At 38.0% G+C, this 526,139-nt stretch overlaps 36 protein-coding genes and 4 long non-coding RNA genes across 79 annotated transcripts; 28 read left to right on the top strand and 12 right to left on the bottom strand.

Moving 5' to 3' along the window:
* Positions 1-3,037: 3,037 nt before the first annotated feature.
* LOC134826639 (uncharacterized) lies at positions 3,038-5,146 on the top strand. Its single transcript, XM_063839095.1, has 4 exons — positions 3,038-3,273; positions 3,424-3,661; positions 3,828-4,065; positions 4,253-5,146. The coding sequence occupies exons 1-4, from the start codon at positions 3,130-3,132 to the stop codon at positions 4,308-4,310; spliced, it is 678 nt and encodes a 225-aa protein (XP_063695165.1). The 5' UTR covers positions 3,038-3,129; the 3' UTR covers positions 4,311-5,146.
* Positions 5,147-6,570: 1,424 nt separating this feature from the next.
* Positions 6,571-17,067, bottom strand: LOC134810944 (xenotropic and polytropic retrovirus receptor 1 homolog). The gene is made up of 16 exons (XM_063817639.1): positions 16,922-17,067; positions 16,577-16,649; positions 16,291-16,383; positions 15,952-16,043; positions 15,665-15,805; positions 15,089-15,136; positions 9,876-9,977; positions 9,586-9,672; positions 9,284-9,363; positions 9,116-9,128; positions 8,302-8,440; positions 7,919-8,113; positions 7,588-7,778; positions 7,300-7,433; positions 7,032-7,155; positions 6,571-6,848 (listed from the first exon to the last, which is right to left on the bottom strand). Exons 1-16 carry the CDS (start codon positions 16,988-16,990, stop codon positions 6,666-6,668), a joined length of 1,764 nt encoding a protein of 587 aa, XP_063673709.1. The 5' UTR covers positions 16,991-17,067; the 3' UTR covers positions 6,571-6,665.
* A 4,030-nt stretch (positions 17,068-21,097) lies between these two features.
* LOC134811912 (uncharacterized) lies at positions 21,098-23,918 on the top strand. 2 transcript variants are annotated; one of them, XR_010159873.1, is made up of 5 exons: positions 21,098-21,283; positions 21,503-21,576; positions 22,464-22,546; positions 23,502-23,645; positions 23,860-23,918. It is a non-coding gene; the product is annotated as an uncharacterized LOC134811912 (long non-coding RNA). The 2 variants fall into 2 exon arrangements; XR_010159874.1 differs by lacking the exon at positions 22,464-22,546.
* Positions 23,919-24,437: 519 nt separating this feature from the next.
* On the top strand, positions 24,438-25,800 carry LOC134810943 (uncharacterized). Its single transcript, XM_063817638.1, has 2 exons — positions 24,438-25,571; positions 25,777-25,800. Exons 1-2 carry the CDS (start codon positions 24,438-24,440, stop codon positions 25,798-25,800), a joined length of 1,158 nt encoding a protein of 385 aa, XP_063673708.1.
* Positions 25,801-25,849: 49 nt separating this feature from the next.
* On the top strand, positions 25,850-27,776 carry LOC134811683 (uncharacterized). The gene is made up of 3 exons (XR_010159840.1): positions 25,850-25,976; positions 26,671-26,887; positions 26,995-27,776. It is a non-coding gene; the product is annotated as an uncharacterized LOC134811683 (long non-coding RNA).
* Positions 27,777-29,450: 1,674 nt separating this feature from the next.
* Positions 29,451-39,355, top strand: LOC134826261 (cytosolic 10-formyltetrahydrofolate dehydrogenase-like). The gene is made up of 10 exons (XM_063838577.1): positions 29,451-29,743; positions 29,875-30,059; positions 32,438-32,524; positions 32,856-32,938; positions 33,606-33,757; positions 33,926-34,235; positions 36,118-36,347; positions 36,496-36,600; positions 36,758-37,000; positions 37,810-39,355. The coding sequence occupies exons 1-10, from the start codon at positions 29,629-29,631 to the stop codon at positions 39,117-39,119; spliced, it is 2,820 nt and encodes a 939-aa protein (XP_063694647.1). The 5' UTR covers positions 29,451-29,628; the 3' UTR covers positions 39,120-39,355.
* Positions 39,356-41,253: 1,898 nt separating this feature from the next.
* Positions 41,254-61,038, bottom strand: LOC134811110 (amyloid-beta A4 precursor protein-binding family A member 1-like). 3 transcript variants are annotated; one of them, XM_063817836.1, is made up of 11 exons: positions 60,880-61,038; positions 60,536-60,709; positions 59,969-60,022; positions 54,331-54,426; positions 45,193-45,326; positions 44,700-44,826; positions 43,671-43,874; positions 43,177-43,305; positions 42,836-43,024; positions 42,581-42,679; positions 41,254-42,362 (listed from the first exon to the last, which is right to left on the bottom strand). In XM_063817836.1, exons 1-11 carry the CDS (start codon positions 60,976-60,978, stop codon positions 42,063-42,065), a joined length of 1,605 nt encoding a protein of 534 aa, XP_063673906.1. In that variant the 5' UTR covers positions 60,979-61,038; the 3' UTR covers positions 41,254-42,062. The 3 variants fall into 3 exon arrangements, with proteins under 3 accessions (XP_063673906.1, XP_063673907.1, XP_063673908.1); XM_063817837.1 differs by lacking the exons at positions 59,969-60,022; positions 60,536-60,709; positions 60,880-61,038 and adding an exon at positions 58,816-59,003; XM_063817838.1 differs by lacking the exons at positions 59,969-60,022; positions 60,536-60,709; positions 60,880-61,038 and adding an exon at positions 57,458-57,543.
* Positions 61,039-69,471: 8,433 nt separating this feature from the next.
* LOC134811436 (uncharacterized) lies at positions 69,472-71,416 on the top strand. The gene is made up of 4 exons (XR_010159805.1): positions 69,472-69,561; positions 69,681-69,850; positions 70,441-70,615; positions 70,855-71,416. It is a non-coding gene; the product is annotated as an uncharacterized LOC134811436 (long non-coding RNA).
* A 14,635-nt stretch (positions 71,417-86,051) lies between these two features.
* Positions 86,052-130,197, top strand: LOC134811899 (E3 ubiquitin-protein ligase TRIM37-like). Of its 5 annotated transcripts, XM_063819041.1 has the most exons (19): positions 86,052-86,142; positions 86,343-86,444; positions 86,608-86,648; positions 86,744-86,801; positions 87,305-87,372; positions 88,422-88,512; positions 93,519-93,624; positions 99,571-99,779; positions 100,022-100,197; positions 100,748-100,906; positions 101,466-101,556; positions 101,743-101,888; positions 102,035-102,206; positions 104,055-104,219; positions 104,846-104,968; positions 105,178-105,273; positions 105,571-105,696; positions 128,184-128,327; positions 128,935-130,196. In XM_063819041.1, the coding sequence occupies exons 1-19, from the start codon at positions 86,122-86,124 to the stop codon at positions 128,983-128,985; spliced, it is 2,145 nt and encodes a 714-aa protein (XP_063675111.1). In that variant the 5' UTR covers positions 86,052-86,121; the 3' UTR covers positions 128,986-130,196. The 5 variants fall into 5 exon arrangements, with proteins under 5 accessions (XP_063675111.1, XP_063675112.1, XP_063675113.1 ...); XM_063819042.1 differs by lacking the exon at positions 105,178-105,273 and having other exon boundaries at positions 128,935-130,197; XM_063819043.1 differs by lacking the exons at positions 105,178-105,273; positions 105,571-105,696.
* Positions 130,198-137,434: 7,237 nt separating this feature from the next.
* LOC134826525 (isovaleryl-CoA dehydrogenase, mitochondrial-like) lies at positions 137,435-154,261 on the top strand. The gene is made up of 6 exons (XM_063838913.1): positions 137,435-137,711; positions 137,879-138,088; positions 138,202-138,374; positions 138,512-138,638; positions 152,198-152,352; positions 153,054-154,261. The coding sequence occupies exons 1-6, from the start codon at positions 137,447-137,449 to the stop codon at positions 153,354-153,356; spliced, it is 1,233 nt and encodes a 410-aa protein (XP_063694983.1). The 5' UTR covers positions 137,435-137,446; the 3' UTR covers positions 153,357-154,261.
* A 103-nt stretch (positions 154,262-154,364) lies between these two features.
* Positions 154,365-157,173, top strand: LOC134826527 (protein unc-119 homolog A-like). Of its 2 annotated transcripts, none has more exons than XM_063838915.1 (5): positions 154,365-154,392; positions 154,908-155,054; positions 155,550-155,757; positions 156,006-156,178; positions 156,704-157,173. In XM_063838915.1, the coding sequence occupies exons 1-5, from the start codon at positions 154,383-154,385 to the stop codon at positions 156,814-156,816; spliced, it is 651 nt and encodes a 216-aa protein (XP_063694985.1). In that variant the 5' UTR covers positions 154,365-154,382; the 3' UTR covers positions 156,817-157,173. The 2 variants fall into 2 exon arrangements, with proteins under 2 accessions (XP_063694985.1, XP_063694984.1); XM_063838914.1 differs by having other exon boundaries at positions 154,899-155,054.
* Positions 157,174-162,054: 4,881 nt separating this feature from the next.
* Positions 162,055-177,858, bottom strand: LOC134811687 (tubby protein homolog). Of its 2 annotated transcripts, none has more exons than XM_063818711.1 (8): positions 177,699-177,858; positions 177,260-177,566; positions 176,647-176,750; positions 175,844-176,043; positions 174,573-174,726; positions 165,459-165,584; positions 164,961-165,086; positions 162,055-163,530 (listed from the first exon to the last, which is right to left on the bottom strand). In XM_063818711.1, the coding sequence occupies exons 1-8, from the start codon at positions 177,834-177,836 to the stop codon at positions 163,357-163,359; spliced, it is 1,329 nt and encodes a 442-aa protein (XP_063674781.1). In that variant the 5' UTR covers positions 177,837-177,858; the 3' UTR covers positions 162,055-163,356. The 2 variants fall into 2 exon arrangements, with proteins under 2 accessions (XP_063674781.1, XP_063674780.1); XM_063818710.1 differs by having other exon boundaries at positions 162,059-163,530; positions 165,459-165,599; positions 177,699-177,855.
* On the top strand, positions 175,440-272,478 carry LOC134811686 (ribosomal protein S6 kinase beta-1-like). The gene is given in 17 exon segments (XM_063818709.1): positions 175,440-175,458; positions 262,190-262,316; positions 262,503-262,552; positions 262,829-262,949; positions 268,118-268,186; positions 268,687-268,834; positions 268,956-269,013; positions 269,176-269,276; positions 269,397-269,487; positions 269,782-269,872; positions 270,008-270,049; positions 270,317-270,382; positions 271,434-271,496; positions 271,616-271,693; positions 271,985-272,090; positions 272,093-272,207; positions 272,324-272,478. Coding segments are annotated over 16 exon segments (1,353 nt in total). The 5' UTR covers positions 175,440-175,458; positions 262,190-262,232; the 3' UTR covers positions 272,394-272,478.
* On the top strand, positions 180,461-184,055 carry LOC134811692 (uncharacterized). 2 transcript variants are annotated; one of them, XM_063818716.1, is made up of 5 exons: positions 180,461-181,465; positions 182,741-182,862; positions 183,085-183,258; positions 183,398-183,550; positions 183,675-184,055. In XM_063818716.1, the coding sequence occupies exons 1-5, from the start codon at positions 181,324-181,326 to the stop codon at positions 183,948-183,950; spliced, it is 867 nt and encodes a 288-aa protein (XP_063674786.1). In that variant the 5' UTR covers positions 180,461-181,323; the 3' UTR covers positions 183,951-184,055. The 2 variants fall into 2 exon arrangements, with proteins under 2 accessions (XP_063674786.1, XP_063674787.1); XM_063818717.1 differs by lacking the exon at positions 183,085-183,258 and having other exon boundaries at positions 181,242-181,465; positions 183,675-184,047.
* LOC134811691 (electron transfer flavoprotein subunit alpha-like) lies at positions 184,154-186,626 on the top strand. Its single transcript, XM_063818714.1, has 7 exons — positions 184,154-184,363; positions 184,629-184,793; positions 184,931-185,141; positions 185,331-185,432; positions 185,641-185,792; positions 185,961-186,107; positions 186,219-186,626. The coding sequence occupies exons 1-7, from the start codon at positions 184,184-184,186 to the stop codon at positions 186,249-186,251; spliced, it is 990 nt and encodes a 329-aa protein (XP_063674784.1). The 5' UTR covers positions 184,154-184,183; the 3' UTR covers positions 186,252-186,626.
* LOC134811690 (uncharacterized) lies at positions 186,720-188,440 on the top strand. Its single transcript, XM_063818713.1, has one exon. The coding sequence runs from the start codon at positions 186,815-186,817 to the stop codon at positions 187,931-187,933; it is 1,119 nt and encodes a 372-aa protein (XP_063674783.1). The 5' UTR covers positions 186,720-186,814; the 3' UTR covers positions 187,934-188,440.
* LOC134811689 (uncharacterized) lies at positions 188,266-190,289 on the top strand. The gene is made up of 3 exons (XM_063818712.1): positions 188,266-188,446; positions 188,627-189,401; positions 189,553-190,289. The coding sequence occupies exons 1-3, from the start codon at positions 188,276-188,278 to the stop codon at positions 189,810-189,812; spliced, it is 1,206 nt and encodes a 401-aa protein (XP_063674782.1). The 5' UTR covers positions 188,266-188,275; the 3' UTR covers positions 189,813-190,289.
* Positions 190,454-193,178, top strand: LOC134811685 (uncharacterized). The gene is made up of 3 exons (XM_063818708.1): positions 190,454-190,635; positions 190,756-191,545; positions 191,665-193,178. The coding sequence occupies exons 1-3, from the start codon at positions 190,465-190,467 to the stop codon at positions 192,135-192,137; spliced, it is 1,434 nt and encodes a 477-aa protein (XP_063674778.1). The 5' UTR covers positions 190,454-190,464; the 3' UTR covers positions 192,138-193,178.
* Positions 194,386-195,245, top strand: LOC134811667 (protein unc-50 homolog A-like). The gene has a single exon (XM_063818693.1). The coding sequence runs from the start codon at positions 194,386-194,388 to the stop codon at positions 195,142-195,144; it is 759 nt and encodes a 252-aa protein (XP_063674763.1). The 3' UTR covers positions 195,145-195,245.
* LOC134811664 (KAT8 regulatory NSL complex subunit 3-like) lies at positions 195,856-199,550 on the top strand. Its single transcript, XM_063818691.1, has 8 exons — positions 195,856-196,074; positions 196,237-196,810; positions 197,135-197,308; positions 197,498-197,797; positions 197,944-198,060; positions 198,191-198,405; positions 198,517-198,719; positions 198,929-199,550. The coding sequence occupies exons 1-8, from the start codon at positions 195,898-195,900 to the stop codon at positions 199,137-199,139; spliced, it is 1,971 nt and encodes a 656-aa protein (XP_063674761.1). The 5' UTR covers positions 195,856-195,897; the 3' UTR covers positions 199,140-199,550.
* LOC134811666 (uncharacterized) lies at positions 199,847-202,819 on the top strand. Its single transcript, XM_063818692.1, has 8 exons — positions 199,847-199,993; positions 200,163-200,356; positions 200,884-201,055; positions 201,173-201,311; positions 201,426-201,563; positions 201,674-202,184; positions 202,334-202,471; positions 202,629-202,819. Exons 1-8 carry the CDS (start codon positions 199,861-199,863, stop codon positions 202,677-202,679), a joined length of 1,476 nt encoding a protein of 491 aa, XP_063674762.1. The 5' UTR covers positions 199,847-199,860; the 3' UTR covers positions 202,680-202,819.
* Positions 202,856-209,736, bottom strand: LOC134811663 (tigger transposable element-derived protein 2-like). 2 transcript variants are annotated; one of them, XM_063818690.1, is made up of 7 exons: positions 207,961-209,736; positions 207,300-207,411; positions 206,964-207,020; positions 206,582-206,662; positions 205,346-206,265; positions 204,647-204,808; positions 202,856-204,169 (listed from the first exon to the last, which is right to left on the bottom strand). In XM_063818690.1, the coding sequence occupies exons 1-7, from the start codon at positions 208,083-208,085 to the stop codon at positions 203,485-203,487; spliced, it is 2,142 nt and encodes a 713-aa protein (XP_063674760.1). In that variant the 5' UTR covers positions 208,086-209,736; the 3' UTR covers positions 202,856-203,484. The 2 variants fall into 2 exon arrangements, with proteins under 2 accessions (XP_063674760.1, XP_063674759.1); XM_063818689.1 differs by having other exon boundaries at positions 203,001-204,169; positions 206,582-206,659; positions 207,961-208,090.
* LOC134811232 (E3 ubiquitin-protein ligase RAD18-like) lies at positions 210,778-235,522 on the bottom strand. The gene is made up of 10 exons (XM_063817998.1): positions 235,404-235,522; positions 234,686-234,767; positions 234,234-234,295; positions 233,839-233,909; positions 233,321-233,721; positions 226,388-226,484; positions 225,949-226,139; positions 220,010-220,183; positions 214,613-215,567; positions 210,778-212,567 (listed from the first exon to the last, which is right to left on the bottom strand). Exons 1-10 carry the CDS (start codon positions 235,452-235,454, stop codon positions 212,384-212,386), a joined length of 2,268 nt encoding a protein of 755 aa, XP_063674068.1. The 5' UTR covers positions 235,455-235,522; the 3' UTR covers positions 210,778-212,383.
* LOC134811233 (uncharacterized) lies at positions 218,693-232,617 on the top strand. Its single transcript, XM_063818000.1, has 2 exons — positions 218,693-218,741; positions 231,277-232,617. Exon 2 carries the CDS (start codon positions 231,279-231,281, stop codon positions 232,266-232,268), a length of 990 nt encoding a protein of 329 aa, XP_063674070.1. The 5' UTR covers positions 218,693-218,741; positions 231,277-231,278; the 3' UTR covers positions 232,269-232,617.
* On the bottom strand, positions 241,021-243,043 carry LOC134811138 (UPF0047 protein YjbQ-like). Its single transcript, XM_063817875.1, has 4 exons — positions 242,908-243,043; positions 242,341-242,479; positions 241,907-242,075; positions 241,021-241,627 (listed from the first exon to the last, which is right to left on the bottom strand). The coding sequence occupies exons 1-4, from the start codon at positions 242,984-242,986 to the stop codon at positions 241,544-241,546; spliced, it is 471 nt and encodes a 156-aa protein (XP_063673945.1). The 5' UTR covers positions 242,987-243,043; the 3' UTR covers positions 241,021-241,543.
* On the bottom strand, positions 243,125-246,852 carry LOC134826460 (DNA mismatch repair protein Mlh1-like). Its single transcript, XM_063838842.1, has 7 exons — positions 246,726-246,852; positions 246,520-246,585; positions 246,112-246,276; positions 245,746-245,838; positions 245,438-245,596; positions 244,835-245,285; positions 243,125-244,683 (listed from the first exon to the last, which is right to left on the bottom strand). Exons 1-7 carry the CDS (start codon positions 246,850-246,852, stop codon positions 243,507-243,509), a joined length of 2,238 nt encoding a protein of 745 aa, XP_063694912.1. The 3' UTR covers positions 243,125-243,506.
* Positions 272,479-280,914: 8,436 nt separating the features above from the next.
* On the top strand, positions 280,915-283,427 carry LOC134811142 (uncharacterized). Its single transcript, XR_010159762.1, has 3 exons — positions 280,915-281,112; positions 281,282-281,512; positions 283,342-283,427. It is a non-coding gene; the product is annotated as an uncharacterized LOC134811142 (long non-coding RNA).
* A 7,718-nt stretch (positions 283,428-291,145) lies between these two features.
* LOC134811896 (geranylgeranyl pyrophosphate synthase-like) lies at positions 291,146-300,749 on the top strand. Of its 2 annotated transcripts, XM_063819033.1 has the most exons (8): positions 291,323-291,566; positions 292,591-292,737; positions 293,894-294,076; positions 294,460-294,603; positions 297,350-297,482; positions 297,687-297,863; positions 299,764-299,852; positions 300,008-300,749. In XM_063819033.1, exons 1-8 carry the CDS (start codon positions 291,390-291,392, stop codon positions 300,155-300,157), a joined length of 1,200 nt encoding a protein of 399 aa, XP_063675103.1. In that variant the 5' UTR covers positions 291,323-291,389; the 3' UTR covers positions 300,158-300,749. The 2 variants fall into 2 exon arrangements, with proteins under 2 accessions (XP_063675104.1, XP_063675103.1); XM_063819034.1 differs by lacking the exon at positions 292,591-292,737 and having other exon boundaries at positions 291,146-291,566.
* On the bottom strand, positions 300,630-366,637 carry LOC134811897 (protein disulfide isomerase Creld2-like). 3 transcript variants are annotated; one of them, XM_063819035.1, is made up of 10 exons: positions 366,610-366,630; positions 304,913-305,064; positions 304,669-304,757; positions 303,828-303,882; positions 303,173-303,228; positions 302,920-303,058; positions 302,621-302,747; positions 302,200-302,304; positions 301,693-301,824; positions 300,630-301,263 (listed from the first exon to the last, which is right to left on the bottom strand). In XM_063819035.1, exons 2-10 carry the CDS (start codon positions 305,033-305,035, stop codon positions 301,034-301,036), a joined length of 1,056 nt encoding a protein of 351 aa, XP_063675105.1. In that variant the 5' UTR covers positions 305,036-305,064; positions 366,610-366,630; the 3' UTR covers positions 300,630-301,033. The 3 variants fall into 3 exon arrangements, with proteins under 3 accessions (XP_063675105.1, XP_063675107.1, XP_063675108.1); XM_063819037.1 differs by lacking the exon at positions 366,610-366,630 and adding an exon at positions 338,290-338,300; XM_063819038.1 differs by lacking the exon at positions 303,828-303,882 and adding an exon at positions 304,167-304,221 and having other exon boundaries at positions 300,789-301,263; positions 366,610-366,637.
* LOC134811893 (endoplasmin-like) lies at positions 307,416-315,658 on the top strand. The gene is made up of 9 exons (XM_063819029.1): positions 307,416-307,689; positions 308,236-308,341; positions 308,783-308,924; positions 309,093-309,288; positions 310,238-310,481; positions 310,892-311,012; positions 311,583-311,919; positions 313,754-313,848; positions 314,060-315,658. Exons 1-9 carry the CDS (start codon positions 307,644-307,646, stop codon positions 315,191-315,193), a joined length of 2,421 nt encoding a protein of 806 aa, XP_063675099.1. The 5' UTR covers positions 307,416-307,643; the 3' UTR covers positions 315,194-315,658.
* Positions 323,699-327,055, bottom strand: LOC134811693 (G2/mitotic-specific cyclin-B2-like). The gene is made up of 5 exons (XM_063818718.1): positions 325,808-327,055; positions 325,441-325,656; positions 325,021-325,189; positions 324,528-324,661; positions 323,699-324,274 (listed from the first exon to the last, which is right to left on the bottom strand). The coding sequence occupies exons 1-5, from the start codon at positions 325,982-325,984 to the stop codon at positions 324,215-324,217; spliced, it is 756 nt and encodes a 251-aa protein (XP_063674788.1). The 5' UTR covers positions 325,985-327,055; the 3' UTR covers positions 323,699-324,214.
* LOC134811895 (leupaxin-like) lies at positions 340,154-408,782 on the bottom strand. Its single transcript, XM_063819032.1, has 13 exons — positions 408,773-408,782; positions 353,173-353,207; positions 352,245-352,533; positions 347,767-347,873; positions 345,294-345,359; positions 343,862-343,964; positions 343,383-343,497; positions 343,064-343,237; positions 342,725-342,813; positions 342,356-342,503; positions 342,024-342,148; positions 341,704-341,791; positions 340,154-341,047 (listed from the first exon to the last, which is right to left on the bottom strand). Exons 2-13 carry the CDS (start codon positions 353,183-353,185, stop codon positions 340,979-340,981), a joined length of 1,386 nt encoding a protein of 461 aa, XP_063675102.1. The 5' UTR covers positions 353,186-353,207; positions 408,773-408,782; the 3' UTR covers positions 340,154-340,978.
* LOC134811898 (ras-related protein Rap-1b-like) lies at positions 340,229-390,626 on the top strand. 2 transcript variants are annotated; one of them, XM_063819039.1, is made up of 8 exons: positions 340,229-340,238; positions 386,727-386,799; positions 387,055-387,123; positions 387,345-387,401; positions 387,716-387,856; positions 388,374-388,517; positions 388,995-389,098; positions 389,492-390,626. In XM_063819039.1, exons 2-7 carry the CDS (start codon positions 386,743-386,745, stop codon positions 389,085-389,087), a joined length of 561 nt encoding a protein of 186 aa, XP_063675109.1. In that variant the 5' UTR covers positions 340,229-340,238; positions 386,727-386,742; the 3' UTR covers positions 389,088-389,098; positions 389,492-390,626. The 2 variants fall into 2 exon arrangements, with proteins under 2 accessions (XP_063675109.1, XP_063675110.1); XM_063819040.1 differs by lacking the exon at positions 388,995-389,098.
* LOC134810942 (ribose-phosphate pyrophosphokinase 2-like) lies at positions 376,488-377,222 on the top strand. Its single transcript, XM_063817637.1, has one exon. It carries the CDS (start codon positions 376,488-376,490, stop codon positions 377,220-377,222), a length of 735 nt encoding a protein of 244 aa, XP_063673707.1.
* LOC134811258 (uncharacterized) lies at positions 377,489-380,210 on the top strand. The gene is made up of 4 exons (XM_063818030.1): positions 377,489-377,680; positions 377,835-378,032; positions 378,231-378,422; positions 378,777-380,210. Exons 1-4 carry the CDS (start codon positions 377,495-377,497, stop codon positions 379,668-379,670), a joined length of 1,470 nt encoding a protein of 489 aa, XP_063674100.1. The 5' UTR covers positions 377,489-377,494; the 3' UTR covers positions 379,671-380,210.
* Positions 398,007-435,582, top strand: LOC134811894 (uncharacterized). 2 transcript variants are annotated; one of them, XM_063819030.1, is made up of 17 exons: positions 398,007-398,485; positions 398,733-398,855; positions 399,092-399,280; positions 399,467-399,538; positions 400,114-400,183; positions 401,083-401,157; positions 402,001-402,072; positions 403,709-403,767; positions 413,672-413,805; positions 414,958-415,089; positions 416,011-416,097; positions 416,342-416,440; positions 433,380-433,588; positions 433,762-433,884; positions 434,129-434,212; positions 434,501-434,604; positions 434,845-435,582. In XM_063819030.1, the coding sequence occupies exons 1-17, from the start codon at positions 398,060-398,062 to the stop codon at positions 435,061-435,063; spliced, it is 2,277 nt and encodes a 758-aa protein (XP_063675100.1). In that variant the 5' UTR covers positions 398,007-398,059; the 3' UTR covers positions 435,064-435,582. The 2 variants fall into 2 exon arrangements, with proteins under 2 accessions (XP_063675100.1, XP_063675101.1); XM_063819031.1 differs by lacking the exon at positions 402,001-402,072.
* Positions 432,216-504,909, top strand: LOC134811890 (titin-like). 21 transcript variants are annotated; one of them, XM_063819009.1, is made up of 27 exons: positions 432,216-432,230; positions 488,892-489,089; positions 489,238-489,329; positions 489,550-489,671; positions 489,823-489,967; positions 490,504-490,692; positions 492,239-492,313; positions 492,536-492,680; positions 492,896-492,976; positions 493,137-493,865; positions 494,120-494,188; positions 494,308-494,592; positions 494,746-494,841; positions 495,061-495,453; positions 495,863-496,327; positions 496,498-498,216; positions 498,515-498,632; positions 498,790-498,899; positions 499,071-499,226; positions 499,389-499,484; positions 499,646-499,714; positions 499,825-499,887; positions 503,339-503,452; positions 503,626-503,778; positions 503,887-503,997; positions 504,375-504,494; positions 504,723-504,909. In XM_063819009.1, the coding sequence occupies exons 2-27, from the start codon at positions 488,894-488,896 to the stop codon at positions 504,806-504,808; spliced, it is 5,997 nt and encodes a 1,998-aa protein (XP_063675079.1). In that variant the 5' UTR covers positions 432,216-432,230; positions 488,892-488,893; the 3' UTR covers positions 504,809-504,909. The 21 variants fall into 21 exon arrangements, with proteins under 21 accessions (XP_063675079.1, XP_063675089.1, XP_063675076.1 ...); XM_063819006.1 differs by lacking the exon at positions 432,216-432,230 and adding an exon at positions 486,542-486,697 and having other exon boundaries at positions 488,889-489,089; positions 492,239-492,317; positions 492,558-492,680; XM_063819007.1 differs by lacking the exon at positions 432,216-432,230 and adding an exon at positions 486,560-486,697 and having other exon boundaries at positions 492,239-492,317; positions 492,558-492,680.
* LOC134811892 (thyrotropin-releasing hormone-degrading ectoenzyme-like) lies at positions 436,181-451,125 on the bottom strand. Of its 4 annotated transcripts, none has more exons than XM_063819024.1 (21): positions 451,053-451,125; positions 449,256-449,468; positions 449,046-449,124; positions 448,403-448,757; positions 448,079-448,237; positions 447,685-447,813; positions 447,419-447,504; positions 445,946-446,064; positions 445,662-445,784; positions 445,421-445,489; positions 444,952-445,107; positions 444,760-444,837; positions 443,181-443,330; positions 442,467-442,635; positions 442,083-442,273; positions 441,723-441,895; positions 439,711-440,184; positions 438,660-438,827; positions 438,285-438,423; positions 437,287-437,415; positions 436,181-436,933 (listed from the first exon to the last, which is right to left on the bottom strand). In XM_063819024.1, exons 2-21 carry the CDS (start codon positions 449,421-449,423, stop codon positions 436,814-436,816), a joined length of 3,234 nt encoding a protein of 1,077 aa, XP_063675094.1. In that variant the 5' UTR covers positions 449,424-449,468; positions 451,053-451,125; the 3' UTR covers positions 436,181-436,813. The 4 variants fall into 4 exon arrangements, with proteins under 4 accessions (XP_063675094.1, XP_063675095.1, XP_063675096.1 ...); XM_063819025.1 differs by having other exon boundaries at positions 442,089-442,273; XM_063819026.1 differs by lacking the exon at positions 439,711-440,184.
* On the bottom strand, positions 476,299-481,566 carry LOC134810941 (uncharacterized). Its single transcript, XM_063817636.1, has 6 exons — positions 481,290-481,566; positions 480,390-480,538; positions 479,747-479,868; positions 479,348-479,542; positions 479,034-479,144; positions 476,299-476,519 (listed from the first exon to the last, which is right to left on the bottom strand). Exons 1-6 carry the CDS (start codon positions 481,418-481,420, stop codon positions 476,361-476,363), a joined length of 867 nt encoding a protein of 288 aa, XP_063673706.1. The 5' UTR covers positions 481,421-481,566; the 3' UTR covers positions 476,299-476,360.
* A 1,378-nt stretch (positions 504,910-506,287) lies between the features above and the next one.
* Positions 506,288-510,424, top strand: LOC134811299 (carboxypeptidase B-like). The gene is made up of 11 exons (XM_063818075.1): positions 506,288-506,530; positions 506,996-507,181; positions 507,340-507,464; positions 507,703-507,802; positions 507,970-508,134; positions 508,301-508,425; positions 508,690-508,794; positions 508,914-509,045; positions 509,267-509,400; positions 509,587-509,756; positions 510,056-510,424. Exons 1-11 carry the CDS (start codon positions 506,435-506,437, stop codon positions 510,233-510,235), a joined length of 1,518 nt encoding a protein of 505 aa, XP_063674145.1. The 5' UTR covers positions 506,288-506,434; the 3' UTR covers positions 510,236-510,424.
* Positions 510,425-526,139: the final 15,715 nt, after the last annotated feature.

Raw genomic sequence — 526,139 nt, 5'->3', positions numbered from 1 at the left:
CAGTAGTACAGTGTGTTGGTAACAGTAGTACAGTGTGTTGGTAACAGTAGTACAGTGTGTTGGTAACAGTAGTACAGTGTGTTGGTAACAGTAGTACAGTGTGTTGGTAACAGTAGTACAGTGTGTTGGTAACAGTAGTACAGTGTGTTGGTAACAGTAGTACAGTGTGTTGGTAACAGTAGTACAGTGTGTTGGTAACAGTAGTACAGTGTGTTGGTAACAGTAGTACAGTGTGTTGGTAACAGTAGTACAGTGTGTTGGTAACAGTAGTACAGTGTGTTGGTAACAGTAGTACAGTGTGTTGGTAACAGTAGTACAGTGTGTTGGTAACAGTAGTACAGTGTGTTGGTAACAGTAGTACAGTGTGTTGGTAACAGTAGTACAGTGTGTTGGTAACAGTAGTACAGTGTGTTGGTAACAGTAGTACAGTGTGTTGGTAACAGTTATAGTACACATTCCCTCATACCGCTGTGCTGTACAGCCCTGAGCCCATTAATCTGGCTCCATCATGCCAATTTGGACTTCATTTTACCTGCAATTATAACAATAATGCTGACTTCCGTGAGCCGAATCATTAATTTCATAGTACACAGTAAGCCTAGTGCACTCTGCCTGGGTCGTTGTGAGCTAGTGATTGTGATGATGGTATCGTGCAACATCGTGCAACAATCTCAATATCTACTCATACTATAGCTTAGCTGCTGTTGAAACTGTTTATTGGCGTAGTCATGTTGCGAAAGGAGTAGATATCTCAGTTTAAGTTATTGTCATATCCTTGTTATAATATGTTGTCAAAAGCACCATTTAATGGCACCCACCCCATCGTCATCTATAAGCTATCTAGAGACTGCTACGTCATATAGCAGCGTTACATCGCACAAACTTATAGTTGCCAAATTTCATGTTGGCGACATAATAATATGTAGAGCAGCCAACTGTGAATCATTGAATTAGTTAGGTGTAAAACACATGTTCTGTGTAAAACACATGGTGCTGACTGAACCACCATGTGGAGAAGCTAGAAACCTCACCAGACGTATTCTTTGTTTCACTGAGTTTCACCTCATCTCTCCGGAGCCCGGAGGCCCTGGCTGCTGCTCTATTGGGTCGCAGTTGTCAAGTTACTCAGTTAGTCTACCATGCAGTTAGTCTACCATGCAGGTCTTTCCGTATGAAGCGCGTGAAGTTTACTCATTAAAATTAATACGCAGTGCATTTATACGCATAAAGTTTGTCACCGTGTCGTTTCACTTCGTGTTTTTACCTTTCCTGCACGTTTAGTCGTTGAGAATTTATTAGATTACACTACTACTGCACTGAGTTATTCATTGTGATATGCTTCCTTCCACTTTACAGAGCAAACAATAAATTGGGTGTAATTTAAAGATTTTTGGCGCCAGAGTTGACTCAGGAACCTAAGTGGAAGGGAGCCCAGCGCCTGTGAATGAAGCAAAGAGGAGCTCTAGATCCGAATATTTGCCTAATTATAACGTCTACCCTTCTAAATCTAGGTACCGGAAGTAGGGGTGAAGCTACACGTAAACAAAAGAAACCGGGTCCTTAAAAGCTTAATGTCTTTATCGTACTGGTTGTATCGAACAGCATAATACCTTGTGTCCTTTATAGGCTTCCCTTTTCCCTGACCCTCTACAAACTTCTAGAACAAACAGGGAGGGCAACAAACGGTGCACAGTTCAGCTGAGGCACCTATATCGTAGGGGACGTCTGCCTCTGCAAGTTTGGCGCTAGAGCGTGAACGCTGGGGGTTATATTATTGAATTATATTAAGTTATATTAAACTCTTGGCTCGCCCTTTATATTTTGATATTCCTGTATATTCCTGTAGTTTCTAGGATCCCATATAATAATACTTTCTGCCCATCAACGGTTTGGTTTGGTTGATATTATATTTCGCGTACCTCATGGTTTCCAAACATTTTACCCATCCCATGATTTTACTTGCTCTTGCCTCTTGATGCCCGAATTACATTCTAGAAGTAACGATAATTACAACTTAACGGCTATTTTCTGCACAGATGCCAGAGCTGTGATATTTTGATTTGTGAAGTAGCTTCGAACTGTGACAGAGGTAGCGGCCTCACCCTCCCCTCTTTGCTTGGTGCTAATTAGACGCTTAATTGATAATAATATGAGATGTTAGAAACCTAAATATGATGACACCTTTTTGGGCATGCTACACACTTTTGTCACTGCCGTGACTCGGACACTAACCATTCGAAGATGGTTGAAAGTCTCATCTCTCACGCCACTTGATACCTAAATATCTCACGCCACTCACTCTATCTAACTCACTCACTACATCATCTACTGAACATGGAACGTGCACTGGTCTCAGGAATGTTATAAATTAGGCACTTCTCAAATCAGAGGGCACTGAACCTTAAGTTGAGTAATCAGGGGTGGGGGAGTGTTGGTCCCGGGCCAGCAGGGTACTGGTGATCTGAGGAACACGTCAATATCATATCAACATATCTCCAGAATCAGCAGCTCCACAGTTTAGTGTCCGCTGTCTGTCGTGAAACCTGATCTCCCCTCCCAAAGTCCCCCGACCACAACCCTTCTCTGTGTTGTGAAATAATGTAACACTAACTCTCTTTTCTCTGCCACAAATTCGGAGACTTTCTCTCTCTCCCTCTCTCTCTCCCTCTCTCTCTCCCTCTCTCTCACTCTCTCTCTCACTCTCTCTCTCTACTCAGCTTATGTTTCAGTTTTAACACATTGCCAGAGTTTCCAGGGTTCTATTATACCTACTCTCGACGCTACGTGTGCCGGGTATATTGTTCTAGTTAGGCCTTGCAGTTATTGTCTGATGTGTGCTTACTGTTGATCATTGAGTTGTTGCTATAAATAGTCTGGCTAAATTAGATTTGGGAGAATTACATTGCTTATGCAGTATCTCTAAACGAGTTGTATTTAGAAAAGCTCTGCGCACTTTGTTTTACTATTTTGTTGTTCTCTAGTTTCAGCATTGCTCGTTCTGAAATCTGAGATATTAATTATTAACCGTACCTAGTGTAGGCTGCAAACACAAATATTGTGGCCCTAACCGACCTTATCCTAGTAAGCATGGATTAAATATGTCAGCACCATGAAGTGAACCGTAACAAGATGATGAACTATAGAAACCTGGTTCAGTTCGTGGGCTACGAGGGACCTATCCACATGAACGAGGACCAGTTCAGAGCCTTCTGGAACCCTCTTAGTGAACCGTATAGGAGAGAGGGAGGTATCTCCAAAGTCATACTGTCCCAGGTTAGCACAAACTGTCAACTAATCACATACATCACAGTGCTGGCAAGCACGACTGGAGTTTAATTTAAAACACATTAAACAGTACTATTCTCCTGAAGGTTAACCAAAGAATGAAACACTTTTATGTTGCTTATACCCATCTCATTTCAGCACAGAAGTGGCTACTTTGACTTCAACAAGAAGCTCCCGTACATGTATCTCAGCAAGAGTTGGTGGTTTCCAGGTTATAAAACCAAGAAAACCTTCCTGAGCGGGAGGAGCGGTAAGATTGGCCCCGTGTCTGTTAATCAACTCGGGATCTTCCAGCTCCGGGAGACCAAGACGAAGAATAGTAAAACTTTCAACCATCTCCCTCACATGCCAGATAAAGATATTCTTAAACTTATGGGTAGGTGGCTATAGAAGAATTGAGTTACTTTAGAATACATTTTTTTGCCAAACTATTACAAAATCGACATTTAAGTGCCATGAAACCATGGTCGCATGGGACATTCTCACCTCAAATTCATTGCTATATTCACTCAGTACTATACAACAAACCGATTTTTGTTCAGGTATAGTTTCAGTGGACCAAAGTAACTGCGACCTATCAGAACCCTCCATGTTAGGAGAGAAAATGAGCAAGCTGAGTGGGTACCTGTGCCACTCTATCTACGAGCTACACCCTGTAGCGAGAGAGTATCACACACAGAAGAGGAGAAACAAGGAAACTCCTGAATCAGAGCAAACCCCTTGGATGAGGTGTCCGTGTCGTATTAGTGGCTGGATTGTAGAAGTTTACTTCAACTCAAAGTAAGTAAACGTGCTTTTGTGAACGTTAGCGTGATTAGATGAATGTTTCAACCTTGATCTTTTGAGGGTATATGTGGTACACTCCTTTACCGTTTGCAGTATAGTACAGTCGGGTAAGGGGTCTTGTCTTGTTACATTAGGGGGCTAGTTGACGTGTTACCTGTAGAGTTAATACACTGCTTTCCAGGGACGTGGACACTCAAGGGCGTGTGCAACGCAGCGGACCAGTTCTATCAGAACTTTAAGTACTGGAAGTTCGCGTTCCACAAGGACCAGGACCTGATCGAGACACCCACCACCAGATCGGACTCTGACCTGGACCTGGATGAGGCTGATGAGCACGCAGACCACCTGCTCGTATCGAGCATATAACGTGAGGAGTTAGACATCTTGCAGTCGACTTAGTCTTAGGTGAATGATCCAATCTTATTGTAGCAGCATTTGGTATTCTGAGGATATGTTATTAATCAAATGAGAGGGTTGGAGTAAAAAATGTTTTGCCATGAGTGTTTTGGTGGGGAACGATTTAGGGTTAAATACTAGATTTTATTTTTCAAGGAAGTGTTGTAAATACGTTTAAGAATTTACGTTGAGAGTATAACTATTAACTAATTCTGACTGTAAATAGATGCCAACTTATTACTTTGATCTGGCCGTTAAACTTACAGTTTAACTTGATTAATTCTTCCCAAGGTTAGTTTTACATTTAATAAGCTCATTAGTTACGTCTTATAGTTAGGGAGTTTTGAAATTACTTATGTCAATAAATTTAGCATCGAATGTTACCTTACGCCAAGAAATACTTGAATGAAATCCATGTTCAGACCATCTTGGTAGTACTGGTAGTGATTTTGGTTTACGGGCCTTATTACAGCTTATCTTTTAGAGTTATAAGCTTAATGATATGGCTACTGGCTAGTACTTTTAATTATCTTAGGTTGCCTTAGGCAACAACGTACTGGTTACTTCTTCATGCTGACGATCTCTTGTACATTGTAGTAGAATAGGTTTTTATGACAAATTTTATTGTATCGTTTTTATGTTTTTATTTTTCGTTTTATAAAAAATTGTGTCTTATTTTTTGGTGATACAGGGTGGCTACAAACATACTAGTTCTACTAAATAGCTAATGATGGGAGGAGTCTTATCCAGAATAGGAGTTCATGTGTAGAAATAACCATAACCTGGTAATCTTGTTGCCTGCACAGAACAATTATTCTAACTGCACAGCCACATTTTTCTTTAAAATCGTGAGCAGTGATAATAATTTATTTGTTTGTTCAGAAAATAATAAACTATGGACACTTACAAGGATATAAATATAATATTAATCATATTAATCATAGCTAACCGTGCAGTTACTACATCTGCAGCTAAGTTATCTGCGATGCAGTGAGAGTGAGACCATTCCCAAATTGCTTCTAGGCCTTTTGCACAAGAAAAATCTCAAAAACATTTTCGCCAACGGCGAACTGTACTCCATTGCTATTCTTCTGCCAATAGAATTTGGACAGGATGCAGCTTTCGTCCATCCTGTCGTCAACTTTTTTACAGGCATGTTACCTGAGGACCCCAGGCTTTAATGTTGTTAATAGAGATTAGGCGGAATGACCGGCTGAGCGCGGCCCAGTAACAGGCATGTTGCACACTAAATTTTTCGTTCAGACTTTACTCCTAAGTGCACAAAAGTTACCTGCACATTAAAATTTTCTCAGGGCATATGGGTATTATATTTATTCAACTTATGGGATTTAATTATTACTTTATTAGTAGCGGGAATGGCCAACTGGTTAAGTTAGCAATTATATTACACGACCCGTTTTCGACTCTAATAACTTAGGCGTGCGTCAATTATTATGCTTGCATCGTAATTTGCTTGTTGTTATATTAACTTTAAGTAATTAATGTTAGCCAATCTGTACACCAACTCCAGGGGGCTTACAAATGAAAATAGCAAATTTATAAACTGAAAAATATTATACAATATAATATCAATAACATGTTAATTTTTCAGTGGTAAAACGTTACCCAGTATAAACCAGCTTGTCTCAGCTTATTTTAATTTTGTTGTAAATGCTTCGTTAGTCATTCACCTCAAATCGTTGATATAAATATAATAACCGGAAATATAACGTTGAAACGGTGTATAAGATTGGATGATTTTGAGAACATAACGATATTTTCAATGGACATCAAAATAATTGATTATACAAAAATACAGGCGTACATTTACAAACTGGAGAACTGAAAAACGGTTCTGGTAAAAATATAATTATTCGGCGAATGTTTTATTTGAATTTTCGTTATTATGGATATTCACAAATATTTGGTCAAATACCACTTTTTATAAATTCTTGTCTCAGATTAAGAACAAGTATCGCCCCCATTTCTTGCGTCTTATCAGCAACAACAGCTAAACGACCAAAATCAATAAAAATAATTTACAATTATCTGATAAGGATAACTTATAACATAAATTGCAGTCCAGGCTATGCTGATGTGTCTTATCCTCCAAAAAACAAAGATCCGAACTTGAAGATAGACCAGCGGAATTAAACTTTCTTTAGATATTTTTATATATCTAACAACTCCACGTTGTTCTAAACACTAGTGTTCGCTGTGTTCAAGTTCAGCTTAAGATCCACCGCTGTAGCCTGGGTGCTCGCCTTCGAACTGACACCACTCGCTCCACTGAGTCGCCGTGACTTAGCGCGGCTCAGTTTGCGGGTACGAGTGCCGGAGGGTGTTCGCTTCTTTATATCTTCCCGATCGGAATCTTCGTCCTGATTGAAAGGAAATTAAATAATGTTCAGAAATTTATTTCGTTGAAGTTTTGAGATATAAAAAAACCTTTAAATCTAATTCGACCAAATTCCGCAAAAAAATGGTTATGTATATAATGTTTATGAATCCTAACGTACGATCGACATGCAACCTTGAAAATACGAGTCAAACATCAAACAAACCTTTGCTTCGTCATGTTTGGTGTGCTCAGTGATAACTCTGACGTTAATGTCCCGTACTGCTCTAAACTGACCACAGTTGTTCAGGTGTTCGTTCTCCAGCCGAATGAAATTCCAGACTGCTCTCCTAAAATTATACTGATAAGAAATAGAGCCTTCTTCTGTTGATTATGAGTTACTGAAGTAGAATTCGGTAGGATTGCTTAACAAGTACGACAGTGTCTTAATTTTACCATTAATTTCAAATTTCATATGATAGAAAATGAAATACCTGAGTGCTTCAAGTAAAGCAGTGCCCGTAATGACATATTGTTTGTGAACAAACTTCCAGTCTGCTAAAGAAATGTTGATTGTCCAGACACAACGCAGTACTAAATCAAGTCCCATGATGATAAAGTAGACAAACTGAAAATGACAGTTTTAGTCTCTCATTTTTCTGGTATGCACCAAACATTTTAATATGTAACATAAAAATCGACATCATTAAAAATTCTACAAGACCTGACTGGGCTAATATGGCATATTTGCGTTTAACTATTTTTGTCGTGATACAACCTACCTTTTTTCCCCCAGCGTACAGCAACTCATCTCTAAGATATTTGTTCTTGTGACCGGTAGAGGTGTGGTCTAGAAAGCCCCAATCCATCTTTATGTCCCACCAGTACGCGTACAATGTAGATATACAGGCTACAACCACGTATGCGGCAAATATATCGAGTCCTAGAAGGGTCTGATCACCGTCCTTGTTTTCTGGGAAACGTATTTAATGAAACTTAAACTCTAATAATGCGAAACTTCTTTCAGAAATAGTACAATGCTACCAGCTTCTATATATCTTGCCCATAAATTTATAAATTGTACCCAAAGTTACTACATGAATTATACCGTACTATGTATGATTCCAGCTACATTAGCCAGAATGATGACGACTATAGACGAGAAGTATTTTCCAGCGTTGACTAAATGAGGAAACCAGTCACTGGTGGTGAAATAACGTCTAACAGACTGAGCGAATCTGAACCAGGGCGGGAGGGTGGCTATCAGGATACGATACCAGATACCCGGCTCTGTGCATTTTTCGTCTCCTGGATTAGAAAACGGATATTAGCGTAAAATTATGGAATTTCTCCATGATTAGACTGAAAGTGTCACTCGTGCGCTACAATAGAAATACCGATATAAATAGGTTTATCGAAAGTCAAAAATTGGCTTTTTAAGGTATAGATAATATAAACTTCAAAGGGCCTCGTGGGCCTTGAAATAAGTTTTAAACCTTGACTCCAATATGTGGTATAATAACAGAAAACGAAGGATATGTCCAGGAGAACTGTAGCTAAACTGTTCAACTGATCTGCTATGAAGAAATCAGCAAACTGGACTGGGAATATCGGAGCCGTGAATATACGAACTGAAATGTTATTTAAGTTTTACAAATTTACAGGTTAAGAAAAGAATACGAACAATTCCACAACTTTGATTCCATCCTTCTCTTCGGGCTATGTAATTGTCGAACATCATTATCATACATATATAAAAAAATAATCCTAATAGAGAAACATTAAGAACTCACGATTCGCCGAAGAAGCCAAAATCTGGTCCGATGGTAAAATATCGGTGCGGGTAGGAGGAAGAGACCAAATACGATGATGAAAAATATGAGAGGCCAAGTCTCTGGTTTCATAGCGGGGGCCACCAAGGGAGAGAATATGTAGAGCAGCAACGTTATACCCCAAAGAAATATGAATAACATTCCTGCCTGTTGGGAAATTACCAGCTTCATATTTCATTTCCAATACCAAATCGCACAAAAACCGAAAGTAAAATTATGAACATCGGATGACTTTAAGAATAATCTCATAAATATATTCACTAATTATGAATAAGGTCTTACAGTAAGGAGTTGTAGATAATTAAGATGATTTCTGGGATCTATTTCGAAAATGAGGATGTGGTTAACTCCAGCATTACGCCATCCGTACGTATTCCAGGAGATGAGCACTGTGAAGAAAAACAGAAGGAAAGTACTGCGGAAAGCGACCAATGCTGGAATAGTATCTGCCTCCAGGGGTTTATCTGTTTGTATTTTATCTTGTACAAGACCTGTAGAATTCTGGAAAATTACGAAGGTTGAATGAGGGTAAATTTGATTTTAAGCCTATAACCTTCTTTTTGATGTATCATCATCAATTTCAATATTTTATAAACTCATACGATGAAAGCTACAGTAGATTTCAGAAAGAAAAATGCTGACTTACTGGCTAGGACGACAACTGCGCAGATGGAAGCAGCTAGTCCAGGTCATTAACCCTGATTTAAATGTTGTAGAGTGTTCGTGCTGCAGGGAAAATGTTTGATGAACTTGCTATTCAACTAGTTTATAAACTACAGGGCTCTTTGGCACACGCTCAGAATAAACAGAGTTAATAAATTCTTTTAACGCTCTTAAATCAAGCCAGAAACTAGCGAGCTGCCTTCCCTATCAAACTCATACACTTAGATAAGTTATAGATATAAACTTAAATAAGTTATAGTTCTACTGCATGTAACTGTCACTCACCAGTTCAAGGCCAGATAGAGGCGGTACTCTCAGCTTTTGCATAGCTTTGTTTCTGTCGCCTTTCTCAAGTGTATTCGTCACAAATTTCTGCATGAGGTGATTATGAGAAATGATAACAAAGAATGAGAATACGATTAACCGTTAACTGACTGTGGTTGATGGTTATATCACTCTATTAGGAATTGGAATTCCCGTTAACATTCAGATTCAACCGAGCGCTTACTGGATCAAGTAGTTAGAGTACCGCTCCATGTGTTTGTGGATTTTTTATCTATTTTAAATTTTCCTACCTCAGTTGATTCGATGAGTTTCTCAACTTCTTTAGACTTTTCAAAATATGAACCTCTGACGTGTGCTGCAAAGCACTTTTTCCCACGTTTTGACTCCATGACCTGAAACAGATTTCTTTCATTCATATTTTCGTATTAGTAACTAGTAATATATATATAAGTTCCATGCAATGTTTGTACGTGCAGCTAAGTTAATATAAGTCTGTTAATAATATAACTGTTTTGCACTGTATTCCTGATCGGTCGCGCGCGCGACCGGCCGAACCTAAAACCATGGTGAATGATCGGTGAGGGTCTTTTTATTATTAAAATATTATCGCGCGTGTCATATACGCTATCCAACAAAAGCACTCTTTTGAGAATTTTCGATTGACATGTTGCAATTTGGGGCTTAAATTCAAGTGTCTTGTAAAAGTTCGTAATTCTTTACGACTTCATCACGTTCTGACATGGCATTAATCTTGAGATGCAATTTGAAACACAAGATAAATTTACCACATTTAATGTTACAATCTGATTTTATCGTATTACTTTGAAACAATCGACGTAGTTCGATTTGCAGATATTTTATTGCGTTTTAAATAAAGTAAGTTAAGCGCAGAGAAAGTCTTATGACTATCTTGTGATCTTCGAGGTGTGAAAAAAAATTGTTGCTCTGCAATAAGTGATTGTATTTTAATAATCTTGTCTAATAGCACTATGATTAAAATTTCTGACCTCAGACCTAAGACTAACAATTAACATACTGGTATAATATTATAAAATTTCGATAGGATTATTGATTGACAAATGATACAACTTAACTAATGTATTAATTTTGTACTCAATACAGTCAAACCCCTAAATAACGGGCTTCTCTATACCGGGCCTCTTCTTTTCCTCCAAAATTTAAGTTAAAGGACCAGTTAACTCAAAAAAAAGTTATCCTCATATTTTGACAGATTGTGACAAATAGCAAACTGAGCAACGAGTCGAAATTCCTAAATCTCTAACTGCTCTCTAACGCGTGTAATTAGCGTTTGTATTATTTTGGCGATGACGTCATAAAGTCCCTTGCGCGCACAGAAGAGCTCGTGAGACTGTATTTTACAGGTAAAAATGGACATAATACAATGTTTCTCCCCTAAATAACTCGAAAAATAAGTGTTTTAGGGTACATGTTGCTTCATAAGTTGTACATAAACATGGCCATTCTGCACAATTTGCAATCATTCAAAAATCTGTAGGGCCTTCATAGCCCAATTTACAAGATACCCATACTTTTGCATGATTTCTGGAACCGGAAATCAGTTTTTCGCCAATAACTGAAAAAGTAAGCACTTTAAGGCATCTGTTTCTTCGTAAGTCATATATAAATATGCTAATTGCGGTTCTTTTGCACCCTGTCTAAAGACTCTATCACGATCCTATCGAAAATGGGCTCAGCACCACGCCCAAAATGGTTTTTGGCAAATTTCTCGAAGAGTAAGGATTTTAGGCCATGTGTTGCTCAGTAATTCCTATATAAACATGCATATGCCGCTTCGTTTAAGCCTATTTAGAAGTCTACGACCTTCAGAAGCAAAGGGTCGGTTACGTTATTGGGTCAATATCGGCGTGGTCAATATGTCTCCAACCGAAAATCGTTTATTCATACTTTTGAGAAGGTTTTTGCAAAATTTCGTGAGTATACGAAAATTTGCAGGTTCAATTCCATAAATGTCCTTAAATGACTGGACTACACTAGTTTAGAGTTAACTTTAGAGAAACTCATAAATCATTATTATCTAAAATTAAGCTGTCAGTGTCCATGATCAACCTATGGCTACAATGTTTTACATGAAAATTGAAATGTAAAAATCAGGAGTAATATAATAAGTGTATTTCTAGATTAAAGTGCTATCTCATAGTTTAAGAATTGTATAGATTAACGTATGTCGTTTAGCCATCTAAGAATCGATCGTGCCGCAATATATATGGCCAAAGAATAATAGGGTCTTGGAAATTCTATATTTGTTCAGTGGGTCGATTGACTGAACACGTTTGCACTTGGTATTTAATTTTACCAGTAGTTTATTTATGTTATGTACCTACCGATGATCATACAAGTAGGACGATAACTAGGTAAGTCAAATTCAAAACACACCGCTCACCGTACACTCCAATCAGTATTACGTATACCGGGTATTTTTCAGTTCCCACGGCACCGTTCTGATAGGAGCTACTTCGACTAATGGTCCGATGGGAACGGCCGTAAAATAGCCAGACTTCATGTCTCCTGTACTGTCTGGCACGTGTGGATTAAAGTAAGAAATTTCGCTATGCTAAAAATATAATTGCTCTCGGAACTATGTCTTTTAGGATAGCGAACCATTTGACTGCTCGCATTCTTCCGAACAACTGTAATATTATATTACAGAGTTACACTCTGATCAGCTATATTTAATATATAGCACATTATTTTGTGTATTAGTTTCATGGACTGGGGAAAAATAATCGGTACAGTCTCCCTTCGTTTTAATGAAGCAATGAAAACAATCCAAAATTATCACATATGACATAACTTGTAATAGCAGAAACTTTCTAACCGTACATTCACCCGCCACTGTTCAAGAACTTATGTCACTGTTTAAAATCCTGACGTGAGCACTGTACATCCAATCAGCTATTCGTATAGTTAGGGTGATAGCCAAAACTATAAGGATTTTGGAGAACTAGGGAAATAGTCATAACTCTAAAATTTGAGTGAGTTACACGTGTTTTATTGACGATGATAAACATTTGTGCATTGTATTACGCTATGCCAGCGCGCACTGAGGGACTTTATGACGTCACGCGGCCACAGCTTATTATTGCAATAACACGCGTTACACGTAAGCTAGAGAGTTGGTTCTTTCGGCGATACAATTTTTTACCAGTTTGTCACAGCTGATTTAAATCTTAGCCAAATTGGAGACTACAAATTTTTCAGTTAACTGGTCCTTTAATAAAATTAGCCCATTTTGTGCAAGAAATTTAATTTTAGTACCTTTTTTTTAGTACCTATTCCATCACAATTCGTGCATATACATTATAAAGGCGCTAACGGGGTAAAGACAGGTTATTTTAAAGGCTACAGATATTTGGAATTGGAATGATGTGAACCTCGATACCGTTTTTTTAGACCATGCAATTTTTGTATCCCCCGAGAGGCCCAGTATATTATAGAGGTATTGAATATCATACTTTGCTTCCTGATACCAAATGATAATAATCTGTATATGTTTGCTTCTAATTTTAGCCGTCTACTTTTTTAATCGGGAAATCGTTAGTTTTAACTCGATAATGAATGAAAACTGTATCGTTTATTTTCACCACTCATTCGGCCCTCCAGTACAAAGAGAGAAATCCGAACAACTGTGCTCTCATTCCCGGAGATATTGTATTGTAGGGCCCCCCATTGTATTATATCCCATCGTGGAGTACGTGGTCTCCTGCAGAATTCACAACATTTTTCAAATACTGCAATACTTTTTAATCGTTATCACAATACTAGACAATTATAATGAATGAAACAATCATATTGTATTGTTCTGCATTGTTCATTTTCACCACTCATTCGGCATTCCAGAACACATTTTTAGTACACAAAGAGAAAGCCGAACAACTGTGCTCTCATTCCCCGGGAATAACAGACGAAGTGCAGTAATTAGATTAGAGCAGTAATTAGGGTGTAATGACAGGAAGGTAATACCCTATTAGGCAGTACAACTTCTGTATGACGTTTTTTATCGGGTATGTAATTTAGGGGTTACCAAGGATACTGAGTTTATCAGACCAAATGAGAATACTTGTAAATTTTTATCAGGTATGTAATTAAGGGTTACCGAGGATACTGAATTAACCAGACAATATGAGAATACTGAGAATAATTTATCCATGACAATAAATTTTCTTAGATCATTTGCATAATTTGTAGAAGACAAAGGATTACCAAGGATTCTGAGTTATCAGACCAAATGAGAATATTGATAAATTCTCTTGGATCATTCACAATTCACATAGTTATAAGTTAGTAGACAACGGGTTTAGAATTCACATTTTTCAAATACTAATACTTTTTAATCATGACTCGTGACTATGCTATGGTCTAAGAACAGTATCTAAATTCTAATTGATAACAGACCGGTTGTTCCCTCTTTTGTACAGTCACATCGGAAAGCAGATGGCAGTTCAACAGTACTAGCAGATTTCTCAGCAGTCGATTCATTTTCACACACATACACACACAAACACACGCACACGGTCAACATAATGTTTTCAGGTTAAAACATTGCCGGATCCAAGGTCAGAAGTGGCAGTGTTAAAGGTGAAGGAAGTGAAGTTATCTTGAATTAAAAGTAAACAAAACGCCAACTGTGGTAGTACTGTGTACCAAGCAACTATGGATTTAAGCCTGAGCAGTATGAAATTAATATGGGTGAGGTTTGTCTGTACTTAAACTCTTAAAATTATGTAACCACAAATGTTATTCACAGGGCACATTCCTCTCATTCCAGCTCCTTACAGGGGTAACGGTAGGGGGTGCTGTGTCTTGTAATTTTAGTGTTGGAGAATAACGTAAATGTAAAAAGTGGGTGACATAGATCTGGTTAATATCGTACCATGCTATGTACTTATTGTACATATTCAATATTCATGTGACGTGTATACTACAACAGTAACTGTTGAACAGTTACTGTGCCAATATATACACTAAAAAAAGGTTTAATTCTACCTTGTTTTAAACTTGAGATATTATGTAGCATTGGTGGCTTTTTTATGAGTATCACCTTTTACAATTTACATAGATCCCATAAACGTGTTATAAAACCTTAGTTACATGTTGGATGACATACTTGAGGGCTAGTGGTGACGACAGTAAATTTCAACAATTTTCAAATCCCAAGACATTTATTTGTTATCACCCCTACAGTTAATAAATTAGAGGCCAACAAATAACTGGGTTAAAAGTGTGAAACTATCCCCGCCCGAGGATTCCGAAACTGTCATTTTAACTTTAGCGATCTACAAGTTAATTCTTTCAAGTTATGTATATTATATAAACAGCAATTATATAAAGACAAGGACTGGAATTTTTTTAAAGTACGAAAATAATTTTTAGTTGCATGGCTTGACCAGTAAAATGTTAAAACCAAAAATTAACAAAAAATGTGTACACTACTTTAAACACCGGGCCTCAACACATATCTTACCTTGTCATACTTCTTGAGGATTTTTCTGAATCCAGTGTAGTTAAGAGCCTGAAATACTTGTGTGAGTACACTGGAAGTGTAGCACAGAGCTACTTTCAGATTACAGCGATTAATTACGTAATTTACTACGGCAACGTCTGGTCACTCTGGACGACTGGACGGTTATGTAGACAAGCAGTCTCAGCAAGATAACTGGTGAGTTGATGACATACATCATCAGACTTGTAATTACACAATACATATCATGCTAATAATATGTAATTATAGCATAAATGAAATCATGTTCTGCATTACACACGTTCTCAAAGTTGGTTAAGCATTTTGATAAATCACTGAGCTGTGACAATAAAATGCTTAATTAATTAAATACAGGTGCGGCGGGGAGTTGTTGTAACTTTGTTTCGACTGTGAGAGTGATTTATCAATCAGCTTGCAGAAGCATCGATCAAATTCTTTATTCTCTTGCACTTATTATATTAATTTACGTCAACACCCAACCAGTTAAGTAGTCAAATCTTTAATAATCCTATTTCCATGTTTTTGTGAGACTTTGGAGGCAGTGCAACTGGTACATACCTGGTAGTTCTGAAGGAGGATAAGATTCAGATAATACTCAGAAAAAGCCATCCTGAATTTCTCGTATATCTTACTCTCGAGCTTCTTGATTCTAGCTGGATGAACTGCCACCACTTTCTTTCCTTTGATATCTGATGTTTCCTGAACATATAATTTCAAAATTACGGGCATGGTTTTTTAGATTTTCAGATTCCAGGGTCTTGGCGAAGAGTGCGAATGAACAGTTATAGATATATCAACTAAGAGCTGCCATCCACACGGGAAAAAAAGTAAGCCAATATTTTAACCTTCCCCAGCGACTGGTGGTGAAGAAGTTCAAGTTGTCTGTGAAACTCAGATGTAAGCTTCGTGTATCTCGTTTGAGCATCACTCTCCTTCTCTGAAATAATGTTGGCCGTTGAGATTTTACAAAGACAGGGGCAGTATTTAACAAAAGAATTTGAGTAGATTTGAGTAGTTAGATTTGAGTAGCTTAAACGTTGTTTAAGAAAAAATAGGATAAGATCATACGAAAGTAGGATCTGTAAATGCCTCTTCCATCTAAAAATACAGTCTATATTCAGCAATTTGTCAATCAGCGATTGTAATGGAAAGTTTGAGTAAGTATGCTAATTAAGGTCACGTACCCTTGTAAAAGACATTTATCCTCTTAATTTCCGACATAACACCCTCAAAGAAGGAGTGGTCAAACTGCTCATTTAGAACGTCAGGATCTTCCTCTGAAACAATAATGATTTAATTATCAAGACTGGGAATTAAAATAAATTTCGAATCAGATAGCTAAAGAAGTTTCAATCAAATTGATAAAATAAACCGATATTCACAATTACCGAGTTATTATATTATGTCCAATTTCCATGAACTTCGAAGTTCGATTAAATTAAATTTATCGATAAATGATGGGATCTGTACCTTCATTATCTGAATAATCCTCCTGATACTCTTGCTTTTTGTCGAGCATAGAAAACAGAAGGGTCTTTAAGCCCTGAAAAAAGTATTGTTACTGAAAAGATGTTTAAATGTCACTGAATCAGTCTACACAGCATTTTGTGATACATCTCTTAACCCATAAAACCTTACTCCACCCAACTCCACCAGAAACCATAACTTACTGAATACTGATCACAACCACAATAAAAAACCTGGAACCTGTGGGGGAGGTAGAACATGGGTAAAAGGTTTATTCTACATAAAAGTTTTGGAGATTATGCAGTTTCGTGAACTATATGCGATGATAAACATAGAAAATTCACAAACCTCGTATTCGATGTATTGTTGACGCCATTCTGGTGTAAGATGAGCTTGAAGCTCTGTGCCAAATTTCATTCTACACTATGTTTGATAAGTTTTCTTTGGCTATTCATCCCCATTATACATATCTTCAGTTAATCATTGCAATGCTAGAATTACACGAATTTAAGTATATCAAGATTGTCGGTAAAATAGAGTGGGCGTCACCACTCACTATCACATAAAATATATCATGTATTGTCGACGGTTCAGCTACAATGCTACATGCCGTTGTGTCATACTGTCATAGGCGAACATTGAAGTAACTCTTTACATAACTGTAACAACTTTAACAAACAAGCAATGGTTAAATTAAATCTACACAATATAACTAGCAATAACGTGAAAAGTGCCTACAAAATGTTCATCTTTAAGATAAAAATGTAACGTGAAAATAACATCTGATTTATAAAAAAAACAAAACATAGCCCTGGCTAAAGAATTACGTTGAAAGAATCCACATTCCACATAATAACAACGTGGGAACGTTTACTAAGTTAACAATTACAGAAGGTTTGTAACATCTTAAAATACAACACAAGATTCAAAGGCAGTATCTTAAAATATCAGAACATATATTACATATTATATGCAAAGCAGTAGCATGCAAATCCTTCACACCTCTAGGCTCTAACAGGATCGACTTAACAAATAAAAGTTCCTTTAAACATCACTTTCCAAGTGTGTTTAATCTAATCTCCCTCACATATGAACTCAGATAACTGTGTGCTGGATTTTCACGTTTGATAAGTAATGACTGCAAACTGTCGAAAACAGGAATGTTCAATTCTGGACTCCGACCTCATCATATTTCAAGGTCTAAACGATTTAGACAAACTCATGTTGGATTTTTTGTTATCTACTACAATTAAATTCGAAGTTTCAGTCAGAATCTAGTCTTTACATCTTCTGCATTCAGTAAACTGGAAAGGTATGTTAGGGTGTGGGATGTCTGCATGTTCCTCTAGGTAACATTTTCCCATTGTTGTTAATTTTTTGCCATCTCTCACAGCTTGGGGTGTTCCTAGGCTTAATTTCTTTTGGTCCTGTCAGTTTCTCTGATGTAGGTCCCCTGGCAAACCAGAGAGGGTAGCAAATATTCATGGTTATGCAGGATCTGTTGCATTGGTAGCATTTGCTGTCACTTTCCTTATCGACCTTTGTCTGCTGTATACTGGATCTTATCAGTGATTCCATGTGTGTCTTGGCGTGAATGGAACTCTAGCGGAGTCCATGAAATAGTAGAGGCTCTTACGGGCTTTGTCTGCTAGATACACTAAAATCACCAGACCCATCTTAAAAGACGTATTTTTGACCGTAGAATCGATTAAAAGTGGTTAAAAGTGTTTAAAATGGGGGTTACCTGGTTTTATTTTGAAAAAACCGATTTTTGGCCCCAAAAATCGCCATTTTTTTGAGGTTTTTTAGAAATTTCGACAAGTTAATTCAATCGAAAAGCTTAGATATTTTGGGTTCTTGTACATTTTTATTTGCCGCACTAGTTAATACCAATATAATAGGCATACACAAGAGTTTACCTGGTCAAAATTTTAAAAAACCTCCCAAAAAAATGTTTTTTTGCGCGCTAAATTTTTTCGGCTCTTTACACACCCACAATGAAATATTTTTGCCCAAAAAGTGTTTTAATACTGTTCAATAATACTATTTGATAGCTTGTTAGCGTAAAAACAAGTTTTGAAAGCGGAAGAAAAAATTATATTTTTCGTGGTGCTGAGCACTTTGAAATTTTTTGAATAAAATCGAGCGCTACCGTAAAATTTTAGTAACCCTTCCCTGAAACTCATTTAAGTTTTTGTACCGGTAGTGTTTTGTCCTTTTCTGAAGTTCATGCCTTCTCTGGCTTAATTTCATATAATATTGTTTAAAACAGCACAGTAAAGTGTTTTATAATAGTATAGTGCCATTTCTAATACTTCAATGTTATATTGTTGAGATACCTTTACTATACTTGTCTGATTACCTTTTGTTAATACAATTTCACCAATTTAGTATTGCATTGCTTATATGGCTATTTGGATTTATAATTTATCGATTGTGGGTATGAATTAACTTTTGGTTCACAATCAACAATAAAATGTCTACTGTATGGTACCCTTACAAGATTAATTATAGATCTTTTGACAGGAATGCCTGACTTAAACCCCCTCAACCATCACTCCTTCCGTGTTACCTGTTGGATGTGGAGGAACCCTACCACAAACTGAAGTATTGTAAAGGTACCCTTCAGTACATAAATAGAGCACTGTAAATAATATAGATTAGTTACTGCTATCTTCTAAATGCAATTTTGAATACATGTCAGGAACACCTGACTTAACCCATTAGGGACGATAGGGTCGTTTTTAGGACCCATCTTTTCTAGACGAAAAACCAAATTACTAAACGCTATAACGAATCTATAGCATATATGCTCAAAATTTATTGGGCTACATATAATGAAGCCCAATAAATTTTGAGCATATATGCTATAGATTCGTTATAGCGTTTAGTAATTTGGTTTTTCGTCTAGAAAAGGTGGGTCCCAAAAACGACCCTATCGTCCCTAATGGGTTAAACCCCCTCATCCATCACTCATTCAGTGATGCCTGTTGGATATGGAGGAAATCTACACCACAAAGTGGAATATTGTAAAGGCACTCTTCAGTACACATAAAATAGAGCACTGTAAATAATATAGATTAGTTGCTGCTATCTTCTTAACATGATTTTTAATTTAAAAATAGTAGTAGAGTAAATGTCAGGAATGCCTGACTTAAACCCCCTCATCCATCACTAATTTCGAATAAATGTATAGATGCTGCATTGAATTCATGAAGATATCATTCGTTTTGAGCAATCATTCCCTTAGCTCCCCCATTCTTTGATTGTTTCAAAGAAGTAGTCAAACTACAGGGTGGCCCAAAAGTGACTACCCACACGCAACCTCTTAATAACTCACGTAATTCGTCTCCAAATTGCACCAAAATTTCAGAGATTATAGATATGGGTCAAACTTAGATTTCCTGAAAGTTTTGTAAGCCACGCCCAATTACAGTGGGCGTGGCGTGACACTCCCTCTTTTTCACTATTGTCTTCATAAAATGAGAACGCTTTAAGCTAAGAACTCAAAATTTTTTGCACACATTTGGCTTGATAATTGAAAACCTTTCCCAAAGTTCCAAGTTCATTGGTTAAATTATGGCTGAGTTATGACCATTTCAAAACTCATCGGATACGTGATCCGAGCACTCAGTCAGTGATCTTTGCACTCAATTAGTGATCTCGTCACCCAATCTGATCAAGAGTAAGGCGTTAGCGTTTATTAATGAGGTTCATTAGGCTTTGATTGGATACCGATAATGACTTGTCGTTTAATCTGAGGGTAGAACTCCCCATTTTCTTTCTTCAGGTAGACGAACAATCGTTGTTCTGCAGTAAAGGGAGGATAGTGAACCATTTTCGATGATTCAATGGATGGTTCATTCCTTTTTATTGATTGTAAGGAACCTGTGACTAACAGGGCTAACAAGCCCTGAAATGGTGACACCACCAGTAATTCGTGATAGCGTTTTAGGTGCTGTCAGCTGTATAGGCCGGCCCATAAGCAGGCTGCAACCAATCAAGCGGTGCATGTGAGCCAAACAGGCCATTAACCAAGTAACGAGATCACTGACTGAGTGCTCGGATCACGTATCTGATGAGTTTTGAAATGGTCATAACTCAGCCATAATTTAACCAATGAACTTGAAACTTTGGGAAAGGTTTTCAATTATCAAGCCAAATGTGTGCAAAAAATTTTGAGTTCTTAGCTTAAAGCGTTCTCATTTTATGAAGACAATAGTGAAAAAGAGGGAGTGTCACGCCACGCCCACTGTAATTGGGTGTGGCTTACGAAACTTTCAGGAAATCTAAGTTTGACCCATATCTATAATCTCTGAAATTTTGGTGCAATTTGGAGACGAATTACGTGAGTTATTAAGAGGTTGCGTGTGGGTAGTCACTTTTGGGCCACCCTGTACTATATGTATTGTTTAGTTACATCTATTGCTTGTTATTTAAGCCATTTCATCTCTAGTAGATTCAAATAATTTCTGCAATTCTGAATTATGATGCTAAACAAACTTGACAATCACCATTAGAAAGAAGGTGACATGTTTATGGACCCAGAACTAGCTAAGACAGCTAAGACTCTGTGTACATGCGAATCACTTCAAGAATCTTCTTGATGAAAGAAGCTTGTGTGGTTAAAAGACTTCGATCCGCTCACATCCATGCAGATTAAGACGAATTTAGATCGACATTATTTTGATAACAATGAAAACTCAAATGGTTTGATTTTTAGCTAAATTACCATAATTATTATAATTAATTAAATACAGGCTGACAATGTTTCATTTCACAAAATGTATCTGAATAATGTAATTTTAACTGAATCTTAAGCTGTTCAAAAAGCTTTGTTAGATGATGTTATCGATGCTGTATAAGTTGAAACCTTTTGATGATGAGAGGTACATGAACAAACCTACACTAAACAATACTACATTCCAGCTTGAAACGAAATGAGTGGAGTTGAACGACGCCTGTTTATCGAAACTACATCAATCAACTTTTCAACTATGCAGGTTATTAATGAAATGAAATGAAATACTACTACTTTGTCGGAACTAAGTCCGATCTACGCCAGATAACCCCCTCCATATATCCCTGTCCCGCATCAGAGTTCACAGTTCCTCTTTTGAGTTTGTCCCAATTTCCTTCAGTAACATAGACAAGTAGCTTTGTCTTGGTCGGCCTTGCTGTGCTCTACAATGCATAGGTTTCCATAAGACTAAATCACTGGCAAGTAGCTCAGGATGTCTGATGCAGTGTCCCGCCATTTTTAGTCTCCTGCTTCGTAACTTGTTTGACAGCCTTGGTAGACTACCATACAAAGTTATATTGCTGACCTTGTCCTTCCATGAGATACCCAGCACCATACGTAGCATCTTTGTGTATGTCCCGTCCAATACAAATGAAATAAATTATTTTTATCACGCTTATATCAACAATCAAAATTAAAAACTTATGGACGTATATCACTCATTATTATGTATCACTCTCTAACATCTTGTCCTCACTACAAATATTACCACTTCTGATATAATAATGTTTTTTTGTGTTTTCTTTGGCTCAGGCATGGCTCCAGCTCAAAATCTTTGGGTGGGTGCAGCTTGGCGCACGGTGGGGGGGGGGGGGGGGTGAAGCCCCCTGGAAAATTTTGGAATTTTACTCTCCTAAACATATTTTAATATCTCCAAAACAGTCTCAATTGATTACAGAAGTCAATTGACCCTTAGTTTTAAATACAAAATTTGACAATTTTTGTGTGAACATTTTCAAATCGTTTGGGTGGGTGCAACACCCTTTGGGTGGGTGCGCACCCACCCGAACCTACACGGTGGAGCCATGCCTGCTTTGGCTATCTGTTTCATTTCCAAGACCAACCGCTGATGGATAACTCGATCTTCAGGTGATCGATCTGGAGAGATGAAAACAGTCTTATGATCTTCACACAGTCTCAGCTTTTTGGCATTTACTAATATCTGATGAACGGTAAGTTAGAATTATCTAGCGAAACTTTGACTGGTCTAGTCTTGTTGGCTGATTTTCTCCCAACCCAGATAGCTTCAAAACGTGGTTTTTCTTCAATCTGCTGAAAAATCACGGTAACTTTATTGCACAGTTCCTCTTCATCAGTCTCCTTCAAACCAAAGATGAGCACATTCCTACTGCGATCCTCTTCCGATACACCATTCTGTACAACCTTTTTTAAATTCTCTTCTGCAAGCACAGGTGCATTTTTAGTCACAGCTTGACTGTATGACTTCATCTCAGCTTGGACAGTGTCTTGAACGGCGGTCTTGACGGTGGAGTGCATGGATTCCAACTGCTTCGATTTAGTTTCCAGAAGTTCAGCCTGCAGCTTGATAACAGTACTTTGCGATCGGATAAGATCGCTCTTCAACTCCTCCATATCTTTCTTGTTATCCAGAAACGTACTTACATGATTATCGGTAGTCTGATACGCAGAATACAAATTATAAATGTTTTACTGAAACTGACTTCACTGGCTTTTTGAACGTTTCAACTGAAAACTCAGATTTATTGTCACAGTTCGTAGCTTCCGCGAGTTCAGTGATCCAACCGTTATAGACCTTATATACTCTTCAGTAATGTAGCTAGGTAGAATAAACTGACAATCTTTGAAGAGTATCCATTTCTTCCATCGATTACTTGTACTTGTATAAAGTAAAAACACAGTACCAGCAAAATGGCAGTTGTAATGTAGCGATAAAATAGAGATATGAGCTAGATTATCAACACGTAAAAAAAACTGTAAAACTGTATCATAATATTATTATGCTTTTAACATCATCTGTTGTGATATACATGACAAAGGGTTGGAAATGTACAGTAACCTTACTATATTGCAATTACACAATATTATGTGAACGACCCCTAACCCCTTATCTAAGGCTCTATAAGTATTGAATAATGATAACTGCAGGATTTCAAAATGTACAAGGCATCATATCAAAGATTGCATATGCCCGAAAGAAGGACAAATCCAATTTGGCTCTTTGGATGTATGGAAAGCTCTCAACCTTCCAGAAAAGGACTGTTCAGAGGAACACTTAAATCCCTCCGACAGGTAATTGTTATAAATAATAATTTAGTCTACACTTCATTATGTCAAATCACCTACCATGATGAAGAACTAAAATTGTTGTGTTACCGTAACCAAGTTTAATGTGACTCAATTTTGGTGGAACTTTAGAATTTGGACGTTATATCTATCATGCTCATCTTAAATCTCATATTATATACTCAATATTCAATTAAACAGACAAAGATAACCTCTCTAGGCCCTCTGGTGGTGACGTATAAGTGCTTTCTCAGTACTTTCTCTCGCTTTTGGACAAATCCAGTGAGTTAACTTTTTATCAGTGGTCGACCGGGGGCAGGATTCTGACCGGGGCCGGGGAGCCCCAATATAGCCGGGGCCGGGGCTGACCACTGAGAATTGGCAGGGGCCAGGGTTTACCCCCGGAGAATTGCCAATTTTTGGCTGGGGGTTGTGATTTTGGCCAGGGGGCACCGGGCGACCACTGCTTTTTATGTCACGATTTTAAAACTTTATTCATAAGTTTATGAAACATCAAAACTTTGCATGCTCTGCATTATGTAACGTCAGTCATGCACTAGAGCACAGTTCACATATAATAACCTAATCCAGCCTAGGGGAGGGGGTTTGAAATCGCTTGTGCTAGAGTGATTTATACTCAATAGCTATGTGAAAAGTGGCTCAAGGAGGGGAGACCGACGTAAACAATTTTGAATTGGTAGAAGTTAAGTTTAGGCTTTAATAAAAAACTTCACCGGACCGTTCCAAGCTGCCTTCAAAGCTGGCAGGAGCTGTGCCGACCTAGTTTGGGCACAGAGCATGCTTATATCTGTAGTAATGAAGAAGGAGTTTGAATGGGACAAAGTGAGTATTGACATGTCAGCTGCCTTCAATACCATCCGCAGAGGTACAACAATCAGACTACTAGAAGCTGCAGGATGCTCCAGAGACGACCTGAGGCTTGTACAATACCTCATGGCTAACACCACTCTAGTAGTCAGAGTGTGTTCTACTGACTCAGAGATGTTCTCTTTCAACATAGGAGCCTCCCAAGGAGACAGCACAGCTGGTAAATTGTTTACCCTCAATCTAGCTGGAGCTGTAGTGCACATAAGAGCAGTCCTCCCCTCAACCCCCAACCCTCCGATAGCCGATAACCACATGCCTCTTGAGTCCGGCTATTCAGACGATGTAGAGGAGATTGGTGAAGATATGGAGGAGTTACAGGATATCTTTCAGATCTCCAAGAATATTCTCAGTGAATGGAGTCTCTTTGTCAATGACACAAAGACAAAGTTTACCAGAGTGTATTTAGAAGAAGTTGGTGCATGTGACGAGTGGGATAATGAACTAAGAGGAAAAGAGGAGTGGAGAAACGAGACGCTTCTTGGTACTAAGCTTGGATCAGAGCAGGATGTTACTAATAGAATGAATAAAGCTAACAGCGCCTTCTGGTCATTTGACAAGCTGTGGTGCCAGGGATCAGAGAGGAGTCAGATAACTGAGAAGAGAAAGATCAAACTCTACGACTCACTAGTAGTATCAGTGCTCACTGCTCCTGTACAACTGCTGCTGCTGGGCCGTACCTCAGCATGTTCTAGAGTCTGTAGATGTTGTTCAGAGAAGCACCTCAAGCGCATCCTACACATCTATTGGCCTAGCTCAACATCTAACAAGGCCCTCTACGCTCGTACCCAGACCAGGCCCCTTTCCGAGAGAGTGGAAAAGGCACGGTGGACAATGCTAGGTCATGTTCTACGCAGTGACAACGACACGCCTGCCTACCAGTCTCTGTTATTTGCTTCACTAGGATGTCAAACACTAAAGGGACGAGTGTGTAGACACAGGACTAATTTGTATGATATTATTGTGAAAAAGGACCTATTCAAGAGACGAATTTATTTGAAAAATGAAGATTATTTTACCAACTTAGTGAACTTAGCAAGAGATAGAGTAGGATGGAGGAGTTTATTTACTTTGAGACATATTGAACGAATGAGTCTTCGTAAGCGTAAATAGGCCAGCACTTTGCTGAGCCTCTTTAGGTGCTCTTTTGTTTATAGATGTTATTATATATTTAAAGAATATCATTCTTTTACCACATACATAAGACTTTGCCGTAGGGTATACAAAAATGTGACCATTCATCAATTTTCAGAGTGCTGTATCTGTACTCGAATAGAAATAAAGGATTTTGATGACACAGTTTTCTTCCGCTCTGAAAGTGAACGAATTACAAAACAGTCTAGAGAATTCCTCGCCCTGCTGCAGAAGATCAATCCTGGGTTGTGCTCACCAAAGCAAACCTCTTTTTTTGTGTATTCAGCGTCTTAACTATGTAAAAGACAACTATAACAGGTTGAGTGGTTTCCTCCTGTTTTACTAACATTTAAAAACATCAGGAGGTGACCGGGATTCCCGGTACCGGGATTGGCAATTTTGAGCTATCCCGGTCCCGGTCAAATGCTGATTTATTTATTTATGATCCCGGTCCCAGTCCCGGTCCCGGTTGATTCGGGATTCTTGGTCCTGGTCCCGGTCCTGGTCCCGGGCAATCACTCAAATTTGCCGGGATTTTGACCGGGATCTTTTACATAATTTCATTCACTGTGATTCTAAGTTTTTCCTTTCATTCATTGTGAATTTCATCTTTAAACATCCTCTGAGCCAAATACAACAATGTTTAAAATTGCTTAACAAGTTTGAGTAATAAATTATGATCATGAATTAACCAGTAATCGACCGGAATTCCCGGTACCGGGAATCCCGGTACCGGGATTGGCAATTTTGAGCTATCCCGGTCCCGGTCCCGGTCCCGGTCCCGGTCAAGTCACATTTTGTATCCCGGTCCCGGTCAGGCCTGAAATCATGTCCCGGCCACATCCTGAAAAACATTATTATTCAAAGGTAAATAGACAGCGATCAGTAGTAATTTTTAATCCATTTCTATCGGATTTGCAAACTTTTAAAATGATATAACACTTGTACGATCTCAAACTTATGTGATATGATACTGTTGATATAAATGTGGGAAGTAATAATATATTTGCAGGTGTACAGTGCTGTTTCTGAAATTGACGAATCCTCTTGTGATGAAGATTGAAGAAGCTATTGCCATCCAAGTGGAAAAAGTCCCGCCTCTGTCACCCTCCTCGAATAGAACTAAGAAAATGTGGAGACTTTCTTCATTTAGTTCCAAATCAAGTGGACCAGATGTTGATTTGTTTGAAATTGACTGAGACTTGTGTTTCATATGCCAGGTTGAACAGGTTTGTGTGAAACTTTTGCTCGCAAATATAATTATTATACATATTATCTCGATTTAATTTTAAGAGTATGAGAGGTTATTCTTCTTTAACAATACGAATTCCCCTAGACGTTAGAAACGAAAAAGGATAGTCTGATTCAAGGAAAAGATAATAGTTTCTTCGTCGATTTCGCAACATACTATCTGTGGACATCTACAGAAATCGTCAGGATCTGTGCAACATCGATGTTAATCCTGATTCGCACATGAACAAGTGCCCTGTTCTTAACCCTGAGAGTCTCGGAAAATATCTCTATAGCAAGCTAGGTAGATATCACAAAACATGTCGTTCGAGGTACAGCAACTCGAGGGTGAAACAATTGAAGGGTAAATTATCTGAAGCTGTAAGTTTAAAACCTGTCTCTAAGGCAGGTTTTAAAATGGAAAGAAACGTGTCCACGCACGACAACACCAATGCTGCATTAATGAGTGCAGGTATTGATACGGACCTTTTAACTGGAGCAGGAGAATGTTTTACCAGAACTGTACCTCGTGTCTGACCTGAAGCTTAAGTACAATGACTATGTGACGTCTAATTTATCTGAGAACGCTGCAAACTCCAGCAATGTTTAATCTGATCACATCAGTTTTCAGAAAGACAATGTCGGTAAGACGAGTTTGTTTCGACAGCAGAATCGTATCTAATCTTGCCGCAACAATAGATGCGGATAGAGATGATAACACTTTAACAAAGACAGCACTCTTAAAGGAGATTAGAAAAGAAATCTTTCAATGTAGAAACGAATTCTATCAGAAGATTTATCTTCAAAAACATGTTCGATTTACTGATCGGACTGTAGAAATATAGTGTTTATGTGGATTAATCTGTTAAAGCAGGGCTATTGTATCATTTTAACATTAACTTTGCATAGTGATGATACGTTTATTGTGTCTCTTGTGATGATCTATTTCTACAGTGTTACGGTACCACGAGGTTTCTGGCGCAGTGACGCGCTTTCGAGCAAATATCGTGCTAGATACGTCACGCGCCGCAACCGAATCAGATTTAAGTAAACTTTTTCCATTGTAAACACTACATACGACGCGCAACACGTTCTACGAGGTCGAAATTTTCGAGGTCTCTAACACCGGAATGGAGCAATATTTAGACGATCTGACACTTTCTAGGGCTTAAGCAACCTAAGAGAAATTTGGGGAACAACTCAGAAAAAAATTTTAGTCGATATTCCGGTGTCTGTAGATGTCCGAAGTTTTGGCAGTAAAGTGCTCACAACACAGCTTCTGAAGGCTCTAGAATGTTCCCGATACCGTCAGAGTGTTCAGTACACTCCATTCTATCATATAAGAACCCTAAAAGAAGTCCCAGGGCTCGAGCAAAGAAGCGCGATATTTGCCCGTAAGAGCCTCTACTAAAATTGTGTTTGATTGGGGTATAGTAGACTTTTCTACACGTATGTTTGTTGATGTAGGGCAATGATAAGTATGCGATTTTAAATTTGTTTGAGGTACATCCTGCTTGTCATGTGGAGTAAGTTTATTTAAAAGTTCAGTATAAGGGAAACAATTTTTAGTATTGTAGCTGCTATTCGTGTAATGCTAATGTCTTGCAGTGCAGGTGTGGGCTTGTTGTTGATAGCCCTTTTTATAGACTTTAGAATTGTTTTACGAGGGAGAATATATATAATTTAGGAATATGTCATGACTGGTAGGTTAAATAGATAGGGAGAAACCTCGAATCTTGTCCATCATATTCACTATTCATTCAGATGTAGAGGTCTAGGAATACAATGCATTCTTTTGGGTGTTCATTTTTTTAATTGTGTGTCGCTGTTGAAGGAGTTGGTGTATCTGAACAGCAACAATACCGTGTTTTCGTCACCCTCAATTATACTGAAGCAGTTGTCCACATATCTGATCAACCCACTCATTGCAATTGGAACGAATAAAACAAAACAAACCACAATATCATAAAGTGAAAAAAAAGAACAATCAAGAATCCAACATGCATTTGATTTCAAAAGCATCTCACCGTTACAAATGCACCACAAAATTTCATAATTTATTATATATTAGGAATCATTTTTTCACGCATATTTTACGGAAGGTCGTCAGAATTTACCTAGAGAGACATAAGAGGAACTTTCAAGAAGAGGGTCAATTTTGTAAGTCTTACTTATTCCGGTATAATCACACTAGAACAAGTCAGTGTAGATAGCATCATAATTACAAATGTATGCAGGCATACAGTTATATGATAACAATTCTGGATAACAGTTCATTTAGCGCTCGATTTTATAATATTTCATATTATGGAGTAGACGATCAGCTTTGCGCGCGGCGTAAATTGGCGCAAAAAATTAAATTAATCATAAGTTTTGATAAAATCATAAGCATAAATTTTAATAAAATCACAATAAGTTTTGATATAAAAATAAATTAAATAGTTCATGTTAAAGTTTTAAATAATCTAAAATCTTATATTATACTTTTGACAATATTCAATCATAAAAAGTTCTGTAATTTTGAAATCTTTCTGGGGAAAGAGCCGCGCAATATTTCAACCAGTACTCCGTATCGCAATTCCTCCGCAAAATGTTCCAGGCCTCATTTGCTCTTCGATCGATATATTTAACAGGTTAAAGCAAGCTTATCAAGCATGTTTTAGGAAAAGTGACTATCTAACTACCACATATACAATCTTACTATCACAGGACTGTATAGCTTGTAGTTTCTCGCCCATCAATGTTTGCATTTCGTCGCCTTATCTCCGCTAGCGGAAGCCGTTTACTTTCTTCTGTTCCCTCGCCCGTTTGTGTGTACCCGCTTGTTGAAAGACAAATGAAGATAGCTATCATCGGTCCGTACATTTTAAAGCTATACTTGTCGTTTTCTTTATTGTATGTGTTATTTGTGAACTTTAAACACGTTAGTCAAGTTACGGGAGATTAACTTTTTGCTTCATAATCAACTGATCTTCCTCCTAATCAGGCCAGTCTGTATTCGGGGTGGATGTGTACAATCTGCTCAGAACGCAGGGACACGATGTGGTCGGAGTTTTCACAATCCCTGATGCCAACGGTAAATCAGACCCTCTAGCTGCAGCTGCTGAGGCAGATAATGTCCCAGTGTTCAAGTTTCCTAGATGGAGGAAAAAGGTCGATGGAAAATTCCAGGTATAGACATAAATTACTTCTGAATTACCAGTTTTTAATTCGAAATTGTTATCATTCGAGTAGATAAAGCAAAATATGGAAGTATAGTTTTAATAAATGACATATAAATTGAAGCTGTATTACAGTAGTAAGCAGACTGGCAAATCGAAGCAACGCCCACACAAATGTTTACCCTACAATCTATTGATTAGACAGATTCTATGAAACCATATGAACACAGTCTAAACTTATAGAAACTATAAGTTAAGTTCTCTTCATCCTATCATACTTTCTGGTGAGATCCTTAACTATTTCCTCGCACCACACTTTATATTCCATTCCGTGAGCTCGGGTATCGATCTTGTCTGGATGATAATCAACAATTGCTTTTGTTAGAAGTTTCTTCAGAGAATCACCTGAGGCTTTGGTGATCAATTCTATGTCTACATCAAACTTTTTGGCACTGTGATATGGAGGGTACTCAGTGTAGAGCCAAACCAACATTTTCTGGATGGAAATATCCATTTTTCGACTAAGGCCAGTTAATTTTGGCTTTAATTCATCCAGATGATCCTGTCTAGTAACTTGTAATTCTCTCTGCTCCCTCACTTCCCGCTTCTTTTGACACTCGGATATTATCCAAAATCCCTTTCTCATCATTCTGTTGATGAAGTCCTGCAAAACATCATCACGTATACTGCCTGAAGCGAATTCTTCTAATTTTCTAAAAGGAGTGCACACTCCTTTTAAGGCTCGAAAGCTTTCTTCGTAATTATCTGCTTCAAGAGCATCATCAGCCATCTGAATATAATCCTTAGATAGCTGTTTTAGCAATTTCACCCGTTGATTTCTAGAAATTGTTACCGAGGAAAACCGTTCCAATACCTTAATTCTTTGATGTCGATTTGGAAACGTCATGATAAAGTTAAAGGTATCGGAGGAAGCATCGTTTAGTTTCTCCAAAATATCCTCAATCCAATCTTCTGGCATAATACCTCTTCCAGTAGAAATAGCTAGATTACCGTTGTTTAAACAATCTTTGAAATAAAACAGACTCTGAAACATGTCATGTTTATTTGAAAAGAAGATTGCAATGGAGTGTGTGGTCACAGCTAAGTTTTTATATGCTGAACTTCGCTCCTCCTCGTTTACTGCACCATCCAGAGCTTTGTGATAGCAATTAAGAGCCTTCTGGTATCTTTCAATGCGGAGAACAGGAGCAACACCAGCTGCGGCGCTTCGAAAGAATTCATTGCCACTTTGTCTAGCAACACTGGATATGGAACTAGACATGATCTGCTATTGTATGAGCTGTGAAGTGATGATTTAATCACCCTACCCTGTCTATTAGACAAATATTGCAGTTGTTATTCGAACTTTTCAAATACATTTTAATTCATGTTATATAATTGATACAAAATTCTTATTCAAAATCGACCGACATTATACAAACTAAAATTTGCACATATAAAACTAATAAAACTCAACTAAGCAACTTTTAAAAACTGTCAGGATTCACTGCCAAACAACGTTACAGCAGTTGACCATCAGACTGGAGAATACAAAATAATGATCAGAATTTTGCCTGAAGAATGAGATTGACTTACACAACTGAGTCACAGTTCTGGAAAAGTTTGTGATCATGTTGATGTCGTAATTCGTATCAATGCTTTCTAATTCTTCTGTAGGCTGTCCAATATTTAAGTTCAGCGGTTTTGAGTCCTAATCTTTTTTTGTATTAAAGTTATGGATGTTTTTTTTCTTTCTTGAAATTCAGTTCGTTTCAAATAGCACTAAACCCAAATATGGCGGGATTATAGCAGGATCATTATAACCTTTTGTCGGATTTGAATTGAAATCGAAATCCCGTTCACTATCTTCCTCCAAACTTCTCGATCGCACATTGCAGTGCGGAGATCTTCTAACTGCACGCCGCCGGCGTGCGTGACGCCGGCATCTTACTACATAAACCAGTTTTTTCTGTATATTTATACTATTCACGATTCTCCTGCCTGCGAAAAGAATGTCGTTTCCTCTTAGTAATTCATAACATATTATGTTTAATTATATTAATATTATATAATATAGATTGTAATATAGATCCATTTTGTAGTATAGATCTATTTTTACAAAACTTGTTTACTAAACTGAAACTTGCAAAACTTGTAAACTTGTTTAAACCTTATCCCACTTAACTAGAACGAATGTTGCATGATTAGTATTATAGTCACATCTTACAGTGAACACTGACTAGACTAACGATACCTAACCTGACACTGAGTGTAATAATTTACTTAACACTCCCTGAGTGTAATAATTTACTTAACATTCCCTGAGTGTAATAATTTACTTAACACTCACTGAGTGTAATAATTAACTTGACACTCCCCACTATTCAGGTATTACCTGAAGTGTTTGAGAAATACAACTCTCTGGGAGCCGAGCTGAATGTCATGCCCTTCTGTTCGCAGTTTATACCCATGGAGGTAAGTGATAATTCAATTCTACGAAGTAACCCGTTGCGGTGCAGATGTGAGTGTAGGTTTTAAACAAATGGTCTGATGAATATTTAACCATAATCCAGATATGTATACGATTACATAATATGTCAAATTTAACATCACATAGTTTGCACAGTGTAAGAATCTCAGCATATTTTGTTCGTCTCCAAGTTTAATTTGCAACTTTAACTTCCTATTCAAATGCTTAACGTCTGAAGTCTGAACACTCCAGAACAAAGTAAAACTAGTACTTCCTATTATCTAATTAGAAAGTGATTACGTAATTATGTAATTATGTAATCATCTCACTCCTCAGGTGATAGACAAGCCTCAGCACGGTTCTATTGTGTATCATCCTTCTATCTTACCAGCTCATAGAGGTGCTTCAGCCATCAACTGGTGAGAATAACCGACACAAACCTTAAATACATATTTATAACATCTACCTTACATCTACCACATCTACCTTACATCTACCTTACAGATAATAATACCTGGGGTCCGGACTCTAGGGCGTAAGACTCTAGGGCGTAAGACTCTAGGGTCTTAGGGTTAGGGTTAGGGTTAGGGTTTGGGTTTGGGTTAGGGTTAGGGTTAGGATAAGGGTTAGGGTTAGGGTTAGGGTGATGGTTAGGGTTAGGGCGCCGCCCTAAAGTCTCACGCCCTAGAGTCTTACGCCCTAGAGTCCCGGACCCTTAAGGTGACTAGTGAGAGTGGGATAGAAACTTATGGATCTATTTCACGAAGGTCACTCTACACTCTACACTTGACACTTAACAGTTACTTTTTTAGTCCCACACAGAGGCTACAATATGTACAATATAGTATGCAAGTTGACCATTCTTGAGCCATGAATTGTTGGCAGTGTTCCAGCTAAAGTTGTTTTGTCTCTGGACACATTGTGCACTATGTCCATGCTTGACAAATGTGTTGAGCTCCTGACGCTGGTGTACATGCAAATATTTAATGAGTTGCTAATACATCCAGAATACATATTATGCACATAAATATAACATTATTCACATAAATGAATAGCATATAATTGTAAACTTGTACTGTGCTTCAGGTCGCTGATGAGCGGTGATAGGACAGGAGGTTTCACTATTTTCTACGCGGATGAAGGATTAGATACCGGACCCATACTCCTACAAAAGGAAACTACTATTGATCTAAATGACACTGTTGATACCTTCTACAACAGATTTCTCTATCCTGAAGGTTACTTGTTTTAATTACTGAACTTCTACATTCCTAAATTTGTTACCAAAACTACCCCTAATCCGAGTACTGTGAATGATATCTTGGCTAGGTCTCTCTTAAATCTCTTATTGAGTAACATTCAGCACTATCTACAATCTGCATTCTAAAACACTTTGACTCATTCAGGAGTAAAATCGATGGGGGAAGCTGTGCGTCTGATAGCAAACAAAAAAGCACCCAAGATCACCCAGACTGAGTGGGGTGCCACCTACGATCCCATCTGGAGAAAGAAGTCTCTAGCCGAGGTAGACTTCGGCATGGACGCGCTATCTCTCCACAACTTTATCCGAGGAAACGACAAGATTCCCGGAGCCTGGGCTGAAGTGGACGGTCAGAAGATTAATCTGTACGGCTGCAAGTTTATAGATTGTAACAAACCTGTCGTGGGTACTGAGTTCCCTGTTAAAGGATGTGAGAAGAACGCTGTTGTTAACAGGTTTGTGACTGCTTGTAAAGCATGATTCTGTGTGTTTTCTGTGTGTGTGTGCGTGTGTAATTTCCGAGCGGCTTAATCAAAAAACCGGTAAGAGTTAAAGTTACGGGGTTGGTTTTTTCGGTATAGTGCCGAGAAAACTCTACTTACTTGAAAAGGTCTCCTCCTAGTCGTTGGAGTGGCCTGCACCACATAGTAACTCCTTTCTCCGGTGTATTAGACCTCTCCAGTGAACCCTGTCTGTAGCTTGTTGTTCTGCATCTTTTATCGTGATGTTATCGACACCTGTGAAGATTGCTGCATCCTCCCGGACACATGACAACCAGTTTTTCCGAGGTCTACCTCTTGACCTTTTACCATGCTTTGGGATCCAGTGCAGAAGATAGTTGGGTATTCTTTCTTCTGGCATCCTCACCACATGGCCAAACCATCGGAGTCTAGCTGCTCGTACGAAAGTATCAACAGGGGCGATGTTAGCCCGCTTAAGTACATCAGCATTAGATACATAATAAAACCATTTGATTTTCAGGATTCTCCTCAGACATCTATGATGGAACACCTCAAATCTTTTCATCTGCGTCTGTGTGGTATTCCATACCTCACTTCCATAAAGCAGTATAGTGAGCACAGCCGCTTTGTAAATCCTGATTTTAGTTGGAGTCTTAATGCTGCGACTGTACCATATACTGCTAAGCTGATAGAATGCCCAAGAGGCCTTTTGAATTCGAGCTGATAGTTCTTCAACTCTGACGAAGCCAAATGGTAAAGGGTTTTTAAATCGGTCGGTGGTTATTATCAAACATGTCAATCTTACAAATGTCAACAATCCTAAAATAATTTAGAACCTAAACGTGATCCTTTGTAAGATTATATGTCCCAAAAGTCAAATTGACTTGTACTCAAGTATAAAGTCGAACAATTTACTCCAATAACCACGGTTACTAGCAAGTTCTCTCAAATGAAGAATATCATCATACGACTCCAGCAAGATGAAACGCTTCCAGAGGTCAACCTTCAGGTGGTGTAGGAGGTTACGTCTGTGAGCCCCGAGTCTACCAACTTCACTACACATCTCGACAGCAAAGCACAGCGCAGCTTGAGCTGGTGATCTTTCATCGCTCCTCAGTATGTGTCCTAGCATCTTCCACCTAGATAACTCAGCACGCTCAGACATAGGGGTAGAGTTACTCTGTTTGTATAGGGTATCTTTGGACATCATACTGCGTGGCCACTGGCCAGCTGACATTCATGATCTTTCTGAAGTGGTTACGGTGACATGCATCTAGTTTGTCTCAGTAGGATTTAGGCATTCCCCAGCAACTAGAGTTATACATGAGGATAGATCGGTGGTAAGTGGTTTAATTAATGGTTTTGTACCACAAATGTTGCATAAAATGGCTCACATTTTCTTCATTCCCGCTGACCATGTACTATAAAATTATTATGGGAGGGAGAGCTCATAGCGATCTGTTTGGACTGTACAGAGAGTTCATAATTTAATACGACAATGTAATGCATGTTTACAAATATGATAAGCAGTTGTGGTGTTAAGGTCTATTGATTATTGTTTAAGATACTATTGTTTAAGATACCATTGGATACTTGAGGGCACCCCGAATAGAATTGCTCACCTAATGCAGATTTTGACTCAATGGGTAAATGATTGACTCCTACCCTTTTTAACTGCGGCAGTGAAATTCCGGCCGAAGGCCGGGTTACACTAGTTAAGTAATATAATACTAATAAAAGATAACCGATAAAACTTATTCTTAAGTCATCCCGGCCTCTGCCCTTCTCCTAACAAGAAATTAGGCTCTTTATTTTTTATTACCATTTTACTGTGTACAGCATTAAAAACATTCCTTCAACCGATGTTCACCCACAGGTACGGACTATGGTTGTTTGGTAGTGACGGCAGGAAGGTAGTAGTGAGTCAGGTACAGCTGGAGGATGGTAGAACAGTGAACGCCAGCAAGTTCGGCAGTGCCGAGCTGGATAACGTGGTGGTCTTAGAGTTGAGTCCTGAGGAAGAGGCCATGAAGGCGGCTATAGCTGATGTGTGGGCTAGTATTCTTAACACTGTGGTTGAGGATGAGGTCGACTTCTTCAAAGCTGGTGAGTTTGTTGTTTTTTAGTGTTAGTTAACTATCGGATTATCTTTTAATAGTGCTTTTAATAGTCAAGTTTTTGATATTTATTAAATTTATTAATTTGTAGCATTTGTAACTTGTACGATATCACTCGTTAAAAATGTAAATTTCAGGAGCTGGAAGTATGGACGTAGTGAGACTTATTGAAGAGATTAAAGAGAAATGTGACGGACTAGCTATTGAGAACGATGATGTCTACATGAACACCAAGTTCTCTGGTAAGAAACCGTCTTAGTAGGAAATAAAAACATCTGACATCTGCATCACGAGTTCAATCAATCCAAATATAGAGTCGTAATTACTAATTCTCTAACTATGGCTCATTAGTAATTTTTCAAATGTCAATTTTATCACTCTAACGTCCCTCCTCTCCAGATTTCGTGCAGATGCTGGTGCTCAAGTCACGTGGGGGAGGTGGAGCTGCAGAGATAGACGTACCTGCTGTGGAGCTAAGGATCAACAACATGGACCTCAAGATACCTTACAAACTCTTCATTAACGGACAGTTCGTGGATGCACTGGAGGGGAGAACGTTTACAACTATCAACCCAACTGATGAATCTGTTATTTGTAGTGTTCACGAGGCACTGAAAGAGGATGTAGATCTCGCTGTGGAAGGTAATAGCTAATATTTGTGATGTTATTTAAAGCCCTAATTACATTTTACTCGTATCAGTTTATTGTGAAGGCTCTGAGATACTTTTAAGTATAACTTTAAAGTTTAAGGAAATCCAAGTTATATGCCGGCATATACTCGGCCCGAAATTAGATTCCATATATTTTACTATTAATATCGCTAGTAGAGATACTAGCTGTATTGAATTAATGATCCTAAAATAGCACAAATTATGTTATAATTTTAAATACTTTGACTTAGTCTTATCTCCTTTTATCTGGCGCGCCATTCCCTCGGCGTGTTGCCCTTTCCACTTCTGGTATATTCGTGAGAGAAGCGAGCAATAGACTAGCAAGCTATGTAAAACTCCTTAGGCTGAGGCTCCTTGTTGTTACACGGCTAATATATACACCACTAATATTCATAGCATACGATAATAAATTCCCTTGAAATTTGTATGTTATTAATGTAACGGTGATTCATTTTTGTCATACGATCTGAGCAATGTTAACATCAGGGCAATTTGAATAAATACAATAACCTGGTTTATTTAGTTATTAATAATCATGGTGACCACGTACATACTCCGCAACAACGTGGCATAGATTTGAGGTTTTTAGATAGGTGTCTGGTATCACCGGAATCTGCACTGTTCTCAAATTCCATAGAAATTGTAAACTACTAACCCCTGCAAATACAGTTCAGGTTCGTTAATGACCTGCACTGTAATATGATTTGGTGTTGTGGAAATTTAACCATGTTTACAACCGACTTCAGTAAAAGATAACTAGTAACATCCCCAAAATTTCAGGAGCAAAGTATCAGTTTTACGAAGGAGAATGGGGAAAGATGAACGCTAGAGACCGTGGAGCCCTACTCTACAAACTAGCTGACCTGATGGAGGCACACGCTGAGGAGCTGGCTACTCTGGAGACTATCGACAGTGGGGCTGTCTACACCCTGGCGCTAAAAACCCACATCGGCATGTCCATCGCTACCTTCCGGTACTACGCCGGGTGGTGTGATAAGATCCTCGGGGACACAGTTCCAATAAACCACGCTACTCCCAACAGGAACCTGTGTATCACCAAGAAGGAACCCATTGGACCTGTTGGACTGATCGTACCCTGGAACTACCCTCTGATGATGTTAGCCTGGAAGATGGGAGCTGCACTGGCTGCCGGTAACACTGTTGTTATTAAGCCTGCTAACGTGACCCCGCTAACCGCTCTAAAGTGGGCGGAGTTGACCGCTAAAGCTGGCTTCCCTCCTGGCACCGTGTCTGTGTTGCCCGGATCTGGGTCCAGGTGTGGACAAGCCATCCTGGACCATCCTGATATCAGGAAGGTTGGGTTCACTGGATCTACTGGTATCGGAGTAACAGTCATGGAGTCCTGTGCTAAGAGCAACCTTAAGAAGTGCTCACTCGAACTTGGCGGTAAATCACCTCTGATAATCTTCGCTGATTGTGACATGTCCTCAGCCGTGAGAAACGGTATGGGATCGGTTTTCTTCAACAAAGGAGAGAACTGTATTGCTGCAGGTCGACTGTTTGTGGAGAAGAGCATACATGACGAGTTTGTAGCTCGAGCTATTGAGGAGTGTAAGAAGATGAAGATAGGAGACCCTCTGGACCGGTCCACAGCGCACGGGCCCCAGAACCACCGCAAACATTTCCAGTCCCTGCTGGACTTCGTGGACCGTTCTGTTGAGGAGGGTGCTACTCTAGCATATGGTGGAAAGCAGGTGGACAGACCTGGTCTGTTTATGGAGCCTACCGTTCTTACTGATGTTACTGATGATAACTTTGCTGCCCACGAGGAGTCATTCGGTCCGATCATGATAATCTCACCATTTGAAGATGGTGATATGGAGGGAGTCCTGCGTAGAGCTAATGCCACTGAGTTCGGGCTTGCTTCCGGAGTCTTCACCAACGACATCAAGAAAGCACTGAGAGTGAGCGAAGGACTTAATTGTGGAACGGTGTTCATCAACACCTACAATAAGACGGATGTAGCTGCACCTTTCGGAGGGTTCAAGCAGTCAGGATTCGGCAAGGATCTGGGACGAGATGCATTGGATGAGTACATGAAGACGAAGGTCATCACTATGGAGTACTGATCTTATTGACTTAAACTTCATAGTCGTAGTTATTGATTAGATAAACTTATTATTCATTTTGTATGATTGTCGACGAACTGTTGTTGTGGGTAACCATCAAATTATTTTTAGTTATTCAGTGTTTTTATACGTAGAAAGTAAGCTGAAGCTTCTTCAGTTGAGTGGTTTAAGTGTTAAGGCTAATTTATTGCAGAACGATTTATATATTATTAATCTCGTTATACCACATTCAAAAATAGATTCGTTTACTTTGTATGTTCTTATTTCATTTAAAACTTTCGTGCTGAAAACTGACCACGCCTAACGCCAATAATTTTGCACCATGATTACTGGCGTAGTAACTCAGTTAAGAATATAAAATGCAAAATATGATTGCCTTGCACTATAAATTGTGATCTTTTCACGTACTCTTCATATTCTGATAAGATTTATACTGATTCTTCCATGTTTAGCAGAACAGTAAACTTGTAAATCCACCGGATAATGTCCAGAAATACTGTTGGTACTCCTCTGCGTAAATGCTGCTAAAAGACTCCACGAGTTAATTTCATTTTCTCACCGGCGTGATTTGAACAGTGATTGTACCATTCCGTTCTAGAAGATTCGACCGGAAATACTGGTCAAACAGGATAAACAACAATCTTTTAAACTTCCAGTAACGCGCATGATAGTTACTGTGAGGTTTCCTTTTTGAAATTTCATTGCGCGACGTACGCACGTACGGTTTTCTTGGGTATAGTAGCTATATTATAGCTGGACAGCTGTCATGTTGGGCCTTGGGTTTGGGAATACAGAATGCTTATGGGTATTAAGTAACAGGATTGACAGTTGACCATCCTCTGGAAGGTTCAAATATAGGAACTTCACAATTAGACTAATCAGAGGTATGTATCCGGCCGTGCGTCCAAAATCGTCATAAATTGACCAAATATCTGCAGTCACAGATCATTATTATACAATCGCAAAGGAGATCGAACTATTGCAAATGAAACCATGGGTTCGGTCGATTTGTCATTTGTTTTGGTTTCATTCTTCATCAAAATACTGTCAGTCCAGTTGACGAAGATGACGTTTAGCAAAAATTGACAAACTGCACGTGGGCTGCTACAAATATCTTAGCAACAAAATGGTCTGCACAGATTCGCTTGTAACCCTCACCTTACGTTTTAATCTGCTTGATCCTTTGATTGAGAGAATCCACAGTTTGAAGAAATGAAAGAAATTGAAGACTCGACCCTCCTGATCATCGCGATCTTCATACTGATGCTAGGGAGTGCTCTTCTGGGCCTGTTCATATATTATGTGAGGGCCATGAGAGCGGACAGCCGTTTGGCTTGTAGCAGGCTCACATTTACGATCAACAAAGTCCGAGAATTAGACATCATAAATGAGCGAACGTTCAAAGAGTTCGAAATGCTGATAAATCGGAAACTAAAGACAGTTTTCGCTAAAACTCAAAAGATAGCACACCGAACATCGGAACGAGGACTGCAGACGGACACCGTTTTGGAAATAGGAAAACATGATGTTGCTCTCCAGGCAGACATGAGCAGAGTCAACACCCTCCCACCGCTGCTGGTACGACCAGCCCTCTCATCTGATGTTGTCATCCCCATCACTGAGTGAAATACACATCATGATCACTACCACGGACATGAAATATTGGAGACCCCCTCACGGAAACGAAAAGATTGGAAGATGGAAGACGGAACTACTACAGATGTGATTTCACAGCCACACATCGGATTTTAATACTAAGACTCTGATTTTACAACAAAAAATCGGATTTCAGCACACCATTTTAAAGACTTTAGCAACCACCACAATGTCAAAGTCATTTTATTTAGTCGGGCAAGCAACACGTCGTGCTTGTGCCACAGTGGGGGGAGCAAGGTAGGAAACTACATGCTCTTCGTGCCAGCCTCATAGCTCTGCTAGATCCTGTCGAGTGACGGGTTCTAACAGAACTAGGGGTCCCACTGCCGCGGATCTGATCTGGCTGATGGTCCTGGAGTGCGGTCAACTCCATTTTTAGTTGTATAGTTCAATCGGAAACCAGTTCAATTATTTATGCCTTCAGTGACCACGTACCAAAAATATTTCCATGATTTGGACAAGAATAACACGCAACGAATATCAAGAGAGGGCAAAGATAAAAATTAAAATATGATTAGCATTATTCACAATCAAAAGTTAGTGTTAAACCCTTTGGAAAGCGATGATTAAGAACCATTTACTTCATATAGTTTGACCAAATGTGAAAGAAGATAAAACATATACCTTCGTATTCGTAAGGGGTCGTTCGCATATTACGTAATCACTTTTTTGACCATTTTTAACCACCCTCCCCCCTCCGTTATCAGTTTTACGTAATATGTGAACGACCCCTAAAAATGAATAAACTGCTAGTTAGGGTTCCCTCAGGTTAAATTAAAGAAAACGTGATAAATTGTCTCCGAGATATAGCTAAAAGCATGTTATTGATAAAACGTAGTACCATTTTGTCAAAATTGGTTATTTTTATGAGTTTTGGGTACTAATAAAAGTTACACTCCGTCAATAAATTCAATAGTTGGCACTCCGTATTTTCATAAAATGATGAACATTAAAACGTCAGTAAATACTAAATATGCCAACATTGCACCATGAGGTTTAGAGAGATTAAACAAAATTGAAGTATTTAACTCTCTAAGACATTTTTAAGTTGAGAATAAGAAAAACCCGCGAGGTCATTTCTACACATTTTGCCGTTATAGAACTTTATTAGAACTTTAGACACCTTTAGAACTTTAGACACTAGCAAAAATCTAGAGATTTCAGCTTTAACTCTCACCTGTCCGACTCAGCCTTCAATTATATTTCCCGCAAAAACACAGGAACCACGTCTAACACGGGGATTATACGCCAATAAATAAACCAATAAAAAAGCAACGACTAAAAACTCTACAAATACAAGGGCGTCTCATAACCCAACATGAGATCAAATATGGGGCTGGGCATGGTCTTAAGGACAAGTCTGCCAGTTTCTGATAATAATATCCCCGCTATAGTGTCATGATCTGAGGTTACAGTCGATTCTTCGTTAATTGCAATTATCCGGTGCCCAATTCTGATGCCGGCCCGCTCCCCGATACTCCCTCTGATTAAAGTTGTGATATGGCCGTCTTTAACGCTGAAACCCAGCGGGTACTTTAAGTCTGGTCTGATTAGCTCCACTACAAGAACTGGACTACCGGGAACTACCTGAGGAGAAGTAGGGAATTATATAAACGCGTGAAAACAAAACTGATCAAATGACAAGACAGATAGCAGTAGTCGCGATATCTCATGCAACAAATTTGTCTTGTGATTCTTGTTATGTATTTTTATTCATTTTGAATTTCAACGTTCTGGTTTCATGAATGCACTTGGGCTATTATAGCTAGGCGATGATTAATAACAGCATCTGTAATATCACTAACTTTGAACTCAAGTTTTGTAGTCGACAATAAAGATTTGATAAAGGACAGGGTTTCTTCGTAGGTAAGTCCACAGAGTGACCTCTTATTGATCTCCAATATCTGATAATATTTGGTGTTAATTCAGTACAAATTACCGCCGAATTCATAGCAACTCATGTTTCAAAATTCGCTCCTTCATAAAAATGTGTATCATTTTTTACAATCCAAACATTATTTTTCTGAAATCAACTCTCAACGAAGAAGAATGAAATCCACCTGATCACCAACATTGAGTTGTTCTGTCTTGTAAGACGGGGAGGCGGGTTTGATGCTGGATACGATGATTGTGGGGATGATAGATCCAGGTCCGGAGGGGATCAGGGATAATCCCAACCCCTCCTGGGGTCGCTTGATGATGGACACGAGATTGTGTTTACTGGAGTCCAGCAAGTCAGCGATGTCCTCCTAAAAAGAGTGGAGTTGAAATGGAGAAAAAGAAATTGAATCTTCTACTGAAAAGAGAAACTGAGCAACGCCTTGCCTAAGTGAAATCAAAATTATTCGCAGCAAACTTAACAAACTTAACAAACTTAACAAATTTTGAGGGAAATGCAAACCTCAGCACGTTTCTGGCAGCTGAGAACCTCGCTGTAAGCACACTGAAGAAGTGTTTCTTCGTTCTGTCCGGACTTTCTGATGACGTCGTTATACGACAGAGTAAAGGCCTTGTTCATTGCTGCTCTTACCTGCAGATAAAGGGTTAATCTTGATTACGTCACCATGTTTCTATAGTTCAGAAATAAAAGCTCAATGTTACAAATCAGTTTAAAAAGAATGTTGAAATTTCGAAGAAAAAACTCCTAGCTATCTCATATTTCTCGTGGTTCTGATAACATACAGGGTGTTTCAAGACTCGTGTCCAAATTTTCTTCGAAAAATTTCAAAAGATTGCAAAATTATGAAAAAATGGGTTTTGACACAATTTTGCAAGAAATAACTAAAATGTAAGACCTAACAAGCATTCCCAAACCGATTTCATTTAATTTGCTCCTTCATAAAATAGAAAAATTATAATTTCAAATTTGGACACGAGTCTTGAAACACCCTGTACCTGATGACTGTGTTTAGACTGGAACACGTGACAGGTAACCCTGAAGACCTGCTTCTCCTCGTGGTTCTGATACCTCACCATCACCACCAGATAAGAGCCCACATCACCAACGTAGGATACTAGCTTTATGGGGTGTTCCATCAACAGTTGCTGCATGTTACCGTCGTATACTAGCAGTTTGGAGGCCGACACCGTAAATATCACCTGGAAATATTTACGTGAGATAATTTCAGTGGATTTTTACAATGTTTTTACTGAAGAACGGACATATTTCGATTTTTAGAATTGGGCCATGGCTTATCCATAAGTGAGCATAGCATCGAATTCTTACACAAAATCCGTGAGTGAGTTTTTGTGAAAAATTGGAACGCTCAAACTACTTCTCTCAAATGACAAAATCTACTGAATTGACTCCTAATGGACTGAGAATAGACTTCTTTATTAATGCCGTGTAATGGTAATTGGAAATGAACAATGATCCTTTCCAGCTTCTACATGTTCATGGTACTAAGAATTAAGATATTATGCTTTGAATTCGACAGAACTTCATCAGGGATCGAGAAAAAACTACAGCCGAGGGGCAAATTGATTGACGTCAAGAATGATGAAGTGTCGGCTTAGGCGTCTGTGTAAGAACCTGTCCTACGACCTACAACACAGGTCGCACACCAGTAGTTTCATGCTACTTAAATTACAAAAGTGTAATTAATGTATTCACTATTCAAATGTGTACTGAACTATCTACATAAGAAGGTGCATCAGTATTCAGTAACTCCATTTAGTAGTGATACACAAATCACAATCGTACGAACACATTGAATATCTTATGCAGGATTTGTGTTTCACGATTCCCACCGAAAGAAAACTGCGTCATTGCTTAACCATCTCTTTAAAACCTGTCTACAGAGCCGCAAAAGTGTAAATATTCGAGTAAATTGCTCAAAATATAGCCGTTGACGTGAATTTAAGGAATTAAAAGATCACGACAATGAAAATATCTTCCAATCCATATTGTAACTAGTAGCTTACTGGGTTGGAGGGCCGTTTTTTAGAGTTCCCTGTTCCCACTATAGTATTCACAGCTTCCTGCGCTTGATGACCTCTGACGTCATCAACTTGGTATTTCACGGGAGTTATCGGGGTCGAGCCTAAATACCTGAATGTGAAGAAGTGAAAATAAATTCATTTAAAACGCCAATTGAATTTGATGTGTTTACCATGTTTACATGGTTCGTATAAAATCTAATTTCGTAACGAACATCATGTTATTTCTTTAAAATCACATGTTTTACGCGCACTGCCTGTATCTCAGCTCACAACAAACGACAACGCGCGTTCCATTTTCATTATCTAGTAGACCGTTTTTGTAAAGATCAGACTTTTAAACCGCAACCAATAGTTTTCGATTCCTAGAATAGCCACTAGGACCACGGTTAACTATCCAAAGACCAAAACAACTTAAGCTGTTTATGGTCAATCCATGCGGATCGCAATGTTGCCAGAAATCAGAAAATTAACTCACTTCATTTTAAAAGAGACACCGCTGAGAATTTCTGTGTCAGTATAAAAGTCTTTGTAATAGCCCTTGTCCTCATGAATGTCATCGTCTGCCTTCAGAGCAATTGATCCATCCTCGATAGATTGGTACAATATAACCTGTAACAATAGCTAGATTACTTTGAGAACATTACTACGTGTCATATGTCACTTACCAAAATCAAGGGGCGTAGACCTGCATAATCTTTAATAAAAAGATAAAGAAGCGTTGGATTGGCAAGTCCCAGACGTTTAGAGTTATAACAGATACCAAATTTGACTGAAATCTCGGATAATCTTAATGAAAGTTTCTGGGCCTGGGAGATGAAATTGTCAAGTGACACGTGAGGACGGTTATTAATGATGATAGGTCGAATCTGTGTTACATATCTCCAGTCTGATATCAATCACATGTCAAAATATGTTTGAATATGATGTGTTCCTCCAACTTGATTAATTCTACGATCAGCGCAACCTTTTTCAAGCTCAGTGACACAACAGACAGTCACATTCATATTCAACGGCTGTAATTGTCTTAGATTTTATCACATTCCACAATGACTAGTACTCTTTCCACACATAACCGCATGAAAAAAAGCTTCATGAAGATACCTGTCCTATATACGTATATAGATAGAATGTAGATAGAATGTAGATAGAATGTAGATAGAATGTAGATAGAATGTAGATAGAATGTAGATATAATGTAGATATAATTATAAGTGTGTAAACGTAATGTGAAACCGGACTTACATTGGGCAAAGTGAAATCTGTAAAAGTCATCTCATCTTCATGTTTTTGGGACATTCAAATACACGCATCTTTTGGCATTTGCTTAAACTGCGTAGTTGCGAAAGTAACTCGGTGAAATTAATTTGACTGTATTTTTACAGTCTAAATGTTGGTGACACCATGAAATAAGTAGTAAAATAATATTTGTAGATGGTGTCTCGACCAACATAACTAAGATAAAAACCTCAGTGTTTAACCTAGGAAATGAAATGGGATAAGAAGTTTCCAGAATGATGACTGATGAATCAACAATATTAAGGTTCAGATCTGTGAATCGGCATAGACGATATAATTCATAGATCTTACTCCTTCATAAATATATATATAAACATATGTCACCCCACTGTAGATCTTACCCTATGCTAGTACTCAATATAACACCCAGTAATTATGATAATACATAATGGAACCACCCACTCACCAAACTAATTATTCGTAGCGAAATCTGAATTTGAATGTGCCGAGAGAATCTCTATATTAATCCGAGACAGTACCGTAGCAGACGACACCACTCTCTTGCCAGGCCTTGTATAATTAAATTAGGATTATAATTTATGCCAATCCTCTGTAGAGCTCTCCCAGTCATCTTTATTTCATGACACATGGCTGAGTATTCGGATAATGATGTGAGAAGAATTAATGGTCGGTTAACTATAATTACCAAATCTCGTGATTTATTACAATATCAGGCTATGATAATAGTTTATTGTATTAGTCCATCATAATAACAGTGTACGTGTCCACTGTCCCAGCTGAAACCTTGCTTAAACGACTGTGAGATCGGAAAACATTTTAACATTTATCCCACTATTATAATAATAAACTATCCCTCTGTGTGCGTCAGGATCACCCAGCTGTAATCTGTAAGGTAGATTAAGGGACTGATTCCTTATAATATTCCATAAAATATTCACCAGAAAAAGTGGAGCACATGCTGGAATACGGTACTTCAGTAGAGGTGTAATTACTGGGACCTGGTGCATGAACCTAGCGTGTGGTTCCAGTGTGCTTAATCTACCGTACTACCACACTACTACCAGTGTGCTTAATCTACCGTACTACCCGTAATCTACCCGTAATCTACCCGTAATCTACCCGTAATCTACCCGTAATCTACCCGTAATCTACCCGTAATCTACCCGTAATCTACCCGTAATCTACCCGTAATCTACCCGTAATCTACCCGTAATCTACCCGTAATCTACCCGTAATCTACCCGTAATCTACCCGTAATCTACCCGTAATCTACCCGTAATCTACCCGTAATCTACCCGTAATCTACCCGTAATCTACCCGTAATCTACCCGTAATCTACCCGTAATCTACCCGTAATCTACCCGTAATCTACCCGTAATCTACCCGTAATCTACCCGTAATCTACCCGTAATCTACCCGTAATCTACCCGTAATCTACCCGTAATCTACCCGTAATCTACCACACGGTGATGAATGAGCAGGTGCTGAAGGCCTTCCTGTGAAATTAGTTTGAGACACTTCATTACTTATGGGGCCGCTCTCAATCATTAATGTTGTGAAGAGTGAAGGTAGTTTGCGAAAGTTCATTACATCTCCAGTCTCCCCTCACTAATGAACTATTGGGACTTCATTAACTTGAACATATGAACCGCGACAACATGTGGCCTACTGACAATATTTTGGCATGAGTCCAGGACTAATGGTATTGTCAAACACTGTCCTGACTTTACAAACAGAGGGAATCAGCTGGCCACTCAAAGTAACCCTGCGAAGTTAACATGTTAAACTGTGGTATTTCAAGGGTAATTACAGCACTGTTTTGGACGTATACCGGGTGTTAAAACTCTACAACACCTCCACAGGTTTGTCATGGGCCCCGCTGTTGTCATGGGCCCCGCTGTTGTCAGAGTGTTTAACTTTTGGAGCGTCAATTACCCTTCAATGTTCATTGTTCCGGTGCCCTCTAAATATACGCGCTTTCTCCTACACTTATCATCACTCTCTTCACTTCACATAACTCTCTGACTCTACAGTATACCGTATACATCACTCATTTCAGGAGATATTCTTAAAGTAAAGCGGAGTAACGGAGTTGCTCTATCGATATATTATAATCAAGATATTATGTCACACCCAGGCTAATATCAAATCTTCTAATTTGTCTCCGATCGGAATACTTCTGCTCTCTCATCCTCTCTAGACTTTACTAAGATTAATTCTACAATATTGAATCTACAATCAATATTTCTACATTGGAGATATTGCAACCCTTTATCAACTACTCCAGTATTTTACGGATCAGATGAATATTACTTTTACAATATTGAATCTACAACCATTACTTATACATGTTATTGTTATATATTAATGAGTTACTTATATTAAGAGTTATAATATTCGGTTATGACACAATATATAATAATAGAATTTACAGCACTCCATTTAAGTATTTTACAATTCAAACGAACAGTAGCTTTACACTACTATTAGTAATAGTGCTCTCTCTCTCTCTCTCTCTCTCTCTCTCTCTCTCTCTCTCTCTCTCTCTCTCTCTCTCTCTCTCTCTCTCTCTCTCTCTCTCTCTCTCTCTCTCTCTCTCTCTCTCTCTCTCTCTCTCTCTCTCTCTCTCTCTCTCTCTCTCTCTCTCTCTCTCTCTCTCTCTCTCTCTCTCTCTCTCTCTCTCTCTCTCTCTCTCTCTCTCTCTCTCTCTCTCTCTCTCTCTCTCTCTCTCTCTCTCTCTCTCTCTCTCTCTCTCTCTCTCTCTCTCTCTCTCTCTCTCTCAGTCTCGAAGTGGACCACTTAACATTTACCACTATAATAGCACAAAAAGTAGGCGCCACATAATCAGTTGTTAACTATCCAGTATCCCTGCACCCCTGTCTCTCGGTCTCTCAGTAGATATGCCGTTATTCCAGAGCTCCACTCCACTAATGTAATGATCACGAATATCGTTTTATATCATTTAAAATGAATATTATAATATACTGCCACTTTAATATTCAATTTGTGTTAGCTCCACGTTACCATTATTACATATAATTTGCAGCTCTTCAACAAGCTGGGTGCACTAGCAGCTCTGCATCAAGCTGGGTGCAGTAGCAGCTATACACTCAAAGTTATAGACTCAGGGACGAGTGTGATGCATTGCGTAACCTAGAAACTTTAAGTACAGTGATTCCGATTGTTGCCAGCTGATGGATGGTATGAGATTATATATTTATATTATATAATATTGTGTATTGCAGTAAAATTTATATTGCAGTAAAATGATAAAGGACACTAGTAGCAGAGACGACGCGTGCGGGCGTTGTCTCAAGATCAACGTGTATCTACTATCTATAGGGTGAGCAGTTTTCTTTAGAAACTTTATTTAGTATCTTGATGTTCTTTGATGATGAGAGGACCATAAAGAGAGAATATTTATATAACATTTAGAGATCGAAGAGCAGACTTGCGGAAGATTGGAGCACCAAGGTTACGATATACTATGGCGATGGATGAAAAATAAGTGATGATACGGCACTGCATTTACCATTCGTTCAGAAAGTAAGAGTTCAAGATTTTCAGAGATAACAGTAACTGATTGAACATCTTATTTTTCCATGAAGTACTTAAAATTTTACGTGGAAATGTCAACGACCGGCAATAATACTTTATAAAATACCAAGTATTAACATGTTAATACTTATATTCAATCATTAATGTATTTGGTCGAATATTTTACATCTTCAAGATAGCAAAACCTACGTCATAAGATGTTTTAATAATAAATTTTATTCAAAAGAAAATTGAGAAACTTGTCGATTAGAAATGACAGCGAGGGTAAAATAATTTGGGAGGGTTCATTTTGACTTAAGGATATCTAAAAGGCCTATATTATGAACCCTATCCATCAACACATACTTCCTGCATCTCGTACCCGCATTACTATTTTCACGAAACCACCAACCCTGAAGCATCCGAAACAAAAGAATCGCTCACAAATAAATGCTATAAATACATATATATATATATGTATCGTAATCGAAACTATTATACGATTGGTTGCCGAAATAGCTGACTAATTGTTACAGCTAGTGATTGAATTCTGTGGCTTACATTTGTGTAAGCTACATGTAGCCTAGTGCCACAACTCGAGAACAATCTGCGATTCGTTGTCTTCAGAGATCTTAAATAGTAACGGATTGATTGCGGAGGACTCTTATGAATATTCAATCACCTCCTAATCTGTAAATTATACAGCTATTTCGTAACATTTGCACTAGGTCAAAGCCTGTACATATTGTAGCTACTAGCTAGTGTATTTGAGGTATATTGAGAACTGAGAAGTTGCAGGAAACTGTACTGTACGAACTATTCAACTATTGTGTGTCGAAGGTGCATGTTATGCGCTCAATATCATAACAACAGCAAATTATGTTACAGAGTCAAGGAAACAACTAGAAATAACATGTAAAGTGGAGCGGGGCTTTCGCTCGCCCTATAATATGATTAAATTTATATCATGAACATATATCTACAACACAGAATGATTGACTGATGACTGTTGGCTATATTAGAACTGGCGTTTTCTGACAAAGCACTTATGACACTTATCTTAGGACACATTTTTGACACATTTTTGACACATTTTTGACAAATTTTTGCATTTTAGAGGGTTCCAAAAAGGGATTTCTGGGAGCCGGCAATTAATTCTAATGTTTTCTGATTTTTTCAGGAATAGTTCTTGACCCAACAAATAAATTTGGGTAAATGAATTTAGAATTTGTTAAATGGTCTTTATGCATATTTGTCAGAAAACAGCAGAAAGTTATCTTGACTTAAAACTTCCGTCGGATCATAAAGTCACGAGTATTGTTACTGCCCATAACCTGAGATCTACTCAGCTGTTTGAGTACCTAAAGGATGATCTGAGAGTTTTTGGGGGGCATCTCTCCCGTTATAACGTGGGGGCATCTCTCCAGTAACCAGATTTCAAAACACTGTAACATTTGTGAGGGGGGATCTCTCCGGTTACAAGATTTCAAAACACTGTAACATTTATGAGGGTGCCGGGGCATCTCTCTGGTTACAAGGTTGCAAAACAACATTTGCAAAACTCCCCTCTGTGCCTGGCTCCGTACAGAAGAACCTACTGTTTTGCTAGTGTTTCAATGGTGAGTGCTACATGACATGCCGTGTAAAGGGATAATGCTACTGATTTAAGTTAGACATCTCAGAAATATTGGCAGCTAGAATTGACAGGACTCAGAAATTGAGTACTTCACAAAACTGACTGTCTCGACCAGTTATCTTGCATGTGTGAGAGGGAGTTCACGTAAAACTAACGTAGAGAACTGACTAATTTCTTAGTTTAATCGAAAATGTTTAAATATAAATGTGGATTTTTGATACGACCCAACTTTAATAATAGGTCAGACCACGTGCCCTATTGTTCTTATTTTCTTGGAACTAATTTGTCTTATTGAAAAGGTGTGTCCTAAAAGAAAGACTTATTGATCAAAAATATACCTTTTTTTGGGCTGTCTGAAGAAACAAAGGAACACTAAATATATAAACATTAAACTGGCAACTAGCTGCGCTCTTATTTCTGAAGGAATAAATTCATATTATAAAGCCGCTAGCTTGGTCGTCCAATCTTTGTATTAAAATATTGTTGAACTAGCTGCAGCCCTCATAGCAGCTCTTGTTGAAGTCAACCCGACACGAGAATTGGTGCTGTAATGGTGTTCGTCCTTGTTTGGGTTAATAAAGTGTGCGTGTCTAGTGAAATGTATCGTCAGCAATAATATGATTGATAAGATACTGAGGGTGGGCAATCAATACTTTTATGGTCATCTCGGTGCTGAAAACTTTGTTCTTGAATTAAATTATACGAAAAAAGAAGCATAGCAACACCAAAAAAGTTAAAAACAGAAAGCGCTGATTTAAAAATAGAACAGCATCCCCCGTTTGAGTATCCGTATATATAAACCAAAACACCGAATAAAACCATCTAGACCGTTCGGGATCTACTGAAATCTCAGAGAGCATCCTAATATATCCTAGTTAAACACAATTGTTTTGAAATCGCATATATGCAATCAACGCAACATGTGCTCAATAGGACGCTGCAATTTCATAACCAAAACAAATAACAAGACGATGAGATCAAATTTAATATTACAGTGTGGTGTGTACTGTATTTAATATAACGGTGTGTACTGTATTTTTGGGCACCTCTATATACCGGAAATAGAGAAATATTTTAAACAAAGTAATACTCTGAATCACATTTAATGGCGTATGGTGTGTTGGGGAGGTTTTATCGTTATCTGCTTAGAAAGGAATCCTAACATGGGATGATATATCAAAACCATACAAAGCGAGGTTTCAGTAGTGAAGCAGGGTGGAACTTGCATAAATTAATATTATATAACTTCATACTTGAATAAATTAATATTATTGTACTTCATACTTCAGTATAGATTAATATTATTGTACTTCATACTTCAGTATAGATTAATATTATTGTACTTCATACTTCAGTATAGATTAATATTATTGTACTTCATACTTCAGTATAGATTAATATTATTGTACTTCATACTTCAGTATAGATTAATATTATTGTACTTCATACTTCAGTATAGATTAATATTATTGTACTTCATACTTCAGTATAGATTAATGTTATTGTACTTCATACTTCAGTATAGATTAATATTATTGTACTTCATACTTCAGTATAGATTAATATTATTGTACTTCATACTTCAGTATAGATTAATATTATTGTACTTCATACTTCAGTATAGATTAATATTATTGTACTTCATACTTCAGTATAGATTAATGTTATTGTACTTCATACTTCAGTATAGATTAATATTATTGTACTTCATACTTCAGTATATTAATGTTATTGTACTTCATACTTCAGTATAGATTAATATTATTGTACTTCATACTTCAGTATAGATTAATATTATTGTACTTCATACTTCAGTATAGATTAATGTTATTGTACTTCATACTTCAGTATAGATTAATGTTATTGTACTTCATACTTCAGTATAGATTAATATTATTGTACTTCATACTTCAGTATAGATTAATATTATTGTACTTCATACTTCAGTATAGATTAATATTATTGTACTTCATACTTCAGTATAGATTAATGTTAGTGTCTCGAAATCTATCCGGACCCACTAACAATCCAGATAAGAGCTACTTCAAAACAGGAGACCCAAAACTTCAGCAAAAAATACAAACAGTACAGTAACTAACACTGTTCAACTGGCTGAGATACACACTTCAAAGCATATGTTAGTTTTATAGTTCAAACCGGAACAGCGAACATAACAAAAGGTGGTGTGAACACGCGCCAACTCACACTTACTATTGTATTAATACGATATAATATATTATAAGTAGATTAGAGGTAGAAATAGAATAAACAGGAAGGAACTAGTATAACCATGATAAAACTGAGCAGTTTAGATATTTAACAATTGCAGAGCAAGCAATGCAGCAATTCATTTAAGCAGTGGTAGATTAGGGTATCAAGGAGAAAAAGTTGTCAGATTTAACGATACAGTGTTCCAAGGAAACGAGTATATTATATGCAAGTATAAAATCGGGTCCTAGATAAAGCAAGCCACGAAATCAGGTAATTTTCCCAAATCTCATGATTATCACGTCGCACACAATAACCTAATTATACCTGTGTTTAAGAGCCATGCTATCATCCTGGATATAATTGTGTTACTATGTAATATACTTCCCATAAATTACACACAAAGTGGTACACGTACTGCAGGCAAGATTCTATTAGGAATTGGAAAAATCGAGAGAAATTTTGTTCATAAACAACTTCTTAAAATACAGCTTAGGCCGTACTGCACACAGAGAAGATTACTGAGTTTAAAATATGGAGCTTTAATTTTCTAATAGTTGGAAATTGTTTAAAGACGCCATCTCAGATTTATTCTAAACAAAGCGGATGATCAATAATGCTAGACGCTGCACAAAGATTACCTGGTTAGACAGTGTATCTAAGGAAAACAAACCTGGTTTGAGGACAGTGTCTCTAATACAACTAACCTGGTTTGAGGACAGTGTCTCTAATACAACTAACCTGGTTTGAGGACAGTGTCTCTAATACAACTAACTTGGTTTGAGGACAGGGTCTCTGATACAAATAAACTGGTTTGAGAACTCTCTATTACAACGAACCTGGTTTGAGGACAGTGTTTCTAATACAATTTACCTGGTCTGAGGACAATGTCTCTAATACAACAAACCTGGTTTGAGGACAGTGTCTCTAATACAACTAACCTGGTTTGAGGAAAGTGTCTCTAATACAACTGACCTGGTTTGAGGACAGTGTCTCCGGTGTCTCCGATCTGTTTGATACCCTCTCTGCTTCCTCGTCTCGACAGCTTCCTCCAGGCGAATCACAAACGTCCTGATTAAAGTAGTTATTTTATAAAGTAGTTATTTTATAAAATCTTTCATTTGTTATAACTCATAAATAACATATAATAGTCGTATCATTATGTAAGCTAGCCTAGGGGACTGAGAAAGTTTGAAGATGTTTACGCTAGTGTAACCTTTGCACAACATGTACGTGTAAAGAGCCTCATGGAGGGCTGAGGGGGACCTAATACAGCTAATATAGCCAAATCTCTTTGTTTTATTTGTGATTGAGACCCCAGCTGATACGTAGACAGTATGTAACGCTTTGCGAGTCTATTTAATACCACCAGCGATTGGGTCATGGATCACAAGATCTGAGGATCAGGCATAATTGGGTCACGTATTGGGTCACGTATTGGGTCACGTATTGGGCTACGTATTGGGTCACGTATTGGGTCACGTTTTGGGTCACGTATTGGGTCACGTATTGGGTCACACACACTACAGTACACAAGGTTCTAGAGTAATGGGACGTGTTGTGTGGTGCAGTCTTTGATTCTAACTATAGATAATGATATATTATAATAGATTATATTATTATGTATGGCATTATCTACTCTCTGACCAGTATAATATATACCGTTTCATGACGACAGGGACTGAGGGACTTCCAATCTGTCACTTAACACATCACGTTATATCATCTACAATACTATGATAGTCATCAAATCATCTCGCAAAGGTTGTAAAGTTGGTTGTATGTAATCTGAATCAAGTTTGGACATGACACAATGACACATCTGCCAAATAAGGTCAAAGCTACTGTCTCTAAATTATTCTGTCGAAATAGGGTTACTAGTGAAGTATGTTTGTCAAAGTTAAACGTTTAGTTTTTCACCCATAGTTCTTGGATTTTGCCAAAAATCAAGGTCTTGAATAATCCTACAACGACAATGCACACTTTATATAGATATTTGAGTGCTAAAGTGATGAGTAGTTATTCATCTAGTAATAATATAATAATAATATAATCAAAATGTATTGCTCTTTGCTCAATTTCTGATACAAGAAGCATTGACACGTGATATCAAAAAACTTTCGGAGATTTTGTGTCGCTTTTCTCGTTAAATCATAAGTTATGAAGATTGAAGATGATGCACTACAGAGCTAAAACTAGCACAGTCCAGGCATACCCAATGAAGACTGGTACATTATGTTGAATGGATAGCACCATCCTTACGTAGAGTAAGTAGAATTCGCACCTGTTCATGCAACACGGACTAAAATATGAAAACCGCTGCGGTAGACATAAATAAATTTAGCCTGAGCTCCATTGCATAAAACAAGGGCTGACTATCTCAGTACCTGGTGGCTTCTTTCTGTTCACGTGACACGTGCTCTAGCTTACTGTTCACGTGACACGTGCTCTAGCTTACCGTTCACGTGACACGTGCTCTAGCTTACTGTTCACGTGACACGTGCTCTAGCTTACTGTTCACGTGACACGTGCTCTAGCTTACTGTTCACGTGACACGTGCTCTAGCTTACTGTTCACGTGACACGTGCTCTAGCTTACTGTTCACGTGACACGTGCTCTAGCTTACTGTTCACGTGACACGTGCTCTAGCTTACTGTTCACGTGACACGTGCTCTAGCTTACTGTTCACGTGACACGTGCTCTAGCTTACTGTTCACGTGACACGTGCTCTAGCTTACTGTTCACGTGACACGTGCTCTGGCTTACTGTTCACGTGACACGTGCTCTAGCTTACTGTTCACGTGACACGTGGTGCAGCTGATGGTACAGGTGAGAGAGATGGTTATTTGATTATGGATTGCGTGGATTGATAATAGTTATCAAATCAGTGGTCAGACGCAGAACAGGTTACTTTGTAATTACCTTAGTGCAAGAAATATAGGCGGCAAGAAATTAAGGCGATTCTGACAAAATCGCCTTAATTTCTTGCCGCCTTAATATCTGACCACCGTAATTTCTAACCGCCTTAATTTTTTTTCTTGCGATTTTTTCATAAGAAATTTTTAATTTTAATGATGATATGTAGTATACATACATAAAAATTCCTTGCCGCGTACAGAATGTGCACTATCATTTTGTCAAATGCAATGAATATACCAATTGACTTGCAGTTTGCTGATGTAGTGGATGTCTACCTAATTTAAAATTATAAACTTAGACGACAGAACAGCAATCACTATAAATATAATGTGCATGCACCATTTAGTTTTTATGTGACCAATGTCCAATATATCGTATTTTTAAACAGATTTCTATGCTTTATAGACTGATAAAAGAATAAAATTGACACTATTTCGACCAAAACTATAACCAAATTTGCGATCAAAAATCGTATTTTTTCCGAAAAAAATATCGCCTTAATTTCTTGCCGCCTTAATTTCTAGCGCCTTATATTCTTGCCGCCTATATTTCTTGCACTAAGGTATACTGACTTGGGTAATTCGGGCTGCAGATCAAGAGCAAATTTGGTCTAAAGAGGTACTGTTGACTGTGAAATGTGAATCAATATCTTGTGGCCTTTGTGGAATGATACCACTATACCAGAGTATTGTCCAACTAAAGATTATGAATACGGTGCTTAGAATATTCAATTCCATGTCGTGGTGCCTTAGCCAGCGTTCACATCAAATCAATTACATTCACTTATTATATATTGTTATAATATACAAAATGAAATGAAAGTCATTATCTAATGACTCATATATCTAACCCCTAGTATTGTTTCACGAGTGAATGTTTATGTTAATATTTAGCTTTGTAATTTCAATTTTAGTTCCTATACCTCAGTTGTCACTGATGATATCATGATTTTGTATCATGATTGAAACATTTGTCTGACTCAACCGGTCGTTTCATTTTGTATCTAGCTCTCAGCTTGCCGATTGAGCACTGTAAGCAGACGACGCCACCCACAATTATTGTTATAATATATATGGTTATAAATGATCAAGAATGTTTAAGTTTACAGTCAAGCTAAATCAGTAGAAGACACGAACAATGTCTCGACAGGTTCAGCAATCAAAAGTAGCGGTACAGGACTTACTAAGAAAAAGGTAAAGAAATCCATATCACTTTCACCGCATCATATAGCGGGTTATCGACGACTAAAACTACTAGGATACGTATCACCATTCACCAGACACCAGTAACAACTGATCCATCAAATTGTGATGAATAGACAATTTAAACTTGGCCCCCTCTCACTCCTTTATCAAATTTGTTTATAACTGGGTTGATTTCTGAGTGATAACGCTGCTTATCTTTTAACAGCAACACAGTTTTCCGGGTTTCATGGCCGATAAGAAGTTTGTTAAGTACGTCCTCTACTTATAACGGATTTAACATTAGTACATGCCACATTTTAGGATGAAATTAATATTGTTGTTAAAATGCTCATTGTAGCCATATATATATTTTAGATTTTCATCATCATCATACTATAACTGATCAACTGTTTGGGTGTCTTGTCTCTAAACTGAGAATGTTGAATTCTCGGGTCTTTCTGGATTCAGAACGCTTCATCTCACAATCTAGACACTTATTTTACTTCGGAGTATTCCAACAGCCATATTGTTACACAAGTGCAACCAGCCAATTACAGGAAGCCGAAGGATTTGTTTTTAGCCAGTGACGGTTAAGGTAGTGTGTACCATACTTTCTTCGCCCGAGACTTTGCTGCAATGTGCAGCTCCTCATTTAACCCTCACACCCGATTTCTCGAGTATTCGGCTGAGTAGACCGGGGGGCTGCATAGACCACTCACGATCCTTAGCTGAATGTCAACGACACTCACCCCACGACCAGGCAGGCAGTGGGATTTGAACCCGCAACCTCACGATTGCAAAGCTGGCTAACCAACTGCGCTACCTGGCCGTTGAAGATATATTTGTAATCATCACGTACCTCAACTTATTCAGAGAGCTACAGATTGAGTGAGGGATTGTGAGCCATGCTAAACAGTATACAAGGTATACAGGGTATACAGGGTATACTGGGTATACAGGGTATACAGGGTATACAGGGTTTTTCCTATACCATGCACTTTCGTTTCCCCCGAGAGTCCCGGTATATAGAAGTTTCAATGTCAATCTTATCTCATTGTACATTGTACAATGTACGTAGCTGACAGCAGTACCAAGTGCACATACTGCACAAATCTGATAGAACGAATAGCGGCCGATTGTGCAAAAAAACGCGGTATTAGGTCAATAATGCGATTTCGCACCCACCGCACCTATATGCTGCCTTTGATCGCATTCAACCCATAAGTATCACTTCAGTCAAACAAAAAAGCTAAAGTGAGAGGATGCTATAAATTAGAGCACACATGCTGGCCGTGTGCCAGATCCAGATCAAAATCCAATATTCAAATATTGGCAGATCGTACAGATCTATTCTTACCGAATAAGTATCGAGTTCTCGAGGGAGGAGCGCTGCGATTTCCTCATTAAAATCCTCCTCGTTCATTTAAAAGTGTCCTCCTCGAATAGCCAATAAAGTAGCCACGTCACCAAGAATCACGAAACAAACAACTGCCTCATAACTTAAAGTAGGCTATCAATAAATACAGAGAGAGAGAGAGAGTACACACTTGTATATCTCCACACAGTGAAATGTTTTCAGTCGAGAGCTGAAAATGTAAACAAACGTGTATTGGCAGTTTTTCCTGCTTGATGGCGTGACCAGTCTACTTATCGAACAACGGCGACACTACAAACAAAAAGCGGATAAAACTAGTGCTCCAAAACTGGGCCAGCATGACGCAAGTACAATCCAGTTTTAATAGGTAATTTTGATACAGTAGGGCTCGAGGAAAGCGCAAGTCTGTATAGAACATGTATCATAACTACATGTAACAAGCTTACCAGGAGAAAAGAGAGCTCAAGTAAATGACAGTAAACATAATCATAATGAGGACTCCTGGCTGAGAGTCTGTATAATACGCTAAGCTTGATTGCGAGAAGAATACAAATTCTAATATGCATATAAGTTGTAGCTGAGCAGTATAATACACACTACATGGTAAGTACCATGTGCATAGAGAGCTGGATACCGGCTCTCAGATACTGGCTCTCAGATACTGGCTCTCAGATACTGGCTCTCAGATACTGGCTCTCAGATACCGGCTCTCAGATACTGGCTCTCAGATACTGGCTCTCAGATAACGGCTCTTAGATACTGGCTCTCAGATACTGGCTCTTAGATACTGGCTCTCAGATACTGGCTCTCAGATACTGGCTCTCAGATACCGGCTCTTAGATACTGGCTCTCAGATACTGGCTCTCAGATACTGGCTCTCAGATACTGGCTCTCAGATACCGGTAGTATCAGAGCCCGAGACAGTCAACATTAAACACTCTGGTTCAGCAGGTTGTTAACGAAACATTGACACAGTTTAAACATCTGTGGATTAATTTATGAAAGAGCAACTTGCGATTCTCAGAAATGATCTTCAAAAATTACATGTGACAGTAAAGTGAACTTACATATTCTGTTCTAATAAGTAATACAACATGACATGATGTATGGAAGTATGGAACCGGTGCGGACTTACGTGTGATATATCTGTAGCTGTCTTGCAGTAGTCCCTCAGGGCGGTAACATTGTCCTGTAACAAGATATCATCAGGGCTGGAGTGAAATAAGAATATGGTATGTGGCCTAACTAACCGGTATCTGTGACGCACAAGGAACAAGGTAAAAAACTCCGGCCTCCTCAAGTTAACAGTATGATACTGAGAAAAATACTTACGCTAAACGATTTCTACCAGCTTGTATTTGCAGATTTAATTTATTTAAATTCTTCGCTATTTTCCCCCGAAAGTTATCAATCAAGTTTAGTAACCACTTAAAAAATCAACGCATTTTTACTATTAAAGCATTAAGTGTTCTTTGCTATTTTCCCCCGAAATTTATCAATCAAGTTTAGTAACTCTTAAAAGATCAAAGCATTTTTACCATTAACTCATTAAGTGTCTAGTGTTTTGGATTAAACGGCAATAAGACGGGGGGAAATTCCAATGCGTGGGAATATTCCAGGTAGCAAAGAACTCATAATCCCAAAATGAACAGAAACTTGGCAAAGTGCCATGTCACTATTCATGATAAAGAATGTATCTAACCCGCTCATTGAAGATATCATCAGAAACATCACTATCAGTGTCCTCCTGATAACACGGCCTCACTTCCTTATCTGACAAGTCTCCAAGAGTGACGTCACGGAGCAGCAGGTTCTTCTTTTCACAGTAGGACTCATCTCCCGAGTCAGCTGAGTCATCGTGTGATAACAGGGCTACCTGAGTGGTGTTAGTAGTGTGTTGTTAATTATAATTATAAGTTAGTGAACTGAGTGAGTGAGGTTATTATTATTATCCTCAAGGTTGGCTGCTAAGCTGGCAGCAAGATTTGTAAGCAAGTATTGTGAGATATTAATAAACGACCTGCCCTAGACTGGCACAAAAATAACCTTTTTGCTGGAGTCGCTGTTGTCATTCTTCTTATTAAACTTGCTTAGTGCTGATCTGATTGTCTCGACGGGAAAATGAACACCCTCACTTTTCATCATTCACAGGAAACATGCTACATTAGGGAGAGTAGTACTATCTGATAGACATCATACAAACCTACAGCAGGAGAGAGAATTGATTAAAAAGCACTCTGAGTAGATAAAGCAGCCCGCTTTATTTCACGAGAATTATATTCATTGCAGGAGAATGTGCTGTAGAATGTGTAGTAAATACAGTTAGTATACACAGACACGACTTGTACTGTTAAATACAGCTGGACAGCATTTTACCCAGGATACGGTTGGATACAGTGTTTAGGGGAACCAATTAAACGTGTGATCTAGAGTCTGGATCCCGAGCGTGTAAAGGTCTAGACCGGAAAGAACAGCAAGATTCGAAACTTGCACAACGTTTTTTATCTTTACATCATCATCAGTATAATAACAACTTCATCATTAAGTCAAATTGCGAATGAATGAAAATGTAACATTGAAAAACTTTATCATCTTCACAACGTTAGTTATAAGAGAACTGGTCACATAATATTGTAAACAATAAAAACTTAATCATATGCTAAATTCGTCCACTTGTAAAGTACTTAATATTACCAATGGTATAAATATCATTTAGCAATATGGTAATATAATAATATATCACTAACTTACATAATATTGATCCCATTGAGATAAATATTTAAAATTTGACACAATATCATAACGTAGTGTCACATTATGATAATAATAATATGTAATTAAATATGTGTTATGATGGAAAAATATAACAATATAATAATGAAAGCGTAATGAACCACCAGAAAACTATTTTAAGTTAACACTCATAATCATAATATTAGACAGTTAAAAAGTAAAACGTATAAAAACGCAGAAAAAAAACACCTCTTAAAATATGACTAATTAAATGATAACATGAGCTCACATACTATATCTCGTTCTAAGTCCTCTCAGAAATCGAACAGTATTTGAGAGATATTGAGTATCAGCAGGTATAAGCCACTAAAATATGTGATTATTACTTATTACTAATAATATTAACCACTTAGCCTTATGAGCCGCTGTGTTAAAATAGAGGTGTTCAAGCGACAAGCATAGCTGGTGGTCAGCACGCCTTGCTTGAAAAAACACGAGAACCAATCAGCCAAGAAGTTCTATTCACCAGCAGTTTCCTATTTCCTCATAACTTTCCGTTTCCAGGCACATAAAGCAATCAAATCCCTGGATACCCAATAAATCAATATTATACTTAAATACTTCCTTCCACCGTCGCGTCGCCTGCTTCCCTTGTCTGATAGAAAGGCTATTACAGTATAAATAATACAATGTTTACTGTCGGCATTATTTAGAGCATTTAGAGGTTCAACAGTTCAACGGTTCAACAGTTAAGACGCCTATAGTTTAACTTATGCTAGACTCCTACGAACTGCTGTTGTTTTTAAACAGAATTCGCCGCTTTCTTAAGATTATACCTACCATAAAATGTGTTTTTTTTTTTGCTTTCCTAATACCCTTTTTTTACAATATGTGAAATATTTGGCATAGCTACTCCCATAATATTAACTACTCTCATAACATTAACCACTCCCATAACATTAACCACCCCCATAACATTAACTACTCCCATAGCCGGTACCATAACCGCTCGTTATGTGAGATCACGGCAAATTCTCTGACTTGGAACCAGATAAAACAGCTAGTTGTGTCCACTGTCGTTTAATTGGCAATATATCTACCTTGACAGACAGAATGAGTTTTCAGAATGACAACACGCTTTTTGGGGTGGGGTGAAATGCATCATGCAGTGTTTTCAACTAATCTTCAAATCATATCTGATAATAATGACAAGACGTTTAATACGCACTGATCACATAATACAGCACTGTCGTTGCATATCAAGAGCATGTCATACAACAGCATGAGCCAGAGCCAGGCTGAGGAGGAGCAGTTACATCATTCTTGTTTAATAATCGTGCTTCTAGTGTTGGAGCAGGTTAGTTAAGTTTAATAGCCACTTACTGGGACGTCTAGTTTACGGTAGTATGTAGTTGGCACTCTGATGAGAACTTTAGGAATTCTTTTTTATTCGCTGGAATATTTATTTTATCTTGGCTGCTTAGCACGGTGTTTTTTATTTTATATTTTGCGATATTTTATGAGCCAGTCTTTAAGAGAACTTGTGAAGTTTATTTTTATCTTAATCTTACCCTTGCTTTGTTTACGTCTAAGAAATTTCACGTACTAGAGATAGCTTATCCTAAGTTTACAGCTGTTATTTTTATTAAGCAATGCACCCGATAATATTGGCACGCTAAATTACCCGGTTACCTTACAAACATTTGAAAGGAGATGGTCGAGCAATAATCATGATAATTAGGATAATTAGGATAATCAGGGTTGTTATCAATAATTAGATTACAATCACACCTTCACGTCAAGCATGCAAGCAACAACATTCCCAGCCGTTCTCTAATGCTTCCTCAAGAACAACATTCCACCACTCTTTGTAACATGAGAGGTGTCAGTTTTACAGTGGTGGTCTAGCCAACAATTGTATACCTTAAATCTTAGACTACCATCCGCTCTGCCAATAAAGGAGTTTCCCATCGTAATGGGCATCAAGTTTCAGCTTATCGTGGGTACTAATGTACGTGTTACCGGTATAATCCGTTTCTTTGATTGGCCCCCTCTGTTTTGTTATGTCAAATTTGTTATATCTACCTTTACAGTGAGAAAAAGCCTTAACATTACAAATCCCGTTGCTTTTACGAAGAAGATGAGAGCTCGTTCAATAGACTTTTCGAGGCTAACCAGGTTACTTTGAGAATATTGTCATGGAATTTTTGCTGTTTAGATAGAAGGTTGATTATTGAAAGCGATAATAGTCGATGTAAGATAAGTGCTGACAATTCAACCCATTATTTAAGAACTTAGTAGAATGTTGCTAGTGTTTAGATTAGAAAAGTTAGTGAAAGTAATAAACTTCCCACGTCTAAGCAATATTTGTATTATAATTCAGCTCAGATCAATGTTTGACTGCATGTCTGCATACCAGGATTAAACGTCGTATTTTTTCCCGATCCATGACTCAAAGTGCCGAAGGCACAAAAGAGTCAAGGACAAGGGTTAGCGAACGAGTTTTTTTTGTATATGGTAGCTTTCGTCCGTGCGACCGTACCTGCGTGCCTGCCTGCGACCGTAGGTGTCGCCCACGTGTCTGCCTGTGCAAAGTTATTTTGCGCGAAAATCTGAATTAAACATTTGTTGGCGCGCGGTGCTGAAATGTTCAAGTACATTGTTAATTTCACCATGTACGCATCCCGCTAAGGACTAATTGATAGCATAGTAAATTTATTATTTTGAGTTAGTATTACTATTTTGCACATATCCGTGTCAGGTTGCATAAACAATAAACATATGGTTACATAGAAATATACACGATTTTCAAATTAAATACGGAATTATATCAACTGGGCGGCGCTCGGCCTGTCACTCCGCCATATCTGCATGCTTATAAACAGTAAAGACTGGGGTCCCCAGGTGGTATGGAATATGATCAAATACTCAATCACGGATCGGGAAATTGAGCGGCCATTAGCCCGGTTCATAAAACAAAAATATTATCCAATAATTACGGCGATAGGCTTATCTGTTGTTCCTTAGGCCAAATAACTACCAAAAAAATTTTGAAGCTTCAACTCCAACCGGAAACACCCCCACATGCCACGCCCATTTTTTTCATCAATTTTTAACAGGTAAAAATCTTCATATCATCAATTTAGGCATGAAGGAGTGCTTTTAGTGCTCCAACAGTTTGGGGTCTAATAGTAATGGTAGAAAAAGGTTAACTTTAGTCAAAGTCTCAAGTCTCCACGGCGCTTGGTTTAGGCGCACCGGATCTCGCGTCTCGCGCCTCCGCCGCGAGATTTGTTGCGCCAAAACTAAAGGTCGTAGAGACATGAGACTTCGACTAAAGTTAACCTTTTTCTACCATTACTATTTGAGTATCACAGTTTCAGAGCTCTAAACACATTCCTTCATCCTTAAAACAACAATCATATGGATTTTGCCTGTAAAAGTGGACCTGATCCTTTAAAATCGTTAAAAGAAGTCAGCAGGTTATAATCTAGGTACCCTGGCTTTCGGATGCCTTCGCAAGCAAGCTGTCTAATCTTCGTTGCCAGAGGAATATTTTCGTCAAACTATGATTTAAATGAGGTTCTTATTTCTTCATAACTCGTCACTGATAGGATCAGCATCGATGAGGTCCAATAATTCCTTCATAGCTCGTCACTGACAGGGTAACCGATCACTTTTAATAAGGTCTGATGATTTCTTCGAGACTAACGACTAACGAGGATACAACGAGGAGTTGACGGGAAAGGAGTTGCTGAAGAAGGACACAGCTCCCATTTCGTATCCCGGTATTGGAGGATGTGGTATCGAAACCACAAGCTATGATCTTATCCGTCAACTCCCACTCGTCCAGGGCTGGAAGCATGGTTCACCTCTGGATCACTCTTCTTTGCTGCTTCCAACGACCTCAAGCTGCACAGGAGAATCCAGAAGTTCTCGAAGGTGAACAAGAAGGTATCCTGTTCCACAGCTAGTGTTATCAACAGGCACACTTGGTACCTAACTGAAGATCTCGTCCCTCTGGCTGTGTTTGACGAATCCTTACCTTTGGAGACGAGGAACCTGATCGCAAAGAAGATTGGTCAACTTCCATCAGTCCTCCCTGAAATCAGAAAACTGACTCTTCCAGCCCTCGCTAAGGAATCTTCCCTGATTGATTTCGTCGGTCCTCGTTCAACCTTGATATTCAGCCTACTTGAAGTTCCACACACATTCTTGGATGCTGAGGATTGGATATCTACCCCTTCTTACAGCAAATCACGTAGTTTACTTCAGAAACTAACTCCTCTGAATGACTCATCAGAACGGGCACTAGCCTTAGCAACAAGACTCAACTCACACATGACGAGAGACGAGGAGTCCTTTCAGGAGCTGGTCCAAGCGGTGGAGTCTCACAGGAAGAGATTTGGACTGGAGACCAAGGACGATCTTAGGAAGCTTTATTAGATTTTATGTGTAAATGTTGTTTGATATTGATTTTATTTTATTCTTAAACATAAACTGTCATATTTAATCTATTAGCAAACCAAATATATACTTTGTCTTGACGTATCCTCGTTAGTCGTTAGTCTCGAAGAAATCATCAGACCTTATTAAAAGTGATCGGTTACCCTGTCAGTGACGAGCTATGAAGGAATTATTGGACCTCATCGATGCTGATCCTATCAGTGACGAGTTATGAAGAAATAAGAACCTCATTTAAATCATAGTTTGACGAAAATATTCCTCTGGCAACGAAGATTAGACAGCTTGCTTGCGAAGGCATCCGAAAGCCAGGGTACCTAGATTATAACCTGCTGACTTCTTTTAACGATTTTAAAGGATCAGTTCCACTTTTACAGGCAAAATCCATATGATTGTTGTTTTAAGGATGAAGGAATGTGTTTAGAGCTCTGAAACTGTGATACTCAAATAGTAATGGTAGAAAAAGGTTAACTTTAGTCGAAGTCTCATGTCTCTACGACCTTTAGTTTTGGCGCAACAAATCTCGCGGCGGAGGCGCGAGACGCGAGATCCGGTGCGCCTAAACCAAGCGCCGTGGAGACTTGAGACTTTGACTAAAGTTAACCTTTTTCTACCATTACTATTAGACCCCAAACTGTTGGAGCACTAAAAGCACTCCTTCATGCCTAAATTGATGATATGAAGATTTTTACCTGTTAAAAATTGATGAAAAAAATGGGCGTGGCATGTGGGGGTGTTTCCGGTTGGAGTTGAAGCTTCAAAATTTTTTTGGTAGTTATTTGGCCTAAGGAACAACAGATAAGCCTATCGCCGTAATTATTGGATAATATTTTTGTTTTATGAACCGGGCTAGCGGCCATCCACAAAAGAAAGGCGGCCGCATTTCTTGTTACTTCGACGATCGCCACGGTTGTTTGTGGCAATCTATCTGCGGTTGATGACTGACGTTTTGTAACTATTTTTGCAGTTGACGTCTGCAGGAAATGTAGTATTTTACCCGTGTTTTTATTGACACTACTTCTTTGTGGCGATGGTGCTAATTGCGGCTACCTTTATTATACAGTACTACTTGTCCTTCTAATAATAAACACTTTACCAATACTCCTGATCTAATTTTACCAAATAAGTTATATCGTGCTCACAATAGGAAGGCGGTTTGATAGTTGTTTCTTTTTCCTCGTACGGAACTTAGTGTTATTTTCTAAGTGGCACATTCTGATGCATCTTTTACCTTAACAAAGTTACAAGTAACTTAATATTACTTCTGTTCGATGACTTCATTGTGCTTTAAATATAACATATTATCTGTGTTTCGATCCTACAACATATGAGAAGAATAACGTAACAGAATATGAATCTTGAACATAACATGTATATTTATATTATTAACCTGAGGATTATCGTTAAATTCAGGCAGTTGCCAATTGAGGGCTCAGAATTGTTTTATAATATAATAAAAATACGTAATGCACATAATATTAGCAAGCTTGTTATATATGCTTCAGTAACGTAGTTTTGCAATCGTGTTTTCTTTCACGTAAAATTTTACAGAAGGGGTAATATTTCATTAAGATCTTAGTAATATGTACTTGAACATTGTTGTACTCGCTGAAAAATACTGGATACCGGAAAAAAGGTTTGATGGACTTCAGCTGGTATTTTATTTGCTGACTACATACTCTTATCTTTCAACGGCTCATTAAAATGGTGAATCGATACTGCACTTATCTGATTTTTAAAATTACTGATGGTTATTTGGCATCCTTTTTCTTGGCCGGCATTATATTTTTACCACTCGAAACGAACTCAGCAATATTAGGACCAGCGGCATTTGGTTGAAGACCAAATCTAATAAACCGCACCAGATATCATTACTGAACAAATTACTTCTCTATAACTGTTCGCGTTTTTTAAAACGTGTTTTATATCGTGTGTGCCGCTTAAGATAAAAGACATTACATTTTGTGGTGTAGCTCAGTGAATGAACCAATTATCTACACCTAAAAAACTGTGCGGCCAGATTACTGAGTTCCACCTAGATGATATAAGCTCCACCTGGTCCTCACCTGGTACCACCAACATTCAGCTCAGCTCCATGTGATACACGAAATCTTTGTAACACAGCTGGGAGGAATTTAGCTATAAAACATCGCAATTAGAAGAGAGCCCCGTACTTGTCGGTAAATAATCCTCGGAGTACAAGCTTATCTGATATTTATAAGTATAACTAAGAAATATACAAATATAAAGAAGAGGCAAATAACATTGGAATTAAGCTCTCCTCGCTAATGATATATAAAATAAGTTACTCGGTTACTCAGTAGGTCTCCATCGTGCAATTATAAATGACTGAAAGCAGCAATATATACTCCATTATGCATATTTATTATTTACAGTATTCAGTACTTTGTTCATTGAATTTCAGGAGACAATTCAATCAGCTGACGTGAATTTCGTTTGAATTGCACAGAAGTTATTGCTTTATGACTAATTGCAGTAAGATTAAACAGTCAGAGTTACTTATAATACTTACTTTACAAAATCAACCGCCAGAGACAATTAATCAAGCACCGAAATCAATATCTAAAACATCACGCAAAATCAGCAGCTGACAAAGGTCAAATTTTGTAGGTAGGTGAACATGTGTGGGTCCCAAGTTTGTACATTCTGATAGTTAGAATAAAAGATAGCTGAAACGATTACCTCTAATGTGCTGGCTTTAACTTACTCCATAAAGCTCCCCGACTCAACCCAAATTTTACATATATTCAAAAGGCAGTCCAAATAGACAATAGAGGATGCCCTCTGTACTGGAATAGTCATTGTTATTTAAACGTAGGGAAGCAAGTTTTGGTGCCCAACAGGGGAGAGTAATAGCCCCCTAAACGTTATTAGTTAGGCCCATTAGATGTGGGGAACTGGACTAAGGTTATACTTCTTCAACTTCTTTTGTGTATCTTGTAGCTATCGAGTTAGATTTTATCCTGAATTTTTTTGACATGCTTCAGGATATCATGATGCTGCACGAAGTTACTGCTGTTTTTGTTGATTGTCGATTTTGCTGCAGCTTATGACTTATGTGCCATTCAGATACTGAATACTCCTAAACTGGGAGCTGGAGTTCAAATTGTATTTGCCAAAGATGTGTTAAGAATGCCTTAATGATTGCAATAGTACTGTTATAATAATTATCTTACACAGAGGTTTGTATTTACAGACGACAGCCCACTTTTCGTTACATTTCTTTACCAGTGTATATTATATAAATGAGAAAACTTGTGACATAAACAAGACGTGAGTAGTTAAACAGTAGAATGGCCATAACCATACAGTTCGAATTTTTCAGATCAAACTTCTTTCTTAAGTCATTCAGTAGAATGTCAACCCATTAAAAAACATTGAGAAACATGTGCTGGTCAGATTTATTTATAATAACTGAACAGGTTTATGATGTCATAAGGGAACGAAAGATGGTTAAACGAAAAGAAAATGGAGGCAAGCTCAAGTCCTCATACAGTCTTTATCATATTGGTGAGTTTTCATTTTATTTAAAACATGGTCATTCAATTACTATTCTATTAATGTAAAACCATGAACTAAGGTATATTACCCTACAATATTGATCAGCTGATACCTAAACAAATCCTCAGGGAGATGTTCACTACAGCAGTGGGAAAATAAGTTTCTGCAGGAGTTGTCTTTTGAGTGTCATAACCGAATCATTCAAAATTTGCCCCATATGGCTTTGGTGAAGAGACGAACGAAGGTCAAACTAACTGGGGATTACGTTTGCTTTAGAAACGAAAAGATATCAATGCAGGTGAGTTTAAAAACTCAATCTTTGTATCAATTTTTATCACTTTATAGCATGCAATTGATAGAATTCTATGCAAATTATGATACTCATCATACCAGTTCCGAAATGTATTGAGTATCATAAAATATAGGTTGGGCCAGAAATAACACATTGTTGAATTGATAGTTCTTTCATTCAAATTTCTGATTGTTTCTGAATAGAGTCAGTGAAGACAGATTCTAATGGAAATAAATAAATAAAATTTATTTCCATTATTAGAATGATTATTCCATTATTAGGATTCTTTCATTCAAATTTCTGATTGTTTCTGAATAGACTCAGTGAAGACAGATTCTAATGGAAATAAATAAATACAATTATTTCCATTAGAATCTGTCTTCACTGAGTCTATCAGAAATAATCAGAAATTTAAATGAAAGAACTATCAAATCATGAGACTCAATAACACTACACGAATCCACCAGATAGTTGAATTGAGTAATATGGCCGGGAGAATATTTTGATAACTATTTAAATGAGAGCAGCCAAGTAAATAAAATGTTGCATTAATTTTTTCCCATTTCTTCTAAATCTGATTTCCTTCCATTTGTCAGGACATAGGTTATTGTAAGCAGTATGGATGCAGCGTGCTCTTCATAGTTAAACACAAGCCAACAAACTACGAGGCAATATGTATAATGTGCGCTGGATTAAACCAGGCCAATTCCATTTTCAATTCACTGTCAAGTGGATATAAACAAGCCAACCATCCAACATTTCATTCGTCAGGTACATTGCAGTATATAAAGTTGTGATTAAACAACTGATTTTTGCTATAACTGGTTAATTAATCAGACTAACAGTATAAAAGTTGACACATTCATGAAAAGTAGCAGTAAAGTAGCATCTTACCTTCCAGAAGATTGTATATAAAGTTGTGATTAAACAACCCATCTTATCTAAAGTTAATAAAATTTTGCTCTGAAACTACTATGACTAAAGTTATTTAACAAATTTATTTTTACTAGACCCTTGGGCAGACACAACAGATGGAGACTTCTTTGACGATTCATTACAAGACACAACTTATTACAACAACATAAAGATGTACAGCTCAATGGCAGATTTAGAAGCAGCTTCTGAGAATGATATCTTAGATGGACTTAATATAACACCATATCAAAATATCTGTTTTTCGATGGAAGACATTTTTTTAGCCCAGAAGAAAATTAACTCCTCCAAGACAGAACAAGATCCTTCAATTTTAAGGGAGACTGTGAGGAGGGATAGCAATGGAAACAGTTGTGTTTCAAGGACTGAAGAAGCATGTCAGAAAAGGTGTTTACCGACCAATATAGTGAAACCAATATTAAGACAGAGCTATGAGATGATAGACCTCGATTCACAACCTTTGAAAACAGCCACAGACAAAAAGTTTGCTTATAGGGTTTCTAAAATTTAACATCTTTGATGAGCCATCAAAGACTTTTTATTGACAGAATTGATGAGTTGCTAAATGTTATCCCTTTATTCTTGAATTATTTCAATATTCAGATGGTATGTAAATGTTGTGTTGAATTTCATATTAAATAAGAAGTTGCGTATAATTGAATAATACTTACTTGATACTTGATAAGGTCTCCTCAATCATTCGAGTGGCCTGCACCAAGGAATTGCTGCTTATGTCGTATCATCTCTCTCCAGTGCTTGCGATTTCCTGCCAACTCACGGACCTTATCAAATACAATGTCTGAATCTCCTGTAAATGTTACTGCGTCTTCCAGGACACAGGTTCGCCAATTCTTTCTTGGCCGCCCACGTGATCTTCGGCCGTGAGCAGGTGTCCAGTCAAGTAGATACTTTGGTAGCCTGGTGTCCGGCATTCTAGAAACATGTCCAAACCAGCGAAGACGGTTGGCACTGATGTAGGTTATAACCGGGTTTATTCTTGCCCGCTCCAACACTTGAACATTGCTCGTCCGGTGGAACCACTTAATTCGAAGGATTCTCCTCAAACAGTTTTGATGGAAAACTTCGAAGCGATGTAGTTGCTTTGAGGTAGTGTTCCAGACTTCGCTTCCATAAAGTAATATTGTTAGAACCGCTGCAACATATATCCGTATTTTGGTGTTAGTTTGGATATTGCGATTCTTCCAAATATTACCGAGCTGATTGAATGCTCCTGAGGCTTTCTGGATCCGTGCAGACAAGTCCCGGTCAATAGTCCCATCACTTGATATAATCGACCCAAGGTAAGTGAAGTTGCTGACTTGCTGAATAGCCGTGTCTCCTACTTTAATGAATAATACATATAATATATAATAAATTATGATGGAGAGTATTTTGTGTATTAACTTTGCAAAATAAAATGTCATCTATAAAAGAACCACCATATTTCAGTTCTAACTTTATAAATGCATACAAACTAGGTCAAATAAAAACTTTTGACAAAATAAATAACAAAATTGTAAATAAACTAGATAACTCTTGAAAATAGCATTTTTATGGTTTTCTGACTGCTAGATTATCATTATATAAGACCAAAAATAATAAATAAAGCCGTCACTAATATAGAATACCACAATTTCGATGGTAAACTTTCATCTTTCCATGTAGAAGTAAAATTTAACAAACACTTGGTGACGTTTTATGATCTTGAAGTTTTTATCAGGTTAAGGTAAAGATCAATTATTGTAGTGGTTGGCAAAATTGTTTCACCTCTGTAACTCTCGATAACAATTTTGATGTGATTTTTTCCCGATCCATGACTCAAAGTGCCGAAGGCACAAAAGAGTCAAGGACAAGGGTTAGCGAACGGGCCGCATTTCTTGTTGACCTGGCTCTTAGCTTCTTTATTGTGGTCAGCTATCCTTTCAGAGAAACGATCTACTAACACAGTGCAAAGTGGACCCATACCTCCAGATGTTGTAAAGACTAGTTGGACAAAGGACCCTTTCTCTGACTGAAATACTCTCTCTTCATAGAGATCTTTCTTCTCTTTCTCATGCGTACTGTAGATTTTATCTAGTGGCTTAAATGTATTTGAGTCGCAATTTGATGAGTGACCCTGATGTCAAAGAATGTTCTTTCGAATGGTGCATACAGTCCAACAGCTGCTACATCCAGACGGGCTTCATCCTGGGTGTTGGTATTCCTGGAGAATGAAGTTGGTTGGACAGGCAGGAGTGGAGGTTCTATCCTTACATCCTTGCACTTTGCTTCTTGTAGGAAGAAGGCTGCAGTGTCTCTAATGGCATTGTGGTGCAAGCAAACGTATCCACCTAACTCCTGATAGAACTAATACAAGTTGTGGGCAGATCGGATCGCAGTCTGCGACTGATAAAGTACATTACAATGCATAGCAATACCTTTGGCCTTTTTCATACTATAAAGGCTGATGATCCATTTAATCGTCTAATCATTAATAAATTTTTTTTTTTCAGGTCTTAATCGAGAAATTATTCAAACAATATACACATAATATAACAATTACCCTATATAAAATTCAATATAAATTCAATAGAAAACCCTTGAACACCCTTTAAGTAGTATAAGTAAGCCGGTTTAAAGAACTGGCTCCAAATTTATGTCTAATTCTGCTATTTTTACTGCACTACTACTTTTAAACCCTCTCTCTCCTCTAAGAGCTATGATCGTTGTTCTCAATAGGTCAACTCTTACTCTCTTCCTAATAAATGTCATTGCCTCACTATATCGTTGGCCTGATTTCCTAGATAGTTTATCCGCTAACTTCTTGAAGAACTTATTAGCTTCCCTTCCCATACCCCCAGTAGTTGATAGGACTATCGGTGTAAACGTCCCATGTTCGACTTCTACAATCCTTTTATTGTATAAATTCTTTTTCTGTCTCTCGTGGCTATTGTACATAGTGGTTGGAGATCCAAGAGCCTTATTGGAAGGAGCTTGAGCATGAAATACTCTTACATCTAAAAATGCCCTTTCCAATGGGTTCCATACACTCCTAGCACTAACATCTAATCTAGCTCCATCTGCTTTGTTGGCCCCTGCAGGAAGTTCTCTCCCGTTGACAGGAATGAGGAGAGGTTCAGTGATAACATCTTTACAGCCAGCAGTTTCTAATAGCTCTGCTATCACATCTCTCAATGAATTGTGGCGGAGAGATACATACCCACCCCTTTTGCATCATTAATAAATCGTTTACGATTTCATAATAGGGTAAGGCACGTAATTTTGTCAGGGTACCTAATTTTGTCATTTTGCTCTGAAAAACTGCCTCGGCTCGGAATTTCAGCTTGAAAGAAAAGGTTTGTGTATAAAAAGAAAGCTTAGACTTTGCTGAAACTGCTCCTACAAAGTTTAAGTTTCTAGCTCTTTTGCATCTGTGTCAAAAATGAAGGCGAAACTGTTAACCCGAAAAATAAAGAAGATCCTTAAGGTTTTCTTAAGGAATTTTCAAAATTTTGATTTATTGCTATTTCAAAAGTAATTGAGCTAGCTTCATGCCATTGCATATTTCAAATATCTTCTACAGCAGAAGTATACGTACAAATTTTCAATTCTCTAGCGCAATTATTGTTCAAGTTACAGAGGGTGACAAAATTAGGTTCGATTTTGCCAAAAGTACCTAATTTTGTCAAAAAAATCGACCTTTTTCAAATTTCTTGTAAATCACAGATTGTGTTGAAAATGGCCTTATACAACTATTCTGAAGTTTTTTTGGCCATAGGATATGTATAAGGCACTTATAATAGCATAACACTTATAATAGCATATTTTCGCCGAGAAATATAGATGATCTAATCTGATTTTTTCAATCTAAAATGACTAAAAAAATATTTGATGAAATTACTAAGCAAGTGATCTATCTACAGACATGAAAATTTCAACCTAGACCTAGAACCAATCGTTTTTTAAGATGCCAGTGGTTTCAGGGGCATTTGGGGGCTATTTTCTAAGATTAGATACCCAAAAAGTGTCATCTTTTCATCAAGCTACAAAACTATGAAAACATCATATCTTTGGGATTTTTGAGGTCAATGTTGGTAAAAAAGCGCTCGAATGATGCATCCAGGTAGTATAAAATACCAAGAAACGGTTACTTTTTGCACAATCTTCAAGTGACAAAATTAGGTTCGGGGTGACAAAATTAAGTAAAGTCACCTAATTTTGTCATTTTTTCAAAATAATTTTTTTGAACATCTTCAACCCCAGCAATTTCTATCATTTTTGTGTTAGAACTTGCCTAGACTGTCTACTATAACATGGTGGAGGTTTCATCTAAATCGGAATTTCAGAAGAGGTTAAAACCCATGGTTTATATCAGGCAGTCGGAAAATTGCCAAAAAATGACAAAATTATGTGCTTTACCCTAGACATTTCAGGAAATTTATTTGAATGAACAGTAAAACATAAATCAAATGTGTCAATGGTAAAAAGTGTGAAAACTGGCCACGGACCTAAATATTACATATCAATCAATTACAATTCATTAACATTACCAATATTAAAAACTGTCCAAAATATCTAAGAAAGTATTCTCTAGCCAAAGGGCTCAGCAAAAAAAGTTGTATTATATTTATTTTAATTCATTCATGCTAAAAAATTAATTAATAAATATACATTGCATGAAGTTTAATATGTAAATATATTGATTCACGATGTCAATCCTTCGCATCTCGCCGATTTGCATAAAATCGGTGGTTGCGATCGGTGGTTGCGAGAAGCACTATTGGATGCGCGCGCGCGACCCAGTAGTACATCGCGCGACAAGTGAATATATGAATAAATTTGATCTAACTAGAGCCTCTCGCTTGCAGTAGCGCACGAAAGTCTATTCTACTTGTAAAACAAGCGTGTCATGCAGTACGCGTCTAGACTCATGGCTATGTGAATATAATAATAAAATATATATTTATGAGCTTTCATGACCATTACCAATATTACAAATTTCTTTTAATACTTGTGGATAATATAATATTAATACATGATATGATTATATATTAATATTATTATTAGAGATAAAGATATTTATTATTTGATAAAATCTTATAATTTGTCCAATTTTAAGAAGGGGCCCAAAAAGGGAAGGGGGCGCCAACAGGGGGGACGCTTTTTCGGCGGGTTGCCAGCAGGTTACTGGGCCGCGCTCAGCCTGTCATTCCGCCTAATCTCTATTATGTTTATGAACATAAAAGCCTGATGTCCCCACATCTGTGAAATGGTTATTGTGAAATGGTTATTTTGACTTTAGATATTTGAACCAAATATGAATTGATATAAACAGTTTAGATTTGCATTTGGAGCCACAAGGCAAAGGTTGATATTCAAATTTTTCTCCCAATATTGGAGATAGGGAATATATTTATTTTTGAACGGTTGTTTTTATATTATTATATAGGGTCATTGTGACAATTATGTGTACAAAACATGCCCCACTTATTACGAAACGATTTACTGCTGAAAAGTCTGATTTTTGGGATAATAAATGTCAAATTGCTGTCAGAGAGAGGAGAAGGGCAAAACGAAAAGCCAAAAAGTATCCAGAGAATGATGAGTTTAAAACTACTCATTTTGAAAAATGTGTTGACGCAGAAATCACTATCAATCGAGCTAGGGATGGCTACTATGATAAACAGCTCAGTTCTTGCAAAGGAGACTCGAAAGGGACCTATAAAGTCATAAATAAACTTTTAGATAAGGAATATGGCTCCAACAAATTGCCAAATGGTGAAGATATCGAAGTGGCTGCCAAACTCAAGACTTTCTTCGATCAAAAAGTAAAGACCATTTACTCTAATATTGAGAAGGAAATTCAAAACACTTCCCTAAACGGTCAAGGTACCAGTGACTCTACTTCGATAGATAATGCAAAGTGTAGACTTAATCAGTTTAAGGAAGTCTCATTATCAGACCTTGAAACCTTAATTAAGAGTCTTCCCAATAAATCAAGCGTACTCGATGTCATACCAATGTGGCTCTTCAAGAACTGCTTACCCGAGCTTCTCCCAATCATCCATTACATCGTGAATGAATCACTAAGAGTCGGAAAGTTTCCATCTGCCCTAAAAGAAGCATCTATTAGGCCTGGACTCAAGAAACCTACCTTAGATGTTGATGAGCTGAAAAACTATCGACCGATTAGCAATCTAACTTATCTGTCCAAAATACTAGAAAAAGTAGTTCATTGCCAATTAAATGAATATGCTGATGTCAACAACCTGTTTTCCCCATATCAATCAGGCTATAGAAAATTCCATAGTTGTGAAACTGCAGTTACCAAAATACATAATGATATTCTAATGATGATTTTTTTTTTTTTTTTTTTTTTAAAACAAATTTAAATTTTGGTATTTATTAATAACAATCAAAACATATCATATCATAAAAATAAAGCCGCGCGTTGGTTGACTGCCTCAGTATGGTGAATAATTTAAGCTTGAAGGTGCCCTGCGCATTTACAGAACATTATGCGGCGATCACATGATCACGAGGACCTGTGAGCGCCAAATTTAATTTAAACTTTCTAGAAATCGTACATCACTTCGAGTTACTCATGCTTTTGAATTATAGGAGTGCGGATTGTCATGTATTTTATTCATTCATACTTAATCGGTTTAAAGCTGTATATTTAGAGCTCACTATTGTTTGAACTATGAAAGCAGAACGTAAATAATGGACAATATACCGACGACAATACCAAGGACCCGAGTGCCGCATTGACTTTTCCGGATCCGTTTGACAGCAAATCGAATGTTGTGCTTCTACTCTTAGATCTATCAGCTGCTTTCGACACCATAAACCATAACCTCCTTCTTACGAAACTCAAGAATGCGTATGGTATTACAGAACTAGCACTCAGCTGGTTACAATGTTACCTTAATAATCGCACATTCAAGGTTAAAGTAAAAAAAGCCACATCTTCTGAAGGCTATCTGGATATTGGTGTACCTCAAGGATCCATTTTAGGACCACTACTGTTCATATTGTATACCAGAGATCTTGAAGAAATTGTCACAAAATATGGTTTCTCGATACATTTGTATGCAGATGACACACAGGTGTACTTTACTTTTGATGTTCACAGTTCTAATCCTGATTTAACAGCTGTGAAAAATTGCTTTCTGGAGATAAAGCAATGGATGACAGTTAACTTCCTAAAACTGAATGATGAAAAAACAGAGTTCATTGATATAGGACCATATGTCAGCCCAATCCAGACAATGGATTTAGGAGACCTCTCAATCTGCCCTGTTAGCAAGGCCAAGAACCTGGGATTCCTTTTCGATCACCAAATGAATCTGGACTCTCAAATAAATGCTGTCTCCAAAGTATGTTATTTGAATCAAAGGGACTTAGCAAGAATCGGTTCGAAGCTTTCCCATGACCTAAAAGTTCAGCTAGTTCACTCCAATATCCTCTGTTTCATAGACTACTGCAACTCAGTCTATTATGGACTAACAGAAAAGAATCTTCATAAGCTACAAAAGATACAGAACAATGCTGCTAGATTTATCTTTGGTCTTTACGGAAAAAAGATACGTGAACCTATCATGCCTTACCTCAAAAAGCTCCACTTTCTGCCTGTTCGGTTCAGAATTAAGTTCAAAATATCACTTCTGGTCTTCAAGTGTCTTAATAACATAGCCCCTCAGTACTTACAAGGACACGTCAATCTAAGGGAAGTACGAAGACAAAGTTCCAGACTAGATGATGACTTTTATTTGTTGAAAGTTCCTCCTGCTCCTCATTTCAGACGAACAGATGCTGCATTTATGTTTTGTGGACCAAAAATTTGGAATGAACTACCCTACTCAGTGAGATCATTATCATCTGTAGAATGTTTTAAAAATGCCCTAAAGACGTTTTATTTCCAACTAGCTTTTGATAATATTTCTAATATTTGTCCATAATGTCTGAACTGATATGAAAGTGCATAATTTTGGTAACTTCATACAAATATTTGTTCATAAAATCTGAACTGTTTAAAAAGTCCATAATCTTGCTATTTCAACACTAAGTCTCGCTTGAATGACTTTAATGTACATCTTTGTTGGGTATATTTTAATGTCGAAGCGTGTAATAAATGTTAGAATTTATTTATTTATTTAATGTATATTGTTTGAATAAGTTGACTTTTAAAAAAATATGAATTGATTGTGGGTATAAAATAACATTTTGTTTTACTTTAAATTTTGTTTTACTTTCAAGTGTCACCCAATCACCTCATCAAACGTGATGAATAAACAAATCAACTGAAAAGCTAGAACTGTCATTTTTCTAACTACCAAGTGTATTTTGAAAGACCAAACATAATTTATTACAATTTAACACAATCTGATCATTCAAAATATCTGAAAAATGCAAGAATGAATGTTCATTTATTCCCCATAAACATAGTTTAACAATGATGTCACTTGTGTCTCCCTTCTTGTCCAAATAGAACATATTGCGTTATAATTATCTGATGAAATATTAATGGTGCTCTCCGGTTTGAACAGGTTGTAATGTCTATGTATGATATGCTTGCTAATGATGATAAATAATGAAATCTTCAGGTAGCCAGCTGCAATGGTTCATAAGAGATCATCGTTCTCTGAGGACGATGACTCTGCAGAAGATGGTGATGAGGCAACTAAACCTGTTAGTAAGCGTTCTAAAATCATATTACCAAAAACACCGCGTGATTTTGATGAAAATGTTAGATCAGTAGAAGATCTTAAAGTTGATTTTATTGCTGCTATTGATGCCCATCTTAAAGGATCCGCAGTTTTTGCAGTATATGATGAAAAGGTGCATTGTCTTCTTCCTCGCTTACCACTAGCAAAAGTTCCCAATATTGGTGTAATACCCACCCCTGTGACTGGGAGAGTTTTCAAAGATTTGCTAAGTAGTAATGCGGATTTCTCACCTGCTGATGAATTAAAGAATTTTGTTTCCCTTGACAGCAGCAACATAGAATTGATAAACAAAAGCTTTACCAAGGACTTAGAAGCTCTTTCAAACCAAGATATTATTCACAAGCTTGGAATGAGTTCTAATATCAAAGTTTATACCAAACTTCACAAGCTTTTTGTAGGTGGGATTGGTTGTAAGCCCTGTCTATTACCTGAAACTATGCCTAAAGATGCTTTTGGAGTCGTTGTAGTAATGTTACCTTCAATTTATGAGACAAGTTTCAATGGAAACATCAAAGTTACGTACAAAAATCAGAGTACTAGATTTGCTGTGAATAAAGACAATGTTACATCTAGTTGCTCATACATAGCCTTATTTTCTGAATGCTTGCTAGACTTTGGAGAGATAACTGATGGACATTTAACTTGCTTAGTATATCACATGTGTCAGAATGAGGAACTTGGAGTAACACCTGCTCCATTTGATGAGGCTCAAAGCATTGCTACTATAAGCAATCTTCTAGAAAGTTTCATGTTTTCAGTTGATGTTCCTCTGTTATCCTGGGCTCTTCAAGGGCACAAGTATGATGATAAATATTCGTCTGGTTGGACTAAAGGTAATTATAGTAAAAGTTCCGAATCTTTTATCAGCAATGAGGACTGGTTAAAGGATCCTGATAGCAGAGTACTTTCTCTGATAAGACAAGTTTTAGCTCATGACAAGGAGAAACAAGGCAAAAGAAGATACCATCTTTATCTCTCTATTGCTGACCTTACTATTTATAAATCATCAGAGATACCTGAGGAATGTACCTGTGATTGTGACACAGATGGTGACTGTAGTCAACATCCTATAAAATATGAAGAAATTCGAAAATCATTAAATTTTAATAAGTTTTTACCTTTGACCGCATCAACTGTTAAAATCAACGAAAACTTTGATTGCAATTGCACTGAGCCTGTGAATCAGATGATAAATTTTAACATGGATGAAGTTGGATCATCTTTGTGGTGTAAGTCTAAAAGTCCGAGATTCTACGAACATTTTTCATTTGTAAATGTATATTACAGCAGATTCTCCTTGGTTTTTATGCGTACTGACTGTGCAGTAGAAACGAAGTTCAAATCAAGTCCTAAAGAAGGTCTCTTTCATTTAAAAGAAATAGCTCAACAAGAGGACTCATTAGAGGAAGCCAGGAACGGACTACAAATTGTATTGCCAATAGGCGAGGAAATGGATAAAGCTTTTGATAATACAAATGCTCTAATAGAAATTGTACACATCTGTGGCATATTGAAGGAGAAACAAAAATTTCTTGAAGCACTTTCAAAGCTTGAAAAACATGATCTCACAGAAGCAGATGGATTTGCACTGAAACTTGCTGATGCTATGAAACAGCTGGGAAATTCAGACTGTGTATCAAAAGCTTTTATTAAGTTTATCAAAAGCCGTGAACCATCAGATTATAGCAAAATCATCAAATGTTGTGAACTGAATTGCAGTATTCTAAATCCAGTGCAACTGACAGAGGTTCTTCTAAAATTGCTACTGACTAAAAAAGATGAATGGGAGAATGAAAGTTCAGGGTATGTCGATCAAGCTTTTATAAAATTTATTGATAGCTGTGAACCACTCGATCATAGCAGGATCAAAACGTACTGTGAACTGAAAAGTGGTCGTGTAAGGAGAGAAGTAGGATATTTATACTTTGAGAATCGTACCAAAACATTGGAATGGGAGATGAAAAATTCAGACCAAAAACTTTGTCCATTTGCATTTCGTTATGTTCCAGAAATCATGACATTCATGATAAATGCAAAAACTGTAACTAGCCAAAATATGCATCTTTTATCAAGATGTCTGATTCACCATCCCCCCTTTAATAAGCTGATTAAACTGGCTATCGAAAAGGACTGTTCAGTTGCTTATACCCAATTGTTAACTCAAATAAAGACAGTGGTTGTGATCAAGGAAGCGACAGAAAAGGAAAACTACAAAGACATCATCCCTAACGTTCAACTTCTACAGATTAACGGAAAATTAACTGACTGTCTGGGGTATCTTGATGCACTTCTGCCGTTCATGGTTAGAGCAACTGATTTATTTAACCTCTGGAAAAGTTACCTTGTGAAATGTAGCTCACCAGAGAAAAGTGTTTTAGAAACGCTTGGAAGGAGGATGAGTGAGCTCATGATTCAGGGCAATGTCCCTGAAAAGTGTGAGTGATGTTTGTTATTGTGATTTTTTGTCTGTGTGGACACAGAAAATATTTTTATAATGCAAATGAATTTAATTTTAAAATTGGTAACCACAATATAATAAAACATTTTAATGGGTTTATATTTTAGCATTTCATTGAAATTAATTCATTGTTATTAAATTCTGATGTGTGTCTCCCTTCTTGTCCAAATACAACATAACATTGCGTTATAATTATCTGATGAAATATTAATGGTGCTCTCCGGTTTGAACAATGTCTATGTATGATATGCTTGCTAATGATGATAAATAATGAAAATTTCAGGTAGCCAGCTGCAATGGTTCATAAGAGATCATCGTTCTCTGAGGACGATGACCCTGCAGAAGATGGTAATGAGGCAACTAAACCTGATAATAAGCGTTCTAAAATCATATTACCAAAAGCACCGCGTGATTTTGATGAAAATGTTAGATCAGTAGAAGATCTTAAAGTTGATTTTATTGCTGCTATTGATGCCCATCTAAAAGGATCCGCAGTTTTTGCAGTATATGGTGCAGTGTTGGCACATATTTTTCTTCCTCGCTTACCACTAGCAAAAGTTCCCAATATTGGTGTAATACCCACCCCTGTGACTGGGAGAGTTTTCAAAGATTTGCTAAGTAGTAATGCGGATTCCTCACCTGCTGATGAATTAAAGAATTTTGTTTCCCTTGACAGCAGCAACGTAGAATTGTTGAACAAAAGCTTTGCTGAGGACATGGAGACTCTTTTAAACCAAGATATTATTCGCAAGCTTGGAATGAGTTCTAATATCAAAGTTGATGCCAAACTTCACAAGCTTTTTGTAGGCGGAATTGGTTGCAAACCCTGTCTATTACCTGAAACTATGCCTAAAGATGCTTTTGGAGTCGTTGTAGTAATGTTACCTTCAATTTATGAGACAAGTTTCAATGGAAACATCAAAGTTACGTACAAAAATCAGAGTACTACATTTGCTGTGAATAAAGACAATGCTGCATCTAGTTTCTCATACATAGCCTTATTTTCTGAATGCTTGCTAGACTTTGGAGTGATAACTGATGGACATTTAACTTGTTTAGTATATCACATGTGTCAGAATGAGGTTGGAGTAACACCTGCACCATTTGATGAGGCTCAAAGCATTGCTACTATAAGCAATCTTCTAGAAAGTTTCATGTTTTCAGTTGATGTTCCTCTGTTATCCTGGGCTCTTCAAGGGCACAAGTATTATGATAAATATTCTTCTGGTTGGACTAAAAGGTGATTATAGTAAAAGTTCCGAATCTTTTATCAGCAATGAGGACTGGTTGCAGGATCCTGATAGCAAAGTACTTTCTCTGATAAGAAAAGTTTTAGCTCATGACAAGGAGAAACAAGGCAAAAGAAGATACCATCTTTATCTCTCTATTGCTGACCTTACTATTCATAGAACAGCAGAGGAACCTGAGGAATGTGACAGTTATTATGACTATGATCATGACTGCAGTAGACAACATCCTTCAAAATATGAAGAAATTCGAAGATCATTAATTTTCAAAGGGTTTTTACCTTTGACCGCATCAACTGTTAAAATAAATGAAAAATTGGATTTGAATTGCACTGAGCCTGTGAATCAGATGATAAATTTTAGCATGGATAAAGTCAACTCAACTTCGTGGTGTACCACTAAAAGTAGATCCTATGATTCAAACTTAAACTACAGCAGATTCACCTTGGTGTTTATGCGTACTGACTGTGCAGTAGAAATGAAGTTCAAATCAAGTCCTAAAGAAGGTCTCTTTCATTTAAGAGAGATAGCTCGACAAGAGGACTCATTAGTGGAAACCAGAAACGGACTACAAATTGTATTGCTAATAGGTGAGGAAATGGATAAAGCTTTTGATAATACAAATGCTCTAATAGAAATTGTACACATCTGTGGCATATTGAAGGAAAAACAAAAATTTCTTGAAGCACTTTCAAAGCTTGAAAAACATGATCTCACAGAAGCAGATGGATTTGCACTGAAACTTGCTGATGCTATGAAACAGCTGGGAAATTCAGACTGTGTATCAAAAGCTTTTATTAAGTTTATCAAAAGCCGTGAACCATCAGATTATAGCAAAATCATCAAATGTTATGAACTTAATTGCAGTATTCTAAAACCAGTACAACTGACAGAGGTTCTTATAAGTTCGCTTAATACAAAAATAGATGAATGGAAGAATGGAAGTTCAGAGTATGTCAATCAAGCTTTTATAAGATTTATCAATAGCTGTGAACCGCTAGATCTTGACAGGATCAAAACCTACTGTGAACTGAAAAATGTTTGTACAAGGACAGGAGAAGGATATTTATACTATCAGTATAAGTATCGTACCAAAACAGTGGAATGGAAGATGAAAAATCCAGACCACAAACTTTGTCCATTTGCATTACGTTATGTTCCAGAAATTATGATATTCATGATAAATACAAAAACTGTAACTTTCCTAAAAATGCATTTTTTCTTGAGAAATCTGATTCACCATCACCCCTTTAATAAGCTGATTAAACTGGCTATCGAAAAGGACTGTTCAGTTGCTTATACCCTATTGTTAACTCAACTAAAGACAGTACATGTGGTAAAGGAAGCGACAGAAAAGGAAAACTACAAAGACATCATCCCTAACGTTCAACTTCTACAGAGTAACGGAAAATTAACTGACTGTCTGGGCTATCTTGATGCACTTCTGCCGTTCATGGTTAGAGCAACTGATTTATTTAACCTCTGGAAAAGTTACCTTGTGAAATGTAGCTCACCAGAGAAAAGTGTTTTAGAAAAGCTTGGAAGGAGGATGAATGAGCTCATGATTAAGGGGAATGTCCCTGAAAAGTGTGAGTGATGTTTGTAATTGTGACTGTTTGTCTCTGGAGACGCAGAATGTGTTTTTAATATGGAAACGAATTTTATTTTTAAAATTGATAACCACATATAATAACATTTTGATAGGTTTATATTTTAGTATTTTATTAAAATATATTCATTCTTTCAAAGTAATATGGGAATTAAAAATTCGTATTTTCGGGGGCTACCCTGCACCGCCCTCTCAAGACTGTAATAGGCCTTAATTTCCTGTCTGTAGTATTGTGATAATAGAAGACTAAATGCTGTTCCTTAAATTATTTGCAAAGATATAAATCTTACAAAATAATAAAAGATAAATGCAAGCTGCTGTAATTTTACAGTCTGTTTTATTGGTTATTTTGTTTCGGTTAAAGTTGTTATCTTTTTATCTCAGCGATAGATACAATTTTATACAGATCGAAGCTTATATTATAAATTAATAGTCTAACCCTGCAGTTCCACGGCTCAGTTTTGCAACCAGATTTGCTCACATTTTTTCTCACATTTTTGCGACCGGAAATGAAATTCAAAAATATTTCTCCGCACGGAGAAATATTTTTGATATGACCCAAAACTCTGTGAAAGCAGTTTTAACCTGGGCGCTCCCGTGGGACATTTCATTATAATGCGCCAACGTGCGCGCAAATCTGCTTGCAAAATACCAACCGTGGGAACGTACATTGTAAACAAAACTGCCATCCCGGAGTTTTGCCTTTCAAAACTCTTTTCGCGGAGTTTTGTGTCAAATCTGTCGCAAAACTGAGCCGTGGAACTGGGCTGTAATAGTGTTGACCTAATTTGTTTAACTGGTCATTTATTTTACGTTTTTTACTTATTGATGACTTTTTATCGGTTAATTTTTCCAAATTTAGCCTTTTATCCTCGAGAGAATAATGTGATCTTTTTACAATTTTAGGCTATTTATTTCCAGTTTTATTAGTAATTACCCCTGCTCAATTCGATCTAGCAATACACTACTGTATTCTAACTATTCAGTTGTATGACTATTGTCTTCTTTAGGTAGCCAACTTTGTACTAAAATTTTAATTTATTAATGTTCTATTAATTTCAACTTTTCATATAACATCATGCCTATTTTATCAAACCTGTTATTTATTTTATATTTTGATTCGTCAAAAATGTCAAATTGAATGTCAAAATCTTAAAAAACTATTGTGCTAGTTTTAAATAAACTGTTAATTTGCAGAAATACTGAAACATATTAAGTTGACATATAGTTAAGCCCAAGAAGCCACTGACTAATCACATTATCACAGGTTATGACTTAGTGTCTGATGTTATTTTAGTTTGTGATAACTAAATCTTATTTCGATGGCTGAGTCAGAAGTGGAGGTAAGTTTTATTTTATCCCTATATTTTGTCAGTGTATCAGGTGCCACAACCAATGGTGGGAATGGTGACACAAGTTGCTCTGATATGCAGAGATACTGACTTTTTGTTCCAGTAACTCAATAATCAACACAATTGCAATCTAACCATTACTGTTAATTAACAAGTTTAAAACGTGCTCTCACCAACCCCCCCCCCCACAGAGCCTCACAGAGCTGTTCAGATGTTTCATATGTATGCAGCCTCTACAGAGTGCCCGACTCTGTCCCCACTGTTCCAAACTATGCTGTGCTCCATGTGTCGAGGTATGTCTTACAGTATTCCGTTTGTACATCATCTTTAACTGTCGAGCTTTACCCCGCTGCAAGCTGCATGTTTTGCGTAATAAAAACAATAATAATCTATTGTAATAGATGTGCTTATCACGTTTTCGTGATGAGCTTATACTATTGACCAACGTGTTTTCAGAGATGGTTGCTAGAACAGCGTCAAGAATGTCCTCATTGCAGGTTGATATTTCATCAATTTTTCGATTCTTCCCTGATTGAATACCCTGATTTCACCGCATCGGAAATAAGCTGGAATAACCTTATTTATTCCTCAGAGAGCCCCTGCAGCGCGGAGAACTGGTGAAATGTAGATGGGCTGAAGAAGTAACACAGGTAATACTCCTTTTTAATTGGCTCTTCCATCCAGCATCATTGGCTGGCTAATCGAGTAATTCAAATCATGTTTGGGTATTCGCCAATGAGGGCGCCAAAACAAATGTCTCTAAATTACTAGCTAACATTGACCAAATCTATATGCAAATATCCATGGTTATCGTTTTGTACGCCGCGCGCACATGCGTGCGCTGCACATTTCGTACTAGACTAGCGGCTTAATACCATCATTACCGACATGTCGATTTCATGCTCTAAGTCACTAAGTAAGTCAGCTAACTCTCATCACGATAGCTCGATCGCATACCTGACATGAAATTGAATGAATGCACCACAGAAAACGCACTATAAAAGTGGAGATAGAGCAATAACAAAAACGGGTCATTAATTAAGACAAGCCCCGCCCTGCATCCATATTATCCAATAATAGTAGTGTTCAGTTCGCGGCACAGCGTCCAGCAATATGATATTGCCAATATCGCCGACTAATTTCAGAATTTCAGCAACTTGAATCCATGCGATCTCTAAACCACGAGTCTAAAGCTATGGAGAGACAGCTGGAAAGAGATAAGTTAGTCACTTGCAGATATCACATTTCTCTTAACACTGCATCATATTATTTAAAGCATGAAAGAAGCAGCTGATACTAAATAGCATACATTTTATCGAGGTACAGAATGCAATGGAAAACTAAATAGCGTGTCCCCTTATCACCGTGTTTGCTCTTTAGATGGCGACATTTCGACAGAATTTTATTAACTTGCCGAATTTAAGCCTCGAAATTGCAGAGGTGGAGTAAGGGTTCGGGTAAGAACTTAAGCTATCAGTTAAGGATACATTGGGGTAAGAGCTAGGGCGGGTTTTTGCCCGGATTCTATTTCAAAGATAAAGTATGGATCATCCAATCGTATGGAAATCATCTTTAAATCCAAATCACGCATTCTTGAAGTATGAACTTGACATGTTATCTTACATCGAGAATATAACTTTCATGAGCCTTCATTAGAAGTTCGTCGACAAATTTTTATCGGTGTCTTGATCCTGTCTTTTTCTGATAAACCCTTTCCGCAGTTTCCTTATATCGTCGTCCTTCACGTCCATGAAAGAAAGGTGTCTTTTTGCGTGTTTTTATGAACATTCTTATCATTTGAGTGTGAATTTAGTGGATCTGAAATCATAATTTCAATGATATTTACTTGATTTTGAATTTCTCTGATAGCACAAGTTTGCATCTGAGTGTATAATCGTGTTTTGAGGGTTCATCAAATGCAACAGGTTTTCCCCATTCTAGGGATCGTTTATCAAATTTTGAATGTCGACCGAATATCTGATTACACAATTCAATTTATAAAACAACGATCAACCTAATAATGGGTTTCGACCTCTTTCCCTATTCAATAATAAATTATTAAAGCAAAAACTTCAATGGATGGTTACCGTAATGGGTGCCACATGCCTAGCATGACATATTTACCTACTTACTTGCACTTGTGTAGGTCTGTAGAAGCATTAGTATCGGGCGTTGCCTGCTACAGGCTATCCCGAAACTAGAAGCTTGCTTTAATAAATCAATAATAAAGTGTAATTTTAATAACTATTTAAATATTTTCACCGTTTCAGATGCGTCCACCACGAAGGGGAGAAGTTATCAGTGTTCTGTATTTCCTGTCAAATGTGCATCTGCCACCTCTGTGCACTCTTCGTAGGCCAGGTAACTCTCACCTTCTTAAAACTGAGCAGCTCTCTTGCTATACCTGCACCCTCATATTTAATTAATTAGCAAAGAAATAAACCAAAAGGTTCATGTGTATTATATGAGGCTCAGAAAGACATAACTCTTAGCTATATGACGTATTCTTATTACTGCTTTTCATTAACAAATGAGACGAAGCCTTACCATGACATTTAGTCAGGGTTTCAACTCACTAGACTAGGTTTAAATATTCTCATCATATTATAAAATTTCGTTCTTGTATGACTGAAATATCCATTGCTTTACTTAAACTAAACCTTAACTGGGACAAAGTAAAATGCTTCTTTAAAATCGAACTCATAACGTCCCAATATTCACCATATTTTCTGGCTCTCCTCAACTCTTCCTCTTCCATCCTCGTCCCCACAATTACCCACCCTGTCGTCCCCTTACACTCGAGCAGTACACCAAGTCAGCTCCAACTAATGAGGATCACTAATCCTCCCACCACGTGGCCGAACCAGCCTCTACCTTATTACCATGGTGACTGAACTTGTAACTATGGCTAAGGAGCGCCAAGAGTCTGAGACTGACAATCAATTAGCCCGACACTGAGTATTGTCTCTACTTAAACCTGATTTTTACCTGTCTACAGAACCTGCTTGTCATTGTCAATTATTGATACGTAATAAATTAGGATCTGCTGGTTTATTTGATCATGCTACGGACTTGTTTTGCACAGGATAGGGTACATGTCATGTTTTATATATAATCGCCGTTCTGCTAAACTTGATACCCGAATTGAGTACCATTGTCCTTATACAGCATAATGACGTGCCGTATTTCTCATAGTACTCAGCATTCCGGCACTTCATTTTGCACCAAAGCCAAATCTTTGACTTTTGCTGCAAATTTGTTAAGAGTTAAAAATGTGCATACCAATGTAAAACTGTTTGAAATCGACCGTACTTCAGTAGCTGTGTTTCCGTGGTTCGTCGTCATCCTTGACCGATTATAGTGATTGCCTTGCTCAATGTTCTTGGCATAAAGTACCCTCGCCATATGGTATTTTATAATTTCATTTTCTTGATGAAACTAAGAAATTTGATCCTTGACGGCTAATACTGTCACACTATTGTCTCCCCGTTCCCGGTTTCACTAATTCTGCTACGGGACTTTACTTCAATTATACCGCCCGTTTGTTTTCACCACGAATTAATAACACTCTCCCAATGCACGTATTGAAACTTAAGTTACGTAACTTTAATACAAACCAACTCTGTCCTTTGTCAAGCTAGTGAGGAGATTATACTGGATTTGGCATTACCGATATTACCCTGAAGAATGTACTCGATATTGAACCCTCCGCCCCATTATGCTCTACACAAACCTTCAGGTGCCCAACGAGTAGTTGTCCGTTTTTAGAACAGTTTAAAACAAATTAGATCTTTTAATGATGATTTCATGCACATCACTTTGTGAATTGTGATGCTGTGTTTTGGAATTGTGCACAATCTGGATTTGTTTTTCTGAAAAGGCCCTTTCGTAACATATTTATGCAAGTCACTGCACCGTGCGTGCTTTTCCATTGACATTGTCATTAAACTTGACATGTTCCATTCGTACTCCGAGTTTAAATATTACGATACGATTTACATATTCAACTTTCTGAATTTTTAGTTTTGCATAGCTGTGCTCTTCTACAATTGTTAGCAACAATATACATAGACTATTGAGATAATTTTGTATGTCATGCGGTCGTCAAATAATGTAGTTCAGATGTATTATGATCTAATCAATGCACGCTGCTTTTCTGTAGCAAGATGACGGAGGTTCTGGGAAGAGGGCGCCTATCCCCCGATGAGCAGCTCAAGATGCGAGCAGACCTCTTTGCTAGAACCTGTCTGAGTTTCCCCTCGTACTACTCGTTTAGAGAGTGGGTGGGGCACCCCGTCAAACCACCTGAAGTAACACCTCCCTCCCGTGCTACCCTCCAACGGTCTGTTAGAATCAAACACAGTCTCCCCGGACAACAAACTGTGCTCCTTCACTGTCAGAGCCTGGTTGTGGAGCACAAGACCAGCTCCTCCGGGGGTGGTTTTAAGAAGATGGAGTGCAAGAGCATGGTGATCGAGTGCTCGAGAGGCCACAAGTGCTGTAAAAGACAGAAGTGCTCGAGAGGCCAGAGGTGCTGTAGGGGACAGAAGTGCTGCTCTGAGAGCGAGAAGGTCCCTCACAGACTCTCCTGCCGCTCTCACTACCCCCATGTAAGGTTTACTGAGTTTATTTCCGTGCTGCGATAATTGTGAAGTGTGTACCCTTTCAGGGGCTCTAGTTTCCTTTCACATTTTTACAATTTAAAAAATGATTTTACGTTGCTCTGGAGAAATTAAATTTATGCTAAACCCTTGTCACGTTAAATCAATATATATATTTATATAAATTATCAAAAATAGGCAAGTGTCTTTCTAATTGAGTCTCCTCAATCTGCGAATATTCCAGAATACCAACTTTAAATCTGTGCTATTTCGGGGTCACTTTACCTCCACGAAGCCAAGGTGAAGGACTGCTAACGCCACCGGGTGAGGGTACCACAGCTTTACCCGTTGTAGATGATATAACATCACCTTTGATTCTCGATATCCACCTCCTAATACTGGTCATCCTGAGCCAATATAAGACAGGGTTGAGTGTGGCGTTTAGTACAGTACACAGTGTCTTACTGATGGGCAGGTGGTACTCGTGCAGGAAGGGAGGTGAGAATATTGGGCCAGGCAACTCCCAACCCAAGATATTATGAACAATAACGATGATCCGCATGGCAAAGTAAAGCGAGTTACACATCAGGAAGAGAGCTGTGAAGTATGCGATTGTTGTCGTTGCTCGCTTGTGTGATTTTTTAGAATATTCGTCTGATTCGGAGTCAGTTCTGAGTTTAACAAGGCACACTATGAAGCTGACAAATGTGAAGATAGGTGGTAGGCCTATCTGAAGCGCTGTTATGGTGGGGGATATGACCTGGGCCCAGACTCCTGGTCCATGTGTAGCAGCACAGAACGGGCCGATGGACAAATACTTGTATTCGTTCCAGAGCCATTGTAGAGATTCGTGCAGGAGCTCTACGCAGACGTACACAATGAAAGAAATGAAGATAGCACGCTTATTGAGCTTGAAAAAGGGAACTGCTAGAGCGATCGTTCTGGAAACGCTGAGAAGCAAAACCAAAAACATGGATAATTTCTGGAGGAACAAGAAGAGAACGGTCCAGCTGACACAGACCCAAAAGTAACTAAACCACTTGGGATCTCGACCGTACAACATAGAGATAGTAGACGGGATATGAGCCAGAGTGGTGAGGATATCAACACTGCAAATCCGAACATATAACCCACTTGCTAGGTCAGTTTTAGATCTGGTCGTTGAGAAGTATTTGAGAGCCAGGATGTTTCCAGGAAGTCCTATGGCCGTGCAGGTGAAGAGGAGTGTAGCTAGGATGTTGTCGTAAGTTTGACGAGAGGAGCCCAGTTTGTTGGGAATGTCAAGAATGTGGCTGTCAGAGTCGTTCATATTCCTTGAAATAGTAAACTTGCTCAGTATATCGCCCGGTTATTATGATATAATTTAGATACAAGATAAGATATCTTCAGTCTTCACATTCAATTTAGTTAAAAAGTTGGATAAGTATTTAATACATAACATGGGACCTGGTAATATACTAGACGATATTTTATCAAGAAACACAGAGCAAAGAGACTAGCGTCTAACAACAAGGAAATGGACGAAAAGTATTAAAACCTCAGCTATAATATGTGCATAAGTATTAAATATTATGATTACACCGTATTGTAAGTATTATGGGATATTACCCGCGATTTTTATGTAGATATCGTGCAGGGGGGTGATTAAAGACTGGAACTGCCTAGCTGTATATTAGACACAGATTTTAACGTTAAATCGACATTTTTATTTATCGCGTGGAAAGAGACAGCAGCTGTTTATAAAAGTTATTTGCTGTAAATCATCATCTTTTTTCTGAATGATTCTGATACCACAGCTGGTGGCGGGTAGTATATGTTTTAAATAAATGTTACACAACTTGGCTTAGTAACAATACAAGTCTGAGCGAGAAACACATACAAAACAAGTCCCAAAGTTGAGATCTCTCACTCCCATAAGTTACAATAACACCCCTCACTCCTCTGTGGTAAAAGATGATGTATTAACCGGAAATTAAGTTTTAATGGCAATTGTTACATACAATGCTTTGTGCAAGCTATTTACAACTATGAATGATAGTGAGACAGCATCTTAAAAGAAGTTATGAAATTATCTTCACTGTAAAAGGGAGATGTACTTCAACTTGAGAAGTAATTGTCAATTATTTCTGTTATGCTCAAATGTGTTTTTGTTGGACTATGGATTAAAATAACCCCAGCTATAACACTAATGTCCATGAGCTGGAATTTGGAAATGAATATAACATCAACACACGTGACGTAGACCTAACTCCTAACTCTCACAAATAACAGAAGTAACTCAAACGAGTGCTTCTCAAAAGTTCACTACCACAATTTCCAAACCTCCCACTTGAGTTTATCTTCCTGGTGTCATTGTATTAGATAACACTGGTTATATTGGGTTTAGTGTGGTGCAGTGTTACAATTGTTCTCTCGGCTATTGCCTATTACTGGGAATTGTTCCACAACTTTTACACACTGTTTTAGATCTAACTTTTAAATCTCAACCTGAAACATGGTGGGAGAGCGGTGCAGTGGTGTGTTGAGGGGGTAATTTCCAGTAATAACCAGGAGAACGATTAAAAGTGCACCATTATCAACCAGCTTACCATCCGGAAGGCCATTGTCCACACCAAGGTGTTACTTGAAAAGAAAGCTGCAAAATTAAATAGCTCTTATATTTTTTATATATTATTATATTTTCATATTTTTATATTTTTTATATATTATTATATTTTTTATATTTTTTATATTTTTTATATTTTTTATATATTATTATATTTTCAGCACTCTGGTCACTCTTTTAAACCACTTGATGAGGAGTATGAGGTGCACAAGAAGAAGATAACTGACGAAATCAGTGCTCTACGGAAACGACTAATGGAGCTAGATGGTATGTTGCATATTTACAACTCAATTTCACTGTGAATACTGAATATTATACACTAGAAGTGTAGCAATGATCGTAATATGTCTCAAGAATTTAAGCTATGGTTATACAATATACATGTTACTAAGTAGGGTCAGCAATGGTGAATAGGATTTTACCTCACTTATATCACAATTGCTGCTGGCCCGTTTACGCATTAAAAATCTAAATATATTATTCGTTCTTGAAACTGTGTTTGAATTTCTATTGCCAAATTGCTTCTAGTCGTGGACAATAGAAATCAGTGCTACTTGCTGATTGGGAACCACCTTTGTTTACTGGTTACTCAAAAGAAATAATTACAATGTCATACATACAAAAATATACAATAATTACAAACCTGATATAATACTCTAGGTTAGATATAAGATCTACTTTTACTTTTTTACAAAAAGGTGGGTGGAAAAATGAATCATCGCAACTTATTTACCAATAATAATAGGGATTAGGGTAGGATAAATAATTAATCATGTATCGTAACACTTATTATCATCATTTAGAGCACATTAAAAATCATAATATCAATTCATAACTCTAGACCATATAAATGTTTGAGTGACTGCGTCCGAGTTGCTGAGTTTATGAAAAATGAACTGTACATCCCTCTTTTGGTATCTAATCAACTTCTGTTATTGAGAGAACCACCAGAATCTGGAGAGCACTGAGCACTAAGGCAGTGATAATAACAGGGAGCAGCGGTGCAAAGGCCGCCATGGCCGCTCCACATGCACCACCCATTAAGCCCACAGCAATTGCAACACTGAAGCCCACTGCCCAGGGCAAACCTCTCCGCTCCGAAGTCAACAATGTCATAGAAAATGTAGCTAGAAGCCATATATAAGACACCTCCATCCGACTACATCTAACAGCAGGTATCCCAGAATCGCCGGCCATACTGCTCCGACACTGGCACGATATCATCAACATATCGTCAAGAATCTTCTTGGTAGAAATCACCTCTTCTTCTTCAGAAATCAGCTTCTTCAGAAATCAGCTCAGCAGTCTTGACGCTATGGACTCAGAGGCACATATTAGGTGCGGTAAAAAAATTCGAAATTATGCGGTACCACACCCGACTATAAAGGTTAAATGTGCGGTAAGGTGCGGTAAATTTTTACCAATTATGCGGCAAATGTGCGGCGATTTTTTCGAAATTTGTACGGGAATTGTGCGGTTTTCCTTTGCATTTTCTCAAGGACTATGGAAATTCTAAACGTATAACCGCCGCTCTTATCAAAAATAGGTCTGTTTATGTGTTACTGAAGGTGTAGTTCTTTACTAAGACCATGATTGAACCTAATATTGAGATTCAGTTATCTGAGAACAGTGACTTGATCTGGTAGAGATCAGGAGACAGTTATTTGAAGTCGCCTCTTGATAGAGTCGATCAGATCCCGTGCAGGTATCTTCTGTTTCTTGTGTGGTGAGCTTGATGATGGGTCACTGGAGAGGCCGACGACCAGGCCCCCTTATTATTAGGGGTCCCACGTAGATCAGATCATATCACCAATTAGTGACGTATAATTAGTGATGTGATCCATCAGTAGAATTTAACTGACCTAGAAATGGGCTAGATACAGGGTAGAGTTCACAGGATTTACACAGGATTTTTTTTTTTACACAGGATTAAAATTAAATTATAGATCCATTATCATGGACCGTCATAATTGTACAGAGATTAAGGGGGCAGGGGGGGGTCTTTATGAAATTTCTCTCGAAATTGATTTTATAGTTGTTTCTGATAGAGGGGAGTGATATCTAGCAGATATTTTTGGTCCCATGGTAAAATTTTGTTCCTAGCCGAAATTATTGCCGGTCAAAGGTCAGCGCTCATGTGTAATTGTATTGCGCGAGCGATTTTCAATCGCGCGCCCTGAAAATCGAGTCTAAAAATCTATCTTCTCCTACATTTTTTAAACAATCACCTTGAAACTTTCAGGATATGTTCTAAGGACCATTTAGAAACTTTTGCTCGTTTTAGAATTTCGAGATAGGCCTTTAAAAATTTTTTATTCGATTTTGAAAATCTTGGACCTGAAAAAATCGTCAAAAAACGAGGTTCAAGATTTTCAAAATCGAATAAAAACTTTTTAAAGGCCTATCTTGAAATTCTAAAACAAGCAAAAGTTTCTAAATGGTCCTTAGAACATATCCTAAATGTTTCAAGTTGATTGCTCAAAAAATGTAGGAGGAGATAGATTTTTAGACTCGATTTTCAGGGCGCACGATTGAAAATCGCTCGCGCAATACAATTACACATGAGCGCTGACCTTTGACCGGCAATAATTTCGGCTAGGAACAAAATTTTTCCATGGGACCAAAAGTAGCAGATAGATATCACTCCCCTCTATTAGAAACAACTATAAAATCAATTTCGAGAGAAATTTCATAAAGACCCCCCCCCTGCCCCCTTAATGAAAACATTCATCTTTCCTTGAAGTCAGGGCCAGGGTTATCCTTAAATCTTAATTATGACTTAATCGCGAGGTTCTCACCAAATTGATAGTAAAATTGTTTAAGTTTCGTGCATTTGAATTACGTTGACGCATATCTTCGGTGAAGCTATTTCGCTCTTCGGAGCAGCGAAGGAAATAAGTGCACACACAATTGACAGCATAGGAGCGCCTTTCTTGAAATTGAATATACTGTGGGGTGTTTGGTTGAATATTAAGTGAACTGTGGCAGTGAATATGGAGGCTCTGGTGATTTTGAGGAATTACAGTTGAGTTAGGAGACAAAATGTCCATAAGAAGTAAACATGATCTTTAAGATCTGACCGCTTGACTCGTATATCACATAAGTGGTCGCATTACAAGGGGGAAGCTTCGATTCCAAAATCGTATATCGAGAGGTAGGTACTACTAAAAGGTACGGGCTTCAGTAAAGTAAATCGTTGACACACCCTTTTGATCGCAACGTGTAGCAAGTAAACCGGAAAAAATATGTTAGGCTCATAATGATCATAATGATCATTATGCAAACATTCACATGACGATGACTCACCCACTTAAGGAATTGTGCGAGAAGATGAACAATCAACAAAGGCAAAGATGAGGAAATAAAATAATGTGTAATGCGTGTTAGGCATAAGGTAAGTTAGGCATAAGGTTAGTTAGGAGTTAATTTGTTAAGTGAAATTGAATCATGAGATTTGGAACAATGAGAACATTGATCAATTGTTAAGACAATATATACAGACACCATCTCATGAGGGTAAAGGAAATATTTCTATGAACGTAGTGATCAGGAGTGTCAGCTTTATACTCGGACGACGAGCCCTCGGTCCCCACAAAAGATAATCTTTATAATTATAGTTAAGACTAGTAGTACAATCTGTGTAAAAGAACTAATGGTCAGTCTATAAAACACATGAAAAGCAGTGTGCTCCATACCCCTTAGTCTCTAGCTTTGTTATCAAAACACGTGATTCGATCATGTGATGTTATCTCATTGTAAACAGGGTTTATTTGTTTTATTACGTGTAGTATGGTAAAGTATTAACACAATTTAACTAATAATATTATGTGAACAGAGTTGACATGTGAACTCTACTCTGTATCTAGCCCATTTCTAGGTCAATTAAATTCTACTGATGGATCACATCACTAATCATACGTCACTAATTGGTGTCATGATCTGATCTCCGTGGGACCCCGAATAATGAGGGGGCCTGGCCGTCGTGCAGCCGGTCACTGTGTGTTACAGCTGTTCGTTTCTTTAGGAAACGGTCCATGACGTTGTGATGTGATATAGATTAAGCAGATGATGTGGTGAAGTTACGAATGATAACTGATACACTATAATCGAAGTACGGTAACGACGAGGGTTCCATAACGGCCTGGGTCACGGTCCCGAAAGGGCCTGGGTCACGGTCCCGAAAGGGCCTGGGTAACGGTCCCGAAAGGGCCTGGGTCACGGTCCCGAAAAGGCCTGGGTCACGTGGTAACCGGGTCACGTGGCCTAGGCATGAGTTCCAAAAGGGCCTGGGTCACGGTCCCGAAAGGGCCTGGGTCAGGGTCCCGAAAGGGCCTGGGTCAGGGTCCTGAAAGGGCCTGAGTCACGGTCCTAAAAGAGCCCGACTTTTAAAATATTTTGGTTTTTACACTTGCAAATCTTAACGCGAAAATTTCAAAATTATGCGAAATTACGCGAAAAATGCTAGATTATGCGGAAATATGCAGAAAATTACAAAATGTTCGGAAATGTGCGGAAAACAATAAATTATGCGGAAATGTGCGGAAAACGGTAAATTGTGCGATCCCGCACCCATCGCACCTAATATGTGCCTCTGTATGGACTGAAAAATTGAGTCCAACAGAAAACGGGAAAACCCTATGAGGGCTCTAGAAATGAGAAGCGTGGTTTATATAGTTAGCTATTATAGCACAGGCAACTGTGCTGATAACACTCATATAGAGGGAGAATGTGGTCAAAATTCGACACGACCCAAACCTGCAAAAGATTAAATTGTAGTCTAAATAGTAAATGGAAACGGAAGCACTGAGGCGGATTTTAACTTTCTAAAAGAATTGATATGTCGACTTACAATCTTTCTTCGGTTTATAATATGTAAAAATTTGGTATACTACCTGAGCAATTAATATCTTACGATAGCGAACCTGTGAGCCAATATTCCTGAGATTTCAAATGAAGCTGCTAAGGTGAGATACTGTATGCAATCCAGTATTCCTTCTTCCATGGAGAAAGTTCAATTTCGCACGATACTTGTTGAGAGGCGAGGAGTCTTACTAATCCAGCAAGCTTGGAGGGGGATTTGTTTAAAACATATAAGTTCTTTCATTCAAATTTCTGATTGTTTCTGAATAGACTCAGTGAAGACAGATTCTAATGGAAATAAATAGCTGGATAACGTATCGACATTTCTACGTCATACTCATATTCTGAAATAGTATTAATTCAATTATAACGATCAATATTTACATAAAAAATGTGACGACAAATTTTATCCACTGTAAAATAGTTTTTAACGAAATCGGAGCAAACATATAAAAATATAAGTGATACGAAAAGTTGTTTTAGCAGGAGCTTTCAAAATACATGTGTAAATCGTCTTCAGCCAGTCTAATCCTGCAAGAATCTGGAAATTCTTGTATTGAACGAACCAGGCAAATATATTTCAACTCCATCTCCAAGGTTGGTGACACCAAATACTAACAGAAGCTTGCCTATCCATTCTTGTCAACGAATTTTCTCGCTCGTTTAAAGGGTCAGTTTCATATCCCTTGTCAGGTTCGAGCATGAGGTCAACAAAAGCCACCTGGTTTGAAATACAAAGTAAAATATCTGATACAGAACCTGACAAAAAATCAACAGAAAAGGTTTCAAGTAAAGTTAGACGCGCACCAAATAGCTCCAGAATATTTGAAAATTGTTAATTTGCAGTCTGTCTGTCTCCTTCTAATTCTCAGAGCTCTGCTCTTCGAAGAAGAAAACAACAATATCCAAAACCTTCCTGCCTGTTAGTTCCCATCGTATCATCCTTAGGTTCCCACCAACAGTCACGTGACATCACACGTGACCACTTATCAGAATATCAGTATCTTGTTCACAAGTACTGAGCTCACTTTTCCTCCAATTATCGTCATTTTTACCAGTTACGCGTTTTATAATCAATCTCCCAATTGTACATGTAACAATTTCTTAAAATCATACCACTTAACTGCATTATTGTACTTATAGTATGGGAACTTTAACATTCAATTGAGCAAAATTGATGGTATCAGATTTTCTGCAAAAACTCGGTCTACAGACTCCCTAGTAACACCACAAAAGTCTCCTATTTTCCCGTGGGAAAAGTCTGTGGAGTGACTTAAACCCATGAAGCCCATGCGATTTTTTCACATTAAATTCATATTGGTTTCATCTTACAAACTATTCCAAAACTCGCAGGAATAAAACGAGACATTGAAAAGAATGTTGAGACGGTAAAATTCGCCAAGGAAAACAGAGAGGACGACATGAGGACAGTGTACGATGGAATGGTAAAGAAGCTGGAGTCTCAATTAAAGAACAAACTCAACACACTCAAGGGCCAAAAAAACAGCATTTGTAATGAAACAGAGTTTCTAGAGAAGATTCTCTTTACTGTTGAGCGGGAGGTTAGTTAGTTAGTTAGTTAGTTAGTTAGTTAGTTAGTTAGTTAGTTAGTTAGTTAGTTAGTTAGTTAGTTAGTTAGTTAGTTAGTTAGTTAGTTAGTTAGTTAGTTAGTTAGTTAGTTGAGTTTATTTTTTAGCTAACACATGAAATGGAATACTATCATTGATTAACTCATGACACTTAAAACAACACAAGTCAACTTTTATAGCATCATGCCTCAATTTTTGCAATTTTTTCCTTTCAGTTAAAACAAAAGTCCAAATCGGAGCTGATCAACAGTGTTGGTCACCTCATGGACATGTTCTCCAAAGTCCACGAAACACCCATGACTAACTTCACTAGTGCCCCTGTTCCTGCTGACTTTGTATCGGAGATAGTCCCTCAATATCAGTCCGCTTCTTTCGTTCTCAGAAATTTCAGGTACCCAGTGCAGCTCCTTTATCAAATTTTCTCATTTACTAATTTGACTTAGTCAAGGTATATTATATCATTATCGTCATGTTTTGAATCGAATCGTGCAATGTTTACTCTAAATAGTGTATACTGTATACTCTAACTAATGTATACTCTAACTAATGTATACTCTAACTAATGTATACTCTAACTAATGTATACTCTAACTAATGTATACTCTAACTAATGTATACTCTAACTAATGTATACTCTAACTAATGTATACTCTAACTAATGTATACTCTAACTAATGTATACTCTAACTAATGTATACTCTAACTAATGTATACTCTAACTAATGTATACTCTAACTAATGTATACTCTAACTAATGTATACTCTAACTAATGTATACTCTAACTAATGTATACTCTAACTAATGTATACTCTAACTAATGTATACTCTAACTAATGTATACTCTAACTAATGTATACTCTAACTAATGTATACTCTAACTAATGTATACTCTAACTAAACCTGATGAACTCAATAATACCACACCTCTGTCCCCTCTCAGTATGCTGAAACGTAAGGCAGATCCAGTGTACAGCTCTCATCTCAACTGTAACGGTATAAAGTGGCGACTCAAGGTCTATCCTGACGGTAACGGAGTAGCTCGCAGTAACTACCTTTCTGTTTTCCTCGAGTTGGTCGAGGGAGTCTCTGAGACTAGCAAGTACGTTTGTTTCCTTACTTTGGGTTTATCTGTTTTTTTCTCGTTAACTATCGTCTTTAAAAGTTTTTTTATTTCTCCTTTATTAAAGCTTTATGAGTGCAGATACGTTAATTATTCGTTTGTTTTGTCTTTAGAAAGGTAAGTATGTGACTGGCTCAGAAATGTTTAAGTTTGATAGCTTGTGTATTGGTGAGAGTTATTAATTCAGCGCCGGAAATCCCTCTTCCGAGTATTGAATCCCTATTTTGCCAAATGTCACATACAACTCCTCCTGTTAGTGTTATGTGTCTCCCCTTTTCCTGTTATAATGACTTATTTATTGGGTTTCATTCGAGAGCTTTAAACATTTACAGCATTAACTTGAGACTTCATTTCCTTGATAAATAACAATATCTTTCTGAACATGGTTTTAAGACGAATTTGAAGTATGCACCCTGATTGTATTTTAAGAAGGAAACTATTACTAACTGTTAACCTAGAATTGTCTCTCAAAGTCTCAAAAAGTAAAAAATCCTCTACCCAAACGCTCTGAAATGTTTTAACGTTTCGTGTTATCCAGGTACGAGTACAAGGTAGAAATGCTCCAGCACAACTGTAATGGAACTAGAAGTATAGCTAATGTCGTCCGAGAATTCGCCTCCGACTTTGAGGTTCGTTGTTAAGCCACGTCTTACATCAGTTAACAATCAGGACAGAAGAAATTTCATTCCCTTACTTTAAATTATGATGAAATAAAATTAAAATACAAAATATAATTGGAAATTGGAAAATTAAGACGGTAGTCGAGTCGCTGTTCAGCTTTATGATAGAATAGGTTCTAACAGTTTTTCTGGCAGGTAGGGGAGTGTTGGGGGTACAACAGGTTCTTCAGACTTGATCAGTTGGAAGAAGGAGGTTACCTGGACACCGAGGAGGACTGTGTTGTCCTCAAGTTCCATGTTAGACCTCCTACCTTCGCTCAAAAGTGTCGTGACCAGACTTGGTTCGTCGACTTTTTATCACTTATTTCTTTTTAATTGTTAATTTTCGTTCATTGTTTGTGCTTTGAGCGATATCTGTTATCCTGTTATTTCATTACATCATGTAACTACAGTGTAGAAACTCAGATGGTCTAATATTTATTCCCAGGTATATTTCAAGCTTAGAAGAGTCCCAATCACAGCATATTGAGCAGCTGAACAATTTGAAAATGTCGCTGAAGGAACGGTCACGTGTTCTGCACGATGCGCGCCCTCACGCGGAGTGTGTGCCTGCACGTGATGTTACCGACCGGACTGATCGCACTGAAAATAGCATCGAGGTGAGTCCCAGCTGACATTCTGATTAATCTTGTAACAAAATTAGTAATTTGTTACTGTGTATAGTATATTAGAGAATGGCGATGGAGGATGAGTCGAAAGCGTGAAAATTGCTTATCGATCATGGCCATGGGTACATAACCTACTCAGTACTCATATCACGTGTCAAGACAAATATGACGGTTATTTCCGACTGATCTGCTGATAACAAACCACAACAAAGTTAGAAACCTAAAGATCTGTGTTAAGTGTCTTCTTATGTCTGATATAACGTTTAGCGGTTTAGATATCACCAACAAGACGTGTTTATTATAACTTTATAACTTTATGATGACGAAATATGGTAATACATGCCAAAATGATAAAGATAGCGGTGTTGTACAGTCTATTAATTTAAGACCACAGCTTTTCTGAGTAGCACAAGTGTTGGGACGTATTGTTCTGCTGTTACATGTGCGTTGTGTTGTTTTGTTCAGATACAATATTATGGTCGTGATGCGTGTCTGCAGATTTTAAAGGTATCTATAACTATTTATAACTATTTATAACCGAAGTATTTAATACCCAGCCACTTTCAAGTTCCAACTTCTTAACATCAGTATGATGACAATTTGGTAACTACTTTAAATCTTTAATATGTTCAAAATATCTCCAAATATGTATTTATATCTACGCGTTGCGTAGTAAGATGTTATGTGGAAGTCTGTGTTAGTGTGTTTCTCTAATGGATATAATTGTAATGTGAGTGACAGTTATCCGTCATTTCGTTCATTTATTTGCCTCAGTTATCATTCACAATTTAAATTTTTACTTCGGTCGGTACCAACAAGATGTTTCTCATTCATTCTGTCAAAGTGTTGATGACGTGAGAGAGGTTTTGCTTGGAACTGTTAAGGCCAGAGGGGGGGGGGGGTAAAAGTCGATTTTCCAGTTTTCACATATTTGATCAGAGCTGCTGGAGGTGGAGACGAACAAGAAGAAAAAAACGTTCAAACGTTTTTAAGATATCGCGCGCCAAATATTGAGGTTTACATGTAATTACATGTAAACACTTTCTCGAGATAAAATGAAGTAAATCAGCACTACATCTATTTAGAAATTTGTATGTCCTAATCTTACGATAAAAATAACAACTCTATCATCTGATCTATTTTCGCTATACCTAAATTAGGAGGTTAACCTCATTCAATCACGTTTGGATATTACTTTTTCAGATAATTACGAACCTAAAATTTAGAGTTTACATTTGCTGACCGAAATAACAAAAAATTATGGAGTGTAATAAAATATTAACCTCAATTCTATTAACCTCAATGTTGTATAGTCAATTTTGTGAAAATCGGTTAACCTCAATTATTAAAAAAGTTAAGCAGCTACAAATATGTGAATAGCAGCAATGTTTTTGTCATCAAAAATTAAATTGATTTAGAAAATAATGTTTTGGTCGATTTTTTTGACCCCTTACCCCCCCCCCCCCCCCTCAGGCCTTAACTATTGGCTGTTAGAATTAAAACTGCAACAAGTATCATCACTCGAATAGTTTCTGCAGTATAGTGGACCTATTTTGTGATTTACAAGTTTGCAAGCATATTATATTATGTGGGGTTTCCTCTTTATTTATTTCTAAAAATTCGTGTTTTTTCGCCATTCTCGACAGAAATGGTAAAAAATTTGCTGTCAAGATGAATGATTAATCATTTTTGAAATAACGAAAAGTTTTATCAATATTCACTTCTAAATTTGTTGCAAAATATTATTATCAAATATTAACAAATTAAAATTGAAATTTCATGTATCGGGACTTGAAACAGTGATCTCCGCACATACCCCTAACTTTCAACTAATTTCAGGCGAACGATATGAACTCTACACGGAACGTAGATCCAGACGACTTGTTCGACCTCACGGACCTACCACCTCCCTTCGAGAACAGTGAGGAGGAAGAGGAGGAGGAGGAGGAGGGTGACGAGAACGACTCTACTCTTCAGAAAATAAGATACTCCATTCAGCTGGTGGTGAGTAAAAGTGGTAAATTCTTCTTGGTCTGTGAGTGTTGAAGACGGGGACGTTAAATTCTAGAATTTAGAAAGCTTCTGATTTACGAACTCAATTTTAGTTAGTTAGTTGCATGAATTGCCGACTTCACCACTTAGTAGACCATTTTAAAAATATCTTGATAATTTAGACCACTTATTTGAATTACTAGGCCATATATTCCTACCAGACGCGTCTAGACGTCTTGAAATTTTTGAGAGGCCTCGCATTTCCGAGCGAGATAAATCACTCTGTATTAGAATCATGTCGATAATCTTCCAGAAGAGCCCCCTAGCAGTTAAAGTTCACGTGGATGGGCATATTTTAGAATACTGACTCCGAATCCCTCGCATAAGCAAACATATGCTTCAAACACAACACGTACATAATATAAGGGAGCAGGTCAGACTGCTCGTAAGGGTTTTCAGACATTTTGGGTTTAGGATGTAACAGAGATCTGGTTTCATGCCGTCTGTATTTAACTGTAAACACCTACAGAACAATTTAGAATAAGTCACATGACAGCGATCGCAGAGTAATTATTCACTTTTAATTAATCATCACTATCTGTACATTTCACCACTGACACGTATCACCATGTCCACAGGGCGACGAACAACGGCCCTTATCAGCCGACAGCTGGGAGAGAAGACTGATGAACCAGATCGGAGTTTCCAGTTTCCCTGGAACCGCGGAGGACACCCTTAATACCTCCCACCCTGCTTCTGAGGTAAAACGGCTGGCGGGGCTCCCTCTAGATGTGCGATTCTATGAATTTTAAATTTCGATCAGAGTTAAGCTTATCTATTAGATATTCGAAATCTAAGTTACATCTTTACAAATCATGATGAGCAAAGGATCAGCTTTTTGAATGTTCTGATGTAATGAATGTAATGAATTCTAAATTGGGACATAATTTGATACCGAGCCCTCTCCTAGGAGTCATTCACCACACTACCCACCATCGAACCTCCTGCCATTGTAATAGAGAATGAAAATCAGGCTGGCCCCTCTACGCCATTGGCAGTTGCATCGGTAATACTAAATAACTTGATCCAACTTAATAAAGCATCCGCTATTTTGGTGTGCAACGTGTGTTCCTTTTTTTTCAGGTGGTAAGATTTCTCGCACATTACCGATCGTTTGTGCTGTAGCCATTAAATGGTGTGTGCTTGCTGAGGATATTTGATATTTGATCAGCGATTTATTGTTTGTAGCAAAGCACTAAGTATTTTACAAATCTTATTTTTGTTAACAGACTCATTAAACGTGTTTAACGTCGATTAATTTAACTTAAAAAGGTTTTAAGTAAATATTTGAATTTGTTTACAGTTGGGATCATCGATACAGAGCGTTACTAGTGTTACTACTGACGAGCTGGAACCCGAGCTAGTTGACCTTATCGAAAGTGAAAGTGAAACTGAACTCCCCACTCTTAGCGCCTTCACCCCTGAACAAGTAGGTTGCACCCGTTTTAAGGTTGATTCCTCGACAGATTGTATAACCATGTGGTGTGTTACCTGAAGAAAAGGCTGTGCTTTCCATACGAGCTTGATAGCCAACTTGACGACTGTAAATCTTCCGGAGCCGAAAGGCAAATTCAGTTGAAGTTTTTAGTGGCGGTAAAATGTTAGGCTCGCCATGGGATACGAAGAAACAGTTCAATATCATCATAATTATTAGTTCTACAGCTGTTCAGCCTGTTTACCTATCGATTCCATAGATATGATTTTCGATTATATCGTAGAAGTTAAACGATGCCCTCAAATTGGCACTTACTGAAGACCCTATTACACTGCTTACTGAGGAGTATGCTAAGCTGTTGCTTAAGTTTGGCAATAATAATCAGTTGGGTCATGACACCTAGAGAAATTTCGCGTCATCTAATTGTCCTTATCTAAGCAATATTATATTAATCAATTTAATAATACTTATTTGATAAGTATTATCAAGTATTATCAAGGCTGACGTTACTTACTTTGGTTACTTTGGTGTGCTTCATAGAATCCTCTATCGGGTCATCAGAGTTGCTGACCACCCGGACAGCGAGATCGCTGCCTTTATTCGTAGTAAACGCTTCCTTATTTAATGTTATTACTTATGTTATTTAATGTTATTTACTTCTCTCACGATAAAAATATGGCGGGATGCCCGAAAAACCGTCACATTTTAACGGTCATGATTTTTGCGACTGACTGTTCCTTGGAAATCACCGATTACCACAAGAAAGTTACTGATTTTTTCGATTATTTTTCTTTTGGCACCATTCTTGGTTCAATTTCATTAATTTCTCTAATTCTAGTCCATCAAATAAATTGGGAGCTGCTAAATACAACAATAATGTTACTAGAAGGCCATCATAACTCCGACAGTTATTTAAAATATTATTTTGACCCCACCACTGCTGTTGGTTAATAAGGTCATTATTATAGTTAATAGTTATCTTATAGATTTTATCAACAAGAGTTATTCAAAATATTTACAGATAGTCGCGACAGCTCAGTTTATTGTTGAACCTTTTATCTATTTCCCTTTATCTTTAATGTTAATACAATTATCATATCAAATATAACCGCTAGATTCGCGTCTCTTAGCGATACAGACATTGGACTTTAATATTTGATATTATGTTCGTCGTGGGTAGTGATCACTGATTGTTCTGCAATCTGCAAGATATAGTCCTTTTACGTCGTGGACAACATCTCGTAACATCCATGAATCATCTAGAGAGAGAAGTAAAGCCATGAGAAGTTGAGCTGCTGTTCCTGTTTAATGGCCGCACTCACCTGTCAACTGACACGTGACCTGGCACGTGACCTGGCAACTGACACGTGACCTGGCACGTGAAGGTTGCTGCAATTTCAGTCCATTCTTGGTAGCTTTGATCACACGATGGTGATCAAAGCTACCAACCATGACATAGGTGTGTCAGCCGTGTCTGTCAGCTTGGGATTTAAACTCTTTGTAATGGTGTGTCCCCCGCTAAGTCATCAATATAGGTGGTATCTATGATTTTATAAACCGGCATTTATAAACGTTATCGTGGTCACCAGCTCAGTCCTCAAGATTTTGTTAACCGTTTATAATGGTGGTTCCCTCGCTCAGTCGTGTGAGATGGTCAAATTTGTCATACCTTTTTGGAATGATCAGTGAGTTTCGCCTAGGTGCCATATTTGATGGTGCGCGGCTTTGGGAGCAAAATTAGGTGTTAAAGTCGCGTAATTTGACGAAATTCGTTGATTTTTGTCGTATTATTCTGTAATATCTTCGGTTCCTGATCATGAATCATGGTGAAAATTTGTCAGAACCTTCCAATCATACTTAACTACCGAACCTAAATTAGTTGGGAGAGATTAGCCTTGATAAAGAGGTCTAAATATGACAAAATAGGTATAAATTCGTTGATAACTCAAATTCTGACCATCGAAATTGCTCAAACTAATTTAGGTTTAGTAGAACATAAGTGTTTACGTAAGCTGACCAAATTTCAACAAAATTGTTATATGGGAAGTATTATAACTTTTTGATTGTTTCCGAAATAATGTGCTGGCCGAAATACAGGCTAAAAAGTCATAAGCTAAGTTAAGTGAAGCCATTTGTGGATCTCCTTTCTCAATTAGACAGACCTTAATATAAGGTGACTAGCACCTGTTAGTTATAGTTCCTTTCTGTGTTAATTTGTTAATTTGTTAATTTGTTAATATGTTAATCAGTGATGGCACTGAATGTCATACTCAAGATGGATGCTTTCCTGGTCTTCTCAGTTCTTGTCCAAATTTTCGCTAAACTTACTTGATTGACTTTAAAACTTTTTACATTATATCGTAAAGCATCGGTGATTTGAAACTTCAGAAACTTCTAAAACTTCTAAACGCTTCATCATCGTAGAACCTGATAATTTAATTTGTTTAATTTAATTAGCGACCTGGGCAATTACTTCTCGACTTGTTATCAAACCAATTTTATAATTATTTTAGTTAATATAATAAGCTCACGTGTTAATAAATTTATTAATATTTACTTTACGGGGATTGCAGTGATTATTTCTTGATATCTCCTGTCTACTTATTACGTCTCAAAGATTTTGTTGATATGAAAGATTGGTTAGTCACCATATTTTTATCAAAAATTGAAATCAAATATTTTTGATCAAAAACTTTCTGGTATTTATTTTGTTCTAAACATTTCATACAAATTACAAATTCTTTGGAATTTCGAAGTTAAAATTCCTTTAATAGAATAATCGATTATAAATTTAAAGTTAAAGCATCAAATTTAATGATTTGGAAGTTTCCATTAACTCCGGCTTAGCAACACGATTTCCTGGTTTAATTAAAAGTAACATTTTACTTGTCCAAATTATTGAATATATCCATTCAGCCATTCGTGTTGCGCAATTTATGATTGAATAAATCTTTACTTTTATAGATAAAATATTTTGTTGACACTTTATACCTCGAATTAACTATTTCATGGCAACATTTAATTCGGTTCTGTCGACCTGTCTCGCTAAGGGAATGTTGCTATAAAATGTTTGCGCATTTCATTGCGGTCTGTTTGGACTATAGAGAGAGTTCATACTTCCATACGACAATATAATGCGTGTTTTCGAATATCATAGGCGGGTCTATACTTTTGCATTTCAACTGCGATAGTGAAGGCCCGGCCGTATAGATATACAATTCTCTGAGCCCCCAACCCACGATTTTACTCTATATTAGAAATAAATACCGTGCGAGTCTGCAAACCCCAAAAGACCTTGTAAATCGAGAAATATTCTTCAGTACAATTAGTCGCATTAACAGATAGACCAGTGGAGCTAAATATCCCCTGAAACGTTCTCTGAATCGTCACAGCTTCAAAGCTGGAATATTATTTAAACACTTAGTAAACGTCTCATGTTCTGGTCGGGATGACTTCATGGCTACCAGCTATCTACTTAACTTCTTACTAAAACGAATGACGAAACGTGATGATTGCTAAGGGAGTTTTCTACTTAGCAGTTGGCTTACTAAATACTTCTGATTGGTATTTACTATAGTTCGTGCTATTACCGTACAAAACTCTAAACATATATATTTTAAAACTAATGTCAACTACTGTTTGACATTAGTTTCTACTTGACCCTACGTGAATACTTCAAGTACTGACTCAGTACTTGGGTCTTGGTGCATGCGTCCTCGTGATAAGGAGCTGACTTCTAACCTCTGCCGCGCTCATAATCATTAACCAAGTATTTCCCCGCCTGTTCAATTATTCATATTGCGACAAGATTGTCGATTATCGACAATGAAGTCATAAACTTAAAAGTCAGTGGTGTCATAGCAGCCTTGTTATCGACTACATCATCTGCTAACCATCTACATCGTGATACTTTAAATAATCCGTAGACATGATGCCGCGGAAGTTCCGCCCAGCAGCATTCTCCATCGGACATATCGTAATATGTAGTAAGTACCTCGACATATTTGTCTGTCTGCTGAGTAGTGTGTTCCCTTTATTACCATTATTTAAATATCACGTGTTCTAATTGTAAAGGGGCTCGCATAATCCATTGACACTCATACCTTTCATAACAAGCGCGGTGGAGGGTGGTATGTCAGTTGTTTGTATTGATAGAGAGTATCTTAAATAATAAATATCTATTTTGTTTATCATGTTGTTTAGATGTTTTAATTTTGTATTTGCCTTATAACGAGTTATACTTTTGTTCACTTTTACACATTTGCTCACATCACTCACATAATTATATGAGCGGGAATCCCACGGATAGAAATACCTCATTTCATTAACTAGCTTAGACGCGATTCAAGTTCACCATCAGCCGCTCTGACATGGTTATTAACCATTTAATTGGTTAACCACCTTCCTTGTGTTGTTGGTTAATCATATGAGCGGGATATAAATACCTCATTTCATTCTGTAACTGTGTCATTGTTCGTTGCAGATGGTTCCCATCAAGATTTTAATATTATTTTATCTTTTTTTTAATGTTTGGATACTTTAGCTAGGGTATAAATGTTGTTGATCACCTAAATCACCTGAATCATTGTAAGGCATTGGTTGTATAAAATAAGTTGCTCTGATCACAAAACATTCCTCTGCACAACAACCGGTCGCTTTTTTGTATTGAAATTCTTTAGAGAACGAAGAAACTGTAGAATATGTGTCTATCATCGCCCGACATGTGATAACGATGCTTCGAAACTCAACTTTGTTATCTGTCTGCACGTCTTATGACATTTAAATCTTCCGTTTATTTCACATCATGATGGCCTAAATAGTAAATGAGTGGAACATTTTTCACAGTTAAAACACGTGATTGTTGTTAACTATTATATTTGTTCTCCACTTTAAGAGCTTATTCGTAAATATAATAAATGATTTTATTAGTATTTGATGCGTATTTGATTTAATCTTATAAGTACATAATTTGAATAATTAATTTTAATTGGCAATTGCCAACGGTACATAATCATCAACTTTATTTACCACAACTCCCATAATCAGATTAACTCATATTAAGATTTTTGTCAAGCAGTGCGTGATGAATCTTTTAATAATTCTTTTTAATCTAAACTAAAATTAAGAGCTGAAGCTACCTTTTAATTTAGTCTGGAGCCTGACATCTTGTTCGTCTGAGCCTGACATCTTGATTAGGGCCCTACATCTGAAGTTCTCGCTCAATAATAACACTGTCGTAATTATTAAATTAAATTTCGCCAACGACCCTGTCAAAAAGTTGACAAGTAACGAGCAGTGGAGTGCCGTTTTGAGGCGGAGTCACGTGTGTCGTGTCACCATTTAGCTCGTTACTATGACAACGGTGCTGATTGATGCCAGCGCTGTTCCGCTTACTTGCATCATTACTTCAAGTTGGTATCAGCATCACGTTTCAGTAATGTTATTAGCATAACGAAGAGGGACCCTCTTTGCACTTTCACGTGAGATGTCTTTGTGCGTATTTGCCATGCGGGCGCTGAAACCCTGCCTCACTTATCAGGATTATCTTTGCACCTATGTATTATTGTATATATTAGTACAGTAGTAATAAAGTCCTACAGAATATAATATATTAAAATATATTTTATCATAGTATTCTCCTCTTGACTATACCGTTAAATAATAAATAAGAGCTTAGGGCATGGGCACATGTTAAGTAATCTTAAAGTTCGTTAGTCCTAAGTCCACAATGCGCTCCCCCAATTATCTATCTATTAACCCAGCAACAACTCCAGTACTCCTTGATTCTACCCATTTGTTCGGGCTCTCTCTCTCTCTCTCTCTCTCTCTCTCTCTGGTCCGTGATTTCTTCGTCTCCTCCTTACCTTTGTCTCACTATCAATTATTCAAATTATCAATTGTTCCTCCAGCTCCGTCCTCGTCGCGAATTGGTACAGGTTATATAAACTGTATAAGCATTATACACGTTAAGTGTTTTAATTGAGAGCGAGGTGTAGAGGAGAGAGAGCGGGCGGAGAGAAGTGGGTAGCATGTGCACATGTGGCACCCTCACCTGCACCCCCTTAATCCAATCTAACAATTCACACCGGTCCTTTGGATTGCTCACTTTGCTTCCTTCGCTTCTACCGCTAAAAAGTCTGCTCCTTTGGTTTTGTGGTGGTCCAGACGCTTCCTATAGACCTAATACTATTACTTTTATTTTGCTATTATGTGCCATAAATTTATCATTATTTGTTAGGTTCCGACCCGACCGTTTATTCGTTCAAGGATAGCTATTAGTAATAATACAAAATAACTTATTCCATTATGTATCTAGATCAGTCTGTCTTTGATTTAGGTTTAATCATGTTTCTATTATTACCGAGAAAATAGTTGCAATGAACTAAATTATTAGCTCGTTATCAGTGAGTTATTTATGATTATTTTGATATCCACTTCTCGAGTTAGCGAGCACATGTCTGAAGAAAGGAAAATAGTCAATATATTTCTCTGTAACGCCGACATCAAAAAAAGTCGAATGATTTGTTGTATTAAGAGTGTTAAAATACCTTAAGTTAATAACTGAACGAATTCTTGTCACTTTATTTATAATATTTATAAGCTACTATTACTAACAGGGACCCGTCTATTTCTAACCCTAAAGTGGTGTCAAGACTCAAGAGACTAAAATAATTATTATCTATTTGATTCGCGTTTTTGACACCACTTGGGGTCCAAATTTTGGGCACTAAAATTCTTATTCCTCGGCCAATTTTTTAAAATGCTGATTTGAAGGCCATTAAAGCATTTGAATCAGTAAACAAAAGTTTAAGTTGTATATCTTTCACGGTTTTTGCAGAAAGTCGTGTTAAAGTTGATCCCGTGGTGTCAGTAAAATGGCACGGATATATAAACAGATATGTTTAATGTTGCCATAGGGTGGCAAGTCCCCATACATCGTGGTCCGGTAGCTTTATTGCGTCCTAATATATATATCGTATCGCTTTATATATAGTAAGATTGTCTTATTTTTAAATTCGGGACCTTCGTCCGAGTGTCCGAATATTGAAAATGCCATTTAGTATTTGAAATTGAACACTTGTAACGCTACTAATGCTCTTTAACGAAAAAGTTAAGTATTTCAACACCTTCAGCATTACTAATACTATATATCGTCTGTTTCAAATATAATAGAGAAGTCGTAAGAGTTATCGCAAATTTTTGACATAACAAACTTATTGATGTACATTATAAATTATTATATGATCAGTTATAGCCTGGTTGGACTTTTAATAGCGGCTAGGTCTTTTTTGTTGTGTGTTGTTTTTTAGAGTATCCACTTTTTTCCTTTTTTTCCCGGAGTGTCAATAAAATCAATTATATTGTATGTATACTACAGGGCCAGGGGGGGGGGGGGGGCTAAAGTCAGTACCCATACGTTGGGTCTTATACCACCTCCGTGTTTCATATTTGAGACCTGTAACTTTGCAGATGGTATACTGTCACTACTCATTCGAGGATTTCGTCAAATCATCACCAAAATTTGAACATCCGATTTTTGAGGCCACACCCGCTCAGCATTGAATTGCTTATACTTGTGTTTGTGAACATGTTAATGACTCCGTTGTAACATATTGCTATAGGTCATTAAATCCGGAATATAATCTGAAAAGATGGTGCGAAACGGATTTTTAAATGACGAAGTTATCAAGAAATTTGTTTATCTCGTTAGCAAAATCAATCGGTTAATTAATGCTCTCTGCACGATTCCCCTAATTATGCAGATCTAGTTTCAACCCAATCAGCTGATCACACGTAATGAACAAACTCGTTAAATGCTTCATATCTCGATCATCTGAGAAGCTAGAACTCTTATTTTTTCCGGACAAATGTAATTTGAATAGCAACACATAATTCAATACAATTTGGCTAGATCCGATCATTTAATCTATCAAATAAATGCAAAAATGAACCTTCATTCGAAAACAATTAACACTAATATTCTTTGATTTGATGAATTTCTCGAATGAGTGGTGATAGTAAGTCATACCAGAAAGAATTATCTCAATCAGACACTCAGTGACTGAGCTATAAAGGCCAACGTATGGGTACTGACTTTTGCCCCCTCCCCCCTGGCCCCCCCCCCCTGTATTTCAACTGACGATTTATCAAAATAAGTCAGGGTCTTATGATTATGATGCAATTGTCTCTAGAATAAATTGAGTATCTTCCATAGACCTGACGTCTGTCGATTCAAGAGAAGAATATAAAATGATTATGCTTACCATATGAATATCTATTTATGTATTAGACAGTTGTCTTTGACTTAGGTTATCATTTCTATATTACCGTAAAAATAGTTGCAATGAACTAAATTATAGTTCGTATATCAGTGAGTTATTATGATTTTTTGTACCACTTCTCGAGTTACGACACTATGTTCTGAAGAAAGGAAATATGTCATATATATTTCTCTCTAACGCCGTACATCAAAAAAGTCGAATGATTTGTTGTATTAAGAGTGTTTAAATACCTTAGATTAACATGACGATATGATCTGTCACTTATATAATAATTATAAGCTATATCTAAAGTGACTCCGTCCTATTTCTAACCTAGTAAGTGGTGTCAAGATCAGAGATAATATTTTTCTATTGATTCGCGTTTGTTGACCATGTGGGTTCACAAATTTTGGCACTAATTCTTATTCTCGGCCATATTTTTAAAATGTGAGTTTGAGGCATTAAACATTTTGAATCAGTAAAGTTTACAGTTGTATATCTTTCACGTTTTGCAGACAGTGTGTTAAGTTATCCCCGTGGTGTCAGTAAATGGCACGTATATTAAACGATATGTTTAATGTTGCTTGATTTGGGTGGTAAATCCATTACATGTGGTCGTATGCTTTATTTCTGCTCCTAAATTACATAATATTATCGCCTGATTATATTAAGATTGTCTTTATTTTTAAATTGGGCTTCGCCTGACGTGTCCGAATATTGGAAAATGCCATTTAGTATTTGAATTGAACTACTTGTAACGTACTATGCTCTTTAACGATAAGTGTTAGTACTTTCAACATTTCACATTATAATAATTATAATGTATTGGTTTCAAATAAAAAGAAGTCGTAAGAGTTATCGCAAATTTTTGGATCATAACAAACTTATTTGATGTACATTATAATTTTATATATCAGTTTACCTGTGTAGACTTTTAATTCGGTAGGTTTTTTTTGTTGGTGTGTTGTTTTATAGAGTATCCACTTGTTTGTATCTTTTTTTACCTGGTGTCAATAAAATCAATTATATTGTATGTATACTACAGGGCCAGGGGGGGGGGGGGGGGGGGCTAAAGTCAGTACTCATACGTTGGGTCTTATACCACCTCCGTGTTTCATATTTGAGACCTGTAACTTTGCAGATGGTATACTGTCACTACTCATTCGAGGATTTCGTCAAATCATCACCAAAATTTGAACATCCGATTTTTGGAGGCCACACCCGCTCAGCATTGAATTGCTTATACTTGTGTTTGTGAACATGTTAATGACTCCGTTGTAACATATTGCTATAGGTCATTAAATCCGGAATATAATCTGAAAAGATGGTGCGAAACGGATTTTTAAATGACGAAGTTATCAAGAAATTTGTTTATCTCGTTAGCAAAATCAATCGGTTAATTAATGCTCTCTGCACGATTCCCCTAATTATGCAGATCTAGTTTCAACCCAATCAGCTGATCACACGTAATGAACAAACTCGTTAAATGCTTCATATCTCGATCATCTGAGAAGCTAGAACTCTTATTTTTTCCGGACAAATGTAAATTTTAAAATGAACTCTAACTAATGACAATTAGTTGTAAACGACGAATGTTCTGGAGAACTAAACTCCGAGAACTACAGACTGATAATTGATCATAATTTACTGATTGGACAAACGTTGCTATTTGCAACCCACGCCCATCCATTCGGTTGCTCTTCCCCTGTTACAAAGCCAAGATCTCATGCTAAAGATTGATATTGTAAATAGCTGCAAGGCAAACAAGTTTTAAATGTGCTTTGTACCACTAGTACTACCTGTCACACAAATTGTAATAGGCTTCTAATGGAAATAACTGGCAATGGCGCATCACTTTTTATGGTTTCTATTTGTTTCAATACATCACTATTAGGACTATTAAAGATTGAGTATTGTAAGTAGGTAAGTCTGGGGTAAATCCTTAGATTTCCCGGATATGATCAGTCACTGATAACATTAATCGAATCAAGTGGAATAATCTAGTGACTAGTCCCTTATTCCCTATCTATCCGTTTGATAAGACATAGATGAGTTTTTGCTTCATCATTCGTCGTCTTGATCATTCGTGAGCTTCACTAAATCTCCCCAATTCTAGGTTCATTATTGATCACATTAGTCTTTATCACTGTACGTATTACTATTAGCTTTAACCATTGCTTTGCAATATTGTCTTATTAACACAGTAGTATGGTTTTCACTTTTCAGAGAGAATAGTTTAACCTGCGCACGATGTTTTGCCTGCTTATTATAATACGCTCAGTCGAATTTGGCATTTAACGAAGCCTTACGTGGAATGACAAAATGCCCAGTTTAAAGGAAAGTAGACAGTAAATAGGGGTATGATTTACATTGTTAAACTTATAGTACCGGAACGTGGGTCATGTGTATAGTCACCTTCAAGCCTTTGCTTAGCAGTGTGACTATCTTATTAAAACAATGGTATTATTTTTAGAGAGCGGTGTAGTTAACCACGCAAAGAACCCGACCTTGGATTCATTCACACAATTTGAACTAAGTCACAAAGTCAGACACACCAGACAGTGTTCTCCGTCCACTAGTCACTACCCCACAGTTACCATGCTTTGGCCTTCCATTACCAATCCGAATTGTTGGTGATTTGACTTTGAAATTTCGGGGTATAAAACCCTTTTGAGATGTTAGATCTTTTGTTTATTTTCAATAGCTTAGATTACGAATAAGATTCTGCACATGAGATTAATTTCGCCTAGAGTCTATTTGTTGGTAGAACTTTTATTTTTCATAAGGCTTTGACGATGAAAAGTCGATTCTGATATAGGAATTTATAGACCAGACGATGTAATGCTGTAAATCGTAACTTCAGTTATATGTATAGGTGTGAGTTCCGCACCTTTTTGATCAAGTTTGATGCACTAAGTAGTAAGTAATAAATTATTGGGTTTGTCCAAAAAGCTGTTTAAATTACTGCGTTTCGTTTGGAGTGGCTATTATCTTGTAGCTTATTTTTTCATAATCGTGTGTCCCCATCGTGAAACTAAGGCATATAAAGTCAAGACAAAATTATAATCAATATTTTATTTTTTCGTAGCTTCTCAAGAGACCCTGGTTTTCTTTGTCATTCACATCGCGTACTTTATTATTTATTTGTTTAAGATTTTAAATAAATCAAACTATTGTCAAAAATAATAATCTAAATCACCCACTTAATCGCTTACACGATTAAATTATTTAAGTTACTCTCCATAGTTCCTGTTATGTCGGGAATAGAAGTTACAAAACTATGCGTTTCGTCAGTATTGCCTTGTCACAATTGATGGTTCTACAGTCTACTTCTCGTGAATAAATGAAAAATTACAACAGACGATTAATTTTGCGAAGCTCATGAATTTTATTTATTTTTCAAGAAAAACACGATCCTGGTGTTGTGGGTATCTGAAAGCTGCTGAAAAGATATTAAATATTCCACGATTCTTACATCGTTGTTTACTCCCATCCTAGTTAAAGTATAAGTTACCGAAGACTGTCTGGCGTCTGCAGTCAGTGAACCTCCGTTCTATCCTTTTTACTTTTCATTGTAGACTACTCTTTGACTGACGCCTGCTCTTTTGTTTAGGCAACTAAACACACAGCCTGTTTATATTTTCGGTCTTACATCGCCTGGGAGTCACAGCCTCTGTTGGAGCCAGGTATCGGCTGTCGTTCTTAATGAGGTTAATGAGGAGCTAATGATCTAGATTTTTCTCAGCTCAACAGATAAGTTCTAAAGTTTGGTTCCAGTATACAATCGCTAATGAAATTAAATTTTAATATTTTTTTACTTATTTGATGTTTTATGTTACATATCCATTATCCAAGGCCTAGAGGCCTTAACGAACTATTTTGTTTACAGCAATTATGACATCTAATGCTATGTACATATTATTGCACATTTATAGTCACCAATACGAGATTATCTGTCATTATAAAGTGAGTTCCACCTTTACTCCTTTAGAATAAAGAATGTTATTCGTGTTTGAGAATCTGTCGCCGTTTCTGGTATCTTTACTTCTAGTTGACTTGATATTCATACTTTTCATAAGACGGAAACTCGTAAATTGATTAATAATGAGAGAAAACTAATCATTTTTATTTTACTCCTATATTAATAATGGAGCAAAGAAAAGCAGCTCTGTAAAAACTGAAATGTAATATGAGTGGATTACTCTTTGCAAAACAAGTCTGAGATTGAATTTTGAGCCGAACCATAGTGATTTACAAAATTCACATTTTTGCGATTTTCTACATAGTTGAAACCTTATTTTTTCAAAAAAATTTCATCTGGCTTCTCTAGAACCAAATGAACATAACTTCCATATTTGGTAGTCCAGGATGGTAAAATTTATGAATTAGAGGCCTAGAAAGTGTGCAGATGTAAATATTAGTGCTTTTCATTCAAAGAAGTAAAACCGAATCTTTTATGTCATGTTTCCAGGGTTTGGACTGGAATTGCCAGCTTAAAGAACTTCCATCGCATTACATTACATAATTTTCTGAAACATATGCTACATTTACAATAAATTATGCAATATCACAACATTACAATCAACAAAATAAATTTAATCACAGAATCTCAAACACAAATAATCGTAAATTAAACACAAAAAACAAATTAAACAAGCAATAAATGAATATACAAATGCGCATCTTTTGACAACTTACTCCTTCATAAAATAAATTTTTGACAAAAATTTTTTTTAGACTTCATAAAATAAATTTTCGACAAAAATTTTTTTAGACGGTAATATAATTGTTACTAATTTATAAGTCACAAATAATAAATCAATACAAATTAATCACAAATACTAGAATAATTAATAGATATTAGGTAACTTATATAACTGAAAAACGATATATGTCGATACAAATTACAAAATAATATTAGGTGATTGAAACATTTCAATAAATTCATCATAAATATCACTACCATATTTACCCCAAATATTTAATCTTGATTTATAAAACTTGACAAACTTGTTGCGCAATGCAGCTAACTTAAATCCTTGTGCAACCAATTTACCTAAAAGTTCGGTAACACAATTTTTAAAACCCTTAAGTGTCGAATTAATTCTGGCTAATCGTACTAATTGAGAAATAAATATTCCATAAGACAAATTATTTGGAACGTTTCCATCCAAAAACGGATAAGATATAACTTTAAAATTATAATCTTTTCTTTTATCATATAATGTCACTCTAAACTTCCCTTGATAAATACTAATGTTTAAGTCTAGATAGCAACATTTACGAGCCGAAATATTAGTATTATTTACTATCATTTCCTTAGGATAAATATCTTCTAATACATTCTGTAATAAATTGAAATCATTAAAACCTATCAAATCATCTTGATAACGAAATGTGTCTTTTAATCTTTTTAAATTTTCTGTATCCCCTTTTTCTATCAAAAGTTTAATATATTTATATTCGTAAACATGTAAATAAACATTAGCTATTTGTGGTGCTACATTGGTACCCATTGGTATTCCAATAACTTGTCTATAAATTTGACCCTGATAAGTAACATAAGAATTATCAATCAAATAATTAAGACATTCCAAAAGTGTATCTTTAGAAAACTGAACTTTATTTTTACTAACATTGTCAGAGAAATAGGCCTTCTTAGTATAAAGATTAGGAATAATATAAGACTTATCTTTAAAATCAAATACTCTTTCTACAAACATACGAAGATTATCCTTCAATTGAATATGAGGAATAGATGTATATAAAGTTGAAAAATCATATGTACTGACAGACTTTAAACCCTTCTGGGTATTATCATTACTAAGAAAATCTAAGATAGGTTCATTATTATCAATAACAAAATAATCATTTCTAACGTGAAATTTATTATCATATATAGATTTATTTTTAGCTGAGTGAAGCATAGATTTAATACAAATGCTAAGATAGACTGATAATTGTTGTAAACTACTTCCACTACCAGACGTTATATATCTAACTCCGACTGGCTTTTTATGCTGTTTTGGTGTAATATATAAATAAGGTAATTTACTATTATCTTCATCAAATTTAATACGATGTTTAAGTAAGAATGCTTTATGCTCATTAATTATATCATCTTCTGAACGATTAACTTTAGTAAATGTATTCGATGATAATTCCTTTTCAATCATACTAATATAGAACTTTTTACAAACAATAGTAATATTATTTTTGGCTTTGTCGGTAGGAACCAATACAAAATCTTTATGAAGCTCATCTAAATCTGCTAAGACACCAACATCTGACAATACTGAATAATAGGGATATGGTTTAGCTCCTTGCAGTTGAATTTTCACTTGCTCTATGATTAGTGTTTTCCACTCTTGAAACTCTTCTATAGGTTTATGCCATAAATTAGACAATTTATCGCAATAGCTTTTGAGTGCCGTCTTTACTGATTTTAAAGCTTTTTCAGTACATGGTTTAGCTTGGTCTCTATAATTTAATCCTTTCATTAGGAGATTACGAAGTTTATCATTACTGATCATTGATAGCTCTCCTGTAATGACATGTTTATGAGTAGGGTCTGTATAACGACTTGATACACAATTACATTTCAATGTTTCTGAGTCAATGTTAGCTTCATTATATACTTTTTTGTAGTTAAGTACTTTAGATCTGATTGTTGGAGGGTATTTGTAGGACAATGTAGGTTGCTGATGATACTTTGACTTGAATGGTGCAGCTTTGGTAACTTGTTCCATTTTAAATATCTTTCGAAAATCAATATACTCGACAAATTTATTAACATAATTAACTACAATAAAAGAATTTGATTTACTATTATTCTTACACGCTAAACCCATTCTTGTAAGGTAAAACCATGATAAATCTTTAACTAAAAGAATTTTATGAAATCTACATGTCGTTATACTACTATTAAAATTATTAATATAAGATATAGCTTTAATATATACTAACTTAAGTTGTTTCTTTTTAAGATTACATAGATTAGTACGAATATCATGCATATCAATCGTTTTATCATCATCCAGCAAATCTTCATAAAATACATCGATATCAAATTCTTGTCTTTCACTTACTATATTACTAATGAATCTACCTCCACGTGAATGTCTATTTATTTTAACTATATCGAACTGACTATAAATCGTTGTTTTGGAGTTCATCACAATATTGCAGGCATCTAGTATGTTCTTCTTTTTAACACGAACGTTGAGACCATATGGGAAAACTGTATTTAACTGCAACATACAAGCTTCTTCGATATCTTCTCTTTCTTTCAATGTAGTATTATTAGGTAAGAGTTTAATCGGCATGATAGCCATGTTTTCAGTGCTATGAATTTTAGTGAAGTGATCACGAAGTATTTTGCAGCCTCCACCAAGTTTTATAGTAGATTTATGTTGGCTTATTCTAGAAGCAATTGAATTGATCGTGTGCCCAATGTATTGATATTTACAATCTTTATGCAAGCATTTTATCAAGTAGATGCAATTCTTCGTTTGACATGATCCGTTAAAGTCAATGAGGAAAGTAGAGTTTGTAGTGCAATTAGTGTAGAAGTTGTCGAAGGAAAGGCGGTTTAAGCATGTAACGCATGATTTTCTATCACATGGTACTATTTTAAAAGTTTCAAGAGATTCTGGATCATTACTCTGATGATCATCAAAAGATTGTTCCGACTTCATGTAGAAAAAAGATAGCTAAGCTATCATTGACCGAGCAGGGCGCAGAAACAGCCACAGTAGATCACTAAATATTAGTGCTTTTCATTCAAAGAAGTAAAACCGAATCTTTTATGTCATGTTTCCAGGGTTTGGACTGGAATTGCCAGCTTAAAGAACTTCCATCGCATTACATTACATAATTTTCTGAAACATATGCTACATTTACAATAAATTATGCAATATCACAACATTACAATCAACAAAATAAATTTAATCACAGAATCTCAAACACAAATAATCGTAAATTAAACACAAAAAACAAATTAAACAAGCAATAAATGAATATACAAATGCGCATCTTTTGACAACTTACTCCTTCATAAAATAAATTTTTGACAAAAATTTTTTTTAGACTTCATAAAATAAATTTTCGACAAAAATTTTTTTAGACGGTAATATAATTGTTACTAATTTATAAGTCACAAATAATAAATCAATACAAATTAATCACAAATACTAGAATAATTAATAGATATTAGGTAACTTATATAACTGAAAAACGATATATGTCGATACAAATTACAAAATAATATTAGGTGATTGAAACATTTCAATAAATTCATCATAAATATCACTACCATATTTACCCCAAATATTTAATCTTGATTTATAATAAAATCACAAATTTTGGGTCAACCCTAAACTCAACATCACTCTACTTTTGACTCGAAATATTTTGTTGTTCCTGAGTACTGACACTCTTATTTAACTCTTATAATAATCTCCAAAATTTGATCTAGACTGCTTACTATATGAGCCAACTGTTCAAAATTGAACCAATTAAAGTGATATTGGTAAGTAAATTCCAAAGATCACTTGTCCAAAGTACAAAATAAGTCAGATAATTTGAAATCGGATCTGAAATAAGGAAATGGTGAGCAATTAATAATGTTAAGTTTTCTCTGGTCCACCCTATAGAGTATATACCTTAGACTGAAAGATGAATTGGTGGAGCACTAACAATCGATCGGTAGATCCGTCTTACAATTTTTGTCGGCAATCAGATCATTAAATCGAGAAGCTGTTCTGTAGAAGTTGAACCTTATTTATAAAATGGCTTCCCAAGGCTGCTCGAATCTAGATCGAAAACTTTCAGCCTAACTTTATTAGCTGATTGCGGACTACGACCGATAGCAAGCTTGGTACATTCAATTTGGTTGGATTGCAATCGATTGGTTCTCTTTGTTTCAGCGTGCCATATTGAGAGATACTCCGGACCCCGTAGTTCCATATTATAATATTGGCCTACGGGTCTCCGTATTGGTCACCTGTACTTACAGAATATGTAACCACAGGTAATATTATTATTATCATAATAATATTAGCCCGAATCATTCAGGCTACTACTGTTATTTGTTATCAAATAATACCCCGCTTATTTTAAAAGGCAGTAATCTTTTAGACCACGTGACACTGTCCAATGAACTGGCGCTAATCGACCCGGTCATTTGGTCTGATAAATTCTGTTCTCTAATGATTGAGCTCGTAACATCTTTACAGTGGCTTATATCTGACAGGGCTAGCCTCTGCTACCCGCGCATTTCTTTACTGTCTACTTCAAGAACTTCTGAAGAAGCGTACGCTGAAACTCTCCTTTTTTAAAAGTATGGCCTTGATAGAAAGAACGAAATGACAAGTATTGTAAAATAGCTGCTTCTTCATATACTTATAGGCTGAAGACATAAAATGGCAGATTTTTCCATGATTTTGTCCACATTAGTTGGTTACTGGGAAGAACAGCACCTGTAAAACTGGTTAGTTGTCACATATACGACTCACGTCACGAGTGTTGCCGTTATAAATCTTGACCCAACTCTCGCAGAATGCAATTATAAATTGTGATCCGGGCTGTATCTCATATCAATATCATAATGTCTGGGTTCCCTCTTGATATTGTCACATCTGTGACAGCCCTCTGCCAAGTGACCCGATATAAACTAATATCGATCCCCACCAACTTTTACATATTGCGCGTGATTTCTAATAACTTATTTTATTGCTTGTATTATTGATTGTGAAACTCGTTCGCTCTCCAACTTTTAAATCACTATTTGTAATATGTAATGCGGTGTTGTATTATTGTGTGATATTTGTGAGCTGTATGTGAGCTGTCACACGTTTTTAAGGGGCTTCATAACTTTTAAAAAGGAATCCTTTTTTGATTTCAACAGTTGCTCAAAGATACCGTGCTTGCAGATTCTACCGACAATAGGGTTGGCTTTTAGCCACTAACGTCAACTCAACTTTTCACCATCACGATTAAATTTACCTCCCAAAGGTGAGCTATCGCTTCCCCTAGTCCTACCGTAAGCTCTAACATCAACTGGAATGTCAATGTGACGAAACTGAAAGCTTCTTTAAATAGTTACTTTACTTTGTTATATTCCTGTACAAAAAACAAATTTTCAAATCCTGTGAACAAAATCGTGTAATCGTGTTCTCTCCTGTAAGAATTAACTGGTGGGATGATTTATTCAATGAAAGATGTTCATTCCGATCTACGAGTTCGTTGTTACTTCACTCCACGTGATGCCCATATAAGGAGATACGAGAATACACTCTACTGGTTACTGTAGTTGTTGTTACTTCACTCCCAGTTGCGTGAGCTCTCGAGCACTTCAGCCTCTTACTTTTACCGTTCTAAATATTGGACCAAACAGCCGTGCAAAAATTAGAGAAAATTGTGACTCTAACGGTAAACGACAGTTAATTATTGGTGATGTCAAGGTGTTTGTTAGATTGTTCTCAGTGTAAAGTCTCCTGTTAAATTGGTTCCTCATTAATTCAGGGCAGACGGCGGCATATTTCCAGAGAGAAGTTGTTCTTCTCTCCTCCCTCTCTCCTCAGCTCCCAGTAAGCACCAGGTGCTGAGGTGCTGTGCCAATTAATATCTAGCTACCCATTTTACTACGCCGCAACCACTACACTTTTTACTACGCCGCAACCAATACACTTTTTACTACGCCGCAACCACTACACTTTTTACTACGGCGCAACGTTTTCATAAGCAGATATCTTCCTTTACCCCTAAACTTTAACCCTATCTTTGATGATATTTAATATCTTTTGGTAATTGGTAGGGCCAAGCACCCTCCCCGTTCGCGTTAATTGCTTGTTCGTGACCTCATCAATACTTCTTAAAGCACCAGTGCAATCTTAAACCCATTAAAGCCGGATTAATAGTAATATGATGTGAAGTCCCGAGAGATGTAATAATTTTGAGGTCAACGACCTTCATCAACGTGACGCAGCCATCCCCGACCAGTCATCCTTTAATTTGATTGCACCTTAGTCCCGCTGATATGTAATGAACTTACCTAAATTCAACCTTGCTATCATATTTATGCGTTCATCACAACTGCCCTTACTTTACTTTTGGATTATTGGATTATAGAACAGCTGGTCAGAGACCTTTTAAGTCGGTCCATAACTCTCATTTACGTGCATTTTTTTGTAGAAACTCAATTAAATAGGCTTTTATTTGAGAAACTTCTTGCTCCTTGCGCAATAATGGTGCTGTGGGCTGTATGATATTAGGTTTTACGTGCAGTGGCACTTTTTTATCGTGTCACTCTGTACAGTTAACAGTGCCATTAGTGGGAAGGTGAAGTGCTGGTGAAGTAGTCCTCTGGTTGAGACACGGTGCCACTCCGTGCTAGGGCATCATTATTAGTTCATGTACTGAACACAAACTTTATCGGATACTTGTAAATTTGGATATTTTTTTTATATTGAAAATATTCAAAAAAATTTTATTTCGTTTTTTGCGAAGGAAAATTAAAGTCATTGCTCTATTTTTGCATGTGTCTACTGTCTTACTGCGCGAGAATATCTCACATAGATACTATACCATACTAGCAAACTCGAAATCCGGGTTATTACTAATATTTATTGACGTTAATCGGATTTGCGATAGATAATATAATCAAGGGTGTGAAAAAAGACTCGTGTCTGTATTTAACTAACTTACCAATAATTGATTGATGGTAAACCGGTGCCCGGATGGTTCTAATGACCAATCCATATTGATCCATCAACAGTAAGAGCTTACTACTTGGTACATTATCTCTGTGTCTTTAACGCTTTTTTTTAGGAATCTAGTCCGTGAGACTATTTGCCGTTTGCTTTATTTTGTCTCTTGCAGATCTGTGTTTTTTGTGTTTGTTGAAAATTTATATTACAAAGAAATACATATTTATTATTTAAGCATCAACATTGTTCACAGTTTCATATAATTTTATTTTGAGGGTTCGAGTATCAACAATGGTGAAAGTTTTATTAAAGTTAAGATGAAAACAGAGGCAGTATGTCACCTTAATTAGACTCTCAAATGTCAAGTCTCCAGATATCTTACACTCTGGTTATTATCACTTTCATATATTGATATAATTTTGAATAACAACAATGGTCCAAATTATACAAGAATATACTTTTGAAGGTCAATAATGGTGTCAGCTTGACTATCACTATATCCATAATTTCATGACCTTTGTTTACCATTATTTACCACTATTTTCCATTTTCCCAGTAGAAATGACCTCAGAGCTGAGTGATGTGAGCCTGCTCCCCACAGCTGGGTGGATCTCAGTTCTTGACATTATCAGCGGAGTGGTCTACCTCCTGACTTTCATAATCGGAATAACGGGCAACTCTCTTGCCTGGTTATACTTCTGGAGCAAAGCACGTGACCTCCCCACGCTGCTCTACCTGCTGACCGCTATGAACGATGTCTTCCTCTGTACCCTCCATCTAGCCAGTGGTATTTCAATGCTCAACCAACGGCACGGCATGCTCTTCTCCTACCCTGCATTCTGCAAGTTCTGGGACGTGTCTCATTTTACCTCCGTTAAACTTTCCGTCACCTTGGTTCTTGTCCTCTGTGTTAGCCGTGCTTTTGCCGTGTTCCGGCCACTTCGCCGCACATCCTCGTTCAGCAAGTACCGCATAATGGCCTTCTTGGCTTTGTTCTGTTTGGTGGTCATCGGCATTGATCAGTCCCAACGCTTCCTCAACTGGGGGGAGTCCACATACGTGGCGCACGACGCCTACTGCTGGATGACCGCCATCACTCCAGAGGCAACCACCAACGCTTCACTTGTTGGAAACGAAACCATGGAGGTCTCAAACGAGGACCCTCTCATCTACTTCTACGTGATAGGGGGTTGTCTGCTGGCTCTGCCGATCATACCTGTTTCTGTTGCTAGCGTCATCACTGTTCTCAACATGTCAGCCGCTGAAAAGAGAGTTCGGAGTAATTTGACGGGGACTTTGATAAAACGACACGCTACCGTGACAACCATCCTCTTCGCTATAGCTTACATCATTTTTAACATCCCACTTTTTATAAACTATGTAACCTGGACATTTACTATCCTGTTCAACCTGCCGCTGTTTGAAGTCATTTATGACAACAATATTCCTATTTTTATGTATGCGTGGAACTGGACTGATGTACTTTGTCCGGCCCTGAACTGTATGGTGAATCCGCTCATTTACTACTGGAGGATATCTGGTTTCAGAAGTTGGATCAAGAAAGCGTCGTTATTCTGGAAACCAAGCAGTGAGCATAAATGGACCAGTCCAGTCAGTCACTCTTACTCGGAATCATACTCGTTAAGTGCTAGAGCTGGTTCCAGAAAACTTACAACATTTAACAAACAGAGAACTGAGTCAAGCTTATTCAAACAGGGAAAGCTTGCCTCTCAAAACAGTTCAAACATAGCTGTAATATCTAGTTTGAGCTTTACAAACGGTTCCACCAGCGCTCGATTTGGACATCGTGGATCGTTGCCAACGATAAGAACGAGCGGCAGAATTAGAGCGCATTCAACCAATGCTATTGATGGTTTAAATACTCCGAAGAAAGTAGAATCCTTAAAAATCATTGCCAAGGACACGGACCCACTGAGTTTAAATTCTGTTCTTATCGACAATTCTGTTCTTATCGACAATTCTGTTCTTATCGACAATTCTGTTCTTATCGACAATCAGTAGATATAAAAGATCTTATCAAGAAAATATTAATTAATGTAAAGTTGCTGTCACAAAACAGTTAAATTGATTTTGATCCTTTTACCTTTTTATGTTAACACAGGTTGAATTAATTAACCGTTAATGTTAGTAACTTGATGTTTACATGTATCATTATCCTAGAAGTTCATTTAAAATATCTTTGCTTTTAAATTTTCTTATTAACATTGATCAGTAAGCCCGGCACGGTAGCTTGGTTTCTAAGACAAAGTGGAAGTTTTAAACCAGAAACACCAACCATCATGAATCGTACAAAATAATAATTTGAGCATCATTATTTAGCCCCGAACGCGAATAACTCCAAAAATGAGATGAACAGTTTACATTTCTCGCAGCACCAAACTGAATAAATATTACTGTTCGAAAAAAATCACGGTTATTTCGAGTTCTTATGAAATATACCCTCAAGTTTCAACTTAACCTTACTGTGGCTAACTTAAAGTTTTCATTTCAGCCAGGAGACAAGTTGGATCACCCGCGGACTCTACATGTTGAGCATCACCACTCCAGGGTCACCACCTCCAGAAACAGCAACTGTGTCGCTGATAATGAGATGGATATAGAAGCGCTAGATCACAACTTTGACATCCGGCTTTTGGTAAGTCAGCGGCTATGTTGGTCCTGATAGTACGTGCTAAAGTTGGTACCGTACATCATGGTTCCTCTTAAAATGTTCAGGGATGACCGCATTTTTAATTACTCCTGGGGCCTGTACATTAGGTTATAATGCAGTGAAATGTTTGACGTCATGTCATGTGACAGCACGTCTTCAGTCTTAAATTCTAAATTGGTGCTGCCCTACGTCAGTCATGCCTGAAATTCCTTACCTCGCCAAAGTTCAGTCGTTTCAATTCGATGAGCGCTCGGTATTCTTTAGGTTAACCATCTTTGAATGATAGCGTTCTTGATACTTTATTTTGGTTGCATTGCTATAATTTGTATAAATTCCTATCGATGATTCGATGAATGCGCCCTTTTTTAAGACCAATGAATTTAATTATGATTGGATTGCCATGATTGAAATTTATCTATAAACTTGTCTATAAAAAAGTTAATCTCTACTTGAATCAATGAATCTGCTCATATAATCACTATTACTCATGATTGGTTATCAATAATACTGAATATATTTGATTATCTTTAATTTGATGGAACTCAAAGGGTTGTTGATAAGACTAATTTGATCATATAATAATATTCCTCAGTTGGACAATAGCGAAACGCAGGGAGAAGTTGAACATCTAGATAATTCCTAAAACTCAAGCCTCGCAGTGCTCCATAATTCGGCTACCCGAAGAAATTCCCACTTTTATCAGTTATAAAATATCTATTGAGATGAAATTATCCGTTTATAAACATTTACAGTTTATATTCCCTAGTTTGACGGTTATTTTCTTGACCAATCTCAGTTCAGTTAATTTTGTTAACTGAGGTATTATTACCGCATATTGCAATCATTACCGCGATTGACGATATTTCAGTGGATGCAGATAGCAGCTACCGCGCCACTGCGATTTCGATGTAAGTATTGCCAGCCTATATCGTAGTCTATGAGTATGACACTTGCAATGGTAAAGGCTGCTTATAAGTCGAGAAAAATATCAATCTTTAGAATAATCACAATTTATAGCATATAAATAACTCCTATAGTTTATATTTTCCTTATTAAGTTTATAGCTGTGTTAAACTTTTGTACAAGTTCGGTTTACTTCTAGGTTCGGTTTGTAATTGAACATGTGTAATTACACATTAAAATTGAGCTGCGCAAGCGAACCGAACAAAAGTTTAGCAGCGTAATTCCTATTAAAATTTTGGGTGTAAAATTATTAAACTCTAAAATTTATTCCTGCAAAACTATGTTATTATTTATTTTCAAACTTTACACCAATCTGAAATAGTTAACAATAAACATCCTAAAGATCTGATAAGTCTACAAAGAAGGTCGGAAAAAAGCTTAAAATTATTATTAGATGGCAATAAACTTTAAAACAAAAAACATAAAACGTGTTTAAACGAATGTTACATCTGTTTAAAGTTATATTAGTAGCCATGCCACGCGGACGTAGATACCAGGATGCTGTGATAGTTGTATATAAATCATAATTTCATATTTTGCTAACTTGTACAATGTTTATTAACTTTTTATGAAGTTTATTTTGATGAACTGAAAAAATCATGGTATGATAACGTTTTAACACGATACGGCAGGATATATTGAGCAAATGTAAATGGTAAAGTGCTTTTCGAAACATTGGGGTTTCATTATATGGACGACTCAAGAAATTTCTGCTGAGAAAATACCTTACACAGTTACAGTTTCCCTATACTACATAAATAATTGATTACCTGGGCCTGTTCATATTTGAATTTATTTACCGTTATTGTTGCGCAATTGACGGGTTTAATATTATGTATTACGTTTCATTGTACATATCATTTATTGAAGAATATCTATTAAAATTTTCTCAAATAGATGACTTTATTTCTAGTTCTACCCATAACAAATAACAATGAAGCACGATGCATACCTAAGACCCCCACATACCATATAGTTTGAATATACAATATAGTGACCTACTAGTACTAGTTGAGTACTAGTACTGAAGCCGCTCTTACTTGCGAGCGCAAGAAAATTGCTATCAAACAAGATATACCTAGCCTTGTGTTATCGGTCAGCTATTGAAATATCCGTGCCAAATTGTGCTTCACAGTATACACCTTGCCAAGCTTGCTGGTCAAATTCAATAACTCATTCTGGTAAAAAGGAATTACGTCCAAATTTACTTGGCACGTCAACCCCAATGCGCCTCGCTCTTTTCGGGTTTCTTTACAAGCATACGTGAGAGTTTGAGTAGCGAGCAATAGACTATGAGTATGACGCTAGGTCATAGGTATAAGCTAACGTCCAATTCACAATTAATGTGGCAAAATTACATAATAAGGATGCATACTTAACTCAAACTGTACGTTCAAAATTTGTGTACCATTGTTTTTTAGAGACTGAGAATTTTCACAGTACCAAATTTGTCATACCTTTTTGGAATGATCAGTGAGTTTCGCCTAGGTGCCATATTTGATGGTGCGCGGCTTTTGGAGCAAAATTAACTGTAAAAGTCGCGTAATTTGACGAAATTCGTTGATTTTTGTCGTATTATTATGTCATATCTTCGGTTACTTGGCGGCACTCAGCCTGTCATTCCGCCGAATCTTTATGAACATAATAGCCTGGGGTCCCAAGGTAAATCTTCGGTTCCTTAATTGATTCACGATGTCAATCCTTCGCAGCTCGGTGAGGTCCAGTGGTCAGTGGTGCATCTCGCCGATCTACCGAGAAGAATTATTTGATGCGCGGCGCGGCCCAGTAGTGCATCGCTGATCGCGCTACAAGTTCCTTAAATGAGATCATTCTGAAAATTTGTGAAGACTTTCCAATAGGGCTTTTACAACTGTCCGAAAATTTGGTGGATCTGGATGTCGGAGTTTATATTAAATGATATAGTGATGAAAATGCAGGGGCAAAATACGCTGCTTTTATGTTTTAGCTGTAACATAATGCATAATGTTTGATGGTTGGATATGCTTTAAATTTTTAGGACAGTTTTCTTGTAAATCTATGAGTAAGCTAACCAATTTTTGTTAAAATTGAATCAAGGGAAGGATACTAAATAAGCATTCGTTTTAAGAATTTTGTGCTGGCCTAAATTAGCGCTAAAAAACCATCCTACAGTCGGCATGCGCGGCTCACTGTCGATGATGCACTACTTAACGGGTGATACTCGTAAAATATTTGTTCCAACTCGGCGCGCGTCCTTGTAGGTTTTGTAGCACGTTGTGACCCCACGGTCGTTTCACTACGATACAGGGGAGCCGCGCACTTCTTACTGGGCCGCACTCAGTCTGTCATTCCGCCTAATCTCTATTCGGTTGTTTGCCAACATTAAAGCCTGGGGTCCTCAGGTAACGCACTTCGTGCGCAGCGGGTCATACAACGTATGACAAAATGGGTTGACATCGTCAATCAAATCAAAGTTTTAAGATTGTTCTTAATTAAATTATGTTATTTGCTCTATCCAGAGCCCGTGCGCTTGCAGTAGCGCGCGCCCGCCTCACTTGTGAAACAAGCGCGCCCGAAGTGGCGCGAAAGCACATGGTTAGGTGAATTATGCTATTGCAGTCACTCAGATAGCTTAATTTTACACTTAAACCCTTCGGGGAGGAACATAATTACATTGACAGGACTGAGGACACATATGCTGCCCACAATAAACGGGCAGTGGTGAAATGTACATGTGTGCCGCCCCCGCTAAACATTCTTTCCATCCACTTAAAATATTTTTTAAATTTAAAAAATTAAACGGCTTAGTGGCTCAGTTGGTTAATCCGGGCTTGGTATTGCTTGAGGTACCAGGTTCGATTCCCGACTCTGTCACTAGCCGTGGGGTGAGCGTCGTCGACGCTCAGCTAAGGATCCTGAATGGTCTATGCAGCCCCCGGTCCACTCAGAATAAAACAAATATTTCAGAATAAAACAAATATTATATTCAAATCTCTTTATTCAACAATATTAAATCATTATAGAACCTAATTTGTGGCTTGATCGTTATGTTAGGGCTATTCTGTTAGCTGATGCTGACAGGCACTGCATGGGGCAGAGACTTAGGACCATTACGCTGGAGGCTTACAATGACCCTTTTTGAACCCCATGGCAGTGCTAGTTTTATTATGGTACAAATTGTAAATCGAAGTTATGAAAACGATCAAGTCACTCCTGTTTTACACTATCAACAGCTACTTAAAACAACCTAGATTGTACAACTCACTTTGAAGATTAAACTGTTAAGTGATGAGTGATTGGGCTCATTAAACATTTTAGTAGCGGAGACATGCGGATCAGCTTCTTGAGGTTCTAATAGTTCATTCAGACAAGAAGTTTTATTTTTTCAAATTTAGTCGTTCAAGCTGCCTGAGTTCAGAAAGTTTGCCAAAGGGGCCCAGGTATTCTTGTCACCTTTACCCTGAGACGAGAGAATGACTTTTTTTACCTTTGATTTGAATACACCATGAGTGATTTCAAGGTCGTTCAGTGCCAACATCTGACGGAATGAATTCCAAAGGCAACTAGATTTGTAAACGAAACTGTTTGAGGGCATGGTTGTTATAAGAAGAGTTTCTTTGCCGGGTCTTTTAGACAAACAGAAAAGTTCAAATAGTGCAATTGGTGTTCGATATTTAAAGACTTTAAAAAGTTCATTGCAGCAGTGATACGCGTATAAATTATGCAATGTCATGAGTGATTGACGGGCAAAAATTGGCTTGGTGTGCTCTCTCTCAAAGAATTTGCTGGTAAGTTTCTGTTCACTGATAGGTCTAGTCCTAGCACATGTCATAAATTTATCAAGGTATGCTTTTTTGTCACCAAACATGATACGAACACACTTTTTCTGGGCTACAAATAGTGGTTGAAGTTTATTATTACTTGCACCTCCCCAAACGGTAATGCCATAAGATAGGTGACTTTCAAAAAGTGTGTGGTACAGGTCCTTATGGATAGATGATGGAATTTTATCCTTAATCATGTATAGCCTCCCAGAACAGGACGAGAGTTTTCTAACTAGTTTGTCTCTATAGGGATTGAAAGTTAGGCCTTCGTCGACAATTACTCCTAGGAATTTCGTTTCCTGCACCTTTGAGAGAGGTAGGCCGTTGAGGTAAAGTCTATTTTCAATTAATAAAGATTGATCATCAAGTTTTCTTTTAGCTGTATTGAATTCTATGTAGCAACTTTTCTTGGCGTTAACATGTAATTTATTAGCCAATGTGTACTCGTGGACTGATCGTAGGACCCTATTTGCATTATTGTAGGCCTCTGCTCTAGTTTTGGCAACTACAAATATGTTTGTATCATCAGCAAATAGGACATAGCTAGTGTTATCGAGTTGAGAGTTTGTTAAGTCATTTATGTATATTAAAAACAGGAGAGGCCCAAGGCAGCTCCCCTGTGGAACGCCATAGAGAACAGGAAGTCTGTCTGATACTTCGCCCAGGACGGACACACACTGCTCTCTGTCCGACAAGTAACTTTCCAGTAACTTAAGTGGCACTCCTCTAATCCCATATATTTCAAGTTTCTCAAGCAAAATTGTGTGGTCTATTGTGTCAAAGGCCTTGCTTAGATCAATAAAAATTCCTAGAACATGAAGACCTTGCTTTAGGGCCTTTTGGATGTGAAAAACTGAGTAGTTAAGTGCATGTGATGTTGAGTGACTCTTTCGGAATCCGAATTGACTGTCGTGAAGGATTCCTTGACTAACCAAGAAGCTGTAAAGACGTTTGTATATTATCTTTTCAAAAATTTTACCAAAAATTGGAAGTGTGGAAACAGGCCTGTAGTTCTCAATCAGTTCTTCGTTATCTTTTTTGTATATTGGGGTTATTTTGCCAAGCTTCAGAACTGACGGAAATATCCCTTGAGATATTAGGCGATTAAATTGAACAACAAGAGTTGGGCTAAGAATACCCGATAGTTTTTTGATTACTCTTATGGGAAAGTCGCTAGCTTTCCCACTCTTCAAGTTGGCTATAATCTCAGAAATTTCATCTTCACTACAGTCATGGAAGTAAATTGAATCGAGAGTTTTTGGTGGCATGAATTCGAGGAAAGAGGGAAGAGGTTCTAAAAGAAGGCCATTTTGAGTATTTTCATTCATTTTTGAGGCAATAGAGGCAAAGTACTCATTAAATTTGTTGGCTATCACCCGTCTTTCAACAACACGGACTCCATCTACCATAAATTGGGGTTTGATGGTTTTTTTTCCTTTTCCCTCTTATCTCATTTATTACTTCCCACATCTTTTTGGAACTATCAGAATTTTCAAGAATTTTGTTACAGTTATAGGTATCTTTTTGGTTTTTTATTATCTTTTTAAGACAGCGTCTGTAATCACGAAAAATTTTGTGGAGTTTCAGATCTCCAACTGGCTTGAAGTCAGGGAGCTTTTTTGAGTTCACCCAGTTATCATACAGCTGACCTTTCTTTTCAATTGCTTCAATTATGCTGTCGGATATCCAGGGATTACTTATAGGATTTCGTTTGGTGAGTTTGGGTTTGTCGAGTTTACAACATGAGTCAATAGCTGAGCTAAAAATTTCAAAAAATTTGTCAAATTCAATTGGATTTTCATTGTTTGTTAGTATGCATTTCTTAGATAGCAAGTTTTTTGTTAGTAGTTCAACATTTCGGTTTGAGAAATCATAGCTTTGCAATTGCTTAGGCTTAGGGGAGGTTTTCCTAGAAGTTAAATGACTGATGTCAAAGAAAGCAAAGATTGGTTTATGATGGGAAGAAGTGTCTTCAATAACTCCAGAGAGGGTTACCAAGTCAATCTCATCAGTAAAAATGTTGTCAATGCAGGAGCTTTGGCCTACATTTACTGAGTGAGTGGGACGAGATATAAGAGGAAAGTAACCATAAGAGAGCATAGTGTTCTCGAAATTCTGAACCTGTTTTTTATTACTCTGATTTTTTTTTTTACACTCAGCCAAATACTCGAGAAATCGGGTGTGAGGGTTAAATGAGGAGCTGCCCATTGCAGCAAAGTCTTGGGCGAATAAAGTATGGTACACACTACCTTAACCGTCACTGGCCTAATGTATAATTGAATCCTTCGGCTTCCTGTAATTGGCTGGTTACACACTTGTGTAACAATGTGGCTGTTGGAATGTCCGAAGTAAAATAAGTGTTGAGATAAAAAAAAGGTGATTTTATAGAATACGCAGGTAAAATCTTTTTAAAAAGTGTGTTTCTAGAGCAAAACTTGCAGTTTTGCTAATACCTCAGTTAAGTTTTTCAAAATTATCCCACATTCAAACGACGATTTGGCGCCCCACTAAGATGGCACACAGTGAGGTCAGCGCAGTGCAGTGGGGCCATTCGTTACGCCACTGCCTGACCTGACACCATAATTTAGCAGCCTTAACAATTCCTATAATGTTCAATGGGTCGGTTAACGGGGTCACCTTATCATGTGATTAGGTAAGCCCTTATCACCTGATCACACGTAATGAATAAACTCGTTATGCTTCGTATCTCGGTCATCTGAGAAGCTATAACTCTCATTTTTTCAGGACAAACTTAATTCGAATGGCCAAACACAATTCAATAAAATTTGCCTCGATCCGACTTTCCAAACTATCAAATAATTGCGAAAATGAACCTTCATTTGAAATAATTAACACAAATATTCTTCGATTTGAAAAATTCCTTGAACCAGTGGTGGTAGCGATGGCGTAACGTTGCCTGTTGCCTGTTGTCGCCCTCTCCCCTTTTGGCGCCCATCCCTAAAATTGAACAAATTAGGTGACTGTAGAGGATACGGCGGTAAAATCTCTAAAAAAGTTTGCTTCTAGAGCAAAACGTGCAGTTTTGCTAGTACCTCAGTTAAGTTTTTCGAAATTGTCCCACATTCAAACGACAATTTTGCACCCCCCTAAGATGGCGCCCCCCCACACCCCCCCCCCCCGGCACAGCCGGGTCAGCGGGGCCCTACGTTACGCCACTGGGTGGTAGTAAGTCATACCAGAAACAATAATTTCAATTGGGCACTCATGACTCAGTGACTGAGATTAAGGCCAACGTATGGATACTGACTTTTGCCCCTCCCCCCTGTATACATGTGTATTACTATCACAGTTAACCATCGTGATAGTTATTTTTAATCATAATCATCATATTCCATATAAAAGTGTTCATGTAACCCTGTTAATTTAGGTTCTATGATAAAGGTCCAGAACTGCAGCTTAACACAGTAGATATCTTGGATTATTCTTTGGTGATCAAGAAAACAGCAATTTCTCAAGAAAGCAAAACTCTATCAAATACCATTCTATCAGATCTATGGTTGTGAGTCAGCAAACTAAGCTCCTCTTAGACAGAATACATTGCACCACGTCAGATTTAAAAGAAACAATTTCTCACATATGTGAAGTATTAACACAGACACCAAGCTTAGATGAGAACTGCAGTGTTCAAGTACCTAGTTCGAGTGTTGCAGCTTGCTTAGAGAAAGAACTGATTGTTAAAGCACTGGTTGATGCTAAACAAAATCAATTGAAACAACCAGAAATCTTACTTCTCAAAGAAAAGCTTAAGGATGAATATTTTAATCACTATACACTGTATCAAGATAAAATGAGAGATCTAAAATCTTGTAACTTGACAGACCTAGAGAGCTGTATTGATCCATTCATATTAACTTCCTTATCACAGACTTTACGAACAACTACAGCTTTAGTTGTTGATAATTCAGAGTCCAGCAACATCAACAGTCAAGTAAAGGCTGAATTACTCAAGTCTTATGTTTGTAGACTTGAATTATTAATCAGTGGTTTTTCAGAAAGGAGATGATTGATATTTCGATTGAACTTTTTATTTCATTTTAAATAAATATGAGCTCCATCATAATCTTACACATTCTTTCTAATGATCTACCTTATGGGGATTGGGGATGTTTTGAAGTAGTCATGTTTTACAATTTCCTATTATAAGCTTCTGATGAACACTTTATTACTTAATATAATATACCTCAAGTATTGCCCCTAAGGCAGCTATTTTGCATTTTTTTTGTCTGACTCCTTGAGAAAAATTATTCCATTCATTACTTTATATTGCTTTATCAGTCTTATGAAATGTTACGTTTATTAATTAAACAAAATCAGGGTATGTTGGCTGCAAGGGCTGCTGGTAGGATTCTAAAATCGACATGTCGCCGTTCTTATTCTGTGCTAGCAATTGACGATGATCTTAATGGACTCACTGACGATCAGAAGGAGTTACGAGAAACTGTTAAGGGTTTTGCTCAAGCTGAGTTAGCACCCTATGCTGATGCTATAGACAAGGAGAACAATTTCACTCAGCTCAGAGAGTTTTGGAAGAAATGCGGCGACATGGGATTTCACGGGATAACTTGTCCTGAAGAATATGGAGGTTCACTTTCCCAGATACTAAATTATTATTTTTGAGCATTTCATCAACAAATGAGACGAAATTGCACAATTTTCAAACAAAATAATAAAATCAGCTGTCTAAACTTACTCATTTATGTCAAAGTCTGTAAATATTTGGAAAAGTAATAATGAATTCACATATATCAGGTATAAACATGGGATACATGGCCCACTGTATCGTCATGGAGGAAATGAGCAGAGCCTCAGCTTCAATTGGTCTCAGTTATGGTGCACATTCTAATCTTTGTATCAACCAGCTTGTAAGGAACGGTAATGAGGCTCAGAAGCAGAAGTATCTTCCTCAGCTGTGCTCTGGAGAACACATGGGTGCTCTCGCTATGTCGGAGCCTAATGCTGGTACGGTTTAACATATAACTGGTTTTCATCAAATTGTGTCAAATTGTGTCAGATTTAGATGTGCTTAAAATACAATCTGACTAACACCAATGACAAACTTGCGTGATCTGCAGGATCTGATGTTGTGGCCATGAAGTTGAGAGCAGACAAAGTTGGAGACCATTACGTTCTGAACGGCAGTAAGATGTGGATCACTAATGGCCCTGATGCGGATACTCTCATCGTGTATGCTAAGACTGACATGGCTGCTCACCAGCGTGGTGTCACTGCTTTTATAATCGAGAAGGTTGGTAAATAATTTTCGGATTTATTTATTTTATACGCTGATAAAATAATATAATACATAAAGTTCCTGATATAATAACATACCCTTACATAATGAATTCGAGTCAGTTTCTCCATTAAAATGACGACCTGTTCCAGGGCATGAAAGGTTTCTCAACAGCACAGAAGTTAGACAAGCTTGGTATGAGGGGCTCCAACACATGTGAGCTGGTATTTGAGGATTGCGAGGTTCCGGAGGAGAACATTCTCGGTGCCATCAACAAAGGTGTGATATTATTTATGGAATGTTTACCTTTTTTACTCATTTTTGGATTTGAAGTCTCACTGGTAATGTAATTATGATTTATCTACCATGTGTATTAAGTGAGATTTTGTGATTCCGTCATTGCGGTTATTGTCGTTACTTACGCCGACTTCGACTGTAAAAGTAGAATTCGAGCATAGATTTGTGCAAGCATGCTTATTACGTAAATGCTGCAGCCTTAGATTTTGATATGTACAACGATAATATGTATATTGTATAGTCTGAGGTTAGATTCATGCAGAGACTTATCATGAATACAAGTTAAAAATTGAGTAGAGTTGTAAACTGAAAGTTTGAGAACGAGAATTGCTCGAATATCTCATCCGCTCTACCGTTGTAAGAAATGTTATCCGCCATACGGTTCAACATAACATTTTTTATATCGGATATAGTGAATAGTGATATGTACACGGGAATAAAGTTTTCAGATTACATAGGAAGTACAACCCTACGACTTACAAAATACACAGCTTGCACCTTAAGTTTGAGTATACATTTCTGATCCATACCTGCTGATACAAACCCACTAGACTTTAACCTTAAAACCACAGATCACCTTAATATCAATCATATCATCCAACATTCCTCACACTTAATCACGTGACAATACCCCCGAAGGACTGTACGTGTTCCTCGCACTTAATCACGTGACAATACCCCCGAAGGAGTGTACGTGTTCCTCACACTTAATCACGTGACAATACCCCCGAAGGAGTGTACGTGTTTCTCACACTAAATCACGTGATAATACCCCCGAAGGAGTGTACGTGTTTCTCACACTAAATCACGTGATAATACCCCCGAAGGAGTGTACGTGTTCCTCACACTTAATCACGTGACAATACCCCCGAAGGAGTGTACGTGTTCCTCACACTTAATCACGTGACAATACCCCCGAAGAAGTGTACGTGTTCCTCACACTTAATCACGTGACAATACCCCCGAAGGAGTGTACGTGTTCCTCACACTTAATCACGTGACAATACCCCCGAAGGAGTGTACGTGTTCCTCACACTTAATCACGTGACAATACCCCCGAAGGAGTGTACGTGTTCCTCACACTTAATCACGTGACAATACCCCCGAAGAAGTGTACGTGTTCCTCACACTTAATCACTTGACAATACCCCCGAAGGAGTGTACGTGTTTCTCACACTTAATCACTTGACAATACCCCCGAAGGAGTGTACGCGTTCCTCACACTTAATCACGTGACAATACCCCCGAAGGAGTGTACGTGTTCCTCACACTTAATCACTTGACAATACCCCCGAAGGAGTGTACGTGTTCCTCACACTTAATCACTTGACAATACCCCCGAAGGAGTGTACGTGTTTCTCACACTTAATCACTTGACAATACCCCCGAAGGAGTGTACGCGTTCCTCACACTTAATCACGTGACAATACCCCCGAAGGAGTGTACGTGTTCCTCACACCTAATTTTTGGCTACTGCCGTTGTGGTTTATTTATATTTTATATTTTAGATTTTAGAGCTTTTAATCAGTCTCAATTTATGGTTACTTGAACACAATTGATAGAGTCGTATAATAAGCCTTCAAATATAATAATACTTCCATTAATTCATTAAGTAGATACCTTCGGAGATAAGGTTCATATATTGAGAGTCTTTTTATATTTCCGATTTGAATTGAACTTGTAGCTTATTTGAGAGCTACGTCGAATTGTAACTTGTTGCTATCGCAACTAAAATTCAGTTATAGTCGGGCAGTGTTGTTCCCCTTAGGACGCATCGAAACACGGCTTCTAGATCGCCGATGCGTGGCCTCGTTAATGCTCAATTGAAACTAATCAACACGGAACTATGTACCCTAGCTCATTTGAAGGTCCGTATATTTTGAAAGTTTTTCCGGACTAATGACCAACACCCTGGATCATTTGAGTAGACCCGTTATCGGTGTTTTATATTTTGAAAGTTTCACTGGACTAATGACCAAAGTCACTGTAGCTGAGTTTTACGGGTTAATTCAATTAACTGTTTCAATCCGTAAAATAAATTTGACTTGGAGGTATACTAAAACTTTGAGTTCTCAAGAGAAATGGATTCGACAAATTCAGCCAAATGAACGGAACTTTAGCAAAGAACCACCTATAATTAAAGAGTCTTGTTGGTCCGAGAGGCCAACACGATCCCCTTTTTCATAGAGTTTTTAATTTGATCATTTCACCGATTAGCCGATTCGCCAACCGAGGGCTTACTCGTACTATTCTAATGAAATATTTCTTCTTCTTCTTTGTCTTCTTCTTTTCTTCTATTAAATTTTCCTTGACATCCTTAAATTTTAAGACTCTGAATTTTAGAACCTAAGTCTCCTAATTATAATCATCATCTAACACCAAAGTTTTCCTCTCCTTCAAATAGGAGAATATTTACTATAATTTAGCCATTAGGGCTGATCAACATTTCTTAAAACTGTTAACATATATTAATACCTAATTCGCCATTAGGGCCGCTCACCACTATTACAAGTAGTATCTTTCTTTTCTTTTCTTTTCCTTCCTTTCCTTTCCTTTTCTTTGGTCTTCTTTCTTCGACGACAACGGGGGTCAGGTTACGCCCTGATTGCGATGCTTTTAAAGTCGGGTTACGTCCCGGTAACGAATTGCTACAATTATAATTCTTTCCATTCCCTCTTCTTTCTTCTTTCTTCTTCTTCTCAACGGGGGTCAGGTTACGCCCTGATTGCGATGCTTTTAAAGTCGGGTTACGTCCCGGTAACGAATTGCTACAATTATAATTCTTTCCATTCCCTCTTCTTTCTTTTTTCTTCTTCTTCTCAACGGGGGTTACGTCCCGATACGAAACAGATTCGGGTTACGTCCCGATAACGATGCGTCTACGGTCTTCGTAGGAAATGTTCCTGTGCAGAGAGGGGATACGGTTGCGATCCAGAATCTCAATAGACCGGCTAAACGAGAAGATCTACTAGCTTGTAATTTTCTATTCAAGAACTATTTAAGAACCTATGAAATAACTTGATCATAACCCCTGGATGGGCCATTTTGGTCAGTAGACTTCAATAAACTTAAAAGGCTCTGAAATGGTACTAAATTAATAGTCCTTTGACAAACTACTTTCAATTTATCGGATATTTAACTTATTTGCCTTTTAACTTATTCTTACTTATTAATTTAATTAATTTCTTACTTAACTTAATAAATGTTTAACTTATTGAAGTCTTATAATAACTTTCACAATTTAAACTGTATACATATATTTATTATTTAGGATCTCAGTTGGGCTGAGGTCGATCCTTTACTTATCTAACTTCCTCATCTTTAAACCTGCCCGTTTTCAGTTTTATATTTTAAGTTTCAAATTTTTCAATATTTACATTTTTCATCATTCTTTATCTAAATGCAGATTCACGCATAGTTATGCGATGAACTCATTTACCGTATTGCTTATCTTCGTATTTCATCATTTTACTGATTTCTTTTATTTTCTCTTCTGTCATTGTAATAGACAACCAGGTTCCATAAGCTTTACAGTATTGGTACTTTAAATAATAATCGAATTTGCATTCCATCTTAATAATTGATTTTTCGATTCTTGACAATTTCGTCCATGACTCGTGTTTATACTTTCCCCAACGTTCTAGGATAACCCAGTCCGATTCATTTGGGAATAATGACTTGTATTTTTCAAATGTTAGACATCTAGTTCTGACAAAACGAGCATAACATTTCTTTTGTCCTAATACTGCTGCATTATACGCTCCTCTCATGGTTAGGAGTTTTATCGCGAATTTTCCAATATTCGTTTGTATCCTGGTCCAATACATCTCGTTCTCCATTAGAATGTCAAAGAGATAATATGTTTCATAATTATAGAAGCTGAAGAGATCTGGATATCCACTTGTTGTGTCTCGCAAATATTGTGAGACGATTTTCCCCATCCTTTTGCAAATTAACCTGGCTTTGAGTAAATCACGTAGATTCAGCCTTGTCAAAATAATATGCCATAGTTCAATAGGTAGATTACAGTTGGAAACTGATTTGACTTCTTTAATGGATAGACTTTGAATTTCTTCTGTTTTTGAAGGTATCTCTTCTGATGTATTTTCCATTTGCTTTGCTGATCAATATGTGGTTAGAAAACTTTAATTAAAGTGATAATGGAAATGACGAAAGAGCCTGTTTCTATAATTTTGAACCCGTTGGTGAGTTGTGATATTACGTTTGACATATTACGTTTGATTTACATTTTACATTTTACATTTTCCTTTTTACGGTTTGATTACCCTATTAGAACTTCAATCGGGGGTCTATATTTTATAGCTTGAAGAAGATTGAAGTTTTTATTCTCTTCGGTTTTCAGCATTTTGCCTATTCTTTGGATCTTTTCCCGATTCGTAGTTATCGGTAGAGACGTACCATATTTATTCATATATAGTTTCGTTAAGAAAGTTTGGAACTTGCATTCCATTTTAATGCATGATTTTTCCAATGGGGAAATATCCGCCCAAGAATTCTTCTTATATTCCTTCCATCTTATGATCACTTCGTCGTCAGACGCTTTAGGAGTGAAGCTTCTTAGCCGGTCCTTGAAAGTATACAATGGTAGACACCGTGTTCTTAAAAACCTCAAGTATGGTTTTTCCACTTTATTGATGGCGCTGCAGTACACCCCTTTCATGATCATGTATTTCATGGCAAACTTTCCAATTTTAGTTTTCATATTCGTCCAACACATTGATCTCTAAGTATTTCCGTTAAATAGAACGTTTCGTAACTATAAAATTTAAAATTTTCCATTATTACATTGGTAGGGTTCCGCAAGTAATCCTTCACCAAACTACTGAATCGTTTATTTAATTCTCGTACTTTCAGTAATTGCTTGATGGTGAGGTAATTAAATATCATCACCCATATTTCTATTGGTATTTCTGTTTCTCGTTTCGTCTCTTCTTTGTGTAGTTGTTCCAAATTATCATCGTTAGAAGCGTCATGCTCGATGTTCAATTCCTCCAGTTCCTCGTGTATATCCGAAGCACTATTTGAGTCTATTGTATTCTTTGATTCACTTTCCCAGTCGCTGACATCTTGAACACTATCATTTACATTTTCGTAATGTAAATTTACAGCTTTCTTTACCTCTTTTTCTGGCACGTTTCCACAATTTATATTTTCGCAATTTAGGTTCCAGTTCAAGTTTAAATTTGATTCTTCTATTTCGTCTAGTCATAAGACTCTGTTTTTCACATCGTCCACTGAATACACCTTAGTTGTACTAGGCGCTCTTTGTCGCAGTCCTTCGCTATATTCACCACTGAAATTAGTTTCATCTACTCCAGATTCTTCATCTTTTCCGCTTTCTAAAAGTTCGTCTTTATTTTGTTCTTCTAATTCTATGTCCTTTTCTACTTTCCTTGTCCTGAACCGTTTTTTCCAATAGCTGTATAGAAGGAAGATTCCCACTATAATGCTAATCATTACTGTTAAAATTCCTATAAAATTCACAAGAGTTAGATCCTTCGTCAGATTTAGTCCGATTCTTTCAGATTTGATATGTTTAACAATTTCTTTTTGTTGAACTACATGAGCACTGAGCTGACTTAGATTCGTTCTTTTCAGCAATTCATTTTCAGATATCAAATATTCGTCCCATTTTTCGGGGTTCGTCAACTCTAGTTCTTTCGTAAACATTGGCTCTTTAATTGATCTAATGATGTAGTTGTCGGCAACTATTTGATAATATTTATCGTAGTTGAGAAATTTCACCGTACTTCCATTTGAAATATCCACGTATTCAGTAGGACTTTCTTGCGTCGATGCTTTCAAATGATGTATTGCTCTGACCATGACACCAGAACTAGTCTGAATATTGCGCATTTGACATTTTTCCAAATTCGTTTTACATATTCTTGGGTCGGCGTTTAAACACCTTGCTTTCTTTGCAGATTCTTCGTTTTCTTTATTCCCCAGACATAATTTTATCCCACTTCGGACCTCGCAATTATTTTCGTTTTCCAATTCGTAGAATTCGCCATCTTTTTGATACACGTGATTCGGTATATCCAGACGCATGCACTGAGTACCATTGACCAAACCTACTTGGTTCACTTGATATAGGATGTACATTTCATCACTTTTTATTTGAGGTATCGATATAATCACATGAAGATTGAAAATTTTTCCATCTTTCTTTACATCAGCTAGCCACATTCTGCCTAGACGATAGAATAAAGGGACGTTGTCAACATAAATTGCGTCCTCCATTCTTTTATGTTTCAGCAAATCCAGTATATTCGTTTCATTAAATATTGTGGGACTCACGGGACCTTTTAATTGGCCGTCTATCAAATCTTTCGAGAGAGTGTATATATACTCTTTCCAGTCTTGAAGCTGATTTCTTCTCAGGTTATACCGAATTATACTCATCATTTCACAGCTTAATTCTTCCAATGACTCCTGGGAATTTAATTCCAAAGTTTTGTACATTTTCAACATACCTTCACGAAATTCCGTTGCTGATTCAATATAGTCCGTCATTTCATTACGGAAATCCTGAAATTGGTCGTAGAACTCGTTAAGTTGAGTTGAAATTTTCGATTGTTCATAGAGACTGAACACTCCAGTAAGAATAGAACCGGCAAAAAATCCAAGGGCTGCTTGAACAAATCTTTTCTGTTTCCTGTTTTTCGTCAATTCAGTAAGTTTTTCTATTTTTGTCATTGTTTCATTGACAAAATTTTCATTTGATTTTTCAAACAGAATATTGATTCTTGACTGATATTGTCCACAGAATTTATTCTTATCTTCGACCATGCATCGCATGTCGAATTCGCTTGAACCTTTAGAATCCTGATGATACGTAGGGATGGTTTCTCTCAGAATGCAGATCACGACGTCAGATCTATATTCCACACCGAAAGCTTTACATTTCGGTATTTTGATACATTCTCTGAAACATCGTTCCGCCATTTGTCTAGAATCATTTTCGAGGTCTTTATCCACCGAATTCTCGATTTCCTTTATTACATTTTGGCGATCTCCGATTTTGTTGTGCACATGATTACATTTTACGTGGGTTAGCAGTCCCCAAATTACATTTTCGTCAATGTTGCATATGTTTTCGCATTCATTTACATTTTTCATTGGATTTCTTATCTTTATAAATGTTGATATCAGCACAGGGGTAATCTCCGGTGCGACGATTCCGATTCCTTGTAAGATGAGACCAGTCTTTTCCTGGTGGTAATTGATTTCTTCAATCATTCCTTTTGAAAGTGCTATGCAGCAACTGATAAAGAAGATAACTTGTTGATAATATCCTTTCTTCCGCATCCTTGCTATTTAAGTATTTAGATTAACCACCATTAACCGGTCATATTATAATATATTTTTATAACTGTAACTTTAGTTACAAAGATACAAGATTCTAAATTACTACGTGCCTAATTTGGTTTTTGTGTTTTATTAGAAAAGTATACAAAACAGGTCATGCTAAAGTAATTATTTTGGTTCCAGACAACAATCACGTTCAATTTGCCTTGGATCTAAAGAGTCTTTTGGCACATTTAAGCTCAGATTTGGCACAAATCGTGCACGCAAATAAATAAATAAATTAAGAACTAAATAAATAAATAAATAAATAAAATTTTCCGGGTGACGTCATTTAATCTAGTTCCCATTCCATTTGGCCGGCCTGCATTTAAAATATGGTTTGTTTCATGGCGTTTCATATCTCACATTATTTTAATTTTATATTTTCATAGCGCTTGCTTATCACTTATTTAAATATCATGCCATATTGTGCATTACTTGTTACTCATCTTGATCATATCTTTGCGCATACACTTCATTCATAATCTAGCTATCTTGTGCACTTTCATTTTATATGATTGCGCTTTATTATCTTTCATAACATAATCTTTGTCATACATAGTGCATTTACTTTAATATCATTGCATACAAATACTGTCATATTGCGCATATTTATTTCTTATTACATATCATATTGTGCACTTGTTATTCATTATCATTGTTTCATTGTCAATCATAATATAGTTATACTGTCTTACTACTTATCCTTATTTACTAACATAATTAAAATTCCAGCTAATTAATTCTTTATGTTGATGGAATATCTAAGGAGAATATCTAAATATACACATTTACTACAGTACATATAAAGGACAGTGTCAATCTAGGAATTAAACTTCCGTATCATCCTGACCATCCCGGTCAATTGGGCCCTCATTAACTGGGATCCGTCCTCTGGTGCGATCGACGCATTTACTTATAATTAATTCTACTATAATGTACCTCCAGATTAGATACCATACGGCGATGCTTTGTACGTTGCTAATAATAGCAAATATAATCGTAAACTTACTTTGTCCGAATATTCCAAATAATTCCCGCCAATTGGATTTTACATTTCGTTTTTCCGTTTTATCAATCGTCAAATGGTTAATTTCATTTTCCATTTCCTTCAGGATTAAATCGCTAATATCATGGTGCTTCAATTCAGACGTATTATATATCCAATTTTGAAAATCTTGAGACATGGGTATTCCAGTAAGTTTCACTCTGTCTATACTTTCTACCTTTGAAAGGTTTACCCTCATTTCGTGTAACCCATGAGCACTTTGAGCGAGAATCGTATTATTCACCATCATATATTGGGTCGTAGAGTTGTGGCAATCTATCTCTATTGCGGTAGGCATTATCATGTTATACTTAGGATCTACATAGCCCTCAATATATTCATCATTTTCCGGCAGATTATATTCTATTTTAAACCCGTTATAACACCTGTTGGTGTCGTTTATGAATCGATAATGTTGAATTTGCAGACAAGGATAAATCATTAACAATTTTCCGACCAATTTAGCCTTTACATCCGTCCTATTTAACTTCCATTGTACGTAATCAGTTGGATCGATTTTCGCTAGGATTCTCTCAGTCCCATATATGTCGTTGTGCACGTTACACAAATACTCCGTTTGCGCCAACGGACTTTTAATTAATTCCAAAAGATAATTAAATTTATTGACGAGTTCCTCTCTTATTGCTTCGATCGCATTTTCATTATTCGAATTTACATTTTCAAGATTAAATTGATACGGGGCTGGGCTTCCCTTTATTTGGAAATCCCTATCGATCCAAGTGTTACCCGGATTTTTCTCCGGCAGATTAAATGACATGCTCAACTCGGGTACGAGTAGCTTATTTTCGATTTGTGTTGCATTGAACTGCCCCACAGGCAAATAAGCCCTTTTTACATTTTCAATCACGTTCCAAGTGACGTGTTTTCCGTTATGCGTTAGACAGTACCCTGAACTATAGTCGCAACCCTCCATATTTGACAAAGAGGACGTAAATGTATCCTCATGATTCGCTATTACTACTCCATCCGAGAAATAACAAGATGTCGTAGTCTTAGATCTGTGTTCCAGCCACTTGAAGTCACATTTAAAATTATTAACCAATTTCGTCTAGGCCTATGTGGGCACTGTACCACCTCATCTGTTTTCGACTTTATTTCGTGTTTATAGATTGTACATAATGACATTTCTTTTCTTGATAATGAAAATATGTCGTGGAATTCGAGAAGTAACTCCTTCACCTTCATTTTTTCGTCATCTGTTAGATTTTCATTTTCGTATAACTTGACCTGTTTTACTAATATTTCTAATCTTTCGGCAGGACTCATGTTCCAAGTTTCTAGCTCCTGCTGAATAGCATTTACCTGTACTTCTTCAATAGTTCCTACTATTGTATCTTTTTGTATATGAAGCTCATACTCTTTGTTCCCTTTTACATCTATTTCAAACACTTCTTCAGTAATATTGACCACTATTGGGCTTACATTTTCTCCCCAGATTTCGCAGTTGGGTGTATATATGTATGTACCAGGCAATTTAAAATCGTTGTTGTCTATTTTACATACTAGTACTCCGTCGTTATCAATGCTTTTATTCATTAAATTTACGACATTTGAACTCCGATGAGTTTCCGTAGTTCTGAACATTGGTGTCACAAAGTCATCACCCTTCAATAACAGCGATTTATAATTGATGACCACTCTTTTGTCCTCTAAAAACTGGTTTCCGAGGATCAATGATTCGTTGATATCACATACTGTGACATTTACGTCACATATTCTGGTCTCGATCTTCATTTGTAGAGGTATGCAACCATAAACTTTTATGGGCGACCCAGTTGCTGTTTTAAACTTTTGATCAGTACATTCTAGGTGCACGTCTTTGAATATTGACTGAAACATGTCATGTGACATGCAGTTCTTTATCGCCCCGGTATCAATCATTGCTAATATCAGTTTATCCCGAGTTTAACTTTAATGTATATATTCGAACTGCCATCGTTGATTTTATTTACATTTTCGCCACTTTCGCCAATCTCTTTATTGCTATTTTCTTGGATTTCACAATTTTCTTGATTTTCGTAATTTTCTTGATTTTCATATTGTGCTTCCAACATCGGGTCTTCTTCCTCAGTACCCTCATTTATTGTATCGACGTTGAAAGCGCAAATTAGTTTAAATTCGATCGCTTTTTCATGAATTCTTCTCTTTCCTGTTTATCAAGTTCTTGATTATTTAGTTCCATAAATCTTCTCCATCGATCCTTTCCATCGATATGTTGTTGCTGATATTCCTGCTCTACTGCTCGCGGTCTATATTCCTGAGATTGATTCCCATTGTAATTATTTTCGAATTTCTTTTGTATTTCTCGATAATTGCCTCTGCTTTGCGATGGTTTAGCACTATTCCTTGCCATTTGATTCAGTCTAGTGTAACAGTCTTCTATTTTATGACCTTTTCTTCCACAAAACATACAAATCGGTGTTTGTCTGAAAAAGCACTCCTCCGTATTGTGATTATTATATTGACAAATATTACAGAATTTGTTTCTTCGATTCGAGTTTCGCATTTGATTATTTCTTTGAAAATCGTTTCGTCGATCATAGTTTGGTGCTTGGTCGTTCCACTGATTATTGAAATTCTGTTTCTGATTTTGTTGGCGATTGAAGTTTGATCTCTGATTGTACTGACGATCGAAATTTGGTCTTTGATAGTTTTGTCTATTAAAATTCGGCATCTGTCCATTCTGAATGGCGAACAGTTCTGTTTCTTCATCTTCGAATTTCACTTCTTTCTTTTCCACTTTAGGTTTGACACTTCGAAGTGCGTGTATAGCTTCTAAATCTAGCGCTTGACCATATGCCGTCGCGTAGTCGTTGGTCCCGTTTTTTATAATTTCAAAACAGATTTGTTCAGACGCTAATCCGTTGATGAAACAGTCGTATAAAATCTGCGATTTAATTGTTGATTTTTCTGTGCCGTAACAACGCTCCGCCATGTCGTTAAGACGAGTTACAAAATCCGTGATTGATTCAGTCGGTTCTTGCTTTGCTGAGAATAATTTTGTTCTCCATTCTGCTTTCGAATTTGATCCCTCTATTGTTCGTACCAATTTTTCACAACAACTTTCAAAATCCAGCCTCTGCATTCTGTCGAAATTCAATGTGTCGACTTTTGATTGACATGTTTGATCCAAATAGGTAATTAATACATCCAATCTCTTGTTTTCTGGGATTTTTGATGCAGTCGCAAAATGTTGAAAATTCTTTAGCCATCGTTTAAAGTTTCCCCCGTGACGAAAGATGTCGGGTTTTCTTAGCGGTATATCTGATTTTCTATTTCCGTCCCATTTCTCCAGAAGCTCCAATTTTCCAGTTTTCTGTCCGTCAAGATAGGCTTTATCCATTTCCTGTTCTTTAAGCTGAGTTCGTTTGTCCAATTCATGTTGCATTCTTCTATATTCATTATCTAGCTTCTGATTAGTCTCGAGCATATTTATTATTTCGGTCCGATAAATCGTCTGCATATTTCTTCAAATCTTCGTTCTTCTTTGCAGTGTCTTTGACTGTATTTTTAAGTTTGTCGGCATATGTCTTCAGATCCTCATTTTTATCATTTATTTCATGTAGCTGCTTCTTCAAATTGTCTATTTCCTTCTTTGCATTGTCCAGTTCAGCCATTTTATTGAACTTGATGTTTCAATGATTGAAGTTTGATGTTTCAGTAATTGAAGCTTGATATGAAGAGATCGTCAATTCGAACCAGGAGGGCACCAGTTTTGGCTACTGCCGTTGTGGTTTATTTATATTTTATATTTTAGATTTTAGAGCTTTTAATCAGTCTCAATTTATGGTTACTTGAACACAATTGATAGAGTCGTATAATAAGCCTTCAAATATAATAATACTTCCATTAATTCATTAAGTAGATACCTTCGGAGATAAGGTTCATATATTGAGAGTCTTTTTATATTTCCGATTTGAATTGAACTTGTAGCTTATTTGAGAGCTACGTCGAATTGTAACTTGTTGCTATCGCAACTAAAATTCAGATATAGTCGGGCAGTGTTGTTCCCCTTAGGACGCATCGAAACACGGCTTCTAGATCGCCGATGCGTGGTCTCGTTAATGCTCAATTGAAACTAATCAACACGGAACTATGTACCCTAGCTCATTTGAAGGTCCGTATATTTTGAAAGTTTTTCCGGACTAATGACCAACACCCTGGATCATTTGAGTAGACCCGTTATCGGTGTTTTATATTTTGAAAGTTTCACTGGACTAATGACCCAAGTCACTGTAGCTGAGTTTTACGGGTTAATTCAATTAACTGTTTCAATCCGTAAAATAAATTTGACTTAGAGGTATACTAAAACTTTGAGTTCTCAAGAGAAATGGATTCGACAAATTCAGCCAAATGAACGGAACTTTAGCAAAGAACCACCTATAATTAAAGAGTCTTGTTGGTCCGAGAGGCCAACATAATCACTTGACAATACCCCCGAAGGAGTGTACGTGTTCCTCACACTTAATCACTTGACAATACCCCCGAAGGAGTGTACGTGTTCCTCACACTTAATCACTTGACAATACCCCCGAAGGAGTGTACGCGTTCCTCACACTTAATCACGTGACAATACCCCCGAAGGAGTGTACGTGTTCCTCACACCTAATCACTTGACAATACCCCCGAAGGAGTGTACGTGTTCCTCACACTTAATCACTTGACAATACCCCCGAAGGAGTGTACGTGTTTCTCACACTTAATCACTTGACAATACCCCCGAAGGAGTGTACGCGTTCCTCACACTTAATCACGTGACAATACCCCCGAAGGAGTGTACGTGTTCCTCACACTTAATCACTTGACAATACCCCCGAAGGAGTGTACGTGTTCCTCACACTTAATCACTTGACAATACCCCCGAAGGAGTGTACGTGTTCCTCACACTTAATCACTTGACAATACCCCCGAAGGAGTGTACGCGTTCCTCACACTTAATCACGTGACAATACCCCCGAAGGAGTGTACGTGTTCCTCACACTTAATCACGTAACAATACCCCCGAAGGAGTGTACGTGTTCCTCACACTTAATCACGTGACAATACCCCCGAAGGAGTGTACGTGTTTCTCACACTTAATCACTTGACAATACCCCCGAAGGAGTGTACGTGTTGATGAGTGGACTGGATCTGGAGAGGTTAGTCTTAGCAGCAGGACCAGTGGGGCTGATGCAGAGCTGTCTTGATGTCTCTGTACCCTATGCTATCACCAGGAAGACGTGGGGTGAACCAATCATCACATATCAGCTTGTTCAGGTGAGGTTTTGTTATTAATAAAGCCTTCAATCTCAAACGGTGCCAGCAAAATGTTATCTTTAAATTTTTTTTTAAACCGTTCATATGTGATTTACTAAGTCATTCTTCCTTTTATATGATAACCGTTTTTATCATTTATACTATTCCATGGCCATGTATGAGAATTCCTTAAATTATGTTACTGGTGATCCTTAAGTTTTTAAGGCGTGAAATTGACGTGAACTGCTAAATGCCAATCGTGCCATGTGATTTTTGAAGTTCATAATTTCTGGTTAATTAAGAAATTTTTCAATTTTTAAAGTAACAATCCATCCGCATTTCTGAGAATATTTTAAATTGTCGAGCAGTTAAAACCTGAGCTTTAAGGCGAAAAAATGATTTGAACTATTCAGTGTTCAAGTTGTCAAATGTTATTAAGGGCAGATTATTCTTCCCCAAAATTAAAGCCAATTTTGAATTTATTTTTCTATCCGATGAACGGTATAGGTATTCTGTCAAAGAAAAAGGTCATCATTCCCAAAACTGTCACTGGACACGGCCACGGGTCAGATCATGTTCGTAAAACTATGTTCCAATTATTAGCATCGGCTACTCTGGAGCAACTTTCACCACGGGTTCTAAATTTAGAAAGTTGGACACAATCCCAACTCCCAATATTCAGGATTTAGAAAGCTAAAAATAACCCAACTCTCAATTATCAGGATTTAGTTGCTCAGATCTACACATACCTGGGTGTGTCTCGGAACTACACTTATGCGGCAGCCAGGGCTGCTGACAAGGGGCACTTTGCCGGCAAGGACTGCGCTGCACTGATATACTTCACAGCGGAGATGGCTACAAAATGTGCCTTGCATGCTATTCAGATTCTTGGTGGTAACGGCTACATTAACGACTATCCAACGGGTAGATTCCTGCGGGACGCCAAATTGTTTGAAATAGGCGCAGGGACAACGGAAGTTAGGAAAATAATCATCGGACGTGCTTTACATCAAGAAAATAAATAGAGCAATACATGACCCGTGACCTTTCAGTTTGTGATTCGCTTAATTTCTTAATTTATGATAATTATTAAAATTATAGTTATACTTTATGTTTACTATCGTTCTAGGATGTACAAAGGTTTTGTGTTTTTAGTAATTTGGTGTTACCTAGAATCTAAAATATTTATGAATATCTTATGTGATTGCTTTTTAGATTATAGTTTATTAAATTCGTGCTTGCTTTTAAAATGTTAGGACGTCATCAAAAGCATTTGTAACCATTTCACTGGACCGAGAGAGTTAAATAATTGAGTTTACGTTTAGTCTTGCTTCTTTGTACGTACATTTTGTACACTAGGTACAGCTAATGGCTTAATAGGCGTTGAGCACAGTCTTAATACCTTTCTTTCCTTGAAAGTTAACTCATTTATAAGCATTGCTGGCTTTTAAGGTCGCGACTCCTTGTTGTGGTTACAAATTTTGTAATGTACGTTGAACCATTTCTACGTAGAAATTAGGAAAGTTTGTATTACTTCTGGTTGTTTTATACACTTTTCTCCAGATTCCGGTTTTCGATGTTGTTGTATGAACTATGAAGATTTATTAAAAACTGTCCAAATATTCCTGTTTTGAAAGATGATCTCATTGAAATACTCGTTTATACGATAGTGATGACGTAAGGTAGCGATATTTTCTCGGTGATTATGCCTTGTCAACAAATACTTTTCTACCACATTGATCTCGGTGACGTAGTGAAAGCTTATGATCAAGACATAAGTGCTAGTTTGAAAATACTAATTATACTGACATATAAAAGGAAATAAAAAGAGAGGTGCTCTCACATTATTCCTTTGTTTGTGGTTGATAAGCTGAGAGCTGGTTTGCTACTCATCCCTTTTATTATTAACACTGGTTATATCGCAATTCGCAGTGCTCGTTTACTCTGACCTTGTACTGTTATCAATTGTGTTGTTTTTTATTATTGTTTCATTGTTACTAATAGCAACGCAGCTAACCAAATCTATCTTCTTTAGCCAAGAAGTGAATGTTATGAGTACAGGTAATTACTAATAATTAATTATAATTAATAATAATATAAGGAAATTGTAACGAATTTGTTGATTCACGTAGTTCAACACCTAAAGTTCAATCACATTTGTCTCAAACTTCACGTCTACAGTCCAAGTAGTTGAGCACAATATGAGGGACTTTACAGTTTAGTACGTGTCGATCTACAGTACGTGTGGCAATCTGCTGAGCGAATCTTATCCGCAATATCATAGTATTTTAACTGTACCAGCTGAAGGTCTTACGCTTTCACTAAATGTCAACCTCTATCGTCGCCAAGTTATCGTGTAATTTTGTTCATATGCGATATACGGGTTTATGGGGTGGCTCCTTATCTTGCTCGATGAAGTAATTATGTGCGATTCCACCCATTAAATTACATGGTCTATACTAATATAGTAATGTTGACTATAAGGCACTCCAAAGATAATTAATTGAACATTAATATTAATCAATTAATTAACCAATTACCTGGTAAAAACACGCTCCACACCCCAGCCTCCACAGACAAGAAGAAAGGAGGATTCCTGGCGAGGAAAGCCAAAAAAGCAGAATCAGAGAAGGTTCTGGATCAGGCTGAATATGAGAAGAAACTGCGAGCTAAAGATTCGGTTACTGTGGACGACATCTTAAAGTTAGGCCGGATCACAGATGGTGAGCTGAAGTTAAATCTTTGTTTTTTGTTGAGTTGCTGATTAATGACCTATTAATGACCTATACTACAGGTGTAAATTTTGCGCGAACTCTGAAATATTCACCAAACAATATGATCTGTTGAAATAATCATACCATTTATGTAGCCCTGAAATAACTGGTTATAAAGTAGAAAGCGGATAGATGGTGCACCATTTATCGACTGAACAATGAACACCGCAAGCATTTAAGGGGACATACACCAAAACCGTTTATGATTTGGCCGGATATTTCCCGAGGTCATATCCCCGGCCAAATCATAAACGGTTTTGGTGATGTGCCCTTAAATAGCTTTTACGCCGTTACAACGGAGAACATTTAAAGATTGAATTCCTTTATAAGCGGTTCCTGTCTAGGATATATTATTCTTGTCGTACATTTACTACAGTTTTCATAGATTCACTCCTAATAGTCAGAACTGACTAATAACACATTCTAACACGGAACTTCCTCCAGACTACCTGTGCCCTATCACTGCTAACGCCTACAAGATAGACTTCACCAAGTTCAAGATCCGTGACATGGAGTCGGGAGGGGTCTTGTTCGAGATCGCTAAACCCGAGGGAGCGAGTGAGATGTCACTTTCTTCTGATCCTAACGCCGGCAGATACGTCAGATACGAGTTTCCTCCCGAGTTTTTAAAGTTGAAACAGATTGGTGCAACGTGAGTGATAACTTTAATCTAATAATAAGCTGAACTGTGAACATTGTAGTATCACACATTGTTGATAATTGAGTCGCTAATTATGGGCGATTAACCGATCTTTAGTATGAAAAGAATTATCACCTACTGACTACTTAATAGTCCTTTGAATTACGTTGCTATGGGTGACAGAAGGGCACTAATAAAGTAACAGGTCGCCACATTTGTCCTTAATCTCACTTTAATATACTTACAGCTCATTTTACCAGGGTGGAGTTCACTATTGGAGACAAACCTGTAAACAGCTTCAGAATGGTGGAGAGGCATTACTTCAAAGATCAAGTGATAAAAAGCTTTGACTTCGACTTCGGTTTCTGTATGCCGAGTAGCTTAAATACCTGCGAACATATTTACGACTTACCTGCCCTATCTCAAGAGCTCAGTATGTGTTTTCAGATCATTCTAGAATAGAATAAATGCGGGATTTCTGTATCATTATCATTGATCATAAGTTCATAATTTATAGAAGACGTGACTATCGGTACTTAATCGAATTATGGTGTGACAGTTGGAGTTGGCAATGCTACGTTTGCACAAGGCTCAAAAGGGTCTTCTCAAACCCGGCGAAATAAAGGCGCGCGGTCACGTGACCCGCGCGGCCACTCTAGTTATTTAATATATCAAACTTATTGCGCGCCGCGCCATGTGGAATCTTATCGATGTGATCTAGCTGCACTGTAAAAACTCTGCTGCACTCTCAACAAACCCGAACTTGTGCTTCGCAATCTGCATAATACTCACATTATCGTCTGATATAACTTTTCGCATTTACGATTTACTACCTTATTGCATATTCTTAACCTGTGGGCTGTATATCGACCACACTTACCCGATCACATCGCAGAAGCATGCCAATAATACTCTTATGATTGATCAAGGCATAAAATTAATACATTTCAAATTTCAGTGAGAGAAATGGTACAGAATCCCTTCCAGACAAAATCAGACAGTTTTTACTTCGTGGACGGCAAGTTGATAATGCACAACAAAGCTGATTACGCTTACAATGCCGGGATGTAGCGACCCTGTATTTACTACACTTCCCTGAAGCTAACTGCTGATTGGACAACCCCAACTTCTCACCCTTTTATAATGCGACTTGAAGAATTTTGTCCCGAAGATGTCAGGCACAGTAATGTTATTTTATAGATAACTGTCCCTCCCCCGCCATTTTGGGCAACCAAATTTCCATTTTATGTGAACTGTAAGGAGAAATAATATCAGTGTTATTCATTATTGTTCCAATGAGACAACCGAAATATATTCAGAATCTTTTACAGTTTGCAGTGTCCACTTTCCTATTTTTCGATATTGTGATGCTTTTGGTATGTATTATACTATTATTTAACTTTTGTACAGTTTAAGTTTCAGAGTAAATTGTGCGTCTGTCGCCTAGTTGAGGAATTAAGAAACAGTGATTCAGTTCCTGAATAAAACAGTATGCTCCAATAAATGAAGCCATAATTTTACATTTCGTATATCACATCGGATCATAAACACAAGAGTCTTTTCGTAAATATTGGAAAGTGAATAGTGATGGCACCCAAATATATGCACCCTATATCAACGAGCGCTTTTGAAACTCTAATAACTGATACATGCTAAAGCGCAAAAATCCTTCGTCAGTAGCTGACACGCTTGGATGATAATAATACAATTTTATACAGTGAGAATGAGGGAATTTGTACTGTTCACTCAATCTAACAGAATTCACTGAGTGACAGACTGTCGGGTGATGACTCGAGAGAGTAAGCGAAGGGTTGGAAGGGAGCAGCATTGACGTTCAAGTCGTAAGGGTCGTTGTTCTGTGATGTGTAAACACCGTTATTATGAGAGTTAGGTGGACTGATGGGTTTCAAGTTCATGTTCTGAGGGAATGTGATGGGTCCCTGGCTGAGTGCTGATTTCAGGGCTGAGATTTCAGGGTGGTGGCCGTTGAACCGCTGGTAACTGTCCCTGGTGATCATGTAGGAGGGGAAGGGTTTACCATTGCTCATGTACTGATTGTTGTGATGGTGGTTATGGTAGGTTCTGTTGCTGTTGTTGTTGTTATAGTTGCCGTAGTGTCTTCTGCTGTTCCTGCTCCTTCTGCTAGGATTCAGGGCTGCGTAGCTGTACAACACCGCTTTCAGTAGGGAATCTGTCGAAGCAGCGGCTCCTAGACGGGATAAAGCATCTTGTGCCAGCTCCAACTCGTAGCCCAGCTTCACAGCGTACTTCAGGAAGGGATGATCCGTCTTGATAACCTCTCTGCAGTTCTGGTCAGGAACGGACAGGACTTCCTCGTCAGATCGCGGAGAGTTTGATTCTGTTTCCTCAGAGGAGGGATGTTTGGAGCTGGTCCTGCTCTTCCTATCCTGTTGGGCTGCAAGTTCCGTCAACTGGTTGTAGAAGTAGTTACTGTCAAGAGCAGATGTCGAATTCATGATTAAAGGAGATGTGATAGAAGGGTTGTTAGAGTTGTGTAGGATTTGTGAGTTGTAGTTGAGACAGATAAAGATAGAAATGGACTGAATGATAATATTGATTTGGTATCCCAGTACCTCCTTTATACCTGGAAGTGAAGTGGATACCGGAATCCTAATTAGGGGCAGGGACTGTCCAATTGAGTCTAATAAGGTGGGCTCATTTCAGTTCCCATGGGCCAGTGCTGGCGGTAATTGGGTCTAACTACGTAAGTAGGGCCTTACTACGTCACCAGGCCTAGGGCCACACGTTGATTGAGCTCCATTACACGAAACCCCGGCTCAGATCGTCATACTTTCACAGTTCGGATTGCTTGGTAATGGAAAACCGTGTGTCTGGTTAACATACAATCAGTAGTCACGCGATCTCAGACATACCAGACATTCCTCATCTGCGTTAGACAATCAGACAATGTGAGCCTTAGTATAAAGTTATACCAGTATAGGGTGATACGAAACATCTCACATCTCCAGACCAAAGAATTTATAATAAGTCTGATTCCGGAATAATGAATAACTACAAGTACAACAAATCCCTGGTTGACACCCCAACGACGTCTTACTACGGTTTTTAGCTTGACTAACTACAAGATATTTGCTCGGTGGTCGATCTTTCACCAGGCGACCCTGTTTAAGAGCCCCGATTTGATTCCCCTAATTCCAATCAAATCACTAGTAATTAATCAGGGTATTCATTCGCATATAGCTTGACTTCGGAACTTATACGGTCATAAAGAGTCAAATTATTCAATTTCGAGGTTCACGTTTCATTAACACTAGACAGATGCGATCGACTAGCTGACAAGTCGATTTGCTATCAGATGTGATTCAGCGTAGGATTGGAATTTATTTAACATTCGTATAATATAATATGCAGTGTGCTCAATGCTCCATATGTATCCAGTATCAGAGGTGAGGATGATCAGGTTCAACATCATCCTTGTTGTCTTGGAGACTGGCAAGCAAACCCTCTATTGTGTGGATTATATAATTTGATGATATAGCCACATGCAGTAGTAGTATAATCGTAATTCAATTGTCGCAATTTATTTGGTATCGGAAAAATTCTAAAAAGTTACACTTGCTGCTGAAATTTTCTAGTTTAAATACAAGAAGTATTTTGCGCGCCACAAATATGGACATGCGCGTCGCCTCTTTGCCAATCATCAATATAATTTTCATGGCAGTCAACAATTTTTTGGTGTACCGCACCATGCCAACCAAATTACAACCAGGAAATATTCCCTGTTATTGTAAGCCTTACCCTTTTATATGGAAATCCCAAAAATAAGTTCAAGCGTCTTTCAATTAGTATGAAGATCATTTATTTAACGGTTGTCATGGTGATTTATTGATAACCGAGGGAAACTCACCTACTGGCAGTCTACTACAGAACTAACATTTGTAGCCTGCAAGTATTTATAAAGTGTAGAGTATTATTTAAATAGATACTAGTCTACAATATCACTCCATACTGAACAGAGATCGCATAATATGTCAGCCCAAGAGCCAAAGTCTTTAATATAGACTTTATATATATAACATCGATCTCAAAGTCTTGTCATGCTTTCAATAAACTGTTACTTTTTGGACCAGTCGTAGGGCTTACAAATCGACGAAAATAGGATAATTATCATGAATAAACTAGCGATTTTTCTTACACTCAAGCATCAATAACTAAAGTTTGCTTTCCGCCAATACTTTTAAGATATGACAAAGAACTTCATGAAGATAAATATCATACTTTTGAACTAGCTAGAAACACATTGTTTATCTCATGTTATATCTCATGAAACACCATAAAATAGACGATGTTCTCGTTTTCTATGAAACCCTGTGCGAGCCAATATTAGATCTAGTAACTTATTACTAGCCGCACCTTGATATTCACTAATAGACCTCGAACAGAAAGAGAGAGAGTACTGAGTAGACAGGATCGTCTGGAGGCATGCCACTGAATAAAATCTCACTCAACATGCCACTGAATAAAATCTTACTCAACATGTCACTGAATAAAATCTCACTCAACATGTCACTGAATAACATCTCACTCAACATGCCACTGAATAACATCTCACTCAACATGCCACTGAATAACATCTCACTCAACATGCCACTGAATAACATCTCACTCAACATGCCACTGAATAACATCTCACTCAACATGCCACTGAATAACATCTCACTCAACATGCCACTGAATAACATCTTACTCAACATGCCACTGAATAACATCTCACTCAACATGCCACTGAATAACATCTCACTCAACATGCCACTGAATAACATCTCACTCAACATGCCACTGAATAAAATCTCACTCAACATGTCACTGAATAACATCTCACTCAACATGCCACTGAATAACATCTCACTCAACATGCCACTGAATAAAATCTCACTCAACATGCCACTGAATAACATCTCACTCAACATGCCACTGAATAACATCTCACTCAACATGCCACTGAATAACATCTCACTCAACATGCCACTGAATAACATCTCACTCAACATGCCACTGAATAACATCTCACTCAACATGCCACTGAATAACATCTCACTCAACATGTCACTGAATAACATCTCACTCAACATGCCACTGAATAAAATCTCACTCAACATGCCACTGAATAACATCTCACTCAACATGCCACTGAATAACATCTCACTCAACATGCCACTGAATGACTGAATAACATCTCACTCAACATGCCACTGAATAAAATCTCACTCAACATGCCACTGAATAACATCTCACTCAACATGCCACTGAATAACATCTCACTTAACATGCCACTGAATAACATCTCACTCAACATGTCACTGAATAACATCTCACTCAACATGCCACTAAATAAAATCTCACTCAACATGCCACTGAATAACATCTCACTCAACATGCCACTGAATAACATCTCACTCAACATGTCACTGAATAACATCTCACTCAACATGCCACTGAATAACATCTCACTCAACATGCCACTAAATAAAATCTCACTCAACATGCCACTGAATAACATCTCACTCAACATGCCACTGAATAACATCTCACTCAACATGTCACTGAATAACATCTCACTCAACATGCCACTGAATAACATCTCACTCAACATGCTACTGAATAACATCTCACTCACAGACTGGCCCTCACGGCTCACATACACATCACACAGTACACACAACCTGAACAGATATCTATATCACGATACAACATATTCTCAGAAATTCATACAACCTTGACGGAGTAACATTTGTCCTTAATTGACAAACTCTCTGGAGCAATACATTTACATATAATCTGACAGATGCTGTGACACGCCGGTTAGTTGCCATATGGTGGCCGGTGTGGGGCCCTTGTCATGCCCTTTTTATTGTCGACACTGTGTAGTTTTACCAGACTTGACCCAGTCCCCAGGGGAGAGTGTTAAACTCGTCTCCTAAAATCACAATGGTGTAACTGTGTAATAATTCCCCCTCATAAAAGACTAGTAACCGCGCATGTGTTAGAGATAAAGATCTCTGGCGAACATTATCCTCGATGTGGAATATCGTGAACATGAATAGGAGAATATTTGTTGAATTACACGTATCAAGTTTCTCCTAATCATGGGTCCTAAACTCGAAATTTTAAATGTGACTTTGTGAAACAATGGGTGATTAGCTGGTATGTTTCTAAGTATTTACATTCGGAATGTAATGAGTATGATAAGATTAGACGTGTACTCTGTTATCTTGTTTCTCTTATCTCCGGTAGATCATTTGTCTGTGAAACAATAAAACGCCGATTATTTGAAACAGATATTTGTTCGATTCTTTAGTCCAATATTACCCGAAACAAAAACATGACTACGAAAATTTGAATTTTCTTCCGGCTTTAAGTTGCTTGTTAGGACGGTAGGTGAACATCTCAAACCACGTACATATTTCAGGGTATGACAGACAAATTCTGAAATTCCTGTTCTCTGCACGGAAATAAGACTATATAAGGCACACAACATGTACAGACCCTAAATTAAAACACGAAAGTTTGACATCAAAATGTCAGCTAAAACAACGACAACATGACACAATATGACACTTCACACGAGAGACAAATCAAGCCTTTATAAACACTGATAAAGTCTCATATCAGACTCTCCAATCAGAGCTGCTTCTTCTTCCGCTACTAAAATAACGCACTGTAATCTCGCAACTGCAAATTCACTTCGTTAAACTTTGTGCGAGCTACGATTACAAACCTACTGACGGTTACCTAAGGATAAAATACTGCTAAACTTTCTAAACACGTAATTCTTTTGTACACAGACTTGTTGAACACATTAAAATCATAACATCTGAACTAAGGTATATATCAACTGGGGCATGAATCGCCCTTTTATATATCAATCTATGAATGAGTAAAATATCTCCTTGATTTAAATATACTGTGATAGATCCGGCTATCCTCATCTAAAACATATAATAATCAAATAATATTCTCAACTTATTGTGGGATGTCGCCCAATTCCTTCATAATATAAGATTGATCAAGGGTTATTCGACTGATTGTCTTGTTGATTTCAGTCTATGGTATCAATTATCAATTAGTTACCAATTAAATGCCCGGTATAACATTCCATAAAACTAAAAATCGTATAACAGTGTTTAGGAAATCCTTGCGAAAATCTATGAGATTTCCTATAAAGAGGTAAGAATTTAGGTCCCATTTCATAAATTATATTATTCAAAAACATCATCATTGTTTAATAATATCATCTGTTTACAATATTTTAATGAATTTTAACGCTACCCTAATTCATAATAAATTCATCGTAGCAGTTTTTTTACTTAATACACATAATCAACATTTTTAACATTTAAAACATATATACATCGTTGTACGAATAAAAGGGAAAATAAATTAATCACGATAAGATCATGTTACTCTCTGAATATTCCAAGTACAAAGACTCTGAGTTTTGGGAATGAGTATCCATGGCAACCAAGCCAGGAGGATACATTCCTCAAATTCTGATAATGTGTCCTACACTATTTATATATAAAGTAAAGAAATAGAACAATAAAGTGTCTGAGGACATACTACATTGAGTCATTCACAAGCTATTTTCCCGTCGAAGGAAGATAAAGCGATGGCAAATGCTTGTAAAGCACATAAGGGGTATTTAAAGTCCATGGTGAATATTTCCTCAGAAACACGTCCAAACTGCATTACGATGTAGTCGGGGTCGTTGTCGTGGATTATTTGAAAGTTCTTCACTGACGCCTGCAATGTTATTCTGGTTAAACAAATTTTGCGATTTAACTAAATTTAAACATGCTAACAAATTCAAAATATACTAAGTTATAGCCATGTTTGGTATAGTTCCTGCTATATGTTTGCAGATCAAGAAACCTTGATAATTGCGCCCCATCTCTCTATAATGCACACTAGGGGGTCGCACCCTACACAATAGAAATCTTACAATGAAACTGTCCGTTACCAGGTGTTGAAGCAACTTACGGAGACTAATTAAATAGCAAACATTAATACTCTATAAATAAATAACAGATAAACAAGACAATCCACGTACAGTACGCTTAAAACCTCATATCGGATAATGTTTTCTAAAATGACCGGCCTCATATATAATAATTTCAGTGCAATTTAAAGATTAGTTCGGATCTGATGGAGCTGTATTGCTTGACAAAGCAACGTGATAAACACTTCTACCAATGCTATGCCGTGATTAATAGCTCCGAGCAGCAGAGAGCTGAAAGAGCTAGCTCGCCCTGCAGCTAAACGTTGCCTATGGTAATATTATTTTGGTCATGATGCTAATATTGTTGTCATGGTAATGTGAGGTACAATACGATATTCGCCCCTTTGCTTCCTTGGTGATCCTATACACACCCACCTAAACTATTCACGCCGTGTAATTTAATACGGTATAAAGCTAAAGAGCTCGTTGCTAATGAGTGTCTGGTATTGTTCGGATAGCTCTGCAGGAGAAACTTTCAAAGCACCTAGTAGCCTGGATTGTTCTCCTTCGTAATGGAAACTGTGGTTTAAATCTAGAGTATAGCTGTCCAATATTCTCATGGAAAGTGAGCACTCTTAGGATGGTCATGATTTGCAGTCTTTATTAAACGTTGTAGTCTTCAAAGCAAAGCTTGATATTCGATTAATAAAGGAGGGGCCAGGGAGTAATTCGACTATCCAGATCCAGAGGAAAGAGCCGATTTAACCCCCTTAAATTCTGCCTTCAACCACTAAACAGCCTAACATTGTGTTTATATCGCAGGTAACTGTGGTTATCATTTCTACTGCACAATTCGCAAGAAGAAGGTATCGACTATAAGATAGCAGAAGAATTGGTTAGTTTGTACGAGGATAGGTTTGGTTGGGGAGGTTGGAGATGTTTGGTTTGACATGTGATATTATCTCGGGGATGTGATTGGTCAATAGTGGGAGTTGATTGTTAAATTACAGTCTCGTATATATCAGAAAATAAAACGGCTCAGCGAACCATATTCGGTTTTAAATTAAGATGGAGGTGGGAGCCATTGGCTCATCCTACCCACTATCAACCAGGTCTTTTGCTATTATATTCAAACAATGAATGTGACCTCAAGAATCACGCAGGTCAGATAAGATGCATTGTATACTAGACATATTATTGTGCAACCTCCACTAAAAGATCTGTGTTATTGTACCTGAGTGACGCGACCGTGGAAATTAAGGACGTAGCTCTGAGTTTCGTCGTTCCAAACAGGCGTCTTGTTGTGAAGTTCGAGCAGATTACCCGCTTCTCCTCTCTTGTAACGCTCCAGTATCGAGTGCTGAAGAGTTTGAAATTAATTAAATTGGTCATTCTTTATCAACGGCTTTCAGAAAAGAGACCGGTTCGAATGGCTACATAATACTGAATTCACTTGAGAGCTGGAATCTGGATTACTAAAGAAGGCAACGTCAGGCAGTATCTGCAAGATTCCCACCCTTTACAAATGCAAATGTTCTGACGCATTATTCGTGCAACACAATATAAAAACATTATTCGTGCAACACAATATAAAAACATTACTCGAAGAAACTGTTTCCGTCTTAGACGTAAGTTAATAAGAACTTGAATTTGACCAAACCCCACACCCTCTATTTATGTATAATGTATTATAAATTATAATGTATAATGTATACTATTCTTTAAAACTCACATGTTCTGATTCAGGACGTATCTCGACCCTCTCTCGATCGCCAGTCATGCCTGGTATTAACACTGTCATCTTCCTGGGTCCCTTGAAGCCCAACACGTTCGTACTGTACACAACTGATGCTAGCTCCTGAGCAGGGGGGACCTGGATTAGTGCACAGTTCATATCTTCTACTAAATCTGGGAGTAAAACAACTTAATTGTACATTTTTATATTTAATTTTTTGGAAATTAACAAATTGAGACGGTTGAGACAAATCTGAGAAGTCAATGATATATATAATTCATGCTCGTCTGAATCGGTAAACAAAAACCTTCGACCACCGTCCACCTGTTACCATTTTATGTATTATCTTTTATGATTACGGTAAGACCCATCATTACGATTCATTTTTTCAAAAAAGTAGGTTGCATTGCTCAAGAGCTGTCAAAAACCCAAAATAATAATATTAGGCAGGCGGTAGGATCAAAGTATAAAATCCATTTACCCCGACAAGGGCTTCACTAAGATACCCCATTATTGAAGAGTTATGATAAATCAGGCCCTACCAACATGTAATCAGGTCCTCTATCAATTTTATCTCAGGTGTGTTCTAGACTTTAGAAAATCATATCATGTTAATACTACAATCACAATTAACTCGCATTGAGAGAGCGCACAATGGAGGTCCAGTCTAATGTTATTAATATTTGTCCCCGGAGGTAGGTGGGACCTGCTGAAGCCTTACGCAATATTCTCCAATATTCCATCCTGTGAATTAATAAGCAGTTCATCGTGTGTCAGAGGATCTAGTGCGGGTGAACTCCACGGTACACAAACACATGTGATATATTTACCCAACTACCCGGCTCATAGCTCAAGCTCATTTTCTAATGTCGTTGCGTACACAGTACAGCGCCGGGGATCATGATATTGTCAAAAGGTAGTGGTTTCAACATGAATAATGAGGGAATCTGTAAAAGATTGATTGTCTAGTAGCTCAAGCCGGACTATGTATTTACAATTTATTATCTATTCATTACTATGATCATGTACTATCTACATAACAATCAGACATGTCAAGCTTTGCTTGCACACATTCACAGGTTGTATATTATCACTCATCAAATACCGAACATTGAATGAAATGTACAATACATGAGCTGCTGTTGAGTGTTGAGATGAACGAGTTCAATGTAAGTTATTACACAACTAGAGAAATTCAGCTATCTCCGTACAGCTCTCCGTACAGCTCTCCGTACAGCTCAGCTATCTCCGTACAGCTCTCCGTACAGCTCAGCAGTACAGTTTTGCTTAGGGGTCTTTCACATATTACGTAATCAGCCGAGTTGGGAGGGGGGTTTCCAAATGATTACGCTAGTGTAGGTTTGACACAATAGCTAAGTGAAAAACTGATTAGTCTTTCTTATCCTATCTATCAGTTGCTTCACGTTAAAACATTTTTAATCTATTAACTTTCATCCTAGAATAACTTGATCACACGACTAAACATACTTAACCACCTCCCTACTTGTCAGTAAAAGTAATTTGTAAAACTTATTATTATTATATTTTGTAAAACTAAATATGTTATTTTTTCTAAAAACCCAGCGCTGGCCAAATAACAGTGTTCTAGGTCCCAGCCAAAAAACCTACTCCCTATTGAACAAACTGACCAATCCCCAGTATAAAGGTTACTATTTAGCGCTAGGATTATCAGGACAGTTCGTTAGTACCATTGAGCCATTCGTGATCCTTCTCTCCCTCCCTCCCTCCCTCCCTCCCTCCCTCCCTCCCTCCCTCCCTCCCTCCCTCCCTCCCTCCCTCCCTCCCTCCCTCCCTCCCTCCCTCCCTCCCTCCCTCCCTCCCTCCCTCCCTCCTCCCTCCCTCCCTCCCTCCCTCCCTCCCTCCCTCCTCCCTCCCTCCCTCCCTCCCTCCCTCCCTCCCTCCCTCCCTCCCTCCCTCCCTCCCTCCCTCCCTCCCTCCCTCCCTCCCTCCTCCCTCCCTCCCTCCCTCCCTCCCTCCTCCCTCCTCCCTCCCTCCCTCCCTCCTCCGCTCCCTCCTCCCCCCCTCCACACCTTCAGCTGTTACAGTAATCTAGCAGACAGATTACTGTTAGGAACAGTTCTGTGTTATCAGACTTTCTGTAATAACACTGTGTGCGATGTAGCACTGTGTGCGATGTAGCACTGTGTGCGATGTAGCACTGTGTGCGATGTAGCACTGTGTGCGATGTAGCACTGTGTGCGATGTAGCACTGTGTGCGATGTAGCACTGTGTGCGATGTAGCACTGTGTGCGATGTAGCACTGTGTGCGATGTAGCACTGTGTGCGATGTAGCACTGTGTGCGATGTAGCACTGTGTGCGATGTAGCACTGTGTGCGATGTAGCACTGTGTGCGATGTAGCACTGTGTGCGATGTAGCACTGTGTGCGATGTAGCACTGTGTGCGATGTAGCACTGTGTGCGATGTAGCACTGTGTGCGATGTAGCACTGTGTGCGATGTAGCACTGTGTGCGATGTAGCACTGTGTGCGATGTAGCACTGTGTGCGATGTAGCACTGTGTGCGATGTAGCACTGTGTGCGATGTAGCACTGTGTGCGATGTAGCACTGTGTGCGATGTAGCACTGTGTGCGATGTAGCACTGTGTGCGATGTAGAACTGTGTGCGATGTAGCACTGTGTGCGATGTAGCACTGTGTGCGATGTAGCACTGTGTACGATGTAGATTGTAGATAGTACAACAATGTGTGCTCCAACGTGCGTTATTTATCCACAGAATGTGGTTTTAGTTCAACGTGTTCTTGAGTTATTAGTGCAGAGTTGAACTTTTTCATTTTCTTTGCCGAGAAGCTAATACTATTGAAGCATTTATCTGTTTTTCTGTAGGACTATCGTAAAGTCTGACGACACAAACAAAAACTTGGATAATATCGCACCAAATTTGGTCATTGGAAATGAATTCACAGGATATATTCCTATTTTCAACAGTAGATATTCAAAATACACAAAATATTCAAAATACTTGGCTACATTCTTTTTGAAAGGAGTTGCTTAGGGTGGAGTATTATTCTCACATTTAGCTATCATAACCGTCACAGATTATATTCGGATATTATAGCGATGGTTAAATTAGACAAGTATTGATTCACAGGGTGACACAAATGGAGGTAAATGGATCCATCCTTTTTGCCTCACAATTCCACCTTTATATACCTTTTATAGTAATATAACCACTTTCTCGGCGGTATTATAGTACTTCTTTTATTTTTCATTTCATGTCTCATAAAAGGAGGTTTGAAGTACCTTTGCCAGTTCAATTATATTATCACAAAGAAGTTGCACTTTGATAGCATGACGTGATCTTATAAAGTATGTTTCGAGCAGAAAGGATTTATATAGTGTCAACTCTCTTAAAGTCTTAAATTTGCTATCAAGTTGGTGATGACTTCTAATAATACTAGACCAGTCATAGTGCCGTTCAGTGTTTAACACCTTGATAAGTAGATACAAAACAGTCAATATTAGCAGCTTTGTGACTCCTTAATTGGTCTAATGGATTATAGATTCATCACAGGTTAACAGTTTGTAATGTCTTGATCATTGAATACTGATCTTGATACTAATTCTCAAACACTGATCTCCTCCTGAGTTGATGGCACAAAACAGGTCAATGGCACATCACAATTCATCTTTATCGACAATTCATCTTTATCGTATCATGTTTCTGTCGCTATTATCCGATGCCTTGCAGACAATATTAGAATTTGTATCGCACTGAACCGTTATATTATATTACAAGAGCTAAACAAGAAGCATTAAACCCCCCCCCCCCCCCCACCCGGCCCCCTTAAACAAGATACTTCAACTATTTCATCGGAGGAACTAAATTACATCGAGAGAACGAATTTTAACGCAAGTATTACAAATTCAATTATCGATTATCTATGAATAGCTGACAAATTCATTTTATCTGGTAGTTATTTATTTAATAGTGATCAAGACAATATGTAATTGATTTCAGAGAACCTTCACGACGTTAAGAGAACAAATTAGAATAAAAGTATCACAATTTGTGGATTCGGATTTGTGATACACAAACGATTCCTATAATTGCCTGTTAGCAATTCTAATACATAATTTCGTCAAATTAGAAGTTACACTATATAATATGCACTATAAGACCTAGTCACCTAGATTATAATCTTAAGTGATATTTCATGGTTACCTCACAAGAAAGACTAGTAAAGTGCTAACATGCAAAATGCATGAGAAAGTAGCTTATTAAATTCACGGTGCGAATTCCACTTGAATATTGCCAGCTGTTGCTATTTTGAATAAAATGTAAACAACAAAAGATTTTATAATTTTTGGTGTGAACGACACTTTTTGCTTTCTCTTTCTGATGTCACCACACTACCGCGTAGAAAGATGCATTGTTCTGTATACAAGTTGTTTCATTGACACACCATCTATACCACGTGACACACCATCAGTTATACCACGTGATACACCATCTATACCCACGTGACAAGCTATTTCTACCAAGGTACCAAAAAAAGGTGGCTTTCAAATTTCGAGCTTTTAGCGTAATATAAATTGTGATATAAATTGTAAAATAAATTTTTGCTCACAGCGTCGCTGGACAAAGCGAAGTAGGTATAATCGTCTTTAATCTTTTGTTACTCTGAATTTAGGGGTGCCAAGTTCATTAAATTGCTCTGTTACCAATTCTCGAGTATCTATTAAATGTTTCCGTACACCATTCCAGACATGGCGGGCACTCTTGTTGGCGGGTGGTAAATAGTAAATAGTAAATATCCACTACCCAGACACTACCCCGACCAGCTCACTACCAAATAAAAGGGAGCAGTACCACTCCGTACAGCGCGCGGATGCTGCCGCTCCTTGGTTGATAACTTACCGCACACCTTTATATATATATAATGTTACTTAATAACTTACTTAATACTATAACGTGATATTACTTTAGAGGTAAGTTGACAGGCACTACTACCACTGTTTAAGGCGCGAGGGCATAAATACTGGATAACCGCTGCTCTGTAATTATGCCAAATAGAGGGAAATATCTGGAGCTTGCGAAAGAGTCAAGTAGTTAGGCTTACCGTCTCACGGCACTAGCGTTTATAAAATGTGCCTACTGCAGAGCTGGATCAGATTCGATGGGGAATGTTCGAGAATAACTAGATAAACTTCAGAAGTAATGCTATGGTTTTGTGTCAGTGTCACGTGGTATTGAGGGAGATTATATGTTTTAGTGATGAGTTGGTGAGGCAATCAGAAGTGGGCGTGTCTCAGGACAGTTTATCTCCCAACATGACATTTGATCACCCAACTGTCAGATTAAATGTCAGATTAAATGTTTGAGAGCTCTAGCCGGTTAACGACGTGACGTCAAAAATCAACTGGTTTATATACTTTAAACTTGAAGTGTTAAGTTCAGTTTATATATATAAATAGTATCGGTGAAGACTGAGAGGACAACAACCATTTTTTAGATCGACGTCATCTGAACCACCATCAAGGGTGAGAATATGATTTTGCTGTTCACTAAGAATTACTTGAAGCAAAATAAATCTGGATGAATTTTGCTTCAAGCAATTCTGTTACTCCATTGAAGAAAATTAAGAATAGCTAAAAAATAAAAACTTCGCCAAAGTTAACATAATATATGCATCAAGTTGGCTTATATATTTTAAAACAATTTAAATTGTATTATAATATATTCAGTTAATTATTATATTATATTTCAAAACAAAGAGAAACTCAAACACTCAAATATGCGGGCATACGAACCGTTTCATGATACAGTAACACTCAAATCTGCGGGCATACAAACTGTTTCATGATATAGTAACACTCAAATATGCGGGCATACGAACTGTTTCATGATATAGTAACACTCAAATCTGCGGGCATACGAACCGTTTCATGATATAGTAACACTCAAATCTGCGGGCATACGAACCGTTTCATGATATAGTAATGAAAAATACCAATCTTCAGTGCAAGATAATGCTCCTGCTTGTCACTTGTCAGCAGTTGATCACTCTTTGGAAACCAAGCCACAACTTATTAATATATTATATTATGATATATATTATATATATATAATTATGTATTATATTATATATAATATATTGCAAGTTTTAAGTTGAAATTTTTATATACCATGTAATTTGACTTTTGAATTGTTTAATCCGTTTAATCCGTTTATCACGAAGAGATATAAATTGTCAGTATTAGAGCAGCACAGCTCTTCTGCCAAATTAGGCAACATACTAAACGTAGTCACATGGATCTGCCCATATAGGACCACATAGATGAAAACATTATGTGAAGATATTTCACAATCGGTTATTATATGTAACACTCCACAACTGTCACATTGATGATTATAATTCAAAGTCCCAAGATAATATTATATATGTCAAGTTTTAGCATGTACGTTGATCGTCGTGGACGTGACACGACTTGATGAAAGATAATGCTCACGATTTCGTTAAATGATCGATCAAGTAGCTTAAACTTTTAACTTTATCAACACTTAAACATTGTGCACTGAGTTAGTGAGTTAGCACTCACCAGTAGCACTACCACTCCACATTACCACATCTCACTCCGCACTCTTACAAAAACACAGCGATTGCTTACGAAAGTACAGATGTAGGGAGAGAGTTATAAAACACATAAACACTGGTTGTTACGTAGGGTGTAATGTTCTGATGTCATGCAGACTGGTCCCTCACCGCCGCCCTACTCTTAGGTAAGCATCATCGTCGTGTCACATTAACAAGCTACTTTGTACGTGGACTGATGCAGCGACTGTTAAATAAATATTGTAATGCAAGAATGTGTTTTATAACGTCTGACGTAGCATCATGGTGAGGATATTAAGATAATCTCGAACTTTCTTTGAACATTAACAAAGTAAAGTAACGATGACGTGACGGTAGAAAATCAGAGCTTTTTCCTGGGATAAGAATTAATGAACACGTGACTATTTGGTTAGTTAAGTAGTGGGGTGTGAGCTCTAACAAGCTGGGCAGTGGACAGTGGGCTGCTGAACAAATTAATAGGTTCCCCCGCAAATTAATAGATTTAGCAACTCTTCGTGAGGATCTCCTGTCCCTTGGTTCGTTAAGCAACAAGCTGGTATAGTTTAAATCTTGCTGCCTAGTGCCTACCAAAGCTGCGAAGTTTGTCTTCAGCTAATTTGGCATACAACAGGGAGCTAAGGAACCGACGCCGGGACCCAGATTCTGGATTTAAGACATGGAGATATTGGTGGTGAACATCAAGAATGCATAGTATGTACATTTTATACCAAAATCATAAAATCGCAATTCCTGGTGACAGTAAGTTACATAAAACATAAATAGTATTTTTAAGAGTGGCCTTTAATACATGCGGCCTGAGTCCCAAATATTAATAAATTTACAAGACAACAATATATAATATATTATTATTGTATTAGGACGCAATGAAACTACCTACCGGACCACGATGTATGGGGACTTGCCACCCCATGGCAACAGATTTAGATTTAGATTTGAAAAATTTTCAAAACGGTATATACAAATCAACAGGATTATAAAACGGAAATATAAAAACCGCTTTGTCGGCAAATGCCAGGGCCCTAAAAATCCACTCAAAAAACCTCGAAACAGGACCCAGAAGCTTGTAAGCCACTGGTCAAAAAAAGATGTGAAATCTAATTAAATAAAGATTAACATTAAAATATTCGAAGGTACACCCCAGAAGTTAAAGGTACTATGTTCAGTGTTTTATTACGTAGGGTGTAATTTTCTGATGTCATGTTGTGTTCTAATGAAGCCGCTTTGAGGTGCATACTGCACAGTGCACATCCCCTCGCCCGCAATAATACACTGATGAAAGCAGTGGAACATTGAACAATAGAATCTTATTGATTCTCTTTCTCTTGTTTGGCTCACACAATTTGAAGATAGAACTTCTATACTTTTTTTTTGAGAGTCTGGCCCTGGGTAAGCTTACAAGAGGAAAGCATTTCAGATTTCCATGCTCAATTAGCAGCTTTTAGGATTAAGTGTATACTGCAACTGTATAGGAGTAAGTGTATACTGCAACTGTATAGGAGTAAGTGTTATAAAGGAGTAAGTGACAAACTTCATAGGTGCCTGTGCCAGTTTTGTGGATTTCATGTTCAATCGATGGTATTTCCATTCAGCGTCAGTTTTAACAACTATAGCTAGAGAAATGACAGTATTCATAAGGCCCTTCGACATCAAAAAGATGTAATGGGCCCAAGAAACTAGAAAGATACATATAATAATTTTTAAAAATGCGTGACTTAGCACGAAAAAAACACTCAGCGAAATAAAACTCTGTCAAACTTAGATCTAAAATACTGAAAGGCATTCATCAAGTAATTTGAGCACCTTCTAATTGGTGATACTTTGTGCCGGTAGATTTAAAGTGGCCGGCTGAAAATTGTCATGTGTTTTTATTTATTTTGTAATCTCGCCAATGTTAGGGGACGGACAGAGAAATGAGCTACAGTATCTTATGTTAGAATAATATAGTGTATAATGGTAAATGTTGTATTTTGTAGTGCTTCAGATGGTGGGGAAATGTGTTCACTGTTACAATGTATCATCTTCCCAGTTCCTAGGTGAGTCTGGGTAATGCTATCAGTATGTGAGAACTGACGGATACTTGTAATTACTATTTGTAACTGTACTTGGATCATTTGAAATATTTTAAGATTTAAAGAGCTCATTTTGTGTTTTACCGCGTTATTCTATTAACTTTCTCGGAATTGCCTAACTTTTTCATTTCAAAGCTATATAAATCAACATCAGTAAATCTGGGAGATTACATACTATAAAACCCAGGCTCCAACACCTGTTCCTGGATCATCGGACCATTATGTACCGAATTACAGCAGACATACTCATTACTGAACACCCGCAAAATCACACACCACCGCACCTGACATCAGACATGATCACGTGACATGATCACGTGACATCTACACTCACTACAGGAGCTGTACCTCGCTGTACGTGACCACGCTGTACGTGACCACGCTGTACGTGACCACGCAACTACACATCTCTAAACGTGACCTACCTCACGGTATATGACAGTTCCCTCAGGACCAGGTTTTGGAGGTTTGACCGGGTTGAGTCCAGAGCCGTAGATAGTAAACTTGGTCCCCACCAGGTTGCTCCTTACTTTACCCACGTAACTCTCACCGTCACGTGACAGGTCTGTAGGGTCCGCACTGAGGGAGGGTAGAGGGTTACCTATTTGAAAAATGGTGGTATTTGAAGTGTAAGGAGAACAATATTTTTGGGTGTTAAACACGGTGATATGATGTATTATTATATAGGGCAATGAGTAATGATGGTGGTATCATGTGTTATACACGGCAATGAAGGTGGTATAAAGGAGCCAGGTCTTCACAAACCTATTATACACACAGTGCAGTACAGTGTAGTCACTGTTATAGCGGGGCTATGATTGAGTGTATTATTTTAGGGATCAGACCTGTGGTGTCATGGTTACGAGTCACTCATCTGGAACATTCTTTAACTAAGTTCAAATAGTGAAGGGGTACACAGTGTAGGAATGCTATGTACTGTGAAATCTTTCGTCGTGCTCGTATGGGTAAATACCCTTTTTGGCGGCGAGCCCGAAATGCGAATATTACTAGAAATTGGGGTGAATTACATGATTTTTCGGTGATAAAACGTTACTCTGATGTTCACGTGTTTTATTTTTTGTGTAAGATGCGTTTCAATCTGTTGCAGCTAAAAGAGGTTTAGTTGCCCAGTCACTAGTATACATACTACATAGCGTATGATACGATCTCGCGGTCGCTCATGACAGTAAGAATCAACCGACAAAAGAACAATTCAGGTATTTCGACCGCAAACTGGCATCAATACGGATCTTCTATACAATTTAATTTAAAACTACATCTAGCAAAAGTATAAATCTATTACATTTATTGGTCGGTATATCCGAGGGAAGGGCGACACTAAGGTACGTGACTTTGATAGATGTAAAACTTTGCCAAATCTGGAGATAATCCTTTTACTGTATGTATGTAAAATAATCGATTAAATTCTATTTCTGCTAAATTTCTATGAAATATTCTGCTTCCATGCTTGTTGTTTTGAGTCCATTAAATTCTTAAATATCATGAACCCGACACCATGAAATCAGTATTGTGATGATAACGCCACGGTTGACGCCTTTTAATCGATAATGTTAGACAAAAAAACAGAATCAAAGGTGCATACTAATGCATAATATTATAAAGGAGTCGCACTGCAATGTGCACTGAACTATAACACACCTGATAAGACAGTTGCTGGTGCTGAACTATAACACACCTGATAAGATAGTTGCTGGTGCTGCTTTTCTTTCTCCTTCTCCCCGCCAATAAGAACACTTTCTTGTGATCCTCTCTCTCGAGGTGTAGATAGTAAGTGGGGTACATCCCCCGGTCTAGACCCTTCTTGTCACGTGTTATCCTACACTTCATGTCCCGGTTCTGGGGTGCTGGTCTCAGGGCAAACTCTTCCAGCTCCTCCTGTTGAAGTTTACATTTAAATTAAAACCAAAACCAAACCAAAATAAGGTTTAAATTTGCGTTTTATTTCTTGTAGTAACGTTACATCATTGACATACTTGAAATGATCTCGTGCCCACACTCAAGCTCCTGTTTTAGAACTCAATGTTATTGCCAGTCTTGAGGTAAAGGTATGCTAGTTATGAGGTGACTCCTTGCTTGGAGCTTGGCACTACGCCAGTGTACAATATACAGATTATATGTATAATAACGGAACCCCACCATGTTGTCGTAATGGACTTCCCTCATTACGAAAGGAAAGAACTTCAATTTTTATAATGAGATATCATAATTTGTCTGCTTCACATCATCTCACTGCTGACAACTCAGCTACTTCAGATGTGATGTTTGTTACAGTTGTAAACTTTAGACGCTAATCACCATGGTAGATACTAGATATATGTGAGGTAACCTGGTAACCTAGAAACCGGACGCAACAACAACTGTATCTCGTAGAGACTGTGATCCGTATTATGTACCTACACCGTGCAATTATGTCATTAAAATCTAAACTGATGTCAGGAACGCTAACCACTACATTGCTACACAATTTATTTCACCTACCCGTTCGTTCAGAGATGGAAGGTCGGGGTAAGGGTTGGAGGGACCTAATGATTTCGCTGTGCTGGGTCGAGAGGAGGCTGTCATGGGTCTGACTTCTTGGAAACCTGGTAACATATACTAGTTACATACTGGTAATATACTGGTAACATACTGATTACATACTGATTACATACTGGTTACATACTGGTAACATACTGGTAACATACTGATTACATACTGATTACATACTGGTTACATACTGGTAACATACTGGTAACATACTGATTACATACTGGTTACATACTGGTTACATACTGGTTACAAGATACCTACGTCATTATGTGAAAGTGATTCCGGAGATGATCGAATTATAATACGAAATCAAAAGACAAAAGCGAAACGAAAGAAGCTTAAACTTTGCCGAAAGATATGGCGACAGCAGAAAACTAAAACCAAGTTGTACTGATCAAAAGCTTACAATTTTGATGTAGAATGTAGATATTATAGAAATATTAAATAAATGTGTGTTTATTTGAAAGCCACACGTCAAGATATTTTATGATAACATAAGGCAATTAACAGTGAAGATGCAGTAGTAATTACATACCGGGGGTATGCAGTAGTAATTACATACCGGGGGCAGGAGCGACAGGCTGGAATTCCATCTCCTCCTCTCCCCCTGATGGGGTAGAAGGTTTGGTAGAGGGTGGAGATTTTGAGGGAGGCGGTTCAGAGAAGTCAACATTAGAAGATATCCCCATAGCAGCAAGCTTGTCAGCTACACTGGTGTGTTGCGCTGTGGGGGAAGCACTGGGGCGTGCTTTCTGGGGCGAGGATGTTACATGGGAGAATTCGTCTCGAGCACCTGTACCGGACGAGGGACGAGAGTTGGACAGGGAACTGTTTATTGCTAAACTGTTCGAGATTACCATACCAGTGGCCTGAAAGTATTGAAATTGTTTTATTGTGGTTTTTTGAATTAATTATTAATGTTGCACTCAGAAAAAGTCGTGTTCCATTTGTCTGAATTATACGAAAATTAACTTTTCTTGGATTCATTGAAATTCAGGTACCTGTCTTTTCTGTTGTTGTCTCTGTTGTTGAATAGCTCTTTGTTGTTCAAATTTCTTCTGACGAAGAATCTTACTGTCGTCATCCATTTGATTGCTGGTCTCTATCACAGATCCAGGCGAGGCCCAACTAGCAGACATCCCTAAAATTAATTTTAATATAATAATCATTTCATGAGTCTAAAGCAATGGTTGATCATATGAAATTCCCTGGTCAATTGAATTTGATAAGAGAAGTAAAATATTAAAAGGGTAAGCATGCTTTGGTAATACTATATTATTGTGTAACCACAGACAGTTTGTCAAATGTCGATTGTTGATCTATTTTTGTCTCAACAGGCAAGTTGCAAAAACTTCATCTATACCCAACATGTAATGTGGTAACAGAGTCGCACAGAGACATTAATATGCCACATACAATCAACAGGTGCAATTTTCATTATACAGTTGACCCCAAGCCCTCCATGTGAATCTATCCGCAGAAATTATGACTCCTTTGTGCTATCAAGCAGGCTGGACATTAAGGAATATCATTTCATTGTCATATCGGTGCAAAGCTCACAACCCACTGCACTGTTACAATACAAATAATGCAACTTTCCTCAAGGCCTGCAATCTGAATATATCTACCGAGTCGCACATAATTTTAAAAAATTATTAATTTAATTTCTACTATATATGTAAATAAATTATGACAATTACCAACCCCTCTCGCCACCAATCCCTAGCCTCATTCAACCGACAGACCCGTGAACATGCCCTTAGTGTTTCTCTTCCTTTCCATCCCTCCCTATCCAAACCCATCTCCAAGATACTCGGACAACACGACATCAAAGTCACCCACTCCTCTGCTACCTCCCTCCGCAACCTCCTCACCAAAACGAAGACCACACCCCCGACTCACCTCACTCCCAACACCATCTACGAAATTTCCTGCTCACAGTGCCCCTCCAAATACGCCGGACAGACCTACAGACCCTTGGTCCACCGCATGAAAGAACACGAACGATGTTACAGACTCAACAACGCCATCGACGAATCCACAGACAGAATCAAATCAGCCCCTGCACATCATGCCCTGACCACTGGCCACACCATCTCCTGGAACAACATCGAAGTCCTCAAATCCCTCACCTCACGCTCCCAACTTGACCTCACAGAACACGCAGCTATACAAATACGACAACCAGCTATGAACAGAACAGACCGCGCACCCAAATGTAGTTCCCTCTGGGACCCCATTCTTCCTAAAAATTGCCAAATCCTTAAAGTCCAGACCATCTGGCATTTCCTTCTCAACCTCAACAGAAGACTAAATTTTTATTGACATTGTACTGTAATTTTCACTTTCCCACCCACACCTCCCCCACCCTCCATCCCTGACACCACTCACTCACATATAAGCATTGTCCACCACATCACATTCAGCTGACGACGATTAACACATGTTTATTGAAAGCTTCTACAAGTTAAATCATCGTATCTCTTATATGTTTTTAACCCAACTCCACTCAGTTATGACAATTACATTAGAATTTGTTTGTTTTTTAATGACGAAGGCTGTGAAATGTTCACAGTTCTGATAATGAGGAAATCAGAAAGAATGTTTAAAAATAGTGATGATGTTTATGTCATTATTCTTTATCTAATCTAATCTAATCTAATCTTCAAATCAAAATCCATAACCACACAACTATGAGTCAGCAGAATCGCAGAGTTATGTTTTTCATAAGACATTTTAGATGGTAGTTTTAACAATAACTTATATATAACTTAACCCACCACTTTTTTTTAATATCTAAACTTAGATAACTAAGATGAAGCTCCAGTAAGCCTTCCTGTGTAGTAAAACAGCCTAATGAGTAGACAGGTTAGATTGTAGCGCGATGCACTACTGGGTCGCGCGCGCATCAAATAATGCTTCTCGCAACCACAAGCAGATCGGCGAGATGCGAAGGATTGACATCGTCAATCAACAGGTTAGACTACTATGCTCCAAACAGTTTGAGAGCCTGAATTTTCTAAAAGCAGTTGCACTTTTGGCTAGAAAGCTGGGTTGGTAAAAATTTGACATACGTTGCATGCCACTTTTCGCGCGCGATACGAAACATGTATCAAGTAAAAATACAGCTGAATGACCACCTGAAATCATACTTAGCAGGTTGCCTAAACCTTATTACCTAAACAATATTACGACAAAGACCCAGGGATAAGACCTATTATTATTGGGATTGTAATTTCGGCTGTCGCGCGCTACTGCAAGCGAAAGGGCTCTGGTTAGAGCAACTCGTAAAATAATTGTTTCAAATATTTGTTTCAAGACCGTCGACGATTCAAACTCGGCGCGCGTCTTGATAAGTTATATATAAACCTACAAAATTTATATTTATAGCTGTATAACCTTAAACGTTAGACTAGATAACGCGCGCTAAGTTTTTTGTGGGAATTACTTGTCGTATTAACAACGGTTTAGTAATCCATAATTTCCAAACTCAGCTTCAGAAAATATTTTTGACTGAGTGGGAAACATAACGTTATCATTTCTTTTGTAATTATTTGTGTATGTTTTAACGGGTGATACTCGTAAAATATCTGTTCCATATATTCCAGGACCGTCGACGAGTCCAACTCGGCGCGCGTCCTGGTAGGTTGTAAACCTACAATGTATGTTGTTTGAATTCTTTTTTATCGTTATACTACCATATGAAATTCGAGCGCCACAAAAATCGAGCGCTACCGATAAATGTGACTTAATTTGACACAAACTCTTTTGAACAATCGTCGGTGGTTTAATAATACATTTAAACATTTCGCGGCAGAGTTATTATCAAACATGTCAATCTTACAAATGTCAACAATCCTAAAATAATTTAGAACCGAAACGTGATCCTTTGTAAAATTATATGTCCCAATAATCAAATTGATTTGTACTCAAGTATAAAGTTAAACAATTTACTCCAATAACCACGGTCACCAGCAAGTTCTCTCAAATGGAGAATATCATCATACGACTCCAGCAAGATAAAACGCTTTCAGAGGTCAACCTTCAGGTGGTGTAGGAGGTTACGTCTGTGAGCCCCGAGTCTACCAACTTCACTACACATCTCGACAGCAAAACACAGCGCAGCTTGAGCTGGTGATCGTGGCAGAGTAACTCATTTTATTTACACAATACTGTAGTTTATATCTATACAAATAATGACTGCTTACACATACAAGTTACATGTACAACGTGCTCAAAATACTTGATTCAGTTTTCAAGATTGAAAGATCATTCAAACAGTATAATTATAATAATAATAATTCTATACAGTTACATAATTGAAACAATTATGGCCCCTTATTGTATGATAATAGGATGATATCTAGTAATTGATAGCTGATTTCTGATTGGAAATTTATTTATGCTGCATGGTGTAATGACTATTGGTATATACTATAATATTTATCTATAAACTTGATTCATTTTTCCAAATTTTGCTTTCCGTCTGTACATACTCTAGATTCAATTTGTTATTTGACCCCATTTCAATGAGTAACAGTTCTGGAATTCATACCAGTTATCTAGAAGAGGGTGACTTTAAATCCGGCAGATATCAAGCCATGTAGAGAACGATTCATTTATTTAATGAATACACAACATAGGTTGTTCCTCTCAGAGCCAACTAAACTAAAATACAGTAATCTGTTTTGGACTAGCAAAAATCCCTCTGAAGTTTGCAGAATTCTAAGTTGTGACTTTCAGGATAGCAATGAATTTGTCATTGCTGGTAAATATTACTAAAATATTTGTAACTGTCTGACAGTACTAGGGTCAACCTCTTTATAATGCTCCAATGCAGTTCTAGGGATGCAGAGAAATTTCCAAATTTAAAACTGTGCTCTGAAGGGGCCTTAACAAAGAGTCAACTCTGTCATCTGTCATGATTATTTTTAAAGAAAAAAAAAAAGAAAAAGGGGGGACCCCCAACCCCTGTAGCTGAGACACCTCACAGCAAGTAGACCAAAGTGGCTCTTGCTTGTGAAAGGTGTATCAACTACCCGCTGAAGCAGTGGGTTGGGAGTCCCCCCGCCCTGGGATCATATCGTCCGTAAAATTTTACACAATATAAAAGCTACAATAAATTATCCATAAAATTTACATAAACAAACTTAAGAGATCTCATAGCTCGTCTTCTGAGGTATGAGATTGAAGGATACGTCATCCAGTCCAAGGTGCTGGGTTTTTTGTTTCCCTCTGATTTCCCTGAGTGCTATGAGTGTGCTTTGTAGCAGATCAAACCTGAATCGGGTTCTGATGTGATTTTTGACCTGGCTCTTAGTAGCTTCTTTTTAATTGTGGTCAGCTATCATCTCAGAGATACAATCTACGAACACAGTGCAGAGTGGTCCTCTACCTTGATTGAATTGAATTGAATTACCCAAAGAAACTTCTTGAAATGAAAACATAAAACGGTGAGTATCCTGGATCTTCTCTGATAATTCAAAAGCTCAGAATATTTCAAATCTGTTTTTAAATTCGAATCAAATGAGCCTAAGTGATCGTTTAAATATTTCAACTTGATAGGATAAAATTTGAAATTTTAGATACCTATCAAATTATAGATGAGGGTTCTAAGATGACAAAAATCTGGCTTACTTAAAATGTGAATGATCTGAGTGTTGACAAAAAAATCAGAATGCAGACTAAGGCCTAAATTTGCACCTTTGTCGTGCCAAAGTGCACCTCAAATATGTACTAAGTATGGATAGAGGGGCACATTTAGGACATCATCCTTCTTTTGTACTGCAAAAACTGTAATTGACTGCTTGCTACAAGTTTATGTACATAATCTGATATTCACATTAAATTGAGGGTTGAAAGTAACTAAAAAACTGTATTGGTAAATCTGGATGCATTATAAAGGGGTCTGACTTTAGAAGTTTTCCTTTCCTAATTTACTTTTCCTATTGTGTTCAAAATTATAGAATAAAACTATTATCACTTACTGAAGCTTTATTTCCTAAATTGGTTATTGCATATTAAATTAGTTTTATTATTTCAGAACATATCCTTGTCTGGGTCACAAACAGAGATGGAATCGTTGTCAACCAGGAACAGTTTAGCACACATGGACAACTATTCGGACCATGTTCAAGCCATCATAACAGAGAATATGCAAATGAGGTATGGTACGTTTGTACACCTACAATTTGTAATATATAATATGCAATTTGAAAATTTAAGAGAGAATATTCATTCAAGCATTCGAATAAGAATCTAATGATTTTTAATTATCACAAATAAATAGATTGTAAAAATGACAATCACTTCAATATTAGCACACCTAGTGCCATGCCTCATTGTAATGTTTGACCAAACTGGAATTATCTTGCCTTTTCCCACTAGGTGATAAAATGTCTTCGGCCAGAAGGACTGTCGTTATTCTACAACTATTTTGTTATGATGCCTTGGCTAAATAAACTTGGTATTAGATATCAAGAGCTAGAAAATCAGGATTATGACGGAATTTCTAGTGACGAAGAATTAACAGAAAGTGCACTGTACATCAATGTCAGAAAGGTTCGTTTTCTTATGACTTCATTGAGTTAAATTACTGTAATAACAACCTCTGGTCAACCAGATTTTCGTGAATAATTATTAGTATAGGTGTTTAAATTATAATTAAACAATTTGTTGAGACGCTATAAATGTAATCCAGGTGAAGCAGAAGCGAGTGATAGGACACTCCTCAACCACCCAGATTCCTCCTGCTGTACTGGACCTTATTCCCGGGGAGTACCATGTTGAGGAACCTTGTTTGTACTGTGATGATTATTCTGAGTCGGAGTCGGACGAGGGAGAACCTAGAGCGGTAATTATTATAATTGATCTATTTTAAATAATCTTATCAATAACTCTGCAGTCATGAACTTCTAGTGTTAACCAACATAGAATATCGAATATCACAGAATTGAGTGAGTTATGTGTATTTTCAGTTGTCAACAGTGAAAATAACGATGACAGTAGATCCGGAGAACTCCCGACAACCAGTCACAATAACTGGAAGGTGTCACCCTGTGGACAGTAGACAGTACTTTTACCACCACACCATTGAGCACTGTGTTATTGATCCTCTGCCGTCAGTAGATGTTACTGACGAGTTCGTCAGTTTATACTGCACCAGCTATTCTACTCTTCTCAGACATTTCTCTGCTCTGAAGAAGGAACGTGAAACTGAGATAAAGTTGCTGATATTTTATTCTTTAGATTGATTAGGCGATTAATTTTACTAGGTTTATTATAATATTGTTCTTAATTTCGTGTACAACTGTAATTATCACAATGGACCATTGTCTCAGAGTTACGTTTTGGAAGTGGTTAAATTGTTTAATTGCTTCACGTACACACCGCATGTACAATGTACACTGTAATTAAATACAACTGTCTACACAGACACTGTACATCCTGCATCATTGTCTCACTCCACCTCTCTTAGTTTTTAGCTATGATGTTACACGCCGTTAGAAGACTTGTGTCTCCTGCTCTGGGCAGGTCCGCTAGCACTCTGGTCCTGGTTGAGCACAATGGAAGTGCTATTAACCCTGCTACTCTGCACACTGTTACTGCTGCTAAGAAGTTGGGTGGCCCCATCCACGCTCTTGTTACTGGAGATGCTTGTCAGGAGGTTTGTTTTGTAGCTTTGTTTAGTTTAGTGTTTCACGTTTAAAGGTAGCTTAAAAACTTTAGATTATCTTAAAGCGTGTACAGTGAAGTACATTTAACATTATACCTCTCACACCTTCTTTTGTTTCAATCTTGGTTAAATTTTGTTGTCTGTCGTCGCCTGCATTCTTGTTTAATTTACGAGATAATATAATATCTTAAAATGGTATGATCGCATAATTTTACTCATATTAGGAAACTCCTCATAACGTGGTTTCATTGTCCAGGCAGCGGCTGCAGCAGCTAAGATATCTGGAATTGAGAAGGTGTTTGTTGCTGAGAGTGATGCTCTGAAGGGTCAGGTTGCAGAAGCAGTGTCTGCTGTACTGCTTGATGTTCAGGCTCACAACAACTATTCTCACATTCTTGCTAACGGAACTGTCTTTGGAAAGGTATTATTCTATTGATTTTTATTCTTTTTCTATGACGACTCTTTTAACTGTAACTGCACCGGCGCAGTGTCTTACATAATTTATGAGAATAGATTTTTTAACAAATTACATATCACGATAATATGTTACCACCCCAGAACATTCTGCCAAGAATTGGAGCAAAGCTGGACGTAGCCCCCATCTCCGACATAATCGAAATCAAATCAGAGAACACCTTCATCAGAACAATCTACGCTGGTAATGCAATCCAGACCCTAGAGTCAGTAGACCCTATCAAGCTGATAACAGTGAGGAGCACTGCTTTTGAGGCTGCTGAAGAAGAGGGTGGTTCAGCTACTACTGAGGCTGGTTAGTAGATTGTTGCTGAAGTAGAGGAATGTGTCGCTGGCTCTGATAAATTGTTACTTATATTCAATATTTTCCATTCTTTACTTGGTCTTTGTTTCTCTAGTAAAGAGGCTTCCAAGCATATTTTGCAATATAGTAGTTGACCTGCGCTTTAACAAGACTTCCGCTCAAATTATATTTTATTTCCAGTTGATATAGTCGTAACCAATAACAAGTCAAAGTGGTTGGAGGCTAAGATCAGCAAGTCCGATAGACCTGAGTTAGCTTCTGCTAAAGTCGTCATCTCTGGAGGTAAAGCACTATAATATAGCAAGGAGATAAAGCAAGGCCTCGAGCGCTTTGCTAGACATGTTAATTTCTATGTTCTTCATTATATTAGTACAATTATTGAATTATATGCTCCCAATTGGACCCTTTCTTTAATGATTATCCCTGTTTATCGCACAATAACGCATTAACGTGTTTTACAGTCGTTATTCTACTTTTTAATGTATTTTAGGACGGGGTTTGAAGAACGGAGAGAACTTTGAAATGCTGTACACACTGGCTGACAAGATGGGAGCAGCAGTCGGGGCTTCCCGGGCTGCAGTAGATGCTGGCTACGTTCCCTCCGACCTTCAAGTCGGACAAACTGGCAAGATGATCGCTCCCGTGAGTTTTACACCTTAAATCTGTATTTATAGCTCAGATTACTGTACATCTTTAAAATTTTGACATGTTGGGACTCTACTTTGCCGGCTAAAACCAAGAATCAAACTAAGGTTCATTTCTAGGATCTGTACATTGCTGTTGGTATCTCAAACTAAGGTTTATCTCTAGGATCTGTACATTGCTGTTGGTATCTCCGGAGCAATCCAGCATTTAGCCGGTATGAAGGATAGTAAGACTATTGTTGCTATCAACAAGGACGGTGAAGCTCCCATCTTCCAAGTTTCAGATTACGGTCTCGTGGACGACCTTTTCAAGGTTAGGAGAATAGGATTTAAGGATTTTGTTTTTAAAATTATGAATTATACCACGGTACTTTCTTCTAAGAACTTAATATTATTAACCCTTATAAAATATGCAATTTTACAGGCTGTACCTGAGATGATTAACAGCATCGAATAGTTAGAATACCATTCCGTTCACCTACTACCCACCCGACCCGAACTTATGTACAAAGAGATGTTGATATGATGGAGTGATGGAGTGATTCATAGGCTCAGTGCTTGCCTCTTTTTATTGACTGATGTTTGTTTTTCTTTAGCCAGGATATAACATATACATTATATAATTGAGGTTTAGTCTTCCTTTTAGAAGAATTTTTTGCGTGGCCCAAATTTTAAATTATTACCACTTTTCGCCAGAAAAAATCAAAACCCTGCTTATATATTTCAGCTGTTATACGTGACCCAATAGGTTCAAGCATGAGCATTTAGTCAAATTTGTTCAAGTGTTGTAAATGTTTTGTACGATTGTTTTTTAAACTTCAGTTAATCATTAGCAACGTGTCTCAATCATTTCAAAGTACCAATTTTAAAGAACTCAAATACTGTGCCAGATTATACGAAAAATCAATATCATCATTTAGTTAAACTAATTATCCCCTTTTCGGTATTTCCCCACTTTCAAACCGCTCCGCTGCGCTTGGTTATATCTAGTGAATACTTCACATCACAGTTCAGTGTTCCATGGCCTGTATCGGTGTCTTCATCGGACAGTGTGGTGTAACCATCGGTCTACAAATCCTAGCAAGTAACCCTCCATCTCTCAACTGCTACGATGGAACAAAGCACGCCATCTTCATAGACACTGAGATTAAAGTCATCAGAAGAGTTCCAAAACAACTGCTACGTTCAAACAACACTTTCTCTGACTTTCCTGGATGTGGGGGGTGTTTTGCAAAGGGTTTAGCCTCAGCAGAAAGCTTTATAGATAAGATCATGGAGAATATAAGAGTTGAGATCGAAAGGACAGATTGCTGTATGGGTTTCATGTTGGTTCACAGTCTATGTGGTGGAACTGGTAGTGGGTACGGAAGTAGGATTACTCAGGAGCTAAAGAGTTTGTATCCAGAAATGTTTCTTGTAAATGTGGCTGTGCTGCCGTTTAGGACTGGAGAGAATCCCATTCAGAGTTACAATGTAGTACTTGCAGTTGATAAACTGCAGGAGTATTCTGATATGATAGTTTTAGTTGAGAACTCGGTGGTCGGACAGGAACTAGCTGGGAAGCAGAAAGTTTCAATGACACAAGTGAACGATAAGATAGTATCAGATCTTCAGATAATTCTCCGAAACTGCAAGCAAGTTCCCAAGAGATATGCCATGTGGGAGGTGATGAAGATAGTTTGTTCGGTAGCCACCGTCAAGTTCTGCTCTCTAGGCAGTCACCACGGTAGAGACATGACTGAAAATATCGAGCGTTCTGTCAGATCAATAAAGCAGAGAACTGGGTACGGAAAGTTTAAATCTTTATCAGGAGTGGTGTTGAGTGCAGATACTAAACTTCAGCTGTTGGATCAGAGACTTGAGAGTAAAATCTCTAAATCTTTCAATTTTGTGGATTGGAATCCATTTCCTGTTGAGTTTTGGTGCTGCCAGAATAAACAACAAGGTATTAATTTTGCGATCAATAACGAGCGGATAGAGGAGTCATTAATGCATGAAACTGATTCTGCACTGTTGAAATTTCATGCTGGTGCTTATTTGCATTGGTATTCTCAATATAATGTAGGGAAAGACGAATTTGCCAGTGCATTTGAGACTGTAAATAAAATCTTTGAAGATTACAAGTATTCGTGCAGATAGCTATAATCAGTTAGGTTATATTTTTTAATTTTGTTTATTTGACATTGACTTTAGTACTGAGAAAGCCCTTTAAGAATACTGTCACGTTCTGCACATTACTGTTTGTTTAAAATCTTTGTTTACCTGAGGCGAACTTGATCGATAAATTATGCATATAAATATATTAGAGATATGTTTCCTTTCATGCTTTATCTTCATTGAATCCTACAATCGTTTAAAAAACTGTCGTGGTATTAGGTGCACAATAAATTCATCCAAACAATATATTGGGTATATTGCAATAGTTTTAGACTTGAAAGTATTCTGTATTCCATCCCCGATCTCTCAGTGCAAGCTATAAAAATGGCTCCAAAAATAAGAGTGCCCGCTGACTTTGGGAGAGAGCACATCAACTCAGAAGTACATGGAAATCTTATACTGAAACTGAAAGATGGTCGACAAATAAGAACCAATTCTATGATTATGTCTATGAATAGTCCTGTTATAGACAACCTTACTACTAACATGTTTCAGGTAATTTTTATGTTAATTCACCGCTATCACAAATAAAAAGGCATTTTTTAGTTAATCACGCATATTCGATTAAAACAGTTTCTCCATGATTTGTTTACCATTTTCTCTATTGGTAGTTCAGTTGAGTAATAACTAATATCTATTTTTGAGATAGATAATTAAAAGCATTATGTCTTTCAGTCTACATTGGAGGTAGATGATTTTGAAAACGAAGCAGTCGATTGTTTTGTGGATTCTATGTACACAGGCGAAGTTGAAAAATTGGAAAGAAGTATCTTTGAAGAGGTAAACAAGATGGCACATGCGTTTGAAGTATCCTGGTTGGGTAAAAAATGCCTGAAATTCTATCAAACTGACATACTCAATTTTGACAAGAAAACATATGATGATATTCTATTTGCATGTGAGATAGCCAGCAGAGCTCACACAAATCTGAAACAAAGCAAGTTTGTCAGCTTTTTCGTTAAAACTGCATTCTCTTGGAATATTAGTAAAGGAATATTTCTACAAAGATACATGGCTGATTTTGTTAATATCTCAAAACGTCAGATGGACATGTCCCTAGCTATTGCCAGGGATGACATAAATTTAGTTATCAGAATTTTGAATTTTTATTTGAGTATAACCTTAAAATCCAGAAATGTCGATGAAAACTCACTTTATCTACTTGAGAAACTTGATGTCCGAAAATGTATCAGCAAATATCCATCTGACTTTGAGGAATTGGTATACTTCATAACTGAAATTTCTGAAGTCACAAATAATGATGGGATGAAGCCAATATTGGCTAAGTTTAATAGGATCAAAGCTAGCAGTGATGATGAAGTAGACTCTAGTGATGATTCTCAAGATGAAATTTCCAGCTTGGAATCTGATGACAGTGAATCTGATAAGATTAACAAGCCTAAGGATCAAAGTTTGAAAAACCCTGAAACTTTTGATCTTGATAGGACAGGTAGCACGCAACATAATATATATAAATTATTTTTCTTCATTATATATTGGCTTTTTCTGATATTGAGCATGAACATGTTTCATGTACATAATTATAAAATATCATGATGCATTTAACGCATGATATGATGATAAAACTTACTAAATTACAGGTTGGAGACTGGTAGAATTTGATCTAAAAAAAGAGACTAGGTTTGTGTTACCCCGTCAAGAAATAATGGTTGTGGAAATGGTAACTACGAAAAATGATGTTGAAAAACATATTGCGCTTATATATGAATTTACTGGCTTTCAATTAAGCCTTTTCATACGATGTGATGATGTTTCTTCTCATAAATGGAGTTATGCACTACAAAAATGTACAGATTTTGTGTTTAAAAGCACAATTCTTGAAGAACGTGCCGAAGAATAAAGTGAAGCTGTGGAAGATAACGAAAACAAGTACCCACATGAAGATAGTTTGCAATGATGTGACCGTCTTGGATTTCAATTTTGAGGCTGATTCTAATAAGAGGATTATAAGAATATTAAAGATAATTGGTCAGGGCAACCAATATCAGTAAAGATCCTTAATCAATTCTCAGAGTATACCTTTGTGAAAACAATATAGTTACATTTATATTGTAAGCATCGAGTATCATTACGGTGGCATTGAATATTGTAATTGCATATGATATGAAAACATAGAACATCTTTTAAAAGGACTCTTGACCTAAGAAGTTGAAATGTAATATGTTCAGTGTTCACAGACTTGATTATTTCCATTTTAAAGTAACTTTATTAAAAATTTACGTTTGATATTTCTTCAGAATTGCTCACAGTACTGATTCTGTGGAAGATAAGAATAATTCTTTTTTTAAAATCATTCTATTTCTATTAGTCGCAAACAAATGGTTTTAAATTACAAACTTTTGAGCTGCTTGAGAATTGTATTGTTGGTAGTGATCATAATTTACTCTCGCTTATCTTGAAACTAATTCTGCATAACATTGTTTACTGTATAACGTGAACATCAAACGTTTTGATATGATGTCAAATTATAAAGCTCATTTATAAGCTACAGAATGGCTCCAAGAATAAGAGTGCCTGCTAATTTTGGAAGAGAGCACATCAATTCGGAAGTGCATGGAAATCTTATACTGAAACTGAAAGATGGTGGACAAATAAAAACCAATTCCATGATTATGTCTATGAATAGTCCTGTTATTGACAACCTTACTACCAACATGTTTCAGGTAAAACTATTCGTTTCATCTTCTTTTGAAAAGCTCGGCCATGCCTACATAATTCAAGTTTTATAATAATGACACGATCTACGAAGTTGTATGTATTTGTTGTATGTATTTGTTTTTCAGTCTACATTGGAGGTAGATGATTTTGAAAACGAAGCAGTTGAATGTTTTGTGGACTCTATGTACACAGGCGAAATTGAAAAACTGGAGAAACCTATTTTCGAAGAAGTGAATAAAATGGCACATGCTTTTGAAGTATCCTGGTTGAGCAAAAGATGTCTGAGATTCTATAGAAGTGATATTCTTGATTTTGACAAAAACAAGGGAAACACCTACGATGAGATTCTATTTGCTTGTGAGATAGCCAGCAGAGCTCACACCAATTTAAATCAAAGCGAATATGTCAGCTACTTTGTTAAAACTGCAGTTTCATGGCAAATTGGTAAAGGCATATTTCTACAAAGATACATGGCAGATTTTGCTCAGCTTTCAAAACGCCAGATGGACATGTCTCTTGCTATCGCAAGAGATGATATGAATCTAGTTGTCAGCTTCTTGACTTGTCATTTGAGCATAATTCTGAAATCCAAAGAATTCGATGATAACTCACTGTATCTTCTTGAGAAACTTGATGTCCAAAAATTCTTCAAAGAACATGCATCCTATTTTGACGAGTTGGCATGCTATATTTCTGAAATTTCGAAGATCTCAAATAATTTTGATGCCAGAATTAAGCCAATATTGGAAAAGTTCATCCGTGTTACTGATGATGGAACTAGCTCTGGTGAAAATACTCAACATGAAAGCTCAGCTTTGGAATCTGGTTACATCGGTGATTCTGATGAATGTAGCGAGTCTGACAATCTTGATTTCAAAAGTATGGCCATTCAAACAGATACACTTGATAAAACAGGTAACTGGTGGTTATTTAAATTCAATTTATATCATTTTCGGTATGAGGCTAGATAAGATTTGTAAATGAAAAGATTTTCAAATGAAAGGATTATCAATGATTTATTAATTCTATTTCAGATTGGAAACTTTTAGAAAACGACACGGCTTTGAAGTTCATCATGCCATTAGCATCGTGCCATGTGCCAATGACAGTAGAGGTATTAACTACAAAAGATGTTGCTGGGAAATCGTTTGTGTTACTGTATAGCTTTCTTGGAAACAATGTCGATGGGAAATGCGATTTGATGCTAATTTTGAACTGTACGAAGAACAATGATTGGAAATGTGTATTGAACCACAATGATGCATCCTTACCTTTAGTTCGGCTTTCTAGCAACATCACGAACAATCAGGTCAGATTGTGGAAAATTACCAAAACTTCTACTACTACTATAAGGGTAGTTTGCAATGATATTATTTTCATGAATATTAATTTTGAGACTAATTCTTTTGAAGATTATCAGAAAAATAGAGACATATTATCAGGGCAACCTAAATCAGTAATCATTCAGAGTCAATTCTCAGGTTTTGCTTTTGTGAAGGACTTTTAACAGTTTCTTTCTAAGCGGAAAGCATCGCAGTACCATAACGTTTGATTACCTATAATGATATAATCCCAATCTAATTTTGTCCCTACTAGACTCTCGTTTTAATTGTAATATGTGTACAAAATTAATCATATCTTTTAAGTTTATGTCATTTTTAGCTATCAATTTTGGATTTATTCATCCAATTCCATCTGAAGCCATGCATTGATCGTAGAATGTAGATGATGTTTTTAATTACAAAAATTGGGGTTAAATCGATCATTTAATGATGAAAATACATTTCTGTTTAACATCGTTGTGAGATCGTTCACATGATACTTAAAGTAAAAAGCCAAATCACGGCCATTTTAATAGTGTAGATATTAAACTAGCTTACAACCAAACCCCTCCACTAGGTTGGTTTTCGTAGTATGTGAACGATTCTTATCTCATGATCATATGCTTTCGATAAAACTTTTGATATTGGTTAGAGCATTATAATCGAAATAACAGTTACACGATTTATGAAAGAAGATTTTTGCTATAATTATGATACAATGTTTGACTAATTGTATCCTTAACATTAATAGATCATCATGTAAATTTGCTGCAGTTATCCACATATCTATCATGGAGGAATCCCTGACAGTAGAACAGATCCTAGACGATCTCTCAAAAGCAAAAGCAGACGATCCAGTCTTCACAATCGGAACTAAGAACAACAGTCTATCAGATGAGATCAGAAAGTTTATCAAACAGCAGACAGAACTACAGGAGTTGAGGGATAGTGTAGCCAGTGAGTTGAGACGGACTAAGGAGTCGTTACCACAGTTGTTGGAGAAGGAGGCTGAGTTAAATGCGCTTACGTTTTAGATTTTAGAACTTACCGAGATAATGATGAGATGGTTTGTTTATGTTGATTTAAAACGTTTGACTTTTTCATTTGTTTGAGATCTTCTGAAGTTTGATATTTTTCTTAAGTGCTTATTATGTATTTTGTTTGATTGGAATTACTAAATTTATGTTTTGAATAAGTTTATTGAAGAATTTATAATTCATTGCTGTATGATTTTTTGCTTCATCGTTTCACCCTAAAAACTTTGATAGCTTGTAGAAAGTCTTAAAATCGATCAATTAATAAAAAGTGATACAATTTCACTCTGTAATAATTGATTAATTTGTTGTTGATCACTTAATCTAATATCACAAATCAACCTGATTAACCTGATTAACTCACACAGAAACTGTGCACAATGTGTGACGATGTAGATTACTCCATCCTGTTCCCTAATCGCTACTCAGAAGACGACCCTGACTTCCTCAAGTGTACCATCGACCTGCCTGCACCCCCAGTTGTAAAACCATGGCCACCCGAGCGCTCAGGCCGGGGCCGAGGCCGTGGACGGAACAATTCATTTCGCAGAAACGATCAATACAGACACAGCTATCATGGACAGGATAGTCACAATAGAAATGATAACTTCAGGGGTAATTATCAGGGATATGATCGTAATAATCGTAACTACCATGATAACAGATATAACAGTCCTTATCAGGGTAACAGAGATAGGCACTATGATAAAGGACCAGATCATTCCAGAGATTCCAGGGATAATAGGGATACTAGGGATTCTAGAGACAGTAGAGACCACAATTATAACAGAGACAACAGAGACCACAACTATAACAGGGACGGTAGAGATCGTCACGGGCACCAGGATAAGCGAGATGATGGGAGTAGGGGTGGTTATCAGAGAGAAGATGATCGTAGACGGGATGATAGACGGAGTTCTTACCATGGTGACACAAACAGAATTGATAATAGCTCTGATGTAGCCAAGACGTCCTCCCACGATTCAGCTGATCATTCGGTTAATGAACAACAAATTTGATAACTGTACTGGAGTCAAAGCTTTTAAGTTTTTAATTGATGCTTTTAAATAATATCATTATTAATTTTATCGATGGATTCTTTGATTTCCGAATTTTACGTTTTAAAGTTTTAAACTCCGTTCTATTTGCTGTCTAAGAGGTTGTTTCATACATCAGTACGTATTGATGGTAACGTATTTAGAATTAAAAGTATATTCATGACATTTTATAATTTGTTTATAACTATTTGTTTAATCTCTTTTGTTTTATTTCTACAATGTTTGTGGCTTGATACAACTCAATTGGAAATAAAATGATCTGCTGTTAATTGTAACATGATAAAATTATGTTCAAGAAATAATGAAGAACAACAAATCTAACCAAATTCTCATCCCCTAGGATGTCTCTGCCGACACACCTAGCAGATGGCAACTGGATATGTCAAAAGGAATCAATAAGTCGTCAGTACAAATTCCTCCGACGGATCATCAAACTCAAGTTTAACCAGATGGATTTCCAATTCGCGGCCTGGCAGATGATCTACCTGCTCACCACCCCCTCCAGGGTCTACAAAAACTCTCAGATCAGGAAGCACACCAAGAACCAGTGGGCACGGGACGACCCAGCTTTCATGGTCCTGTTATCAGCTTTCCTGGCCGTGTCGTCTATCTTATTTGCAGTTATTCTCAAACTCTCAGTTCCGGGATTCTTCAAATTCCTCCTGTGGGTCATCTTCATTGACTTTATCGGTGTGGGGTTACTTATTGCCGGGATTTGTTGGTATGCCTGTTCTTATCTTACCCGGAGGATCAATAGCGATCAAACGGTCGAGTTTGGGTATTCTTTTGACGTGCATTGCAACGCTTTTTTCCCTATCCTCGTCATTTTGCACGTGGTACAGCCTCTCTGCTGGCATATCTTCATCGACGGGGATTCCAGGTTAGCCACATTCCTAGGAAATTCCTTGTGGTTGATAGGGATCACTTCTTACATTTACATCACCTTCCTGGGATACACTGCGCTCCCTTATCTTAAAGGATCGGAGAAGATCATGTATCTGGTTGCAGTTCTTGCTTTTGCTTTTGTCTTCTCGGTTGTTCTCAACGCTAACTGGGGAAGACATCTTATTAACTTTTACAGGTATCGGATCGGCGAATAGGCGGTAAATTGAAATGACCCAATGCTATATATATAAACTGGATTGATGACATATTTTACATGCATGTAAAATATCACATAGTACTACAGATTTTGTTTGGTTGCTTGGGTTGTTTATATTTGATGTACTGGCTAGGGTTTAAACAAGCTTAGACCGTTCAGGTCAACCTTGCATTCTTTTGAACCTAGTAAGAGGGACAATTGACATGTTGTTAAAGTTGTAATATAGGTGAACACTAAACAAATATAGTTTTAGTGCTAGACTTTTTTGCACAGCTTTCAATATCATATTCCTGTTTTAAACTTGTTTTAGGAATTCTGAACTGCAGAGTTATGCATGTGGTTTATTAAAACATGTTAAAGTAAAATAAGCTCTTGTTATTGTTTGAAATCAATAAACGTTTAACATGTAAATTATTTAATTATTGCATGTTCATTGCATTTATTGGTACAGTAATGTATGTATTTTGTTGAAGTTAAAGTATAATTTGATAGAAAATTGAATATGAGTTGAATCCGATTTCAGTGCGATGTTTTATTTTGAACTCATTTATTCCCTTTTCGTTCTCAAAATTTTGTACATCATTCGGAATAATGTAACGTAAGCTGTAATTTTCTGAACTCATCTGATCATCCATAAAATATAATATCTGAAATGAAAATGAAGGGCGGATCAATTCACGATTTTCACTATCTTACATAACATCATTTCTTTTGTAGCAAATATCAGAATGTTACCCCTCTGAACAACTAGATGTCAGGAGTATCCCTCGGTTACTACTACGGTTTAGAGTTTGTGTCGGGAGATATACCACAGTTAGATCACAGTTACGCGCGCCCTTTCCAGTCCCTCGCGCACCACAACAAGACTGAGAGAGTCAAACCAAGGGTCCTTCTCAATCAGGATAGTGGTAGTGAGGATGATGATGAGGTTTGTTATAGTTTTTGTACTTTGATAATATGATAAAGTTCTTAAAGTAAAAGTTGAATGTATGATTCTAAGGTTCAACACAAATGTATAGCGAATTTAAATGATTTGTACCCTCCAAGAAAAGTGTTCTTGCTTCAACTCTTGTAACTTGTAACCCTTCAGATAGACGTATGTGGAGGTACAGGATTAATAGTCCCTCCCTTTGACCAGCCTCGTAATGCTCACCTTCTCAACGAAACAGAACGTTTCCTCCTCACACACTGCTCCAGTAAACTGAACGACGAGCAGGAGGACTGGATGTCACGTGTCACCTGGAACCCCGAACAAAACGCGCTCTTTGCACGTGTCATGAAGATAATAGACACAGCGCGTATGGCACGTCTCAGTTCGGTCAATCACCACAACGAGAGTGTGATGCGCAGTATTTACACCACCCACGCCGGACGACAACTCCGCAAAACTTTTGCTATGATAAAGTGGGACAAAGAGCTAACCACGTGGTTACATAACACATTCTTCAGCGCGCTGGGTGTACGGCTACTTGCTATCTACATCGACATGTTGCAGTATTTGGATAGCGCAGTCCCGCAACTTGTTACCACCCTTTTAGAGGGACATAAGATTAACAATCCGGCACGTTCTGCCCTTGCTTCCTCTGAGACGATACAGGCTTTCTTGAGGCGATCTAACAGTCCTAATAATCATCTCTCAACTGTAAAACCTATCCGTGTAGCAGGTAGACTATATAGGATGTAGAAATGTGTGTATAGTGTGTAGTTTAATCATGCGTAGTTCCATGAGGTCGGATATTATATTTCGTATTAAAAATTATTTAATTTTAAACCATTTTATTAGATAACCTGCACTAGTACCAAACTTATTCCGAATCCATCGATCATTCAATGAAAACTTAACTACAAGTAAACAACAAACAGTATAAATGTATAGTCACTCCAATCTCCATGTACATATTTAGATCACATAACTTTAACTCACTCTAACTGACAGTGAAACCTTATCTCCCTCCAGGTAACCCTCTTAACCTTATCTCCCCCTCCAGGTAACCCTCTAATGTTGATAATACCTCACTATCTGGACAGTGATATAACTGACAGTAAACTGTACGATAGACTGACTGGGCTGAGTAGCATGGCTAAGATAAGGACTCTGAGCGTGGTGCAGCCTACTGATAAGATTAAAACTGCTTCTCAGTATACAAATAGTCTTGTTAATAGTGAGTCAAATATGCGAAACTGTTGGTGTTTTAACCTTTTTATGGAGATCATTTTCGGTTATTCGCCTCAAATCAAGAGTATTTCGGTGCTAGTTTAAGTGATCGTTCCGTTAATTGTGTTACCAAGTAGATAACAATTGTAAACAAGTTTTAAATAACATTAAAAGTTAATACATCTACCTTCCTCAGGTGTGCACCTGTCTGTAGCAAACGCTCGCTCTAAACACGACTCAAAGAACGTGTTTGCAGTAGGATGGGGAGTAGCAGCCCTGACCCTGCTCCACGTAGCCAGCGTGGAACCGATCCGGGGGGCCATATGTCTGGGGCTACCTCTCAACAAGAAACACAGGCCTCTGCGGAATGTGATAGGTGATATCAAGTGTCCTGTGTTGCTGGTTATTGGAACTGCTGCACGGAGTTGTAGTACTACTGATGTGGAGAGTTTAGTGGCGGGGATTCCGGGGGATAAGAGGGTTATCTTCATTGAGGGTCAGTTGAAATTTAGTTTTTAACAAACATTGTTTATCTTCAAATAAAATGGTGATAGTTCTCGAGTTTATGTGGCATGCTATTATTTGTTTAAGTCAAAGCAACAAGTAACAAATCAGCAAGTTTTAAGATAAACTCTCCCGCAGATGCTGATGATAACTTGTGTATACCAATGTGTAAACAAGTATCATGTGGTCTAACACAAGCTATGTTAGATCAGATCATTATTGATGAGATCGGCAACTTCCTTATCAGTATCGCAGGTAAGCACGTGTTGGGTTGAGTTTTTAAGAAAAGCATAATTTTTGATTTTTTTGAAGCCAACTATCGTATGGGATTGATTTTGTACTGGTAACATTATATTATGACTTAATCATGTCTTGTTCTTGCCAGGTTACTCCCCTCCGACCAGAGAAGAAATCCAAGAATACGAGGAGCAGGAAATAGCTCGGAACCGAAAACGGAAGATCGACGCTACTGTCCGCAAGTTGTACCCTCAAGTGATCTCAGAAGAACACAGCCTGAAAAGGAAGCCAACCAAACGTGCAACACTGGAGAAAAGTAAACAAGAACCCATCAAGAAGGAAAAAAGGAAACGAAAGATAAAAGTGAGTTTATTAGGATCGTTGATAAAGTTAATGTGGCCCGGCAACATTATTTCGCAATAATCTCTAGTAGTGAAGTAGTAAAGATTTTATATCTTACTTTTACTACTGCAGGTCCCAAGAAAATCAGACAGCCCATTCGACTACAGTGTTAGCGACAGTGAACGGAACGAAATTGAGACATTGCCCCTGGGAAGTCTGATCCCAGAGACACGGAAGATAGTGGAGACACAGTTAGAGGACCGGTACAAGACTCCCGAAACTTCTCCTTCCCAGTCACCTCAACCCGGACCATACGATCCTAAACCTTACACCAGGTTTCTGATCTAATTGTTTTTATCAGTATCTCATTGTTAATTTTACTGTCATATGAGAAGGGTATTCAAAGATTAGTCATAAAATGTATTTAGTTTTTGACTCTCGATCTCCCTTATTTGTTATTGATATTTGATGTACAGTATTCAAACCTGAACATAGTTTATTTGATATTTGATACAGTTAAGCTTTACCACCATGTTCACTGCAGCTACAACAAGTTCAAGAGCTCCAGTACAGCTGAAAGCTACATGAAGACCTACCACCTGAGTAAGCTACGTACCCCCGGCCAGGATGGTTACATGGTCTACCCCGGATCTAGGGGAAACTCCCCCACCTATAACCCCTCGTATACCCCCAACCTGGCCAAGGGTACTCCCTCTATTTATCAGAGTAGTGTCGGTTTTCAGAGATGGAACTGAGACGAAATTAAGTCTGATGATCAGATAACAGTTATGCAATGTGACCAGTTTTGAAGGAGACGGAGATAATTATTGAGCTTCCAAACGTTATCATGATACAGGGTGGCTCAACTTAACATTAATGAATGCACAGAACGAATATCGGTCTAAATTTCTACAACATGAAAGTTTGTCGGGTTTACCCTAACTTGCAGTGAGTTTGCAGTCGTATGTTCCGTTTATTTTGGCCCACCATGTACATAACCAGACAGCCTCAGTTGAAATATGGAATGACTGATAAGCGAACAAAATATTCACAAAGATACTTTTTATTTTATTAATTGCCTTTTTATGCTTTACCTATATGTGTTGAATACTTGTAACTATTGAATTATTGTGTTAAATTCTTTAAAGTATAGACTTGAAATCATGACTTTCGTTGTTTTTCTAGAGTTCAAATTATATTGTAAAACCAAATAAACTTTATCTACCAGGCCATAGTGAATTGAAATTTGTATAGAATTAGATACTAAAGGGTTGGTGAGTCATGTTTGTTTTCACACATGACAGTGATTCGTGGATTTGATTCGTCGCTGCTGGAAGCTGATTGGTTAATGGCTCATCTCCCCAACAGTATCCTATTAAATCCCTCTCAATTAAACTTAACACCACTGCAACTGTTTATATTATATTCTTCTTTTTCATTTACCTAACTCGTTGCCCTGTGTAGCCTAAACTCTGAATGGTTAAGCGGAAAGGGGGAGGAAAGAAGCAAGTTCTTCATTTGTCACAGTTTCTAGGAGATGCAGCCCCAGTAACACCAGTAGCTCCTCCTGTTTGGAGTGACGATTGTCCTACTGATCTTAGTATTCCAGGTTTGTTCATCATAATGTATGTATAGTAACTACTGATATAATCACTGATAATTGGCCTTGCTACTTCTCGTTTAAAATCTAATCTAAGTGTTATATGGTTTGTCCAGATTAATTACATTTGACTTTCATGAAACTCTGATTAATTAATCAATTATTATCTCAATTTCAGCTAAATCGACGTACGATGGACCAAGCATTGATCGAGTGGATATAAGCTCGCTACCAAGCGCTCCCCGAGCCCAAAGAGAAGGAAGCTTTGATCCCAGTAAAGTTCCTAGGAATCCACCGTTCACAGCTTACGTAGGAAACCTACCATTCGATACTGAGGATGAAGATGTTGATAAGATGTTCGCCAGGAATACGGTAAATTACTTGATATTGATCTATTAGCGTGAATCACGTGAATTGGATAGTAGCCTATAAACATTACATCCAAAGTGGACGGTCACAGTGTCAATTTCACGAAACAGTACCGCGCGTGTCTTTAATTTTGATTAAAGCAATCATATCGCGCATTTATGTAACGCGCGTTTTGACGTGCGCGCCGTTGCGACAGATTTTCAGTGGGGTAGCCCGAAACGTCATCATGAATGTACCCAAAACTTTCTCATATCATTGCCGTAAAGTGTTCCGGCTCCGCTACAGTGAAACTTCAACTTCCGGGCTATTCAAATTTCTCGTTAAATCGAACTGAATACCATTTCAAGTGTGTCTTCAGTTCAGTTTGTGCCATTAATCAAGGTCAGCTGTAATTGAATTCAAACTTTGAGAACCAAATAATGTAAATAAACAATAGTTTTTGTAGCATTAGCTTTTCCAGAGTCCTAACTCCTATATTTCATTGTATTTCTGGGTAGACTATTATTTTGGTTAATTCAATTGATTTACAGGTGAAGGAAGTGCGACTTCTGAAGGATAAGGAGACAGGTCATTTCAAAGGATTCGGCTATGTCGAATTTGAAACAGCAGAGGGGTTGGTCGAGGCTTTGAAGATGAACGAGAAGATGATACGAGGACGTCCCATTAAAATAGATGTTGCCACGACTGCTGGAAATAGAGAAGGTTTGTAATCACTAATCATGTCATGTAGTTTATGAATGCTTTGTTAAAGAAGTGTCGTGAAGGAACAAGCTCAGATTTCAGTTATTTCTGATTAACTCTAAAATATTATCATGACAGGATCCACAGACCGGTGGGATAGAGACAGAAATAACAACGATGGCGAACGAGGAGAACGACAACCTTACGTAGACACCACTAGTGATGATTGGAGACGAGATGTTAAACCCCAAGATGACAGTGCCCCTGCCCCATACGAGTTAGTTTCCTTGCTTTAACTTGGGTAGTTTGTGAGCTATTAGATATTATCTTGAAGAAGCATCCTTGGTTTGTTATACTGGAAACTATGGATTTTTAAGCAGCTGTATTCCAGGAGAAGAGGCCCAAGACGGTACGATGACGACGGCGATAGCCCCAGAAGCAGAAGAAATGACGATGAACCTGATACGTTTTCTCGGAGCGACTTTGGTACTAAACAGAATGAGGCTGCCAAAGAAAGCACTTATAAACCGTAAGTGCTTGACTATTACCTGCCTCGTTCTAATGTATATTATTAACTGTAGCTGTTTAATTGCATCTTGGTCCTTGTCTTGTTTTCTAATCGCTGTAATACTCCAACAGAAGATTCCGGAATGATGAACATGACGACCGGGGTGACAGAGGTGATAGTGGTGCTGATAGAGGAGCTTGGGGTCGTGGTGGTGACAGAGGAGGTGATAGTGATAAAGGAGCTGATAGAGGAGCATGGGGACGTGGAGGTGGTGACCGTGTTGATCGTGATAGTGATAGAGGTGACCGGCCAGAGAGAGGAGCATGGGGTCGTGGTGGTGGCGGTGACCGCGACGGTGGTGGTGACCGCGACCGTAGTGGAGACCGTGAAGATAGAGAAGAAAAACCGTGGGTTCGTCATGGTGAGGATGGCACAGATTCACCCTCTGAACGTCCCAGACTCAACCTGAAGCCTAGGACCGCTCCTATCGCTGAAGCCCCGAAGAGCGACAAACCATGTGATAAACCAAGCCCATTCGGTAGAGCAAAACCAGTGGATGTCAAAGAAAAAACAGAGGATATCAGAGAGGGCCCCGAGGGTGGCGAGATAAAAGCAGCACCTGAGAGGAAGGAAGCACCAAAGGTCGGTCATTATTTTTGATAAACTTTGCAAAAATCAGCTACGATCAGTAATCAAGATTGACTATATACTCAATCTTGCCATTATCCCGAGAAAGAGGACAATTCCTCAACAGTTATCATTATAATAGTTAAAATCATACTTTATTTCAGTCAAATCCATTCGGAGCAGCTAAGCCAGCTGATACAGCAGGCTGGAGAAGTGCCAGAATGCAGGGTACTGGTCCAATAAAAACACCCACCGCTCAGAAAGTACCTACTCTAACGAAGGACGAGGTCTCAGATGAACTTGTAAGTAGCTTTTGTATCCTAAGTCAATGTTTTTTGCGTTTTGCTGTCTTCTGTGGCACTAATTTTAAACATAAAATAGGATCACAAGTCTGGGAATTTAACTTTGTTACGATTAACAATATTTCTTGTTTACATTCTAATAATTCCTCGTTTTCAGATCTCCGATTCCAACAAGTTCATGGTACTGGATGAAGAGGAATCGATGTGATTTGTTTTTTTAGGAAGTTGATAATTTGGACTTTCTGTTAAACCGAAACCAAGTGTTTCCTCATTAAACTACGCCTTTAGGTTGCTCATTTAATACGGGATTCTAGACTATTTATGTTTTTATTATGGAACTGTACCAAATTTGGTTTTTATTTGTCTCGGAATCAGGGAAAATAACTATGTCAAACATGTGACAAAATGTAACAATCTGTAAAATACGTACAAAATTCTGCGGTCATTCAATTAAGATAGACAGCTCTAACTGTTTATATTGTATGATCATTTTGTCCCATGTTTGACACAGTATAAGAAGGTAAACTACAAATAATTCGTTCATTAAAAACCTAAAAAGATTAAAAACATATTATTATAAAAAACAACCAGTTAAAATATTCTAGCTAACACCAAACAATAAAAAATATCTCAAAAGTAACAAACGATGAGCAAGATATTATAGACTGTGATATAAAGTCCCTTTTAGTTCTGAAATAATATAAAGAGTAAATTTCATTTGGCTCTGAACATAGCTAACAACATAAATTACTAGATTGTTGACATATTATTAACAGCATGACTTGCAAAACATGATAGCAATGGTCACCCGGCGAATTGTTGAATTGTGAACAAGGTTTACAGTGCGAGCAATACACACGTGGTTAACAGTAACTGTACGAATTTCAAACTCGGTAAAAATGTCTAGATATTATAAACACTGAAAGAAATTAGACCAGTCATTGTTCAAGAGTAAACAAGTTAAACCACAAAACTGCCGGGTCCCGTCTGAAGTTTGCCTCCCCTCCCCGGTATCACAGCCTTTGCATAGCATATTTTCTGTACTCATACAGCACGTCCTTAAGAATGCCCGCTACGTTTGACTGCTGCTCTACATAGGCTATAAACTTGTCGAGTCCGATCAGAGCATCGTTTTTAGATATCATTTTGGGTTTCACGTTGGTGATACCGAGAAGAGCGTGAAGGGCGGGCCAGGTGTCGGGTGTTGTAGGTGAGGGTGAGAGTGGTGAGAAGGGAGGTAGGGTTGGTGACGTCAGACTGCCAGCTGATGACATCATGCTGGCACGCAGGATGTTGTCTATGATGCTCTGGGGATGGAGAGAGATAAGTGGCTTAGCATTACTCATCATCTGGTGGTTTGCTCGTTGTTTCTTAGCAGGATGCTGGTCAGGATGGGGCAGGTGAGTTCTCTTCATCTGATCTACCATCCCGGGGATAGTGATATTTGGAAGTTGTTTAATCCCTCCGGGTGAGCTCATCACGTCCTCGTACGCTGGTGGACTGTGCTGAGTCTCCGTGTAGTCAGACGTCAGCTCCATCATAGACCGAGGACTGGCAACCTCCTTGTCACTGTCCCTGTCCGGGGATTCAGCTTGCAGGGTGAGTCTGGTGTGACAGATCTGTGTTGCTAAGTCGAGTAATTCCAGCTCGTTTGGAATACGAAACGGCACCTCGGACGGTCTACCGTCTGCCATGTACCTGCACAAATTTGTTGGATAAACTTTGAGGTCATTGGTTAATGATTGTTAATATTACAAAGACCGGCTCTCCCGTATCCACGTAGCAGCCATTATGTGTTATAAGTCACGGGACAAATTTTCAATAATAGGATGTCATTCGAAAGCAAAGTAACTACACAAGGGAACAGTAAAGGTGTTGGTAAAAGTGGCGGGTTTTCGAATGCCATCACTCACGTCACGTGACATTAGAAATCTCGTGATCAGCGAGCTGATTGGTTGTGATCGGTCACGTGGCTCGACGAATGGTATTGTGCTCCCTACCACTTGTAACAAAATCAATGAGAACTAGAGAAAGGTTAGGCCTTTTAAACCGAGGAGCTTCCAACGAGGACTCTAAGAAAGTTAAAAAACCTAATGTAGAACAATCAAGAAGGATGTTGATTAGTGTTGTAATGAACACTTGCGTGGCAAATATGTGTAGTTCATGAAGACGTACCATTGTTTTAAAAAGATGCCAGGTATATTGGGAAGGAGCTCAGATAACATGAGAAGATGGAGATCAGGTAGGGGCAGGTTGTGTTCTATCTGATACCAGTGTTTCCAGGTTGAGGTGATCTCGTTAACTTCCCCCCACTCCTCCTTCAGCAACTCGAAACATCTGCGATAGTTCTTCTGTAAGTAATTTTGAAGATCACATGCAAGGAGCATGAAAAATTTACGGTTCAGAGGCCCGAAATTATTTGCTGATAATATTTACAAGCCTTATACTTTCACAGTTCGTGAATTAACACTGGCAATGCTACGTCCACTTATAACGGTATGTACAGTAATACTAATAGATCGTACTCGTAGATTCGATTCTATTTGTTCTGACATTGCGCATCCTATTTGCTGGAATTCTTGGAACCGTGAACTAATCAGAATCTTTCCAACGTAATGAAAAGTAAATTTCTTCAAAGAATTAGTTTACTTTTACTTTAGCAAATCAAGAAGAGTTTCCTGAAATTCGATTTGTTTGTCGGTGTGGCCTCGAAAAAAAATTAAACGGAGTACCAGCCATGCATTCATTATTATTGCTGTAACCCAGTTATAATGCAATAATAGTTGCACATAATTTAGTGAATAGTGTGCAAAACACTGCATATAAGAATACCCACATTGAAGTAAACTGAAAACAATATCTGAATCAACAAACCTTCTCAAGCTTAAACTTCTGCAGAACTCATTGTCTTCGAGCCAGCCCCGGGCAAGTCGGACCTTGTATCTTGCCTTGAGAGATCTGGATACTGTAGCTGACGGTAGGGATTTGTTGGCCACGTAACAGGGTATTTTGATGGTTTTAATGTTCCCTTCCGAGTCAGATAGATGTTCAGGATGATAGAGTGAGTTGTCCATTATCAGGACGGCTTTAGGAGGCAGGTCTCTGGCTTTCAGGCTCTCTCGAACCTGCGGTACAAACGTCGAGTAAAACCAGTCAGTGAAAACTTCCGGCGTGAGTTCGTGAGTTTCTCCCTTTCGGTAGAGCAACACTGGAGGCTGGGTGACGTCACGAGGTGGTATAGTGACGTCACTTGTAGGTGTGATGACGTCATGATTTTCTGGAGAGACGGCTTCGGTTTTTGTTGTAGTACTCTGGATCTTTATGGAGTGACATGCAGCGGCTGAAACTTCCGCATCGGCAGAGTCTGTACTCTGAGTGGTGGCGTCACAAAACAGAGGAGGTTTTTCATTATGATCATTACCATTAGTTACAACATTAGTTACAACTTTAGTTACAACTTCTTGATTCTCCTTCTCAGCGCCAGGATCTTCCTCCACTTCTGTTTTTATCTTGTCTTCTTTGGGAAGAGCTGTGACATTATCTGCTTCAGGAGATAAAGGCTTGACAAACACTGCAGGCGTGGATTCCAATTCAGAAGGATGGGGTTCAGAGGGAGGAGGGACGTCTATTGGTTCTTGATACCTGCCCAGGATATTAAGAGAGAGTTTGTGAGTAGCGTCCATGTTAGTGCAAGTTATCAGGGTCAGTTTCTCTGTTTCTGTTTTGACGTTGTATTCTGGGGGGGACGGTGGTGGATCCTTCCAAAGGAGACATGTCTCATCTACACAGTATACCTGGCGTAGAGGTTATATTTGTGAATCTAGTTTGGATTCACATGCGATAAATATAGAAAATACGATCGTGTCGATTGTCAAAAGTAAAGAACCACATAAAATTGTATCGGTTCCTAAATTGTAGCTTCTATATTAATATATAGAAGCTACAATATAGGAACCGATACAAGTTTATCAGTTTATGTGGTTCTTTACTAATAGCTCAAACCACTGAATATATGATATATCATATATATTGAGTTTGAGCTATTAGTTTTCCAGAGGGAAAGTTTCAACAAAATATCTTTAAACTACGGTGGATAATCCTAATTGTTACCTGTCCAGGGGTAAGGTTCTCCTGTCGAAGACTCGCTTTCAGGTGACTGACAAACACTTTCTCAGAATCTATCTTGCACTGCTGAGAGTTCGTAAGTGTTACAACCAGAGTGGCGGTGTTTTTGTAATTCTCATAGTTTCAAAAGATGCTTGCAATGGAAAACTAGAGTTTAGTAAAAGTTGAGTTAAATAATATGTATTAATAACTTTATTGGTCACAACAACAACTTAAATATTAAAATTTTTCGATCTGCAGACACCGCAGATTCCGACAAATCGTAAAAATATGAAACCGAGAAAACGGATCATGTGATTAGTTATCAGCTAAAAGAATGTTCGAGTGGAGGGTAACCATGGTGTGATAAAAACTGAAGATCACTCACGTGGGTGCTCTTAATGTCGGAGATACCGTGCCTCTCTTTAAACCGGGTCAGCCATCCCTGCGAAAAGGTGTAACATGAACCTTCCCTGAATCTCATTACTAGGCTTACTCAGCCGGGAACCAAATTGAGAGCGAGGTTGGTACTGGAATTAGACGACCTTTTTTGAGATTTCAGGTGTGTTTTTGAAGCTCAAGTTCTCATATTCGAAGGATAAATTCAGCCATTAAAATTCCGTGAACCCAACTAATCTGTCTCTGTAGTGTGCTGGTATGTTTACTACAATTAACGTACAGGGATATAATTCCGCAGATTAGTGGTTTAATACATATTACATACCCTGCTCGCAGTGAAGTGTAGACTGACTTTCAGTATTTGGCTGTACATCAGTGCCTTGTCGCACAGTTGTCCGTTGTCTACGTCCAGGTTCATTGATCTCTGCAGCTTGAACCTGTCCAATCAAGGTTGCAGTTTAATTGAGGTGTCTAGCAGTAATGGTGAGGGGTTGATTCAAGGTTGTATTGACACGTGTCAGCAATTCAAAGATTTGATACTATACGATGTTGAGAGTTGATTGGCTGATTCAAGTCAAGTGACGAAACAACCTTGTGCAACCTTCCCACCCCATGTTACTTCTAATGTTTGTGTTTTATTTGAAAGTTTCTTTTTAAGCGTTATCAATACGTATTAGTATTAGTATCTAGGTAAACTATAGTATGTGATCCTGTAGTCTAAATTAGACAAATTCAATTAAAGTCTTATTTATTTTGTCTAATTAAAAAAACAAGATCACATACCACGTACTATTAAGTATTTAATTTTAAACCAAAGTTTAAGCTTAATTTGCTCGGCCGCCTCTAGTTCTATGTAAAAAACGGACCATTTGTATGTTCTTTACATGATTTGATTATTAACTAGGCAGTAAAGATTATGCGTTGACAACAACCATCCTCGTAAACCCTTCAAATCTAGAATAAATTTTAATAACTGCTAACCGTACCATTGGAAGACAGCCTCATTCATGCGAGTGATTTTTGAGGGATTTTTAGGAGAGGCCCTGACCCTTCGCTTCTGTTTGGTGGATCCCCAGTGGTTTGTTACTTCAACGAACTGCATTTTGTTCATACCCCTGTAATGTGGATCTAATGAATATTGTTACTTAATTGTTGTGGTAATTCATGTTCTTTCGAGAGTTGGAGGGGGAATAAGAGCTCAGAAATATCTCAGTTATGACCCATATAATTGTTTCTTGGTTCATATCGTACAGAAAGATAGAAGTGAAGCCGGCCTTTTGTACCACTTAATTGACAATAATTTTGTAACTAGATCAAGAAGATTTGATCGATTTAACGAAAATGGTCTGCAGTGTTACCACACTCTCAGTCTCACACTTTTAAACGGTTAATTGCAATTTAAGTTATCTCAATCATCTTGATTAAAACCTGCAGTACTTATACTATTATGCTGATAGTGATGCTGATGGAACTACAAGTTGAATCGTATGATAGTTTAAAGGTGCTTCTGAAGAAACCATGATCACCATTATAATTATATATTATGGAGGCCTCTCCTTCAAGTAATTCGAAATTTCGAACATCTGGCTAATCTTGAAAACTAAATCTAAACTGCCACAAGATCGAATTTAAACGAGAAGTTGACGCTTAAGTAATCTAAACATACCATTGCTATGCTTTAATGTATAAAAAGGCTATTCTACGACTATGAGGAATCTTAATGGCTCTTTTGTAATGTTAGGATATTTATACAAAAGGAATCTAAAGTAGATGTGTCTGGGTTGGCCGTATTAGGTTTGATGTTACATCAACACAGCAAATGACATCTTCACGTGATACCGATATGAAAAATGACCTGCCGTGCAAGGATATTATGAATTCGGTGGAAAAGATGGAGATTATACCACACAATGAAAATATACGGCTGATAATTTAGAGCTAAAATAACTATATTGTCTGACTTATAGCAATCGGCAGTCCAGTAACGAAAAGATAGTGAGATACGTCCACAATTCTGGGTAAAACGATTATGTGAAATGATCAATTTGAATTAATGATGTTTAAGTTCGAAAAACCCAGAAATTCGTAAGTAAAAATGAAAAGTAATTTGAACGGTTTACATGATATTCTTATAAGTAAATATATCAATAAACTGATTCCAAGAGCAGTACTATGGGACCCTGAGGCGAAAAACTACCAAAGCAAACTAGTAAAACATAATTACAATAAATTAAACGGAAGTGTATAAGTGTATAAGTCGAAAGTTCGTAAACGATCACTATTAAAAGATAAGGATCGAGAGAAAACAAACTAGGACGAGATAAACAGCGATTAAATGTACAGATGAAGTAGGTATAAATACATTGTGGCTTTTGTTCAATGATTAGAAGTTAACGGAAAATGCAAAACAATATGATAGATACTGGTGATTGACTTGTACATGTCGCCTTATTAACAGGGACCTAGTTAGCTGGATGTATGTGTAAATAGTCCCGTGGTTAAGGTTTAAACAGGTGCCTGCATAAGTAAATAGGACTCTATACGAGTCAGAAACAGGAAATGGCTGATTGGGAACTAAAGGGCAGTGAAATTCTAATCATGTAATTCAAACACAGCGAATCTGTAATAATTATCAATGAATTCACTGTTAAAACAAACGCATTTTAGTTAATCTTGGAAGTACAAAGTGTAATTGTGACAGATAAATAACAACATGATAAATGAAAGATTCTACACGAATTCACCATACAAAATCACCCGGCAATGCTATATAGCTGTACACGGAATTCAGTAATTACAGAGAGGGCGCTTAAATAAACATTACAGGGGTGCCGTTGCGAGGTAAATTGGTGGCAAATTCCAGAGGTAACTTTAGTCACGTTGGCACGCCACAAGGAAAGGATTAGGTTTGAACACCTGAATGAGAGTGAGTGATATCCGAAAATGTCAAGAAAATGAACGGCTCACCTCCCAGGCTAGCTCATAAAATGCTAAAACGTTCGATGAACAAGAAACATTTATCGGATTATCTAAACGAGCGGTGTCCCATCTTGCGAAGGTGATCTGTATATTCGTGTGCGGTGTCACGGGGTTTGTCACGTTACTTGCACGTGGGCCCAGGTACGGTGACCTGCGACCGTGCAGCCTCACTGACAATATTCATTTCAGAGGTCAGCTGACCAGGCTCGTGCTGGATTGAGCTCGGTCCGGTTGGACTGTACAGTAATATATATTATGTAACATAACCTCATTACCGCACACTCCTGCTATCTCGCTCGTGGAACCAGAAACCCACGTGCTAATATTCCAGCCCCCTCATTGGTGGAGAGGTCCGGGGTGGACGGGTGATTGGCCGTGCCGGATATAGTCGAGGTGTGCTGCTATCCCAGATCCGAGCACTTTAGGAACAATGATCTACCCGAAGAGAAGGCTGGATAGACCCGGTAACTTACCACTGACAGGACAGTATTGTGGTCACATGACGAGCGCTCTGCAGTGCAGATGTCACGTGAGAGCAGAGCAGGCCTATCACCGGGCAGTTCACTCCTGACCACAAACTTTGTTAGGAGAAGCACGAAGATCAGCCAATGTGAGCCTTAATGACACCACACCGTCCAATCCTAGCCCTTGTTCGGTGCAGAAAAACCAGAGGTCTCCTCAACACTCTGGAATGTTTGGAGTTGATTATATTTGTTTTTACAGGCTACAATTATTCCTCCAGGTATGAACTCCGGTATTCAGATTTTATGCAAGACTTCGGGGTGCTCTTGACCTTATTTAAAGTGAGAAGTTGGGAACAAGCATTTACTAAGAGATTTCAATCTTATATAATATCAAAATGTACAAAAGGATGTTACCATAACAATCAACTGGAATGCTATTAAATAATTTAGTGGGTCACATACAACTAAAAACCGTTCCACAAATAGAAAGCTTGATAACAGTTAAAAAGTGAATAATTTAATATAAAAAGTTTTAACACAACAAAATTAAAATTTTGATAGTATGCCGTTAAAAGCTCTATCACTATATCTTGCACACAGATTTAACCGGCCGGATGTGGGTTTATTGGTCAAAAAACTGGTCGAAAGTTGAAGGAAAACCAAATAGTATTGCAATTGATCAGCTAACTTTTAGAGGCGTGTTTTACATGATAACGATGACCAATTGATGCGATATTTACTCAGGAGATAGGGGGACTGTGAAGTATAACTTAGCCACTAAGTGTAACGGGTGCGTTTTATTTTCTGGTTGTGAAGTTTTCTAATCTGGAATGTTCGGAAGGTAGCAAACCTTAGGCTTAACCGGGACCCAATATAATATTATTGAAAGCATTTCCAAATTTGTGGCCCAATGTACGAAATCGATTGATCCAAACCAAATTTTGGGTGTCCGAATTTTCCGAACGTGATTTACTTGACTATTTTAAAGTTTCCTCAGCTTCTATGGTGCGCCATCAATTACATGTCATTGTAATAGTCTTTTGCGTTTATACTTTTTGTTTAAGACAATGAAATAAAATTATTATAATTAACTAGAAACGACGAAGGAATCATATTCCTGGACAGAAATCGGTCATTTGAGCAATACTAGCAACTGCCAAATCTTGATTATCATTAAAATATAAATCTGTAATTCTGTATTCACGTCTATTTTTCCTTCTAGGGTATTTTCTCCTATCTCTAAAATTTGCAACAAATCCGTAAATCATGGAGATTGTTTCTTGGTAGGTAATCTAATGAACTCCATTTATCAAATCAGAAGATAACCCCCTATTCAGGAAGGTATACGTGGTAATTTGCTATGGGTATTCCATATCCATTCTATAGGTGATATCAATATTATTATTAATTATCAATATCTTAAAATTGAGTCAGAATTTATAATTTCGCTAAGGTATGCCGGTATATACAGCCACTGCTCAAGTCCCTTGAAAAGGGTCCCTTGAAAAGCGGTCTCAATCAATAAAGTTCTTATTTCACTTTGTAGTTATTAAAGCAAATCCAAGCTACATAATCTTACGACCTCGTGCCATTAATCCACCAATGCCGCGCTTTTAGTTACATTTATGTATCATAGACAAAATGGAGGGCACCTCTTTCAGAAGATTTTATTTTAAAGACGAAATTTCTCAAAAATTCTTCTTTCTGGACTAAAATATTAAAACTGTTACGCCAAATGTATGTCTCATTAAAGAATCTATATAAATATGTAATACGTAGTGTCCAACTCTAACTGTAAACAATAAAAATTAAAAATCGCGTAAAAATCCGAATAATTTCGCAGATAAAAATGCAAAAAATTCCTCATGAAATTGAAACATTCATACTCCATAAATCCGATTCATAAAAAAAACAATTTCCATACAAAAGCAACAACATTGCCAAAGTTAAACGTCAATTCCGGCATTCACAGTATACGGCCCCGTTTGGGAGGTGTCTCGTTGAAGGGACTGAGGCTACCGGAGGTCCGCTTCCGAAGTCGGATTCCAGTTGTAATCACCGGACTGATTTCCGGAATTTCATCGCCTGAATTTAGCTCCATGTCATCATCCTCGGACTGGGAGTGGAACGCTGGCAAATCGTCTTCGTCACTGAAATAGCCATATTTAAGGCGTGTTTACTGTTAGAGCTGTTTTTTAGATCATCAAGCAAATTCCACAATAATTTGGACTAGTTTGGATCGAAGCTGCGGTGATGACGAGTATAAAAAGCTAATCAACACAAAGATGAATATTTGTATAATTTTCAGTGGTATACGGGTATATGGCCCCCAGAATATAGGTGGCCCCCAAAATATAGGTCATGTTAGTGGATACAGTTCTAACCAAGATAAGCGATACTAATGGGATCTGTTACTGCTATGTTGGAGTAAAACATGTAACTAATGTTTCTGGATAAAAATTTTGGACCTACATGAGGTATTTTGGTATATTTGGTCATGACAGCGAAAGATTTAAACGATGTTGTCATTTTCTAGAGGGGTAAATATGGCGAAAAATTGTCATGACAAAAATCTGTCCAACACATGCCATTAAGACTACTGGTATGAGTATAAGTATTATTTTAAGCTATCTTTTCATCGAGACATCTGCAAACTGACAATTTGGAAAAAAGTTATGGCCACCACAATTTTACGGGCCCCCAGAATATAGGTCTATACGACCCCCAGAATATAGGTTGGTCAAAAACCCTGAACATGCCCAAAACCATGCTTTGGGATGCTCTACTTGTAGCTACTAGTCTCCTGAACCCACATATCAAGTTTTATCAAAATTGGATAAAGATTGGCCGAGTTATGGGATAAAAACAAAAACCATATGCCCATATTTGGGCATACGCACCAAATTTGATCGATTTTGGTCCATAAATTGGTCAAATATCAATATTTTTGAATGAAACCAACTTTATATGGAAGGTAAGCATATATTACACATTCTCTATGATTATCAGCTCAATATCTACCTAACTGTGGATTCTGTGTTCAAATAATCGCAAAAAATGAACAAAATCGCCCATATCTCAAACTGACTTCGCTCAAAACAATAGAACTCAATAGGGTTTCAATATTTTCACATGAAATTTTCAGAATCAACGTAGAATTGTCTCATGACCTTAAGTTTTGGGACAGAATTTTGAGTTAGGCCTTTAAAAAAATTTGGCGGCCAAAAATGTCTGATTTACAGTCATTGAGGTGCACATTGTATTGATACAGATAAAAACAGCCCCCCTCAATCATATCTAGGGACACTCCTTCAATCTTATTTAAGTATTTAGTTAAGATCCCTACTAAATGAGTGCATGAAAGCTTTTTAACTAGTAAAATTAAAGATTTTACTCATTACGGGTATATGGCCCCCAGAATATAGGTTTTAAAAAAAAAATAGCGACCAAGATTCTGCATTTTCTCTGTCACCCTGAGCATTAAGGAATGTGGGGTAGTGATGAGAAACAGTTAAAGAACATATGCTGAAGAGATGGCATCATCAAAATGTATGAAGGTGGAGTATTTGAGGACGATTTTTGCATACCTATATTCTGGGGGCCGTAGTTTTTGATTTTTTGCTATTAAGTATACTCTAAACCATTTCAATTTAGTATCTGGAGCCATTGGCATCATCAATACAGTCTCAGCAACATATTCTGACTGCATATAACTGTCTGTGACAATTTTAGAACAACTTAGGAACAGATGTTTGGACCTATATTCTGGGGGCCCTGTTAAAAAATGGTATTTTTACAGGTGAAAAAAAAGTACACTTAAAAACCTAATAATTATTTTCAACTACCCAAGAAACATTTAAAGGGTTATTATGTACATATTTACAGCCCTAAACATGCTTAGAAGTAGTTTTAACACCTGTTTCTAAGTGCTCAAAAAACGACCTATATTCTGGGGGCCATATACCCGTATGGACTTTCAGACTTTGCAACTTTCGTTGAAACCCTGCTAATGATCCTTATTTCGAAACGGTTCATACGGAAATACTAAAATAACCCTTACTCATAGTCAAATCGTCGGGGCCAGGCAGGATCAGCAACTAGTGAACTACACAATAACACAGCAGTATAACATTAACCCTATAACTCATTACACTTACAGCGTTAATGTTTTAAAATCACAGTAAAAACTACTCACATGTCAGGAATTTGGTGAGGGGGAGACTCCATGTTATCAGCTGTCACCATTCCACCGTCGTCTGTCGCGGAGTGAGACGAGTTATTATTCGACAATAACACGGCCGGAGCTGGAGATTTACTCAAATCATCTAACAGTTCAGCCATACTATCATCAAGTGCGGGTTCTCTCCCCTGCTTCGGTGTCCGATTACGCTTACAGGACCGCTCCAGCAGCTTGTCCAACTTTGATACACTGGAAGTGTTGACAGGATTTGTATTTTCGTCTCGGAATGTGTACAGGCGAGAAACCTCCTGCTCAATGTACACATTATCCTCCGTTTTCAGAACTTCGTTAAGTATTTGGTGTTTGTTTTGTTTTTTAGAGGGATTGTTTGTCTGGTTTTTGGGAAGGCGAGATGACAGGGGTGATACCCGGGTGGGTGTTGTTGGACTGAACGATAGATTTGGTTCTTCGTGATTGGAGCTCGAGGAGAAACTGCCATTGTTTGATTTGTCAGTTTCTTGATTCTTAGGAACTTGCGTAAACGATTGTATCATTTCGTCTAGATTTTCGTCGTTTTCAAAGTCGTCAAAATCATCTTCATCCTCTCCGAACAAGTCTGAAGACCTGTTTGGTCCAGGATCGTTCTGAGAGTTAAACAGAGATTTTGCTGCTAATTTGAAGTTTGGGGTGCCGGCTGTGACGGGCGAACAGGTCTGTACTGGGGAAAGTACCACTAAGTCGTGATTAGACCGTCCCGAGTAAGTCTCCGATGACGAGGGGATCTCAACATATTTACACATGCTGCGGTTACTGAGCGTAGGCGAGGAAACACTGAGCGGGCTCGAGCTTTTAGGAGGACTTTTGAAAAACTCGCGAAGGGACCCGACACACTTCTTTTTTGGAGTAGATTGTACCTCGTGTACAATTTGAATCTCATCTGAGTCTTGGGTTCTGTTCGCCGACTTGTCACCTATAGAGTGTGTGGGTCAATTTACTTAATTGATTACCTAGAGACTGAGGAGGGTCTCTATGAATATAATCAGTCTTGGTTTTTGATGTAGAAGGTCTTGAAGACAATTGTCAACTTTAAGAATGCCGCAGCGTTATTTTATATGTCCTAACATGGGTTTTGAAACAGCGTTAAATTTCATATGAGCACCGAGTGCTCTACGCGCAATGTGTGAGTGGTCAGATCACAAATGTTTGGGTGAAACCTTTTATATCCCGAGTATAATGGTGCTAGGCATAATCATATATTAAACGAACCTAATAATTAATAATACCCCGAGCAGGGGATATGCAGACTTCAGTAATGTTAATTTCACCACCTTGGCTGCTCTTTATCAAATGTAGAATCTGCAGTTTATCCCTTGTACAGAATCTAGGCATAATTGAAGGCTCAGTGCTGCAACACTAACACCGAGTATAGAGCAGCTTCTGCCGCCAGTAACAACATTTTACCCAGCATAATATAAGTTTACCGTTTTGAATAATGCAACAAGTATTGTTTCAGTTTAGACTTTCTGATACCTGAGTGCAACTGCAAGAAGAACCTTTTCTTTACTTTATTGTGTCTGTAGCTAGAACGGACGCAATCCATCGATTTAATTAACTTTGCAAATGAGAAATGTTATAATCTAACATACAATGAGCTGTGTACTTGTACTCTTTCATTCATGTGGACAGTGGATACTTACTATTTTGGCTTTGTTCAAATTACGATATAACCATTGTCCTGATTGTCCCAGGCCACCGTTTTATATTTTTAAAGATTTTGTCCGAACTCTATCACACTGCTTCTCAGCACTGATCGGTATACATATTACAGAGCAGCATAAATGAAAAAGACGAATAACACAAAGCTTATGTAAAGATATAGGGGCATTATTGGGTTTAGAGAGTCGGTTTACCGTTTCTAAAGTCGGTCTAAATGTTTTGATACGTTGCTAATATGTGTAACTCATAATGATGATGGGCAAAAGTGGATGACTGATTTCATTCTCCACTCAAAGTTACTGCAACGGATATTACTTTTCATTTTTTGATAGGTTCATTCAACAAATTCTAGAGTAGTAGTATCCACCAAAGAGCAGACTTTGAGCCAGTTAAAGTTCCTACGTCAAGTGACTGTAATTTGAGAAATACTAAATTTACTGTAGTACTTTCAATTTGCTGACTATATGCTGTGATTAGCTATTAAAGATATTGAATCTCCGAGTTCAACAGTTTAACCGAGTTCCACTTAACTACCGTTCCTGCACCTTATACGGTATCAATTTCGCATCTTTGTAATTCTCTTGGTAACGGAAGCCAATTCAAATATTGTTGCAGCCTTTGCTTTGGCGGTAGTAAATATTAAACTAATTTCTTGCCAATATGAAATGGCTCAGGCCTGGATTTTGTTTAGTCTTAGAGATCCATTTAATGCCTGAAATTAATTGACATATTAAATTTCAAAGCTGTGATTTGACATATACGTAACAGCTACTTACTTTCTACTGTAAAGCTCGATTTTACCATTATGCGTCGTCCTCCCAGTAAGACACCTTGGGTTATTTGAGTACGCCTTTAAGAAATAACTAGATGCAGAGCTAACGGAGTAAATGCCTAGTGTTTGGTATAAATTTAATTAACGCAATTAAATAACGCACTTCACACACTTTTCTCGAGTTCGAATCCCGCTGTCTGCCTGGTCGTGGGGTGAGCGTCGTTGACGTTCAGCTAAGGATCCTGAGTGGTCTATGCAGCCCCCCGGTCTACTCAGCCGAATACTGGAGAAATCGGGTGTGAGGGTTAAATGAGGAGCTGCCCATTGCAGCAAAGTCTCGGGCGAAGAAAGTGTGGTATACACTACCTTAACCGTCACTGGCCAAATGAATCCTTCGGCTTCTTGTAGTTGGCTGTTTACACTTGTGTAACAATGTGGCTGCTGGATTACTCCGAAGTAAAATAAGTGTGAGATAAAAAAATCGACTATGCTCTCAACTAACCAGGGTACTATACCATACATACTACATGTAGAACCTTGGACTTGAAGGATATGATCAACTATGCAAGCATGCTCAAACATTCTCAATTTTCATTAAGTATGTTAAACGTTTCTTTCATCTGAACAGCTCGCATGACTGAGACAAAAAGACCTTTGTTTAGCTTGTCAAGAAATCACAGTACACCAGCTAAAATTAAACGTTGTACTCATAACTTCATAATGCAACTGCATACGTACTCCAGTATGTAACATTTACATTTATTTAGTGACAGTCTCTGGTGACGGTCTCTGGTAAAACTGCATCCAGACAATCCTTTGCGGATTCTGAATCTGAGTGTTGTACCTTTTAGTTATTCTAAGGGACCTAAGGTGACGGATAATGGCTGCATTCTGCAATATGTTTTATTCTTCACAGGCTCCAAGAACCATATTGTATTTATATGCTTGTTCTCTGTACGTGACATTCAAAAATCTATGCTTTACTTTAAATCGGACCAGTCTGCAAGGTAGCTGTTCCTCTAATACTGCAGAGTGAAAGAGTTGGATCAGCTGTTAGTTTGTTGATTCAAATTTCTGCTCCAGTTTAATACTATGTACTTAAAAGCCCAAATATCCATCTGCAAAAAAAATCACTGTTTAAAATATATAATGACCACTAGAGTACTTATATAAACAAAGTCGTTAGGCTTTCTAATTGTTCACAACTTCAATTGTCATATCATATATGTTATTATATACTTAGAAACTTATCACCTTGAAAACACAAGTAACTGTTTTTCAATTTTACTCGGTGTAACATTTGATTTTGAGGCTATATTGCGGTAATATTATGAAGTGACTCGCTTACAATCTGTTGAGGGATTACGATCTAAGACCAAGAGTCACCTTCTTTTGTTCTTTTGGTTTTTAGCAATTATCTGTATCGATAGTAAGTCACTGCATTATTAACTTGCCATCTAACAATATCGAATTTTTTCATTACGCATGAGAATTGTTCGCTGATAAGCGTTAGTATATTATGGCCGACATCAACAGTGCGCCAATCTATTCGGTCGAGCTAACCACCCCACTTCTCACGACGACTCCTACCTCTGAGGACGAGGGACCCGCACACTGCCTCTTCACAGACCTACCTGGTACCACCTCCGAATGATGGTACGTGTACTCACACTCAAACTGATGTAACTTTTTGGACAGCTCCCCTTAACCCATTCTTCTCCCCTAAAACGAATAGTTACGAATAGTTACATACTACTTTCATAACAGATCCTTCACAGTTCACAGTAACTTATACTATTGATAAATCAATATCAAAGCGACGCTTCCTTAGAATTTGAGTCCCGCAAGGTTCAATTATCTAAACTGTACACGGTATAACTATAATAAGTGCCAAGCACACAAATCTGATAGACCGAATAACAGTTTATTTGACATGATGGTGCTATAAAGTTCGGTCTGTACTCTGCAGTCTGCACCCACCACCACTTATATGATGGTGCTATAAAGTTCGGTCTGTACTCTGCACCCACCACCACTTATATGATGGTGCTATAAAGTTCGGTCTGTACTCTGCAGTCTGCACCCACCACCACTTATATGTTGACTCTGCTCGAGTACTTATAGTTATAAGAAATAATACCTTGGCTGCTTCGGGCCGCAAATTCCCTACAGCAAGCTGTCGGGAATTATCACGAGCGGCCCGAAGCAGCCAAGGTATTATTGTATTATAAACATCGTCGTTAGGCTTTCGAATTGTACACAACTTTAATTTTCATATTATCATTGTTATATACTTAAAAACTTAACACCTTGATATGAAGACATGGTGGCAAGCACAAGTAACTGTAACTGTTTTTCAATATAACTAAGAGCACCATAATTTAACGCTTTAGAACCGAAGTAATATTGTCGTCTCACTATTTATTGGGCATATTGCTTCTTTTCAGCTACAGCTCTATTTTGACTGTTACTTCATTTAACATTATTATTATGACTGAGTGGTGTAGGTGGCAGGTAAATTAATCGTGGGGAAATAACTGTTTTAACTCTGGTAGTGGTTTCGGTGGGAAATTTTCGACTTTATATGTGTACACTGTGCAGGGTATTTTGATTTGCTTCATACATTTTGTATATTTTGGTAGTTGGCTTATTTGGTGTTTTTAGTGATTTTTTATGTTAATTTTTATAAGCCACAACCAGCAAGGACTAAGGCTGAAAAATTAAACTTCTAACTATGCTCAACAATTCAATTTCCGATAATACCGAGAATTACCAAGCGTATCCCGAGCGTGACACCTGCTTATTGGAGACAGAGTTAAAGCTGAAGAGACCTTTTCTGCTCTCATATGGGTTTCAAAATAGGAAAAACGTCTCCCTACTGCAAATCATTAATAAATAAAGCAAGGTAGAAAAACGTAACTAACCTGTTTTCTCAGCGTTGTTTTTTCGAGCGGCGTTAATAAGTTTAACGAACTGATCCTCATATTTATTAGAGTAAGCAGCACGGTCTGCCTCAGTTTTAAGGTTCCCAACAACCCCCGGGGGAGTTCTCTGAATCATCCTCTCCGCTTGCTCCACTTCTCTCGCTAGCTCTGGTCCTGCAAACAATATTAGGTTGATATCATCGAAATGAAATTATAAGTTTAATTGATATTAATTTATATTGGCAATTGCAATTTGGGTGGCAACCAGAATTCAATGACTGGCTTATCATCAAATTTGTATCTTCTCGGATTACGAAAAACTAGATTAAAGTCGTTCGCTTAGTTACATGGTAATTTATTTTTATTTTTCATCTCGTTTATTTTACTAATACATAATATCGCAATGCGGTTAATATATTATCTGAGTCTACGAGTGCATTGTTTTGAATGTCCACGGTCAATAGTATTGTTGCCGAGAAACAATAAATATAGGCTTCACGTAGCCCGGTAGCCCAGTTTATTGTTTACGATCGTGTTTGAAGAATAAATAATAATTCGACTAATTCTAACTAAATATAATATAAATAGTATTTTTTTTAAAGTTTCCGTTCTTTTGACAAATTCCATTCAATTCATGAGATTAATTTTGGCGTCTGGGGTAACCCATTATACTATAATGAGAGGCAGTCACACTAGTCACTTTATCCATCGGGTGTCCGCGTTATAACCGGTTTTAAATGCATATTTCTCTCTATACAAAGCTCACTATCCATTCTTTCTATTTTCGTGCTTGCATCAGATAGTAATATTAACGCAGTACATGGCTCTAAGACCGATGGTCACTAATAATCATGTGTCACAGTACTGGTAGTTGTCATTAGCGTACGGAGAAGCAAGAAGGAGGAGAAGAGGGAGGAGAAGAGGGAGGAGAAGAGGGGGGAGAGAGGAAACAAAACAAATGGGAGGGGAGGTAAGGGAGTAAGAACAACAAGACCAGTCGATATTAAAATAAAAAACCCGGCTGGTATATAAGCATTTGAAACATAAACGACAATTTGCCTCCGCAAGTGTCAACCGTTATACACAACAAGAAGCAAATTATCCTTGTTTTATCCGTGCCTTTTAATTGCATCGCAATTATAACAATTTGGTGAAACGAACAATTATAAAGCTGTTCTTCGTTATCTTAAAGATAGCGCGGTAAATATGAAATACCACGGCACGCCTTGGCAATGTACTATGTAAAGCATTCCTATGACAATAAGAAGGAGACGCTCATAATTGGTCGCATGCTAACTGCCATTAACAATTAACATACGGCCATTAACATACGGCCATTTGTAAAATAGTGAGGACGCCTTATTTTGTAATTGTAAGTTTGATTTGTCTTCTGCTTGAGTAACTTATTGTGATGATTTTTTCATCTAGTCAGAGACAGTGGGTCTAATAACTACATCTGAGGGGGCCAAAATGAGGCTTACTACTAATGTAATATTTAGTTAATGCTACTGTTCAGGAGGAGAGGAGGATAAAGGAGTAGTTTACAGATTATAAAGGAGCAGTTTACAAATTACGAATTAAGATAGCCAAGTGAGCCCCATTTCATCCTTTATGAAGCGCTTAAAGTTAGCAGGTTGATATACACATGAGTTTATGTATAGTGTAAAATGAGTTCAGATGGCAACTTGGCAAACTTTATTTTGTAGCTTTTCTCCCAAAATGTTACAAATACTGAATCCTCATTTCAGCCTTGGTCAGCGAGTTTCTTGTTTCTTCTCTTCAAATTCTAACTGGCACCGGTCCAAAGAATTTATTTTGCATATTAAAGTGTTATTTTTTAAGTTAAACATGCACGTCGGCAATATCGTAACCGCAAAATGAAATTTTAAACGACTTGCTAACCTCAATTTGCCCTCTGCTTAATGCTAGAAAAACAATAGGTGTACGTGAAATATCCCTATTTCAAAAGGTAATTCCTGATTCCATGACAATATTCCTACGTCAAACTGTTAAAAGAGTGATCCTTATCTGCGGACTTTTCTAATGACCATGGTCTAAGACGAATTTCTGTAGACCCCTAGATTTTAAAATCAAACTTTAAAAACACTGCTACGTCTATGCGGCATAATATTCTGAATAATCCACAGCGGCCAGCTTGTTACAACTGTATAATGCACGTGTTGTTGCCCCACTGTTATTCGTGGCATGCGATGTGAAGTCTCTCCGTCGCAGATGAATGCTTGTTAGAATTCACAAAATAGGTGGTGTTAAATATGAAGGAAATTTTGCATCGGTGTGCATTAGTTTAATAATATTTACACAGTCTCGAGAACCATGCTTTTAAATAAAGAGATTCTATTTCTAAAGATCGTTCAGTCTGTTCGTGCAGTAGAGAGAACAGTTTTTGTTGATTGCTAACGAAATGTTTCTTCTTTTATTGGTGTAAGAGCTTTAATATATTTAATCTATTTAAGAGTATGAAGATTCAATAACCTAAATATTGTTGGTTCAACAATGAACTACCGTTGAGTTCAGAGAATATTATTCCTAGATTGTTTGTTCATACGGCAAAAACATTACTCTTTTCAGAGACCGCTCCTTTACAGCTATATAAACCAGAGGTAACATATAAGTGCGATGGGTGCAAAATCGCACTATTGACCTAATACCGCACTTTTTGCACCATCAGCAGCTATTTGTTCTATTATAGATTTGTGTACCTGGTACCGCTGTGTACAATGAGATAAAATCGACATGCCCGGACAACTATGGTTAGGGTAAAAAGGTTAATTATCTAATTATGCAGTCGACCAGCTCAACTAGCCCCAATCATCTTGCCCATATAAATGCAAAAACTTCGATTCACATAGTATGGTTCGACACGTACTCTAGTTCAAAAATTGAAGTTCTCTAGAAATAACCCCTCTCGAACTTCGGTACGTGTCTAACTAAAGTCCAGGTAGCGTACCCTAGTTCGACAGAGTCGAACTTTAGGGTTTGTCGAACTAGGGTACGTGTCGAACTAGAGTACTAATACCAAAACTTCTACGAGAGTTTGTTGTGTTAAACTCAAAGGCTGCAAATTTTGCGAATATTTCAGCTTAATTGCGTTTTTTTAAATTTGCCGCACTTAAAAAATCTAGGCATGTGTGGAATCGGACTATTTATAAAATATTACCGCATCTACATGATGCCTCTGATAATGAAAAGAATTTGCACCTTAATTATTCTGAGTTCTACACATAATAATTATCATAATATTAAAATTTTTATCTAATAACCATGAGCCGTGGCACCAGGTTCACAAAGTTTAGACGCATAATAGGAGTGTAAATATTATAATATTATAATTGTATAGAGTAAAAGATGAGTAACAAGGTGCGACAAGACATTAGCTACTACCCCCCCCCCCCCCCCCCCCCCCCCCCCCGGGTACCCCCCCCGGCCCCCAACCCACTACTCGTACCATTTAGCATCATATCACTACATTGTTGTCTAGACTAGATAAGTTTGATGTACGAACAACACAATTAAATAGGTTTTATCGCTGATAGGTAGTTGCGAGTAACAACTCCTTGCAGGAGGCACGCGCTGATACACGTATTATCGCTTATCATCGACTAATTGTTGTGACCAAAGTTAGGGAGCTGTTGCACACTGGGTGTACTCATCATACTGAGTGTCATCACCAATCCTGTAGTCACTAACACAGTTCACTCTGCACACAGAGAGAGAGCTTAGCAATTAATCACGTTGTGAACGATGACACTCTCTCTCTCATTCGAACCAGGTATATGACAATCAATCGCAGCGTGGTCCTGCCAAGGGGAATTCTGTTGAAAGGTATTCGACTTTGTTTACTTGCGTGTTATGGACACTGTGCCTCCCCAGTGCACAAACGCTGGTTGCAGTGCACTGAGTTTGTTGCGGTCTGTATTTTCATTATTGGTGTGCTTTGCTTTGGCACACAAATTCTTGATTAACTTTTTCCTGCCCACGTGCAATTTCAAGCAGCGCAACTTCAACCAGCGTTAACCCTTATGTCACACTACTCATAGCGTCGTGAAAAGTTGCACATACCCAATCTTGCTCAGTACAGAGCCAAAACATCATAAAATATCATCAGCGAAATTGAATGAGACCGTTTAGAAAGGGGTTATCCAATAACGCAGATAGCATGCAATATATCCCACCATAATCCAGCATTATATGCTTGGTGTGGTGATTGTGGTTTAGTGCCCTTATATCACAGAACATCATGGTCATCAACGTACGTACTAGCTCTTTACGTAGCTCTTTTCAAGCGTCTTTGGAACCTTATTGTATAAGGTTAGTTAAATACTTAATAGTCTTGTAAGCTTTTGAGAATGGCGTTTCTGACACTTACAGTTTACACCTAATAAAACTGCGCGTAAATTTCGAGCTCCTTTCGAAAAAGCCTAGTTGGGCATGACCCAGGTTTTTTTTTAACTAATGACTGTATTTCAATATGTTACTACATAATTAGAGACCAACCAATTATGCACCTTCTGTCCCCGCGTGCCTATAATCATCTATAATCTCCTGTTTATCCTAGCATAGTAAACCTTTTTCTTCGCATTTTTCCGTAACAATTTATTCTAAACAGGAATCGACCGGGACATGATTTCAGGCCTGACTGGGACCGGGATGAAAAATGTGACTTGACCGGGACCGGGACCGGGATAGCTCAAAATTGCCAATCCCGGTACCGGGATTCCCGGTACCGGGATTCCCGGTACCGGGAATTCCGCTCGATTACTGGTTAATTCATCATTCATGATCATAATTTATTACTCAAACTTGTTTAGCAATTTTAAACATTGTTTTATTTGGCTCAGAGGATGTTTAAAGATGAAGTTCACAATGAATGAAAGGAACAACTTAAAATCACAGTGAATGAAATTATGTAAAAGATCCCGGTCAAAATCCAGGCAAATTTGAGTGATTGACCGGGACCGGGACCAAGAATCCTGAATTAACCGGGACCGGGACCGGGATCATAAATCAGCATTTGACCGGGACCGGGGCCGGGACCGGGATAGCTCAAAATTGCCAATCCCAGTACCGGGATTCCCGGTACCGGGAATCCCGGTCGATTCCTGATTCTAAACACTCCACACAGTATAGTAAGATAGTGAATGTGTAATGGAAATCTAGCGTCCGCCAAAACGAAACAACGGGCGCAATTCTTGTTAAAGATGAAACAATTTTTAATGGAGAATGGAAACTAGTTACATGAAGTAATGTATTAAGATGAGATAGGTGATAAGGGAATACAGAATCTTTTCAGCAGAATATAATAATGTTTCCTAGAAATGGGAGCTCATTATAATTGTGTATGATAAGTGTTAATAAGATCATGAATATTATTCTCTCTATTATTCTCCCGATTATAAATAGGGATTGATAAGTGTTATCGATAATCTGAGATAGTTAACCTTACCGTTAATTAAGGTAATTAATAGTTAATTATGGAAGAGTTGCCCGTGTAGATTGCTTATTCAATACTTGAGTACTTGAGTATACTTTAACGAAAGTTCAGACTCCTCTTACAAAGGAATGCAACAACTATTCCTATTATATTTCAAAGTGAACGTGAGCCATTATCTTGTTAACGAGCTTGGTTTCGGCATAACCATAATTTCAAGTTTCTAAGGTCACAGTGGTATTTTAAAGTATCCAAAATGGCAGTAGAAACTGAAATATTTAATCTTCCTTCTTTCATATCACGAAATAAGGTTTTCTATTTTGCCTTCTTAGCCCTCAGGGCTCTATAATTGAATTGTGGGCACGTTTTAAATTGCAATAATTGTTTCATCTCCCTCCTTTAATTTCAAAAAGGTATATCACCCTAACCTCCGGGTCGGATTGCCTTGAACTTTATAGTACTGTGTGTAGAAGAATGTAGTTTGTCTCACCTGATTTTTGTTTGAGTTGGTCGATCTGAGAGTTGTATCTGAGGGTATACTCTTTTAGACGTTTTATCAACTCTGGTTTCTTTCCACTGCTACTCAGACCATGCTTTTTACAACTTGCACGCAATTCCTTTTCCTTCATCATGGTCCACACTAGATTTGGTAGTTTCTTCTTGACTGGTCTTTTTGAGGCCCTGTGAACACAAGGTAAAGTACTCCTTTTAAAGCACCCCTTTTAAAGGGGAGCATTTTATAGATTTAGGAGATTTTTAATTTTGATTCCAACAAAATAGAAACTAAAAAGGCGGTTGTCCTCGAGTGTAAACAGAGCACTGATAACACATTGCTAATGTTAGGTATTTCGGATCTATTGCAGGGTATTTTTAATCCTTTTTTAATCCTTTTTAAACGTTTTGACAAAGCTCTCTTTCTCTAAACATACCTCTCCTCCCTGTTTTTACGTTTGAGGCACATGTCCAGGTGATTGTTTATCTTGTGTCCCGGCACAGAGCACCCACATACCGGACAACTCTGCAATTCTGCGGAAAAGTGGTCATTGTCAACATTTTCAAATTAGCATTCGGGAGTTTTTGTTCGACAGGAAATAAGGAATGTAACATAGTCATTGTATGTATTTTTTCGTGGATCGTTCAGTGCGCCGCGCAAACTAGCATTCTTGCTTGGCATCGACGAGATTGTTTCTCTGCTTCGCAGAGCAACCGGTTCACCTCGATAATCCTCGAATTTGTTGAGAAAAATTTGGTCGCGTTGCAGATATTAATGACTTTAATCGTAAATTTTATTTTCATATCGTCATCCACGCTGAAAGAACAATAGAAGTTATATTGTTCTAAGTTATAGAACACATTTTCAAACATTACTTTACTTTGCTAAGCTAAGTGCAGATAAATTTAATACCTTTGATTGACATGTTTGCTACCATGCACTGCAACATAAAATGTGTCTATTATAGGTATACCTCTATTGAGTATTGATACACGTCAAAGATTAAAGGACCAGTTAACTGAAAAATTTGTAGTCTCCAATTTGGCTAAGATTTAAATCAGCTGTGACAAACTGGTAAAGAATCGTATCGCCGAAAGAACCAACTCTCTAGCGTACGTGTAACGCGTGTTATTGCAATAATAAGCTGTGGCCTCGTGACGTCATAAAGTCCCTCAGTGCGCGCTTGCATAGCGTAATTTACATTACAAATGTTTATCATCGTCAATAAAACACGTGTAACTCACTCAAATTTTAGAATTATGACTATTACCCTAGTTCTCCAAAATCCTTATAGTTTTGGCTATCATCCTAACTAAAGGAATAGCTGATTGGATGTACAGTGCTCACGTCATGATTTTAAACAGTGATATAGGTTCTTGAACAGTGGCGGGTGAATGTACGGTTAGAAAGTTTCTGCTATTACAACTTATGTCATATGTGATAATTTTGGATTGTTTTCATTGCTTAATTACACAAGCAGGGAGACTGTACCGATTATTTTTCCCCAGTCCATGAAACTCTAACGAATTTAGAAAGGATACAGATAAGTACGAGTTTGTTCAATTCCGAGAGCAATTATATTTATACATAGCAATTATATTTATAGCATAGCGAAATTTCTAACTTTAATCTGCAAGTGTCTGCCAGTACAGGAGACAAGAAGTCTGGCTACTTTACGGCCGTTCCTCTGGGACCATTAGTAGAAGTAGCTTCTATCAGAACAGTGCCGTGGGAACAGAATTCCCGCCAAAATACCCGGTCTACCAAATAGTAAAATTACTGATTGGAGGTGTGTACGGTGTGAGGTGTGTTTTGAATTAGACTTCCGGCTTACCTAGTTGTTATCCTAATTGCATTATCATCGGTGCATAACATAAATAAACTACTGGTAAGTTTAAATACCAAGTGCAAACGTGTTCAGTCGATCGACCCACTGAACAACTATAGAATTCCCAAGACCCTATTATTCTCTGGCCATATATTACGGCACGATCGATTGTTAGATGGCTAAATGACCAACGTTAATTTAATCTATACAATTCTAAAACTATGAGCTAGCACTTTAATCTAAAAATACCTTTTTTATATTACTCCTGATTTTTACATTTCACGTAAAACATTGTCGCCAGAGGTTGATCATGGACACTAACAGCTTAATTTGAGATAAATGACTTATGAGTTTCTCTAAAGTTAACTCTAAAGTTGTGTAGTCCAGTCATTTATGGAAATTTATGGAAATGAACCTGCAAATGTTCTAATAGGTACTCACGAAAGTTTGCACAGACCTTCCCGAAGTTATGATTAAACGATTTTCGTTTGGAGACATTTTTTTGACCGTGGAGAAAACCCAGGAGGGCCACGCCCATATTGACCCAATAACGTAACCGACCCCTTGCTTCTGAAGGTCGTAGAGACTTCAAAATAGGCTTGAACGAAGCCGCATATGCATGTTTATATAGGAGTTATTGAGCAACACATGGCCTAAAATCCTTACTTTTCGATAAATTCGCCAAAAACCATTTTGGGCGTGGTGCTAAGCCCATTTTCGATATGATCGTGATGGAGTCTTCAGACAGGATGCAAAAGAACCGCAATTAGCATATTAATATATGACTTACGAACAAACATATGCCTTAAAGTGCTTACTTTTTCAGTTATTGGCGAAAAACTGATTTTCGGTTCCAGAAATCATGCAAAACTATGGGTATCTGGTTAATTGGGCTATGAAGGCCCTAAAGGTTTTTGAATGTGTGCAAATTGTGCAGAATGGCCATGTTTATATACAACTTATGAAGCAACATGTACCCTAAATTACTTACTTTTCGAGTTATTCGGGGGAAAAGATTGTATTATGTCCATTTTTTACCTGTAAAATACAGTCTCACGAGCTACTCTGCGCGCAAGAGGGACTTTATGACGTCATCGCCAAAATAATACAAACGCTATTTACACGCGTTAGAGAGCAGTTAGAGATTTAGGAATTTCGACTCGTTGCTTAGTTTGCTATTTGTCACAATCTGTCAAAATATGAGGATAACTTTTTTTTCAGTTAACTGGTCCTTTAAGATTAAAGACGCGACTTAAAAGGTTTGATGACTAGAGGGCTGATAGACGTATTGTACCGGCTAAGAGATCTTTCTTTGAGCATTGTAACGGTGGCATGCTCTTTCCCTGGTACTATTGTACCTATTGAAAACTCTTTAATGGAGTGCTGCTTGCTGTACTACTACTATATTGTTTGACGGTTGGTCAATGTTAGGGGGTAGAAGAACAGGTACAGTTGAAAACATCTGGGTACACTATTGCTGTGGTATCAAGCTTGAAATTAGTTCAAGTGGGTTTCTCATCACACTTCGTCCTCGTTTAATTTAATTTGTGAGTGTCTTGGAACCAGATACAGAATTTATCACGTCTTGTGCATTCGCCTAAACGTTTAAATTAGCCACCCTATATTTTAGTTCACTATACTAACGACAACCTTTAGAAATTTCACAAAATCAATTAATACGATCAAATAAAGGCCGTGAAGTTTAAAGTAACGGCGCATTAATATAATTACATTAAAATATAATTACATTACCTACGAAGATTTAACTTAACCAGCGACACACACATATTCGATAATCCCACGACCCTCTCCACATCCCGATCATACTGAAAACACGTACAGTCACCTAACTAGTAGCTTAAAACACGAACACTACTGCGAGAGTATCGTAAGAGGACAGTCTGCTGTCAGTAGGATCCTCTTTCTGTGTACTTGCCGGGATTTGCAGACTCCACCCAGTCCTTCTCCACAGCTTCGTTCAAATTTACTTGATTAAGATATCATATTCTCGCCCGGTCTTATAACCGAGGATGAAATTAGATGTCGTGCGGCCGATAAAGTGATTACAGGCTCTCGCTCACATGTATTATATTATTATATATATATATTAAACATCACGCCATAGTCGTATGATCTTTTTTGTCTTGCTATATTTGTAAACAAAGCGCGGGTTGAGCAGCTGCAGAGTATTACACAACACAGCAATTGTGTACCTGTTATCTGTATCATTGGGAACTGCGTTTACTGACTTTGTGCTCAAATGTCTGCAATCTGCAGTGCTTTAGTTTAGAGGACTTCGTAATGTTATTCGTTAAATGAGCGTTAGCTTTTATTTCCGGGGTGATTGTACGTGGTTACTGGTTGTACGTGGGGTTAGCGACCCGGTTGCATCCTCATTAAGATATAATGTACATGTTCTTAAGCTGTTCTTGGACATCTTGGTAAAGTAATCCCAAGATTTTTCTTATGCCATGCATTTCTGTGTATATTTTCTTCGAGCATAAAATATTCTATAAATAACTGCAGCCCCAGTTGTCATTAATCTTTGCGATTAATGATCTGAGAAATCCTCACTATTGCGTATTGTTTTCTCTATGCGAAACTAATGAGAGCAACAAATTGAATTGTCTACTTTTAACACAGGTACAGTAAACAGATCCTCTGCTCTGGTCACATGACTTTGTTAAGCTAAGGATGCAAACCAATGGAATTGCGTTATTTTCCACTATATTCAATGTTACCAAGGGGTGGCATTAACACAATGCAGGCCACAACAATAACAGCACCCCTGCACTCTGCAATTGCTCACTAAAAATGGCATTATCCTACGCTATAAGCTTGCATTTTTTGGGTTGTCATGGTATATCTTGGTTGGCCAACTGCCATCTCCACTTTAAAGTTTAAGGGGCTTCCTGCTCATATCCGAGCTATAATTTAAATAATCGTTAAGTTAACTCAGTATCCGTAATGCATTTAATATTTTCTTCGACGTCAGCAGCAATTTACGTCCAGGCAGTACGAGTACCCTTAAAATTACAGTCGTTGATTCGGGCTCATTTAAATACTTAATCATCATTTCCTTGCAGCTTAATATTTTCAAATCCTCATTCCACTTTCGTCTATGATAGAACTGATGTTTATTTTCTGCTGAGTGGAGAATCTCATTTGTCTGCTTTACTAAACGTATTCCACTTACACTGCTTCGTTCAAAAGCAAAAGTCTGCTGAACGATTAACCGATTTCATAATACCTTGACAAAATTACATGTCCAGCCAATGTTTACAGTAGCAGCGGTCTAGTTTGTAAACTCTCTAATAACGACAGAGTACAGCATTTGTGGGATTCGGTCCTTTTAAGGTTACTGTTCATGACATATGAGAACTTGTCATGCCATGATTTGTGTTTACTGTGTTATCGATCGTTCACATTGCGCGTTGATATATTTTGTACATTTAAAAAATAACATTTGAATTTAAACTTATTCACCTTACTTTCAGGCATGACTATTTGCCTGAAAGGGAAGCCGGCCTCTCTGTTTATCACGCCAATCCGGATTGCAGCGGTGATAATTTTGCTGATAATCATCACTGTAAAGATCTCACTACTTTTCCACAAACACGTTCTGGGACCAACCCCAATGACTCCACACCCAGGACTCCTGTTAAATCGAGCACAATCTCAAACAAACTCACAGACACTCTTAAACCTCCTCCACGAAGAGTTGTTTGAAACGGCAAACACCACAAGCTGTGACAATTTCAGAAAATGCGCTGTCAAACGAAAAAAAGCGCTGGTTCAGGGCTGTTTACAGGAGGGACACGATCGATTCAGCGGACAATTCAGTGGTCCACACAGCACTAGATACTATTACACATACAACCTAGAAAGTTGCTCCGGTAACGAGGAAAACCTTCTTGACAGCCTCACATTTGAGGTTCCCACGGTACAGATTGTCAATACAGAGAGCACAAACACCAGAATTCTTCACATGGACAATCCCCTGTTCAGGCTTTATGAGTACTATCAGACCCTCCGGTCAGGTATTGGGTATTTGTACCTGGGGGAGGAGATTGTCTACAAATACAGGCATTTCAACTTGTCAGAGGCCTGGAAGCTTCCGTACATCTATGAAGCAAGGTTGGGGCTTATTTGGGATAGCAGTGGTTCCAAAAACCCATTTGGAAACCCTTTCGGGCCAACATTTCTAGAGTTCATGGTTTACTTGGCAGATTTAAATACCATCAAGCCCAAAAATATAGCTCCAACAGTGCTGAACTGCCGTGCATGCGATACAGACTATGACATAATTGTCCGAAATCAGAACGAATTGCGATGTTTCGACAACTTATTTCCTCCAGAAAGTTTAACAGACAATCTGAGCCACGAGGCCAAGTCAGAGATCTACCAAAGTTTTCACAATCTACCTGAATGGGTGTTAGCTCATGTTTACGAGATGTATGCATCTGACCTTAACACGTTTCAATGTTAAATGGAAATGATGTGTTAATCAAAAGACTTGAATTAAGGGGTGGAGGGATCAGACAGTTGCAATAGAGGGTCCAAGCCGGATCAGTTGTGATTTATTTTTGTGTTTTGTTGTGAATTGACACTTATTCATCTTATCGTGTCGCAAGTCAGATTTGGAGTTCTGCATTCGATAGTTGAACATCAACAATATTTTACGTTTAGATTACGCTTTTTTTCCTTATGAAAAGTTATTTTAATAATCAGAAGTGACGAGAATGTATGTCCACCTGCTTTATAAACCCTTATCAATCTTTGGAGTATAATATCGCAATTCAGATTTGTAGTTCGTTACTTTTTCCATTAGAAAGTTGAACATCAACAATATTTTATGTTTGAATTATGTTGAAAAATGTTCAGCTAAAATGAGAAGGGTCATCGGCCACCCTTAAAGAAAGAGACAACAATGATGATGTTTTCATGATTGTATCGCCAAATTTATCAACATCAAAATGTTCGGTATTTTCCAGCCCATGATCAAAAGGATAAACATAAACCGCCGAGATCAGCTCGAGGGTACGGCCAATGAAGAACGGAACTTAATTCTGAAGTGATATGCAAATTGCAAAAAGCGTGACTTGTTGAGGCAAGTAGTACCCCACGCGCGATTTTGCTAGTGGTGAAGTTTTACAAAATTGTCCCAGATTCAAACGACGATTTGGCGCCCCCTTGCACAGCGGGTCAGCAAGGTCCTTCGTTACACCACTGTGTTGAGGGTACGCTGTTTCGAGCCTGTGGACCTCACCAACGGAGATCAAATCATTCCGACGGAATTCACGTGTACTGTAGGTGAGCGGTCGCCGGTCTGTGAAAATATATTATCTGGCCGAGCTAGCTGATCGAGTCGAAAATACGACATGCGCGAAGTTTACTTTCCTTTTTTCATATGCAAGAACGATATTTTAGCGCGTTCCATAAAATAAAATGAGCGGCATAAAACTAGATCTAAACGTTTTCACTGGCAGAATGGGAGATTTCAAACAAAACATTGGCTCTCGCCAAGACATTCTGACAAACCTGAACTAGCTGAAGTACCAGCCAAAGGCTTCGGGATCTTATTTACGGTATAATTTTCCTCCTCTAACACAGTCCTGCTGGAATGTGAAACGTTTTCATAACTACTCGCCTGCCCAACAGTCTTCACTTCACCACCAAAACCTCGTTTCTTGATCCGAAACACAGACAAGGAGGTCTGATTTTGAGGGGATTCAGATTTTGATGTGTTCAGCAAAGTTCCTGTACTTCGTGAGCTGGCAGAGGGTCCCGAGAAAGATTTGTTCGTTATTTGATGGTTGGGTTTAACAGGAATGTCAGTGACGTTGTCAGGCTTCAGTAAAGCGTTGTTTGGGTTGATTACTGCAGGAGTTGTAGTAGTTTCTGGTGCGCACAGTTGTTTATCCAGAACTAACAGATTGTTCCTGAAATTTAAGATAAAAACTGTAAATAAAATGTATCAAAAAAACTAAAATTAGCATCCAATCAATGAAACTGAATTTAAAATCAACCGCTGCATCTGAGTTTAAAATTAAGAATACCTTGAAATTTTGTAGTGAACAGTCATTTGGTTGACAAGTCTGTTGGTAACCAGCCCATTATCAAAACACTCCTGAAAGTGGAGAATTTAGTACATTTTTGTTAATTATCCAACAGATATGCTTAAATTAACCATTTAGCGCCCTTAGTCAGAAGCTACAAGTTTTATTACATCATAAGTCTGTGTGAAATCAGATGAGGTTCGTGTTAATGAATTAGGCTAAAAGAACTACACATTAACAAAATATCTTGAAAATTCATTAATATGGGAAAGAAATCTGACAAAAATTAAAGTTTTATGCCTTTTCCCTAATGGACTGAGTTAAATAGATAATATCTAACATATTATGCACGCATATTTCAATATTCTATTTGTTAACAGCGTCAAAAGACTAACCACTTTGCAGATGGGGCATTGTTTTTTGCTTTCCACGTGTCTTCGTACACAGATAGAACAAACTGAAGTAATTTTCTTTGTTGGAAAAAGGTAACAATTGTCCAATGAGGGCGATGTGTGTAACAAGCAATGACGTAAGATTAACGAATAGCTTATTAGTCAAAGTGTTTTCAACATGATCTCAGGCGGATGACTAGTCATGACTGTTGTTTCCAAGTACATTTAGCAGATTTGTTAGAAGATTGTGGACAATAAAGTCTACATTATTTTAATAGTGTCATTACACAGCCTAAGCCCTAAACTCAACAAAAAGAAACAAACTCAGAATTTAAAGCCCCCGGCCCCCCTCCTCCCCCCCCCCCCCCCCCCGGCCCCAGTACAAGTCGATCATAGAGCTGTAAACAAGTTTTAACGTGACTCAACATGTTCTGAAGACAAACAACCAGACTTACAATTGTGCTGACACTTTACGATTGTTGTTGCAGTTGTCATTATCTCACAACATATCGGACATCTCACCAACTCATCTAAACTCTGCAAATGTTTAATTTGAGATGGAGGGAAAGAATACTACTGGAATGAAACTATACTTAACAGATAGTTTGCAGCCTTATTAGAAGAATTCGTATTATTGTTAGGGCTAGAATAGGATAGTCTGTGAACAAATTTGTAGCAAATGTTTCCCTACAGAAATATGTTTTCCATAGACCCACAAGCTTCATATTATGAAATACAAGCGCCCGTAAATTTGCGTGATTTGCAGAATTTAAAATAACTCAGAAAACAAGCATTTTAGGGCATTCGTTGCTTCATAACTCATATATAAATGTATCAGTTGCAAACATTTTTAGCCTATCTAGACGTCTGCGATAATGTGGTAATTTTCCATCCCGATCGAGATCTCACAGACCTTCCAAAACCGAGTTATGACTTTTAAGGTTGGGGCATATTATGATAGTTTTTCCTATCAGTTTCAATCTTACCACTTTTTTGTGGTGCCTGGGACAATGGATAACATATTCCTGTAAAAAAACCTTTGTTACGAATTTATTCACAGATGGTCCCATAAATTTCTATTTTTGCCCTAACTATTGTTTAAATATTTTTATATAATGTCTCTTCTAAATAGCCTCCACGCGAATGTTGATGGCTTAGCTATTAAACACATACTCGTAGGCTTTTATCCTGGAAATCTTCAGGAGAGTCGATGTCAAAGTCCATATTAGAGATATTCCCAGATCATACCATCTTTGGTTGCCATGACATCTCTCACTAAAAATATGTATTATTCATTTATAACCGGTTATAACAGGTAACCTGTTTGTAACGGGTTTTAAGTTTATTAGTTTATTATCAACTAATCACTCACAGTATAGATATCCTTAGATATTCTAAATCTAAGGATGTAACACAGAACTCGGCACAATATTCCCATGTGGATTGTGTAATGCTTTAAACTGTAAACTTTTAATTTCAACACAGAATGTAACAGTATACCTGTGCTGCTCACACCACCACAAACACATGATAAATTTGGTAATACATGATGATTATTCCATCAATTAGGTGTGGTTCATTTAGCAGCATCGTGTTTCACAGACAGCATATCACAACATTATTAAAGTGCACACTGCACATCATATTATGAGGTTTAGACCATCCAGTGTGTACTCAAGAAAACTAAATTCCATTTTGGAATGTATAAAATTATTGAAATTATTGAGATACAGTGCGCCGTGAGGTTGAAATGTTCTAAGTCTATATCAATTTAAAGTCTACACCCCCATTACCTCATTATACGAGCTTATTAACCCATTTTGAATTGTTGACTTGTTAATCGTGCAAACATTGCATCATTACTTCCTCTCCTCCAATATTATCACAGCAGTAGAACATGTACGTGCAGTGTAGACAAGAGAAAGCAGCCAGTTAACGAGAGATAAGGACATAACTCTAATATCCGGTAGAACTGTCTGAACAGGTCCTCCTATAACAACCCCCCTATACCAGTCCTCCTTTCTCCCTTTACTTAGATCACAACAATAATACACCACCTCATTATATTGCAGGGTCCAGTTGTACTACAGTTACACTACACCGTACAGCTCGTTGTCATGGCAACTGTAATTTTAACATCCTGTTTGAGAAACGACCAGGGCCCATAATAATCTCCCGTAATGGGCTGGTACATTAGACTCTACACACAAATGTCACGTGCTAAATGTCAAATGTCACGTGCTCAATGTTTTCAGTACACTTTGAGTTAAACTGGTCTAGCAGTCGAATATAAAATTAGTGGTTATATAATTAACATTTTTTGTTTTTAGGAATTAGTATCCAATCTCATTAAACTATATAAAAAAAATAAGTATAAAGAATAAGGAAAAGGAACGGGAATGAAGCCAATACCAGAAGTGAAACCCCACCAAAGAATAATTGATCCTTAGGTAGACCTGGTGAAATAAAGTAACTGAACTGTAAGTTTAAGAAAAGACGGAAGGAATAAAGGAGAGATGAAATAATGTTATGTGAACATCATCAGCAGATGACTTGGCACACCGGTTTCGGGGGTTTAATACCTGTACCGGTTTAAGGCCAGAGGGGGGGGGTAAGGGGTCAAAAAATTCTACCAAAATATTATTTTCTAAATCGATTTAATTTTTAATGACAAAAACATTGCCGCTATTCACATATTTGTAGCTGATTAACTTTATTTTATAATTGAGGTTAACCGATTTTCACAAAATTGACTATACAATATTGAGGTTAATAAAATTGAGGTTAATATTTTATTACACGCCATAATTTTTTGTTATTTCGGTCAGCAAATGTAAACTCTAAATTTTAGGTTCATAATTGTCAGAAAAAGTAATATCCAAACGTGATTAAATGAGGTTAACCTCGTCTTTTAGATATAGCGAGAATAGATCAAATGATAGAGTTATTATTTTCATCGTAAGTTTACGGTATACACATTTCTAAATAGATGACGTGTTGATTGACTTTCTTTTATCTTGGGAAAATGAAAAAAATGAGGTTAACCAACACATTTTGGTACCGTAGGGAATATACATACGGTTCTTACTTATGTAATGTACCACAATATCGAAGTGAGGTATCTATTGGTATCACAATGCCTACAACTATAATCACGTGACAAAGGTGATTCGAACTGACCATATTTTAGTAGAAGATTTTACCCGTAAATGGCTAAAAAATGAGGTTAACCTCTCATTTTTTGAATACCTGACTAGTCAATTACATGTTAACCTCAAAAACTTAATCGTTATACTGTGCAAATGTTTTACTACATATATAATAACATTGATAAACCAATCCTAGTGTTATATGGTCTAAAGCGAGGTTAACAACCAAATTTTAAGCAGTTAGTGTTTACAGGAAGTCTTGGTTAACCTCATTTTTTACAATACAAGGACATTAACTACTGAAAGTAGCTAAAATCATTTAGGGGACGGCCAGGTCTGATCAAGCAAACGTTATTAAGTGTATAAAAAGTCCTAACTAACGAACTGTGAAACATTCCAGTGAATATTCAAAATTTTGAAAACACTAAATTGCATCTATCTCAAAAAACATTTTTTGACCTTTCGATTCCTTAGTTGAGAAAACCGGCCACTCCCTGATATTGAGGTTTGGTACAGTGGTTCCTTAGACAATTATCCTCATTTATTATGTGACCGATTTTTTTAATTTGACTCGGTTCTCGAATTATGAGGTTAACCAGCTAAATTTTCCGAATTTTTGACATGGTTAACCTCATAATTCAAGAACCGAGTCAAATAACAAAAATCGCTCACATAATAAATGAGGATAATTGTCTAAGGAACCACTGTACCAAACCTCAAGATCAGGGATTGGCCGGTTTTCTAAACTAAGGAATCGAAAGGTCAAAAAAGTTACAGCCGTTTAAAGATCCAGTTCAACATGTAATTACAGGTAAACCTCAAAATTTAGCGCGCGATATCTCAGGAACGCAAGGTCAGATTTTGATCTGGTTTTTTTCTTCTTGTTCGTCTCCAGCAGCTATTATCAAATATGTGAAAACTAGAAAAGTTCCATTTACCCCCCCCTCTGGCCTTAATGTGCCAAGACCCCCTAGCAATCACTCGTCAGTGATCACCTGTTCACGTTAAATGTGATGTCAAGGATGTCGCTGACATCAAGTATACTGTATTTGTACAGAATACTAGGTCGGTCTTTCAGAAGCTTTCTGAATTTACTCTTCAGGAGTCTGTCATTATAACATCTTGAAAGAAGTGTCCTATAAAGGGTGTTGGTAGAACACAGAAAAGAATCAAGGTCAGAGATAATGGAAGAGTAACGAAGGACCTGACCGTAAAAAACATTATAACCAACAGAAGAGGAAATATTACTGTTAGGAAAGGTGTACATGACCACAGGAAAGTTGAAGTCATCAAGTTTGTTGTAAAGCTTGGTGGCGACGTGTCCGGAGTTATTCATCGAGATGTTGATGTCGAGATAGTTTACGGACTTATTGTCGTCACCACTCCTCTCCATAAGCAGGTCAGGTGGATAAATGGACCTGATTAGGTTAGAGAAATGCAAATAGTTCATGGTGTTGAGGTCGTCGACATATCTGCAGTTTCTTGAGAGGAGCTTAGCGAGACCGAACTTCTTTTCTTTGATTAGGCGTGTCATGTAGTTGTATTCACACTTCCCTAGCGAAAGATCAGCGAACTGGCTACTAGAATTCCCTCCCATGGGAATGCCTTTCGTTTGTCTTAAAATCTGATCCCCAAAACAAACAAAAGTGTTAAACAGAATAAATGTAATAGCTGTTTTGAGTTTATCAGCAGAAAAACATAAGTATCCGTTATATTCCTTTTTAGAGAAAAAATTGTTGTTCTTATACAGAGAAACACAAATAAATTTATTCGTATTACTAAAGAGGAGATCTATTAGCTCGAAAAGCAGTGACTGTACAACCTGAAGGTCTAGATTGGTATACAGAGTGGTAAAGTCGTATACCTGAATTTTAAAAATCTCTAGTCTAGGCAGCCTTTCCAGGAACTGTTTAGAGCTGTTAATGCTCCAGTCGCAGTTAATTCCAGTATTGTTGTAGATAGAGTTGCAGTATTTGGAAAAGTATTCTTTTAAAACTTTTAAAGCTTTGTTGACTACAACTGATATCTGCTTAGTGGTACATTTACTGGCCCCAGCTATAAATCTAGACTTATAAGGATTCTTGTGAAGTTTAGGAATCCAAAAGATTCTCGGTAGACAAAGGTTGTCCTCAGAAACACGAATATTAAAGTTATCTTTAATGAAGTTCACATGTTCCTGAATAATATCATCCTCTACAGAGTTAACCGGATGATAAGTAGAATTGCCACGACACTCTAGAGAAGTGAGATCGTAGCCAAGTTCGTTGAGAAGGGTTAAAAGATAAAACTTCTTGCAGACAAAAACATAATTATTTGAAGCTTTATCTACGGAGCAGATTATAAAAGTTGTATTTGCTTTCAGACATTTTTCTTTTTAAACTTTCATATTTATTGTCAATCTCTCTTAAAGTGAGAGTCCTTTTGTATATTCTATCTTCATGGCTTTTGTTTTTCTTTTTTCTGCCATGTCCTCTTTTATATCTTTTTATTTTACTTTTAAAATAAATATCGTTAAAGTTGCTTTTAGAAATATTACCAGAACCTTTTATGTTGTCATTGAGACCTAGAGGGTGAGCAGTGCTCAGGAGATTAATCCAAAGAAGTTCCCTGTCAGCTAAGGCCAGACGAGGGTCTTCAGTAGAGGAAGGGTCAATAAAATCAATAATTTGAATGGAGGCGTCATGAAAATTATGACCGGGAGTATTAAAGTGGTCATGGACAAAGGAGGATTTGCCGGCTTTAACCGAAGCACGGTGTCCATTCATGCGTTCATTAAGGCGCTGTTCTGTGAGCCCAACATATTGAATACCACAAGAACAAGTGAGGAGATAGATAATAGAAGAAGATTTACAAGAAAAGGATTCAGAGTGAGTTAACATGAAAGAATTATTAGTAACGTAACTGGTGAAAATATTACTTGACCTGAATGGTTTACAGGTGAGACATCTTGACTTATTACACGGTGTTATATCAGGGGAAATAATACTGTTGGGATTAATCCAAGTGTTGGATGTGATGTTATATATTTTATTTCCTTTCTTAAGACAAGAATTTACAGGACAAACTTAACAGCCGACTCCAACTGAAAAAGCCCTGGGAACCATCACCAACCAGATGCCTTGGGGCTGCCAAGGTTAAGCGGGCGTTAGGTGACATGAACTAATGTTCTCCCACTGTCACAGTGCAGCCAAGCAGAGTGCTGTTGTTCCAAGAACACTCTTTATAACCGGATCACACACTGCCGCTGCTTCTCGTACCGTAGCTAGGGCGGGCAGCTCACGCCCCTGTTTGGTCTAAGGAACAGAAAACATGAAGGGAAACACTCCTGAAGAACTGTGCAAAAGGGGGTAATAATATCATAAAAAGGGCCAACTAGCAAAAACTAAGGACGTAAATCATATAATAACAAGCTATCACTTGGCGCATCCGGCAGGGCGGAGGAACCGCCACACACGTACGTGACTCATTATTTTTTGACTGATTTTAACCCATGTTACATGTTTCTGTCTAGTTCTAATGTACAATAGAACTGACTTTAATATTATGGTAGTTTCTTGAACAAAAGTGCAATCCTGGAATGGTCCTTAATCGATTACAGAAAGGCTAGTAAGTGATGATATTGCAAGCAATCAAACAAAATATTATAAAAGAAATCATGACAAATACTTCATAACATTATTTAATTACGTAAGATCTGAAGATACTTGGTACATTAATGCAACATGTACTATCAAACTGTAGAATAATAAAGTGTACTTAACATCTTAAAATAATAAATTCTTTAAATATATGGTTTGAATTTTAAATCACACGCTTCAGCCCTTGAAATCACATATCATTGGAGAAACCTATCAAATTATAGAAGTCAAAAAATCAAGAAAACAGATCTCTAAACGAATTAATAGCAAGATCGTGTAAGGCGCTGAGTCCCGAGAAAATACCCTATGAGTATGATAAAAGAACATGTTGGGCATAGGTCGACAAATATTTCTCAAAAAATGAATAACTTTTGGTGATTAAATGCAATTGAAGGTTGTTTCAAAATCACAGTAAACTGAGATTTTGGAACCGGAATCTGTAAAACAATCAAAGTATCAGCACGGATTTCAGCTCATGATTTCCAAAGAACTGATCTATAACAAGGGTCAGTGTCTCAGACATTGTCTAGTTTGTGATAGGTGCACCACTGAGAGTGATAACAATTTTCCTGGTCCCTGCACAGTTCCTGTGTTCACACAACCATAACCCCTGTAAAGTAGTCACAACTTAATATCTAATAATCTACAGCATGCAATGTGATTATAATTGTGAGCAAATTATGATTTGAAGTACATTCAACTGTTTTTCTTCTCTACAGGTTGTCATTGTATATATGTAGTAATAGTGTTCGGTAAGGAGCGTCACGGCTCGTGACAGACAAAGTGAAACAAGGCAAATAACTACAGGTTCTACACATCTCGATATGGCGTTTATTCTAAGCCACAATATAAAACATAAGCTATTTAAAAGAGCACGTGACCACCGTACCTGCCATCTACCGAGGGTTAGCTTGCCGTTGTGGATGGGAATAGTAATCTCACTGCCAATAACCGTGCTCTTAACATGTGCGGGCATGTCATCAGGGCCCTCGCACGTGTGGGTATACTTGATACCCTCCTCGGGAGCTATCTTGTTAAGCATCATCTCCATGTCGTTCCTGGGATTTAATAAGAGTTAACTCACAGGTCATTAAGGGATTGTACTTTGAAATTACAGACTGGACGCTGAAAACTCTTGGGAAATAAAATTGGGATCTGTTCAATCAGTTTTTCCTTCAGTGATATTGCCTTCGGGACGCCCTAGTGATATACATATATCAACTATTGTGTGATTGAAAAAGAGTATTACCAAATAGGGAAAACTTTAATAAACTCTCGTTCACAATAAACTCTCGTTCAAGAAAGTGTGGCTGCATCTCTTACCTGACATTAGGGTCCCAATTCTCATTAAGAGTGAGAGAAGCGGAGGTATGGAGTAGGATAATGTGACAGAGCCCAACCTTGTACTCCTCCAGCTCTTTAACCTTCTCAAGGTGCTCCGTGATCAGGTGACAACCTCGACCTGTACAGTATGTGGTATGTTAGGAATGCTTTGTGTGTGTTTATTGATGTTTACAAAGCACATAGAACTTAGATTGTAGTTTATATATTATATGCATTCATTATTTAGATTGTAGCTTTTGATCCAATATGGCTGACTGTCCGAGGATGTTTCAAAATTTATATTTCAAAATCTTATACAAAATCGATTTCAGAAGACAGCCCACGAATTTCACGTTTAATGCTAAATATTGGATTTGCCAAGCTTCAGCCTAATGATATAACGATTAGGTATCCAGGGCAGATTGTCGCAAAATGAATATGGAATGTACACAATTCCTTTGGTGGGAATTCAGGGATCGACAGAATCAAAGAATATCAAAAAGCGTCTACATATGTATAATGTATAATATATATCTTTGAATTTAGTAGAATTATTCAATCATTAACCTTTGGCTGGAAGGGTCATGGTACACTGGAACCATAAACCCCCAGCGATGGGGCGTTCTGTTAACTTTTTGTAACTCATGATCGTTTAAATGTGAACTTTTGGGAGAAATCAGTCAGGTTACATCACCTAAACTATGTGGGAATATTATGATGTTAGAATTAAGAAATATTTGGGAGTTTATATTTTGGGAAAGGGAAGAAAAAACGATCGAGAAATCAGGACAACAAATTGTAGTGATCTTGGATAATTCGTATTACAAAATGTTACATCGATACAAAAATCTATTAGAAGCTTGTATATATGACGCAATCATAATACTTATTATATCAAGTTAACGATAAATCAAATATTAACCTTTACAAGCTTCTAGAGACTAAGAAAACCTCTCAAATTATATCAGTTAGAATATCAATAAGTTAAGGCAAAATACAAAAATAGAAATATTTCTATTGTATTAATTAGAATTATAAAAAATGTGTTAAAAACTTGTCACTTGAAACTTACCCCTCTGCTGTATCGCCACATTACAAATTGTGAAATAAACTATAACAAGAAGAACGAATAATTATAAAACTGGTCCAATTAAAAATTCTTATTTTTAACATCTCTCAAACACTTTGTAAAGATCGTGAAGGTCAGCGACCTGAAGGATAGCACCACTAGCTGTAACACTTTGATCGGGAACAAAGAAAGACTTGAGTTGAGGGAAAAGTATGTGCTCCACCGTAAACTTCCAATCAGGAATGTTCGGGTCGGACATTTTGTTCTGAGTTGACTGCGTAGCTGAGTTATCACTTTCTTGCTCAATCGGCCTCATAGCGTACAATTTAGCAATTTCCTGGGCTATAGTCTGAAAACACCCCTTCTCTGAGTCCCAGTCCACCTCAGTGGCTAGTCTCAACAGAAACATGGGAATCTGGTGAAGTAGAGGGTAGTACTGATCTACAAGCAGCGGTAAACCAGACAAGCTCCCCTCCTTAGTGACCATTATACTGAAGTAATCGTCCAGCATCTCCCTCCTGGACACAAGCAGGTCGGTGGCAAATGTAGCGAGCTCTTCCTTTGGACCATGATCCGGATTCCAGCTACTACTCTCATCATCCAAGGCTATCATTATCAGCTCATGCATCGGTGATGGTTCTGAGAAATCGAAAATGTCGAAGTTCTGAAAATCGAAGATTGCTTTCTGATAGAAGAGAGCTTCAGAAAGTTTGCCGATATCAAACAGGTAAAGTTTTGTCCTGACCTGAGCGAGGGCATACTGAGTATTGGCCACTCCAACAAACTTGTGCTCACGAAGAAGGTCAACTGCTCCCTCGTGTCTTGCTTTGCAGATCTCTTCTTGAAGTGCTAACACAGAGGTTAGATATATTGGGCGCCGGTGTGTGGGGTTGTTAACTGATTTTGGGGCTTCTTTTGGAATGAACTCCTCCACATTGATGGTGTCTATGTTCTCTTTGTTATCGCTGGATGTACTAGCACGGGATGAATTTGCAGTTCCGGGGTTGGGTAATTTCATTTTCTTACTGGAAGGACCAGGTTTTTCAGAGTCTAGTGTTGTGAACAAAGAGGTCGTAGGAGTTGTGTTTAGTTCGGATGTTTTCTCAGACATTATTTTGTTTGCTTGGTTAGCTATGAACAGATCGAGTTTGGTTTGATTACAATCTGTCCTGACCAGCTCATGGTCGTATACTCTTGTGTTTTCAGTTTCTTCTCGGACTTTCTTTGTTCCTTTCACTTCCTCGACAGCTGCTGCCATGTCAAAACCCGGTAATCTGAAATTAACATTGAAATAAAATACCATACATTCCCGTTGAATAAATTAGCTCGTATAGAAAATACGGTCTTAAAACCATAAAACTGGCAAAGTACATCAAAAAAATGTTAAAGTTATAATAGCGTCTTCTGCATTTTCCAACCCCAAACCTGGCTTGAGTGTAGTAGTTTCGAGAAGTAGAGCACTTGTACAGTGTCTGCTGAGCTTTTGCCTGGATACCAGCTATTATCTCGTCTTCGTGCAAAAAGTGTACTTCGTTTTTAGTTGGATGAACGTTTACATCTATATTCTGAGGATCTATCTCTATGCTAAGGTATACAAACGGGTAGCTGTTTTTAGGTAAGACAGAGGAGTAAACTGCCTCAAATGCTTTCTTTGCGGATGAAGATTCTACGAGTCTATTGTTGATGAACAAAAGGAATCTGAAGGATTTCCCGCTGTAATTTGCGTTGGTGAGGAGGCCTGATGATTTGAAAGCAAAGTTTTTATCGTCACAGGAGAATTCGATGAGCTCTTTTCCTAGAGCAGGTCCGTACAGATTGCTTATTGTATCAATTTTTGAGGCTTTTGATGTAGTGCGAATTTTCGGCATGTTATCTCCTAATGGGATTAGATAGATATGAAAAATTGTATTTGTTGCGAATTGCGATTTTAATTTTTGAATTTATCACTTATCGTATTAGTTTTATTTTTCGTGGAAAACTGAAAATAAATGGAATTTATTAATAAAACAAACAATTTGTCTTACAAACCAGATTTTTTAAGGGAGAAAGCAATGCCAGTATTATGAACAGCATAACAAGTTATAACGTGAGCCACCTTGTTGAACTCATCCCTTCCATTCATTGCTCTTTTTCTTGTTCCCATGTTGTAAAACAAATCCTCAGCTGTTATAGTTGTACCCGTATTACCTGCAGAATTCACTGTTAGCTGACTAAATGTACAAATCAGTAAGCAGTATAGTAAAGTTATATATTTAAACAGGAAATACAACAGATTGATTTAAAACTATCTGAACAATTTGAAAGACTACAACATGAGGTGGAAAGTGGAGAGTAACCTGCACATGGCTTTGGGTCAGCTGATGTCCCTGGTTTCTTTGGATGGAGTTTTCCATCTTTATAATGGGCAGCCCATGCACATTTGTCGTATACTGATGTGATTATGAATAATAATAAATAAATTCTAACATTTATTACACACTTCGACATTAAAGTATACCCAACAAAGATGTACATTTAAGTCATGTTCAAGCGAGAATGGGAAACAATAGTTATGAGTAATAAATCTATAATTTCCCATGAGGCTTTCAGACTGCTTATTATAATGGTTACGTATAATGGTTACGAGAAGTAATAATGTGCTTCGATTGTAATATGAACATTTCAGCAGCATGAAATTAAAACCTTCAAATTATAAAACTAACCAGTTTTGGTCTGAATAGTAACAAAGGAAACGTGGCTGATGGACGCAAGTGCCTCTCCTCTGAAGCCATGAGTATTGATAGATCTCAGATCCGAGAATGTTTTCAGCTTGCTTGTAGTGAACCTTTCACAAACAATAACCAGATCCTCTTTTCTGATACCATGACCTGGTGTAATCGAAATGTTATATAATACAGGGTAGCCCAGAATAAACTAAAAACAGTTCTATCTTCAGAGAACAGTTAACGACTCAATCTTTAAAAATATAACTGCTTTCTTTCATGTAATTCATTCCGTGTTTCTCTGTAATCATACTAAGATATGATCAGTTACCATTGCTATAGTAATTTTTAACAAAACATGTATATATCCATACCCTACAACAAATATAACGAACATGATGTATGTACCTGTGTCAGTTATTTGTAGCATTTTCAAACCACCGTCATCAACTGATACCGTAATCGAGTCAGATCCTATAACAATAAACAACTAACATTAGTTATTTCTGTACTGTAACCCTTTCTTTGGAAATACTAGTAGTGTTCTGATCGGACCATTGTGGTAATTACATATTCATCAATTAATGTGCTATATTTTCTTATGTAGAATTTACCTGCATCAATGCTGTTTTCAACCAATTCTTTGATGGCATTACAAGGTCGTTGTACAACTTCTCCAGCGGCTATTCTATTGATTACGACCTCGTCTAGTTTACATATCTTGCCTATTTCCAGAGCCATCAACTAAGAAGAAATGAGCCCTGGTTTCCTGACACATTGGGTACCTCTGAAAGTACCGGCACAGTGGTGGACCCCAATTTACCCACAGTTTGGGGAGAGGGGAATATTACGGTTAATCAGGGGTTTTATTTGTGAATGGGGGTTATGGGATCTAAATCAAGGGGGAGGAGGGTTAGATATAAAAATTAACGAATCTGACAAGCTTGCTTGACAGCAGGGTCCGACCCCGTTCACAGGCTATATTGGGAATCATCAGGTGATATCAAACTAAAAACGTAGTCGTTTTATACCGTCTATAGAAGTGTTACACAAGTTTACTGGGCACTGGCCAATGTCAAACAAGTAAATGAGTGATGTACAACTGTTTGGTTGTATATATCAAAAGTTTTACGTATGGATCACAGCAATTCGCTATAAATTTTATCAAAAGAAAAGTGTTCTCGGTTGGCCGTTTTTATCGAACCTAATGGTTGAAACAATTTCTATCAGTGTATCGTAGTCAACGACTTAAATGTTAAACAAATCAAAAGGAAAAATAACAGGACTCACATTAACGGATGATACTCTTAAAATATTTGTTCCAAATATTAGGACTGTCGACGAGTCCAACTCAGCGCGCGTCCTGGTTTGTAGGTTTACTACCTACCAGGACGCGCGCCGAGTTGGACTCTTCGACGGTCCTGTATTAAACAGGATTAAACAGGATTAAACATAAATTTGTCAGTGTGAGCCCTAACACTCACGTCTTGACTATACATCAATATAATAGAAATAAATAAATAAATAATGTGCAAGAGTGTTCTTAAAATAAAAATTTAAAAATCATAAAAATTTAACTTCGTCACATCTTTTGTTGAAAGAGAAACAAGTGCAAATAAAATAATTTAATTCCCATGAACATGTTCCAAAATGATATGATATGGTGATCGCGATATGAAATGAAATGAAGCTCGACTCGACCGTCACGTATCCGCAGAGGAGTTCTGTTGAGGTGTAGAGAAAAGACAATTTGTCTCGCTGTCTCTCTTATGAGGCTGGCATCTGTGAATAGCCCCTCTAAGTTAGCGAAAAGACAGGTTTTGGCTCTCTGACTAAAGCGGTGTCGGTAGTCTTCATACAGGAAGCAGGTCCGGAGGACGTGTACATCATCTTCGATGATGGGGTCGAAGAATGGCATTTCTGCGAAATTTTCGAGCATGTCCATGTCCTCTGTATATGGAACAGATATTTTACGAGTATCACCCGTTAAGTCCTGGTAGGTTATAAACCTTCAAGACTCACATGGTAATTGGGGTTGATGGGCACCGAAAAAGAACGGTAGTAAAACATAAAAGATAAGCTTATATATAAATTGTCGGGGGATAAAATAGTGCTCGATTCTTACGAAAACAAATCCAATTATGAGCGGCGCGCTATTTTCGAATATTTTGCTATTTAAGAATTGGAGGACTTCGCCGCTTCGACGCGCTGCGCAAATTATCATTTTTACTAAGTCGTTGCTTTGTTAATTCCCAGAGCAGAACAACGCTTTGAAAGGGTTGACATCGTCAATCAATTCAAAGATTGTTATAGAGCTTTTTTAATTGACGATACCGACCCTTCCAAATAGTTGCTTCGCAAAAAACTATTACTTGTAGCGAGATGCGTTACTGGGCCGCGCCGCGCACTCAATTATGCTTCTCGCATAGTTTTGGAGGACTTCGCCGCTTCGACGCGCCTCGCGAACTAGCATTCTTATTTCCATTCTTGCGAACTAGCATTTTTGCTTCCATTCTTCCTTCCATTGCATTTTTGCGATCCGTCGTCGATCGTTGCTTTGCTTCGTTGTCATACGTTGTATGACCCGCCGCGCACGAAGTGCGCGGCTCCCACTGTAGCGTCGAAGACGCTACTATAGTGAAACGACCGTGGGGGTCACCACGTGATACAATTGCTTCGCAGAGCATGCAACGATTTCGACGGATTGACATCGTCAATCAAGCATAGTTAAATTGGCGTCAGTTAAATTGGCGAAATTCGCTATACAGGCCCTCGCCGAGCTGCGAAGAATCGACATCGTCAATGAAACTATTACTGTTTTGCTGGATCCTTGTAGCGCGATGCACTACTGGGTCGCGCGCGCGCATCCAATAATGCTTCTCGCAACCACATATGCAGATCGGCGAGATGCGATCGGCGAGATGCGAAGGATTGACATCGTGAATCAAGCTGGATCCTAGTGTGTAGTGAAGAAAAACAAAAATGATCGTTTGCGCGGCGTTTTTTGATATGCACGTTTTCGCTTCGTCTGAATATACATAATTATTTTTATAATTTGGAAAGGTCGGTATCGTTTAAATATCTTGACAATATTTACAATTTAAAGTTTATGGTTTTAGGTTTAGGCGCGGCGCACCGCTTATATGTTATAGCTCAATCATCTTATATTTTCAGCGCTGTGTTGCTACACGCTGTATAACATGTGGACCCAGCGCGGTGCCGCGCCTTAGCAGCAAAAGAGTTATTTATTTTAAAATTTATTTTTGTATCTAGCAAAAATGATGTAATGTTTTTAATATGACGTAGAATTAAACATTAAAGCTATTTCCGTACAGCCTAAGTATGCTCGTTAGAAAAACTATCAACAATGAACATGCTAGCTTTCTTTATTTTTGTAAGTCGCGTCGGCTGACATTTTGGGTTGTATACTGGATGTAACAAGTTTATTATCGGATGTCTACTTATATTTATTATGATATTATTATTCATTGTAATGGCAATAAAATTTAAATTTTATTTTACTTAAAAATTTTATTTTACTTAATGCAATATTTGTATTTGAGGTTGTAATAAAAACTTCAATTATTATAACATAACACAAGTAATTAATCATAAATGTTAAAAATATTTAAATTTATAAAATTGTAACTACTTACAAAACATTTTTAATGAGTAAAAATGATGTATAAAACAGTCAACTTATTTTTGTTAGTTCGTTAACACACAATATTACTTGATTATGACAAATTCTTGTGTTATTAGGATCGGAGGAGTGTATTAAATGTTTAAAATGATAAGTTATGAATTAATGGTTGCGCGGCGCGCGCAGTTTGTGTTCACATTAGTAAAAATCGAGCGCCATCTTGTGATTTGACAAATTTGTATGACTTCATAAATGTTCTTGACATACGTTGCATGCCACATTTCGCGCGCGAAGCGCGCGCCGCCGGTGATACGTAACATGTATCAAAAATGTTCGTCGTTTCAGTTTAACTACCTTAGTGGTATAGTCGGTAATATTATGGGGGGTCTAATTTGGTCCTTTTTGGGCCAGAGAACCATATTTATAACAGTCCATATTTTTACCCCCCATTATTTAACCCCCTAGTCAAATTTTGTGTTCCTTTTGGTATATATAGTTTGTAAGTTATTTTAAAGATTTGTGTATATTCCAGTTGCTTTTAGAACAATTTTATCTCAGATAACGATGTTTAATAAAATGATGCAAAGAACTATTTCGAAGATCTAATCAACACCGACTTTTAATGTGTAGGAGTACAGCAACAAAATATATATATATACAAATTGAAATGGCAGGTATAATGAGGTTGTACGAGACTTCTCATAGAGGGGTCTCATGTTTATCCTCTTTCCTCTGTACCCACATAATAATAATAATAATAAATACAACTTTTATAAACCGCCTTATAGCTAAATCATATAACTCGATATAATTTAATCCTGGAGATAAACTCCAGTGCTTTCTAAAGCGGCTCTTACATTAACTGAGCTTAGTTTAATTGAAAATTAGACATGACAAGTTCATTTTACCTATGTAAATGCAAAATCAATCAAATGCTAGAGAAAAGAAGTATGTTTTAAGTTTGGTCTTGAAAGATGTAACTGACTCAGCTGATCTTATGTCGTATGGCAAGGAATTAAATACTTTAACTGCACAGTGACTAAAAGCTTTCTCTGTGTTTACATAGTTAGGAGAGGGCGGAAAACTAAGGTAAAAATAATCATTATCAAGACGTACATTTTTAAAACTTTGCTGCCTAGGAGATATCAACTCTTTTAAGTAAGGAGGAGCTATATTATTTAAACACTTGTAGGCAAGTAGGGCAATCTTAAAATCTATTCTAAATCTAACTGGTAGAAAATGAACTTTCTTAAGTAGTGGAGTAGTGTGTGCCTTTCTTCCTCTCCCGAAAATAAATCTTACAGCAGAATTTTGCACCTTCTGTAAACGACTTAAATCATAAGAGCTCAGTCCAAAATATACGCTATTGCAATAATCAATTCTAGAGAGTACTAGAGCATGAACAAGCTGAATCTTAAGGTTAAAAGACAGTTTTGATGCAATAAACCACAAATTTCTGATCTGAATATTACATGCTTGAACCACTGACGTAATCTGATCACTCATTGAAAGATAACTGTCCAAATACAGCCCAAGACTCTTCACAGTTCCACTAACAACATGTGGCTCTTGATCCTTAACAATCTGTAGAGAGGCTGGAATATTTTTTGAGTCAAATTTAGAGGATATAACGATGACTTCAGTCTTAGAAGAATTCAGTTGAAGGAAATTGTTTGTCATCCATTTCTTGATATCAGACATACAGTGTTCCATATTGTGCTCTAGCTGTGATGGGTCATCAGAATCAAGAGTGAAATACAGCTGGGTGTCATCAGCATACAAATGAATACAGCACCCATGCATACTTGCAATGTTCTCAAGATCTTTGGTGTACAATATGAATAGCAGGGGGCCAAGGATTGAACCTTGTGGCACACCTATCTCAAGAACAGTTGATGAGGAAGACGAATCCTTGACTTTGACACAAAATGAACGGTTAGCCAAGTAGGACCTGATCCATGTAAGAGCAATGCCTGTAATGCCATAAGCAGATCTTAGCTTCTTGATTAATCTTGGGTGATTGACAGTATCAAAGGCAGCACTCAAATCTAGAAGTAAAAGAACAACTTTAGTTTTCTTGTCAATAGTTATCAAGATGTCGTTATGGATTCTGGTTGTTGCAGTTTCACAGCTATGAAACTTCCTATAGCCGGACTGAACTTTAGAAAGCAAGTTGTTATCCTCAAGATAACTGGTGAGCTGTATAGATACACACTTCTCAATGATTTTTGACAAGAATGAGAGATTGCTAATAGGCCTATAGTTAGATAGTAATTCACCGTCAAGGCCACGTTTCTTCAAACTTGGACGAATGAGAGCCTCCTTAAGTTTTATAGGAAACTCACCTTTAACTAATGATTCATTGACTATAAATGAGATCAGAGGAAGGAGTTCTGGGAGACACTTGATGAGAATCTTTGTAGGTATGGGGTATTAAATATTGAGCCCTTTGGCTAGAGAATACTTTCTTGAATATTTTCGATAGTTTTTAATATTGGTAATGTTAATGAATTGTAATTGATTGATATGTAATATTTAGGCCCGTGGCCAGTTTTCAGGTATGGGGTCAAGATCACAGAATTTGTTAGACATATTCTTTATGATGCTTACTAGTTCCTCATCAGACACATGACGGAATTGTACTATCTTTGGGCTATTAGAAAGAGGAACAGATTCATCTGAGTTAGGAGAATCTTCAAGGGATTGTTGTTCTAAATAAATGTTGTTGTATATGTTGTCGACCTTTGATTTAAAGAACTGTGCAAAGTTGTTAGCACTCTCAAGATTTGAAGAGCAAGAAGGTGTAGTAGTACTAACTTTTTCTTTATTGAGCAACTTATTAACGATGGAATAAGTCTTTTTAGCATCACCTGCACTATCTTGTAACCTTGTTTTGTAGAAGTGATCTCTTGTGGATACAATGACTGAGGATGCTCTCTCTGATGCTTTCCTGTACAGTCGTTTATAATCTGGGCAATCATGATTCTTTTGATACAGTCTCTCAATCTTTCTTCTCATTGCTTTTGCTTGTTGACAGTGTGTAGACCACCATTCAGCGTTATGATCTTTTCTTGGGATGAAAGTTTTTTCTTTAGCATGCTTGTCCAAAATACTGCTCAACTCAGACTCATAGATATCAACTGCACTATCGAGGTCATTGAAGCAATCAGTGTCACATAGTTTTGACTTAAGAATGTCCTCAACAAAAGCATCTAGGTCTATGCAAGCAATGTTTCTGTAAGTAATTGGTTCTAGAGTGCCTATGGGTGCTGGAGATACATTGCAATTAAAAGCAACAAAGTAGTGGTCAGACGATGTGCCAGAATCAGTAATGACAGGATCTAGAACTTCAATGCAATCGTGAGTAAAAGAACCATCCCTGGTAATTACAAGATCTAATATGCCCCCATCTCTGTGTGTTGCAGCTGAAATTTGTTGCACCCACCCACAAGACTTAAGTAGTGAATTAAACCTTTGTGCAACTGAATCATTTTCGTCTTCAATGTGGATATTAAAATCACCCATGATCAAGGGCTTTCCAGGTTTGTCTACTAAATCAACCAAGAGTTGCTCAAAGTCAGTTAGAAATTGGGGGATGTTAGCACTCTGAGATGTGGAGGTGCCAGAACGGTAAATTGAAACAATTCGTAGTATATCTCCAGAAGATGATTTGAAGGTACATTCACAAGACTCAAAAGTTTTGAATCGCTTGCACTTCTGAGGAGTCACTTTAAGACTTTTCTTATATAGAACAGCAACACCTCCTCCCCGCCCAGCTCTTGGCTGGCTATGAATGGAATATCCAAGTTCTTTCATCTCAGAAAACTTAGCATTGTCATCTTTTCTCAGCCAAGTTTCTGTAGCACAGCAAATATCAGTATCAAAGTCTTCAAGCAATTGCATGACTCCAGCAGTTTTATTGCATATGGATCTGCAATTGAACAGGGCAAAGTTCATACTCTGACATTCTGACTTAGAGTTTGTAGCTAGTTTTTTGAAGTAAGGATGTTTTGTTTATACCGATTCAATGCCTGTTGCATGATGGGGCACTGCTCTGAGCTGGAATGGTGAGTGTTACAATGAGATGAGACTCTTGGATCTTTTGACAGACTGCAATTGCGACATCTATGTCTGCTAGGGTCTTCCTTGTAATGACAGTCTGATGTTCTATGCCTACCGCTGCAATACATACAAACCAGAGTTTCTTTCTCAGGACAATTTTGGGAAATATGGTGGAGCTTCTGACAATTATAGCACTGCTTGATGATGAATCTATCCTTTACAGGACAAGCACTATTCAGAATAAAGATTTTGCCGTCTCCTGTCAATAGGTTCCTAATCTGAGGAGAGACCTTGATCCCAGCAGTAGTGTACCTTAGTCCAACATTTATGTACACAATTTCAAAGAAATGCTCATTATCTAGCAAGTGTTTAAGTCCAGGATTTTTCAAGGGAATAATATCTAGAAGAGCTTTTTTAGTCTGTAACCGGAAATCTTCAGCGGGCAAACCAGAGCGTTCAATGGTTTCGAATATCTGACTGGGAATATTAGACACAGTGACTTTAGGGAGAGCTTTCTGGGAAAGAGTGATGTGAAAACCAAGTAATTTAATGACATCAGAGTTTTCAATAAGACTTTTAGCCTTCAGCCTATCAGATGAAGATGGAAAAACTAGCGTTATCTTCTTGTGTGAATCTAGTAGGCTAGTTTTCATAGCAATCAATCGTGTGTCATAGAGCAACTCAGATAGAACATCTGGAGCAGATGAAATATCAGCAGAAGGAAAGGGACTATCTAGCACCAATATCTCTTTACTTTCCTTGCCAATTTGATTTATGTTAGCGGACACTTTTCTTGGCTGAGGAGAACTAGCACCACCTACAAGAGCTGCAGAAAAATTGCTGTAAGAGGACAGTGCACCTGGAGACCGGGATTGCAAGTTTTCTTTGTTAACATTAGAAACTTGCTCTTCCTGCAAATGTTCTGGAGCACATAGAGCAAGCTTGTCGACAATAATGCTATGCATTTCCTCACGAAATGATTCCAGAAGGGCAGAGTTGTTTGCCCTCATCAGATGCTCAACTTTGGAGAGAATATCAGGAGCTTCATCATCACCATTATCATGACTCATCACAGGGTTGGACTTAGGAGCATCTGCCACAGATGGTACAGGTGGACCAGGTGGAGAAACGTTTTTGGAAGAACGGGTGTCATCTACCAGTGAAATGCAATCTTCACATACGAATAGAAAATAACCCCAACGAGCTTGATCTGCAATCACAGGTCTCACCTTAGCACGGAAGGTATTTGTACAAATGGAGTCAGGAAATTGAACACCGTTTTTTTTGCGACAAGCGGAGTGAAACATCCCATCACAGACATTACAGATAATCGATTCATTCACAGTGTCATTACTCCCACACTGTTTACACGAGCCGTCTTCAAATACAGGAAGTATAACAGAGTTCTTCTTTGGCTTTAGAGTCTTCTTGAGCTTCTTACTGGCCAGGGCCTCGTGCCCCTTTTGGCCCGCCATTGACATTGCTTCCTGAAACTCAAATTATTTGTTATATAGTAGTGTTGAAAGTATTAAAAGCAATAAGTGTTGTTCTAAGCATTGCAAATTATATCCTCGTTCTTACATGCCTTACCACATCACAATACCTCTCCTTCCTCTTTCTGGCTATGAGGTCCGCTAGTCTGTTGAAAAATTGCTTACACTCTTTCGACATACCTCCAGATATGAGAAATACTGCCGGGTGAAGGTTGCCTTCTCCACATTCATCACTCTCTCTCTTTCTCTAAGTACTCATGTACCTTCTATCTCGCTCCTAAGTTTGATGTAGTTTTGTAACGCGTTGATTATTGAGCTCATCTCTTATCGCTACGATTTAACGACGACTTAGCTGCTAGTTTTTGTCTGGTGCTATACAATTCTGAGTACATTATGGAAAATGTAGACTTTGACTCTACAATGTGGTCATGTAAATATTTTTTTTCAAATTGTTGCTATAATTGATTTAAATAAAAATTTGTTGTTTTCTTGAAAATTTGTTGTTTTCTTGATTTGGACATGTTTGCTGATGCTGCTTATGATCTTGGTTGTTGGGTTGAGGAAGTGATGAAGACAATAGACTGTGATGAAGATAGTCATATTACATTAGACAAGTTCAAGGATGTTTTAGTAATAATAATAATTCTATACTGTTACATAATTTAAAAATTATGGCCCCTTATTGTGGGCAGAGTATGTGTCTTTATTTAAGTGTCCTGATTTAAAAATCATCTGAGTGACTGCATTGAAATAATTTAAGGAGAGTACCATAAAAACGTTAAAACAAAAGGAGTAACAACTAGAACATACTTATATTAATATCAACATTAGAACAAAATACAGTCACCTAATTCTCTTCTCCTACGGTTGAGTATAGAGGAACCATCTTTGGCGTGTATTAGGGACTTAGACCATTACAAATACCCTGCTGTAAGTTTGCAAGGTATGTGGACTAAGTGGGTCGAGAGTACTCGACTTGGAAGTGGGTGTTGAGAATTCTCAACTTAACTAGAAGATAATGATGTCCAGAAGATGAGGCAGTAGATGGAGTAGTAAAGGAGTAGTAGAGGCTGAAGGGGGAGTGATGTCATAAGGAGATGTAGGACATAAAGGGGGATGGAGGTGAAGGAGCACTAATAAGTATAAGTATCAATTCTATGATAGTTCATCGATGGCGATCTGTGCTAAAGATCGGAAGGCAGTGATGCTGCCATCACTACCATCTCTTAAGATAGACCAGCATGGTTGGTCACTAGTGGAGTGCTCTTGAATGGTTTCTCTGTAGGAACAGCGGTACAGTGGACAAGAGAAGATTCGATGGTAATTGTTGTCCAACATCTGACAATTCGGACACTGAGGGTCGCAGTTGTTGGCAACCCTTGCCTTGAACGCTGTGAAGGTGATGTCATGGCCATGCAAGAGAGACATTACTTTAGTGTCTGTGCTCCTGCTTGAGTAGCGAGGAAACAACTTTTTGCTCCTCTCATCGATGTTATCCAGTATCTCACCCGGATTTATTCTAGGGTTCAGTAGGAGATGTTTATTCCAAGTGAAGTCCATAAAGCACCTTTTTGACGCGTTTCAGGGTATTGTTGGATATAAGGAAGTCTTTCTAAAAGCGACAACAAAACTGGAGGAAATAAAAAGTGACATGATTAATGCTCAGAACATAGGTGCAGATTTCGTTTTGAGGTGAACTTTTAAGTTCCCGAGAAATTTTCTTAAGTTTGCTTTTTTTTCCTCCTCGTGCACATTCGTAACCTACAGGCCAGGTAAACCTAAACTACATATTGACCGTTATGTACGTCGGTATCTGTTGAGGAGCCAAATCATCTGAAAAGCCCTAAACCTATATTTTGCTCAGGCACGTAGCCAGGATTTTTCTTTGGGGGGGGGGGGGGGGGGGCTGTCGGCTAGCGAAGCTGCAAGCTGTGGCAGGGGTCTGGGGGTGCGGCCCCCAGCGGGGTCCAGGTAAGGGGTGGACCCCATTGGCGGGGGCTAGGGGGGCGCAGCCCCCCGGAAAAATTTTGCGAAATAGGGTGTTTTAGGCTAAATTGAAAGTTTAATGAATTTACAAAAATGTATGGTTTGGCATAGTCATTGCCTACAATCCTGACCTGAGTAATTTACCCCTTTGAGACTTTATTTTGGGTTGAAAATTGAGTTTATCGAGAGGAAGTGAAATATCTCTGGTTCAAATTTGGATTTGAAGCCATGTTTAATTTTTTCTGTTGAGGTCAATTTTTTGCGCAGAAAGCTTTCGATTTTAGGGGAAAAAATTTATGTTTGCTTTTAATTTTTATGGTGCCGACGGCACCTGAAATCGACGAAATCTGCAGGGGTGGCTCAGAAATCAGTTATTCAGTTGCAAGGGAAACTCTTGGACATTAAGACTAAAAAGTAGTTCTCACAGTATTTAGTTAAGTTAAAAATTTCGTCACTCACCTTCCAGTCAAGTAATCTCAATCCAATTATTCCACATGCCATGGCCATGCAAATGTACAGCACGGTATTCATATAGGTCTTAGCTCTCGCTGAAGATAAAACAATTTAAGTCAAGATTGCTTGTGGGCTCAAGATCTGTTTAGGTGGCTGCATTTTGTTCCATTTGATATTTTTGCCCACGTATTTATTTCTATTGTCTCTATTATCGTTTAAAGACTGTTGTTAGTGATTTCCTTAAATTATTATAATGCAGTCCCAGTTCCTCAGATAAATTGTATACCAGGACTCTACAACGAGAAGCATCTCCATTGTGATTGCCAGGACACATATTTTGCCCACACCAAGGGGCCTTAATTGTTTCAATTATGTAACTGTATGGATTTATTATGTAGGGTCTCGATTAGAGGTCTCAACTGCCTAGGCATCAAACCTTGCCATTCAGTAACTTCAAAGGAAGTTCATCTCAAGTATGGTGCAGAAATTCTTGCTGTGGAATTTAAGACATCCACTGGAATTAAGTTTGTTGTATGCACATGTTATCGTGTTGGTACACTGGGCTCCGCAAATCATGAAAAAATTGTTGAGTCTTTGAAAACTCTTCTCAGAAGAAGAGGACTGAGTAAAGTCTTCATACTAGGAGATTTTAACCTGACCGGAGTTTCCTGGTCTACCCTGGCCAGCTCCTGTCCTATTGAGCAATCTTTTGTTGAATCTTTTGTTGATCTAGGCCTTCAACAATGTGTGTTAACACCTACCCACTGCAAAGGCAAAACACTTGACCTATTGCTCACAAACTCTGTGTCAAATATTAATGACCTAATGGTAGGTGAGAGAGATAGTGCTTGCAAGTCTGACCACTTCCCCATCAATTTTAAGATCAACGTTAAAGTTGGTAGGAAGAAGCCAGTCAGGCGTATGTGCTATAACTTTAAGACTGTGAACTGGGAGAGGCTAAACCATGAACTCCGACACACGAATTGGGATGCATTGCTCAATGGCACAGAACCTGAAATTGGATGGAAAAAATTTAAGGACAAACTTTTTAATGTCACAGATAAATTTGTTAAAAAATGCTCTGTCAAGACTGATGGCCAAGATCCATGGTTTGACTCGGAGTGTTATGATGCATGGCGTAAGAAAGTGAGATTACATAAAGAAAGGCATAAAAGTGATAGAGCTGAAATTGCATTCTCCCTTGCTAGGAAAAATTTCAAAAATGTGGTTGCTCAAAAAATGAGGGAAACATTAAATGAATCTGATGATAGTGCTTTAATAACAAAAAAATTTTGGTCCTATGTCAAATCGAAGACAGCTAGTCAGCGGATCCCTGAGTTTGTAAGCCACAAAGGCACTGTCCGCAACTGCCCTGAAGACCAGGCCAACCTATTTAATGACTTTTTCTTCGAGCAGTTCTCTGAGGCATCAACTTATGACATAGATATAGATTACTCTAATGATTGGCGCTTTGATATTGAATTTGACCACAGAAGGGTTCGCAAAATCCTTTCCAATATTAATGCTAATAAAGCTTATGGACCTGATGGTATCCATGGGAAACTTTTGAAAAACTGTGCGGTTGGGCTCGCATACCCTATATCAATACTTTTTCATTCATGCTACAACATTGGGACACTACCAAGGGAGTGGAAACTGGGGCACATTGTACCAATATTCAAGAAAGGGGATAAACATGAGGTTTCAAATTATAGGCCAATTTCTCTTACATGCTTAATCACAAAAGTTCTTGAACGCATAATAAGAGATGAGTTATTGGCACTTACTAATGGCATGATCAATGACAAACAGCATGGTTTCCGAGCTGAGAGATCTTGTGCAACTAATCTTGTAGGACTGTGCGACAGCCTAGCGCTCTCACTGAATGAAAATATGAGAACAGATGTAGTCTACTTTGATTTTGCCAAAGCATTTGACTCGGTTAACCATGATCTTATATTATTTAAGCTAAAGAGCAAATTTGGTATTGATGGGAGGCTACTGAAATTCATCACTGATTATCTAAGAGACAGGCAACAACAGGTCTTGATGAGTGGCAAGTTTTCTTCTATGAGAAACGCCCAGTCTGGTGTACCTCAAGGGTCAATTTTGGGACCATTGCTGTTCATTATGTTCATTGATGATATATCAGTGGGGATTTCACCAGGCACACAACTGTCACTGTATGCCGATGATACTAAAATTTGGCGTAAGATTGTTTCGGAGTCTGATATCCTGCGACTGCAGAAGGACATTGATTATCTCCATGACTGGTCACTTTCTAATAAAATGAGATTTCATCCCGACAAATGTAAGGTCCTCACCGTCGCAGGAAGGATATCCGAAACAGTTTCCCTCCTTAGTGTCCTACCACTCTTTAACTTTGTATACTCCATGGGAAGAATCACACTTGACTATGTTGATCATGAAAAGGATCTGGGTGTAATTGTGACATCAAATCTCGATTGGAAAGATCAGTGCTCCAAAGTCCTTTCTAAGGCAAACCAAAAATTAGGCATGGCGAGAAGAAATTGTTATTTTGTCCAAGACGTAAATCGTCGTAGAGTACTGTATCTCACTTTAGTGAGGAGCCTATTTGAGCATTGCTCGGTTATATGGAGACCAGTCACAAAATCCCAGATAAGCAAGCTGGAGGGCCTCCAAAAGCGTGCTATTAAGTGGATTCTTCACGAGGAGTATATGAGTTATCCACCATCCACATACATTCAAAAATGCAGACAGCTGAAGATTATGCCGATTGAAGACCGCTTTGACTTCTTGGATCTCATCTTCTTCTTTAAAATTGTGAAGCAACATATACCTGTCACTTTACCCTCATATTTGCAACCATTTCAAGGCCACTCAAGGCTCAGAAATAGTCACATGGACTCTCTATGTTTTGTAAGCTCTATCTCACCTCGAGCAAGCTCCAACGCTTTTGCCAAGAATTTCTTCTATAGGACCCACACTAAGTGGAATCACATTCCTCTAGATATCCGTGAGATAGAGAGTATCACTGATTTTAAAAGTAAACTTTCCACTTACATGTGGGGGAAAATTATCCCGGTGGATTCGGACTCTGAACTTGACTATTCAATAGAAACAAATCCGTAAAATAGTTTATTCAAGATTATCTATTCTTGCTGTCTGCATTCACATATTTCTCAATTTCATCTCACAGCACAATATTTTATGAATTGATTGAATGGGTGTGTGATTTTGTTTAAAGTAACTTATTACAATTTTATAAGGGCCCATGCTTGTGCAGGAGCTGCATTTGCACTCAATATCTGTGTTTTGGTGACCCTCAGGTCCTTTGGTTACATACATTTTGTCCGAGACAATTTCAACTTTGACAATCCATGCTTAGAGGACAATATTATATTTAACTAATTCATTGTGTAAACTTGTATGTAATTGACTGATTTGAAAGATTTCAATAAAAAAAATCGTCTGGTCTGGAGTCAGCTAACCTTAGGGACCAACAAGAAGTAGAAACGGAACATATCTACAAGAGTAGAAGAAATGTATAATTAATTTGAATTTTTGTCCCTACTCTTGCCGAAGGCAAAAAGATCGTAGGGAATAGGTAATCGGGTTTGGATATATGAGGTGGCCCGATGGACCTGCGGTGATGACAAAAGTCTGCTCCTTCGCAATATAGACCACTCCCCTATAATTATGTGTATAGAAGGCGTATGTTATGCTGCGCGCGACGCTAGCCATGTGTTAATTAATTACAGTGAAATTCCTCCTTCGCAAAGTTATTTTCCGCAATTTTCTGGATCCATTTATTGTTGATGCACGGCGCTACGTTCGTCAAATAAATCGTCAATTTTTACCATGCACGAATCCCACTCATTTATAAATAACATAGTATGTAAATATGTTGCACTTTTTTCCAGTCACACCTTTCACTCAAAAGAATTAAAGGTATACAAGTACATCGTAGGGAAAATTGATCTTGCGTGGTTTAACCGCGGCAAAATTCTTGTTAAATTAGAATATCTGACCTATCTAATTAAAAATGCTAAATACAGTAGAACTACAATTTACTGCGGACTTAGTATAGGAGGAAAGCAAAAACCTGCAGTAAATCGGGGTTTTGGTTTTTTGGGTCGGAGATTGGTCTAAAATGGATGGATACTGGATAAGGCCTCAATTGTATGGATTTAATATTTTTGTTAATCGCTTGTAAGTACGTAAGAATTTAATGATAACAAACTTTAAGAAATGAATCTAAATTCTTGCTGCCTTTGCATTATATGGTACATCATATTATTAGAACATGTGAATATCACTCGTTCTTAAAATTGTATCAGTAAATTCAGATCGGATCACATACAATTACTCCTGTAGTGCAGATCCATCCTTCTCAACCAAGCTTTTTCTCATCTATATTTTCATTTCAGAACATTTTTCTAACCACAAATTCTCGGGCAGGATGTGTACTGTTTAGGGAGACTGAAGATAGAAGATAGAAGATGGACTCAGTGTTTATGTTTGATCCCTTGTTGGAACCTTCCAATCAAGAAGAGGAATCAGATGATGACTATGATTTTATTCCGGTAAGAAACTGTAAACAGATGGGTGTACGTTTGAACCTTTTGAACCTATCTTCATTTTTCATGTCATCAATTTCTAGATGCCAAGTTGTAAAACACGATATTAACAGAAGAAACTTTCGTCTTTCTATTTTACATATTGATTTATCTATGATACTAAAAATTTGTTACCATTGTTATTATTTTCAGGATGTGAAACATTTAATGACAGATAATTATCACGGTCATGGTGAATTTAGGTTTGTTAACGCAATTATTATTATCAATTTCAAATTTAGAGCTAGTGCACTTTCCACTCTGAACGTAACTACTCAGTAGCAACATTGATAATCTGAAATATTTGGGTAATTAGTTGGGGGGGTCCAACCCGATGTCCGATATGAGGGTTGATGAGGCCAAAATCGGGATCGGAATGATCGGAATTGATCGGGTTGGACCCCCCCCCCCCCCCATTAGTTTAAAATAGGGGTTGAACTGAATAACTTTAATCGATTTTTATGTTGACATATTTTCAGTGACCAAGGCTTATCGGAAAGTATTCCTATTAACGAACTTACAGTAAACCCCACTGGTGAAAAGATAAATCCACAGTGTTTCAGTATTCTTAAGGTTCTTGGAAAGGGTGGCTATGGCAAGGTAAGATTCTGTAACAATTATTATTCAAATATTCATACACTGTACTACTGTACTAGCCATATGGTCTCATGGTATTATTATCTTTTATTCAACCCTCTTGAAAAGAAATATTGCTTACATTTTATAAGTTATGCATGGCATTTGTATATAAATTACAATGAAAACCATTAATCATGATGATATGAACTGCACTGTAAACAAAAAGCTTAAGTCCTGCCTCATATCCGAGCATTATTTCTTGCATCACACAGTGATATCCTACAACTGTCTTCAGATCTGTATCTATCAGTAACACCTTGTCCCGGTTAACCACACCTCTTTGTCACAGCTCACAGATATCGGCTAGATGTTCAGCTAATTATCTGCTAATTGAGATTTAATTACCCGCTGACAGGTCAAGTCGTTAAATGTAGCTCTGTTTAACTAGGTGTGATAGTTGTCATTAGCCCTCTTTGTAATATAATAACGTTAGTAAACAAGTTTTACTAGCAGTACATAGGTAACAGGGGCTGTATATGTTCCTATCTTATTACACTGATAGGTTATTATGTGCATCTAATCTTAATCGTGGATATAATGCTAAATGAGGTATAATGTCCTAATATTAAATTCCATTATAATCAAGAAATGTACATTATCCTGTCAAATTAGATTCCTTGGTTATCATCTTATCACACATTACTGCGCGAGGGACAAAGCATTTTTTTAAATTTTTTTTTTATCCCGGTAATTTATTGGCTTCATTCTATTGTCTACATATCTGGTTTAGACAGGTAAAAAAGGTTGCCAGACTTATTTATTACATACCGTTTTATATAAAATGACAGTTGAAATAAACAATAATAATAAATTAGACAGGTTATAAAGGCAGGGTAAAGGACGAAAGACTGCGATGGACAGAATAATGATATAGACTTAAGACTAAAACAAATTCCTTGTTAACAACTTAGCCTTAATTTCGATGTAGGTTAATAATAACTCAGGCTTAAATGTAGGTTTTCAGGAGGTACCTTGAATTTTAATAGATATATTGAACTGTTACAATTAGTACGTGTTTTCGGAGGATTTTAAGCGAAATTCAGCTGAGAGAACCGGATGCCTCTTGATAATTCTGGTTATTTACTTGCCTGATAACATACATTTCTGATTTCATCGGACTCAAAAACATTCTGGTTGAAGTTCAAACTTTCAAAATCCTGATAAGATATACTTCATCAGAAATGGTACTTTCAATAGCACTGATAACACTTTAAAACGATTTTATCGTAGTATGCTGAAAAGAATGGATTCACCTTACAGTTAAAATATATACTTTTTAACACAATTCAGTGTGACAATATAAGACGATATTATGATACACATTACACATGACAAGAATTTGTAATTCCCGCAATCGGACGGCGAATGAGTCGTAAAAACATCTTAACCTACTCAATTAGCTCAACCCCACATCCAGAAAGTTTTATATTTCCTCCCAGATGCGTTTTTTCTAAATTCTGTGGCCCGCTTGCTTCGCTCGCAAGTTTGCCTTTTTTTCTGTGGCCTGCTCGTTCCGCAAATTTTTACATTTTAACACTGGACCAATTCACGAGCAGGGACGTAGTCAGGTTTTTTCTTTGGGGGGGGGGGGGGGGGGGGGGGGGGGGCTGTTGGCAAGCGAAGCGAGTCGACTCGTCCAAGTCAGCTGCGAAGCGAGCAAGCTGTGGCAGGGGTCTGGGGGCGCAGCCCTTAGCGGGGTCCAGGGGCGGAGCCCCTTGGCGGGGGCTAGGGGGGCGCAGCCCCCCGGAAATTTTTTGCGAAACAGGGTGTTTTAGACGACATTTGGTATTAAAGAAATTTGTAGGACAGCAATAAACTGGGATTGAAAAGAATCAAGTACTCACGTAAATTTGGTAACTTCACAACAGCAATCTGCATTCTCCAATCAGAATATTTCACTGTGTTCCAAAACTGACAGGATGTTCCTCTTTGATTTTTATACAATCGAAAATTTCCTCAATTAATTTGTCTTTATTCCAAAAAAATATTTTGAAATTTAGGAGTAATATATAACTTCTCAAAAATTTCCTCTTTTTCTCAAAAATTTCCTCTATTTCCTCTTATTTCCTCCCAGGCTGCCTGGCAAGTTGGCGTGTTTCTGGATGTGGGAGCTCAACTGCCCTTTTTTCGAAATTAAAATCCCTGGTCTATCATGAAATCTACTAGACTTAGGGTTGCGTTGGTTATAATTTATATTGGCCTAGTTAACAGTTTTAAAGTATTTTATTTCATCATTACTGCTCTATGATCCTGTTTAATGATAATATCCCTGACCGAAACACATACCGAGAAAAACAAGGAATATTTTCGTGACAAATAAGACAGATTTTATACTTCCTCCAAGTTTGGTATTGTGAGACCACTGGAGATATAGAGTAATATGCCAAATTGAATAATATAGCGGGTCTCGTACTAAAAATTGAAAATTTACCACACATATAACTTGGCTGTTAGGCTGGGTACAACGAATAGTATACATTGTTTGTTTACACTGATATACATGGTGTTGCGTAATGCATACTGTTTATTAAATTAGTATAGTCATAGTGTAAACCCGGCAAACTTAATTGGGAGATGAATAATGATCCTAACTTAAGGCAGTTGCCGACAAATTTACAAGTCGAAATATTCATTTCTCAGCCTTATCATGATCGATCATCTAACGTTATGTTGGGATATTCTTCCCTCCGCAAGCGTCCCTATTCTGACAAGTCAACTCTTTATTACCACTTTGGTGAACTGAAATTAAAAGGTATATTAAGGTGTTGTGAAATGATACCGGGACCAACTCAAATTCTTCGTTCATTCCCACTCAGACCAATCCCTCTCATTCCATTTAGTATGGCCGGCTTTTTACCTTTCTTTTTTACGTAAGCATTTGCGTATGCAGTGAAAAGGTGTATCGATTAGCTTGACATGTGAGCTTATATAGTCCATCTTAGACGGCTATCAGTTCAAATATTTAACATTCTGTCCACCTACCCATGTTACCCACCTTACTTGAACAGCTTGCTCTAAAATCCTGGGCCTACCTGCGTCACTAACCATGTTTCTCTCAAAGCAAGGGTAGATATATATAAATATGGTAATAGAAATTAAATGAGTCAACTTGATGCTGAGAATCACGCATTTTGAGATGTAGTCTGATGTGTGACGGCGGCTAAATGCGCGCCACACCCAGCAAACCACGCCTGGTTGCTTTCTTGGCTAGTAGTCGTATAAATGCATGTCCAATGTCTTAATGTCTTGTCTGGAAATGCTTGTCAAATCGGATCGTGCGTGACTCTTGGATATTCGTTCAGAGTATAGTTCGGTTCGTGGTTCTTGAGTAACGTAGCTATATAAAGTCATACGCAAACGGCCATGAATAACACATACATGATACATGCACGCATATTTCATATATACACATAAAAAATGCACACATGCCGACAGAAGAATGTGGATTTTACAGAGATGTAACTAGATTTAGTCGTACACACACCGTTGTGCGAAGGAGATGACCTAACGCATTCCTCTTGTAATTTGATGATCATACCGTTTGCATGTAAATGCTATACTACTAGGCCATCACGTCCTGGGCTGGTGCCAGCTACATAATCTAACTCAAGGTCGGACTTGTACCTGCATCCTAATTATCTATCAAATTTCAGCGCCATTATCAGGGGAAGGCTTACAAGGTTAAATCACGTGACCCTGAAGAGGAATTTACGGTGCAGGGTTTCAGGGAATGTTACTTTTGTGGGAAATTCTTAAAAGTGAAAATTGAAATTCTGCTGCCATGCTTCTGATGAAAGAGAAAATTTTCCAACCTTATTCAGTTTTGTACTCATGTAGATATATGTAAATAAATAAATAAATTCTAACATTTATTACTACACGCTTTGACATTAAAATATACCCAATTAAGATGTAAATTTAAGTCATTCAAGCGAGACTTAGTGTGGAAATATCAAGATTATGCACTTCTTTATCAGTTCATATTTTATGGACTAATATTTTATGAAGTTACCAAAATTATTCACTTTCATATCAGCTCAGACATTATGGACAAATATTAGGAATATTATCAAAAGCTAGGTGGAAATAAAACGTCTTTAGGGAATTTTAAAAACATTCTACAGATGATAATGATCTCACTGTTTAGGGTAATTCATTCCAAATTTTTTGTCCACAAAACATAAATGCAGCATCTGCTCGTCTGAAATGAGGAGCAGGAGGAACTTTCAACAAATAAAAGTCATCATCTAGCCTGGAACTTCGTCTTCGTACTTCTCTTAGATTGATGTGTCCTTGTAAGTACTGAGGGGCTATGTTGTTAAGACACTTGAATACCAGAAGTGATATTTTGAACTTGATTCTGAATCGAACAGGTAGAAAGTGGAGCTTTTTGAGGTAGGTTCACGTATCTTTTTTCCGTAAAGGCCAAAGATAAATCGAGCAGCATTGTATAAAATAATTCGAGAGTTTGATTAATTAATGGAGGAAAAAATATAATTATCACTGAAAACCAGATTACTTTCATCATCACTCAACAGATTTTGAGATTTTCGTTGAAATGATACATGCGGCACAGAGCGGTAAATTTAGAATATTGTGCAATTTTAACATCCGAGAGCAGCCAGCAGCTATAGTGGTACGTGGTTGCTAAAGATTAGATCATCTCAGTAAATTGAAATACTAAATTATTTGTCTCAAGCCTCGCCCATTTTTGTTATATAAATGCATCCTTATATATATATATATATTATTTCTTGTATGTTAATTGTTGTACAAAAGACAGCACTTTTTAAATGGAAATCCATGAATAAAGTTGACGTGTGGTCGGTGATCTAATCCTGCATAAGAGTCAATATTTATTAAACTCAACAACATAATAAATAAATCATCCTTGATGTATTAAGCCCGAATTTTGGTCGATTCCCTGAAATAACTTGTCCACTGGAAACAGTATTAACAGATAATTTTTAAAATCTCTGGCGACTTCGGGCAATTTTCAGTGCTGCTGACTGTATCATGTATCAAACTCGGTACGCGATTACGGTTCTTATCACATGTTATACCTCGGTATTTCTACCATTAGGTCACCCTCGCCTGATGCCAACATTTAAGCCTTGACTCTGTTTTAGGTTTTCATGGTACGAAAGTTGGTTGGTGAAGATCTGAACGAGCTCTACGCGATGAAAGTTCTGAAAAAGGTTTGTCGAGATATCTGTTTCCGTCAAATCAAATTTATTTGTGCTTAAATGGCTGTTTTAAAGTTTTAAAAGTTTAGATCCATAGCTAAGTCGTTTGTGCAAATTTAATGGCGCTCCTTTTGTTTCTGTACCATTGTCTGCAGTTCAATGCGGAATCTTCATTAATTTCGAGCTACTGTGGCATTATGATGTTATAATTTTCAACCTAAAATTTCCTTCGTTTTAAACCGTTTACACATGGCATATAGTGCACTTGGAGTGATTTATGGGTGTCACCTCTGGAGCAGTTCCGCATGCGGTATACATTTGAGCGGGCAACGTTAAAGTCCGACTTTACGTAACGCGCCGCGACATATTTTTGATCGAACTTCTCAACCGCTCACTACTCTAAATCCGCGTTCCCGCGCGTAATCAGCGACGCGTGATTTTATTTAACAGCCGTTGTCAAGTAACACAAACTACAAATTGACATCTCGAGTGCAACTACCAATCTTTGACAGGCTACAATTGTGAGAAACACCAAAGATACCCAACATACCAAATCAGAGCGCAACATCCTGGAATTTGTGGCACATCCCTTCATAGTGTCCCTTCATTACGCATTCCAGAGCAATGCAAAACTCTATCTCATTCTTGAATACTTGCCAGGTTAGTAAACGGTTGAATTCTCGCCAGGATTCAATATGTGGAATATTATTACCAATTACATAATTTCTCGATTGAAGTACTGAGATGTCAGGCACATATTCTAAATAATGCGATTCTTCAGGTGGCGAGCTTTTCTCTCAGCTTGACAAGGAAGGTATATTGGTGGAGAAGAGTGCGTGGTTAGTTACCATTTTAATATTTTTGATCCTGCTCAAATTTAAATTAATTTGGTCGAATTTATTTAATAAAATAGATTTCTTCCGCCAAAGGTAGCATTGTTATAATAAAAGTCACACTGCATTGTAGTAAATTTGCAGAAAATAAGGTGACATTTTTTTCAGTTTTTATGCTTCTGAGATTATTCTAGCTCTGGAACATTTGCACAAGCACGGAGTCATTTATCGTGATCTGAAACCAGAAAATGTGCTTCTTGATGCTCGAGGTTAGCAGAAATTCTTGCATCAATTTGATTTGATTTTGTCTGACTTAAGGTTCGGCAGCAATTCAGACATGATTATTATATCAAAAGTTTCGCTAGCACTGACCAACAGTTGTCTGACAGGTCACATAAAGTTGACTGACTTTGGGCTGTGCAAGGAAGCGATTCTCGATAACAACCGGACACATACTTTCTGCGGAACTATCGAATATATGTAAGGAATTTTTACGAAATATTTTAGCATTCTTTTTCAATGTTCACGATATGTATTGTGTATACGTGGTATACGCTTTAATCTTTTTTTCTTTCTTCAAATTCATACTTACTTCCTTTATGTAAGTAAGTATGAAATGAGATGAAATTAAAAACTATTATCTTACAACATAGCACGAATTAATTAGCGAGTATTTAAAATGCATAAGTAGGTCAAGCTGAAGATACACGCTTGATTTACAGCATTTTAAATGAAAGATTCCTCATAAGGCAAATCTCACTCTTAAATTATTAGGGCCCCTGAGATCTTAACGAGGAAAGGACACGGTAAAGCGGTTGACTGGTGGAGTTTGGGAACTCTCATGTACGACATGATGACTGGAGCTGTAAGTAAATATTACAGGCTTTTCCCTAACTTGATTTGTTTCCAACAAATTCGGCTGTAGCTTTGATTTGAGTACCGCTGATTTTCTGGTTATGATAAGATTACATCTGAGATTAACCGTACACTCTCTTTTCAGCCTCCCTTTGTGGCGGACAACAGGAAAAGAACTATCGAAAAAGTCAGTATCTATGCAACCGAGTGACAGTAACAGTTTAATATTTTCAATCTAATTACAATATTTGTGAATTCATCAAAATTTGAAGAAGTATTGATCTCGGAACAGACACATTGATAAACCGACTAATTGAGGGCTCGCATGTTTTCTTAAATTTACCTTGAACTGAAAGGTGTAAGGGTCAGCTTGGACTGACCGACACGGACAAAGACAGACTGACAAACATTAGCTACCACGAGTCTGATAAATTTACTCAAATTTTTAAATCAGATATTGAAATCGAAGCTGATATTTCCGAGATACTTCAGACCGGAAGCGATTGATCTACTGACTCGAGTAAGAGGACTCCTTTTAAGTTTTGTTAAAATTAGCATTTTCATTCTCACAGATATCATAAAAATCATATTTCGCAGATAAGAAATGCTAGAGTATTTTACCCCACGCATTTCACTGCTAAAGCAGTATCTTTGATTAAAAATGTAGGTATACAAGATAATATTGTCGATAGTTTTGGGTAAATGAGATGATGTTGCTATTGCTTTGCTACAATCGAATCCGATCATTTGGAATTCCTTTGCCACATTGCAGCTTAAAAGCAGTGATTTGTATTATAGAGCAGCATTTTATAGATTACTTGGGATTTATATATTATGTTCTTTTTCTTTCTATCATTGTACATACTCTTTTCTCTATGTGTGACTTGGGGCATGTGATCCTACCATTCTATTACCTTCCCTATTTTTTGTTAAATTCCATACTCTGTGCGGGAATGATTTCCCGTCAATCACCATTTGTGACCCACCGTTACTTTCATTTGTTGTTGAGACAAGTGCATAAAACTAAAATATTCCAGTTCTCACTGTTTAAACTCACTCATACCACCATTAAATAGCATTTCATCACATATATGTGATATATTCGATCTTTATATGTAGGCTGGGCCAAAATTAATTGCATGTCGACATAATATAGTAAAACAACTGACCGGTACTACTACGTGTACCATATTATGTCTCGATTATTTCGTGCAGTTAATTCTGGCCTGGCACCTTTTTTATTGAATCCACACAAACCGCTGTTCTTAAACGCAAATATTTGGGTGCGTATTTCGCTGTGCTGAGTAAGAAACTCCATACCAACTTAAATTATATACCGGTTGCACAGTCACTCTTGACCCCCATATTATATTCATAGTACAGTACCCCCCCCCCCCCCCCCCCCCCACTTCCCTCCCCCCCCCCTACAGCACCACATGTCTCTCATTATAAGCATGGGCTGTAAAGTGGCAGCACCGTGCAAACTTGCATGATATGTTAAGGGTTAAGGTTAATTTATTGATGATAATGAGTTTAAGTTTGATTTGAAGATTTAATGACGTATTTATCAGTTGTTAAAGCGGAAGGAAGACACCCGTCTAGGGTACGGACCAGAGGATTCTGAGGAGATTAAGGTATGAATTTTATGAAAACATTTGAATACCTTAGCTTAAGTGGATTTTGAAAGTAGAAACATTTGCAATTTAAAATGATAGTTTAATGATTAATTCCCTCTCACGAGAGATCTTTTCAGCGCCACAAGTTCTTTGAGCATGTCAACTGGGATGCTACTCTGAAAAAATCTGTCAGACCTCCTTTCGAACCAACTCTCGTATGTTTTTCATAATTCCATTTATTCGTAAATTAATGAACTTCTTTTTTTCGTTTGCCGTTTGGAAAAATCACTGATCCAGACTATAGTTGTACAGGCTTTTATCTATTGCTGTATATGCTGTAATCAGGATACTCGATGAAGCTGAAGGAACTTGTTTTGAAAGTTTTGATCACCCCCATCATCCAGCTTAAAATCTTGCACACATCATCGCTCTACATAACCCACCAAATACATCACAACATAATGTCAGGAACAAGTCTACATGTTTACAACTTATAAACCTCCCAGAGAGACGAGACTGATGTTTCCCAGTTTGACACAAAGTTTACGGGGATGACTCCAGTAGACAGTCCCGTGGACACTAGCATGCTCAGCACCAGTCTATCTAACCACTTCGAGGCTTCACCTACGTGGCTCCCTCCATCCTCAACGAGAACATGGACTCTAACAACAGCAACTTTCGCAACACCCTGTCCCCCCGTAGGGGCAGCCACTTCAGCTTCAATGACATGTGAGTATGTGGACCGTGGTGCGCTCTTATTATAGAGTTATAAAATTATAAACTTTTCTCTTAAAAAAGCAGTTAAATCTTTAGAAAATAATGTTTTAACCCAACCTTGGTTGCAGGCACATGGAGTTAGAAGAGACGACGACCTCGCATCCTATCGCTGCTAACGGTTACCGTAACCAATGGTAACCCACGTTGCCACGCAGGTTTCCCCTGCCTCCAATTTTATACCTAAGTTATTATCGTGGTTTCTGCTGGGGCTTGTTTAAGGGAACTGATGATAAGCGACTGTTCGTGGTGGTGGTGGTGTGATGTCACGCCCGGGATTGTGACGTCACAGGCCTCTGCTAGTGTGACGTCACGTTATTTGACTGTTACGCGCGGTACTGACGTCGTAACTAAGAACTTTCCTAAAATTCCTCCCAAAGAGTAGATACGCGAAATTGCCGTGATCTCTCTGTGACTTAACGTGTTGGTAATTTTAGCTGTGTGCTTGGTTAGTTTGTAAGTTGAACCTTTAATTAAGATTCTGTGTATTTTTATCTTTTTCCGTGAGTTTTTACCGTGTTTTTACAAAAAGTGTGTCCTTCTAGCTGTCAGTAGCAGAGTGACTTGTCGAGTACTGTTAATTTTATATTTTGTCGAGCAGCAGCAACTCGGGAATTCATTTGTTAAGCACGAGTTCCCCTTACAAAAATACCGCAATTATATTCATTATTCTTGTAGGTTTATGTTATTGTTAAACTAAGTAAAATGTTGCTCTATGAAATAATGATGTTACAGATTTGATTGTTATATATGCTTTAACTTCATTTTAGGGAAGCCGGAGTACAACCAAGCATTCATATAAATATCCGCTGTGTTTTTTCAGCCTTCACTTTCTTGTCTTTCTAAACTTTGATTAGCTTTCTTTTAAACCCTCCTTTTTGATATTTGAGAGGGTGGCTGCACCAAGAAAAAGTCTCATCTTTTACTCTTGATTGTACTCCTTCTACCCCCGAACTCATAGCTCCAGTCAATGATCAAGCAGGTCCGTTGCGTAAAGTCTGCTACGTACATTGAAGCATGAAATTTAATAGGACTTTAGCATATCTGATTTTAGCTTAAAGTTAGATTTTCATATTTAACTGAGTAAAGGTAGACTTCACGAAATTTAGCTCAATATCCCCGGAACTATAGATGCGACGTTATTTTTAAAGATTAGGTGAACATAACTCTCATGCAAACAAACAGCTAGCTGTAGGTCTACTTTTCCTCTTGATGAAGGTTAACATGGGTTAACACTGACATTGTTAACATGGTTAACACAAACATGAACTAAGTCGAAAAGTATCGATTTGTTGTTATTTGGGAATCTATCAACAGTTATCGATTGTGGTCGATCGAATTCTTTTAGGAAATGGAACAAACATTCTGTTAAAATATGTTTTTTACCATGTTGCTTGATGTTCAATCATGATTGATGTTCTGTCTGGGCCACAAATCCTTGAAAAATCACATAACAGTTCTCTCAGACAATAATTCTAATACTATTTATGGCTCCTGCAATGAAGTTCATTTCAGTATATGTTCCAATTGAAGCAAATTTAATAGTTTGTGAAATAGATTTTATAGCGGTTTATAAGCTCAAAGCTGCGATTTACAGTTTTTGCACATTTTTTGGTAGGCTTGAAGAAACTTTAAAGTATGATATCAAGATCGAAGAGGAGAGAAATCTGATGATGATGACTTTTGAAATGTGAATTGCAGCATGCACTATAGTTTATTAGTTCGCACGATATCCGAATAAATTGGAGTTAAGTTTGTGATTTCTTCTCCGAGTACAAAATGATAGAAGGTAACCCTAGTTTATTCGGTGATCTGTGCAAAAAATAGGTGAAAATAGTTCGTAGTCATCACAATACCACAGAGTCTCCTATGGAGATTTCGTGAGCGATGGCGACCAGGTGATGATGATTGTTAATATTGTGGGTATCACTGTGCCCATTGTCTCGGCAGTGTCGGCTATCCGTGATAAATTTAAGACCGATATGTTATAAGTATAAATTATTATCGATTTGGGGTTTAGTTAATGAAATTTTATATGTGAACGTAGAAGAAATGATTCGTTGTCATCTGTTGAGGGGTAATGGACATTAGAACATGCGTATACCTGGGATAGGACCCCAAATGTTGAGAGACTAAAAATCTTCTGTCATCAAACCCTCTTAAATTTAAAATATAGTTAATTTGCATTAAGAAACATGTTTTAAAAGAGCGCATTCGTATATTTTTCTTAAAATATGCAGCTTACCTTATTTTTTAAAGATTATCTCTCCTTAAAGTTGTCCGTTTTAAATATTACCATTAGTTTTAGTCCGACAGAAGACTTGTAGTTGTAGATAAATTTATGAAACTCCTAAAAGCAATACCTAGCTCTTACATTAAAGACAAAATCATGAATTTGTGGGTAATTATCGGTATTTTAGCGATTTTAGGGGTGTTACAGTTTCAATTTGTATCTGATTATGAAATAATTAGAGGTTGATTAATAATCTGAAGGCCTGCTTTTATTTTGTTTCGACTCTTAAATGAATATGAACGAGCTTGACATACGTTGCATGCCACTTTTCGCGCGCGCCGAAGGGATACGAAACATGTATCAAGAACGAGCTGACCAAATTTCAGAAATCATATTGACCACAAATGACAAACTAGGTGTATTGTTTATTCATTAATATGAATCATATGCAATATGCAAATCAGTACCTATGATCATGACCAATGACATGGTTGAAATTTACGTACAACGTACTAGATTGTACATTGTACTTGTAGCACTACTAGGCCGCTACGAGCTGCATATTGATTGACGATGCCAATCCTTCTGCCTATATACTAGGCATGCCCTCGCTGCCTAGTGCATCGGGGTTACTGGGCGGCGCTCAGCCTGTCATTGCGCCTAATCTCTATTATGATTATGAACATAAATATTATAGCCTGGGGTCCCCAGGTATATAAACAACGGGGTCGTTCACATATTACGTAATCAGCAAAGGCGGGGAGAGGGGTTTCGAAATGATTACGCTAGTGTAATTTTGATACAACAGCTCATGTGTAAAACTGATTACGGAGGGGAAGGAGTAAAAATGTTCCAAAACGATTACGTAATTATATGTTGTCATAAGTCATGTGCGCGGCTCCCCCTGTATCGCGTAAGAACCTAGTGAAACGACCGTGGGGGTCAGGACTTGTCTTGGAGGGCTTCGACTGCTTTGCAGAGCAACGATCTGGAAGGGTTGACACTTGACATCGTTAATGTTAATCAAGACTTGTCGCACGTTGCATGATCCGCCGCGCACTCGTGCGCGGCTCCCCCTGTATCGTTGAAACTACTATAGTGAAGCGACAGTGGGGGTCACGACGTGATACAAGTTCACATAGCCATGTGTATACGCGTACTGCTTGACGCGCTTGTTTCACAAGAATTGAATATATTCGGCGGTCGCGCGCTACTGCAAGCGAAAGGGCTCTGGTTAGAGCAATGATACAAGTCACGATAGGGGGTGCACCATAAAAATAAACTTGCTCGGATTTTAAAATTTTTTGTGCCATTGTTTTCTAGAGACTGTGAGAATTTTCACAATACTAAATTTGTCATACCTTTTTTGGAAAGATCAGTGAGTTTCGCCTAGGCAGGTGCCATATTTGATGGTGCGCGGCTTTTGGAGCAAAATTAACTGTAAAACTCGCGTAATTTGACCAAATTTGACCAAATTCGTTGATTTTTGTTGTATTATTTGGATATATCTTCAGTTCCTTGAATGAGATCATTCTGAAAATTGGCGAAGACCTTCCAATAGGGCTTTCACAACTGTCCGAAAAATTTGGTGGATATCGGAGTTGATATAGTGATCAAAATGGAGCAAAATACGCTGCTTTTAGCTGTAACATAATGTCTGATGGTTGGATATGCTTTAAACTTTTCGGACACTTTCTTTGTAAGTCTATGAGTAAGCTTACCAATTTTTGTTGCAATCGGAGGTCGGGAAGGATAATTAATATTTATTTGTTTGAAGAAAATTGTGCTGGCCGAAATTAGCGCTAAAAAACCATCCTACAGTCGGCACGCGCGGCTCACTGTCGATGGCGCACTACCTAGTCACGACATGATACAAGTATAATATGTAAACGACTCCGATGCACCGATTAGATAGCTAACGAAGGTGGTCGCCGATCGCGATCAGAAGCATTTATATATTTCACACACGATGCACTATAATGGGCCGCGCCTTGCATTAAATATAATGTTTTTCGCAACCACTTGTAGGTTTATAACCTACCAAGACGCGCGCGCCGAGTTCAGATCTTGGACTCGTCGACAGTGATCCTAAATATTTGAAACAAATATTTTACGAGTATCACCCGTTAAGGCGGTGCTCAGTCTGCATCATTCCGTCGAAACTCTATTCATATGATTTATTTGACGGATGTTACTCGTCTAAATTTCTTCGAAGTAGCGCGCGCCGCTTTCTTCTCGAAATGTTATTTAATGGCCCGAGCTACAAAGTAGCGCGCGCCGGGCCAGATCATTAACAATGGTCAAATGATTTATATGACAATGGTCAAATGATTTATATCGACACCAGGATGGTTACCAGCCATTCTGACTCCCCTGAGTAAAGAGGTATGCCTAGTCTGTGCGAAGTTCATTAACGTAGGACAATTCATTGTTGAATGCTGTGAATGCGACTGCCCAATGCACCATAAGTGCTATACCAAATCCATTAACAATGACACATTATTTGACGATTTTTACTGTCCCAAGTGCGTACATTTAGCAGTTATTCGTTACAATCCATTTCGACTTGCATGCACTAATTTAAGTGATATTGAAAGTAGTGAAGTGGATGACACTATCATAAAAGTAGATCAAATACTAAATAACTGCGTATCGTACAATGTCAAGGAATTCAACAAAGCACTAGATAATCAAATGAATGAATTTTCATCGCTTCTCTTCCAAAACATCGACGGCAATAAGTCAAATTTCGACACTTTCGCTATTGAATCCCATAGGCTCACCAAGAAATTCTCGATCATAGCCTTAGCGGAAACAAATGAAGGTCCTGAATCCAGCAGTTTGTATCAATTAACTGGATACAACAGTTTCTACCAAAACACAATACCAGATAAAAAAAAGGGCACTGGAGTAGCTCTCTATGTTTGTGACACTCTTAGTGCCAGAGTAAACGGCAATGTATCCCATATCACTGAACATTTAGAAACTCTTTTTGTGGCCGTAAGTAGTACAACTTCCCCAGTAACAGTTGGTGTAATGTACCGTCCTCCAAGTGGTAATGTCAATGTTGCACTATCTGAACTCTCTGACATCCTTGACAGCCTCCCCAAGTGTAGTTACCTAGCGGGTGATTTTAACATTGATTTACACGATAAGAATAGCACAATCGTACAACGCTATGAAGAAATACTATTAAGTAAAGGATTTTTCCCCCTAATTTCGTTAGCAACACATGAGAAACCAGGCTGCAAAGCATCCTGTATTGATAACATAATAAATAACGACGTAGAGAGTATAGTAGCTTCTGGAATACTGACTGACCGTATATCACACCACTCACCCATCTTCCAAATCTTTAATAGAAACTTGGACTCTAGCAGAATTGACCTGAAATACAAACAGTATTATGATTACAACAAACCGAATGTAAAAGCTTTTTTACAGACTCTGGAACATGATCTCAATAATAATGTTATCGACAATTTTACAACATTTCACGACATATTTAAGGACTGTATAGATAGAACTTGTAAGTTAGAAACCCCTAAATGCTCTAAAAGAACAGCACTGAACAACCCATGGATTACACCAGACCTTGTGGGCAAAATTTAATATCAGCACGAACTTTACGATAAATGGGTAAAGGTCAGAAAAGTTAAATGTAAATTTGGGGAAATTGAAAATAAAGGGGGGACATGCCAATGCCCAATATGTTGCTCAAAACGTGACAAGTATAAAAAATACAGTGACTGCAGGCGGAAGGTCAAAAAAGATCGCCGCAATGCTCAATCTAAGTTCTATGGTGGAAAATTTGCAGAGTTGCACGGAAACAGTAAAAAGACGTGGGAATTAATTAACCAAATACGGGGTAAACGAAAACGACAAACCAAACCTCTATTTACTATCAATAATGAAAAAATTACTAATCGTAGGGTAATAGCTAATGAGTTTAATAAGTACTTTGTCTCCCTAGCTTCTAATCTTAACGAGGCATACAATGAAATCGGCGAACTAGTAATTAATGGCATCCCCAGTATCTATGACTACCTACCAAAATCCAACACGACCAGTATTTACATGCATGATTGTACAATCGATGAAGTATGTAAAATAATATCAGAATTGAAAAATGGCAAATCGTCTGATATCCCAATACATGTTGTAAAAGCGTCATCCAGAATTATCGCCCCCCTATTATCTGTACTATACAATGAATGTTTGAAGGAGGGAATATTCCCGGACGATTTAAAGATTGGCAGGATCAGTCCCATATACAAGAAAGAAAATGAAGAATTACTTGAAAACTATAGACCAGTCTCTACCTTAGCCGTATTTGGTAAGTTATTCGAGAAAATTATATATAGTAGGCTATACAGCTTTTTCCAGTCACAAAATATGATCTATGAAAATCAGTATGGATTCCGTAAAAATCACTCTACAAGTCATGCCCTGAATTTCTCAGTGAATTATATAGAATCATGCCTTAATAAAAAGCAGCACGTGCTCGGAATATTCATTGATCTAAGCAAAACATTCGATACCATCTCAGCTGACAAATTACTGAGTAAGCTAGATAATTACAGAATTCGAGGCAATGCCAACAAACTCATTGCTAGTTATCTCTCTAATAGATATCAATACGTCTCGGTCCTAGGAGAAGAGTCTGACAAGCTTCCAGTTCTCTTTGGAGTACCCCAGGGATCTTGTCTTGGTCCGTTACTATTTATTATTTATATCAACGACCTATATAGGGCAACTGAACTAGGCAAGTTCATTCTATTTGCTGACGATACAAATATATTTGTCGCGGATGAATGTAAGATAAAGTTATATGAACGAGCAAACCAAATTCTCAAACTGGTACAACTGTATCAGTATATGAAATGTAATCTCCTGCATATTAACATTAAGAAATGCTGTTACATTCACTTTAAACCAACGAATAGAAAAAGCAAGGTAGAACATAATGAAGAAGAACACGTACTTACTCTAAACAATGTAGTAATAAAGCAAGTCAAAAAGGTGAAGTTTCTTGGTGTTATTATTGATGATCAGCTTAAATGGGATGCTCATATACGGTCGCTCAACACAAAGCTGAAATGTGAAAGTGGGAAAATTTGTAGAATACGGCACATTATTCCAGAAAAACTCTACAAAGAACTGTACTACACACTATTTGAATCACACTTGCGATTTGGGATATCAGTATGGGGTGGCCTTAGTAACAACAGGCTTGAACCAATATTTATCACTCAGAGGAAATGTGTTAGAATACTATTTGGTAACCGAGATTTGGTAACTTAGAAAAGTTTAGAACTTGTGCTAGAACACGAAGTAAAGACAAGCAAAAATTAGGAAGCGACTTCTATGAAAAACAGCACACAAAACCGCTATTTAAGAAAAATGGTTTACTAACCATACACAGTTTGTTCAAACACACATGTTTATTGGAAATGTTCAAAATCAATAAATTAGAATCCCCAGTCCCACTCCTAAATCTATTTCACAGATCATCAAGACGTGCTGATCGATTCATCACTCCAACCCCATCCACCTCCTTCATATATCAATCGACAAAAATGTGGAACGATTGTAGAAACACTGCTAGCAATATCAACTTCTCTACATATATCAACGAACCTTGTAAAATCCACAATAAAAAAGGAGTTACTCGGCATGCAGTCCAGGTACGACGAAATAGATTGGTGTGAACTGAACTTCGATTCCAACGAACTGAAATTCTAATGTCTACTAAATTAAGATATGCTGAGCGCTAAAGCCGATTGAAATGTTAATGTCTAAAATATAAAATTTCGGCGGTCACGCCGCGCATTTTGCGCGCTGTGCCGCTATTTTTGGCCCATCTTATCAGATATTATTTACAATGTACTCGCACAGTACATGCAGGGCATGCCTCAAGATCATATTAGTGTAGGAATCATTATGTTTTAAACAATTCATTATATGTCGAATTCAGCAGTGGGCCCTCTCTTCGTCCCACAGTGGCTGCGCTGCAACTAGCGCACAAATTTGGCGCCCCGCCGTCAGTCGAACTAAGTAGACCTTACGTCGATTTATCGTTAACAACGCATGATTTTGCCATTTGCACAAATATTGTAAAAATGCGCGGTCGAGCCGCGCACAGTCAACACAATTTTTGATGAAACAGCTACAAGCTAGAGCCAATATACTCTGCAAGCTTTTCAGTCAGCCTCTTCCACATACCAGGCAGCATTAATTTGCATTACCTCTTCCACAAGTACTCCACTCAAAAATTAGATTTCTAGAGCTCAATCTAGGATCATTTCTTTGTGCACTGTTTCAAAACGCGATCGTACGCTACCTTTTGTTCGCAGTTTTTTACCTTCTGTTCACAGCTTTTTTAAAAATTTGTTATTCATTGTGTATTGACATATTTGTTATATGCTTTTTATTGTTCATGAAGTTGATGACATGAGCATATTATTGTCATGTTTTGTTGATCGTGCAAATTTTAAATTGCTTTATTATACTATACTTCTCCGGTTTTAGAAAATGGATTCTGTGAATTCTAATAAAGATACACGCCCTCATATTGAGCTAAATACTCTTTTCGAGACAGGAGCATGATTAACCAATGGATCGTTTGTGAGTAAAAATGTTCAAGTTTCTATTAAGAATGCTTTTGTTTAGATAAATTCATCGTTCAAAATATTATGGCTCAACGTTATTAGTATTACCGTACACGTATCTATTTTACAGTTACTCTATTTTAGGATATGACCCGATATTTTATATTACTGTATCTATTTTACAGGACATTTCTACCGTCAGTACCAATCTGCTCAGCAACTCCTTTTCTAACAACCATCATATGGCCATCGGTATATAGGACGACCTCATAAGACCTTTCCGGACATCCTACAAGATCAGAAGATACTGGATTGCAATCTGATAAGGTTCGTTGGCTCATGAGTGATAGAGATAAATGGAGAGAAGCGCTGTCACGAAACTGGAAACTCGTTCCAGACTTCATCGACCTAGGCAGGTAGGCATTTTACAATTATTTCAGAATAATATGACCTGACATGTTAATTATTACCGTATCTGTTTTACAATTACTTCAAGATATGAATCAGTGTTCAAAAATGCGTCAATTCAAGTTGGTCTAGTTCGATCGGCCCTTCTAGAACTATATCCGTGTTTCCTAAAAAAGGTTCATCATTTTTTCCAGTTGTTTCTTGCACCCTCTAGATCTCCTCCCATATTTGGGCCATTCGTATCGGCCAATTGAGCAGAAATTCAGGAAGCTTGGTTTCAGATATTTTTGTGATATCAGACATGTGTAATTGTACGCTCCTGTCACCAGTGTACACATCATTTTAGACTACTAGTTCATCTTCCTATGTGGTTATTGGCCTTTTGTTATTAACCTCATTACACACGGTTAGCAAGCTGTTTCCACCTCACTTTCCTTAATTAGGCTTCTTTGTCACCCCTTTTGTTTACTCTACAGACTGACAGGCTTAGTTATACTCCATTAATTGGATGATGTTAGTTTAAGACCGGCATATGTGTCACGTGAATATATTTAGAGGCAATCAGGGAGACTGTCGGGACTCTTTCTCTGTATTACTCTTGATAAAACGTATTACTCTCGTAAAACGGTGAATTCAACGGTAAATGTACTTAAACGCACTTTTAACCTTAGTTGTAGTGAACGCTGAACTTAGTCGTACTGAACGTACGTTCCAATCATTTTGTAGTGAACGTTTGTGAACGTTAGTATACGTTAGTCAATATTTTGATAATTTTCCGATAGTTTTTAACTTAAGATGGATACAATGAGATAAAACCATGTTGTTGGAATTAGACAGTAAATAAACAATGACCAAACTGACCAACTATGGTTACCACAGCAAATATACTGTTCTCGTATCTTGCGGTCGATTTAACGGTCTGTTCATGGTACTTCCCAAAAGATTTGGGGTATGATTACCCTGAAGGCTGAAACTTAAGAAGTCAAAGGTAAAATTGTTAAACTTAAAGTTGCTCAAGGATACGTTTCTTTCTCTGGAATTTGATCTTCCACAAAACTTCATTAGGGATCGATGTGTAAAATGTACATCGTTCTTATATATACGATATTATAGTATAACAACCATTCAGCTCAAGATCAAACAACATTTGTATTTGTAACATACCTCAAGGCCCTGAAGGCCTGGCAATGGAAACGCTAGTACTTTGCCGGATAATTGGGCTATGTCCTGCATTTTAATTTCATAATAGCAATTAACTTTCCTTATGTTCCGAACGTTTTTTAGCGAACGCGTTCACAAACTATTTTTAGTGAACGTTCCGTACGTTAGATAGCTGAGCGTGGTGATTAAATCACTCTACACTTGAATTTTGACATTCTTCTAAAAGACCTCCCGAAAATTCATGAATAACCTGATTTTAAGGTTCTTTGATCTAACACTGCCGGCGTCTCTTCCGAGGTTGTCTAATCTATTTATCAATTTAGCTCGAGAGCTTTAAACAAACATTGCACGTGCCTCGGCTGCCCCGATGGAGTAAAACATTTAGCTAGAGCCATGATCATTAGTGGCAGTGGCTATCCCTGCTGCATATAATGCAGTACGTGTACTAATAGCAGCAGATATGAAATAACAACAAGATTGCTTACTGATTCGCTTGCAAGAAATTCCTGAGCTGAATAGGGCCGGTAGCTCAATTAAAGCACTAGGCATGTAACCCGGAGGTTGGCGGTTCATACCCGCCCCGGCATTATGCCGTCCCATGATTTTCCGAATTGCTTACCAGTGGTAGTTTAACCCTGGAAATGAAGTTAAAGATTATAATTGTATTATTTTATAGGGACGTACTAAAGAGAAGAAATTAACGAGGTCAGCGATATGAAGAAGACTGAAAGTAAAAATGTGCGACTGTGCGTACTAAATCACTCAACACTCAAATTTTAAGATTTTTAAAACTGTCTCGACCACTTGATATGATATTCTAAGAATCTGATATTTCATTGCATGCTTTAGTTAGGAGTCTTCTTTCTCGGAGTATGTAGCTGATATCTTAAAACATAGATATCAGCTACAGACTCCGAGAGTCTTGAAGCTCTGTTACCACCACCCCTGGTGCAATTCCGTCGGGTTAAAGACGGAGAGACAGGAACTCTCAGGGAAGGTCATGGCCTGCTACGTGCAACTCGTAGTCGTATGTAGTGTTCCTGGTAGGTGTTACTTATAAATCTGGTTAACGGGATCTTCAAACAGTTGATACACAGTTGTCTAGGTACTGTCATGTCTAAGCGGAAACTTGTCTCTGGCCCTCACCTATGGGTTTATATCTCAAACCACACAGTGTCCATGTCCTGCTCCTGAATATTTCCATATTTTTGAACTGCAGTCCATTAATATTGCTAAAAGTAAAAGTGATTTCAACTACTATACCTTTAAACCTGTAACGTCACTGTAGACCGCTCCTATATCCTTGCTTCCAGTTTCCGATCCAGAACTAAATCCTGGCTTATACTAAACGTGGTCAGTGGTAGCCTGTGAGGGTGTAGACCGCTCCTCTATTGTTTTATGTTTATCTATATCGGTATTTTGATTGTCCGATCCAAAACTAAATCCTGGGTTTCCAAGAGACGTGGTAGCCTGTAAGCGTGTAGACCGCTCTTCTATCTTTGTTTTGAGTGTCCGATCTAAAACCAAAACCTGGGGTCGGTTACATGAAACGTGGGAGCCTGTGAGGGCGTTAGTTTCCTGCGAAAGGAGTTATTTGCTCATACTTGTGCATTGTGGAAAGAGCATGGTTATGCTCTAAGGCTAGTAGAGGTTATTAAATCCTTTCCTTTGTTGTAAAGATGGCTAGTCTCTTTCTTCACCTACGCATATATGATATAAGATCGCGCGCGTTCCGCGCATTTTGTTCAATTTAAAGTCAATATTGTAAACAAATAAGTATAATTCGTATAACTTTGATTAACGTTTTGGTTACGAATATTTTACTGCCGATCATTAAAACTTTGACTGTATTGTTATTTAGACAATTTCTGATCATTTCGTGTAAATATGCCCAAATACTTTTACTTAGTTAAAATGTTATGATCAAAACAAAATGGAAGACTTTTACTTGTTTTAAAATGCACTTAACTCTATTTACAGTTAAGCTAGAAATTTCAAAATTGCTAGATAATGATATTTAGACCATAAATTGTATGTTGTATTAAAAATCATACTAAAAGGATTGTTCTGGAATTTATGAAAAGCATTTAAAGAGTGCTCATAATATATATCTTGTCAAAACGCGCGAAAACGCGCGAAAATACTTAGTTTGCAATTTGCGCTTTTTCAGCCACTGTGCGTCCGGTTTGTGTGTTTGTCGCCTGTCTGGACTCTCGTAGTCATGTAATTTTTTTCCCTGCTCTTGCCGAAGGCAAAAAGATCGTAGGGAATAAGTAATCGGGTTTGGATATATGAGGTGGCCCGACGGTCCTACGATGTCGACAAAAGTCTGCTCCTTCGCAATATAGACCACTCCCCTATAATTATGAGTATAGGAAGCGTCTGTTATGCTGCGCGCGACGCTCGGCATGTGTTAGTTAATTGCAGTATCCAACGCGAATTTCAATTGTCAAACGATGCCGTTCAAAATAAATTAGCCCAAAACTTGTGCGCGGCGTACTAAATATTCGATTACGTGCAATCCTGCACGCGCGCAATGAAAAAAAAATGACGATGAAAATATCGCAAGTTTTTAACAACAAAATAATCCAATATCTAATTTTTATTAATCGATAAAATTAACTTTTCGTTGCAAATATTAACGGTTTAAGCAGGGAAAATTAATCGTGCGTGGTGTAACCGCGGCGAAATTCTTGTTAATTTTTAATTTCTAATTTGTTATTTTAATTTTAATTTTAATTTTAATTTTAATTTTAATTTTAATTTTAATTTTAATTTTAATTTTAATTTTAATTTTAATTTTAATTTTAATTTTAATTTTAATTTTAATTTTAATTTTAATTTTAATTTTAATTTTTCAATTTTCTAAATGTGTGTTCTGCTCCGGGACTCGATTACCGTTTCGGCTTTCTTGAGACTGTAAATTTGGAAAGCCAACTATGCGGGGCGCCTGCCCACCGGCACTGAAGAGTGATCAAAGAATTAACTAAAATTTCCTAATATAACGATTGAATATAAAGTTGTTTAACCGGCGCGGCCATGGGTGTGTGGCCTAGCTTTGGCTGCACACCTATGACTGCGCTGTTGCTGGTGGACAGGCGCAGTTTTTGTTGTGCAGTAGTGTTGCAAGAGAATAAAACCAACTTAGTATGTACTAAATGGAATCAAGAATATTATTGACTATATTTGATAACGATGAATTGTAAATTTCGATCAATTTATATTCTCGGTCTCCAATTATTGAACTGCAGAAGCTGGTTGCCTCAACAATGTTGACTATGCATGCATGGTATGACTGAATTGTAAACACGTGATAACTGAACGAAAAATAAATGATGAACATGATTCAAAAACTGTAAACCACCAAATGAATTATCGCTTAAATTTAAATAAGTATTGAAACAAAAACCATCATGTGCCGTTAAGCAGCAGGGCGCGGCTCATCTGGGCCACAGCAAATCGGCGAAAATGGGTTCGAAAAAGCCACTATTGGCACTCGAGTCCTTGATCTTTCCGATGGTTCACTGGGGCTTTTGAGCTGCCGTCCTTCAGCTTCTGTAATCTGAAATTACTACCAATCCAAGTTGAGGCAATCAGCCGACGCGCGGCTTTTATGGTTATATATGATATGTTTAATCTGTAATAAAGATCAAAATTCAAATTTGTTTATCTAAAAATTTGTTTCTCTAAATATAATAGCCTGGGGTCCCTAGGTAATATTAATATTAACCAAGAAATTTGCAATTGTTTGTCCATTTCACACTAAGTACAATGCTCAATTGTGAATGTAAAAGAAGCCAACATACATTTTGAACCAATGATCATGTTTTACGATAAAATTTTATTATTCAAACGTGAAGGCAAATTTTTTGTTTTGGTACCAAATTTATCAAAGACAAAAATTCACTTCCTCGTCATACATTCAATACATATCTACCTGAGGACCCCAGGCTATTTTGTTCATTAACAAGATTTGGCGGAATGACAGGCTGAGCGCGGCCCAGTAAATATATATCAACACAGCAAGTCTCCTAATGAAACGCTTGGCCTCAGGTGCCATGGTAAATACAAGGGGGACGAATGACCCTTTCTCCAATTGTAGCACTAGGTTTATGTACTGGTTCTTTTTCTCATTCTCATGCAGAGTGTAGAGCTGTGGCATGGTCTTTCCTTGATATGTAGACGATTTAGGATTGAAAATGGGCACGTCCAAGAAAGTCCTCTCAAATATGCTCCACATTCCTCTTGCTGATATATCAAGCCTAGCCTTATCAGCATTGTTGCCCTTTTGTTGGAAGTTGGCTGATTCTATAGGTGTCAACAGGGGCTCAATCCTCACATCCTTGGTCACCAGCCTAAGGTATTCAGCATTTGAGTCTCTCACGTTGTTATGACGGTAGTTCACATACCCCCTCTCTTACAGTTGAGGATGTGATTATGATCATTTTTGGCTCCACAATCGCAAAATATTGGGGTGTTAGGGATGTCCCAACCATACCGGAGATGAACAGCATCTCTGAAGTCTTGCTTGCTGTAAGTATACCCTAGCTGTTGACTGGGGAGACATGTAAGCCAAGCTCCTGACCCATGCTCTTGTACCAGCTGCAGTGACTCCCTGGTATTCTCATCCACTTCACTCATTATCTCAGCAAGCTCCTTCTTCAAGCGTAATTCTTTAACTAACTTGAGGCTGTCTACTCTGCCCTTTATCTTAATTTTATCTTGATTTTTCTTTTAGGATAAGAATAGTCTTCACTGCTTTAGGGAAGTAGTCTAACTTAGGACCGTTCACACTGAGTAAATCCCACCACAGCCGGAGTTTCTTCAGAGTACCTGCTAGGCCGCTGCTGAGTCATCCGCATACCACGCTTGCATCAATTCTCCTAATTTTGTCACGCTGGCCAGGATGTTGATAAGAAGACGAATACCGATAGCATACTCCGCCATTGCTGCCACATCACCTTGCGTTGCTCCTTCATCAGAGTAAATGATCTGACACGAATATATGTTGTTGACAATGAGCTTAACTGATTTCTGATAGGTGTTTTTCAGGTATTGGTGAAACGGGGGACATAGCTGCCTGATGTTGTGAATAGCTGCTTTGCGATTAAGCCTGTTAGACGCATTATCTGCATCAACAAGAAGCACTGCCTCTGTCTTAGGATCTTCCCATGTCCTCTTAACTGCTCTGATGGATGCCTCAATGCCTGACTCTAGCCCAGCACATTACTGAAGAGGTCCTGCAGCCTCTTGTATATCATCCTTAATTACCCAATAACCACCTTGCCAACAATATGCCAAAGAACCTCTCCTACCCCCACCAGCCGTACACCAGGACAGGATTACCTCTCTTATCGTCCCCCTTATTCAAAGGTACCAGTCTACAGGCCACAAACTCATTCAGACTCTCTGGGTTACATCCTCTACACACAAACACTTTGCAAATTTTGCTATTGCACTGCAGAGTTGAAAATGAAAAGGAAATTTCCCATATGCTTTGGAGCACAAGATGTCTTTCCACCCATCTGCATCCAAACAGTGGCGTAACGTTGCCTGTTGGCGCCCCCCTGCCGAAAAAGCGCCCCCTGTTGGCGCCCCCTCCCCTTTTGGTGCCCCTCCCTAAAATTGAGCAAATTAGGGGATTTTAAAGAATACGCCGGTAAAATCTCTAAAAAAGTGTGTATCTAGAGCAAAACGCGCAATTTTGCTAGTACTTTAGTTAAGTTTTCGAAATTGTCCCACATTCAAACGACGATTTGGCGCCCCCCTAAGACGGCGCCCCCCTGCACAGCGGGGTCAGCAGGGCCTTTCGTTACGCCACTGCATCCAAATGGGTTGGGCCACCTGAACCCTTAACATGAAGTGCCGCTTTCTCAACTAGCTCTGCAGATATTTCAGCAAATATCACCGACTGTGCCTGCAGCGCTGTTATAGGTAGAAGGATATCAGCTGGAGGTGTCTCAGCTTTAGGATGTTTCTCCTGTAATAGACTCTTGATCTTTCTATTCAATGTGTGTAACCCAACAACTGAGTCTTCATTGTTGATGAGCTTCATGGCCTGACCTATTTTACCCACCATCATTAACCTGCTAAAGCCCTTCATTTGAGATGAATCTTCATACTTTTTCCTTCGTTTTAGCTTCTCCTGGATGACATGAGCTTCATCCATGAGGGAATTGAGGTCACCATCCTTCCACTTTTCTAGTCTATCTACCAAGTACTTCGCATTGCCTCTAGCTTTGGACTTACATGAAGCCTTCTGTAACATATTAGGGATAAATATATGGACTAGCTGCAGTGAAAGACTCCCAGGCCGTTTTATTCACAAAAAGGTACAAAAGTCGTGTCAACTCTTTGATAAACTTCTCCCCACTCTTACCCATTAGCACCATAAACAAATTCCTACACCATGTAATAATTTCATCATATATCCCCGTAAGTTCTGACCGTATACACCCTTCCCCAACCATGGTACCCCATGTCACATTATTTGATCTATTCAACTGGCAGCAGTCCCAATACCATTCATCATCTTCACTGGTTTTATGATCATCATACTCTTCATCACTCATACACAAGCAGGCCTTATGAATCCAAACCTCGCACTCCTCACACTGCAAAGCATCTACATATACAATATACATGCCATTCAACTCTGGTTTTACATATAGGACATACGTCATCTATTTTATCCTTCTCATTCGGTCTACATTTTTTTCTCTTATCAACTATTGTTTTATGATTGGAGTTTACTTCTAGGACTTGAGGTTTATTTAACAAAGGTTTCTATATTCTGATGTGGCGCCGAAAGTCATATCTCGAAGAAGAGGATTGAGGTTTGATAGGATCGGTTGAGTTTAATACTTTCTGATTATTAGGATTTGGGGAGGCCATATTGGGCGACATAGGATCATTGGACATAGGTTCATCATTCTTGTGATTATCTTTACATTTGCCTGTAATTGTATATAATTTGACGATTCCGGCCCGGCCACTTTATTTTCCTTATTTATCTTTGGGGGCATCTCAAAAAATCCTGCTGAAAGGGGAGCAGGTCTTAAACTGTAGTCATGGGAGGTAGTGACAAAATTTGAGTTAGTGGCAGTTTAGGGGTCCTCAAATTATTTGTTATATAGTAGTGTTGAAAGTATTGAAATTTAAAACTGTGGCTTTTACCTTTCTCCCAAACTCGGCAGTAAATCGGGGTATTACTGTACTTTGTTTGCAGCACACTGCAATGTAAGTGGTTCATTTGATCAGCCACAAAAATCATATATTGGCTTTATGTGTACAAGTTCTATTACTTTTGTGGGTGTTTTATGGTAATTTTGGCAGCAACAGACTTGCAACTTTTTATATTCTTATCTTGATTAATGTTGTTTTCTATATTTTATGTTTTTATGAATGTCAGTATTTGTTCAGTATTTTAGCATAGATTTACTTTTCACACCTCTGTTTTGGTTATCGGGAGTTTAGTTTGGGATTGTTTAGAGATTGCAAACAGTTTGGAATTGTTTTGACTATCTGGGTACACTTTGGATTAGGCCAGAGAGGTGGCAGTGGAGTTTTGAGTATATTGTGTTGGATATTGAAAGATAAAGAGATATCAGCAGCTGACAGAAGAGATAGAAGCCAACGGATGGGCTTGCAAGCTCCAGACAGTAGAAGTGGGAGCTCGAGGCATTTACAACTATAGCCTCCCAACATTTATGAACCACCTGAACGTAAAGAACAAAGAGAAGAAGAAGGCCTGCATGAAGATCGCTGAGATCAGCCTGAGGGCATCGTATACCATCTATTTGTCCAGAAACACTACCATATGGACAGACTAGATGATTGAGAGTTAGTCAAGAGACCAGTAATAGCATAGTAGGAGCGTAGAATGTTTGGGCCCAGAAAAACATGTTTAATACCGCTATGAACCCGTCATAAGCCGGGGACTACTATGAAAGTGATGATGCTGTGTTGTTGAAGGACCTTCGACCAATCAAAGATGTACCTCATCACGCCAAGCAGTTATGCTTGTAGGTGAATATACACTTATAGAGTACAAAAACTTTATAACACTCCTCCGTGAGGGTTGAGAAATATTGAGATTGTACTTGCAAAATCGATATCACGTACCCAAATTAAAGTATTTCACTTCTCGTCTCCTCGACCCAAATACAAGGGAAAATACCACTTTATTATGGGCACTCTTTATTGTGAGAATTAAAATGTTTATTGTAGACCGTGTAATCAGATTTGTTACAATTATTTTGTGTTGGGGGAGGGGGGGGGGGAGCCCATACTTTTAAGAGGTGGCTGATACCTTTTCACATGTAATGTACACTATCATAGAATTGTTTAATTTCAGTTTATTGTTTTACGGTGTTCAGGACAATGGTCCTTATTTAATTGGGCACTTTCCACAATGCAATACTAATGGTTGCTATTATTTCTTCTTAACCAATTCTTTGTTTATTGTTTCCCCTTTTCTTAGTTTAAGAGCTGCTCGGTGGTTGTGTTCAATAATTACTATGGTTACTTAATAGCTACCCAGTAATTAGTACCAGTAGTCCTCCCCTCCTCCTGGAAATCCGATATTTGGTGTAGTGAGTGATTGTTTGGTATGTTTATTTTTGTGTCTGCACCATTTGTTTTATAAACACAGATAATTGAGCGATTCATTTTGAAAACAGTAGCTTAGTAGCTAGGTACTTTACTGTAGTATTTCTTTTAGATATGACACATTGCAATGGCAGCTCGGTTGACAAGTTAAAAGAAAAGAATCTTAACGGTCATGCGAGTGGTCATGCAAGCGGTCATACAAGCAGCAATGTTGAAGACGAAGTTAATGCCAAGTACATGAGATGTTTGGAGGAACCTTACAAGTACCACACCCAAGTCCCTGGCAAAGCAGTAAGTCAAGTTTAAAATCTAATTAGAAATAAGTTAAGTTAATCTTAAATTAACTTATTTTGATTAGATTTCACCAAATCAAATATTACACATACTAATGACTGATAACTAGCTCACTTAACTTTATGTGATCCATCTTGTAGTGATTAGGACAGTAATTTAGACTTAACCAATGTAATATAACTGCATCAATATACGCTAGATATTACATGGTTAATGGTTATGAAATTAACAGTACCTAGTGCACTGAAGCTTTATCAAAGAAATTTATAATCCGATATCTTGTCATTTCTCACAAGCTCCCACCAATATCAAATGACTGGCCTAAGATTACTAGCCTGGTGGCACATATATGGTACATATATGGCATAGATATTAGATAAGGCATATGATTAGATGAATTGTAATGTTCTTTGATATTACTGTATCTTGATGTCCTGCATGTGTAACGAATAGACAATGATTGAATCTGGAGTTTCGTTTTATAATCACATTATATGATTTCCTGTTTGACAGGTCTAAAAGTTTCAACTCGTGCTCGAAATAAAATTTCGTAGCTACCCAATGCCCATACCAGAAAAAGCCAGTGATCGATTTTGTCAGGAAACTGTAAAGTGCAAAACTTGAAATAGAAATGTTAAACTTTAATTTAGATGCTTGTTGAGTAATCAGGTGATAATCAATAATTTATCGGTTCCTTCCTTGATAATGTAAACCAAGACATTGATTTAAGTCAACGGCAAAATGCCAAACAATTGTAAATTGAGAGATAATAAAGCGGTGGAATCCGGCATGTTATAACCTTTGGCTTAACAATATATCTCTCAGTTTCCTGCACGAATTTTAACCTAATACCAAATAAATCAAAAATCAGTGATGTAATAAATAGTCAATGATTAGGTATATTCTAAACTGTGTGAAATTGGTTTTGTAATTGGTAATTTTTGCTGACTTGCTTGGTCGCCATATCTTAACCTCCCCAAACATGAATACATTAAACCAATCCAAATCCATTTTCTACCAGTCGATTTCTACCGACGAGTTTGAGTTGACTAAATGCAAAAGTCCAGTTCCTTCCCACAATGTGTGTTTGTGTGGCAGAGGGGATATAAGAAAAGCGCCCATTGGAGAGGAATTGGAACAGGACTTCTTGAACCTTCTGTTTCCGAAGGTAGAACTTTGCACGTGCAGGTAGAAATGTGCACGTGCATCTGCTTTGAATATGATTAAGAAAATCCACGCACTTGCACGATCTATCCTAAAATATGTGTATTCTGTTGACAACATGCACGATTTGCTCTTAAAAAGATAACCAATGACGGCACAAATCTTGCCCGAACTCTTAAATGTTGAATTCTGATGTTATCAAAGCTGATACTTCGATGAAGGAGACTATTCTAGACTGAATAACACAAAAGCATGATCAATACTTTTGAGCGCGCGTGAGCGTTGCATGGTGCGATACAGATCAGTTAGATAGTCTGATATAATCACTTAGAAACTCAGTTCACAGTCTGACTATGTGATGTCCCTCAATTTGTAAACTCTGATCCCCACAGTTATTATTGGTCCGGTGAGATATTCTAACTAATTCTAAGTGTCTTACCATACGGGTTATATAGTTTGGTGACTAATATCAAGTGCTTTAACGATATTTATAAACTGATTAAGCAAAACTTTAAGCTGTTTCTAATTATAGATATCTTATATCTAAGAGAAATCTGTACTTCTATTCATAATCTTGGTAACTAAAACAACATACAGAAAAAACGTGATGTAAGCTTTCTGTGGGTTATTCGTACGATTAGGTGTCATTCGTACGATTCGAATATTGAATTATAATTAGCTATATCTCACATTAAACTTGTGTGAATGGTACTGAAGCCCGCTAGGTATTATTGAGGTATCAGGTAATACTAATAACAGCAAGGGTTTCAGATGATCTACATGATACAAATAAATTCATTACTTAAAATTGAAAATAATGCAAATATTTATAGGTAGAATTATGAGTAGCCTGTAGCAATGAAATTACTCTCGTATAATTGTATATTAAAGTCGGAGTAGGTATTAATTATTAAAGTTAATTAGTTTGTAACTGGTTCAGAGGGACACAAGGATAACGCAACTGTATTTTAATATAGAAAATTATATTACATATTTGATTATATTACATATTTAAGACTAGTAGATGAACAAGAAAACACCCTAAATATGATGACAGATTCTACTGTAAGATCTCGACTGTTAGTGTTACTAGACTGCCCTTCTCGCCTGTCATTTATAAAAATATTTGACATGATCTCAACAAGTTCCTTCCTCACCAGATCAGGGACCAGACGATAGAAGCGATGAACCTGTGGCTGGGCGTGGAGAAGAATGTGCTGCAGAAAATAAAGGAAGTGATAACTATGCTCCACGAAGCCTCCCTCCTTATAGACGACATTCAGGATAATAGCAAGATGAGGAGAGGCCAGCCTGCCGCGTATCTTATATACGGTATTTCGGAGGTGGGCATTCTTTGAGTCTTTCATTTTCTGAGAGATATAAATTCAGTTTTCGCGATTCTGAATCCAATCAGGCATAGAAAGTGTTCGGGAAATACGTCATACACACGTCATATATAGCTAGGGTGCTGAAGGACCGGGCTTGCTCTAGTCGCCGTTTAGTTGAATTTGGTCAGAACAACAGAAGATAAATTAATTTCGAGCTATCGATAATAAAAACAGCTAATAATGTGAGAATTTCCGTACATCCAATCGTTTAAATTTTTCATTCAATCAGATTTTAAAATACAAACTTTGAGGATTCTGAAAACAAAACGTGATAATGCTTGCTACTTTCAATTAATTAGCAGTGATCCCGATATTAAACCAGCGCCCATATCTCGCAGGTAATCAACATTGCCAATTTGAAGTACTTCGAAGCGGGTAAGATAGCCTTGGAGTTGGGAAGCATGACGACCGCTAAAAATGTTGATAAGAGTGAAGCTAGTAAGATATTTCACGATTGGATGATCAAACTCCATCAGGGACAGGTGTGTGGGATTTTATCTGTTTTTTTAGAATAAAAAACTTTTCAATTTTTTGCTCATTGTTTCATATTCATATCAACATTGAAGATTATTGGATCTGGAGCTCAGAAACCAGTAGACTAATGTTTGTTATTATATCCAATCTTAAAGTTGCTTCACCAATTAATCATATAATTATGTTTGTTCTCCATTTCATATTGGCTAGCCTTGGCCGGAAAAACATTCGATATTTCGTCCTTCGAATTGCTCTACGTCCGGGTCTGGATGGGTCTGCCAGGACCCTGAACGCTAAAGAGTTGCACTCCGTACCGATATTTAAACCCAAAATCTGATTTGATATTCAATCTTAAGTCCTTAATAAGATCTCACATTAATAACGTTTCCCGCTTCATCTGGCATGGAACGGTCGAGAATATTTTAAAATATCTCTGGTGGTTTTGTATCTTGTAACTAGATGGCCAGGTACATTTGAATTACGTAAGGTAGCAGGAGAAGCTCCCTGAAATTTGGGGTATCTGGTGGTAGTAGAACTAATGGATGGTGACGTCAGCAATAGTTTCAAAGAATTTGAAATATGTTACTTGATCTGGTTTACTTTGTGTGGGAGGTTTTATTAAGTGTAGGAGTATTTGTGAGGAGTATTTAGAAACAAACCAGCAACAGTCCGCTCATGAAGATGAACATTTAATATACACGTCACAAACCTATATCACATAATATATTATATGAGATATAGGTTTGTGACGTGACTAGGGGATCTGTTTAAAAGAGGCCAGTGTGTGTTGTGCAGTAGGGTGCATGAATAATTAATGGAATCAAGATTCTACTAGTACTTACTTTGCTTAGCTGTTTAACTCATTAGCCAGCCATATTATATATACTAAATAGGTATAAGATATAAATAGTCATCTTAGCAACGAAGCTACAAAACATAGCCTTAAGCGCCAAGGCTTAATTATCCCAACATTAGCCAAGGGGTTCTGCAATAATTGTTCATAGCAATCTTGCATTTTTGCATAAATATCAAAATATTTTACGACTCGAAGGAATTAGGAAGACTTTGAGAAAAGGGCAAAACTCGTAGACAGCGAAATTGGTTAAGCTTGTTCTGGGGTTCCTCAGATCACTGAACTGATAACAACGTTTCTGCCGACTGATTTCAAATCTAAGGTCCCAAGACCCAATTCATATAATTCTGCAGCTTTAACAAGAGCAGTATGACGTTGAAACCAAACAATGTGCTTTATTTAATTGTTAAAACCGACCGAAATTGCGTTCGTCGGTTCTGGTGGGGTTCCACAAACAAGGTTTTCGGTTTCGTACTCTAATTCCAGTTTACTGATGCCATCTGTCATTCCGTGCTGTCGTTCTGGCAGGCTGGCAGAGCTAACTGTAGTTTTAAAATGTTGGTTCCCTTGCTAGTTTGAGTAGGGGGGGAGCCAAGTGGATATTTGTAGATATTTGGATAATGTCATCCACTTTTTTCGTGAATTATCCATTGACAATAATCTACAAATATCTACATTTATCTACAAAAAATGTATATCTCAAATATGTGCCCAGAAATTCTACTGAATTTTTTAAGATAAATGTATAAATTTGTAGAATTTGTAGAATTTTCGTAAATTATCCATAATTGACAATAATCTACAAATATCTACATTTAGCAGAGCGTCAACGACGCTCACCCCCCTAGTCGTGGGGTGAGCGTCGTTGACGCTCTGCTAAGGATCCCGAGTGGTCTATGTAGCCCCACGGTTCACTCAGCCGAATGCTCGAGAAATCGGGTGTGAGGGTTAAATGAGGAGCTGTGCTTGATCAACACAGCGAAGCCTCGGGCGAAGAAAGTGTGGCATAGTGCCTTAACCGTTGCTGGCCTTAGGAACGATCCTTCGGCTTCTTGTAAAGCTCTTCCTTGAAAGTGCTGGTTTACATTGTAATGCAGGTAATGCCGAAGTAAAATAACAAAGGTGGTCGACTCATTCGATGGCCTTGTTGCGTCGCAACGAATCCTCATAAGATAAGATAAGATAAGATATCTATCTACAAAAAATGTAATCTCAAATATGTGCCCAGAAATTCTACTGAATTTTTGGAGATAAATGTATAAATTTGTAGAATGTCATCCACTTTTTTCGTGGATTATCCATTCTACATTAATCTACAAATATCTACAAATATCCACTTGGCTCCCCCCCTGAGTATCAGAGTCAGAATGTTTGGCACTTGTGGTTGACACTGTCTTATTCTGGTCTCAACCCTACCATTATCAACGCAAACACCATATAAGGAGTAATTCGTTGGATTCAGGACGTAAGTTACCGGGATTGAGAGAACTGGACACACAGGCTCCAGGATGTGGATAAGAAGTACAGGTCATTAAAAAAGTTATTAGTTCACATCATGTCGACACCAGACCCGGAAAAGGGGGAAATTTTCCTAATTCTCAGCAACTTCATTAAACACAGGCCCTATATTTGAATATGTAACGTGTAATCATTAGTTAGCAGTTCCTTCAATAATTTATATAGAAATTGTAAGAATGTGCCGAGGTAGGTACGGATAGTCTGGTAGTATCAGGCAGTTGTTAGGAAAGGTATCCTGGAATTTACTATTAAAAAACCTACATGTAGATCTGCCAAGCTACAGGTATCAAACATTATTATATCGTATTGAAGAAACCTCAATATTAGCGAGGGAGTTGGGCAGTAAATCTGTTGATCACATTAATATTTGCAAATATTTTCAGGGTCTGGATATACATTGGAGGGATCACTACATTTGCCCCACTGTTGATGAGTACATTGACATGGTCTTAAAGAAAACTGGCGGTCTCATGATGCTGGCATTCGATTTAATGTACATTTTCCGTAACCAGTCAGGTATGTACGGAATTTCAATATGCTATGAATCTGTCTTAATGTGGCACCAATTACCTAGGGCCCAGCATTTGTTTGATTTGTAGATTTAGTTATATCAATTGAGAAACGAAATCACAGCATTCGATTAATCTAATCTATCTTTCTCTGTCTGAAACGGCACATTAGATGAGAAATTAGATTTTGAAATCCACCCTTTTGTTTTAGAGACAAAGCTGGTATACGATAATGGACGGAAATTCCTGGAGACATTTTCCAAATTCTTTCAAATACGAGATGATTTCTGTAATCTGTGGGACGTAAAGTATGCAGCTAATAAGAGTTATTGTGAAGACTTAACTGAGGGTAAATACTCTTGGGTTATCATTCAAGGAATTATAAAAGGTATGTCTGAATTTTCATTATGGAATATAATAACAAATAATACAGGTTTTATAAGTATCAATATCACCCTCTTTTCGGCGCCAAAAGCTCAGCATTATTTAACCAAGCTCCAGCCTTAAAAGACACTAAATAAGTCTGTTAGTAAATCTATTGTTTTCAAGTCTCAACTTGTAAAATTACCAGTCTTAACTAGATGAAATTCAATTTCCTCGTACGAAACAACCCTGAAAATTGACCCATGCTTCATCGAATTTTATGTAGTAAACACTTAGTTGGGGACATATGCCACCCATTTGCCACCTTGTAACCTTATAACCCCGTTTGTAACCTCACACACGAACTATAGCAGCAGCTCCTTTTAGTACCATGTGCAATGTGGAAGTAGCGAGTTTGAAACTTAACCAATAAGGAGCATTTCCTGTGCCTGTTAATGTTACCTTTAACCGTTTTAACTCATATTTTAACCGTTTCAACCCATCATTAACCGGCCATCAAACGGTCATTAACTTGTTACTTACACTCTGTAAAGAGAGTTGAGTTGTGAGTAGGCTTACATGTAAAAACATCCGTGTTATGTACCGCAGTACCGTGTGTAGTTTCACCTGTTACATGTAGCCATGTAAATATAGAATATAGATAATACTGCATATTGGTGGTGTTTGTCGAGACAGCACTGAAAACTTATGTCTACTGTAGATGTGACTCTGTCTGTAAAATATTGAATTATGCTGTATCTAAACCATGATCCAAATTGGGCTAATTCAACATCGTCCAAACTGTTTGGTATTAAAATGTATCGGAATTCGATGTTTAGCCGTAATTCAATTTAAACTTTGCATTGCGACGGGGTAATTTAAAACACAAAGAATTTTAATTCCCAGACAATAGTCACTACAGCTACAGGCGACTGTAGGTCTCTTGTTTAACTTTTAAACCCTCAAATGCATGTCTGAAGTTTAAATTATCCGTGAGGTACGTATGGTTCGAATAAACTTAATTTTTGATGCTGTATGCGAATCCCTTTACGTAGATCAATCCGACAGTCTCGATAAGGTTGTAATAGGCTATTTTACAATCAAATTTTCCTGCCTCTAAAGAAAAGTAGTAGAAAAGTACTAGTGACAATTTTCCGTAAATAGGAATTTCTGGTTGGTCATTAAGGCGGTGAATCTTTTATTTTATTTGTTCGGTTATTCGCCGCTATAAAAGTGTTTAGATTCTAGAGACAGTCGGACGCGATTAGGACACAAACAAGGCGATGTATTCTCAATATTTGTGGCACATTTGTGGCACGCCCCATTTTTTGCCCCCATTTGTGGCACGCTTACCCGGTGCCCCCACCTACATCTGACCGTTTTAGAGTGGTTAAGGTAAAATAAGGTTGAATAATACTGGTTATAGATCGAAAGTTGGCAAATCACAAGATAGGGCCGTGCTACAAAAACCGAGAACACATCCTCTGAATATCGCTGAAACTCTACTTCAGGATCGGTTTTTACGTAAAGCGCGAATAACAAAATTATTGAATGCTCAGCGCAGCACGCGCGTTTATTTTATAATTCAATCGAGCTGAGCAGGTTTCTTGTCTAGATATTAATGGGTGTTAGATCACTGCGCGCGCAGTTGTATTACGTAATATAACTGCGTTTACGTCAATTTACGTTTTGCCACTATGCACATGTCACACAAATTGATAGTTAATGGCATTGACGTAAGCGTTGCTATTTTTCTCGGAAAAAAATACTATTACTATGAGTGACACTGGTAGAGTACGGATATTAACAAGTTATTTTGCGCCCCCCTAAGATGGCGCCCCCACCCCGCTCAGCGGGGCCCTTCGTTACGCCATTGTTGTGTGGTAGTTAATGTCATATTTAATTAAAACTGATTTTTTTTTCAGAGAGGGAGCTAGGGACTACTAGGGTCACGTCCATATTAAAACAACGAACAACTAGTGATGAGATTAAAAGTTACTGCTGTCAGGTCTTGGTAAGTAGTACACAACATTGCAATATTTTCACTCCATTTTGTATGCAAAATTGTGCGGGCCAATTTGCTTACTTCCTGTCTTCTTTTTCAAACTAACCTAACAGGCAAGCTTCATAAATTTTGTCATATGATCTCCTCACACTAATAGTTTTCAGGAATCATTAAAAGTCAAGTCAGAAACAACGGAGTTGCTAGAGACATTAGAAAAAGACTTGTTAGAACAAATTGAGGGGTTAGGAGGGAATAAAATGTTTATCAAAATTGTCGGTTTACTATCACCATCAAGAATACAGACCGTCCAGTAATGTCCTATTTATAGATTGTTCTTGGTTTTGTCAGGAACATGCCACTTTAGTTGAATTTGCTCTTTAGTTTTTATGTGTTCATATCTCAGACTTCAGACATAACCAGTCTACTTAAGCAGTCTACTTTGGTCACTCTGTACCATATTTGAGATATCGACACAAAGTTATTATTATTGCCTACTCTATTAAACTTTTGTAAATATAATTCCATGTTTAGTTTACTGTTATAAAATCTGTTGGCGGGTGAGAGTGAAATGTATATTATTGATAACACGGTTGTTTGGGTGGCTTTAGAGATTGTTTCTTATAATGGTACCAGTGGCGTAACGAAAGGCCCAATGGTACCTGTAGGTACAAAATTTCCTAATATATTTTTGCCTAAATTGTGTTTATATGTAGAGTTTCAATTTACAATTTTGATGTATTTAATTAATTTCGAGTAAAAATCATTGGAATCATAACGGCCACTTTTGTACTAGTAGATAAAGTTGAGAATTTGATATTTATTATATGCTTAATTTACGTTTATTGGATACTTACTATCTTTTCTGATGATTTGAGAGCAGCTGTATTTTACAATTAATTACGTGTGAAACAGAAAAAAAAAGTATGATCATTTTATTTGTTATTTAAATTGAAAACTAAACCATACTACTATATACGAATATAGTTGCTATACAATAGCATCAACCCGGTCGCTATACAAAATCCTAACATGATGATCACAATCCGTCTGATTAATCCTTAGGAAATAAATAAAATTAAAATAGTGAAAATTTATATGAAGATTGCAGGTTGTCGTGTGTGATAATGTAAAAGCTAGTTCTTATTATGTCACGTGATACTATTCTGATGAATACAACTAATCATCTGATGTTACAATTCATCTCTACTTTTAGTCTCCTCTACAGATTCAGCCTTATCTTCGGAACTAATTGAGTCTTTTGGAGTTTTAGTGTCCTCTGAGTCCTCAACTTCCGTATAATCGTCATCATCTTTTTCTTCAGAAATTGCCGTGTCATCTTCGTTAGCTGCTGTTTCTGACTCCTCTTTAGTTTCATCCCCCTCTACCGGATCATCCTCCTCATCCTCACTAGCGTATAAATCTGGCAAAATTTTAGACATTAAAACTCCCGGCTATGTATCGAAACTTTTCAAAATACACAAACTATATTATATTGTATTGAATACAAACCAGCTTTAAATAAATATATCTGTCTTCAAACTGAAGTGAAAATATGTTAAATAAACTATAGTAGTAAAAATTATAAAACAAATGCACCTCCTCGTATAGAGGGTCGTCTTAATTATTCAAAATCAGCTCAATAAAATTAATAAATTAAATTAAATCTAAAATGCGCCTTCCCTGTACAGCCTCACAACAGTAAAAGTTGCAAACCCAACCATATAAATAATCCCCAGTGCCGCTGTTCCTCGAACGCCAACACTAGAAACACCCAAAAACAACAGAAAAACATGCACTCCAGCAGCTATCAAAATATTATCCTTATCAAAAGGTAAGAAGGATGCGCTACCTTCAAGCTGACATTTTCCGTCCACCCTCTTATAGTCTGCCTTGCAGATACACTCGTAAGTTCCGGCAGAGTTCACACAATCCTCCAGCGGGTCACCGCACCCCATTCCCTCTCTCTCACACTCGTTTATATCTGGGTGTGATCTAACGTTAGGGCGGGATATTGGCATAAAATTGAGGTAATTTGTTGCAGCTTCAGTTTGGGTTATCACGATCCCGTTAATTCATTGTTTTTGGGAGTTTTGGTAGGTTGGTAATCGTGTCAATCAAATCAGACTAAGATAATTTGATGGGATATCTCCCATTTTACCGCCGCACGTTTTAGGGACAGGAAAGATCGCACGTGAATTCAAATAAAATGTTGCCAATTTGAGTGACTGCATCGACTAGTTAGTGGGTTCTTGATCTTCTAATAGCTTAGTAGATGAACAAATGACACGAAGTCTTAATAGTTATCTTCCAGTATATCAATATCAGAAGTATAAAACCATGAGCTAAAACCACGTACCAGTGCAACCAGTTCCCTCCACCATTTCGTAGCCCATCCTACATTCAACACAGCCCGCTGGTCCCGGAGCAGTGCAATTTTGAGACTTGCACAGCTTACTGCACTCTGAAAATATAACACATGCCAGGTTTGAATTGTACCGAAGAGTCCTTGTCACGATTTAGACGATTACACGATGTCCACGAATAACAAATTCCTTAGATCTAGTAGCAAGTGCTACAGTACTTACCCTCGCAAGTGCCACAGTACTTACCCTCGCAAGTGCTACAGTACTTACCCTCGCAAGTGCTACAGTACGTACCTTCGCAAGTGCTACAGTACTTACCCTCGCAAGTGCTACAGTACTTACCCTCGCAAGTGCTACAGTACTTACCCTCGCAAGTGCTACAGTACTTACCCTCGCAAGTGCTACAGTACTTACCCTCGCAAGTTTCACCAACTTTGACGTATCTGGTGTTACACTCGTCACAGACGGTGCCCTTGTATCCTGGGTTACAACTACAGGTTCCCATATTCTTTACTGCTTTATTTTCTCGCTCTCCCTCTTCCTGAAGTATAAGTTCCCAATCATCAATTAAATACTTCACAACTTCTTAATACATGATGACGAAACTTAAACTTTAAAATACGAAACTTAAACTTTAAAACGAAGATAACAATTTTCAATTTCCAGCACTGTCTGCTATAAATAGAGTATAAATAAATAAAAGTAGAACGAACCCGGCATTTTCCATGTCCACTGCAAGGTTCCTCGACACCTCCTGGACACTCAGCACAATCTGGTCCCCATCTGTTCTCCAGACAGCATCTCTTGAGGTGGTTGACACACAGATCCTCGAAGAGATCCGTCTTATCTTGTCTGTATAAAAGTTACTCTTACTCATACTGTCAACTTAATTATATCTGTCGATAAAGTATAAACAGAGTTAGTAGAGCCCTTGAAACTGATCAGAAACTACGATTTAAATCTTACCGTTCTTTGAACCATTCTTCTAAATATTCTTCCTGATCTTCCAACAAGCTACCACACTGCAAATATAAAGTCATTAATATAAGGTTCAGCAGCGTTATTATGTCAAATTTTAATTGGCGACTTCATTAACTATTTTGAAATGAAAAATCATGCTTGGCAGATGACAGCGTTTATGTCATGCAGTCAGCTTAATTCCTGCCGTGCAAATCAGCAATCTTGGAGAGATCATGGATGAAATTAAATGATGATCAAAGAAATTAGAATGAACAAGTTGAAGGTGAGGACACTAATTACTCTGTTAATTAGGTTGAATGGATTACGATTGGAAAATTCTGTAAAAAATTGCAAAAGCAGTAGTCATATATCGGCAATAAAATTTAAGTTTTGTGGTTAGTTGTGACAAAGTTGTACAATTTGTTAACACGACATGACACCCGATTACGTTGGGTCAAATGCATTGGGAGAGGTTAATTATTGTTCGTGATAATTAAAGTAATTAGTACAATATGGCACTTTTGAACATGTTCTGAACTCTCCCGGAAGTGATTTTCACTAGTTCTTACGTATTTTTCGTGTCTGCAGGTAATTGTTGCTAATCTATACTACAAGTGACATTTAAAACTAGTTCAAACTCGTACAATCTTCTTAAACTCACTTTGTAGTAGCATTTCTTTGCTGTCTTTTCTAATATTTCGACAAGGCGGGTTTCACTGAAAAACAAAACACTGATAACAATCAAACCCCAATCATCTTCTATAATCATTGTATGAATTTGTGTTCATTTACTCTGATTCATCATGTAATAACACTAACTCCCGGTCGTGATTTGTCTGCCATACCGAAATCAGAGGTTTTTGATTTTTTGAGTGGGTGACTCCTTTTGTATTGGGAAAGTGCCAAGAGTAGCGGTCAGCAAAGTAATCTATACAGCTATGAGCTAAATCGGCAATAAGGGAGATTACAAGAACTCATGCCGGGCATAATATCTTTCTACCTTGTAATCTGACTTTCCGCAAGTCACGTCAAGGATTTCAACCAATCGGGTCTCACTGGGGTTTGGAGGGATCTTGTTACTTTAGAGTTTAGCCGTTTAGGGGAACAGTTTGAATTTGGCTGTTGGGATCACTTAAAATTCAAAATCTCCTATGTGTGTTTCTTAATCTGTATTTCAATTGTTATAAGAGTACTATAATGTTCGACGTAAGGAGAAGACGGCGGAGGAAGAGACTGAAGAGTATCATGATGGAGCACCAGTACAAACTGCTGGATTCCAGCACCCCTGACTCCGGAGCCTCTGGCTCGTCAACAGGTCAGTTAGGGGGGGGCGGGGGGGGGGCCGGGGGGGGGGCTATGTTTCAACCACCATGCCATGTATCGAACACAGAATATCGACTCTATATCAAATATTTACTGAAGTAGATTGGTAATTATACTAAATACATCTTTTAAAACTGGCAGCGTTTTAATGTCTACTGTACGAAGTTCGTACTACGAACCTGGTCGCATAAGTTCCCCTTCCCAGACTCTTTTCTTCCCAAGCTGTGTTACCTCCTCCGTAGTTCTGACCTTTCGTCTTGTCAAAATGCTAAAGTAAGACAAGTTTAAACTTGTCTTTAAAATATGTAACGTTGATGAATCATAAGTATTCTTTAAACTACATCAAAAATTTCTCTACTTTGACTACTACTCTGACTCTCAACGATCAAATCAATCATCCATGGTAAAAATACCCCTTCTTACCTCTTGGAAATGTTCGGTCATATCCTTGCACACTTTGCATTTGGACTTGTCAGCAAGAAGTGAGGGTGTTAGGAGGAGGAGAGTTGTTAGTAGGGAGATTAACATCCTGCTTGGTGCAGGCATCACAACCACTATCTTTCACATCATATTCTACACACATGTTCAAGGTTAATCAACATGTGGGTTAAAATGTGCATTGTTGGAATTTTAGAAATATGTTAATATGTACACTGTGTAGTACACGTTATCTCACACAAATTAAAATCTGCAGTTATTGATAAAATGTCACAATGGATAGATAGGCCAGGTAACCAGAACCACAAATTCTTTTGAGTAGCATGTTAACATCAGAGAAGGATCTGTGGAGCTAAGATATAAGTCTGACAGTTAGAACCGTGTTAAAACAAGTCCTGAGTAGAAATCCCGAATCATCGTACAATATACATACAATTTAAGAATTTTACCTGTATAATTATAAACGCCACAAAAATAAAATTGTGAGGTCTGTAAGCATTTCCCAGGGGAGTTGGTGCAAAAGCTTATGCAATCTGATATTTGTTGTCAGGTTTTATGAAAAGGGATGCTCTAATTTTGCTTTTTAAATGACAAATATAATAAACTAATTATAAATCAAAATCGCTTCAGGTTTACAAGATCCACGAACTGCTATCAGACGAGGTGAACTCATTGTTAATTTTTTGTTTTCACACCAGCACCTAGATGTAGAGCAAACTTAACTATGTATCATTTTATAAACTAGAGGTATTAAAAAGTGATAGTAGTAGTAAGATAGTGAGGTAACTTGTTTGATTTCAGCAACAAGTTTTCAAATGGCAGCAAGAGCCATGTTTGCTCTCCAGCACACACAGGGACAGAATAACATGGGAGTTGAGGAAGAAAAACAGAAAAATTTCATGAAATGTGCAACAAGTAATTATATTGATTTTAATTGGTTTCTTCGAAGATCTCATTTTTGGGATTTTTGTTCAGTTCTGAAACCGATTCCATGTTCTAGTTCGGACAGATGAAAGTCAAGCTTCTCCCAGTTAGATGAAAAAACAGCTCCAACAGCTTACAGTGAAAATAGAAAACAATACAGATTAGAATGGCTCTTTGAATTGATTAGATTGATCACCTTTACAAGAATTTCACATCATAGATGTGATAGGACCACTACCCAGGCGCAAAACTCACGACCTCAAGCAAGTTTAGTTCAACAACCATCAGAACCGAGCCAATCTCAGAGCGACTAACTAAACCAGGAATCAAGAAGGGGAAACAGAGGGCTGTGAAGTTTGGAGAAGCGGTTGAAGTTAGAATACACGAGGGTCTGAAGAGGAGCATCAGTAGTGAGTTGTAGAAGTTAACTCACATTTTGAAATTCGATATCCGATTGAATGACTGGTAATTTGATATGAGAGGTAAAACATAGTGTGGAGAACCACTTCGTTGCTACAAAATATTGTATACTGTGATGTATAATGTATATTGTACAATGTATATTGTAGATGCGACTGTGTGATTATCACTATGTACTCATTATCCTAACTGTTAACAGCTCTGATATAATTTATACACACAGGGACAGAAATCGTGCAAGGATTCAGACATTTACCAAAGACATCGAAAGTAGAAATATTCTCAAAAAGAGGTAGACAATTCTGCTGATTATTTGAAGCTATATATTTCCAAGCTTTGAGGTGTCAAGTGCTGCGGGATATTTGTACAGTGTCCTGTATAATATGAACATTTAATGGCGGCATTTACATGATCAGTGTCCATGTAGGTACAATGTACAATGTACATACATTGCATATTGACCTAATCCTACAGCAGGTAATGACTTGCAACCATCTTATGATCTTAAGCTTAGATTTCGCCCACCGTTTCAGTTCCAAGTGTATTTATAGCTTCAGAAGTACGAGAATAAATTTCCCTGATTTTATCCGAAATATGTACTAAATACATATTTTTATAGGTGTTTTTGCAACGAAGACCGCGTGTTTATTTGACGGTGCTCTGAAGAAAGTGACAAGCACTTTCTTAAATAACCTCATACCCAGCGAACTGTCACCAAAGTCTACTAAATTAAAGAGGGGAGGTAAGATTAAATCTAATACAGTTTATTGAGCAAGTTTCAAGGACAAGTTTACTTTATAAGGTAGATATTTGTCTCGTATAAAATATGAGCAAAACTAGAGGTGTCAAAATGGTGGGAAACCCAGACATTACTGAGTAATTACTGATAAATGATTTCTTTTGAAACAGTTAAACAGCTCATGGTCTCACGAAGAACCGCCAAATCTAAAAATGTTGATGATACAGAACGAAGTAACCAGAAAAACCTTGCAGTCAGCATTGAAAGTGGGTTTATGATACACCACCTCCGACCACAAGTTAAAAATTCATACAAAAACTTGCAGAAGGCTTTTACAAATAACTTCTGTTCGAGTACAGAAGTAAAAGGTTAGCGGTTCTAAACACAAACGCAATCAATATCATAAGAGAAGGACAACTTGAGTTACACTACGTGGAGCTACATGCGCTCGCCACAAAGTATACTAATGCTAACAACTCGCTCTCTGCGCTCGCGACCCACGTGACCATATCTTGACCAATGAGAGCCCTCCACGATGCGTACATCGCCTATGAGCTACTGGCCTCTGACAGTTTTTCTATCATACATCTTTTCGTCGTTGAACTTTTCTCTCTCACATAACTTTGACTGGTTATGAAGATCTACCTCTTAGGCATATGTTGCCTCCTTGCCCTGTCAGGTAAATAAAAGCCCAGGCTATGTATTTCAGTCGATTTCCGAACGTTTTGTTTCTTCTAGAACTTTCTACGATCAACGATATGTTGGGCTGCTCGCAACATGAAGTTTGGGCGGCTAATTCAACTTTTTTTTGTGCTACACTTAAAGATGAGATTGTATCTTATTCAGCCTTTGCACCAACTTTTCAAAATGTTTCTAAAAAGGTTCAATCGCCGTATTATACGATCCTTTATAATGGCAGCAGGTGCATCATTATTAGCTGTCAAGTCTTAAGATAGACCAGGGTAACCCCATTACTACGAAAGTTACACCATTGGACTATCTACACCTTCCATGTCCAATAACCTAAATCCATTTCAATTTGGGAGACCACATTTACTACAACTTTACTGCGATTAGTTATATGCTAATGTTGCCCCTGTACCGAAGATTATCTTTTTCCCTCTGACTCATGCTCGCGAAATAGAGCAGCTTTTACTGCAAAGCAATAGCAGTGATGTAATAGTTTTCCCTCCAGTTTGTAACTAATCTACTAATGTTTCTGCAGGGCTGACTAAAGCTGAAGATGAAGCAGTTGATGTCGAAGGAACCGTGGAGGAAGATCTTGGAAAGAGCACAATCGGCTCCAAAACCGATGATGAAACTGTAGAAAGGTAATTGAAAACTAATTTTCATAAACCTTGTACATAACTTTATCAGCAAATGGATTTGCAGCTTCTACCGTCTACGGCCTTTGAATGGTTGTAGAGCATGAAATTATAAGTTTTTAAGATTATTCAAACCTCCTACTTATACTGTCCCATATAATCTGAAAACGTAAGGTTCAAGCTTCAACCTCTAGCTCTTTTCATTCTGCTACGCAAATTTGCATCGTTAAAATGTGCGAACTGTTACGTAAGTATGATGCTACTAATTGGTTTGATGTTAAAACTTCAAGGTTGAGTTTACTAAATGGTTTGGGAGTTAAAGTACAGGCACTCTTTGCATTTTCAGATGGTTATAAAATGACATTTATACAGGCACTCATTTTACTGTTAAGTTACTGTATTTACGTAGCACCCTAACATATTAACTATTTAACTTGAATTTCTCAGGGAGGAAGAAGCTATCAAATTAGATGGTTTGAATGTCTCTCAAATGAAGGCGATGCGTGATTCGGCTGTGAAGCACGAATATCAGGCTGAAGTAAACAGGATGATGAAACTTATCATCAACTCCCTCTACAGAAACAAAGAGGTACATTTTCAATATTTAAATCTTGAAACAATTCACTCAGCCTCTTAATTCTTTCTCGTTAGAAATTAAGGTCTCTTTGATCTTCAGTGTTAAGGTTTAAAAGCAAAAATCAGGCTAGTCAAACCCTACTTTACTGACGGTGTTTTAATCAAACTGAACCTGTTTCAGATCTTCCTGAGAGAGTTGATCTCTAATGCCTCTGACGCCCTGGACAAGATCAGGTTCATGTCCCTGACCGACCCAAATGTCTTGGCCGCAACAGCTGACCTCAAGGTCATGATCAAGCCTGACAGAGAAAACCACGCCCTCCATATCATCGATACTGGTATTGGAATGACACATGCAGATCTCGTCAAAAACCTCGGTAAGATACAAATTACAGATATTGGTTTTTCATCTTGTTTACATTTCTCTTATTCATTTTTAGCCTCCAATATTCATTATAAAACTGTGATCACCTCATCAGACTGCATAGATTAAGTTTTGTATAACCGAATGCACAATATTGTTGACACGTTTAGGTCATGCAGTGATGCAGTGATGCACTGCCTCCAGGTTGCTGTGTATGTGGTCTACTGGTCTGTGTTCTTGCGATTTTATTCATGCTACGTATTATTCTCAAGCATCATATTGGACTGTTTTTGTTTTATTTGATAACAGCAATCCCCGGCATTGCCATGAAACTTTCCCATTCATGCTCTTGTCCTGCAAATACCTGCTACAATGTCCCTTAAGGAACTTAAGTCTTTCCATATTCCGTGAACAGCTGAACTGAACAGTGTTTTCAGCACAAATTGCCACGTAATCTTGAGACATGACCACCACAACACCCCCGGAAACAACACGCACACTCGCTCACCCACATACCATTGTCCTGCAGCACCCTGCATGAAATACTAACAAGTTACACTCAAAGCTCTCTAGATACATAAGAAATATAGTGGGGGCCTAGCACATTAAAGGGTTTCCTAATGTGTAAGCATTGCAACTAACTTGGTGCCAGGGTCAGAAGGAAGTAATGTGAATGTGATAACCGCGCTGAAGTTATTCGTATCATATTAAATCCCTTACATTATGTGTAATATGATGAGTAAGGCTGAGTGTGGGCTTGTGTGGTAAATATCTGAATGTATTAGTGTGATACGAGAATTTGGCGGGAAAGAGGATTAATATTAACCGTAACACACAAATTGCAGTCATAGTCATATTAAAACGACTTTATGTCATCGAACATTTTAAAACATAAGGCAAGTGAGCGCTTGGTGGTTACTCTACATATAGTTTCTGAGTTCTTAAACCATTGATCTTTTCAGGAACCATCGCCAAGTCTGGAACCTCAGAGTTCCTCGCCAAGATGGATGACGGTGAGACCATGAACTCTGACCTGATTGGACAGTTCGGAGTGGGATTCTACTCTTCCTTCCTGGTTGCTGATACTGTTGTTGTCACCACCAAACACAACGATGACGAGCAGCTTATCTGGGAATCTGATGCCAGCAGTTTCACCGTCTCTAAAGACCCCAGGGGAGATACTCTTGGACGAGGAACCCAAATCAGGTGAGCTTACAATTTAAAGGTTTTTATTTACATGACGCCCTAAATTGTGTGTTGAAGATCACCTCGACTTCTGATTTTCTGTTTTTAATGACGCGATCTCACTTCCGCATGAAACAATGTCACCACATTGTCTTCAATTACTCAGTCATACTCATAGTGTTGAGTTGCGTTATAGCATACGTGTCTCCCAATCTTAGAGCTACGTGTCCACTGTCCAATGCTTTCTCTATGAACTTATTATTAAAGCTACGTTACCTTGTGCTGAAAGAACAATAGACCTGCCCTAGTTTTTAATAGTTTCTGCAGGTGGTTAATTACCTAGTTAACATCACGTGTGTAACACGTGGCTCCAGGTGGGCACTGTTTCATAACCCTCCTCCACGTGTTGTTTAATCCACACTCTCTTTCAGTCTGTTCATGAAGGAAGAAGCATACGATTACCTCGAGGAGAACACAATCAAGGATCTGGTTAAGAAGTACTCTCAGTTCATCAACTTCCCCATTCATCTGTGGACCAGTAAAACTGAGCAGGTGAGATTATTACCAGCTACTTCCTCCGAACACGGAGTTTATACAATTATACATAGTACATACACACCCATACACAACAATAGTTTATCATATACTTAAAATACGGGGTATCATGTACTCATAGGGTAGGTTATTATCTTGGACCATGTACACTGTACACTGCACAGAGCACACGGGCGAATGCTCTCGCATATTATATACAATTTATACACTATCAACTATCAAGGATTGTACATAGCCACTAGTGACTAGGGTTACTCACTGAAAGTAATGTACTGTGAGCCAGTTCTATAGTGGCAAATCACCTTACTTATTTGCCCAATGCTCATGTGAATCAGCATCAAAACCAACTATTTCGGATAGTTAACCAATAACCATTGCTTGATGGTTGGATATATATATATTCATGGGCTTGAGTAACCGTGTATACATATTGTTCGACCATTACTGTGTAGAATACACGATATTGTATTTCTACTAGTGTGAGCTCGTTTATTAAACCGTATTAAACCGTAATTCAATGTATTTAGTGATGTGTTTCACAAAATTTTAAACAAACTTTCAATTTAGGTCGAGGAACCAGTTGAGGAAGAAGAGACAGCCGAATCCAAAGAAGGAGAAACCGACGATGACGTCAAGGTCGAGGATGAGGATGATGAGAAGCCTAAAGTAAAGGTAGTAGACAAGACCGTGTACGACTGGGAAGCAATGAACGACAACAAACCCATCTGGCTCAGAGCTCCCAAGGACGTTGAACAGGAGGACTACAATGCATTCTATAAGAGCTTCAGCAAGGACTCTGATGAACCCCTCGCTCATGTTCACTTCTCCGCTGAGGGAGAGGTCACATTCAGATCTATCCTCTACGTCCCCAAGACCGCTGCTCATGATCTCTACCAGGACTACGGTAAGATTTATTACGATTCATTAAGATTTATTAAGAATTAGTAATCTAGTAAGATTTGCCCCTATTTAAAATTATCTGTGAGTTTTTGGATATGGTTTTGCGTGTGAGCAAAAGACTATTATGCAAATGAAGTAATTGTAAACGACAGCATATAAAAAATCGTGATAAACAATACACAACTTCAATGTTGATTGTCAAAATTGTACTTATAGTAACTATTAGTTCCCATTAGTTATTCAGTCACAATAAAAAAATCAATTTAAATCAAATATTTTCTATCTTTAATAAGTTAATAGGTAAATAGTTATTCCCGAACATGACATAAATTCCCACAAACCCTTACAGCCATTACCCTTTAAAATTGTTTATTAGTTCACTTTTTTTTAAAAATTTTTAGTCTACAACACAAAATGTTTTCACATAAAAAAGAATATACGCCCAAGTAAATTCCATAAAAAGTTCAATATTCTAAGGGTTCCATTCCTTTGGGAATTCGCCATCGTTACAATAAGAAATCGTCAGTCCCGGCACTGTATTCAGAGCATTTTCCGCTACACGACAGTCACTGTAGTCTAGTCCACACCCCAAGATGTAGGCAGTAACCGTATCATAGGAGCCGGAAGTGGAGGACAACCTGCCGGTCAACTTGAGGAAGCTACAGCTGACACCACGGTTACAACTGTGCCACTGGGAGGAATCATAGTTGCAGGTATCCTCAGCAGTGTAGTCCACCCCACTGATCGTAGCCTGGGTGATCATGCATCCGGGGCACTTGTCAGGATTGAAGAGGTACGAATCCGTGCACTGAAAGGAGGGCCCATACTCGCTCATGCAGGTGTCAGAGGGGTGGAAGCAGTCTATCTGTTTGATGCTCACACTATAGTAGCTGTAGCCCACCCTGCTTGACATTCCTGCGTTGAAGACCTTGCATACTTTACCGTCCGGACAGGGGCTGTTGTTAGCGGAGCTTATTGCACGTGAGCAGGAGTCTCGCACGTTAGAGTTGGAGCCGTAGCTGCCGTAGCTGGAGTGATCACGACATTTGGGACAGTCTTGCTTTGCAGCAGCCAGGGTTAGAAGGAGGAGAGTTAGCAGAGTAAACATCATTCGAGCGATAAAGTTAGAAATGAACTTGTAAGGTGGAGGGCAGTCTTTGCGTTATCATGATTTTGTGATAATTTGAATAATAAGTTAATGAATATGGTTGCACCTTTCAGCTGAAGTCAGCTTATCTTAGTGTTCCCACGAACCACTCCGCTTATTTCCTGGTTTAATAATTAAGGAGTGCACTGGATGAATTAAAAATTCGGAAAGTAAATACTTTCGACATTTATATTTAAATAATATTTCCATACTAATATTTGTCTATAAATTCTGAACTGAAACAGAAGTGCATAATTTCCATAGTCCATACTAAGTCTCGCTTTAATGACTTAAATGTTTCTTTTTTGGGTATATTTTACATTTCGAAGCGTGTAATAAATGTTAAAATTAATTTAGTTTCTCAGTAAAAGGCACCATACAAATTTAGACATGGGTATGGGTAAAGCGACTGATAAAATCTTTAAATCTAATTAATAACATACGATAAAATATTGATAATGTAAATGGCAACATTTAAGTCATTAAAATCACCCGATATTGAAAAGGATTTTAATATACTGATCTACGGTTTTAAACTGGGTTTATGAACATTTGCGTACAGCTAGTTGCACAATGCACATGGTTCATTGAAGCTGTCAAAGAAGGTATTTTGATTTGTATCCCCTTTTATACGTAACTTCGTAAACTTTTAAAAGAATAAGAATAAGTTCGCTTAACGGCGACATTGCAGGAAAAGCCACTGACAACATAAAAATGTACGTCAAGAGAGTTTTCATCACCGACGATTTCGAAGAAATGATGCCCAAATACCTTTCTTTCATCAAGGTTAGTTGCCGTTGTCCAATATTCATACTCTATACATGATAAATGTGTTCAATTCAATAGCAGTTAATTACACTCGTAGCCGAGTTGTTTAAATACAATATTTTCATTTCCTTGTCTTTAGTACTCTGCTACTCAATATGACGATTGGTTTCAATTCGGCTGGTTCAATTCGGTCCCATTTAGAAATAACTTAATCTAACGTATTTTTCAGGGAGTTGTAGACAGTGACGATCTGCCCCTGAACGTGTCAAGAGAAACCCTCCAACAGAACAAACTCCTCCGAGTAATCAAGAAGAAGCTGGTTCGAAAAGCCCTGGACATGCTCAAGAAGATGACCGATGAGGACTACGAGAAGTTCTACAAAGAGTTCGGAACCAACGTGAAACTGGGAGTCATGGAGGATCACAGCAACCGAAACAGACTGGCCAAGCTCCTCAGATGGCAGTCAAGTAACAGCGATGAAGGTCTCACTTCCCTGACCGCCTACATGGAGAGGATGAAGGAGAAACAGGAACACATCTACTTCATGACTGGAACAAGCCGATCTGAGTGCGACAAATCTCCCTTCGTTGAGAAACTCCTCAAGAGAGGATATGAAGTTCTCTACCTGGTCGATCCTATTGATGAATACACAGTCCAGAACCTGCCCGAATTCGAGGGAAAGAAGTTCCAGAACGCTGCTAAAGAAAACCTCAACCTCCAGGATTCTGAAAAAGCCAAAGAAACCATGGAAGTTTTGGGACGTGAATTCGATACCCTTCTTAACGGACTTAAGGAGAAGATCTTGAACTCTGGAATTGAGAAAGCTGTCCTCTCCACCCGTCTGGTCGGATCTCCCTGTGCTCTGGTTGCCAGCCAATACGGCCACTCTGGTAACATGGAACGTATCATGAAGTCTCAGGCTTACGCCAAGGCAGGAGGAGCTGACGCAAACGTTCAGAAGAAAATCCTTGAACTTAACCCCTTCCATCCCCTGGTCAAAGAGCTGAACAACCTCTACAAAGCTGACCCCGAGTCTGAGACTGCCGCTGACCTAGCTAACTCCCTCTACGACACTGCTCTTCTGAGATCAGGATACTCACTCCGTGACACCACCGCCTTCAGCGACCGAATGGAGAAACTCCTTAAACGCAGTTTCAACGTAGATGCTGACGCCAAGGTTGAAATTCCTCCAGAGATCGACGAGGAAGAAGAACCTAAGGCTGAAGAGGAGAGTGCCGAAGAGTCTTCCGAAGAAGAAGTTGCCGCCGACGAAGGTGCTGAGGAAGAAGCCGCACCCGCGGAAGAAGCTGCGGATGAAGCAGTGGAAGAAGCTGCAGAGGAGGCCCCTAAGGATGAGTTATAAACACCCTCATCAAGATGACTTCATATGATGTCATTTCCAATCAAGGACTCTCGAATTCCCCATTTCTATCAGAAGTATATTATGAAATTCAATCTTATGGGACTCTTTCTTTAACTTTAAGTAAATTATTGTTTAATTTTAAGTAGGAAAGCCGCCTCTTAGCCAAAATATGATGCTATTTTATGCTAGCGAAAATGTTGTAGAAAGAAGGTTAGAATTTATTTTTTGAATGTTTTAACTAGAAGCATCTTTTGCCACTTTTAATCTGAAGGATCAACTCGCTGGCTGAGAAGAAGTAGAATTTGCTTTTAGGGAGACTGACTTCAAGGGACTCAACAACTTGGCAATCTCAGATTTATAATCTACTTACGAACTTGGGGCACTTGCAATTTTTACATTGTTTATATTTGATGTTAGCTTTGGTATTCAATTGTGTATTCAACTTATTGAAAGTTTGTGACGAAATATAACTCTATTTTATTGGTATTTGTTGATATTAAATCAAGTGTCGTGCATCGTGACACTGCAATTATAGACAGCAATATTTTGCGCAGAATCTCTATTTTCAACAAAAGAAATTGTTAAGTCCTGTTTTACAAATGCATTTGTTCGGTCAAATCGCTGATGGAATTGAAAGATAAATAACTTCAGTTAAAAGGCAGCTTGCCATACAATTTTACTTCAATTTTCAAATTGAGATCACGCTAATCAGATAAACTAATGTGTAATGGACGTGTTTTGGGCAATTGTGAACTGGGTAATCAGTAATTGACAATGGAATCGCACACATATTTAAATATTATATTAAACTCGCTCGATTCTCTCAGCTCACGGATATGCAACTCATCATGCAAGAAGTGGAGATAATAGAGCGCCATGCACGCCGAGTAATACAATTATATACCTATAGTTTTGATACATGTTACGTATCCCAAATATCCTTCGGCGGCGCGCGCGAAAAGTGCCATGCAACGTATGTCAACTATAGTTATACTTGTTGCCTCAAAGTCAAAGTTTGTATGTTTATAAATATAATCTATCGCAAGACGCGCGTCGAGCTATAGTTGGACTTTGAGTTGGACGGTCAATATTTAAATTTGGAACAAATATTTTAGGGGCCATCTACTTAATAGGTCTAGGAGTAGGACGTCCGCCAAAATCGCAGATTTTCAGACCCTCCCCCTGTCCGGCCGGTGTGTCCGAATTTTCAAAACCACCCCTCCCCCGGACGTCCGGATTTCCACTTCCAGCTACTTTTAAGACTAAGAGTACAAATAAAACCAATTTACGAGTATCACCGTTACCTGGGGACCCCAGGCTATTATGTTAATTAACATATAGAGATTAGGCGGAATGACAGGCTGAGCGCGGCCCAGTAAGTATCACCGGTGTGCGGTTGACGGATGTTACTCGTCTAAATTTCTTCGAAGTAGCGCGCGCCGACGGCAAGTGCCAGATCATTAACAATGGTCAAAGAACAGTGCAATTAGTTTATAATCGCACTGATTTTATAACAAAATAGTCGGTGCAATTATAAACTGTAATTGCACTGATTATAACATCAGAAACGTGGAGTTATACTTATACGCAAATCTAACTGCATATATATCATGCGATTATGCGCCAGTTATTACAGTTCACAGTTACACTCGGCTGCGCCTCGTGAAATAACTGCAATAATCGAACTCGGCTTCGCCTCGTGCGATTATTGTATCAACAATCAATTTGCACTTGGCTGCGCCTCGTGCAATTATAATTAATAGTGTAATCGCATTATACGCAGTTAGATTAGTAGTATAGCGTATATAACCTCAAAAGTGTGAATATTGAATAATAGTATTTTTCAATTCAAGAACTTTTTGTCATGAATTTGATTACAATAACAAACAATGCAACATGCAACATATTTCCTTTTGTCTCATCTAACTCTTGAACAACTTAGTTGATCTTGACCATTGTTAATGGTCTGGCCTTGTAGGTTTACAATCTACCAGGACGCGCGCCGAGTTGGAGTCCAACTCGGTCGTGGTCCACTTTGTCATACGTTGTATGACCCGCCGCGCACGAAGTGCGCGGCTCCCCCTGTATCGTCCACTATAGTGAAGCGACAGTGGGGGTCACCACGTGATACAAGGTCCACTTGGACTTGTCGACGGTCCTGGAACAATAATAATTGGAACAAATATTTTACGAGTATATTAACCCGTTAAGTCTGGCCCGGCGCGCGCTACTTCGTAGTACTAGTAGTAGTACTTGCCATCGGGCCATAACATTTCGAGAAGAAAGCGGCGCGCGCTACTTCGAAGAAATTTAGACGAGTAACATCCGCGTAAAAGTTCAAAGTTGATCCCATAAAACCCAAGAGGTGCTCACAAATGGCCATGTTTTCCCAGCAGCAAGGCCTGAAACCCAAAAATGGACGATAGGCCAAATTTGCATAAATTATGCAGTTTTGCATGTGAAAGTCGTTGATTTCCTAGTTTAAATTTAATGGTCCCCTGTGTTTTTTGGTAAATGTACTATACTGCTTACCTGGGGACCCCAGGCTATTAATTAAGTTAAAAAATATTACCTTTTTTGGGATAACTCCAATATTTCTTCGCCAATCTTCACACTTCAACGTCAACAGGCAACGTTACACTTACGCCACTGCCCTAGCCCTAAGCCTAATCCTAACCATAATCGGAACCCCGAATTATGCGGATTGCGGTGGCGAGATTGGCACTGCAGTGGCAGTGCCCGCGAGTGTTATATATGTAGAGTGAATTATTATTATCCGCGTCCGTGATCTGGCTGCCGGCGGTGCCAGTATGCAGTACTACAAATTACATTATAAATATTAAATATTATTATACATATTATACATATTATAATAAGTTATTTCACGAGGCGCAGCCGAGTGTAACTGTGAACTGTAATAACTGGCGCATAATTGCATGATATATATGCAGTTAGATTTGCGTATAAGTATAACTCCACGTTTCTGATGTTATAATCAGTGCAATTACAAATTAGTTTATAATCGCACCGACTATTTTGTTATAAAATCAGTGCGATTATAAACTAATTGCAAGCCTAGCTGTTCTTTGACCATTGTTAATGATCTGGCACTTGCCGTCGGCGCGCGCTACTTCGAAGAAATTTAGACGAGTAACATCCGTCAACCGCACACCGGTGATACTTACTGGGCCGCGCTCAGCCTGTCATTCCGCCTAATCTCTATATGTTAATTAACATAATAGCCTGGGGTCCCCAGGTAACGGTGATACTCGTAAATTGGTTTTATTTGTACTCTTAGTCTTAAAAGTAGCTGGAAGTGGAAATCCGGACGTCCGGGGGAGGGGTGGTTTTGAAAATTCGGAGGGTCTGAAAATCTGCATATTACAAATTGTCCTCTTCCAGCACCAATGCTTAACATTTGCACCAGCTCCTTGTCGAAGTTGTTCTCTAGGATGAACTTCCTGGAGATACTAGCCATATCATCATATTCAGTGGTGTTAGCTACCAGCCTGGCGAATGTTCTCGCATATCCCTCATCAGTAAGGGGAGCAGCAGTTTCTTTCCCAGTCATTGCTGGAATTGTCAGTTGGCTTGTTAGATGGTGAATAAGGAAGGTGAACAGTGAAGCAAGTTCAAAGTACCATTAAATGTAAAGCTTATTGGGAACCGACCGCGGTCTGGGGTTTTGGCTGCCGGACCGGAAAATGGCCGGATATCAATATATTTTCAGGCTGCCGGATCTTGCCGGACATTTTTTTAGTACTGCATACTGGCACCGCCGGCAGCCGGATCACGGACGCGGATAATAATAATTCACTCTACATATATAACACTACTACAAATTACATTATAAATATTAAATATTATTATACATATTATACATATTATTACATATTATTAATATTACATACACATATTTTCTCTGCAGTCTCATGTTACTTATAATTATATGTGTAAGGGCATTTTCTTTGTTCTCTGTTCTCTGTTCTCTGTTCTATCTCGAACATTCTCCCTGGCCTAACGAAACCAGTTGTACTTTTTTTGATGTTTTTGATCATGCGATGTTATGTCACGAAAAACCTCATTATCGATCAATTTACTGATAGATTTTTTTCTTGTCGTTAGATTTTATAATTTTTACAAAAAAGTGATTTATCATCATCCCTAAAATTTGCAAGTTTTCACCTCCATTTTGATTTGTGAGTTAGAATTGTATTCCGGCCAGATATCCGGCTTTTGATATCCGGGTCCGGTTCAGGATCGGATCATGTTAAATTGCTCAATTAAATAAATGGTTGCCTTTATAATTAGTACCACTTTTTTAAATGGTAGAGGTTTTAAAAAAAATTATTTAAAAAAATGTCCGGCAAGATCCGGCAGCCTGAAAATATATTGATATCCGGCCATTTTCCGGTCCGGCAGCCAAAACCCCAGACCGCGGTCGGTTCCCAATAAGCTTTACATTTAATGGTACTTTGAACTTGCTTCACTGTTCACCTTCCTTATTCACTATCTAACAAGCCAACTGACAATTCCAGCAATGACTGGGAAAGAAACTGCTGCTCCCCTTACTGATGAGGGATATGCGAGAACATTCGCCAGGCTGGTAGCTAACACCACTGAATATGATGATATGGCTAGTATCTCCAGGAAGTTCATCCTAGAGAACAACTTCGACAAGGAGCCGGTGCAAATGTTAAGCATTGGTGCTGGAAGAGGACAATTTGAGACAAGGTTGGTTCGGGAACAGGGGTTAAAGTTGGAATATATCTACGCTATCGAGCCGAATACCGTCCATGTTCCGCTGTTGGAGACTGAACTGAAAAGTCTTGGTGCCCAGTACGACATCGACACGTCACTCTTTAACAAAGAGTTTGAGTTCGATGAGAAATATGGGAGTCCTCTATTCGACTTCATACTGCTGTCACACTGCTTGTACGGATTTGAGGACCCATTTGGGGCAGTTTCTCACGCGATCAAGTTTCTGAAACCTCGCGGTAAAATTCTCATATTCAACGTAGGAGAGTCTGCCTGTTCGGAGGTGTACGCCTACATGATAAACCGAAGTGATCCAAACATCTTCAGCAATAGTCTAACCCACGCAAATCACGCACTCACGGCACCAAAAATAGCGTCTTTCATCCGAGTTAAGCACCCAGAATTGATAGTGTCTGTCCTGGATTATATCACTTATATAGGCATAGACGAGTTTGTTCGAGATGAGGATGGGTCGGGAAACGATGAGGTCGTCTCCTCTTCTTCTTACAAGCTGAGTACCAGGATTTAAGCGAGGAGGCTAGAAAATATGTTAAAGAGATTGTGATAAAAAACTGTGATCTCGTTGATGATAAATATATTCTAAAACACGCTTGTGCAGGAATTGTTGTTTCGCTGTCCCGTGAGGAATAAGAAGCAAAGCCAAAACTTATCCGTTTATAGTTATATAAACGCTCAGCCTGTCATTCCGCCGAATCTCTATTCGGCGGAAAAGTTTATGAACATTATACTTATAGCCTGGGGTCCCCAGGTAATATTTTTCTTGGAAGTTTCCGCTTTCTTCGCCAGTTGTATGTTTTCTTATTTCACCGAGAAATTTTCAAATGTAAATGGCAAAGATGGTGATGATCAAAGATCATCAAGTTGGTTGATCACTATCAGTGTATTGGGTTTCTAGAATATTCTACATTTGATTTTAGCGTAAAACATACTATTACTACTGCCACTGGTATTTGGTTATCCGTATTTATTAAACTTAAAGTCCGAGTAGCCGTTGTGTTGTGGTTTATCAGAGCGACTCTTTACCTACAAGGCAACTGTTTTTACTTATAGAGAGAAACCTCAAGCTGCCAAAGAGTTCCTGATCTCCAAGTCTAACTGTCTAAGAGAGAGGTGGGCTTCCGTCAAAGAAAGAGTACAAGAAATAAGAATCAGTGCGGACAGTGATATCGAGAAGGAAAGAAACAGTGATACTGACGACTCAGTCAGAGAGATTGACGATGATGCAGCGACTTGGAACCAACTTAACTGACCAACTTAACTGACCAACTCCTACGCAGTATACTTCAGACGGGCCCGGATCTCCGAACAACGTGGTAACGAACGAGATTACCAGATATTTGAAGGCCAGGACAAGCTGAAGCCCCTGAGGCGTAATCCCCTGGAGTTCTGGCGGAAAAATCACACTCTGTACCCCATCTGAACCAGCTTGTCTGGATCTATCTGTGTCCACCTCCTTTCTAAGTCGCAAGTGAAAGAGCTTTCAAGGTGGCGAAAACATTGTAGGGGATAGCAGACTGAGCCTCCGGCCGGAAAACTTAGAAATCAAATTGATTATCAAATAGAACTGAAGAGTCATAAACTACGAAATATATCAGCTCAAGTTCCCACCTGATGGTTATTGGTTATATTACCTTGCCATGCCACGAACAATCTGAACAAAGACGACTCTGACGACGAGAGTATGGTTACGGAGTCTAATGAAGAGGCAGTTAGATTTACTGATTTACATCAGATGACGAGGACATTGAGGAGGGTAGCATACGTTAATTTACTAACTCTGACACTACAACCTTGGTATCCTTTACTGATTTCAAGTGCACAGCTCACCACAACAAACCAGCATTTAACTCTGACACTAAAACCTGGTATCCGCTACTGATTATATTTATAAGCACATTAGCACAAGAACAATTTTGCTTTAAACTTCGGTTTTTCAAAAAAATCGTTCATTTGTGCAAATGAAAATTAAGCCGGGATCCCGGTCGAACCTTGGTGATGATCATCCCGGATTTTTTTTATTGGTATGTATAATTTTCACATTTAGGTGCAAGTAAATTACATTTTTAAAATTATAGTCAATTAGTGTCATCAATCGTTTTCCATCCACTGTCTTTTTATCCTCTACTTTCTCCGATCAGAGGCATCTTATAATACTAATAAGTATTATATAACGTGAGAAAAGTGGTCACACTCCGTCCTCACATAACATGTGGCAAAATGTGTTAGTAAGACATCAGATTGACTTTAAGAAGCCAAGAACTCAAACTATTCTCGATACAGTATCTTTATATACTTATAGTAACACTAACATTGTCAGTATTTTCAAATATAAAAATTCAAAGAACTGTAAAAAACAAGATCTTGCCAATTTGCAATTGGTTGATTTTAAAAGCTGTCAATCTCACTGTTTAAGTCGAGACGGAGAATGTCAAAAAGTTATTTAAAGCTGTTTGTAATTATTGTCTTTAGGTTTTATTCAAATTTCAAATTTATTTCGGAAGAATTTGACATTTCCGACGAAATCTGAATTTATCAATTATTTAAAAATGCCCGGCAAACTTCAGAATTTGGCCACCAAATTAAAAAAACGGCCTAAATAAAAATTCCACTACAAAACTTAAGGTCATGAGTCATCAATCATCATGCAATTCTATGTTGATTCTGAAAATTTCATTAAAATATATTGAGACCCTTCCTATTGAGTTCTATGGAACGATTTTGTTCATTTTTTGCGATTATTTGAACACAGAATTATAGATAGATATTTTATAGGTAGATATTGAGCTGATAATCATAGAGAATGTTTAGTTTAGGCTTACCTTTTATATAAAGTTGGGATAATTTGGTAATCTAGCTAGGCACACCTGGGGCACAAAATTGAATTTCCTGGGCCACAGTTGCAAGTTGGGGCACACTTGGGGTAAAAAGTTACTTTGAGTTTGGGCACACTTGGGGCAAATAAAGTTGGTTTCATTCAAAAATATTAATATTTCGCTAATTTATGGGCCAATATCGATCAAATTTGGTGCGTATGCACTATGCATATAGTTTTTGGCTCATAACTCAGTAATTTGTTGTCTAATCTTGATGAAAATCCATACACGATGTATAAATCTGGATTTCGATCGAAGTTTGATGCGACGATGGCCCGTTAAACTTAAATTAACTTCAAACTTGTATGCAGCCGTCTGTCCCTCCCACTGTTGCCAAAAGTCTAAAATATTTTAAACAAATCGGTAATTTTCTCGTGGTAATCGGAGATTTCTAAGGAAGGTATAGTCGCAGTTACAATCATGACGGCATGACCGTTAAAATGTGGCAGTTTTTTGGCCGTATCCCACCATATTTTTAACTGTCAATATTTTAACAGACATAATTTAACCCGCCATCTTACTATATATAAAGCGAGACGATATATATGGATCCGTACCATTTTACTGACACCAGACGGCATCAACTTTAACGCGACTTTTCGCAAAAACCGTAAAAGATATACAACTGAAACTTTTTTGACTGGGCCAAATGCTTTAATGGCCTCCAAATCAGCATGAAAAAAAATAGGCCAAGAAATAGGAGTTTTAGAGCCCAAAATTTTGACCCCCAAGTGATGTCAAAAACGCGAATTAAATAGGTAATAATTATTTTAGTCTCTTGAGTCTTGACACCATTTTAGAGTTATACGGGTTCCTGCTAGTGATATTATCGAGTAAGGTAAACAAATATGATATAATTATAAGTATAACGGCTAATAATAGTCCGTGGACAAATTACATTTTCAAATAATAACATTATTACCAAAAATCAATTCATCTGTAGCGATCGACTAATAATTTAGAAAATTCAAATATGAGCTACAACAGTAACAACATCAACCACCAACAGGAACAAATCCTAAAGTCTAGAGCAATCCAATACTCAAAACGTACCGAAGTTTGATGCGATGATGGCCCGTTAAACTAACTTCAAACTTGTATGCAGCTGTCTGTCCCGTCTTACATAAAAAATCGTAGGTAAACGGGTCAATGTTTAACTGAATCGAAAGCTGTTATATTAGTATATTGTACTTAAGTTTCTCATTTCTGTTGTAACTTGTAAGTACCAGGAACATTGTTGACTGTACAGATGGTACGACCATAGTATCAATGGTAGTCTATTTTGAGCACAGTTGCAGGGAAATCCTTAATATTTATTCTGAATTCTCTGAATCTGATTACATTAACAGTAATAAGAGTAGTTTTCTCTTCAGCTCGTTAGCTTTGAAATCCATCTCCTAAGATCTTTCGTCGCTTTGATAAAGTAACTCTGAAATTGTGTTACAGTAAAAGAAATGGGTCGAACAATGATATTGATAGAGCACGATAGGGCATGATTTGCAAACGAGCCTTTATGATCGTGCAGATTAGAGTTTGATTTAGTAAGATCTAAAAAATTAATCCACCCATTCTTTAGCTCAAGAAAAATTAGAGAGCAATTTGACACGATTTTAAAAACAAAATCTTTCTGAATTTGAGATGAATTTGTGAATAATTATAACGTGTTACAGAGCGGGACTTACCGGGTGGAGCCGCGTCTGTGTAACAATGTCTGCAAGTAGCTCCAAGCACTCCTGGTACCCCAGCAGCCTGTTTACTGATTCGAGCAGACACGCTCCAGCTATCACGCTCGGCGGGTGTAACACTGACTCGTATTCTGGGAGGAGATATGTGTTTATAATGTGGCGGTTTATTTCAGCGACATTCTTAATAATTATGCTATTATTCATAGTAGTTGACCTTGATTCATAAGCGATGGTGGTTGAAAGATTGAGGTAAAACAACTTGATTCAGTTTGAATTTTAATCCTTTTTTAGTATGATAACTTAGACAATCCTTAAATGGAAATTATAAAATCGATAATAGCCAATTTTGCCTTCTAACAGCCCTTTTTGGGGCGCAATTACCCTCTAACAGCCGGCTAACAGCCCTTTTATTTACATTAATTCTAGCCGGCCAGCATTGTGCCTATATGTCATGTGGTCCTCATAAACCAACTGCAAATATGTTATTTACCTGAATAGAAAACTGGGAGTAGATTATGAGAATGGTAGATGACGTCGCAGACCACCTCCCGAGAGAAGGTATCTAGCAAGGACCGGGTGAAGGAAGGGTAATAGTCTGTGGGGAGGATGAGGCTGTCTTGTGATATCTTAACTGTGTTCAGGAACTGATCTTCTAGTTTCTGAGAGAGATCTTAACTATTTGGACTGGCATTAAGAAGGTAATTGGGGGGTTATGAGGGTAATTGAGTAAAAGACGCAAGGCATAAACTGTCTCATCTAGATACCGGAGCGTGAACAGCATATAATGCAGATTCTATCACTAACGATCAGGGACAGTGCAAGCTAGCCAGACGATATTCCTGAATATTCAGCAGTCCATCACGTTTTATTCATTCAAGTTGAACACAAGACCGCAGTGGTAAGTTCGTACCTTGAGTCTGTTGATGCGGTAATAGTTCTCCATGGCACTGATTCCCAGAGGACAGTTTGGTTCCAGGACTCTGCTGGCGCACAACAGCGCCGAAAGAGCTGTATCCTGCACTTCGTCAGGAGATATAGGCTGGACTGATAGGTATCTGTCAAACATACAGCAGGCGGCTGTGTAAACTTCAGCTCCTCGAGGTGTGGGTCCCGTACTGTCAATCAGCTGAAGTTTTGAGTTCGCTTAGACAAAATTAGAATAGTAAGCTGGTAAATTGTTTGTCATCTTTAATTTATTGCAGTGGTACAAATTAGAGGATCGACCTCTGCGTTCAAAATAAAAAGAAGTTAGTCGAGTAAAAAAGTTATCAACCGACCTCAAACAACCAATCTAGAGCGATCATCCTCATCGTCTCAGTAATTCTTCCTCTCTGAATTACAGCCAGATAGTTTGGGTCTGCTAGACAGCTCCTTTCTGTTTTAACCAGCTCTTGAACGAGCATTTTATTCCGGGGGCACCTCACTTCTCGCTTTTTTCCTTTGTAGTTATGCATAATGTTTCTAGTAGTGATATTGGTCAGTGAAATCCGTGCGTCAATAAATACTGCAATACGATTTTCTATGAGATTATAGATCAACAATAATTAAATTTCGACAATCTTACTATATGTAAAGCGAGACGTTATATCTCAGCAAGACTTCCATCTCGTAAAGCGATCAGGTGGCAGTTCCACTTCCGGTTGATAGTTAATGAGTGCTTATCTTTTGCTTTCTGTCAATCGCAAAGAAATTAGATAGACATTTCTTACGTAAGAACTTTAAATATTTAACAGTTCTGAATGACATAAGATTAAAGTATCTAGGCGTTGATCTTTGATCTTTCACTTTCGTGTTGTTTCAAAGAAATCGGATAACGATCAACATTTCTTAACGGTTATTCGAAGCAAGCTGTTACATTATTTGACAGTTCGCAGCAGGGCCCAGGGGTACACCCCTGGTTCGCAGGAAGTATATTATTGGTTTAAAGCAAGTAATTTGATGACTGTGATTGGTGGTCATACAATTCAGATAAATGCTATAACCGACCCTTAAGCTGCTTCAGATCAGAGTTCGGCAGAACCACACATGAAGTTTTAGTTACAACGTTCTTACTTCTTATTTGAAAACCTGTCGGCTGTCGAACGAAAAGCAAATGCTATGATGTACAATCGGCACTTAAAGCAAGTACTCATGTGATTAACCCATTAGGGACGATAGGGTCGTTTACGACCCACCTTAAAGTCATGATATATCTGGATTTATTATCAACATTTTTGGTAGTTCTTGGTTCTTACAATACTACCTATACTGCAAGCAATACAAGCAGATCGAGCAAGCTTTAATTTTAAAGCAATAAGCTGGTTTTATTTTGACATTATAATAGCCATATCTCAATCTGACAAATTCAAGTATTAAACTCTTAGCTGTTTATGAATTGCACGATAAGAGAGCTTATAAGCCAAGTTACAAATCATGGTTCAAAATATATCACTTTATATGGAGTATAAATCGGTTATCTTCGTTGGTGGTTGCTTCGATGCGTTCAATTTCTAAAACGTTTACTGACAGTAGTAGTAAAAATTTATTCATTAGTACTCGGAGAGCGATGAGTATTTGTCAACGAAATTTTACTAATAGTAATACTTCGCCAATCCTTTTAAAATATACAGTTAGCCATAGTATGGAGAGTTGTGAAGCATAATCTTGTAAAACTAAAACCGTGACTTGGAACTGTGAACCAAATCATAGCGGAGATAAGGCATTTGAAAGTGAGAAGTGTTGGATTAAGTACTAGGGGCAGGGCTTGAATCTAGGGTTAGGCTGAGGTAAAAAGCCAAGAATTATTGCCACATTTTAGGACAATTAAAATTATGGCATCGAATGTCATAACGCTGAAATTCCAAAGTGTGAAAATTCGCACATTTTGGTACAACTACAATTTAAGTAGAATAACAACTAAATAAGTAGAAATATTAAAAGTTATTCAGCAGGAACTAACCACTACTAAAACACTGTTACTACTACAACAACAGAACAACACCAGAGGGCCTGGCAACAAGTCTGTAGTGTGGGGCGGTTTTGTTAAGCAGTGGGCCGGTGCGTCTGGGGGCTGCCACTACGTGAAGTATTCGGTGACATTAAGGATATCCTATTTAAGGGCGCTAGCTCCACCCTTGCATTTAGCATGCCCAGGCTTGAGCCTGCTCGACCGCAGCGTGCTAGCTAGGGCAGGGAGACAACTCTAATAACATGATGAATCACGAGGCAGTCCCCTTAATTAGATAAAATTCTCCCGTATATTGTAGATTAACTTCAGGGAGAGTATTGTGAATGTGCAGAAGTCGCATTTAGCTGGCTCTCACGTGCTGATCCTGTTAAAGAGCAGCTCACAAAGGGTTCCCGACGTTACGGCAGACCCTGAACAAGTGCACATGTCCTCAACAACCTACCAGACACGCCCTCGTACTTCCTAATTAACTTTTGTTCGGAGATCGATATCACAGCTCCATAATAGACGTTAGAGTGTTATTTCGGGCGTGTTGATTATCAAACATGCCCTGACAAGATATTGTCTGCGACAAGTTTCGTGTTAGGGCATGTTTTTTCTCGATTTTTGTCTTCAGTTTTCAGACTTTGGAGTGATGTTGGACAGGTAATAGACATATGGTTATTAACTTCCTCTCTTGGAATCAAATTTTCATATGTTGGAACAGTAATGACATTTACAACAAAATATTTTATCTTGGGATGAACAGGGTAGAACCTTGATAATGCACGGGTCCTCCTGCTCAAATTTCTCCATATCCCGACATATACGCTAAAATAGTCACAGGAATTAATTAGAAAGAGACCGTTCTCCCGTGAAATCAGATTACAATAATTCAACTGACGGTTGGCGATCGTTCTTATCGAGTTATATCGGTATCTCACATCACGTTCCGAGTTGATAAAGCAATAAGGAGCTGTGTTGATCGGGTGAAACTAGACAGTATTAAACCCTATTTCCGATAATCAGCTGATAAAAATAGAATAATTCGATAATTGTTTTCGGTTGCCTTTCGTCTTGTTTGATTGTTCGTTTGTTTGCTTGTTTGTTTACTCGTTTTTTTCGTTTCCATTGCACACCATATGCTATCTGCACCATGCTGAACAGCACCACATCAACTCTATTACCTGCTGTCTGTTGATCAATGATCACTGGATTCCCTGAAACCTGAGTGTGCCAAACTCAATTCTGTTCTGGTAACGGTTTAATTTGTTACACAGCATGATAGCCAGAGCTCTGAGCTGTTGGTTACATATGAGACTCGGTTGGAAGCTCCGTGTGTCGATTGGGTTTTAACAAGTTACTAGATCGATAGTTCCTACTGTTTTTCCTCTGCATGGCCAGCTTTCTTTTGATGGATCTGTTGTTGATGATATACATGATAGGGTTGACTGCGGAGTTAAAGTTCAAGAGAATGTGCTCCGCGAAGACCTTGATGTACTTGATGTTGTAGAATATCATGGGAGGTAGGGTTATGTTGTGTATAAGCATGATTCGCCAGGCGATGAAGATACTGTAGCAGCCGATACAGGTCATGACGATGCCCACCGAGCATTTCAACATCGCTAGTCTCTGCTGTTCTGAAATGAATCAAATATGATTTCATAGTTACCATAGTTACAGTTTAGTCAACTGAGTTGCAACTTGGTAAAACATGTATGATCATGAACTTAGTTACAACTTTTTTACACTTCTTTATTGTAAGCTTTAGCTATTAAGTTAAATTTGAATCGTCATATGTATCATGGTCAAGGGATAACGTATCTGATATGACATTTATCTTATTGTAATGAGATAAGGAAGAGCTTATCTTTAATCTGTTAAATAAATATACCCTTCTTACTGTGAGGCTGTTTCTGTCTGGCCGCATCAAAGAGATTGTAGACGATATAACCAGTACAAGTGATGAGAAGGGTGAGGTTCAGTTCGTAGTTAAGGACCAGGGAGGAGTAAACCTGGACATTATCATATCTTAATGATTAAGTGAAAAAGTGCGGAGATGATAAATTCTCAGAAATTCCCTGGTTGAGTAATTTCATTCATAATCCGCACTTTAAAATTTCTTAAACATCATGGAAAATTAAGAATGAAGGTATTAAATTCATTCCGTTTGATCAGTGCATGCAGTGTGTGAGCGAGCTAGACTGCAGATCTGAAATCAGTAGGAGACATTAAATAAGAGGTGTGGTGCTTGTTACTTCTAAGAAAATCTCCAACCTGAACATTGGTGTAGTGATCGTTTATCATGCATTCAACAGTGAATCTGTTGAGGGACACGCCCCACATTGCTATCCGTATACCCGTATACAGAACCTACCAAGACGTTAGTAATGTTATATATCGAACTTTATAGAATTTAGTAATTTAATATCTTATCCAATCAAATGTCTGCTGTTATCGACTTGATTCGTAAACGGCTTAAATAGTTAAATCCATGTCCAATTATGTTATTTAAACATGAGCTGACAAATTTAAGCATTTGTCAGCACAGAAAGTGAGTATTACATTCTCAGATTCTCTCTGTCGTGACATTAAGCTAAACGGCCATTTTTTACCACCAAATTAGACTAACATCAAGGAAGAATCAAGATTTAATTTAATGCCATCCTCGACATGAGCACCGCGGGCGGGCCAGGCGATTCAATTAGCAGATTAAGAATCGCATATCAGTCTCAAGCTCAAAGACAAGCAGTATAACCTTTGTAATGAAGATGACGCCAAGTGCTACGAGACTGTTTCTTGTGTTGATATACCGCTTCACTCCGAACGTGTCCAGAAGAAGTATTGATTTCTGAGCTGCGAGGAACAGAGCTATTCCCAGGGTGATCGGAGGCAGACATTCTAACATTGCAAAAACAGGGCACCAATCCTGGAGGGGGAATGAGTTAAACTAAACATTAATGAACCAGACTACAACTGGCCACTAACACTCAAGACTATGGTTACATCACTAACACATCAAAAGGTGTTCCACTGATTTAAAAAAAAATTTGATACATAGATAACATTTGATACAGATGATACATATATTTTGAAATATTGATACTGTGGTGCCACTAAAACGTTCTATGGTGCCTCTAAAACACACAATGATGCCTATGAAACGTACTATGGTCAATGGTGACAATAAAACGTATATAAGGTGACAATGAAACGTACCTCGATGTTGAGAATTCTCTTATCGAAGAAGAGAAAGAAGAAGTAGAACTCGAAGTCAGTGAAGCCCCTGATCAGATCCACACAAGTGAGGCACACAAAGACCACGTTTGTTGCAGCTGAGGATCCACCGTGTCGGGTCAGATTGCTGAGAAACCTCAGAGCATTGCAGTTTGCTGAAATAGAGGGTGTGTGATGATAAATATTTGAAACTATTTGGAATAGTATATACGCATGTAGCATGCGTTGCTTGGATTAGATAACCATATAGTCGACTCTTTAGGGATAAATTATATTGTGTCATGTGCAGCTGGCCCAGGGGTGATTCTAAATCAGCATAAAAATAAATATAAAATATCGCTGTTCGAAAACTAAAAGTAAAGCTGAGGGACGATCAGAATTCAAATCAGTTGACTCACTCAAAATGACGATGAGACAAATACTGCAGTTTAATACAGCTAGTATCAGGAGAGGTATATCGTCAGGAAGTAGAGAGCCTGGCTTCTGGTTTCCACCCATCAAACCAGCCAAAAAGTCCATGTCAATTGCCGAGGAGACGTTACCCGACTGCAGTGCCTCTGTTGTGTGGTCAGAAACATCCATTTTAAACTCAAGGCTTTGAGGGGTACGTTTATTTAGTTTTATATGGCGCATTTTGGAAAAGTTGAAATAATCATGGCAAAATTGAAAATGTTGAGGGAATTCCTACAAAGAACAAGTAATTTAAATAATTATCTACCAGCGTTGTTTCAAACAAAAAATAACGCGGATATGATTTACGACTATGAAACAAAATACAGCGCTCTAATTTAAATCGTAGACAATTTGGAATTAAGATTATAATTATAATAATTATAATTAGTATGGACAGACTGGAAGTAGACAGAGATATGTAGTTACAATTAAATACTTTATCAGCCAGCCTTAAAATGAATGCTTAGTTGCATTTTATTGAATCAAACGGAGGCAGATTCCACTCTTACAAGAGTGACATCTATTCATTTACTAGTAATTTATCAAAACTTGTTCGGTGTCCAGAGTTTGGAATAATGTTGAATCACGCAGCCAAGCGAACGATTATAAAGTCACTACCTATTATAAATGTTTCAAAGTGAGTCCCTTAACTAAATAGCTGCTCTCCCTCGATCTGCGAGAATGCATTATAATAACTTCCTCCTTGATAGATTAATGTTGTAGACCCACAAAATACGCTGAAATGCTATGTTGGCCACGTGCTGACGTCACTTTGGAAATCTGGATATTAATTATTAACACGAAAATGTTGGTTATGTGACGCAAAACTAGTCCGAAACGTTCAGAAATCGAAATTGAACTAAATTGCTGTCATGTCAAAGTTTCAGCAGAATAAAACTGCCAAGTCACGGCTCGTAATGCAATATCGTGACTTTGTGCAATAATCTCTTATAATTCAGAAGGACAGAATGTTTATAAGACTACCTATATGACTAATATAGGGAGACAGTGTACCAAGTGCAGATGTGCCACTTGCTAATTTCGAAGATCTGAAAGTAAAGCTTAGATCGGGCTTACCTTTATAGTAGTACTATTATAATACTGATAGAGAGATGATCCTGTAGTGAATACTTATTGAATTGGAAGTTTATGAAACATTACGGTTCGGGGAAACGCGGCGAGAAAAGAATCCATAGTATATGAATATGCTTATATTAGGACATGTGGGGCGTGGGCCGGAGTTAGGACCACCTGACCATAAACGTGATTGCATTCAAGACAGAGCGCAATGAAATGAGATTTATTACTTTCAAAGAGTCTACTGCGATTGGACAAACTCGTTCAATCAGTAGCCCCTTTGAGTTTTAGTCATGACTTTTTCAAGCGGATAGCGGTATAATATATTAATACTATTCAGTTCATATTTTCAATATTTGGCATAATCGCAATCCTAGTTTAAGTTCCTACCCTACCCTAGGTATAAACAATATTTCATTAATTAGTTATATTTTCAACGCACATACGTGCAACGTAACCCAATTGAGATCTGCGCGTAGTAAAGTGGCGGTGACAATATGAGCTGCACTTATTAACTTTAAGGGGTTAATCGGAAATCAGCTAAGCAGTGTTCACTGTTGATGGTAATATATTTCACTTTTAATTCAAGTACCGATACCATCAAAAAGTGACTCCATTATAAGAAATCACTTTTTCATAGTTTCATCATTCATAAAAAAATTCATACCACGTACTGCCTCGCCTAAAGCCATAACATTACGGATCGCAATATTCATTTTCATTTTCAAGCAACTTTGCTATCTCATTTCGCAGTCAGACTCTGAAGTCTGAGTATTGGGTCATCGTTTCTTACAGCGGTATAATATGTTCGTTGAGTTACATAACACCAAGGCCCAAATGAATAGGTTTCAAAAGGCAATAAGATAATTTAACTACAAGTGAAAGCAGTTTTGTGTGACTGGTTTTCTTAGTCATACACTCAGACTTACCTTGTATATTATCGGACCTTATTTGAACGGACATTAATTGAACGCTGAAGGTCCTAGCGTCCATCTCAATGTCCGTTCAAATAAAGTCCGTCTGTTTAAGGTCCGTCCAAGTTAAAGTCCGTTGAGATTTTTTCAAAATTATTCCAATGCGAACTCATGTTCACAATATGACAACATTTTAATTTCAGTAAATTGTAATTTCTATCATCGGATTCGGACTAAACTATATCATTGGATCAATGAAAAACGAGTTATTATACAATTTATCATGCCATAATAAGTATCACATTATGACATGATCATGATCACTTTCTTGATCTTCGGCTTCCTCGTTCACTTCTTCGGCGTTATTATTTACCTTCACATCTTGTAAAATTTTACACTGAAATGCAGGACCGAGGTGGTCGAATAAAAAATTGTTTTCAAAAAGCAGGTATTACTGATATGATGCTTTTAGCATGGAATATTTAATGCACAATAATCCATTTGAGGAAGATGACCTGTGATTTGATCATCAAATCTGGTCATATTTCGCATCTGTTGTTTTTTCACAACTTTCATAATCATACTCATAGACACTGATCTACAGATATTTGACATTTTTTCTGCGTAACGACTGCCTTTCTTGCTCATAGTATGAAAAATTAATTTACAATTTAATCTGCTAAAATTTAAAAAATGCCAAAAAAAGATGAAACAAATTTGGATTTTTTATGGTTTTGAATGCCTTCGAGCGTTCATTTTAATGTGCGTTCATAATTATGTCCGTTCATTTAATGTCCGGTAAAATAATGTCCGATAAGGTACTCAATCATATACCAATTAAAGTTTTGTATGGACTGCAAGTCATGTTGAGACATTTCTTGTCAGATCATGAAAATGACTTTATATTCCGATGCGATGATTCGATGTACATGGAATCACTTTGAAATTGGTTTGATATGATATCTTAGACCTTGCTGATGTAAATATTATTCTTCAATAAGCAGTTAATACAAAAAAAGCTTATCTGAATAAACGAAAATGCTGAACATTTCGATTCTATATAGTACAAAAAAAAGGTTAAGAGACTACACGTGTGCTGATGTTGCAACTCTGTCCAGAAATAGATGTGAGATACAGTTGTAAAGTTTGAAACTGTATTCGAGATAGAGAGTGAGTTCTTGACTTAAACTTTACAACATTTAGTCGTTTCAAATTTTGAAATTGTGCACAGAAATGGATGCAGTGAGATCCAGTTTCAAAGTTTGGAACTGTATTCGAGATGGAGAGTGAGTTCTGGACTTAAACTTTACAACATTTAGTCGTTTCAAATTTTGAAATTGTGCACAGAAATGGATCTGAGATCCAGTTTCAAAGTTTGAAACTGTATTTGAGATGGAGAGTGGCCTGTCCGCTTATGCTTTGCGTTGCTTGGCGATTTGAAAGACGACTGTGGCTATAAAAGGACAAGAATCATTCTTGCTTGTGTTCCAAATGGACTGTTGAATGTGTTTAATAATCTTGTTCCTTTTACGGGAGACGCCTGAATTGACATAATCACGAAATCTCTGTTTCTATACTTATTTTCCAACCATAAATCTCGTGAAAATGTCGTAATGATCTTAAAATTTCGATATTATTGAGGTTAAATTTAGTGAGATACTGTCTACCCGCACTATCAGACTAGAAATAATGCAAACTAAATTCACCAAGAGACCGTTCAAGTATATCCATACGTCAGCAAGAGTCATTTAATCTCACCGATCAAAAGGCTGTTCTTTGGAAATAACATTACCGTCAGTGTTTCAGCCGGCCTTTAGTCACGAACTTTACCTAAACTAAATGATTTGACGGCCCTTTATTTAAACGATATCGATATATGGAATTAGCTGTATTTGCAGGAGCCAATGCTCCCAATATATGACGTGCTGTCTATGGTGAATTTCGAACAACCGTTGAATCTCGTGCTAAATGAAATTAAAGTTCAAAGGCTATATCTCACCGGTTATATACTGAGAGTTAGATCATGAATTTGTAATATCGGGTGTTATATACGGTATACCGGTATCTAATGGACAAATTGGGGTGCATCTCACCAATCAATTCGTGAGGCTTCCTCAAAAACGCATTACGTGACATACACGTGAAAAACCCATTTTCATGCTGTCGATATAAAGGAAACTTATTATCTAGCCGCGAATCTTTCCAATATACTGTGATAGCTACCTATAGCTAACTATAGCTACCTATAGCTAAACGTGTTTTTTGCCACATACTGTTCGACAATTTCAAAGTCATGTGATGAAAAAGTGAATAAAATAAGCGGATTCATTACAAAGAAATAAATTGTCTTGCTATCACGGTAATTATACGGTATAGTAATAGTACGGTATTGCAAAAGTTTTTTAGTTTACCCAATTCATTTAGGATATCGATATGCTAGCGTGAACTAGTAGTGTGCTTATCAGTCATCAGTCAAAAAAAGACTGGTCGATATAGTGTGGTAAAGACTCAAAACTGGACCGATTAAATAAATATCCATACCTTATGCATTATAGGTTCCCCCATGTTTCACTTTCAGATGTTTGACAGTCATGCGCAATGACAACTGAAGTTTGGGAAAGTAATTGGTTTTAAAAGGATTTTATCTTGACAAACCAAATAGCTACTTTGCTACCTGAGTGACACTGTTATAGGAGGACTGAGTACCCAATACTACTATATATATAACCCAATATATAAACTACGGTTGATCAAACGTCACTGTACACTGTAACAAGACTGACTGAACCCCAAAATGTTGCAGATTGTCAGTACTACCGCCTACCGGTTAGTCTACCACAAACAAATTTAATATCAGAATCAAAATACAAGTCTACAAAAAGCTTGACAAATCAATCACCAACTCTTATATCTATCAGAGCAAATCAACTCTTGCCCTCGGCGGGGGCGTTCGTTACGACAATGACCTATTAGTATTGCCACTAGAGTGACTCGAAGCTTCTTGGACTTTCCATTTAGTAATAACATTAAACGGAGCGAGCAGCCAATGGCGTGCGTTTTGCGAAGGGTTTGATGAATTTGTTAATGGTCTAATAGTGTATTAACAAGGACACCATTACAAATCTGTGAAAGTGGTTCAATGGATAAAAGTATGATCGGTTCAGTGGATCAAAGTATGATGAAAGCGCAACGAAAAGCAGATTAATTGTAGCAGTAAACGTATCACATGATCTAAACTCGTCATTTACTAACTAATCATCGCTTCGTGCACGAGTTCACCCACTATCTCACTACTCACTATATGATACGATCAGTCTAAAGCCACCAGTCTAATATATTACTCGCTTAATGGAACTCAGTGGGGCTGGGAACTAGTAAAACTAGAACAGAAGAAATTTGGACAGCCAATTATTTGGATGATATTTTCTGTTCTGAATTTCTGCAGAAAACTTGAAATTAAAAATAAAACCAGTAGTATAAGTATTAAATTCCAAACTCAAAGCGAGGTTTGGTAAACAGTTTATTTATTTATTAGTAATAATATTGTTGAAGATTTTTGGACCTAATAATGAATAAACAATTTGCCAATAAGTACTACTACTTACCCAATATATGAAATTAACAAATTATTGCAATCCTGAATCCAGCTTTTATAGTTGTAAAGTACTAACAAATTTGTCCAAGTTTTGTTTATGACAAATTGATACCTTGAAACACATTAATCGGAGTGGCAAACATTTGTCATTTCTTTGATACCAAACTAAACGTTTACTGGGTTAAATAACGTGTCTTCAAGACCTTTCCCTCTACTCTAAAGCTCTAACAAACTACATGGTACGTAATGTGTGTACGATCCTCGGATCCCTTATAACCACGATGGAAATACACGAGAAGAAAGGGTATATGAATTTAATTCTTAGATTCAATTCAAATTCAATGATTCCCAGGTACCTTCATCTGAAATCCTATAGAAACGCGTTCGTTGGATGCTAATTTAGCTGGATGTTAAGTACAGTTAGCTGGATGTTAAATTGAATGCTAATTAACTTTAAGCGGTATGCATCATGATGCAACCTTTTCAGGCCCTGCTACATGCTACGGGCCGATCCAATTCATTTATGAGACGTGATGTGTGATGGGTCAGGCATGTGCAAGTCATACAATAGAATTGTTTGGAATTAGGTAAAAAAACAGCGCACTGCACTGGCACAGAAGTATACAGAGTACAGAGTCCTCCATTAATGATTGTTTTAGCGTCACACTTTGGTGCAATTCATGTTCGTGATCAGCTTTAATTGGACTTGGAGGCTATTATGGGAACACCAGAACAGTACTATGTACTATCGGTACTCTTTGGGTGCACTTAATGACTTCTAGTTATTTGAGTTTCACAAACAGTGGTATTCATTTCATAGCATTTGAACCTCAGCTGATGACGAACCCTGATGATCTTATTAATATTAAACTGACTTATTAAACTTTGTGACCATGAGCATGACCAATCTTTAATCGACCCTGCCCTCTCAAAGTCAAAGCTCATATCTGTCATCTTTAAATGAGAAAAAGGGCCGGTTATAGTGTCTAGATTTCCTTGCTACCAAACACACAATCACAGAAATAATAATAATATTGCATCAAAATGATCAATGAAACTCATGTAACTGTAAGCAACTTCCACAACCATTTAAATCAATCGCCAAAACCTATCAATTTCAAATATAAACTATTCCTTGTGCACCACCGGACGGCGGACAGCGCTTGAAGACGAGTAATTTTTGATGGTTGTTTATGAAAGCTTATTTAAAGTTGTCTCGTAAGTAAAGTGGAGACAATTTTACTTTCAATTTATCGTGAATTCCAGAACGAACGGAATTAAAACATGAGAAATTCAAAAATTTTCAAGCACAGCAGATTATAAAATGTGCGACGTGCGTTAATAAAGCTCCACTTGTATGTTGTAAGACAGATAACATTTTAATTATTTATTAGAAAATTGTATACCTATAACATTGTCATTGCTTCGGTACGAGGTGTTTATAAAATAATTTGACATCCTCTTATCTCCTCAGCCAATGAAATCTCTGCAAAAATTAATATCGATATTAATTTTTGCAGAGCAGAGATTTCATTGGCTGATGAGATAAGAGGATGTCAAATTATTTTATAAACACCTCGTACCGATTAAGCATTAAGCAATGACAATGTTCTACAATTTTCTGATAAATAGTTAAACTTAAAGTATTATCTGTCTTACAAGTGGAGATTTAATGACGCGAATGTTATAATTATAAATCTTCGTGATGTGATCTGCACTACCAGAGCTATATTACTCTAAGTGATTTGTGCCCGCAGTGATGAAGAACTGTATTAAACAAATGTAATAGTAATATAAATATAAATATAATGAGTAATGACTACGAGTACGGTACGAGGTGTTTATAAACTGGCCACTGTAAATTTCTGAAGAAGAAAGCATTATATCAAGAAAGCATTATATCAAAGCAATGTATATAAATAGTTTGACTGCATCCTCTCCTCGACCAATGAAATGTTTTTTAATAAAATATAACGTGGTTTAAAGTTGCAGTTGCACTGTTAATATTGAGCGATGTTTTCTGAATAATTCGACTGCTCGAGAGTTATTACCTGGCTGCAATTGATTGTAAACGATCATGTGAATGGTGGTCACGCGCACACTAACTTCCAATGACTATGAGCATCCGTACTTTTTTTCAATGCGATGGAAGTCGTAATTCACTCAGCCCGAATAGTCTGATACACTTACTGCTTACAGTGATAGAGATTCGGCGGAATGACAGGCAGAGCACCGCCCAGTAATTAATAAATCCCAACTTGGCTAATTAATTGTATTTAGCTGGGCTATCTGAGCTGCTCTTGTCACTTAAAACTTTAGAGTTCCACGTAGGTAAGGTTCCTGTCGTTGGGTACTTTTAAGCGCACAACTCTTTTATTTGCAATCTATGTTCATTATGATGCAACATTAAAAACCCGGCATTAGCCAGCGAGGAAGGTGTTTATTTCTCAATACAGTATTAGCGGTATGTTATATAACAGATACCGAGAACATATCATACTCATAGCAACAACTTATAAAACTTATAGTTATACTTATAGTTATAGTAAAATACAAGGTTTAGTTGCAGTTCTAGTTCTACTGTGCGCTAGACTTTTAATTAAACACAGTACTGCATGAAGATATTTAAAGGTTGTAGGTTTATAATATAAGATTAGATCGGATAGTGATAAATCGGAGAGTAAACGGAAAGGATCAACTAGACAAATATGATAGATTGAAAATTGGACGCTTGGAGCTCCAAGATCCCTAAAATTGGAAAGGTAGCAGAAATAGTATTATTTAATTGACTCTCGTGACGCAGCGTGACATTGACCTACCTTGACGCGAACGTTAAATTCAATTTCAACAGTCGACGTCAATATTGGTGCTCCAATAAGAGGTTGAGACTGTATTTTCTAATTTAGTTCACCTAATCAGATCACCACGATACACCTAGATAATAGTTTATCTACCTGTATCGTGGTGATGTATCACACACTGTGTGATACTGCACGAGGCGTCTGACCACAGCCTTTTCAAACGGACTATTAATCGATAATGTTAAATAAAAACGATTTAAATGCAATGCTGGTATATTTATAAGAACTTCCTTTGATCATGGAGCATCTCAAATATGGTTATGCTAGTCTCTCTTCTTCTCTCTCGATCCAATCAGAATACCTGTCTTCATAATCTTATACAGTATACACGTGTCTCAAAACCTTAATTCTCAGTAAATAACTGATATTACATGGATTTGTGGTGGCATTTATCTATGACATTTTAAGTCTCGTACAACCATCCATTTGCACGATATCAGATATGTCTGCAACATAAACTTAAACTACAGACATATCGTGATTCGTGGTGTTTGTGTGTGATCCAAAGATTTTGCAGGCGAGACTTTTTTATTTAAGGGGAGGGGATCAAGGCGATGTTTAGTTCCCAGTTCCTAGAAAAGTAAATTCTGCTACAAATCCAAACCAACTTTTAAATCAGAGTTGCCCTTCACGAAAAATAATTTGTGTGAAAAAGTTCAAATGTAACGCAGTTATAGATTTTTTAAGAGTTGAGTTTTCAATAATAATGATATTCAAACATGAAAAAATCCTAGACAAAATGGTCTTAAGCAATTAAACGTTTCTTGACTGATTACAGCAAGGAGATCTAAATAAAATGTTGGCTAACATTTTTATTAAAGGTAGTAATAATTACTGTTAAATGTTATAATTAACAATGAATAAGAAACCAACGGTAATAATAAAGTGTCTCATCTTTTACATTAGAATACATACCTAAGTTTTTCAACTTTTCACAAAGTTCAAGTCCAAGCTTTTATAAACAGTTTCTATAAATAGAACCGGGAATATACATATTTTAAACATAAGTCCTGTTCAAGCGATACTTATTACTTACAATCTCTAAGATGTTTTGAAAATCTACAAAAAATCTTACTCAGCTAGTCAAACTTAATTCTCAAACAGTATAAATGTATAAGAAAATAACAAACCCCCTTGAAAATTGGGCTTGGTTTCCACGAATAATAATACCGCTTAATTGTTCACCGTATAAAATAAAGAGATTTATTTCTCCGTCATCATACACTCATCGAATTTACACGACAAAACTGCAAAGCAATTAACAATTTTCAATCAAAACAAATTATAAAAGAGACAATTCGTCAAAAAATGTATAATAATACGGTAGATTGGTCAAGGTGGTCGCCGGAGAGCGACTGAGTCGTGTTTTCGCTGTCCTCCCGGATCTAAACCCTGTTAGCGACTCCAAACAACTTCTGGTAGCAAGTGTGGCAATAAGGTTTGCTCTCGTGCTCCTGAAAATGATTCATCTGATCACGCGTGATAAAGTTATTAAGCAGAACATTCGGGTTCAAAACAAAACGATGTCATTCAGGTTTGGGGGAGGGGGCGGGGGAGGGGGGGGGGGGGGGGGGGGAGGGCGCGGCGGGGCTGTAACAACTAATTTTGGCTTATTAATTATTATTAGTTATTACCATGACTTATCAGCGATTAGCTTCGCCCTTTTTTGAATTGCACGTATTCAACCATCAATTTCAAAACTTCAATGTCTAGAACAAATTTGCGTTTATTTTCCCTTCGTCAAAATGAGTCGTTGTATCCCCCTTGTTTACCAGCACTAATTGTGACTTTGACAAGCATGAGCATTGAGCCTTGACACGAAATGGTTTTGGATTAAACAGTTTAATTACACGGAGACAGTTAATTCTATTTGACACTGTTTAACGTAAACTACCTCGGCTTTAAAATCTGACGACATTAAAAACTCATCATTCATTTTTTTCATAGTCAAGCCGTCAAGGTAAGTTTGCATCCCCGCCATATTTACCGCCACGAATCGTGAGTTTGACAACCATTGCTCATGACGCAAATGTTAAAAAACTGTTATGGGATTGGGTAGATTAATTAAACGTGACAGCCACGTGACACGATTTCAGGTGGATTACCTTACCTTGAAAGTTCCTTTACTAAGTGGCGTGATACAGAAGGCACAAACGAAGTGCTCTGGGTGAAACTTGTTCCTCATAGCTGTTATAACCCTGAAGATAACGAGTTTAGTTTTAGTTCATCTTAAAGAAAAGGTTCATAACAAAAACGGTTAGATCAGTCATATGTGCTCTTTAATCTCCATAACTTCAAGTCAAGTTGTTTTGGTATCTGATCTTCCAGTGTCTACCAAAATATATTCACTACGTAGAACAAGTTACAAATTTCCACAAGTAAAATTTCATTGACGTATTAACAGAGACAGAAAGTTTTCGAATTACGAACCTTCCAGAAATGGGTTTGTTGCAGGCAGCACACAGAGAGCCCCTGTGCTGGTGGTAGTGCAGTTCACAGTAGGGTTTACCTTCGTGTTCGTAGTAAGTTCCAGCTCCAAACCTGTTCTTGCATTCCTGTAATACCCACCTTATTATCATTATAGAACAGGGCTTCTAGAAATATAATACATTATTACATAGAGGAATTTAAATATCCCAAGGGTATTAGGTATTATAAAAGCTTGGGTTTATCTTTTGCTAGCTAAGTAAAGTCCTGGCAAACACTTTACTTCAGTCTTAACGACTAAACAGGGTTGTATTATTGAAATTGTTGACACTCACGTAGCAAACAAAGCACTCAACGTGCCACTGCCTCTTGAGTGCTGTTATCACATTGTTCACAATGGCCTTGTTGCAGCCGCCACACTTTGGAGCGAACATCTCATAATAATCTCTCTTACAATACGGTTTACCTTCAAACACGTGGTACCTAGTGGGGAGTTAATGTTTGTTATTTGACCCTTGAATCATCCTCAGTCGATAAATATCTTATAAAAAATAAATGATCATTTCTGTAGATATTACGTTGGTAGGATATTATAACTACAAAATGACAGTCGTTTACCAAAATTATGCAACAAAACGCAACATTATAAATGCCCCTTCTTGATGTTCGACGTTTAAAAACGTTCAAAATTTGTAATGACTCACTCAGTGCCACTCCTGGTAAAGGGTTCCTGGCAGTGTACACAGACAAAGCAGTCAGGGTGCCACGTCTTTTGAAGAGCCGTGATACATCTCTGAGGAGAATAGTGGGTAAAGGGATAACTTGTTATTTAACTGCTCCAGGGGCCTTGATTTAAGATTTGGTAACTCCCTGTAGGTTAAACATTTAAATAATTATCATCAGTTTCTCATCAACTTGTTATTTGACTGCTGAAGGGCATCATCAGAATAACAATGTAAATTGTAAATAGTTAAATAGTTTCTAGAGCCGACAACTCCTGTAGGTTAAACATTTAAATAACCAGCAGTAGGTTTCTGACTCACATCAACAATAGGCCGGTTACAGTGAGAGCAGCGCGGAGCAAACTCTGCATGGTAATCCTCCTCACAGTAGGGCATGTCATCTCGTTCAAAGAACTTCCCCATTCCCAACTCAACTCCACATCTGATACACACAAAGTGCTCGGGATGCCAGGTTTTTCCCAGCGCAGTGACCATCTGCGGGGGCGGGAAGGGGCTCACAATCGGTAGTTATTTTTAGTAAATTACAAATTTTCAAAATATGGAGGATTTATTTAAAACGAGCGTTTAAGCTATCTCAATGATATCATTTCTATTCCTAGTTGAGCAACAGCCACATTACCTTTCCGACAATGACTTTATCGCAAGCAGAGCACATCCCACGATTATTAACCCTGACTCCTTTTTTGGCCAAATCCGTGTCAAGAGAAGCCATCATGCCGTCGAGATTATCATACCTGCGGGTTAGAATTTATAAATATAATATCAAGTTAAATTTCAACCAGATCGGTGAAATTTCGACAAGCTCTGTCGTAGGATAGATTTCTTAATTTTACAGGGGTCGCCAGAATCTGTCAGCATGTCATCTCTTGGTAGTAACCAGACAGTATTAAATGCATGCCAAACGATTTATAGTCAGCTAATTAGGAGAAATTGAATAACGGTGAATAATTCTCGAAGCCTTCAACTCGCTGGCCCGCATTCCTCGTGGGTTCCTGTGCCAGTGAGCTTGGGCCTTGGAAACTGTACAGCCAGACACGGCAGACAAGGTAGACATTAGTGTCAAATGTCAATTGTTGAAAGCCCAGAAATTGAACTTACCCCTGGGTTTGGTAGGAATGTCGGTCAGCTGACGTAGAGTTGAAACTCTGGAGTGATTCCATCAGATTATCCAGATCTTTTGTGGCACTTGATCGCGCAACCTCTGAGAGTGAAGATGTAATTGTGCTGGTGGGTGGGGGGGGGGGGGGGGGGGTTGTGAATGGATGATGCCAAAAAGCCAATCGTTAAAAAAATTGGCTTGGTAAAATTTATCTTGTCAAGATGTGGTCTGACGTCACATCATACTATGTCTAGTAAAAAACTGAGTTCATAGTTTCTCATTGGACAACTTCTTTCTGCTTGTCAAGATTAAGATAAGTGCAATTTCTTGTCTTCCGATCAACTGGTTTGTGACAACAAGTTATAATCTGGTTGGTGACTTATAATGGTTTGTAGCTAGAAATAGCTTTTAACGGGAGTCAAATGTTAAGTTCGTCTGATGATATCCGCTCATAACCTTACCGCCATTATAGATACAAGATAATAAATTCATAATTTTGATGGTTATTTAACAGCATAAAATGGGTTGTTAAAGAGGAGCTAAAAGTTGGTGGCCAGCAGCTTAGGTAGTTGTCTAGGTTGTAGGAGAGATCGTTCAACCCATATTTCGACTATTTCAACACTAAACGATCCTTTAAAATATTGGCAGCTGTCCAATAACTATTTAAATTTGATAGATATCTCAACTGTCAAGTGCCAATCAAAGAATTCTATTTTAGTCACATGTTTCGACTTTTCGAGACCATTTTCCATTCCATTTATTTGATTTTTCCATTGGGCGGCCTGTCACTCCGCCATATCTGCATGCTTATAAACAGTAAAGACTGGGGTCCCCAGGTTGTATGGAATATGATAAAATACGCCATCACGGATAGGGAAATTGAGCGGCCATCCACAAAAGAAAAGCGGCCGCATTTCTTGTTTCTTTCGATTTCGCACATAAAGTCATACTTTAAAGTTTAACGTCAGGCCTGTTGATAAAATCATTTGTTACTGCCTGATGGGAAAAGGGAAATAGAGAATGTGAAAGCATAAACGCAGTGGATTAGTCAAAGTAGTTCAGCATTCAGCAATAGGAACAGTGATGGCATTAATGGTGATTATATTAATTATAAACAATATTTAAGCTCATTGCTCAATAATATTTCTGTCATATATGCTCTACTGAAATATTGGTCTGATTTTAAATTAGTCGCCGATAAATGTAGTCTCAATAAATTTGGTTTACAACAAATTTAGTCAAATTTTGACTGAATTTATGGTAGACTAAATTTGTCGTTCTTAAGGTAGCTTCCTCCCTGTCCCTGTGACCACACAATTTCTAGTATTATCATAAAGTTATATCTAGCTTATATATAATATAATGATCCAATAACAGCTTTTACGATAATTCACGAAAAAATTTAATATGAACCTGACTAATTTGACTAACCGGGAAAATCATCGTATGCAGACTGGATCTGGTCTCTCTGCGACACAGCGGACTGGGTTGAGTTACCTGAAAAGTAAACAATAATTTTCGTGATCTTACATTCGAAAATAAATATAGCTGGGGCAAATGTTTTTCTGTCGAAAGACTTTTTAGTTCTGAAATCTTGTTCAGGATTTTAGAAATGCCGTCATTTCAGCAGTTGCATTTGGGGAGATGTTTCACTATGCGTGTGAATGGAATCGTTTTGTGGCTATGGTTAGTTCAACCAACATCAAATGTAGGTTAGATTGTAGATAACCATACTACCCGACTCAGTTGCAAAACATAGCGTAGATCTGAAGACTGTGGGAAGATATTAAGGTTTTGGTTACTGACATGAGTTTAAGTGATCAATATCATGTATTACCAACATAGTGCATGGTAATCAATAGCCATCTGCCAATGCCCTCTGATTAGAGGAAGTTTACGAGCTCTTTACTTCGTTGTAAAAATATTACTCGTATCCTAAATGTTCTTTAAATTTAGTTACAGTCTTTTGCTATGCTATAATAATATCATAGAATCTAGCTAGATAGTTAGTTTTCCAGAGAAACATCGAGAAGACAGGGTTAGATACGGGTAGAATGATTCCTGCTGAATGTAAGAACTGTCAACTGACTGTGGTTTGGCAAAAATAGCTTCGAACATTATCATGTTGACTGTTAGTCGTTTTAATTATAATGTTATGCACTTCAAATTGCATAAAATGCGATGCATAATATCTGGAATGCGACACGCAGCGCACTGCGTTCATTGTCCAACTTAGAAATTATTATTTATAATTGAAGTTAAACGCGCCGCGCGCACTAATAATCAAGAATTGCGGGACAATTATCAAGAAACTTTTCTATGCGTGTTACAGTAACTGAGAGCTGTAGACCCCGAAGTGATTTACCCTCAGTTTTATTGATGGAAATGTGATGGTTTCTACACAGACAATCAGACATTTAGGTGAAATTAAACAAATCAATTACTGAAGAAGCTTCACATGAGATTTCTTTAAAGCATGTATCCTGTTAAGCAGCACAGTGATCATGGTAATTATGACAGTGGGTAGTCATGTAGGAAGTAATATAATATGCGAATTATCTTGTCATACATTATCTATCTGCTAAAAATACTATAGTGCATAAACCAGGCTTCTGGGAGATGAATATAAATTCAAGACTTAATAACGTTGACAGTGCATCGTGCACTTATTAACGTAAATCAAATCTGATAGAAGGACCGAAATATCACATTTATGTGAATTATGACACGGCTCAGCGCATTCCTTGAATAATTTTCTCAGTGGGCCGCATCGAGACATATAAAGCGACATGTTTGCACAGCTCAGAATGCTTCGCGTAACCCAGGATATAGCCATATGTCGGAATTAGTCCCGGCCTTCCATTTATAGCTTACACCAAGTGCGTACTTAAAAACTTTTCAAGTCGTGTGAAATATGCAAATACGGAAACGCGTGTTTCCTATATGGGTGAGGTCACTAATAATATAATATATAATGGTGATGACCGATGATGTCAAGTGTTAAGGCGTTGCTCGGTCAGAAGCGATCTAACATTACACTTATCTAATAGGGGCTCACCTTACAACTTGCAGAGCTTTAAGAATTCTGAATATTTGCTCAGTACTACTAACCGTTAAAGAGAATACTTTCAGGGAATCCTTTCAGAAATCAGAGAGAGAGAGAATTCTTCTACAGAATCCAACAAAATTTCTACACTCCTCGAGTAAAAAATCAAATTATGCAGCACAAATGGAGGACTCATGTAATAAGTTAATGGTACCGCATGTTGTTTAACATGTTCCCAACCAAACCTTCTACAGATTCAGACCCTAGTTTGTAAAGATAATATATTAGTAATGAACGGATATAACACACACACAGACAGGGGGTGTTAGATACACTCTGTAAGAGCTCTCGTAACAAGTAGAGGAGCCCAGATACCAGGGAGCTGACTTGTCAACATTTCAACATTGTTCAGCATGTTGAAATACTACACACTTCGTGTGGTGTCTCCCTCTGTTAAACAAGGCTGCACCCCAGGAAGTTTTAACAGCATTGGGTCTACGATAAATAGCACGTGGGAAATGGCACAGAGGGAACCTTGCAGTCTCGTAAAAGAGACATTCTTTGATAGTAATGGTAACCGTTCATGGTAGGGGGATTGCTGGGTGCATACTGCATTGTCAATTGTAATGGTGAATCCCACAAATTATTTTTGGATGGTGAGGATTGGTTTTCTTATAACTTTATAACTTTATAACGATTATGATTGAGAGATACATGTGAGTAATGGTGGGGGGGTTAGAAAGAAAACCCTAAAGTCAGAGAGCCCTAAAATACTTTAAATCTAAAAATTCATTTCCTTTTTATAACGGAAATAATGATCTTCCAAAGAGCAGGCACTACCGTAAAATTATTACTTACGATCAGGATTGTAGTTTTTCTGCACAAAGTTAAGATCGTCCAACAAGTTATCCAGATCCTCGATATTGCTTGATCTTGAGGGCTCTTGTAACCTTGCTAACTCTTGCCTGAAGAAAGGAGAGGATCATTTAGTTATAGGTTCAACTAAATAATTACAATTTTAATGAAGCAATAAGAAGATTCTGACAAATCTTCGTATATTTTGTTCTTTTTGCCCAAGCTCAAAGGGCTCAACGGTTTAACAACACAGCACGAGCGTGCATATTTTAAACTACGGTAAAGCCTTGTAATTGTCCACTGTATGCTGTTCTTTAACTAAGTTAACTAAAACTGTAGTTATAGTAGGCGAACCTAACACCTACAATACAGAGAGGTGCTTTATAACACCCCTGAATCCTAATGTATAACACCCCTGAATCCTGATGTATAACACCCCTGAATCCTGATGTATAACACCCCTGAATCCTAATGTATAACACCCCTGAATCCTGATGTATAACACCCCTGAATCCTAATGTATAACACCCCTGAATCCTAATGTATAACACCCCTGAATCCTAATGTATAACACCCCTGAATCCTGATGTATAACACCCCTGAATCCTGATGTATAACACCCCTGAATCCTAATGTATAACACCCCTGAATCCTAATGTATAACACCCCTGAATCCTAATGTATAACACCCCTGAATCCTAATGTATAACACCCCTGAATCCTAATGTATAACACCCCTGAATCCTGATGTATAACACCTTCCTTGATGCACACTGCACAGAAGTGGTGTATCTATAAAGCTGTGATCACACTCAATCACACTCACTGAAGAAGTTGAATATAGCACATTACTAAACAGTATCAAGTGTCACACCTACTATTGTTCTTACATAAACCACACAGTTTTACTGATTCTCCCCGGGATCGGGTGAAGTGACACTTGTCTCACTAAACACAACACCTCCATCAAGAGTGAAGACGTGGTGATGTTTCTTATCTTGATACGAGACCTGGTAAGTGTAGATCTGGATAATACATAAGAACTCAATATGAAGTTAGTACTATCACAGGAAGTGTGAATGTACGTGATTGTTGGAACTGTGAGTGCAGCTCACGTACATTGTGCTGTGCAGCTTTCTCAGATAACACCTACTCGATCAGTGCACAGTGAGCACACAGAGTGCAAGTGCTATCACACATCGCACATCAAGTATCACAGCTACTTTAGCTTTAGTAGTCCTCTCTGTAACTTCCCCCATTTCTACATTATTATTATTTCTCTCCAAAAAATGGCAAATTCCGCACCGTGGCTGCCGTAATAACCCCCCCTCTGACTGCTGACATACTGATATACAGCAGCGTTAGCCGTTAATTCTAGCTGGCCTATGACACCTTACTTGTGTCAAAATGCACAGAAATCCAGCTGAAATATGCAGAAATATCACGCACATAACGCCTCTCCCTGGTACAGCCCACATTCCAGTGTATAGAGAAGGAAATAGAGAGCATGTCGCTCCACCAATTAGCAAATTTGTTCACGTAGTCAAGTTTCGCTACATACTTACATATCTTTTCCTTATTCTCAAGACAAAGTGCAGCGGCGGCACAGTGTACTACACATCCAGCACTGGTGTCTAAATGTACTAGCTCCACAACATATAATATACACCCGCTAATTAGCGGAAATTATCCACACATTCATTTCAGTTTTCTTGTAATTTGTTGTAATTAACTTTAACATAATTCAATGAATTTCTGTCAGAACCCTATGAACGAATGAGAAGTACCCCACCATGTTCATGAGCTTTGCAAACTATCCTGTTAAAACTTTCAACATACTTCTCGTGGTAGTAGTGTTAGACCAGGGCTAATGACCAGGGCTAAAAGTGAGAATATGTATGTTTAATTCAGGCTACAGTTTAAAAGAACAGCGAGTAGCGGTACTGCAGTGGTACACTGTTGTAACTGCAGATGGGGTAATGCTGGTTGGTAGTTGGTACGGTTGGAACAGCTGGGTGGACAGATCAGATGGCAGGACCAGATGGCCGGACCAGGTGGGAGGTGTTGAAACACTGTAGAAGTTGGGTGGAAGTAGGAGAGTGAGGTGGGGATATAGCAGGGGTTCTGAGGTGGTGTTGGCAGCTTGACTCGCACAGGGAATGTGTCATTAATGTGGCCACTTTGCAGCACACTTTCACAGTTAAACAGAGATGTTTAGATATACTTTGTACTTGTTTTAGCTTATGCAATAGGATGGATATTACAATATTACACGAATAACACTGATATTACATGTATAACACTGATCTAAATGTAAGGGAGTTTAATAATCATAGTCAGTTGGCAATAACGCTAGAGATTTGTGTCTCCGAAGTGACGTAACGGTTCGGCAGAATTACGTTCAGGGATACTTAAAAGAGTTCTGTACGAGTTGATGATGGAACCAAGGCGATAGATAGCTCGGGGCTGGTGCGTAGGTTAAAATTCTAACGAAAACTAACGATTCAGATTACATCAGATTAACGGTGACAGTATGTTTCTTTAAAACTCTGTTCAAGACATTACATAATCTGTATTTTAAAGCTCCAACAATACATCGACAAGCCACGTCTCTCAGTAACATGTCTCTCTGCATCATTATCAATGATTACTGTATTTTATGATATTGTAATATTGAAACTAAGAAACCTTTCTTGAAACCTCAACAGTAAAGTTACCACTTCATAAAACATCAAATTAACACTTCTTTATTTGTTTTCATTAGGAAACGTAACATTAACACTTTGTTTGTTTTTTAGATAGTGTGAAAATGCCTTCTCTCAACAGATTGAGAAGCATAAAGCTTTCGTTTTTTATAAAACTTGAGCAGCCTAGAAAAAGAAACTCTATTACAATACCTTACAAATTCCTCTTAAGATTTACACAACATGTGTTCAGACACACACAGTTTAATACACTTATTACATGTAAACAGATACCATGGAAATGTTGTGTTTAAGTTACACAAATTATAAGCTATTTAGCAGTGTATATAATATATATAAGTTTATGTTACACGAATTATTGTACATCTCAAACTAATCCGTTTGTCTAATCCTTATTTTAATGTAACAGCAGGACAGATCACTTAAACATTATAATAGATAATGATAATAATTCGTAGAGTTACAATGGGTATTGTAAATAATTAATTGGTGTTAACAGTTAAAATTTGAGATTGCATGTAAGACTAGCTGGTATTTAAAAGACAACAGCGACAACATCCTTCCTAGTCCTACTATAACAGCTGTAAACTAATAGCGGCGTGTGTAGGACTATGTACTAAATTCCTAACACTAGTTCTACTAGTACTACACGTCCCTTACAGTTACAGCCCATTTGTTTTATGAAGCCTAATACACACATTTACAATATTTTGAGTTCAGCTAGTCAAGTATAGAAGGTGTAACTAGATTACATTATTTCTTGCCATTAAAAATCGTAGGAACATCGGATCTTGTTAGGTTTATTTTATAATAATTGCGTTTGCTGCCACTTTGGTGTCGATACGGATGTCAATGTAGCGATAATCGATCATAATCTACTCAATTTGGACCGGAAATGTCCATTTTGAAGAATGAGACAATTATCCAAATTCCACTACTCGGCTCACTGTGTAACAGTAAGTTCAAACTAGTCACATTCCTCAGGTACCCAATCTTGTAAGGATCAGATATTTATTAATCCAGAGAATAAAATGCAGGATTTAATGACAGGATATTTCAGGTCTAACTTCTTTATAATCACGAAGCCATAAATTTTATCAGCAATTTGTTGTCATGCCATCATTACAATATACGTTAATTTGCACAGTAACCACAGACCTTCATGTCTAGGTGAATGACTAGAAATACGCATCTAAAAACAAGGAACACCGACTACTCTACTCAACAATCGTCACCCGAATGTTAGTGTAACATAGTGTAACATTGTTACAATGCAATCTGATACGGCGTGAAGGGTGTGTACAGTGTCCCCGTATCTCCACATTTAATGCGAGCTATTTTATGGAATGTTTCAGGTCTCCGCGAGACTCGAAGTGACATACTTCACTGATCACAAAGCCCAATAAGTTACACAGTAACGGACGGATATATATCGAATGTATTTACTTTTAGCAAACTTTCACCTTCACGATCCCCGGTTACAGCTACAGTTTACAGCCATATATGTACAATTTGCCAAATAAAAAGACAGAAGTTTTAACAGTGTCAATGACATGTTTCTGTAGAATTAAACATTATATATAATATCCTATACTCTGCAGAACTCTAGGGGCCACGCCTAATTTCGTATATATGTAATGACTCAGCAACAGTGTTGGTTGGTCAGCAGTCAGCACACATGAAAACACTCGGATGATTTAAATAACAAAGTCGGCATATTTACCGCCTAAAAATAAAAATGACATGTTGATATTGAAATGTGTAAGAATTACTAACGTGTAATCATCAGAGGTATCATGGTCAACACCAGACTTGGCATCTGCAACACTAGCATAAGATCCCCGCACAGACTCAGAGTTAAGAACTTGAGGAGATAAGGCCCTGAGGGGAACAGGGGCAGTAGGGGGAGGCGGTGCTGGCTCGGAGGGGGGACCCCTGGCTACTTCACCTAGTGGCTGCTGTGCTTTGGGTGTTGAGTTGGCGGGACGGAATGGCTCTGAGTAGACCGGAGACGGCTCAGGAGGGCCGGTGTTCGTTGAAAATTGTAGATCAGCTAATATTGCATCTGAAAGAATGTTGATTTATTATATCATAAATGTGGACTATGTGGACTATGGTTTATCAAATATTTGTAGATCTATTTATTATTCTATTCAAGCACGTGCCAGAGACAATATTAGTACAACTCACAAAAGAAATCAAATGATAGTCTAGGTTTAAATTGGAGAACAATAGAATAACAAGAATTTCGCCGCGGTTAAACCACGCACGATCAATTTTCCCTACGATGTACTTGTACCATTAATTCTTTTGAGTGAAAAGTGTGGCTGGAAAAAAGTACACCATATTTACATACTATGTTTTTTATAAATGAGTGGGATTCGTGCATGGTAAAAATTGACGATTTATTTGACCAATGCAGCGCCGCGCATCAAAAAAAAGGATCCAGAAAATTGCGGAAAATAACTTTGCGAAGGAGGAATTTCACTGTAATTAATTAACACATGGCTAGCGTCGCGCGCAGCATAACAGATGCTTCCTATACACTTAATTTTAGGGGATTGGTCTATATTGCGAAGGAGCAGACTTTTGTCATCATCGCAGGTCCATCGGGCCACCTCATATATCCAAACCCGATTACTTATTCCCTACGATCTTTTTGCCTTCGGCAAGAGTAGGGAAAAAAATTCCGACGAATACAAACCTAAATCATCCATCTGAGTTCAGCTGAGCTAAGCTAAGGAAGTTGTATGATTAAAACTATGATACTGTAAAGATCGAATATTGGAGTATGTAAGATTAAGATCGAAGCAATTTTTGCATAATTTGAAATTAAGAAAGTACAGTAAAACCCTGATATACCATGCCCCGATTTACCGCAAACCCCGACTTACCGAAGCCAATTCCTTTCCCCCAAATAGGGCTTAATATACATAGTGTAAACCTAACAAAACCCCGATTTACCCGAATTAACACGGATGTTTCCTTTCCCCAAACTCTGCAGAAAATCGGGGTTTTACTGTAGCTAGTTGATAGGGCGAAACAATAGCTTTAGATAATAAAAATGTCCATAAAAGCAACCAAATTAGCAACCAAATTAAAAATATTTAGTGTGACTACAATGTGACCACAATGTGACCACAATGTCCTGCACCACACTCAAACACATGTGCTGGGAAAATGAAGACCATGGAACAGTCTGTTACATAACACAATAGAATAGCCACACTAACCATGGCATGTCTAAACTGTTTATTTATGATTCTTAAGTGAGCAAGGCCACGAAATGTACTCACCTCCAGTCCTTATATATTTTTTTTGTTGTTGGGGACTGGCCCGTGGTACCAGCCAATGTTTACTCAAAAAAGTATATATAATATCAATGGTAATAAGAAATTCATCCCCGTGGGGCACATGCATAAATATAAAATGTAAAGGAAATCTCAAACTATTCAATTTAGACTCTACCGGTAAAGTATGCAAGGAAGGTTTATAACTTAAAGTTTTATTTTCCAATGGTTAATAGGTAAAGATTAAAAAAGTAAAACAAGACTGAGCACTTCAAAATTTGTAGAATTTGCAACTTGATTTGAAATACGCGGCGATAATAAAAAAATGTCCAATGTTTGCAGTGTAATTTATGAGATATGCGACGTTTATTGAGTGATGCATAAGTGTGTGCATATAATCTAAGATGTAGAGACAAGGTTATTATCAGCATTTTGGTTTATGTTACGCTTTGATTTTCTTAGTCCTGTTATATAAAATAACATAAAATTAGGCCATTCGTCTTCGATGTTTTCATTTTGCTGATCGATGAGCATAGTTTTTATACAAGTTTTGTAAATGTTCACGTTAAATAGACTAGGCGGGGAAGTTGCTGCAACATTATATCGGTTTATTGCTAATAATGGACCTTTAAAAAAAAGATATAATATCGCCTAATATTCAAAAACATGATAAAGCTTCTACAGTAGCCTTTGTGACATCATTTCTGTTGACTGATCTGAGAACTCAGAACATAGCAGCGTTAGTTATGGATATAGGTATGAGAGTGGTGCAGTATCTTAAAAAAGCGAATTTGAAGTTAACCTCATATTTCAAAAACAGAGGCAAATATCAAAATTCTGTACGATAGAATTGTGGGTAACAGCCCAAGGAAAACCTGTACCAAGTTTCAGGTCCTGGGTGTGGCCAGTCTTTTCCAAAAGTTGAGCTTTATCTGTAAAACAGATATAATATTGAGTTAAAGTTTAAGTTTGACTTGTTATTACAGGTAAACCTCAAACTTTAGGGTGCAATATCTCAGCAACGCAAAGTCAGATTTTAATGCCGGAAAATTATTTTAAACCTGTAATGTTGTTTTTGAAACTCATTTCATCTCCTGGGCTAGTTGATTTCAGTTCTTCACCTAACTCGATTTGTTCCCAACCTTAACATCGAAGTAGACCTTTCCCCATGAGTTCCCCATTATTTACTAGTTATAAGCTTCCAAATATGTGCATTCTTATTGTCTAAAATCCCCTAGAGTCAAATTAATTTAGAATTTGGCGATTGACCTTAATTTTACTTGTTCCTCAGATGTTGGTCCTTTGAAGGAAAACAAAATTTTAAGGAAAACAAAATTTAAATTTTATTGCCATTACAATGAATAATAATATCATAATAAATATAAGTAAACATCCGATAATAAACTTGTTAGAACCAGTTTAGCCCAAGATGCGCTACTAGCAAATAAGAAGAACTTGCAGGTTCATGGTCCTTTGAACACGCATACATATAGCATAGGCCATACTGATTTAGCTATAATTCTTCGTCGTATTTGATATTAAAAACTCTACATCATCTTTAAATACAAAAACAAATTTTACCAATTGAATAATAACAACATGACAGTCAATATGCAATATAACCGAAAATGTTCTTATCGGAAATATATAAACTCGTAAAGGGATTTTATTTTTAATTCTTATACTGCTGGCTGCAACTTGTGCAGGGCACGTATAAGTTGGTCGTTAGAAAAATTTAATTTTTAGTAATCAGTTAATTATTTATTCATAATCTTAACTTACGCAACTTAGAAATTATGGATCGCACAATTGGTAGTACAATGTAGCGCAGCGCTACTCGTTGATGTACTGCAGATTTCTAGTGTGTGAAGAAATTAGAAATTAGAAATTAGAAAATTAGAAATTAGAAATTAGAAAGATCATTACAAAATTACATGTGTCAGATCCCAATCAGTTAAATGAAAGTTATACAACCAAACAAAATAAAAACATAATATCTTAAATAAATAATTAAAAGGTTTCAAATTGTGCACGAAATAAGGATACTAAGTCATAGCTTACTTTTAGGAAATCTTTCACGAAATAGATTATAAACAAAATTTCTGGTCTCCAAAATGTAATCTTCATTAAATAATTTACTGAATTGACTATTTGTGAGTATGTTGTGAAGGTCTGTGCTGTTTCTTTGTCTGATCTCCTTGTAGACAGGACATTCTTTAAGCAAATGGACTTCGTCTTCTTTAATGATGTCACTAAACGGGAGCTCGTTCAGGAGGTCTATGGTGATTCTGTCTGAGCTGCAGCAGAAGTGGCAAGCTCTGTAGAAGATGCTTGAGTTTTTCCAGCCATATCGCCCCGTCTCGATATTAAGTTTGTGGGAGCTTGTCCTCAGCCATGTAGTACATCGGGTTTTCTTGTGATTGGGTAGAGACAGGTATGGTTCTAATCCAAAGCTGCTTTTGACTTCGTTGTAGAATGTAAGCTTTTTGTTTTCAAGTCGAGCTTTTTCCCACTTTTCTTGGAACCAATTTCTCATTCTACTCCGAACGAGTTGGCTGTTCGGCATGGGAGCATTCTTCGAGACAATTGTTCGTTTAATTGCTCCTGGGTCAAATGCGTCGGTCAGCGCTCTTGATGTTCGGAACCAGGTCAGTTCTAGGTTTCTTTGCTCTACAAAAGCATGGCGAACAATCTGTGGTGAGTTTTTTCTGTCAAGGAGGACGAGTCTGTTGTGGAAGTCAAGAAAGAGCTTACTCAATTGTATTCCAAGGGGATATCTTCCTGTGTCTCCCCATATCGGGATATTTGAAGTTCTCTTGTTGACCCCAGTCGTCCATTTTAGCAGCGAGAGATGCAGGCGCTCGATGCTGTCATTCGCTAATTGACTGAGTGTGTCTTTGTCAGACTGTGTTTTCTTCTGGCAGATGTTGCTGAGAATGTTGGTATAGGGGAGCCACACCTGACTACCGTATGAGACGACAGGAAGTATAGTATAAGGGCATCGAAGAGTTTGAACACAGCCTCTTTAGAAATTGAGGAGAGATCAACCGTCTTTTTCAGGGAGAAGTATGCTCGAAGTCCTTTGATCCTGAGCTGCTCTTGGTTAAGCTTCATACTGCCACATATTGTGAAATGAGTACCTAGGTAGCAGTAGCTTTTGACCGAGGGGATTACAATACTTCTGCCGTAGGTAAATGTTTTACTCTCGAGTAACTGCCTTCCAGAGGGATTGAAGATGATGACCGCAGTTTTCTTAATGTTAACAATCAATCCCCAGTTATTGCAAAATATGTGGAGTTGGTCAATCATTAGCTGAAGACTGACCTTGTTAAGGGCTAGCAGGACCAGATCGTCCGCCCAAAGCAGGTGAGTAATCTGTTGGTTGTTGAGTTGGGGACTTTCCACTCCAGGTAGGGCGTTAATCTGGAGGGAGAGTTCGTAGATATAGCATTTGAAGAGTTCTGGGCTCAAGGGGTGGCCCTGTTCCGTTCCTGCATTAACGTCAAAACAAGCTGAGAGCTTTTTAACCATTTTAAGCCTTGCTTTTGAGTTTCTGTACATGTATTGGAGGCAGTCAAAAAACCGCCCCTGCATGCCAAGCTTATTTAGTTTGTACAATAGTGCTTCTCTTGATACCGTGTCGAACGCTTTCTGAAAGTCTACAAAACAGCTGTAGATTCTTTTCCGTTGGACTTTTACATATTTTTCAATACAGGTGTTAAGTGATTTACTGACCACAAGTAACCCATACATAATCTATACCTTCAACTGATCACCTTATGCTATAACTTTGGAAGTTAATACCGATCCTGATAGAGCAGTTACAGTTTGTTATATTCCTAAAGGATTAAATTGTCATCCTAATTCCTGTGCCCTGGCTAGAAGTTTTTTTGAATCAATAAGTTTTTTATATGTTTAGTGTTTACCCAGTAATTCCTCAGTTACAGTAACAAAGGAGCCTTGTTAATCGAGCCCACTGATCTCCAAACAATTCTGACCACACGGACTAATCACCTTCGCTCAGTAATTGAGGACTTTAGTTTTGGATTCAAGTTGAACTTTACTTTTAGATTTCGAACCAATTTTGAACTACCTTGATGGCGATTGTCGATGGTTAACCTGACAACTTCTGTTGATACATTTTTTTTCTCCTTATTATATTTTCAGAAACTTTAAGTACCTTGTTTTATTTGGTCTCCTTCCAGATAAAAATGTCAACTTATACCTTCATACTGAATTCCATGTATCTACAAGTTGCTTGGGTTCGATAGCTTCCCGAGTAAAGAGTATCATCGGGATAAGTTCCATAACATCAGACACATACAAATTCAATCGATGGTGAAAAGGATCCTTGTGCTACATTAAGTTAATGTCATCCGAATTTAATGAAATGCTAAACACTAAACAAATAATATAACTTCTATCAAGACATATCATGAATCTAAGCTGTAATGGAAGGAGGTTTCAAGTTAGTGAATCGTCAAATCCGGCGTGATCTTAATATTGATCTTTCCATGTAATTGTATTTCTTCTGCTCTTCTTGAAAAGATATAAGCAGAATCAATATTACCTGGGGACGTGACCTCGGGCTATCATGTTCATTAACGGCGGAATGACAGGCTGAGTGCGGCCCAGTAAAATAAATAGTGCTCATTTTACGATATGGTTGCGTTATGACCACTTTGCACTACGATAAAATAAACGTCTTTTCTTATTTTCCTAATTACTAATCGATCAAAATGTTCAAATAACGTCCATGCCGTATTTTTCAGGGTAATATCAATTTATTATTCAAAATCGAACAAACTGAAATTATGGAAAATTCCAACGAATTCTGCACAAATCAGTTTATAAGACGTTGTCGCTAAACTGAACTTCCACGTGCGTTGTTATGTTTGCTATGCAGATTGCAGAGCTACGATTTGAAAGGGTTGGAATGATCGTCAATCAAATTATCAGTTTACACTTTCTACATTATATTACAAATATCTGTTGTTCATTCAGAAATTTTAAATTAATAACCTGCAGCGCACATAACATTTTGTTTTGAGGAATAGTGCACGCCTTTTTAAAAATTTGCAAAGCAACGATCTGGAATTGAAGAGTTGACATCATCAATTAATTATATGCGCGGCAGATCCACCACTGTGCAAAGCGTGAGGCAAAATTTCTTTAACTATTAAAAAGTATATTTCATACAGATATAACTATTAACATAAACATAATTATTAACATTGCATAAATTTATATTTGCAAAATTCAATAATTGCGCGCGCAATTGACTGTGCGATTCATTAATAAATAATGTAAAAAAATAACGTTTAGTGATATGTGAAACAAATTTTTAATACTATTCATTATTTAGATTTGGAGGACTTCGCCGCTTCGACGCGCCGCGCGAACTAGCATTCTCGTCGTCGATCGTTGCTCTGCTTCGCAGAGTAACGATCTCGACGGATTCCCAGAAACCCTTACTGGATGGGGCCTAACTTTGAAAGTAAAAGAGTTAGAGACTTCCGGTTTTTTGCAACATGTTCGTTTTGTAAAAGTAGTGAAACAAATTTTTTTAGTGAAACAAATTTAAAATTTTATCCTTTATTTTACAATCATAATATAATAATATTTATAAGCCTCCGTTTTGAAAGTTTTAAATTTTAATACATTCACAATTCTATTTAAAATTCAATTTTATGTACAAGTCAATAACTGGCCGCCAAAGCCGCGCATTCTTGAAAACAGGATTAACTTGATTATAGTTATACTAACTTATCCCCCCAGGGGGAACATTTAAAACAACGTAGATTTGGAGTTATCTTCACATCTCCAGGAATTAAGTGTCATTTTGGTCCGATCAAAAGTTTGCAACTTTAACTTTGCAGATTCCTGTAATCTCATTGGCTAAATTGTGTCCAGGCTGGCTACTTGAACACTAAAATGCGCCACGCGTGCAAATCATGCTTGTTGTCGCGCGCGAGGTCAAGCCCTCTGTTTAAATTAAACCACCTCTAGTACCACCGTCAGCTAGTAACTTTTGCTGGGTTGACATCGTCAATCAATATTTAGATTTAAATGATATGATATAAATTATATGCCTCTGTCTTGATTCGTTTAAAAAAGAAACTAAAAAGAAAGGTTCAAATTCGATTTGTATTCTTTGTTTAATTATTAAACCACTTGTAATCTAAGCTGCTCGATTAATTTTGTAATGTTGTTTTTATTCATGATTAATATTTGATAAATTATTACCTTTAAATTTGATGGAGAAATAGTTATTTTTCCATGTAATGTGATGATACTTTGTAGACATTAGTGATGATGTTATGTCATAATTTTTACTTTACTTTACTTTACTTTTATTCAAAAAACATTTGCATAAAACATTATTTCTTTTGCAATGTGCAATAGCGAATAGTTTTGGTTATGAGGCGCGGCTTTATTTGTATGTGCACGGACTTATTAATTGATAATTTTTATAGATTAAGATTTATAAATTTTCCCAGAAAAGTTTTGAATTTCCCCATTATGCATTATTCACCATTTGTACTGATTCCAAAGCCTTTTTATTCCTACGTTCGGTTTTAAGTGACTAGTTTATGACTAACGACATTGACAAGGACTCAGGTGCCTGCCCGGCTTTCTTGAGCCTTGTAGATGTATAATAACTTTACAGGTTCGTTCTTAATATAAGTTAATTATATGTAATAAATAGTTGTTATGCTACTTTAAAGTTTAACTCCAGTTTATATATACCATGTATTATAACGCTTACCAAGATTAAAAATTTTCTGGAACGTTTCGCATCCTTTAATGGTACTAGCAGGGTTCGAACTCACGTACGACCTTTTAAAAACATTACATCTTGTTGTTATTACTGTTCACACTTTTCTCTCTTTCGTGACAGAATTGATTGAAATAAATTTTCGTGCACATACAGAATGAATGGTTAATAATTTAATATATATGTAGACCAAGCTCTGTGCACGGGATGCTTCCTGGAAGAATCCAGTTCTTTTAGCGGGGCACCCTACCTAAAGCCAAATTGAGATATAATAATCATATTCCTAGAGAAATAATCAGAAATCGAATACCAATCAAATAATATGATATATATGAGTAGTAACCATATTTACTATGCAAAATGCCCCAACCACATAGTGTAAATTTATATAGAATTCAAATTCCATATCATCATTAAACCTCAATACCTAGTCAATACAATAGCCCAAGCAAAATTAAATAACTTCTTATATACCTTACTGTCATACTACAAATTAATTAAACATTTGAAATCTGTTGACCAGAGAATAAATTTCTAAGCCTAATGCAAGTGAAATAATTTAGATGCAATAATGAATGCCTAATGTGAGTATCATTTGTCAATGTCCTTGTAAAAAAGTCTGTACAAGAGATATGAGTAACTAATATAGAAGAAAAAACAGGAAGTTGTCGTCTGTTGTAAAATAAATAAAATATCTAGAATATAAATTAGAATATAAAATAACATTCAGTCAATGTGTCGTCAATAAACTGTACAATTATCAAATGTTAAAACTGGGTGATACAGTCACCAAAAAAAATACTAAGTATGATAAGTTAATAAATTAAATGTGGTCTATAAAACTACCACTAAGTATAATAGGTCAATAAATTAAAAGTGGTTTATAAAACTACCACTGTGGGAACCCCTTCTCCAGTTAAAACATGTCAGTCATGTGCAAAATCAATCAGAATGGTAAGGTGGTAAAAAAGGGAATATCTTTTTGATACATCAATTATATATGCCTCAGATTTAAAAGAATTAGAAGTTACTTAGTTATCGGCGACTATGATTGCAGTGTAAAATTTGTCATATGAATTGTCGACGGTATAATTAGGGTCTGTTGTTATAGATGATAGTAGCTGTTTCTTATACGAATCACTAAAGCTTTTAACATCGGGCAGATTTCGTAGATCTGTTGGAACATTATTCCAACATTTTGCCCCCAAGTATTGAAAGTTTTTATGTGATGTTGATCTATTGACATAAAGGTTGCAGCTTTCGCCGCTCCTACTACCTCCTGATATGTAACTAAATTTGTTCATAAAGTTTGTAGGACAATTGTCATGGATGATTCTAAACATATAATTTGACAGATGGAGTTGTCGTCTAAGATGGAGTGGTAACCATTTCATGTCTCTATAAACATTAAGGCTGCTCTCTGTTTTTGGAACGTTGAGAGCTATTTTGGCTACCTTTTTGTACAGAGTGTCAAGTTCAGCAAGTTTTGTCTTGCCAGCTCTACAATAGATCGTGTCTAAATAATCGAATTGTGGCAACATGAGTGCATTGGCAAACATTTTCCTATATTTAATGGGTAGCAGTGCTTTACTTCTATACATGGCACCAATTCTCTTCATGACCTTCCTAATAATATAATCTACATGGCTTTTGAAGTTTAATTTACTATCTAGAATGAGGCCAAGATATTTTGTCTCTTTGCACTCCTTGATTGTGAAAGTTACCTCATTACAATCAATGGTTATTTCATCATGTTGGTCAACAGAATCAAACAATAGGAATTCAGTCTTCTTTTCATTGAGTGATAATTTATTAACACTGAGCCATTTAAAGATTGTCATAAGTTCTATTTTCATGTTTATAAATGTGCTTCTGCAGGTTTGATCAAAGAATAGTGCACCATCGTCTGCAAATAGAAAGGGCTTAGATAGGTTACAGGCATAAATGATGTCATTTATGAAGATACTAAATAATATAGGCCCAATGATGCTTCCTTGTGGTACACCACTCAGAACTTCTAAAAATGAACTTAGATTGCCATTGATCCTAGTGCATTGATATCTACAAGATAAGAAGTTCTTAAACCAGGTTAAAGCAATGCCACCAATTCCATAATATGCCAATTTTTGAAGCAATATTTCATGATTCACTGTGTCAAAGGCCTTCTTAAGATCAAGAAAGATGATTCCTGGTTTATAAGACTTAGATTTACTCATATATATTTCGTCCATCAGATCGTACATCAGATAAGTTGTGGAGTGATTTTTCCGAAAGCCATATTGATGCCGGATGAAAAGTTTGTTCTCTTCCATGTAATCAGTGAGTTGCTTGCCGACAAAGTATTCTATAAGTTTTCCTACAAGTGGAAGGATGGATATTGGCCTGTAATTATTAGGATCATCTTTCATTCCTGCCTTATGGATGGGAGTTACTCTAGCTTTTTTACAAAGGGTTGGTACAACACCTGTATTAAGGCTCAGATTGACAATGTGGGTCAGTGGCTCAACTATGTGTGGTACAGCTTGCTTAAGTAAAAATAGAGGCACATTGTCATATGAGGCCTTGTCATTCTTGAGCGTTTCGACATACATTAGGATATCAGTTTCATTTATTTCTTGGAATCTATCAAATGAGATATTAGAAGTTCTAGGAGGTAAAAAATCAGTAAAACTAACTCTTTCAATATTGGGGGCCTGATTTTGTAATCTTGATCCAACATTTGCAAAATGAAAGTTAAATAGCTCAGGATCATTCTCATTGATAGTTTGACAATTAGTTGTACCAGGGGTCATATTTGATGCCAGTTTGATAGTTTTCCATATCCCTTTAAGATCATTCTTGGCACTTTTAACTTGTAGATCATCGATTACATTAGCCTTTTTGCAGGTTTTAGCTAATTTATTTCTAATATTTCTCTGAATCTTGTAGCAATCCCAGGCCTCATTACACTTTATACATTTGCTACATGTACCACATTTATTGCAATTTCCATTGTCTCTCTTATCCTTCTTTTTACGGAATTTCTTTAGAAGAAAATGTGTATGATTAATGGCATATAAAAGTTCAGTAGAAGGTTTATGTATGAACTTTTCATGCCTTTCTATGGTCTTGCAAGGGAAGAAGGTTGCATATGCCTGTTCAATATGATGACAAAGGCCAGCTGTGATAGCTTCAACATCTGTACTTTCCAATAGTGGACTGTAATCAGAACAGGTGTCTAGATAGTCTAAGAATTGTTTAACATTACGTTTACAATGATTTCTAATTTCAACCTTCTCAAATTTAGGAGCTATAGGTACTTTACAATCTATCTCACACATAATAGCTTGATGATCTCCAATACGTTCATCAAGAACAGAAGATTGGACAAAATCTGCATAACAGTTAGTGAATATTACATCAATAGTAGTCTGGGTAACATTGTCTCCACGTTTAGCAACTCTAGTTATCCCTTGAATGGTTTGAACTAGATTGTAACATCTCAAGGTCATATCTAATTTTTTGTACTGGGTGGATGAGATATTATTCTGGTCAATGTTTATATCCCCAATCCAGATAACCTTTTTCCCATTCAATTTTTTCATGCAAAAATGAATGTATTCAATAAAGTTATCAACACTGCAATAATTTCCAGAGCGATAGAAGCAGCAAACATTGATCTTGCTATTCTTAAGCTTCACCCATAATGCTTCAATGTTATCAAGCTTACTATCCATAACTAATTCTGTGTAAGCTAGTTTTTTGTTTATCATTAAACCACAACCACCCCTAGAACTGTTTGGCCTGTCGCATCGCATAAGGTTGAAGGAGGAAGGAATATTTATGGTGTCTGTGTCAATAGTATCATTAAGATTCATCTCATTTAGGGAAAGTATGTCTAATTTATGATCTCTAATAAGTTGGGAAAGTTCATTACTTTTAGCTAAATTGAGAAGCCCTCCTTGAATGTTACAATGACCAATGCAGAGGTTGTGAAACCTATCAGCTGCATTATTAAAATTTGTCATCTTGTGAATCTTATTAATTCACAATGGAATGAATAAAAGTTGTAAAGTTGTGTTTAAACTAAAAAACAGAATAAAAGCAGGTTGTATTTGTCTGGATGTCGTACTGTAAAAATAAAACTGATGGTAGGAGTGTTATGTCAGTATTCAGCAGTATTCTAATGGTGTGCATGATACTTCAAGTGCCTTGCTAATTTAACTATGCCATAATCATTGAGATGGACATTATCCTCTCCATAACTACTAAAAAATGACGATTTTCTAAAGCCTTTCTTATCACTAAACAAGAAACGATTTGTCTCGGTTGAGAGCAGTTTTACATAGGTGTATTTTCTTTGCAGATTTGATATACACTCATTGATATCAGTTATAACCTTGTTTCTGGAGAAACTCTCCCGAGGTAATAAGTTAACAATTTTAATATCAGCTCCAGGTGCCCACTTGTGAAGGAAAAGTACAAGTTTTTCAATACAATTGTTTGTAAAGTCAAGAGCTCTAGCATCACCAGAAAAACTATCAGGGCACAGAAGTTTAGTCCTCATGTTGCGAGGGCTGTTCAGGATAGAGTCCACGTCATTTGTACCACACATAAGTACAATGCTTTTCACATTATTGGTATTAAGAGTGTCTTTTCTTACATCTGATTGAAACCGTTCATTGATTGCATTGGCTGTGGCACCAGGGTAGCTGAATACATGTGCCTCATGATGTTTGGACGATAGCTTTTCTCCCTCTAATTTGGAGAACATACTAGAGCTAATGTAGACACACAAAGATTTACCAGAATGTTCTATTGATCTAGTCTTAGGGGCCGAGGGTTCAGTGTTCTTAACTTGACTGGAAACATCAGACAGAGTAGATAAGGTTGCGCTGCCATCAATTAGGCGCAGAGTAATGCTTATTCTCATGGTTTCAGACTTGTCCTGGATGAGGCTGTGTTCAAAGCTGGTCTGGGATTGTCTGGTCATATTCATTATGTCACCATGGGAGAGGGTGAGGTCAGCAATATGAGCTCTAAGTTTGGATCTGAAGCTTAGGACTCTAGTAGCCCCTAAAGAGATGGTGGAGATCATGGAGCCTGGTGAAATTGACCTCTCGTCATCCGAGTGAAAGGGAATTCCTTGCTGACCATTTCTATACTTGGTAATCATAGCACTATTAAATTTCAATTTTGGGAACTGTGAGCGTAAGCGTTCTAGAATAGACTTTAGGTATGGATTGTCTGCTACTGGCCTTGTGTTATGAAAGCCTCCATTGTAAGCGTAGGGAAAGTCCCCGTAATATGCAACTGCCCTATTCTCAAACTTATGAGTATAGTGGGTTTCTATATCTAACTTGGCAGTGTCAACAAACTGAAAAACTCCTCGACTCAAATCTTGGTATGGATTGATAGAGTTGCTCACATCATTGTCACCATTTACAGAGTGTTTGGGATTTTCCAAATTGATAATTTCTGCTGAATGTTCACTGTCTTCTGCTAATTTGGATAGCTCTTGGGTTAACTCAGAAACAAGATGCGAGGATGACCTATTACTGAGGGGAACATTGATAGACTGTTCACAGTGATCAGGTACCTGGGGCAACACAGGGATAAGTGAACCATCGCTGAGGGGAACTTTGAGTGCACTGTCACTTTCTGATAATTGTTTATAGAGAAAAGAAATTTGCCGACGAAGACTATCATTCTCTCTTAATAGAGTTAAACAATTTGAACATTTATCAGTAGGACAAGAGCCGTTGCTGGGGAATTTAACAGAATTCCCTCGATATCTCAGATTGTAATGTCTTGAGCCAACTGGTATTCTAGACATAGTTTATCACAAAAAAGTTGCTACTGTTCGAAATTTAGTTAATGATTACAGTACCTTTGTAGCACTCCGGAGGATAAGGATAAGTGATGTCTGATAATCTTTAGGTGATAGATGGGAGTAAACTGCTTTAAAAACCGATGTCTGATAGTCCTTAGGATGTCTTTAAGATAACTTTATCGTGCAACAACCATTTACATTGACATACAACCTGTAATGGTCGTTACATTTACCGAGGCATTAGTTCCCACTGGGGGTCCTCAATAAATGTAATAGATTTGTAGTGTTGTAATTAGTTTGTAGTGTTGTAATTAGTAAAAAACAGAATACTTCTAACCGTGTTTACCTTTTCTAGCAATGACAAGCAAAGGAGGATAACCGATTGGACTGGGGAGGAGTGGAACATTGGCAGCACACTACCGTCCAATCGGTAAGTATTTATAATGTTTAGTTATTAGGTATTTATTTGGAATTGGTTTAATTTGGTGGTAAAGTTATTCTATTATGTAATAAAGTATTTTGTTTTACAGGTTTTGTACATACGACAAATACGGGTTTTATTGTTCAACTAGAGGCCATCTAACAGTGATAGCAGGAAGTCGGAAAACGTTCTACGCAACGACCTGACAGTGGCACTTTGTTTGTGTGTTATTTAGACTACAATTTAGAGACTAATTAAGAGACTAATTTGAGAGACAGTTTTAGAGTTTTTTAGTCGAACTATAACTATGAGTCTTCGTGAGATACCAGTTTTAGACGACAGCGCTGATTACAGCACATGGAAGAAGAAAGTGTTAATATGGCAGCTTGGCACCGCAGCATCAACGAAACAGCAAGCTAGTAAGCTGATTATGAACATGAAAGGTAGACCACAGGAGGTTTCTATAAACATAACATTAAAGGTGCTAGGAGCAGAAGATGGAGTTGCTAAACTCATTGCCGAACTGGACAAACTGTATAAGAAGGACAGTACTCAGTCTTCATATGAGGGGGAGTAGTAGTCCCAAGGTATGTTGTTATATATGCCACCAACCAGGTCATTTAGCACACCAAGCCAATTTTTGCCCGTCAATCACTCATGACATTGCATAATTTATACGCGTATCACTGCTGCAATGAACTTTTTAAAGTCTTTAAATATCGAACACCAATTGCACTATTTGAACTTTTCTGTTTGTCTAAAAGACCCGGCAAAGAAACTCTTCTTATAACAACCATGCCCTCAAACAGTTTCGTTTACAAATCTAGTTGCCTTTGGAATTCATTCCGTCAGATGTTGGCACTGAACGACCTTGAAATCACTCATGGTGTATTCAAATCAAAGGTAAAAAAAGTCATTCTCTCGTCTCAGGGTAAAGGTGACAAGAATACCTGGGCCTCTTTGGCAAACTTCCTGAACTCAGGCAGCTTGAACGACTAAATTTGAAAAAATAAAACTTCTTGTCTGAATGAACTATTAGAACCTCAAGAAGCTGATCCGCATGTCTCCGCTACTAAAATGTTTAATGAGCCCAATCACTCATCACTTAACAGTTTAATCTTCAAAGTGAGTTGTACAATCTAGGTTGTTTTAAGTAGCTGTTGATAGTGTAAAACAGGAGTGACTTGATCGTTTTCATAACTTCGATTTACAATTTGTACCATAATAAAACTAGCACTGCCATGGGGTTCAAAAAGGGTCATTGTAAGCCTCCAGCGTAATGGTCCTAAGTCTCTGCCCCATGCAGTGCCTGTCAGCATCAGCTAACAGAATAGCCCTAACATAACGATCAAGCCACAAATTAGGTTCTATAATGATTTAATATTGTTGAATAAAGAGATTTGAATATAATATTTGTTTTATTCTGAATATTTGTTTTATTCTGAAATATGGTTGCTCAGTGTTCCTTTAACACATTCCCCGGATCTGAGGATGCTGACCTTGGAAATACGGAATGATCGAGAGAGCTAGCAATACATAAAAACCTTTGTTCAGAGTAGATTTTGAAAAGTATCTTGATTGAGAAACAAGAAGGCAATCAAATGACTGTTTTGTGTCGTTTAATGTATGAGTCAAGAGCGTTGGGTCAAACAAAAGTTAATGTTTCTATTTTAGGAATTGTGAGTTTATTCAGCTTTATGTTTTGTAATTTGTTATGTGTCGTGTTTTAAGTTTTTATCGCATTTTATTGTCGGATTCTATGATAATAAATATAGAAATGAGTCGAATAATTATTATAAGATCAATTATGTCTGTTTATAAGAAATAAGAGTAATATTCAGTATGTAAATTCAGTTCCATGATTCGTAGAATCGTGTTTTAGTCGTTTTTTACGAGTTAATTGCTGAGCAATGTCAGGAGTATATATTATTTCGTCTCGTCAGTTTTTATTTTAAGTTTGTATATATCATTTTAATTTGCAAAAGAATGTGGTCGCAGGTAAACATAATAATATATCTGCGTATATAATATGTTTGTAGCTAATTTAGGGAGCTAATCTACTTTGCTGAGTTGTTCTTTTAGTATTTATCTCAAATATTTACTCGTTTTATGGGGACGCTTTTAGTTTTTGAGCTAGATATTATAACATCTCGGTGAGTTTTTTTGAGAACAAAGGAATTTCTGTGTTGCTAGTAATTTTGAGCTCGTAGGTATAGAAAGTACTTTTAGTGTTAGCATTTTAAAATGCGCGCTCGCGTGGCATTTATATTTTAGCGGGGTTTTAAAGAGATTTTAATATGACTTGTTATGTTTTTCTCTGTAATAAGTTCCGAACAGTTTCGTCTCGATAGGTCACTCAAGGTGATAATCTGAAGACATCTGATGCTCCAACGGGGTTGTTGAGCGTATTTATGATTTATGTGTATTATCAAAATGTTTGACAGTTTCGTCTTGATAGGTCACTGCGGGTGATAATCTAAAGACAACTGTTGCTCCAACGGGGTTGTTGAGCGTAAATACAGGGACGATTTTAATATTCGGCAGTTTCGTCTTGATAGGTCACTGCGGGTGATAATCTAAAGACAGCTGCAGCTCCAACGGGGTTTGTTGAGCGTATTTGTGGGTACAAGTTTATTGTTTGGTAGATTTGTCCAGATAGGTCACTGCGGGTGATAATCTGAAGACAGCTGTAGCTCCAACAGGGTTGTTGAGCGTATTTGTGGGTACAAGTTTATTGTTTGATAGATTCGTCCAGATAGGTCACTGCGGGTGATAATCTGAAGACAGCTGTAGCTCCAACAGGGTTGTTGAGCGTATTTAATTATTTGATGGATTCGTCCAGATAGGTCACTGCGGGTGATAATCTGAAGACAGCTATAACCCAAACGGGGTTGTTGACTGTATTTTAATTATATAATGGATTCGTCCAGATAGGTCACTGCGGGTGATAATCTGAAGACAGCTATAACTCAAACGGGGTTGTTGACTGTATTTTAATTATTTAATGGATCCGTCCAGATAGGTCACTGCGGGTGATAATCTGAAGACAGCTATAACTCAAACGGGGTTGTTGACTGTATTTTAATTATTTAATGGATTCGTCCAGATAGGTCACTGCGGGTGATAATCTGACGACAGCTGTAGCTCAGACGGGATCTTCGAGCGTATTTTTGTGTAATTTAACAGTGCAATCTTGAGAGAAATTGGGGCTAGCATTGCTGGAAAAGGAAACCCGGGGAATGTTATTACTGTTCACACTTTTCTCTCTCTTTCGTGACAGAATACTTCTAACCGTGTTTACCTTTTCTAGCAATGACAAGCAAAGGAGGATAACCGATTGGACTGGGGAGGAGTGGAACATTGGCAGCACACTACCGTCCAATCGGTAAGTATTTATAATGTTTAGTTATTAGGTATTTATTTGGAATTGGTTTAATTTGGTGGTAAAGTTATTCTATTATGTAATAAAGTATTTTGTTTTACAGGTTTTGTACATACGACAAATACGGGTTTTATTGTTCAACTAGAGGCCATCTAACACTTGTAACCAGACAGCTGCTTTGGAATGAACAGATAAAAGCATGTATTTCCAAGGCAAATCGTATGATTTGCTGGATTGTAAGGAATTTGATAATTAGAGAAAAATGTGTAATGATAGCCATCTATAAAGCTTTGATAAGACCTCATCTAGAGTATTGTGTCCAATTGTGGAATCCAGTTGCGGCTCATGGAAGTTGGGGGACTGTTTTGGAGCTGGAGAGCGTCCAGAGGCGGTTTACCCGTCTGATTGATGAGGTGGGTACTCTTCCTTACAGCCGTAGACTGGAAATCCTTAATTTGACAACGCTGGCAGAGCGGCAAATACGTGGGGACCTTATTGAAGCTTTTAAGGTTATTAATGGCTTGACTGATTATGGTTCAGACTTGTTCAGACCAAGCAGATCAGGTCTTAATCTGGTTTCATCCAATAGATGTAGTAAGAGTGTGACAAAGGTCAAGAATCTTCAGTGTTCTTTTCTTCCAGAGCGGGTTGTTCCTTATTGGAACAAACTCCCTTCGGAGGTGAAGAACTGCTTGACAGTTTTGAGTTTTAAAATTTGATTGGAAAGTTTTAAAAAGAATATGATTTCTAAATGTATTGTAAATGACTTTCATTTTTGGAATGTTTCGAAAGAAGTTTTAACAAGAATTGAAGGTACCAGTTATATCAGTAATAAGGAAAAACACAATGATTATCTGTGGTTCCATCCTTATGTAGCAAAGAAACGTTTTATAAATCTTTACTCCACTGGGAAGTATGAATAAATTAAATTTTGTAATGTTGTTTTTATTCATGATTAATATTTGATAAATTGTTACCTTTAAATTTGATGGAGAAATAGTTATTTTCCCATGTAGTGTGATGATACTTTGTAGACATTAGTGATGATGTTATGTCATAATTTTTACTTTACTTTACTTTACTTAGCTGCTACCTTGTTCGAGTCCTTTAGGAATTAATTACTAACTTTACTTCATAGTATCGTACTATGTCTATGTGTTACATGATATATATACAGTAGATGTACTGAAGGGGAACAGATTATAATCCTTAGAAGATTCTTGATCTGTTGGCAGGCCACTTATCTTATCTTTAAACCCTCAATCAAGTTTCATTTCATTCGCCTGCAGCCTTAGTCTACCTAGGAGACATTATGCAGATGTGCAATATTGCGTAGATTTAATGGATTGTCTATTGAGAGAAATGTATTCTCTGGTTAACAGATTTCAAATGTTTAATTAATTTGTAGTATGACAGTAAGGTATATAAGAAGTTATTTAATTTTGCTTGGGCTATTATATTGACTATTGAGGTTTAATGATGATATGGAATTTGAATTCTATATAAATTTACACTATGTGGTTGGGGCATTTTGCACAGTAAATATGGTTACTACTCCTATATATCATATTATTTGATTGGTATTCGATTTCTGATTATTTCTCTAGGAATATGATAGTATGATTATTATATCTCAATTTGGCTTTAGGTAGGGTGCCCCGCTAAAAGAACTGGATTCTTCCAGGAAGCATCCCGTGCACAGACCTTGGTCTACATATATATTAAATTATTAACCATTCATTCTGTATGTGCACGAAAATTTATTTCAATCAAAAATCTATTGTATTGGTTTATTTATTTTTCGAGGGTGTCTATCCTTACAGCTAGACAATTACCATTGCTGAAATTATCTGTGTACTGTTTGAAACATTTTATTTCTTTAATGGATCCTTAGCTACTCCCTAGACTAGGCGACTCGAGGATCCGAACCTTGGACCCACTGTGCAGAAGGTTAGAGCTTTAATCACTAGGCAACTTAGCCATAAAGTCTTCCCACGGTTGACTTAGCCGTATGATCGGGAATCTATGATCAAAGGTGTAATGAAGAGCTATACTCAGCCCGCATGCCAGTCATGTCTTGTAGCCTTCGTCCTAATATTATCACGAGAGATCCATTGACTCCTGTCCAACCATTATTATAATTATCAAATAAAAAGATTTATGCATCATCAAATGATATAACATGTTTGCTGTCTTTTTTAGAGGCAGGCGGTTAAAATAGGGCCAATTTGTGTTTATCATGTTGTTCTAAACAGTGCGCTGACAAAAGACAGTTTGCTCTATCCAAATTTTGTTTTTCGGTGAATTTTTAGGATGAATTCAACAACTCAGCCGAATTGATGATCACTGTTTCTGTGTTTGTTTAAATATGTAATTAAAAGTCGGATTTTGATCACAATCGGATATTATACCTGATTGGATGTGAATGTTTTTATTTTTGTGGAACAACTTAGATTTACAATTCAAATTTTACATCTTTTCAGGGTTTGGTTCCTTGATTGATAAAATACCAACTTTATGTCATCTCTGAGATACAATGAAAAAGAACTTATTTCATATGCAGCCACTACCCTTGATGCAGCTGGAAAAGGGCATGTTCGGAAAGTGACAAAGAAGCATAAAGCAAAACATCTCTGGATTGTTGTGAAGTGTAATTTACTCTTTATTTTTAAATCCTATTCAGAACCATCACCTGGGGATCATGCCCACAGCTGCTATGTTCTTGAATCGTGTTACACTGACATAACTGATCTAGGTTTCAAAGTTGTTTTCACAGATTCTACTCGGTCTAGCCTTCTGTCATTTATTTGTGAGCCAGATGAAGCAACATCCTGGGTTCAGGCTATCAAAGAAGCCAACTTTAGATATTTGAGAAACTGTCTTGTTTATTATGACTCAATTTTATCGAAGCTATCCAATAACAATGGCGACTTGTCAAACAACAATATGAATTCTTCAGAGAAGCCAGAGAAGGTGGCTTTATTGTTAAAGTTGCAAGGTTTGCAAGTTCAATTACCAGGATGGCACATTCAAATTCAAGTTTTTAACCAATCTGATACCTGCTTACTAAAAACCAGCAGCAAACCATGTAATTCAAATGAAATAGAATTTCATGAGACTTTGTTATTGCCAATGTACATCTACAATGAGTACTACAAAATCTGCATTTTTAGATCTAGCTCTGTAGCTAGGCAATCCTGTTATGTTAACATTTTCAGTACAGAAATATGCCCTTACAATATCATTGAAGGGATTGGCAGCATCAGTGACTCAATTCATCAAATTGATAACAATCATGCGTGTGGCATACTGACGGTCACCTTTGTGAATATGGACAAAGCTCTAGCATCTGTAACAAAACAATCGAATCATAGATCTTCATGTCTGTTTTCAGACTCAATTCAACCTTTGCCCATGGAAGAAAAAGACAGGTTGTTTAGCTTGATGTTTATCACTAAATCTGAGAATAACTTTCTAATCAACCCCAAGTCGGCAATAACTGGTACTCCTGTAAGTCTTCTTCATGAATGCCTTCTAAAACTGAGAGATATACCTCAGGTTACAATCAAATACCTAGAGTTTCTAAACAGGAGAGACAATGAAACACTAACACTTATAAGTAAGTATGGTGACAATAACATATTGTTTGGAAATACAAGTAATCTGGAGTTTCGCATTGACATCAACCAACAGCATGAGCAATGTCTTCAAAACACTTTTGGGGCATTTAAACGTCAAAAGTCTCTAAAAAAGTCTGGATACCAAACTCTGTATTTTCCCTCCAACCTTGTTTCATATCGTGTCAAGATACTGGATTCTTCTTTTGAGCATTATGAGATCTATGAAAAAACAATATTTTCTGCTCCTTCTAAAAGCACTGACAGTAACAAAGGAGGCGGACTTTATTCCATGCTCTGTGATCAAAGCATTAAAAGTACTTTTTACTTGTGTAAAAGGCTCACCCACTATAAAGATAAACTATTACATTGCTCAGCACAGCTTGACATTCATCTTGCTAGCATTGCCATGGCTTTGGCCAACTTTGATCTTGATAATTTTACTAGAAGTTTTAAAGATTATGAAGCTAATGCGCATAGCTTGATTTCACTATGTGCCAATGCTGAGGTTGCTGATTTGGTAATTGAGTTGGCAACAGAACTGGGAGAAGAAACCAATAATCCTCTTTATGTATGGCTCAACGATAGAGTGATGTATATCGATCAAACATGGAGTGTTGCAAGCAATCTGCGTGACCTCATTGGACAAATAGAACATTTAACAGACACATGCACAGAGTTAGTAAATGATTACCATTCTGATCTATGGGTCGAACTGTTGTTTCTTCCTTGCAACAAGTTTCAAAGAGATGTACTGAGCCTTATTCGTGTTTCACAAGCTGCTCTTGATTACAAAATTCATTGCATTCAAAACATACCAAGTGTCATGAACAGATTTATAATGAGGTCAGATGCGGTTGTTGGACAGTTACTTTTGGCTACTATCACAGCCATTTATAGCAGCATTTATGTATACATGGATGATGTTTTCTTTTGGCTTCAGCTTATCAATATTGGATTTTTTGTACAGATTGAGTCTCTTCTTTCATGTCGTGGCCTAGAACGCATTCAGTTGGAAGACATCTATGTTGCTTCAGAGTTGCTAAAAAACTGTAAGATTGAAATCACCTGCAGAGATGAGGATCACACTCTTCCTACCTTCTCTGGAAGCAGGTACAACATGCTGATTTCTGTCCCAGTGACCACAAAAATATATGCTTTGCTCCTAGATGTGTGTCAAGGTTACAGCAGTAGGAAGCTCAACATTTTGCCCATGTTCTGCAATCAAATTATTGACCGAACAGAAATAATGTTGTTATCTGATTCTGAAAAGCAGTTCATCCAGACCATCAACAGTAAAAGCGTTGAGTATGTGAAAAAGATCTTGGAAAGTAACCCTGTGTTTTATCAAAGTATTGAAGATGGGAAGAAGATGACAGCTATCTCTGAGCATTTGTCACAACTGAAGGATTTATGCTTGTCACTCGAAGATCCCTCTCAGTTACTTCCAGCATTTCAAAAGCTTGGAAAATTACTTTGTGCTGGTGGGTGCAATGTTTATTCATTAAATTCAGCAATGTAAACATGTGATAAATTTTCTCTTGAATAACGTCTAATTACTTTCATCAATTTCACTATAAGCTCTTAAAACTAGACTAACCATGCCTTCTATCCCAGGTCAGATAGTCACATGTGCAAACGGCATTGATTTCTCTGCAATGACTGTTACGCACAGCTTAGTGGACCACTTAAAGACAAACTACAATCTCAGTAGCAACAAAGCTACACAGCTGCTTAGATCTCTCCGACAAGGAGTACTTCTGAACAGGGCTGGTAAAAGCAGGTCACATGACCATTTTGTATTGAATGAGCAAATGTTTCCTGAATATATGCCTTAATAGTTATAGTTTATAATATAATATTTTATCAGGGCACCATCCCGATTTTTCTCTCTGAACATTTCTATAATATCATGTTGTATTTTCTATAATTTGATGAACTTTTTGCCTATAATAATACCTTTAAGCCGTTTTTATCTTAATCATTTAATCTTTTTAAAGTAGGCTAGTCTGACTCGTAAACAATTATTGCATATGTGATGAATTGTTAAATGGGTTTATATACATCTTGATTATAACTGTATTTTTGAACATGATTAATGTTTTCAATTTAATTTCTCTGTTGTCTAATTATTATTATTATCTAACGTTGTCTAATTATTGATGGTTTGTTTTCTGACTAATTTATGGTGTTTGATTATCATATTATATTATATGATATTATTATATTTTCTCATACAAAATGTGGAATAGTGAGATTATTATTCATTTTATATCCAATTTCTTTCACTTGAATACTTAAAATAAATACTACATATTATAATAATTAATAATATACACACACTTAAAGCGACAAAAGTATCTAATTCTAAAATCTATATTGCATCCAGCATCCCATTTCTCTAGTAGGTTGAAGCAAAGGAAAATGCCAATTCTTTGAATCTTGATGAGTTATTAATTGATTACTACGTTTTTCATTAGATTAAGATTTTGAAATGCTTCTTCAGTTGGTGAGAAGATTCGGATCGATTTCCCATATTCTATCACTCTCTTCTCATCCGGATTTGGCCACTAACCTAGCTCAAAAACTTGACTACAAAATCTCCCACGTAACCAACAGTTCCTTTTCCAATGCGGAGACAAAGTTAGTTGTTCCAGTGCAGAGCAATGAATCAGCTTTTGTTGTCCAGTCTCCCCATTCAGACATAAATAATCAAATAATGGAGCTATTGTTAGCTATCCAAGCTTGCAAACAACTCCATGCCACCTCGGTGACAGCTGTTATCCCCTGTTTTCCTTACGCTAGATCGGATAATTATAAGTCAGAGTCCAGAAACTTACCCATCGCTGCTAAACTTATCTGTAAACTGCTAGAAGCTGCAGGTGCAGATCATGTCATTACTGTGGAGTTACATTCTTCACAAACAGAGGGTTTCTTTAACATTCCCGTAGCTAACATTCAAACAACCCAACTCATCAGTAAACATATCTTTCAAAAATCCAAGGACGTAATCCTTGTTGCTCCTGATGCTGGTGCCATGAAAAAGGTCACAGCAATATCTGAGCTAACAGGACTCCCATTTGCGCTTATCCACAAGGAGCGCTCATCAGATGGCACCATATCCCGGATGACGCTCGTCGGAGACGTTACAGGGAGGAGGGCAGTGATTGTGGATGATATGGCTGACACTTGTGGTACTGTTATCAAAGCTGCAGACTTGTTGATCCAGATGGGAGCAAGTGATGTCGAGGCTGTAATGACTCACGGTATCCTATCTGGCAGTGCTTTGAAGAAGATAAACGAGAGTAGCAGTATTTCACGTTTTACTGTAACAAATACACTTCCTCAACATATGGAAAAGTGTCCAAAGTTGGAAGTTATTGACATTTCAGAGCTCGTAGGAGCTGCAATTGAAAATGCTGGTAGTAATTCCACTCTTGATAAAAGTTTATAACACCCTTTGATACTGACGGTTTTTACAATGAAAAGGAGCACAAATTGTGAAATTATTATTTCTTACGGCACATTTTGCAGATTTGCCCTTTTTAGATTATTTATGGTTTAATCATTTGCCAGAACTTTTATATGTCATGAAGTTTTAATTTAAAATCCTATCTTTTTAAAAATGAATCCCGTCTATATGCGTATCTTAGATTCATACAATGTTATTTTTCTACCCTAAAGATAATCATGTTCACTCGTCTAAAGATTAACTTTATTAGAAACATGTCAAAAGAGTCCCAGAGCCCAAAAAGGAAGAGACGAAGGTGTCTTCCTGTTGGAGAAATAATGGAAGCTGAAGAAGAGAAACCAGAGTTCAAAATAATAGATGGACTGAGATATGTGGTTCCTTACAAGTTCATACTTCGTACTTACACAAAGAAGAGGTGGTTTGATAGGGGGATTTTAGAGGTATGCATTTTAAGAGTCACTCTTATCGAAAATATTGTTAAAACTAAAAGTTAAGACTTATTTCTTAATTCTCCAACAACTTGCACTAAATTTGTTCATCATTATGCAGTACTCTTAACATGGCATGTAGTGATCTTGTTACACATGTTTACAGGTATTATCCCAAGAATTCCAAGCCTACCCGGCATCCTACTACGAAACAGCACTGTCCAGCGGCAGGATCACTGTGAACGACAAGACAGTGGGACATGACTATCTGCTGCAAGATCACGACTTTATCGCTCACCATGTTCACAGACACGAACCTCCCGTTATAGACGGGGTAATTCAGACAATAGCGGAGTGCGAGGAGGTTCGTTTATATTATCATAATATCATATTATACTACTGTTATTTACGTATAATGCTATTTTAGTTCTTTTGTATTGAGGATGTACTTGCCTGACATTGGGATATTTTTAGGTCATTATATAAATGAGTATGAGAAATATTATTATATTATTTTTCACTCATTGTATTGAAGCAGTGTAACAGTAATCTAATATTTCAGATACTGGTGGTAAACAAGCCTGCTTCAATTCCAATACATACGACAGGAAGGTACAGACACAATACACTTCTCAAACATTTGGAGACGAAACACGGTCAAAAGCTTTTCACTTGCCATAGGCTGGATCGGCTAACTTCTGGTATTATTGTGCTTCTGAAAACTACTCAGAAAGCAAAGGAGTATGGTGCACTGGTCAGTCTATTATTTTATTTCTTTGCTTATGCTTAGAGACAGAGTCCCAATTTTTTGGTTCTTGTACATCTACAGTAGCTAAGTGTTGAAGTTTATAATTAATTTTCAGTTATAAAATAGTTAAAAACTTATCAAAATTGCGCATATCATCGCCACATAATTTCACAATTAAGCAAGCTGTAAATTAACAGTGTTTGAGACATGTTTGCCCAAACAACAATAAACACATTCCATCGAAAGGTTTCCCCCAATTAGCCCTCTCTGATTGGAACACCTACTAGTTAATTAGTTAATTAGTTAATTAGGTAATTAGTTAATTAGTTAATTAGTTAATAGCAAACTGTCCCACCCCAGTTTAGAGCCCAGAAAGTAAGTAAAACCTACATAGCACTGTGTGACGGTGAGTTCCCAGTTGACGGACTGTCCTGCTCGGAGCCTATCTTACAAGTATCTCACAAGTTAGGAATCAACAAAGTGGACCACGTGAACGGTAAAGCTGCTCACACTGACTTTAAGAGGTTACATTATGACAGAGCAACCAACAGGAGCTTAGTTCTGTGCTTGCCTCAAACTGGAAAGATGCATCAGATAAGAGTTCACTTGGCTCACAGGGGTTATCCTATAACCAATGATCCTATCTACTCTCGAGAGAACTGGGCCAAGAAGTCCACTGATGAGTTTAGCAAGGAGTTGACTGAAGTTCTCTTCAGGAATGATAATATTTCTACACTGATTAGTAGTAAAATGGAGGACAATGTTTCTGATAAACTCAAGCAGAGTATTTCTACCGGAGAAAAGGAATGTTCCTCGGAACCACCTGATAAGGAAGCTAAAGATAAGGAACCAACTGATAAGGAAGCTAAAGAGGCTGACACCACTGCAGTACCAGATACCGTAAAGAATGATACAACAGTCTCAGAAGATAGCTTGCAGCAGTCAGCAGGACACTGCACAGTGTCCGGGGACGGCATTAAACAAGCAGCTGAAATCTCCATAACCCCAGAGGGTAAGTTCTGTCTGGATGGTAAAGTGTACGCGCGGATCCCACGTCTCAGTTACGAGAAGGGGTGTCCAGAGTGCAGCTGGATCCGGCTAGTTCCTGATCCTCAGGATATGTTCATCTTCTTGCATGCTGTCAGGTATGAGTTAGATGGCAAGTTTTATGTTTCACCACTCCCTGAATGGTGTCCTAAAGAGTGGATCCCGGAGGAGTTTCACCAGCTGCTGCAGATGTCTCCTTCAGCTTGAGGGTATTCGCAATCTGTTTTAATTGTCTAACTTGGTCTTTAAATTATTTAACTAAGTTATCATTTCAGATTACCGGGTGTTTTTTTACTTTTTAGCGAAAAATATTTTTAATCGTTTGTTTTTAGATTTTAATTCTTATTAAGGATTGGGTATAATATTTTGTATTTTGCTTTTGTTAACTTATTACAATTGTCAGTAAAACCTCTTAATATAATTTATGAGTTTCATTGTATTGTAGTGACGAATCGGTGACTTAGGTTGGGATAAATTTTACTATGATTTAATGTTATTGAAACGTCGCAATGATGTCGTTTCTACGTCTGTTTAATAATATCATGTACATATGCAAGGTGAGCTAATGTAAGTCCGCCCTGTATGACCGTTACATTAACTTTAGTTAGTTTCCTTACTCTTACTCGACTTGTTTTAGTTCCTAAAATTTGGCTCGCCTACTTCGGTGATACCCTTGTAACTTATAATCACTAATCTTAGTAAAAGGTCAATGAGTGCCGAAACGTCGATTATTTTATTTAGTTTTCACCATGCCAGTCATTTGCCTTGTTTCACTTAATCTGTTGAGAGCCGTGATGCTCCATACTGAACAATATAATTTTACTCTTACTGCACAACTCTGAATGTGACATGAATGTGATTTCACGGATTCCAATGTTATATGTCATCTCCAAATATGCGACATGAACATTGCCGTATTGAGCAGCTCGTCACATTGTACTTTTTAGAGACTAGTATATATTATTATTGAACTTAGTTTTCTGTAATCACTTTGGCGACGTGTACCACAAATTCCGATGTCAGCTTTTTCGGACGTTGAGTTCGATGGAGTTTAGAACAACGTCACGTTGTTCTAAACTCCATCGAACTCTAGTTTTAAACTCAAGTTATGCTCTGAAAGTGAGTTATGGACCACACTAGACAGACAATGTTCAGAGATCACTTCAGACGTGTACAGTAGCCTCACTGACACATTATCAGTGATGAGACCGTGAGTAATGGCTTATTTATTACTGTAACATGATCCGGTGACCTAACAGTGGTTTCATCACGTGTGTAACACCCACACATTCCGGATAAAGTGGAACTGTGTGTGTCAGGGGCCGGCTGTGTAATCTGTCTTCTAATTACGTGTCTTCTAACACGTAATCTTCTTTATTACGTTATCGTCTTTTTATTAGTTTTAACGAGGCTTTTTAGGTTGGTACGTTTTTTTTAGCTTGGAGATCACTCTCCGAATTTCTTCAGTTCAGTTCTCAGTTAAAAGTTCTCATCAAGATTTATGGTTTTAGTTGATTGCCACCTGGTAATTTAGGGTTACTATATTATGATAGAAGGTAGATCCACCAAGTTCTGTATACTTCATTACAACTTATTACACACTAATGAAACCATTGTAATATACCAGGAACTAAATAGTCTGCTATTTTGAGCAGGGGTGTATTCGTAACTCTAGCGAGGTGTACTACAGAGGCCTCCCTATCTCTCTCTCTCTCTCTCTCTCTCTCTCTCTCTCTCTCTCTCTCTCTCTCTCTCTCTCTCTCTCTCTCTCTCTCTCTCTCTCTCTCTCTCACTCTCTGCTGGTGATGTAACAGTGCTGAAGTTTGTACTTTAAAACTCCATCGCTGGAGATAACTGCGGAGTGTAAGTTGTCATCACCTCCCTCCCTCCAGCTGCTCTCTCCAACATATTGCACCTTTTGTACGCTAGCTCAGCATCACTCAACTAGAGCTCGTTCTTCTTTTGAAATATGACCTTTTAATTGGTCATATCATTCGTAAAAATATTCGTTGTTCGGTAGGTGTTGATTTTTGTACCTTTATATTTGGCGATATCTTAATGAACTACGATTTTGTGTGCTGGAAGTAAGTGTCGCGTTTTCCTAGTATATAATATCTAGTTTCCGTTTACTTGTGATATTTTATATGGCGTTCTTCACTGCTAATAGAGATCTTAAGGTTTGCCGGCCATTTCATTCCCTCTGTAAACTTATATATATTTAGTAGTCCAGGTGAGAAATAGATTATAAGAAAGAGCTCTGAAAATGGTCGAAAGTTTCTGCGGTGATATATTTGGGCTATATTATATAATATATATAATATATACAATATAATATATACAATAAAACAGGGCCCCGGTGGAAGAGGCGGTATATGAAATGTAACACTTCCAGGAGTAGGTCAGGTGATGGCTACTTTATCGTTCGTTCCAACTCTTTATTTCTAAATGTAAGATGAGTCTCTGAGAAAGAGTGAAGTGGTGAAGAAAAGAGGAGAATGAGTGCGAGAGTCAAGGAGTGATGGAGTGAAGGGACGAGTTAGAAAAGGAGAACGAGATAATGAGTGCAGGAGTGATGGAGTGAAGGGACGAGTTAGAAAAAGAGAACGAGATGATGAGTGCAGGAGTAAAGGAGTGCAGGAGTAAAGGAGTGATGGGACGAGTTAGAAAAGGAGAACAAGATAATGACTAATGAGTGCAGGAGTGATGGAGTGAAGGAACGAAGTATAATAGGAGATGATGATTCATGGAGGGAACGAACATAGGGGAAGGTGAAATTGAGTGCAGAAGGGAAGGAAAATAAGAAAGCATGACGTTGATACTGTTGTCTATAAATAATAGTGCATGTTTTTGTGATCATTAATAAAAGTTTAACCCATAAACAGATCATCAGTACTTGTCCGCAACACATTGTGCAACTCTGACTATCTTATTGTCTGCAAACCGTTTAAAACAAATAAAGTTACTTTAAAAGATTAAACTGACCAATACCACAACAAAAGAACTGTGTCACTGTCATTCAATAGGTCCAGTCTGGGTGTTTCTTTAAATACATCCTGGTGTAGAAATGAGCATCCTTCTTTCTCTGCTGCTTCAGGGCTTATATTTTGTTTGTTATAATTATTTGGTGTATAGTAGTGGAAGCTGGCTTATCTTGATTAATTATACGTGATTCCTACATTATTTTTACGCTTGCTGTTCTCGCCTTCATGGAAACTAAATTGAATAAATTAGTCAAGTACCGCACTAAATTTGAGTTTAATGGTGGCGTTATATCCACAAATCTCCTGCACAAAGCTGGTTTCTTAACTGTAATATTAATAAAGTTAAACCACAGTCTCTCGAGCAGACGATGTAGAGTTTTAACTGTGAAGCAGTTTAACTGTCACCTTGTTTTGTACAACTTGGTAATGATTGTGATCCGCTTAGTAACACTTGCTGCCCAGTATTACTTATACAACATGTTTTATAGCGGTTGTAATGCTTACTAAATTCTCTTCTTCCTGGTTGCACTAATTATATTCATGTTGCACAGTGTCTCTGGTGAATGACTCAATGAGATGACAGCATCTAGTCACGTGAGTGTCACGTGGGTCTGTCCTTCCCAGCTGACAGACCTGCTCCACTACTCTGTAGTTTGTAGCCAGGTTTGCTATTTCGGGAAGCAGAATTATTCCTTTGCTACGGCCAAATAGTCCGCTTTTTTTGTTTTTTAGTTGTTCTGCGGACTGCTATTGGAGAATTTGTATGTGTATTTATTAACCTTACATATCAGTAAACAGGCATATTTTGCTATAAAACTGGAAAAAGCATTACAAAAAGCACATTTTGAGCTTTGATGGTTTTTATCAACCTTAATGACTATTCTAACAGTACAAGTTGATCTTCAAATGTAAGGAAATTGATCAAAGACACCTAGACACTAGATACTATCGTTATGCAAAATATTTTCGAGTCATAATATCAAGTCATGGTTTATTAAAGATTATACAGACGTTAGAAAGTTACTGAATGAAGATCTGGGAGTGTTGATATCTACTTCTGAGCGTCTTAATATTCACTTCTGAGAGTCTTATAAACCATCCTAATTATTGAGTAGCTTCTACGTGCGTGTACACTGCATGATGCGATCATCCTTTTGTGTAATTTCGACTTTGTGAAATATTACGGTGAGTACTTAATAGTAATGTGTAGTGAGATGTGTACATTACAAGAAAGTAGTAACTGTAAAGAACAACTCTAAGGGTTGGGGAGTGGCGTTCATTTTTGCTAGGAGAGGAGATCTGCCTGGTTGCTGCTAACCTGTACAATTAGGTGATCTTTTTTTACGTATAGTTATTAAAAGTGGTTGGAATTGAAAATCTGCGAATGAATGTTCTCGAACTTTTCAGCTACAAACTTAACATAATCTTACATGGAATCTATCAGTTGATAATTGAATTGAGTAGTATCTAATTAATTACATGATGCGATGGTTAGCAATCTCATACAGTATTTATAAATTAAATTCTCAAAAATGTACACTCGTCTTTATTAAAGCAAACATACACTAGCCTGTCAAATCGTGAGTAAAGGAGGTGACCATTTTTATTTCTTATATTCTTCAATCGAAAGTTGAAAACTGTACGCACAACTGACCGAAAGCTGTAATAACTTTGGCAAGGATGTTCTTGATAGATAAAAGCATCCAGCAGACCGGACCATAAAACCAATATTTTACACACACAACCAAATAAGCAGTGGGTCCCTAATTTGATACGTACTCAGTGACAGTGAAAGTAACTGCCACGTCTCCCCTGTATCATCTCATATACGGTAATGTGAACTCGTAAAGATGTCAAGAATGTCAGGTTCCCGCGCTCGTGTCACAGTACAGGGCCCGTACTGACACATCTATATTGGTGTGAGATACTTTACTCCGGATGTCATATTATTCTGATAGTGTGACGAACTTCCCTCAGTTTATCATGTGATATTATTATTGTGACATTCGTGTTATTTATAATGTGCGTGTAGACTGTAGATCCAGTGTACATGTCTTATCAAGAGTGTATAGTAAGATATCATGTGATCCAGTGCCTTATCGGGAGTGTAAGATATAAGATATTATAATGTAATCCAGTATGGTAGAACAGAGAGGGAGAGGGAGAGCCAGTTACTACCTTGTAGGACTTCGCTAGTTTGTTAGCTCACTGTTAATGCTGTCACCTTGGTTGCTCCGCCCTAACTAGATGTTACTAGCAGAGTAACACTTACTGCTGACACTCTGTTATCATTCTGTTTCTGTTACGCTTTACAGCTCCTCCTTTCTTACACTCTTCTTTCGGCACAGTTCCTTCACTTACAGCAACATTTCTGTACTGTTTCACAGCTACATTCCTGAATATAGTTTAATTAATGTTTTAAATGATTCGTTTAAGGAATTTAACCTCCCCCCGAGAAATGTTGCTGTAAGTGAAGGAACTGTGCCGAAAGAAGAGTGTAAGAAAGGATGAGCTGTAAAGCGTAACAGAAACAGAATGATAACAGAGTGTCAGCAGTAAGTGTCCAGCAACATATAGAGGGCTAAGAGGGCCCTCTTAGCCCTCTATATGTTGCTGGACTGTGAGCTGCTCATGATGACAGACCGATATAATGAGAGTTAGATAGCCACACACTCGCTTATATAGTTATATATCTTACTAAATTGCTATCTTTTGTTAGCTGATAATCTTCGTTATTGTTATATTTCTGAGAGCACTTTCTTCAATACCTGTATCTTATCTAAGCTTTGTACAAAGTTGATATTTACTTAAAGCTATTTGAACTATAATAGCTAGCTCTTATGCTCCTATAGGGTATAAATTCAAGAGGCTTGCATATAATGAACATATTGACACGGGTGCAGAGTTGAGTCTGTACGGAACCTAGTATGCCCCCTGTAATGTAGTCTTATATGGTATTATATTATTTTGCTACTAAATATCCAATCATTCCAAGTTTTAAAAGGGCAGACTTGGCGAGTTTTTATACAGGGAGGGCCGGCCGCCGTGGGTGCTAAAGTCACATACGCATTACGCATGTGTACTGATCTTTGGCACCCCCCTCCTGAAGCTGTACCATTATTTTAAAGCTGTACGTTATTACTTATTACAATATCTAATAATATCTCAACACGAAGCAGGATGACTTAATACTGCCGGTGTTACCTGTCCGAGTTTTAACCTGTCAAATCTCCGCGTCCACATCAGTCTAACTAGTGTCGTAGTATATCTAGCTTTGTTTCGCTCATCATTTAATCGATTATGGTTTGTCTATTTTATGATTAATGGCTGATGTTGCTAGCAATTTTTCTTTTGTCTTATCACTTAATTCCCTTTTTAGGATAGTTTAAAAGTTACCTGTACTTTCATCAATATTTTATATTGATGACAACATTTTGTATTGATGATGACTTTATTAAAGCGTGAAACTCGCCCACTTTTACGCCTCACTTTGTAAACTGTATTGTCACGTACATTAGTTACGGTGTGTAATTGTGTGGGGAACTCCTTACATGCTCATTATCTCTGATTTAATAACAAATCTCTTATTTTCTTCTTCTCATCCTGCACCGGCCACCACCCGCCAACTTTTAATTATTTTCGTGTAATTTTCATGTTTGCTCTGTTCGTGTGGAAAACGGCTGGTGCTCCTTCATAAAAACGGCAGATAAAAATACTCTTCCTGAAAATCAGATTATAATTGATTTGCTAATTGACTGGACAGTGAGCTGTGACCTATCTGTGCAGCATTATATGAATTGTAGTGTAACGTTAATTTATTCGCTAAATATAGCGGCTCTCTGTGCAGGCGGAGATGTTAAGAAACTGTGTGTAGCGCTGTGTGTCCTATATTTTCTGTTACAGCTCTAACCACTTATTGTTCAGTTCAGAGTTTGATTTCCAATCGTATATATAATAGTTATTATAGTTTAATTCTGGTGACACTAATTTCTTTTTCTCTTGTAAAACAATCTCCCTACTTTGAGAATTTGAGATGAGACTGATTATATTATGTTTTGGGTGTTGTGGGAGGCCGTAATACTAAACAGTAAACATATCCACTATAACCAGACTAAGGAATTGTTGTGGATATATACAGTAAACTCGAATGTTTACTAGAGGTCATTATTTTACCGTCAACAATGTAATAGAGCTTACATTACGTGAGTTGTTGTATTATATATAATGTTGGTTAAGTATTAAGTTGATTAATATATGGTTAGCTAACTGTTTGACTGTTATTAGCAAGGCAAGACAGGATGAGGGAATATAAGCTTGTAGTTCTCGGATCTGGTGGTGTCGGAAAATCTGCGTTGGTAAGTAGTCGAGGCTATTATTATTTGATAATGGAGCTCACAGCTTGAGTATTATTTTTAAGTAAGGTGCCCACTATTCGAGTTTGTAGTCTCGTGTATAATAATATACAGTCCACCAGATGGTCGCAGTTTGCTGTATTTAAAAAATATCTTGTATTTTCAGTGTACTGGAACTATTTTTAGAGGTTACGAATGTTTGAACAGAATCTTTCCTTTTTAAAGTATTCAGGTTTACTAAACAATTTAACTTTTCAGACGGTGCAGTTTGTACAGGGTATTTTCGTAGAGAAGTACGATCCAACAATTGAAGATTCCTACAGAAAGGTAAGATAGTGAAATACTCAGCTCATAAGATACTACGTAGCTTTATTAATTATTAACATACATTACCGTATTACAGTACAATACAATTACAGAACAACAACATTACAGTCGATTATAACTTCAGAGCTTTAGTCTGACCTTACTAGTAACCTACTAGTAACTACTTTAATTGATGCTTTGTTGTGAGTTAAATCAGAGTTAACATACAAAAATCATTTCAGCAAGTTGAGATTGACAATCAGCAGTGTATGTTGGAAATCCTTGACACCGCCGGCACGGTAATGACTGCTATATATCTTCCTTAGAACTGCCGTCATGTTTTTAAACTGCTCACTAAGCCGTACTGTTTAATGTGTGCGCGGCTTTATTTTCTGAGTACACTCAGTCAAGTGACGTGTGTTTTCTTTAGATCACATTTTTAATACTTCTCTAAGTTCACTCAATCAAGCATAATATAACATGTGTACATTGTCCCATGAAGTTGTCAAGCAATACATTACTGCCTGCATCTCGCTGCCTTTATAACACTTGAATCTAGCTACTAAGTGACTAAGTAGCTTATAAAATTAACAGCAGTATTTTACGCGTACAGGAACAATTCACCGCAATGAGGGATCTCTACATGAAGAACGGACAAGGTTTCATATTGGTTTACTCCATCACGTCGCAGTCTACTTTCAATGACTTACAAGATCTCAGAGAACAGATTCTCAGAGTCAAGGACAGAGATGATGTAAGTTTTTTTAAACTAATAAATACCTTATACCCTTAGTATGATATCTAATACCTTACATCACTGATTTATGATGTAAGTTGTGGGATATTTTGTTGGCTATCATACTGACGATTTTAAACATAAAATGGGACAAATATTTACCTTATAGGGATTGTTAGTCTCTTTGACAAATTTTTATTGCAATTTGTATCATAAGTTTAAGCTCGCATAAAAACAGAGCCGTTATCATAAGTCATCAAATGAGTTATGATGCCGAATGAATTGCATAAAATTAGCCAAACTTGTCACTCAAATATGATAGTATGATAGTATCATCTCATCACTGAATTCTGAAATGTGATGGTATCAAGTAACTAGATCTACTAAAGCACTCGATAAACGTACCTTCCACAGTATTCTAATCGTTTCCCTAGAAGTTCATGAACTACACGCTGTGTAATCGAGTAAAAGACAAATATTCCAAGAATGATACCAATTGATTTTAGCAGATAATTGAATGAACTGAATGTTTCAGGTCCCTATGTGCCTTGTGGGAAACAAGTGCGATTTGGAAGATGAACGAGTCGTAGGGAAGGACCAGGGAAACCAACTCAGTAAGGAATTCAACAATTGCACTTTCATGGAGACGTCTGCCAAGCAGAAAATAAACGTTAACGAGGTAATGATTGATTTGCGTGATGTGAATTAGACAAGCTTTCTACATCTGCTTCCGTGTGTCATCTGTTATTGCTAGCAAAATGCCGTAGTAGGTCTACGATTGTTGTGGGCATTTTCTGATCGCGCGCGACCGTATTTTGTAGCGCGCTGCGTCTGGAAATTAGGTTACCAGCAAGTAGGATTATTATACTATACTCTAGCAGTCTTATCTAGCCACATCTGCCTCTTTATTTTCACTTCAATCGAATTCGAACCTTAATCAAGGATACAGATTTGTCTCATTCAATTTCCTCATCAACAGAGACAGAGAAATGTCTCCATTCTCTTTAAATCTTTATTCTTAAATCAAGATGGAGCCAGGTATTTCAAGTATCTAACCTCAGGTGTATTAGCTTTAATTTAATCTGGTCCGAATTCAAAGGTCCATGTTAAGAAATGAATAGGACGTCCTGTCGAAGAATTGTACCTTGAATTTCAGATTTTCATAGACTTAGTTCGTCAAATAAATAGCAAGACCCCGGGAGTCGGCAAGGGGAACGACAGTAGCGGCTCTTGCTGCGTCCTACTATAAGAGTATTCAATGTGAGCTTTTACCAGCATTGATTGAGCATGTCAGGGTTGCTGCGGGCTGTGTGTGTGTGTGCGTGCACATGCACGTGTGTGTTCGGGAGAGTGTTTTGCACATTTAGTTGATTACAAAGAAAGTATGGTGTGTGTGTGTGTGTTTGTGAATCATTTGCCACATCATTATATCTTGGGTATTCAAAGTCCTGAGCAGTGATTTACTCTGGACAAAATCGTTATTTATAACTTAAAGTAAAGCAGGGGTTCATGTTAAAACTCGTTGGGAACCTTAATTGATTTTAAGCAATATTTTGATTTCCCCATGATTGGAGAATAATTTCTACTATCACCATACCTACTTGCCTAATTAACGTCATATATTTTGTTTTTATCTAATTCATTTTCCCTCAGATTTTCTGCGATTTGGTGCATCAAATAAACAGCAAAAATCCTGGGATAGGCGAACGAAGAAAGAAGAAAATTTGTGTGTTATTATAGACTAGAAATGAGGCGCTATTAGTTTTAAAGAGAGAACACCACTGACAGTTTATCATATTCTTTAGTGAAAATTACACTTGCACTGTAGTTAATTGTTGGTTAAAAAGCTAAAATGGCGAGTGATTTCATAGCACGTGGTGTATGACGTCACAACACGTAATCAGGTGTTCCGTGAAATAACGTATAAATTCTAAGATTAGAATTAATACCACGTAGTACTGTCCTCTATATGTATTAATATTCCTTATTTCTCTTTAGTTGTGATTTGTTGCGGTGTAATGTGTTTTAGTACTTTATCATTAATTCATTTTGGATATATCCTTTTTTCGGGCTTTACACATTTTACAACTTCACGTCAACTTTACTTCATGTTTAGTGTATTCAATTTTCGTGTTTTTCACCTATCGACTCATCCCACGCCTTGATAGAGCTGGAGCTAGTCGTTCCGATCTTTAATGAGATGTTTTTATGCTTCTGTTTATTTGCATGTAAATAGTATGATAGTAAAATATGAGATGAATAATGAATAATTTGTACGAACACATTGTAGTGTCACACTAAAAACGTAGGATCCACATCTTGTTTTAGCTTCACAAAACCTTGTGCTCGACGCGCGCACTTCATAAGAAGAGCATGTGCCGCACGTGTGTCAAGCACAAGGATTCGTGAATGTTCTAGATAACAAATATTCCCCAATCGTGTTTGAAACCTTGTTACAAAATTTTACCGTATTAAAAGGTTTGTAATGATTATAACATATGATTGTAATATTAACTAGTAGGGTAGCTCACTAAGATCTCACTACTTTTCACGATCTCGACTGATCTCATAACCGGAGCCGACTGGAAATCTCGTGGATACTATCTCAGGACTGATGTTAAAGCTATGAATTATTAGGATATGAAATGTTAATGTTTTCCGAGAGCGAATTTTGATGATATTTTGTCAATTGAACTCTAGTCTGCTCCCTTGGCATTACCCTTTAAATCATGTGTTTATTGATTTTTCGGTATATTAATAATCTTAGCAGTTAAGATTACTCTTTCAATTATTGTTTCATTTGTGTTGGTTCAAGATGATTGCCCGACCTTACCTAGCTTGCTAGTCTATTGCTCGCTACTCTCAGGCACGTAGACAGGGGGGGGGGGGGGCTAGGGGGGCGGCAGCCCCCCCGGAAAAAATCAAACCCCAGAAAAAAGATAAGCCCCCTAGTCGCCTGGTAACTGGGCTGTGTTTATGACTGCAGTCAGTCAAAGATTTGAACTGTGGATTAGTAAATATCTGTCATTAAATCCAAGCAAACATTCTAGAAGACTTCTATAAATAGTCAATAGTGTCCCCTAGACCGTAGGAAATGTAAAAATCTTAAGACGAGGAGGCTTGAGTAAGTCGTAAATTCTGATTGGAGAATGTAGATTGCTGTTGTGAAGTTACCAAATTTACGTGAGTACTTGATTCTTTTCAATCCCAGTTTATTGCTGTCCTACAAATGTCTTTAATGCCAAATGTCGTCTAAAACACCCTGTTTCGCAAAAATTTTCCGGGGGTTGTCCAGTTCTAATTCTTTCAGGACAAACGTAATTCGAATGGCCAAACACAATTCCATAACATCTAGCTTGATCCGACTATCCAAACTATCAAATAAATGTGAAAATGAACCTCCATTTGAAAAAAATGAACGCGAATATTTTTCGAGTTGACAAATTCCTCGAACCAGTGGTGGTACTAAGTCATACCAGAAAGAAGTATTTAAATTGGGCACTCAGTGACTGAGCTATAAAGGCCAACGTATGGGTACTGACTTTTGGCCCACCCTGTACTTTTACAGTACTTTTACAGTCATCTTAATATAAAGACATGTTTACTGGGCGGCGCTCAGCCGGTCATTCCGCCGAATCTTTATTCGGCTATTATGTTTATGAACATAATAGCCTGGGGTCCCCAGGTAAAGACATGTTAGCAAATTTATTCAAAATATCAATCATTCAATCAATCAAATAAATAGAAATTAAAAATTTAGAAATTTACGTTAATTGACGATGTCAATTCATGGCAGCTCGGCGCGGCACAGTAGCGCATCTCGCCGTGAGAAGCCTCATTGAGTGCGCGGCGCGGCACAGTAACGCATCGCGCTACAAAAATTTACGTAACTCAGCAATTCAAATTACTGGTGGGTGAAAATCCCAAATGAGTGGTAGAGGTGATAAAATAAAATATGCAAGAAAAAAAAATCATCTTTCTTCTCTAACATTCTTCCCTCCAAAGTGTTTTACAGTTTTAAGCTGGTTTTGTCAAAAGTTCTCCCTTTGTTTACATAATATACTTAGTCTATCCTGGGCACATTGCTCAAAATTCCCTAGGTCAACTTTCTCTATAATAGAAACATAAATGTCCTTACTATACATTACTTCCATATACTATATTTAAAGTACTGGTAAAAAACTTAGTGGTGGTACGGTCAAGATTGTGTTTCTCCGATCCTGTATCACCCTGGATTCTTCTCGACGTATCTTTGTAAAAGGTATATACCTTCTAGTCAATCTCTTGCTACTCCAAGTCCCACAAGATATCTGATCTTATATATATATGAAATATACTTTTGTCTGCTTCAATTGATACTGAATAGAATTGTTGTTTTCTTGAAATTGTTGTTTTTTTGTGCAAAATCTCATTAAATCTATAAAATGGCAGGAAAGTCCTTCTTTGGGTTTTAATGTGAGATTTATGGTTCATAAATCTAACCTTTAGAGAGTCTGAATTACATCCTATATAACTTAACTTACAATTAATATCATTAACTATGTGTACAACATTTTTGGTATCACAGTCCAATCGTCCTTTGATACTGAATACTTAGTTGGTGTGGAAACTGCCGATGGTGACAGAGGCGGCTATTGAGGGCGTCCAGGCGTCCGTGGACGCCCTTAAATTATTATCTGGTGGCTGGTGCTTAAAATAGAAATAGTAATTAGTAATAGTGTTAGGAAATAACAAATCACAATATTAAGCTCTTTATTCACTATCATACGTTTTAATGTAAGCGCACGCATGATCTTCGTGAAATTTTGTGTTGTAGGGAGTCCAACCCTACCATTGGACTACTCAGCCGCGCAGTTTTAACACATAGTTAATTGTAAACGTTACAAAGCACATCGTGCGCATGCCATTACAGGTAATCTATTATGATTTGCCTCGATTTGAGGGTCCAGGACCCTTTGCAGTTTGAACTATTGACCGCTATGATACTGCGCGGCTAAGATCGTACACGTGTGGTGTCCTGTTTCAACCATGTTATAAGTTTTTGTTTTTGTTTGCTGTCGCCTGTAAAGTGTTACACATTACATATAACAAGGCCCTGTGTGTAATGTAATCAGTAGTTTGGAGGGATCAGCTTGAGCCGGCTCCCAAGCACCCCTCCCCCCCTCCCCCCCAGTCCATCGATTGGACCCCCAACACAACTGCCAGCCAGCTCCCACGAGCCGCCTCTGGATGGTGGTTGATGGTTTCAGGAAGTTTTTGCATATATCACATTTCTTAGCACAAGGGAAGTAACCTCCAGAATTAGAATCCTCAGCTGAGTCTGGAGAGGCGTGGCCTGGATCTTCTAAAGCTGGCTCTTCATATATATATAATAAATATATATCCTATATAATAGGATCTCAAAATAAAATCGAACTCCACAAATTCAATTTATTTTTCAACTAGCTTATTATAAATTTCTATATCATTCCAACACATCTGTAAATAATTGGAATTGTTTTTAACTGTTGTGTACTGAATAAAGTAATTATCACTTTTGTATCCTTGTATTTTTGTATACCCAGTTTTCATTCCCAGTGAGTCATTTTTAATGTCACATAGATAAACCCAATGCCATGAAACTGTTCTCGGCTTAGATTCACAATTTCATCCCAAATTTGTCTCCTTCTGATATTATTTCTAACCCTCTAGTTCCATGGCCAATTAATACAGTGAAAAAAATGTTTATTTGTGAAATAAAATTAATACGGGTGACCTGTTCCATGCCTGTATTAATTTGCACGCAGTAATCGATTACTATTACTATTGGTGGTGTCGGGCAAGATCAGGACTGCGGCCACACAAGTTTTAACGGAAGATAGTTGATCCCAGAAACTTGCGGGACAACAAAATGCAATTATAATATCGATTACGACCATAGCGACTGTACTAATAGTGGGAAAAATTTAATCGTAAACATGTTTACGATTTTTAAAGCTCAATTGATGCAGTGAATCGAAAAGAGAGAGCCAAAAAATCGTACATATTTTTTTTGAGCGTATTTATACAGTGAAAAATTGGCCATGGAACTAGAGGGTTACTGAAACTAGTAAATTAATTGTCTTCATACACCATATATTTGATGAATTCTAATTTGATAATTATGTAGGGACTACGGGTGGAAGATGAATAATTGATATTCCAACAGCATCTTGTTCCCTTCATTGTGCTGATTCCGGGAAGCATTCTGTTTACGCTCTCATCATTCTGTAGGATGAGATATCGTTCATTTAAAATTGGGTAATTATAGGCCTGTCAAGGATTGCAGCCCAATTAAGAGCTGATCAATTGCAGCTCATTGTGCCATATAAGGGATAACTGAGGTCACGTGACAGTCGGTCCTATCACGTGACCTTGATTCGTAAATCCTCGAGCACGTGATCACATTCGTAACGTGTCGTATGCCGACTAGGATATTTTGTGACGTCACCAGAGCTCAAGTGACTTGATCAGGCCTTATATGGAATAATATAGTGTTTCGCGTGTAATTGGACCCAATTAGAGCAGCTGAGCGCTCAATTATAGCAGCATCTGGTACCACCTTCTGAAACCCAGCAGACAGCTGGCTCAGAGAATCAAAAATAGAAGGATTTTTTATGGATGAAAATCGAAGGGAAAACCTTGTAACCCTACGTTTTCGATGACGCTGAACAAGATTAAACCGGTTATAATTATCATACTATCGTGTAAATTGCTTTAAAACGTAATTGAAATTTGAATGATGCTATCAATTGTAATACAATTTGTACAATAAGCTGAGCGGCTTAACCGCTGGCATTCCTTGGCCGCGCTCATCCCAGCTTGTCATTCCGCCTCAGCTTCACTGTTTGTGAATATTACAGCCTGGGGTCCCCAGGTAACCGGTAACGGCTGGCACCGCTATCTCTGTATAATCGAAGTTTTTGTAAATACTTACGACTAGGTTAACGCTCCTGTTATGAGAATGTTCCCCTTCCGTTGTACATTACTTAGGATCGTTAAACTGTGTTTTTTTGGATAGACCATTGAGCCATTAGCCATAACAGAACTTATGATTGTCCGTTCTATTTTGTGTACAATTTTGTGTAAAGCTATCTCATTACCTTCTGCCTCAAGTTTAAAGTTAACCTTACATTTTACTTGGCATCTGTAGTTAACATTACCTTGTGTCTTACATCTAGAGTTAACATTAGGTTGTGTCTTACATCTGTAGTTAACATTACCTTGTGTCTTACATCTGGAGTTAACATTACGTTGTGTCTTACATCTGTAGTTAAAATTACCCTGTGTCTTACATCTAGAGTTAACATTAGGTTGTGTCTTACATTTGTAGTTAAAATTACCCTGTGTCTTACATCTAGAGTTAACATTAGGTTGTGTCTTACAGTACATCTGACCAGTTAACATTAGGTTGTGTCTTACATCTGTAGTTAACATTACCCTGTGTCTTACATCTAGAGTTAACATTAGGTTGTGTCTTACATCTGTAGTTAACATTACCCTGTGTCTTACATCTAGAGTTAACATTAGGTTGTGTCTTACATTTGTAGTAAACATTAGGTTTAGTATTACAATGATATATTGTGCCTTTAAGTTTAATAGGGTCACTTATATTTACCAATAACCTCAAAATCAAATGAACAGTGTCCATAATATTACGAAAAATATTGTGATTAAGACTTCAGTATTTGGCAAATATATGAAAAGCTATCATACGTTCTACTTTCTTTCCAAATACCGTACAGCATATATTTAGTTAGGTGAACCCACTGAATGGGGTCGCTATCGTCAGGAGTTGAGGAACAGCTAGGCTGGTTGTAACTCGCTGATAATCCAGTTACATTCCCAGAGTTGGAATTTTAAACAAGTTATATTTCATGCAAACTACATTGTTGTATCAGGCAAAGTTCATATAATGAATGTCGAATAAACCGGAATAAGGAATGTAAGGTACATCATGGTAGGGTACAGCATAATGTTAACTTTAGATGTAAGGTTTAATGTAACGTTAACTCCGCATGTACGGTATTATAACATAATGTTACCTCTAGATGTAAGACACAAGGTAATATTAACTCCAGATGTAAGACACAAGCTAATGTTAACTCCAGATGTAAGACACAAGGTAATCTTAACTCCACATGAAAGACACAACCTAATGTTAACTGGTCAGATGTAAAAAACAAGCTAATGTTAACTCTAGATGTAAGACACGAGGTAATGGTAACTGGTCAGATGTAAGACACAACCTAATGTTTACTACAAATGTAAGACACAACCTAATGTTAACTCTAGATGTAAGACACAGGGTAATGTTAACTACAGATGTAAGACACAACGTAATGTTAACTTCAGATGTAAGACACGAGGTAATGGTAACTCCAGATGTAAGACACAACCTAATGTTAACCACAAATGTAAGACACAACCTAATGTTAACTCTAGATGTAAGACACAGGGTAATGTTAACTCCAGATATAAGACACAACATAATGTTAACTCTAGATGTAAGACACAGGGTAATGTTAACTACAGATGTAAGACACAACCTAATGTTAACTGGTCAGATGTAAAAAACAAGCTAATGTTAACTCCGGATGTAAGACACAGGGTAATGTTAACTACAGATGTAAGACACAACGTAATGTTAACTTCAGATGTAAGACACGAGGTAATGGTAACTCCAGATGTAAGACACAACCTAATGTCAACCACAAATGTAAGACACAACCTAATGTTAACTCTAGATGTAAGACACAGGGTAATGTTAACTCCAGATATAAGACACAACATAATGTTAACTCTAGATGTAAGACACAGGGTAATGTTAACTACAGATGTAAGACACAACGTAATGTTAACTTCAGATGTAAGACACAAGGTAATGGTAACTCCAGATGTAAGACACAACCTAATGTTAACCACAAATGTAAGACACAACCTAATGTTAACTCAAGATGTAAGACACAAGGTAATGTTAACTACAGATGTAAGACACAACCTAATGTTACTCTAGATGTAAGACACAAGGTAATGTTAACTACAGATGCCAAGTAAAATGTAAGGTTAACTTTAAACTTGAGGCAGAAGGTAATGAGATAGCTTTACACAAAATTGTACACAAAATAGAACGGACAATCATAAGTTCTGTTATAAATCAAGAGGCTTGCATATAATGAACATATTATGGCTAATGGCTCAATGGTCTATCCAAAAAAACACAGTTTAACGATCCTAAGTAATGTACAACGGAAGGGGAACATTCTCATAACAGGAGCGTTAACCTAGTCGTAAGTATTTACAAAAACTTCGATTATACAGAGATAGCGATGCCAGCCGTTACCGGTTACCTGGGGACCCCAGGCTGTAATATTCACAAACAGTGAAGCTGAGGCGGAATGACAAGCTGGGATGAGCGCGGCCAAGGAATGCCAGCGGTTAAGCCGCTCAGCTTTTTGTACAAATTGTATTACAATTGATAGCATCATTCAAATTTCAATTACGTTTTAAAGCAATTTACACGATAGTATGATAATTATAACCGGTTTAATCTTGTTCAGCGTCATCGAAAACGTAGGGTTACAAGGTTTTCCCTTCGATTTTCATCCATAAAAAATCCTTCTATTTTTGATTCTCTGAGCCAGCTGTCTGCTGGGTTTCAGAAGGTGGTACCAGATGCTGCTATAATTGAGCGCTCAGCTGCTCTAATTGGGTCCAATTACATGCGAAACACTATATTATTCCATATAAGGCCTGATCAAGTCACTTGAGCTCTGGTGACGTCACAAAATATCCTAGTCGGCATACGACACGTTACGAATGTGATCACGTGCTCGAGGATTTACGAATCAAGGTCACGTGATAGGACCGACTGTCACGTGACCTCAGTTATCCCTTATATGGCACAATGAGCTGCAATTGATCAGCTCTTAATTGGGCTGCAATCTTTGACAGGCCTATAATTACCCAATTTTAAATGAACGATATCTCATCCTACAGAATGATGAGAGCGTAAACAGAATGCTTCCCGGAATCAGCACAATGAAGGGAACAAGATCCTGTTGGAATATCAATTATTCATCTTCCACCCGTAGTCCCTATAATTATGATTTCGGTAAAACCATTGTGTTTATTACAGTTTTTGTTTCAGTATTATATGGTAAAAGGGAAAATATTTGGGATCAAGGATTGAAATTCCTAGTGATGAAAATTCCTGATGTTTTTATATTTGCTGATGATGAAAGTCATCCACCTCAAGTTGTCATTACCAACAGCGACACTAATCCTTGTGCACAACCATTGATAGTTGTGTCCCCTGAGTCAACACCTCAATCGCAACCAAGTTGCTCAAGAGAAAGAGATGATTCTTGTCCACCACAAGTTGTAATTACCAATGGCGAGAATAACCCTCCTCAACAACCATTGATAGTTGTGTCAGCTGGATCACAACATCCATCGTACCCAAGTCACTACAGAAGAGATGTTCGCTACTCATTTGATTCTGCCGATCTGTTATCCCCCAGAGAAAAGAACATTTCTTTTTGGAGGGCCAATAGTCTAAACAGCACCTTTAGTACCATGGATGATGATGATGAGGATGATGAGGAGCTGGCAAGACTAGTTGATCAGGTCAAAGTTATGCCATTGAAATGGTCGAAAAGTGGTTTTTCTATTAATTGATCAAAATCAACTCGTTAAAGGCATTAACAATTGAACTGATTTTTCAAATAATTATTCCATGATGTTTTTCTTACAGAATACAGTAAAATCCTGATTTGCTGCACATATTGGGAAGGAGAAATTAGTATTGTAAATCAGGGTTTTACGGTAGTTAGTGTAGTTTGACCATGTGTGAAAAATACATTCACTCCACTAGATAGTGGTGAACGTTCTCAGTCCCCCACCAACTCCACCAGAAGAAAATGGATTTCTTAGTTTACCTGGAAGTGGAAACAACTATGTTAAAACCCCTGAACCCACCATGAATTCGTTGCAAACGGTATTTACTGTGCTGATTAAACTTGGAACAATTAGAGATAAGTGGAATTCAAATTGAAAAGTGTAGATTCAGCCAAAGTTGGCCAACTTTTCATCCTTCCAAAACTTCACCAGATCTAGCTTTCAAATTCCTCCTTATTGTTGACTGGCGATAAAGATGTTTCACCATTGTTTACTGATCAATGTGATCATCAATTTTTAATTTAGAATTTTGATGTAAATTCTGTACATTTCCAGTCAAGCCCCGAGTCAAGCTTCGAATTTAGGGGTCTTGGACCAGCTCCTCATCCAATTCGTGGCCCCACTCCAATACCAGTACCTGTTGATGCCAGTGGCCACCCACTGGGACGCTACTATTTGATGAGTCCCAGCCCTACTCCCGCTAGCTCGACATCCAGCTCTTCTCGATCTAATTCATTATCTCCAGTAATTGCTTTGGCTAACTGTTGCATGTTGTGATGTGTTGAACAATACTGAGGAGTGCTTATTTCCAGGGCAAAAAAATACATCTCAGATACACTATTAAACAATATATTTTATTCATAGTTTTAGAGTGTTGTCATTGGGTGCCTACAACTGCACTTATCATTTTGACATGCAACAACCTGTCAGGGTTATCAGGGAAGTCCAAGACGTTTTAGTTTGATTCCCCTAACTCCTGACCTCAGATCACTAACTCCATCAGTGAGTAAATGTGATAGTGATAAGAGTGTGAGTTTGCATGGTCACGATTTTCAGGTTTTCAACAAGCTGATCGAGTTAAGATCTTTATGCTTTTGACCAGCGCCAAGGTACGACTGGATGGGCTGTGAAAAGAAAATGTTGTGAACCTTGTTTTAGGGCAAGACATTGTGAACCAATTATAACCACTATCCAATTCTTTAGGTTATGGTCATGCTCGAAGATTCAAATTAGGCAGAAGGCTATTTGCTGAGCTTGCTTTGACTGTACCAAATCTGTACTATTGTAACTTATGTTGAGTGGGAAATCCTTGAAAAGTATTTGAAACATATCTTTGATACGATAGATTCTCATTATTTGATGATCTCTGGTATCTTTGCTATTACAATATCTTAAAAGTACACTTTAACCTAACTTATGTTTTATGACTTGAGTTTGCATATTTTTTGTATTGCTGGGCGTGTTAGCATGCTAGAACATAATGTTGATTTGATCAGTCTGTACATTACTACAATACCCAATATCTTTACCATAAATTTGTTAAAATGACTATATTAGTAATTAACAATATTTTATAGGATTGGTCTAACCAGTCAAGTAACATAACGCCATCAGAGATCGTGCTTCATCCTTACCTAAATGATCTTAGTAAGTACCTACCGTGCATTGTTATAATTACATACTACATTTCTCTATGTCATGTATTCATCATATACTATGAAATATAATATTTATTCATGAAAATTTATGTATGTCATTGTTATGACAGGTGCAGGTTTGTCGTCTATTAACTATGTAGAGTACCTTCTGCTGCACACTATTGTTTGTTTACTCTGTCACTAGTTACTTGCTCTAAATTAATTAATTCTTTTAGGATATACCTTACTACAGCTTAATTTAAGGTCACATAATCGATTGATTGATGTTAATAATGACTCATACACTGTAATAATGAGGAAAGATAGAACAGAAGCTCACATTTTGGACAACTTACAAATTTTATAACACTCTTTATAGCGAGGCATTTACAAGGAAATAGGGCGACAACATTACATCTTACCCTGTTAGGTGACGCAGAAAGACAGTGGGTACTAACATTACATCTTACCCTGTTAGGTGACGCAGAAAGACAGTGGGTACTAACATTACATCTTACCCTGTTAGGTGACGCAGAAAGACAGTGGGTACTAACATTACATCTTACCCTGTTAGGTGACGCAGAAAGACAGTGGGTACTAACATTACATCTTACCCTGTTAGGTGACGCAGAAAGACAGTGGGTACTAACATTACATCTTACCCTGTTAGGTGACGCAGAAAGGCAGTGGGTACTAACATTACATCTTACCCTGTTAGGTGACGCAGAAAGACAGTGGGTACTAATGGAACACTTACCCTGTTAGGTGACGCAGAAAGGCAGTGGGTACTAACATTACATCTTACCCTGTTAGGTGATGCAGAAAGACAGTGGGTACTAACATTACATCTTACCCTGTTAGGTGACGCAGAAAGACAGTGGGTACTAACATTACATCTTACCCTGTTAGGTGACGCAGAAAGACAGTGGGTACTAATGGAGCACGGAAGATCAGTCAGCACTGCTTCGCTCGGTTCTTTAACAGGTGAGTTTTGCTTATTTTTCTTTTCTTACCTTGATCTTTTTCAAACTTCTTCCTTTATTTCTCATCGAGTTTATTATATTGTATATGCAATCCTAGAACACATTTATACAATAAGTGAAACTATGAAGCACATTCAAATAGGCCAAAGCATTTCTTGATATTCAATAGAACTACCGACCTTTTATTTTTTCCAAATTGTTTGCAAGTATTGACTATTGAAGGACGATGGAGACAATTGGACTTCAAATTAAGGTCATTAACATGAAACGTCAGAGTTAAAACAGTTTTTAAAGTCACGAAATAGGCGTCATGATAGGGAGGTGGGGTTGTTTTGACAAGTGACAGCGATACTTGGGTGTGATTTGTCCAAACTGTGATTGCTTAATCGCTGCCACCTATCTTTCGCCACCTCCACATGTTTATGCTATTACCTGGCCACGTGCAGTACAAGGTGACTTGCTAAAAACACTCTCCTGAAATAGAAAATTGCATCTTATAAGAATTGACATTTTATATGAATTTAGATTGAAAGTGCTACCGTTATTAATAAGTTAGTCATTTATTCACAGCACAAAAGTATACCCAATTTGAACTTAACCGCCAGTTTGCCTTCATCTGCAGGAATATCGTCGTTGGCGACAAATAAATTATCATTTCATTCATAAAAAAATCGATTAGTCTAAAAAGTATTATCTAGAAACAATAAAACCCCAGATTTGACAACATTCAAACTTTCCATTTTCCTAATTTGTATTACTACCCCGATGAGATTTGTTTGCTTTTGCTCACTGCCAGTACTCTTGCCCCTGTCTCACATACACCCTCTGCTACAAAACGATTTAGAGTTCCTCAAGTGGTGGACAGTTGCCTGGACAGTGGCCTGGATGAGTAGGATCAAGATATGGAAAGACAACAGTAAGATGATTTGAGAGCTGTGTGAGACTGATAGTGTGTAAACTGCAAAGTGACCAATGTGCCAGTGGTCACAACGGTGGTCACTACAGTGTTGTGGTCACTACAGTGGTCACTACAGTGGTCACTACAGTGGTCACTACAGTGATCACTACATGTACAGTGGTCACTACAGTGGTCACTACAGTGGTCACTACAGTGGTCACTACAGTGGTCACTACAGTGGTCACTACAGTGGTCACTACAGTGGTAACTACAGTGGTCACTACAGTGGTCACTACAGTGGTCACTACAGTGGTCACTACAGTGGTCACTACAGTGGTCACTACAGTGGTCACTACAGTGGTCACTACAGTGGTCACTACAGTGGTCACTACAGTGGTCACTACAGTGGTCACTACAGTGGTCACTACAGTGGTCACTACAGTGGTCACTACAGTGGTCACTACAGTGGTCACTACAGTGGTCACTACAGTGGTCACTACAGTGGTCACTACACCAGTAAATGGCGTACTCACAGAGCTGTAGAGTGGTTGTAATATGACATATTTGTGACATATTTGTAGCTATATGGTGTTTTGTAAAGTGGGTTGAAGTGAGTGCTGTTTAAGAAGTTATAGCGCGTGAAGTGTCATCGCACTAAACCTTAGTGCCAAGTTGTGTAATACAGTCCTCTCTGTGAATTTTATTGTTCATCCCTGGGATAGTTGTTGCTCACTAATAACATAACTAATAATATAAGTTCTTGTAATAAATGTTAAGCGTGTATGTGGCACCGTAAAAATACAATATGACAAGTCAATCTAACGCGAACGTACTGTAAAGATTTAAACACACAGCATGCTACACGTACGTGTAGTTAATATACATGTTTTATACTCACGTAAAACCAGCACCACGCATCATCATCAGGTACTCCTCACGTAATTGTAGCTGTGTGGTTATTATATTATAAATATACACAAACATTGTACACCACCGCCCCACACGGCTAGTAGCCACGGCCCCCAACAGATACTGTGTTATTAGTAGGTCCTGACAACCCGTGACATGTTAAAGGGTCCCAAATGTCACGTGACATGTAGAACCTATAACACGTGACATGTGACACAGAGCCCCCGTTCCCCGTATAATTCACTACCTGGGAGAGGCTATCATTGTGTGACCCTCACTAAGATGTGGTCGCTATGTGTGGTGGGGTTACTGTTAGTAAATTTAGCTGTTACACACCCTGTTAACGTTGTATGTTACTGTTGTTACTCGTTAAACTTAGTCGTTACTTTGTGAACACTGTTTTACTCATTAATTATTGCGTGGTAGTTGATCAACTTTGTGTTAGCTTGAATAGCCGTTATTTTGCTGATCCTAAGTTTTCCTAACATGGGTTTGTTAAAGTTAAACCGCTGCTGTGGAATGAGTAGCAGCTTGGTCACTAACGTGTTTTGTAAACAACATGGTATGAATGCCCCCGATATAGCTGCTTTACATTGGCGTGGATTTGTTGGACAATGTTATGTTAAGTATTTTACGAATCTTGGCTGAATCGAAGTGGAATTAAACTTATCTCAATTAATTTTAAATTAGTTTGTTTAATCTACAATTTAATCTCCTATTACAATGATAACAATGGTATTTTCAGATGTTCTGACATCAGGTGTGCTCAATGGACCAGACCTTCCTCCTATAGAGTTCAGCCAGGTAACGTCTACTTTATCTTGTTTTGTTTTTATAACACCCAAGGGTTCAGTCTGGTAACTTATATCTTGTCTGTCTTTTCTTCTGTCTAATAGTGTGCTTAAGTTCAGCGAGGTAAAACAGTAAAACACTGAGATGTAAACCACGCTTTATTGTGCCCCGACATCCGGGATCTCCCATTAACCACAATATTTCTTTTCCCCAAGACGCCCGGAAAAGCAGGAAATTACTGTAACTTCTTCTTTGTCTGCCTTCCTTTAGTTAAACAGCGCCCAACCAACACCAGGTTACTAGTTGTCCTCGCACGCTTTGTAAGCCTACTGGTCACGTGACTTATCCGGATGACGTTATATTCCCGCCTAATCAAACCAAACTAACTATGCAGTCAGTCTGTATTGTGTCGACTTGTTGACGGACACTGGCCATTAAAACTCTCGTTGTAATCTTACTAACAAAGGAATAAAGCTGGCTTGACAAGCTAAGAGATTGGGAAGGAGCGCTATAGTTGAGGGGAGACAATGTAGCTAGCAGTGGGGTAAAGTGACTGTTTCCTTTCTAAATGTGGTATAATGGCAGGTTCTTTGTAGGCTCCTGGTGGTATTGGTGATCAGAACTGTGTGTTATTGGTGTGTGCGTGCTAAAGTGCTGCGGGCTGTGTGGGTGTTAAATGACCGCAGTGGAACCTATATTGTATTATAATGTATATTGTATACCCAATGTATGCTAATATGCTATGTTGGGGAAGTTGGTCGTTTAGCTCCGGACAGTCTATGCAACGTCTATGCAACGTCCGTGCAACAACAAAAGAACCGTCTATGCAACGTCTATGCAACGTCCCTGCACAATGAACACTCTATGCACACTCCCTGCACGGTCAGTCTATGCAACGTCTATGCAACGTCTATGCAACGTCCCTGCACAGTACCATATGAACACCGGCTACTAGCCGGCTAGTAGCCACTTTTGTAATAACAGCTCCTCAACTTCACATTAACAACCGGCTACTAACCGGCACTTGAAAAGTGGTCACTAGCCGGCTACTAACCGGCTACTAGCCGGCTAGTGACCACAAAGTGGCTACTAACCGGCTACTAAGCGGTCACTAGCCGGCTATTAGCCGAGCTCTAAAGCAGACCTACTAGTAGCCGGTTCTAAACCGGCTACTAGCCGGCACTTGAAAAGCGGTCACTAGCCGGCTACTAACCGGCTACTAACCGGCTTCTAACCGGCTAGTAACCACCAAGTGGCTACTAACCGGCTACTAACCGGTCACTAGCCGGCTCTAAAGCAGACCTATTAGTAGCCGGTTCTAAACCGGCTACTAGCCGGCACTTGAAAAGCGGTCACTCGCCGGCTAGTAACCGGCTACTAACCGGCTAGTAACCACCAAGTGGCTACTAACCGGCTACTAACCGGTCACTAGCCGGCTATTAGCCGAGCTCTAAAGCAGACCTACTAGTAGCCGGTTCCAAACCGGCATTCTGAAATTGAATATAATATAAAATATAATATAATATAATATAAAATTCAGATAGCCACAAGTACAAGCACCGTAGTATAAAATATTTACAATCATGTCTAAATTCAAGCAACAGTATTCAAGGGTTCTTTTGTAATACTAATAGTCAAAACGGTTGTTGCTATCCAGCGCTGGATAACGCTGGATAGCGCTGGATAGCGCTGGATGACACTGTCGCACACGCTGGCCAAATGCCAGTGCTTATAGCAATGCGACAATTGACCCCCCGACAATTGACCCCCCGACAATTGACCCCCCGACAATTGACCCCCCGACAATTGACCCCCCGACAATTGACCCCCCCGACAATTGACCCCACGATATTTCATCATTATACTTTAGTACTAAATATCTTATTTAAAATTCAGAGAATTATATTTGTTAGGTAAAAAACGGAATTTGTATAGTAACCATGGTAACGATGATTACTACATGAACTTGCACGTGCAAAGATTTGCGAGCATCATTTTGATTGATTATGTGGTATTTACATTTACGTTGTGCTTTACATTTAATTCGGCTGTTTCTTTGGTTGTGACGGATATAATAAAAAGTGATAAAGCTGATTGCCTAAGAAAGTCAAGTCAATGGTCCCCGTGATTTCCAAGTCACGTGATTTCCCTAATGAGACTTGGTTAACGAAGCACGATTGCTTGTGGAAACGCATCTGATCACCGCACAAAACGTACTACTACAGGATTAGATGACGAAACATGATTGCTGGTTAAAACGAATCAAACCCTAATGAGACTTGGTAAACGAAGCACACTTGCTTGTGGAAACGTATCTAATCACCGTATCTAATACAAGATTGGATGACGGAATGTGATTGCTAGTTAAAACGAATCAAACCCTAATGAGACTTGGTTAACGAACCACAATTGCTTGTGGAAACGTATCTGATCACCGCACAAAACGTATCTACTACAAGATTGGATGACGAAATATGATTGCTGGTTAAAACGAAACCATTGAGAATGGTTTAAATGTCCGAAGAAATCACTCACAATATTAGCAACCACATCAACTTCTCTCTTTAACTTTCTAACATGCTTACCTTCATCAAATCTTAACACTACAAGCCGAAGCTATCCCATGGCGTCTTCCTCTACAACTACCACCGGTAGAAGTCAAACGGCTCAATAACTTGGAGATGTGAGATGAACAGCAAGCACTACCGGGATAGAGGGATATCCTGGAGAGCGACGGCTTCTACCACTAGAACTTCTCCTACCTCTACCTTGGAGTGGGCCCGCGATCACACCCACCCTCCTGACAACTCCAAGATTAGAGCAAGAGTGATCTGGCAGAATGTGAGGGAGGGAACGGGCTACCACGGAACCGACACCCAAGCAGACAGCTCGCAATAGTAGGATTGTAACTCTGGTTTCCACCTACCCCAGCAACAACATTGATCGGACCCTCCGAGGGATTGCTTTCAACTATATGACTTGATGTTATATTAATATTGGAGTATGTAACACTGTTTTAATATTTTAGCATGTGACAGTATATTATCAGGGATTATTAGAATCAGAATGTAACCGTTGTATGGTTATACGTCATATGACTCCACTTTTGACCTATTTAACGGCCACTTATTAATTTCATAATCGCACCGGTTTTCTTCCTAGGGGGTGCGATTACAAAACTAATTGCACAGTTGTACTGTTTTGAGAGCATCTGGAAGCATATTCTGTGCAATTACAAACTAATTTGCACTGCTCAACGCAATTATTTTACAGGGTGGCCCAAGAACGTTCACCAGTTCTTATCTCTTAAAATTGTTACATGTCGCTCAGATCTTGCTAATTATTTTAAAAACAAAAAGTGGCATAACTTATGTTCTGATAAATATTTTTGCTTCAAAATTTAACAGAATCTTACATATATAAAGCGAGACGATATATATATATTTGTTACCATTTTACTGACACCAGGGCATCAACTTTAACACGACGTTCCGCAAAAACCGTAAAAGATACAGGGTGGGCCAAAAGTCAGTGTGCAAACGCTGGCCTTAATAGCTCACTCACTGAGTGCCCAATTGAAATACTTCCTTCTGGTATGACTTAGTACCACCACTGGTTCGAGGAATTTGTCAACTCGAAAAATATTCGCGTTCATTGTTTTCAAATGGATGTTCATTTTCACATTTATTTGATAGTTTGGATAGTCGGATCAAGCTAAATGTTATTGAATTGTGTTTGGCCATTCGAATTACGTTTGTCCTGAAAGAATTAGAACTGTAGCTTCTCAGATGACCGAGATTTGAAGCATAACGAGTTTATTCATTACGTGTGATCAGGTGATTGGTTTACCTAATCACGTGATAAGGTGACCCCGTTAACGACCCCGTTAAACGTTATGGGAATTGTTAAGGGTGCCCAATTAAGGTGTCGTGTCACGGTGTCACATAATCACCCAGTCAATTTTGTTAACGAGATACACAAAATGCTTGATAACTTCGTCATTTCTAATCTGTTTTGCCTCATGTTTTCAGATCATATGCAACATTTGATAATCTACCGTCTCTAAAAAAATTAGGCGTTCAGCATGTTCAGAGAAAACAATATAGGTGTTTTAATATTGAATGGGCGTGGTCTAAAATATTCGAATTTTCAAATTTTGACGACGGAATCCTCGAACCAGTAAGTACAGTATGCCATCTGCAAAGCAACAGCTCTCAAATATAAAACACGGCGGAGGTATAAGACCCAACGTTTGCACACTGACTTTTGGCCCACCCTGTATAATACTCAAATTTTTTATGACTGGGTCAAATGCCTTAATGGCCTTCAAATCAACATAAAAAAATAAAAAATAGGCCAAGAAATAAGAATTTTAGTGCCCAAAATTCGGACTTCCAAGTGGTGTCAAAAACGTGAATTAAATAGGTAATAATAATTTTCACTGGGAGACTTTGCGGCAGGAAACTGATCCGGCCTCCTAAAGTCTTGACACCACTTTAGGGTTAATGGGTTCCTGCTAGTGTTAATAACAGGTAGCTAAACCTTTGTCATTGTGGCAAGTGTTGTGTGAGTGCTAGCTTCAATGAGCTTATTTGGCCAATTTAGCCCCTGAGCAAGCTAGCTCGAATTTCTCACGCAGAACTGTTTACATTGGTTAATAGAGACATTGGTTAATAGTGACCACGGTTGTGGTTAGGGTTATGAATAGCTTCGGGGTTAGGGTTAAGGTTGGGATTAGGGTGTCTGTAAAACCGTTTTGTTTGGCTGCAAAACCATAGAAACGTCACGTGAAAATTTGGGCGAGCGAATTAGTTAGAGCCGATTTCGATACATGGCGCTAGCCAGCGCTGGCCGGCGCTAGCAGTAGCTATCGAACAATATCGCAACTATATTGCGCTGGCCTGCGCTGGCTGACGAGTAATATCGCATTTATTACATTTTGAAAATAGACGAATGCTCCGCTTGCTCCCACTTTATTAAGAAATGATCGATAAACCGAACCGAAACTGATGGATCCCAAATTATTTATGATATGGGACGCATCAAGTATCATAGTCATTTTTTAATCCTTTTATCAAGATTGTTTAGGTTATATCCCTCCTTTTGCATAAGAATCCCTGCAGGGACGTGATCAGTGAAAACGATGTGATCCCCAATTGAGTTCTAACGGATCACCGCAATCGTTAGGATTTGACGTGACACCATGCATGATAGATCAGATCAAATAACCATGGGTATAACGAGCCCTGACGGACCTGCAGGCCTTTCCAAAAACTATATAAGTAGCATTAGCCACCAACTTATTTATCCCTCGTTCTTTACATCGTTCTTTACTATACATCATTCTTTACTCTTAATCAACATGCGGACCAGAAGAAACAGATATACCGCTCCTACACCTGCTCCTAAATGCGATCACTGTGGGTCTACCGGTCACATCTCCTCAATCTGCTCCAGAAGGACTTACAGTCCCGACCTTCCCTCCCTCAGATGTACTGCCTGCATTCGGACTGTTAGAAGCGCTTACAGAGAGGACCCAGATTATCTACAGATTATAGTACACATCGATCCGTGCTCCCTGCACTCTACACCCACAATTCGACGATAACAGACCTATCCCCACCACCAATCACCGACTTAGAACCTCTTCTACTTCAAGACCTACCCCACCCCCTCCTCCTCCCACTGTTCCAGGACTAGCTCCTCGTACCGCTGCTGCTCCTCGACCGCCTCAACCTCCAGCTCCTCAACCTCCAGCTCCTCAACCTCCAGCTCCTCAACCTCCAGCTCCTCAACCTCCAGCTCCTCAACCTCCAGCTCCTCAACCTCCAGCTCCTCAACCTCCAGCTCCTCAACCTCCAGCTCCTCAACCTCCAGCTCCTCAACCTTCCCTCCCTCAGATGTACTGCCTGCATTCGGACTGTTAGAAGCGCTTACAGAGAGGACCCAGATTATCTACAGATTATAGTACACATCGATCCGTGCTCCCTGCACTCTACACCCACAATTCGACGATAACAGACCTATCCCCACCACCAATCACCGACTTAGAACCTCTTCTACTTCAAGACCTACCCCACCCCCTCCTCCTCCCACTGTTCCAGGACTAGCTCCTCGTACCGCTGCTGCTCCTCAACCGCCTCAACCTCCAGCTCCTCAACCTCCAGCTCCTCAACCTCCAGCTCCTCAACCTCCAGCTCCTCAACCTCCAGCTCCTCAACCTCCAGCTCCTCAACCTCCAGCTCCTCAACCTGCTCCTGCACAGCAACCTGTTACTGATCAACAACCTGCTCCCAATTCTCCTCAACCTCCTGCTCAGCAAGCTGCTCCTGGACACCAACCTGCTACTGATCAGCAACCTGCTCCCAATGCTGCTGCTCTGCCTACTGGTCGTAGAACGAGGCGGATATTTTCTTTAGACGGGGTTACAGCGGAATACGACGCCGTTGTGCAGCTAGTCAACTCTGGTCTCTCAAAGTCTGCCGCTCTGGAGCAGATACACATTTCTCGGAGTCACTTCTCAAGAAAGCGATGTAGCAGCAAAAGTTGACCTACCAGGTGTCCAACACGCACTGCTGCAACTACGAGACGTCAGACTTCCTAGTGTTTACACCTTCGCAAACGAGATCTGCAACCGTAATCTTGCCACTCTTAGGACCCTTTGTACCCAAGGCGTCGTCCTAGCGCCCAAAAACAATTACACTGCAAAAGTTGACCTACCAGGTGTCCAACACGCACTGCTGCAACTACGAGACGTCAGACTTCCTAGTGTTTACACCTTCGCAAACGAGATCTGCAACCGTAATCTTGCCACTCTTAGGACCCTTTGTACCCGGTTAGTAGCCACTTTGTGGTCACTAGCCGGCTAGTAGCCGGTTAGTAGCCGGCTAGTGACCACTTTTCAAGTGCCGGTTAGTAGCCGGTTGGTAATGTGAAGTTGAGGAGCTGTTATTACAAAAGTGGCTACTAGCCGGCTAGTAGCCGGCTAGTAGCCGGCTTGTAGCCGGTGTTCATATGGTACTGTGCAGGGACGTTGCATAGACGTTGCATAGACGTTGCATAGACGTTGCATAGACGTTGCATAGACGTTGCATAGACTAACCGTGCAGGGAGTGTGCATAGAGTGTTCATTGTGCAGGGACGTTGCATAGACGTTGCATAGACGGTTCTTTTGTTGTTGCATGGACGTTGCATAGGGTCCATGCCACGTCCATGCAACAACAAAGGGTCCTAATCTTGCCACTCTTAGGACCCTTTGTACCCAAGGTCCGCTTAAGAGCCGGCTAGTGACCGGTTAGTAGCCGGTTAGTAGCCACTTGGTGGTTACTAGCCGGTTAGTAGCCGGTTAGTAGCCGGCTAGTGACCGCTTTCTAAGTGCCGGCTAGTAGCCGGTTTGGAACCGGCTACTAGTAGGTCTGCTTTAGAGCTCGGCTAATAGCCGGCTAGTGACCGCTTAGTAGCCGGTTAGTAGCCACTTTGTGGTCACTAGCCGGCTAGTAGCCGGTTAGTAGCCGGCTAGTGACCACTTTTCAAGTGCCGGTTAGTAGCCGGTTGGTAATGTGAAGTTGAGGAGCTGTTATTACAAAAGTGGCTACTAGCCGGCTAGTAGCCGGCTAGTAGCCGGCTTGTAGCCGGTGTTCATATGGTACTGTGCAGGGACGTTGCATAGACGTTGCATAGACGTTGCATAGACGTTGCATAGACGTTGCATAGACTGACCGTGCAGGGAGTGTGCATAGAGTGTTCATTGTGCAGGGACGTTGCATAGACGTTGCATAGACGGTTCTTTTGTTGTTGCATGGACGTTGCATAGACGTTGCATAGACTGTCCGGAGCTAAACGACCAAGTTGCCCTATGTTGTGATGTAATTTTTCTAAGCTAGACATACTGCATTATATGGCCATCGAGTGCGCTTTTTTCTAATCGAAAACCGTTTCAAATTGTTCAGCCTGAAATTGTCGTGAAACTTGCTTCTGACATAGCAGTTGACCAACAAACTAGGACCTATGATCAAACTTTTGAGGGGGTCCACCGGTGCCAGCGGTGCAGCCGCACCCATATTTGTGCCCAAATAGGCCAAATCAGCTTAACATGCCCAAAACTCAGATTTCAGGTGTTCTACCAGTAGCTAGTGGTTCCCAAAACACGTATAAATGGATTTCTATCCAGATTGGACAAAAAATGACTGAGTTATGAGCCAAATACCATATGCCCATATTTAGGCATACGCACCAAATTTGATAGATTTTGGCCAATAAATTGGTCAAATATCGATATCTTTAAATGAAACTAACTTTATATGAAAGGTAAGCCTAGATACATTGTATTGTTAAGGCTTACCTTTCCTATAAACATGTTAAGGTGTTGGCCTAATTGGGTCTATTTGGGCACAAATATGGCGCGGCTGCACAAGTTTGGTCACAGGTCCTAGTTTGTTGGTCAACTGCTATGCTATGTCAGAATCAAGTTTTGAGGCTGAACCCCCCTCCCCCCTTAAAGATAACAAAATGGGGAAGGAAAAAAGTATGTCTGAAATATTTTTTTCTTGATAACAGAATTTATGTAGGAGCAATACATTATACAATGGATACTATTCAAGTTATTATGATCAGAGGACTCTCCGATAATTTTTTTGTTAACAAAATGTCTAAGTTTTACCATAGTTCGGAGTTTTTTCCACAAGAATTTCGTATCAACCTCAAGAATGGTTTGTACACAAAACTAGAAAATAAGAAAATGGCGAATGTATTGTACAATGTATTGTACAATGTATAATATATTACGATAGGTTTTCTAAGCTAAGCAGACTTTGAGTACGTTTGCACTTTTCATGACGTTACGACCGGGGTATTCAATATAGGTTATATTAATCAGAGAGGAAATAAAAGGTTAACGTTTTATTTCTTACACTTTTCGTTCGGATGATAAAGAAAGAAGAAATGATAAACAATAATTAATTGATTAATTAATTGAACACTTGATGGATAACTGATTAACATGTCAATAAGTGTTAGCTGGAGAACGTGCGTTTAGTTCCTCGACCCTCGTGTTAAGTTTGCTCGTATCAAGTTATCCAGATATCTCCAGATGGATCTGTCTGCACTGATGTTCATCTGTCCGTTCTCAAAAGCACAGTCTGTCTCCTCTAATCTCTTTCTTTTTAGCGGCTTATTTTCATCTGTCTCTGTCTCTATCAGGAGACCCTTCACGATGGGTATCCATCAGTGTCTAGTTCGAGAAGAGCTATTTAATCGAGGAGATCAGCTTTTCCTTCATCTTGAAGGGACCTAAATTATTTATTTCTTAGCCAATTTTGTATTTCTTTATACAAATGTACTGTTCAAAAGGCTATAAAAACATTCGACCCAGCCAAAAAAAGGTTCAATAGTATATCTCTCGCGGTTTTCGCGGAAAGTAGTGTTAAAATTAATGTTGTGCTGTCTGTAAAATGGCAACAAAAAAAAAATATATATTATATATATATAATCGTCTCGCTTTATATATAGTAAGACAGTAGCAATGTTACAATGTATTCTGGTAACTCAGGGACCTCACTGATGAACACACTGTAACTATTCTTTCTAGACCCGTTCTTTAGCACTCCCATTGTCACTACAAATTATACATCGTTATTGTTTAATATCGGTCCTCATTGGGACGCATCAGAGTGTGCCCCCCCCCCCCCCCCCATAATTAATATATTTGTCGTGGAAGTGGTAAACACCCTGTTATCTAGGTCTCTAGGTGAGGTTTGGGTGACGCAACCCTCGCTTAGATAAACATGATAAGTTGTATGTGACCTTGGAACCCTTCATCGAGTCAACCTGATAATTGCGCTATCGCAATCATGAGAACAACTTTCTTATTGTAAATACTGTTCGGGATAAGGTCTTTTAAGATAACCGCATTTTTCAGAAAGAAGACTTTGGGTCCCTGGCGCAATGCAACATGATAGGGAGTTGTAATGCCGACCCCTCGGGGAGGATGTGTATCTCCATAGCTACCTGTAGAGTTCCTATTAATACCACTGACTGGGACCGCCTCCTCAGGTACTTACTTATTTGTATGCTTACTTTTTTGTTGGTTTATTTTAAGTTTATCGTTTATTTACCATCTAATTGGAGGGAAAATCTAGCAAACTACTGCTGTATTTATGAAGAATACTGCTTATTACTTTGTTTATTGTTAAGATAGGTCATTAGTTTGGGATGGTCATGATCGTCTGAGTGAGATAAATTCATAACCAAACTGTTTCTTTCGCAGTGGAATATAAAATCTAAATTTGGACACTGAAATTACGCTTGGGTTGATTATTCGATGTGATTACGATAATTTATGGTTACGATTGATTATTCTAAAATCCATAAATTCATAATTGTACGGAGGAACGGTTAAATGAAGGAGAAGCGGTGAAGCATGTATGGAATTATGTTAATCTTGGTCGGATATGGCAAAGATATGTCATACTAAAGATGAATGAATTTGTTACTATTGCAAATTGACAATTTCACAAAGAGACACCCTCGCGCTAATTTACTAATTATTGTCTAGCACCGTCGATTGAACAAGGGTTAATTGATCAGGGGTACCCGCGACACGGTTGTAACGATTACCAAATGCCAAAACATTCAGATATTTTCTTCCTTATTTTATTTTCATTTCATAAAAAAGAATGATTTTCTGGGAATATTTTTTGGCAGACAATTAAGACTTTAAATTGGATGTCTATAGCGTATTAAGAGAAAATCGATATCCATTTTAATTATTTTCTAAAATTGGAGATGCCCCATTCCCATGATTACTTCAATTAGCTAGTCAAAGTCAAGATTAACGAGCTATTGTGAAGACTTAACCTGCAAAAATTGACTGTCGATGTACCACAAGCAGAACATTCCATTAGATTACAGCATATCAAGTGCAGTATATCTGAAATATGATACAAGCCCAGCAGATAGTATTACTCAGTAAGCTAAAACTTACAACGTCTGCGTCATTGTTCACATTTTATACCTCATATTGCTTTTATGTACATACCAATTCATTTAAAAAGTTGCTTTTTAAAACTTTTATTATAATTGCAATTTCTGAAAGTAGGATGTCTGGACTGTGAGCTTTTCAAGCAATGTCAACCAGGATGCCACCTGGAACCAATATAAGTAAATTAGACTGCACGTGCTTTTACTTTAACCTCTTTACCCCAGGTTCGGGCTAGTTCAACTTGACAAGATTTGTGATAACGACTACAGTCTGGTCTACTTCCACCACGGTTACGACAAACTCAACAAACCCTCCTGGAAGTGGCTGGTCACGTGTTACCGCAGCTTTGATAGGAAGTTAGTTTCGCTTTCTTCTTTCTCACCTGATCGACACTTTATACTTTGGTATGATACAAACAGTCCTGTCATGTATAAATTAAATATAATCAGAACGGGACACGTACTCTAGTTCGACACGTACAGTAGTTCGACAACCCTAAAGTTCTGCTGGTTTAGTTTTAAACTTATTGAACTGCAAATTTAATTAATTAATTAAATTAATTAATTAATTAATTGGTGGTAGGTGAACTTTGTTCTGACACGAGACAGCGATGAACTTTCAGCATTAAGAAATAAAAACTTCTGGATCACTGTTACGATCAGTTTAATACACAAATATAATATGGTTCACCTTCCCACCAGTATCAAGATTCCAGGAATATATTGATATTTTCAAACCTTCCCAACTAATAGTATGTGTTTCTGAAATGTTGGAGTTTTAGCAAGTCATGAGTCATAATCACAACACGGAGTTTACTAAACCGGACAATGGAGTTAGGATAGCAAGACCAGCCCTTCATTTAATGACTGTGCACAATTTCAGATGAGTTGTAAAGTGTCTTGTAAATTGTGAGCTGTAAGCCACGACCAAACATGTTATTAGTTTATTAACTGTAACAATTCGTTTGCCCGGATATATTATAACGGCTAGACTGTGATCACACAGTGAAATTGTAAAGACAGCAGCCTCGCTGGGAGACGCTGTGAAATCATGTGGAGTTAACAGTTTAAACTGGTATTAATGAGGACAAACAAGCGGAGCACTTCCGGGTTCTCCCTGCGTCATGAGAATTGGTTTTTGTGCTTCGGTCTAGTTAGCCGCTAACTGTTTTCTTGTGAGATCATACAACTTCACAATGATTTGGGACACGCTGAAATACTGAAATGTGTATTTACGTCAAATTTGTTTAACTTTTATTATCTACTGTTCAATTTCAGGTTTAAGAAGAATATCAAAGCGTTCTACATCGTTCATCCCAGTACAAAGCTGAAAATGGTTTTCAGATTCATGAAGCCTTTAGTCAGGTTAATATACGCATTAAACCTCTTATTATATTTGGCACACTAAATTTGATATTATCCTTTTAACAATTTAACTTTGACACGTCAAGGTAAAATGACGACACATTGTACTAAACATTAAATGTTACCCCGGGTGACGTCAAGGTAAAATGACGACACATTGTACTAAACATTGAATGTTACCCCGGGTGACGTAACCCTTTATTCTGAATTTAATCTACGGGTCACGTGACGTACTAATTTCCAGTATTCGTGCAAGCAGCAAGATAGTGTACTGTCAGAGATTAAGCGACCTTGCGCAGCATGTTATGTTGGACAGACTCGACATTCCTTCTGAAGTCAAAGTGTAAGTACTTAAGTGTTCAGGGTAGAGCTATTCAATATTTCGTGTTACTTGTATTTTTTGTAGTACGATGTCGACTTCCCGCTAGCTTTTGAGTTTTTACTATGGAATTTTGAGCAGGCGCTTAAAATATTTTGCTGGGATCAGAGCGCAAGCACATGGCGCGGCGCGCCCCGCAAAATTAAATTAAATTATTACTTCGAAAATATTTGGAGGATTTCATCAGATCGATATTGGATATGGCGCTATTATATTGAACACTAATAGCAGCTGAATAAAAGGGAAGAAATGTCAGAACTTAGGGCAGATACATGTTAAAAATAGAGGACTGCCCAATTAGATACAAAAGCGCAAGAACCACACGCAGTTCTCACTTCTTATCACAAATCATGACCACGAACAAAAATCGAAACATAAATGTCAAAATGAAAAAATATCAAAATATGGGAGAATCCTACAAAAAGAAGTGTATAAAGCGGTAAACGGTAGTGCTTACTGTGGAGCTCCTTATAGAGATACTAGTGTAATCCGTGCCTACTGCCGGGACTTCACTATCGCAGTTGAAATGCAAAAGTATAAACCCGCCTATTTTATTCGAAAACACGCATTATATTGACGTATGGAAGTATGAACTCTCTCTGCAGTAGTCCAAGCAGACCGTAATGAGTGCCCCCCCCTAATAAGCTTATAGTATTACATGACAGTGAATATCAAATGTTGGAGTAGTGAATCTTATACACTGCCAAATAACATTATTATGATTCATGTACCAACGCTACATATACAGTAATGGAAGAGAGATAGCGAGGAGGGAGAAAAAGTGACCCATTTTATGACACATTTGTGGTACAAAACCATCAATTTAACCACTTACCACCGGCCGATTTTAATAAAAATTGCTTATAGGCTTCATCAGAGTTTGTCGGCACTATACCGAAAAAAAAAACCAGTCCGGTAACTCTTACCGTTTTCTTAATTAAGCCGCTCGGAAATTTCTCACACACATACACACACACACACAGATTTACTGGGATAAGGGATTATTAGTGTTGATGTAGGAGCAAGAGGGCACATTAGTGTCAAAGAGGACAAGGTTGGGGGGGGGGGGGGCAACTATATTAAAGTATATCCCCGGGTCAAAATCGGAAAAAATCCTACATTTTAATATACTTTAATATACCTACAATTAGTAGATTAGAAGATAAGCCATTTGCTAGTCCCCTGAACTCATACTTCATATATTTTGGCTCATAAATTGGTCAAGTATCAATATCTTTGAACAACACTAACTTTACATGAAAGGTAAATCTAATCCATACATTAAATAAAACAAAATTTTTCACATAATTTTTTATAATGTAGGTATATTAAAGTATATTAAAGTATATTAAAGTATATTAAAGTATATCCCGGGTGAAAATTGGAAAAAAAACCTACATTTTAATATACTTTAATATGGTTCAAAATTTTAATGGAGAAAATGTAGGTATATTAAAGTATATTAAAGTATATTAAAGTATATTAAAGTATATTAAAGTATATTAAAGTATATTAAAGTATATTAAAGTATATTAAAGTATATCCCCGGGTCAAAATTGGAAAAAATCCTACATTTTAATATACTTTAATATGGTTGCCCCCCCCCCCCCAAGGTTGGTGACATTTCATACACATTGTATCATGAACAGCGTTCCTTTACTCGATCATTTCGAGTCCAAGTCCCGATATCGGTCCATGCTTCACCATTATTTTTCACCATTCTTATTCCACAAAATGTCGAAAAGTGGCAATGAGCCCCCCCCCCCCCCACTAATGATAATTGTATTTTGCCATGATCCATTTCTGATGAAAAATCACAAGCGATATAAGATTAGATCATGATTCTGTGATTGGCCGAGCTATAACTATGGTTGCAAAGATTTCACTTAACACCATTATATCTGCATTATCTTCATGAACTTTGTCACATGATGCCTATACTTGGGCATTTTAATACGGTTCCCAAATCCATAACTTGCCAACCGTGGACAAATCACCAAAGTCGATTAAAACTCGTGGTCGATGTATCACTGTAAGGCTACGCAGTGGAATATGGGGCTTCCGCTCACTTGTCACTACTTTATCTCTACTTACGGATTACTGGTATTCACGTACAGCTCCAGCAGCTCCTATCCGAACATGTGAGAAACATTTTAATGGGGCGATGATCAATCAGACCACTGACGATCCGACTAAAATCTCTCATGTTCAGTGACGGGGACACTAATTTTCTTCCTTTTTAATTTAATCCTACGCTATTTCTCATTCAAATGTGAACACAAGTGCCTGTACTTTTACTATAGCCCAAATAATTGTAGTGATTGTTACGCATGAGTCTTAGTGGTCTATAGTAAGCAGTAAGTCGCGCCTCGCTACGTGCACACTGCACATGCACGATGCAATACATATGCGAAAAAAGCACGCACCATTGCTCGCAGTTCACTTTCGACAAAGTCTGAATTGATCCCGCATCCTAGTTGATATCTCTAGTTGTGGTTAAAAGTTGTAGTTAGTTGATAAATCATGTTGTCAAAATCTTTGAAATACTTCCCTGCCTCTAATATGATCTTTATCACCATCTATCCCTCCCATAAATTAAGCTGCCTTGATCTCGGAACAAGACATCTTGGAGACTGACAGCTATGTCTAACAAATGACAGTGCTCTTACAACCGATATAATGATATTATATGCCCACTCCCCACAGCATTGAATGATCATTGCAACGCTGCACTTACATGCTTAAAAGCTTGAATGCTTAAATGCTTGTAGCAGTATCGAAATCTTAATTATAACTTAAAGTTGTGGCTTTGACGATTCTCTTACTAGACGCCCACGGCGGGTGGGCGGACGCTGAGATTAAATTATTTCCGTGCTGAAGCGTGGAAATTTAGCTCGCTTCGCCTATTCAGACGTTATTTATCTATTGTGATGATGGTCATTAGTTTATTAATGTATTTCAGTTAATACATTTAGTAAGGGGGTTTTTGACTATTAATCGAGGAATATGAAAGCACGTATTCTATACCTCTTACATATAAATGTGATACTATTCGTAAATTGCTCAAGATGGAGATTCAAAATTCCAGACTAAAAGCCATCAGGTCAATTAAACGTCAGACCGATTGTAACTTATGTTCGTTCCTATTTATATCCAGGTATATCGTTTGATTCAGGGTTGCAACCGGTTGTGTTCGTTGCATTTGCCAGCCGTACAACGAATGTGGTATTTTTTAAAAAGCAGCTGCATATCTATTATGTTAAAACAGAGTTCTGTATGTTTTTAAACTATGAAAGATGGTAATCAAGGTGTAGGCAGGTTTCATTTTCGCTCTTGGAAATTCTTGAAATTCCTAAGGGACCGAATGATAAGAAATTAGTCCTAAGATTACCGAGGTTGTTACCGTATTGCGGAAGCAATTGCTAACTTTTCTTCTAGGCTTTACAAAATATACTTTTAAGGCATAGCTGAACTTTCCAACAATGATGTTTTTTTTTACTTATGAAGGAGATCATTGAATCTTGAAAGCTACCGTTTAAAACGAAAGTTAATTTACTTTGATATTTATTTTTCATGCCTCGCAATTTTAAGGATGACAACGTGCCTCAGACTCATGTCAAGATAGAAAATGTTTCCCGACAAATAGGACGCAAATGTTACCCAATATTTAAGAGCCCCGGTTTAAAGCGTAGCAAATTCACTTTGTTTGGATATTCTATTAATTATATGATGACGTACCTAAGGCAAAACAGACAAATTTCACAAAATTGGGAAGCAATTCGGGGAACCCACATCCAGAAAGTTAAAAATTTCCTCGCAATGTCGGCGAGTGAGGCAGGACAGTTCTTAAGCTTTTGAAGCTAGGCCAAGAAAATTTTTTGCGTTTTTGCTTGTCCACATTAAAATCTACAATAACATAACATCTGAAGCCCTTCGAAATAGTTTGTTACAAAATGGCTTTCTCCTACAACCCACAAGTAAACATGGCCAGGAATTGAATATATGTTTGCCGCAGGCAAAAATTCTCACACAGAAGGCCTAGAAGCAATTTGGCAATAGAGATCATTTTCAAACACAGCTACAGTTTCAAAAACGATTTAAAGAACTGTTAGTTTTTTCCTCTTTCATTTGTCAACAATTTTGAATTATTTTTTGAAAATTTCCTCTTCACCAACAAAAAACTTCGTATGAAAATTTTTCAAATTGAGATCGTAAACTTTTAAAATTTTCTCTTTGGCACCAAAAATTTCCTCCGAAATCGAAAATTTCCTCCGAAATCGAAAATTTCCTTGCAGATTATCTGCTAGTCTGCTATGGTTTCTGGCTGTGGGTCGGGGAAACCTTTATCGTCATATTATTTGAGTCTCAATTAATAGATTGTGGACTCATGAATGATGAAACTGGTTTATTTCGTCTGTCAGGACATTTTCACTTTAAGTTTTCAACTGAGTCAAAAATGAGGAATGTCAAGTAGTAAAGATACTAATGCACGTTCAAAGTCCGTCTGTAATGATAGATGGTTTCATCTTTAAACGTTTGAACTACATTCTTTTCAATGTTAAAGAAATTTATGCGAATTTCTAGTTGTTTGTCCCATAATGTGTCCTAGTATGTCCCAAGATCATGTCCAAAATTCAAAGAAAGGATAAAGCACTGTGAAATCCTATTTTTCATGAATACGAATCAAAGGAATATTTCCAAAAACACCGAATTCTTGTTTGATACATTCTCCAACCAGATGCGGAAGTATTTATAGGTTGGGATGTTCAAATTACTGTTTTTCGCATTCCTGACGCATAAACCAACGTTGTTCTATTGCTGTTTAGAAGGACTCTAACAGTAACACTCTGATATAACGGTTATCAAGATCCTTCAATCATGTTTCTCGATATTGAGGCTAAATAGGGTCATTTTCCACCACCCCTACCTTCACGGTTTGAAGCACGTGGAGCAGGTATTTAGTATACAGACAAACTATGTAACCGCACTGATGCGTCAGTAAAACCAGTTTTAACTACTTTTAAATTGTAGACTTGTTCCCGACTTGTTCTGAAAACCATGTGGAGAGCTATTTATAAACCGACCCCTCGTGACAAGCGTTGTACCCACGATGCTGAGGTAGGATTAGGTGTATGAGATATTCGATCTGTAATTAAGTTAAGTCTTCCCACTGAAAATAAACATTGAACCCTGAAGTCTACGCTTAGCAGTACTGCATGGGCTCAACTAAATACAACTTTATTTTCAATAAACCAGCAATTGCACCAAGCGTTATAAGCATTATGTTGGGGTTATATAATGGTTATGATAAATGCGATATATAATTGAACATTTTTATGATACGTGAAGTTTCGCACAGAAAGTCTAAATTAAACTAGTGAAGTAGGTACTTAGTACAATTTTCTTAACTTTATCCAAACTAAAACTGTCAAACAAAATCTGCTTCTCACCCACGATGCGTTACCATCAGCATCAGAGCTAGTTAGTAGTTAGCAAGTAGTTCTGCACAGATCAAGGAGCGCATAACCAACACCAATAACCTTCATTTTGAGCTTGTGCTTCCTTTATTTCTCCGGACTCCGGCAGCAGCAGTCGTTGAATTTCCGTGGTTTGTTTGGTTCAGGATATAAGACCATTAGTGTAGGTTCAAATTTGTGGTTATTACAGCCAGTATGATCCCGACTTGCTCTTCCTCACTCCAGTAATGTTGTAGAAAGTAGGCCTCCCTCTCCGGACCCAATAGTATTCAGCTAGTCTGATCGTAGTCTCCCTCTCCGGGTCCAATAGTATTCAGCTAGTCTGATCGTAGTCTCCCTCTCCGGACCCAATAGTATTCAGCTAGTCTGATCGTAGTCTCCCTCTCCGGGCCCAATAGTATTCAGCTAGTCTGATCGTAGTCTCCCTCTCCGGACCCAATAGTATTCAGCTAGTCTGATCGTAGTCTCCCTCTCCGGACCCAATAGTATTCAGCTAGTCTGATCGTAGTCTCCCTCTCCGGGCCCAATAGTATTCAGCTAGTCTGATCGTAGTCTCCCTCTCCGGGCCAAATAGTATTCAGCTAGTCTGATCGTAGTCTCCCTCTCCGGGCCCAATAGTATTCAGCTAGTCTGATCGTAGTCTCCCTCTCCGGGTCCAATAGTATTCAGCTAGTCTGATCGTAGTCTCCCTCTCCGGACCCAATAGTATTCAGCTAGTCTGATCGTAGTCTCCCTCTCCGGGTCCAATAGTATTCAGCTAGTCTGATCGTAGTCTCCCTCTCCGGGTCCAATAGTATTCAGCTAGTCTGATCGTAGTCTCCCTCTCCGGACCCAATAGTATTCAGCTAGTCTGATCGTAGTCTCCCTCTCCGGGCCCAATAGTATTCAGCTAGTCTGATCGTAGTCTCCCTCTCCGGGCCCAATAGTATTCAGCTAGTCTGATCGTAGTCTCCCTCTCCGGGCCCAATAGTATTCAGCTAGTCTGATCGTAGTCTCCCTCTCCGGACCCAATAGTATTCAGCTAGTCTGATCGTAGTCTCCCTCTCCGGACCCAATAGTATTCAGCTAGTCTGATCGTAGTCTCCCTCTCCGGGCCCAATAGCATTCAGCTAGTCTGATCGTAGTCTCCCTCTCCGGACCCAATAGTATTCAGCTAGTCTGATCGTAGTCTCCCTCTCCGGGCCCAATAGTATTCAGCTAGTCTGATCGTAGTCTCCCTCTCCGGACCCAATAGTATTCAGCTAGTCTGATCGTAGTCTCCCTCTCCGGGTCCAATAGTATTCAGCTAGTCTGATCGTAGTCTCCCTCTCCGGGCCCAATAGTATTCAGCTAGTCTGATCGTAGTCTCCCTCTCCGGGCCCAATAGTATTCAGCTAGTCTGATCGTAGTCTCCCTCTCCGGGCCCAATAGTATTAAGCTAGTCTGATCGTAGTCTCCCTCTCCGGGCCCAATAGTATTCAGCTAGTCTGATCGTAGTCTCCCTCTCCGGGCCCAATAGTATTCAGCTAGTCTGATCGTAGTCTCCCTCTCCGGACCCAATAGTATTCAGCTAGTCTGATCGTAGTCTCCCTCTCCGGACCCAATAGTATTCAGCTAGTCTGATCGTAGTCTCCCTCTCCGGGCCCAATAGTATTCAGCTAGTCTGATCGTAGTCTCCCTCTCCGGACCCAATAGTATTCAGCTAGTCTGATCGTAGTCTCCCTCTCCGGACCCAATAGTATTCAGCTAGTCTGATCGTAGTCTCCCTCTCCGGGCCCAATAGTATTAAGCTAGTCTGATCGTAGTCTCCCTCTCCGGGCCCAATAGTATTCAGCTAGTCTGATCGTAGTCTCCCTCTCCGGACCCAATAGTATTCAGCTAGTCTGATCGTAGTCTCCCTCTCCGGACCCAATAGTATTCAGCTAGTCTGATCGTAGTCTCCCTCTCCGGGTCCAATAGTATTCAGCTAGTCTGATCGTAGTCTCCCTCTCCGGGCCCAATAGTATTCAGCTAGTCTGATCGTAGTCTCCCTCTCCGGGCCCAATAGTATTAAGCTAGTCTGATCGTAGTCTCCCTCTCCGGGCCCAATAGTATTAAGCTAGTCTGATCGTAGTCTCCCTCTCCGGGCCCAATAGTATTCAGCTAGTCTGATCATAGTCTCCCTCTCCGGGCCCAATAGTATTCAGCTAGTCTGATCGTAGTCTCCCTCTCCGGGCCCAATAGTATTCAGCTAGTCTGATCGTAGTCTCCCTCTCCGGGCCCAATAGTATTAAGCTAGTCTGATCGTAGTCTCCCTCTCCGGGCCCAATAGTATTCAGCTAGTCTGATCGTAGTCTCCCTCTCCGGGCCCAATAGTATTCAGCTAGTCTGATCGTAGTCTCCCTCTCCGGGCCAAATAGTATTCAGCTAGTCTGATCGTAGTCTCCCTCTCCGGGCCCAATAGTATTCAGCTAGTCTGATCGTAGTCTCCCTCTCCGGACCCAATAGTACTCAGCTAGTCTGATCGTAGTCTCCCTCTCCGGGCCCAATAGTATTCAGCTAGTCTGATCGTAGTCTCCCTCTCCGGACCCAATAGTATTCAGCTAGTCTGATCGTAGTCTCCCTCTCCGGGCCCAATAGTATTCAGCTAGTCTGATCGTAGTCTCCCTCTCCGGGCCCAATAGTACTCAGCTAGTCTGATCGTAGTCTCCCTCTCCGGGCCCAATAGTATTCAGCTAGTCTGATCGTAGTCTCCCTCTCCGGGCCCAATAGTATTCAGCTAGTCTGATCGTAGTCTCCCTCTCCGGGCCCAATAGTACTCAGCTAGTCTGATCGTAGTCTCCCTCTCCGGGCCCAATAGTATTCAGCTAGTCTGATCGTAGTCTCCCTCTCCGGGCCCAATAGTATTCAGCTAGTCTGATCGTAGTCTCCCTCTCCGGGCCCAATAGTATTCAGCTAGTCTGATCGTAGTCTCCCTCTCCGGGCCCAATAGTATTCAGCTAGTCTGATCGTAGTCTCCCTCTCCGGGCCCAATAGTATTCAGCTAGTCTGATCGTAGTCTCCCTCTCCGGGCCCAATAGTACTCAGCTAGTCTGATCGTAGTCTCCCTCTCCGGGCCCAATAGTATTCAGCTAGTCTGATCGTAGTCTCCCTCTCCGGGCCCAATAGTATTCAGCTAGTCTGATCGTAGTCTCCCTCTCCGGGCCCAATAGTATTCAGCTAGTCTGATCGTAGTCTCCCTCTCCAGACCCAATAGTATTCAGCTAGTCTGATCGTAGTCTCCCTCTCCGGACCCAATAGTATTCAGCTAGTCTGATCGTAGTCTCCCTCTCCGGGCCCAATAGTATTCAGCTAGTCTGATCGTAGTCTCCCTCTCCGGGCCCAATAGTATTCAGCTAGTCTGATCGTAGTCTCCCTCTCCGGACCCAATAGTATTCAGCTAGTCTGATCGTAGTCTCCCTCTCCGGACCCAATAGTATTCAGCTAGTCTGATCGTAGTCTCCCTCTCCGGACCCAATAGTATTCAGCTAGTCTGATCGTAGTCTCCCTCTCCGGGCCCAATAGTATTCAGCTAGTCTGATCGTAGTCTCCCTCTCCGGGCCCAATAGTATTCAGCTAGTCTGATCGTAGTCTCCCTCTCCGGACCCAATAGTATTCAGCTAGTCTGATCGTAGTCTCCCTCTCCGGACCCAATAGCATTCAGCTAGTCTGATCGTAGTCTCCCTCTCCGGACCCAATAGTATTCAGCTAGTCTGATCGTAGTCTCCCTCTCCGGGCCCAATAGTATTCAGCTAGTCTGATCGTAGTCTCCCTCTCCGGGCCCAATAGTATTCAGCTAGTCTGATCGTAGTCTCCCTCTCCGGGCCCAATAGTATTCAGCTAGTCTGATCGTAGTCTCCCTCTCCGGACCCAATAGTACTCAGCTAGTCTGATCGTAGTCTCCCTCTCCGGGCCCAATAGTACTCAGCTAGTCTGATCGTAGTCTCCCTCTCCGGGCCCAATAGTACTCAGCTAGTCTGATCGTAGTCTCCCTCTCCGGGCCCAATAGTATTCAGCTAGTCTGATCATAGTCTCCCTCTCCGGGCCCAATAGTACTCAGCTAGTCTGATCGTAGTCTCCCTCTCCGGGCCCAATAGTATTCAGCTAGTCTGATCGTAGTCTCCCTCTCCGGGCCCAATAGTATTCAGCTAGTCTGATCGTAGTCTCCCTCTCCGGGTCCAATAGTATTCAGCTAGTCTGATCGTAGTCTCCCTCTCCGGGCCCAATAGTATTCAGCTAGTCTGATCGTAGTCTCCCTCTCCGGGCCCAATAGTATTCAGCTAGTCTGATCGTAGTCTCCCTCTCCGGGCCCAATAGTAATCAGCTAGTCTGATCGTAGTCTCCCTCTCCGGGCCCAATAGTATTCAGCTAGTCTGATCGTAGTCTCCCTCTCCGGGCCCAATAGTATTCAGCTAGTCTGATCGTAGTCTCCCTCTCCGGGCCCAATAGTACTCAGCTAGTCTGATCGTAGTCTCCCTCTCCGGGCCCAATAGTATTCAGCTAGTCTGATCGTAGTCTCCCTCTCCGGGCCCAATAGTATTCAGCTAGTCTGATCGTAGTCTCCCTCTCCGGGCCCAATAGTATTCAGCTAGTCTGATCGTAGTCTCCCTCTCCGGGCCCAATAGTATTCAGCTAGTCTGATCGTAGTCTCCCTCTCCGGGCCCAATAGTATTCAGCTAGTCTGATCGTAGTCTCCCTCTCCGGACCCAATAGTATTCAGCTAGTCTGATCGTAGTCTCCCTCTCCGGGCCCAATAGTATTCAGCTAGTCTGATCGTAGTCTCCCTCTCCGGACCCAATAGTATTCAGCTAGTCTGATCGTAGTCTCCCTCTCCGGGCCCAATAGTATTCAGCTAGTCTGATCGTAGTCTCCCTCTCCGGACCCAATAGTATTCAGCTAGTCTGATCGTAGTCTCCCTCTCCGGGCCCAATAGTATTCAGCTAGTCTGATCGTAGTCTCCCTCTCCGGACCCAATAGTATTCAGCTAGTCTGATCATAGTCGACTGGGTTTGTATTTTTAGTTTTCTTTAACTTCTAAGTTCGAATCATAGACCCTTCGCAGCCTTACAACTGCATTGTAACAGTAAAGTCAGCCTAACTACCAATTTTTCATAAAACCCTGACATTTTCTCACAAATTAATCTTAAACACCGCCTTGTCAGAGTCTGCATTTAAGAATTCTAATATTAATTTAATACTTTTATTATTATTTATTTGTATCGATATCATCATCACTTCCGCCGCTCGTTATTGATGCAGTTGCTACATATAGCCTGATTTTGAAGCCATAAGTTTTATAGCCGTTAAGACTGTCTTGTCAGGATCACCACTGACTTCTTATATCGTAGTCTGATCGTAGTCTCCCTCTCCGGACCCAATAGTACTCAGCTAGTCTGATCGTAGTCTCCCTCTCCAGACCCAATAGTATTCAGCTAGTCTGATCGTAGTCTCCCTCTCCGGGCCCAATAGTATTCAGCTAGTCTGATCGTAGTCTCCCTCTCCGGGCCCAATAGTATTAAGCTAGTCTGATCGTAGTCTCCCTCTCCGGGCCCAATAGTAATCAGCTAGTCTGATCGTAGTCTCCCTCTCCGGGTCCAATAGTATTCAGCTAGTCTGATCGTAGTCTCCCTCTCCGGGCCCAATAGTATTCAGCTAGTCTGATCGTAGTCTCCCTCTCCGGGCCCAATAGTATTCAGCTAGTGTGATCGTAGTCTCCCTCTCCGGACCCAATAGTATTCAGCTAGTCTGATCGTAGTCTCCCTCTCCGGGCCCAATAGTATTCAGCTAGTCTGATCGTAGTCTCCCTCTCCGGGTCCAATAGTATTCAGCTAGTCTGATCGTAGTCTCCCTCTCCGGGCCCAATAGTAATCAGCTAGTCTGATCGTAGTCTCCCTCTCCGGGCCCAATAGTACTCAGCTAGTCTGATCGTAGTCTCCCTCTCCGGACCCAATAGTACTCAGCTAGTCTGATCGTAGTCTCCCTCTCCGGGCCCAATAGTATTCAGCTAGTCTGATCGTAGTCTCCCTCTCCGGGTCCAATAGTATTCAGCTAGTCTGATCGTAGTCTCCCTCTCCGGGCCCAATAGTAATCAGCTAGTCTGATCGTAGTCTCCCTCTCCGGGTCCAATAGTATTCAGCTAGTCTGATCGTAGTCTCCCTCTCCGGACCCAATAGTACTCAGCTAGTCTGATCGTAGTCTCCCTCTCCAGACCCAATAGTATTCAGCTAGTCTGATCGTAGTCTCCCTCTCCGGGCCCAATAGTACTCAGCTAGTCTGATCGTAGTCTCCCTCTCCAGACCCAATAGTATTCAGCTAGTCTGATCGTAGTCTCCCTCTCCGGGCCCAATAGTATTAAGCTAGTCTGATCGTAGTCTCCCTCTCCGGGCCCAATAGTAATCAGCTAGTCTGATCGTAGTCTCCCTCTCCGGGCCCAATAGTATTCAGCTAGTCTGATCGTAGTCTCCCTCTCCAGACCCAATAGTATTCAGCTAGTCTGATCGTAGTCTCCCTCTCCGGGCCCAATAGTATTCAGCTAGTCTGATCGTAGTCTCCCTCTCCGGGCCCAATAGTATTCAGCTAGTGTGATCGTAGTCTCCCTCTCCGGGCCCAATAGTATTCAGCTAGTCTGATCGTAGTCTCCCTCTCCGGACCCAATAGTATTCAGCTAGTCTGATCGTAGTCTCCCTCTCCGGGCCCAATAGTATTCAGCTAGTCTGATCGTAGTCTCCCTCTCCGGGTCCAATAGTATTCAGCTAGTCTGATCGTAGTCTCCCTCTCCGGGTCCAATAGTATTCAGCTAGTCTGATCGTAGCCTCCCTCTCCGGGCCCAATAGTATTCAGCTAGTCTGATCGTAGTCTCCCTCTCCGGGCCCAATAGTATTCAGCTAGTCTGATCGTAGTCTCCCTCTCCGGACCCAATAGTAATCAGCTAGTCTGATCGTAGTCTCCCTCTCCGGGCCCAATAGTATTCAGCTAGTCTGATCGTAGTCTCCCTCTCCGGGCCCAATAGTACTCAGCTAGTCTGATCGTAGTCTCCCTCTCCGGACCCAATAGTACTCAGCTAGTCTGATCGTAGTCTCCCTCTCCAGACCCAATAGTATTCAGCTAGTCTGATCGTAGTCTCCCTCTCCGGGCCCAATAGTATTCAGCTAGTCTGATCGTAGTCTCCCTCTCCGGGCCCAATAGTACTCAGCTAGTCTGATCGTAGTCTCCCTCTCCGGACCCAATAGTACTCAGCTAGTCTGATCGTAGTCTCCCTCTCCGGGCCCAATAGTACTCAGCTAGTCTGATCGTAGTCTCCCTCTCCGGACCCAATAGTACTCAGCTAGTCTGATCGTAGTCTCCCTCTCCAGACCCAATAGTATTCAGCTAGTCTGATCGTAGTCTCCCTCTCCGGGCCCAATAGTACTCAGCTAGTCTGATCGTAGTCTCCCTCTCCAGACCCAATAGTATTCAGCTAGTCTGATCGTAGTCTCCCTCTCCGGGCCCAATAGTATTCAGCTAGTCTGATCGTAGTCTCCCTCTCCGGGCCCAATAGTATTAAGCTAGTCTGATCGTAGTCTCCCTCTCCGGGCCCAATAGTAATCAGCTAGTCTGATCGTAGTCTCCCTCTCCGGGTCCAATAGTATTCAGCTAGTCTGATTGTAGTCTCCCTCTCCGGGCCCAATAGTATTCAGCTAGTCTGATCGTAGTCTCCCTCTCCGGGCCCAATAGTATTCAGCTAGTCTGATCGTAGTCTCCCTCTCCGGGCCCAATAGTATTCAGCTAGTCTGATCGTAGTCTCCCTCTCCGGGTCCAATAGTATTCAGCTAGTCTGATCGTAGTCTCCCTCTCCGGGTCCAATAGTATTCAGCTAGTCTGATCGTAGTCTCCCTCTCCGGACCCAATAGTACTCAGCTAGTCTGATCGTAGTCTCCCTCTCCGGGCCCAATAGTATTAAGCTAGTCTGATCGTAGTCTCCCTCTCCGGGTCCAATAGTATTCAGCTAGTCTGATCGTAGTCTCCCTCTCCGGGCCCAATAGTAATCAGCTAGTCTGATCGTAGTCTCCCTCTCCGGGCCCAATAGTATTCAGCTAGTCTGATTGTAGTCTCCCTCTCCAGACCCAATAGTATTCAGCTAGTCTGATCGTAGTCTCCCTCTCCGGGTCCAATAGTATTCAGCTAGTCTGATTGTAGTCTCCCTCTCCGGGCCCAATAGTATTCAGCTAGTCTGATCGTAGTCTCCCTCTCCAGACCCAATAGTATTCAGCTAGTCTGATCGTAGTCTCCCTCTCCGGACCCAATAGTATTCAGCTAGTCTGATCGTAGTCTCCCTCTCCGGGCCCAATAGTATTCAGCTAGTCTGATCGTAGTCTCCCTCTCCGGGCCCAATAGTACTCAGCTAGTCTGATCGTAGTCTCCCTCTCCGGGCCCAATAGTATTCAGCTAGTCTGATCGTAGTCTCCCTCTCCGGGCCCAATAGTATTCAGCTAGTCTGATCGTAGTCTCCCTCTCCGGACCCAATAGTATTCAGCTAGTCTGATCGTAGTCTCCCTCTCCGGGCCCAATAGTATTCAGCTAGTCTGATCATAGTCAACTGGGTTTGTATTTTTAGTTTTCTTTAACTTCAAAGTTCGAATCATAGACCCTTTCAACTGCACTGTAACAGTAAAGTCAGCCTAACTACCAATTTTTCATAAAACCATTACATTTTCTCACAAATTAATCTTAAACACCGCCTTGTCAGAGTCTGCATTTAAGAATTCTAATATTAATTTAATACTTTGTATCGATATCATCATCACTTCCTCCGCTCGTTATTGATGCAGTTGCTACATCCTGACTGAAAGGAAGCAATGTGTTGTGTTAGATGGTGTATCATCGTTTGCTGCCGCAATCCTCAGTGGAGTTCCACAAGGCACCGTTCTTGGGCCACTGTTATTCATTCTGTTCATAAATGATATGAAGCTATGTGTTAAAGGGTCTGTCATCAGATTCTTTGCTGATGACACTAGGATTCTTAAGCATATCTACAGTTTGGCCGACAAAGATGTCCTGCAGGATGATCTCAACTCTGTTGTTAATTGGGCTAAGTGCAACAACATGGCCCTTCATGAGGATAAGTTTGAGCTTCTTGTTCACAAGCATTGTCCAAAGAATTCCTTGTTTGATCATCCATTCGCCATCCAAGCTCAAACATATGAAGTGTCTAACGGAAACATGCTGTACCCCACTCAAACGGTGAAAGATCTAGGAGTGACAGTTTCCGCTGATTTGTCCTGGACCCCACACGTCAACAGGATAGCTGAACGCGCAGGAAAAGTTGCTTCTTGGGTGCTAAGTGCGTTCAAAACGAGAGACAAAGCCACCATGATGACTCTGTACAAGTCTCTCGTTAGAAGCCATCTGGAGTATTGCTGTCCTCTGTGGAATTGCTCTAAGAACAAGGACATCCAACAGCTAGAAGGGATTCAGCGTAAGTTTACATCGAAAATAGATGGCACCCAGCACCTCAACTACTGGCAGAGATTAAAGGCCCTAGATCTGATGTCATTGCAAAGAAGAAGAGAACGGTATTTAATCATCAACATGTGGAAAGTTCTGCATTGCAAGTGCCCTAATGATATTGGTATCCAGTTCTCGGTGACTCTCAGACATGGTCAAAAAGCAGTTGTGCCCAGTATAGCTAAGTCCAGCAGTCAACGTAATCAAGCACTACACGACAACTCATTTGCAGTCACTGGACCTCGATTATGGAATGTAATCCCAACACATATGCACACCATCGAGGATCCTATGCAATTCAAAGCAGCTTTAACGAACTTTGTGAAGTCATTTCCGGACGAGCCTCCAGCTCCAGGATACAGCCGTCGGAATGGAAACTCCTTGCTTGATTGGAGTGGTGATAAAACAGTTTCTACACTGTCCGGGGGGGGGTCGACTTTTTCGATGGCCCGATAGAGGATTCTATGAAACCCTACAAAGTAACAAAGTAAGTATATAGCCTGATTTTGAAGCCATAAGTTTTATAGCCGTTAAGACCGTCTTGTCAGGATCACCACTGACTTCTTATATTATTGACTTCCTAAACCACTTTGTCAGTGTCACTTCAATTCTGCCTTGAAGGTTGAAGAATTCTAATATTAATTTAATACTTTGTATTGATATGATGATATCACTTCCTCAACGTATTACTGATGCAGTTACTATGCAAAGTAAATTTTATAGCCGTTTAGTTCAATGATGTCAATGAACGAAGTTGTGTCATAAGGCATAGATACGAAATTAAATAATTTGATGAAGTTATCTGATGATATGACGTTTACAGACTTCGTCTGATCCTCTATTTAACATCTTGATAAGACAAGTTAGGTAATCAATAAACGGAGATATTTGACGGTTTATTTGAACGTGGAATTTACAAATAACGGCATCTCCAGATCTGTCAAACATGCCCAGAAACCACCACCCCCCGCTCAACTACGCGTGGTGGTGGACATGAGCCAAGTTATCCACCCCACGCGACACCTCGCTATTTGTAAGTGGTATTTACTTGTGACGGCTGGAGGCTACAACCGTTGAAGAGTGTTTACTCTATGCTTACTTGCACTGTTCAGTCCTTTGCTTTTACCATTTCATTGCTGTGGTAATTGTAGCGCTCTCGTAATAGGCTCATGTCCTAACGAATTTTAGGTGGAAATTAAAACCTTCTGTCGCGACACCAGCTGCTTGCAAAAACTTTCGAGTTTTCGAATAGCACTATATTTAGATTTAATCCCACTCGGATAGACTAAAAGTAATGGGCGATGGCACATTATTTTTAATAGATCTATATATGGTTAAAATGCTCTCTCTGGTTACCCCTCGACGTACTATTGACTGTGTCTTACTAGAAAGCTTTCTGCTTTATTACCGTATACGTCCTTAAGTTCAAGGGCGCCAGCTGACAACTTAATCATTGCGTCCTGTACCACGTGACATTACGTTGTATGTTCATTGTCCGTGCTATAAAGCTCACATTCTATCATCCTACGCATTCAGAGTGTTCCTTTTTCGTGTCCAGTGAGAATTACCCGTTGTATTTTAGATATGTGCAACATGACCGCAGCAATTGCACTAAAGCACAACAAGATCGTGTCCATCCTCCTGGACTCGAAGTGCTGCAAATACTATGTTTTGTGTAGCAGACTTATGAAATACAGAAGAAGAAGGTGGGTCTCACTATTACAGTGGATGGGAGGGGTGTAGAACTAGAAGTCACTGTCTGATCTTATCAATATTTAGGCTATATTTAGCTTGTAGTGCCAGTGGGTCTTGTGATAAATCTTTAACAGTCGCCGTCTATTATTGCCTCGTTGCAGTCTGCAGATCAGTTATAATTTTGTATCCATTAACCAAATAATTCAGGTACCAATCAAATAGCACAATAACTTACACGCCCATCTTTTCAGGCACGATAAGAACCTGCGAGCTCGGTCAGTAGACAACATGACTAACACCACAGGACTTGCTAACTGTGGTGGAAAGTTCGATCAAGGGCTGTCAGACATCCACGCTTTCTCTCAGCCGGGGTACATGAGAGTGTTTGGGGGCACGCTGCTCGATACTGACGAGGTGCCACAAGTTATTTCTGACTGTATTGACCTTCTCTCTTTGGACAGTGAGTTGTTTGATTAATTTACATTTAATGGTTTAAAATTTCTTTCTTGGTTCATCACTTCGAACATGGCTCTTAGATTGCAGACTGCAGAGCCATATTATTAATTACGCGTTTAGTCTGTAGTTGTGATTTGTCACAATAGGTGCTCGAAACTAACGCAGTTTTCACTCCAGAGAACATCACAGAGGAGGGATTGTTCAGAAGATGCGGAAATGCGACTGAGTTGAAAGCTATTAAAGAGTGCTACAATACTGGTCAGAGTATAGACCTCGACAACTACTGTCCCCACACTATTGGTAGGTTTCTACTAAATCTGATATCTGTTATCTCCTATTATAGTTACCAACAGCTATAACCTGGGTTCTTTTAGATTATACTTAATCTGTTAGTGTTATCTTCTTTAATCTTTTATAGTTATTTCAAGGTCACCAAAAGTTGTGTGCTTCTAGATTACCTTAACCAGAACCTAAAGATGTTTAAGAAATGAATACAGGTACATAATATTCATTACTCATTATTACTCATTACTCATTCTTACAGCTGCGGCACTGAAGACATATCTGCGTGAGCTCTCTATCCCTTTACTCACATTCGAGGCGTACCCTACTATCTCTTCATGGAACGGTACGTTATTCTTTGTTTGTTTGTTTATAGAACCCGTCCCCAATCTCGTATCAGTTCTGTCCATATTTCCTCGTGATATGTTCAAAGTTTTGGAGTGGCATGTTGTCTGAGCTTGGTTATTGTTTACTATCATTATCAATTTAAAAACATGCTTAGACTGCACAAATTTCTTGTATTGGGCTTCTGACCACGTTTAACTTTAATCCATCAAATTTATTAATTTGAACAAGGTTCGCTAATTTTTACTCTATATAATCGCAATGAAATTAATCCGACTTCCATTTCCAGAGTTTACAGCTGAAACCCAGCTTTTACTGAGCAAGAAGCTGTTAGAAAGTATACCTCCAGTTCACTACTGTTGTGTCCGAGCTCTCATGCTCTTTTTAAATAAGGTGAGTTAAGGAAATGAGAATTTGTCATATTCCTGATTATTGTAAAACAAAATTCCTATAATGATTGAAATTTTTAATTCTCGTCGCAAGTATGATACTTTACTAGCCTCTAGAATTCTTAAGTTACTTTGTTTAAGAACCTTTACCTCTTCGTAAGTTTTAGCCGTTTCAAATGTCAACCTTTTATTATTTTAGTGATTATAGAATGTCCATAATAAGTAACAATATATTGTTCTTCAGGTAGTAAGCAGCTCCTCGCAAAACCTTATGACGTCACAAAATCTCTCAATCGTAATTGGTCCAAACCTAACGTGGAGCCGACACACAATCACTACCCTCGCGGACATCAACAATATCAACAGCTTCACCCAGTATCTCATAGACAATCCGGTGTTGTTTGAGCGAGAAACGAACAATCACGTCTCTGGCGGTGCGCCAACTGCTAGCGTGACGTCATGACAAGTCATGATTACGTCATGCTTTTCAATGCTTTTGATAAATCAATCCTCGGCCGAGTGTGCAGTTCTCGGTCGCCCAGAAATAGTCTCTCAGATAAACCAGGGGATGATCCTTGTCAGAATAAGGATTTAAGACTAAAGACTTGTATTTTTTATTTATTTTTTTGCTTTTTTATGAGATAAAAAGTTCAACCGTGTACTGTTACGATATCAAATACATTGGTAGAGTATATAAAAGAACTAGAGATAGCATAAAGAGATGAGAAGTGGAATGTAATTTAGTAAATCTATATTAATTTTCTTGCATGTGTATTGTGTGGTGTTATGAGATCAAGTGCGTTATTTATTTTCAATATTTCATTCTATTGTGTTATTTATTGAAATAAAAATAATTACATGATTCGAGAGTGGTTGGAGAATGAAATTTAATACATTTTTCAACTTCATTTTCTTTAGATGAGTTTTGTTATCTATGTTTTGCTGTGATTTCTAGTTTGTTTAATTTTTGTTTTCATTTCATAATATTTTATTGTTTCATTTATTTGCGGATTAGTTCCTCACTCAAGGTAGGCAACAGGGCGTAACGGGCGTTGCAACATCTACAAAACGACGGCTAAAAAACGCCAAATATAGTCATAATCATGTTTAAATTTTGAAGGACTAGTTTGTTTAATTTGAAATTGAAGCGTCTAGGATGACGGAGGAAATTTAAAGTTGCCATAAAGTCAAATTAACGAAAACGTCTTCGCTGTATCTTCCTATTTCCTTCATGCACATAAAAACAAATTTGTATACGTATGATATGATATGAAAATAAAAACAGTTTAATGTTTATCCGAGCGTGCTAAATCACTCTACACTCGATCTTCGAGATTTTCTTTCGGACGCTGATTCCGAATCACCCGGCCCATGACATGGGGTTAAAGTGCTCCCCTGGCGAGATATTTGGGAAAAACTATCGACGGTAGAAGGAAGTTGGTCTAATTTATCGTTTGGGTTTAAGCATATGTTATTGTTAGACTTAGGGTTAGGGTTAGGATCAGATTAGAGGGTTAGGGTTTCGAAATGTAGTTCAGTGTTCAGGGCCAGGTTGAAAAAGTCACGTGACAGTCGAGTGTAGAGTGATAAATCATCATCCTTATATATCCACTCCCAGTAATCGACCCTGTTAATCACTGTAAGGATCAAATGTGGAGGGTAAAATCTGAATAAAAATCAATTTGAATATAAAAGTAACCCCTAAAAAAGGCAACAAATATTATAAAACCCTAAAACCAAATGCTCGCGGCCACTTTGAATAGGCTAACATGTAACAGTAACAGTACAAATTGGTGTATAAATTAAAACTACTGTTATGTACAATAGTAATTGCAATAATTGATATAATGATGTATCATCAAGATAATTAAATTTCGCAAATACAATATTAATAAAACCCCGATTTACCGCAAAGTTTGAGGAAAGGAAACACCCGCGGTAAATTGGGGTTTGCGGCAAATTGGGGCGCGGTCAATCGGGGTTTTACTGAATATATTCATTTATTGTAAAGTAAATCTTAATCAGTTCAAACCTAATCTGAAATAATTTAGCTGTTTAAGTATATTATAATGTTTTATCACCGACAGTTTAAAAATGTCACAATCCCTCCATTTCCATTATATTTATTATGCTTCTGATAAATAATGCATAAATTCCACTTGCGCCCAGATCCATGGGCTCACATTCGCAAAGCACAAATCTTCGAAAATTCTTTAATTTTTACCCTTAGCATGTTTCCTGGCGTATGTAAAGAAGAAGTTTCTGCATTTGTGTCTGTGATTCTTCTTCCATCTAATGTTCTCTGCTATCTGCTCTAATCCTGCCATCATACCCTGAGATGGGGAAGCAGTTATGTTCACAAATTACTGTCAAATTATTGAAGGAAAACGCTACAAAGTCGCAGTTTATTGTTGCCCTTGGAGTTCTGATACCAATACTGGGTTAAGGGTACCTATACTATATTGTGACAGGTTATTTTACATCCACTTCCAGTGAGAAAACTGGATTCTGAATTTCTCGGTAAGTAGACAAACGAATTTGATCTAGAAATTGATTCAGATGATCCAATAGTTCTTGCATTGTGACAAAAATCTGTGCATAAAGTGACTAATATAATAATTAATTTCATGATTGATTTTAACTTTTGAATTGGTTAATTACTCAATTAATCAGTATATTAACTTACAGGTTCTCCGGTGCCGGGATCGTTTGACTTAAAGAATGACTTGACATCATTTTTCATGTCACTTGTGTTAAGCATTTCGGTCACGATTTGTATAAGGTACGCCATAGTAAACTGCGACTTTCCATACAGCTGAAACAAATATAAGCGGTAAAAACTTTGCACTATAATGGGATGTGGAGAAGGGGAAATGTACTATAACAGTTCTGTATAGATATTTTATATTTATACAATATCTTACAAAAATGCTCGATATCAGTGACCCTGTCAAGTGAAGTTGTCTTAGTGTATTTACTTCATTTCAACGGATATTATCCTTTTAACCAAGGGTTACTCCTAAAACTATTATACAATACTATACATATATTATAGTATACAAATTAGAGGTTTTCAGTTAAAATTAAACCCTTGGAACAATTCTTGGAAAAACTCGGTGGTTCCTGCGAAACTCAGTTGACCACATGCTTTACCCAACTAATTACTTTAAAGACGGTAATCCTGTCGAGGACATGTGCTCTGGACCAATCAAAAGCGATAATTTTAACGGTTATATTATTATAATAACAGTCTCAGTGAGTGGGAATACTAACTTTAAACATGTTGTAGTACAGGGATATTAAGGATAAGCTTACTTAAGCTAGCAATTTGGTTAAACCATCCAGAATTTCGATATCAGGATAATGTTTCAAGCGACTTTTCAACCGATGATCAACGCACGTCTCGTAGTTATGCAATGCTAAGTACTTAAGTAGGTACAATTAGAAATAACTTTAATCTTGGAAATTGTGGGCCTGTTACTTAGACCCGGCATTTTATAACTCTATGCTTATTTTCAAATCTGATAATTACCATTCAGTGGCGTCTGGAAGATAAACGAATAAATTTAATTAAAAATGGGGAAGAAGTTTGTATAAGCGAGTAAATAGTTGCCTGCTCTCGAGCCGCACTTGAATGACAGTAAGAAAAAAAATTCCTCATCACATTATGAAACTGTATCTTACCTGGTAGTACCTATCGTAGTTTTTCTTGAAGAACTTCCAGACAACCTCAGGTTTGGTTTTGCTGATAATGTCTAGAGCTTCTTGTTGGGTGTCTTCTGATCCTTGGAGGGAATTTTCTAACAGAGCTTTCAAAGCCGTTCTGAAATAAACAACACTTTTAACTTGATTTGTAACATTGAGTATCTCATCAAAAAATATTGGAGTAATTGGAATGGTAATTGGAATTTTTTATAGTCCTATATTCAATACCATCCATCTGTCACTTACTTTTCCAGCGTTTAGATCTTGACTACTCCCAAACTTACTGGGACTACATACCCAACCTTTAGTTATTACAAACTATCACTCATAACTTAAGTAAGTAATAAAACTCACACATTGTTAGTATCACACAATATCCAATACGTGTCTCTGATATCATCAGGGTTCTTCATACTGGGTAATGTATGAAGCAGTTCAGTCCAATACTTCTTATCTGTCTTTGCTCTCCGGAGCTTCTGTAGATACACTATCCCTGGTTCTGTTCCTTCTCCTGATGTCGCACTGATTGGTTCATCAATTAAATTTATAAATAATTTGTGAGTTAATAAGACTTTATTTAGGGCAGGTACTGGGAAATGGGCAATAATATACAACCGTAATCTAAACTTTGGCTATTTTTCCTTCGTTTGCCAATCCTCCTCTAGAGTAAAGCCTAGCTGAGTACAAATTACGTTATCTTGACTCTTGGTGTGACTCATCCCAACTATTCGATGCATTACATCATTATACGTGAACTAGGTGGATCAATATCACATATTAGATCACAGATAGTTAAATACTTCATTTTAAATGCTCATTCATTGCATAATCTGAAATTTGAATTTATATACTTATATAGGCAAATCCGATTGATAATTCATGTTTTCTTTAATGGGTTATGTGGATTGTGGTCATGGTAGTGGTGATCATACAAACCTTGACGAACTCCTCCTCTACAGAAGGATTATGAGGAATGGGTATGGATGTTCATGCAATGCAGCTTTGAAAGACATAATGTGTGTATGCAAAAATTGTTACGGTCGCAAGAATTTTATTTAAGAGGAATGAGATGAAATAAATATTCATTTGACGCATAATATCATTGACGTTCAAAACTAGCGTGCAATACTGTCGTGCAATACTAAGGTGCAGTACTGTCGTGCAATATTGTCGTGCAATACTATCGTACAATAGTAATGTACAATAATAAGGTGCAATACCATCGTGTAATACTAAGGTGCAATACAAAGGCGTAATACTGAGGCGTAATACTAGCGTACACTAATAAGGTGCAATAATAAGGCGCAATACTAGCACGTGCACTAATAAGGTGCAATACTAAGGTGTGCAATACTGTCGTGCATTACTCAGCCCTTACTCGTGCATCATGTCACATATTCCTCACTGTTGTTGCGATCTCCGTCTTGATGAGTGTCTTCTATTATTACTAGATCGCTTTTCTCTCTCTAGAGGGTCTTGGAAAGAGGGGGAGGTTAAATCAGACATATTGTCCCAATCAAAACTGATCATATCCGTAGCTGGTCCCGGTTTTGTAGCTGGCTCCGAGTCTATACTTTCCTCCGTATTCTTCTCCTCCGGGATCCAGCCAGAGTCTGGGTCAAGGGGTTGTGGGTTGGGATAAGGCGGTGTAGTGTCGTTAAAAGGAAATATCCCAGAGCTCTTTGTTATCATCTCCTGTGTCGGTCCAGTGACCTCCTCATCAGATATATTAAACAGGAGTTGCTTCTGCGGGCCCTTGTTGTGTCTACCTTCCCAATGGTACGAATGTAGGTTGATGTCTAGCAAGTTTAAGTTGAACCGTTTTCTTCTCAGTGGGTCGGTCCTCACCAGGGTTCGTATTCCTGGAGCTGTCCCATCTCTTGCAAAATATTATAAATATGAACAAAGGATACGCAATCTTGATATCATGAACTTGATATCATGTACGCTATATGATTTAGCTCATGGGTGATTTTCTACATTTTTGTTTTGAATTGGATTGAGAGAGTCATCGCAAAGTACCATCATGGTCAATATTAGTTGAGAATTCTCTCCGTTATATGTTCTCTTAAGGCAGTAAACCCACACGGCACAAATCTGACTGGAGAATTTCCAACTTGAATATAATATTATAAATATCTCATTTTAATAGCCCTCTCGATCCATCTACCTTACCATCTATCCATCTATCTACCGTCAAATGATATCATTATACTATATAGGCAATCCTGTCAGTTAACTTAAGTTCTACTAAGGCTCTCCGTTCTTTGACCTGATCTACTTGTCGCATACCGTAAATTACATAACCTGTATACCTACAGACTTCTTAAAATAGCCGACAATCGTTACTCGGTTACTTAAAATAAAATCTACGTCAGTGTTCGCCGCATAGATTGTTAGAATACTACACAGATGTGACAAGAAATTAAGTATATAATCATACAGTTTCTGCAGAATGTGATCATGTACTTGCAGGATATATTATGTGGCTGTACTTGACGGTCCGTAGGTCTAAATGATGGCTCGTAACCGGTAACTGACAGCTATATATGTCTGCTATGGCAGGGCATGTAATGAAGGTTAAGGTGGGATTAGGGATAAAGGTTAGCAAGGTTATAAATACAGAGTGTTCGAAAGGCGTGGATTTGTCGCCCTTCACTTTAACAAACTGTGGAACGACTCAGGATTTGTTGTCAAAAGATTCCAGAAAGGGGCAAGAAATATAATGTTTGTCATGTAATTCTAACCATAAACCAAGCACCTGAGCATTTTTTCGATTTTATAGCTTGTTATCAAATTCCAACTCTGGCTGTATTGGAGTTTTAGTTTTATTTACTTGAGAACACGTTATTTAAAAGTGGGTATTGTGATTTGTAGTTCTCTTAAGAACAGATTTATAGTCTTAACTAATATATAATGTTTACTAATGAAGATAATATATATCAGTAGTCGATGACTAGACAGGGATATTGTCTAATTAATATATTTACTAATGGATACTGAAGTGAGCATTTTATAATATATCGGTGATTTATCGTTAATCATTTGAAAGATTAAGAGAGTGTCGATTTATTAATAAACAGTAAACTAGACGAGTCGATTTGGATATTAATGAGAATTTAAATAGGGTCGGTTACGGGTTATCCAGTAAATTGGAAACGTTCTCTCTCTGCAGATAGTAAAAGTATAAATATAATAATTTGATAGGTAAAATTTATGATTAAGTATCGAAGTCCTCATTTGTCCAAGTAAATTATTTTTACGCATTATTTGTCGCGTAATGATGATCGAACAATCCGACCATTTAAACTGTGGGCAGTAAGGTCGCTCAAATCAGGAAAAACTGAGAGATTTGATTACTGAAATTCAACGGATGTTATAATAAATATAAAAACAAGAAATACATAACCCAATTACCTTGACAATTCCCCGAGCTTATCGATGAATTCGTGAGCAACAGGATGGTCGACTGTCATCCCCGTGTCGACCAAAACAAACTGTAGCAACCTTTCTTTGATTGGTTTATTATAAGAGGTATTTAATTTAACCACTTCCTTCAATGCTTCATCCATTAAATCTCTTGCATATATCTGGAAAAATCGTGTTGGGGTAAATGTCAATTTCTTATAGATAAAATATTGTCAAAGGGCAAAATGGTGAACATTATGAGCATGCCATAAAAATGTTTAATGATAAAAGATATAAGACACCTCCGGTAAGTTGTGCTCTGCTCGGATATTCACACTTAACTCACAATACGCTCCATGCTCATCCTACCTTTACCTTGGCGGCGAACTTTTCTGCGGGTGACATGCGGTTAATGAGGTGGTTCCAATGCTCTGTAGCCAGCTTCCAGGGCCCAAACTCTGTCTCCTTCTTCATGTAGGTCAGGAACTGCAGAGGGAAGGTGATATCTAGCTTGTCAGCTGTCACCAGGTTTAGCAGGTCAGATAGTAGTTGTATCCTATCTGATGTAATGGGCGCCGTCAGTTAATAATGGTTTGGGGAGATTAAGAACGTTAAAGAGATGGAACTTTCTTCCAGATACCTAAGTTTAAACCCTCCTTCACCTAACATCCCCCCTCAAACATTTAGCTTAATCATCAGGCATCAGCTTATATCAATTATCTGAGTTAATGAGTGTTTCTTCTTTCAACTGACCTGTTGTGGTGAAGACCGTGTGGTCTTCAACTAGCTGGTGATAAAGTTTCTTCCAGCCAACTAAATCGTAGTTAGTTATGTAGTACATTCTGAAGTCGTTGTTGACTTTGATCCAGGTCGCTGGTTTGGAAAGTTCCACTATATTCTCCCTCTCCGTGAGGATTTGTACCTGAAGGAGTGGCCTTAGGTAATTATTAAGGCAACCAATCAGCATTCATTGCATTGACTAAGAGATTATTCGCCTCAATTTTTAGATTTTGTTGAGCTGAAAAAATGAATTTTAGTTTATGATTGAAATTCAAATATTGCATCGAGGAAGTGTTTAAACATTTATGTTCTATTATGGGCCTTCGCCGATGTTGAGTTGGAAAATGGCTGGGCGTTACTTTTGCTATTTAGCAGCAATTAAAATTCGCTTGACAGTGTCAAGTTTGACCATATTAAGGGACATGACTCATGGGTGAGCCTTGCAAGGGTTAAAACATTTTCTTCGTAATGGTGAAGCTGAAAATGCGGGTGAATAAATAAAATTAATATTCCAGTTCCACTCTCTGGTCCTGCCCTGCAATTTATACTTAATCACTGACTAAAGATTAAACGAACTACAAATGAATCGCAAACCAGGAACACAAAATGTTGTAGCGCGATGCGTTACTGTGCCGCGCCGCGCACTCAATGAGGCTTCAACCAGGAACACAAAATGCCTCTACAAACCTTGTCGACCCGCTCTGCGTCGGTGGTGTAAGTAAAGGGGATATGCCACGTATAGTTATAAGGTGAGTCATCCACTGCTTCTTTGTTAGTGAAGAGGAACCTCTCCTGTGTCACTAGTATGTGTGTTCTATTCAGCATCTTTACGTGCACCTGACAGAGTTAGGTGGTGAAAAGTACTTGTTTAATGTTGTTCTTCTCTTGGTGTGATATGTTATGACAAATCCTAACGAAGACACCATAACTTAAAGAATTAAAGATAAACCATGAACCTTACTCTAACCAAATCATTTCCAACCTAATCATAACCTCTATTTTAAACAAAATTTAGAATCCTGTCTCTGTCCTTAACTCAGAAAACTTTTCTTTAAATTATCAGGGATCAAATATTGAGGAGTGCATTGTCCCTTTTGACCCTGCAGTTATATTACATACAAGCTTCTATTGAGCAATCGAGTGAAATGTGTAACTATATTATATAACATAATGAGATTTTACACGTGACTTGAATTTAATAGGATTGTTTTTTATGCATCATGAGTCCACGAACCCTGACTTCCAAGGCACCTAAGTGGAACTACTGAGTCAGGAGTTCCACTTAGATATCTGAACATGGAGCTGCACCACCAGCTGGGTGTGAGTTGTCAGGCTTGCTGACACCTCATTAAATATTGCACTTAGTACTGGTCCGCATAATGAACTTATGAAGTGAATTTAATTCACAATTTACTCAATTCACAGTGTTCTTTGATTTTTAGCCGATTTTATTGAATGCTAATTTGAGTTGATTAACATTTGATGTGGAATGTTGAACTAAAATTAGCGTGCATGCTGCTGTCAAACGGCGAAGAACTGTTGCAACATTTCTTGTCGGAACTAAGATATTGGACCACCCAGGAAATATAACACCTTACTATTATAATGGTACGTCAAAGGGTAAACCGTAAATTGATGGCAGTTAATGGAAGTTAATGTACTACTATACAGGGTGTTACAGATCTGGATGCTGGTAGGAAGGTAGACCATAATTGTTATGACACGTGATATCGATTAATCAGCTTTCATTATTACCCAATTGATTAATCAAAGCCCTGAATAACTACCACCATATTGTTATGTGTCGAAATAACTAAAGTTCATCACCTCCCACCTGGTATATTAACAGTTGAACTGGCCGCAGGTACAGATAATCTTATTATGAAACTTCTTGATAAATTCTGGCCGAGGAAATAAACCCTCCTCTCATTCCAAAGATAAAGTGGTACGGCATGTCAGTAATCATTATGTCTTTTAAAACCCTACACCACTCCTGTTTTTGCGGTATCGTGTGCCCATGAACCTCTACACCCACCAAATATAAGGTGCAAGATAATCAAATTACTTCAACAATAAAATGTCTTAATTCGGATAACTGATAAGTTTACTGAAAAGTGTGGAGTTTGTTGTGACACGCGCAAGCGGGAACCATGGATTTTATAAACCACATACAGACATAAACTCAGAATTTGAAAAGCTTTTTATAATGTAACGTAATTTTTTCTGCTTTCGTTAATGCAATGATTACAATTAGAATTACTCTTACCACAGGGAAGTTCTTTTGCAATGTGTATCTTTCTATCAAGGATTTTAAATCATATTCTGGGGCTTCGTCTTGCAAATTCTGAAATACGAACCATAGGTAAGATAAATGTACATAACCTTGATATCTCCGAGAGCAGTGATTTAAAATTTGGGCGGCAAAATAATACAGACAATCTGAAAAAATTTGCAGTACCTGAGTCAAATCTGTCATTTGAGCAGTGTTGAACGCATTTTCTGATAAGTAATTGTGAATGGCAGCTTTGAAGGGCGCAGGACCCATAATGTGGTAGATCATCCTGAACAGATTACCACCTCGCTGATACGTTATCTCGTCAAACAAGTTCATTATCTGAAAATCATGTGCTCATCGACTGTTCTATAAAATCTCGACTTCACGAGAAATGAAGTAATGTCTGGCATTAGCAAGGTTATGAAATACTAGCATATATTATATATATATATAATATATATATATAATATATATATATATTATATAATATTTATATAATACATATATTATATATACATATATAATATACATATATATATTATATATATGCTAGTATTTCATGACTATATATAGTCATTATATATAAGTATATAATAATATAATAATAAGAGCAAAGTAAACATCTAAACTAAATCTTGATCTGCCTGCAAACCTCGTCCTGCGATTCTGGGTTCGCTATGGCAGGTCTAGAGTTCACGCTAGAGTCTTTATCCATACCTCTCTGAAATTTGGACACTCTATAAAGATCCTACATTCCTTATTTTGAGTGGAGGAATGGCTGGAGTTTGATATCCAGCTCTAAATTTATGATTAATATCCTGCAAATTTTCAACATTTTCGTCGAAATCGACAAATGTAAGCTTTAACCTTTGTATAATTTCAATAATGCTCACAATTAGTTCGTACGTGACCATGTACTCGTCACTGAAGTTAAAATCGTCGAAGATTGCATCAGCAGCAAACACCATGAACCACGAGACAGTCGACTCTTTGAGAATGATGTTGTCCCACCATTTCTGAAATTTACAGACTTTAAAACTTTACAGTTAAGATATACCATATACTTTATATTTCATACCATGTTAATCTGTGAACAAAGCTATAGAAGTATAAACAAATCTGTGAACAAAGTTATAAAATAATCTGTTAACAAAGCTATTAATCAAAGTAAACTAACCGGTGTAACCAGATCACCGAACCACATATGAGCGACCTCATGTGCCATGATGACTCTTGCTTGGAGTTCCCACTGTGCGCTGTGAACCGTTGGGTCAAAGTTCGCAATGTCTTCCCGAGCTGAGAGCATAAACTTTGTTAAAAAAGTGAACGTTTTTCAGGGTGATAGTGCAAATAAGTCGGTTTGATCGAACTTTGAATATAATGGGTCAATGCCAAATTTCTGAGCAGAAAGTTAATTTATTCTGTCACAAGATTGCTTCCCCGTTAAATTTGAATCTGAAACCTTTTAGTTTAATAACTTTGTTAATGAATTCGCGAGAATCGCAAGTCAATCGATGTGACTGATATGCTAGGTATTCTAGGTATGTCTTTTGGGTTTATAAAGAATGCAAAATTTAAAAATGTTGACGGCCATACTCGTCTTAAGGACCAGAATACAATAAGAAACGCGAGATTGCAACCCTCTTTCTAACCGGCTCTAAAATTTTTCATGAATTACATCGATGGAAATGTACCAGATCTATTCTTTAAAGTTTTTGAAGAATTTAGAGGTTAGCATTTTGTCTTTGAGTTTTAATCTTGATTTAATTTATTGCTTTTCAAAAAAATTGAAAAATTAGAAGCTCATGAAAGTCTTCGACTCTGGAATTTCAGAAAATATACTCCTACTGTTTTCTTTTGTCGCCAAATCCAAATCAATAATCGAAATATCTTATTTCTTGTACTTAGCTTTACTGGTTATAATACATTTTTCTCCTACAATCTCAATGAGATAAGCGTAATATGATATCCAAACATTCGAAAAACTTAAATCATGCACATTATTCATTATTGTCAACATATTTTATCTGTATCAATATGTGCACTGTGCAGGCTGGAAAAAGAGCGGGAAAGTTGCAAACGCGAACGTGTGAAAACCAAATCTCGTTAATACTTCAATAAGTTGTGAAGATCCTTGCAATCAAGATAAAATTATACGTTTTTTTCAGTACGTTTCAAACTAGTAATGGTAATTTAATATGAAATCAAAAACATCAAGGACTGTAATAGTATAGTTCTGTCAGTCCAATCTTATCTGTGATTTTTGGCGTATAACACTTGTTAACTCATTTAAATTGTACAAGTTTATCATTTGACTGTCAACTCATGGTTGACCATTATCATATAGTTGATCATTGCATTGATGGAGAGATTTAAAAAACAAATCTGCTCGATTGTACAAGTTCAGGCCACTGGACAAAAGTTTGACAAATTTGTTAAAATTTGTCGAACGTGTTAAAAGTTCGATATTTATTGACTGATGTTGAGTATCACGCCTTTCTAATTACGAGAATCGAAATCCAGGATACAGTTTGGCTCCAGGGTAAAATTTCCTTAAATCATCATTTGTCATGGCAGATCAGCTACAGCCAAGAATTCTGCAGAAACTGGTCCAGCCCGGTGGCCCGTGTGTGGTGTGATTCGGAATTACCTGTTATGAGACCCCAGTTTTCCATAGCAGCCACCCCAAATCTCCGTACAGGTACCACGTCTAATTTGCTCATAGGGTACTCTACCCTGAAATATCCTTGAGGTCGTTACGTTATCAGTAGAGAGAGGATGATGAGAAGATTGTAAAAATCAGAGGTTGAGGGCTGCTAATGAGGTTAGGCTGTACGGAATACGGCGCAAATCATGCGTTCTTTAGCTAATTTGTCAAGAAAATAAGTAAAACGCAGACAGTAGATATAACGTTACCCAAAGTATTCTTCAAGGAAGTCTATAGTTTTTATAGTTGTGTCAAGCATCCTCCGACTGGTCTGTAGCTTTTCATGACTCCCGTACAGTTTAACAGGAATTCCAGATTTTGTCGTTCCCTTGATATCCCTACAGTCATACTGTCATAAATTATACTTCTCAGCTAAATTAGTGTTTAGTTTAAATGGTTGCTCTTTAAGTTTAAAGTATGAATGAATACCCCACATGAGATTGTGATCTGACTTCCCCAGAATTTTAGAAGTTCATTCACCAGTCCCCTCCCCCATTGCCTAGTCAGAAATATCATGTCAACTCAAAAGTAACATGTCAGATCCTATTTAAATACATGCTGGTAGTGATAGTGGTAGTTGAGTAGTTGGTAATGGTATGGTACCTGTAATTTGTAATAATCATGGCAGTAATGTAGGTGCTCATTTCAGGGGTCCTTTCGAAAGTGGTCCGCACCCAGCCCGACCGTATCGGTTCTCTGGACTCTTGAGCACCGTTGCTCAGGGCATAGTACTGTGACTCGTGATCAACGAAAAACTTAAACCTGAAATTGAGAATGTTGTTCTTTTCTAACAAAGCATGACACCAATAAAGTGGTCATTTGATAATTTTGAGTTTTGAAATGAGCTTTCTGAAGTTCACATTTTCACCTTGTCTACCTTGCATTACTCAAACGCTAAAACTATTACAGGATTGATTTTTTACTAACGTTGCCTTATATTTAGGTTCATCGTAGCAGGGCCAGGCGTGTCGAGCCCAGTAAGGTGAAAACTGGGTGGTCACCATTTTGTTCTTCCAGCCCTTTTCATCCGTCCAACTGCTCTGATAAAACCCCCAAAACAAATCAGAAACAAACTCGTTCTTGAAATCAATGAACAGCTGATATACTCCAGAATAAAGAATTCTACGGGGATAAATCCGCAATAGTTCTTGGTTTTTGTCTTCTACCACTTGCATGATCGGAACTCTCCTGCCTCGCCCCTCCGGCTCGTATGTCGCCATGAAAACGTCGCTGATGTTTAATCCAGCAGAGTGAATAGGCACTTGGTCGCACGGCTCAGTGACTGAAATTGTGACAGGGGTCATGGTACTGGAAGCAGGGCAAACACATGACGTGGTTAACGTAATATTTTAAATTGAAGTGGAAATGTTCTAAATGAGAGGAAGTGTGCACGCAACAATATAATTTTGCAGTTAACGTAAAGTTAAATATTGCAGGTTTTTGTGGTACAGAATACAGCTGCACGGATTGATGGTGTGGTTTGCCACCGGCCCTGCACCGGCCCTGCACCGGCCCTGCACCAGCCTTGTATCTCTTCAGTTTTGGAACATTCTTATGGTGTTAAACTTACTGTTTATAAGCACGTGCGTCCTTCCGGAGTAAACCCAATCTCTCAGGTTCGCTTTTAATACTATACCGTAGTGAAGCGGCTGAAAAATACAATCATGTATTTCAGAAATGGTTTGAATTACAAATTTCAAAAAAAATCAAAATTTTAGCTTAATCCATTTTATTATGGAAAACTATTTAGTTTTTTCAAACAATTAAAATAAGTTCTAACCGAGATGAAGGACGGGATATTTCCCCTGTACGGAATATCCTCAAAGTCATCCACAAAAGGATCTGTATCATTGCTGTCCTCAAACTCTACCACTTGATCCTCAGCTGACTCTCCCCCTGCCGCTCTGCACATCACCACCAACAAACTCCATACCATCCAACTTGTCATATTCCTTCTTCTAATCGGCTAATGTGTTTTGCACGCTTCTCGATCCTGACAGAGATAATGGTGGTATGAAGAAATTTCACGAATTATTTTTTTTATTGTCAATATGATCTCCTTATATTGTCCCGAATCACTTTCCCAAATTGACAATATAATATATTTAGTGCTTTTCGTAAGTACAGCAAATAAAGTTTGGGAGAGGTGAAAAATTGTTTACATGCAATCCCACGACTCGACCAGCTTTTTCATAAAATCAATGGATCGAAGTGAAATATGCGCACTTCAGTCCAGTGCAATACAATCTCTTTCAGGTTGGGAAGATGTTAATGGTCGAGTCTGTCAGTACGTGCCAGCAACACAATGCAACTGGTTAAGGAGGAAATAAAGCTTGAAAAATCAAGGTTATAATTATCAAAGTGTTGCTAGCTCGGGTGAGATAAAATTACGGGCACTTACGAAAGTGGGCTATCGATCGGACATTATATCTATAACGATCGTGTAGTAATTACCGATACTACACTCTCATTCGCGAGGTTATCGTACAGAATTGCATAGTGATGAGGCTCTTATTGCTAGAACTGATAAAGGATTTTACACCAGCACCAAACTAAGAATCCCAAACCAGCTGACTTTTGGGTAGAACAGCTGCAGACAAATTTGGTGTCTGTAACCCTTTTAATCATAACACCTTCACACCACAAAGTAAATCGAGATTAGATGAAATAATTGTCAGACGGGGCCAATAACCTGAACCACTGTCTAGTGTCTCAAAGACTTGTCGGGTATCAATCATATACCAGCAGGCAGAACGACAGATCGAGCTCTAGTATAATTACTGGACTAAGCACCCAAATTGGCCATAATTCTACAGCTCGATTCTTTTGCACAATAGTACAAAAAGACTTTTGGTAAATTATGCAATTCAGAACTCGGTAAGATATGGACAATTGGTACTCTGGTTTTTTTAATAACTGATTGCATCAAACATGTTGCATCAGAACATATTACAGAGCATGACATTTAAAACACTGCTGCTCATATATGTTTGTTACCTACCAAACTACTTATTGCTTTGGGAGCTTTATGCTTAATTATATACTTGACGCTTAACAGAAACTGGGGATTGGCGTCATGTTTATTATAAGTTTATGTGAAGGGAAACTGGTGCATTCAATCCTCTATATACCGGACCTCTAAAGGAGAAACGAAAAGTGTACGGGGTAGAAAAACCCAGTATAGAGAGATTCAAATGATCCCAATCTTCAGTATCTGTAGCCTCTCAAATAACCTGTTAACCTTCTCATATACCCCATCAGCCATTAGCCCACTGTGGCCTTATATGCACATATTGTGTCGCATTGTCATGAAATACGGTTCAAAAGTAAAAATATACCAAAATCACCGCCAAATGTTAGTTAGTTAATTAGCTAGTTTTGTACATCACATTTCTTGCACAAAACTAGCTAATTAACTGAACATTTGGGCCGGGAAAGGAGAGGCCCGGCATGTCAAGGTTCCGGTATAGAGAGATTCGCAGTATATTTTGAGCCGTATTTCATGACAAGGAACTGATTCCCCAGGTTTTCCTATCCCAATGTTATTTATATCGTTACACAAACACTGAACACTTACCTTAGTTAACCGAACTACATCGTTGAGGAAGTTGACGAAAGATATTGCATTGCAAATTGGTTCTCAAACTAAGCAGAAAGACGAAGTTAAAATGTGTTACAGTTGATAGCCTGTAAAATAAGAAACCCGTTTATATTTACGGATGAAGAGACTACGTAATATGCAAAAATATCTGCTTAACTGAACAGCAATCTGAACAGCGATCAATGATGCCGCTAAAATAATGAGTAGTCAGAAAAGCTTTCAACAATGATCATTGAAAACAAATTCTTGAGAAAGTTGAGTGTGGAAATATGTGCTAAAAAAATATGTGCTAAAAACGGGCTGTATTATAACAAGATAATTGCGGCTTGTCAGCGTGTATCAGAAAGCTTGTATGGGTTCTAATTTAAACGCAATGCAAACGAGCGGAGAGTAGCTAAGTATTATTATGGTTGGAGTAGTGCACCAGGACACCTCAACCGGGCCAGGAATATCCCACTAATTGCGGTGAAGCAACGTGTTCCACTCGTCAACAGGCAAAAGACAAGAGGGGAAGGTGTGTAGAGATATATAAATATATATTAATAAAATAATAGATGAATGCTCTCCTTCTCCGTATGATAATCAAGTTAGGTCCTGCTGTAAATACCTGGTCTCGGGTATCACGCGAGGTAGACGGGGTCTCTGATTACCACCTCTCCGGGACAGCAGGACACCACACTGATAAGGCCCCCCTCCCTCTCTCCCTCTCTCTCTGGAATCTTGTGTAGTGCACACCACTTCATGTATCGTCGTCAGCGATCAGTGATCACTCCTTTCCTTCATATGGTTCACACCTCTTCTTTTCTTCACTTCATTATCAGATTTGTATAGCTCTGTGTCCCGGATCAGTAAGTGTAACGTGGAATGTGCGGAAGACAGGTTGATCACGGAAGTAAACAAAACTTCCGTTTGAGAGTAGATCATTTTATCAAAACTTTGACTTCCTGTGCAATCACTCTTTATCATTGGCCCGGTAAATCAATTACATTCACAATCTGACGCCAGTGAATTAGTGTCTAGGCTTCGTCACCGATCACTAATTAGAAAGCTGTTGATAAGGTCGATTTAATTAGACCCGGGTCGGGTCACATATGTTGGAATTTTAAAAAATGAATGAAAAAACAGAATTGGCAATTATTTGCTTTTTAAAACAAAAAATGTTTCTCTGAATTTTGAATTTGCTTTTTTTCTGAGATCAATTTTGTACTTTCGTACATTTTATTCGTGTAGCGATTTTATTGCCCTGTTAAGCGTCTTGCATTTAGTATTTACGACAGAGATTCATCCCGGAAGTCGTGTAAACTAACTTTTCGAATATTATATTTATATTAGTATTACCATAGCAACTTCAGGAGCGTTACCTGGGGACCCCAGGCTTTAGTGTTCATAAACACCATGAACACCAAATGAAGATACGCGGCGGAGTGACAGGCTGAGCGCCGCTCAGTAACGACTATCTACATTATTTTTTTAATGATAAATGAATATGATACAGTGCGAGGAAAACGCCATTTTATGTTTTAAGACGCGAGTAGGATGTAAGACTCCTCGGACTACATTACATTATATCCATTTGTTACGTCATCAATAAATGCATAGCAATAGATTTGCAGTGTTGTAATAATTAAAAAAATTCAAAACGATCACCGCGAATATTATACATTCGTACGAATGAACGCAAACTTGGTCATTGGTTTAGCTTATCGTTATTATATACATTTTAGGATATATCGTAAAAACTAAAATGTAAAATAATCTCGATTTTGAACCCTCGTTCTTACCTTTTGTTTTTAGGCTTCGCCTCAAAAGCCATGAATCGGGGAAAATTGGCACAATTACAATGTATCTTATTTCTTGCAAGAATTATCAGTTCACATTGTTAAATTTCCATTTTGAAAGCAATTGTTCCGAAGGCCGTCATCCCATTGTTCAGCAGCACTATAATTGTTATTTGTTTCTGATTTTTGCGAGACGCTGCCCGACCCATCACTTCATGATTGTAGCCTAGCCGTTTCGGCGGAGAGGATGCATGTGAATTGTGAAACTGTACATGCAGCAAGACACAAGTAGCTCAAGATCCAAATGAGCTTTCGTTGACCAACTATACTCTCATATTTATAGCAGATCTTGAAATTTTTCGAAGAATTTTTTGAAAGCTAATGCAAGATTATGAAAAAATTCGTTTTGCAAGAAATAACTAAAATGGATGACCTAACAAACATTCCTAAACCGTTTGCATCTAATTTGCTCCATCGTAAAATAGAAAAATTGTAATTTCAAATTCAGACACGAGTCTTGTAACACCCTGTAGTTGTACTTAATACAAATGAATCTCCTCTATATAAGTATTGAAATTGTAAATTTCTTGCAGCATCGCTGATAATTAAATATTAAATAATATACTAATGCTATTCGTGATAATTGCTGTGAAAACATATTGTTGTATAAAATTGGAATGAAAATTTTACAACCTGCATCTAGTACGCTATGTACCCTGAAATCGATGTTTGTTTACAATTTGAAAATAAGTACACTTATTAACAATTTTATTAAAAATCTTGTTAAAAATATCTATTTTGTCAAGAAAATAATTTGGATTTACTAGACCCTCTTTTCGTTATACCTACGTTATAACGTCCATTATAATGGACTTTATTTGATTTTGAACGGACATTAATTTGAGGCTAGAGGCCCAAGCGTTCATGTCCGTTAATTTCACTATCCGTTCCAATTTTCATGGCGGACGTCCTAAGTTGAGTAAGTAGATGGCCGCTTGAGCTTTCATTCTAATGTCCGTTCAAAATTATGTCTGTTCACGCGATGTCCGGTCGAATAAAGTCCAATTAGGTAATTGTGTTACAGTAAATAGTAACAACGCGGCCAGTTGGTAATCTTAAATCTAGCTATGCACACTTGGCCTTGGGGGACACCTACTCTTAGGGCACAGTTGGGGTACAGCAATGGTGTCCCAAGTGTGTTTAATTTCCCTAAACTGTGCTTCTAGTCATTTTTTGCCTCGACTGTGCCCCAAGTGTGCCCCGACTATCCCCCGAGTGTGCCCAAGTAACTTTTTGCCCCAACTGTGCCTCAGGAATTTCAGTTTTGCGCCCTAAATGTGCCTCGAGTGTGCCTAGCTAGATTACCAAATTCCCAACAACGTTTTATTCGATACGCTGATCCACAATCCTCTTTTCCCATTCTTCTGATTTTTAATTTTGAGTTTAACAACTAAAACACAATTTTCAAAATTCAATTAATCAATACAGAATTAGCATATCAAGTTATACATGATCGTTTAGTAAATGCAGGTTAAAATCAGTTATCACCTTTTTAAGCTTTTAGGCTCAATATCGTAAACACAAAGTTATGATAATCTAAATCGTCACCAAAAAGTCAAATAAAAGATGCAATGTTCTCGACTATCGATTCAAAATCATGAAGCTGTCTCTTAAGATCATCTAAAATATTTCCTCTCCTGATCCGAGACCAAGGTGCTGATCCTCAAGTTCCTCCGCAAGCTCCATCTCAACAGCTCCCTGATCCATACTTCCCTCAGCTGCTTCTGCTCTGCCCCAACCAATGGTCTGGTCGTCCTCCTCGAGGGCTCTGCAAGTGACAAGGACCACAAGGGTCAGGCAGATAAGAGTCTTGGTGAATTTCATCATGGTGTAGTTTGGCGAATAAAGAGAGCTGCTGCAAGATACGATTTAATGGAAATATAAGTGAGGATCGCTATCTCGTATGCTGTATTTGTACTGCTCACGTCGTAATGACGAGTCTGACCTACTTTTCTCGTCTCGTTGTGCGACCTGCAGCATTTCCTTTGTTACAACTTGCTAATCAGGTTGTTCATCTGATTAAACTTCAAAATAACATGTAGTCCTCAAGACACAGATCATTCTTGTGCAATTAGCACCAATCAGATAATTAGATCCAGGGTCTAAAATACCTTCACTATTAAAGAAATTATGTTGTACGCTAGCCTAATTTCATTTTGGACAACCAAAATACGAATAGAAGTTAGCAATAGATTCACCGAAACAATTACATTACCGTCTCACTGTTAAGAAATATAAGGAGTTAACTTAAATTATTTAGAGATACTCACTCGGGACTGGAGACAAAGTTACACTTACAATGCCTGATTTAGCAACTGACTACCTACCTATAGTCCCATTATCTGCAGAGTACGACATACCTTATCGGTCATAATTATCACGAATGTTTCTTTCACGCCGAAGACCTTTAGTGAATACGTCCGTATAAATAATGTCTGTGGCATTAAGGTCTGTAAATAATAAAGTCCGGTAATTATTTCCATTAATTTTAGTGTGTGTGTGTCCCTACATATGCGTAGTCCGTAGATAATAGATATGTGTGTACTTGCAGCCGATTACTATATTAGTTTATTGGTATACTAGTTTTTTTCTGTTTTCGTTCCATATGAGCACACAAAACTTCATAGTTTTCGCAATATTTTGGTTTGATTTCATTGTAGGCTATTGAAGTGTTGGGGTGATTTCATACTATACATGACCCATATAGTGTGCAGTGCCCTGAACAGAGGGATTATTATTCACTATTGTTTTGTATGTTTTAATTGGTCATTAGAACCGCCTGGCACCGTCAAGCTTTAAAAAAAATACTAGGACAAATATATTCACTCCTCAGTCACATTCTAGAGTTCAGAAAAAGAGTAAAACACTTAGTAAAAAGGAGTAGGTACCACGTGGCCTAACTATTAACATGGTCGGTCTGGATATGGAAGTCCCACAATATCTTGACTTGATCGTGATAAAATGGTATTTCCCTCGGGCTTGCTGATACTTTAACTTTGCGGCAATACTTTACTTGGCAGACCAAAAGACGTAAACTACACGTTAATTAATTGGTTGTTCAATAAATGGTATGCATAAACTGTACAATAGGAATATGGGTAAAAAACATGTCCCATAAAAAAGACTAAACACTTCAATAAATTTCCACACATATCTCCATGATCCATGGTTGTCAACTTAATACTAATAGTTTCAGTAAAGGAAATTTACCGAGCATAACTTTAAAAGGTCCTTGCAATTTACCCCGAGCAATTAACGCAGATTCATATATTTTGGTGACACTTAAGGTTTCCCTGCAAAAACTTCCTCTCGGCTCCGTACGTATATTAAAGGAGTAGCTCCTTTGCTTTGAAGTTGAATACTTGTCGCCAAGTAGACAAGTGCTCAAAGATGAGCTCTTTAAACAAATCTCTAATACTATGTCAACTCACAAAGTTTCTCCGGGATAAAATTTGCTCGCACAAAACCTGGTTATCGTGCATATGGAGCATAGTACTCAGCCTCCTGAGGGCCAATAACGGACATGGAATCAAGTCACGTGAATATGGAGCATTATAGTACGCAGCCTCCTGAGGGCCAATAACGGACATGGAATCAAGTCACGTGATTCAGTGATAAGGTTTTATTGGATAGATATTCTGAATAATTCAATTACGCGATGGGCAACCTCCCCCAGTTACAATTTATGTCAAAATTTCCTACCACTCAAGATATCCTTGACGGCTTAAAATTTAAATTGCTCATCTCAATTCGACCAGGTTAATGAATAAAACATTCAAAGTGACATCCTTCTGACTCCCCTGGCCCTGGATTTTGTGTATTTAGGAGACGCAGTATGATGGGTTGCATTGGCCGTTACTCACTTTGACTTATGGTCTGCTCATTCCCTGTTTTTCTTACCATTGAAACTATCTCGGATAGTAAAGTAACATGCCAGGTCTTTTGGAGTGGATCTAAAGGTCAAGTGGTACTAACTAATAGAGTGGTAGGTTTCTAGATCTGATGTTAGGTTATTAGGTTGCATACTGGGTCCTTTGGTTCGAATCCTAAGGTCCAATTATAATAGCTGGAAAAATGGGTATAATTATTTTCATCGTTTCTTGGTCAAAATCGAAAATCAAAAAATAAACATTTTTAATACCGCACCCTAAAACATGATTATTCAAGTACTAACAACGAGCGCTTTCTCAAATTAAACTGCTCATGATCCATGGTCAAATCCGGCAATTCCGTTGGAATCTAGCTGTAATTGATAATCAGAGGACGGCAAGTCAGCCTGGTCAGTATCCTCCTGCTTCCACTCTTCTACCGGGAACTCCTCAAACTCATCATCCTCCTCGCTCCAGTTGGCCAAGGCCAAGGTTGGGTTTAGCTTCTTCTTTAGTCAAATGATGTACTTTAGTTAAGATTAGGAACCGACCGGATTGGGGTTTTGGCTGCCGGACCGGATTCAGCCGGATTTGGATCTCAAATCCGGCAAGCCGGATTTTGCCGGACCGGAACCGGTGGTTTCAGAGTGAAATAAAAGGCAGCCGGATGTTGCCGGAAAATTTCCTTCCTTTCCACGCCTAATCTTCATCGAGCACTTCTTGCAGCTTGCATAAGGGATCCCATTTTTTTCTGAGTAGAACAACCAGACGGACGATGTTTTAGATTTACTACTACTCGACTCGACTTAGGGCGGCTTCAACGTCCGAACAGATATAGTTTTTTTACAAATCTTCCTATCTACTATACTAGACATTGCTTAAACAAGCAGTACGTAGCAGACACAATGTAACACGAGTAGACACGAGTCACGACACTAGACGAGTAATAATCAGAAATGATATCTAATTGGCATATGCTGCCAGACCCCTGATTGAGCGCGTTTGTGCGAATTCCCTTTTTTTCATGCAAGTCTGAGTATCATTGGGTCACGTGACTTACAACCAGAGGTGCTTAATAAGGTTGTTCGTAAGCAGGCACTGTCTAGTACAGTACTAATCACCGTCTGGCGTCTAGAGCTGAGTCACATGATTGCAGTAATGAGCTAATTAAGTAGCTACCCAGACCCTGAACACGTGACCTTCATATTTCGTATTTCATAATCAGAAGATTTAATACTGCAAATTTTGCGATTATAGCCGGGGGCTAGCCCAGGGAGGTGGCCCAAAATATTTTCCGGTTTTTTCTAAGTCCGCACCTACCCCTCGATACACTATTCTGTATTCTGGACTCAAGGTTCCCCCCGGTAATGCGATCTCGGAAGGCAGGCCTCCCCTTTGCAACACGAGCTCGGAAGCGGGAGCTCTCGATACAGGACTCAGGAGGTACGTCTCGAGAACGACTCGGACCGAAAACTTTTAAGTTAAAATTTTTCGAAGTTTTTCTGAAAACCACTTTTTTCCACGATTCAGGCTACCCTGTTCATTATTAGCCGAAAATATTTTTTCGGTTTTTCGAAGTCCCCACCTACCCCTCGATACACAATTCTGGACTCGAGGTTTCCCCTGGTAATGTGATCACAGAAGGCAGGCCTCCCCTTTGCAACACGAGCTCGGAAGCGGGAGCTCTCGATACAGGAGCTGTACGTCTCGAGAACGACTCGGACCGAAAACTTAAGTTAAAATTTTTCGAAGTTTTTCTGAAAACCACTTTTTTCCACGATTCAGGCTACCCTGTTCATTATTAGCCGAAAATATTTTTTCGGTTTTTCGAAGTCCCCACCTACCCCTCGATACACAATTCTGGACTCGAGGTTTCCCCTGGTAATGTGATCTCGAAAGGCAGGCCTCCCCTTTGCAATACGAGCTCGGAAGCGGGAGCTCTCGATACAGGAGGTACGTCTCGAGAACGACTCGGACCGAAAAACTTCTCAGTCAAAATTTTTCAAAGTTTTTCTGAAAACCACTTTTTTCCACGATTCAGGCTACCCGGCCCTGTTCATTATTAGCCGAAAATATTTTTTCGGTTTTTCGAAGTCCGCACCTACCCATCGATACACAATTCTGGACTCGAGGTTTCCCCCCGGTAATGTGATCTTGGAAGGCAGGCCTCCCCTTTGCAACACGAGCTCGGAAGCGGGAGCTCTCGATACAGGAGGTACGTCTCGAGAACGACTCGGACCGAAAAACTTCTAAGTCAACATTTTTAAAAAGTTTTTCTGAAAACCACTTTTTTTCCACGATTCAGGCTACCCTGTTCATTATTAGCCGAAAATATTTTTTTGATTTTTTTTTCGGTAAAAAAACTGAAATCCGGCAAAAATCCGGCAATTTTTTTTCCAGCCGGAGCCGGAACCGGAACCGGATTTTGAAGCCGGATATCCGGCCGGAACCGGATTCAGCCGGATTTCCGGTCGGTTCCTAGTTAAGATAATAGCCATAACTCGTATACATATGGTTACCCCTGTGTTATCCGTGCGTTAAGTGTAAATTGTGCATAAACTTAAAGTGTCCGTTATGTCGTTAAAATTACCGATTCGCATCGGTACCCCTAACCACTGGTAAAGGCGTCTTCAAGAAGTTAAAAGTATACTGTAGTATACTGTATGCAATTTTTTAAACTGATTAGCCAATTATCGTTTAAGGGGAGCATCATGAATGATAATTGATAAAGCATTGTTAACTGACGGACCCTAGTCTAAGCCTATATATTTATTTGGCATAACAGGTTATTCTAGTGATATTTTGAAAGGAAGAAAAAAACCTAATTTGCCTGTCTAATAGTAATTTATTCTTGAGGTACTTTGAAAAAACCGTCGGCAATTTGCTAACAAAGCTTCATCAGTTGTTATTCATGATTTTCCTCCCTAATCAGTTTTGCAAAGACATAGCGTCTATACTCTATAAGACACTATTTAAAGGCTACGATCGAGTACTACTTGAAGAATTATTCAGCCTAGCCATATCCAGATTTATAGCCACTGATGAGTGATGATGGGGGGGGGGGGGGGGGGGGGGGTAACCAATATAACCACCCATCACTATTCACTATCGTAGAGTTGTGTTAATTTCGAGGAGTATATTCGTTGAATATAAGAAAGCCTGTCGTCACAGAAAGAAAGCTATAAGTAGTCTTCTTTGCTAGTGCTATAGTCAGATTTTATAGCTTTATAGCCTTTTTTGTCGGTTTTGCTGCATATTTTAATTGTAATGCGAGTACGTTGACAAAATATAAATACAATTGGGCCAAACATAATCAGCATCTGAGTGTGCGGGAGACCAGTTTATGGTTAAGCTTTTTAGCACATTTGTATACAGTAGTAGTACTTGCTTTCCTCACTTGCCTCGTTGCTAAGCTGTAGCGGATGTTTAAGATACCCTGCACATTTGTTAGTTTGTTAGCTGACAGACCCTATAATTGGTCAAACAACATGTTAGTCCAATTTTCCCAAAAGACATCAACTTGACATACATCCTTTTTCACAGAACAGCAGAATGAGAACATAGTCGAACCGAAATCTCTAATGTTAAAATACCAATTACTCATTAAACAATAAACATCGATGCATTATTTTTTTGTGAATAATTTGTTTATTAAATTAAATAATACCCTTGTTCTTCATATATTAAGAAATTAGGACATAAGGAACCCGAACATGAAAGCAACCTTAATCATCATTACGGCTTTGCTCTGGCAACGCCTCAAAGGTAAAAGTGAATTGGTGATACACTCGAATTAGTGATTATATCAGTGCTTTAAATAATAGCTAATAGTAGCGGTAGATTTAAGTTAATCCTTCGATTGATTACTCAATATTTATAACATTTTAGTTGTAATCAACTCAAATCCACACTATTTCCCTAAGTTGACTAATTGAAAACAGTATGATCATAATGTGAAGTTTTCACTACTTCAGGTGCACTAAGACCAGAGGAACCAGGTGAGATAACACCTGCCTCTGTGTCTCAGTCTGCGACTTGGGAAGATAACGTGGCTAAGAGTGGAGCAGACAATGCTATAGACAGGGATCTGAGCACCCTTTCTTCTGCAAAACCAGGAGGGTTTAATAAGGCCTGGTTTAGAGCGTCCCTAGATAAGGAACACTGCATTAAGCAGGTGGTGCATTATTATACACAGGAAAAGAACACGCAGTACACCTGTTCTAGAGACACGTGTATCTGTGAGGGAAGTTATACTTGTGATAATTATCCCCTCACAGTGTACCATGAAAACACAATCCCTGGAGATTATGTCCCCTCCGGATGTAAACTTGGAGACACTGTAGAAATAAGTGGGTCGAATTTCATCGGTGTGTTTGAAATAGTGATCATCGCACAATTAGGTAGTCTATTGAACTCATTAATCTTAAGTTGCTTCTCCAGATATATTATTCAGAAACTGTCAAATTATATCATGTCATAGCTTCATGAGTTATACTATTAGCTATATTTTTAAAGCGTCATTAGACAAAATTTCACGACAATTTACTAGTTGCGCGAAAATATGACATTCTAAAATTACAATATCTACCGAAGGTTGCAAGGAACTGAGCCTGAAGAACGTGTCATCAACGGAGCCTGGACTTCCTGTAGCACATAGAACCCTGATGACGGTACATTGCGAAACAGGGTTCATCAACAGAGGGGGAAAAGTGACGTGTCTGGATGGGGAGATAGTTGGTCTTGTCCATGATGCGCCACTTTGTGAAATCATAAGTATGTTTAACCTGCTTATTAAGATAGCTTATTAAGTTAATGATTAACATTTAAACATTTAAATTAATATTTATGTCGTAAAACATATATACTTATAATATATTATATGCACGAGAAACAGATGCTGCGAGCTTCACGTTATTAGTGCGAGTTACTTTGGAAACTATAGACCGCAGAGCAAAATAAAAATTTCGAGATCGTGATGACTGATTAGGCGCTACAAACATTTTACACTTTAGTTCTGTCTGGCCAACAGAACCTGATGAACATATATGGGCTAGGCCATGGCGCGAAATCTGGAACATTAAAACACCTCAATAATTTTGGAATAGGTTTAGGTTTATATTTTAGATATTTTCCTTACCAAAGATATCATACGAACCGACAAATATAATTTTAGCAGTAGTATGGTGGCGATCAGTCATCAGTGAATACAATTTTCAATAAATGTTGTGTTATTTTACTGGGCGGCGCTCATCCTGTCATTCCGCCGAATCTCTATTCGTTCATGAACATAATAGCCTGGGGTCCCCAGGTAAGTGTTATTTAGAAACATAAATCCTGTACAATATTGATCAAGTAATCATGTTTCTAGATAAATAAACAAATTCTTTGTGAAAATGTACATCATGCTTGGTATAAAATGGTTAATAAGGCAATCATGAAGCTGTTTAAAATTTCAGAAAAAAAGTAGAGCGAAGAAACTTGAAGGGGTTCTACTCACGGAAAGAAAGATGACCTTAATCTTGCAGGCGGTAAGCACTAATAAGATCAGAAACGATAACGTAATATGAAATAATTTTCGCGGGCATCAAATAGTTTCAGGAAATAAACTCTCGATAATGGCAAATATTTAATAGTCTGATGAGGTCAATTATTAATATTCTAATTCAGTGATATTGTGAAACTCAGCTTATTTTAATTGAATAACACATTACTCTCTGCAGGGACAGTTGGTAAACTGCAAAACAGAATGAAGGAAGGTTACACGGAGGAAATCATAAAATTTCAACACTCAACAGGTACCACTTCAGAATCTAAACAATCAATTTACAATTATATTTATGTTTGCATTTGAGATCCGTCCCCAATCTCAAATATGAAATTGATAGAACTGGTTTTTTAGTTTCAATACGGGTAGTACCACTATAATTATTAGCACTATTACGATATCGTAATAGTGGTACTTCATGATATCAATCCAAATTAATTCTAATCAGTTATATTTTAGCTAAATAGTGCGGACTCAAGTAAGAACATTTCAGCTCCAACAAATACCACGGTACGTGCCTAAATATTAGGGACTATACAGCACCGTTAAAAAAGAATAAAAGAGCCGTATCAAAAATTAATTTTTAATATAAAGGCATACATTTTTTAAGCTCTTGAAATTAAATAGCGATTATCAATATTTGATTGACTGTTATAATGATCAGCTCCTATATAGCTGAAGATCGCGGTGCTTTAAGTTCAACTGATCTGCTTTTCAGGATAACTAATAGATGGAGTCATGAAGAAATCTGCTAACTATTCGACTGATCACACGAAGATCCCTGGAGTAGTACCAGACCACTATAACCGGGACGCAAGAAAATATGGAATTATATTGTTGCAGTGACCATAATCCATAAAGTAAGTTAGCGACCAGAAAAATTTGTTTCCTACTTCTTGAAATCTTCCGAAAACATTTCTTTAGACGTAAATTTAAGATTAACATTGAAAAAACTGCATTAGTATAATATAATTCGATTCTCTTCAAAATTCAGTACACCAAGTTCATTGCAAATAAGTTTTTGTTGTACTGGAACAAAATTGTACATTGATAATTTCAGGCGCTTATAACTAAGTAAAAAAGAACAACTGTGAAAAGGCTGCATTCCTAAAGCAATGAGGTACAATGATGAGCTAGCGAGACTAAGTCACCAGATTCAATAAAGTAAGTTACCTAAAAACATTGTTTATTTACTTGTTAAGATCTTGTCGTAAAATATTTCTAGACTTAAGTCGATATTTGACATTCATAAAAACTTATTAGTGTAACATGCAAATGTTCAACTCTTTCCAAGATGCAGTTAACCCAGTAAAAAAGAAGCGTACGATCCTAGATTAAGATGGCGACATAAGTTAAGAACATGAAAACGTAAGTCAACGGAATATTGAACGAAGGAAATTTATGTTGGCGTAGTATCACGTCGTATTCCTTTTGCAGCTCATAATACAATTTTAATGTTTTTCCTTGTTTAGCTATCGTTTTCTTGCGTTTTTCTTGCTATCAGATATTTCTCCACATGGTCGAGTAAAAATTCGCAACAATTCACCATCACAGGACGTAGACTCCTTATATCATAAAAAGATAAAAGCTGAAGAGATTTCTCGGAGCTTATTAGCAACTCTCGTCATGAAGCGGATCAGATTCTTTTCGACGATAACAAGCGTACTAACACGGACCTATTAAGTGTAAGTTAATGGTAAGACACACAAGCTTTTGATCGAATGATTGTGCGTTTTATAGTACTTAACTATTACTATTAGCCTTGTGTCACTGACAATTTAATGTTGGGGAATTTTTCTGCTCTTTCCGAGTTTGTTCACAATAATTCTCAAACATAAGAATTGATTCTTTAAAGTACCTTCATCTTAGCTAATCTGTGATTTTGAATTTAAACTGGCTTTTCTGAGGGAGAGACGAAATTCTAACATTGATATCTCTCAACAATCCAGGGTATGGTTTAATGTCACATTTAACAAGGAAATTTGCAGGTTTATTGTTGTAAACGATCCTAATGTATCATACAGACACCGCAGGAAGGAGCTGTTCCTTCTTCCACACAAGGTAAGACAAAGAAAATCTTCTTCTCAAATTGAACTGCTCATGATCCAATATTATTTAGAATCCAACTACTTTAAATCTTTATGGAGAATCTTGAGCACAGTGATTACACTTACAGAATGACATTTGGGTGGAAACAGGATTGAAATCAGCAGAAAATAGTATTTAAGTTATTATATAATTAATTAACTTTGTAACACTGGTAATTAACTTTGTGACACTGGTAATTAACTTTGCGACACTGGTAATTAACTTTGTGAGTTGTGACACTGGTGATCAATGTTGAAATAATTGTTTTGTTGTACTGGAACATATTTTTACATTGATAATTTCAGGACGCTTATAGTTGAGTAACAAAGAACATCAACTACTGTGAAAAGACTGCATATTCCAAAAAGCAATAAGCTAATGAGGCACTTCATGATGAGCTAGCGAAACTAAAGGACATTTAAAGTTATATGTTTGAGCAGCGATGGACCGGACAATTTCGAATCAATTTTTAGGCCCTTCGAACTAAAAGATTTTTTAAAGCTACATTTAGATTAAATATAAAATGAAGGAACATTGAATTAGTGATAAATTCATTAGAAGATATTTTTTATTTGAATTTGGTGAAACTAATTAAAAAATCAAATCTTTAAATTAAATTAATTTTATGTTTTTGGGTTTGCGATTTCGTCCAATACGTAAATCTTTAAACAATTTCTTTTTGTTTTATTTTATTTTTGAGGGCATATTTTCTTAGCATACAACATGTTCTACACTCTATAAGTCTATAGTCTACTGTGTGCGAGTTTTTGTTTCCTGCGAGAGTAAACTTATTTCTTGGCCTATCTCCAAATAATGTGTGTTTTATTTATTGCATGGAATTCAATTGTAATTTCAATTGGGCACTCAGTGACAGTGACTGAGCTATTAAGGCCAACGTATGGGTACTGACTTTTGCCCCCCACCCCCCCCCCCCCCCCCCCCCCCTTGTAATTATGATCTCATCATTTATTACTATTTCAAAACCAAATTGATTTCTAATTTGTACATTTATGCGGTAAGCAAATAAGAACAATTCTTTTAATGCAGGAAATATCATCAAAAATAACACATTAAACAATTCAATAAACGTTTTTCCCAAAAAAGTATCGAGGAGTAAGATACTCCTTCGATTATTAAAGACAAATGTGCAGTGTCCTGTTTATATGCTTAGTAAAATTCATAAAATAACACGGTCACGTCAGATCAATGAGAATTTCTTCTTTATTGCCAAATCCAAACCCCTGCTCCTCCTCCATCTCCAAGATTACTCCCCCAAATATCGAGTCTGCATCTCCAGAAAGTTCCCCAGACAAGCCAGTTTTAACTCCTAATCCGAAGGCCTGGTCGTTATCATCTATTGTCGAGGAGGTGACCAGAGCAAGGAGGGTTAAGCAGAGGATTCCTTTGCACATGTTCTTATCTTTTTGTAAAGTCTTATCTTCTTTTCATCCCTAGACGAGTGTGGTTTGTTTTTTAAATTGGATTAATATAAATCAAATACACCAGTAAAACTATATTCAATAACCGATATATTATCTCAGAGACACAGAGGACAACAATTTTGGAAATGGAGCTGACTTTTCATTCAATAAAAATCGTGGAATATGATAAATTTAATATATAAATAGATGGAAATAACAGCGGAATTATTCAATTTTGTCAAATCGTGGGTCGTGGTTGAATTGACAATTAAAATTCATCGACAGTCATGATACAAACAATCTGATACTGTTATTGATCTTAATGTTTTAATGGGAGATTTCCCTTCGACGCGACAGGTCGAATTTGCCCTAACAATTGTGCCCAAAACATATATATATTTTCGAAAAATTGCATCATCAAAGCTATTCGGATGACGATCCGAGATCTAAACCAGGCTTGTCCGCCGTGGTTCAAGTGATCGGTGGCGGCGTTGACCAAAATAACAGTAACACCGGTGCCGGAGTGAAATCAAGTTAAAGTAAATGTTAGTGCTATTCAGTAATTGCTGTGTTTGAAAACAAAATTGATTTTCAAACTTTAAAATAAAATAAAAGGTGCAGTGAGTCCAATTAGTATTACATTTTCTTTTACAGAAAATCGTTATGTTTGGAGCAGTATAGTGCATGGCAGCGTATTTAAAGTAAATATTTGAAAGATTTGAAAATTTCGAAAAATCAAAAGAAGCAAGCCGCTTTACGCCAGGCCGGTTGTATCGACGACGTTCGGCGTGGCCAAATAACCAGGCGGCATTCGGTGGCGGCAGACAAGCCTGATCTAAACACTATAAATCATGAAAGTTAAAATCAGTTCTACTTATATTTATGAAAAATGTCCACTTCCATAATCCACTGTGAGCCACTTGTTTAATCAATATCATGTTCGGCAAGGATCAGTTTTAGTTGTAGTGCTTCGCTACCGTCCGAACATGTGCGTTTCCACTTCGAAAAGGTCTTCAAACCAATCAGCAACTCGGGCTTTCTAAGCTCTTCACTCTCTTGTACGTTTTTTAAAACCAGCGAAGCCGTAAAACACGCTGTTAAATTTAAAAGTAGCTTCGTTTTTCCCATTGTTGCTGTGTTCCTGTGGGATCCTGAAGAGAAACACATTTTAAACATTTGTAGCTACTCTTAAATACTGAAATTCCGATCAATTAAAAATAGCCAATTTCAACTGGAAGAACCCTTAATCCAAAATCTAAAATTATAGATCTTTTAAATTTATGGTAATTTATCAGTAATTCTGTTTAATTAGACTTGCAGTGAACACACGTTATTTTAGCATACAAACGTAATAGTATACAGTTATAATACATGCCTGGCTTTAGGCCGATAGATACGAAACAATTGTATCAAAAAACATATCAATAATAATCTTTGCGATCCATGGATATTGTCATTTATCCTCTATACCAGTTTACTTCAATCACCCCCATGATCGTTAACGCTAAATTAATATAAAGTAAAAATGGCAAATATTATGAATCGCTTGTATTGTGCCATATCAGCAGAGATTGAAATGTTTTAGGGGGTGGGGTGAGGGATTCAGATGCTCATCTTAAATCACCAAACCTTTACAGCAATATATAAATATAAGTATGGCAGTAGCAAAGGATGTCTTAAACTTCAAAATAGCCAAATATGCACATATTTTTCTTTCGTCGGTTATTGTTTGATACTAAAGCCAAGGGAAGAAGCAGATTAAACCAAATTTTGCCGTTTGTACAGTGCAAAGTGGCATCAAAAGGCGGCGGACCCCCTTTACTCCCAGTCTAGATATGGAGGCGGTGTTCAGATGACATGAACATCCAGCCACATCTTGCTCCAGACCAAGCTACCACTGTCTAGGTACTCTCGTCAGCACGCTTTCCAACACCAAAGTGCTGTTCTTCTTCTGTAGATTCTAACCCGCCTGCTTTGAGTGGCACCTCCTTTTCAAGGTTTTCCTCTGCAAGTGCATCAGCCCAGAGAACCTTGTGCCCCAATCCAAAGGTCTGTCCATCGTCTTCGAAGGTTGTGGAGGTCACCACTAACAGAAGGCTAAAGCAAATGATCATCTTGGTGAGTGGCATGACGTAAAATAGGTCTTGTTGTTTATTGGAATTTCCTCTTTGCTTCAGTCACAACTTTCTCCTAATCCTGCTGTGATTCTGTTAGTTTTTTATACCACACTGGTGGAAAAATGGTTCGAATCAGCATATTATAATAGATGTAATTCATGTAAATATATTGACTGAATAAATTTGCTGACATACGTAAAATCAACAACACTAAATAAGCATAAAATGTTTGTACAGATTTGAAGAGGTGCTGTAGCCTGCCGAAAACCTTATGTAAGCCTCAAAATGCTTCTACAAGTACGAAGCCTTTAAAAATTTTGAACTTCGACCAACAAAAATGATCGCCGATCATATACTAAATTTAAACTACAAAGATCAACTATAATTTCTAAATTTCGACCAACGAAAATTATTGCTAAATTAATTAAACTTCAAAGATCTTTTATAATTTTTATAAATATAATGTACCATCTTTGAACAATGTGCATACACTGATCAAACATGCAATTTTTCAAAGAAAATTTTGAAATTATCTGGCTGCCCAACAAAGCTACAAGTGGCATCTACTATTTGTAAAAATAAATGTTGTTTTCAAGCAGATTTACGTACAGTAATGATCCAGTTGATATGCAATTAATTTTTACGGATTTATAAGGTGAGATCATAGTGTTCACACTTCACATCCTTGGTTGATTAGAGTAATAATGCTTTATTTTCAAAATGCGTAATCTAGTATCATGATTATAACAAAATCCCAAATACCGACTTGCGGTTAAAAAAAATCTCAGAATCAATTTAAGACCGTGAAATCATTTATTCCTTGGTAAACGCAAGCAATGAAAATAACAAGATCACAGTTTATGCTGCGTGACTTAAGTTCCCGGCCATTCCTTGAAAGAAAGGGCCGTAAAGTTGGGCCATGACATAGGCCCTCTCATCAGGTGATGTACTTCACTTATTCTAAAATTTGTCGTTCTTCCCCGTAACCTAGTCCGAGGCTTTGCTCCTCTTCTGCCATCCCTAAAACGAGCCTTCCATCTGCAATTGTGTCACGATCTCCAACAACCTCTTCTGCCGCGGCTATTTTCCGGCCCCATCCAATAGTCTGACCATTTTCTTCGAGGGTTCTGGAAGCTATTAGCGCAACGAGGGTCAGTAGAATTATCATCTTGGTAGACCTCATGCTGTGGTTTATAACTGGTCTGCTATTTAGTCTGGAGTTTGCGCACTTCACTTTGTTCGGTGGCTTTGTTCTGCAGGTTCTTCAGTGGACTATTCCTCCATAAAACCTGTGGCAGTTTTGTTAGTGGAAAAATGAAGGGAAATATTTGTCGATTTGGAAAAAAATTTTCGATGTTATTTGCCCTAGTTAAGATTAGTTAAGGTTAGTTGACCCTAACAATGGTTAGGGTCAAATGTCAAACGTAACATTAAAAAACATCAGAAAGTAGAATTAAGTTTTTCTCGATCCATGACTCCTGACCAGCTGTGCCGAAGATGGATACCACCACAATGTAAACCTCGGACTCAACAGTGACAACCAACGATTGAACCTTCCTTTTTGTAGTGCCCGATTGACGTGCTCCTCTCCTACGAAGCCTCCCTTTCGACAAAGCCTTCTTAATTTGCGACAGAATCTCATTTTTAGGGAAATTTGTTTTTGCGCATTCCATGAATATTGATACCGAATACTCCGATTCAGCTGCTCTCATGATTTGAATAATTGTAGGCCGTTATTGTGTCTCGGGACACCTCTGAAGCAGTCGACCGTTTATCCCGTATATCGAACTGTCACATCCAATGGCTACAATTCTTGCCTTTTCTAACAATAGATCTGACCGATTGCAACGAAAAATAGTGATCAACGTTTCAGTATTGAAACGACACTACTTTAAGCCTCCCCTGAAGATATTGAACCCGCTGGAATTGCATAAATATCTTAGCCAAAAATTTGTAACTTTTCTGTGAAAAATGCGTTATAGTTGTTAATTTTTGTTTTTTGAACATATTTTACCAAGGTTAAGATCTTGCTTGATTTTAAGTGGGATCAGAGCAAACGAGTAAACTTTTCACAGGACAGTGGAAGTATAAATACATAAGCACGGAGATCAGTGGCCAAACGTACCTGGCCTCCTTTTTTTGCCGCCCCCTCCCCTCCCCCCGAAGCAAAAAGTACCCCAAATATTTATTCACTTCGACCGAACATTGAATTGGACCGAGCGTGCTAAATCACTCTACAGTCGATCTTCGAGATTTTTCTAAAGGCCCCTGACAGTTGAAATCCACCTGATTCGATGTATTTTCGGACGCTGATTCCGAATTACCCCACATGATGACATAGGGTTAAAATGCTCCCCTATACTAGCGAGATATCGGCAAAAAACTGTATCGATCAGATCACGTGATATTACCATATAAGAAAGTTGGTATAATTTCTCGTTAGGGTTAGGGTTTCAGCATATGCTTCATTTAGGGATTGGGTTAGGGTTAGGGTTGGGATCAGATTAGAGGATTAGGGTTTCGAATAGTCATTCAGAGCCACCTGCTAGAGGACGTGTTAAAATGTCACGTAACAGTCGAGTGTAGAGTAATTAATCATCATCCGAATTGGACGGGATAATACAAAAATTGGGCGATTTTGCTTTGAAAAAGAACTTAAATTCGGATAAATGCCCCCCCCCCCCCCCTTCCGCAAAGCGGGGATATAGCGGCCGGGGGCGCGGTCGGTTCGCCAATCGCCACTGACGGAGATTGAGGGACTAATACATCATTACATCGCCACATCGGGTTATATAGTCTTAACAGCCAAAAATTACTCCAACTTAAACATGAAACACCATCCACTCTCAAGGAATACAAATTACGATAAACTTAAAGTTTCATGCGGCCACGCTAAACTTAAGAACCTTCACCTACTGCTTACAGCTTCTGCATTAGATTATTAGGGTCAGTCTGGTCTGGCAAAAGGGTTTGGACATTAAATAGTTGATCTTCAGAGAAGAGAAACGGTAAATCTAACACCATTTAACCACTGAAGTCGTTTATATTCCCCAATCAGTAATTACTCTAATTGAAGTACGTATGAAATAATGAGCTTCCCTAAATGAAAACGGGGTCTCGGTCAATGTTTATAACCAAACAATCCATTCTAACTACCCCTCAATGGGAATTACTGGTGTCCAAGGCAATTGAGTTAGCGAGCAAGTTGACATCTTCGTTCGTTCGAAGTTTGGAATCGAATGATACCAGCTGCGTCAATTTAGAAAATAATACGGCGAGAGTGCCTAATTGCTCTATTTTCTGTCAAGAAAAAATCGGTTACTTTCGACGATCCGAGGGCGTAGTATTCAATTATGAAATTTTTACAATGATGTCAGATGTGGCTTAGGCAGTGATTGCAGGTCATTCATCAAAAAGTGTCTAAGTCTTCTCGAGAATATTCCAAAGTGTCACTTGCTTACAAAAAACACTTTTTCATATCGACGTCAATCTCAAATCCAATCTTAGGAATTATATTTTAATAATATACATAACATCGACATTGACGTAGATATTATTATTATGTATAACTAGAAAACCCGTGGTCACAGGGAGGAATTGCTAATAGTATTTTTTTGTTAGTAAGTTTAAATCGCGTCAAAATATCCTACACAACCGAAGATACAGCCGATTAAAATGTTGCTCGCAACGTAATATTGAAACAAAACCGATAAAAATGACGTTAAAAACAATCTTTGCACGTGCACGTGCGTGCAATAACCCCCGTTACCATGGTTACTTTGCAACTTCCTATTTCTCATCTGATTTGCACGTGGGCGGTCGTACAGAAATAATTCTTTGAATTATAGTAGAGATACAGGATGAATACAATAGCTCAACAATTGTGAAGAGTTTTCACATCAAACATTCCCAAGAAACTGTTGGTAAATTCCCCTCAAATCATAAATGGGCGGTGAATCTTGTCCGGACACGACTCTTGTACGAATAAGAAACCCTAACCAAAAATTGACCTTAATTTCGACAGAAGTCGTGTTGACCCTGATCATTAGGACCCTGATCATTAGGAATGTTCGGACAGCAGATTGTCACAGAAAAAGCTTTTGAGTTAATTGAGGGTGAAATGAGGTTATCAAAAGTTTCTAACAAACTCATCTCTTCTCCTGAAAACAACTTGAACTGTTTAATGACTTCACGACAACTTACCAGCTCTTAGCACCTGCTTGATGAGACTACATGGAAACTAAATCTACCCAGCTTCCCGTGTAGTGTACTGGTCGGGCCGTAATATAAGGTTCATTGCCACAGTTCACAGCAGTTCATTTTATCCTATTATTATTATAACACAGGGATGGCATTACTGCGACGGTACTGCGACAGTTCACAGTATAACTGTCGTCGACGAGCTGGTGAATGACTTTAATGTCTTTGTAAAAACCCAAACATTTCCCTCGCAGTTCAATCGCTCCTACAGAGTCAAGTAAGTGAGTTATAGGGGTCGTCGAAAATTTCGGTCTGTGATCGGATCCATTTTGCCTGCATTCATAAATCTTAGCTTCATGTTCAAGTCAGTAATTAAACAATATGTGGGAATCCTGGTCCCCTAGGGCAGCTCTGATCAATAAAAGTAAAACCACAGCACTTGATATTTTCAGACAATGATTCTTTTACCCCATTATTACTGCAATATTGCGGTAAACACTGAAAGTGGATTACTAAACGGGTCATGGGATTTATTTACGGCTGAAATGCTTTGGCGATCTGTGTTTCAATTTAATCCATTTATGCTGGGACAAACTGTTTCCAATATAAAATGTCTGGCCTTGCACCTCCTTCTACACGTCACGAAAGGTCGAAATGCAAGGGCGTATCCTGCCATCTAATATGGCAGGTTTTGCAGTAAGGCTGGTAATCAATTTAAAGCCTTAATCTGATTCCTGCAAAAATTAATCGCCAATCCTGCCTAGTCATTTTATTTGCGCAGATATGAAAGATCATAGGATCAGAGGGTTCAATGGCAGATAAAACAATTTTCTGACATCTATAAGGAACCAGCGGTTAGAAATTCCAGAATCTTTCAATATAGTTTTAATTCTCCTGTTTGCCACTCGGTTCTGGTCTAGCAGTCAGGACAATAGATTGATATCCGACTGTTTCCGGTTCAGCAGTCAAATCTCTAGAGCGGTACTCGGTAACTAGTCGATTGTGATAATTCATAATATAAAGTGTGGTATGTGGTAGATATTTATATAACGTACTCTACAATCTAGATCTTTAAAACAGAGTACGAGTTACCACGATAGTCTTTCATCTCTCCGCTAAGGTATTCGTTCAGAAAATAATTCGGGACCTTCAAAGGGGGGGGGGGGGGGGGGGGGGCGGGAGGCTGGGGGTAACAAGAAGGAGTTACAAGCGTTACAAGCGTTCCATAATACAAAATGTGCACTACCTCTCCTCTGCTGTGCAAGTATTAATTACTATTAAATTAAACAAATGTACCTCACCTCCCCACAAGAATCCACATCTATAAACAATGCGAATGTAGACTGAGTCTTCTCCTGGAACATTTTGCCCAGAAAATAATTTACCGCGGCTTCTACAAAATCCTCCCCCTGATTTGCATGGCCTGGGTGAGAGTAATTAGGTAATGTCGTTAGATGTGTGTATGAGTTCCATCGACAACATTACTTTAATTAAGTGATTGAAAAAAATCGTCAGTTCGTTTGCAGTTCAGAAATATAATCGCCTAAATCTGTGGCTTCGTTACAAAGGGAGCAAATGGGACAAAAGAAACAAAAGGGACAGAACACGTTGATCCAATTAATTTGTGCTCAGATCCTGGTTCCACCATGTGTACTATTGGTGACACGCTATAATTGCCTCGAGTAGAAGCGTTCGAGGAAAGATAGCGAAATTTCGCAGTTTATGATAGCTATGTTCTATATACTTAAATATTGGAATTAGGACTTTTTAACCACCGTACAGCGATTTTATTATCATTATTCATGCCCAAGGGTGTAGGAAGAGGGGGGGGGGGGGCAGGGGGCGACCGCCCCCATATAAAATCTTGGCAAGGGGCGGAAAGGGGCCAACATTTTTAGGCTCATTTGGCCAATCCGCCATTTCATTATCCAAATTGCCTTACTGCTAAAGACAAAGTGTAGTCCAAATTTACATTCCTCATTGCTAAAATTCCTTCCTTTCAGCAAATTGTCCAACAAAATTGCAGATTCTCCCTCTTTGCAATTTTATCAACAATAAAACTTTTCTAATTTCCTTAATCATAAATATTAGTACCTCGGTGAACTGAACTCTGTTGACCAACTGTTTAAATCAGTCGCATACTAATTTTTCCTCCTTACACCCGTCAGCATTTCTATACGAAAACTTACTAATCGTACTGATCAACTCAAGGCGTAGGTACTCAAAACGTGAAAAATCGAAAATAAGTTCAAAGTTTAGTAATAAATTGGAAATGATATGGTATAAGTATAGCTGTGGTCAGTTTACTACCGCCCTCATCAGATACAAATTTCAAGTGTGACAGTGCAATTGTTTCATATTATAGCTCAAACTTGGCTCTCCTTCAAAGTTTTATCTCTGTTGGTTTTGTACCCGTAAACTCTTAATAACTTTTAGTTTTACGTCTTTGTTTTTCGGAGTCAGTCTATACTTTACCTCATCACATCATGTCCTAAATTAGGACTCCTAATACCACCTAGTCATAATATATAGTACTATTATAATAGGGTACTATAATTAGTACTATTATAGGGTCACTAGGGCGGAGTTAGTTGACATACCACCATTAGTATTATTGTGCACTAATTATGCAATAACTATTATATCCATTCCATTGGTCTCGACGTGATGAGGGACAGTCTACACTTATAGTTATATTGATAGCTTCAAAAGTTCGAGCTGGAATATTGAACAATTTAGTTGTGGGTATGGGAGCGTTCACATATTATGACGTCAACAGCCGTGAGGGGAAAGAGATGGTTTGGAATTTGGAAATGCTGAACGGGGGGCCGGGGGGGGGGGGGGGGGGGGGGTCTGAGCCTTGCAGAAATGTAACGTGAATTTTGGCAAAATTATTAACAATAAAACTTCGCTAACTTTCTTAATATTAGTACTTCAGTGAACTTAACTCTGTTGAACCAACTGTTTATATCAGTCGCATACTTATTTTCCCTGCATACACCCGTCAGCATTTCTATACCCCCTCGCTGGCTGACGGAAGGGGGTAAGTACTAAGTAAGGTGGTTAAGAAGGCAAGGGGGTCTGGCGAATGCTGACGTCAATAGGGGGGGGGGGGGGGGGGGGGTAAAATTGGCTAAAATCTTGCTGATGTTATATGTGAACGCTCCCTATGCACCTTTTTCAAACCATATTTATTTAACAAGAGCTGCTGGCAGGCTATAAAATACATTTAAAATTGTAATATTTTAATCGTTCTTAAAACTGTGTTTGAAAATGATCTCCAATGCCAAATTTCCCAGCTAGGCCTTTTGCACGGCGAAATGTTCTCCATTAATATTGTACAGGATGCTGCTCTCGGCGGTCCTGTCATAAAGTTTAAACTTTAAACTTTTTACAGGTATGGTTGACACTGAATGTTTCGCTGTTTTGACATTCACTTTCAGGCGCACAGCGTGCAACATTTTAAAATCTCTATAATTTTGGCCCCCCCCCCCCCCCCCCCCACCCCGCACGAAGAAATTTATTCCTACACCCCTGTTCATACCATAAACCATTCCCTGTTCGAAACTGTTTTGTCGTCTTTACCAGATTATATCTTATTCTTTAATTGTAGATCAGTTTTGAATATTAAACACAATGTTTCAAACAGAAATGGTCTACAAAAATGATTAAGAAAATCAATGCATTGGGCTGGGATTAAAACAAATGTGTGATTTTGTATTCAAAATATCTGATGTCTTCTGATCAGACTCGAGTAAGGAAACAAAATATTACTGAATAGAAGAGGTCACGTCGAGTGATTAGAAAAAAATCCAAGATTCAAGATAATTCAATGAGAGTAAAAGTTCTGCACGGCTGCGTCTATAAATATATTATTAATTAAATAGCTTAAATGCTATGCGGAGTCCTGGATACTGAAAAGGTTTCAAATATTTGCTAAATGTCAAAATATTTCATTATTTAAACCCCAAAATCGAAAATCAATCACTAATCACCTCACTAATCACCTCACTAATCACCTCACTAATCACCTCACTAATCACCTTACAATCAAACAATATTAAACTGCCAAAGTTCCGTAAAGTTGATAATCAAATATTATTGTCAATAAACACCATTGAATCCTGACACGTGATTTGCAAAGACCAACAACACTACAAATTGTCCCCTGCATGACTGTATCCTAAAAGAGAGAGAGAGAACAAGCTAACAATGTCCGTGTATAAGTTTGGGGCCGGCCCAGGTTGATATCCCCCAAGTGATCCCCTCCCCGTGCTCCCGGGGGTTCCCCAGACAGTGGGACACGTATCTTACACGCCGTATCGTTCTGTCTCTGTTCCTGTGCTGGTGTCCGTACACGTGGATCTGTTGGAGAGAGAAAGAGTTAGACTATCATACTTCAACACTCAGGAGCTTCATTTGAGGGATTATATCAACACTCAGGAGCTTTATTTGAGGGATTATATCAACACTCAGGAGCTTAATGTGAGGTATTATATTAGCAATCAGGAGCTTCATTTGAGGGATTATATCAACACTCAGGAGCTTAATGTGAGGTATTATATTAGCAATCAGGAGCTTCATTTGAGGGATTATATCAACACTCAGGAGCTTAATGTGAGTGATTATATCAACACTCAGGAGCTTAATGTGAGGTATTATATCAACACTCAGGAGCTTCATTTGAGGGATTATATCAACACTCAGGAGCTTCATTTGAGGAATTATATCAACACTCAGGAGCTTTATTTGAGGGATTATATCAACACTCAGGAGCTTCATTTTAGGGATTATATCAACACTCAGGAGCTTCATTTGAGGAATTATATCAACACTCAGCAGCTTTATTTGAGGGATTATATCAACACTCAGGAGCTTCATTTGAGAGATTATATCAACACTCAGGAGCTTAATGTGAGTGATTATATCAACACTCAGGAGCTTAATGTGAGGTATTATATTAGCAATCAGGAGCTTCATTTGAGGGATTATATCAACACTCAGGAGCTTAATGTGAGTGATTATATCAACACGCAGGAGCTTAATGTGAGGTATTATATTAGCAATCAGGAGCTTAATGTGAGTGATTATATCAACACTCAGGAGTTTCATTTTAGGGATTATATCAACACTCAGGAGCTAAGATGAGAAGTACGAATGAGTCGGACTTTTCAATTTACTCGTATCGTACGTACTTTTCAATTCTACTGAAAAGTTCTCCTTCTAGAAATTAATGGAAGAGTTCTAAATCGCAAGTTACGGACTTATATTGAGCGTTTTCAAAACAGCTTTTAAACAAGCTGTTTGAATAAGTAAATTGTCTAGTAATTTTTGTTTTACTTTTAAATTTAAATGCCTGCCTGATCTAAGAATTGTGCGTTTAATTTGTTCGCGAACGGCATATTTTCTCTAACATCGGCAAACAATTACATTTACATTTTACAACGGCCCTGATGATAATAATTCAAAAGCAAAAAAATCTATCTTAATCGTACGTCGTATGAGTCGGACTTTTCAAAGTTGCGTACAAGTACGTACTTTTCCCCCTAAACGAGTCCGTACTTCTCATCTTAGATCAGGAGCTTAATGTGAGGTATTATATTAGCAATCAGGAGCTTAATGTGAGTGATTATATCAACACTCAGGAGCTTCATTTGAGGAATTATATCAACACTCAGGAGTTTCATTTTAGGGATTATATCAACACTCAGGAGCTTAATGTGAGGTATTATATTAGCAATCAGGAGCTTAATGTGAGTGATTATATCAACACTCAGGAGTTTCATTTTAGGGATTATATCAACACTCAGGAGTTTCATTTTAGGGATTATATCAACACTCAGGAGCTTCATTTGAGGGATTATATCAACACTCAGGAGCTTCATTTGAGGAATTATATCAACACTCAGGAGTTTCATTTTAGGGATTATATCAACACTCAGGAGCTTAATGTGAGGTATTATATTAGCAATCAGGAGCTTAATGTGAGTGATTATATCAACACTCAGGAGTTTCATTTTAGGGATTATATCAACACTCAGGAGCTTCATTTGAGGAATTATATCAACACTCAGGAGCTTAATGTGAGGGATTATATCAACACTCAGGAGTTTCATTTGAGGGATTATATCAACATTCAGGAGCTTAATGTGAGGTATTATATCAACACTCAGGAGCTTAATGTGAGTGATTATATCAACACGCAGGAGCTTAATGTGAGGTATTATATTAGCAATCAGGAGCTTCATTTGAGGGATTATATCAACACTCAGGAGCTTCATTTGAGGGATTATATCAACACTCAGGAGCTTCATTTGAGGAATTATATCAACACTCAGGAGTTTCATTTTAGGGATTATATCAACACTCAGGAGCTTAATGTGAGGTATTATATTAGCAATCAGGAGCTTAATGTGAGTGATTATATCAACACTCAGGAGTTTCATTTTAGGGATTATATCAACACTCAGGAGCTTCATTTGAGGAATTATATCAACACTCAGGAGTTTCATTTGAGGGATTATATCAACACTCAGGAGCTTAATGTGAGGTATTATATCAACACTCAGGAGCTTAATGTGAGTGATTATATCAACACGCAGGAGCTTAATGTGAGGTATTATATTAGCAATCAGGAGCTTCATTTGAGGGATTATATCAACACTCAGGAGCTTCATTTGAGGGATTATATCAACACTCAGGAGCTTAATGTGAGTGATTTACAAGCAAACTGTGTCGGATTTAACAGTCTGAGAAATACTCACTTGAATTTAGCACAACATGGAAATAACCATGGTAGTGTAGCGGTTATTATTTGCTGGACCGTGAAAATGGAAAGGACGTATTGACATAATAAAAGGGAAATAAATGGCTTCTCACCATAGATCCTATTTTTCTGAGCTGTCTGTCTAAGATGTTACTTCCAGCCACTCTACTGAAGTTGAACCTAGTTCCAAACTCCTTTTCTTTCCAGTCCGGTGAAGGCAGCCCCTAAAAAAGAAAGTGTTAAACAAATCGATTTAAAGGTATAATATTATCTGATTTGACAAAGAACAAACGTTTTCTTAACACGTGTCAGCGAGTTGTATATTAGATTGACCAAGAAAAACTTGCGTAATATGTGATTTGGATGGAAGTGCGGTCAGGAGTCGGAATAATGCATGATTGAAGTGTTATGAGTGCAGTTCACTGACCATGATGTTCCTCTCGAGTGCAATCTCAGATTCGTCCTGAATGCTAGCTCTCATCAGTTCGGGTCGCGGCACAAAATGAGAGAAGGTTATAACTGGGGCATCATAGTCATTTGTTAACCGTTCCGTGTTCATGTCTGCAAACAGTTGAGCTAAACTCGGGCAGCTTCCTGAAGCTCTTCGTTTTAGAGCTGGCCACTGAGAGATTAAAATGATGGTTATTATTGCTTAAAATTGGCTTTTTTAAATCCAGAAATATTTCAATCGCAAATGTTTTTTATCAGCTCTAATCTCCGGGTATTGGATATTTTGATGTAATGATCCCAAAGCAGCTCACCTTGCAAAAGTAAGCATCACTCCAGCCCATCTCCTTAAGAGTGAGGTCTTTCCACGAGGTCAGACCTCCGGGATGTAGAGGGTATTCTTAGGATCATCATCAGGGCCAGCGTACCAAGAGTAGAGAGGTACTATCCAGACATCATTGCCGTCCAAACACCTCACTTTACCTGGCTCTGTCTGCACGCCTGCCGGGAGTGTATTTGTTAACAAATGAATGGTTCTGAGTTGAACTGCGAAAAGAGACCAGTGCAGAGTCTCAACTGAACTGATCCTATGTATTTCTTTAAATTTCTCTGTCTTTTTTTGCTGCATGTGTAATGTTAATAGATTAGAGATACTTTAAAAACTACAAAAGTTTTAATTTGGACATCCTGACCACGTACAACATAGCAATACATGTAAATGTAACTATTTGTAGATGTAAAGTTAGTTTAAAACAAGTAATTCGTAGATGTGGGATTAATTTAAAACTAATTCCGCATCTACGAATTATTAAATTTATCGTGGTTTATTATAGTGATCATGGGACATGGACATTGCAAGACAGCAAACGCTCGCAGCTTTTTAAAGCACCTAGCTTCTTCATTGTCATTAACACTTGCAACAAAAAGAAAATGTATTTAAAGTGTTACATAAGATCAGTAATTATGCGACTAACAAAAATCAGCTAAGAAATATCTACGATGGTGTGAATATATTTACTTACCAATGACGGTACAGTGCCGGACAATCTCGAATAGTTTAACCAACGAGTTTGGGGAGATGTCTGATTTGTTAATCCATAACTCGTGATTCCCCGGGATAAAGTAAACATCCTTGTACTTCGCTTTCAGGATACTCAGTGTCTCGATCAATCTAGGGGAAATGTTTCTTGAGAATTTCTTGTTTTATCGTTTTATCAATAAGCCCGTTAGAATGAAGTTCAAGGCAGGTTTGCATTTGCAGGTGTTTTCAAGTTGGTAAGCAGGAATTATTTATTAATGCATGACATCTAGAATTCGGGGATGCCAAGGCGAAGTTCAATTACAGTGATGATTAAATGGCTAAAGAATCTGTAATCGATTACGATAAAAAAGCTCTTGCAGGTATTTATTATAGTAAGATACCTTTGATCTACGTAAGTAAGTATGTAAGTACATGATCGCGCTAATCCATTGCCAAGTCAACGCCATGGACCATCATATTGTACTTTTGATATGAGAGATTCCTTGAGTAACCTTTGACGTTTGACTATATTTAATGGTTGTAAATAAAACCATTGTCGAGTGGTGATGCAGGGATTTATTATAGTCATGGCTTTCTACGACATTACATATCAAGGTAAAATGACAAATGGTTGCTAGTGCTAGTGCAATTGGCTGTAATAACCTCTAATGGTTTAATAAAATTTCATGACCAAGGTTCGATCAATAGAGTACTGTTTCATCATTGGTATAGCAACAGGAAGGCTGTAATAAGTTACTACGTATTATACTTGACATATTCATATGTACTATCCACTATACAGCTATAAAATCCAATCCGTATTTTGGTTACTTCAGAGTTAGAAATATAGAGGTCATAATAATAATTATAAAATAGAAAATAACTCTCCCCTGTAGCATACCTTGGAATATCGTCGCTTACATCCCCGGCCACAATCAGCACATCCTCTGGGTGTGGGGGGAGACTTTCGACAAACTCCATATTAGCTTCATAGTCCGTGTGCAGATCAGATATAGCAAAGATACGAGACATTCAATGGACTGGGAGGGTGTTTTTAGGTGGAGTTAACCGCTGGTTTAGGGTCTCTTTCAGGGTGGTTTAAAACAAGGACCTTGAACAACGATTCTCAAACTGAGTACACACGAAAAGAAGACAACTGTCACGAACAACCCACAACTAGCTATCTAATCGGCCCCTACTCTAGGTAGATAGCGTTTACAGACATCACACCACTCACTCAATGGTGTGGTTCACATCTCTGTTACGTACAACCCACCCCTCCCCCGTGGGAACCATTCAGATGCCCTGGTTTTGATCACGTGATGTTTTCTGACCAGTTGCTGCGCGTCACCGGGTTGCACGTGACATCGTTTTGCAATTGCTGTTGCTTTAGGTAACTGGATTACTCAATCGTTACAAGCGGAGTTGTGCAAGAATTGTCGTACAAAAGGCCTACCGAGCAATTGCCAGAGGAGTCCCAGAAGTCATGGTCACTACATAAGGATTTCAGATCACGTGGTATACATATAGGACAGAGCAATCATGTCCAAGGAGACAGATGTTTTTATCCTCTATAAGTCTATAGTGTCTGGTTGCCAGGAGTTCTTAAAATAGAATTTCCCCGCCAGATATTGCACAAAATTATTCCTGTAGCCTGCAAGTCTCTAAGTTTCCTGCAGGTCCTTAAGCAATTCCTGCAGGTCATAAAGTCATAACGCCACGCTGCAAGGTAATCAAGGCTATCAAATTTTAAATAATCTCAATATCATATCTGAGTCAGAGTTATATCCTCCAATTAGAAATTCTATGATAATGCTATGCAGACATGAAACTATACTTGATTTGTTTATGCTATTCAGTAAAACATAGTTATTAACGTATTTATAACTATGACAAGCATTAAACTGTGGTATTCGCAAGACGTTTATATTCGTCACGTTTCTAATAAAAGAATTTTACCGTTTTTGACCACTCATGCTGACAAAATGAATAAGTTGTATTCATGTCGACTTATTGAACTGAGGATTGAGACGTTGAATGAGTAAGGTATTGGATTATTTAGTACGGGGAATATTTATCCCCGATGAAATTGTAATGGCGATATTACGCTACGTATAACCAAACTCAGGACATCGGCTGTTATCTGTGTGATTTCAGCCTAAACGCCTTTTAAACTTCATGCTAGTTTTACTTTATGTAATGAACACAATTTGCAAATTTAAGTTTGCCTTTATGAAACTTTTGCTCCTAAATAATTTGAAAACCAACCTCTGATCCGACATTGACAACTGTCTCAGTTCTCATTTCTCGGTGAGTCTTGTTCACAGAGATTAATAGCTGATCTAAAATCTATAAAATTGAGATGGAACATTGGAAGGTAATCACGAAGTGGATTTTATATTACTGTCCCTGTAATCAGTAATCATTAATCACTATTGCTTTTTAGAACTGACATACAATTTTAACCAAGTTCATCCGAACTTTGAACAATTTATATTTGGAATAATTCAAATTAATTAATAAGTAACTGCAACATTAAATAAACTCTGGCTATAAAACGTCAGGATCGCCAGTAGCCTTCTCGTTCTGTTATTGACGGATTATCTCCTCACTTTAAAACTCAATGCGTAATATGAACCACTACACCTTACTCGTTCTGTATTCAGATCGAGCAACCAGACCACAATAAAGCACAGTCTAGAAGGCGTGACCAACATCTGTTCAAATTATCCCCCGCCTCCCTCCCTCCCTCCCTCGACTCCAGACTGCCGGCTTTCCTCAGCTCACTCCAACCAGGTTAAAAGAAAAGTGCGTCAGTAAAGGGGGCAGTATTTGAGTATTTTATATTAGCGCTCGTTTAACTGGTTAGAGACATGACACCACTGTACAGGATGTGCAGGGTAGAGAGCAGTGCTGCTTCGTCGCACCCTTCTGTAATTAATTCTTGGGAACCTATCTTTACAGATTACTCTAGACGGTTTAAGATTGCAGCTCTAAAGATAGCTCTCTAAATTATCTTTTTCAGGTGTCCTGTCATGCTTCAGTTTGACGCGTGATGACTGAAGATTATCTCTCACATGACGGGTCGAGGACATGGTTAGTAGATTTGTTGACTAGTCTTATAGAAGCTAGAAGTCATGGGGTCGATACCATGTGTATTGTGTATCAAACAGAATTAGTTGTGACCTGACAGTCATGAAAATCAGGCATGTAAATAACTATGATTCACAAAATTTTAGTTTAAAGATTTTAAAAGGATGAGAATGAATTCTATTAGTGGTGGTGTTAATTGTCTTCTATTAGTCTATTCACTTACTCACGATCACAGAACAATTGTTGGAATATCGTTCCAGAAAGCATTCATAAATACACTAAATATAGTGGTGCTGGGCATTTAAAAAGTTTAAAATTAAATAGCGGGTGACCTATAAAGTCATAACAATATTCTGAATAAATGTTTGTTATTTTGTGCCCTGATCAACTACGCTGTCACTTATGTTTTAAAATGGAAAATATTCTTTAAAAGATGCGGTTAAAGTGATAAACTTGAATATTGATCTGGAACAAACTGCGCTGTAACTTGTAAACTATAATCGCGGTATCTATCCAATTCACGTGTTGTTTCAGTAACGGCAACCTCGTGTGGTGTGATTTGATACATGATTGTTTGTAAACAAGCTGGTCACATGACACAACATGTATTAACCGTGAAGCCAGACCAGGAGTATTTACTTAAAGTCACATTTGTCCCTGTATTGAGTGCCCCGTCCTGCTGACCGCTTACCGTTTTCAATAAACGAGAGTGCATGTGAAAAGTGCTATCTGTTTAAAGTCATGTGTTTCGCAGGTGACTGGTGAGCGTGTCCCCTCCTAAGTCATGCACTGGTCACGTGTCGTGTTAGACATTGTTTTGTGGAGCATTTGTTCCTTTACAATTTATTGCTTCGCCACGTGTGAGAAGTAAAGAGCCAATCATGTACTCCTCCGAGCTGATGTCTGGACCAATCGTAACAAGTATCGCTTACAATTCCAGTTAATGTATATTGCTTTCATCCTGTTTTAACTGTACCAGTCTGAAATTAGAATTGCTTATTGAATTTTGAATTATTTCATCTGCAAGTGAGACTGTAAAAGATGCTCTCTATTTCTACTTTACTATATATTTAATGTTCTGTATTACTCCTTCAAAATTGTCAACGTTAACTCTTTATCATGGCAACCATTCGTGCGGTACTAACGGATTCTTTTTCTTGGCTGTCAGTTGCTCGATAACATTATGAATATGATACTCTTACTGATTTCAAGCATTTATAAATCTGTTTTACCTTTTAAATCTGCTGGTGTTGAAAATAATCTTTTAAGATTATTGAGTCGCCTGGGCACATTTCTTTATTACGAACATGCGTTTTTGCTTTCTTTCTAACTACCACAAAATTAAATTGCATTTTACTTCAACTTGAGTCTTGTAAAACGTAAAATATTGTTTTCGAACATTTCATTTCACGATGAAACTTTCTTACGTCGTAAGTTTCCCATCTCAGCTCGATATGTGTTGGCGGTTAATTGGCCACATCTATAATAATTGTACAACACATACGTCATACAAGTGAATTTATACAAAATAAACTCAAGAATTACCGCAAACTAAAACTTTCACATGATTACGATCAGCGGTGCCATAGTGTATAGGTCGGCACTTAGGTCGCAGTGATGGTCATATTCATTTGAAACTTTTAACTGCCGTAATCCCTTAGTTTAATTTTTATAGTAAAGTTACAGTACTCAGCATAATACGACATACCAGCTGTGTACAAGTGAATTAATTTATTTGAGAAAGCTTATCGCCTGCATTCAATCTAATTGCATAAATCTTCAATCCACACGAATTGGAAACATTATTTGGTCCTCTCTTGCTTTTATTTTGTATGCACATAAATGTTTCTAAAATGTTTCTCAACGCCATCACTTATCAAGTAACTTCATCTTGCTTCGGATTTGCTGCAAACCACCCTTATCATGCTGGCATTACTTTCTTGATTGTACTTCATATCAACAGTTGCTGAAGTTCTTATCTTCTCCTCATTTTCGTGGGATTCAAATACAATTGGCAGAGCTCTGTACTACGAGTTGATATTGTTTTGAAACGCTATAAACGTATTACTTTCGTTCTTAGTTCACAAATAAGGGAATCTGTAGTGGATTAGCTTTGTAATACTTTTTAAAAAGCTTTAATTTCTGTTTGAAATCTGTAATTTGAGTAGTTAATAATTTTTAGCGTCATGATTATAGTACAATAAAGTGTACAGTATAAAGTTTGTAAAATATATATTTGCCAAGACTATCCTCCCACAGTTGTGTGTGGGCCTCAAATAAATGCTCCTTTGCTTTATTTGTCGCAGAAATCAACAGATTTTAGCTCAATTTAGTCGACCTGATATCGTTAGTAAGTAGGTAGTTTCATCAAGAAACTCAATTGGAGCTGGTCCTACTATTTCTCTGACGTAGTACTGACGTAGATGTTAAACTGTTTAGATCAGCAACCAGAGTCCGTAGATCATGTGATTAGTAATCAAAGTCTGTAGATCACGTGGATACAATTTATGACTTCAGTATAAATTAGAAATATAAATTCATTAAGGTAGCTGATATCATCCCATTGTTATTATCAGATTAAAACCAGTCATGGTGCCATCATCCTTCTCATACAGCTAATTCTTAAGTTTTCAGCTGATCTAATGGCCACAATGACCAACATGTCACTTCACTACGCTTCGGATTTCTCAGCTACTCGAGATAAAATGTTACGTTTAATTTAACGAAATAAAATTCTGGAATTTTTTAGATTGAACAAATGGTTTCAAATGGATAAGAATAAACACGAAAGTTTGAACCTTTTCATTTCGCTGACCTGACTTTTTCAACTTTGTACCACTGCAGAATGTAACTGATAAGAAGTATCTCCTATCATTACGTCTCCACACTGAAATAATAAGAGCACAGTAAACACACAGTACACACTTAACAAGTGAGTGTCCCGTCTGTCACTGCAATCACGTGACCAAATAGACCTGACAAGCAGTGGTGAAAACTAGCAGAATTGTCCTATTCATGAAATCATGCTGACATATCAAGTTGTCGTGGACCTTAACAACTACTGAAACGAGAAATGTCATTAAAAGTTTGATCCGAGTTGATTGCGTTTCTATCTGCATTTATTCTGTCAAGCTAGCTCAGCTGATATCAAGCTGCAAGTGTCTATCTATTTCATGGATAACTACGCGTATGTCCGTGGCCAGGAAACTGATAAAGGTAAGTACCTACTGATAATAGGATTAGAGATTGTATTCAGAGTCAAACGAGTGCAAGAGGACCTTGTTTATTTCAGGGTTTAACAAACTTGATATTCAGTAACTGTTCGGTTCTTCGTGCCTAGAAATGGGTGCGTGATTGTACCTCATATACTGAATTGTCACCATGATAAGAGTAAATCAGTAGCTATTGTACTAACATGCTGAAAGTAAATCTTAATCAGCACATGTTATTAGTAATGGCTCAGATCCTGTTACTCAGACAACTTTCACAGTTATTAGCAAGTCTCGAAACTAATGAAGATTTATCTGCGTTTGGCATTTCCGATCATCATGGAATCTTGTCCCGACTAACTTGAGAAACGTCGAACTATCTGATTATAAAGAGATGAATTCGATATTTAACAGATTGAACGAATTTTTTGGTCGTTTAAAATTTTTTGGTCGTTTAAAATTTGTTGTGCAGATCCACTGCTGATGATATTAAAAATATGTCTTAATCCACAATATTCCATTTGTTAGACGCATTCGACCACTTCTTAATTGGCATGATTAGTGTCATGTTTTTTGATCTGTTTCAAACTCTGACCGTCGAGGCCTTCCTATAATGAAAATCTAGTTCAGTTAGTTCAGATCTCTAATGTAACACTTTCAACATTATTATATAGCAAAAACTTTGTGGCTCTCATGATGTAGTTTTTACGAAGATTTCAAGCCTCGCATATTGTGTGTTTCCATTCGTGTCCAAATACAGCAAATCTCTAAACATGTATAACAGTGAACACACCCGTGTATAGATATGAGACCTATAATAGAGCTATGGAGTATGGAGTATGGGTAATCTTAGATCTTTGAATATATGTAAATTTTGTTATACTCATGCTACACTGGTACAGGGTGCATATGTTTGAAACATTCGTCAGGATACATATGAATAGTCTTAACATGTTATGCGATATCGGAGTTCAAGTTATAATGCGTAACCTGCATGTACTTGGAGCTTGAAGCCCGGGGTCAGACGTATAGTCACTAGTAACTTGTCGCAGAACCACCTGCAATGTGCATTTATAGCTACTTGCCATAAGCAGCATTTCCCTGGTTATATTAAGTACATGACACCGAGTTGGCGACGTTCAATGTTTTTTGTCTGAGGTGTCAAAGATTTGTAAAAATTTTATGCATTCTGTAAGTCATGTGACCATGCATACAAATTTTTGTTGAACCTCGTGTCCCTCACTCACTCAGAGAAATAAGACTTGAGATAAATAACACCCTTCCAAAGAAGCTGTAAATCAAGCTAAAGGTTATAATTTATAACTTTCATCGTAAAACTGAGCTCCGGATGTTACCATATTCTATCGTGCATACAATTATGTGGGATGTAAACTGTGATGGTTCATCCTCATCAGCCACCAATCACAATCGCTATCTGTGGCTTCCATACTAAAACAGTGTGTGTTACAGTGTGTGTTGTTAGAGTCTTCATGTGTAACTAATCACGACTTGAAGCTTGCGTCCCTCAACTTGTAGTTGCTTCCGATCGGCGCAATTTGTGTGAATAGTGCTGACAATTTCTATATATATATATATATTAGGAGTGGCCGCCCTATCAATACCATCTGATTGTGGGCATGTGGTATGATCGTGTTCATATGCAGATTAGACAATAAGTCTCCATTATTGATGATTTCATTGGCTTTCAGATGACTTTTTACCACTTTTTAACTTCATTATAGCCACCTAGCTTCGCGTGGCAGCGGCATATTCTGAGATTCTTAAATTTTGGTGGCTTTAAAAATCAATAAGTTGGCAAAGCAAGCAGAAAATAGTTGCGATTAGTGCTGACGGGTGATGATTGATGATGGTTATCTTAACTAAGTAGCCCCATTGTCTTCCGGAAGATTGATCTTAAATTTCATATATCGGTGATATTCCATTGTTTTGCTTCAGTGGCCCTCTGATTTGCCTAAACTGGTCATTATCTCGACTATATGACAATCTCATATCCTCTGTACATGCACAACTTAGCCCATTGTTCCATGTCACACAATCTTTGCCGTGTACAAAATGGTTAAGATTTTCTTATCTCGCGAAGTCTTTCGTCGTAATTTTACTACACCCCCTAATATTACCTTCTAGTTCTCTCACCTCACCACCTCCCTTATATATTTACTAACATGGTATCTCTCTAGCAGGGATGAGCGCTGCAACTGCAGGACATCCCGCCGACCCCGGGGCTGCCAGCAATCCCTACGAGAAACTCTATCACTATGACGACGATGACTACTATGACCCTCACTGTTTCTTCTCCTCCGGACTCGCACAGAACAGGAAGAGACTAGGTTTTATCGCTACTTGTTCAACTGTCCAGTGTAAAGACGCTGGTTCCGCTGGTACGTTTTTAGTTTCTAGTGGGTGCTTATCATTACTTTAATTGGAACATAGAATACTGTTGCTGTCGGTCTATTTTTCAATGGTTTTGATTGGTGTTAGCGAGATGTTGTCGTTGGAAAGGTTGTTTGATACAATTTACGTTTTCAGGTTATGATCCGCTTCTGCCCTTTAAAGAGGATCTAGCTGAGTGGCTCTACAAAATGATTAGAGCAGAGATTCAGCCTAATCGATTCTTCCCGGTAATCCAGATTGTTAACCAGCTTCTACTTTTATCAGATTCATTATCAGCTTCTACTTTTATCAGTTTCTACGATTTTCATTGCGATGTACAACTCACGATTAATGAAAATCAATCAAGCTTCGTGCAATTGCAGACTTGTGATTTTGATAATCGTGATCGTGTTTTTAACTATCATGTTATATATAGATTCACGCCCCCGCTTAACCCTTGTTTTTCAGGAGCTACAGTCCGGAGTACATCTGTGTAAGTTGGGTATCCACATGCAGAGGATGGCAGTAAAGTACAGGAAGGAGCACCCCGAGGATACCTCACTGGTACCCTCCAAACCTCCCAGTCTCAAGTCAGTAGTTTATAACAGCTTCTACCAAAAACGAAGAGCTTTTTTCCAAATTAACTTTATCATTTGCAATTTGCCTAAACAATACTCACACCGAATCCACACTGACACCACCAAAAGTCTCATTCCATTTTCGATAAAGAATTTCTGTTAGGTACGCGAATGCAACAAGGAAGTCCCCGCCGTTTTACTGCCGGGACAACATAAGTAACTTTTTGGATTGGAGCATTGAGTTTGGAGTAAAACACTCTTGCCGATTTGAAACGGATGATCTTACGTTGAGGAAAAATGATCGACAGGTAGTCTTTTTAATTAAATCGCTTAAAAAGAAATGTTTAAAATGCCTATTTCAACATTTAAATTAATATTTCGTTATGATGACTTGATCATTAAGATCTAGATTAGACATTTAAATATTCTATTGGTCAAATGCTTGTTGAATCTGCTATGATCTAGATAGTGATAAAATTCGTTCTGATTTGTATAAGATTTGAATAAAACCGCGATTCTTGCTCAAATTATTAAAGTTGCATGATCCTCGTGAAAAGGCGTAACTTGCTCTGACTGTTAAAACGTTCCAATCGATGAGTCTAAATTTTTAGTTTTCGATAAAAGAATTGTGACTATAGCTAGAATGGACCACAGATGATGACAAGATTAAACATGTTTTCAAAATAGTTACTTTGAGTTAGCCACCTTCAGTAGCGTGTCATGAATTCTGACAAAAATTTGGAATTAAGAATCAGCGATGGTCAGATAATAACACTACCGCATTCTATACGCTAATCTAACTGTTTAAAAAGTGTAAGTAGCTGTTTTTCTAATAACGCCTCAGATAATACTACATTTGATGGAAGTCGGGCGTTTGGGAGTGAGGCACGGCATTGAGCCTCCTACTCTTATCAAAATAGAAATGGAACTGGAAGAACCGCTTCCCGAACCAGAGCCTGAACCTGAACCTGAGCCAACCCCAGAAGAACCCAAACCAAAACCTAAGAAGGGTGTGTCCTTCTTGGATGAACAGGTAAATAACGGTGTAACATTTGATTCTTAGTGGCAAGCATTCCTTCAGATTGTGGTACACCTAATGGAGGTAGGACGACTTGGTGTTAAGTTTGGAATCGAGCCACCTACCCTCATTAAACTGGAAATGAGCCTGGAGGATCCGATGCCCGCCCCTCCTAAAGGGGCATCAACCCTCGATGAGAAGGTATTGCATGTCCCTCTTGGGGTGCTGCGGTCCTCTCATCTAAGCATTCAAGCGTCGCCTTAGGGTAACCCCATGCGGGTACCTTCGGCGGCCACTCTTTTCTCCAGTTCCTCTTTACAAGAAATTTTATCCTTCATGCAAAGCAATTGTTGTCGTGCTTCAGAAAATATCAAATTTCTGTGGCTGTGAAGCCTGTGAAGCATTAAACTCAAGCTAATGAGTCATGCTTTAAAATCAAAATCAAATTCGTTGACGTTATTTGATGCACGATACGTCCTCACAAATAAACAAGCACGAACGTCTCCGTTTTATAGTTAAGTATGGGACTGCCATTCAAATAAGCGAATGATAAAAGGACGCCAGGACTTTAAGATTACTGTGCACTCCAGAGATTGATTGCTTATTATAGACGGTCTGAATAGTGCAATGTGTCCTAGTAGCGGCAGTACTTGCTCTCTCATCGTTGGTTTTGCAAAGCTTACAGTTCTTCTCTCAAGTAGTCGGTATTATGACAGTGCGTCCATCATGTCCTATTCATGGTACTGGTAGTTTAAATAGAACATGGCCGGGCCGAAGGAGACACTCTTGCACGAAGACTGCCTGTCTTTTTAATCAGCCAACCCAGTGGAGTCATATTGAGAAGAAGATAGCCAAATTCAGGGCTGAGTTAGCGGCAAAGCGTCTTGCCAGATCCATGAAGTTTTATCTAAAGTTATCTCTTGAAACGAACCATAATTTCTGTCCGAAACATTCGACATTAGATCCAGCCATAGTGAGGCACTTGGAAAGGTACAGAAGCATCCTCAAACCTAACCGTCTTCAAACAAATTATGATGCATCTTCACCAAGTACATCTCATCAGGTATACAACCATATCAAGGGTTAGTGCTTCAGTATGACTATGAGTAACTACCTCAGTCGAATATTAGATATTGTATCTATCGGCAGTATGATAGTCTTTAAATTGATTTTAAATGTATATTGTATAACATCTTTGAATAATATCTTTGACCTGCATTATCTCCGTAATTTGAGTTATGACAAGAGATATTGGCGGAATTTGCAATGAAGTTTTTAATTTTTAGTTTTTGTTTTAGGGAAAGATTAGACTTGGGCGTTGTTTTTTAAAAACTATCCCTTGTTTAGAACTTTGATTTAATATGATTTAATAATTGTATAACAACATTTGGTTTCATTCAATTCAAAGAGAAAATCGGCTCTTTAATCTTGCTGTGATAATGCACAAGTTTTATGTTGTATGTCCTGCCCATTTGCTGATTATATTTAGTTTAGCTAACGAATTCTTACAGCCCTCGAAAAATAATTTCCCCCTGTAAACTAAAAGTTGATTTCATGTCAGGTACAAGCTTGTGCAGCGGAGTGTAACTGCTCTATTCCTTTCACAGTAAACAGAGTATCTGAAGGTCGCTACAAGGTCGGTACCCAGTGTAGAACTATGTTTATCAGCTGTGTAGATAATAATAATCATAGTTATAATATAATAATAGAATGTGTTCTTCCTAATCAGCTCTTGATTCGTTTTTACTGTCATACACATAATAGTCATTGAATATGGTAATCTTAACTCAACCATCTAATGTTATATATCCTTACTTAAAAGTCATGAAACAAAAAAATCTCTCACTTTGTTTTCAAGATATTAAATAAAACACAGGTAGGTGAAGGAAGGTCTATAGTGTTTGTGAGAGTGCTGAGATCTCATGTGATGGTGAGAGTTGGTGGTGGTTGGGAAACACTCTCAGCTTACTTCAGCAAGATGGACCCCTGCAGAGCTCCTATGGGTGGGTCACATTCACTGATACTTCACTTGTCTGCAGATTACTCATTTGTTAGATTAAAGTTTATAAAAGGATTCATCATGAGCCGTAGAGATTACATTTTACGTTATTCCTTGCATGACAGCAGCAATTTTGCGGGATACATTTTCACGCAACAAAATCAATAGAAGTGGCCTGGATTTTTTGCGGACAAGTTCATGATTATTTTTAAATTGTAGATTCGTTCGGTGGGAAATCTCCAACTGGAAAACTGAAACAAAGATTCGAGAGTAACGAGGAAGAACAGCCCGCACCGAGAAGTTAGTGAGCAAATAAAATATGGCTGGATAATGGTTGCTAATTTGTAAATTACGAGAGTTTATTGATGGATGATGATAACTTTCGTCTCTCCCATGATCGGATGCAGATATTCTACTTTAGTGTGGAACTGTATCACTAACCAAATTATGCTACCCTCAGGAGAGCCAACCCCTCAAAGAGAACCAGAAAGAGAAGTAGAAGAGGACAGTGCTCCTGCTCCAGTAGTGAGCGAGACATATGCACCAGTCCCAGCTGCTGTACCCCCAGCCAAACCAAAGCGACCTGCAACCTCTCCTTCTCCTGCTGCTATAGCTGCCACTGCTGATCCCATGAGGAAAGCAACTCCACCTAGAACAAGATCACCGACAAAGTCTCCGCTGAGACCGTCTGCTAGCACTCCAGCACCACGAGCAGCTAGTCCTAAGAAAACACCTGTCAGAGCATCTCCTTCTGTCTCTAGAGAATCTCTCATCAGTCCTACTCCTCGTCCCAATTCTATTAGAGAGCCGATCATTACCCCACGACAAACGAAAGCCTCATTGCTAAGGACATCCTCGCCTTCTGCCATCAAAACACCGTCCCCTGCTAATCCGCTTTCACCCACCGGATCTGGACCGGGAGGAATTTCCCATCCTCCCTGGAAGAACGTTCCTAACAGCCGCTCTAATCTATCCAGATCCGCCAGTACCCCGCAAAGGCCGGCCAGCAGAACATCTGGGGAGGCCGGACCTTCGACTCCAAATTTTCAGCAGCCAAACCGCGCTTCTACCTTAGATAGGAAGGAGCCACCAACGCAGAACAAGAGACTGATCCCTGTTGGTGGCAAGAACCTGCCAAAGTCTGATCAATACAACCGGGCAACTCAGAGGGTTTCTGGCAAACCCAAAAGTGAGTATAGGTTTTATTTTATCGCTGAAGTTCAAGTGCTTTGACTGTCTTGAGCTCAAACTATTTTTCGTCTGTTTGAATGTTTAAACTAACAATTGCAACATTTGAAATTGGTGGGCAAACGAATTTTTTGCCCGCCAATTTCCATTGTTTTAATTGTTATTAGAATGCTCCTGCATGTCAGTTGAGCGCTCTTTGGAAAACCAGAACAACTATTTAGTATGTAGTTAAACTACAACTTTATTTAAACTCAGTAACATCGCCTGAACTGATTCGCCGAGCTATGGAGATCATGAAGGACAATGGCGAAGTTGAAGACGAAGGTGGTTAAACAATTTTGATTTTAAAACTCGTACTAATTTTGCAGTTCTGTGAATCACAAAATGTATGATCGTATGATATAAGTCAAATGATCGGATCTTAAAAATTCCCTTCACTTCAGAGAAAGTTGTAAGGTCACCCACTGATCCAGCACTAATAGCAGCAATAGAAGAAATAGCAGAAGAGCAATACCAGTGTGAGGCTGGCGAAGCAGTTGATGTTGATGTTGAGAACCTTCCAGAAGCTGGGGAACCTGGCCCTCTTCCTGAGCCCTCTGTTCCGATTCCAGAACCTTCTGTCACCGATCTAGCTCCAGATTCTGGGGTGGATACTCTTGCGGAATCTAAACCTGCCAAGGTTACAGAGAACGCAACGGTTGGAGACTCATCTGTTCCTCATTTGTCAGGTAAGACTGAGAGACTGTTTGTTACCCGTGAATATTAATTGGACGATTGTTAAAACTATTTACTTGAATTGTTTATTTCAATTATCGTAGATGCATGATTATCACTTGATTCCATAAAATTTATCATCTAATCTTGATCATATTTATCTTCAGGAGGGGACACCTTGCAGGATATCTCCGACATGATAACTGATGACCAGGATCGCTCGGAGATGGATCAGTTAGAGGAACTGCCCAGTGATGATGCAGGTATGCAGTCTAAATGTTAATCGATTCATTGTATACTGTGTTATGGCTGGGCAGTATTCTAGATAGCCGCCAACGGCTTGACATTTACATGTTTTTAGCTTTCCTGAGAATTGTTGAACATATTCAATGTTTATTTGTGTGGAATTGGCTGCATGAACATCTTTTTTTCTGATGCGCCTCTGCTCTCCTAATTTCGGCTGGACACACTAAACTCACCAGGGTTTGACGTGCAAGACATTCCCTCACAAGAACTTGTAATCGAACCTATTGGGCTGTACTATGAGGACGATGCTACTGAAGAATTTGAACCCACTATTGAAGCAGGGTCTGTGACTGAGGTTGCATCTGAAGCACCGCTCCCATTTGAGCTTATATCTCAACCTGAAGCAGAGCCTCAAGTAACTGAGCCAGAAGCAGAACCTCAAGTTGTCAAAGCAGAAACCCAGCCTGAAACTGAACCCCTTGCTCGTGCTTCTGCTGAACCGGCAGACTCTGACTACGAGGGAGGCACCACTGAGGACGAACTGAACGAAGCAGTTGGAGCTGATAATTATGCCTCAAAAATGGGGGAGGCTAGACATGATAGCTTGAGTTCAGCAAACAGTGGCCAAGGTACTGCAATGTCTTGTGATCGAAGCAAACTGTTCGTTACCACTTATGTGACAGAAACTTTCCCGAAAATTCCACCTGTGTCTTAATCATAACGCTTAATGTCAATTTAGTGACATGTGAACTTTTAACATATTTTGCTGGTGAGCATGAGCGATTCCGTTTCCTTTTTCCTTGTTGACTTTTGCAGCCCTCTTCAAGCCGTTTTATATTCAAAACAATGGAAATGTTATGTTTTACAAACAAGTACTTTTGTGCAAGCAATGAATCGCTTTTATTCCTCTACACGATAGTCTCAACAAAAGTATAAAATAGTTGTTGCCACACCGCACGCTTCCAAACATTTAAATTACACTGCATGCTTTTTCAATAACATCTCACAAGAATTGTCCAACATATCATTATATACCAGTGACAGGAAAAGATATTCCAGTTGATGGACCGCAGCGAGATGGAAACGTCTTTGTCGCTGTCACCATCTCATCTCAATACCCCGCCGAACATCGACTGGCTGTAACCCACGAAGTTGATGTAGACATTTCTGAGGATGGAGAAAAGGAAACAACCGTAGAGTTTTTGGATCCTTCAGAACTGCTGGGGTCGATAACAGAGCGACATGAGCCCGAGGAAGGAAAAGAGGAAGAGGAGGTAACTGAGTTGCTTCTTCCGACTGAGGAAATTGAAGAAGAGGAATTAGAAGAAGAGGATCTTGTTGAGCAAGGACAGGAAGATGAAGAGCAGTGGGAGGACGAGTTAGACGAGGTGGAAGAGGCTGAAGATGCTGAGAAACATATTTATGTAGCTGACGTTGAGTCTGGTTACGACGTTTCCGAGCAACTCCAGGCTATGAATGAAGTCGAACTTGCCATATCTGAAGGTTTCATAGAACAACATTCTCTTCTGCATGGAATTTTAGCTTTCGGATTTGCACACATAACAGTTTAGCCATTCAATCATTTTTCATGAAAAATATAGGAGTCATAACACGCAGTGCCACTATTTAACAATTTTTCATGTTTTAACCATTTTGCAAACATCTCATTTCAGGCGAAGAGCTAGAGGACGAACCAACACCCGTAATAACGGAGTCTATGATAAAGAGAATGGAAGAGTATATGCGAGCGAAATCTGAAGTGGAAGATTCGATCGAAGAATTTGAGAAAAATGTTAAGGCCGAAGCTGTTGATGATGAGCAAGAAGAGTCTGGCGAAGTTCTTGAAGTGGATAACATAGACAATCTTGAAGAAGAACCAATAGAAGAACCAAAGGCTGAAGTTTATAACGTTGATAATCTTGAAGAAGAGCCAGAAAAAAAGCTTAAGGCTGAAGTGGAAAACATAGATGATCTTGAAGAGGAGCCATTTAAGGAACTCAAAGCTGAAATAAATAAGGTAGATGACATTGAAGAGGAACCAGTAGAAGAGTCCAAGGTCGAAGCGAGTAAAGTCGATAATCTTGAAGAGGAGTCAGTAGAATTAGAGCCCAAGGTTGAAACGGATAAAGTTGATAACATTGAAAAAGAGCAGGCAGCAAGCCTTCTTGAAGTAACAAGGCGCCTAGAAGTTCTGGAGTCAATCACAAAACGTCAATTACAACTTGAGAGTGCTAAGGAGGACCTAGAAGAGTCTATAAAAGAATTCCAGAGAACCACAAGTAAAAGTGATGAAGACCGTGAACCAGTTTTAGAGGTTGTTGATTTGGAACCAGTGGCTGAAGAGCCATCTGCTGAAGCATTTCCAGCTGCTGTTTCAGAAGATATTACTGTTGTAGGAACACTTCCAGGACCGATCATGATTGAGGAAGGAAGTGCAAGCAGCGGAACCGCGAGTCCACCCACAGTTATTGCAGAAAAAGTTGAACCAGAAACTTCATCGTTTGCTGAGAAAGTGAAAAGACTTGAGCATATGATCAAGAAACATCCGATGAAGGTCCCTCGGCCGTCCGATGAATCTGACCAAGGTGTGGTTGAAGTTGATAATATTGCTGTAAAAGACATATTTACAGAACTTCCAACTGTCCTAATGGAAGAAATTCAGCCTGTTAAATCAACAGTTTCTAACATTGAGAAGAAAGAAAAAGATGATCTCCCGCCGCCTTTAAAACCCATAGGAGATCAATACGAAGATTTTGAACCGTCAAAACTGGAAGATGTCCTCGCTGAAAGTATGGAACACATTCCAGCTCCTATCGACGAAACTTTCCTTGTCGAAGAAGTCATTGAAGTGAAACCAATGGCCGAAGAGCTTGTCGTCGAATTATCAGAAGCTCAGAAAGAACCTGTAGCAGAAGAAACTATTGTGGTACCGGCGAAGGTGCCCATTGCCCCTGTTGAGGCGGAGAAGACAGTTGTCGAGGCAGAAGACCAACCTGAATTGCAGCACGTCAAAATGTCGAAACCCCCAGAAAAGGTAGAAGAAGTTGTTGTCAAGGAGCAGTTCAAAGAAGCATCTCCTCCTCCTAAAGCTATTGAGGTCGAGCCAAAAGATGATTTGGAGATTGAAGATTTAGAAGTAATACAAGAAGCTGAGGCTGACGAAGAAGGAGCAATAGCAGAGCACCCCTTGTCAGAGGGAGAGGAGGTGGTTATGAAACCTGAGAAAACACCCCTTCCGAACAACAGTACTCTTAACTTGGCTCCTAGGAGATATTCCTTTGAAGCCGAGAAATCAGAGGAAGAAAAAGAGGGTCCAGCACGGAGTAGCAAGAGATCAATGAACAGCAGTGGTCACACTTCAGACTCAGACCGATCCACATCTTCGGAGAAAGGTCAGCAAAACTTCTGCGTCCGAGAGCTTCGTATAAGAGGGTGTTTTGTTAAATTTTATTCTTCAAAAATTATCGAAAAAGTGGCTTCCATGTCAGTTTAAATTTTCAAGCCAAGACTTTTATCTTTTGGTCAAAGATTCCACTTTTTATGTAGTTTGTACAGTGTACCATGTACAGTGTACAGTGATTGTGCCGTTTTTAAGTCAGCAATTAGCATTGGATTCTATTTTATTTCCGAAAAATTAGATCAAAAATCTTTGCCGCCAAAATATTTTGATCTTGAAGTTGATTTGTTAAGGTGTGTCAGATACATCGTCTGGATATCACGAGGATTACGAGACGAGCGACGGGGACGAACTGGGAACGAGTTATGATAAAGTCCCCGATGTTATTATGGAACAGGATCAACATACAAGGTTTATTTGATGGGGTAGCTTAAAATCTAGGACAATATGATTTCTTTATCATCGCATACATTTTATGTACTACGAATACTAATAGCGTGATTGGCGGATCGTCCATTTATGTTTCTTTTATTGTTACAAATTTGTTACTTATTTCTCTTGTTTTCAGGTCTATTCTAAAAGGATCAGTGAGGGAGTCGACAGATTCTGGTATTGCCAGTGGTAAACAGTCACTCTCTTCCACTCCTTCCCTACCGACTAAACAACGCATGAAGTCAGGTCAGTTTCAAAACTTTCATCTGTTTTTTTCTGTTTGGCCTTTGCATCGGTTGATTCTTTAAAATCTTGATTGTTTTCCCTATGCATTTATTTACTCTCCATTGATTGTATGAGATGAAGTTATACAGCTAATTTATATCTATCTGTAACAAGATTATCTCCTTATCTCAGAAGATGACGATGTGTTTGAAGAGGAGCGAGCCAAGGGTCTAAACCTCCCTACTGAGGGTCACGTCCGTGAAGCTGTGTTTACTAAAGCTATCGAGAGTGCAATTAAACCTTTAGCTTGGGGTATTCAGATACCCAACATGGGAGAACTACAGTCCGGTTAGTTCACACAATTCTGTGTTTATCTACAATTCCACATAGAGTCTGATCAACCAAAATGTATTTCTTTTTTATGGCAATAATTATTATTTTACGCTACGATTCACCTTTGAAATAAACTTTGTCTTTTGACCCTTCAAAGTAACAACTTGACCGTTTCAGCCTCAATTGTATTACCATCGAAGAAGGCTATTAGGAAGGCAAGTGATGGTGAATATGACTATCATGGAAGAAGAAACAATTTGCAAAAAGTGATTTGTAAGTTCCGCTATCCCATGTTCGCAGCACTGCAACTTTTTAGTTTTATCCGTTATCTGACTACTAAACTAAAAATAATAAATGTTACACACTTCTAATGTCAAAATTAACACTTACTTTAATCTACATATTATAAATAGCTGACGTGTCTTCAATTTCAGCGAAACCACACACAGAAAAAACAGACATGGAATGGGACGAGAGAGACCAAGCAAGACATCAGGACAAAAGTAAGTTAAATAGTTGGAATTTCTGCAATATTTTGAAGATATCCGACTACTACATAAACCAATATAGGAAGAATTTACCACCCATGTTTCATCTTTGAGGCGTGTTTCAGTGGACGGTCAGACGAGAGATGAGAAAGTTCACAAATGGTCCGGGACACTCCGGTCTTCTCAGAGTTAGTTGTGTGATTTGATGTTTTTCACGAATGTTGTGATCCTTCGCCAGATATATCTTTTATAAATCCAATGTTTTCTGACCAGATATCTTTAATGTGTCCACTGATCTCTCACCAAATATCTTTTCACTTTTTATGTCCGATCGATTTATAGTACAGACAAATCCGTCTGAAAAAATCCATCTGCTGACACACGAAGCTTTCAGAGGATTTTTGACGTTTTTGAGTCCCATTAGGTGCCCTTTATAAATCAAGAGGCTTGCATATAATGAAAATATTGACACGGGTGCAGAGTTGAGTCTGTACGGAACCTAGTAGTTTCAGATCCTTGTTTAACTTGCCATACAGCAAGGTCATCCACTACTTTAGCCCGGCGAGGCATATAACTCCCTCTGCAACTCCATATCAAATGCTTCATATATATATAATATACTAGCCAAGTTCACAAGATATATCCTTGTGTTTGAGAAGAGCTCGTTAGAACTGCTTCCTTTCCCTTCAGTATCCCAGTATGGCTGACCAACTTTTCCAAACTTTTCCACTTGTCTTAAGGCCACTTTTTGCCACTTTACCACTTTTTACCACCTTTCTTGTTTGTCAAATATCTTTAGTTGTGAACATCGTAAAAGGTTGCGGATCAATCGAGTGTGTTTATATTATCAGGAAAAAAAACTTTTGTTCAAACAATTTTTACGTCAGATAATAAGTTAATTGGATAATTATCAATTAACTAATTAGCAAAATTCTAAAAAAATTTTATTGGCTAAAAATGATCGGAATAGCTTGAAACACGGAGAAAAGTAGTTTTTAGAAATCATTTGAAAATTTTTCACTTACATTTTTTTTCGAGACTTGAAAAAAATTTCGAAATTCAAAATATTTTTTCCACCAAAAGTGATCAAATCGCATGAAACACGGAGAAAAATGCCTTTCAAAAAAACTTACTGAATTTTTCGTTTCAAGAATACTTATATCGCCAATATTTGTAGTTAGAGTTCAGTAAATCTCGGCAGATTTTAGTAATCAGGAATTACTAAGTGAAGAGGTCTGAAACTGAAAAACGTTAACCATACGATCGCGCGGCGATATAAGAGTTTCATAAACTAATTTTCACAGAAACTGCACCAATGGCACAGTCAAGATCGAAACGATAGCCTGCTGTACTGTCATTTTATTGATTTCAATGATGAATCAGTGGGGTTAAGATAGTCACATTTGTAATAAATAAACATCTCTGTACCGTCAATTGTGCTAATCTAAACCAGCCTACCTGTATTACCAGACCTCTTCATTTCCTCGACAATCAAACCAAGTTGTTCATATCGCATTTGGTGGGTGATGTAAGTAGTAATGCGCTTAGTCAATAAAGACACCGTGATTTTTATTAAAAGGAGATGATGAAGCAAGTATTCATGACACAAAGAAGAATGGTCGGTTGGGATTGGGACCCACTTAAATCACCTTAACATGGTGCCCCTCAGTAATCCATCCTGTCATTCAAATTATTTGTTATATAGTAGTGTTGAAAGTATTGAAACTAATACATATCGAGCTGTATTCAATCAGACTACGACACAATACGTGTATATTATATGGCTCTTGATGACTAATGAGGTTTATGTGAGAAACCCGGTATAGAGACGTTTTAAAGTTTATCACGAAAACGTATACTTGGCCTCATGGCACATTTACAGTTCGAAGAAGGCAAGAACAGATCAGGGAAACTAAGGAACAGCCAGGTCCAGGAAGCAAGTGTAAACTGTAAATACACCTTCCAACATCAACTGTGACTTGTTTTGTATTGTTCTGCATACCGCTTCATTTACTATGCTGGATCGGTGGTTACCTCAAATCACCCCCATATGTCAGGGTCGGCTAAACGTAAAATCAGCAAGGGTAACATACTGGCAAGGGTAAGATGTAGATACCAGTGACGGGCAAGGGGTAGTAAAGAACCAGTAATAATTCATTCAGTGAAATGCTCCACGAGAGTCAGGATATTTTGGAAATTGCTAATAGAGACAGATCCTGATCAGGAAGGATTGTTAATGTTATTGAGGGTGTTGATTTGAAATCCGGACGTCGTGAGGTAAAAATACAGGTTCTTCCCGTAGGATATTCGGGGCCATGATGATCAGCTCAGGATTAATGTGGGACAGATCGAAGAGCATTGAAAAGAGCGAGTTGAAATTTTAAGCTTTCTGGTCTTTTCTTGCCTTCTTTGAGCTGTGAAAGAGCCATGAGGCCAAGTAGACGTTTTCGTGCTAAACTGTAAAACCTCTCCATACTGGGCCTCTCACGGGAGAAGCGAGAAGTGTACGGTATAGAACGCTTCATATACCTACCTCATTAAGGGCCATAATATAATATACACGTATTGCATTGTGTCGTATTGTGATTGAATACAGCTCGATATGTATTACTACTTACATCACCCACCAAATGCGATATGAACAACTTGGTTTGATTGTCGAGGAAAAGAAGAGGTCTGGTAATACAGGGCTGGTAATACAGGTCCGGTAATACAGGTCTGGTAATACAAGGCTGGTTTAGATTAGCACAATTGACGGTACAGAGATGTTTATTTATTACAAATGTGATTATCTTAACCCCACTGATTCATCATTGAAATCAATAAAATGACAGTACAGCAGGCTATCGTTTCGATCTTGACTGTGCCATTGGTGCAGTTTCTGTGAAAATTAGTTTATGAAACTCTTATAATGCCGCGCGATCGTATGGTTAACGTTTTTCAGTTTCAGACCTCTTCACTTAGTAATTCCTGATTACTAAAATCTGCCGAGATTTACTGAACTCTAACTACAAATATTGGCGATATAAGTATTCTTGAAACGAAGTCTCGAAAAAAAATGTAAGTGAAAAATTTTCAAATGATTTCTAAAAACTACTTTTCTCCGTGTTTCAAGCTATTCCGATCATTTTTAGCCAATAAAATTTTTTTAGAATTTTGCTAATTAGTTAATTGATAATTATCCAATTAACTTATTATCTGACGTAAAAATTGTTTGAACAAAAGTTTTTCTTCCTGATAATATGAACACACTCGATTGATCCGCAACCTTTTACGATGTTCACAACTAAAGATATTTGACAAACAAGAAAGGTTGTAAAAAGTGGTAAAGTGGCAAAAAGTGGCCTTAAGACAAGTGGAAAAGTTTGGAAAAGTTGGTCAGCCATAAAGGGCACCTAATGGGACTCAAAAACGTCAACAATCCTCTGAAAGCTTCGTGTGTCAGCAGATCGATTTTTTCAGACGGATTTGTCTGTACTATTAAGACATTTACTGTTTACATTTGATTCGCATGAAATTACATGGGAAGAGAAGTGTTTTACTATATTTGCCCTGTCCTCGATCTTTGATTTTCTTAAAAAATAATAAATTGTGCATACTTTTAGATGATAATCTTGCCATCATGTATTAAAATTTCAGAGAAAAAGAAGCCATTCCGGACGAAAAAGTATGATGAAGATGATATTTTGAACGCTATTTCTCAACAAGCTACAGCAGTTAGAGCAAAGAACACGTGTCCTGTTCACAATGCAGGTCTGTCCTCATGATCAAACATTTTACAATTTTTCTTAGTATGCAATACTAATAGAATACTAGAATAACATATTATGAGTGATATCAAGATTTCCCCTTTAAATTTGATCCGACCTCAATGAAATTTTTCCCAATACAACAAATCAACCGTAACATCTAATACCCCTCTGAAGGACCTCCAGTGACTGGCCCCCCTAAGAGGAGGCCGGCACAAAGACCGGGAACTGCTCCAGCTAGGAAATCAGCCCCGACGTCCCGCCCCGCCACTGCACGCCCCACTTACGCTGCTGCCGCCGCCTCAAACCCTAAAACTACCAATGTCAAAGGTGAGACTTTATCTGAAAAAAACATAGAGGAAGCTACATTAACATAATATGGCTGGTGTGGTACTGGTAATACACAGAAACATTATTCTGATCCGTGAGTGTTCTCAGCAGCTAAAGTAGAAACTCGTCGACCATCATCTAGCAGCGTACCGGCCAGTAGGCCAGTAGAGCGAGGCTCTAAAGCTATCGCAGTCAAGCCAGCATCTCGCACTTCAAATCGTAAGTCAGAACTAGATGTCCAGTGTCCGCCGTATATCGTGTGTACTCGTTATGTTTTGTGAATGTCACCTAATATGTGCTGCTTTTCGCACCATTGAGGCTGAGCTATGCTATTGAATAAAGCTATCTAATAAACTGTCGCTACAAAGGAAGCTTCTCTGAAACGTGAGTGCAAATGAAATGATACTTTTCAGCTCTGTTCAAGCTTCAATGAATGTTAACAAATTGTATTAGTAGGTTTTGAAAAATACTTGATAAACTTTGATTTAATCAGAAGGAGAACAATTGTTCAAAAGATTGGAGGATTTCAGATCAAAGTTCGAAATCGATGTGCTACCTATTGAAATAATAAGTTTTAACTGTTGAAACTATTTCAGCCCAAGAAGTAAAGTCCCTCTCAACAGGTCCCAAGTCAGGACCGATGAATCCCGGGACATCTAAGCCAGTTCTCCAAACCACCAAGAGCACCCCTATTAGACGAACAGGATCCCTCAGGGGTTAGTTTTAATAAGTTGTTTGGTCTCTTTTATTGCAGCCTACTTCTAGAGGTGCCCCTTTAGTTATAGTCAATGTGTTATATGGTAAATTCGTTGCTAACTGAGGTGCCTTGTCAGATTTCTAATGCAGTAGCTCTAAAATTAAATTAATTGTTTTGCACTTCAATGTGGATCTTGGTCAGAGAACCAGATTCCTGGTATATTCTCTAACATAATAAATCAACTCAGAAGGAGAAAGGGCGCCCCTCAAGTTATCAAACAGTTTACCTCGAGATAAAATACGACATGGACCCAAATGTACAGATCTTCCCTGAGCTTCAATAACGCTGTTGCAGTGACCGGAACGATAGAGTAGAGTACTCCGACAGAATATAGATATACTGTTGTTATAGCAACAGTTGTTATAGCAACAGTTGTTATAGCAACAGTTGTTATAGCAACAGTTGTTATAGCAACTGTTGTTATAGCAGCTGTTGTTATAGCAAATGTTGTTATAGCAACAGTTGTTATAGCAAATGTTGTTAGACATCTTTGATCTTAGTCAAGTAGACAATTTGAGCAAGCTTCAAATGTGAAAATAAATGTGAAAATAAAATTTATTCATGGCTTCCTCTTGTTCTTGATTGATAGGAAGTTTGGAGATTGATAAATATTTTGACATAATTTTGTACAGATAGTGTCAGTTCTAATTATTAAATAATCCTGAATTTTAGACGAGTGCAAAAAATTACTGTAAAATTGTTATATTATATTATATAAGCGATAAACAATTCAAACGTTCGCATATAAACTTTTATAAATTAGATAGTGGTAATACTATGTTTGTACTGTACAGTATGTGGTGTAATATGAAATAACAATACTGCTTATCATTTTAAATGTAAGTAACATATAAATTCGAAGAGTTAATTCTGTAAACATTAATTCATTTCATGTGTACGGTCTAAGATAAATATTTCTTTATGCAATCATTATCAAGCTAAACGATCACTGAGGGCATCGCCATTTTTTCTAATTTTATGCTTTTTTACCCAAAATAAATGTCGAAAGTGGTGATTGGCGATGCCCCCTAGTCGATCAATGAAAATTGAAAAGTTATTTATTATTGGCTAATTTCTACATACGTCATATGTTTTATTGTGATAGTCACTCTGTTTCCACGATCGCGATTGAATAAAAATGTATGTAAAATGTCAATTTGTGATATGAAACACTGTGAATTTCGTTAAATAAACTGTTAATTTGAAATTTCCTCTTTCACTTAGTTCCCACGGTTAATCGTATATTGGTGGCACACTTTTATAGCACTGGCTGCTTTTGTTCTTGGTGAACGATCGAAATGGAACAATTGATACATCTACATTTTCAAACTATCTCTGCTGTACAATTGTAATACCTTTTCTGTTCTTGGTGCTGGTATAATAAGTTGCATTTCTGGAACATTCCTGATACGACTTTTTGAAACATAATAGTTTTTCTCCATTTTACAACTATAAACGTGGAATCAGCTGTTCGTATTTTCGCTCTCATTCACTTTCAATTTGTAAATTAAAGTTCGTAATCCTATTCTCTGGCCCATGGTCTGCCTAGTACCCATAAAAACTGGGAATCAAGGCCACCTTTACGACATAGGCTGCCCTTTAATGAAGTAAAACAGGTGATGCCATATAACCTGATTTTCGCGAACAATCTCTGACTTCGAAACATTCGATTTAGGTTTTGAAGTGTCCATATGATATTGATACTCATGATCCAAAACGAATCAAGGAACCCGAATTAAGTAGAATAGACATATGGTGATGTTATAGTTCATTATCTTTCCCTCTGGTGCAACTATTTATTTGGTCAGTAAAACCTCGTACATCTGACCGTGTAAAGATCACCCAACTCGTATCAGTATCCTTCCAGTTCTGGCCTTTATCTTCGGCTGATAGTTAAACATGGTGACTTCAAGGTTACTTCGTGGTCTTTTGTTTATCGTACTCAGCTATCAATGTGTCCAGCTAGTGGAATGTGCTCAGTACGACGAATTCAAGGTAAGGTCCAATAATGAAGCTAACATATTTGCTCAATGAAATTTACAGGGTTTTAAACATTCCAATCCAATTAATTTGCTGCACATTCGACTCGACTACAAGGTTAGATTTGATTTAGTAGTACATATAATTCCCAGTTGCCCCCGTAAAGCAGCTTCAAAGTCAAGGAAACCTAAGAAAACATTCCATGGTATCCAATTGGATCCAATATTATCATTTGACTATACCTAATGATTAATGATTATATCATACTTGTAGTACTGGTTTATTTTAGACTAGAATCAGTCTTGAAAGCAGTCTTCAGTAAAACTAGTCCATGACATCGTAGAAGCTTGATTGGATCCACTGGACAATTATAAACATCACATTCAGCGCAAATTGGATGCCGCGTGGATTGTAAGGATTTTAGATACGTAAAGATGTTGGTATTCTATCTGTTGTCAAACTCAATATGATTAATTTCAGGTGTTGCGGGTGACAGTCAGTTCCTCAACAGATGTTATTGTAGATGAAATTAAACATCTCCAGAATAAAGGAAGAGTAGATATCCTGGTTTTGTGTCCAGTGAGGGGTATTATGGACCTGATGGTTGGTCCAAAACATCTGAGTGCAGTGTTGGAGACACTGGACAAATTCTACGCTGAATTCAAGGTTTGAATCTTTAAACGTCTTATCAGGCGAAAAATTATAATCTCGATGATAAATTCAGTGATGATATATAATGATTTATCTAAGGAGTTTTAAGCTTAGTGGATTTCAAATTAGTTCTAATCTATAGATAATAGATATAATTTTCTAATCGTAACCAGATTCAGAATGATGATATCGGAAAAATCATGAAGCAACAAGCAGAAGAAAAGATTTCTAAACTTGGGAGGAGTTCAGACAGTGTTTCCATCGACGAATCGTTCCACGATGATTACCATTCTTACCAGTAAGATTACATACTTATTTGTAGACAAATTTCTTTACATGATATGTCTGGCAAATAATGTAGGGGAAGTGAATTGACTCGTTTTGAAACGATAGTTTTTGTAAGTTGTGCTCAATTAAAAAACTATACATAATATTTCTGAGGGCCATGATCCCGGCGGCCGCGATGAAAACTTAATTCTCATCCCTATATTGAATGGTTCAAACTAAGCTATCCAGTTCAATTGATTTCACCTCAGAGAGATGGTTGATAGACTGGAAGCACTAGCAGCAACCCATTCAGATAAAGCCAAGGTGTTCTCTCTGGAGGGGAAAACATTTGAAAACCGAGAGATCAAGGTTCACATAATTATCACATTTTGATTCTTAATACTTAGATCCTTTAACTAAATACATATCAAAGATAGTGGCAATGATATGACTGTGAGCTCGAAGGCAACTTTACACCTTACTCTTTTCAACTTATATTATACTTATATTATATACCTTTATGCATTGTATTACAGGCGATTCGTATAACGAACCATATTTCCAACACAAAACTATCCGATTCAAAACCAATGGTCTGGTTGGACGGAGGTATTCATTCTCGAGAATGGGTATCATCAGCTACAATGATGTATTTTGTGGATGCCATGCTTGGGGAGGAAGAAAAAGGCCAACAAGCCACGGTATGTACAATGTAGTGTAAAATTGAGAACTTGTAAAGTTCGTAATTTTTAAATAGCTCTAACTCAAACTGCACTCCAGCAACAAACCTAATTTGACCGTTATAGGATCTTATATAGGTGGTAGGGCATGATGGCAAGATCGGTAAAACGTAAACTCTTATTTCAGATTGATATTATACTGGACAGGTACCAAATAGTAATAGCCCCGGTTATCAACCCTGACGGGTATGTATTCAGCTGTGATGGTGACAGTGGAAGGGCACTACAGTGGAAAACTGAAGTCTGCGACAGGTTAGAAGTGAAGCTTATTACCAATGGTAATACCATTTAGCTTATATAGTGTATACAAATATAAATTTGTAGCTATAAATAATAAATATAGCTTGTATATAAATATAAATTTACAATGATGATTTGTTATGGGTAGTTGCATACTATAAACTTATAAATAACCATCACCTTTTCATAATACTGATTGTGAGATTAATAGAAATGATGCCTCTTTTAGTCTACCTTCTAAACAAGGTTCATTGCGTTCTGAATCTGAATTTTCAGGATGTGGAGAAAAACAAGAACTGACGTAGGAGGGTGCGAAGAAAATAAGCGTATGTGGTATGGAGGGTGCTTACATTACTTCTGCTGGGGAGCGGACCCCAACAGGTGATGACAAATTTAACATTTGTTCAGAGAATATTTCCTTGTGTTTTTAGTTGACGGTTAGTTTGAGTTGTGACTCCCTTTCTATGATCAGGAAACCTTTACTCTAATTAAAATTTTAGAAATTGGGATGCAGAGTTTGATTCCAAAAAAGGAGTTAGTGATAACCCTTGTACGATCGTATTTCCCGGAAAAGAATATTGGGATCAACCTTGTGTCAATATTGTGAAAACCTACCTCGAGAAAAACAAGGAGTAAGTATGGTAATTATTGATTTAATTCTGACAATTTGATCAAGTTCTGGGTAAGCCCCCTTACGAAGAAGAAGGTCATGTCTAGTATAAAGTTGAAGCAAATTAATTATAAACCAACGCTAGAATTCAGAAAACAACAATCGCTTAACTATCAACCAACTAACTAACACCAAAAACATAAGCACTCAAGATACTAAGATTATAATCCATCTTCATGGCAGGAAGCTGGTTTTGTATGTTTCGTACCACGCTTACCTTCAACTGTTCCTGGTTCCCTGGGCACACAGCCAGGAAGCTCCCCCACACCATGAACACCACATGAAGGTGGGGAAAGGTGTTGTGGAGGCTATAAAAGGTAAAACAAAGTGTAGCTCTGGCGATGATCGAGTTTTACCACTTATATTTAAGCATTTAAAGGCTTCGATAAGGTAAACCATTGATCGGTTCATGTTTGCTTGTTTGCCACAGAAAGGAAAATAATTTTAAAAGTTTTTTACATTCTCCGATAAACGAACAAATTTTCCTCAATTACAATTTACAGGAGTACATGGGAAAGATTACAAGGTTATACAAGTGGCGGTAGATTTGTACATGGTGAGCGGGTCCAGTATTGATTGGGTTTACGACAAACTAGGAGTGGTTGATGCTTACGGGTTCGAGCTGAGGCCAGATGGTCAGAGCGAGTATGGTTTCTTACTCCCCAAAGATCAGGTAAATTAGTTGTGGTTTCTTACTCCCCAAAGATCAGGTTAAACATATCGATGGGAAATTTATATTCTGGTCTCTGGCATCGCTCATCGTATCTTTTCCGCCACACTTTTTTCAGTCCTGCGGTGTCTTTAATCCTTCAAATAGATTTCACCTTTCCTCTGAGGGAGAAGTATAAAGTAACAATAACTGTGTTATTGATGTGGTGTTTTTTCATACAAAATATGTGCTTTAAATTTTTCAAATATTACTTGCCTAGTTAGAAGTACACTGAACAGGATAATGATTAGTTGTATATCCAGATCAGGGAAACTGGAGAGGAGAACGTTGCTGGGTTGTTCGTTCTCATTGATAACATATACGAGCGAGCCATTGAGGATGACGGTGGGAACAATGATAGCGATGGAAACGGAAATGATGAAGGAGATAATAATGGAGACGATGATGGAGATGAAGGTGAAAAAAATGACGGTGTAGATTAGAGCAGAGACGATGGAATATCAATAACAGGGAGTGCAAGGAGAGCTCTTGAAAAATGACGATCAGTGCTGATGAGCGAAATCGAAATTATTAATTACATTGACAATGAATGGAACAAAATAAATTGTAGATTTAATCAGAGCAAAAGTTATAAATTAATTTTAGATTCGATTGAACTCAATTTAAATTGAAGATAGATAAGATATGCACTTGACAAAAATCAGTATAAAATTGAAATCTGTTAAAAAATATTTGATTTATTCAGTTAACTAAATAGAAGCTTCTCTGCCGTTTCTTTGACCGAAATTTTGAATGAATTTTGACCATGATAGTGATCAATCACTAATCAGTGAATAACATAAGTCACCATCAGCTAAATATTTGAAGAAACCTTTGTATCTGAAGAAATCTTTGATGAAAGGAAAATTATGAAAGTGTCCTACCGGTAGGAAATTTTCAGATTTCAGCTTTCCTCGACCCAAATTTCACTGTTTTCATTGAATTATTCTTGAATGACCAACCAATGAGTTAACTGTGGATGGCACAAGACACGATTGGGGTACTGAAAGTAAAATGACCAAAGAATATGATTTGATAAACAGAAAATCATCAGAATAGAAGGAAACATTTTGGAAGATGTTTTACTAGAAGCTTTGCTGCCGTTTCCTCGACGCGGTTCGGTAGGTTATAAACCAACAACGTTTAAGCGCATCTAGAAGTCTTTAACAGGTTTCTATCAGAAGTTAGCAAAATTGGGCGAAAATCAGTTTTTGTGCAATAAATCCAAAATAAGGCATTTTTGGCATTTGTTGCTTCATATTTTTATTCATATTATTACGTTGTATATAAATGTGGACAAACACCTCCATACTATTTGCAAATCAAACACGAGTGCATGCTTAAACTTTCTCGGGCAATATCCAGCCATTTTACAGTTGATGGGGCAGTACTTTCATGACTACTACCTCTCCGTCAACGACATATTCGACAACCAACATATTACCACTATTGTCAACTTACACCAAACGCTTAATGATGCCAGATTAGTAGTTTTTACCGGATCCTTCTCACAACTCCTAAACACATGACATGACAACTCTCGTGACTGACGTGAAAACTTTCATGATCTCTGAACATATATTACGTGACTCGATCCGTAGGAGTCAAGGCCCGTCTGTTCCGACCCTCCTGCTTTCTTCTCGTGGGCCACTGCAGGTCCACCCTCTATAACAAAGAATAAAAAAGATTACAAGTACTTATCTGTTTTTAATGAGAAAACACATTAGGATCCCTCATTGTATAATCTTCCGACTCTCATGCTTTCCTCTCGTGAGCCACCAGGTCCAGCCTCTCTAAAGAAATTAAAAAAATATAACGTTAAGTTCCCTCATTGTATAATGTATTTTGTATATGATACCTTTTAATTTTGTAAGCTCTTTCTATAATGTTTATAGTTGTGTTATGTGTCCGGCGTCCACCGCATCACAGTTGTCAGTTATGTTTTATCGTTTTGTCCTTAGGACTGATGATGTCCATCTTTATCGTATTGTCGTTCACTCTGTTCTACTTTATTCATAATATATTGACACATCACTTATTATTAATAATATCAATATCAGGGGCTTAAAGATAATAAAATATGATAACGATATCAGCAGCTAAAGACTCTCTCACTCTGTTTAAGTTTTTTGCCACTAGCATCGCTTTGGTTTTGGTATCTGAATTATACATGAGAGAAAGAAAGCCAGTGAGTCCTGCAATTATCTCCATGGCCGATAACCCATTCGAAAGACTCAGTTATGGAAAAGGAGGTCAAGTCCCTTACGTAAGAGAAGTAAGCAAACATTTGTCCACCCTAGGCTTCAACATTACTGTATTCACAAGAAGTGAAAGCCCGGACCAAGTTGGGATGGTCACCTTGTCCTCTACCCTCAGACTACAGTACATTGTGGCAGGGCCCCAGCAGCATCTCTTTAAAGACCTTTTCTATTATCACCTCGACAACTTCACCTCTCAGATCGATCCGACTGAATTTGAAGCTGTTTTCACCAACTACTGGTTGAGTGGGTATGTGGGGCTTAAATTAGGACTACCACAAGTACACGTTCATCATTCTTTGGGAATCCTGAAGTTCCAGTCGGAACAGATAACAGAAATTGGTGAAAAAAGAATGGTGGTGGAGCGAAAGATTAACAAAAAAGCATCATGCATAGTTCATCAACTTAGAAATGAACAAGAGCTAACCAATGCAACAAAAGCAACTCACATTACTCCAGGCATTGAGCTCGAGAAGTTCAAACATCTAGACAAGGAACATTCCAGAAATAAGTTAAACTTTTCTTCCAGCGTTATGAACGTTCTATACGTTGGGAGATTTTCTCCGGGGAAAGGAATAAAGTTTGCACTCGAGGCACTCAGTAAAACAAATATACCGCTCACTTTTCGCCTTATCGGAGAATACGAGAAGTCTCCCTCAGAGCACCTTCTACAAGAGTACCCCCAGTTCAACTACCTTGGGGCAAAGCCAATGAGTGAGTTAGTTGAGTATATGGCAGCCTCGGATATAATGGTGGTCCCCTCGCTGTATGAGGCATTTGGACTGGTGGTTATTGAGGGAATGGCGGCAGGTTGCTGCATGCTCGTTTCTGCGGTAGGGGGACCTGATGAGCTTATTGAAAACGGTGTGAATGGACTTAAAGTACCTCCAGGAGACGCAGGAGCTATTCTGGAAGCGTTTGAGAAGTTAGCGGGAAATAAGAAGCTGATAAGTGAGATTGGGGAGGCAAACAGGGAGATCGGGCTACGGAACAGCTGGGAGAAAACTGCGGAAAAGTTAAGTCACGTGATTTTAGAAATCACCACAAGGAAAAGAAGCGTGCTCCAAAGATTATACGCTGATTTTTTCCATTTCACCATTTTGAAAAAATGTTAAGTGAAAGGTTACGAATGGTCGTTTGCGATGCCCCCCCGCTTCCTACACCCCTGGACTTTATGGTGAATCGGGATTTTGTTTGTTTATATAAAAATTTATAGAGATACTGCAATTTTAGGATTCACAAATTAATCTTAAATATTAGAAGAAATTAATTTCATAACGTTATAATTATATTTGCTTTCTTTATCTTACAGTTACTGATCTTATAGCACTAATGTTAATGTTATAGCTTACCGATTTTATGTTATGTTTTAGGATAATTTAATTTTACAATTCAGAAGTACACTGTACAGGATAATGGTTAGTTGTATATCCAGATCAGGGAAACTGGAGAGGAGAACGTTGCTGGGTTGTTCGTTCTCATTGATAACATATACGAGCGAGCCATTGAGGATGACGGTGGGAACAATGATAGCGATGGAAACGGAAATGATGAAGGAGATAATAATGGAGACGATGATGGAGATGAAGGTGAAAAAAATGACGGTGTAGATTAGAGCAGAGACGATGGAATATCAATAACAGGGAGTGCAAGGAGAGCTCTTGAAAAATGACGATCAGTGCTGATGAGCGAAATCGAAATTATTAATTACATTGACAATGAATGGAACAAAATAAATTGTAGATTTAATCAGAGCAAAAGTTATAAATTAATTTTAGATTCGATTGAACTCAATTTAAATTGAAGATAGATTAGATATGCACTTGACAAAAATCAGTATACAATTGAAATCTGTTAAAAAATATTTGATTTATTCAGTTAACTAAATAGAAGCTTCTCTGCCGTTTCTTTGACCGAAATTTTGAATGAATTTTGACCATGATAGTGATCAATCACTAATCAGTGAATAACATAAGTCACCATCAGCTAAATATTTGAAGAAACCTTTGTATCTGAAGAAATCTTTGATGAAAGGAAAATTATGAAAGTGTCCTACCGGTAGGAAATTTTCAGATTTCAGCTTTCCTCGACCCAAATTTCACTGTTTTCATTGAATTATTCTTGAATGACCAACCAATGAGTTAACTGTGGATGGCACAAGACACGATTGGGGTACTGAAAGTAAAATGACCAAAGAATATGATTTGATAAATAGAAAATCATCAGAATAGAAGGAAACATTTTGGAAGATGTTTTACTAGAAGCTTTGCTGCCGTTTCCTCGACGCGGGTCGGTAGGTTATAAACCAACAACGTTTAACGGCATCTAGAAGTCTTTAACAGGTTTCTATCAGAAGTTAGCAAAATTGGGCGAAAATCAGTTTTTGTGCAATAAATCCAAAATAAGGCATTTTTGGCATTTGTTGCTTCATATTTTTATTCATATTATTACGTTGTATATAAATGTGGACAAACACCTCCATACTATTTGCAAATCAAACACGAGTGCATGCTTAAACTTTCTCGGGCAATATCCAGCCATTTTACAGTTGATGGGGCAGTACTTTCATGACTACTACCTCTCCGTCAACGACATATTCGACAACCAACATATTACCACTATTGTCAACTTACACCAAACGCTTAATGATGCCAGATTAGTAGTTTTTACCGGATCCTTCTCACAACTCCTAAACACATGACATGACAACTCTCGTGACTGACGTGAAAACTTTCATGATCTCTGAACATATATTACGTGACTCGATCCGTAGGAGTCAAGGCCCGTCTGTTCCGACCCTCCTGCTTTCTTCTCGTGGGCCACTGCAGGTCCACCCTCTATAACAAAGAATAAAAAAGATTACAAGTACTTATCTGTTTTTAATGAGAAAACACATTAGGATCCCTCATTGTATAATCTTCCGACTCTCATGCTTTCCTCTCGTGAGCCACCAGGTCCAGCCTCTCTAAAGAAATTAAAAAAATATAACGTTAAGTTCCCTCATTGTATAATGTATTTTGTATATGATACCTTTTAATTTTGTAAGCTCTTTCTATAATGTTTATAGTTGTGTTATGTGTCCGGCGTCCACCGCATCACAGTTGTCAGTTATGTTTTATCGTTTTGTCCTTAGGACTGATGATGTCCATCTTTATCGTATTGTCGTTCACTCTGTTCTACTTTATTCATAATATATTGACACATCACTTATTATTAATAATATCAATATCAGGGGCTTAAAGATAATAAAATATGATAACGATATCAGCAGCTAAAGACTCTCTCACTCTGTTTAAGTTTTTTGCCACTAGCATCGCTTTGGTTTTGGTATCTGAATTATACATGAGAGAAAGAAAGCCAGTGAGTCCTGCAATTATCTCCATGGCCGATAACCCATTCGAAAGACTCAGTTATGGAAAAGGAGGTCAAGTCCCTTACGTAAGAGAAGTAAGCAAACATTTGTCCACCCTAGGCTTCAACATTACTGTATTCACAAGAAGTGAAAGCCCGGACCAAGTTGGGATGGTCACCTTGTCCTCTACCCTCAGACTACAGTACATTGTGGCAGGGCCCCAGCAGCATCTCTTTAAAGACCTTTTCTATTATCACCTCGACAACTTCACCTCTCAGATCGATCCGACTGAATTTGAAGCTGTTTTCACCAACTACTGGTTGAGTGGGTATGTGGGGCTTAAATTAGGACTACCACAAGTACACGTTCATCATTCTTTGGGAATCCTGAAGTTCCAGTCGGAACAGATAACAGAAATTGGTGAAAAAAGAATGGTGGTGGAGCGAAAGATTAACAAAAAAGCATCATGCATAGTTCATCAACTTAGAAATGAACAAGAGCTAACCAATGCAACAAAAGCAACTCACATTACTCCAGGCATTGAGCTCGAGAAGTTCAAACATCTAGACAAGGAACATTCCAGAAATAAGTTAAACTTTTCTTCCAGCGTTATGAACGTTCTATACGTTGGGAGATTTTCTCCGGGGAAAGGAATAAAGTTTGCACTCGAGGCACTCAGTAAAACAAATATACCGCTCACTTTTCGCCTTATCGGAGAATACGAGAAGTCTCCCTCAGAGCACCTTCTACAAGAGTACCCCCAGTTCAACTACCTTGGGGCAAAGCCAATGAGTGAGTTAGTTGAGTATATGGCAGCCTCGGATATAATGGTGGTCCCCTCGCTGTATGAGGCATTTGGACTGGTGGTTATTGAGGGAATGGCGGCAGGTTGCTGCATGCTCGTTTCTGCGGTAGGGGGACCTGATGAGCTTATTGAAAACGGTGTGAATGGACTTAAAGTACCTCCAGGAGACGCAGGAGCTATTCTGGAAGCGTTTGAGAAGTTAGCGGGAAATAAGAAGCTGATAAGTGAGATTGGGGAGGCAAACAGGGAGATCGGGCTACGGAACAGCTGGGAGAAAACTGCGGAAAAGTTAAGTCACGTGATTTTAGAAATCACCACAAGGAAAAGAAGCGTGCTCCAAAGATTATACGCTGATTTTTTCCATTTCACCATTTTGAAAAAATGTTAAGTGAAAGGTTACGAATGGTCGTTTGCGATGCCCCCCCGCTTCCTACACCCCTGGACTTTATGGTGAATCGGGATTTTGTTTGTTTATATAAAAATTTATAGAGATACTGCAATTTTAGGATTCACAAATTAATCTTAAATATTAGAAGAAATTAATTTCATAACGTTATAATTATATTTGCTTTCTTTATCTTACAGTTACTGATCTTATAGCACTAATGTTAATGTTATAGCTTACCGATTTTATGTTATGTTTTAGGATAATTTAATTTTACAATTCAGAAGTACACTGTACAGGATAATGGTTAGTTGTATATCCAGATCAGGGAAACTGGAGAGGAGAACGTTGCTGGGTTGTTCGTTCTCATTGATAACATATACGAGCGAGCCATTGAGGATGACGGTGGGAACAATGATAGCGATGGAAACGGAAATGATGAAGGAGATAATAATGGAGACGATGATGGAGATGAAGGTGGAAAAAATGACGGTGTAGATTAGAGCAGAGACGATGGAATATCAATAACAGGGAGTGCAAGGAGAGCTCTTGAAAAATGACGATCAGTGCTGATGAGCGAAATCGAAATTATTAATTACATTGACAATGAATGGAACAAAATAAATTGTAGATTTAATCAGAGCAAAAGTTATAAATTAATTTTAGATTCGATTGAACTCAATTTAAATTGAAGATAGATATGCACTTGACATAAATCAGTATAAAATTGAAATATGTTAAAAAATATTTGATTTATTCAGTTAACTAAATAGAAGCTTCTCTGCCGTTTCTTTGACCGAAATTTTGAATGAATTTTGACCATGATAGTGATCAATCACTAATCAGTGAATAACATAAGTCACCATCAGCTAAATATTTGAAGAAACCTTTGTATCTGAAGAAATCTTTGATGAAAGGAAAATTATGAAAGTGTCCTACCGGTAGGAAATTTTCAGATTTCAGCTTTCCTCGACCCAAATTTCACTGTTTTCATTGAATTATTCTTGAATGACCAACCAATGAGTTAACTGTGGATGGCACAAGACACGATTGGGGTACTGAAAGTAAAATGACCAAAGAATATGATTTGATAAACAGAAAATCATCAGAATAGAAGGAAACATTTTGGAAGATGTTTTACTAGAAGCTTTGCTGCCGTTTCCTCGACGCGGTTCGGTAGGTTATAAACCAACAACGTTTAAGCGCATCTAGAAGTCTTTAACAGGTTTCTATCAGAAGTTAGCAAAATTGGGCGAAAATCAGTTTTTGTGCAATAAATCCAAAATAAGGCATTTTTGGCATTTGTTGCTTCATATTTTTATTCATATTATTACGTTGTATATAAATGTGGACAAACACCTCCATACTATTTGCAAATCAAACACGAGTGCATGCTTAATTTTCTCGGGCAGTATCCAGCCATTTTACAGTTGATGGGGCAGTACTTTCATGACTACTACCTCTCCGTCAACGACATATTCGACAACCAACATATTACCACTATTGTCAACTTACACCAAACGCTTAATGATGCCAGATTAGTAGTTTTTACCGGATCCTTCTCACAACTCCTAAACACATGACATGACAACTCTCGTGACTGACGTGAAAACTTTCATGATCTCTGAACATATATTACGTGACTCGATCCGTAGGAGTCAAGGCCCGTCTGTTCCGACCCTCCTGCTTTCTTCTCGTAGGCCACTGCAGGTCCACCCTCTATAACAAAGAATAAAAAAGATTACAAGTACTTATCTGTTTTTAATGAGAAAACACATTAAGATCCCTCATTGTATAATCTTCCGACTCTCATGCTTTCCTCTCGTGAGCCACCAGGTCCAGCCTCTCTAAAAAAATTAAAAAAAGATAACGTTAAGTTCCCTCATTGTATAATGTATTTTGTATATGATACCTTTTAATTTTGTAAGCTCTTTCTATAATGTTTATAGTTGTGTTATGTGTCCGGCGTCCACCGCATCACAGTTGTCAGTTATGTTTTATCGTTTTGTCCTTAGGACTGATGATGTCCATCTTTATCGTATTGTCGTTCACTCTGTTCTACTTTATTCATAATATATTGACACATCACTTATTATTAATAATATCAATATCAGGGGCTTAAAGATAATAAAATATGATAACGATATCAGCAGCTAAAGACTCTCTCACTCTGTTTAAGTTTTTTGCCACTAGCATCGCTTTGGTTTTGGTATCTGAATTATACATGAGAGAAAGAAAGCCAGTGAGTCTTGCAATTATCTCCATGGCCGATAACCCATTCGAAAGACTCAGTTATGGAAAAGGAGGTCAAGTCCCTTACGTAAGAGAAGTAAGCAAACATTTGTCCACCCTAGGCTTGAACATAACTGTATTCACAAGAAGTGAAAGCCCGGACCAAGTTGGGATGGTCACCTTGTCCTCTACCCTCAGACTACAGTACATTGTGGCAGGGCCCCAGCAGCATCTCTTTAAAGACCTTGTCTATTATCACCTCGACAACTTCACCTCTCAGATCGATCCTACTGAATTTGAAGCTGTTTTCACCAACTACTGGTTGAGTGTAAACCAATTCAGTTCGCAGTAAACCAATTCAGTTCGCAGTAAACCAATTCAGTTCGCAGTAAACCAATTTCAGTTCGCAGTAAACCAATTTGTATCAGTTCGCAGTAAACCAATTTGTATTTGCACTCAGTTCGCAGTAAACCAATTTGTATTTGCACTCAGTTCGCAGTAAACCAATTTGTATTTGCACTGTTTTTTAGCTCGCTTATCAGTGATCGTTATCAGTGAAAGTGTTACTCGCCACGTCGACTTTCAACAGCGCCGACTGTGTAGCATGGATTTTTCAGTGGACCGGCTCAACGCGATGGACCATGAGATGACATCAGAAATTCAGAAAATATTCAAGGTTGCCAATGTTTCATGTAGATCTGACTTTACTGAGACCGCTTTAATGAAACTTAACAAAAATCCACTCGTCAAAATCATCGGCAGCTTAATGAAATTGGCGGAGAAGAATATTGAACTTTGTAAAAGTGCTGCTGGGAAAATTGATGTCATGAAATCGGAGAAAATAGCGGATCAGAAACTAATTATTGAAACTCAACAAGGACAGATGAATTCAGTTCAGGAGACAGTTAAATCAGAAATGAAAAGTTGGACGGATGTTGTCAAGAAAAACACTGCTCAGCGTCCTAGCGGGAAACCTTTAACAGAAAACTCTATCAAACAAGCCGTCAGGACTGTAAATGAAGAGAAGAAACGATCGAAGTACTTGATGATCTACGGTTGCCATGAAAGTGATAAAGAAGCCGATTTTGAGCTCAACAAAGTTGTCAAGGACATACTTTACGGAACTGACGCTTTCCCCGTGCTCCGCACTGGTGAGGTCTACAGAATCGGAAGGAAGGAACCGGGTAAGAATAGGCCTATCAAGGTCGAATTTGGTTGTGCCAGTGAGGTAGACTTGATTTTGATGCGTGCACGAAACCTCAGAGACAGTGACTCTTTCAAACATGTTTATTTGGGACCGGACCGAACCAAAGAGGAACAGCGTGCGCATAGTAAACTTGTTAAGGAGATGAAACAGATGATCCAGAAAGACTCAAATAAACATTATTTCATACGCGACAGAAAGATCTGCACGGCTGATAAAACCTTATCATCTCAAACGTCCCAAAGCTCCTGATAAGAGTTAATGTATGATGTATGTTGAGTGTTATTTGGTGCTGACTGGAGTTGCCGTGTGTAGATTTACCACTTTTTACAATTAATAAATGAACCGCGTTGAAAGCTTATTTAGTGTGTTTTTTTCAGTGCTGAGACTGGTAAATGTTAAAGTAACAGAACCTGAACTGCAACTCATATTTTTATGCTATTTTCTAGTTACGTCGACACACAATGCTAAATAGTTTTCGGAGGCTTGCTAGAATTTTATTCTCTATGTTTCTCTATAATTTTATATTGTATGTTTTTTATATTTCGGTACAGACCAGCGCCCATTGGGCGTATTCAATCAAAAAAAGTGGGTATGTGGGGCTTAAATTAGGACTACCACAAGTACACGTTCATCATTCTTTGGGAATCCTGAAGTTCCAGTCGGAACAGATAACAGAAATTGGTGAAAAAAGAATGGTGGTGGAGCGAAAGATTAACAAAAAAGCATCATGCATAGTTCATCAACTTAGAAATGAACAAGAGCTAACCAATGCAACAAAAGCAACTCACATTACTCCAGGCATTGAGCTCGAGAAGTTCAAACATCTAGACAAGGAACATTCCAGAAATAAGTTAAACTTTTCTTCCAGCGTTATGAACGTTCTATACGTTGGGAGATTTTCTCCGGGGAAAGGAATAAAGTTTGCACTCGAGGCACTCAGTAAAACAAATATACCGCTCACTTTTCGCCTTATCGGAGAATACGAGAAGTCTCCCTCAGAGCACCTTCTACAAGAGTACCCCCAGTTCAACTACCTTGGGGCAAAGCCAATGAGTGAGTTAGTTGAGTATATGGCAGCCTCGGATATAATGGTGGTCCCCTCGCTGTATGAGGCATTTGGACTGGTGGTTATTGAGGGAATGGCGGCAGGTTGCTGCATGCTCGTTTCTGCGGTAGGGGGACCTGATGAGCTTATTGAAAACGGTGTGAATGGACTTAAAGTACCTCCAGGAGACGCAGGAGCTATTCTGGAAGCGTTTGAGAAGTTAGCGGGAAATAAGAAGCTGATAAGTGAGATTGGGGAGGCAAACAGGGAGATCGGGCTACGGAACAGCTGGGAGAAAACTGCGGAAAAGTTAAGTCACGTGATTTTAGAAATCACCACAAGGAAAAGAAGCGTGCTCCAAAGATTATACGCTGATTTTTTCCATTTCACCATTTTGAAAAAATGTTAAGTGAAAGGTTACGAATGGTCGTTTGCGATGCCCCCCCCCCTGCTCCCCCCCCCCCCGCTTCCTACACCCCTGGACTTTATGGTGAATCGGGATTTTGTTTGTTTATATAAAAATTTGTAGAGATACTGCAATTTTAGGATTCACAAATTAATCTTAAATATTAGAAGAAATTAATTTCATAACGTTATAATTATATTTGCTTTCTTTATCTTACAGTTACTGATCTTATAGCACTAATGTTAATGTTATAGCTTACCGATTTTATGTTATGTTTTAGGATAATATAATTTTACAATTCAGAAGTACACTGTACAGGATAATGGTTAGTTGTATATCCAGATCAGGGAAACTGGAGAGGAGAACGTTGCTGGGTTGTTCGTTCTCATTGATAACATATACGAGCGAGCCATTGAGGATGACGGTGGGAACAATGATAGCGATGGAAACGGAAATGATGAAGGAGATAATAATGGAGACGATGATGGAGATGAAGGTGGAAAAAATGACGGTGTAGATTAGAGCAGAGACGATGGAATAACAGGGAGTGCAAGGAGAGCTCTTGAAAAATGACGATCAGTGCTGATGAGCGAAATCGAAATTATTAATTACATTGACAATGAATGGAACAAAATAAATTGTAGATTTAATCAGAGCAAAAGTTATAAATTAATTTTAGATTTGATTGAACTCAATTTAAATTGAAGATAGATATGCACTTGACAAAAATCAGTATAAAATTGAAATCTGTTAAAAAATATTTGATTTATTCAGTTACCTAAATAAAAGCTTCTCTGCCGTTTCTTTGACCGAAATTTTGAATGAATTTTGACCATGATAGTGATCAATCACTAATCAGTGAATAACATAAGTCACCATCAGCTAAATATTTGAAGAAACCTTTGTATCTGAAGAAATCTTTGATGAAAGGAAAATTATGAAAGTGTCCTACCGGTAGGAAATTTTCAGATTTCAGCTTTCCTCGACCCAAATTTCACTGTTTTCATTGAATTATTCTTGAATGACCAACCAATGAGTTAACTGTGGATGGCACAAGACACGATTGGGGTACTGAAAGTAAAATTACCAAAGAATATGATTTGATAAACAGAAAATCATCAGAATAGAAGGAAACATTTTGGAAGATGTTTTACTAGAAGCTTTGCTGCCGTTTCCTCGACGCGGGTCGGTAGGTTTAAGCGCATCTAGAAGTCTTTAACAGGTTTCTATCAGTAGGTATCAGAAGTTAGCAAAATTGGGCGAAAATCAGTTTTTGTGCAATAAAGCCAAAATAAGGCATTTTTGGCATTTGTTGCTTCATATTTTTATTCATATTATTACGTTGTATATAAATGTGGACAAACACCTCCATACTATTTGCAAATCAAACACGAGTGCATGCTTAAACTTTCTCGGGCAGTATCCAGCCATTTTACAGTTGATGGGGCAGTACTTTCATGACTACTACCTCTCCGTCAACGACATATTCGACAACCAACATATTACCACTATTGTCAACTTACACCAAACGCTTAATGATGCCAGATTAGTAGTTTTTACCGGATCCTTCTCACAACTCCTAAACACATGACATGACAACTCTCGTGACTGACGTGAAAACTTTCATGATCTCTGAACATATATTACGTGACTCGATCCGTAGGAGTCAAGGCCCGTCTGTTCCGACCCTCCTGCTTTCTTCTCGTGGGCCACTGCAGGTCCACCCTCTATAACAAAGAATAAAAAAGATTACAAGTACTTATCTGTTTTTAATGAGAAAACACATTAAGATCCCTCATTGTATAATCTTCCGACTCTCATGCTTTCCTCTCGTGAGCCACCAGGTCCAGCCTCTCTAAAGAAATTAAAAAAAGATAACGTTAAGTTCCCTCATTATATAATGTATTTTGTATATGATACCTTTTAATTTTGTAAGCTCTTTCTATAATGTTTAGAGTTGTGTTATGTGTCCGCCGCATCACAGTTGTCAGTTATGTTTTATCGTTTTGTCCTTGGGACTGATGATGTCCATCTTTATCGTATTGTCGTTCACTCTGTTCTACTTTATTCATAATATATTGACACATCACTTATTATTAATAATATCAATATCAGGGGCTTAAAGATAATAAAATATGATAACGATATCAGCAGCTAAAGACTCTCTCACTCTGTTTAAGTTTTTTGCCACTAGCATCGCTTTGGTTTTGGTATCTGAATTATACATGAGAGAAAGAAAGCCAGTGAGTCTTGCAATTATCTCCATGGCCGATAACCCATTCGAAAGACTCAGTTATGGAAAAGGAGGTCAAGTCCCTTACGTAAGAGAAGTAAGCAAACATTTGTCCACCCTAGGCTTGAACATAACTGTATTCACAAGAAGTGAAAGCCCGGACCAAGTTGGGATGGTCACCTTGTCCTCTACCCTCAGACTACAGTACATTGTGGCAGGGCCCCAGCAGCATCTCTTTAAAGACCTTGTCTATTATCACCTCGACAACTTCACCTCTCAGATCGATCCTACTGAATTTGAAGCTGTTTTCACCAACTACTGGTTGAGTGGGTATGTGGGGCTTAAATTAGGACTACCACAAGTACACGTTCATCATTCTTTGGGAATCCTGAAGTTCCAGTCGGAACAGATAACAGAAATTGGTGAAAAAAGAATGGTGGTGGAGCGAAAGATTAACAAAAAAGCATCATGCATAGTTCATCAACTTAGAAATGAACAAGAGCTAACCAATGCAACAAAAGCAACTCACATTACTCCAGGCATTGAGCTCGAGAAGTTCAAACATCTAGACAAGGAACATTCCAGAAATAAGTTAAACTTTTCTTCCAGCGTTATGAACGTTCTATACGTTGGGAGATTTTCTCCGGGGAAAGGAATAAAGTTTGCACTCGAGGCACTCAGTAAAACAAATATACCACTCACTTTTCGCCTTATCGGAGAATACGAGAAGTCTCCCTCAGAGCACCTTCTACAAGAGTACCCCCAGTTCAACTACCTTGGGGCAAAGCCAATGAGTGAGTTAGTTGAGTATATGGCAGCCTCGGATATAATGGTGGTCCCCTCGCTGTATGAGGCATTTGGACTGGTGGTTATTGAGGGAATGGCGGCAGGTTGCTGCATGCTCGTTTCTGCGGTAGGGGGACCTGATGAGCTTATTGAAAACGGTGTGAATGGACTTAAAGTACCTCCAGGAGACGCAGGAGCTATTCTGGAAGCGTTTGAGAAGTTAGCGGGAAATAAGAAGCTGATAAGTGAGATTGGGGAGGCAAACAGGGAGATCGGGCTACGGAACAGCTGGGAGAAAACTGCGGAAAAGTTAAGTCACGTGATTTTAGAAATCACCACAAGGAAAAGAAGCGTGCTCCAAAGATTATACGCTGATTTTTTCCATTTCACCATTTTGAAAAAATGTTAAGTGAAAGGTTACGAATGGTCGTTTGCGATGCCCCCCCCCCTGCTCCCCCCCCCCCCGCTTCCTACACCCCTGGACTTTATGGTGAATCGGGATTTTGTTTGTTTATATAAAAATTTGTAGAGATACTGCAATTTTAGGATTCACAAATTAATCTTAAATATTAGAAGAAATTAATTTCATAACGTTATAATTATATTTGCTTTCTTTATCTTACAGTTACTGATCTTATAGCACTAATGTTAATGTTATAGCTTACCGATTTTATGTTATGTTTTAGGATAATTTAATTTTACAATTCAGAAGTACACTGTACAGGATAATGGTTAGTTGTATATCCAGATCAGGGAAACTGGAGAGGAGAACGTTGCTGGGTTGTTCGTTCTCATTGATAACATATACGAGCGAGCCATTGAGGATGACGGTGGGAACAATGATAGCGATGGAAACGGAAATGATGAAGGAGATAATAATGGAGACGATGATGGAGATGAAGGTGAAAAAAATGACGGTGTAGATTAGAGCAGAGACGATGGAATAACAGGGAGTGCAAGGAGAGCTCTTAAAAAATGACGATCAGTGCTGATGAGCGAAATCAAATTTATTAATTACATTGACAATGAATGGAACAAAATAAATTGTAGATTTAATCAGAGCAAAAGTTATAAATTAATTTTAGATTTGATTGAACTCAATTTAAATTGAAGATAGATATACACTCAACACAGTATTTTTATTATTAATGCGGCAAAAATCAGTATAAAATTGAAATCTGTTTGAATAATATTTGATTTATTCAGTTAACTAAATAGAAGCTTCTCTGCCGTTTCTTTGACCGAAACTTTGAATGAATTTTGACCATGATAGTGATCAATCAGTGAATAACATAAGTCACCATCGAGGTACTGGAAGCTAAATATCTGAAGAAACCTTTATATCTGAAGAAATCCAAATTTCACTGTTTTCACTGAATTGTTCTTGTATGACCAAAGAATATGATTTGATAAACGGAAAATCATCAGAATAGAAGGAAACATTTTGGAAGATGTTTTACTATAAGCTTTGTTGCCGTTTCCTCGACGCGGTTCGGTAGGTTATAAACCATCAACGTTTAAGCGCATCTATAAGTCTTTAACAGGTTTCTATCAGAAGTTAGCAAAATTGGGCGAAAATCAGTTTTTGGGTAATAAATCCAAAATAAGGCATTTTTGGCATTTTTTGCTTCATAGTTC

This window comes from Bolinopsis microptera, chromosome 2 (assembly GCF_026151205.1).
Source record: "Bolinopsis microptera isolate Bmic1 chromosome 2, MBARI_Bmic_1.0, whole genome shotgun sequence".
Taxonomy (NCBI): Eukaryota; Metazoa; Ctenophora; class Tentaculata; order Lobata; family Bolinopsidae; genus Bolinopsis; species Bolinopsis microptera.
This window is presented reverse-complemented; position numbering and strand designations above follow the sequence as displayed.

Coding starts and splice junctions, on each gene's coding strand:
- LOC134810943 (XM_063817638.1), top strand. CDS start 24,438: ATGCTTATATCTGTAGTAATGAAGAAGGAGTTTGAATGGGACAAAGTG. Junction 25,572..25,776: donor TGAACTTAGCAAGAGATAGA/GTAGGATGGAGG, acceptor ATCAATTTTCAG/AGTGCTGTATCTGTACTCGA.
- LOC134811110 (XM_063817836.1), bottom strand. CDS start 60,978: ATGATGAAAAGTGAGGGTGTTCATTTTCCCGTCGAGACAATCAGATCA. Junction 60,023..60,535: donor ATGATATCTTCAATGAGCGG/GTTAGATACATT, acceptor ATCTTGTTACAG/GACAATGTTACCGCCCTGAG. Junction 44,827..45,192: donor GGTGTCTCTTTTAAAATGAA/GTGAGTTAATTT, acceptor CTTCACATTCAG/GTATTTAGGCTCGACCCCGA.
- LOC134826525 (XM_063838913.1), top strand. CDS start 137,447: ATGTTGGCTGCAAGGGCTGCTGGTAGGATTCTAAAATCGACATGTCGC. Junction 138,089..138,201: donor TATGTCGGAGCCTAATGCTG/GTACGGTTTAAC, acceptor CGTGATCTGCAG/GATCTGATGTTGTGGCCATG. Junction 138,375..138,511: donor CTGCTTTTATAATCGAGAAG/GTTGGTAAATAA, acceptor GACCTGTTCCAG/GGCATGAAAGGTTTCTCAAC.
- LOC134811894 (XM_063819030.1), top strand. CDS start 398,060: ATGAAAATTCCTGATGTTTTTATATTTGCTGATGATGAAAGTCATCCA. Junction 433,589..433,761: donor TGACCTTCTCTCTTTGGACA/GTGAGTTGTTTG, acceptor TTTTCACTCCAG/AGAACATCACAGAGGAGGGA. Junction 434,213..434,500: donor TACTATCTCTTCATGGAACG/GTACGTTATTCT, acceptor TTCCATTTCCAG/AGTTTACAGCTGAAACCCAG.
- LOC134811663 (XM_063818690.1), bottom strand. CDS start 208,085: ATGAACAAAATGCAGTTCGTTGAAGTAACAAACCACTGGGGATCCACC. Junction 204,809..205,345: donor AGAAGTTTAAGCTTGAGAAG/GTTTGTTGATTC, acceptor GAACTATCGCAG/ATGTTTCGAGTTGCTGAAGG. Junction 204,170..204,646: donor GGCATCTTTTTAAAACAATG/GTACGTCTTCAT, acceptor AAATTTGTGCAG/GTACATGGCAGACGGTAGAC.
- LOC134826261 (XM_063838577.1), top strand. CDS start 29,629: ATGTTTGCATTTCGTCGCCTTATCTCCGCTAGCGGAAGCCGTTTACTT. Junction 33,758..33,925: donor CAGATTTCTCTATCCTGAAG/GTTACTTGTTTT, acceptor TGACTCATTCAG/GAGTAAAATCGATGGGGGAA. Junction 36,348..36,495: donor GGTCGACTTCTTCAAAGCTG/GTGAGTTTGTTG, acceptor TGTAAATTTCAG/GAGCTGGAAGTATGGACGTA.
- LOC134811897 (XM_063819038.1), bottom strand. CDS start 305,035: ATGCCTGCACCAAGCAGGATGTTAATCTCCCTACTAACAACTCTCCTC. Junction 303,059..303,172: donor GAAGAATGGTTCAAAGAACG/GTAAGATTTAAA, acceptor ACTTTTATACAG/ACAAGATAAGACGGATCTCT. Junction 301,825..302,199: donor GGAGGGAACTGGTTGCACTG/GTACGTGGTTTT, acceptor GATCACACCCAG/ATATAAACGAGTGTGAGAGA.
- LOC134811233 (XM_063818000.1), top strand. CDS start 231,279: ATGACTATTTGCCTGAAAGGGAAGCCGGCCTCTCTGTTTATCACGCCA.
- LOC134811664 (XM_063818691.1), top strand. CDS start 195,898: ATGTCAGGAGTATCCCTCGGTTACTACTACGGTTTAGAGTTTGTGTCG. Junction 197,309..197,497: donor TACAAATAGTCTTGTTAATA/GTGAGTCAAATA, acceptor TACCTTCCTCAG/GTGTGCACCTGTCTGTAGCA. Junction 198,720..198,928: donor GATCCTAAACCTTACACCAG/GTTTCTGATCTA, acceptor TGTTCACTGCAG/CTACAACAAGTTCAAGAGCT.
- LOC134810942 (XM_063817637.1), top strand. CDS start 376,488: ATGGAGCTATTGTTAGCTATCCAAGCTTGCAAACAACTCCATGCCACC.
- LOC134811299 (XM_063818075.1), top strand. CDS start 506,435: ATGGTGACTTCAAGGTTACTTCGTGGTCTTTTGTTTATCGTACTCAGC. Junction 508,426..508,689: donor AAAACTGAAGTCTGCGACAG/GTTAGAAGTGAA, acceptor CTGAATTTTCAG/GATGTGGAGAAAAACAAGAA. Junction 508,795..508,913: donor TGGGGAGCGGACCCCAACAG/GTGATGACAAAT, acceptor TTAAAATTTTAG/AAATTGGGATGCAGAGTTTG.
- LOC134811685 (XM_063818708.1), top strand. CDS start 190,465: ATGGCTCCAAGAATAAGAGTGCCTGCTAATTTTGGAAGAGAGCACATC. Junction 190,636..190,755: donor TTACTACCAACATGTTTCAG/GTAAAACTATTC, acceptor TTTGTTTTTCAG/TCTACATTGGAGGTAGATGA. Junction 191,546..191,664: donor AGATACACTTGATAAAACAG/GTAACTGGTGGT, acceptor ATTCTATTTCAG/ATTGGAAACTTTTAGAAAAC.
- LOC134811258 (XM_063818030.1), top strand. CDS start 377,495: ATGTCAAAAGAGTCCCAGAGCCCAAAAAGGAAGAGACGAAGGTGTCTT. Junction 378,033..378,230: donor CAATAGCGGAGTGCGAGGAG/GTTCGTTTATAT, acceptor CTAATATTTCAG/ATACTGGTGGTAAACAAGCC. Junction 378,423..378,776: donor CAAAGGAGTATGGTGCACTG/GTCAGTCTATTA, acceptor GTCCCACCCCAG/TTTAGAGCCCAGAAAGTAAG.
- LOC134811895 (XM_063819032.1), bottom strand. Junction 343,965..345,293: donor TGCATACGATGATTTTCCCG/GTTAGTCAAATT, acceptor CTTCACTCTCAG/AGGTTGCGCGATCAAGTGCC. Junction 341,792..342,023: donor AACAAACCCATTTCTGGAAG/GTTCGTAATTCG, acceptor CGTTATCTTCAG/GGTTATAACAGCTATGAGGA.
- LOC134811899 (XM_063819041.1), top strand. CDS start 86,122: ATGGCTGAGTCAGAAGTGGAG. Junction 86,649..86,743: donor CAAGAATGTCCTCATTGCAG/GTTGATATTTCA, acceptor TTTATTCCTCAG/AGAGCCCCTGCAGCGCGGAG. Junction 99,780..100,021: donor TCTTTACTGTTGAGCGGGAG/GTTAGTTAGTTA, acceptor TTTTCCTTTCAG/TTAAAACAAAAGTCCAAATC.
- LOC134811690 (XM_063818713.1), top strand. CDS start 186,815: ATGGCCTGTATCGGTGTCTTCATCGGACAGTGTGGTGTAACCATCGGT.
- LOC134811898 (XM_063819039.1), top strand. CDS start 386,743: ATGAGGGAATATAAGCTTGTAGTTCTCGGATCTGGTGGTGTCGGAAAA. Junction 387,857..388,373: donor GAGTCAAGGACAGAGATGAT/GTAAGTTTTTTT, acceptor TGAATGTTTCAG/GTCCCTATGTGCCTTGTGGG. Junction 388,518..388,994: donor AGAAAATAAACGTTAACGAG/GTAATGATTGAT, acceptor CTTGAATTTCAG/ATTTTCATAGACTTAGTTCG.
- LOC134811666 (XM_063818692.1), top strand. CDS start 199,861: ATGGTTAAGCGGAAAGGGGGAGGAAAGAAGCAAGTTCTTCATTTGTCA. Junction 200,357..200,883: donor AGATGTTCGCCAGGAATACG/GTAAATTACTTG, acceptor ATTGATTTACAG/GTGAAGGAAGTGCGACTTCT. Junction 202,472..202,628: donor ACGAGGTCTCAGATGAACTT/GTAAGTAGCTTT, acceptor CCTCGTTTTCAG/ATCTCCGATTCCAACAAGTT.
- LOC134811691 (XM_063818714.1), top strand. CDS start 184,184: ATGATGTTACACGCCGTTAGAAGACTTGTGTCTCCTGCTCTGGGCAGG. Junction 185,433..185,640: donor TAAAGTCGTCATCTCTGGAG/GTAAAGCACTAT, acceptor AATGTATTTTAG/GACGGGGTTTGAAGAACGGA. Junction 185,793..185,960: donor CTGGCAAGATGATCGCTCCC/GTGAGTTTTACA, acceptor GTTTATCTCTAG/GATCTGTACATTGCTGTTGG.
- LOC134811138 (XM_063817875.1), bottom strand. CDS start 242,986: ATGAGTTACAAAAAGTTAACAGAACGCCCCATCGCTGGGGGTTTATGG. Junction 242,076..242,340: donor AATTGGGACCCTAATGTCAG/GTAAGAGATGCA, acceptor ATTAAATCCCAG/GAACGACATGGAGATGATGC. Junction 241,628..241,906: donor TAACCCTCGGTAGATGGCAG/GTACGGTGGTCA, acceptor ACTACTTTACAG/GGGTTATGGTTGTGTGAACA.
- LOC134810941 (XM_063817636.1), bottom strand. CDS start 481,420: ATGTCTCGTATCTTTGCTATATCTGATCTGCACACGGACTATGAAGCT. Junction 480,539..481,289: donor GTAAGCGACGATATTCCAAG/GTATGCTACAGG, acceptor CATTTCCCCTAG/ATTGATCGAGACACTGAGTA. Junction 476,520..479,033: donor TCAGAAAAATAGGATCTATG/GTGAGAAGCCAT, acceptor TCTCTCCAACAG/ATCCACGTGTACGGACACCA.
- LOC134811893 (XM_063819029.1), top strand. CDS start 307,644: ATGAAGATCTACCTCTTAGGCATATGTTGCCTCCTTGCCCTGTCAG. Junction 307,690..308,235: donor TTGCCTCCTTGCCCTGTCAG/GTAAATAAAAGC, acceptor ATGTTTCTGCAG/GGCTGACTAAAGCTGAAGAT. Junction 309,289..310,237: donor AGATCTCGTCAAAAACCTCG/GTAAGATACAAA, acceptor TGATCTTTTCAG/GAACCATCGCCAAGTCTGGA.
- LOC134811687 (XM_063818710.1), bottom strand. CDS start 177,836: ATGTCTGCTAGTTGGGCCTCGCCTGGATCTGTGATAGAGACCAGCAAT. Junction 177,567..177,698: donor GACAACAACAGAAAAGACAG/GTACCTGAATTT, acceptor CAATACTTTCAG/GCCACTGGTATGGTAATCTC. Junction 174,727..175,843: donor ACCAGCAACTATCTTATCAG/GTGTGTTATAGT, acceptor ACCCTCCCTCAG/TGCGGACCCTACAGACCTGT.
- LOC134811890 (XM_063819002.1), top strand. CDS start 486,655: ATGGATAACTACGCGTATGTCCGTGGCCAGGAAACTGATAAAG. Junction 496,328..496,497: donor CGAACTTGCCATATCTGAAG/GTTTCATAGAAC, acceptor ATCTCATTTCAG/GCGAAGAGCTAGAGGACGAA. Junction 503,453..503,625: donor GTGTCCTGTTCACAATGCAG/GTCTGTCCTCAT, acceptor ACCCCTCTGAAG/GACCTCCAGTGACTGGCCCC.
- LOC134826460 (XM_063838842.1), bottom strand. CDS start 246,852: ATGGCTCTGGAAATAGGCAAGATATGTAAACTAGACGAGGTCGTAATC. Junction 246,586..246,725: donor TGAAAACAGCATTGATGCAG/GTAAATTCTACA, acceptor TTATTGTTATAG/GATCTGACTCGATTACGGTA. Junction 246,277..246,519: donor GCTACAAATAACTGACACAG/GTACATACATCA, acceptor CGATTACACCAG/GTCATGGTATCAGAAAAGAG.
- LOC134811693 (XM_063818718.1), bottom strand. CDS start 325,984: ATGCATAACTACAAAGGAAAAAAGCGAGAAGTGAGGTGCCCCCGGAAT. Junction 324,662..325,020: donor ACTCCCAGTTTTCTATTCAG/GTAAATAACATA, acceptor ATCTCCTCCCAG/AATACGAGTCAGTGTTACAC. Junction 324,275..324,527: donor CACAGACGCGGCTCCACCCG/GTAAGTCCCGCT, acceptor ACACAATTTCAG/AGTTACTTTATCAAAGCGAC.
- LOC134811892 (XM_063819024.1), bottom strand. CDS start 449,423: ATGACAAGTTGGATGGTATGGAGTTTGTTGGTGGTGATGTGCAGAGCG. Junction 445,785..445,945: donor TCGGTGATCTGGTTACACCG/GTTAGTTTACTT, acceptor TGTAAATTTCAG/AAATGGTGGGACAACATCAT. Junction 444,838..444,951: donor AAATGACAGATTTGACTCAG/GTACTGCAAATT, acceptor TTCGTATTTCAG/AATTTGCAAGACGAAGCCCC.
- LOC134826639 (XM_063839095.1), top strand. CDS start 3,130: ATGATGAACTATAGAAACCTGGTTCAGTTCGTGGGCTACGAGGGACCT. Junction 3,662..3,827: donor AGATATTCTTAAACTTATGG/GTAGGTGGCTAT, acceptor ATTTTTGTTCAG/GTATAGTTTCAGTGGACCAA. Junction 4,066..4,252: donor GAAGTTTACTTCAACTCAAA/GTAAGTAAACGT, acceptor ACTGCTTTCCAG/GGACGTGGACACTCAAGGGC.
- LOC134826527 (XM_063838914.1), top strand. Junction 155,758..156,005: donor TTGAAACAGATTGGTGCAAC/GTGAGTGATAAC, acceptor TCATTTTACCAG/GGTGGAGTTCACTATTGGAG. Junction 156,179..156,703: donor TGCCCTATCTCAAGAGCTCA/GTATGTGTTTTC, acceptor TTCAAATTTCAG/TGAGAGAAATGGTACAGAAT.
- LOC134811232 (XM_063817998.1), bottom strand. CDS start 235,454: ATGGACTTTGACATCGACTCTCCTGAAGATTTCCAGGATAAAAGCCTA. Junction 233,722..233,838: donor GTTCACTACAAAATTTCAAG/GTATTCTTAATT, acceptor CTTAAATTTCAG/GAACAATCTGTTAGTTCTGG. Junction 226,140..226,387: donor CGTAAAAACAGGGAGGAGAG/GTATGTTTAGAG, acceptor TTGTGTTCACAG/GGCCTCAAAAAGACCAGTCA.
- LOC134811692 (XM_063818716.1), top strand. CDS start 181,324: ATGAATACACAACATAGGTTGTTCCTCTCAGAGCCAACTAAACTAAAA. Junction 181,466..182,740: donor CAATGAATTTGTCATTGCTG/GTAAATATTACT, acceptor TTATTATTTCAG/AACATATCCTTGTCTGGGTC. Junction 183,551..183,674: donor ACGAGGGAGAACCTAGAGCG/GTAATTATTATA, acceptor GTGTATTTTCAG/TTGTCAACAGTGAAAATAAC.
- LOC134810944 (XM_063817639.1), bottom strand. CDS start 16,990: ATGAAATTTGGCACAGAGCTTCAAGCTCATCTTACACCAGAATGGCGT. Junction 16,650..16,921: donor AACAATACATCGAATACGAG/GTTTGTGAATTT, acceptor TACTTTTTTCAG/GGCTTAAAGACCCTTCTGTT. Junction 8,114..8,301: donor TACCACATATTGGAGTCAAG/GTTTAAAACTTA, acceptor TTTCTAATCCAG/GAGACGAAAAATGCACAGAG.
- LOC134811667 (XM_063818693.1), top strand. CDS start 194,386: ATGTCTCTGCCGACACACCTAGCAGATGGCAACTGGATATGTCAAAAG.
- LOC134811689 (XM_063818712.1), top strand. CDS start 188,276: ATGGCTCCAAAAATAAGAGTGCCCGCTGACTTTGGGAGAGAGCACATC. Junction 188,447..188,626: donor TTACTACTAACATGTTTCAG/GTAATTTTTATG, acceptor TATGTCTTTCAG/TCTACATTGGAGGTAGATGA. Junction 189,402..189,552: donor TTTTGATCTTGATAGGACAG/GTAGCACGCAAC, acceptor ACTAAATTACAG/GTTGGAGACTGGTAGAATTT.
- LOC134811896 (XM_063819033.1), top strand. CDS start 291,390: ATGACACATTGCAATGGCAGCTCGGTTGACAAGTTAAAAGAAAAGAAT. Junction 294,077..294,459: donor TTATATACGGTATTTCGGAG/GTGGGCATTCTT, acceptor CATATCTCGCAG/GTAATCAACATTGCCAATTT. Junction 299,853..300,007: donor GTTACTGCTGTCAGGTCTTG/GTAAGTAGTACA, acceptor AATAGTTTTCAG/GAATCATTAAAAGTCAAGTC.